The following is a 480,664-nucleotide window of genomic DNA, read 5'->3' as shown; positions in this document are numbered from 1 at the left end:
TAGAAATAAAAATATTAGCAAACACAGCAACAATATATTCTATACACTAGTACATACATTGGTTGTTCTGGACACAAATGCTCCAACAGATATCCAGCTTATGCACAACACTTACATTATTATTCCAGATATACCTTTACAGAAGGTAATTAAAGCATAAGTTATTTTTAGAACCAAAACTTACTGAACCATCATTCTTTCAACAGTGTTAAATTATGCCATATCAACAACAATCAGAAGGTGGCCATGAAGGTTTTGACAGAGGGAATCATCAGAAAAATGAAATAGAACTATTTAAAAACTTTATTTTCATTTGAGGATAATCTGTTAATAATCAATGTCTAATAATCAAAAGAAATCAAAGTGGGAGATGATTAAAATTATGCATGCTGGCAGACAGAGACAAAACTGAAAAAACCCAAAATGAAACAATAACCAAAAATCTAGTTAATTTTAAATCTAGAGATCTAGAGTTAGTTTCCTTATTTACTATCTATTCGATTTATACTGGTATTAAGACTACTTGCTACTTGACTAGTATTAAAAAAAAAAGAAATTGTCCTAATCTGTTGGTCTGTTGAATATACAAAAGCCACATAAAATTCACAGTAAATGTAGCAAACCACCTATAAATACAAATATAAATTATCTAGTATCTTCCTACTAATTAAAGAAATCCCAGATCTACCTATATTGCTCTCTACAGAAATACAAAATACTTCCAAGTGCTGCATAGAGCAGCATGAGAGAAAAACATACTCTGGTCAGTGTATGACTATTTTCCACAGAAGAAACTGACTGTAAGAAAGCTCAGTTCAAAAGCACCTGATCTCTGTGAAAGTCTGAAATTGTTCTATACCAATAGCACTTTGGTATTGAAATATTTCCCTGTTCTAAATCTTGGTGTATTTTAAAATAAACCCAGCCTGTACATGAATACTTTCACTGTTGCTTCACTTTCTGTGGAAATGAAATAAATTATTTTAAGAAGTCATATTATTAAAAGTTTAAAATGTACAGCACATTTGCTTTGCCCTTTGGTGTCACAGTCCTATTTTTCTATTCAAATCTTGTACACTGTAAGTTAATTGCTTTTGGAAACTACTTATTATTCATGTAAAAATTAATGTGCCAATGTGTTTAAATCCTTTTAAATGACCATTCATGCATCTTTCTTCTTTAAGTACCACTGAAATCTGTCAAAGATATCAATGCAAGATGGTCTTAGAAAGTTCTAATAAAGATTTTTTTTTGCTAACATAAGATTTTCATTTTCGTCAACTTTACTTAAATTCCATTAATTTTTTAAGCTGCTTTTAATAAATTCACAAGTAAAAAATTTTAGGCCTCATAGTCTGTCATTTGTGTTCCAGCTGACTTTATGAATATTAATAACAGTGTTATCCTGATTAAATAGGCTTCATATAAAATCCCTGTGAATCCTATAGCTCAGACATCTCATTTTTCCAACTCTTTATGAATTTGGATTCAGACATTAAACTGCAAAAAACCTTAAAAAAACAGATTCAATAGTACATTTGTGTACCCTTAAGCAAAAATTAGATGTTCTAATAATTCAAATAATTAAAATTGATAGGACCACATATTGAGATTTCAGGCTTCCTGTAAACATGCAACATATTTTAACTAATGAAAACCTCAACACTTTACAGAACAAAGGATTAAGAATCTATAAGAAAATAATACTAATAATGTCTGCCCTTATCCTTACCTGAAATAACAGATGGCATGATTTTAAGTCTTCAGATAGGGAGTGCTGATTTAAAGTATTTTCCAAAGAGAAAGAAATTAGTGGGTGCCTAATTATCTAAGCATACACATAAAACAAATTAATATTCCATTATAGCATGGGTGCCCAGTGAAAACCAGCATTAACTTTTAATTGGTTTATACTTCAACAAAACAAACCTTTTTCTAAAGAATATCAAACTGAAGCAAACAGATCTTAACATTATACTACAAGACACATGCAGACAGTTTTAAACTGTCCACTTCTTTCCATGCATATATGTTTCAATTATTTAAACCCATGACAGATAAAAGGCACTGCACTGCCTTCATTTTTTTTTTTTTTTTAGATATAGTAGTAACTATAATGATTGCTTCCTCATTCGTTAGGGGGTATATTCTGTAAAGATGGCCATTAACATATTTTGTCTTCCAGTACCTTGAAATATGAATGGAATATAGCAGAAAAGAAAACCTAAACAAAATAACAGCTAACTTAAAAGGATGGTATTCCAGTCCTGGTTCATCAACACACTTAATAGGAATCGAATAAAACCAGGAAGTATATAAAAATTACACCATCTGCAAGGTAGGAATCGTATGGCACTTTACTTGCACAGTTCTGAATAGCTTTTATTACAGCTGGGGCAACATTTCAACTATCAGAGGGAAAAATCCTCTGGAGTGTCTACAGAATATTTATTATACAAAGGGGGCACCCAACAATAGGACCAAATTTCAGCCATCTGAACAGTGATGTTGGCCCAAGTTGTTTAGATTAGTGACAGCGTGCTGTAGCTGCCAATGCTTTCCCTCCCTGGGCAGCAAGATGGGAAGTCCACCTTCTAAGCTGGAGTTCAGTTCCTGACTCCTGCTCCCCAGGAAGTGGGAGGCTGTTTGGACTCTTCATATGGAGGCCTGATGACTGCACACCCCATTCCTTGGTCTTGCCTTGACAGGTTCTGAAGACAACTACAGAATCAGGGCCTCAGCTGCTCTGACAGGAAGTTAACACTTTTTTGTGCTGCCTCAAGTCATTTCTGCTCCACCAAAAGTCCTCAGGAGACACTGCTATAAGGGGGGCTACCCTACCTGCCCTGCCTCTGGTGGAACAACCAACCCATTCCCACTTCTCCCTGGAATGGCATCAAATCAGTCTTTGTCCCCTGGAATGATGCAGTTGGCATTTGCCATTGGCAGCGTAGGGATGGAGTTACGGCGTTATGGAGGGAACACCACGTACTTTGGGACAGCAAAATAAAGAACAAATTTTAGTGTTATTTTCCTAAGATTAATTAGATTATCAGGATCGCCTAAAATATCCTGAAACGTTTTGCCTCAGGGAAAGCTAAACTAAAAAACTTAATTCAGAAGAATACACTACCTAAAAAACCTTCTAGAAGCATCTCCCTAGGGAACAAACAGACAGTTTTGTTAGCCCAGGTAGATGCCAAGTTTTGATGCAATGATACAGTCCACAAAAGAGTCACATTTCCCTTCTATTTTAAGAAAATTTATGGCAAATCAGAAATCTAAGACAACAAAAAATAAGTAAAAATTAATTTTGGGCAGTTATAAAAATACTAGTCAAAGAATAACTGAAACAGCCACTTCAAATACGTGTCAAATGTAGAGTAACACCCATTTTTTAGATACTTGAAAGCTATGAAATGAAACATACTTCAATAATTTGCTACATGCATAATTTGATAGTTGATTACAGAGGTACATATTTTATTGCATTCTACTACTTTTATATGCTTTTAAATACAAGTAGTTCATGCAAAATATTCTGTTTCTTTTTTAAAAGAATATAAAAGATAGGCAAGCAGATTAACCCCGTAAGTGGAGGAATGCAGCATGAGTAGCAATTCAAATTCAAAACTCCAGGACTGCTGGAGACCCTAAGACTTTGGTTTATTGATGTTACTTCATGATCTGTAAGCTTGATAAAAACATTTTCCCAGAGGCTAGAGTCATGTAATAATTCCTGGCTTTTCTTCCCTACCATTTCTTGGCCCAAAAGGAAACGAGACATTTGCTCTTGGTTCCAACTAACCTGCATACATCAGAAAAAACACAAAGAACCAGGGCTCAGGTGTCTTTACTCTGTTGCTGCAGCAGCATTCTCACTAAAGAATTTGTATCTGACACTTCTAACAATGGCACACACTAAGTAAAAGAGAATTCATTCTCTACATCATTCTTTTGACAAAAGCAAGAGAGAAGGTCATCTGACTTACAATACATTTTACCTATTCCCTAATTAAATTTATTTGGACAAAGGACATGTACTTTTCTCTCTATTTTTTCTACCTAATTTCTGCTATGAGTTCTTCAAGGCTCAGTTTTCTCTTTACAGGTACCAGGAAGTGTTCTGTGTGTGAATCAGAGCACAAGCAGCCCTGTATCTCTACCTCCCTCTGCTATGCTCTCTGCCCCATTAAAAATAAATATCATAATCTTAATTTCTATTTTATTTATTAAACAATAATTAGCTTGCTCTGTTCTCTCTCAATTTTCAGTATAATAGAATTGCTTTGGTTGGAAAAGACCTTTAAGATCAAGTCCAACCATTAACCTCAAGCACTGCAAAATCCAACATTAAACCATGTGTCTAAGCACCAAATCTACACATCTTTTAAATACCTCCATGGATGGTAACTCTACCACTTCCCTAAGCAGCCTGTTTCAGTGCCTGACAACCCTTTAAGTAAAGAAATTTTTCCAAATATCCAGTCTAAATCTCTCCTGGCACAATGTAAGTCCTCTTCCTCTTGTTCTATCACTTGAAGCTTGGGAAAAGAGACTGACACCCACTGCCTGAAAGGCAACTGTTGAGAGCAATAAGGTCTCCCCTCCTTTTCTCCAAACCAACCAACTCCCATTCTTTCAGCCATTCCTCACAGGACTTGTGTTCCAGACCTTTTCACCAGCTTTGTTGCCCTTTTCTGGACTCGCTCCAGTGCCTCAATGTCTTTCTTGTACTGAGGAGCCCAAAACTAACACAGTATTCACAGAATCAAACAAAAAAACCCACACCAAAGTACAACCCCAAGCAAACATAAATACCACACAGACTCCACCAAGTAACACCCACAAAAAACCCACCCTACAATCCTGGCCACTAGAGCATGCCCTGAAGTGCCACATCTACAAGTTTCTTAAATACCTCCAGGGATGGTGACTCAACCACCTCCCTGGGCAGGCTGTTCTAGTGCCTGATCTTTCAGTAAAGAAATTCTTACTAATATCTAATCTAAACTTCTCCAGCCACAACTCCAGACTTTTTCCTCTGGTCCTGTAATTATTGACTTAGGAGGTGAATATTCAAGGTGCAGCGTCACCAGTGCCACATACTGGGGGACAATCACTTTCGTAGTCCTGCTGACCACACTATTTCTGGTGCTGGTCAGGACGCTGTTGGCCTTCTTGGCCACTTGTTCACACTGGTGGCTCATATTCAGCCAGCTGTCAATAAGCACCCCAGGTCCTCTTCCAGCAGGCAGCTTTCCAGCCACTCTTCCCCAACCCTGCACAGGGTTGTTGTGACCCAAGTGTACGACCTGGCACTTGATCTTGTTGAATCTGAGAAAATTTGCCTCAGCCTGCTGATCCAGCCTGTCTCTGCAGAGCTTTCATACGCTCAGGGAGATGAACACTTCCACCCAACTTGGTGTGATCTGCAAACTGATTGTGGGTGCCCTTGGTCTCCTCATCCAGATAATTGATCATTGATAAGATATTAAAGAACTGGCCTCACCACTGAGCCCTGGGGAATTCCATTTGTAACAAGCTGCCAAGTGTATACAGCTCCATTCACTGCAACTATTCAGGCCTGGCCATCCAGATGGTTTTTTACACAGCAAAGTGTACATCAGTCCAAGCAAACTGTCCAAGAATGGGCAGCCAATTTCTCCACGAGAATGCGGAAGGAAACAGTGTCAAAGGTTTTACTAAAAGTCTAGGAAGACAACATCCACAGCCTTTCCCTCATCTGCAAAGCAGGTCACCTTTCCATAGAAGGAGATCAGTTTAGTCAAGTAAGACCTACCTTTCATAAACCAATGGTCACCTTATCCTGCATGTGCTGTGTGATGTCACTCAAGATGATTGTCCCAAAACATTCCCCAGCACTGAGGTCTGACTGAGAGACCTGTAGTTCACTGGGTCCTCCTCCTGGCCCTTCTTGTAGATGGGCCTCACACTTGCAAACCTCCAGTCAATTGGGACCTTTCCAGTTACCCAGTTACAAAATGGAGCTAAGTTGCTGGGTGAGAATTTCTCTAAGTTCCCTCAGTACCCTGTGTGGATTCCATCTGGCCCTGTCAACTTGTAAGTGTCTAAATTGTCAATAACCATCTCCTCTGGGATTATAGGGACTTCAAACTGCTCCCCATCCCTGTCTTCCAGCTCAAGAAGCCAGGCACCCAGAGCACAGCCAGTCTTACTACTAAATACTGTGGCAAAGGGGTTTAAGCATCTCAGCCTTTTCCTCATCTTTTCTCACTATACTTCTTCCCTATCCATTAAAGGATGGTGGTTCTCCCCAGACCTCCTATGGTTGCTAAGATATTCACAGAAACATATTTTATTGTATTTTATGGCAGTAGATAGATTAAGTTCTAATTGGGCTTTAGCCCTTCTAATTTTCTCCCTGTACAGCCTAACAACATCTTTGTAGACCCCCTCAATTGTCTGCCCCTTCTTCCAAAGGCCATACGGTGAGGTTTTTTCCCTGAGTTTCAAGCAAACCTCTCTGTTCAGACAAGCTGGTCTTCTCCACCAGTTTGTGTTTCAGCAGACATGTTCCTGCACCTTTAAGGTTTTCCTCTTGAAGAGCACCCACCCCTCCTAAGGAAGGCTGCCCTCTAGTGCTGACTCTTAAGGGACCTGTGAACCATCTCCTTAGGGGGCAAAAATCTGCCCCTTGGCAGCAGCACAAGGTGGCAGTTCTCCTTACTTCTCCAATAATCAAAACCTCTCATCATTTCATGATCATTATGCCCTTTGTCCTCCATTTCTTTTCTTGTCCCTTAGTTTTATCTTCTCTTTGACAATGCATACCTTCTGGTTCTCTCTCTGTTTGCCACCTCTTTGAAATGTAAAGAAAACTGCAGAGGATCTTGTAAAAGACTGTCTCTTCTTTTTCCAGCTTTTCTCATCTTCATGTGCATTCTGTGAAGCAGTTTTCTTTTGTGACATCTCCATTATTTTCACTCTAATAATGAAACTATGATATACTTTGGTATATCATAGTATATGATATATACTATATATTTGGTATACTTTGCTTATTTATTTATCCATCCTTCAGCTTTCCTGTAAAAACTTACATTTCATGTGAGGAGCTAGATCTCAGTTTCTAAATAGATTGCAACCAGGCTGTGATTTCCATAGACTTTAAGGATAAGAATAAAGATGCACATTTTAAATTAGCTGTTCTCTTATCTGGATCCAAAAGAATATTTAGTAGACTATTTTAGTACATGGCAGTGAGGGCTACCTGTGAATTATGTTCTGTTGACATGATGATAGCCAGCAGACAAAGGGAAGCAACTAATCCCCTCTATCTGGCACTTGTGAGAACATATCTGAAGTGTGATATCCAGTCTGACCCTCTCAAGGATATCCTGAGGCAAGTCCAGCAGATTCATAATGATTAGGGGTCTGCAGCACATGACATAGGAGGAATTTGAAAGAGTTGAGTTAGTTTTAAGGAGAGAAGGCTAAAGGGGAATTTTATTGGGTTTTAGCTGCCTTGTGAGCAAACAGGGGGAAGACAGATTCCTCTCTTGGAATCCTCTCTATGACAGAAAAATCAGAGTTATGGGTAAGAGATTTTTCACAGTGAGGAAGGTCTGGTTGCTCAGAGAGGTTACAGTATCTCATTTGGTGGAGACGTGCAAAACTCATCTGGATAAAGCAACCTAATACAACTTCAGAGATGGCTCCACTCTGAGCAGAGGTGTGAACTGGATGATATCGTTCACTTCCTGCCTACCTATTTCATTATTCTAAGGATTACAACAGACCAAACCACCAGAACTAGCATCCCTACCATGCACCAAATTCTGAGCTGCTTTCACCTTTATAGGGTAGGACAGTAGAGAACGGAGCGAAAACCAAACCAGTTGTGAGGCACAATCAAAGATGACATACGTGGCAGGCAGGCAAAATGCCAACAGAGAGGAAATGGTGCAACAGCAGTGTTAAGCAGAAATTACACTTCTCCTGCCAAAAGCATTCCAATTTAATTGTTCTACTGCCTTTGTAGAAAGAACGAAGATTGATCAGGGACTTAGCAAAGAAAAGGAGACAACAAACCACACTAAAGCAGAGAAACTCAGTTTATCCAGCCAGCTCACATTTCTTAAAGTACCTTCAAAGAGCACCATTTTTCCTGACAGAAATGCACAGAAAATTATATAAAGTATAAAGGCTAAAAACAGTGTGGATAATGGAGCCCAACCAAGAATTATCACAAGCACTGAGCATGCAGAGGCCTGTCAGAAATGTGCCAGACTCTCAAGACCCAGTCTTGTGCATGGGGACTGAGAGGGGCCCATCTAAAAGGTTAAAGTTACAAACAATGGAAAACTCAAAGGAAAAAGGTCTTCCAAAGAGAGGTGCAGAACAACTTTAAGCACAGGCAGGACTGTCAGATTGCCCATAACAAAAGCTCTGTCATTTGTGTTCCTGTGCAAGCAATGAAACAGTCCAGCTTTTCACTGAAATATGCATTTGAATACATAGATCATTCTCATTCCTCCACCTTGTCATCATTTACAATTATATACAATACAGGGAATAAGTAAGCGGGACAAATTTGCTTTTTAAAATAACTTTTCTTTAGTATGTTTTGAAGGAAGGTCATTTTAAACCCTTAGTAAGCATGTTATTCAGCCAAAAACACAGAAGCAATTTACACTGAAGAAGCCTTAAAGAATTCCTCTGAGAACATAAACTACAGAGGTTCATGTGAGTGAACAGTTACATGGCTGTCAGAAGAAGTTCTTATTAGGGGTTCTGATGCACAAAATCAGATTCTTTCCACACACACAGACAGGGAAAAAAATGCTGCAAAAATTCAAGACCTAGGATTATCTATGAGTTTCAGCAATACTATTCTCTTGATTTTTTTTTTTTTTTAAAGGAAACAGATGAATGTTCTTTTCTTTCTTGCAACCTCTTCATATTTTGCATTCTCTTCATATTTTGCATTCATTATTCCTTGTTTCATTAAGCAACCTTAGCGTTCATTGCCAAAGCACTTCACACGACAGGTGAAAAGAAGAAATTATGTGAGGCTGTGGAGAGGTGAGAGAGAAGCTGAACCTTGTCCCACACTAGTTATTCCTGGGTGGAGCAAAGGAGCTCTAAATCCAATTAGTAGATGAAGGAGGAAAAATCCTTCCTTAGCGCTTTTGAAACCCAGGTTTATTTTGATAACTGCTTTCTCTTGCACATGAATGTGCTGAACAGTTTGAGGCTTGTTTGTCAGACATTCTCGGCAGTACAAGTTGCATTCCTTGGCATTACTAAAAAATAAAAAAAAAATTAAAATCAAGACTTCATAGCTATAGAAATATAGATAGAACATGAGATGAAAATAAAGAGGAAATCTGGCCAGCAGTTCAAATACTCAGAACAAATCTGAAGAGATTTTCGGACACTGTGAAGCTGCAGGACTTGCAGACTCCAGAATTTTACTTCCCTTTTAATGATGAAGAAACATCTGACAGTTAGGTATGTGCATGAGAATGGCTTTGGTTTTTCATCAGAGTACTAGAAAAACTCCTAAATAGCTTCATATTTCACAGTTGAACTGGGAGCAAATAAAAGAGAAGGTTTTCTAGAGCATTTCTTAAAAAACATTATGAATGAAGGCAACTTTGTTTTAAGGTTGTGCTTTCATGAATCCTTCCTGTCAAAGGCGGATTTTAACATGTTGAGACTTCAATGTAAAAAGGCCAAATTTTTCTGACAAAGTTATGCCACTTTGGCACTTCTTTCGAAGTGGTCTTCAATATTCTTTTAATTTCCTTAAGACTTTAATGCCACATATAATAAATCATTTCCATTTGTAAAAACCTATGCCAGTAAGTCACACCCCTCTTGTATTTTCTTCTTTTCTGAAGAAGTATTTTACTGCACTCAGTTTTGTAGCTGGATTGTGCATCTAGTGAGCAAATGGTTTGGGACAGAAGATAGGATTGGAAGGTCGCTGGTTTTGCTCTAACTTAGCCTATAACAATTAGTTGTTCCAGCCTGAAAAGAGTTAAGTGAGTTTAATTTACTTGTCACACTAAACTGCACTGAGATATAAGATTATTTTTATCAAAGACACTCACTAAAAAAGTTAAACCTAAGGAAACAGTAGTTTAGAACTTAAGTTTTCCATAGGGCTTTCAGAATAGGTTATAAAAATGCACCTACTCTCAGATATCTATTAATAAACACCTCCCTAAAAACCTGTTTCTCAAGACATTTGAGAAGTCCAGAGACCCTAGAACTAGCAAGCCCATTACAGCAGTAATCACATTTTTTTTTTATCAAGTGAGATACAGTTTTGTGAACTGTTTTATAACTGGGGTCTAACATTAGTCTGAATTAATTTTTATAGCAAAGTTTTGCTTTTATTTACAGTTATTCCTATATTAGTAAACAGTGGCATTTTACACAGAATTGTATTACACAGGATTACAGTTTTAAAACAGGTGCATCATTTGTATCACATGTGGGATGTGTAGATGTACAGACAATTCTTAATTTCTCTGATGTCTCCAATGGACTAAGTGGATGTATTACTGGGAAGAAAAAGAGTAGTACATAATAATAAATAGGCCCTCTGCATCCGGGTTTTGGCTTTTTGGCGCTTTTTTTGTGTTTTTTTTCTTTTGTAACTTTTAAGATAAATTTGGAAGTGTATATTACAGCAAGTAGTAAACAATCTATTGGGTATATACAACATATGAAAGCATATACAACTGGAGGGGAACCTCAGTATGATAGCAGCATATGCTATTTTTAGTATGTTTTCTCTTTAAGTACAAGACAGTGAATGTTTGCTAGAAGAATTTTATATCCAGAAGGGTTTTTGAAATACAAAAGATACCTTTAAACTATGAAGAGAATTATAATTTTTGCCTAATATTTAGTAACCTTCAGATACTGTAATTCCACTTCAGATCCTGGAAAAACATTCTGGAGACAAATATTAGTCTACCACTGGATGGTGAAGAGGAGGAACAAAATTACATTTCAAGGGGAAACTGTTTTAATTAGAGTTACCTTGTACACCTGCACAGCAGTCACCTTCAGTACAGTGTGAGAAATAGTGTTACACCCCACAACTGTGTTTATTCTTGCTACCATCAAATTCTGAGTCTATAAAGCAAGAAGCTGAAGTTTGCTTTAAGGCATAATTACATCACCCTACATTTATGCTCCTGTAGTGCAGAAAACAAACATAAACATCATTAACTTGTTACTGTATATCCCAGAATAATAGTCTCTTGCATTCACATCTATTGCACCCTAATCATTTATGAAAAGGAATCCTTCCCAGGTGATCCACTCTTTTGTACTTTTCTACATACACCATTAATGAACTAGAGGACCGGCTCCATTAGTGCCTTTTCACAGTTGTATCCCATCAGAAATGGCCTCATCCTGAACGAAATTCCCTGGCATCAAAATCACAAGGTGAGTATATCCTACATTTCCATATCTGCAGCATAATTGATCTTTGCCATTTGGAAAGAGCCCATTCACATGAGAGGAGTGTCTGACCAGTCCACCACATGAGAGCTACTGCCTCAAGCACTATGCAAGATCATCATGCCATTGTTAAACCATTTGGTGAGCATAACCCTTTACCATGAAGTGTATCTGACACACCAAAGATCACACCCGGATTCTGTCCCAGCGGCCCTTCCCTTGCTGAGCAGAACACGTTACAAGCTTACAAACAAACAAACTACAGCTTCTGAAGGAAACAAAAGACCATTTGTAATCCCAGCACTTACTCAGGAGAGCCATTCAGTGATACCAAATCAGCACCCCAGGGCTGCTGAGTGACCACTCATCCCTACTACTCTCTGACATAATCTAATTTGGATACCAGAGACAAATGACTGACCTCAGTGACACTGGCACTTTGACAGGAGCTCAGAAAGCCTGGAGTCTGTAACAAGCAACATATGTGGAATTCACTGTTTCTGTATAATAAGGGCAGCTGACCAAGACAGGTTTGGGAAGCTGACATTTCTGAACAATGTTCAGATGGACTAAATACCCGTCAGGTCTAGTAATGTTGGGTGTGAAGTGGATGCCTGCAATATGTCTGCTTCTTATTGCCCTAGGACTCAAAAGCTCCATTATACCACATATGGAAAAACCCGTCACTGAATGTTACAGCTTATTTATTAAATAACTGTGGTAAGGTAAGTGGCAGTCATTTCAGTTAGCTACCTTCATGTTTCAAATCTTTTCTTGCAATTGGTTACTCAGAGGTTGTCTCCTTCAGTTAGAGACACAGTTGGGTAGCTGGGTACCTGAGCACACACTCTCTGTGAAGACCTAGGATCCATTTCATTGTCCTGAAAAATCTGAAAAATAGTTAAATTTCCTTCTCTTCAAGATATACCAGAGATCTGAACCTGGATTAAAAAAGCCTTTTAGATAGTTGCCTTGATAGGAAGCAATTTATTAAAGAAATCTATTCTTAAATCATGGTCTCCATCACCTTCATAGCATTTGGATCTCACTAAATACATCTCCAGCACACACAAGGCCATTTGAACAGGACCAATCTAATTTCTCAGTGCCACTGCAGTGACAGTTCCATTTTCACCCTCAGATCTCAATCAAGTTTTGCATTAATTTGTTCTTATAAAAAAAAAAATTAAAAAAATGTTAATTTGTCTATATAGGAGGATGCTGAGAGCATTAATACCTACACATGCCTTTGAAAATGAAAAGTATCCAACACAGAAGTATAATGCAAATAAAGAAAACATATTTGGAAAATGGTGCTTATCAGTTTCATTTTATTCACGTGGTATTTTCAGCAGTGGTAATGTGTTTTGCAAGTGAAGGGGTTTCCATTTACTGACCTTGGCATTCATCAGGACCATACTGTGATTTATACTGAGAATTCCATGCCTTTATCTGATCTTATAAATAAATGTAAAATACATAAAACAATTATCCTAGTGTAAAATTGAATTTTATCTCTCTGTAACCAGCTTTTGTCTATACTACATATTTCTATGTTTGAATACAATTCAAAATTAATAACAGGTATAATTTATTTTCTGACTTTTCATTATCTTGACATTTTAACAATCTTATTTTTTATATACTCAGGCTTTAATTTTATCTAGGGCTTCAACCCCAGTTCCTTTTTAGATGAGTACAATGTGTCTTTCAGAATATCTGTTCAAGAAATAAGCTGCTAAAAGAATGTATGTGCCATTTAGCAGACCAAAAAACAGTATAAAGAAATTATAGGATTTTATAACAAAGAAAAACAGTAGATTAGGAGAGAAAAGGTAGCACTGCATGTAAATGACAGGGAAAAAAATGTATCAGAAGAAATCAGAAGTTACAGTGAGAAACTAAAAATAGAAAGTGGAGTTAAGAAGTTTGTGGTTCTGGAAAATTATCAACACATCGCTTAGTATTTTTTTTTTAATAGCTGAAAAACATAACCAAAGAAACCTTTTTTCTATGAAAGGACAATCATAACTTTCTATTGAATGCTATAGCATTAGTAGTTTAATAAGGAGATTAGCCTATCCTGGACATGAGCCTTCCAGTGGTTCATAAAAATTTCTTTACTGTACAATTTTGGGGCTTACAGGATACAAATACACCGACCTATTAGTTTACTTTCTTTTCTTAGTGCAATTAATTAACATCACTTCAGCTAACCATCCCTGGTGTTTTATTAGCTCAGACATATCTATGTCAACTTCAAAGAAGTCAGCTGTGTCTCAAGCTGTTCTCACTACTGCATGGGCTCAATTATACTTTTTTTACAAGTCCTATGGTTTATGCAGAAACTTTCCTTTAAGCAAAGCAAAAGGTTCAAAATTACAGAGGAAGGAAAAAGAAACAAACAAACAAAAAAGACAAGAAAAATTTCTTCTAAGGTGGTGGATATGCAACAAAAGCAAGGAGCACAGTCCAGCTATGCTACTTATACACAAAAACACACAGAAAAGTATGAAAAAATCCCAAAGGTATTTTGATGAATAAATAAAAAGAATGGCAAATCTGTATAGTCTGCCACTTTCCATACTTGGTAAGCAGAAGTCCACAACCACTGACACTCTGCACAAAGCCAGAGTGACCACACCAGTGCTGTGTGTGCACCAGCACTCAGATTCCTTCACATCTCCAGCAAATGAAGTTGCTCACTGGATCATTGTGATTGGAACAAAAATGTCATAACCATGGTGGTCTAAACTGCTACAAGTAAAAACCACACATCCCAAAATGAGTGACCTATGGTCTGAAGTGGCTGTAGTCAGGATGAGGCATGTTTAGGAAGTAGGCCCTCAATACCTTGTGATAAATGCATGTTAAGAAAATAACACAAAGGAACTCTGTAGTTAATTGAATAAAAGGTTAAGGAAAATAAACAATATTTTTGCAGCTTAGCATTTATTTGTGAACTCCTGGTGCAACTCCATGCTTGAAAGAAAAGCTATGAAGCTTTTGGTAGCTTGACAAGACAATCTACAGGCTTGAATGAAATGTTCAGCTTCAAGAATTAGAATAAATCTGATGACTGATGTGCTACCAAACGTGACAGACTGTCATCTGTTTTAAACAGGATCTCTGTAGGATGTACTGAAAGCCATTTTTTTCCATTACCTTAAACATACTAAGACTTTTTGCAATGAATTCTGGCTAATCTATTAAGAGAAAAAAATCTAGAACTCTTGCCATTTCAATAAAATAATGAAATAGCCATTTGGCTTACTTGCATAATTAATTCACACTGACACTGTACTTTTGTGATTAATTTACATCCAGTTCACAAAAGCATACAATAAAAACGATTACTCTTACTTCTCAAATTAACTATAAAATTATAAGATATAAGCACTAAGTGATTAAAGCAGCTTATCGATTTCTATACATATAGTTTCATATATAGAAACATCTAATTGATTATGTGTTATCAAAGCAATTAAATGCATTCTAAATTGAGTCAGGAAAACATCTGAGTAGTATCTTTTACATATTTTGAGCAGATTTTATATAAAAATAGATACAGGCATTCTCATATGTTTTTTTTTAAGAAAAACTGGTCAACAAAAGTCCTACAATGAATGGTAATTCAACAGATAGTTGGAAATACATTAAAAAAGAACAAGCTCTAGTTTTAAACTGGCCAAACCCTAGAAAACAGTTTAAAACACTAACATGTTTTTAAATATTCCTCACAGTAAATAATTTCTTCCCAGTAGCTAATCTAAATCTACCCTTTCTCAGTTTGAAACTGTTACCCCTTGTCTCTTAACTGCACTCCTTTGTTAGAAGTCTCTCTCCAGCTTTCCTGTGCACACCCCCCCCCCCTTCAAGAGCTCAAAGGCTGCTGTAAAGCCTCCCCAGAGCCTTCTCTTCTTTAGGCTCCAAAAGCAAGCATCAAAAACTGTCAAGATCTAAGATAAAACGGAAATACCCTTCCTCCATCAGACTGTAAATAGTTGATATAGGCATTACTGAGGTGCTTTACCAGTTCCTTATCCTAGGAAGGGAATTCTTAACATTTCACCTGGAATCTGTGCATTAGGTATTAAGGAATGGACAAAACTGGTGGATAAAAAGCAGTAACATCAGCCTGAACCACACTGCATTTACTAGGCTGAAGAGGGAAGCCAGCACAAATCCCCAGCTTCTATAATCCATTTTCAAAGGGGAATAAAAATCAAACCCCTACTAAAGTCATTCAACTTTCAGAAAATGCTGCATCACAGATGCACATCATGTAAGGTATATTAGCTATTGGGTGAACTTCCCTCCTTGTTGGTTGATTTGTGCTCAACTAAAATTTTATAGCATACACTTCTGAGAACAAAGCAGTCCATATTGTTTAACTCAAAAATGTCAATATTAGACCACTTTGCCTTACTAGTTTCCCTTACTGCTATACAAGAGTACCACAATTAAAAGTAATTAGCCCAGCAGGAAACCTGTTTCTAGGCATGGGCTAGACTGCAAGTATATACCACATGTATTGTACTGCCAGAATGGAGAATTAGCATTTTGAAAAATGCTTTTGCATTAGATCTAGTGAGCTTATGTGTCTTAAACTCAGAATGTAAAAGTTTTGCCCAGTCCTGCTGCTAAGATGCAAATTTAAGCCACAAATAGTTCAAGGACCTCAGTCAAAATAGTTATGCATGTAGAACTGTAGTGATCTAGGTGTCTCACTTCACACTCATTTTCAGTCAGAAACCCCTCAGATCTCACAAGACCCAAGCATCTTTTTCAATCAGTTGTTGTGTTATAGCTGATCAATGCAAAAGATCACAAGTCTCTGCACAACTCAATGATTTTACAGAATCATAGAATCATAGAATTGGCTGCGTTGGAAGGGACCTCAGAGATCATCGAGTCCAATCCTTGAACCACTGTTGCGGTTGCTAGACCATGGCACTGAGTGCCACATCCAGTCTCTTTTTAAATATCTCCAGGGATGGAGAATCCACCACTTCAGTGGGCAGCCCATTCCAATGCCTGATTTGTTGTGTTTTGCAAGAGTTCTTTAAATGGCTCCGTTCCCATAGTCTCCTTCCTTACCCAATGTGACCCACGAATAAAAATATCTATAGCAGTGATGAAATTGCACAGTACAGGCAATTATCAATAGGTCTTCGAGGTATGCTGTACTGTCAGGAGAAAAACCTATTACTTCTGCATATATCAGAATTAGAAATTAATCTCCTCAGTTAGCACCTGAGATGTTTCAGATGCAGAGAAATAGAACCAGAGCCCAGAAGTTCTGATTCTTTTCAAAGCTATTCACAATTTCTAGCACTACGTTTCTGTCTTCCCTGGGACAAAACATCAGACATCACTATAGCCTCTGCTATTCAGCATGTGTTGTACTTCCCTGCTAAATGCTTCAGGCACTACATAAAAACTCTCAATAGAACCAGGTGCTGATACATAAGGAATGCTGAACACACACAGAGGTGGTCTCCACTCACTTCAGGGCAACTGCCAAATTCAGCCGATACATCAGGCACAGAAAAACATTTGTTATCAGTCATCTTTTCATGACGTCCTCCATGCACTGGCAGGTGCAAGCCTGGGAGTTTTTTAAATAAAAAAAAAAAAAAACAACAAACATTTCAAGGCCAAGATTAATGGCCTTGACTAATGGCCATCAGGGAGATGGAGTTAGGCTCTTCTCAGTAGTGACCAGTGATAGGACAAGGGGTAATGGGTGTAAATTGGAGCATAGGAGGTTCAAGTTGAATATTCGAAAAAATTTTTTTACTGTAAGGGTGACAGAGCCCTGGAACAGGCTGCCCAGGGAGGTTGTGGAGTCTCCTTCACTGGAGACATTCAAAACCCGTCTGGACACGTTCCTATGTGATGTACTCTAGGTGGCCCTGCTCTGGCAGGGGGGGTTGGACTAGATGATCTTTCGAGGTCCCTTCCAACCCCTAGGATTCTGTGATTCTGTGATTCTGTGTAATGGCCTAAAAAAAGGTTTTTGATTTTTTTTCTCACCTTTTAATGACCAGTAAACCCATCTTGTTTATTTTACCACACATTTCATGTTTTATACAAGATTATTAAGCTCTTCTTTTGCCTCTAAGGGCAAACATTCAGTGGAATGTCATTTTCTGGATATTGTCTTTTCAGCTCTCCCCTGTACTTCATTCAAAGCTTTACTATCAAACTTCTTCAGAGAAGAGGGGGCTTTTTCAGGAAAAACTCCTTTCACAAGAACATGAGCTAAAACTTTGTAACCAGTTTCTTAAAGCCAGAAAAAGCGTATAAACACCCAAGTCAAATATTTATATTTACCTTCCAGCTAAGCTTCTAACATTGATACATCCTTCTATGAATTTACAAAATACTTTTCATCATACATTGTACAGCAGAGTATTTTCACTACTGAAACTAGTTGGACTGTGCCTGTTTTGGATGGGGTTAAACTTTCTTCATAACAGTGCACATGGTACTGTATTTCGAATTTTTGGCTAAAACAGTGCTGAAAATACGTCACTGGTTTTGCCTGTTGCTAACAGAGCTTGCACAGCATCAAGAATTTTGCTTCCCATGAATTCTGTCACTGCAGAGAGTAGCCTGGGGGTCGGCAAAAAGTTGGGAAAGATCTGAGTTGACAACAGGGATATTCCATTCCATATAGCGTTATGCTTAGCAACAGAAATTGGGGTGAGGCAAGAAGGGGGTGTGCAGTTTGTCTTTCAAAGAAGCCGTTCCTCAGAGACTGGCTGGGTATTATGTTTGTGAGTAAGAGGTGGTAAGTGACTATTTGCATAATTTGGGTTTTTTTGCGGTTTGGGGTTTTTTTTTCTTTTTTTTTCTTTTTTTCTTTCTTCCTTTTTTCTTCTTTTCTTTCCTATTTTCCTTTGTTTAATAAACTTTGACTTGAACCCTCATTTTTCTCAGTTTGGCTCTTCCTGTTCCCTGCCACATCCAGCTGGTGGTGGCGGTGGTGAGCAAGGATTAGTGTGGTTCCTGAGCTGCTGGCTGGGGTCACCCCACAACGTGACTGTTTTTTGTTTCCTCCTCCAAAGCACAAGGATGTTCATAATTGCTGTTTATCTTTGTTTTTTTTTTTTAAACTAAGTGAAACAGGAACAAGTTGGAATACTGCCTAGTGCTCCCTTCCCAACTTGGGTTTGAATGACTGAACTACAGTTTGCTTTGTGCCACAAACAAGAAAATCCGTATTTTAACTTTTGTAATCATAAGAAAAAGAACTACTAATCATTAGAACAAATTAGGCATACCAAATTATACCATTCCAGCAGAACTCAATAACTTATTTTTGACAAAACTTTCAGAATCTCACTTTTAACCCCATTTCCTAAAATCTGAATACTGGTTTAACATGCATAATGAACAGCAGGCAGAAACACAATTCCAAAGATTATTTCAGATTGCAATTTAGCTCAGTATTCATATAATCATCAGCCAAATCTTCAGGCTTTGAGAATGGCTTTGTTATTCTTTGGGATACAAGGTCCTGTACAGGAGTGCTACTGCACAAAAATATTAGAGCAAGAACACTGGGTACTCACACCCTTCCTATTGTTTTGTAATGTAAACATTAAGTCATCTATAATTTCAAATAAGAAATGCAGGGTACATGTTATACAAATTATGTACCTGTTACAATCCCAGAATAATCCTAATCAGTCAGATTTTCCACATATATATTTATTGGCACAAACACAACAAAACCCTCACAAGAGAATAAACTTGCTACTACTTATTATTTCGAAAGCATTATCCTCCTTCCTGCCTTTTTAATTAAGAACTGTATCTCACACTTTGAAATAAAACCAGCACCTTGTTATTTAGGAGCTGTTCACACCCTAGAGTTAGTTGTCTGTATACAAAACTGCATCAGGCAAACTTCTTTCTACAGGAAATGTGCAAATTCTCTACAGTTTTACAGGCAGCCCGCAGAGGTGTCAGCAACCCAAGTCCACCCTAGCAGTGAGCTGAACAACACAGCACTGGGCTGAGTGTGTGGACAGGCTTTGTGCAAAACAGGGAATATGCAAGATTAGCTACTGCTCGTTTTGAATTCATGAACTGCACTATACAAAAAAATGTAGTTTCAAAAGAATTAGCAATTAGCATTAGTGAGAAACAAAAATACAAAACTAAACCCCAAAATAAATTTTAAAAGCAATTCTTTTGCAGTGCGTCTTAAGAGATTCCCACAGGCCCTGTTTTTAAGATCTACTTAATGACAAACAGTTGGCTCAGAAATTAACTAAAAAGGGGGAAAGCATGGCATACAAGACAAACTCTTGTACTTGCAGGGCTCTAGAACAGATCAGGACATTGTACCCAATCACCTGCCCTCCTTGAGCACCGCAAAACTGTCCCTAAGCAGCCCAGCATGGTCATTGCCTTGACTTGCACAGCTAATACTGTGAATTTAATTTTAAATCCATGTTCATTTACTACATATGAATAAAACATGTTACAGATACATGCTCATGAAGACTTTCCTGCCTGGCTCTCTGGGTAGAGAGGCTGCAGGTACTAACCAGCCTGTTCAAGGCTGGCTGCTGGCACAGGGCTCCATCTACCTACCAGTTTGTGATCCTGCACACTCCCAGGAGGAGCTGGTGGAAAAAAAATTAAAATCTAAACAGTTATTTCACGTCTCCATTTGCTAATGAAATCAGGTAGACTACCAGTTCAAAAGAAAGAAGTCAACCAGACACATGCACTCATACTAAATGGAAACAGTTTTACATATATGAAATTTTATTTTTCTTTAGTATCTGTAATCTGTCTAATAACTGTTCCAAAGGACCACTGTTTTTCTACAAGAAGCAACATATGGCTATACATTCCCAATCCAGATGTGAAGTCTTACTGTTCCTTCTTAAAGCAAGCAGATAAGCAAACACAGATAATTCTTAAAAAATACTGAAAATTAATTGCATACAAATCTACACAATTTAAGGCATTAGAGATGCCTTCAGGAGGAGTCTGCCCTAAGTTTTATCAAGGGCGTTTCTCCAGTATAGCAACTGCAGCTCATGCAGCTATAGTATGTCCAGCTTCAGAGATTAATTTGACTACTGCCTTCATATTCAGCATGTCTCAAATTGAGCCTTGCCTTACTAAGCTCAGTCTGCATCCAACTCATGTTTGGCAGAGCAAAAAAGCAGTACCCTTTTCTCCCTAGAACCCTCTGTGCCCATGAGCCAAGCCTCTTGAGCTCAGGCCGCAGAAGACAGAACAGAAAGCAGCTGCAGTGCTACCCCTTGTGTGCAGCAGCCCAGGTAGTTACCTGAGCTCATTGTGAACAAGTTTTCTGTGGTGGCTGCAGAGCAACAGTTGAGAATCAGGTGCTCCTGCCCAAGCAGCAAGCACATCTAAATGGCAAGAGCCAATAAGACCAGTTACCCCAGTTCTGTTCTCCAAGGAATGCCCAGCAAGATCAGGAGATAACTGAAGACTGTGTGCAAGACAGGACACAATGTAAGAAAAAGTGAGCTCCACAATTCCTCCTCCTATCTTTTCTTTAAACACCCTGTCCCACACTCAACACCAAGTTGAAGGCAGCTACGTGGGCTTAATACTTACTGTCAGAGACACAAAAGCAATGGGGGCAAGGTAATGAAATCAGGGAAACACCCATATACCTCACACTATGCCCACATGTAGGAAAAGATGAGAACAGCTTAGCCCAAAAAACCTGGACAGAACCAACAGATGGTCACAGCAAGAAGGCAGTAATAGAGTGAGGAAGAGAACTGATGAACGAGGACATCAGGGAATTCATGCAGTTCCTTCTGGGGATCAGTCTTCCTAATTTACCTTGTTCCCCTAAAATGACAGTTGAAGAGATTAATGGATAAAATATTCTAAAATAACTTGCATAACACCACAGCATAAGAACAGGTTATTTTTTTTTTTTACTTTTAAGTTGAAGGAGAAGCAAAACTTCAACTTTAAAGGTGGCTTTTCACTTGGTAAATTCAAATTGATATCAAAATGCCTTTTAAAATATATCTGAGCAGAACTATGGGGTTGCTGATGTCTCTTTATGTAACAACAACATCAATGCATGCTACACCTGAGAAGGATATAGGTGTGGAACTACATCCTTTTTCATCATAGAGAGGCAGGTGCAAAGAGAAAAGCTTAACTTCAAGATTCTTGTGGTCTAATGAAAATAAATACCATTACAAACAGATCCAAGACTACAGACTTATTAAATATTGTTTGTTTTTCTTCAGATATAGAATGTGGGTACTGAGATATTTAACTACTTCAAGACTAACTTTTATTCTACATTAAACTGTTTATCCTGCCAGGAAGCTCCTAGTATCCTAATAGCCAGCAGAAAAAAAAAAGGAAAAAAGTGGAAAAAAGTGAACTAGCATAGATGAAAACAGATTCAAATTGATATATGAGTATCTGATTGCCTTATTTTGATTACACTAAACAACTGAATGTCTGACACTACCTGTGTCACTCATCTAGTAATATTTGTAATAAATTCAAAGTCAGGACAAATTTTGTAGCTCTACAAAAAGAACTACAAAGCATTCAACAAATCTTAAAGTTGGAGTGGATGTTTCACAGTGCCATTTGCATTATACTGAAGGTACCAACGACCAAAAGGGTCATACAGTGATCATTCTGAACTTCAGGCAAGGAAAGCCACATTCTAATATTCTGCTATAAAAGTAAAAATCCTGCCTGTATCTGTGTACATATGCAATGGGCACTAGAGAAAACCATGATCAAAACCACTACTTTGGTTCTCATGTGTGTATCTCAAAATTTACATAACCAAGTTAATACATTCTTACCTACTGAGCACCTAATGTTGAAAAATCCTACTGAACCTGCAATTTTATTTACTTGAATAGAAACCACGGGAGAACACACTGAGAAACAGAATCTTAAAGCAAGTCCAACTGTAAATCAAATAAATTTGAAATTAAGAACTAGACTTGAGGAAATTAAATTGTTCCTTTCTAAAAACAGTACTTATAACTACATTAACTATTATTCTAATACTAATAACTTTATTTTATCTACAACAATTTTAGTAAAGGGTGGGTACAATTTAGGCAACTACAAGAATCATAAATTGTATCCTGACAAGACACTGTATTAGATATATGTATTCTTCACATTTCAACATCTTATCTCTCTCAAAAAGGACTTAAGAAGTTCTTTTAAAGAAATAAATTACTACATATCATATCATTATTGAGAGAAATGAATGCTTAAAAAAGAACACGCTGATTTCTGCATAACTCCTTTCAACAGCATTGAAGTGGCTACTGGAATTTCTAAGAATAATTTTCTGATAATGGTCAGTTAGTATTCTCAGTTCTCTAATAACACTCAGCTACAAGCTGAGTTACCATTTTTATCGGTAACCAGGCTTATCAGCTAATTAAGCATCTAAAATGGTCTATAATACATAGAAATAAAAAAACAACAAAAACATCGTACAAACTGATATTTTATTTCCCATCAGATCAGACAATATGTAAGCACTAAGAATGGTTCCACTTCTTCACCTGTTTATACATCTGATTTAACAAAGAGAGGGGTTCAAATATACACAGTTGGAAATAATGTAATGAAAGTAAGCTAAAGCAGAACTGATTAATTCCCAAAGAAAACAAACAAGGACATCTAAAAAAAAATTTCACAATACAACGATTTTTACAGATTTTTTAAATGCAAAATATTTTAATACTTTTAATTTCTATACATATCAACTGTTATGCCTCTGAAAGTCTTATCCTCTTCCATCAAGCCAAGCTAAGACCATCTGTTTGTTAAAATGGCAACTAATGACAATTTCTAGTCCTGGTCCCACCAAGTGCAAGACACACAACTCTGAGGAAATTCTTCAGCATTAAATACTCTCTGTACAAGTGGACATTTTTACTCATAAACTCAAGTGCAAGTCAACATAAATTTGTGCATAGTTTGTGCATTTTAAAAACACCATTAAAAACGCAGTCTGTTTCTTCTCCAACTGCATATTGTTCTCTCACAGCAGAGCATCATATGCCACTTTCAGAGCAGTTTCAATTCAGTCACAACCCTGCTCTCGCTCCACGAATCCTGATGGGAACTGCTACCTCTTCCTTCCAAAGAGCTAATCAACAACCAAGCATTTTAATCCTTCTTTGTCCTAATACTACATTACTGAAGCAGATTAGATTTTTCTAATTTATTTCACACTGAACATTTAAATTAGTATATCGCTACCTGGAATATTACTATTAAAATGAACGTATAACTTAAAGATCAAATTCTGTCCTCAACAGATTTACATAAAAGGACAGAAAGGATAACATTTTTCTACCAGCATGCTATGGGGATCTCCTTAGCTTAATTTACTATGGATTTCATGGTGCAAAAATTAATGCCCTCCAGGAACTGAACTCATTACCAGTTATTTCTTCCAAACCCACAGCATAATCCCACATTGCTGTGCCTGATGGAAGTTTTGCTGTTCACTTACAGGCAAGCTGGATCTGTTCATTAAATGGCTACTCTAGCAAGTGATACTGAGCAAAATGATACCATAAATACTGTTTTGACTTCTTTCTAATATGGAAAAGATACTTATGAATCAATCTCATGTATTTTATTCACTGCTAAAACTGTGGGCAAGATACTGATGATAATTTAATCTACACATAAAGTCACCAACAGAGTGATATGCCTTTTTCAACATTAATTTCTAGAATACCTTTCAGCTATAATAATAGCACACAGCCTGTAGAGTTGCTCAAGAACCCTCCTCAGCCCTTCATCCCCTTCCCTACTCCAGAACCCACAGAGGCATACATATTCTGGTGGCAAACACAAAGCTGACCACAGGTCAAAGATGCCACAACTCTAGTTTTCAAAATAAAAACTGCTTTTAAAATTAACTAACTAAACCACTGAACTTTAATTTCTCTTCAAAGCATTAAATAAATCTGATAATGTCTTTTACAAGGATCAGATAAGTGTAATGGTGCACAGTAAATACAAAACGCTGTTTTCACGTGTACTTGATGTTCAGCAATATTCACAAGAAACCCACAAACAGCACATATTGCATTATGATAGCTATCCACTGGCATTCAATTTAAGTGATGATGTTTCTGATGAAGTACTTGGGACATATAAGCAGTTCCTGTTTCACACTTCATACAAGAAGGCTCAAGAAATTCCATTTATTTGAAAGAGCTGTAACTAATATGTATGAACCTTTTAAAAAATAAATAATTTGATTCACTGGTACTATGAAAACACAAAATCAATCCCAGCAATATTTCAAGTAATATATTTTAAAAATCCTATCATATCATATTCTTTACTATGCCAAAGGCCACTTCTCTACAAAAGCTGCCATTTTGCCTTAACAGATGAAAGACTACATCAAGAATCACCATGAAAAACAGAATTGTTCACTAAATGCATGCTGCAATTAACATGCAGCATCTACTCTGCCATATGTTTGACAGCCTAGAAATTTTAAAGGGAAGATGAAAATTATTCATTTAGAAAGCTCTCAGGTTCACGTGACTGATTTCACAAAAAACTGTGATCAACAGTCAAGACAGGACCTCTCTACTTTCACCCTCAGCTCATTTGTACCTTCTTGCTTTCCATTCTAGTGAATAATTTAATGATTCTTTCCACAGAGAGTTACCAAACCCATATTTTCCTTCCTTCCCTAACCTATTCCAGTAAGTCCTTACATTTTTAATCAATCAGGCTACTTCAAAAGTAAAAAAAACTCCACAAACTGCAAAAAACTAGATCTGAGACATGAAGCAACAGTACCATATTCCTATTTCTGCATGTAGTACAATGTACTAGGTTTGCTTCACTGCAAAAGAAATAGTAAGCCTCCCAACTGTTTTGTTACTTACTGGTCAAGAAAATAGGGTAACACCATAATAATGAATTTCTAATTTAGCATCACCTAGAATGACGTCTAACAATCAAGGAGAGAATATAACAGAATGAAAAGAAAAAATACCATCTCCAAAAGGGGCAATCTAATAATTAAAAGGTAAATGAAACAAAAAAGGCAAAAAGTTTAATTAATTATCACGTGAAAACTGGGGAACAGATTTTAAAATTTCATTTGCTATCCACTACTATTGAACAGAGTAGATCCCATTACAAACAATTTCTAAAGGACTTGAAGTAGCATGGAAAGACATGAAAGCCTGATATTACTACAAATAGGGTATGTACAAACACCTACAATAAGGAATCATTTACTAAAACTAAGACCGTATTTAATCTTCTTGAGACAAGATCTATTAGTTTGATTTGAGAGACAAAACATCTGATACTATTGAAGAAATGGCCAGGAGGAAAAATGAATATTCTCCTACTGTATGCCCTCTCCACAGGCAAAGTCACCAGGTCCTAGGGCCCTGATCTCCCTGATAATGCTGTTAACTCCCAGTGATGGGATGCAACAGCGACCATAGCTTCACAGCTCCACCTCCTTCCTTGAAAACGTGCAGCAACAAGAAAATTTGAGACCTACTGTCTTGCAACCTATACATAATTTTATCTCTAAGTCCCTCCCTTCACTTTCCTACTACAATGAAAACTGCAGTAGTTTCTCCTCAGCTGGAGAGGCAAGTTTATAGCTTATAGTTTAGTTTTTTATACTGTTTATGGTTACAGTTTATAGCTTTCAAGAGGCTGAAATCTGTGCTGATCCCTGTATCAGTGACAGGCAGAAGAGCTCATAGCCCATCATGTCAGTATCTCACTGATGTATACAGCTCAGTCTCTCTCATGCAACTGGTACAGCTGAAGGATCTTGTTACGAATGGCTACATTTTGTATACTTGATAGTGAAACAAATAGAAACAGAACTACCAAACAACACAGCATGTTTAACTGCTATGATTTAGTCTTAATTCTTGCTAAGCCTGGCAAGATTTTAAACTTATTACCATATTTTCAAATAAGCAAATAATCCAAAGTAAGTGTTTTCAGGCTGAACCAAAGTAGGATATTCCTGAAGCAAAACTGGCCAAGAATAGATGCTCAAGGACAAGCAGAACAAGGCAATCAGATAACTGTTTCTCTAGAACCCACAGGTTCTACAACCCCCAGAATTTGTAGCAATTAGACTGTTGAGCCTGAAGTACATTTCTGTGTTTATTTTTCTTCCATGACTAAAGAAGAGCAACATAAGACTCTTCTAACAGAAGTCAGAACTCACTGAAGTATTAAACCTACACTATGCCACTTCAGGGCACTTTGAATTCCCAAACTCAGGGTCAGCAAACTCCTACAGTATTCAGCTTCACCCATCTCAAACCCCCAAGCTGTACCTGAAAAGCCACAGTCTTTTTTTTCTCAAATGAAAGAGACCTTCACAACACCACCAAGAAACCAAGCCACTATGAAACTTGCTTAAACGGGAAGCTGAAGTATACAATTCATTGGGATATTTTTTGAAAGTCACAGAATCACAGAATGTTTAAGTTGGAAGAGACCTCCAAGATCATCCAGTCCAACTTTTGATTAACAGCAGTCATAAATGTGCAAAAGAAAAAACACAACACAAACACACAACAACAAAAACAAAACAACAAAAAAGGACCCAATGCAAACTTTATTTTGGTAGCGGTTTTGGTGTGTGTGTGTTGTTGCTTTTTTAAAAATATATCACTATTCCGAGTACCCTTCACAGCATATTCTCACCGGACACCAAAGATCGGGCACTGACCCCCTAAATTGTTTGGGGCAGGTTTCGCCTCTGGTTCTCCCATCTCCCTCCCAGCGCTGCCCCCTCTCCCGGAGGCGGCAGCCTGTCCGTCCCCTCCCTGCTGACACCCTTGGAAACTCGGACCCGCGCATCCCGGCACGGGAAACTTGCTTCCCCGGCTCTCCAGCTGCAAGCGGTCCCAGCCGAGGGGCTGCCATGGCCCGCGCAGCCGGTGAGCGGAGCAAGAGCCCGGCAGCGGCAGAGCAGGCCGGGCACCAGCGGCCCGGCCGCAGAGGCGGAGAGGCGAGGAAGCCGGGTAGGGCCGCTCGCTGGCGGGGAGGCGCCGAGGGCAGAGCGGCCCCAACCAACGCCGCCTCAGGAGGTCGCGGCGCCGCCGTCACCCAGCCCCACCGCGAAAGACAGCGCAAGTTCCACCCCCAGCGCCGCGGGGAAGCCACAGCCTCGCCGGGCCACGGCCGCGGAGAGCAGGGCAGGGCCCCGCCACCCCGTTACCTGCGCGCTCCTCCCCCGCCGCCACCGCCGCCGCCTCCACAACAAAGCCCGCGAGCGGGCGGTCCCTGCGGCCGGGGCGGGGGGCGAGGCGGGTGCGCACGGCCCCTGAGAGCGCGCAGCGGCGGGGACGCGGTCCGGGGGCGGGGCCCGGGCTGGGGGTGGCAGCGCCCCCCTGCGGCGGGAGAGGAGGCGCACGGCCGGCGGGAGGCGGGAGCCCGAGCTGGCGGCCCCTGGCAGGGCTAAAGGTGAGCGGCGGCGGCTCTGCCCGCATCTCCCCCGCGTAGGTACAAGTTGTTTCCTTTTTCGGGGGTCAGCACTGGAGCGCTGCCGAGGGGCGGCATTCCCTGCCGAGGGATACGGTAATCGCAATGAAGAGAGAAACCCTACCAGGGCTGTTAAGGAGGAGAAAGTAGCTGTGCGCACGCACCGGTCTGGGAAGAGTCCAGTTCCACGATTAAGCCTGGACGTGCTTTAGCAAACAAGCACAGTGGGACGGTCACTCTTTGTGAGGGAGTAGTAAGGGCTGGATGTGTAAGGCAGATGCCCCCTGTACAAGAGACTTTCAGCAGGAGAATTTGTGTTGAGGTGAAAGATTTGGGGGTTGGGTACCATGAGACAAATGTAAGTTTCCTGACAACAGCAGAGTTTATTTTTTAAGGAGTGGGTCTCATTCTTTTCTGCGAGCATAACTCTATGCCTATCTCTTTATGCGCTCTGAACAGTATTTTTTTTTTTTCCCATGTAAACGGTTTTGGTTTTCTTTTTTGTTTCTGTGACATCTTCTGAAGAAAAATCCAACAAACTAGTTTCTACTCGCTCTGTTCAAATTCTCTGTACTATTGAACTGCTGCAGCATGTTCCCTTTAATACTCGATTTACTATTTGTATCAGAGGGAACTTTGTGCAGGAGACCTATATCTCTGGAACAAAAACCTAGTGATGTTTCAGCATCTGCTTTTTGATCATACAGAACACTGGGGATTTGACGATTCTTCTGTATTTACTGAGCAGCAAGTCTCAAGGAGCCAAACCAAGGGAACTAATGCAAATGTTAATGAAACATTGAAGTTGAAATTTTAATTACTTAAAGGTCAGCACACTCAAAGTTTATTAATTTAAGGGAGTTATTCTGTATTCTCATACCAATCCCTACTCTGTTCTTACACAGGTCAAAGAATCCAAGTGATTGTTTATTTGCTGATGCATACGAGTTATATAACTGGATTTTATAGCTGAATATCATGTCTTTTTTTGCAACTAGGCTCATTCTTTCAGCAGCTTTTAAGCACTTCATATAATTTACATTCCCATACTTTTCAGTAGCAATAAACACATTGTATCTCTTCAATCTTTATTGTAAACTACCAAAGGCTACAGTTATTTTCCACCTTGAAACGCGCAATTCAGTTAGCAACTATGTTACTAAATTATCCCAAAACTTTCACACATATTTAGAATGTAACATAATCGAACAGTATTGTGATCTTGTGAAAATAGTTTTCCAAAGACATTTCTATGAAATTTCGGCTTCCAAACACTACTGCTACTGCAATCTGTTCTCAAAACAGGAAAAAATATTTAGAAAGGTTTGACAAATTATTCCCAGAAAAGCCTGTTAAGAGAGATAAAAACACTGTAGCTTCAGAACCTGATGCACAAACCCCTCTTGTAGACTGATGAAGGATCCTTACTTGTCAAAATTCACCTCACGTAAAAATCATTGGCTTTTTGCTGATAGAAAAAAAGTTCCTTTCACAGCGAATAAGATAGACAGTTAAGAAATTAATCTTATTTCTAATAGGTTTTCATTATTATGCTTATTTCCAGATTCCCTTCCTCATTCTACGGGAGAGCTTTGTATTTCTATCCAGTCTGGAGAGCTGTGATCTGATCACTCACTCTTTCACAACACTATCTGAAACAAATCATCTTTCACTACACTGCTTTCCACCTCCATGATATAAATTACAGCATTTTAATCCAAATCTAAAATATATTTTGTATTTTGCTTCAATATATTTTTCTCATTCATTAATTAATCTCTTTGATTATGTGAATTCTGTCTATTGGAATGTTATTTTTTTTCTTTTCTATTGACTAGCTATTTCCATCTTCACTTTTATAGGAGTCAAAATATGCCTTTCTTCATAATGGACTTTTTCTTGTTACCATTTGCTTGAGGAAAAGATGGGGTATTATTATAACAAATGCAGATTTCGGTTACAAATGCATGGTTGTGTTGTACCCTGGTACTGAGTACCTTTCCAGGACTGGAGGGTATGGAAAACAAGCATGTATTCTCTTCAGCTCTGCTATGCTAATATATTTGTAAAGTCAAAAAATTCTGATTCTAGCACAATGCCTCTGTTGTGCCTAGGATTCACTGTGCCTTGGATTTTATCCTAAATTCACTAGCTCAAAGGCTTTAAATTAATATCTGGAAGCACCTCTCTTGCTAAACTAAAATGTATATAGACAGCAGACTGTGGTTAAATACCATCTCAGACATGGAAAACAGTGTATAATTATATTGTTCAGACATAAGAATCAAGTATGACTTAGTATGCTTCTTAAAGAACAGAGAAAGAAGTAGGTGCCCACATTTGATTTAAGTAACTGTTCTGCAGGAATATATAAATGCACCTAGTTACAAATTATCTATGTTTTGAGTTTAGCATAACCTGATGCCCTTGTAAGGCAACAGCAGTGTATCTTTTTTCACAGGAAGTTAAAAAATAGAAATGTACAAACTACCTTTCTTTTCCTTCTCTTTTGGAGATGTGCCAGCAAATCTAGCTTTCTAGTTCTATTTCAAGATGCTCAAGATCACACATGGTATTTGGAATCCCTTAGAAGAAAACATGAAGTATTTCTGATGCAAAAGAAATATCCTTGTCTGTGTCAACACTGTAGGGCTGTTGACAAGAAAGCAAAATAAATAAATAAACAAATCTCAAATGATCCATGTGATTGGTTATACAAACAGTCTAGCACCTTATTCAAGAGCCATTTCTTTAAATCCACCTTCTTAATTCTAAGAAATGTGTCCCTGATGTCCACTGCAGCTCTGTTTTCTCCCCTGAATGTAACTGGGCTTGTATGTACCCCTGATTGTTAGAAAAGAAGTAAAGGTGGAGCTCAGAGTGGACAAGCTTTTCCTTGGGGTAAGAAAAATGAGCAGTGCTAGAGGCTGTGGGCTACATGCAAAAGGAGGAAACTGAGGGTATAAGGAACCACAGTGCAATTCAGAGTTAGAGGAAAAAGTAGAGACAAGGAAAAAAATCTTTACAGCTAGATGTTGGTAACCCAGGGGTATGACTAAAGGGTCAGGGATACAGCAGGGAAAGTAAAATATCACATACAATGTGCTTCCAACATCTGCTTCCAACTTTTGCAGCTTCAAAATCCATAGGAACATTAAGGCATTCAGTTGTTGATTAAGTGCTTAAGCTGTAGTTTATTAACCAGAGTGCTATTTCAAATGTGTCTCTAAGTCAGAAAGACTATGTGTGTACTAGTAAAAAGAAAGGATCTATGCCCATCCTCTGGCCCTGAGAAGAGATATCCTTGTGTGTTCTGCATCCATATGGCTGACCTGTCTTTCCCTTCAACAGTGCCATCTCTGGAAATGAACGACCCAACATTGTACCTGGGCATTTTCTGGAAGAGCACAGTTTGGCCTTGGCAAAAACGATGTTGGGGACTGTCAGCAATGAGACTGTCCCAGCACTCAGCTGGCACTGTTTCATCTACTAAGATGGGCCAGTAGGTCTTTGTAACATATGCAATAGACACTCTCTGAGTGACAAAACACCCGTGTCCTCTGAACACTTAAGAGGAGGAACCAAAGGCTACAGGTTTTAGGGAACAATACGAGTCAGAAAGTGGTGAGCCGAACCGCAGCACTAGCCCTTCCTAGAAGTGATCTGTGAGTGTTAGCCGGCTCCCAGCAGCGATGGGGAGCAGAGGATTGGATGCAACTGTGTGCAGCACGACTCTGGCCCCGAAGAGGGAGTGAACGGCAGAAGCCTGAGGAGATGTCAGGCCGCCAAAGCCTTGCCTCCCCGCCCCAGGGAGGGCGATCACAGCTCTGCCTGAGAAAGAGAAGCTACAGGTTTCCCAGATGGAAGAGATCAGAGAGCCCTTACCCCTCCGGGATCGGTAGTAGAACCCTTACCCGCCGGGATCTCTAGTAGGTCCGAGCCAAGCACTCTGCCCTCCACCTACTAAAGGCCACTGCTCGGTCACACGCCTCCCACCAGCGTGGGGGCCCGGCCCGCGTACCCCCGCCCCTCCCGGCCTTGCTGCGGCCCACCCCCCCGAGCCACCCCCCCGCCCGCAGATAACCGCGGCTCCCGCCTCCCCCCCAGCTCTTCCCCACCAGCCCAGCGCAGAGTCTATCCCGGCTGCCTCTCGCTGCCGGCGCGGCGTTCTGAGGATGGCTCAGAAACCCGGGGGATTTCTGCAGGAGGCCGCTCACCAAATCGTCGCTGGGGGCTCTGCGGGTAAGTGAGCGCGTTCCCCCTGGGCGGGGAGGGTCTGCCCGTCCCCGCCGGCGCTCCGCCAAGCCGAGAAGGTGGCTTGCGCCGCCGCCCCCTCGCCGCTCTCCTCAGGCGCAAAAGCGTCGGCGGGGAACGGCCCCGGCTCGGCGGCGGCTCCTCCCCTGCCGGGCGGTGCCGCCGGGCCCCTGAGGCTGCTCAAAACCCGGAGTCCCGGGGCCTGGTACGATGCGGCCGGGCCCCCGCGGTAACTTTTGTAACGGTGCTCGGGCCCCCGGGGGTGTATCTGGGTTAAACACACCCTGCAGCCCCTCGGGCGATAAGGGTGGGAGGCGGGGCCCCTTGAACCGCAACAGCCATCGTTTTCCCCTGTGAGCTGCTGCGGTGCGGGGCAGCTCTGTCTTTCCTCGCTTGAGCTGGTCTCAACAACTTTGAAAACGAGTTTATAGTGATCCTGCATAATCCGCTAGCAGCGCCTGGATGCCGGGCAGAAAACATTGTTCCCCTTCCCAAACGCATTTGTTGTGGTGCTCTCCGATGCAGGGCTGCAGTGGAAATATATTGCTGTGGTTTTCAATACTTTTAGGAATGTCGAGGTTACAAATTCATCACATTATTTGAACTGCAAACTACAAATGTCAAAACCTCTGGTTAGCAATGAAAGAGTTTCTAGTTTGTTTCTTCAGTTTGTTTTCCCTAAATTGGAATCAACTTGAAATACTTATGCCAACCTGCAACGTAAGGAGTATTCACAAGATGTCCTGCTCTTTTGCTGGATACATGTAGATCTTGTTAGCGTTTCTAAAGATGTAGTGCATTTTAAAATGTTGTTTAGTGTTTCTTTGGGGTCAAAATACTGTTTGCCATATTATGTTTTAGTTGAAAGAGGGAATCTATGTGGTAGTAACTTCTGTTTCTTGCGTAATGCTTTGGCACAAATAGAATTCTCCTGAGGGTGAGTTCTGTGTAGCTGTAACGCTGCATGAGAGCCAGTGCATCACTCCCTCTAATTCCTCTGATGCCCCTAAATCCAGTTTTATGCATTCCTGCCACCAGCACACATTTGAGTGCCTCAGTTTCATGCTCGTGACTCTGCATGTCCTTTGTTTTCAGCCTTCTGCTTTGACACAGAGAGATGCCACAGCAGAAATGGAGAGGTTGCTGGCCAGGCCTTGCCAGTGTATTGTATGACAGTGTTTATGTAGCTCTTCTACACCCTTGGAAACCTTAAAGCTTTTTTATATTCTGCTTGGTACCACCCCCTTCTTTCTTTATGAGAAAAATGAAAGTCTTTATCTAGCCTGTTGAAGGCCCTTCATACCTGAAGGCTTACTGAGGTGTTTTGCCACTGGATGTATTGTAAAATTACAGATTATTTTGCACAGAGCAGTGGGCCTGTGCCTTAGTGACTCAGATTGATCTAATACAGTATCTTCCCATCCTCTGCCAGCAGCCTGTTTTCTTTACAGTCTCTGTTAGTTCATAGAAGAACAGACAGTTTCACTAACATACTGCAAATGAAATTGTCACTAATATAAAGACAGAGTTTTACAGGTGGACTGGAACTGAAAAATGAGAATGTTTATGTATGGCGTAAGGAAGAGACAACATGAAAACTACTTGCTGATCTGGTAGGCATAAATGTTAAAATGAGAGAATTCTCAGTTCAAGGAGACAACTCATTTGTACTAGAGACTTTTTTAGGGTGCATCCTTACTTCCTGCTTACATCCTTTTGTTTAGTCTCCTTTCAGGCAGGCAGGTTCCTTAGTTCCATCTGTAGAGAAATTTCTAGTCCTTGGTTTTGAAATAAACCGGTAAGGACTGTTCACTAGGTCTGAGCAATACTAAAATTGTACCAGAGGGATTTGTACAATTTGGCTCAGAGTGGGAGCTCTAATGTATTAGAGGGAAATGCATCAAACTTAAACTTGCTTGACAAATGCTCAAACTCAATGGTGTTTTTCTTGATGACTTTTAGAGAAGATAGAAGATTAAGAGTGTAGCTCTGAACTCTCTTCAGTCTAAATATTAATTGTCTCAGGAAAGTATGGGTCTATCATGGAACAAGTGGAAGCAGGAAGAAAAGGATGGTTGGCATGAGTTGTTGATAGTGTATTTAGCATTTCATACTAGTGAGGCATTTTGTTGCCTGAGGTTTGTTTTCCATTATCACTTTAGACAACCTATATTGCTTTTGGCTGCCTCTGCAGAAGGACATAGGGCTCTTGTAGATGCTTTTTTGTTTTTATTGGACTCATGTGAATGTCACAGGCACCCCAGGTATCCTTGCTGCCTGTACCATAGCCTGTATTTTGAAGGAAACTAAAAAAAAAAACGATTATGGTGAAATGTTGTTCAGATTTTTAAGAAATTCTAATTATCCTAACTCATACAGTTAAGCATAAGGAATGTATGAAGCTGTTTGTAAGAAAGGAGCTGTAGGTTTGTCTTTGTCAAGTGACAGGAAAGTAGCTAGGTAGTCAGGGAATGAACTGCACAGCTGAATAGGTGTAATTGAAGCACCAGAAACATTGTCTGCATGAGTAAAATGAGAGGTTATTTAGCATCTGCATGTCTGATGCAAAAGGATCTGTTAAGAGGTGATTCTGCCAGGTCAAGTGGAAAATTATTAGAGATAAGCCTAAGCTGTCAGAACAGGAAGAAAGGGATTCTTGAAGCTTTATGGAAGATGACAGGACTTGTTTATGGACTTAATAAGGACAGGGGAAGGGGAAAGAGAGAAATCAAGCATGACCCCTAGTCTCCAGGACTGATAAAATGAAAGATACTGGCATGCTGAAAGAAGGACAAATTAAAGTATTCAGTGTTGTAAAGGAAAAAATTTAAACAGACCATTGACTGACTGAGGCATTTCTAAGTTAAAGATAAACCTGAATGTCTCTGCTATACTTGAACTGTAAGAACCCAAGCATGATAGGATCTCATTCCTACTTCATGTCTGTGGCAAGAGGTGCATCTGTTTCTGCATGGCTTGTGTTTTGACTTATTAAATTGTGAGTTCTGCCTCCTGAGGGTGAACTCAATCTTAAATATGAATGAAGTTTTAGTCTTGTCTTATGTTGGTTCTGCTGGCATTCAGTTGTTTCCCATCTTTCAAATTCCTGAACGGAGATTAATGGCATAATTGGAAATATTTGCCTGGGTGTGGGACAATAGTGGAACAGGACTTTGACTGAAATGTAATTAGGACACTTCATTAGTAAATTTGGTCCCTACTAGTACAGTGAATCACAGGCATATTTCATTTCTCTAGTGGTTAATTAGTAAACTAAGGAATGTGTGGAATTTATAAAAGTAATTAAAAAGAAAATTACTCTCTAACCAGTAAGAATCACTGTGAAAAGAACAATCTCTAACTGATTTCCTCAGATTATAGAAATTCTTCAAAAGGCTCTTGGATAAGTCCAGTCAGTACAGAGTTCAAGTCACAGGAAGAATTTTTTATCTAATTCACAAGGATCAAAAAATCCCTATTTTGTCTGCCTGTCTAAAAACCACAAAAAATAAAATAGCGTTGCATAAAAAGCTAAGGGAGATTTCTTTCCTTATAGAGAATAATGAATATTGCAAAGTTTGTTGTGTGGTACCCAGATCGATTTGTCGAGACATCCTTTTAACAGAGTCTTTACTCAGTTTGAATGATGAAGTGCAAAAGCCATCACGAACAATTGCACAGACACCCCTTGGCTGAGGGAAGTGGCTGAACATAGTTACCATTAGGGGTTTTGAGTGCTGCTTCTTAGAAAAGGTGTGGGTTTGTTCTTAAGAGAAAATGGCTGCAGATGGACACAATTAGAACCACTGGTAACATAAGTATAATTTCATTCATATTTAGTTTGTATGTTTACCTCTCTTGCTTCCATAAACTTGAAAATAAATGACATATAAATATTTTTAATTTTGAGGTTAAAATTTCATGTCAGATGTAGTGTAACGAGGCAGCCAGGTGCCACTAATTGCCAGGGAGTGGCATGAGCTTGTGTCAAGCCCACCTGTGCCCAATTAGGGTGGGCCCCCACTGCGCATGAGCAGGACCAGGGGGCCAATAAAAGGTGAGTCCTGAAGCACAGGCTCAGCTCTGTCCTGAGCACGTCTGCAGAGAGGTCAGTCGCTCTTGGAGCACTGTATTACCTTCATTGCACCACTAGCGCTCATCACCTACAGGGTGATGCTTGAGTGGCGCAGCTGGCTAAGCCACAGTTCTGCAATGCCGAGGCCCGAGGTTCGAGACTCCTTAGAGCCTCACCCTGAGGGCAATGAGCCTCATGCTAATGTGCACTGGGGGCCCACCCTAATTGGACACAGGTGGGCTTGCCACAGGTGGGCTTGACACAAGCTCTTGCCCACTCCCTGGCAATTAGTGGCACCTGGTTGCCTCGTTACACTACAGTCAGAGGTGATAAATGCAAAGATGGCATGATTTTCATATCTGTAATACGTATCTGAATTTTATCTTTAAAGACCTTTCTGCAGTAATTCAATGTGTTTCTTTTCCTAATTCCATTTAATAAATTAATAAGAACCACTGGCTTTTTCTTCTGAAAATGAGTATGGGAAAATCAGAATAAAATGAGCTTTTAAAAAATAATTATTACTTTGTAAGAATAACTGGATCTGGTGTTTTCACCCATTCTTCAAATTGTCATGGAACAGCAGGATTTCTGCCTGTAAGTTGGTTTTGGTTTGGTTTTTTTTTTTTTTTTTTGAAAGAGTTGGGTTTCTCACTGCATTGAAATCTAATAGGATTTGTGAGTTTAATTCTCTTAAGCTCCTTTGACAGTCCCAACCTTTTCTTTTGAGGCATTTTGTTTCAGGAGTAGACAAAGTTGATTATTCTGGATAGGAGCAACTCCTTTGGACTAGATATAAGCAGCCAAGCCAATTATCAGAATAAGACTGTTGGATGCAAATATAGTATTAAAACCAGTGCTTGGTCTTCCTCTCACTAGAGGCATTAGGTAGGCAAACAACACAACACAAGGTTAAGCTAGCCAGCAGACTCTGTGATTTGGTTTGTATGAGTGGGAGAGGGACTCTGATGGATTTACAGGAAACACTTTATGCAGAAGGAGAATTGACTAAATCTCCTCTTTCCATTCCTCCCCCTTGCACCCTGTGGTGTTTAACTAATTTGTTTTGATTATTTTTCTGACTTTTTTCCTGGGAATTAAAATAGGATGAGTGTTTTATGCTTTCTTAACTGCTTTCTTGCATTTAAGCCATGCAATTGGCATTCATAGGTTACTAAAATAATCACTTAATGCTCAGAGGTAATTTCATCTAGTACAGTATTTAGCTAAACTTTTTAACTGTCTTGACTTGAAACCATAACATTTGAAAGTGCTTAAACCTTGCTTTTTCTGAAGTCTCTTAAGGCTGAAATATTATCTATGGTATGTGCTTATTCACTGCCTGTGTTTAGTATTTTGGATGTTAATGAAGACTGTTTATAATAAAAAGTTAAAGTGGGAAGCAGTCAAGGAAACATCCTACAAGTACCCTAAGGAAATGTGCTTGCTCATACTGGTGAAGTCGATTTTCTCTGCTAGGCTGAGAAACTTAAAGTGGGGTGGTGTTGGACTTGCACCTTCAGAAAGGAGTTGCTTGGTTGGGAGTATGGTGCCAGGAGAACTGGATGAAGGGAAGTCCAAAAGAAGGTGAAGTGTTTGCAAGCTGAAATGTTGGATATCTGGAATATCCTTCACTAGGCTCCTAGGAACCTGGAGTATGTAGGAACAGGCAGGAAGACTTGGAAAAATTTCTATTTCTGTTCAACCACGCCCTCCATGGGGTGTTTTAAAAAACATGCTGAAAAGATAATGTGGAATACCTTCAAAAAGTCTATGCAACCTACATTGCTTTTCTCATTATAGAGAATGCAGACGGAACAGAGCATTCAGGCCAGTCTGTGGCTTGAGTGTGTCTCTGGGAATAAGCAACAACCACTGGGAAAGGTGATGGAAACAGATGCTAGCTTTGAAGCCAGTATGGTTGAATTGCTGCCTTTGGTCTCTTGGGCATTTGAAAAATAAAATTTTAACTGGATTTTATTCCACAAGAATGTACATCTCCCCACCTCCTACAGCCTTTCAAACTTCATTTCTGTATGTAATGTTTTTCTGTCTCCAGGCCTCCCCTTTCCTGCCAGCTGCTAAAACTCACCCTTGAATATGAAAGGCAGATCAGACTATTTGCTTCATATCATCTTCCTTAATTAAGTGTTGTGGGGTTGCCTCAGAAAAACTTGTTTAGTTTTAGCAGAAACTAATGAAATTCTCATGGGCTTTCATATGCTGTGCTGAATATGCAAAGCTGGCAGCTAGCTAATTCCTGTAATTTTTAAGGTTAGTAATTTGAGGAAACAATATCCTTGCAATATAGTTTTAGTTTAAATTAAACAAATGAAAATCTCTGTGTGTAGTGTTTAGGGTGAAATGATGCTGTTTGAGGAGGTCATTTCAGTGTACAACTATCTGAAACTCTTAAATGTTTTTTAGCTAAGTGCTTTTTTAATGTAACACCTTTTATATGGGGTAAAGATATGAAGAAGTGATTCTTAGTATGTCACTTTTATATAAACATATAACAAACTAAGACTCTTTATAGCTGTCACCAGGTCATGACACCTGTTGTATGCTTAGTACTTTATCTGGAAACTGGGACCCTGAAAAGAAGAATTTTTGCAGAGTCAGAAACTGCTTGTAACAAACTGTTTATCGAACCCAGGGTTTAAATTTCAAATTAAAGCAGTGTTGTCTTGATCTGATACTCACTGTTAATTAAGCATCCCACAGCAAACATATCAGTCTCATTCTGTCTTTGCTCCAAGAGAAACGCTGGAGAGACAGCAAGTAGTTGGCTGAGTTTTATTTAGTCTGGCATAATGGCTAATGGAGAAAAAAATTCTTATGCACAAAATACTGTTTGCAATAAGACACTTTAAGATTTTTTTACCTACGGCGAGCCTGAGGGTTTTAAGAAAGATTTTACATTTTCTATTGTTTTTCGTGTAAGAAGCCAAATAAAACCTTGACAAAGTGACCCAGCCCAAACTCCAAAACCTGGAGTAACGAAGTTAAAGATACTGATTTGCTCTACTACCCACAAGATGGCAGTGTAACACTACACAAAAAGAGACTAATTGAGGTATTGCGTATGGGTGGAAAGCGACTAAAATGTACGCTGAAGCTGCTGCAGGGGAGCATATGTCATTTTGGATTATGACATCTGAAATTAAAGCTTAAATATATAAACGTAAAAATGATAAATAAATGCTGGGTTTGTATATGTACTGCAAAACCAATGGCATCAAATTTGACTTTCCTTGAATCAAGCACAAAAAATGTGAGCAGTGATATCACTGGCAAAAGTCAAAAGATGATGCTAAGGCCAAGATACTATATATAAATCAGGAAACGTGGGAAAAACTTCTGGCCCTTTGGAAGCAATGTGCGAATAGATTTTTATTTCCACAAAGTGAGGAATTTATGTCTTGGTTATTTTAGTTTTACAACAGATTTCATGTGATATTGCAGAAATCTATTCAAACTCTGAATGCCCATCTAGAAATAAACTGAAGACTGCTGTGTTACAGGCTGCTTTAAATCTATGTTAACATCTTTCAATTATTGGTAAAAATGAGGCTTACAGCAAAGCATAAAGGCTTAAAGTTAGCTACTTCTTCAGAACAAACTCTAAATATTTTGTCCAATTTCCAACTTAAGGAATATTGTAGACTAGTATGATTATGCATGTAAAAGCAAATACTGGAAATCACAGTACTCTATAGAGTTTATAGTCAGTTCTGAGAACTTGATACAACTTTTGTGAGCAGTGAATATATTGGGCCAAAGAACAATTCTTCATTACTGTGTTCATTGTTCATCTGTTGTGCTCCATGACCCATGTTCATGTTCAAATCCACATTAAATTTTCATAACACAAATGATAATTATGTAATAAGAATAAAAGTCTAATGAATAGAAATAAAGTATGCCTTTTGATAGCTATGGATGTGTTTCTGTGGCAGTGCTCTCAAAAGGAAAATGAAAACTGATTCTGGCTATTTCTGTGCAGAAAAACTGGGGATTTTATCCTGTTAAGTGATGCTATTATGAATTTTTCCTTAATTGTAACTTAGTGACATTTTTGTAACGTTATCTTAGATGTCTTTCTTAACATTATTTTTTTAAGCTTATTACTTTTCTTTTTCTAGCTAGCAATGAAACCCCTGAGACTAGAAGGACTCATCTGTTACAAGACTGAGTCCATTAAAATTCTTACTGAAAAATTGGTTTATTAACCTATACTCTTCAGATGGGCCCAAGTATTGTGATTATGGTATGAATTAAAAGTGCCAAAAGAACTGAAGATCAATAAGAAAAATCCCTACCTTTTCAGGTAGTGATGTGGAGACTAGAACCTGGAAGCCTTGAAAATCAATGTTGTGATAAATTGAGAGAATTTAGAATAATTCCATTGTAGGAATGCCTCTAAGTATTTTCAAGTATCTGCATCTTGATGATAAAGACCTTTATCTGTTCTACTTCATCTGAAGTTGAAAATATGTATTTAATACTTTTCCCTCCTCTGAGGACATGAATTGGCATTTGCTGCCTGTGGAAACCATCTCTGATCCCGCTGATGGATAAAATAAATCAATACTGTTTTTATAACCAGAAGCTTTCACTCTCTCATGCCAAATTACCATTTGTGTGAGAAGGAGTTAAACAGCAGTCATAATAAAACAGTGGTTTCTGTACTGAAAGTCTGTAGTTCAGGTCAACTGCTTTAGTTGTGTTTAAGGTTGGATAGTTTCAGAGCAAATACCTGCCATTTTTTCCTGCAGCATGACTTGTCCTGGGGACTTACTACAATTAGATATAATTTTACTAGCATCTGAAACTCTGAAGCTTTAACTGTCTATACTGGTTACTTTCTGATGAGAAAATATGGTTATATCTCAAAGTCTGGATCTTGAGAAGTCTGAGCCATACAGCAGGAAAGGAAACACAGGAGTAATTGGCTTTTAGATCTGCTTTGCAGTCATCAAACTGCACCGTTAACAGCTGCTTTTGTTTTTCTTCTGGATCCTTTTCAATCTGCCAATTTTTGGCAGGAAACATAGTTTATGGGTCATCTTTCAGTCTTTCGTCTATGGATAATTTCCCAGTTCAGGGTGTTATCCTAGTTTCCTGAGCTTTTTGCTGTTTTTATTATAGTGAAGTGTGCTGATGTGTGGCTCTTGTCCTCAAACAGCACCAGTCAAAAGTAAAAGGAGACTCTTAGTAGTACTCTCAGTTTGAGAAAATTCTTTACACTATTTATTTCACTTCCTCTTAGAGATAGTTCTCAATTTTGGAAAAGTGTTAAGTTTTATGGTTTTTTCTGCAAACATTTATTTCTTAATATTTAGCTAGAGGCTTGATTTTCAAAATTAGTATGTATTTTAAAAGTATAGTAAATGTTGCTCAACTTTGGTTTTTCCATCTGACCTCAGATAGCACGATGAATTTGGTAAAACATGAAGAGCATGGTAAAAACCAAACAGCAACAACAACAAAAAATCAACCTAAAAAATCCAAAACGAAACAAAACCCAAACAAAATGCAGAATACCCCCATATTATGGTTCTAACTGCCATAAGCATAGAGACAGAGACCAGTTCTAATTCTTTATTTTGGGTTTAGTGATATTTGTCTCTTCCAGCTTGTAGAGCTACATGATTTAGTTTTGAAATGTGAAAGTTTGAATCAAGCTTCAATTAAACAAAAAAATAAACCTTATCCTCAGTGCTGTGGCATTAAAGATGGAAGTGATCTTTAAAGATGGTTCTGATAATTTTTAGATGCATTTGGGTTCTGAGCCATGAGGTTATGGATGCTTAATGTTGGATTACACAATAGCCTTTTCTAGGCTGCTTATAACATCTTCTCTACAGGCAGGTTTCCAGTTCTGCCTTAGCTGTAACCTGGCAGTGCACACACATATGCTTAGTGTAACCTGGCTGCAACTAGTAGAAAAGAAAGCATAGGGCTGCTTATGGACTGTTTGAAGAATTTTTTTTCCAAAACACTGCCTTATGGTCTTGATAGAGTATATACACCCTAGTTTTGTCAGAATCGTACGATAGTGTGAACAAGAATGTTCGCATTATTCAAGCAGCACATTCTAAATATTGTGTTCACCACCCTTCTAAGGTGTTTTTTGTGATTATAATCTTGGTAGTGCCTCTGTTTTCTCCAGACTGATGTAATAGTTCACACTTGGAACATCTGGTCATCAAAAAGCCTGCTTATGTAAGAGAACTGTCAGTATTCTGAGAAGAATCATACAATCATAGAATAATTTGGGTTAGAAGGGACCTCTAAAGGTTGTCTAGTCCATCCCCCATGCACTAAGCAGGGACACCCTCAACTAGATCAGGTTGCTCAGAGCCTCATCAAACCTCACCTTAAATATCTCCAGGGATAGGGCCTCAATTATCTTCCTGGGCAACATGTTCCATTTTTCTGCTACCTTCATGGCAAGGAACTTTTTCCTAACATTGACTCTGAATCTGCATCCACATCCCCTCATCCTATCACTACAGCCTTTGCAAACAGCCCCTCTCCAGCCTTCCTGTAGTCACCCTGCAGATACTGGAAGGTTGCTCCCAGGTCTTCCTGGAGCCTTCTTTTCTCCAGGCTAAACAACCCCAGCTCTCTCAGCCTGTCTCTAGGAGAGGTGTTCCAGCCTACTGATTATTTTCCTGGACCTCCACTGGACCCCCTTCACCAGGGCCATATCCTTCCTGTGTTGAGGGCTCCAGAGCTGAATGCAGGACTCCAGATGAAGTCTTACTAGAGCAAAGTGACAGAATCACCTTTCTCAATCTGCTGGCCATGCTTCTTTTGATGCAACCCTGGATGTGATTGTCCTTACGGGCTACAAGCATGCACTGTTGGCTCATTTCCAGCCTTTCTCCCACCAGTACCTCCAAGTTCTTTTCCTGCAGCCTGTACTGATAATGTGGATTGTTCTGACCCAGGTGCAGGACCCTGTAATTGATCTTGTTGAACCTCATGAGATTCACCTGGGCCCACCTCTCCAGCTTGTCCAGGTCCTTCTGGATGACATCCTGTCCCTCTGGTTTATCAACAACACAACTTTCTTGTTTGCTGATTTGTCAGAAAAATTTTCTCCTTTCTTTGAAACTGTTCTTCTTAATATAAGAATTACAGCTCTATTGTTTAGACATTTCTAAAAGGGAGGAAGAAAGCATATTGGATTTCTACAAATATAAACCAGTAAATATTGTTAGAGGCTAGACTAAATGGAAAGAAATGTCTTACTTAGACCATGGAACTCTTCTAAGCTAATGCCCATAAAGATTAAATTAGTTCAGACTTTTCTTATTAGAATAAATGTTTCCTTTTAAAAAAGCATGATAATCATAATCAAGACTAAATTTGTTCTGTTATTTATTTTCAAAATGGTTGTACATGTTTAGCAGACTTTTGATTTAAATCCCTAGGGATATATTGGAGACAGATGTTTAGATGACCTCATGCTTAAAGTAAAGTTATATTTAGACACTAGATTAAATTTTCCTTAAAATCTTTCCTTATATGTTAGTTTGTGAGAGGGTGTAAAATCTATTGAAATATTTATGCTGAAAAGGTACAGTTTTATTTTTAAAGTACATTATTAGAGATCAGTAGATTTTACCTCATGGGACCCTCAAAAGCACAAAACGTGTGACTATGAAATAGTATGTTTACAAATGAAAATATTGTTTCTCATTGAAGAGCTAAATGGGAAACAGACTTCTTGAAAAGTTCCTTGAATTCAAAAGCAAATTTACCATGTCATTTGTACCTTCCCCCAAAACTTTTTAAAGACTGCAGTAGAATTTAAAATGAAGTATCAGTTGAAGATTGCATTATAGGACATAACAGTAGCAGTAATTCTTACTGCTTTATGGTTTTCAGCAAATAATATTTTCTCTTAAGCTGTAGTTAACATCACAGTGTGGATGGCTGTGATGGTTTCCAATGTGACAATGAACAACATTTTGGAAAAAGTCTTCAATATTTCATCAAGTTAATATGTTGAAAATGTATTGATTAACAGATAAAATAATAAGTCTTTTCAATCTTTTGAAGTTTATATGGACAGCACTGGATTTTAATGTGTTTATTTAGATAAACAAGTGACTGAGTTGCTGGAATTCTGTCATTTGTAATTGTAACTGAAGTATTGTAGTAATTGAGGTATAGCTACTCTTGGCATTCTTGGCATTATCTTTTTTTTTTTTTTTTTTTTTTTTCCCATCAAATACTACTTAATTGGCAGAATACTTGTCTTTGCAGGCCAATGCAAAGGTTGCACCAAAACATTAATCTGATGCTTGGCACTTGGACTGCAAAATACCTTTTGTGCACATCTCATGTGAACATTTCTGTGGGACAGCATTTTTAATTTTTTTCAGCCATTTGTAATTAGGAAGGTTGAGAAAATGTGGAAATGGAAACAGGATTTTTTAGTGCTGAGCAGACCCTGAATTTAGGAAGCAGATGCAGCATTTTTCCCAAATCTCATTGAGGGCTGCCAGGTTAGAACTGGAGTAGCCCACCTTCTGGGAAAAAAAAAATTGCTTTAAGGTATTTTGAGCCTCTTCTTTCATGTAAGTGTGTGTATGGGGTCAACATTGTCATAAAAGTCAGACCTCTACTTCACAAAGGGAGTAAAGGGAAGAGACCTCATGCTATTTCTAGAAAAGGAGCTTTCATTCTGTCTTTTAGAGCTTGTTGCTAAGCAGGTGAATATTGATAGACAGAGGTATATGAGGCATGGGCCATAACTGTTTTGAATAGCATGTACCTAGTGAAAACCTAGTTAATGAATGTGTGGTACACATGTGATGCCATTTTCGGTAACCAGAACTGATTTTAAGCTTTTCTTCCTGAGTCGAGACCTGGAAGAATCTGGAAACTTGTAAGTTTGGAAAATAAATTGAGTTATTAAATTTAGAATGTCTTCAAAAATTACTAACAGTTTTGCATAAAAATAGGATGATATCTGGTAGTTAACACATAAAAATATAATGTATATACCACTTGTTGAAGTGGTATATAAATGGGTCTCCTGTATTTGTAGGCATAGGAATTCGGTTTCTGTATAGATGTGGAAAATGCGAATAATGTATAATGTACCCTGTAATGAACTTCAATATTTGATATTTTTATAACATTGTACTTACCTGAAATTAAAATAGTTTTGGGAGCTTAGGAGCTAAATAATAAATAGAAGGATTGTACAAAGTCTAAGCAAAATGTTTTTGAAAATGAGCGTTAAATCAACTTGCTTTTCCTTATTGATGATTTGACACTCAAGTTTATGTAAACGCAAGTATCTTCTGAAGACTTTTGAGAAGCAAGAAGTTATCACAAAATTGGAACAGATAGCCCTTCAACATGTACTCAAAATACCACTTGTCAAAATTGGTGGTATGGAGACGAGGAGCACTGTAGAATGAATGTCAAGATTTTGCTGATAATGCAGTTCTTAAGGTGTTGTGGTTAGATCCTGTATACACACAAAGTTTTTCTACATTCAGAAATGTTCTTTAAGGGTGTTGAAAGTCTATTGATCACTTGATATGTAACACTTTTAATCGGTTGTTTGCAACCCTTTCGTGAATGCTTGAAATTCAAGGCAACAACTTAGGCAACAACTTTTATGCTTTTGTTGTATGATCTTGCCTTTCACTATAGATACCCTTTTCTTTTTTCTCTCTATCCATGTATACTCCCTTCAGTGAATGGAAAGAATAATGGCTTTCTATTTAAATACTCAGTATCTTCTCACATAATATGTTACCACGTATGCATGCAACATTCAACTATTTTTTTCTTCTTTATGCAGGAATCTCTTTGTTACCTGAGCAGATTACTTCATTTGTTGGGCTGACATTTGCCCAACTGGTCTTTTCTGTTCAGTCTGAATCTTTGTTTCCTATTTTAATTTATCTTTACAATTGCACCTAGAACCTTAATTGCAAAACCTGTGAAGAATTGGAAAACTTTGACAGAGTCAGTGTTCTATAAATCCCCTTTTCAGTGAGACATCAATATGACTGGAACTTTATGTGGTGCAACTGGAATTAGGAGTGGATTTCTTCATTTTTATTTTGACTCTATGGTTTGGAAATTAAATTTAGACAGAGAAATAAACCATTGCTCTACATTTTGTATGAGTGAACTGTTTTCAAAAATTGCTGATATTGTATATATTTCCTGTTACTGATTCTAACTCTATTAAAAATGCTATTTTTAAAAGTTATTTGTAAATCGGAGACTATTATCTTAAGTGTCTGTGAAATCCTGCACAAGATTCAGGTTGATATCCCCACCTGCAGCTGAACATTGTTTTAAAATGTTGAAAAATTTGCTCATTTAACAAAGCACAGTCCTGTAGGAAATGGCTTAAATGGCATCTCTGATAGCAAATTTATTATATTTTTGTTACTGTTTGCATTCTCAGTTTGTCTATATGGAGGGAAAACAAACAAACAAACAGATTTCTGCAACAGACTGTAGAGTTCATAGCTGAAAAATCTAACCAGCTCTGAATTTGTACTTCTAAAATGTGCTACCTTTTGTCAGGTAGTCCTCATGTATTATAAGATGTATTATGATTAGTGGTAATATCTGTAGGGTGTGCAGAAGAGCACCATAAATCTCTTTTGGAAAATTAAGTACTGTAAAAAGTGGTTTTCTATCCACTTCTTTCTGCATGAAAGTAGGAGCTGTTTTGATGTACCACTGGCATCCTCTTCCATTAATCCTTTCTTGGTTGCCCTGTTTGTGATGTATGTTATTTCCTGTTCTATAGTGTTCTCTTAGAACTTCCTAGAAAATGGATTTTATTGAATCCACAAACATTAAAAAACCTCTCCTGAGTTTATTGTACTAAGTGAGCTAAAACCTAAACGTCTTCTGTCTGAGCCTATTTCCATTTGTCTAACAGCATTTTTTTTTCTCTTGACTTCTTAGTTCAGGCTTTGAAACAGTGATGTAAGAGGACTGTCAGTATTTGCCTCAGAATCATTTATGGGCATCTCAGTTATTCTTGCAGTCATAGCTATGATTGCTTCAATTTCTCATATTTCCTTTTGCATCCTATATATAATGATCATCTTTAATTTACTTTAAGTTGGAGGTTGAACTCTGTTTTCTGGGGCTGTATTGACTACAAGTTTCCTTCCATTGGTCCATGCTCAGCACATATTTGTGTTTCTCCCTCTTCTATTGAAGGATGTTGGTTGGCAGTGGTCTGATGCTGCTGACATCTCTTCCAGGTCTGCTTTCATTCAATGGAAGTTCCATTTGTTTTCCTTTGCTTCTGCTCAGTAGCTGTAGCTTTTTCTAAAACTGGGCATACTTTGTACGTAGAACATCAGGTGACCAATATATTTTTCTAAAACGTGTTCTGTGCCAACCAGGACCTAAATGGAAGGCAGAATGCACTGTCTACAACTGTGTGCTTTGTTTTCCCACGTATTATTGCCAGAACCCTGATGTAATCAAACTTGCTGTTCAGCAAAACATTTGTCATCAGCGATCTCCTCCACAGTCTCTTCTTGTATCTAGTGTAAATATTAACACTACTTTTTTTAAAAAAATTTTTAATTTTTTTTTTTTATTTACAGGCTAGGCAAATAATTAAGGACCTGAGCTTTTGGGCCTTTTTGTTTTATCCAGGAAATAGATCTACTGTGGTTCTTATGTTCATTCTGATACCTAATGCAATAAACTTCCAAGCTTTACAGGCTGTTCCTTAAAGAAAATTCCCTATTTACAATACTTTCTGTATGTTGAATTTCCTCATTTCCTGAAGTTTCCTGTTTAAACTGTTCCTTGCTTGGCTTAGCCCCATGTGATATCTTTTTGTCTACCAACAATTTTCAGAACTAAAACTCCAGAAAGCATACTTGTCAGTCTGATATTTTGTATTTTTTTCAATTTTTGTACGTGTTCTTACAATTAGCTTGTGTTATTGGTAGGGAAAAAGTAGCACATGCAGGCCTCATTTCTCTCTTTAGCCAAAGAGTGTCTGTGAGAGTGCTTTTCTTATGTTATTTGCTGCTGTCATCTCAGTGGCTTTTGTGGCACTGTCTGGGTTAAAATGTGCACAAATTCTGGGAGCATTAAAGTTGATGATATATTCTTCTGTTGTGATGTCCACCACTGACCTATGAAGAAAAAGGGAGGTGGTATTTATCTATGCTCGTTCTCACTGTGTTAGTGAACTCAGAGGTGAAGCTCACCTTGAAGGGAACCAATCCAAGGAGCTTAAATGACAGAAAACTAATTGCTTCTGGTGGGGTTACTTTTCTGGCAGTTTATTTTCCTGAACTGTGGGAGCTGGCAGGGGTTCCCAGCCAGTGGAGGAAGAGCAGTTAATAGTTCTGATAGCAGCTGGTTCCTTGGATTGCTTACCTGTTTTATCAGGCTGCACTGAGTGCCAAGAACACTTCCTTTTCTGAGCTTCACCCAAAGCTTAGCAGACATCAGTAATTTAATTTAATTTACTTTCTCTGTTGTAGCTAATGAAGCTGATTGCCACCTTCCATATTTTCCCTTGTAGTACCTGCTTCTCAGGTAACCTGAAGCTTTAACAAATACTGCTAAAGGAAGATACATATTCAAATAATCCACAACAGGAAAAAGGACTTTGATCAGCTTTGTGTGAGGATTAAGAAGGAAGGAAGGTTCCACTCAGCTTTTAAATAAAAGAGCTGAATAAACTCTTCTTTGTAGTATTCGTATGCTGATAAACATACCAATGTACTAAAACAAAATTGAGTTTAGGGTCCGGGGAATGTATTTTGGACTTTCTGTCCAAAACTTTACTCACATTTGAGTAAAGTACAACAGAAAGCCCACAATACATTACTTACCCACATGAGTTATATCTCTGTTTGTCTGCTTCCCAGCACATAAGTCCATCAGTAGAAACAACATTACAGTTTATATTAATCTGACAGATAAACTAAGGCATAGAAAGACTTTCAAGTATGTCTTCTGCCTTTCTGATGCTGGTCACATGAGGGAGGGGGCTAAGTCTGGAAATGTGACATGAATTTGAATTTTCAGCTTTCTTGCTGTATCTCCTCTAGGCTTGGAGGCTGTTGATTTGGCCGTACTTCTGGTACACTGCACTGGTTGCTTAAACCCAATTTTTCCTTCTGTCAGTATTTTTCTTAATTTGCTCATAAAATTTTTAGAAGCTTTTGCCTATGTTCTTGTTTGCTGTATTTTGCAATCTTTTTGTGTGTGATACTTGTACTTCAGCATATAAGATGGAGATGGCAGTGTTGTGCTTCTCTGCTGTGGTTATTGGGAGACAAAGGCAAGTTGCCCACTAGGATACTCGGGCTGCCGTGTTGTTGCTGAGTTATGCACAAACAGAAGACTAACAGTGCAGAGGGGTTTGCTATGTGCAGTCTTTTCTATAAGAAGATAAATATGTCAGGTCAAAGACAGTTAAAGATCAATCTGTAGCTGTTGAAGGGAAGTGTGGTAATAGTTCAAAAGCTCTGTTATGTAACACTTGATTGAAAAATGTTTAATAATAAAAATTCACATAGAAGACTGCTTGTGTTACTCCTAAATTAAAATGGAAGAAATTTGGCTTTTGAGCTGTTAATAATCTGGAAGAAGTTTACATAATCGTTGTGAAAATTTTATAAATGGGCACAAATACACTGGCTTCAATAAAACCCCAGTTCTATGTTTGGAAAACCTATGGTGTAAATGTGTGCTTTGGGGAGGCAGAGCAGTGCTTCCTAACACCTGTGGGTTTGGAAAGCAGCCTGGTGCTGACCTGGGGGATCTTGCACCTCTGATCACAATGCCCACTCAGGTACCCACATTACAGAGCTCTACTTCTGCACTGAAGATTGAAGCTCTAAGTTCCACTGACCACTTGTTTCTTGGCTCTCTTATTTTCATATTGTGATGTTAACTATATAAGGAAATATTTCTTGAATGTTTTACTAATGCAGCCTTGTTGGTGACAGATATCTTTGTTAATCTGAGGTGCTTATACTTTTAACTCTAGTTTTTCTCTAAGTTTTCTTTCTCTCTCCAGTAATGCTTTGACAGTTGACTGGCTGATTCTACACTTTTATTCTATCTCTGAACAAGAATGTGCTAATATTGTGCTAATAAACTATGTTTTAGTCACTCTCACAGCTCTTAGTAGAATTCAGAGGCAACCGTGTAATTTTGAGCATCTAATAGATCATGAGAAGATATAAATATTTTAGGAAATATACAGCATATTATTCTATCATATTATATATGTCTTTATATTAGTGGTTTATGCATTTTAAATTTTCCATTCCTCTTGAAACACACATCCAGAGTGGCATTTTTAAGAGCATACCCTTAATAAATATGTGGTAAAGCTTGTATTACCATTTCAATAGCCCTCACAGAAGTATGAGAAATAGGGTTGGAAGGGGAGCCAAGTATAATACATTTGTGTTCTGTGTATGCAATCTCATTGTTTCTCTAGTGGCTGTGATTGTATTTACCACTGCAGGTCTGGCTGAAGCTTGTTCTTTAGACTGATATATAAAAGGTGACATTCTTATTTTCTAGTCCTGAATCTCAGTTGTCTATTGAAGTCCAGTTTCACCTCTTTACTTCCTCTGAATCCAGAATTTCCTGAAAAATGGCTTCAGACCACATGGAAGAAAGTGTATCTGTATTAAAACATAAACATTATAGAACATAGTTTGATGGCACTGCTTGTGTCTATTTGAAATCTGCCTACTCACTGTATTAAGGGTAGATTATCAAGTAGATTATTATTCTTTGTCTTCAGTGTTTTATTGTTTAGTTTTTTTTAATGAATGATGAAGCTGTTCCATGGGGTAATTGGCACTGTTTCTTCCTAAACTGAAGTCCTCTAGTACAAATATATATATTATACACATACAAAATATATACTCTAGTACAAATATATATAATATATACAAGTATATAGATACAATATGTGCAAATATACGAATTTTTGTATATTAACTGCAAATATTGTACCTGATTTGAAAGTTCTGATATATTAATTTTATTTTCCCCTTGGGTGTCTAAAGTAGAGATTGATACTGCAGTGGGTACACTTTTTTTTTTTTTTAAGTATTGATTAACATGGCCTCTTAAAATATTTATATAGCTTATATAATTAAAGGAATTTCCCACCAAAGGTAATGATTGGAACCATGACCCATAAGAGACATGGAAAATCACCTGGGAAATTGCCATCTCTGTATCATCCTTTTCTGCATCCAAGTTTCTGCTACACGTAATATCCTACAGATTAAAAGCAACCATAACCTCTGTAGTGATGTCTGTTTTCAGGAGATTAGAAACAGTAGCTTGTGGGCATGAACTGTTCCATTGACTGTGTGCTAATATTATGTTAATGATGATGCTTATAAATGCTAACAATTTTGCTGCTCAAGGCATGCAAAAAAGGCAGAGGAAGTATCATGTTATGAAGAGATGTGCCAACATTTTCTGAAGCTGGTATGTGTCAGTAGTGGCCTGGTAAGGCTGCAGCAAGTCAAAAGTGAGCATCTAGAGATATCTGTGTTTTTAACAGCTCATGCTTAAGTTTTGGAATTCCTTGATCCTGTTATTTGAAATAATATTTCAGTATTTATCTCCTTGCTAAGCCTGCTCCTGTATTAAGTCCTTTGCCCTTCTATACAAGATACTACTAATGAAGAGGGAGATGCAAGTAACATGTCAGTGTACTGTGTCCATTTTGATTTATTAGTGAAATGAGTGGACTATTTGTGGTTACACTGCTGATATAGGGTGGCCTGGGCAGAAGGGTCAAAGTTTTTAATGTTAGAGGCAGAGCAATTACTGCAGCTGATGTGTTTTTTCTCATGAGAATATATGGCTGTTCCCATAGGCAAATATATTTTTACGGACAGGTCTTGTGAATTTCTGTAAGCACAGATGCAATGTTCCCTTGTAATATAAGTACTGAATATTAGCAGATCAAGGGAAGGTGAGGATTAGCTAAAAAATGTAGATATGTGCAACCTTGATTGCTTAAAGTTCTTTTCTTTTAAAAGACAGTGTCTGTTTAGATCACTATTGTATTTTAATTGTTTCCATCTTTCAAAATATGTCTAGCAAGTTCAGTTTCTAGATGTTGTTACACAAATAAACTGGTATTAGATGCATTGCTTTCTTTCTTTCAAACATACTTTCAAATTAGTTCTTAATGTGGTTTGAAGATTTTGCCAACATATTCTTCCAGATCATTCTCTTGTATGAGGGTGGCTGATTACATCTATCTTTCTTTTTTCTGGTTTACAAATGCCAGTATATTCCAAAGAATGCAAACTCTGGGACCATTTGTCATCACACTTTGATTGTAGTTCACTTCTTTATTGTATGTAGGAGGAAAAGCAAACAATTAGATGAAGGGGGGAGGGGGAGAAATTGGAGTGTCAGGGCATGCTAAACATTCTTATTGCATTGCATACTTTAATCTCCTATTGTTTTCCCATTGCTTTTAACACTTACCTGTCTGGATATAACAGAGGTAAATACATTTACAAACAAAACAAAAATGCTAGATGGACAGAAATACTAGATGTAAACATTCATGATACATGCAGAGTCTAAGGGCTACAGACCTCTAAGATTCAATTTAAGTCATTTTTTAGAGTAGGTGCCCCCTTTTGTTTTGATTTTGAAAATTTCTTTCATTTCTAATTTGAATGAGAGCTCAGTGTTCAACAATCAGATTTGCCTGGCATCAGCGTTTGGTTTGTAGACTTAATCATGTCCAAGATACATTAGTGTTAGCATTGTAGGTAGGCATCTTCCCATCTTCTCTGCAGGGCTCCATTCAGCTGATGTGTTTACATCATCTTCATAGGATCAGACTTTATAGAAACAATTGTGATGAGAAACTTAGTTTCCCATAGTTTCTGTTTGCTCCAGATCTCCAGTGTTAGATCACTTGACTGGTGAAAGAGCTTCAGCTCCTCCTCTGCCTGTGAAAACCCAAGCTTGCATTATTTGCTGCACTGGGATAGTACAGTGACCACTTCAAGTTCTTGTGAGGAACAGCTCGAGCTCCCAGCCTTCTGTATTGAACACCTTCACATCAAATATTTAAGAGCAAAGAAAGGCAGTATGTTTGTTAGACTAAGCACCACTGTGGAGCGTGGAAGAAGGTTTCAATTTAAGTGTTAATTGTTTCCTCAGAGCTGAGACTGTAATCCCGACTTCCTGACTCACACACAAGAGCCTTCTCCATGGGGCCATAGTATGTAGCTTTTGGTCAAGTGGATCCTGGAAGAGATCAAGGCCAGGTTGGATGGGCCTTTGCAACCTGGTCTAGTAGGAGGTGTCCCCTCCCATGCAGGGGGGGTTGGAAATAGGAAATCTTTAAGGTCCTTTCCAGCCTTAGCCATTCTATGATTCTATGACTATATGATTTACCTTGTCTGTGAATCAAGCATTCAGGAATCCAACCTGATGCAGCCTGAGTTTACAAATGAGGCAGAGGAAGATCCTTGAGGGTTTATGTTCAAAGCAGCAGTTTCAAATCTTGAAAGTGACATAGGAGTGTGGTCTTTGAGCAGATATTGAGACCAGGAGAAATACTCATTCCTCTGATAATGGTGAGGAAAGCTCGAAGAAAAAAGTAGCCTCAAAACATGTCAAGTATAACATCCATTTCAGTGGCACTTTTTCCTGTTCTTCAGTTGAGTGTCCTGAAACAAGCTGCTAACTGTACAATCACTAAAATAGGCAGTAAAGCAATATAAGGTAAAAGGTATCGCATCTTCTCTTCTGATGGTTATTTTCAAAATGACACTGACAAAAGTGTAACCCAGAAGAACTGTGAATTGAATGAATGTCTACTAAATTAGACAAGGTGACAATTCCAGAAGAAAATATTGTAAGTAATGACTGGGATGTACAGACCACACAAAAGAGCAGAACTGAAGACACAACAGTTCTTGGACACTTTAAGTGTTTGTGGGATATTCCTGCAGGGTGATAATTACTTCCATTTCACAGTTAAACCTTCAGGAGTATTGTTTTTAGTCTGCTTAGTCTGCTTGATCTTAATCTCCTTAATCTGCTTCAGTTCTTCATAGTATTAGAACCTTTAATATTGAAGTAGTGAAGGTAGCTTACTGGAGGCCCTGCACTTTTCCCTTCTTTCAATACTATTTTCTTCTCCCAGTGGTTTATAATTTTGCATTCAGTGACTTTGGAAAATATTTTCTTAGTTGGACCATGTGGAAATAGAGAACTCATATCTGTTTAGTGGCTAATTTTGGATCTTAAAGTCCCCTGCTTGTATGGCAGGATTTAAATGAGGAAGAGAGATCTGAGATGAAAGAAGGTACATTGGCCTAGAATCCCTCTACTGCTTCATAGATCAACCAACCTAAACTGAAAACACAAATTTCAGTTTTTCTGTGGCTGATTCTTAGTGTCAAAAGTGCCTAAGGTTCCTAGTTAACTTACCTTTTCAACAATATTATTAAATTAACCACATTTTAATCAACATTCACCACCTGGACTCCTAAATTACCCCTTAAATGAGTATCCACATGCATGCAGACATCTATTAATAGCCAGCTGACAGGCTTAGAAGCAAAAATGAGACACTTACTCTGGACCGAAACCTGACTCTTCATATGGATGCACCATGCTGGGGGAGTTCATTTGTGCTAATATTGCAAGTGAAATTTTAGGAATAGCAGTCACTGAATAATCTGAGAGCTTGGTTTGATACAACACTTAACAGAACGTGGTAGGAGGACTCCTGTTTGCTTCCATGTTCCTTAGATAGCTCTTTAATGCATGAACAGGAATTTTCTTTGCTCAAAAAATATATGTCAGCTGGAGTGGAATTGTAAGCAGGCTTTGGCCTGAGCACATCTTCTTTGCTTTCACTGAGTGACAGGTTTTGGTATTTAAAATGCAAATAATTGATTTTTGAGTCCAGAAGCCTGCTAGAAGTCCTAGAGCCTGCTTACCCACCCATGGCTTATTAAAAAAAAAAAAAGTTTTTTCAAGTTATGTAGGCCCAACTAGGGATCTCAACAGCCCTGGAAATAATGACTCTCTCAGCCTGGAAAGCATTTGCACAAGTTGTCAGTTCTCTGTTCCTGACCCCTGTTTTTGGCAGCTCTCTAGTTTCTGACCAAAGAGCAAGAATGCTTTGGCAGCTTTTTGGATTTTCCTGATGCTTCTGTTAACTACAGTGCTTCCATCTGTTGTCTTAAGAGGCTCACGCGACCTGGAAGGCACAGATTTTCAGCTTGAATCACCTTGTTAAGCTTAAGAGGGACAGAAAAATTACAGTTTTTTTAATTAATTTTTGTTCTGAGTAATGTATGAAGGGCTGTACTAGACTAGACTCAAGACATGATGGGAAAATAACCTGGATTATCTATTTGTCGTTGCCATACTTGGGGAAGATGTGTATAAACGAAGCAAACTTGTGCACAATTGAGTGAAGCAAGCAGTCTCTTACAGACTCACAAGTTGACATTTGTTTGCCTTCCAGCATTTATGTATCTTTGAAGCTTTTCTTTTAACTCTGTAGCAGTTGTCTTCCCTTTCTTCAATAGACTGGTCTAAGGAAGATATTATTTTTTTTTTTCATTTTATTAAAGCTGTTACAATGCAATCACATTTTTTGTACATGTTTTGGAGATGCAGTTCTTGCCTTTAGCTATTTTTTTTCTTATGATTAGAAGTAGATCAGATCAGCACAATTGTAGCTTGTTCACACCAATTCTCTATGAAACTTCCTTGAAGACTTCCACTGTAAGTCTCAGAACTAAGATCAAAATCATACTCAAACCAGTATGGTATAACAGAAGTTGGCTTCAGCTTTTGCTATTTGTGAGTGAAAGGGTTTTATTTTGCTCAAGTATTTAAAGTAGATTGAAACAGATACATTATAATACCTTTTAATATCTCTTGCTGTGATAATCCTCATCCACACCTGTTTTGGCTGTTGTTGGGTACTGAATCATAATTAGTTGTGGAGTGAAAATAACATTTATGTTTAGGAAGAGGAGTAGAAAATGAAACACCACTCTTGAAAGAGTGACTCTTGATATCCCTTTCAAGCAGTGAGATCTACAGGATGTGAAAGAAGGAAGTGGTGAGAGTCTTATCATCTGGGTCCTTTAACAGCTCATTAGAAAACACACTAGAACAGAAAGGAAAGAAGGATCCTGTTTGACCAGGAAAATGTCCTGTTATGTCACTTCCTAGTTTAGTTTCTGACTGAGCAACCCCACAGAGTGAATTCCCACTCTTAACCATGCAGGCATAGACATGCACCAATATGACAGCAGCAGCTAAGCAGGAAGAGTAAATAAAAAAAAAGTATATTTATTTCCAGATACTTGAATACTGAAAAGACAGAATGTATGGGTATGAAAAGATGGCAAGTTTTTGTTAGATTTTAACTGTAGTATGATTTCTCACTTTGGTGCTTTTGTGAGACACAGTGAAATTCTCAGTGAGGAACACACAGCAAGGCAGAAAATGTCCGTGTTATCAGGGAGAACCCATGTTTATATTCTTCTTCCATGTCTTGGGAATTACAGTTTAAAAAAAATTGAAATTGGTATATGGCAGCAATGTCTGAGGCTAATTGAAAAAGTTAGAGACATCCATTCCTTTTCTGAATAGATGTTTGTTTCATATGAAACATAGAAATATTAGATTTTAGGAATAAAAGCTGAGTGTGATTTTACACATCTGGGAAATTATTTAATACATAGACAAAACTTTTGTCCATGTAACGTGAACATAAGATGCCTACAATGGTTCATAGGAATCAGACTTAAGGCTAGCAGACTTTCCAAGCATACAAGATATTTTGGTGAAACACAGCTTGGGGTTCTGGTTTGTGAGAGCATAGTTAACTTCTGCATTTTTGGTTGATGTGGCTTTTCTACATTTGCAATATTGAATCTTTGTAAATGGGCAGTGAAGTCACAAGTGAAATGAAAGTAACCTGAGAAACTAACATATGCTGTGTAGTTTGTTAATTTTTTGATGTCCGTGTTCAAAAATTTTTATTTACTGGTAGACAATTCTTGTACTGCAGTTTATCCTCAGGTCTAAAGCTGTATAGTCAAATTTTATCTTCATGTGGATATAAATAAGCACTTTGATAGGTTAAAATACTTGTGATAAAATTATTTAGATTTTTTTTATTAAAGAGAGACAGAAAATCTTAATATTTTCTGATGTATGTGTATTAAAAAAAAACATATATATGTATATATACTTAATGGCATCTACCAATGCACTGCTGTACCGATTAATGATGGTAATTACCTGGAATATCTGATGGAAAGGAAATGTTGGAGGACTTTTTAAAAAAATTCAACTTATAAACAACTGTGCTCTGGTCATAACTGGGAGGCAAAGGATAGATCCTCTTTCCTTCACAGAAGCAGTCTACTAAACTCATCTAAACTGTTTGCATTAAAGCCATCATCTGGGCTGGCCCCAGAGTATTACAGATGGTGATGTAAGGAAGATAGAATATGCTTGTCTTGAATAAGAAAGATTTAATGACCAAGATTCATATTAAGGCATGTAAACAAGAATAATTTTGCTATGGTGTTTCAAGTATCTAATAATTTACTTAATTCCCAGCACTCTTTTTAATAGTTATTTCATATTCCACACTGTGTATTATAAAGTTAGTTTATTTTTTTCCCATGAAAACTCTTCATTGCTCAGGAAAAATGTCTTTGAAAACATATGTTATTACATAAAAGCCTGTTTGTGGGAACTTTAGGGAACTAGTGCAGACTTGCTTAATCATCCTCTGGAGAGCAACAAGACTTTATTTCCTGTCTGCTTCTATTACTTGATGCCATGCCTTAGAAAGCCACTACAACCAGGAAGAAAACATCTCTGAACCAATGGAAAACACTTGAAAATGTAAGGAAAAAAATAAATAACAGCCACATGAGAGCAACCCAGTGTAAATAATTAAACTAATCCTTGAATGTTATATACTTGGTCTAAATAACAATATGGTAAAAATACAGTGTGCAAAGTTCTCTGAGCTTTTAGCATAGCTCAGTGGAAGTCTGAAAGTTTGGAATTAATTTCCCGATATGTGATTAAAGAGTTATTTTTTTGGCTCTAAGGCAGTCATATACACATGCATATAGCTTCTGGAAAATAAGGACAGTTTTGTAACCATTGGAACAATTTAAAACTGAACGTGAAATATGTGTGATCAAGTATACTACATACTTTTTAGATGGAAAATGGCTTTTTAGAGGCTGAATCAAGAAAAAAACCATGGTGAACTGAAAAATTCAACTTTGTATTTAGATAGCATAACCATATCCTTCGTGTTTTTTTCAGTAATGTATAAAAAACCTAATTTGAGACTGTTCTGTATAAAATAACCTCCACCTTAATCCTTTTTTGTAACACCAGGAAAACTGCTGGCTCTACAGGTGACATTCCGCTTGGTGTGTCTGTGGTGTGCCTCCAGTTTATGCTCTAATACCCAAAAAGTGTTTAGGGCTGCTCTGTCCCTTTGAATCTAATTTCATACCCCTGTTTCTAGACCACAGTCATCCATTTTTTCTTTAAGTGGATAATGGCAACGAAACCAGGAAGACATAGGAGCTGGACACAATCATAAAGTTTCTCTTTTCCACTGTACTCCAGTGCTGTAACTTAGAGGTCAGTTTTCATCACATTTACTCTCTCTTGATCAACAGTTAAGAATTAAGTACTTCTTTTGTTGGGTAGCTGATGAATAGGTTAGGATGACCAGACCAGCCTTAAGCCAGCCTCTGTCTTGTTAACACCCTTCTTATTCCTTTAGCCAAAAGGTTTTTAATATCTAGTTATTAGTGAAGTTGCTGAAGCAATACTCCATCCTTTGCAGCTTGTCAGAGCTGACTTTTGCCTTGGATGCTTATTGGTTGCTGTGGAGTCACCCTTTAGGTTTTTCTCCTAGCTGTTTTTGACTTGGGGTTTTTTGCTTGTTTATTTGTTTTTGGTTTTGCTTGTTTGTTTGTTTTTGCTTGTTTGGGGTTTTTTATCTTCTAAAGGCAGGAGGAGGTTCCTAGAGAGTGTAGAGGACAACTTTCTGACACAGCTGCAGAGGAAGCCTACTAGGAAAGGCACCCTACTGGACCTGCTGTTTGTCAACAGAGATGGGCTTGTGGAGGATGTGATGTTTGGTGGATGCCTTGGACATAGCAACATAAAATTATAGACTTCTCTCTTCTTGGAGGAGGGTCAGCAGAACTTGCAGTTTCGAATTCTGGCAGGCAGACTTTTGGAGACTGGTCCTCTTGGAAGGCAGTCCTGACGGGCAGAGGAGCCCAGGTCATTATTCTAGAGGGGCTCTTAAAGGCACAGAAGCAGGTTGTTCCCCTCTGCAAAAGACAAAACAGGTGAGGAAGAAGAAACACCTGGCTAAATAAAAAGTTCTGGCTACAGTTCAGGGAAAAAAGCATCTTATGGCCTTAGGGAAAAAAGGGAAGGCCACTCAGCATGACTACAAAGATGACATGAGGCTTTGCAGGGAGAGAATCAGAAAGGTCAAAGTCCAGCTTGAAATGCATCCAGCTGCAGCTATCAAAGATAACAAGAAATGCTTCTATAAATAAGTTAACAAAAAGAAGACTAAGGAGAACCTTACTGGGTGCAGATGGAAACAGAGTGATCACGGATGAGGAGAAGGCTGAGGTACTTAATATTCTTTGCATCAGTCTTTAGTTGCAAGACCAGTTGTTCTCTGGGTACCCATCCCCCTGTGCTGGAAGATGGGGATCGGGAGCAGTTTTAAGCCCTCTTAATCCAAGAGCAGATGATTGGCCATATGCTACAACACTTAGACTCACAAGTCTATGGGGCTGGATGGGATTCACCTCAGGGGCTTGAGGGAGCTGGAAGAAGTGCTCAACAAGCCCTTTTCTGTCATTTACCAGCAGTCCTGGGTAACTGGGGAGCTCCCAGTTGACTGGAGGTTAGCAAATGTGAGGCCCATCTACAAGAAAGGTGGGAAGGAGGATCCAGGGAACTACAGGCCTGTCAGTCTGACCTCAGTGCTAGGGAAGGTTATGGAGCAGATCACCTAGAGTGCCACTGTGCAGCACCTGCAGGACATGAAGGTGATATTGTTGAGGCCCAGTTAGCATGAGTTCATGAAAGGCAGGACCTGCTTGATGAACCTTCTAGGACAAGGTGACCTGCTTAGTGGATGAAGGTATAGACTTAACTTATAGATTTGGGGATGTGGCTGGAAAGCTGCCCAAAGGAAGGGCCTGGGGGTGTTGGTCAACATCTGTCTGAATATGAGCCAGAAGTGTGCCCAAGTAGCCAAAAAGGCCAACAGCATCCTGGCTGGTGCCAGAAATACTGTGGCCAGCAGGACTAAGGAAGTGATTATCTCCCAGAATTTGGCACTGGTGAGACTGCATCTCAAATAATGTGTTAGTTTTGGGTCTCTCACTACAAGACAGACATGGAGTTGCTGGAGTGAGTCCAGAGAAGGACAACAAAGCTGGTGAGGGGTCTATAGCACAAGCTTTATGAGGAGCATGTGAGGGAACTGGGGCTGTTTAGCCTGAAAAAATGGAGGCTGAGGCTTCTTGCTCTCTACAACTGCCTGAAAGGAGGCTGCAGCAAGGTGGGTGTTGGCATCTTCTCCCTAGTTAAATGCAACAGGATTAGAGGAAATGATCTCAAATTGCACCAAGTGGTGTTCATATTAGATAGGAAAAACTCCTTCACTGAAAGAGTAATTAAACACTGGAACAGGCTATTCAGAGAGGTGGTTGAAACACCATCCCTGGGGGTATCTAAAGAATGTATAGATGTGGTACTTGGGAACATGGTTTACGCACTAGACTTGGTAGAGTGAGGTTAATGGTTGGTACAGTTAGACTATGGTTGTACTTGATGATCTGAAACATCTTTTCCCACCAGAGATTCTGTGATTTTAATTGCTTCTTTCACTTTAGCCTTCCAAGATTTTCATGAGACTTTGTTTTTATTAATTTTAATCCTGTATCTGCTTATATCTGCACCTAGCTTTTGAGCAGTTTTATCTGCAGAGGTGAATCATAGAATGCCAGGTTGGAAGGGACCTCAAGGATCATCTATCTGGTCTAACCTTTGAGTTGTGTTTAAATATTGTTTCTATGCTGTTACTTGTATCTCTCTACTTCAGACATCCAGTGTTTCCATTTAGCTTAAAATCTCGATTTGCTACTTGAAGTATCAATTTATGTTCATGAAGTTTGAAACAGGTTTTTAGCCCTCTCACTATAAAAGGCCTCTTCATTGTCCCTTGATGAATATGAACTACAATACCAGTTCTCTGGGTAAATCAAGCCCATAGCTGTTAGATTGTTTCAGACAAGATAGGCAAGAGCCCTTGTCTAGGTGCTTTCAAATTTTACTACTTGGTTCAAGTAATACTTCTAGGATCAGGCTTTCTGGTCGGTGCTGACATCTAAGACACTTTCAGATGTGGCTGTCTTTGGGCAAGATCCTTTTCTTTGGAAGCAAGAAATAGTATCTTGCTCTGTTGTTTCAGAAAGTGTATCACCATTGCTGGGAGGAAGTGTATCACTGTGGAGGTGTTTGGGGGCATCATACCTAATTGCTGTGGTTCCCATTCCTACTTTATGCCTCCAGGCCTTGGAAGATCTGTCTGCAAGGGGAAAAAGCAGTGTATGCAGCCAGCATTGAGGGCCAAGTCAGGAAGTTAAAGGAAGATCCTCCATCCTCCTCCTTACCATGAAACTCATATTACACCTTTTTGTGCAAACAGTCCTCAAAGCTACTGCTGCTGGTTTCATTATCTTCCTCAGGAGTGGGGAGGGAGAAGAAAGGCAAGCTAAAACCTGTACTCCAAATGATTCTGGCTAGATAAAATTAGAACCAGGAAGAAACAGCAAAGCACAGAAGTGAAAGAGATGTCTTCCTCTTATAATTCATAAAATTTCAGTTACGTATTTTGCTGTTGAAAGGGATTCAAGGCAATAAAAAAGAATTTTCTTTTACAAATCCAGAAGAAAATCCCAGTTCAGTTTTGAAAGAGCTCCTCAACACTTCCAAAAAATGGTGGCAGATATTCTCTAATTTTGCAATTATTACTGGAAAAGACTTATTCTTATGTATGAACAAAATTTCAAATACCTGTGAAACAGGAAGCTCCAGGGCAGTGTTTATTTCTTCCTTTCACCAGAAAGCAAACTATTTTACTGAAGTGATGAAAAATGTCTTAGTTTTTGCAGAAAAAAATGTGTTAATGAGGTATGGAGTGGGGGACAAATTTACTTTCCTCTTCATTTTGGAGAAAGGGAAGAAGAAAGTACTTCATTATCACTTTGGCTTTCAAAGTAGCACAGGGATTGTAACGTTAAGGAAGAATTCAGCTCTGTGAACCTCTCTGGTTTCCTTTAGTTTACAGCTATCCTTTTATTTGCGGCACCGACAAGAGAAGTTTGAGCTAGAACCCAGGAATGACAGCAGTGCTCTCTTCCAGTGGTTCCCTAATAATTTTAATAGCTCCGCTTCTAGGTGTAGGATGCTAATTGGGTGGCATTGATATTGTATTAAATGAGCATGCATCGTTGCTGTCTATTGTTGCATCGTTTTGTTTAAAGATGTAGCACATTGCCAGCAGCAGCATGCTGACGGAAAACTGTCACAACAGCCATTGCTACAATCTGGGAGTTAAGTTTGACTGAAACATATGTCTTCAATTTTAATAGCTCAGCTTCCCAGATGCCCTAGAGGAGAATATTGCCTGAGAAGGAGCTTTTCATGTAAGAATAATTTGTGTTAAGTAGCTCAGTGATCTGTTTGTTAGGTTAGAGCTGACAGTTTGTTTATATTTCTAAAGGGGTATGATGAATGGGGGAGAAGTTGATGCTAATTAGCCTAAATTGTTCCTAAGAATGCACAGCACTTTGCCAGTTTCATTGTTTCTGTTTCTTTGCACATTTTCAATAATTGAATGGAGCTCAGACCATTCATCATAATTTTAGGTAAGATGGAAATAAATGAATATAGCACAGGCTGGCCTGTGTGATGGAAGATGTCACTTCAGAGGTCGCCTAGGTAAGGCACTAAACTAGGCCATATATATATCAAATATGTTTCTATCTAAGAAATTAATTCACTCTGTCATTATACTACTATTAAGTATTTCTTGCAAAGATGCTTTGTCTTATTAGCATAATGATTTTATCTTAGACCTGAACTGTTACCACAATGAATGGACCACTGACACTCCATATGACAAAATGTGCTACTTTTCAGTGTATCAGATAAAATAAGTCTAAAAAATCTGATGTTAGGAGAACAAAAACATTGGTCAGGTGTGACAAGGAGAAGGTGTTGGCAATAAGGGCTGGAAATGAATCAGATGTATGGCAAATCTAAGTGGTGAAGTTTTAATATCATTGGTTTGACTTCAGCATGCTGTACTACCCTTTTTTTTTAGGTTCAGGAAATGTAGTTCTGCTCAAATTAAAAACATCCTATGCATACATAAAATAATAATTTTGTAAGAACATATATTTTGTATCAAACATTTTCCGTGATAAATTGAAGTTAGAACTGGGGGATGGGGACTTGGAATGTTCTGTTTTCAGCCCTTATACAAGACCATTCTTTTTTAATTTATGCACATATAATACCACAGGAAGAGATGGTATAAATTTGTGGACTGCAGAGAATGAGTGAACATTTTTGAATCAGGATCTTTAAAAGGGGTGAAATTTGAGTATGATTAAGTTAGGAAAAAGGCTCGCTTACGGCGGAAGTCAGAAACTCTGTATACATTATAGGCATGTCATGGCTTTTAAAAAGTTATGTTAGACTTCTATACAAATTCTTTCACAATTTGTATAACCCCAAACAAAATTCTGTGTGGTTCTGAACCCCTACAAAAGTACAAAATAAAATAAAAATAAAAAGGAGTTAAGCGATCATTGTAGTTAGTATTCCAGTCAGGAGTGAGTGTTGCTGTAGGGCAGGCTGGCAGTTTACACTGCATGGGTGTTTTGTTGGTCACTAATTTTCTTGGAAGGAAATGATCCCATGGCTTATGCTATCCGCGTTTGTGCATATTTGCCCTATAATTGGCATTTATTAAGGGGACTTTTGGTTTGATGGATGACTGTCAGGGTATTGCCTGCTAGCTTTGATGCGGATTTCTTTTGCATGAGGTTTTTTTACATTAGCTCATTAGAAACTCTGCTCTGCTTCAACATGCTCTTTATTTACCTTCTAAAAACATGAGACTTTTCAGTGCAAGTTCTAAGGGACTCATCTACTTTTATTTGTGTACTAGTGTTTTGATTTAAACAGATTAAAATTGTACATAGCAGAAAAATACTAAACTTCCAACCTGTGACTCTTAAAATTTATGAGGTTCATCTAATCAGCTTTATTAATTATCTTTGAAATGCCAAGCCAATAGCAAAGTATCTTTAGTTTAGAGCATTAACTTCTGTGTTTCTAATTTATTTTTTTTTAAGGGAGGAAAAAAAAAAAGGCAAACAAACCCCACTTCCATAAAAGCAGCAGGTACAGTAATATTTTCACAGCATGTTGATATTCAATGAACATTCAATAAATCCAGGATTGGTGTCTGAGACATATTAGTCGTTTCTTCAAGACTGGGTTCATTTGGTCTTTTCCTGTAATGTACCTGGGGCATAGGACTGTTAATTAGATTAATTAGCTATAACATGATTTATAAGGCAGTTGTAATAAAACTATGATTACTAGTGTATTTAATCACATGGCCATGTTTTGATGTGACATTTAGAAAAGCATAAGAAAGGAATGGAAGTTCCACATGCTCACTTTGAAGGTTCTTTTAATAAAACATTTTCTCTACAAATCACTGTGTGAAGAACTATACATTGCTGCACTAAGGAAAGCTTCTCTTAGCATAAATAAACAATTGGCATTTTCAGTAGGTTAAATTGCTCCTCTGGGTTAACATCACTAGGAAGAAATTTCATAAAAAACTTCCTTCTTTTTCAGTTTTCCAGTTTACACCCTCGATGTTTAAATGAGGCACTGCATAGCTTGTGCTTGCCACCGTAAAAAAAAAAAACCAAAACAACAGCAAAAAACAAACAAAAACCCCCCACCAACAAAAAACAGACTATTTTTTTTCCAAACTCCTAAAATGCTTTCTTGTTCTCAGTTGATGCATGGCTACATTGCATAACATATTTCTTATAAGGCATAGTTAATGTAAATGCAGAATAAAAATAACATTGAACCTTTTATTTAAATATTTTTTGGATCTAAAGGTTTGCTCTAGACAATTGACAGAGTAACACAACATGGGTCTCTCTTCAGTGCAAAAAGATGGTGAAAGATCTGAAATTTATTTGGGTTGATCCCAAAATGAAATGATTGATTTATTCCCAGCCCTGTAAATTACTTGTGCATGTTTTTAACTTGCTTGAACTGATTCTCTGGACCAACTGACATGCTGTAGTCTAATCATTTGTTCAAGGGTTTGCAAGCTCACAACTTTCTTGCTTGTACATTCGAGCTGCAGTAATTAGCTGCTGCTGTCTGAAGTTTGTTTGAGTGTGACTTTTCTGTTAATTACAACTAATCTTGACTCTTTCTGTCATGAGGAACTAATTTCTATTTCTAGTAGTGAGACTTTTATGAGTATATAAATAACATATTAACCTATTCTTATGAATTTGTAAATTAAAAGGCCTATTAACCTCACTGAACTGGAAAAAAGTTCACTGACAGTATTTGAAATGTTCAGCTCCCTTTTATTTATTTTTCATGGCTTGATATAGTACCCACAAGACATCAATGCCAGAAGAAACTGAAACTAAGTGACCAAATATTTTGTTTGTTTAATTTAAAAAATTGACTCCATCTTTTACCCTTGCCTAGGGGAGGTAGGGAATGGAGAGCAATGGATTTGGCAGAAGAATGTTTACCCATGCTTTAAGCTTTTGAGTTCAATCCTGAGAGACGCTCCAAATACAAACTTGAGTTTGATTTAATAATGTTGTGGTGGTTGTGATGCCAGTATAAGAGAAGCAAGATTTATAGAGTCACCAAATTCAAGCATGTAAAACTAATTATCAGTTGCTAATTCCATGCTTGTTTTAAGTAAAAATCTGAGATTCTATTTTACCAATAAATAAGTTGAGTAAAACAAGATCAAAAGTTCTTGCTACTATCCAGTGAGTTTTATTTGCCCCCAAAAGACTATCAAGTGGCTCATCATTGAACTTGACCACCCAAAAATAGCTGGTGACAGGAGTGATGAGACATGTCCTTCCTTACATGTAGTGAGCAAACAAATGATGATGAGGACACATTTTTATTTGTTCATGTTAATTTACAGAGCTTATTTGACTTAGTAGGAATGTCTATAATAAATGCAGAGGACTGCAAGTTGGCCTTGCTGGCCTCTTTTGCTAGTTCAGCTGCTGTTCTGCTTTGTGGCTATTTTAGCATTTGTAGCCAGTTAGAATGGAACATTGGATACAGATGAGAGAGAAAGGTTCTTTCAGGAGAGCCATACTGTGAAAAAAATGGTCTGTTGCTACCCTGAGGTATTTCTCAAGGTGCATCACAATGGGGCTTCTAAAAGGTATGTCCCACCTGTTGTCTGGTTGAGAAGTTTCTTGTATGATCTCTTCATTCCTTAAGGAATTAGAAGTATTTCAAAGCTGAGAAACTGTGCTCTACATCTTCCTCTCGACCCCCAATTGCTTTCCTCCTTCGTCTGTGTATATACGTGTTCTGCTGGATGCCGGATTTTTTTTTCAACTCCTTGCTTCCATTTCTTCTCTTTATGAACTAATGTATATGGGCAGGTGGATGAAAATGGAGTTGGACTTCTTGCAATGGTCCTCTAAGGTTGGTCCAGCAGTCTTTAGTGGCAGCTACAAGTGCCATGCCCCAGGGCATTGCCTGCCACAAAGAAGTTCAAACACAAGATTTAAGTTGTCCCCATCAGTCTTCCTGAAGCTCAGAACTTGATAATTTATGCTCCTGAAAAGTTACATCCATTCCTTCCTACCAGCATAAGGCCACACCTGTAACTTATTTGAAGAACAAAAAGGCTGATTAACAGTAGCACAGAGGGGGGAGTTTTTAAAGGTCACTGCTGTTGTGGCTTCTTAGTATGCCAGGAGTTGAATGTGAGAACACTGGAGAATCAGGGCTGCTTTTGACAACACCATTGGTACAGAAAATTAAGATGCCTGAAGTGGGCATTTCAGTCAAATAACTCTTCTCTGCTTAAAAAAGGTGCTTCTGAGTTTTTAATACTCTTCAAAAGATATCAAAGGACGTGATTTTACTTGCATGTGGATAAAACCTCTCTGGCATGACAGGGGTTGAACTGAATTTGGGTCTCCAAGTTCAACCTGGCACTTGAGGTAGTGAGAAGACGATTTCTGTCACCTGTTTCCTGGGGGGGAAGACATTGACAAGCTTATCAAGATTGTGACTGCTTACTCAAACCATTTTTTTCTGCCCCCACTGGCTTGAACAGGCATCTTGTGTGCAGCTGAAATCAAGCAGCTGATTCCACAGCTAGTTTTCTACAAATACCTCACACTAATGATTTGCTATGTAACTGACTGACAAAGAAGGGCCCATAACTGCAAATTCAGCCAGTGCCATGCTCTGAGAGCAAAATCTCTTTGAAATACAGGTACTTATGTTCCAGATAAACAGAACAGGGCTTCTATCTCAATGAAAATGTAGATATTTATTTCTCTTGCTGGGGAAATAGGAGCTTCCAAGAACTTCAAACAGATAGACTTCGGTCAAAGAGGATGAATACGGAAGAATATGGCTTTTTACCCTCATAATTGAGACACACAAATGTGCTTCCAAGGATAATGATTTCTCATTCTTGTTTTAATGGGAATTCTGTTATAACATTTATAAATTCTGAAACTTCTGGATCTAAAAATTCCATACCTCCTTGCTTTTGGAGAAGCATCTCAAGCATTAAGATTAGTCTTGAGTATCCACTCTCTCCTCTCTCTTTGGTCTAATAGTATGTGCCTAAAAGATTTCAAGCTAATGAGTTGTGGATGGAGAACTGAAGTCCATAGGTAGGTGGGCAGTAGGGTACCTTAGAGCATCACACACAGAGGATGCGCAGAGAAACAGGCTTCTACCTCTGTAGGCCAGAACATCAGAGTATAGCTTATAGCATGTGTTGTCAGAGGTCTTAAGCAAAAGCAATGAAGCATTTCTGAGAAACTAAATTTTTAGTTCTCTTGCCTGTATTGTCTTTAATTGGGACTGTAAACTTCTCTGACACTCATTGAAGTCAGCAGTATCTGAGGACCCATATGGGAACAGCTCTCTGAAGTACTTATTTCTAAAATTTCTGTGTTAGTTTAGCTCTCCAATAGTTATGCCAGTGATGCCATGTCATGGATTTTCCTTTAAAATTTTGGTGTTCAGATAACTTTGTAAACTGTGCACTGAAAATATAAAACCTACTAATTGGTACATATATATATGAAAATTATGCATAGAACTTTTCATGGCTATTGCTAAATCTACTACTGCATATCAATAATTAATCAAGGAGATGTAAAATGAAACTTTCATGTTTGTTTGCTTGTTTTTTTTCCAGAAGTGAGTTTAACATGGTTGAATTTTTTCATAGATTTGGTTGAGATGAAAGGAAAATACAGTACACAAGTCAAGTTTTGAAAGCTGGTTGAAAGGGAGAATTTGGGATGCTGATTTAACTTTCATATAAAATCAGCCAACATCCGTGAATTCAGCTAAGATGGCCAGATCTAGAAGACTAGTCCCATCTCCACTGAGCTGTAAACCAATGTGTTACAAAGTCTACATCGCTGTGTGTACCATGCTGCCAATGGCAAACCCCATGTTTCGTTGGCTGTTCCAGACATAGGTATAAAAACAATGGCTTTAAGAGGGAAGTTACAATTAAAATTAAGCAATTATCGTTATGGAGTTAGAAAGATAAAAAGAAGCATCAATGCTATGCAGCTGCTTACAGCACAGCAGTAAACATGCTTTTGTTTTTTGAAGGACAATGCAGAAGCATCTTTGTCTTCATTGCCTTTGGTTGTCAGACACGTAGAAACGATGTTTAAGCTGGTAGACCTGGAAGCATTTCCAACCTCTGAGGGCTGGGCATGGTTGACTCTGACCTCATCTCATGTTGCAGCAAAACTTGAGCAGAAACTAAGCCTTCTGCCTCACCCTGCAGTCACTATTTCCAACCAACAGTGGTCTGAGACCCAGCTTTCTACCAGCTCCTTTCTCATTCCTGCTGTCCCCTCAGGTGCTATTGATTGATGGGAGGGAAACCTGAGTATGAGGCCAGATGGGAGCCAGATCATGCAATAGCTGATCAGCCTGATCTGGGTGATCAGGAGATCAAGGTACACAGTAACATAAATATTCTATAGTAGACATCTAGCTTATTAGCCCAGGTGTGGCTGGATAGTAACCCATGAACAGGAGTAGCTTGTCTACCTCTAATCTAAGCAGGTAGAGGAAGTTACTTATGGTGTTGCTGGGTATTTATCAAACAGTATTATGATCACGTAAATGAAGGCTTCGGATAGGACACTATACCACCAACAGCTTTCATTTTACATAAAGGAGGTGAATCACTAAAGCTATATATAATAATGCATCTTCAAAGGTAAACTGTTAAAAGGGTTACATCTTGTAATGTTTTGTTCCATCTTAATGTCTAGAGTTGCAAGGGTAATCCTTTCTTAGGTGGAAAAAATTTAAAAGGAGAAAACCTTTAGTTATAGAAGGCTGTAGCCAGTTCCACAAACCAAGCCAGTGAAAGTACTGCAGTTTTTAAAAATAATGTTTTCTGGAGTTTATACTCGGATTGAAGACAGTAGTATGAATAAGCAGCATGATGTCTGGTTAAAAAGAGCTAGTTACATATGTACAGTGGACAATGATAAAAATGTAGGAATTTTAGTCTTCTGAGAATTAGTAATTTCTAAAAGGCTTCTAATGTGCTTATTTAAAATGTAAAATATTTTAACTAGCATTTACCACTGTTAGAAGGCCACAGATATTTTCATATGGCTATATTCATAAGTGAAAAATTGAAAAATATGTGGACTAGAAAAAATAATGTGAACACCTTCAAATTTGGGATGAGACAAAAGAAAAAGGTTACCCATTTGAAATCCATAGAAATTTACAATGCTGGAAGTAAGTAAAAGCAGATGTTGTAGAGTTTAGAAAATCAAGACATTATTTTCCTGTTTCCACTGAATATTTCTAAACACATTATAAATAAGCTTTGAAGTAGTACAAAATACTGTGTTTGTTTTTTTGATAGCATCTTTTTATATATAAAAAACTTTATCAATGCTTGTTTAAGTTATAGACTAAATGATATCTGTGGTTAAACAACTGGCTGTATCTCCTGCAAGAACAATGCTAAACTACTTGCAGTGTCTGAGCCCTTCAAAAGCCTATCTGATTGATCTTCCGAGTTTAATTTTAAACAGATTAAATATTGTCTGTTTACAGAATGTAAAAATTAAACTCTACTCTTTTGCAAGTTCCAGCATATGATTTTCTTTTATTGTTGTAAAAAGTAGTTTTAAATGAATAAATGCTTTATTTTCAATAAGTGTTCAGAGGCTATGAAAAGCAAATAAATTTTTCTTGAGCTATATTTGTGATTCTAAAGGCATCCATTAAAGATGGTGCACGTTAAAACTTTTATGTGGTTTCATTAAAATGTGACAACTGAACCTTGCTGAAGGTTCACACCTTGGAAGGTGTGTTTGCTAGATGAATCGAAGGGTTTCCAAGTAGAAAATGTGTCTTTGGGATTATATGTATCCAAAAAGCATGGGGATTAAAGGGAGACTGAGACTGCAGGTTTTCAGAATTATATCCAATTAGTTGCTAGCTTTAGTTTGAAAAACAGTTCTAAATGGCAATATAGTCATTCCTCAGTCAGTGAGTCTTGAGGAGGGTAGCTGTTGAGAATGACAAAGGAATTAAACATTCTTGATATTTGTCACACTGTATTAAAATCCATTCCTGCTCCATGAATTCTCTTTTTATAGCACTAAGGTCCTGAGGTTGACAGGAAAGGTTTTTTTAATTTTTCCAGTGCATATTTCCAGATGAGCAGAAGGGTACAAAAACTGCAACAAATACAAGTTTTAGCAGCTGGTCATGGTGAGAAATACATTGACTTCACCTTCCTATCTACTTGCTTGATTAGATGACAGTGTCAGAAATTGTAGTTTTTAATCTCTTACAAGATTTTTGCATCTGAGATTTCAAAGTACTGATCAAAATGAAAGAGTTTTGGTTGGTCTCAGCAAAAATTTCATGCATTTAGATTCATTTGCACTTTTTAATGACAGAAAATCAAGAATCCATTTTTCATGGTAGTGTCTTCCAAGGGCATGTCTATACATTGCAAATACCATATCAACACCAGTAAATTACTCTCAGGTTATTTTAGATGGCTACATCTGTTCTAGTCATTTTGGGCTTTCTGTAGTCCTTGTGAGTCCTTATGTCTAAGTCTGTTTAGGATACCTGTAGTTTGACCTGTTTTATTAAGTCTTTCTTAGGGTTGTGATTGTTTCCCTGACTACAAAGTGAGTCTGGTCAACTACCTGAGAAATAGGCACCTCTGTTGATTCAGAGGAACTTCCTTACATGAATCCACAGTTCAAATAACTACTTTCCTCTACTTCTCTCCTACTCCTCTGAATTCCTCTAATTTTTAAGTAGGGTAATATTGTGTCTTTTTTAAATTTAGTCCAGGTTACTCAAACATAAATTGTCATAGCAGATTTGAGACAGCTTACTTACCAGAACCACGTACAACTATGTGAACTCTTTTTGCTGCCAGAACTGATCATGTTTTGATATATAATTAGCTCTTAATTACCCAGGGTAACTTGGGGTAGGGAAGAGGAAGGATTGGACTAACCCTAGTAAGCAAATCCCCAGGAAACAGGTAAATTAAGCCGTAAGTACGTACACTGAGGACTTAAAAGAGCAATGGAAGAAAATTTTGGTGAGCACAACAGTGGGTATAAAGCATTTGGCCTAGAGATGAGACACAAGTCTACGAGGCTTTTCTGAATTAAGCCTTTATGTGGGCCTAAAAGAGCTCAGACGTACATTAGTTTGGAGATCATACAGCCCTGATTCTATTAAAAAGCTCACAGATGAGTGGCTATTGGCTGTTTGCTGTCAGTATTGCTTCATGCACAATGCTGTGTATATTGTACCAGAAATAAGGCAGTGCACAAAAAAGGGGGAACAACTGTGTTTTCTTTCCATTCATGTAAGTGTCCTATTGATTTTCTTACAACTCACAGTATAACTGAAATCCACATCCCATAACAATTTTGTGTCCGAAGGCTGCATTTTAATTTTTGTTAATTCAATTATGCACTTTTCTGAAACCAGATATTCATCAGCCTGCAAGCAGCTGGACCTTTCAGTCAAAGCATTACCTGCCTTCTGTTACAAACCTAGTCATAGTTCCATAGTTTCTATTTCCATTCCCTCCTTGACCTCTGTGATAGTTTGTCTGACATTCAAGGTAGGTCAAACCATGGCAAGTGGCTTTAATTTACCAGAACTGTAAGCTCTTTTGGGTTTTTGGTTTTTCTTTGTTTGTTTTGTTGTGTTTTGTTTTGTTTTTTCTTCTTATGTCTGTAGACTATTTAGCATGAGAAGCCCTGAGTTTGGGGTTTTTATTACTGTATTCTGTGGATGCTGGCAAAATGGAAATAGTGCAAGATCAAGCACGGTTTGTGTTGCATATGCCAAATTTCAGCCATCAAAAGGTAATTTAATTTGGCCTTCTCAGAAACTAAATTTTGGGTTTACAGCCATAATGACTAAAAAAGGCTGGGAGGAAGAGAAGAGTGTTCGAACTATTTATGAAAACCATGTACTACTAGGAAAAATCCCCATCACTGTATTTAAAATTATTTTTTGAAACTGGAAAAGTTGTACAAGCAATTTTCTAGTAGTTTCTTAATGAATAAATTCTATTAGCATTCTTTGTCTCTTCTTGCATGAATTAATTCATTGCATGATTTATTCTTGTTTTCAGAAAAGCTCAGAATTCACTTAAATGAGAAAAATATGTAGTCTAATGTATAACTGTTCTTTTTCTCACCTTTAATCTTCACAGAGAAATGTGGGTCCAAGTAATCAATGGCTTTACAGATGTAAATATACAGTTATTACACTAAAGTTCAACAAAATTGCTAAAATATTTTGAGGGTAGGAGCATTGTTGCAATATTTATGTGGTAGTCTTATTAAACTGTAGTGGTAATATTAATCAGGCTAATTTCTATAATATGTTCTGCTGCAGAAACAGAGCACAGTAGAATATTTTCCTTTCGCTAGTATGCTATAGCAGGTATCTTTGCCTTCATGTATGTATCACATATATTAATGTTTACACATGAGCTGAAATAAGCAATGATATCACACATTATTCATAACAGTCTTCACAAGCATGGAATTTCTTTTTGGCACAATACATGTTTCTTCACACTGTGCCCCATCCTCTACTGGGCCACTGTATTTCATATTGCAAAGCATTAACTTTTTCTGCAATAGGACTTGCTTCTCACTCCTTCCCCTGAAAGTACTTCTGGCCTGTTCTGGCATTACACTTCATTTACCTTACTACTTTTAACTGTTGCCTTGAAGGAACATATCTGAAAAGCTTCCCACACAGATTTTTGCTATGACTCTTGAAATGCAAAGGACTCTGTTAGAAATTTGAACTGCATTCGAGATGTTATGATGTGTTTTTCCATTACCAAAAGCCTGAGCCTCTGTATGTGATACATCCATTAAGAATATTCAATAACTATGCATTCTCTTTCTTTGACTGTTAACAGTGAAAAGATGAATTACTGCAGTTTAGAACATAACTTCTTAATCCTTTACTGTATATAATTATTTATGTAATGCTTTCCATCCTTACTTGAGGTGTGTTGGGTTTTTTCTCAGCTTTCCCATATTATATCAATGGTTCTTGTCTTGCCATAAGTTTGCAAAAGGATTTTTGCTGTCATAGGAAGGGTTTATGTTTGTTGTAATGACAGTGCAAGTTCTAGCTTGCACTGCTCAGGCTTCTCGAAGAGCATTGTTTTAGGATGATGGAAAGTGGAAAGTCTTAAGGCATACAAGTTTTAATGGACAACAGGACAAGCAAGAGATGTATGTGTGAGGAGGAGGATGTGCCAGAAATAAAAGTAAGAATTTTTTTTTTTTAATCCAGAGGGACCTTGACAGACTGGAGAAGTGGGCTTGTGCAAACTGCATGATGTTCAACAAAGCCAAGTGCAAGGTTCTGCACCTGGGTCAAGGCAATTCCAGTGCATTAATAATACCGGTTGGGAGGAGAGAGGATTGAGGGCAGCCCTGAGAAGGACTTGGGTGTGATGGTGGGCCAGAAGCTTAACAGGAGCCATCAATGTATGTTTGTAACCTAGAAAGCCAACTGGGTTCTGGGATTCATCTAAAGAAACGTAGACAACGAGTCGAGGGAGGGGATTCTCCCTGTCTGCTCTTGTGAGACCCCACCTGGAGCCCTGTGTCCAGTTCTGGAGTCCCCAGCATAGAGCTCCTTGAATGTGTCCAGATGAGAGCCAAAAAATGATCAGGGGGCTGGAGGACCTCTCCTACCAAGTCAGGCTGAGGAATTTGGGGTTGTTCAGCCTGGAGAAGAGGAGGTTCTGAGGTGACCATATGTAGTGGAACAAAGCAATCAGACGCCTCTGATTACGAAGAAGTGGGTGTGAGCCGGTATCAAATCCACCTGTGCCCAATTAGGGCAGGCCCCCTATTGAGCATGTGCAAAACCAGGGGGCCAATAAAAGGTGAAACTCTTTTCTAGCAGACTAGCTCACTCTCAAGCACTGTATTACCTTTATTGCGCCACTAGCGCTCATCACCTCCAAGGTGAGGCTCTCGTGGCGCAGCTGGTTAAGACCCAGTACTGCAATGCCGAAAGCCCCGGGTTCGACACTCCACAGAAAGCCTCACCTTGGAGGTGATGAGCGCTAGTGGCGCAATAAAGGTAATACAGTGCTTGAGAGTGAGCTAGTCTGCTAGAAAAGAGTTTCACCTTTTATTGGCCCCCTGGTTTTGCACATGCTCAATAGGGGGCCTGCCCTAATTGGGCACAGGTGGATTTGATACCGGCTCACACCCACTTCTTCGTAATCAGAGGCGTCTGATTGCTTTGTTCCACTACAACCATATAGCGACTTTCCAATACCTGAAGGGGGCCGACAAGGAAGCTGGAGTAGGACTTTTTACAAGGGCATGTAATGATAGGACATGGAGCAATGGCTTAATACTTGAAGAGGGGAGATTAATTCAAATAGTAGGAGGAATTTATTTACTATGAGAGTGGTAAGACACTAGAACAGGTTAGGTTGTCCAGAGAAGTTGTGGATCCCTCTTCCCTGGAAGTGTTCAAGGCCAGGTTGGATGGGGTCTTGAGCAACCTGATCTAGTGGTAGGTGTCCCTGCCCATGGCAGGAGGGCTGAAACTAGGTGATCTTTAAAGTCCCTTTCAGCCCAAGCCATTTTATGATTCTATTCTATAATTTATTTGTAGTGTGTCCCTGGCTGCTCTGAAGCTCTGTTCTAACTACACTGGCTAGAGGAACGATGTTCATTCTCAGTTACTGAAGCTTTTATATATGCCACATGTGTGATGGTGATACCAATGTGACAAATTGCAGAGTCATCTGATAAATTGTATTTACATCCACCTTTGACCGCCTCACCTGCTTTCTGCCACTAATCTATCTCCACTGGGATTTATTCAACATTCCAAACCTTGGAGCAGCTTCAAACATCTGCTAATTTAAAAAAAAAAAAAAAAAAATCAACCTGCCAAAGAAAAATTTCCTGTCTTTTTCCTAACCAATGAAGTACTCCCTGACTCCAAAAAATACACTGGCCTGTGTGAAAAAACTGAACAAGAATCAGCTGTACATCCATGGCAAAGTTTAGTGCTTTACAAACCTTCAAAATTTGTTGACTTTTCGGCTGCAGTAAGATACACTATTTGAGATGCTCACCTAGACATTTTTTATTTATAAAATTCTATTGACAGGCAGTTAGTTTCAGTTCACATGTGCAAAGTTAGCCTGGGTGCCCTCTGATGTCAGCAGGAAAAATGCTGGGCTGCTGGAAACTTGAAAAAATTCTTCAGTAACAGTGCAGATGCTTTTACTGAAATCTCTGGCTTGTGATTGCATTGTGTTGAAATTATATGGTGTCCATTATTAATATTGCCTAAAGGCATTATGACCGAGCCATTTACTTCAAAAGTATCCCTGAAACAAGATGTTAGTTGGCCTTTGAAAAACTTTCTCTACCAAAGTCACAGGCCATCTAGTCCCTGTTAATGGCACATGGCTCTTCTTAAGGGGAACATGAAAGAAGGGGTTTCACAAAACAATTAGATATTTGGAAATGCATTTTAAAGCAGACTTTATGAACAGCTTGTTTAGTGCTGCTTATGAGAACAAATAAGTACAGGGCTTCTAATATAAAGAAACGAGAGTACCAGTAAAGATGTGGAATGGTTTGGGATATCAGCCCAGCATCTGACGTATGAAGGATTGGCCAGAAAATATGCTGCAACAGGCTGTGCTTTATAGTCTTCTTTGCTCCAGTATCTTATTCAGCAATAAAAACTGATGTGCAATGTAAGGTTTGATAGTCACCCTTACTGTGAAAATACAATCACACTTGGTAGCATTTCACAAGCATTTGTGAATCTCTTTGCTTTCAGAAATGCACTTATGCAACATGTTTAAAATATATTTTATTGTCTAATTGGGAATGTACTTCTGAATAATTCTTTTCTCCAAAATGTTCACCCCACCTCTTCAAACAAACACTTTGAGGAGATCACCATTTTTATGACTCTCTCAAAATGTGTGAAATATCTTGTTTTGCTCTATCAAGCTTCTAAACAGGCCTCTTGCCAGCTGAGTACATTCTTTTGGAAATTGCTGGAGATACTGGGACATAAAGAGAAGTAAACAAAAACGAACCACTTTAATTAATGGGAGAAATACTCACCACGCATTTGCCAAATAGTCACTAGAGGGAAAACACATTTTTTCCACAGTAAGATGTAGTTATTGTGAAAAATACCAGACCGATAAAATTAGAAACTGATGTTTTCTAATTGATTTGTGAAAGTACAGTGAGAAACTGTAGCAATTACTTTAATGCTACAAAATACACAATAGAATTTCAACAGAGATTGTTAATAAATGCTAGCAGTGTTTTTCAGGCAGATATTTAAATTATGCCTTTAGAATTAGTTACTGTCTATGAAAACATAAATATTGTTAGGAATAATAAGTATGAGTTTTGTAAATCTAATATTTTTTTTTCAATATTGTAGTATTGGCCTCTATAAAGTTACTGTTTGTGGCACTTGTACAAACCCTTCTTCCTTATTTAAAACTTATTCCAATATAACAAACCATGCTTAAGATGGATAGGGTCTTGCACAGGTGCATGTGGTTAACACCGAGATTAATCAGTTATTTCATTCTCTTCCCTTAAAAAGAAGGGGAAGTGAGGATGGAGAGAGGAAAGGTAGGAAAGAGAAGAAAATAATATGCAGATGAAAACCAAAATGAGTATATAATTTATTTTTTCATCTCTTTCGGTATGAGGTCTCTTTGGATTTAAATATCTTTAAAATCTGTTTTAGCTGAGGATTGCATTTTCCTAATGATAGCATGGGAGAGTATTTGGCATATGTAAGGAATTAATTCTGTAAGAAAACATGTATTTATCTTTTAGTATTTGTTAATGTGCTCTCTGTTTCTCTGAAACTGTTCTCTAAACATTGCTCTGCTTCTTTCATTAAAAAAAAATCTGGAAAGCCAGCAATGAAAAGGTATTCTGAATTATTTTAAATTGCTGACTACTTTTTATATAATGTTTAACTTTTGGATGCTAGCATATATTACAAAGATATACATGTATGTGTGTACACATATATATATACTAACATCACAAAGTTAAACATTGTAAAAATAATGCACTATATCATATAGACATGTGGTGCTTTACAGTAGTGCCAGAATTGAATTTTTAAGTATTTTTTTCCTATTTAACATACATTTTGGAAGTAGAACAGACACCTCTGAAACATCTTTATAATGTCTTCAGATCAGTTGCTGGGTTGTATTTTTTTCTTTTAGCTGTAACATAGTATTTCTGCTGTTCTTGGAAATCGGGGGAAACACTTCAGCTGTTTACTTCATTGTGCTTTTAACCTGCCATGTGGAAGCAGAAGCAAGGAAATTTCACTTTCTACACTCTGCTGTCAGCTTTAGAAACACATCAACAAGTACAGGGTGTCAAATTCACATCTGTTTTTCCGCAGCAAGTAAGGGTTACACTAAGGAGTGTAGAATTAAAGAAAAACAATGTGATGAAAACTGTTGTGAAAATAATCTACTTTTACTATTAACTTCTCTACAAAGAGCTTTCTTAATCATCACTAAGTCATAATTTCTTGAAGTAATCTCTGGTGTTTGATATAAGAATCCCTAAAATATTTTGAGCTATTTACCAGCTAATTTAATGGAGAAAGTCTCTAGGTTGCTGACAAATTCATCCATCTTGATTCACTGAAACGTAGTTGAGAATCTTACTCGATGCATCACCACCATAAACATTGCATGTCTAGGTTCTGCATATGTTTATGACAGTAACTTTCTTCTTTTAGTGTTGCTTTGGATTATCTTGGATCATTTGCATCTCAGCAGTCTTCCCAATGGGCTTGCCCTTGACCCACTGTTGGCACTGCTATAGCATAACCTGTGGGATGAATGGATGCACTCTTGACAATCTTCCTAGGAAGCTACAGATTGATGTTAAATGATACTCAGAAAAAAATAAATTAGATCTTGGAAAACTCCACATTAGAGATCAGTGTAGATTCCTGGTGAATTTGTTTAGTATTTTCCTTTTCGTCCATGAGAAATGGCACTGAGACCTGCTGGTCCCCATGACTCTGTAGCTCTAACACCCTCCCCACCTCAAAATGTGGAAAAGAAAAAGCAGAAGTGAGAGAGAGGGAGCAAGAAATTTTAAAAGGAAATGAGAATGAAATGAGAAAAAGAAAAAAACCTGGTTTCTTTAAATAATATATTCATTTTCATTACCAACCGATCCACTCTCCATTGAAATGAACACATCTTTTAGGATTACATTTACTGAAAATCGGCTCAATTGTGACTTGATATATTGCACTTGTTTTCAAATTTCTTTAATATGTTTTGAGTGGAAAGTCATGAATAATTTTGTTGAGAAATGTTGCTTTTAAACTGGAAAACGGTTAATTTTAGAACAGTTGCTAACAAATGTTGAATATTTTTTAAAAATTATAATTATGTCAAAATACATATACTTTTAGATGTTCATGTTGACTGAGTTGATATTTCAAGCAGCAAATTCTGAAGGATCTAGCTTGTTAAATTCTGTAGTACTCTGCTTAGAAATACTGTGTAAGAAGCTTTATATGAGTTTCATGTTTCATTAAATGAAAAAAAACACACATTCTGACTGTAGATTGTGGAAAAGCTTGATTTTGCACATGTAAATTTAGGACCATACCTACAGAGTATTCCTTTAGTTCTGTTGATAAATATATATGTATTTTCATTTCAATCCATAGTATTATGATTGTTTTGCATTGAGTTTCGATTGGTGTTTAATTCAAGCACATGAAAATTATTTAATATAACATATCCTGGCTTTGGAAGACAAGAATGGGAATGTTTTGACAATAAACTGTGTGGCATTTCCTGTTGGTTGGAATGTTGCTTAGTAAGTTAATATTTAGTGTTATCATTGGCAAGATAAAATTCTGTAGGAAAATAGCAGTGCAAATTTTACTAGTGAGACGGGAGTACAGGCCATAAAAATTCTCAGTTTTCCTTTTAAAAACTTAATCCAGTTGTCCAACAGGAATAAATACAGGAGGACTAGAGGTTTTGAACTTCCCTTACATCTGGGTATAGCAGTGTATTTTGACTCCAAGCGCAATAAAACAATCGTACTTGCTGGTGGTATATGACATAATGACCCAAATATGTTTTTAAAAAATCATTTATTGCTGTACATAAACAGCTAAGTTAGCACAAGGGATGATAAAACAACATTGGTAATTCTTCCTTTAGTTGGGAACCATTGGTGGCCCATTAGGATTCCAGATGTAGCTATGTGTGCTTTTCCATTTGTTTTCTAATGTCTAGTGCTTGGGCCCTTGGTACCTTGGCTGTGGTTGTCAAGCGTGTTGGCTTTTCAGCTTGAGGTCTTCCTGGAGAAACACATTGGCCCAGCTAATAGCTATAAAGCAGCTTATTGTCTTGGGCCTAGTTTGTTGGGACTAGCCAGAGTGAGGGCAGCTTCCTGCCAAAGGTCAAACACCAGCTTGACCGAGTTTTCTATGGTAAACACTTGCAACTGGACCTCAGAATACAGAAAACTAAAATATAAATAACAAGAAGTTTTGAAACATTATTTAAAAGACAGTAATCTGTGACAATTCATATCTAATAAGGGTACATTGGATTAAATTCAAGTATTCAAGTATTATGTGGAAAACATTTTCTAATTTCTTTTGCAGGCAGTAGCTTAAAGTACTAAAATGGAATAATGAGAGAGGAAAAAAATTTGCTAGAGGAATTAAAAATTATGAGCTCTTTTTGCATGAATTCTGAAAGAAAACCTTAATTTGTTTTCTATGAGTCAGGATTCAGAGCTGTCTTTAGTTTTTTATATTCTTGTGATACTGATTTAAGACAAAAGAACACATCAATCCTGCATTAAGCAAAAGCACAGTAAGAGCAGAGCTGCTGTTAAACTAATGTCACTGTATTGGTACTTGCCAAAATTGTTAACTTCCTTAGTCCATCTGAGTTTCCTACGACTGTTTATGTGAGTAGCTCTTACCTAGTAGTTTGTCATTCTGGCCCTTCCTGATTTCAGTGAGAATATTTTTATAAGTATTGTTTGGTGTCATTGCAGCCTACAGTGAAGGGAATGCTTCTACTGGCACAGAAACTCAGTGGCTATGTAAAAAGTATGCTGTGAAAAATGTTTTTGTTTTGGTTCGGTTGGTTTTTAAATCCTTTTTTATATATTTGTTTGAATATACTGGGACCAAATTAAGGCAGCCTGGATATCCCTAAACTTTTTTTGAATATCACACAGAATCACAGGGTCATCTGGATTGGAAGGAACTTCAGATCAAGTCCAACCCTTAATCCACTACCACTGTGGTTACCAGACCATGGCACTGAGTGTCACATCAGTCTCTTCTTAAAAAACTCCAGGGATGGAGAGTCCACCACCTCCCTGGACAGCCCATTCCAATGCCTGATCACCCTCTCTGTAAAGAATTTTTTTCTAATATCCAACCTAAACCTCCCCTGGCAGTTCATGCCCTCTTGTCTTACTGGTAGCTATTTGGGAGAAGAGAACGAACCCCTCCCCAGCTACACCCTCCTTTCAGGGAGTTGTAGAGAGTGATGAGGTCTCTCCTGAGCCTCCTCTTCTCCAGACTGAACAGCCCCGGTTCCCTCAGCCCTTCCTCACAGGACTTGTGCTGGATCCCTTCACAGCCTCCTTGCTCTTCTCTAGACCTGCTCCAGGACCTCAATCTCCTTCCTGAACTGAGGGGCCCAGAACTGGACACAGGACTCAAGGTGTGGCCTCACCAGCACTGAGTACAGGGGCAGAATCCCTTCCCTGGACCTGCTGGCCACACTGACACAGGCCAGGATGCCATTGGCCTTCTTGGCCACCTGGGCACACTGCTGGCTCATGTTCAGCTTCCTGTCAATCCAAACTCCAAGGTCCCTTTCTGCCTGGCTGCTCTCAGCCACTGTATGCCCAGGCTGGAGCTCCCCATGGGGTTGTTGTGGCCAAAGTGCAGGACGCAGCACTTGGCCGTGTTGAACCTCATCCCATTGGAATCAGCCCAACTCTCCAGTCTGTCCAGGTCCCTCTGCAGAGCCCTCCTGCCTTCCAGCTGATCCACACTCCCCCCCAACTTGGTGTCATCTGCATATTTGCTAATTGTGGACTCAATCCCCTCATCTAAATCATCAGTGAAGAGATTGAACAGAACTGGGTGCAAATAGGTATGTGTGATATGTATGTATGCGTATCCTTTTTTTTCTATATGCATGTATATTACATAGTCACCTATCAATATAACAAATTTATTTGAATTTTCTCCTTTTGAGGTCCAAAACATCATAGAACTCTATGGTGCTTTGCATCAGCTATACTAACTATGCTTACCTAACACACAGAACACTTTGGTGTTCTTAGTATTAATGCCTATGAGAGCATTTCTTAAATATGAACAATTTCAAATATGGGCGAGTCTTAAATTTCCCATTACAATTAAGTTAAACATCCTATATTAAAAAAGAAATGGTGTCTAGCCCCACTAGTAAATATGGAACACACGAACAGGATTCGTGAAAAGCACAAAATTGTTACCAGAGAGCAGCTGTATCTGTGCATTTAAGGAAGTGCTGGTGACAACCTATTTAGCACCTGCTTGTTAAAATCTAGGTTTATATTGTTTTTAAAGCTGGAGAGCTGAAGTATTTTCCCACTGATGAGAAGCTGGTGTGAGTGACCCAGCTGTAATCACGAGGACTAGTTGTGTTCCTATGCCTTCTGGAAGATCAATTTGAGAAGGTTCAGACCCAAAGTAACCCCAGTCTATAGTCTAACAACAAGACTGTGGATTAGATGGAATAAACCCTCTCCTGTTCCCTGGAAGAGCTTCCTGTGCTTCAGAATTCTTGAAGTAACAGCAAGAACTAAGTAAACCTAACTTCTTCCCTCAGCTCTCTATATTTTCATTATTTATCAAGTTGTTTACTTCTGTACCTATTTACCATGCTTATACTCCAACTACTGTATCTAAAGAGGGTTAGATTTCAAGTGGCAAAGCTATCTGTTTATGTAGTCTCTTATGCTAGCAGAGGATGAAAACAAAATATAGTAAGAAATATCTTAACAGTATATTATAATGGTAACAAGTTTTGTGGACATGTTTGGTTTTAATTTTTCGATACAACTGACTTTTATTTGTCTGTACAATTAAATTTGTGTGGTAAAGTATATGGTGTACTTTCACAGAGAGGTTTTACTTTTCTCTTCTTACAGCATGCTAAACATAAAATTGTAGTAAATATAGAAATTTTCTTAAATAAATTCTTCATCTTTATGTAACATTGCTTTGTGGTGCCATCAGGTCTACCTGACCAGCTCATTCTAAAAATTAATCAATGTGATAGTTCTTTTCTCTGATAATTTCTGCTCCTCCACTGTGTTGCTGTACAACTTCAGAACAGAATAAATCCTTTAGTATGTTTAAGTCTGTAAATTGGCTAAATCTCAGCCCTTTAGCTTTGCAAATTAGAAGTCATGTACCTATTAGTAGAATGCTATTTGAGAAGCCATTGAGACTGCTAGGTCATCAAAGGTCTTTGGGGATAATTCAATGTCCTTGTGAAGGCAGACCACTGAAATCTGCCTGCTTCTCTCTCTGCTTCATGCACTGTGGCCTCCAGTGACCAGTCTACAGAAGCGTCATGTTTTGAACTGCTTCTCATAAGAGACAAAGACGTTAAATCATTTAAGAAATCCAAGGTGAAAGGAAGTGTTTGTTTTCCTTTTCAGCATTTGCACTCTTTGGCCATCAAAGATAAACACAACAAGCCAGTAATACTTTGGGTATCCTATCACCCGTGACCTTTCCTGGGCTTAGTTAGGTCCAGCTGCTGTACAGCTGGGCAGTGACTTGCAGTATGTGTAAGGACACTTGCATATTGTCATTGCTGATAGCCACATACTGAGATACTGACAGCAGCATACCAGTTTTAGTAAAGGAACCCAAGGTGTTTTATACCCCCTTTTGAATTATCCTCTGTAGAAATTAAAGAGAAATTCAGAATCAGTCTTTAAAACTCTTTGTCAGAGCTAAAAAGATCCCTACTCTGGATCTGATTACAAAAAGAAACTTTGGAAGCATTTTACTGCTCAGCACTGTTTCTGATGTATCATGGAGAGGTGGGGCTCTGTATTGCTGATGCCAAAATGGCAAAGGAACCATATATTTGGTTCTGTGGATTGTAATAGATGGTTCTCTATCTTTATTATGGCTATTTCTAGTATAGATACAAGAAAGAATTTGGATTGTCATGCATACAAATTACTAAATACAAATATATATATTAAAAAAAATTCGTATGTTCTTACATCTCCTAATGACTGTTGAAGAATTTGTCATTTGAAATTTCAAAGTATTTACTGTAAGATTAGTTGCATTCTGACAGTAGGGGCATTTTAGTGGTGAATGAGCTGATCTCTAAGTTTGTGCGTCAGTATGTGAAAGTATAATATAATTAAGAAGGAAGCATCATTGATCTCAATATGAAAAATACCATGAGAAGAGAACAGCACAAAATTTCAGCTGAATGTTGTCATGAAAAAAAATAGCTGTTACTGCAACTCCATGACCTCTTTTCTTTGTTGAGCATTTGAGTACTGTAGAGACAGGAGACACAGAAGTGTTCTAGGGAAATCATTCATTACTCCTTCTGCATGAAGCAGGGAAATAGTAAATAATTCCTTAAGTAAAAGTATATCATAGAAGTTGAAGGTTTAACTCTGGGCTGGCAATCAAACAACTGACACGAGCTCTCTATTAATCCCTCTCCAGCCCCAGAAAGGGAAAGAGAACAAGGGGGAGAGACGTCAGAAATCATACACAGTTTTGACGAAACAATAATGATGAAAAAGGAAATAATAAAATATATACAAACATATAGAAACACACTATTGCACCAGCCCATCATTGTAATGCTCATGTCATCAACAAGGCTGCAGGGCAGGCCCTGGGAAAGCCCTGGTCTGGGCTCCTGGAGCCAGCAGGAGACGGGAGCTTGATGTGGGACACGCAGAATCAGGAATGCACAGACAGGGATCAAAGGTAGGCAAAAGACAGAATCCTCCCAGGACACTAGCTATAGATGAGATCTTGACCCTCATAATCCCTCAGCTATATACCAAATATAATGCCTGTGGGATGGAATATGGTACATTTGCATCACCTGTCATGTTCGCTCCTCCCCACAGGAGGGCAGCAGGTGTGACCTCTGTTCTTCCCTTTCCAATGCACAAAAAGCTTTGCTGAACCGGGCAGTGCCCTTGGGTCTGCATGCTATTCTCCAGTAGTAACTATAAACATTGAACATTATCAGCCCTAGAAGCAGACACTGGCTGTAAGACGTGATGAAAATCTCAGCAAGTGCAGCTATTTAGAAGTGAGTTAACTGAAAATTAAAATTACTAGAAAGGAAATTGGTTTTCTCCTGGTTCAGACTAGGACAGATATCAATACAAGTTGAAACTTCTACAGTTGTTTCAATTTTAATTGAATATTTAAGAGTACATATTTCCTTTCAGGATGCTGAATTACACAGCAGAACTTTGTATTAAATAATATAGAATTGTCATGATAAAAAACTTCAATATTCCTATGCTGATACAAGATCCAGATGAGGCTAGATAACCTGTCAAGAAGTGAGACATCCTGAACAGATGACCTCCATAGCTGAACACAGCATTGTGTGCTTTTAGATGAAGCTGAAATTTTAAGCATTAAAAGCATGCTTTGTCTATTATTGTCAGTTTCTGATGCTGTGCATTTTGCTCTTTCTCCCCAGTGACAATGTCCAGCAATGCTGCTGAAAGGCAGCCTCAAAGGGAAGGTAGCCTATATGTGTTTCTGTCATGCAGAAGATGTTGAACCACTCTGTATTGAGGAAAGATTGAGGGAGAGGGAAGATTTCTAAGATTTCCTATAAAAACAACAGCAACCGAGAACTACTAAATACTGCCTTTATTAGTCGTGCTTTATAAGTGCCCACAGACATGTTTCCACAATGTCCTACTATGTGTATGCATGTCAAGTATGTTGTGGCTTTGCATATTGGATTGAGCCCCATATGTGGCTGACGTGGTGCTCTGCTCAAGTTTTGGAATCTGAACAGTCTTAAGCAGGAATTGATTTAGCATCTGTCTGCTAGCTGCTGTCTTGATGGGGACAGAAGCATCAGCAGGAGCTTATGGAACATTAAGCTTAGAGACTTCAGTGTTAGGCAGCTCCTGAACAGATCTCTGGAAATGTGTGCATAATGTAGTTTCCAGTATTCTTTTAGAAACATATATCCTCTGCTAATTATTTTATAATTTGCATGTAAATCAGCAGTCAATATGTTAAATTAAGTCAACTTTATTTCATTTAAAAGGCAATAAAGTCTGCCGTCACTTCTATCCAGAGTAAGCCTGACAGAGTCTGCTTAGCAACAAGGAGTCCTATTTTCCATGTATACTCTCTTCTTTAACGAAAATATTTGTTGCACACTTCTATGAACTGACATATCAGAAGAAAATGGTCCACATAGTTAATAATTGTCTTTAGCTATGACAGCATTTGGTGGCATTCATGGATTCAGAGTGTGTTTGTGGATTGGATTAGATAGGTTAAGCAGTGGTTGATATGACAGTTTACATCAGATGCTGTAGCTGAACAATGACTTGTAGCTTCCCAAAGATTTCTATTGGTCTGCCCAGTATTTTGTAGTAAAGCCAAATTTTTGAAGTTAGGTGGTTTTGGACTGCATTCAGACTGAGGAGACACTAGAAAAATGCCTATAAGAGGAGCCTGAAAGTGTGCAGGGAAAATCTCTGAAGCTGCATAAGCCAGTAGAGCTTGGATTTAGATCATCTACTTCCCATTCTTCTGTAAGGGGCAAGGCTGGATTTTGATGTATGCCAGCTGGTGGTTAGTTGGTGAGGTTATGTCTGATGTTGCCCTAAGTACAAGGAATCTTGAGGAGTTAAATGGAAATTATTGTGCTCTTCTATTTCTTTCTCTTTCAACCTAGCTGGTTCTGTTATGAATCTCTTCATTCAAAACAGTGGGGACTTCACTTGCTTCCAGTTGGTTTCTTCAGCAGTTCTGCGGGGGGGGTCTTTGGCAGAGTGTGCATCTTGATGTGTTTTGTAGCCAAAGGGCCTTTATTGGCTTCTATTGTATGAGTATTTAAAGAATGTAAATACGGAAATTGGTCCCTGGCAAATGATATGCAGAAGGGATTTCAGATTGATGTCTGCCTGTTTTGTATTACATATTCAGAAAGACTTGTATAGACCCTACTCCATTTTTTAAAGAGCACACAGTCAGTTTACTGCTATTCCTGCTAGAGTTTGTCCAGTCTTTGTTGACTGCCCCTGTAGTCAGGACTGGTGAGGCCACATCTCAAGTACTGTGTCCAGTTCTGGGCCCCTCAGTTCAGGAAAGATATCGAGGTCCTGGAGCAGGTCCAAAGGAGGGCAACCAGGCTGGTGAAGGGACTTGAGCACAGACCCTATGAGGAGAGGCTGAGGGAGCTGGTTTTGTTCAGCCTGGAGAAGAGGAGGCTCAGAGGAGACCTCATCACCCTCTACAACTACCTGAAAGGAGGGTGTAGCCAGGTGGGGGTTGGTCTCTTTTCCCAGACAACTTTCAACAAGACAAGAGGGCATGGTCTCAAGTTGTGCCAGGGGAAGTTTAGGTTAGATATTAGAAAGAATTTCTTTACGGAGAGGGTGATCAGGCATTGGAATGGGCTGCCCAGGGAAGTAGTGGATTCTCCGTCCCTGGAGATATTTAAAAAGAGACTGGATGTGGCACTCAGTGCCATGGTCTAGCAACCACAACGGTGGTTCAAGGGTTGGACTTGGTGATCTCTGAGGTCCCTTCCAACCCAGCCAATTCTATGATTCTATGATTCTATGATTCTATGACATTGAAAGAATTATTAGCACTGGTATTTTCAAAATGCAATTTCTGTGGCATAGATCCAGTAATCATTAGGGCATATACACGTTTTTGGGGTTTTTTTTTGGCAAAGGTTTAATTTGCATATAGCAACTGAGAAAATGGGAAACAAAAAAAGAGACTGGTGTGCTGGGTAAAGTAGGGATACTCTTAAAATGCCTATTTGTGATTAGTCTATGATAATTTGATCTCCAGGTAAAATTACGCTTCTAATACTATGCTGAACTGAATTCAGTTTTTACTCGGAGCTGATGGTAAATCACCGGAGATTGATCTCAAGATCGCTTGAGACTTCCAGTTATTTTTTCAAATATTCAGAAAGAATAATTACTTTGATTTTAAATTATTTAGTAGGGCTAAATTATTGTTTAAAAAATATTTTTACATTGCACTTGTCCTCTTAGTATGAAAGATTTGGTGTAGCAGTTTGCAATAATTGATACTGATTAAAAAATTTTGGTCCATATGTGAGGGACAGACAAATTTTTTTGTTGAATTTCCAGAAGAGAAATCTTCGTATGCTGGATATAAATGGTGTTTCTTCACTTTTTATATATGAAAAATTATGCTTCAGTCAGCTGAACATGTCCATTGTTTGATGCTCAACAGGCAGATCAATAAAGCCATAGTAATTACATTATTAACATAAATTATTGATTCATGTTTCTTAAGCAGTAAAAGTGCCTAATAATCTAGATACAACTAATAAAACAACAGTATGCTTTGGAATTAATGGGAAATCAAGTATTAGTCAAGTGACTTCAGTTTAAAGTAATCAAATGTCTACAATGCTTTATTTAAGAAATTTTTCAACTTTGAAAAATTAAATTTAGTAGCTTTATATCTTGTGCTACTATTGGTATGGGAAGACCTTAAAGGAACATTTCCTTTGTAGGAATGCTTAATTGTAAGAATCTGAGCAATTTTTCTGCATGCTGAGGTAAAGCGTAATAACTCAGGGAATGGATTCTTAAATTAAGATGCTGTATCACTGACCTCAAGTTAATGAAGTTGTTTTTCAGTGTATTTGTAGGAAAACATAGTTGGAATGACTAGAAGTGACAAATCATTTGTTTGGCATTAGATATTCTAGTCTCTTGTAATTACATTTTATGTAATTACGCATCAGAAAAACAAATGCACATTTAAAAGGCTCATAGGTAAGTTTTTGGGCTACATTTTCAGCATATTTTTGTACAGTGGAATTTTTGATGCTAGAGTAATTTAAGAAGTTGGATGATTTTCATATGATATCCTATTCCACTAGTACAGAATAACCTTGAGCCACAGTAGGGCACTAATTACCAAACTTAAATCAGAGACAAACTCAGCCAAACAGCTGTTTTCAGTTTGTTAGAGAGCCATTTGATTTACTCTCTTGGTCAACATGCATTACTTTATAAGGCAAAACTTCACTGGAAATTTTAACCCTGAATTCCCAATCTTGTTTGCTGCCTGCTGTAAAATTGCATGCTTGAACTATCACTGCCACTCAACATGTGGGGTAGCTACTGTTGTGCTTTATATTGATCCCAGTTTTCATAAGTGATTTCAAATACTAAAGGGTGCAGGTAGAATTCAGCCCTAGATATATTTCTAGATGACCTTTCTCTTCTGTGACATAGGAGGTTAAATTGCCTTGTGTAAGGCAAATTGTAAGTGACAATTGAGCAAAAGACTAAATTTGTAAGTGACAAATTGTCACTGTTTTTGTTGTTGGTATTTTACAAGGTCAGCATATCTCTGCTGTCTCACACAGAAGTGTCATAAACTTCCCAGGTTTTGTTGCTGTTAAGTTTGAAACTTGATGCCAGCCCCTATGTAGTGCTTAACTCAACTGGACTTAACCATGCCTGTACGCAAACACTGTCTTGGTGGTTTACAAGGCTACCAGAACACCAATGTGATGCATTGATAATATGGTGATTGTCAGAAACTGCATTAATGGCATCATGCATTATCAAAAGGAGAATCTGGAAACAAAATTTTGAGTGTTTTGCACAAATTTTCCTGTTCTTATTCTAATATTGCCACTTTCTGGCTTTTCTGTCTATAGATTAAATGAACATTTTAGCAAATTTAGAAAATGACTGAATTTGTTCTTGAAAGTGAAACAGCTGGCAAAATCAAGAAGATTCTGTTAAGCTTATTTACAGCATCAGTTCTGGTATTGAAGTCTGTTTTCTTTCATGGCGGTCTAAAAGGCAGGCATGGGAAAAAGAAACTTAAGTGAATCTTACATCTTTGGAAGTAGTTTAAAACTTGGTTTTATGGGAAATTGTTGATATTTTTATACAACTTCACTAATAGCATTTCCTGCCCTTTGTGGTTGTGCTTTTCCATTTGGAAAAGATAGTGCTGTGCCTCATTACTCATGTTCCTCATTGAGCACACTCAGCAGTTCTGTACTCTGTCCCTTACAGTCCTGCTTTGGAAAAATCAACACCTCTGTAAAATAGGGACTACAAATGCTGCACTTTAGGCAGTGGCTGCTTATCAGTGCAGTTGTGACACAGAAAAATAATACTATAGTTTTTTTGTGTAGCCTTTTTTGCCTTCAGAACACTTTGCAATACTTAATTACATGTCTGCTCTTAGAAAGCAGAATTTTAATCTCAGTTCATATATATACCACATGCAAATATCAGTTTAGTAGCTCAAAGTAGTCAAGGTAGCTGCATGATCACTTTAATCAGTGGAGTTTAGTGGCACAGGAAACAGGAACCTGTTCTTGTAACAATAGCCGATTCACTCCATTTCCAGTGCCTCTGAGTATAGCTGGGTTTTCCTAGGATATGTAAAACACTGTTCTCTTGGGAGGGAGAAATATTTTGGAGGAAAACTAAAGGTAAAGGTAAAGGTAAAGGCAGGCATATAGTGAATAGAGATTTACAGTGCAGCTGTCATGGAACCGGGGTTTCAGCAAGGAAAGTTCCTTTCCATCATTACATCAACTGGGTTGTCAGGCTCTGGGTGGTTCTGAGTTTTTGTCTCTTTTGTTGTTGTTGTTGTTGTTGTTTGGTTTTTTTTCAAAGATGTTGCATTTCAGCCTGCATGGTTAATGAAAGGCTTGTCCTGAAAGTATCATAAAGGTCTGTGCAAGAGATCTCTTTTGCTTTTGAGGAAGATTAGAGTACTCCAAAACCAGGAAATCCTTCTTTCTGGAGGGTTGCTTCTAGGAAAGAATCTTTATAGCATGTTCATCGTTTCAGTAGGGCTTTTGCTGTAAATTTTTATCCTATGTTAATACTATTGTGTGTTATTGATGCTATTACTCATATACTACACATGAATACCCAAAAGAGAAATTAACTGTGCAGTGAAAAATTTTTGGCGTCCAATATCAACCTTGTGATAAATCTCTCTTCAATATCAAGTGACAGAAACAACATATAAAGGCTGAAGTTGTGAAAAATATTAATGTCCTGACAATGCTGCCCAAGACATTTTCCTGTTAGTTTGTTAAAACCAGTTCTTTCAATCATTGCTCAGGCAAATTTTACATGTTGAAGTTTAAGCAAAAGAGAAATAAAACTTCTAAAAATGTATTTTATCCCTCTGAATGCACTCAACCTAGATAAAAATGGCCTTTTCACTAGGATAAAAGGAAACAGGCTGTTGATCTCTCTGCTTTGAAGAGCAATCATCCCTAGGAGTGTAAAATAGTGTTCAACAGGACAAGGCTTGAGCTTTTAGTTCACCCATTGGTGAAGAGAGCAGCTCTCCTCCTCTGACTCTGGGGCTTTTTGTGCATGCCTGCAGACAGGATGATGTGATATAGGGACTCCTACTTCTTTCTTGTGACTGCTTTTTTTGCAATTGTCCTGTATCAATGGAGCTCAAAGGTTTCTTGAGTGCTTTTGTTTTTCCAGTTACATGATGAACTGCAGAGAATAGCCATGTTTTTTATCCAAGCTCTTAACCGTAGTTTCTTACCTCTTTTTAAGCACATTAGTTGGAAGGACAGTATGATCTTCCTGTCATGGTTATTCTTAGGCTCCTCTGAAGCCTAAAACTGTTGTTCATCCCCCAGCTAAGTTCTGCATGGCAAGAGGAAGCCTAAACTCACTTTTTTCTCTTGTGCTGTGAAGTCCTTCTCCATTCTTTCTGCCTGTAGTTCATCACTCTGCAGTTGTCTTAGCCAGGGTTGTAGAGTTTGCTTTGCTTTCTTAGTTTCCCATATGTGATCTTTCATAGTGCAAACAACCCTGAAAGCAAACAAATACGAAAACCTTGTCATGTTTTTACTTAGTGAGATACCTGTGTTTTAGAGTTTCTATCTTTGCCTAGAGCCAGGAAGCAAAAAAAGGCAGCACACCTTGAAACCCAGGGGGGCCTAAAGAGGAAGTTTTCAAGAAAATTACATTACTTGTGGTGGTAATTTTTTTTTGTTTTGTTTGGTTTGTTTTTGTTTTTGGTGGTTTGTTGGTTTTGTTTGTTTGTTTGTTTGTTTTTCAGGAAAGGTCATAAAGCATTTGATCTGATACTAGGAGATTCACAGAAATCACTTTTTCATAGAAGTGGACCTGCTCTCCTAAGATTAGAGAATAAAGAAATGGTCAAAGTTTCATTGACATTGCCTATAGTAAGAAATAGTTACACATTATTTCTGTACATTTCTGTACTTCTACACTTACAGAAAAGTTACGTTCTTGTATCCTTTCATGCTGGGCAAAAACCTTTTAACCTGTAGTCAGTATGCTGCAAGATTTCACTTTTTCAGTGAGGCAGGTACAGACTTCACCACCTGTTCACCTTACTGAATGTGATGAATCAAATTCTGTATAAAGAGTAGAAAAAAAATGAAAAAAATAAATAATTTTTTAAAAAGTGGAGAAGTTGAAGAGTGTGTTTCTTTGTGGGAGCATCTACAATGGTGACTGGGCATTTTCTTGGCTCTCAGACCTAGATTAGAAAAGGAAAAGACAAACATTTCTGTTGTTACAGCTGAGCCTGCTGGTAGCAAGATGTTTGGTTAGTGAAGATGTAATTTGTCTTTGTTTCTTAGTGAAACTCCATGCCAGAATTACTTTATGATCCTCAGGAGCTATGTAATGTTGTGTTCAAGTGATGTTTTTCTAAGTTAAGCATGGTTAAGTTTGCCTCTGTAGCAATGATACTTACATTTTCGTGAGAATTGCACACTAACTTAGCATCATACTCAGAACTAAACTTAGGAGGCATTTGAGGATGGGGATGGAGAGGAAGAAAAAAAAAACATCAGCATATCCTTATTTAAACTGCTTAATGATGCCCATGTAAAAATGAAAAATCCTGGGAACATTTTAAAATAGTTTCTGAATAGACAGGAAAATTGAGAATTGAACCCATGCACTATTTCAAGATTTTGTGAAAAGGAACTAAACTCAGACCAGACCCATTTCAGTGAAGAAACTCTCTTCTTCTGAACAATAAATGTTGAGAAATTCCCACTGAATCTTCTACTTGATGGTTAGCACTTGTCAGTCATTGACATTGCAGAACTTTGGCTTATTTGCTTTAATGAATATGTGCACATTTCTTGTGAGGATGTAGACATATAGAGGGTGATGGCATTTTGGTAAAATCCCTTCTTTTGCTATGATAAGACCTGCAAAACTATATTGAAAATTATTTGATGGTGCACTGAAGTCTTGGAAACAAGAATAAAGGAATCAGTGAAAATTTCCCCATGTCACATATTTGATGGTGAACACATCGATCCCCTGTTCATTTGATAGGAATGCCCAGACTCAATTTATTTTTTGACCACAGAGCATCTTGCATGCAAAAAAACATCAGGGAAGGGAAAAAGCTACAACAGGAGGATAAATACAGATGGCTGACAGGGAGGGAGAATATTTAAACTTCACATGAGTGATATTCTAATGATGATTGCTGATCCCTTTACTTTAGTGTGCCTCATGCCTTATGAAGCAAATAATGGTATTCAGAGACGTCTTGGGCTTAAGAGTCAATTAAGTCAAATCCAAAGTAATAGTACTTGGAATGAACAAAAGATACCCACAAGGCAATATGAGAAATATTTAGATTCCATTGGCTAAAAACCATGATAAAGTTCTTAGGATTTAAGAACTTTAAGAACCATTAATTCCCATCTGGAAAAAGTCTGTAATGAAGAAGCAAAGCCATAGAACAAAATGGGACAAGTTAACAGTATCACAGATAGTTTGAATAGCACAAATTATAAAAAACAAAGAAACAAAAACAACCACCCCCCAATGCACTTCTCTAAACAGTAAATGAGAGTTTCATTAACAAAATATGTAAGTCTATTTCAGAACAATCAGATACCTACTACAGAATTACAGGGAAAAAAACCCCACCAAATCCACAATTCTTTGTAATTTACATGTCAGTAGAACCTCATATAGTTTGGAACTTTCAAGTACTTTATCATATAATCATCAAGGTTAGAAAATACCTTTGATCATCAAGTCCAACTGCCCACTCTACAGCCCCTACCCACTAAATCATCCACTGTAGTTCTTCATCTACCCAGCTTTTGAACACCTCTAGGGATGGTGCCCCCACCACCTCCCTGGGCAGCTGTTCCAATGCTTCACCACTCTTTCTGTGAAGATGTTTTTCCTAATATCTAACCTGAACCTACCCTGGTGGAGCTTGATCCCGTTTCCTCTTGTCCTATCATTGGTCACCAGAGAGAAGCCAGCATCTGTCTCATTACCACCTCCTTTGAGGTGTAGAGAGCTCAGGGAAAGTACAAAAGAAAATTGCCCTTTCTCAGCAGCCATGTCTAGCAAGATATAACTTTTTTGATGAAGCTTTTAAAACTTTCATAATTATGTTAAAATAAAATTAGCAATGTGTTCTCTTCTGCTTTAAATAGTTCATCCACCAAAGAATGCAAAATTCTCAATTTTTTTTTTTTCCCCACGGCAGTGCAGTAAAGGTTTGTTCAGCTTGAATACTGGAAGACTAAACTTGCTACTTGTAGTTGGAGGATAGCTGAGAGTGCAGCTTTTCTTATATTTGAAAATTTGACATTAAAAAAACAGAAGCAAAGCAATAGCTTTTCATAGATTTAGCATACAAGTTTTAGAAGCTTTAACAGAAGCATTGAATAGCCTTTATAGTTGGTAGAAGACTTGCAGTTAATAGAACATGGTCCCTTTAAATAAGGGAAAGTATTAACTTAAATAGACTTCCCTAAATAAGGGAAATATAGACTTCTAGTCAGCAGTTATCTTTGATTTAAAAACCTTGTCACGGAGCTGTCTCCAAGAATGAGAAATTTCTGTGATTTTGTTTTGTGTTTGTCACTACAAAACTTGGAATGTATACATGCATGGAAGTAATTTTATAATTTTAATGGGAACTTTTATGCAAGAAACTTTTCCTAGATGAGTAAATGTCATGGAATACAATGACACTATGATAAAACATCTTAATTTTTCCTCCAGTCTGAGTGAATGCTGGAGAAACTTGAGATCACAGGTTTTTTTCATCTTCATATTAAATACAGTGCAGTTATAGTTGTGTATAAGAGAAAAGAAGATAATTTTCAAGGACTATAATTTCTTTATCATTACTTAGGCCACCATTTAAATAAGATCTACTAGTCAAGTATTGTTATGAGTTGCTGTTGTAAGTTAAAGATCTTTCCCTCTAGGACTCCTACTACTTTAAGAGTCACTTTTTCTCTGTAGTAGATTTTTCTTTTTTTCTAGTAGAAAAAAGTAGAATTTTTGTTTGTAGACCAGGAGATTTCTCTCTTTTTTTTTTTTTTTTATTTCTTCCTTTTTTTTATTTAAAAAAAAATCAATAATTGTTATAGAATATGGATTTTAATGGAATGAAATGGCAATGGCAATTCAAGTTGATAAGTCTGGCCAAACTACATATAAGTCAAAGTACATTATTCATTGGTTGCAAGATGAAATAATATATTCATATACATGTGTAAAAGTCTGCGTACATATGTAGTACACAATGTAGCTAGAATAGCCAAGAAAGAAATGGATGTCCTCAAGAAATGTCTGATTTAACAAATGTATATCTTTGAATTTGAAATCTAATTATTTGCCTTAGATTTGCACTGCTTGAGAGCTTAATGCAAGACTATGTTAAATAAACTTATTATTTCCGTTTTTCATTTAACCTGTGGGTTGTGGTATGACCAATCTGTTTTATATCCTCAATCAACAGATGATTGTATTTGGTAATAATTTATCAAGAATAAAAATCTGTTTTTGAAACTAATCACCTCATGTTAGGTCTGCCCTTTTTCAAAACCACCATCTGATATTCATTTTGTCTGGAAGACAAACATACTGATGAAAATGCATCTACTACAGGATACAGAGAGTAGAATGAAGCAGTTCTACTCTTTGTATATATTTAGAATATTTTGTTTTCTCAACAGATGGACCAAATTTTAGTATTAAAGAAAAAAAAACAGTTTTATGAAGTACATAAGCAATTTTGAACAAGTACATTTAGCATTTCTGATTAGTTTGTAGCAAAACGTCCCATGGAATTTGCAGGTCGGCTTGGGCCATATAAGAGAGAAAAAATTTGATAGGTTACTTCAACTGCTTTTTGTGTTTGATATGAGAAAGCTATGCCTGAAAGTCAGGATTCTGAGCATGCCTTTGACTTTGGCCCACTTTTGGATGTTTTTCATGATCTCAGAAGCAATAGTTCTTTGAAAAGAGATTGAAAGCATAGATGCATCCATGCACTAAATGATTTCTATACCATGAAGCTCCTCTCTTCTTAGATTTCTGGCCACTGCCTAATCTGATGTCTTCTTTTAGGCTGTCAGCTCAGCTACGCAATTATTTCTTGCATCTTTCCTTATCATAGCTTCCCATAGTACTAAAATAGAGGCCTGATCAAGCCAGCATGCAAGCCACAAGCATGGAGTACATGGAATATGGAGCACTTAACACTATTATACCCTATATACAGTAGTTTTGTGACATTAATTTTTGTCACAGGGGGGCTGAACTGAGAGCTCGAAACTCATTTTATTTTGCAACACCAGCTACTTTTAGATGTTTTGACTCTACTGGAATTCTACCCAGGCTTTTATAGTGCAACAAAGTTATTAGAATTTAAAGTAAATCTCAAAAGAGGCAATAAACTGTTACAAAGTCATGAAATTATTTTACTATTTTTAAATTTTAAGAACTGCACATACTGCAGTTGGACTTTCTCCAGTGTTCATTCTTCCCCAACTGCTTTAGTAAAACAAATTAAACAGGATCCCAAGGAAGTTATAAATTGTTATCAAAATTAGGAAGAATTCCGCGGTGTCAAGTTTGTACGATATTTTTTTATACTATCTTTTAGCAATGAGGTATTCAGTGCTGTGATTTGACATTACCACAATAACCAGCACTTAAAATTCCAAGTGATGAATTCCGGAGTTGGTATTTTATAAAGAGATGATATGTTCTTATTTGGCACATTAATTTTATTTGATGTGGGGGGGGTTGTTTCATTTTTTTGCTTAAAAACCTTCAACCAGGGGACTTCCCACTCCCCTCTAATTCTGTCCCTTCCTCCACCCCAATTTCACTTGTGTGTTGGCCACCATGACAACAGGGATTTTATCTAACAAAAAGTTAAAAAGCTCTGGAAAACAAAGAGGCTAAAAAATTAAATACAGCTGCTTTGCACACAAATGTAAACCAGAAGGCCTCAAATCTTTTCTGCTGATTGGCTGGATTACTTGAAATGTGGTTCATTGTTTCATAATAATCAGCAGTTATTTTTCCCTATTAAAATGTACACTGGCAAAGTATTGGAAACAGCTTTCCCAATCAATTTCTATAAGGCACTGAGAATATAAAATATCCCTGTAACTTTTATTGCTTATATGTTAAGGGACCCACCAAAACAAAACTGCAGAGGTTCAAAATCCATTTTATATACACATACATATTAAAAATTGATTTATATACTAGTTTTCAATGCTGAGGAATGAAAAGGTCTTTTACTAAGTAGAAGTTTGGTGTAGTGTACAGGCAGATGTGGTATCCAGCATAAGTCCACTTGTAGCTCTCGGACATCTTTAGATGTATTTAGATTTTACTGAGATAGGAAATGTTGGCCAGGATTCTGGAGTTATAAGCAACCTTTAAAGAAGAATGATGGGAGATCAATTTGCAGTTGGATGTCAACCAATGATAGGCAGAGAATTACAGCTCTTCACTCATAACCTCACAGCAGGCTGAAGGCTGGCATTGAAGTCCTCATGTCCAATTTGCCTTTATGTTTTTCAACAGTAACAGTAGTTCACTTATACTTAATCATAATGAAATAAGATACTTAAGGTGTTGGTTTTTCTCTCATTTTCAAATAGTTATTGTAGTATCAGAGGGTCCAGGGAAATAGAAAAAGGTTAGAATCCAAATTCTGACCCACCCTGCATCTACCTGCTCCCTAGCCAAGAAAGAGGATATGTAGTTTGTAGTAAATATTCAACCTCGCATCCAGCTGATTTACACAATTTTTTTAGAAAAGGCAGCTCATTTTGTATTCTCAGCCAAGGTCCCTCTTCAGCTTGTTGAACTACACCATTGCCTGATAGTCCAACTGTTGAGTTTGCTTCTTGAGGACTTGAAATATGATTGTCACCATAATGTAATTTAATGGTCTGCCTATTTCTGGAAAAATCTGCAATTAAAATACTAATAACATCTCTTAATTATACTTCTGTGCTACCTTGATGTGGTGTGTTTTTATAGTGAGTAACAGATTAGTAGGTTAAAACAAGCATTTTAAAGATGAGTGATCAGATACGCATTTAGTTGTATTTTATCTTCTAAATATTCTCAAAGCATCATAAGAACGTAAATATTTTATTTCCTTATGTGACTTTATATACATATAAGATAGTAGTAAGATAGAGATGTATGTACGTCTGCTGGAGGAAATCTCATCTGGTATGCTGTCATTGGAATTTGCTAGGGGATATTTTAACAGAGATGAAAAGATAGAACCAGGGACAGACCTTTTGAAAACTGCCCTTACCATCATCTTTTCAGTTTCAAGGTAATCTTTTGTGTGGGTCGTCCCTGTTTGCCTCCTTCTCCCTTCCTTGCAAACCAGTAAAGTAAAATGGAACATTGACAGAAGGCAAGGAAAAATCAATTAAAATCCCTCATTACTGTAAAAGTTTTCTGCTGACTCTGAAAGAAAAAAATTCTGATTGAGGAAATATTCTGTGTAAAGGTCATGGTTTTCTTGCTCTTGCATATCAGTTCTTCAGTGCTTCTATTGCCCAGAAGCTTCTCAAATAATGTTTACTTCAAAGTCGTCAGATTAAAAGAGTTCTCATATTTTCTAGATTTTTATTTTGGGAGTAACTTTCATAATTAATCCTTAGCAATGTTTTGTGATAATGGCATTACAATTAATGCAAGTGTATGTTTGCCTGTCTACATTAACAATCTTTAGTACACTTAATTATCATATATATCTATAAACACAAATGTGGATGTCATATTCATCTTACAAAAAATTTTTTGAGAAACATGAACTTATTTTGTATTTGCATTGTAATGATGACTTTCTAATTACATGCAACTTTGTAGTCCCTCAAGTCCCTCTGAGTCTTTAATTGCCTGTCAAGGATACAAAGCTTTATTTTTTTATTTTTTATTTTTTATTTTTTATTTTTTTAGAGATTAGGATAGATGTGTAACTGGATTGCAGATAGTATGTGTCTCATTCTTAAAGAAATAACAGTTCAGTTTTGATTAACAAGAAAAAAATCGGTGAAAAACCAGGCATTGTTACTCCTTGCCTTCCAAGTTTCTTCCAGTGAGAGAAGTCTTTTCAGAAATTCTGTATCTAAAATGATTTTTCCTTAATCATACTCGATGAATATTCCTAGCACGTCTGTATTCATTTCTAGTTATCACCAGAAGTCAGAATATATATTTAAAAAGGAATACGTACATGGTATCTTTATATATGTATGCGTGATTCTTGTTGATGAAGTACTGACTTCACATGCAATCCATTTTAAAAAACAGAAATTAAACCCAAACATCAACAATGAATGCTTTTGGTGGTTACGTTTGCTTTAACTCCATTGATTTTTATCTGGCTCTCCTGATGAGATTAATGTAACCTTACATTCAGTGGCGAATTTCACATTTTGAAGTTTTCACACATGGTTCGAGTTTCTGGAGGTCTCCTTAATTTTTGCTGTGTATAAAGTCAGTGTCTAGTCTAAGCTAGTTATCTAAGCTTCCTGTATTAATAAAGGGCACAGGGAAAGATACCTTGTCCAAAACTGTCCTAAGATTGGTATCTAAAGTGAGGACAAATGTTCTCCTATGGAGATTTTATCTTTCCCCATTGAGTTAGAATAGTTTCCTTGGCCTAGATCCCTAAATTTTTGCCCAAGGTGGTAGATGAGGTAAATTCTACCATGTGATAAATAAAATAGTTTTAAGGCTTCCTCAGTGTGAGGAAAATAGGCTAGTGATTTTTCAAAGCATATGCATTTAAGTAGCCCCACTAGATCTGGTAGGCCTAGTAATTATTTAAAGCTAAATTTATTAATAAGTCTGTGGAAGACTGACCCAAAACAGTAAATTGAAACAGTAAGTAGACTTCTGTTTATTGTCAAGTAGTTTTGGAGGACTTTAGTGTATACTCATTTGGCTTTTATATATCTTATTGAAATGTTGGGAGAAGCAAGTATGAATGCTGTATATTCCTTAGGGCTGCTCCATGTGTGTCTTAAATCCAGAATGTGCAGAATGAGGAGCTAATGATCCTCAATTTTAATTCTAGCTCATACTCTGATAGCTCACAGTAAAGCACGTTTTATTACTGCTTTACAGTTTAGTCTTCTGTCAATAGTTTGACTTATAAATCAAACAAGCACGTATTCCTAGGACTAAGAAGTATAAAGGTATAAAAGTATAAAGGAAGTTACCATGTTTCAGCTGATGCATGTTAACTATTGGAACTGAGATAACCAGGCTGTCTGTGCCCTTTCTATTGCTCTAGGAAAGTCATCTCTGGTTCTGCCTTGCTTACAGCCAAAAGAAATAGAGGTAGAGACTGAGGCAGACTCGAAGTTATAATCTTGGCAGTGCAGAGAAATTCATCTATTTAAGTACAAGCATAATAGGTAACAGTTACTCCCAACATAATTTGAGGCAGATGCCCTCAGTCTGTCCCTCTCAAAACTGAGTTTTCAGTTCCTCTCGTAATTTCCAGCTGTAGAAGAGGCAAGAAACAGTCTGAAGGCTTCAATATTCCCTTTTTCCTCAGAAATATTGGTGTAAATCTCATTTACCTCTGGAAAACAGGCTATTTAGTCTGTATTTGTATGTATTAACTGCAGCTTTTGAAAACAGGCTATTTAGCCTGTTATTTGTATGTATTAACTGCAGCTTTTGAGAAACTATATGTTCTGATACTTTTAATATTAGATTTCTAATTCCTGGTGTTCTGAATCCAACTATGCCTGTCTGTAATCCTGCTGGGAGGGTGGGAAGCTGATTGCATCTCACATAAATTGGCTCAGTAGGAAATATTCCTCCCTTATCCTCCAAAAACATTCAGCTGTGTAGTGCCAGCACATTCTCAAAATTTATATCCCAGTCCACAGTATCATGCAGAGAGAGTGGGGCATCTGAAATGGTGTGAAGCATGAGTGGCAGGGGGAAGCACTCAGTTTTTTAGTGTGAACATATAAGAGCCAGCCAGATTTTTTTTCTTCTTGGTCACTGCAGTAGAAGAAAACAAGAGAGGGAAAATGGGTAGGAAAAAATTAAATCTCTTGAGAGAGAAGGAAGGTGGACATTTTTAAGAGTCAATTGAAAATACAGTCAACCTACCTATTTCAGTTTGGTGCTGTGTATGCCTTTTTGTGTAACTGACCAAGATTCAGTAACTTCAGTTTGACTGCAAGTTCACTCTTGACTAGCAGCTGGACAATCAGAATACCTTCAGTTCATTAATATTAACTGAAATTGAGATTTCTCAACATCTGGTGTCACTGGGCCCATCCTTATCACCTTTGTAAAACACCATTATAAATAAAATTTTTAGTTGATGTATATGAAGTTGTGTGAGAGTGTAAAACATTGAGGAAATGTTGTCTTTAGTGCCAGGGAAGGGAATTAATCATTAGACTTCTCTACATCATCAGTTACTTCATATGTGCGTTTACTTTTTCAGTTACATTTTTTAATATGCTTTGGCAATTATTGTATTAGCAGGAAAATATTCATGCTGAGACTAAATCTAAAGAAAATATGACTTTATATTGAACCCCAGTAATGATTCCCCATGTGAATGGAGAAGGTGTTATAAGACTGAATTGTAAGCAAGTTGGAAAGTGTGACACGTTGGCTGTGTGTCCCTTAATGAAATGAATAAGCTGGCAGTTGAGGAAAGGATGTGCTTTTAGCTGAGGAACAATTGGACAGAAAATATGACTGCTATGCCAAGATGAATGAAAAGACAGTAGAGAAAACATTCTGTGGCAGTTTCTTTTGAAGTAAGTTTCTAGATCTTTAGAAGGAGCACATCAGAGCAAGCCTGAAAGTTCTCTTTAATTATGTGACTGCCAGAAGCTGAACTAAAGCACACATTTACTTCAGGAATAGATTCAGAATAAAGTAGCCGTGTGCTGTTCATGGTTATTTTGGATGGCACTGTTACCACAAAATACTGTTTCTCTCCTGCTTCCTTTGAGGCACAACTAGGAGCAAATCCTGCCCTTAGAATCAAGTGCTCTTATGCCAGGCTTCAGCAGCTCTGCATGGCTGCAACACCTTCTCAGTGCCTTCATTTTAAGAATGACCAGGTTTAAAAATTAGGTGTAGAAGTATCACAATAGCACAGACTTGTGAGAGTTAGGCACCTGATACAAGCAGTGGAGAGAGTTCAGTTTACCTGAAAGGAGGCAATACAAAATAGCACAATACTTTGGGCGTTTCTTTGATCCTCTTTTCAGCTGAGATACATGTTTTAGAGTTGCACAGTGAGCACTTCATCCAGCTGGGATCCAAACTCAAAATGTTTCTCCTGAGAGCAGGATACAGCTGTGCTCTTTGTTGTGTAATTGCTGTTGACAAGCACAAAAAGTAAGAGATGTGGTTTGAATTCTCTCCAGCCTGAAGAGGTTCATCCCCAGCCTTCCCATGTGCTGGATGAGTCCCCTACTGCTGTATCCCAGAGAATAACAGTTGAGGGACCTCCATTATCCTTGCTGTTCAGAGTGGGATATTGTTGTGTGTGATACAAGGCGAACAAACACAAGGAAGCCTGAGCTGATAAATTAATGGAAGATAATTCATTTCTAGTTTGATCTAATGATCTTTAAATGCTAATTTCCAAACTGGGCTAAAGGAAAAAAACAAACAAACAAACAAAAAAAACCCCAAACAAAGCAAAACAAAACAAAACAAAACAAACCCTACAATAATGAGAAAAAAATTTCCAGATTCTGCAGTCTGAAAAGCTCTTACAGTAGCGAGTCAATATATACATTATGAAATGACAAAAGGAAAACTGCACTGGATGGATATTTCTTAGTGAGAACGAAGAAAGTTATTCCATGTGAACAAGGCAGTAAGATTCAACCATTTCCTGCTTCATCTCACTGTTTAAGCAGTGGTGCTTGCTGCAAAATGGATTAGAGCTGTTTTTAAAAACAACAGATTCTTGCTTGTGGAAAATCGGCTACTGGCAGCAGTGTCTGACTCCATGGCAGAGTCCAAAGAAGGTTGTCCCGATGGCTTCAAACTTCCTCTGGGGTCTGTAACGTGATTACATTGCTGTGGGGCTGGCTAGACTACTCTTCCTCTGGGAGCAGTTTAACCTTTAATTTGAAGGAACTTGCACTGTTACATATCTGTGTACAAAGGTAATATATTGTGGTTTGTGCTTTGGATGTGCGTTGTCTATTTCCACATACATTTTAAATTGAATCTCTGTTACATCTTGCCTTCAAAGACCACCTACCAGCAGGATCCTGACATCATGTTTTTCTTGAGAATCAGTGAGGTAAATTGTACAGATTGCGTTTTCTAGCCTTTGCTATTCTTATAGCAAGAAGTTTGCTAATCACACAGGGCAATAATAGTTGAAACACTGTTCTTTTTAGTATAAAAGCGTTCATGTTGTACATATGCTTTATTCATTATTTTATTTTACATGTACAGTTGGGACTTCCATAATGTTCTCAATCCCCACTGGCCTTATTGTCTTTGCAATGATTTAAAGATTTTGAGGATTTTAATTCTCCTAGTCCTTTCCCTATACACTCTTAAATTTTCTACCTTTAAATTTTATTTGTCTCAGGAAAAATTAATAAAGAGTAGCTATTTTTAATAAATCTTGGTTTTATTTCCATTGCATCTATCCTTTGCATACGAAGAACTTTATATGTGAAATATTTGTTTACATATGAAGTACTGTTTATAATTTTCTCTCCTACAGCTAATGGCATTAACTATCAAAATTCTCTAAGTGTTAACGTGGGTTATGAAAAAAAAATCTTAATCAACTATTTTACTGGTTACTTAGCAATTATGTCATCATATTCATAATAGAATACAGAGCTGTTATGCATTTTTAGTTGCCTTTTCTTTCTGATTTTGTATTGATTATATCCACCAAAACTTTTCCTTTTTTTGATTTACTTAATAGAATTTTGAGATCTTTTATATTTTTCAACTTTTACCATCAGAAAAGGAATCAGTGTTATATATCCAAGTAATCTTTACATTTGAATTAATGTTTTAAGTTTCATTAATATTTTATCCTCATTCAAATGTATAATTGAAATTGCTTATGGAGATGTAATAATTTTCCAATTATAGTATTTGTTTCTTGGTTATGGTAGATCCCTTTTCTTAAAATGCAGGAAACCTAAACAGAGAATAAATGAAATTTCAAGATATTTTACTTAGTGTACCTATTTATCAGAAATTGAGATGTTTATTTTGTTTACATATTCATATGAAGGTTTTTGTTTTGTAGACTCAGTTTGTTGTTAGTATTATTTCTAGTAAAATTTTTGCTAGAATAATAAAGGCATGCAAGTACTAAGGGACCTCTGAAGGTCATCTGGGCCAGATTAAAGCAGGTCAGAATTAGAACAGAGTGCTCAGGCCATGTCCAGTCAGTCTGTCACAGCTTTGTGTCTGGAGATTCCACAGCCCATTTGGGCAGCTTATTCCAGTGTTTGACAACCCTAGCTGTGAAAAATGTCCTTAGCATTGTGGCAGTTGTATTGGGCTCAAATCAAGACTCAAAATTATTTGAGGTTAGTACTGTACTTCAAGAATGTAGAACATCTTTTAAATTGTTCAACTAGTTTATTGACAGAAGAATGAACAACCAAGCAAATAATTTTTTGTACCAGAATGTTAGGCTAATGTCTTCTCTGCTGGACCATCTTAACAGTTAAATACTTGAATTCTGCATCGCTCCTCATGTTGCACATATGTTGCATGTATGAGCTGTTTGCAGGACTTAATATTACTGGGTAGATGTGAGATGGCAAACATCACCATAAAAATTTCTTACTGATAACAAATAATGCACATCCCAGATCTGATTAAAGCTAAGGTGTACCGGACTCCACAAATGGACTTCTTTACTTATACAAGTGGCTGCAACAATGTCAGAGTATTCTGTGAGCTGAAGCATTTATATGTGCTATTGTTCAAATAATCTTGGAAATTTTCTGGACACGCTGTTAGAGAGACTGGATCTGATCCTGTTCTGTGCCATCCTGATTATTATTGGTGGCACTGAGAATCTGCTATTCTTTAAAAGCCCTAATAAAGCTGGATGTAAAGAATGTGTTTCTCTTGCAATGAAAAAGACTGTGGATTGTATGTTTGGTACAGTTTGCAGCAGTTTTCCACTGCACTGTGTTATACTGTAATCTTATAGTAGGGTTTGTGTTTGTTTTTTTATTTTTGGAGTTTGAATTTAAATCTTCTCTGTGCAGCTAGGCTACTTCTCTATACTCATTCTTGAGAATGTATCAACCATGGCACTGGGATATTGGGAATTTTGTACTTTTTAATGCTTTTTAAAATGTGAAAGTTTTTATCATAACTGAAGTTTTAAAATACTTCTTCTGGGTCCCTACCACTCTGACATTAAAATTCATCAGGGAAAAGGCTGCTTTTTGGAGTTGTACCATTTCTACAGGTAAAGGTCCAAAATTCAGTTAAAAATTGACTTTTTTTATGTTGTACAAGTGGGGGTGGTTCATGCTCTGTTCTAGAGGAATATTTTTTGAAGAGGTAAGAGAAGAGGAAAAGGAAAAGCATTTCACTGTCATATTTGGAGGTTTGTGGCCTTTTTTCTTTATTTATTTATTTTTCCCAGTGGCAGCTGTTTGAAGCTGCTCAGGACTTTGGAATGTTAGAGTAACTTCCAATGAGCTGGATTAGTGGGCAGGTGATGCAGTCATGGGTATCACATTCCTCTCCAATTTTTCTCATGGATATTACCTCCATGTATATGGAGTGCAAGTGCTATATACATACATCTTCCAGAAACTTACCAGAGAGCTGTATTTTTGTTGATAATGTATGTGAAACAGCATAGTCAGGTGGTGGAAAAATTGTGCATTTCATGAATTTATGAAACATTGTATAAGTATTCATTTACATTCTACTTATGACAACATTACTTTTTTCTCTTTCCTGTAAAATTATCCATTCTGCTAGCAATAAACATTTTCACTTTAAAAAGTAGAAAACAGAATATGTTCATGACATTATGCCAAAAAAGCATTATAGTCTGCAAATTAATAAAGGGCAGCCATGTGATGAGTGTCATTCAGTTCTACTTTTGTCCCAGATGTCCTGGGTCTAGAGTTAAAGATAGGTTTCCTACATACTAGAGCAGGCTGCCACTGCTAAGTGCTTCCAGACTCCCTGCGTGTGTATGCTATAAACCTAGGTACTTGTAGCTTGACTTATGCACAGGGAACAGTGCAATTGTGATTCTGGCATCACGCTCTGTAATATTAATTCTTACTACCTGACAGTTAAGTCTAATAGGCTGATTTTGTCTAATTTTGGTTTCATGAAATGTTCATTTTTGATGATTTTAACTTCTTCCTTTTTCAAATGACTAAATACTCCCGTAACTTTTAATCAGTCTTTACTAGTAAAGTAACCTGAAACCTAAAAGCAGTACTGGGTTCTTGTCTTTGGTGGGCAAAATCTGCATGTGGCCTGGGCAGCAGGAGGGGATGAATGTGCTTAAACTGACTGATATTCCACAGACAAAGGCAAAATCCCTGTGGGAGAGATGAGGATGACCTGCACAGAGATCACTATTGCCTTAAGTTTGAGCACTGCCTCCCCAGGCAGGGACTGGGGGGAGGTGGCTCTCTTGCCCTTCTATGTGCAGTTTAGGGGAAACAGCAACTGTTTAGCTGGCATGTCCAGTCCTTTTATTCTTACTCTGTTAAGTGTTTTTAAGAGACTTCCCATTCAGTTTCTTGACATAAAGTCCAAGAGAATCTTTCAGTTGTCTGTCACGCATTGCAGGAGGCTTTCTGTGAAGAGTCAAAGCTGTGGTACATCTGCAGCTATGGACAGAAGATTTATGTGGCTGTATTTCTGCTATGATTTGTCTCACAGAAAAGAGGCTACTGTGTGAAAACAATGCAGAGGATTTTTAGTTCGAGAAATAGCAAAATTATAACTGGTTATATATAAAGAAATAAGTAGCCAACCAACACTGGGCTGGTGTACATGTATGTAGTATAATTACTGTCATAACTAAACAAAAAAATTATCATTGACCTTCTGTTTTTTTAAGTGAGACATGCAGTTCATTTACTGCTGTAAATAATATAGATCACTTACAACATCTTTCTTGATTTCAGGGATCTTTCTAAAGAATACATCTAGACATAAAAAGCTGTGGGTTTATGACCGTCTTGTAAAGTCACTCATCACTTGACTTCTTTTTTTTTTTAAAAAAAAAAGTTTCATGAAAAATCTGATGCATTTAAAAGGTCTAAAAGTTCCCTTGGATTATTTCAGCCTTGCAAACCTCCTCATGTGAGTCCCATTCATACGAAATGGGTTTGTTTGTAACATCCTTCTTTGCCATATAATATAGGAGTAACTTGATTCTGAAATTACCATCTACATACTGCAGAACTGGTAAGAGGCACAGAAATGATTTTGTGACCCGTGCAATTCTTTTTAGTAGACAATAGTAGCAAGCTGACTAAGAGGCAGTACAGAAGTACTGTAAAAATGTTTGATTGTTGCTTAAACCTTAATGGGGACATATAAAAACAATAATAAATATGCATGCAGCCCTCTAATATGCTTGGCTGTACAATTTTTGACTGGAAAAGCATAAGTGAGTAATTAGATAATTGCTGCCTTGATTGAGCTTAATAGGAAACATTTCAATTAGGCTAAAGCTGCAGAGGGAGGAAGTAGGCTTTTACAAAGGGAAACATTCCTTGTCATGCAACTGTCAGCTTTTGCCCACACTAAAAAATGGGATTAAGTGGATCTATGCAAAGGAAGAAAAAAGAAGGAAACAAGAAGGAGAAGAAAACAAAAAAACAGAGTAATTTGACTGGTACTTAAACAATGCCTTCTGATATGCTTAATGATTCCAGTTTGATACAACAGTTCTTATAAAACCTCTTGGTTCCAACAAGTCATGATGAATCCATGGAAAAGTCTAAGTTTCTGCTTAAAAAAAATTTAAAAAGAACGGGAGAGTAAACTTTCCTCATTCTGCATAATTGAACATTTTTCAGTTTATTCTCACCTGTCAGCATTGTGAAAAGTGAAGTATGAGGTGAATTTTTTTGCCTTTCGGAAAGTGCAAATGGACAGTTTTCTCATGGGTACTTTAAAAAACATGTAGATGAGGCACTCTGTGACATGCTCTAGTGGCTGATACAGATACATATATTTTATTTGAGGGGGATGTTGTCAGCTGGATGCAGTGATCTTAGAGATCTTTTTCAACTGTGGTGATTCTGTGACTCAAGGGACTCCTATCCACTGCCATGTGTGGCAGCATGGGCACTGTGTCCATCTTAAAGTCATCTTTGCATTCACAGCAGCAACAAGGAAAGCTGATTTTTCCATGACTGACTGCTATGTTAAACTAAAACTGAACAGATGCTCTGTTGTCATCTAATATAACCTCCCCGTGAGGCTGCATGGCCACTGCTGCTGAAGTCACATGCAGCAGTTACACAACTTGCAAGTCCATTACTGCTTCTACGGGCCCAGAAATGTAGGTAGGGATCGAGAGGAGTGGAAGAACTGTACACTAGTATGAAGGAGGGTTAAAAGTATATTCATGGTACATGAGCACTGTTTGTCTCTCAAGGAAAATGCTTTGTCATGTTTTGCCTGTCTGTGCAAGTGGCTGCTCAACAGCCATTTACTACCTTGGTAGTGCTAAAGATGCTAAAAAGTACTCCTTTACTAAGAAGAGATGTATGTATGGCAGTTTTCAAAGTAGTGAACTTTTGCATGTCTAAAAATGCTTTCTAGTAAGTATATACCTGCAGTCTTGTATTTAGACACTAGGATGGGACAAGGGGATGCTGAATTCCATTGAGAATGGAGTGTTGACTCAGGGAGAAGGTTTGCTTTCTGTGCAAAACATGAGACTGAAGTTAGCATGAATGAGCTCATTAACGAAGGTTAACTGGTGGTAGTTACAATTTGCACCAAAGCTTCACATTAGAGTTATTTAAACAGATGCTAGTGTTGTTTTTTAATATACTATTTTGCATGCAAAAGTTTAGTAAAAATAAATTTCATTTTCATAGACTAAAAATTGGATAGAATTTGCATATCCTCATATGGTATAGCCAATATTTCTCTTGGGATCTTCATGGAATTGTTACAATTGCTGCTGAAGCCTAGTGTCAAGTTTGTTTAGCCTAGAAATAGTTGGCCTGAGGTAAAGAACTGTTGGAGGTTTTCACATTTGCAGTTATATTTTAGTAATTTGTGTTTGCATGATGTATGACAAATTGACTAATGACTGCCCTAAAGAGAAATGCCAGCCTGGCATTTCGTATGCGGAAATCCTATGGCAATATTGGGTATTGTTCTCCCTACAGGGCAGAAATAACTGTGCTGCTCCATTCTTAAATTTAATATTTTAGTTTGATACTGTTCCTCCTGAAGCCTTTTCCAGGAGATGCTTTTAAATGGAGTTCTGCAGTATGACAGAAGCTTGACATTCTGCCAGTAAAGTTGGAAATGAAGGCAACTTAAAATAAATACTAGTGATATTTCTTTTTCTCTCTCCCTTTCTCCTTCTCTTTTTCTCTCTCTCTTTTTTAAGGAAAGGCATATGTTCTTATCCTAACTTGTCCCAGTAGAGGGTCAATTACAACCAGTTGGCTGCAAATCCAATCCAAGAAAAATATTGAGTACAGAAACTTCAGCAACAGGTACCAAGGGCCTCTAGTATAGTCAGTCATTCTCAGTACTTATGAAATGTGAACATAAAGCCTATGGGTAAGATATTTTTAGGCCCTGAGTTTCTCATGATGGTCCAGAATGAATCAATAAATTAAAGCACACATTTTTGTGTAGTTAGGTATTTTCCTGGATAGCTCTTTAAACGTCCACAATAGTATGAGTTCTTTTATGTGAATCAAGAGAATAGAACAATGTCTTATTTAGAAAAATACGGCTTGCCAAGTGTTCACGTATAGGCATATATTCTGCAACTTCCTCTTGTAGGGTCAGGTAAACTTTAAAGTGTAGAGCTAAATAAAAAATCAAACATGTATGCATAAAAATAAACACATATAGGAAAAAAAACGCACATGTGGGCTGTTTTGCTGATGTCAGTCTTTAATCCTCTCACACGCTTAGAACCCTCTTGCTGTAATGGAATTCACCTCTGGTGAAGGAAGTTTCTCCCAGATCAGCCAAAGGTAAGCATCATCTCAAGGCTTAATGCTAGGCCAGCAATTAAGCAATTGACAGATGCTCTCTATTAACCCCTCTCCCCTCCCAGAAAGTGAAAGGAAAGCGAATAAGGGAGAGAGATTTATGGGTTGGAAATGAAAATACACAGCTTTGATGAAACAGTAACGATGAAAAAAAACAACTGAAGAAATATATACAAATATATAGTATCACACTCCCCCTGCCAATAACACTGGGGTACATCACTACCAGGGCTGCAGGGCAGGCCCTGGGAATGTCCCAGACTGGACTCCTGGAGTCAGCAGCAGACAGAAGCTGGATACAGGACCACATGGATTCAAGAATGTGAAGATCAGGATGAAATGCCAGCCATGGACAATGAGAGCTTGAGCTTCCTGATCCCTCAGCTTTATATGGAGTACAACATATATGAGATGAAGGAATTTGTGCAGTTCTTGGGTCACCTGTCTGGTCTGCTCCTTCTCACAGGAGGGTCGAAGGTAATGACCTCTTTTCCTCCCTTTTGTTTCCAGTGCACAAGAAGTTTAGCAGAACCAGGCAGTGATCTTGGTTTCTATAGGAATAAGTGTAAGCCACAGATGAGTGGTGTTGAGACCAAAGCCAGTATTTAGCAGTATCTTTGGGCAAGTATATTTAAAGACTAAGCAAGTTTTAGACTTGAAGATATATAATTTATTCCACAGACAAGCTGCAGAAGGAGAGGTAAATATTATTCTTTTTTGATGGAAGCATTTCATTAAGCTGGCCTTTCTTCTGTACCTCAGTATTTACAGAATGAAGAGGGAATATGTGGCTGCTTACATTGCTACTTATGCTGCATATTGATTAGATTTAGACAGAGAAAGCAGCAACACAGTTTTGAAGTGTCCCTGTTCCACCTTCCTTTCATGATACTTCTATCTGAGCCCATAACAACAAAAGAAATTATTTAATGTGTGTTTGGCACTTCTTGCATAAATGGCAGAGAAGTGCATTTTGTTAGCTGTTGCTTTTCCTGTAAATCAGAGGTATCCCAGCAAGGCTGACACACAATTAGGGCACAAGGAGGCATAGGATGTTAGACGATTTCAGCCATGAGACAAATACATAACAGGATGTTTATGTTATTAAGGAAATTTATATCAAAGAGGTTTTGGAATGTGCACTGTGTGAAAAATTGATATTTAAAAATATCCTTTTCTCATTTAATGCTTTAAAGAGTTTAAAGGCTGCTTAACATATGTAGTCAGGAGGATGTTTTGCGTGCAGAAGATTTTTTTTTTTTTTTTTTTTTTTTGTCGCTATGTCATCCAAAGAAAAAGAAGCCCAAAGGATGCTTAAGGTGACATGAACTGTAATAATAGTAGAAGTCTTGAGTGGGTGAATGGAAACTGTTCTTCAGTGTGACTCTTAGTAGAAAGGTAGATGCACATACTGAATATGGAGGAGCTGAGGGCAGAGTGCAAGGAACTCAGGACCTGTGCTGAAGAACTGCCTCCCATTACCACTGTTAACTAGGGAAGCTGTCTGAATTATAGGGATCATACCTCATGCTGGGGAGCCTGATAAAATATTTTTCAATGGCATTTTCTCACATAAATGAAAAGACGTTAGAAGAGCATGGGAAAAGATTCTTACATAGAAATGAGGACTCTGGCTAAGAAATTATTTTCTTTCTGTTAGTTCAACATCATGCTCCATCCTAACTGCTTAATGACCCATTTCCATGTGTCTCCATAAAAAAACAAAAAAAAACCCCAAAAAACCCACAAAAAACAGAACCAAGATTTCTTTGAAAAACATGATTTGTCTTTTCCTTTTTCTTTTTTTGTGGGGGTTTTGTGTGTGTATGTGTGTTGGGGGGGTGGAGTTATTTGATTGAAGAAGAAAGTAGCTGGCAATTTTTGCTTTAGTATATTTATTACTGAAATATAAGGTCTCATTTATAGTTTCTTTCTTTCCAAATTAGTTGCTGTACAGAGGACTCATACAGTGCAGGAGAATAGTTCACATTATTAAAATATTAGTCTAAATGTATACTATCCAAGAAGAAAATGAAGTGTAAAAGAATTTATGGGTCATCCAGCATTCCCTTCTGTCAAATCACTAAATCATTGCAGGGTTTGATTTGGATTGATTTGGCTTAACATAACTGCTGAGCATTTAAAAACCAGGATACCAGTGAGTGTAAGCATTCTGGGCCACCACAGGACCTTCCACAGAATCACAAAATTTTATGGGTTGGAAGGGACCTCTGGAGATTATCCAGTCCACCCTCTCTGGCAGAGCAGTTCACCTGGAGTAGGTTACACACAATGGCATCCAGGCAGGTTTTGAAGGTCTATAGAGACAGAGACTCCATAGACCACCTCCCTGGGCATCCTGTTCCAGTTCTTGGCTACTCTCACAGAACTTCCTCCTCATGTTTAGATGGAACTTCCTAGCTTGTTCAAGTTTGTGTCCATTACCTCTAGTTCTGTCACTGGGCACCACTCAAGAAAAAATTGGCCCCATCCTCCTGACACCCACCCTTGAAGTATTAATTGGACCCTTCAGTCTTTTATACACACTAAAAAGACCCCAGTTGCAGTGAAATGAGGCAATCAGGTGTTGCTAATTACAAAGTGGGAGGTGTGAGCTTGTGTTAAGCCCACCTGTGCCCAATTAGGGCTGACCCCTGTGCATGAGCAGGATTGGGCGACCAATAAAAGGTAAGCTTCCAAATGCATCCTCAGCTCACCCTCGAGCAGCCAGAGGAGGAGGTGGTTAGCTGTGTGCAGAGCAGAAGCACTGTACAAGGCCAGCCAAGCCTAAAGGAAGCAAGATGGGAGCACTGTTTGTGCACCCTGACAGGAACACCTGCTTGACTTCAAAGCGCTGTGGCCCAAGAAAGGTTCGTGTGCTACAACCAGTAGCTCAGCTTCTTCTTGTAAGAGAGAAGTCCTAGTTCTTTAATCATCTTTGTAGCTCTTTAAAAAGGAATGTTTCATCTGAGAGAAAAGTATTTGACAAGTGCTGGCAATCAGGGTTTAAAGGACAGCATATGACCAATGAGATTGCATATAGGAGGAAAGTATTGAGTGCTATGTAATTACCATTAGTAGAAATGCAGTTTGAGGAATTTGGAATTTATTATGTGTGCTATAGATGAAGGAGTCCTCTGAAATCTAGTTAGCTTGTCTCTGTGCAATGCACAGCTCCGCATATTGAACCATAGTCTGCCCTGTTGCTAAACAAGTGGGTCTGTATTAAACTGGTCCTCCTATATTGCTAATGGAAGTAAGGTAGGAGAGCTTAGATGCTTACATTTGTGTTAGTAAGCCTGTGAGTGAAAAAAACCTGTTGGGTTTCTTGATGAAATTTAGCTAGAATAGCTGCTTAATTAATAATTAAGACCATTTATAATCTGAGACATGTTCAAAACTTGATTTTAACATGTAAAAATTGTCACTTTTCTTGGTATTGTCATACAGATATGTATTGTTTACTTGTAAAAAAGTATTATATGCATTAGATAGTGAAGCTTATAGTCAGTCATGCTGATACTTCATAGTCATTATGCAAGCAATAAGATTTGTGGTAAAGACCTAAGACAATGATTCAGGAAATCTGTCTTTGGTTCCTATTACTTTCAAAGCCCTCTTATTTCACCTTAGGCAAAACTCCATTTACTATAAGCAAAAGAAATAATTTTTCATTGTCTCAAGTTCTTTCCTAATAATCCATTTTCTTATTGTTTGAGACATTCTGATGAAACTTACACTTACTGAAAGGCTGTAAGTATGTGAGGATAATCTTTTTCTTTGTTGATTAAATGGCTTCTTAAGAAGGTTAATGCTCACAATATATATATATTTTTATATATATCTAGGAAAACAAAGTTTTGAGATGTTTTTTTTTAATAAAATGCATGCTAACCTAGAAACTCAAAGGATCTTATAACTTCAGGAAGTTACTAGAAGACAAAAAAATGAATAATGAAAATTATGGTCATATTAGTTGTAAAATAAAATCAAACAAAACCCCATAAACTTCATTCACAGAGCATATTGGTTTTAATCTTTGTTTTAGATTTTATTAAGCAAGGAGGCAGCCTATCCCCATCTGTATGTTCTTAGCTATCCCTGTAGCACAGCATGCACTGCATCTTGGCAGTCCTGGAGCTTCTGTCTTTCTCTGTCTTACCTCTGCCTCCAGCAATCCCGTACCTGTGGGGAAGCTGGGACTGGATGGTTATAGTATGCCTGGGTGTGCTGCAGGAGATTCAGGAATTGATGTGAGACAGGAGGTTCAGAATTGACCCCCTTGCTTTTTTAATTCCTACTCAGAGAGGAGTTTAGGTGGTGCTGGATCCACCCCTAGTCCCAGGCTTGGTCAATGGTTTATGGCTAAGGGTAGGGATTGCAGTGTAGTGCTTCAACGTGATTGAGTCTTGTGTAGCTTTGAAATAGTGTTAATTTGAGGTTTATTAACAATATAATAGCAAGCAAAAAATTAGATTATTTTATTTTTAGCAGCACCTATTTAGTCAATAAACAACAATTTGTTATAATAGAGCTCAGCAATTTAGTTAAAGATTCAACAAAGTTTATAAATTAAATCACATATGCACACACAGCTATGATTAAGACGTTGGAAATTTCAATAGTATTTGGACATCATGTAACAAATAGTCTTTGGACATCATGAGATCAAACTGAAGTGAAATATTAATTTTTCCAATAGAACGCTGCAAAAATTGAATGATAGCAAATTACTGTCTCTTTTGATCTTTTGTCACAAAATATGAAAGGCAAGGAATTAATCAATTTTTTTCTTTGCCAGAACTGATCTTTAATCACAAAATATAAGGTACTAGCCTGTTGCAATCCCAGAGAGCTTCAAAGAGCCTCACTGTAGTATTGGTATTTATAGTGTCACAAGATGATGGACTTTGGTCAGTACATCATGTGGCAATGATTCTTGACAGATGAGGTTGGTCACTTTTATTTGTGATGTAAGCAGAAGGGGTGTCAGGTATGTTTCCCAAACAACAGGCATGCCAGGTAAGGTAAGGGGGGGCAGTTGCACCAGGACGATGATGTGCCAGATTTTCTCAACTCACTGCCCCAGTAGACAAGGTCATAAAAGTTCCAGATTGTCCCAGCCCACTGCTCTTGCAATTAAAAGAACAATATTGGGACCACTGAACTTTTATTTAAATGAGTAGGCTTTAAATATTAAAACGGTGTTGGCTGGTGCTGACACGAAAGTGGGGCTCAGAAATAGAAGGTCTGCACCAGCACAGGGACAAAGAGTTGGGGGATTCTCAGTAGCTTTTGATTAGACTGCACTGATCTGGTGTATCTCAAAAATCACCTAGAAGGTGTAGGCATATGTAGAGGTTTCCTCCTCACCAACTATTTCATTATAAATTTGTTGATTTAACTATTCTAATTATCAAAGATTAATTGTAACTCGTAAACTTCGTTTCAGCGTTCATCCTCAATACTGACTTTTAAGCATTGCTGATGAACTGTATAATGCCATTGGAGAAAATCTTCTTACCATAGACTCAGAAAGGAAAACAAAATCATTCTGTAGACTAGACTTATTCACTGACATCTTGAGTTTGATGGTTCTGGCTAGAGACTCATACTCTGAATGTGTGTTTACAGGCACACTATTGCTTATGTGGGAAGATACGCCAAACAGATTCCTTACATAAAATCTACTTTGAAAGAAATCTTTTCTTCTTTTTTGTCCATCTCCTTTAACTTAAAATTTAAGGTAAGAAAAAGCCCAAGGCTGCACTACCTTATAAAACAGCTATGAGGAGAATAAAGGGAAGAATACAGAAGAGAATTCAGCCATCATTTAAAGGCAAGATTACCTTTCCTGTCATGATGTTATTAAAAGATAATCTTTTCCTGTCTTTTAAAAACAAGGAGACCAGTGTCTTCTGATACTACTCTACATATCTACATATGTAGATACATATCATGGTATAATAAAAGTATATCTGTGGGTTAGTCGCTTAGTTAGGAAAAAGCAAAATCTCTTTTGGAAACAATGTAGTCCCTCTTATATCTTAATTCTCTCAGTTCTTAAAACAAAACGAATCATTACATCATTTTCTTGTGAAATTAGAAAATAATGCCATCACAACTTTATAGGAGATAGACTTTCAGACAATCATTTGGAGATAATTTGCTTTGCTGTATCAATAGATTATTTTACAAACTGTTCTCTTTTTTGATTCTTAATTTCCACATCACTATTTCTCAGTGCTATCTGATTCTTCCTTTCACATCTTCATTCCTACCTTGTTTATCTTTTTATTAGTACCAGGACAAAATGCAAAACATTTCCAGAAGCAGAATGGTAAGAGACAAAAAAATGGAAGAGCTGATAACATTTTAGTTATTTCCAGGACAGTTTTTGTTTCAGGAAAGGGTCAGGAGAACACAATATCTTACTTACCAAACAGCAGTGTACTTATCTTATTAAATCTCTGACTCAGCTCCTAAACCAGTAATTTTTGTGTGAAGCATAGTTTCAAAGGATTTGTATGTCATACCATTACTTTTTTGCAATCAGAATGTATAACTGAATATATGCTATTCTGTTACCGAACTTGGAAAGATGAGGAGTTACAATACCAGATGTGACTCTTTTTACAAAGCTAGACACATATATCATCTGCTCACAGTGCTTTGGCTTCTTATGCTGCTTCAATGTCTGTCACTTGCATGTAGGCCTGAGGAACATGCTGTTTCACAAACATAAATTTTCATGAATTGAATGTTCTGGGTATGGTCCAGTATTCTCTACCTCCTTTGGTAGCTTCCAAGAAAAAGCAACATATATAGTAAGTGGCCAATTTAATTTGACCTGAATTTATGATACTGCATTTCAGTGCCCAATGTATGATGAATTTCCTGGTAAAATGCTGAATAGAAACATGCAGCTTGGATCTGAGATCATAAGAACAGTCAATGACCTCTCATATCTTCTTCTTGTAGATGCAATTTGGGCTTTTATAAAGATATAAATTAGTGCTTTGAAACTACTGCTTTTCTTTTGCCTGAATTATATAACTGAAGAGAAAAACAATGCAGAAAAATTGGTATTTGAAAGTAACTTTTCATTTATAATTGAATTTTTTCCTCATTTTCAAAAAAGTTTAAAAATTGGTTTTCTGTTTGTGATGGTGGAATACTAATGGAAAGGAAAATTTCAGCATTAATATTTTCTTTATTTCTGCAGTTTGGGAGATTTTAATTTGAAAAGTGTTTAAACTAAAAATATGGAATATTTACAAGTAGCGAAGTTGTGGCTAAATCTAGCCATTTAAATAATTTTACGGAGCTCTAACTGTTCATTTCTGATGTTATAGAGCTGGCAAATGTTGTTAAGCAATGGCAGGAACAAGCAAGCAACAACACCAGTGTTCATTCTGGCTGCTTGTGTTTCATTCTGAATCACTGACAGCTGCCTCAAAGTTTGAGATTCCCAGCTGAGGCCTTTAAGATTAATGACTGTGGCAAACGACTGGACTTACATAACAGTATTTCTCATGGACAGTAGGGATGAGCAGACAGAATGTTTTACAAATGTTGCACATATCAACAAAATTGACCTGAATCTGAATCAACTTCTGATCTGTTTTCACTGCTGCTTCCAGCATCTAAAATATGTTATTGCTATGCCCCAGATTTCCAGATGACTGGAAGGAAAAGAAAGTCCACTAGTATGTATATAGCAAGACTTACTGGAAGAGGATTCTGAAATGTAGATCTGTAAACTGATTACAGATTGCATATTTAGACTGATATTTACTTGGATAACTATTGGATGGGAGGCCTGAATTGAAAGTGAGGCCAGCAACATTAAATTTCGCAGAACTCCTCACCATCAGTAACATCTTAGTAGATATTTTTCTGTCACTATTGAGTATATTTCATCGTGAATAGAAATGCTATTTTTTTAACATGAACTGAAATAGCTACGTTAGAACCCACAGAAAATTGTCATTCCTTGACTGACTTGAAGTTTTGAACCAAAAGTGGAGAGTTTAAATCCAAAGTGATTAAAGCATTAGATTGCCAAAATATTTTTTATATCAATTTCTCACTTTAGAAATCAATACTATTGTAATTTTCTCCTTAACTTCAATTTATTACTTTCTCTGCATTTTGAGTCGGCAACAGTTTTGGTTGTAAAGACTGTCAGACAGAGAGCAAATGTTTGGAACTCAGTTATTCTGCTCCTAGAAGTCTGCTCCTATCATGTCTAGCAGAGAAGTGTTTTTCATCCCTAAAGAATGAAGGCATTCTGATAGGATAAGGGCAATAATTGTCTGTAATACAGTGAAACAAAGTTTTGTCCTTTTGACACATTCTGTCTATAAAAATATCTTCTGGAAAAAAAGCACCATTTTTTTCTCTTTTACCTACCTGAAGCAAGCCTAATACATACTATGGGGACAACTTCAGTCTTGCAAATGGAAGTAGTATATAAATCTAGAAGAGTCATGATAAGTTTAACTACAGTAGAAGATAGTTATATGAGTGTGTCAGAACAATGTGTTATTGTAGTCATAATACAGTTTTATTAATAGATCATATAATGTACAGCTATGTGTAAGCAATAAGGGACACAAAGCAAGATGCTGTTCATCTGTTGTCATTCACATAAATAATGCTGCTCTTTTTTATTACCTGGAAATCTAGATAAAAATACAGAAAAAAAAGTTGATTCATACTTTTGTTCTTTCTTTCCCATAGCTTCCTAATAAAGCACTATATTTAAGAATTGTAATGGCAGTGGATTTTAAAATCTAGTTTTGCCCATGAATGACATCTAATTTCAGAAAAAATAGATGAGTGAAATTGAACAGATTAGTTTTCTGTTGCTGAAAAGCATTTGTTTAGATGACAGATACAGTATTTTTTAGTGTGTTGGTATCCCAGTGGATATCACCAGTTGTTGCTGAGGTTTTTTTTTTACCTAGTTTAATACACTTACTACTAAATATGTTGTGGAATTTGAAAATTTGCCCTAAAGTATTTCAAAGCAAAATATTGTTTCTTGTTTCTTGGTGCCTGTAAATAGTCCATTAATTTCTGATACATGTGATGATTCCAAGTTGAACTAAGATTTAGGAAGAAGCTTGTGAGTTGTCAGGGGCAAAAGCTCTGCATATATAAATAAGAAAGTCTCACTTCCTCACAAACGTTTATTGTACTCTACTGTAATTCTGATTCATTTTTCTTTGTGTCACCTGAATGAGGCAGAAATAGAGAATAGAAAGAAATGAGAGAAGGAGCAAATGGGGAGAAAATAAAAAAGAGGGAGAAAAAATATCAAAAGGAATTGATAGAAAAAAAGTTTGTGTGATAAGTAAGTATATATCTTTTAATCAGTATACTTTATGTAAAATGTTGGCTAGTTACATGTGTGCACAAGTTGTTCTGCCTCCTTCAAATCATAATTTGAAGGACTCGCTCACATATCTGAGTATGGTCTTTGAGAAACACAGATGGTAGTCATCTGATACATAGCTGGGCCAAATTAATTTCCAGACTTTTCAAAATCACTTTTTTGTTTTCTGTACCTTAAAATGAGTGTATTTTTCCTCTTCAAAGTTCAAATCCAGATTCAGGCATCTGTAAGACCTGAACTATTTTTTTTTCATACTGAATTACATAGCTGACAATGCCAATGTTGTTATAATAGCACTTAGTTATTTATAAGGCAAATAGAAGCATTAGGGTACAAACTGCACATTGCTAAACTGGAAGAAATATATTTTAAAAACTTCAGAAATGCTTGTTCTTTTCTTTAGAACTCAATGGGATTGTGAGATTCTAAAGATAATTCACTTCTGTAGAAATATTGTGGGACATCACAAAGGGGAGAATTCTTGGATAATAATTTTGCCAGCCACATTTGGTTTTCTATTAAGGAGAAGAGTTCAAAGAAGGGATAATCTTCATATAGTCACATTTACTATTCAATCTTACTTTAGGTCAGTCATTACTCAATCACTTCAAGAGATAAAAAGAATATGGAAGGATTACAGCCCACTTGAATGACCCTATAAAAGTTCTGAATAGATGGGTTTAAATGCACAAGAAATTATGAATATCTATAAAAGATGTAACGTGTTAAGTCCATCAGAGACTGATTAAGCTAGACTGCTGGAGAAACACAATCAGAACAAATCTAAGGCATATTCTAATAGTATTATTTGCATGAGAATGCTAATGATATCCTGGGCTGGATTAGGAGCAATGTTCTAGCAGGTCCAGGGAGGGGATTCTTGCTCTGTACTCAGCACCAATGAGGACAGCACTGCAAGACAGACAGAAACATAATGCAGAATCCATCAAGGGGCTGCCAAGATCATGAAGGGACCAAAGCATCTTTCATGTGAGGAAAGCTGAGAAACCTGGAACAGTTTAGCCAGAAGAAGAGAAGGCTCAGGGGGCAGAAACATCTGAAGAGAGGAAGAGTGCAAAGAGAACAGTGCCAGTCTCTCTTCACGGTGCTCAGAGGCAATTGGCACAAACAGAAACATGTGAAGTTCCCTCTGAACACTGGGAAACCCTTTTATACTGTGAGGGTTATTGAGGAGCTGCACAGGTTGCCAAGGCTGTAAACTTTCCTTCTTTGCAGATATTTAAAATCTGTCTGGATGTAGGGTCCTAGGCAATTGGCTCTAGGTGGCCCTCCTTTAGCAGAGGGCTAGACCAGATTATCTCGAGTTCCCTTTCACCCTCAACTATTCTGTGATTCTGCCATTATAAACTATTGAAAGATTGTGTAGCAGCATTTCATTCCTTCTATATTTTCTTTTTATAAAAGGCTTCACTTGCTTTCACCCTGGTCTTGATACTAGAGTGCTTTGAAGATCACCCTAAAAAAATCTCTGTCCTGTATTTACTGACAGTGTTGAAATAAATTTAGTTTCCCAAATATAGCCCCTTACTGGTGCTAATTCACCTGGGTTTCATCTCAGAAACATCGGCCCACTACATCCCTCCTTCCATTTGCTTCGTTTAGCTCAGTTAGGCTCATTCTTCACAAATTTCTTCAAGTTTTCTGTGCTCTTCTTTTGTAGATGGTACTTAACTACAGCTAGTCTAAAATTAAACTATCTCCCATATGGATTTGTTTTTTTTTTATTTTCCAGCTTTGTTTGGAATGGAAACATTCAGCGTATAAATCCTTCAGTCCTTTTAGGACTATTCTCTTTCTTGGGTTAAAGTGTGTTACTTTCTGTACTTGGCATTTTCTCCACTGTGATTGGGAAAGGAAGAAGCCTTGGAACCAGGAGCTGGTGGGTCACCAGTCTGAGGTGATCAGAGCTGCCCAGCCCTGTTCGAGCTGCAGAAGTAGCTAAATGATTAACTATCTTGATGGTGAAATCAAGCAGTCCTGGTAGCTGCAATTTCAAACTAAAAAAAATGAAGGACATATCCCCACTGTCATCGTAATAACCTATCTGTCAGACATCAAGAAGTCGACCAACAGAAGGAGAGTTGTAACCTCTGAAAATCTTCAGTAAACTTCTTTTGAACCTCTCTGGAAATGTCTGTGTTAGGTACATTTCCATCCAAACCCTCACATTTAATTACTCCAAAAATTGAAATCTACCTGTTCATCAGATACTCCTAGAAATATGTTGAATTGGTTCTTTAATTACCCTAGATTAGTTAGGAGCAAAATATTATAGTGTATGGGATATGACTCAGCAGACTGCTATGAAAAAAAATCTTAAAGTTCCTATTCCCTCCCTGAAATAATAGCAAAGAAGTGACAGGTCAAAAATTGTCAGTGTCCACTCTGGTCCTCCATAGTTCTAGGAAAGAAAAAGGATACTTGCATATACATTGACAAGCATTTTATGAAATGAGACCAATGAAGTCTGAAGGACCCAACAATTCTAAAAAAAATCTTCTTCCCTGTCCAGGCCACTGTCTGCGATGCACTTAAATGACACAATTTCAGGGAGAGCTTGAAATGCTGAATATCTATATGGCATAGTGCTCTCTGGGTTAACTTTTTTTATAAGCTTCTAATAAGAAAGATCATAAGGTCAAGAGAAATGGAATATTCACTGTGGTGTCTCCACTGAAATAAAAAAGTCGCCTCTTCATGAAGTTAGTTTCTTCAACCTTTTTGTAGTGATACGTATTATCCACTCACCTGCTCCTTCATAGCTTTGTCATAGTGCGTAATTTCTTCACTAAAATTACATGCTCTGCAAATCCATCAGTACTTTTAAAGTATTCTGCCATTAACCTTTTTAAAATTCAGGCAAACTAATTCTCTCATCTCACAAGTGTCTAGAGTGTCTTCTGTTATATGTTTTTTAGTTTCTCTGTTGGTAACATGTTTTGCAATCATCTCTAAATGTGCTGTCAGCCTGGTGAATGTGCCCCTTTTAAGACTCCCAGGTTACACATAATACACCTTGTGTCTTCTTTCTGTCTGGCTCCTATAGTATTTAGATGGTGCCATAACATCTTGGTGCCTGTGGTTGTACTGGTATTGTTGAAAGATTTATCAGACTGCATAGAAGGTTCCATTTAAATTATTGAAGATTTCACAGCTTTGAGATAAAAGCAGTTCTAGAAATGTGGAAGGCACAAAAATTCCCTGTCCATAATGATAAATATACTACCACATTTTTATTGTGCTGGCTTAGATAGAAGCCTGAGGAAAGGGAGAGGGAAGTATGTCAGTCTTGTGGGTTCTCAAGCACATTCATTGTGGTGTTTGGCTTAACACAGAATCTCTTGCCTGACACAGGTCTGATGGGTGAGAAATCTGGCTTCCTCCTGCTGAGTAATGAAAGGAAAAGACAACCAGTGAGTGGTTATACATATGTATACATATGGAGGTAATGCCACGCAACGGGGTGCCTGTCTCTGACCTAGTCTTAGACGTGCTTGAATTGCTCCAGCCCTTTCTCTCCTCTCTTGGCTTTCCTGTACTTCACTACTGGTGGTCTGCTGTATACCATACAGATGTTTTCCCCATGTTATTTCATGGTTATTTTTCAAGTGGTTTCTTAGTAGAAGGGATGGAAGGTCCACACATGGGAACATCTGCTCTAACAATTTTTCAAAGCAAACAGCAGATGGCATTGCTGCTTCCTTTTGATCTTGCAAGAAAAACCCCATACCAATGGTGTTGGTTTAAGTTTCAGGCTGCTTGGTAATGGTGTACACGAACATTTGCTTCTCCCTTTTCTATCAACAGTAGCACTACTTGCAGATGTTTTCTCTGCAACTTTCTATTTTAGCTTTTGTTTCTTTTTGTGACCTTAACTCCTACTAGGTGTCATAATCTTTGGGGTTTTTTCCCTCTCCCAACCTTATGGGACTTACAATTAGTACCGTAACATCATTACCAATTGTCTTTCTTTATTCATGTGCAAATTTTAGGGAAATAGAAGTCTCGTGCTTTTATTCATCTTTGATTATTTCTGTTTTTTCAGCCTCTGTATGTAGTGAGTTGAAAACTTCATGTGACTCTTTTTTTTTTAAGAAATCTTTGTTTCTTGGGGCAATTTCTTTGTTTTTAATTAAGGTTTTTCTATTTTACAGAAATTTTTACACTCAATTAATGCACTTAACCGTGTATGAAATTTAAAATGTTAAAGTAAATTTCTATGCTCTTTTTATAATTTTATTTAGGATTAATTGATTTCTTAAATGAAATACGACCCCACCTTCACAACATACACATTTGTGCTCCATAGCCCTTATTCTGTTACTTCCTTAGGTGCTTTCTGATCAAATCATACTGTACAGAGTGTCCATGTTGCTCTTGTGAATAGGTAACATTGCAAGAAATGAGATTTGCATTTAGGAGGTGAAAATATGACCTGAAAATAGGCTCCGTTGTAGAGAAGGGAGGCTGCAGTAAATTTGTGTGATGTGGGTAAGACAGAAACAGGAGTAGGAGCACAGTACCAGAAACAGAAGCAGTCTCTGGGGGCAATTCAGTTGAGCTTATTGTCAGCCTGGTGTGTCAGAGTTAGGAATGTCACTCCCCTTAAGAACCCTGGAAGCTTAAGGTGGAACCTTTGGGCACTCTGTCCCTTCAGAAGTGTAAGGCTGTTAATGGAAAGTGGAGTGTTGGTGGCTTTATCTTGTTTCTAAGTTATGCTAAGTTGCATGTTGTCATTTTAGGTAGTGGTAAGCAGGATCCTATTTTCAGCTCTTTTAAACTCAATTAGTTTAATTGTACCTCATCCTTCATCCTACACAGATTTATGCTATATTGCTGTCATTTTTATTGTTTTGTTTCAGTTTAAACCTGAATTTTCCTGAGCAGTATATACAAATAATTTACTTGTAAAGATTTTGTCTCTAATTTTGTATCGCCTGCATCCTTAATTTTATGTAGCATCTCAGTAATAATGATTTCTTTTCCAAATATTCAGTTGGCTACTGATTACTGGGTATTCTATAGGGTTTCAAATTTATGAGGATTTTTTTTATGACAATCTTTGAGTTTGTGGGGCCTTTTTGTTGTTGTTGTTTGGCTTGTGTTTGGTTTGTTTTCTTGGGTTTTTTTAATTAATTTTAAACCTGCTCTAAAAGGAGCAATCTATTCACATAAATGATAAAATGCACAAAATACTGGCCTTGAATGCTCTGTTTTTCACTGGAACTTGATGCTCTGCACTAAACATCTCATATAATTTGACATTATAACTGAAATAAAGAAATAAGAAAAGGAAAGCATGTTTTCTGCACATACCTAAAAATGGATTTGGTATCTTTCTATTCTCCAGAAACTGGCAATTTATTTTTTTATAATAGGCTGAGTTCCCTATTGCCATAAAATTATGGATGGACATGAAATACAGTTAATTAGTGCCTCATTTAACTGAATAATAAACACAAAAAATAAATATGGGATCCAAAACTATGTACTTTTATTCATATCGAAGATTTTTGGAAAATCAGCAGGTATCAAGAAAGGAAAGTTACATTAGCCATGTAAAAATTACTCAAGAACTCTTCAAAAAGAAGCTAATTTAGCCAAATTGTTAGCTATTGTTATTTAGTACCATGAAAAAAAGTCCATACTAGCAAAATCAATTGGCTCGGTCAGTTCCTATCTAATTTCAAATTGTTTGCAGGCTTGGATATATAACCTTTTATATCTCACAACCTTTCATTTTTGTTGGACAGAGGTCTTGCAACCTGTTCTGGATTGCTTGGGTATTTTCTGGTAGTAGTGAAATGGCCTTTGCAGGGAGTTATTTTATGGCTTTTTTCTGTTGCTATAACAGGAAGGAAGATTTAGTAATAGAGTAAATTTGGGCATGTCTTCCATGATCTTTCCAGTGATAACTTCTTTCACTTTTTTTTCAGTCTCAATGCTGACAATGAATTTTCTTTTAGCAACCCAGTGCAAACCTAATATGTTCTGTATGTAAAGATTTCGTCCAATTATGATTTACACAGAATCTTTAAAATTAACCAAAATTAGGCTTTTTTTACCTTTTAGGTACCTTGTGAAACCTTATTTTCAAAGTATAACTATAGGATATTGTTGTCTACATTTCAGGATACTTGACAGCACATGCTATAATTGCTTGCTGAAATCTCATGGAACATAAACCTATCGTTAAAAAGCATTCTACCAGGTTTCTTCTTCTTTATTCTTCGTCTCCCACTCATTCACAATTATTTGAAAAGAGAAACAATATGGTGACTTTTTTTTTAATGAAGCAATTCTTTATTTGTTTATTCAAGAATCTTTACATAGAGTGGTGCATAAGGCACAACATTGACTTTCATGGTCTTACAAATAGATGAAGGAATTTTGATTCCATATCAGTTTTTTGTCTTTTTTGGTAAAGTTGTTTCTATTCTATACTGGTAGCAACATAGTAGTCTCATTAGAAAACTTCTAACCACCCAGGCAAATTCCAAAGAAAGGCAAATATTCTTCTGTCATCCCACGCTTTGTTATTTGGGGACAGATGGTCTTGGAATGAATATTTTATGCCATTATGTTACTCTCTGACATGTTTTATTCATATGAGAAACTGAAAGGACATTTACAATCCATTTATTATGTGCAAGCGTAAAGGACAAGTGGTAATTTTGTCATAGTATTTTAGTGTGATAATGTTCTATTTTTGGTGACTAATACTATTAAATGTAGCAGTGTTCAGTACAAAAGACCTAACCTTGAACATTAACAGAGTAGCTGGAGCTCCAACACTAACATAAGCATGCCCAGCACCTATATCACCACTGCTGAAGTTAAATTAGCCCGTTTGAAAACCGAATAGGAAACCAGAGGTACAGGAAAATGGGAAAAGTTACTGATATCCTGGTTTAAAATTACAGAAAACTACAGAAAAGAGGTGGAGATTCTTAAAAATCCTCAAAATTTTTTTTTTAATTTTTTTTTGTGTGATTTATTAATGCCAGAAAGGAAGGACTGTGGCACTGTGAAAGGTATATGATTAACTAGCAGTATTAATGGCATGCATGGAACCCATAGCATGCTGCTTTTGTGAGGCAAAGACAATAGAGGAAGGGAATATAGAAGAAACATTGGGAAAAGTAAGAGAGGAGGGCAATCTGAAGGAAACAGATTAAGGAGCAGGAAGAAGAATAGGTGACACCCTAGTGCCAGTGAAGACAGGAGAAAATGATGACAGGATTGTTTGGAGAGTGATATTAAGGAAGAAGGCAGAACAAGTAATTTGCTTGCCACCAACTGATGTGGAACAAAAAAATACAGGAGTGCATTCCATTAACAGGTCATGAGTAAATAAGTATTGTAAGGCTTAATTAATTGATGTCTGTAGGACACCGTTAGGGTGTTGTACTCTCCATTCTCCAGAGTTTTATGTTAATATTTAATTTCACCACTTTGGTGCAAACAGAAGAGTTAAACTATTACATGTTTAAGGTAAGATATATTAGATGAATAAGTTATAACACTTGGTATCATGACAGAGTGCCAGGAATCTAACATTTTGTTTGTATTCCATCCAGTCCATATGTGCATAGTGTTATGCCATCCTCTAAATAGTGCCTGTCTCAGAGGGAGAAAAGTTTCTCTACTGGTGAATGTAATGGCATCAGGTCTCTCTGCTGGTGCTGCATGGAAAAGACAACATGCCTGAAATCTTTACATTCTCACATTGTTGGATCTTCCAAGTTTTGTCAGGTGCTGGTGACTGGACCCAACACTGAGCTGTAACTCAGGAGACAAACAGTTGGAAAAACTCGGAGAAAGGCTCTAAGGGTCAGTGAAAATTTACTGTGGCAGCTGCTGCTTCAAAGCAACTCGCTATGCAGAAGCCTATTAAGAAGTATAGGTTACTTTCCTGCCGTTCCCCAGCATGATGGATGACGTTCTGAAAAGTGAAAGGACTTCCTGTGCCACAGAGCTTTTCCCTGTGACTCCTTACCCAGACCCAGTTGCTTTCAGCACACTGATTACAATGCTATCGAAATAGTTATGGATTCTTTCTAAATAAGGTGTTTTCTGTACATGATGCTAAGAGGAATTGTTTTCATCTATGATAGGTGCTTGAATGCCATTATTTAGAGATAGTCTTATTTATATCTTAATCCTCCATTTACAATTCAAACCAGCAATAAATCTTACTAGAATAGGTTCAAGCTGCAGAGCTCACAACTGGATATTCTGTTTTTTCCAAAATTTTGGTGTGCTTAGATTTTGAAACTTAATTTCTTACCATAATGAGTCAATAGCAGAGCTGTCATATGTAAAAGTATGTGTTTGCTTATATCCTAATATCTAAAATAAACCTATTAAATCCAAGTACACTTGATTTAGAGCAGGGTAAATTCTTTGATTTTAAATAACAATATTCTGTAGCAAGATAAATGCTTTTCAAAAATATGTGAAACAGTAGCAAAAATCTACATGAGATCAGATAAGATAGTATATCTTAGGAGGCAATAACTTGATGAACCTAATTAAAATACTTACTTTCTTTCCACCCATAAAATAGGGAAATGTAAATATTGATGTGTCAGTGAAGATGCAGTTTCTGTGGATTTGGGATCTTTAATTTTATATGTATCAAAGAAAAACAGAACACATTGCTAAAAGAGAAAAATGCCTCCCATAGGGGATTTATCATTAAATTCAAATATTCTTGAATGAAAAATGACCTTTTAAATTCTAAAATGTTTCAAGATTAAAAACCATGGCCAAAGTTGTCCATAGAAGCTTTTACTGGAATTACTTAGAATGTGAAGAAAGGAGGCTCATGTAATTCTGCTGTGCGTGTCTCTTGCTGTTTTTCGCTCCCTCCCCATCTTAACTTTTCACTTTTTGCCAGTGTTAACCAATCTAGCACAGGGGTGGGAGCCTCTGAATTTTCAACTTTAATTAATTCTTGAGACAGGATGAAGGTAGGATACATAACTGGATCAGAGCAAATATTCAGTGAGCTTCTCTCTGACAATGGCTGTGAGTAAATGGTTAGGGAAAATTATACAAGAATAGACCAAGACTGAATATATCTTCCAGTATATTTCACAGCTCCTCGCTTGAGAAATTATCACTATTATTCCACCAGCTTCTTTGTTGCATTTTTCCATTATGAAATCAGAAGAAGGAAAATTGCCTTTTGTGTCCCCATTTTCTCCTCAATTCTTTTTAAAACAGCTCATTGCAGAGTTGCTTCAGTCAGAGAAGAAACTGTTAAGAATGAAACCCTAGGATCGCAAAACACTATTGTGTTCAGCATTATTTTGTTGTTTTCTTCATTATTTTTTCCTGGGTTTTTTGCTGCTTCTTTTACTGATGGGCCAAATGCACATAACCAAACATCTCTACCATGTTATGTGCTTGTGCCTGGGGTAAAGACTGTTTTCATCTCACCTGTCTAGTTACTAGAAAGAAATTGATTCCCTTTACATTTATGGTGAATAAATAGTGACTTACAGTAGCATCTATGCCAACCCATAAAGGTAGTTTTGCAAGTAAAAGGGATGTTTGCACACAGAAATTGTGGCTGGCCACTCCCTAAAAATATTAAAGACCAGGCTGGATAGGGCTTTGAGAAACATGGTCTAGTGGAAGGTGTCCCTGCCTATGGCAGGTGTGTTGGAACTAGATGATCTATGAGGACTCTTCCAACCCAAACCATTCTATGATTTTATGAATCAATGCCCCTTTGAGATATTTTGGTGCTTGCTTGAGGTTCTCCATTGGACAGACACTTAATGGCAACTCACATGTAGTACATTCCCCTGTTCTCTTTCCTAAAAATCAGCTAAATTACTTAATTTATACAGTATTGTGCCTCAGCTAGGTATTGTGGGAAAGGATAGTCTTGTTCTTTCTTTCTTCTTTGGGTATATTGTGTTCTTTAGATCTAGAGCTCACCTGACTGACAGTACAAGGACCCAAAGAGTTCCATGGTAAGCCAGTTCAGGGAGCAAAATCAGAACAACATGGTTCTTTCTGTTGGTTTATAAGTTGAATTTTTCTTGACGCTTTTTAAAAAATATTTCAGGAAACATCCAGGGAACTACAGAGGGATACAGCTCTGGTAACTGAGCTGTGCAGAGTAGCAAGAATTAGAATAAAGCCTAGAATTAGTAACTCTAAAATCAGAGTCCAAATGACCAAAGCAAATGGAAAGCAAATTATAGGAGTTCAAAGACAGTCAAAAGAAATATGTACGAAGACTGTAGTCTAATTTAATATTTCAAGAGACTTTTGATGAGGGTCCTCACCAAAGATTGTTCAATAAACTGCCAGAGAGTAAGGAAAAATTAACTGGTATTGGATAAATAAGTGAACAAAGGGAAAGAAACTAAGTGTGAACACTCAGTTTTCATAGCAAATGGAGATATCCCCAGTGAATCTTCTCAAAAAAATGAGTGAAATAGTGAGGTGAATCTATGACTGATACTGTTACAGAAGGAAATTTAACAAGGGTCAGCTATAGAAGACTGCAAAGTTTGTTGAATATCAGGTAAAATCAGAGTAGGTTAGCAGAAAAAAAAAAAACAAAAAAGGCAGTGCAGGGAGAGAAATCCTAGCTTTTGACATGAAAGGTAGAGCTTGAGATGTCTCTTATCACTGAGTAGTTAGATCATGAGCTTATGATAGACATTTTACTAAATAGAAGTAAAAATATTATATTCCTTTAGTGAATGAGACAAATAGAAATAATAGTCCTGCAAAAGCATTAGTATCAATCAAAGAAAAAAAAACCCACCAATGTTAGTAATTGTTTGGAAGGAAACAAAGACCAAAATTTATATTTCTTTGTACAGCTGTTATGTTACCATATTCTGAAGACCATATACAGTTAGAGTCCTTCTCTCTCTCTATAAAGATACTTCAGGCCTTGGCCAGGTACTGGGAATGGTAGCAAGGCTCAGTTTGAAGCAATCTTCATACAGGGAACATTTAAACAAGTCAGGAGTCTTTAGGTTTGTAAAGAAGTCCTGAGGAATATGAAATACAGAAAAACCACCTCTGGTTTGGGTAGTCACTCAGCTGTGAGTTACGGAGGTCTGTTACAGGGGGAAGGGAATCACACTGCTCACTCCGTTCTTAAACCCTTCAAACATCTGCTGTTGGGTACTGGGCTAGATATGATATGGCCCAGTAAAGCTATTCTTATGATTGTATAGTTTGTCAACCTGGATTAGCCCACAATGTGGTCAGATTATGCAAAGGGAGAAGGAAGAGCAATGGACACTGCTCTTTACCTTATTTAATGCACTGACCCTTAGCAAGTTTTCTGCCTTTATTCTCGTGACAGCCATTGCAGACTAAGTCTGTATATAACAGAAGTTAAAAACCAGAGTGTCTTAATTTCTTGAAATGTGCATTAAAACTTAAGAAGTTCAAATGATACTTAAATTGGAAGGAATCCAAAGAGTTTACAAAGTGGACAATTCAGGGGGCCCAAACAATGCTTCTTTTTCTGGTGGCATGATAATATAACCATTCACATCACTACTTCAAAATCATACATGCCAAAGTCAAAATTTTGTTTAAGAGGCATATTCTCTTTTTTTCACCCACCACTTCTCATACTAGAGATTTTTATGTTCATCTCTAGTGCTCAGGAGGCAAAAGAAGCAAAATTCTGGCCAGATTTATAGATTTGTAACACCAGTATATGTAACTGATAAAATGTGATCTTTAAAGGATACTGATTGTAGTGGCCACGTGCTGAATCATTTTTAGATCCAACATCTCACCTCCATCCTAATTCTGACTTCATATATTATGTATGGAAGCACACACAGAACTTCTGAATTTCCAGATGTGCTTTGTGTGCTTTCCTATCCATAGTGGCTTGCTGCCTTCCAAATTAGTAGAGAATCTGCAACACATATGCTTCCAGAAACTGTGACAAAATATGGTGATTTAATACAACATTCCTTTCTGATTAGGAAAACTACTTCCAATGAACTATCTGCTTAGAGATTTTTGTCAGACATCCAAACTACTGACTCTGCTTTTAAACGCCGCTTTTCTTGGCTGTATGATACCTCATTCAGACATCTCATACAAGGAGATTACTTTTCAGTTTGTAGAACAAGTATTTAAAAGCATTCCCCCCCTTTTATATTAAGCAGAGAGAACAGCTCATAAATTAACACTTGCTTTGTATTATTAACACTGCTCTCAGTGCCTCGAAGGCTCTCAGCTGCCTTGCTGTAGAACTAACTCTATTAAACATCAGCCAGGCAAAGAGACAGAAAGGGGATGTGATGATCAGTATTTTATACAGTGGATGTACATAAAAGCTATTACAGTTCCAACACATTAAACAAAATTGTGAAATAACTAAGAATAGGAACACAAGACAAAAGCCTTAAATCAAAGAGCTTTACTTTGATAGTGCAGTTTGTGATTCTGTTCAGTGGTGAAGGCTTTTGGGCCTTCAATACTAAAATTTTGCTCCTCAAAAAAACTAAAATTTTTCTCTTTCCATCTGAAAATATCCATCCTTTCCTTTCCAGGGAAGTTGGTCTCCAGAATTATAAGACTGCAATTCCTAGACCTTGCTCTCCCCTGACATATAGCAAATGCTAGGTTTAGTGTTAGTTTCATAGGCAAAAGTCTTGCTCTGCTTTTATTTTGATTTTTGGATTTGTTTTTATTTTATCATTTTGTTCTAAAAAAAATTCCACTGTACAAGTAGTTGCTTTGCTTTGGCAAAGCAGGCTCCCATAGACTGTGTTATAATAACTTGGTTTGCAGGTAAACTGGTTGAATGAGCTACTGAAGTTGAAAACTTTTACAACAGAAAAGAAAAAATTAAAAAAATTTAATTCAGTCCCATTCCTCAGATAATCTTTTGTGGAGTTAAAAAATCTTCAGCTTGGGAATCTCTTTTTTATCCTTCCATAGTGAAGAATATGGAGGAGGTTTCCACAGACATTTCAGGTTTTTTATGCTTATGTCTGTCTTATTTTTCCTGTTCACTGCTGTTCAGAACTTGCTTCCCTAGCCTCAAGATTTTCACATGCATTTTCTCAAAATCTTCACATATGTTCTGGTTCTGGAGTATCGTGCATAATCACCAACAAAGGTGTGGGCATTTCAGTCACATAACAGAGGACATCAGATGATTCACCCTTGGACTAACACCAGCCTTCAATGCAAGATGATGACCTTCAATCACTAACTTTATTTTCTCAGCCATCTTTGTAGAAATGCTAGAAGCCAGCACAGCATGTGAGTAATATAATATAGAACTCTGCTAGGATAAATTATAGCTTAGCTGAAGAGTTGATGAACAAACAATTTGGTAGTGTAACCTAATGCCTCCAGCTTGATGCTGTGAGAGGCTAGAGGCTGAAAGACAGCACAAATGCAAGATGTAAACTTCTGTTTAATGTAGTGTTTGGTACTCACAGGTGGCTACACCTGTAGACAAAGCTAGGTAAAAAGACATAATTTTATAAACTGGAGGCATTTTCCAAGGTTTTAACTGCCTAAAGAAAGGAAAATCAGGAGCAGGCTAGAGCAAAGAGGTGAAGTGGGAAGAAATTCTTTGTATCAAATATGAAAGTTATCTTAATTCAGATCGGAGGCTTTAAGGAAGCTTAGTCTGTGCTTATGAAGTTTGTGACCATTTGCACTGCGAGTATCCTGCAATCTTCTTTTTATAGCCACCATTTGCATTCACCCTGAAATGCTGCAAGAATTTTTTTAAAGGAACAGGTAACTCAGTGAGTCTTCTCTGCTCTCAACTTCCTGTGAATCTGCAGAACTTCTGTTTAGTTTCCTAGCTTCTTCAGAACATAAACCAGAGTCACACTCGACATGTGGAGTTACTCAAGTTGCCAGTTGGTGATTTCCTTGTTACTGGCCATTTTGGATGGCTGATTTCGGATTTGTTTAGCGTTTGCCACCTTGTTCTCTAGATCTTTAAGCTCTTTGGGTTTTTTACTTTCCTGAAGTAAAATGAGAGCAGAATAACTCTTCTATTTCTCTTGCTTGTAGCCAGGGACCTCAAAGACTGTGGAGCTCTGTGAATTACATTCTTGCATGCATACAAGAGGAGCCCTTGGGCCGCCATGTATTCATTTAGTAGTGATTACAGGGATTAATCTTTTAAGGTAAAGGTGCTAAGAATTCAAGAGATTACCAAATGCTTGAATCTCTGTGTGAACAAAGAAATATTGGTTCCTTTCCAAACCTTCTGAATCAAACTGCAGGGGTTCAGTTTGTGAACTGAACTCTGCAGGATTCACACAGCTGTAGAGAGTAACCTAACACCTAGTCCACGTGAAAAAATTCCAGGATCTGACAAAGAATTCCTAAGCCACACAAGCCATAAAACTTACTTTGTGAAAGTCTTGTTATCTGTTTTTAATATTTATGTAATGTATCCATTTATTGTCTGTGTCCTTACTACCAGTAAGTGACTATTCTTTACTTCATAAAACCTACAATAAGGTTTTCTTCAGGCAAACTATCCTTTAAATCTATAGAAGCTGGAATGTCGCTCAAGTGAAATCTGAATGAGGGTCTTATATTATGACCTTTAATTATTTCTATTGACTTTTTAATAAAAAATTTACAAACATTTAAATAAAATTAGTAGAGCTGCGACCTGTGTCACTGCTCATTTGTTCAGGATTCTGCTTTCTTCATAATGAGGGCCTTTTAGGTTACAAAGTGAGCACTGAAGAAATTGTAGCTGATTAAAGTGTGCCAGAGTAAATTATTGAATTAGCGACATAAGAGAAAACATAAAGAGAAAATCTAGCTAAATTACAGGAAATTAGACACACTTCATTGATGCATTTGGAGAATGTAATTTTGACACTGAGTATGTGAAGGTGAAGTTGAGAAGCATGTTTTTTCTTTCAGGATGTCAGATGAATAAAACAAAATTTATAGTTTCATAAGAATATGGTAAAATCTTCAGAGTCCTGTCCCTCTCTTTCTTTCTTTATGACTGAAGTAAAGAGCATAGTTCTCAAAATTATTCATATGCTTATATACAGTGTTTGAAGTTTAAATAGAAAAGGAAAGTAGCCTCTTTTCTTTGAAAAGGTCCCACTCTGGAACTTGTGTCCTTGCCACATGATAACAAAGTAAGCCATGGCATGTTTCTGTTGGTAGTGTGTTTTAACTCTGTCTTAAACATTAAGTTCATAGGCAGTAATCTGAACAGAAATTAAGTTATTGCAGAGAAAGCACTATATTTTGACAAGTTCTTTGTCACAGATCTAACGTCTTCCCATATTTAGCTCAAGATTTTTTTAGAAACATATATCCTAGTGATGGGAAATAGACAAATGCTTAGGACAATGCTTCAAAAACTAACTATTATTGCTGTTAAAAATTGTTTTTAGATTTAATTTGTCTAGCTTTTGTTTCCAGATTTCTGATTTTGTTTTACCTTTATCCAATATAATGAAGAGTTTTTATTTTCAAGTACATCATCCCATATGTGCATGTGAAACTCAGCAAAGTTCTAACATCACATTAGAACAATGTGTAGTGCAATGTACTTCACTTTGTCACACTCTTAGTAAAAAATTTTTGTTTGCTTTGTTTTAAGCTGAAGCATCTTATGTGTGGACGTAGTTGCTAACAGTTTTTCAACAACCTTTGTCCAAATAAATTTTTATATTTGTCACCATGTTAAAATAAATGACATATACTGTGCAGTTCCACCAGACCTGTAGCAGACATGGAAAAGATATAAATGTGTCAGTATTACGTGAGGGAAAATACATAAATGCACATGGTGACTCTCTCAAGTCTTGGGCTCAGTGTGATACTAATTCATTTCGGTGACATTTGGAAAACTTCTCCCAACATTAATAATAAGTTTATAGTGGGGGGTAGTTCTGACAGACACAGTGTTGAAATAAAAACTTGAAAGAATGTCCATCAGATTTTACAGGTGCATAGAACATGTATTTGCAGTTGATTGATGATCTTTTTGTTAAAGGTTGACATAATGTTGAATGGAATGTTTTGTTTATATATGGTGGTCTAGTTTATTGACCAGTACCAAAATGTATGACCAATCTGGGATTTCTTACAGTGTTTCTTTTTTTCTTTGTTGCCTGGAAAATTTTTCTGTATTTATCTTTTTTTCTGATCGTCAGCAGCACATGGATGTTCTTTCATTTTTTTATAAATACAAGATTCTTGAGCTAATTTTTTCTTATAAAATATTTATTGGAACTGAAATTTTTGTGTGAACATACCAGAATTTTAAGCAATATTTAGAAGTAGGATTCTGGCATCAACCTTCTGGGCAAATACTATAGAACTTATCTTTCCTGCAGTTTTTTACTGCAAATGAAACTAACCATTTGCACGTAATTTTGATAGCTCTGTCTGCTATTTGGATTTCCATTTCTGTTGACTTTCTCTAAAGAAAAAAAACCTGAAAAAAAAATATCTGAAGGTATCTACCCCTAATGACTGGAAGTGGAAGAACTGGGAATTTGGTGCTGCTACTTAATAAAGAAATTGATTTGTCTCTTATTAGATCAGATCAATGGAGGAAGAGACATCTTTAACTTCACTTCCAGCTCACAATATTACACTTTCAACTGCAGCAACTCATTATCTAAATACTGATTTGGTTTTTAAATTATGAAGGTGTGTGCATGCCAACCTATTCTTGAAATCCATATAAAATTTAATCTTCTATCTTAAAAAGTTGCTGTTTGTCATAATAAGTGGGAAATTAGTACCTTTTCAGTTTGTCCGTCAATTTTATTAACTGAAGTTGGAGTCTCTAGGTATGTTTTAGTCAAAACTGACATTGATTCTAAAAGTTGGAACAAAACTGCCAAAAGATCCTGGATCGTTGAAGTATATGGATTGAGTTATAGTCAAATTATCTGGTTGTAATCCAGCCAATTCTGGAGATAATCTAATGAATAATGTGTAAAAATTAAATAACTAAAAGACTTTCATGTACCTACCTTTCAGATAGTACAGTGTCTCAGTGAAGACAAAAACTAGTCTCAAGTTCTCTTCTTATTCCTCATGTACACGGAATATTTTATACGTTATTTGTTTTTCCACAGATCTCAAGACAAACATTTAGGGAAGTTAATAGCTCCTAAAGGGATCTGGCTCTCAAATCTTTCCAGAGATACAAAGGAAGTGTGAGCTTCCTCTGTCTTTTCACACCAGTACTGAGTTTGACAGTGAAAAGTCTTTAAAAATATCAAAACTCTCCAAAAGTCTCATTTCATTATGTCTTATCTCCACAGGAAGAGAATTTCCTTTGTCTGTTAGTTTGAGTAACAATTTCCTTCTGATGTTCATTGTATGGAATCCAATTGCTAAAATGTCAAATATTATAATTCTTGGGTTTTACACAAATACATTATGAAAATGACAGTTCTGTACACCACCAAGATTTAACCTGTCCAAGAGATGTTCATGCTAGTTGGGAACTAAGTGAAAAGAGTTAGCTGAATTAGAAACCTCTATACACTTGATTTTAATTATGAAGGAAATTGATTCAGACTCTTTTCCCATCATGTCCTGATAATTTTCATTCCTACAATGAATGTGAAGCCTTTTTAGTGAGGTTATAGTCCCATCTTCTGTCTTCTGAATCCAAATCTGTAAAAGTATGATCCTGATGCTCTGCCTTGTCTCTCATTTAGAGAGTAATTCTGTTTCCTTTCTTACTGCTGTAGAAATTGAAGGTCCAAGTCACATAGCAATATTGACAGAGTGACAACACATTTTTCTATTAAGATCAAAGACATGATTTTCTTTGTAAAAATAAGCTAGAGAACTCATAGATATGTGAACTAAGAGTGTAAAATGAGAGTAAAGAAACTAAGTTCTATAAAGCAGAGTGGAGGGTGTTTTCTGTACCCAACAAAATTTCGAAATGACAGGTTTGTGACAGATAAATTTCAGTACAATTGTAAGAATGTTTGAGTACAGATCTTTGTTGAAAGACTAGACTGAGGCTCAGATTATTATTTATTTAACTTATTTTAGAAAACTTTTCTCAGAATTTATGAATGCTCAGTGTATTCTTCCTTTGAATATTGGATGTTATAACAATGCTCACAATGTTTCTAGGCTCTCTTAGGAAGTAATACATATTTTGCTTAACTCTGAATAGAATTTACGAGCATTGATTTAATGGAAAGTTAAGAAAATGGCATTTTGATACTCTTTATTTTGTTTTTTCAAGAGATTCAGATTTTTTTGTTTGCAGAACTGGGAGAAATCATCAACTAATCAAATAAAATACGTTATTTAAAATAATTCTTCACATTTAAAATTAATTTTGGGGGGTGCATAGTTGGGGAAGAAGCACTTAAAATTATTTTGTCTCTTGTATTATTGTGGTTGCATGTAGTGTAACATAGTTGTGTAGTGTTTGGATCTTGTCCCTTACAGATCAAATACTGGTTATCAGTCTTGGTTTGGCTTCCTAGTTCTAAATATTTAATAATTATAGTATTTTAATATTTGGTTTATTACCTTTTTGACTATGTGCTAGCTCCTAAAACTACTCAAACTGCAAGGTCCTTGAAATTAAATGGAGGTGTGAGTGTCCAGTGCACTGGTAAACATAGTTTTATTTTGCAAAACAATAAACTGCAAAGAAAAGCATAGTTATCCAGTTGATGACACTTACGTGTTGTGATTTTTCTCAGTTTTTCAATGTTTTTCCATTGAATATTTGATTTTAATTAGGACTTCATGAATTTTGAAAATCTTAGTTTGGCATATAATTCCCAAGTTCAGTAAGAATTTTCTGCAGCTTCTGCTGTTTATCACAAGGCTGTGTTCTACAGTAGTTGCACTGATTTGAATATTAAAACCATCATTGCTATCTTTTACTTTTGTGTTGTTCCACAAATGTAAATCCAGTCTTGCATAAGCTCTGTATACCATGGAACTTGAAAATATAGAAAGTGATGATTTAGGACCAAAACAAACTCCCGTGCTACACTGAAGTCTGAATGCTGGCAGGGAAGCCTTTATCTGACTTAAAATTACTGACAAAAAATATTTCAGTATTGTAATGTAGTTTTAAATAATATGCCACCTAAGAATATATTTTGTATCTAATAACTTGAAGAAAAAGTGCATGCAGGTAAATATTCAGGTCTTTCTGTGCTAGGAAATTTATACATACATCAGGTGTATATGTGTCAGAGCCTGGTGGAAAACTCTATGTCATGTAGCTCAGAGCAGAACTGGTAAATCTATACATCATGAGCTGCAGACCACCACTGTGTTTGCAGTGCAGAAAGCTTGCCTTTCTTTTCTGGATAATAAATGATCACAGAACTGGAAATGAGTCAGACCTTTCAGACCAGCCAAAGACAAACTATCTTTGATTCCAGTCCTCTTGATTCACCTGTACATATTCCATGTATTACTCAGGTGCTAAGCAGAAGTGCTTTTTGTCTTGGAGACTGAATGGCCCTTTAGTTTAAATTAGGGACGTTCACTGGTCTTCCCTGAGAAAGTAAAATAAATTTGCTAGTGGTTACTAGTTGTAAAAAGCTGTTAAAATACACAAGTTCTGCCTCATTTCCAGTGAAATGCTGTGACTTAAGAACACTCGTTTATTGTTACACAGTATGCTGCCAGACAGTCCAGGTAGATGAAACCTGATTCTCTCTCTTATTGCTTTAAGCATTTCATTATCACTTGTGGGTTGTTTCAAAAGACAAGGAAAATATAAAACTCCTTGCAGTGAAGTAGTAACTTGCAGCTGAGATTTTTTTTTTTTGGTGGGTTGCTGGGGTTTTTTTACAATAAATTGACTGCATTTGACCTTTGACTTTGGAGGACCTCATGGTTTTCTATTACTGAAGAAATATGTTTCTGTAATGACAGTGCTATCAGAGGAGAGGCACGTAAAAAGAAAAGCTGTTATGTAATGAAACATGAAGAGACACACATGAAATATTAAAAGCTTGACTGGGCAAGTCAGCTCGTGTCAGTGGTAATGCTAAGAACATCTATCATAGCAGAAGCTGTGCCCAGTCTCTGATACCCTGACTGCTAGCTAGGTATGTCCTCAGATTGCTGTAGTGGAGCCCTTTTTCACTGACCTGTTACGATGATATGAAGTGTTAAATGTATTTGTAGATAAGCTATCTGCTTGCTATAACTAGATAGCAAAATGCTACTGATTGATTCCCAACTTTGTTTTCCAAAAGAATTTTTAGTTATTTCTTGTGAATGCTTGTAGTACTAGTGTACCTCCGAATTTTAGCTCTTCTGGTTTTTTGTTCTTCTAATGATGAGAGTAAAATTTAGGCACTAATAATGGTAGGGAATTGCAGAAATCCCAACTGATCCTTCATATTCGAATGCAGTTAAATGACTTTTTCATGGTCTTTTAATTCATAGGTAGCTAAGTCCATATTGAAACAGATCATAGAAGAGTTCACTTCATCCTGAATTGTATTTGCTTGGTTTTCATTCTTGTCATCTGCTGAAGTGATGACGCTACCGTTTCCCAGATTTCAACTGCTCTTAGGAAGTAGAAAGCCTTGCAGACCTCTGCCATTTGCTAGGTTCCTGATTCCAATTCAAAGCCCTTAACATTAGTCTTTTATCACATTTTATGTTAGAAAAAGAAATCGCAAAAGGTGAGAACATTTGAATAAGTGTCACAGTTCACTGTTAAAATTAGTATAGGCTAATTATGGAGCTAATCTAGCTGAAAAAAGTAATTTTGCATTTACAACTTCCTTGGTCTCTGTGTTAGTGGCTTATATAATTATCAGCTTGTTAACAAGTTCTTGGGGTTTTCTTTCCTTTGTTTTTCTTTAAAGATGAGATAGGAGAATTTTCAACTCACTTATATTATAAATTCTTCTATTTTTAAATATATAAAGCTGCAGCACTTATTCCCATAATTCCTGTTTGGGTTTTGGCCTAAATTTTTTCACCATACTAACAAAAAAGCAAATAATAATTGCTTCTATATTCATAGAATCCCTCTGATACAGATAAATACCAGCTTAATTATGCAGCCAAGGAACTATAATATCAGATAGACTGAGTGGCATGCATAGGTGACTCAGGAGTCCTGTCATTGAGGTGAGGATTGAAATAAGGTCTCTTGAGCCACATTCCAGTCTCACCTTTTATTTAGGACCATGCATGACTCTGGATTTTTTTAAATTTTCACATTCAGTGTTTAAGAAATTCTGGTATTCTTTCAATCCCAGGAAAATCTTTAATAGTAATGCCTTATCTTCATTCAAAATGAAACCCAGACCAAAGCAGCATTTTCTGTTAGAATTATTTTTTAACTTATTTTGAGTCTTTTTTTTTTTTTTTTTAATTTTGTAAAAACAAAAACCAAAAAACAAACAAACAAAAAAAAGCCTTTAGGTCTCTAAAGTTTCTGCTTTACCTGAGACAGGAGGTATAGGAAGAAACCGTAACATCTTTAGTTTCTCACAGGAAATTAGTGCCTCAGAGTATTTTCAGCAATGAGATTATTAGTCAGGTATGAGAGGAAAGAGATGCACAAAAGGTGCAATTATTACCTCATGAAGTTTGAGGAAGGGGATTGCCCAAACAAACTTAGTAGGGTTTGGATGTCAGTCATGTTTCCCCCTAATGAGAAAGTGAGGGAAGCAAATGACAGGCAGTGCAAAAGCACAGGAACAAAATTTCTACCCTCCACAGACAATTTTGAAGTAACCTCCATTGCTAAAGCCACTTCATATTTGCTAAAGTATTTCACAAAATACAGTAGGGGTAAAGAATAAGTCTGGGCTTGTGCTAAACTCTTCATTCCCCAACTTTAGGAAACAATTAGTTAAAGTTCTGTTCTTTTTAATAACAAGTGTCTTGAAAAGAAGTAGGAAAGGCAAATGGATCCCCCATACCCATAGCTGTGAAGTAACTGTCTTTCCCTAAGTGGAGTAAATTATTAGATGCAAAGTGACTTTTGAATACTTATCAATGGAGACACACCTTCATGCTATAATTTAAAATTTAATAAAGTCCATTTGAAGTGTCAGTCAATGTTGTAAATATAATATAGTTTAAAGTGCATTTGCATAAAACCTAAGCTAAAAGATGTTGTATTCTAGGAAGGAATTTTAAATGTTTTTCTAAACATCTTTTTATTATTATTATTTGATGGATCATGCCCTCTGATATTTACTTTCCAGCTCTGAATACTCTAGCAAACATGTTTGCTTGTTAGAACACTGACTGAAAGCACAAGCTGTGAGCCCATATTGCTGATTGCTTGCAGAATGTGAATTCTGAATATGTGTTGCAAGCAGTTCTACTGAACACTGAGTTTACTATAAGAGATTGAGGAAAGATTCTCACACACCAAGGACAAAGTAGTATGTCATATTATTTGCCACTCAGGTTTATAAATTGCAGATAGTCACAGTAAACACACTGTTCGCCTCTACCTGTGCTCAGTAATTAAGCTCAGTAAGACTATTCAGTCCAGAAGGCATACTCACTTCTGATTTAAGCTGCATATTTGCTATGTGTAACTAGGAGAACAACTATTTCAGGGATGTGCAAGAAAAAAAATATGCTCGTGATAGAAAAAAAATACAAAATCTAGCTCATCTGACTTATATACCTACAAATGCTTAATAATTTCCTCTCTAGATCAGTTTAACGTGGTTTTAATAAACGTTACAATGCATATGGAAATAAACCTTTTGTTTTAAATGCTCAATGTCAGATTCGACTGAATTGCTCAGAATATGCATGAATTGAAATTCTGAACAATATTTTGCAGTCTTAGAATAATTTCTGATCTCCATAGCATTTGGATTTGCAGAGTTTTGTTGGCTGGCATTTTATTTAATACCTTTCAGTTGTATGTGTATTAGCTAGAAAGAGAGAGAATGTAGTTACTGGTACTTTTCAGTTCTGGTACGAAAAGACTGCAGACTTTTATCTTTTAAGTCATCTGAAAAGTGCAATATAAGGTAGGATATTACTGCCTTTTTTTCTTTCCCCCTAATGTGAACCTCAGGTGAATGAATCAGTCTTCAGACTGGAGCATTAAGAACAAGTAAATCTGTTTGCTTCACTGAAGGCAAACAAGGGTGAAATCATTTAATGTCAGGTAATACAACACCATGGAGGCGTCTTGCAGGAGTTCCTGTGCATATTCCTTCTTTCTTATGATAATAGTGGTTTGTGGTAACGTGCTCTAATGCATGTTCCCACAGAATTTTATAATTGTTGCAAATAGGTTACTCTGCTGAAAAAAACCCAAACAACACTTCATGAAAATAGCCATCCAAAGGAAATCTATACTTGCTACGTTTCTCTGTAATTCCTCCGTCCATGGACAAACACAAGGTGGTTATAAAGAGTTTTAGCCAATGTTTCAAACCATGGCATGGAACAGAAAACTTTCTTGAGAGTATGGCTATTGTAAGAATGCAAGTAGAAGATAGTACCTTTAATTGTTTCAATTATTTTTCCTTCCTGAAGGAGCTGTTCTTGTAGTCAGTAAACAAGTTACTAATCCCAAAATCTTTTTCCCCCTCTGTCTATGTGAAGGGAAGTCCCATCATATATCTACAATGGGGATGATTATTCACCATGTTTCTATTGCAAAAAAAGAGTTGGGTAGAGTGGTACCATTGGCTTGCTTTGAGTTTTGACACTAGCATCCTGAAGCAAAGCTTTTCCCTTGGTCCTAAATGACAGACTCTAATATAGGGAAAATTTTTGGCAAAATTTCAGTTAAATACTTGACTGTTCCTATGTTAATTAGTTCTCTGACAAAGTATATTTCTATTTGGAAACTGTACAAGTGAGGGGTCTAATATATGCATGTGTTTAGAGTGAATTATTAAAGGAAATCAGCAGCTTAAACTTTGTAATGTAGATTCTTACTAGTGTTTCAGAAACATCACACATCTGGTCTTGTCAGGCATTTCATAAAGATATCCTGGAATACAAAACCAAGATGGTGCATTTAGAGCAGAAAGCAAAAGAAATGTCAGTCATACAGCATTTTTTGGCTTATTATTTGTGTTGTCTCCACTACCAGTCAGATTCTCAATCTGAGACTTTTCCCCTGTATCCCAAGCCCTTAAAAATGCAGGTTTCCATTCAGATTTACAATGTGATACTCAACACTACAATGAATCAATTAAAAGATATATTCAGAACCAAAGGTTCCGTAGGTCTTTCTTTAGAATAATCAGAGGACTTATGATAGCAATAGATCCAGTTTTTGATGTTTAGTCCTCTCTTGTGGGAAATAAGTGCAAAAACCTGAGGTATATTTCTACGTTGTTAAAACCATAAGTAGCTTAAAAAGTAATCCTAGGTGTACTCTTCTACTACCTTTATCCACTAGGTGACAGTACAGCTCTTTTACCTTTTTTATTATTATCCATAGGTAGTTTTTAAAAAAGTAGTTCTGGACAAAATTCTGAGAATGTGTTCTTTCAAACTGACAAGTATGTGCTGTGCATGATTTTTTTTAATGAGAAAAGATTTGTGTGCTGTGGAATTTTTCCTCCATAGTTACTTTACTCAACGCAAGTAAAATTCCTTATCATTGAGCAAAGTTGTTTGGTTTTAACTGTGAAAAATAATACAGGGTGGCTTAATTCTGAAGTGATAAACTGCTATGGAGCAGCAAATCCTGGAAATAACTGAAAAAAACGCATTTTCATCCCCAAGGTAGGATATGCAGAACAATTATACTTTCAATTTTATCACTGATCTATTGGGAGAGATTAAATCAATAAAGCTTTATTTTAGATGAATAATAGATTGTGCCATGCAGTTAACCTTCATTTATGACTTGTTACAGTGATTCAACTAAAGAACTCACTTTCAGTACTGTATTTTATAATGTAAAATCGCATGCATTGAAAACTGATCATCCTGACGTTCATTTCACTGCTACTTTATACCTGAGTAAAGTGCATCTCCAAGTGTCTGTTGACAAATTCCCTCAGCCACTGCCCCTGTATGAGATTAAACTCAGTGTAAAGGATTACTTTTTAAGCTACTTCATTGCATAAATAAATATAAAATAATATTATAGTTAATTAAATTTATCTTTTTTCAGTTATAGAGACTTTAAATATTTCTGAAAGCCAAGTGAAAGTATTAAAAAGCCCAGAAGTGCCACATTTAGAGTTTATAATAAGCATTTTTAAATACATTTGATAATAGTAGATGATTTTGGTGAGATTTTATGTACGCTGTCACTTTGCACATTATTTGCAGCTTGTGTAATTGCGTGTTCCTTATTCACAATAAAGAACATTGTTGCAGAGTAGAAATCTTTGCTTTTATCATTCTACTGGTGCATTCTGAGAGCCAAATGTATACAGAAGGCTAATTAAATACTAGAGTGAATACTGAACATTAGTAATAAAATATTCTCGTCAACAAGTAAATTTAAGTACCAACACAAATTAGGTGGATTGTCTCAGGAAGAATCTTCAACTTAAACTTTATAGAAATGTTGATTTTGAATGTTTAGGAAAAAATGGATTTGTTATAACTTATAAAATGTTATGCCTGTAAAAAAAAACCAAAAAACAGAAAACCAACAACCAAACATTATGATTTACAGTACTGATTGCTAGGTGAAATTTTGACAAGATTTATAATCTGGTCCTTAACCTTCTTCCCCAAAAATGGTGCAATTCTGAATAGAATTTGGCCCATTTATATTTAATGGCTGAGGACCATGTAAGGTTACACATTTAAAATTTATGATAGGGCATTACAAAGGATTGCTTTGTACATTGACTTAGGATTTCTAGCAACATTGAAGGCTGGTTTATTTCAGCATTTCTAGTAAGATGCTGTGGTTCACCTCTGAGACATCATTTTATATACAGGTTGTATATAACTTTGTTTCCTTATTCCAACCATAAACTAGTATTTCATTTAAAATAAAAATTTCCTCCCTAGGTTCCATCATTTTCCAGGTTTTTTTTCAGATAGTAAGAGTCAAAAAACATTTCACTACACAGCTAACCTTTACAATTATTTTTCCTATTTCTTTTGGGCATACATCAGAACAAAACATTATCTTGCTGTACTGCAGAAGAAAAACTTTGGTACCTTTCAGTTTAATTGTACAGCAATTAAGTAAGAGAGATTGCATATGTGGTTTTAAGCAATTATATAGATAATAGACACTAATGTAAGCAAAAAAAGTTGCTGAGTTTTTAACTGAGAGACGATAAGATAATGTAAACAAGATGTACTTAGAAAAACAATTTCTACAATTTTTCTACAATTGTTTTAGGAATCAGTGGTAACTCAATCATAACTTTATTGTTAAGAATGTGTAACTTCCACAATAAACTTTCATTTTGGAGTGTTCACAACTGAACTCAGCCATTTAAAAAATAAACTAGAGAAGATGTGAGGTTTTTTTCAGTGATGTTTTAACTCTGCTTTCTTGAGGTATACATAAATAGAGGTTATTTGTTTTCAAACCCATTTTTGTAAATTTTTAAACTAAATAACTTTTTATTTTCAAGATGCAATTTTACAAACCTGTATTAAAGTTGTTGCTTTTTGTTTTAAATTAGTTAGCTGCCCTCTGTGAATGATTTTCTCAAAACAAACTTTCTCGAACTGTATCAAAGTTCAGAGGTAACTAGAAATTCAACTAAAAAATTCTTTTTAAAGGAGTTTTGTGCAATATGTCTTCATGTGCCAACACCTGTGGCTTGTTTCTTAGCTTTCTCGTATTACGACAATGACTTCAGTTAAGTTGTTTGTGATTCACAGCAGTGCAAGAGAAACATGAAACATCAGATCACTCATGCTTTTAGTATCTCCTTCTACAAGCTAGAATGTGTAACAATACCTTTGCTAAAGTCTTGTCATCTCTATTCCATTTTTCATAGGAAAAAACTGATGTCTTGATTCTGAACTTACTGAAATCTATAAAAGCAAGGGGTTTTTGTCAACTTCAGCAAGTGTAGAGTCAAGCCCTTTGTTCTGATCCTGCAAGGATTTATGTCCATACTCCCTTAAGCCATTAGCTTCACATAAGCAAAGACATTGCTGGTTTGAGGCTCCCTATCTTTAGCATTATTTTTATTTCTATTTACTGTTATGGTTCCATTATAAGTTACATTTGCATCATTCATAGTGAAGATTTAAAAGCTAATTTTCGCTATTCACAGTTTTTAGTTTTGGGGATTTTTTTTTTTAAAATATGATGAATGTGCAAATGTACAGAAGAATACCTTCTTAGCACAAGGAAAGATATAGATACATGGAGGTTGAGGGTTAAAAAGTATAATCATTCATGGGGTATAAAAAATGAAATAGATTAAAACAAATTGTAGTCATCTGCAATTCTTCCACCTTCTACATTTTTTCAGCTGCAACACTTATCTCTCCTATTGTTAGATTGCATTTATTCTCCTGACATCATTGGGTGAAAAAAAATTCTTGTTGGCACCATTTTGCAGCAGAATGCTGTGTTACAGAATCTACATGCAGATATCTGCATTGCTTCAGATACCTCCACGTTGCACGAGTCTCTGCTCTGTAAGTAAACCATTGGACTGTCATTCCTTAGCTGAGTATTTTCTTGCTACTACCAGGTAGTTTTATGATACGCTGTCATATTTATCATTTATCACCCAGCCAGCACGGTTTTAGGAAGGGCAGGTCATGCCTGACCAACCTGATCTCCTTTTACGATCAGGTGACCCGACTGGTGGATGAGGGGAAGGCTGTGGATTTGGTCTACCTGGACTTCAGCAAAGCGTTTGACACCATCTCCAACAGCATCCTCCTGAAAAAGCTGTCAGCCCACAGCTTGGACAGGGACACTCTGTGCTGGGTTAGGAACTGGCTGGAGGGCTGGGCCCAGAGAGTGGTGCTGAATGGGGCTGCATCCAGTTGGCGGCCGGTCACTAGTGGTGTCCCCCAGGGATCAGTGTTGGGCCCGGTTCTGTTTAATATCTTTATTGGTGATTTAGATGAGGGGATTGAGTCCGCCATCAGCAAATTCTCAGATGACACTAAGCTGGGGGAGAGTGTGGAAGGCAGGAGGGCTCTGCAGAGGGAACTGGACAGACTGGAGAGTTGGGCTGATTCCAATGGGATGAGGTTCACACGGCCAAGGGTCGGGTCCTGCACTTTGGTCACAACAACCCCATGCAGTGCTACAGGCTGGGGACAGAGTGGCTGAGAGCAGCCAGGCAGAAAGGGATCTGGGAGTCTGGAGTGACAGGAAGCTGAACATGAGCCAGCAGTGTGCCCAGGTGGCCAAGAAGGCCAATGGCATCCTGGCCTGTATCCGTAACAGCGTCGCCAGCAGGTCCAAGGAAGTGATTCTGCCCCTGTGCTCAGCGCTGGTGAGGCCACACCTTGAGTTCTGTGTCCAGTTCTGGGCCCCTCAGTTTAGGAAGGATATCGAGGTCCTGGAGCAGGTCCAAAGGAGGGCAACCAGGCTGGTGAAGGGACTCGAGCACAGACCCTATGAGGAGAGGCTGAGGGAGCTGGTTTTGTTCAGCCTGGAGAAGAGGAGGCTCAGAGGAGACCTCATCACTCTCTACAACTACCTGAAAGGAGGTTGGAGCCGGGTGGGGGTTGGTCTCTTTTCCCAGACGACTTTCAACAAGACAAGAGGGCATGGTCTCAAGTTGTGCCAGGGGAAGTTTAGGTTAGACATTAGAAAGAATTTCTTTACGGAGAGGGTGATCAGACATTGGAATGGGCTGCCCAGGGAAGTAGTGGATTCTCCGTCCTTGGAGATATTTAAATAGAGAGTGGATGTGGCACTCAGTGCCATGGTCTAGCAACCGCAACGGTGGTTCAAGGGTTGGACTTGATGATCTCTGAGGTCCCTTCCAACCCAGCCAATTCTATGATTCTATGATTTTAAGTATCTAAATTAACATAAAAGAGACACTTATTTTTCTTAGTTTCTTTTAAAACAATTTATAGAAGTACACTATTAGTTGAACAACAGATTCTTCAATCCTTTTTTATTCATGCCTTTAGATATGCTGTTTGTGATTGCTGATTTCTTTCCTAATAATATCCTGTTATCTTTCTAGCTTTTACCTCTACGTTCATACAGTTGGCCAAAGGTAGCATGAGCTGTGGCTTTTTTAGTGCAATGCCTATAGAAATAGACTTGTAAATAACATCTTCTAATAAAAGCTGATAAGATTATTAAACTGGTGTATAGCTTGACTTCCCAGCAGTTGATTAAAAAAAAAAAAAATCCTTAGCATATCCATACCTCTGCTGAATTCAATTAAAATTGGTCAATAAGTTCAGAGTGTTCAGATTAGTTGAGACTGGAAGGCATTTCTGGAGATTGTCCAGTACATCCTCTTTAAAGCAGGGTCATCTAGAACAGGTTGCTCAGGGCTGTGCCCAATTAGGCTTTAGGTATCCCCAAGGACAGTGACTCCACAACCTCTCTGGACATCTTACTTAGACAAACCCTTACAGAATATTTGCATCGAAACAGAAGTTCCTGTATTTCATTTTTTTTCCTTCTTGTCATGTCAGCTGGACACCACTGAAAAAGAGCACATCTGCCCCATGAGGCATTTATACACATTGATAAGATTCCCCCTGAGCCTTCTCTTCTCCAAGATAAACAGTGCCAGCTGTCGTAGCCTCTCCTTGTCTATACATCAGAAGCTCCAGTCCGTTACTAAGCTTTGGGATCCTTCATTGTACTTACTCCATGTTTGTCCATCTCTCTCCTCTAATGTTCATGTACAAGATGGTACATGTTTGCTGTAATTGTTCTGGTAGCTGAGTTCTGTTGAATTTAAGCTTTGTTCAGTAAGCAGTAGGGGTAATTACTGGTCTTGCACATCAATCCAGAAACAATAAGGCAAGATGACTTAAAAATATATTTGATTTGATCTTTCACCTGTTCATAAAATGTATAAATGTGCAGAACCTAGAGAAAGGAACACTGGCCAACACTGAAGGCAGACTATTTCACTGGTTATGCAGAGCAATAGCACCTTTTCTGCTGCTAACAGCACTCTGTTGTTTAGGACATATGGATTTGGATAAAGGAATTGACAGCGTTGAAGAAAAATAATGTTGCAATCCAGTCTTCTGATTGTACCTTAACTTTTAATGAGGCATATGCAGTCTACTGACTTATTTTTCACACAGAGGTGCCACAGGTGACATTTTGAACTTTCTAAATGTGTAACTTAACTGTGTTTGTGAGTAGAAAAATTGAACGAGTTATAATTTTGACTCTATATTATATATAAAACTGTACATAATATACTTTTCCATAAATATATAAATGATCTGTAAAATGTTTAAAACCTTCAGTTTTGATTCCATTGGGCTCTTGAACATAATTTCTTTTCAAAGATGCCTCTGAACTGAGTAGTCCAGATTTGAAAGAACAAATGTAATGCTTGAGAATTTTGCCCATTTTTAAGACTTTTATGTTCCAGAATATGTTCCAGGAAGTATGCACTTGCACCCTATAAAATTTGTTTTTTTATATCCCTACTTCATGTTACCTATCATTTGGTTAAAAAAACCACAGTGTATTCTGACACAGAAGTTGCAAGTCGGACAAAAGACAGCAAAGCCAGACAGATATATAGGAAAGTGAACAATTCCAACCTACCAAGAAAAATGCCTGTGAGGATTTCTCAGGTTGTCTCTAAGGCCGTTCATGTTTTAATTTTCACATTTTACTGTGGTCACCAACCAATGTTGCAAAACAACCTCTGAATCTACAAAGTGGCTGTCATTTATTCCAATAAATAGTGCAATTTGTTTATGGAATGGCATTTTTGCCAACTACAGTAATCATAATGGGCTGTGCCCTAAGTGGCATTTTATTATAAATTCTTCTCAGAAATAGCAATTATTTAAAAAAAAAAAAAAAAAAAAAAAGAGAGATGTTATGTCCCACAAAATTCTTGCTGATAGTAATATATTTTCGTATGCAGTGATGGATGAATTTTCTTCAGTTGGAAAATTTTTTAATGAACCTGCATTTAGTGAGCTTAAGTTAAAAGTGTTATCCTCAGCTTTAATATTTAGCTAATTCAATTGAACAAGACATACAATTCTAGTTAATTACTGGTTCTCTAATTTATAAGTGGAAACAGGAAAGAAATTATTTTTAAGTGTTCTAAATATGTGTGTATGTAAATATTTGTATATCTTTTAAAAATTATTTATATAGTATCAAATTACTTCCTCGCTACAGCATTTTCTTGAACTTTTTTCTTCTTTTGCTTTCTTGCTATGCAAATAAACATAAAGGTTTAGCTGTTTAGGAGAACTGAACATCTGAAGTTGGGTCAGCTTTTCAGAAGATCAGTGCCTGAGAGTATTCACAGATGTAGATGACTAAATGTGGATTTCTTTCTTCTGATCTCCTTTGTCCAGAACATACTGAGTAATATAAGCAATTGTCACACTGCAAGTGGATTTTAAAACTTTATTTGAGTGATAATACTGAATACCAGTAAAACTAAAGCAGTAAAACTAGGCAGCAGAGAGGAGCTGCCCTTAAAGAACTCAGAAATAGTAGGAAAGGAAACATCAGGGCAAGATAAACTCAGGGCAGTAGTTAGTAGAGAACAAACAGAAAAGTTTTCCTTGCAAAAGGATTTTATACCATTTAGTTACTTTACAAATCCCAGTGAGATAATTATTCATTAAATCAAAAACTTCAAATCCTACCCCTCTCTTTTTAGGGGGTACATGAGCAGTAGCAAAAAAGAAATTACTTAATGAAATAACATGGGAGATGGAGAGTGTCTGTGGTTCAGTTTGGTAAAGCAATTTTCGATTAACTGGTGGCATATGGGACTTACTGGAGTGGATTCCTGTTGGTTTGGCTGATTTTTCAGTTATGATTCATGGGCTGTAAATTGAGAAGATGCAGAACACTAACTGTTGAAGCTTGTGCAGGTAAAAGTACAATGCAAAATGCTAATGGGATTTTTTTTCAGGCTAAAATTGCAGGTGATCACGATTCCTTAACTTTCCCATAGTAATGTTGAAGTGGTGTAGCTAATTATTTGAATCAAAGTAATTCTTATTCTCAGCTGCCACAGTCTATTTACTTGGGCAATATATATTGAAGTGAATAGTTCTTACACGAATGTGTTAAAATTAGACATAAATATGTGAAAACTAAGTAAACAATGTATGTTTTCCTAGTTTCACAGATACAAAATGCTGTTTCCTTCTCAGAATTCCCCTAGTTTGAGACAGAGTCAGTTTTGATCCATTCATATGTTGGAGGAAAACTGTTGCTACTCAGTTTCTTCTCAAGAGAGATGAGTGCTACCTAGCATTTCTCAGAGCTACAGGTTGTGTCCAGTGATATATGCAATGCTTGATTCAAAAAGCTTGTTCTTCATGCATTAATTTTTTATTTTTTTATTTTTTTTACATTTCTAGATAAGTTTAATGGATCTGTTCCATTAAAAATATGGCTACAGAACAGCTACACACCAGGGAGATTTCATGTGGCTCTTATTGCACCTGAAAAAATAGTCATTTTCAGCACTAAACAGACAGAGAACAGCATCGATGTTCATGGGTTTGCATTTTAACATACCAGGTGAGAGAGCCACTCTTCAGAATGGTTGTCATGCTAGTCTCAAAAAATACAAAAACATGTGGGCTTCCTAGAGCTGAACAGTCCATGCTGGCTGAGAGCCAGAGTAAGTAAAACACGGAGAAATGTAACGGCCCAGAGCAAGCTAATAAATGACAGTGTCGCGTGAGTTTAGAAACAAGATCTTCAGGGAACAACAAGAATATGTGTGTCTTAAATATTTATATGTGCTTTTGGAGAACATGAAATTTATTTTCTAATGGACTTGAGAAGAAAAAAGTGCCAAATATGATTTAAGTTAAAAGAAAACAGTAAGGCATACGATGTAAAATTGGAAAATATTGTTTATTCAGAAGTAACAGCATTAATAAATCAAGGCTTCTGTGAGTGATTATAGTTCCTACTGCTAGGCTTTATACATACATAGTCTGATTTATTGTTCAGAAAAGTGGCAAGATACAACAGATGGATAGCAGTAGTAAATTTAGTAAGAAAATTAAGTAAATGAAGATATAAAGAAAGGGAAAACAATAAGCAGTTATAATGTAACTATAAGTGTGCAAAGGAGTATAGCTGTATCCCTCTAGATTCTGCAGTCATCATGAGTTAAACTATCATTACTTAAGTTTTATTCTTTTTGTTGCCACTATATAATCCAGGCTGCTTGGATAACTGCTGGTGTGATGGTAACTCCATCTGATGTTCACTTAGGAGTACTGTCCTGATAATGCTTCAGTTCTCTGCCCACTTCTGTTCTATAACACAGAATTAACTCTGATCTACAGAGATGCAAACCTTATCACAGGGACTTTTTATTCTGAGCCATGATGACGTTTGCAGCAAATCAGTATTCAAAAATTATTTAATGAGAAAATATCTTAATGGTCAGTTTGCAAGACAAGGGAAAAAATCTAAATAATTCTGATAGCACTTGAGAATGTTGAACACTGAAAAACACACTGTAGTTAAGTTAGAAGAAACGTAGCTGTTCCTAATATTTTGTACTTTACTCCTTTAAAATTCGTATTATATTTAAAGTGACAGCAATCTTGCTTGTTTTTCTAAAAAGGAATAATCAATACCAAATTAAGTGGATGAATGCTATTGTTTAAAGTAAACTGTAATAGTTAAAAAGCCATGTCACTTTCCTCAGAATGATCTTATATTTCACGAAAATCCCATTTTTTCCCCTACATATTTAGTCAGAAATAGGGTGCTTCTTAGAGCAGGCTTGTACAAGGACTGTAAACAGTCAGGTGCAGAGGCACCAGCCATTGTTTTAGAGGAAAACAGTGATGTTTTCTTTATTGGGTGTCATGGTAGGAAACCAAATAAAAGTTGCAATCTAACCATTTCTAAGTTAATGACTCTGCAACATATACAGTGTTTATTATTCATTTACCTATGCATATACCATAAAAATGGTGGTAATTAGCTACACAGATGGTATCCTCTCCAGTCTAAGTATCAAGTTTCAATGCTTTCCTGCATGCAACTCAGTAGTGCAGGGCAGCTTCCTCACAGACTTTCCTACTGGAATGATTCCAGAGTGCTGGGCTCCTGGAGGTGGTCTTGTTCTAAAGGGTTTTTATATTTTCTGTAAGAATGAACTCTCAGAATTAACTCTGAATGAACAGACTAATTTTATACTCATAGGCTATCCAAGATCCAAATGTGTAACCTACCAATTAAATATGGTGTTACTTGTAGTGTCTGCAGCATAAAGTTCCTTGTATGGAATATAAGGAATAGCAAAACTGTGAGATGCTTTAAACTAAGTGTTCCCTTTGGCTGCTGGTGCCAAGGTTTCCAACTAGCATTTACAGGTTTTTCAAGTCTCACAGGATTTTCATGTATTTTGCAGCTTGATTTTTCTTTGTACCTGGATCTGTTATGCCAGACAAAAGGGAAAGCTGAGGAATGCTGAAAATCGATTGAATACACTGAAAAGAGAAATCTGGGAATTGAAATTAAAAGGAAGTTACAGCTTTAAACTATGTGTTTACCCTAATTAAAATCTAAGATTTTCTCTGTTATATTGAGCTAATAAAAGCATGTTTTTAAAGTGAGTTATGACACTAGACTGATAAAAATAAAATAGTGCCTAGCGTATCCCAGGATTTTATTAATTATATTTCACTAAATGACAGGTTGATTTTAAAGAATACTTTAAATAATACCTATTTTTGAAGCAAAATCACATATGCAACACTACTAACAAACACATATTAAAGGCCTGATTTTTATTTAAGCAAGTAAGACTAGATTAACTTTTCCTTTCTCTATTCCATATAGAAAGTGGCCAAACTTTGGACTTTCAAATCTGTGTACTGACAATGTTTTACTTGCTTTGAGGTACAGAAGGTGTTGAAAAGCATGAAAGCAAGGATCTTTGAGAAAATCTCAGAAATAGATCTTAAGTAGGGGCTTTCTGACACAGTAAAACTCCCCTGCATTATGGAATTCTTCTAGGCTCCAATCAGACCCCAATATCACACAGCAGCCCATCCTCAGTCCCAGCTGCTCATTACTTCTAATGGTGCGATGAAACACTGGGAGATTCACATCAGCTCAAAAGCCAGGATAACTCTTCTTTGCTTTCATATCACAACAAAACTGATGAGAGAATTAGCTCTAGAGTAGAACTGGAATGTTCATTGGCATTTTTGGTAAGTAAATAAATGCATTTTTCTTTGTTTTGAAAAAAAAACAATCCTTTTCCCTACATTTTCAGTGAACCAAAACAATAGGCAAAACTTTCATGTCATTTATTATGTACATAGTGAAGGGATTTCTAAAATCCCATTTTTTAAGTAGTAAAATGTAGTGTTTCTTATTCTTCATATTTTTTTCCTTTTTCAGATATGAAAAATTAAGTGGCACTACAAATTTTCAAGAAAAAATTTAATACTGAAAATTTTATTCAGAATTATTGCTTTTAGTCTAGTTTCATGTTTCTTTTACAGCAAGTGAGCTTCTATATGTCTACTGCAAGCTACTCTAGAAAATAGTTTCAGCCATCATACCGACGCTAAATGCACACAAATGTTCTCTTTGCCTCTGTCTTATCCTTGAGCTTTAGAAAGAAACTGGTGTTTAGATTCTAGCAAGCAAAGAACACCCAAAATGCACTTAAATATTCTTGAAGGTCTTTGAGTTCCCTTTACAGATCTCACATTCTCATATTTATGCCCTGAAAGTAAGTTTTCTTTAACCAACTTTGTAGATGAATTATAATCTTTGAAGTTACACAAACTTTGTCTTCACAAGCTTATGTCTTGTGACATTTTATTCACTAAGTATTTTTAATTTCTTTTTATATTCTAGTTTTTTTGTCTGTTTCTCATATCCTTGAGTTATGTGGAACGAAGCTTGAAAACCTGTACAGATAATTAACCAAGTAGTCTGTTTAACTCTAGTGGACAATAGGCTGATGTCAACATGAAGGCTGCACCAGGCTGTGTCTGCATTTTTTTACTGAGCAGTCTGGCTCAGTCCACACCACAGTATTGTGAAAATCATGCTGGGATCAATCTGGTAGGCTTCTGTAATGGTATGAATGTCTGGGTAGATGAGGAAGAGCAGTGAATGTTATCTACCTTGCTTTCAGCAAGGCTTTTGACACTGTCTCTCATAATATCCTCTTAGGGAAGCTTAGGAAATGTGGTTTAGACAGTGAGGACTGTGAACTGGTTGAATGGCAGAGTGGAGTGATCAGCAGTGCAGAGTGTAGTTGAAGGCCTGTAGTTGGTGGTGTTCCCCAAGCGTAGCTACTGGGTCTACTCTTGTTCAACATGTTCATCGATATCTTGAACAAACAGACTGTGTACCCTCAGCAAGTTTGCTGATGATACAAAACTGGGAGGAGTGGCTGATACACCAGAAGGCTGTGCTGCCATTCTGTGAGACCTGGACAGCCTGGAGTGCTGGGCAGAGAGGGACCTCATGAAGTTCAACAAAGGCAAGTGTAGGGTCCTGCACCGGGGAAGGAATAACCCCATGGACCAGTACAGGTTAGGAATTGACCTGGTAGAAAGCAGCTCTGTGGAGAAGGGGCTGGGAGTCCTGGTGAACAAGAAGTTAACTATGAACCAGCAATATGACCTTGTGGCCAAGAAGGCCAATGGCATCCTGGGGTGCTTTAAGAAGAATGTGACCAGCAGGTCAAGGGCACTTATCCTCACCCTCTGCCTAGTGAGGCTACATCTGGAGAATTGTGTCCAGTTCTGGGCTTCCCAGTTCAAGAAATACAAAGAAATGCTGGAAAGAGTACAGCAAACGGCTATGAAGATGTTGAGGAGTGCCTGTCATATGAGAAAAGGCTGAAAGACCTGGGTCTTTTCAGCTGAGAGAAGAGAAGCCTGAAAGACTGAAATACTTATAAATGTCTAATGGGCAGGTCTCTAGAGGATGTGGCCAGACTCTACTCAGTAGTGCCCAGTGACAGGACTAAGAGCAACAGGCACAAATTGGATCACAGAAAGTTCCATCTGAGCATAAGGTAAAATTTCTGTGGGGGTGACAGAACATTGAAACAGGCTGCCCAGAGAGCTTGTGGAAATGTTCAAAACCCACCTGAACACAGTCCTGTGCAATCTGCTCTAGGTAAACCTACCTTAGCAATGGAGTTGGACTAGATGTTCTCCAGAGGTCCCTTCCAACCCCTACCATTCTGTGATTATGTGATTCTGTGAAGATGAATTAAAGCCCTTTGAAGGGAATTACACTGGCTGCTTCTGCTGTCAGTTTACCAAGCACTCTCCAAACTCTAAAAAGGAAAATATTTCAAACCAAACCAGAGGATAAAATAAAATCTGGTTTTAAGTAAGATTGTATGTAATGTTTTAGGGCATCAGGACTAATTGCTTTAATCTTGTCACCCAGTTCTGTTGTGTAAATACAGACATAACAAGATAGAACTAAGGAATGAAAACCAGACTAGTTAAATTCTTTAGCCAGAGTCTTTTAATAATGTAAAATGCAATTGCTGTATCTTTAGGAAATTTGCAGAAAACTTTTGATTCTTTGATCCTATAGATATATAGAGATATATACAAGAACCATATCTCATTTGCCTCCCACAAACACTCAAGCTAGTTCTGATCCTCACAGAGTAGATTTCACAGGTCTACCTAGTTTTCACAGCTTCAGAAAAGGACAGTACTGGAACTTGCCAATATTCAGGAGCATTGATTTTCCTGTTGTGTTTGGTTTTGGGGGTTTTTTTCTTAAATGATTATGTGAAGAGGATGGATTATACTGTCTAGCTCAAGATGATGTGGAGAGAAGAGACATTTGGGTAATGAAGGATATCCACAGTATAGATGCCAAAAAGTTGGATCTGTAAAATACTTTTCAGACGCTGATTGCGTAACGTGACCTATAGCTGTGATAGACACTTTTGCAGGAAAAGGATGGAAATGGCTAAGGGATATAAAGCTTTCCTATTAGCTTCAACAGAACTGTGGCCCTCTTAGCTGTGAAAGAGGCATTCTCTACAGGTGATGAAGTCCCTCTAAAAAGATCATGGCTACAGAAGCTTAGCCTTTTTTGACCTGAGATGTAACTGATCATTTAGCAGTAATTAGGGCTTGTATTAAAGAAATAAACAAGGAAACTATAGAATCTTGTTTTTTTGATTAATTTTGTTCTGAAAAAAAGTATAATTTTATAAAACTTAGCGAAAACTTAAATGTATCTTCTGTGGGACAGGATACTTAGAAAGTTGTAATTACTTTCAGCATACCAGAACAAGGGCATTTGTTACCTGATTAATAAAAATCAGATATTTTCTAAAGGAAGAAGTTGAAAATATCTGTCATTATAGTTGTTGGTAGTAAGTCCACATATTTTCAGTGGAAAATTGTTCCTTCTTACCTAGTGGTATTTAGTTGTATTTATGTTTTTTAAGACATTTGTCTCTTGGCAAGTTAAGAATTACCAAGCTCTGTGCCTCTGTTAAAGGATTATAGATCTTCCTTTGTATTAAATACAGCTACACCTTTCCCCCTCCTTTTTCTTCTTTGATGTTTTTTGTTTTGTTTGGTTTGGTTTGGATTGGTTTTGTTTTTAATGTTGGCAAGCTGCTGATGTAATTAAGCTTTGGAAAGAAGAGAGGGTGTGGGTGTCTGAAAGTGTTAAAGACAGGTTAATTCTAGATGTGGCTTTGCATGTTGACATTTCCCAGTTAACACACAGCTTCATAGTAGATTTCTCTTGAAACTCTGCCATGATATACTGCCAGCAAATGGGAGTGGTGAAAAACACTGGGAAGGCCAGTGACTGCTAAAATAACACAAAATAGTGGTGCTGTCATCACCTGTTGCCACAACATAGAATCCAACAAAAAAATGCATGCAGTAGAAGACCCTAGAATGTTTGACAGTGTTGTGTGTACAGCTCACATCCAAGAAAATATTTTATCCATAAATTCTTGATGACCAGTCATTGTGGTCCAAAAGCCTTGTGCAAAAAGTACAAGGTTCTGTATGTTGCTGGTACACAGTAGCACACTTCTCTGAAATGTTAGGAAGCTGCTTCCATATTAAGAAGCAAAGAATTGGGTCTCGAATCTCTTTTTAAGCAAAGCACTTATTTTAAGCCTCTCCTTGTAACTGGGGTTAATGGTGGTATTTTAATCCTATAGTAAGTCTTGTCGGTATTGGTGAGGACACTGGAGAAGAAAAAGAAAGCTGCATATAGTTTTAGATCTCTTTGCAGAACTGTCACTGATCTCAAACATATAGTCATAAGTAGTGGTTTACAGGATATAAATTTTATTCCTGGATGTATTTTGTGTAGTTTATTCCTCATAGATTTTGAACAAGATATGCAAACAGCAATTACTCTTCTTTGATATATCTCAAATATTTCTGCTCATATGAGCATGAAATTGAAGCTGTCGAAATGTAGTGAGGCAAATGAGGAAGAGGCTCAGCCTAGGACAGCTGATCATTTTATGACTGGATGGTTTACCTCAAAGTAAGAGACTTCACAATACAAGAGTTGCACTTCTATCACTTCTGGTTTTTCACAGTATTGTTGAGTTCAGTGGCTGTTCCCAAGCAGGCTGCTTTAAGGGTCTCAAACAGTAGTTGTTCCCTGTCTTGCATATATATATTTGACAGTATTTTTATGTGGTTTTGTTTAGCTATTTGGTATATTTTTACGTAGAAGAATGATTTATGTTCATTGAGTCAGAAGAAAAATAAGGTCTCACTACATTCTATAAATGCTTTGTAATAGTAATCTGTTTACTATTTACACTGTTAAGCTTGTCTTTGGATAAGCTTTTCTTAGACCTTTTTAATACTTTCTGTAAAGAGTTCTAGGCTGACATATTTTCACCCCAGGAGTGTCCTCCTTGAAAATTACATATTTTCAGTGTAACATGGAATAATGAATAGAAAATTACCTTTATTTATATTACACATTCATCACTGCTATGCCCATTTCTATTTGCTTTCCTCACCCAACCTGGAACTGCTACTGTAATTTCACTATTCATCCATCTAGATACTTCAACGTGTGTTTATACTGATGGTACAAAAGATGGCAAAAATCGATGTCTTGCTAATAGCTATTTAATTATTCTTAGCTTTGGGAAGTATGTGACAAATGTAAGCATGTTGAATTGGTTTTTAAATTCCCTTAGTTTCATTTTGTTTATGCATATTTCTCTTCTAGTTATATGTGGAAGTAAGTTTGACTGCTGTTTTAAATCAAACCTCTTAAATGAAAGATGAAAGATGCATGGCTCTTGAAATAAGTGATGAATAATTGTAGTTTTCAAGTCTACAGCTTGCATCAGATACTTTGTACAATGCCAGAAAAGATCTTTGTGAAGAGTAAAGTGGAGGTGTAACAATAATCCCTCAAGGTTCATGGCTGGAGCAAGTTACTTCTGCATATTGCTTGTAGTGTTAACTTTTCTTGAAGAATAACGTTTGGTTTTTAACAACACACCAGCTACTCTATTTAATATTTAAAATTTGCATTTTTTTGAGACTCCTGTAATGGTACAGTCCTTAAGGACAGGTCAGGAGGCTTATAGACTGTTGCATGTGTGACAAAGAGGCCATAAAGCACTTGGTCAGATGTAGCTAATTAAAGGTAAATGAAGGACAGCTGCTTTTTATGTTTCCAGCACATCTTTGATCTGCTCTACCCCTCAGACCTCTGTGGACAAGGTAGTTAAATACAAACTAGGAGGCCTATTTTAAAGACATTAAAGCCCTCCAGGGCAATCCAGTGACAGTCCAAGCAGCCATAAGCTGTTTGCTTTATTCATTAGAGAACTTTAAATGTGTCAAGAAATAGAATAATGTCCATGCTCTTAGATCAGCATTAGCAATGAGATTACAACAGCTCTGGGACATATGAATGGGCAAACTTCTTATGAAAACAAGTTTATTGAGAAGCATTTTACAATAACAGCAAAGAAAATATAGGTTGCACGTTTTTATTGCAGAAATATTGATTCAATATGCACTGAAATAGCTGAAGCTGCAGTGACACCAATATTGAGTAACCCAGTCCTGACCTCAGTGGTCCCTTCAGTCATGTTTTAAAAAACTTCTTTTGCACACATGATAGAAATAACATGTCATATGTGAGTGACATAATAGCACATAATACTTGCTGTAGAATTTATGGAGACCTTACAAAATATATATAGCTTTTCCCATGTGTCTAGAGACTGGGATACTTAAGTTTGTAAATTGCAAGTGTTTATTTTATAAGTCAAAGCTTTAATGTCAATACAACATCAGTAAAGGATGTAGAAAGAGTAAATTAAAAAAAAAAAACACAAAACAAAAATACCAAGAAAACATCATGAAGCTAGATAAATGACTCTTGGTTGCTAGTCATTTTGGAAAAAGCGTCATTGCCCAAAAATATCTGCAAAGCCAACACAGTTGATTTTTTGAGAATTGTTCAAGATGTTAAATTTTTTATTATTGTTTTGTAAATAGGAATTGAAATGGAAATTAAGGTCAAGCAAATTTACGTAACATTCAAAGTTATAAATTTTGGAGATATATGCTATATTGCTTCAATAATATTTAAGAACATAGTTGCATTTCTTATGTTGTGTGCTGTGTTTTGCTCCACTGTCTTTTGTGTCATTACCTAAATGTTTCATACTCTCCATGGTGTTCAGCACCCCTGTGACAGCTTTGGTATTTTTAAATCAAGTAAGAGTGTGAAAGGACTGTAACTTTAAAATGGTCATGTAGACAGCCTTTTTGACTATGCCATAAATGCAAATGTCATATGTCTTACATACAAAGGACATTTCTGCATGCCCTTTAACTTCAAAAATTCTCTATGTGAGTAGTACAATTGGAATTTCTTGCCCATGAAAGTGCTGTGTGCTACTGGAATCTGGAAGATTAATACCTCAGAGACGTATATGTAGTAGAAGATCCTCTGTGACTCACCATCAATTTTTACTGAGTTATTTCAAATTACCTCCTAGCCTTACTATAAATGTATATAACTGTATGTAATTTAAAACTAACTTGGTCCTCAAAATTGTCACAGATTTTTCTAGACCGATATATCAAGTAATAATGCACTCAAGTTATAAACATGAGGTTAATCAAGTTGGTAGGTATGTGAAACAAGAATGGTTTTTTTTAAATTTTAAAATATTTAATTTTGCAGAGAGTAAGAACTTCAAGTTAAACCCATAGATGACTTTTGCTTTTACTCAGCAAACAATATTCAGAGAACCTAAATGAATAGTGAGCAGTTTAACTGAAGCTCTTTAAAGACTCTCTGAGCTGGAGTCTAGGCAGAAGTAAGAATAAAGATGTGGTTATTACAGGCAACATGAGCATAATATGCTGATTTGGCTTATTGTGCCAAAAACATTGTGAAAACATGCAATAAATAAATTTATTCTAAATGTAGAGCATTTTGCATACATACTTGAATATTAAAGCTAGATATTTTTTACTGAGAGACAAAAAATACTCTGGTAAATTATTACAGAATTCTGCTAAATATAAGATAGGTACATATTGTAGAATGAGGAATTATGGTTTTGCCTAGCAGACTTATGCTTTTTCCACTCATATTGAATCTATGTGTATCAGCTTAGTTGTGTGTTAGACTGAAAAGAAAAAGCCCAGGCTATTGTAGAACCACTGTGAAATACAAAGAAAATATCTTGGTAGGACCATTTATCATCAATTTAAAGATCCAATAAAATTAATTTTAAAAGGGAACTAAAGCATAAGAATAATTTTAGGCTTTTTAACAACCTTTAGATTTTCATTTTTTCCACAAGTTCTTGGGACATCAAGACAAACATTAAGACCTCCAAAATACACTCCTTACTGACAAATGGTGCATTGCAAATGTTGGTTAATTACTACAATAACCTCTCAGTACTTGTGTATGCATGTATATAGATGAAATTTGCTGCCAAGGTGAAGGGGATTTACAGCTGAACAACTGCTCATTTCCAGTTCCTGTCTTCCGCACATCTAAGATGTGATCTCCAGCACCTGAGTAACCTTTACTTGAAACTTTGAAGATAAAAAAATGCTATTTTACTATACAATCAAGAAGCCATTATAAATATAACACAGGCTGAATTGCTTTTATGGAGAGCTCCACAAACACTGATGACCTTTGAGCACAAATGCTACAGGCCAAACATCAGAAAATTCCATCTGCTTCTGAAGTCCTGGGATTTTTGAAAGCCAGATAATCACTGTTCTGAAGCCTGCTATTCCTCAGTTCTCAGATAAGTGTTACACTGGCCTGTTGTACCTATTAAGTAACACTGTCATCTAACAAGATGTTGAGCACAATCCAGCTCCTCCTGTAGGCATACAAAAGCCTTCTTCTAAAATGCATTAAAAGTGATGGCAAAGCAAGAGCTCCTCTTGGGATTGTGATCAACTAGGACATTCTAAATCACAGACATCCTTGTCCACACCAGGGGAAAAATTACATTCATCATCTTGTTTACTTAATATGTTTTATAGTCTATTTTCTCAGTGTATACAAGGTCTCTAAGGAAAAATGACTCATGAATGCACCATTGCCATTATGGAGTACTTTTTGGAGTAACTTTTCATCTTTCCACATTTTCGAAGGAAAGAATTGATTTGTCTCATTACCTGAAACATTAATTAACATTTGTGAGGAGCTCTAGGGTACCATTAGTTAATGCCATACTACACATGGGAAAGAGTTAAAGTGTCCCTTTCTTAAGTGAAGGCTAATATGTAGATCTTTTCCAGCATAGTCCATGCTTGTCCCTGTGTAGTTTTCCTTAGAGGCTACTTCACGTATATTACAATTGAGATGGACAAAATATGTGACTGCATTCCTAGGAATGGAGTGGGCCTTGGCTGCCTCACATATCACAGTGAACCTAGCATTTTGTCTCCTTACAGAAGAGGTAAGAGCTTGATGTGCCTGTGAGGATGGCATGGGACAGCATAGTAATAGAAATTAGCCAGTGCAGAACTGACCATGGGGATTCTTTTTTCCAAGGACTGATTACTTTTCAAATAAGGAAGAAGCAACCAGTGTTCAGCTGGTTACTTCATATTGTCAAATAAAGTGTTTTAGCCAACAGACAAGGAGATTTAGGAGGAATTTGTCATTGTTTTTACTAGGATACAAAGATCAACACAAGATTCTTTTTCTCCAACATATATTCTCAGAAGGAAATGCATAGTATGCAGAAAATATTTATGATCATTTCTTACATTGTAACTAAATCTATGCAAAAGCCAAAATAAATACCAACTGTTCCAGCTATACAGTATATGGTACCTGATGTGTTTACTGCCAGGTCTCCTATGACCAGACTCCTTTCTGTTGTGTTTCTCCAGTGACTGAGTTATTTCAGGGAAAAGGGAGGAGAGTGCATAATGACTACTACACTGCAGGGGGTTGTCTGAACTGGCCCATGGATCATGCTCTAACTCTCATGAATTTCTCGTAGAATCTATGTTAAGTGTGTATTATGCATAAAACATATATGGGGTGAGCTCCTAAGGTTTCCTTAAATGACAAGTCAGTGTGTATCACAGACACTCGGCACTTTTCAGTTCAGAGCTTCAAGGGTCAAAGAAGAGCTGAATTTGTCTCCTAAGGAGGACCAAAGCCATAATGACTCTATTTTTATCTGTGCCTTTTAGCAAGTACTGCTAGCTAGATGTCATTCTTTTCCTCCCTTTTCAGTGAGTAGATGAAGTATGAAAACTCTTAGGGAGGTAAGAAGAGCTATGATCTCGTGCTGCTGAAATCTCATACTTTTTGCCAGATTGATAAGTGGAGCATATTTTAAACAGAGTCATGATATTCTCAGCATATCTGGTATGATTATTGAGACAAGATTTGTGTTTCATGGAACAGAGGAACAAAGAGCAAAGGAACTCAAAATACCCACTAGTCACCAAAATGTTTGCATTAAAGAAATGTATACTGAGGTTGTGAATTTCAAATTTTATGTGTGAATCTTGTTGAGGACATAGGCAGATATTTGTGGAGGGTGTGTGATGTAACCCATGATGGGAAAGAATTTAAAACCAGAAGATAGGAGGCTCAGCTTGGGGGTCAATGTTTTCTGTTATTTTATTCCCTCCATGGGCTCATTTGGTGAGCAGAATGTTTTACATAATAGAATTGTGGATTCCGTTCTTGGTTGTTGATATTCCACTTGTGTACTATCAGATGATGTCAATGATGACAGCTGCTTATTTCTTCGATGCACAGATTTTTATTATGTCTTGCTTTATGGTTAGTATCCACTTTTCAGAAAGAATGTTTTCCCACCCAGAAGACAATAAATATTGGACTGACCCAGTAATTGTTCTTTTCTATATTTCCTTTAGGCTCGTGTTCAGCTGGTTGGATTTGAGTTGTTTTAAACATAATCAGGCCATCATAAATCACTTTGGGTTAATTCACATGTGACATCACCAAGGAGACCCAATGGGACAATTAAAATATGTTTTTGGACAGTCTATGTGTAGCTCTTTTAACTACTTTAGCATGAAAATAAAAGTTTGTAAACAGTAGTCTTTACACTGTGACAACTTAAAATATATTGCACACTGATACAGATATTTGGAAAATTAAATTTTCATAGCGCTAATTGAATTTAAAAAGCTGATGAACATTGGCTAAAGAAAGAGCAATATATTTTATTTTATTGACCATATCTGAGAGGGCTTGTAATTTAGTAGGGCCACCACACTTTCTGGGCAGGTGATCAAGTAGGATGTTGTAATGATCTACATGACTACTACAGTAGATGGAAAAATGTAGCTTGTGTTTGTAGCTGGTCCATTAGTGTCTTGCACAGTGTGTGCTCCTTTGGTGATCTTCAGAGATCTGTGTCATAATCTTAGCATCTTTTGAAGAGTTCTGTCTGGTGAAATCAAGTAACTAAACACCATTAAATGATGAGACAAAGGAAAGACTAAAAAGGACAGATAACCAATAGAATCCTGAAGTTATCAAAACAGAACTCTTGCCAAAGACCTTGGAATTCATCTGATTCAGTTTTTGGATAAATGCCTGAATTAAAAATTATCCCCAAGAAAACACAGACAAATTCTGGCACTGTACAGTTTTCTCCCAAAATGGACATTAATGCTGCAAAAACAGAATAGGGTGAACAACCCCTGGCCCCATGCTTGGCCCCCTACTGTAGGCTCTATATGCCAAAAAATATGGAATGGAAGATCAAAAACAAGGTGGGGGGAGTGGAGAGTATAAGTTGGAAAAGGAGGCTGGTTGGAAAGGGAAAAACTCATAGGCAATGCTCCCTGCCAGCACTGAAACACTCAGCTGCAGCTCCTCTTGCAAAGCACCTGTTGGCAACCATTGGAGTAGTTTATAGGTTTTGGGACAGAATCAGGACAGAAAACTAATAGTCAGTGTTCCCTAATGTGACACGTGATTTCGCCTTATTTTAGTAAAATAGAAGTCATTCCTGGGCAGTAATTATAGCAAGAAATGCACCCATTCAGAAATAGGAACAGTTTTTCTTTCTAGAAAAAAAAATATATCAATAAATTGCATTATTTTGAATTACTCTTTATTAGCAATATTAATATTCTTTGGCTGATGTCACCTGTCTTGTCTTCATTTTATCCAGACTTAAAAAGAAAAAAAAATGTTGCATGGGGTGAAAAGAAAATACAGCAAACAATGCTAGATCTAAGGGATTATCTGGTCAGTTTTATGTTTTGTAAGATCAAGATACTGGAGTAGAATGATAAAATTTGGGAAATTGCATGTGTTAAATTAAAGGTCTCAGCAATTATTTTATGTCAAGAATTCAGTTTAAACGTTTTAACCTGTTTGCAATATTCTATATATCGGAACAGCAGTTTACATTTAGTAGAGAATGTTGGCACTACAGTTTATACCCTCCTTCTGTTAATAACTGCAAAACTTGTGTTTGTGCAGAAAATCTTTGCAATCTTTGTTGTTATATAAATAGATTATACTTCCCTAAGAGAAATATATAAAAATTTTAAGTAATACATGTATTCAATATGTGAAAAGGATCAAGAAAAAATATTAATTTTTAATACAGGTATATTTATTATAGGCTGAGCTAAAATCTAGTGCTTTTATTGGCTAACTCTCCTTCAACTATAATGAAAATTTTCCCTCTGCTAATACTTTGGTTCATTGTAAAAGGCTTACTTAGGTAAGTACCTGTATTACTCAGAAGGTCTGGATAAGGTTGAAATAGAAAGTAGGTAATGTTTTGGAATTTAATCCTTTTTTATATAAACTTTAAAACCCCACTATTTTCCTCTTCTGCTTGTATTAGTTTTAAAATAATTGAATTTTGAAACATTGAGCCTTCCTTATATTTATATTTTATAATGAGAAAAAGAAAAAAAAAAAAACTTCTGACACTGCAATGCGCACTACCCAGGCAGAGTCTGGTTCCTGCATGATGCCCACCAGGGTCTTTCCCCATCAAGTCTGTCAAAGAATAGAGAAAGGCAAATTCCATGAGTTCAATAGGTTGTGTGGGGAGAGTTCAAAATAGATTTTCACTGTATGCTACAGTAATTTCTTTGTCTTGCTGTGAAAGAGAAAGCTAATAGCCTGGCATGTGCTAAACTGTCTTAGATATTAGAGACTGTTAACTTTTGTAACACTCAACCTTGACCAAATTTTGTGCCATTAAAAGAGGACAGGATCTGTACTTTAAAACAGTGATACCTGAACAAGGAGAGCATCTAGTGGAACATAAGCATGTGCCTAATCTCAGTATGTATGGTATGCATAAAAGAAGGAAATTGCAGATAGTTTAATATCTTTCCTGAATCAAAATTTTAAGAAGTTTAGCCATGAATCACCAAAAGATGCATTCTACATTAGAAAAGGTTTGCAAATATTTTGCTAAAATAATAAATCTATTAAAGTAATATATTAGAAGAAGTGTAGTCTTCACTAACTGTTTTTGCATGATATTGTGTTAAATTGATTACTCTGGATAATAAGAGATTGCGGATGCTTAAGAGTCTAAATAAACCAGGACACAGAAAGTTAAAAAAATATGACAATACAGTCATTTGACATACAGCTACTTATTTTCCCAGTAATTCAAACTCCTTTAAGATTTGTGTAGTTGTTTTTATTATCTCTGCACATTGGCAGATCTTAAAAATACGCTTTTACTGTGATCCTGAAAAATACATCTTTTATTGTATGCTTGCATTTTGGAGTGAGGGCAATATATGAAATGGAGAGGGGAGTAGGCAAACCTAGGAAATTTTAGCAAATATAGAGAATCTCTGAAAGTTCTCCCCAGGTGATGTATGCTGGGAAACTGGCAAAATGTGGGTGCTAAACTTCTGGACTTTTTATGGAAAGTCAAGAGGGTGGAAAAAGTAACAGAACTCTGAATCCCATGATGGCAAATGTGCTTGGTATCTTCCAGGTCTTTTCTTTCTCCACAATCCTTGCTACTCACACTCTCCATTCTTGGACATGCAAAGTCCCCCGCATCTAAATTTAAGTGGTCATGATGAGCAGTAGAGCAGGAAGGGGAAAAGCCAGCCCTGAGCAGGATGAAGAACCAGTAAGGCTGCAGCTCAGATGTCCAGCTCAGGAATAAGCTGTCATTTTGCCATCTGATTTGCCTGAGCCCCCAGTACAGTCTAGCACTATAGCATTGTCTTTAGGGATTAGTTTTATATGACAAAGGAGCCAGTGCCAACCTAAGCTCCCTTCACTACTTTCAGCAAGCCTTAATGTATTTATTTATTATGCCAGTCAAATGTTCCTGCTGTTCTTAAGTCAGAAAACCAAGTAAAATCTGTGATTATATTGATCAGGTAAGTCCTCACTATAATTAACACTCAGCACCATCTAAAATCTGTGATTGTTCCAACATACTGCAGAAAAATCTGTTTAATATATGAAGTGTATAGGTACTGCAGCACCAATTTTGCATTTAGGCTTTTACTTTACTTTTCAAACTACAAAAAATATTGGAGTCAATGAAAATGAAACTACTATTTCTACAAATGTTTATTAGGCCTTTTTAATTATTATTTTATAGGTCTTGTAGAAATTTGCCTGATGCATCCCCTTGATGTAGTGAAAACAAGGTAAGATTCTGTTTGAACAAGTTTCGTTGATACTGGAAGATATCCAAATAAGGAGCTGTCAAAAAGTAAAATGCTAGAACTTCTCCAAGTAAGATAACCTGTGCTTTTAATGGCATTTGTATTTACTTACCTGTATCACAGCATTTGACAGATGGAATTTGAATAGCATGACATATTTCTGATTAGAGGTCATCTAAAGGTGTTAATCTGTTTCATTACATGTATTTTTAATGTTGTAACAAAATCCTATAAAATGAAGAGGGCTATACTTAAATTCATATACTGTATGTGTCATCTGTAGTAATTCTTCTATATTTACTGAGGAAAAAATTGCCTCTGAAATAATTTTCACAGATTTTTGAGACCTGATAAAAATAATAAAACAAGATGTTTTTCTCTGTCAGCTAAGTAACTTCATGCTTTGAATTTTTGTCTTTTTATCTGTCCCTATTTGCATTGCTGACTATTTTTGCTTATGTGAGTATAAATATTAAGCAACCTAAAAAATTTGGTGATATAAGGTGTTTTTAATGTTTGTTATTCAGGTGGAAAAAGAATCGTTGTGTTTCTAGATTCTTGAATTTTTTATTTTTTATTTTTTTTCTTTTCTATACTTCTCAGTTTTCATATCAATTTACAAGTGAATGTTGCCAAACATGAAAAGCAAACCAGAATGCAGAACTGTATAATAAGAACAAAACTTTTCATGCCATGTGGGTTACCTGCAATGCCAATACTTGCCATGTGTAGCTCCTGGAGCTCTGTCGAAGTCTCAGTCACGTAGGCAGAAAATCTTCACTGGGAGATGAATGAGCTCCAAACAAATGATGAGGACAGCTGTGGTCTCTGGAATATGCTTGAAGCAGTCATGACTTGAGATTCTAGCTCCAGTTAGCCAATGTGTGATCTCATTAAGAATGTATTTTTGGCTTCTGTTTAAATCACATTCTATGACCTTGAGATACACTTCTCTGCAGCCTGCATTTTGCAGCAGGCCATCTCTCTGTGGAGATTGCCCTACACCAGAGGACAGAAATGCAGTTTCTAGCTGCATTAACTCCTCCTGAGGTGTTGTAGGTACTTGGAGCTTGCTCAGGCAGTTCTTCCATATGCCTTCAGAGTATGAAATATGTTGATTCATATAGAGACAATATACCTGGTAGTTTCAGGGGTCCTTTCTGCCCCTCTAAGTACTACTGAGACCTCAATATTAAAACAAGTTTTACATCAAAAGATTGAAATAAAAGATTCAGAAATAAGAGTATAAACAAAATTAATAGAACACCAAGTTTAAAATAATAATAATAAAAAAAATCTATCCTATTCTGTTCTCATGTGGCTCTCTTGGGATGCTCTTTATTGTCTTCATTTAGGCAGGTTGTGCTATAACTCACCTGCAACTATATAAGCTTTTGGTTTTACCACTTCCTGTTTTCTTCTTTGTACTAAACCAGGAATCATGTTATGTAGCATAAATGCAGCACCAGTGATTTACCCCGATGTCTCTGGTGCCTTTGAGGCAGTCATCCTATATACATCCTTGTGTCTCCAGTGTTCGTTAAAATAACTTAATGCATATCCTTAGAATCATCTATGAATTAGGACATACCATATATCATGTATCATAAAAAACATTAATTGCACATCTGTTCTGATAAACTGGCAATCAGCAGATGTGCTTTCAGTTTTCTAATAGAAACTGCACATACAGCAGATTCTCCGAATACAAGGATGGATTTTCCCACTTCAATTCCAAATTGTACTGGTTTTGTCATACTTGCAGTATTGACAATGCAAATCAGATCTGCAATCCAGGAAAGAAAAGGACTAAAGAATGTACAGGAATGTTTGTGAAGCTATATCAATATTTTAAAATTCCTAATAAAAATTAGGAAACCTTTGTGAAAGCTGAGTACACAAATAGCAGAATTAAAGAAGAAAGCAGGAAAAAATGAAAGAACAGTGGGAGGAATCAGGTTATGAATTACGGTGAGACCAGGGGGCTCAATCAAGAAAAGTCTGAATTAAGCGAATTATCTCATCTGAAGGAACTTGAAGCGAAGTTGACTCTTCCATTGGGTTAGCTGCAAGTCTGCAGAATTGAGCAGCACCCGTCACAGTTTTTCTGTGTGTGTTGATGCTGGTGTATTCAGAGATATTACACAGCTTTTGCAGTAGCATTTCTGCTGATCTTAGCAGATGTTAGTACTTGAAAATACATTTTGAAAGCCAAAAACAAAATCAAAACTGAATTGTTCTTTAATGCCATCTGTCATTCCATTCTATGTTCCTAACATCGTGCCACTTTTGAATGGCCCAAATTTACAAGAGTAGAATAATTTTCTGATAGTCTTAGAGAAGTTCACATGAAACTTTTTTTAATATTGAACTTTCTATTCAGAATGCTTTCTAATACACTTTCATTTACTTTGTTTCTTTGTTGCAGTGGTTAAAAGTACTGCAGTATACTTACTCTTTTTCAACATGGTATTGATAATCTGTCATTTCCAAGTCACTTCTAGCTATTAAAGTTTTGGTAGGCTGTTTGGATGTTTTTTATGTTAGAGTAAAGGATATATAAAATATATAAAAATATATAAAAGCACTATTTGTTGCTTCATTTTTATGGTGTCTTGAGCTTCCTGCCTTTTTCTATAAAGTGTGTTTTGGTGAGAAGTCCCATGGCCTCTTCAGATTAGTGGAACCTTGTTTGATCTAAGTTAGCGTTTTGAAGGAGTTTAGAGATGCCAAAGGATCACATCTAGTGGGCTGATGGTGTAGCATCTTCTCTTCGTTGATTTTGTGTGTGTATGCTTTTAATAAAAAATTGGAGAGGAGAAAGTTCCTGTCAAAGATTATTTTGAAACACTGGAAAATGGTCTGGCTCTCTTGTAACAACATTTTGCAATGTCCTTTCTCTGTTTGGTAATTTTCTATTATTCTACAGTAACAATGCTAGGTTTTTTTTTTATCTCCTCACTTCAAGGGAGGAACACATATATACATAAATACATGTTTATAATCTATGGACAAGCCAAATGCTTAATGGAGTGGTTCTTGCTAAATGTACATTCAAAAATAGTTTTCTTTTGTAATCTATTAGAAAACTAAAGGTCATTAGCTTAGGAAATCATATGAGCTAGCTAGATGGAGATAAATATGCTAATTGTTTTAGCTTTATGAATCACACCTAATCTTTGAAATGAAGCTTTTTCTCAATTAAAAGATTTATTGGTATAGTTTCTGATGAGACACTATTAAGAAAAATGTGCCAAACTTTTAATATGCCAGCGTAATAGAACTCTGTTAGCTGTTAAATTTACCAGTTATTCTGCTGATTAATGTAGCCATTTGTTGAATAAATAATACACTGAATCTTTGTTCTTGTCTTCACAAATACAAGTTCTGCAGAATTCAGTGAGGATTTATGGGTGAGCCTGTCTAAAAGCAGTAGTACGAATTTTCTGGTAAGTTTATAGTCAAAACATAGAAGGTCTGCTTTTTGATTGATACCTAGATGAGTGATCTTTGCTGGAAAATCAGAAGAAAAGTGTCTTAGTCTGGATAAAGAATTGGTTTTGTTTATTTCAGATGTTTCTGGTTTTTTTCCTTAAGTGTAATGCAAGCTGTGATGATTTTTTTCATCCATCAGATTTACTAAAGGATGACACAAGGGTATGCTAGGCCATGATATGCAGGACAAGGCATTGTCATATATATTACTTTAAGAACAGTGCTTTTCCAGCTTGAGTGAGTCCTATTTGTCCTAGTGGCAGATGTTTTGGCTTAAGAAAATGTACAAAATTCAAAATCTAATGACACTATATCATTAGATAATTAATACTTGTGCAACAGCTCACAGGTGCAGTTGATGAGTAAATTACAGGGAGTTGTCAGAAGTCATCGGGTAGCTGATGTTATTTCAGGGATCATTCAAGAAAACCTGATAACTGTAGGATGTTGCTATGATCTGTCTGATGATGCCAGGTTATGTTCTGATGTCCTATAATATTGAACATCTTGAATTTTCAGGAAAAAAATGTTATTTTTTTATTTATTTCCCTACTACTCTGTTGGCTTATAAATGAACATTTTTCAGGAGCTTGATAACTTCCCAGCTGCATGCACTAACATACAATTTTGTTTGCTATTGATTTTAACACCCCAAGAAACTCATGCAATTAAAACTGGTGTTTCAAAATTAGAACTATGACTAGAAATAAAATTTTGGCTAATATTTCCTCAGGTTTACAGGTTCATTACCTTTACCTTTTACCTTTACCTGTTCTTTCTCTTTTTCACTGATTATCACCAGTGTACAGATGAATTTAGTGACTCTACCCTTCCTGAAAACAAATTTCAAAGTTTAATGTGCAAATAATCATACAAAATGTGAAACATACATTGAAGTACTAATAGTCATTTTGTATCTTACTTGATATTGTGTAGTTACAAAATGGAAACCATACTTGTAACTTTTTTAAAATAAACTTTTTTTTCTGCATTACAGACTTTAGTAGAAAATACATATGAAGAAATTAATGATTAAGTGCCTTCAAGTAACTGAGAAAAAAGAGCAAAACATCACCAAAAACTTCCAAATACATAATACATCTGAAAAGACTTGTATCTGAAAGTCCCCTGAACAGGAATAGTGTTACGGAGATTAGTTGAATCATATGCTTATATTTTTCATTTTGGCAGTAATTTGACATCACTATACATTTTGAGACAAACATTTGAAAGTACAATGGTTTCTGGCACGTCAGAATAATAGTAAATTATGCTTCAGATCTGTGCTGACATCAGTGAAGATAGATTAGTTCATACCACTTGAGGATTAAGGTTTTTTTACTTCCATGCAATGTATTTGAACAGTGGTAAATGTTATCACAAGCCAACAACTATCTAAAGGACTTATAGAAAGTGTAATTTATTATTTTATCAGGAGAATCATCAGGGTAACTTGTGTCCTAACATATTAAACATACATTCAACAGGCAGTGCTTTAATACTTCTCTGGTTAATTCAGATAATGACAGTTCCAGATGATTCCATTTTTTTTTTCTTTATTTAAACAATCTTCCGTCTTCAGACGTAATTGTGGCTTCGTAAAACAGCCTCACATTGGGATGGGTGTGCAATTTGGAAAGCACCGCCTAAGAGAGACCCATGAAGCATTCTTTCAAAAGCATTTACTTTAATTTATCAGAAGAATAAGTTAATAAGGATAGCTTGTTTCCTGATCAAACTATTCAATTCTTCCTGAAATTTTTTGTTCTTTCTTTTAACTGTTTCTCACCTTTTGGCAGAATCTGGGTAAGATGCAGTCCATGTAACTTCTACTTTAACACCTTTTCATATATTATAGCACTAGATCAGAATCTTCAAGTTTAACTGACTAACCATCCTATGTGTGATCCAGAATATCATCATTTTAAGAAATTAATCCAATAGTTCACCCTAGAAATTTTGAAGAAAGTTTTCATCTAGTCCTGATAGAGACTTTATGGTTTGTCACCCTTTCTGCAAAACTCTAGACCAACACTGGGGATCTAAAACCCCAAATTTAGAAAACAAATTGTGATTGAAGTCCAGATTTGGACCCTACATTACAGACCTATTTCTAGTTAGCAACTGGTCAGCTGATTTCTGTGCATGTTTATTAATTTTATTCCTTTGTTCCAATTCTGTCATTTTGGTCTTATTAAAAAAGTTCAGCTTACTCCATGTGTTTCCGATCTCATTCCATCTGTTGTTTTGCAAGAGCTACTTCCTTTATATCATTAATTCCTCTTTGATTTCTGGTCTTTTTTGTTGTTGTTGTTTTGTTTTTTTGTTTGAGTGAGCAGTAGTGAAGCCTGTTTCTGGAAAATGCTGGTTTAAGGAAGAGGTTGTTGTCCTTATGCAAGATTACCATTTCAAAAATGACCATAGCTCACTTGGTTTGCATCCGGACATGTTAAACTGACGTTACTTGATGCAGACTGGTCTAGTTAGGTTCTTGATGATTTTAAGCAGAAAATAGTCTTCCTGTCCTGGGAAAATTATCAGGACACCAAACAATTCAGTACTGGAATAAACAGTTGAACTCTCAGAAGACTTAAAAAAACCCCAACATTTTGGCCAATGAAACTCTTCATTTCATTAATTTCAAATTTTGGAAGATGTCACTCCCATTTCTTTTCTGTTTTTCAACTTCTTTTAATACTTCTGAACTAGAAAAAGAGAAGTTTTGGTTTGAACTTGTAGACAATAACATCCATTGTCATCTAAAAGAAGAGTATAAAAATGTATTCAAGCTGACCATTTCCTGAGGAATGTTTTTTTTCATTTTGAGGAAGAAAAAAATCCTAGTAAAAATAATCCCTGACCAACTCAACTTAACATCCTTCTTTCAACCAAACATCAAAATTTTTCTTTGGGATTAGTTTTGCTTGATTTATCAGTATCCTTTGTTACAATTGTTTGTAATATTTTTGTGCATATTGCAGCTTATACTCTGTTTTTTGCATTTGAGTTTCAGCATTGAAATACTTTGAATGTTTCCTTACTGATCCAAGTTTTGTATAATAAGAACTTATCTGAAGTTTACAATAATTTGGATGTGGATGAGATCCAGGGTTCTGCAATTTGCCTTTTGTTTTCCTTCTATGTACAATCTGTTAAGAATTAATAAGGGCAAATGGGCTAATAATTCCTTCTACATACTCTATCCCAATTTAAATCCTTCCCTGAATTAAAGATTATTGATGTACACTGCTAAACAGATGCTGTGATTTGCAGTGATGGTCAAAATGATTTCTGTTCCTCTGTGCTTTTATTTGTATATATAGTCATGCCAGATGTATGGTTTATAAAAAGTGTCAAGATCCTTTGAGATAAAAAGAACTGTGTAAATGTGGCTTCATCATCTCCTCCTATGATACTGTCTTACTTGTGATCAAATGGCAGAACTGCTTAAAATAGCCCTATTTCAAATCAGTGAAGATTTTTGTAAAAGCTATAATATATATATTGCTTTTTTATTTCAGAGTAATTGTATCCCGTCTTTGATAGAAACTGAATTTGAACATCAAATACAGCTGCCAGAGATCTCTTTTCTCAATCTGTTCTTTAATTTCAATTAAGAATTTTGCTATTTACTCTGTTTTGTTATTAATTAACAGTGAGCAGTTTCTTAAAAACTGAAATATCATTTTTAATTTCAATTTGGCAGTGTGGTATGGTTTGGGTTGGATATCTGTGCCATTTCACTAACCACATTCAGTTTCTTAAGTCACTCGTGAGCTGTAACAACCTGGAATTTCTAGCATCCACAGCAAAAGCCATGTACATCTTCTGTATGCTCAAGATACCTCATCCAGATATATCCTTAGCTCCTACAGACTATGGGGATGCAGTTGTGACTAGAGGGAAGATAAGTGGCTCTATGTGCAGGGAGCAAGTGTTGAGACCACCACAGAAGAACTGAGGAGAGGTAGCAGTAGGTGAAGGTCCAAGTTTTTCGAGAGAGGAAACAAGTAGACAGACTTCCACAAAGAGTAAGAGAGAAAATGCCTGAGGGCTGAAAAGAGGGAATGTGTGATGAATTTCTTGCATTTTTATTTCTCAGTCCAGTAAATTTGGAAGGTGGGTTTTGGGTTTCTGTAAGGAAGCTGGATCAAAGCTGATTTGGAGTGGCTTTATTCCTCTTCAAAATGCTACATGTAATTTTATTTTAGATTTTTGTTTTCATGTCTTTCCATATGTCCTTTACATACCCCTAAGCCCAGCTGTGTCTAGCAGAACCCTTACAGATCATTCCTTGTCTACTTGATCTGAGGACTGAAAGAAAATCATGCTAAACTGCATACTGAATATTATCTGTCCTACTAGTGACAACCCTTTTGACTGTGGAGATATGCAAAATATAAATATGCATTTAACACTTTTAACACTTTAATGTTTCTTATTTTTCTTTTCCTCCAATTCGAACAATGAGCTAAACCGTTCATTTTAGGTCCCTTTAATTTACATTTTGGTTTCATTCTAATGCCATAGCACAATGTGCTTCCTATGTTTGAATTTCCAGTACTGACAAAGTTCATGTAAACATTTCCTGGAAACTACATGGGCAGAATTTGTAAAACGACAAGAGCCTGAAGGCTTCCCTTTCATAATCTGTGTCTATATATTTACATGTTTTAAAAATAAACATACACAAACATATTTGATTGTGCTTGTACAGCATCTTCTTTGGTAGAGAAAATGAAGTTTCTCCATGTCAAAGTTCTCTAGCACTAGAAAAACCTGCAGCTGATTATCTGTGTCCTCATGATGCAGTTGCAAGAGGGTGGTGTAGGCCGCGTTTTATGATTTCTTGGGCTGCACATTGTGCACTCACAGTTTAAATCCAAGAAAGCTCTGAATTTTCTTCCTTCCTTTTGTTTTTATCTTGATTTTATGATAATATTTCCTGTCCCAGAATGCATCCACAAATAAATGCATTCTTGATAGAAGAGGCAAATTGACAAAAGGACTCCGAAACTGTAATTATGGCGAAGAAACACGGGTTACAGATGTAATAAAATAATGAATTTTCATTGCATTCTCTAATGGGTAAAGGAAGAAAAGGGAGAGAACCTAGGACTAAATGCTCTTTCAAATATGCTCATTGTACCACTGTCTTCTTCTCTAATTAGAACTTACCAAAGAAATAAGACATGGTGTAATAACGTTTGGATTCTCTTTGTAGTATCTCAAGATTTCTACAGATAATCATGACATTTATGTGAGTCAGAAACCATGACCAAGTCTCCATGACAAATACAAAACTTAGTTTGAAACATTTTCGATATGTGGGTCAGCTGACAGATCTGGAAAAAATAAGGCATATTTGTACAGAAAATATCCTGTAGTATTAAAGTGTGTATTATGGTTTGCATTAAACACAATAGATGTGTTAAATTATTTTATTTGTTTAGATTTCTTCAGCCTCAGGGTATTAAAAAAAAGTTCCTACAATTATGGTAGTGTACCTTTTTCAAGCTATGCAAATTGCCTCAGTATCCCCTATACTCTAAGAGAGGAAAAGAAATAACACTAAGAATCTGAACACTCAGTGTGATGTGGACTGTTCTGTACCACATTTATGAATCAGATTTCTTTATTTTGGACACAGGAGATCTATTTGCCTGTTAATCTGCTAGTTCATGGCAATGAGGAATGATACCAGAAGTGCCAGTGTTTTATCCATGGAGACAGTTTCCCTTTGTTTATTACGTTTAGACAGTGTAGATGCATGGCATGCCCCCTTTTTCTTTTTTCCAGGCCTAAATTAGTGTGAGATAATTAAAGAATCTCTTTAAATAAACTCTGTATCAATCCTTTCTTTAAAATATAATGAGTGAAGTGAAACCATGAGGGAGAGAGTGGAATGAGAGCAAGAGCGGAAAGCAGAAAGTGGAGGGCTTAGAGGTGAGAAAGTACATGGGATTCTATTTACAAGAAAAATACATGATGAAAATAAGTATTTAAGATTGGAATTGGGCAGTGGAAACGAACAGATGTTACCACAGTTAGAAAAGTAGTCTGGAGACAAAGAAATAGGATAGTTTTAAAAATGAATGCATTTTAAAGTAATATTTTAAATAAGGATTAAGCAGCTGGGAAAGGTTACATAGACCATGAGTTGAAGACATCTATGGTATACATAATATTTTTTAAAACAATCTGAACAAAGCAGATGGATGAGTTATTAGCAGATGTTAATGATTTGTCAGTGGTATAAAACATTAGGATCACATTCTGGGGTAGACCATGGTCATGCCTTATTTCTCCGTGGATAAAAATTATTCATTAGACCACTCTTATGGTTGATGTCTAACCATGCCTAGAAAAACATGCCTAAACATGCATGTCTCAACACAACGTGCCCAAAGAATAAAAACCCAAAAAACCAAGGAACTATGTTAGTTTGTGGGGGTGGGGGGCTTCTGATTATTAAAGAAAAAAAAAAAAAAGAAAAAAGAAACTATGCTTACTTTTATGCTTATTTGATCCTGTGGTAAAAATACATAGTTTAAGTAAGGGAAATCACAACATAGTTAAGTATGGAAAATAGAAAAGAACTTGTCTGTATCTTTACATTTTTTTTCCTACTTGTATTTGGGTTAACTTTTAGAAGCTATGGATACAAGAGAATAAAACTGTATATTTTGGAAGCCCAATGTAACTGTAGCAATGCCAATAATTTTCTCAGAGAAGTTGGCCATTAATATAGGATTTAAGTACATCCCTAAAATAACTGCATTAGGCCAGCAAGTGCCAAGTAAATCTATAAATAAATGAAAAGAGAGATAATATCTTTATGCACTATGCTTTTTGTATATTTTTGTGAGCAGATGCATCAGTGTGTATTCTAGGTCTAGAGGGGGTTTTGAGAAACAAGACTCTTCATGTTGAGTAGGATGCAAGTAAAATACCATCTCGAAAATAATCTTGGCACAACAGAGCTGTCTTTTGAATTTATTTCTCAAGAGAGTTAAAAAAAAAAAAAAAAAAAGTTAAGGAAATATTTGCAAGTTTTTAGCTGCTGCAATGTTGTAGTAAGCTGATGACTCCCATGGGAGAAGGCAATGGGTTAGGTTGTACTTTTACAACCTGAGCTAAGCCAGGGGCAGAGCTCAGCAGCACCAGCTAAAGAGCAGCACACAGAAGGGATTGGGTCTGAGAGGTGCAGTGACCTTCCTGATTCTCCCTTATTCCAGCATTGGGTTGTTGACAAATACCAGTACTAACTTGTAACTACAAAAGTATTGCCATTCCTTACACCTTTTTATCCATTTTCCGAAACCTGGAATAGGGGCAAACTGGTACCTGAGTAACCGCTGTGTGTTGGCTGCCACTGGTTAGAAAGTAATGCAAGTGCCCGTGGGTATGTGATATAGAACAGGGTCTGTAACAGAGAGAGGGAGACATATTTTTGAGTGGTAAATATGATACTCTACATCTAGTATCTGCCAAGATGTGGCAACTTAGATCAAGATGGTTTCTCGTAGAAGGTACATTGGACACTTCTTTCTTCATCAACTCAGCACAAGAATCAGGTAAGTGAGGAGGACATGACAAATTGGAATTGGGTTGGGAAAAGTGTCAGCAACAGGTCTTTAGATTTTTCTGCTGTCTCATGATACTTTTTCCTGACTGAGCCAGCTACAAACTGGAAGCATCAAATCAAATATTTCTGAGATTGCTAATATGGAATGCAAATTAGGAAAACTAATGCAAAAATGAAAACTTCTTAAACTTTTTTTGTACCTTAAAAAGAAAAGAGTGAAGGCATATTTCATTTGAGAATGTGGTTCCACAACATTTTAAGTTCAATTCTTTTGGAATCACATTTGTTCCCTCAACCCTTATGCTGCCATACAGTGACAGTGCAGGGAACTGACACAGTGGAAAACTGATTAGATAATAATTTTCTGGTTGGGTTCCTTTTTGACCAGCTTGGTTTCCAGAATTAGTTCCTTACACAATTTTGTAATAGGCAAAACCAGGACAAAGAAAGGGGCAACCCAGACGGGTCAGCAGTGCCAATCACCAAACTGGACTCTAAAGGTAGGCATGAGAGAAAGTGTGCATGCACTTTCACTAGACTGGAGTGTGATGTTACATTTAGCCTACTGAGAGGGTAGACTGGCACTAAAAGAGTTAGTCCTGCTCCTGATTCCTCACCACCCATCTCTAGTGTATGTATTATGGTCCCTTTGTTTCCCTTATGTCAGATCTAGCAATTGCATAGTTTCGGGGAGTATTGATTCAGCTTGATGATGTACCATAAAATTAAGCTATTAAAAGTATTTTTTAGTTTTCTAGTGGCTTAATGTTGTTAGATCAGCTCTGCTGTAAAACTGCATGTAAAACTGCATCCTAATCAAAGACGTATACATATTCATTTACTATGTCTCTAAATTAAACATTAATTTTTATTTGCATGACTGCATATTTTTTATCTTGTCTGATAGAACATACTTCTTAGTGTTGTATCTTCTTAGAAAATAAAGTCCATATGTACGGACAAAAATATTCCTCTGGAGGTGCAAGTTGAGTTCCACTGCAGGGGGAATAAAAATAATGCAAGAATGTAAGGTAAGTAAAATACTTCCCTAATTTTGCCATTGAGAGGTGAATTTTTAAATAAGCAGCAATGCATACTTTTTCATATCTGTCTCTTTTCTGGCCAAGCTGTTGTATTGTAACAACTTGTAATATAACTCTACCTATATAAGAAATGAAACAGCTGACAATTCCATTGCTGTACAGATAATGCATTATAAGCATGGATGGCATATGTCTCAGGAAATCTAGGAATATATTGAGATTTAGTTTTCAGTTTCATGAGACAGGAAATTCCAATCTTGCACGTCAGTGTTGTTGAAAGGGCAAGATGCTTATCTTCTTCATGTCAGCAAGTCTGCTTTATACAACAAGTTGTAGACTTTGTTGTTTTTTCTCATGGCCCTATACAACACATCATCCTAGAAGACTAATTGATACAGTTTCTGATGAATTTATGAATTGAATTAGCTTAGCAGAACAATTCAGTGAGAATCAGATCTATTTCAAAGGAGCAAAACCACAGTAAAAAAGGCATAGGAAGAAGGGAGAAGGAATATTGGGTGAAACCTCCTTCTTTTATTGGAGGTGAATTCTTACATCAGTTCAACTGATCATGGAACAGTTTTAATCAGAGGCATCAAACCATTTAAATTATGGGTAAATTAATTCCTGCTCTTCAGAGTACTCATTTATTAGCTCTGCAATACTTAATTCATGTGGCTAAATACTTTGCCAGATTTAAATGAAAAAAGGATCCCTAAAGTTGTTTGTTAGTGAAATTACACAATATTGCAAAAGTTACTTGCTGTTATTACTATGAAAAATGACTGTACATTACAAAAACCTGTTAACTTTTCTGCAAAACATGTAATTAGAGTTGAAATTTCATATTACAGCTCTAGCATGTATAATAATTCATCACTACTAAAAGGAGCCTCACACTCTCTCATGCCAGACCTGCATTCATCAGCATATTCAATTCTCTTGGCCAAAAACTAATTCTACAACAAGAAGAAAAATTTAAAATATTTTTTTAAATAATAATAATAAAAAAGAACACATTGTAGCTGGAGAGGGAGGAATGTGGAAGGAAGTAAAAAGACCTCTCTCCAGGCAGTGACGGGAGTTTTTCAGTCATTTTTACTGAGCAGCATGAGAAAAAAGCAACATTAAGTGCTCTGCCCCAGATAGGAAATCTGGATATATCCATAAGTGTGGACCCATATATAAAACTTATTCCCACAGTTAGACATTCTGATATAGGACAAAGGACATAGCAAGAAGCTTGAGCTCCAGAATCACAGAACCTGGAAATACAGAGGTCATATGCTTGTCATCTTGCCATACACTGACCTAATCATCCTGTATTGACTATTGACAAGGATTAGGTATTAGTATGGATGGCCTTAGGATCTTTTGTCTCTTTATACATGATATTAGAACAACAATATCTGAGTGTAAATTCTTCTGAAGATATTTAAGACCAGGAATTAGGTTTTAGGTATCTCAAAAAGGTTGTAGAGCACCCTTCTAGGAGGTGCTGTGGAGGCAAACAGCCTCCTAATTACTTTTACAGTAGAGTTCAGTCACTTTCTTGGGTCAAGTGACTTCTAAAGGCATGTATGACATAATTGCCTATAATAACAGAGGGTGAATTCAGTCCCTTTCAGTCTACCATTTGACTTGTTTGATAAATCATCAGAAAAGTAATAAAAGAATTATGAGTGTATCATGCTTATATGCATTCTGAGTCACATGAGATCAATCAGGTGCATTAACGGAGCCATTTCTAGTCACTTTGCTGCCTTTGTAGAAAAGTAGACAGCAGATTTAGAGCTGTTGAAGAGGAAGGGTAAAGTCTTATTCGTGTCTTTTTATGCTATTCTGACAGCTCAAGGGATTTGAGGGAGATTTTGGCACCAGAAAATTTTCTTAATGGAACAGAAATGCTTAGGTAGGTAGGTAGTACAGAGGTGGTTTAATGACTCTGCTTCACCTGTTCCTCACAAACTCTTATTGGGAATAGGTAATTCTGGAAAGAAGTCAATGGTCAGAATGTCTTTTATACTCCAGCTTTCTGTGGCTGCCAGGACAGACCCTTGTGACTAATAGGAATTCAGCATCAATTAGAACAACTCCCAGAGTTGTGTTATGTGTGCTGGGGCTACAACAGTTCCACTATTCTTGGCCAGCCTGAGTGCAGTGGAGCTGCACAAAACAACTCTGAAAAGCTTGGCCCACAATCCTTCCTCCCACTTAGTCACATTGCTTAAGGATAATGTAAACTTCAGTCTTGGGTGACAAATCATAAAACTGGTACAGCACAAGGCCAATTCACAGGTGCTCTTGGAAGACATAATTTGTGAAGTTGCACCACATTTCAACTGATGTGAGTAAATAGCCAGCAGCCTTTGGAGAAAGGATAATTTGCCATCTGCAGACAAGTCAGTTACTAAACAGATGGCTCTCTTGAAATATCAGTGTTTGAAAGCTTCTGTTTCTGAAAAATAGACCAGGATTTTTATCCAGAGCATAATAAAATTCAGAATAAACAGAGATTTGGTCAGCTAAAGTTTCATGAGTTATATTTCAGAAAGCAGAGAGAAATATGTTTGAAGAAAATGACTTCTGGAGATGCATCAGTCATTAGAATTTTCCGATTTCAAAATGATGAAGCTACTGCTTTGGAAGCTAGTGTAAAACTACAGAAGTAATGCAGATGCTGCATGCTCCCTGTACTTTCATATATTTTGAGTAACGTGCAAGTAATCTTTGTAATTTAGAGCACCATAAAGGCTTTAATCCCTGTTGCACAATAAAAATAAATAATTTTTTTAAAAAGGAAGAAAACTGGAACAACTTCCCTCGGTCAGTAGCAGAGCAAGGATTGACAGTTTATCAGAGAAGGTGTCCTGAAGCATAACAGGATCACCAAGAGTGTCCTGAAGAACAGCCCTATCTGTGGCCTCTGTACTTCTGCCAAGGGTCACTGCCCCAGTAGCAAAAGTGCAGTAGAAGAGACCAATCTTGTAGAACAACAAATTTATTTGACATTATTTCCATTAAAGCTAAGGCTGTGAGCAAATATAACTGAGGGACAGTTCATTTTGTTCCTTCTGCTACAATGTGATAACCTGATGCAACGTGTCAGGACAGGTGGATGAGTGTAATATGCTCTTGATTACAATATTCTTAAATCTGTTTCACAAAGTCCTGTGGCTTGGAATAATCATTTATAGACACCCAATATTTGTGAATAATTTGGCATAATGACATGAGGGTTTTTTTGGAAATTTAGGTTTGATATTTGTTCCTGGCTTTAAAATAGATGAGAAAAAATAAAGCATCTTTAAAGGATAGTCTAATTTCACCTTTCACAAGGACACTGCCACAAGACTGCATCACCCCTCATACTCCAATGAGCACTGAAAACAGAACTGGGTTACTTTATGCTTTCCACTGACTGTCTGCTTGAATTCATGACATGGAATATTTAAGGTAGATGTTGTTCAAAATTCAGTTTTCCAACTGAGCAAATGGAAGCTTTTGTATTTGTTGTTATTTTTGTCTACATAGACAAATGATTTTCAAAGTGAAATTTTCCCATAGCAATCTACTTTGCCAAGCTGGATTTTTTGTTTAACTTTGTTGTAAATGCACCATCACTGTATTAATCTTCATTATAGAAAGGATCTGTAGAAACTGTTTGAAGGTGAATTATCGTGTTCTATTTCTCAAGTACTCTCCTTAATATGGACCACTGAGTTCCCACTCAGAAATTTCTGACATGAGTTAGGCAAATATGTCTGTGCTGGAGGGGTTGAAGTCCAAGAACATGATGGTGAGGTGCAAGTTGTGTAGTATCTGGGCAGATAATCAGTTTTGAATAAGTAAGTTCTTAGGTTTGAATTTATTTTATCTGCAGTACTCGCCTTACAGTATACGGTTACACATCTAAAATATAAAATTAATCTAGATATGGATTTTTTCTGTCATTTGTAATTCTGTGTTTTATAGGAAAATAATTTCAATAGTCTTCTCTTCTACAGCAGTGTATTTTATTTTCTTGTATGCTAAGCAAGTTGAGTACAAGTACTTAGGAGAATTTAATTGCACTTTCTGTTGTTATAAATACTTCTGTAATGTGAAAGAATTGCATTGACATTTTAATATGCTGTCACTTTAAGATACCACATGAAGTGTGAACAGAGCACAGGCACTTCTAACAGGTGTCTCTAATTGTTAGTTTGTTTCTTAGAAATAACCATGATGTAAAATTTGGTGAAACATGTAGATCTAAGGTGTTTGGATCCTGCAACATGCTAATCAGGTTTTCCTTTGGCTGCTGGTAAAAACAAATTGGGCTGTGTAATTGATTTTTTGTAAGTAAAGCTTTTATGTTTGCTATGAGTTCAAACTCCATATTTTTCTAGTTATTTTGGGGGGTTTTTTTGTCCCTTAGGAGGGATTGCAACATAGGATTTTAGAAAAAAAGAGTTCAATGTGTTCATTTATTTCAGCAAATAGGATGTTTCTATTACTTTCAGATTTTTGCCAGTCTGTAACTGCAGAAATAATCGTGAAAAGGCTGAAAGCCAAATCAATTACATTTTTAAAACTGCATTTTCATTAAATTTTCCAAATGCCCACTATGTTCAAAGGGAATTCAAGATTGTCTTGTTCATAGAATATTTGAAATGCCCCTTAAAAGAAACAGATACATCTAGAAAAATGTTTGGATTGTTAGATGAAGTGTGCTTACTTTAAAAATATAGTAAAAGAAGAGCATGAACACGCATACAGTCTTTTCAGACTTTCAGTGGGATTACAACTAGTTCCAGAAGTTGATACAAAAATATCTTTAAACCTGGTCACAAAAGTCAATGCTTCATTTTGAAAAGTGAAAAAAGCAACCAGGTTTTTTTCAACAGCAAATGAATTATGAACATGCACCTTCTACAGAGTTTACTTAGTTAACAAGATTTTCTTATAAACAGTTATTCTTGTCCAATTTGGCAGAAAGATAAACTATGTAAGTTCTTGAAAGTTATATACTTAAGATTTAGTGAAGATTTCAGGATCAAATGTTTCACTAATTTTGCAAATGCATTTAGATTGATTGCAGAAAATTATGGAAGTCTATTTATTAGTTAAGCTGCAGCTAAAGTAAAGGAATTCTGATCAATTTGCTAAGAATTGCCTCCAGCTGTGCTGGTTTCCGTCATGTACTTAAACAGAAGCTCACCATAGTTTGATCTATTTGTCCTCATTTTCATGGTGACTGAAGTAAAGTATGATGGGCTCAGCAGCAGTCAAGTTCCTGGAGTATTCAGGTGCTAATCCAGAGAGTCAATGAAAAACATCAAAGCTGTTGGGGAAATAGGTATTTTTATATATACATTTCTGAAATTATTATAAATTATGTGTATGAATTATATATTTAAATAGTAATGGAAAAGCCATGTAATAATTTTTTAATTTTGAGATAGATCTGATACAGTAAACTCTTATCTGAAATGCACAATATCCTCACCATCATACCACATAGCTAAAAAATGAAAGAATCATTTCAAATCTCTTTTTTCCTGAATCAGAAGTCAGACTTAGACTTGACCTTCCCAAAACCCACAGAGATTCTTTGACCTGAGAGTCTCTACAGTGTAATTCTTTATTCAAACCTCCATATCTAAAAAGAGACTAAAAATATGAACTCTGATTAAGACATTCCTCCAGCATGTTCTCTTGTGCAAGTGGTGCAACTATAGACTGTTGTAACAAAGTGAAAACTTCAATGTGTCTCTGCCAGATCCCATTGTGAGTACCATAGATACTAATATATGTGTATCATTTCTCCTACAACTATTCTCCCATAATCAGAATAACAAGATGGAAGATCACATTTCTGTTCCTTACAGGAATTAAAATCCTTAACATTTCTGTGTCAAGTGGATCCATTCTTAAAATGATTGCCATATTTACATCTATGCTGCAGGTGCAGAATCATGCAGACTCAAGTTACAGTCTTAGTACTGCACATGATGCATCCCTGGACCTCCTCTCTGTGACAAGTGTAATATGCCCAAGTGGCAGAAGCTGAGCTAACACTTCAGCTGTTTCCTTCAAGTGCTTCATTCCAAAATAGAGTTATTCTTGAGGTTTTTTGTTGGATGTCATGTTAGTTGGACTGTTAGAAATTATATTCTGAAACAACTTTTCTCTTTAAAAGATTTCATTATTTCTTGAGGTGCTGGATCTAACCTGATGTCTACAGGCATTGAGTATAGTATATGTGTGTTTCTGCATCACCTCAACTCCCTTAAAGCAGGAAGAATCCCACTCTTCATACCATGTCATGTTCCTTCATGTTAATTTCTTGGCAAATTTCAAGGGAAGAATCTTCATCTGTACTTATTCTGTTCAATCTTTACTGTCCCATCTGAGGATCAAGAACTTTTTCAATGAATCTGTGAAATATAGAGCTACTGCACTGGAGGTCCTTTTGCCTCTTGTGGTGTATTCTCAAAGCTGACTCTGCCATGATTCCATAGTGCTCAGGGCACCAGCTCTATGTGGGTTTTACCTCTTGGTCATCCGTGGTGATCAGTATTTATCCTGAGAGCATTTTTCCTTTTCTTAGATCATGATAAAAACATGAGCAGCAAGGAGTCCATCTGCCTTACCTGACTACATGTTAGACTTGCATAGACTCTTGCACTAATAGCAATTCTTCCCTGGCAGTTTGGGATTATTTCTAGTTTATTTCTAGAACCATAAGAACAGACAAGTATCTATCAACAGTAAATTTTTTTTTAAATGCTCTATCTTCTTATCATCCATGTGTCAAGTTGGGTATTCTGTATTTTCCTTCCCACTACAAAGCATGTGCTTCTGGTAGAGGTGCAGAAAATATGGTGCTCAGTGTGTGCAATGTTTTAGATAAGGAATACAAAACCAAAGTAATGACAAGAACAAAACGGATGCAACATAGATATGTCTGAAATATAACCATAAAGTTTTTGGAAAATTTGAATATGGGTAGCTAATTTTATTCCTCTCTCCAGCAGTCTTTCTGTTTAGTGCAGCCTAATGTGCTATTGGACACTTTTCACAGTAACTTTAGACAGGATAATGTTTTAATGAACTATTAATGGTCATAAATTCCAATTGCTCAATACATTTCATGTGATATGTTTTAAATTAAGGTCTGCTATTTCTGATCTTTATCCCTGACATTGTCGCAAGATGTATCCTTAATATGCATAAATTGTTCTTAATAAGGTCTTATTCTGTGATATATTAGTAGATATATGTACTACAAGAGGATCATTCTTTTCTTCCTTCCCTAATTTTTGTGAAACATTGCTGGTTACCTTTATGGAGGAAACAGTGAGTTTAAACTTCAAAGTATTAGTGAGTACTTAAAGAGTTAGGATCAGCTGTGATGAAAAGGCATGTGCATGGCAGTTTTGGGTATGCCCTTTCTGGGGTGAGTTTTTATATTTGTGATTAAGATAAAAATACTTATTTTGTGATTCACTATTCTTTGTACAGCTAGCTAAACTTCACTGAAACCAAAAGAATAAGCATTTTTAAAAAATGAATTTATGGGCAATACTCCCACAGGGTTCTTAGCTTTTCCTTGAAATGAATCTATCCTTACTATTTTATCAAAGTCATCTAATGTAGACAAGAATACTGCCAATGAAGAAATAGTTCCACCCATATTATAGGGATATAACTGAAAAATAAATTGTAGAGCCATGCAATGAATATGAAACATTATATGACACTACATTTATCACTGTTGCAGGAGCTGATGCATAGTGCATCCTCTCCTGCCTAGTTGGGAAAGATTCTTCAGAAACCTACTGACTTGTGCTATTTTCTTTATTTGAATGCAAACTCAGCCTTTGTAAGATCCCTGAGAGCAGTGTATCTTTTAAAACTAGAAGTCTGAACAAAACTATTTTTATAAATATGCACTTACATAATTCAAGCTTGGGAGGAGACAAGATTTAGAAGGATGCTTCCAACAGCCAACCTATTATGGCCTTCTGCTCAAATATAGTGGCACTGACTCTGTGATTCATAGATAAAGTAGTCATTAAACTTGGAAACAGAGATAAAACATAATCTAGGTAAAACCTAAAGTCCAGTAATGTAAACTCATCCTTAAGTATTCATTTTATTTCCTATATTAAATCTGAGAACTTCCTGAAATAAAAATTGCTTGAAGATATGATTGATATATATCTTTAGAAAACCTAGCAATTTAAATCCCATTTCACAGTCTTTTTCTTTTACAATCTTCTGGGCTGATCTGCCAGCAAATAAAATCTTTCCATTTGTGTAAAATCTAATACTATGTTTGTCTTTCTCTGCTGCAAGTGGCCGTCATTTTTCATATGATGAATCCTGTCCTAATCTAAGATTAAACAAAGAGCTACTAGAGAAAAAAATGTGATTTTTTTTTCTTTTTAAATTGTCTTTCACATATAGAACTAATTTTTCTGACCTTCAAGCCAGAATTATTAAATATATTAAATTACAGTCTCTTTGGACCACACACAAAGCAATTATTGCATGCTAACTAGTAGCTTACACTTGTTCATTCAGTTACTTGGAAAAAATTATTTTTTAAATTTAAACAAGCCTTTGGGTGTTGCATATGTAAGACACAGCAGAGTGCTACAGCACATGAGGATCTTAACCTGGATTTTAGATGTAGCATTATTGATGCATATTGTAATCTCTTGCGCTTTGTAAGTCTTTAAAGAAATAGCAGAGAATAGACAAGTGGAATTCCATTGCAGAAATGGGCAAGTGATAGGCCAACCCATTTCAATCTTTATTGGTGAAGGAGTAAGTACCACCTCTTGCTATGAAATGTTTTGGATGTGGGCTTCAACAGGCTCTGCAGGTCATAGGTAAGATCCTTTCTCCTCCTCTTTCTCTCCACTTCTCACACATCTCCCTCTCCTTCCAATAGGCTCCTGAATTTGCACAGGCAAACATGTAGCCCAGGACTGTTCCAGTACATGGTGGAGGTCACGGTGCAGTGCTGAGTTCCTGTTTTTCACCTGGACAAAGATCTTTTTCCACAGCACAACCCTTTCTGCCTTACCATCTGGGATTCCTTCCTCTTCTTTTGCTACTTGGATTCTTCTTTTATTTTAACACATTCTCATTGAAGATTCTTTTTGCAGGAACTGTAGGCCTTCTAGAACCTATACAAGGCAGGACTGCTCTACCCTGACATTTTTTTCAGGAGAGGCACCAGGAGTGTCGAGCACTGAGACTATGCATTTAAGGCCAGCTCAGCTCTAAGCAGGAGAACAGTGATGAAAACAAGAGGCAGGTTGGTCAGAAGCAAACCACTAAAGGGCCAAGCCACTTTGTAAAGTGGAGCCACAAAACAGAAAAAAAATATTTTCTCCTGCTGGGTGCTTGTAACATTAGTTTTTAATCAGATGAGCATTCTCATTTTCAGTTTTTAGTGAAGAAAACTTCACTCATATTATGTTCCACAGGTGCTCTTCTGCGATTAAGCAAAAAGCACATTGATGTCTAATTCTGTTGCATTTTCAGCAAGCATTTTTTCTCTCCACATTTTAGATTGTGAACAAGCCTAGTGATTATATAGCAAACATATTTTTTGTTGTTGTTGTGACTCTGTTCATGTATGTTTTTCTGGGTGCTCAAGCCATTGAGATACTGAGCCTGCCATCTTTTAACTTTCTTCTGTGCCTTGCCCCTATCTTAGACGTCTGCCCCTTTTCTTGTCATCCTGCAGAGTCTGAATTACATCACATATCCAAAGTGCACAATCTACCACTAGCATTGCAGTCTTGCGGAAAAAGAGAGCAGATCAAAGTGGAGTACCTGTCCAGATTGCCTCTTCACTTCTCTTTTGCTGACCTCCATTCACTTCTGGACACCTGCAGCAATGATGTGCCCTGAGGAAATGAGTGGGAATCTGGGAGCATTTGTTACTAGTTTGCAGGGAAGTTTAAGTGACCAGCTCTCTACTATGAAAATTTGGTTCTGTTTTCATGTGAAATATGTCTCTTATCGATCAAAACCTAAACAGCCACCTAAGAAAACAGACAGCTGAAAAATGTGTGTCCTTTCTCTAGGGGCACTTGCTAGAGCTTTGGCATTGTATCAAAGGTACACAGCTCCATCTATAGTCAAGGGAAAGAGAAGAACAATTATGCAGGACAAGTAGCTCCATCTGTCCTCAATATTCATCTTCAAATAGCATGAACTGGACTTTGGAGATGCATGTGTCTGCAGTGATTCTTCAGGGAGCCTAAACAATTGAGTTAAACTTGACACTTAAAGAAAAGATGACTGGAGGCAAATCTGATGATTAATATTAAAGTATTGTCGCATAAATATTATATCTTGTCACACAAGAACTGTATGCTACATGACATACTATTATTGGGGTCTACAACCCTCCTATATTCTTGATAAAACCATATCTGCATCTCTACTATAAACTAGTTAGTTGATACTTTCTATAAGCTTACCCTTAGCCAGCAGTTAGAAATTGTGCCAATACCAAAGCAGTAAAAAACTTATCTAGTTGTTTAGCTGTGGTGAGCACCATGAAAAACTTGATTTGATTTGTAGTATGTGTGTGACTGAATTACTTTGTTATTCTCCTATTGCCAATGGGAAGGATGGGAAAGAGCTGGTAAAGTACCTGTCTAGCAGATGTAGTGACAAGCCTTTTTGAGCTGGAGGATCAGAAATATGCTTGTCTCTCCTTTGAGCAGGTAACTGAGAACATGAACTTCTGGGGAGATGCTATTTCTTTTGTGATTGCCACTCTTCACCCTTTCCAAACCAAAGACAACCCAGGACTTTAATTTCTTCCCCGCAAGGTAGGTTGAACATCCATGGGTTTTTCACCTAAGGGATGCATAATACATGATTTGCAGAACTGCTGACTGCTGTAGTTTCAATTAAAACAAAACTGCCTTCATAGCTTGAACACTGAGTGCAAACAGACTGCTAGTTTAATCAATCCATTTGAAAATGTATTAACTAAACCATCAGTTTACTGTTCTTGTCAAACTCTAAACAACAGTAAATCTTGTTTTCAAAAATCAACCAGAAAAAATGTAACACATTAAAAATGAATTAGACATGGCGCACCACCCATAAGTTGTATAATAAACAGATCACAGCTCTGTAGTAATAGTTGTGATTTCTGGCACGTCACCGGAGAAGAACTCCTGGGTTTTCAGAATGACCTGTGTCATAAATCATTGCATTCCCATTTACACTGAGCACATGTATCTAATTTTTCAAGAGTGGCTTCTGAAATCCTGATGAATGGCTTTGCGATTGATTACTGGAATGTATGAAAAGTGGTGTCACAAATGCCTAAATGAGGAAAGGAAAAAGGGACTGAAATAAAGTCCAGTGAACTCTGGAGACAAGACTGTAATATATACTAAATACAAATGAGTAGCCACCCAGGAGATAAGCCTGAAACTTGACAAATATGAAACCTGTCACACTTTTCTTTAAGACAGATAAATTAAATTGATACAAATTTTCCTTAGACTTAAAAAGAATGTAAATGCACAAACCAAACCTAAATCGTACGTGTGTTTTTTTCCTATGCAGACATCAATATCTTGCTGCTCCTTTTAATGTGTTCTCTGTCTATTAGTATGTATATTTTCATGATATGGCATTCTTCATGTTAGGAAAAATTCAGACATCACAAAGCAGGAAATGTATTCAAACCTACTTATGAAACTCCAGAGGTGGACTAAGGTATTCTTATGGATATCTTTTCTATTTCATTCATCTACATAATCTTTTGTGAGCACGGTTGAGCACCTCCCCACTTCACATGCAAAGCTGAACAAAAAGCTACATGCTAGACCCAAATTAATATACCCTGTCTCTCCATACCTCTTTGTAGACTCTATAGATGTACTATCCACCCCAGCCTTGTCTTTCAAGTGACAGATAGAAGTATAGTTGGTGAATCCAATTTTTATTTCCTTTGTGTAAAAGATGGCAGACATTACACTACAAGCTGAAAGATAATGTAGACAATTTTTATGTTTTTCCCCGTTTAAAAGATTTATCTATGTCAGAAGCTGGAGCACACAGACTGAAACCGAATGTGTTATATGATTGTAGCATGTAGATTCTGATTTGGTGTTGAAAGAAACTCCTTGGCAGATAAGTAATGAAATGAAACAGCAAACATGCCGTCACCTAATAAAAATCATCAGTTTATAAGAACCATTAACTACCTTTTCCCAACACATCCTTTTTTAATTGATATATTTGAATTTGTCATAAAAAAACAAAGTCATGTTATTTTAATAATACATGCTGAGCAGTGCATATAGAATAAGGATTTTTTTAAGGTAACTATTACCCTTTGTCCAGTCTCTATTTGCAAGGTTCAAAATGACCAACATTCATTAAACTTTATGACTAAGGTTCGTGAAAGTTTCTTTGGATTAGGAAAGCATAACCTTCTGTCCTGATTCAGAAGGGTGTTGCAGCTTTTCATTAACCTGGAAACCTCCTATTTACATGGTTCACAGCCTGGTCTCAGCTCACTTGGAGGTAACAAAAGGTGTCGGGACAAGAGTGCAGCAGGGGGCTCATCCTTTAGGGCTGCCATCTGAATTTGATCAGGTCAACTGTTTTAACTCCTGCCTCATTAGGCAAAATAAAATGGAGATTATGGTGTGTGGAAGGATCGCATTACAGACAGCAAGCTCTGCCTCCTGACACTCTCTGTTGACTTTGCATTTTGACAAGACTTTGCTCTCTGTGTTTCCATTCTGTATTACAGCAGGCTTTAAATTATTTTGAAGACAAGATCATTTGTATCTCTTGGCATTTCAGATCTTAGCCAAGAAGAACATAAGTGAAGACACATTAGTCTCAGAGGCAGTTTACCTACTGAAGAGATGTCACTGTGTAGCATGGGCTTAATGCTGATAGACACATTAATTCAGCTTGTCAAGCAATGCCAAGCTCTTCTCTTTTCAAAGTTTAGGTTAGCTATAAATTTGAAAAAAATTCTGACACAAAAAGTTCAGTGGGTAAATTATTACTGCCATCTGGCACAGAAGATTAAATAATTCATTTTGACTACTTATAATTAACATGTTAAGTCTGTTTATTTTCTCACTAGTTACTGGTGTGCTTATAAAATTGTAAAATTTCTTTAAAGTTAAATGTGTTTAGTGCATTATAGTGACTTTTGGAGTGGAGAGGTGTATCACTGAATTCCAGTCTCATAGGGAGAATCTTTGCCACCTGTTTGTCCACTAAAACCTTTCCACCCTGACTCCATCTGTATGTGCCATATAGTAACAGAAAGTTCTCAGCCTATAAAAGGCAAAAAATGGTTCAGGTTTTCCACTTGGCCATCAGACAGCTACTTGGCAGATCTCTTATGAGAAAGATAGTTATTATCCATTATGATTTTCTTTAGGAAAAACAGGCATGATAAAAGCAGGTGGTATATAGCAATTAGGCATATACCTTCTTTCCATTTGTTGGTAGGATTTTCATGAAATTCTTCCAGTATAAAGTAAAAATAATGGGTCAAAGACAATGAGGAAGAAGTAGGAATATCAAAATTAAAAACAAATTTACATCATTTTTGTAAATATTCCTTTATAAATCAGGACTTAGTCAGAAATACAGACAGTAAAGTGCTGTCAGAACAAGAAGCTACCCTCAGGGAAAGGAGAAAAGAGGCAAGAAGTAATACGTGACAGATGTGAACGTAAATTGTTTAATGCGAAGTAGAATGTGCACTACCCTATGGTTAGAAGCGTAGCATAAAATTGTTTTAAGCTGACTTAAGATTTTTTGTTCGAGTAATGACCAACTGAGAAATATATGCTATTGTTACTTCCTAAATGAACTTAATATGTCTGAATTTAAAGCCATTAACTTTCAGGAAACCTTAAGTTGCACAAACCATAATAAAGTGTCTCTTCAGTAGCATGGGCCCCATGACCACATTTAACTTCTTCTGCACATTATGCACCAACTTCAACATCCTTATTCCTGGTGCAGCCTCATTCATTTGCAGGCCGTCATGTATCCTGTGGACTTAAGGAGGAAGGGATCTCAAAAAATAAACTTCTTGCACATTTTTATTTCTATATATCTGCCTTGAGAATTGTATCTCATAGGTATGTTTAAAGTTGAAGGGTTTCGCTAGGAAGTTTCATAGGACAAACCTGCAAATTCCAAAACCAAAACCACAGAGAGGCAGAGAAAATTGTTTTCATCAAACAATTACACTCACTGAACATGTTGAAAAGGTTTTTGTTAAAGAATGTATCATAAAGCATGTGCACAAACCATTGCAGATCCTTGTGGCCAAGGTAATTTCATTTACATATGTTTCCAGACTCCCATTTCTCCTTACTCTTCACTTTGTAGCTCCAAAAATCTTTCTTTTTGTCTGTCCACCTTGCACTAGTGTCTGCACTTTTCCACCAAATCTATGCCCTCTGTGTCTCTTCATTGTCCTTTCCTAACAACTTGTCCCAGATTCTTCCTCTCTGATTCATTTCCACTTCACAGCAGCTCACCACTTGTTTTGACCCCTTTAGATAACAGCATCACTTTCTGCTGCCAGCTTAATACTTACCGAGGCAGGGAGACATTTACCATGTGATATGACTCTTAGATACTATGCTGAACACAGTATCTGTGAAATTCTATCATATAAAGGGAATGGGATATATCAGAAAAATAAAAGTAATTGTAAAAGCAGAGCTATGTTAATTTTGATGTGAACTCCATGCATACAAGAAGAGCATGCTTTGAATTTGTCATGAAAAATAAATGAATCTGGGTTAATAGCAGGAATTCAGGTGAGGGGGTTTCCTTCGCTGCATACCCTCATAAGTGTTTGAATCAACAAAACAGAGAGACTGGCAGCAAGCAGTTGGCATTGTCATCAGAGGAACCATTCACCAAAGGACAAGCCAAGTGGAAAATGTATGTTAGCAACACTTTGTCTTCCCACTGCTAAGGCTACCTGAATCCTAGTAGTCTAGTTTGCAGCACCTCCAGTCCTGGGAAAGTATGGAGAGCTCTGTCCATAAGTTTAATGAAGTGTCCTTCATTAAAAATAGTCCTGGCCAAAGGTCTGGTCCCACTGTTGGATGTGGAGGGTGTCCAGCTGTGCAAGTAGGTTAGGAGAGCTGCTGTCTATCCTTGTGTGATGCCAAGGAGTCAGAATGGCAAATTCTCAAAAGTGAGACATATATTACTCTACATTACCTCCCTCCTAAACCAATTCTATTATTTCCTTTCCAGTTAGAAAATTAAGACAGGAGAAAATAAGCGTTAAGAGTGCAGCAAATACTACACATTTGCCTATTGTAGACAGTAAAGAAAATAATACTGATGTATTGTGAGAGCATAATGGCAAAATTCCTTTTTCTCTGTTCTGGTCATATGAGAACAATACCAGCCACGCAGAAGGTCCAAGTCATCTGGCATAGCTCAGTGGGACTCGTGGTGGCTGGAAGGGCAGCAGTCTGTAACTACAGCAAGGGAGATCAGGGCTCACTGGCTTGCAGAAATAGAAGTAAAAGAGACAAATCTGGCCACTTTTCCAACATCATAAGCTCATAATTTTGGGGTCCAGGACTACCAGTCAGATCAGGTTCCCTCAGGGTCTTTAAGAGGAACATTAGCAGTGGATCTTGCGCAGGCTGTTTGACAAGAGTAAAAGAAAAAATATCCATGCCTTTTACAATGTAGTGCAAAGAATAAATCTCTCAGCATTTTAACATGGATAATTACTTTGTGGTGATTAGAAGTTATGTGGTGCCACACCCTGGAGATGGTTTGTCTCAAAGAAAGGTTTGGCTTCAAATGAGGTGGGAAAGCAATAGGGTACAAAAAATTGTTTTCCGTGGTTGTGATCTGTTGCTCTGAAAGATTCAGAAGGGTGAGTCATGTTACTAGAACCATAAAATTTTTAGGCGAGTCTCTTTCTACAGGAGACATTAGCAGTAATCCTACCATCTCTGAAATTCAGGGAATACCATTCTAAGCTGATTTCAATCAGCAAAAGAAAGTTCATAGCCTTGACTTCTTGCTTGGCTTTCTGTTCTATAGTAATGTGCAAATGAAGTACCCAGTTCATGATGTTGGATTTCTACTTTAAAATTCCAAAATTATGTAATTTCACTACCATTCCAGCACAGTTCCACATGGATTGTCTAGAAACTGATCTGTTTTGTACAGCTAACAAAAATGTAAAACTTTTCAGGAAAAGGAAGGAAGAATGGATGAATGGATCAAGTACAGAAAACAAACATATTTGCATCATAAATATTCTAGCTGGTTTTAGGCATAAAATAATTATTGGAACTTCTAATATACATATGACAAATTCTGTGTTTGAGCTCTTTAGTAAATCCATTGTTTACAGTGAAGAAAACTGATTAACATCTTTGCTTGGGTTGATTTATACTTTTAATTGAAGATTAACGCTCCCTACAGTTTCCTGTGTTTCTGTGTTACTTTTAATTCCTTTGTGCAAATTTCTCTATAAGCTATTTTAGAATGAATCAGCTGATATTCTTAAGACAAATTTTACATACAAATGTTCCTCTGGGTCTTGGAGAGATCTGACACTAAATGTCTTGTGTTCTCACCTCAGGAGGTCTGGATCTTTCAACCAAATTTAATAGATGTTTATGCCTTGTGAAGATCTTATCTAATGTGCTATTGGTTCAGGGTCATTCACAGCCTTGCATAATACTGAAACATGGACAGAGAGTGTAATTTGTTAATGTCATCAAGGATGAAGTTGGTTAGAAAGGGAAGTGTACACGATTTATAATAACACAAGTGTTTCCTTGCTAATTCCTTGGCAGGTTCATTATCTGTAGAGCCCCAGGCAATAGCTGGCCTATCGTGAGAGTGAAATTTAACCCACAGCATGAAATTAATCCTCAAAGACTTTTGTCTACTCTTTCTAGAAATAATAAATTCAAAATGATTTTATAATTCCTCTCTCTAACTTTATGTGGAGGTGTTAAATTGGTTTCTAAATTCTATGGCATGTGTCAATCTATTGATTAATGTTTAGTTAACCAACATGCAAGTGTATATCAAACATGATAAGGAATCTGAAGATATGAATTAGCAGTGTGTTCTTTGTTTCTTCCCAAAAACCTTTTTTTTCTTTGATAAAGAAAGTTCTATTCCTTGTAATTACAGGGAAGACAAGGGATGTGTATATGTATGTGTATGTGTATGCAGGAATGTATAAAATTAGTCAGATTATCATATCTGGATTTCCAATAACTTCTGACTTTATGTATGAAAATGCTTGGTGGAGCTTTTGACACCCTGAATTGTTGTATAAAAAAATCTCAGAAGTCTAATGAGGGCTTGAGGCTGGTAAACAAATGGATTTTTGTTAGAGTTCTGGAAAGTACATCTTGATTCAGTTGCGCATATCCTAGGTAGATGAGCTAGGTTTTTTTTTCAGAAAAAGGCTTCTTTTACTTGTGTACGCAAAGAAACTCCTACTGAGAAGAGTAATATTCTTCTACTGAGGAAATAACAGGTTGAAATTATTTGCTACTGGTTGATTCTGATTCTTTTCTGCATTTTTAGAATGAGATATATCACCCATAGCATCACATAATCTATAGAGTGGATGATAAAAATCTAGATACTATCTAGATACAGAGCAAGGATTTCTCTCACTTTTACTCAGTATTTATGAAGTATAGAACCATTGGCATTTTGTATGTTTTGGTGCTCATCTTCCAGATAATTTTTCCACCACTGAAGACAGTAAGTACTATTTAAAAGATGCCTGCAATTCGCCATATCATCTATACTGAAGAGCTTTATCAAAATATTAACAGAAAATCCATGCAGTCATAATCCTGGGGAAAGAAACTGAATTAGAAGAAACCAAGCTGATCAACTGCTTCTTCGTACACTGCCTGACTGGGCAGGCTACTTAGAGGCAATTATATGAGCAGGTCCAGGTTTACATTACTCTTCTAATCATTCTTTTTATCCTTCAGACATCATTTATAACAGCAGTGTAGACATTAAACCATTTTCACTTCACATATTCCTTAAAAGAATATTAATTACTCGAGTCATACTGCATTACATCTGTGTATTTTAGGGAGGCTGGTTTTGTGCACTCATATACTCTATTGGTGAGCAGGAAAACAGCAGCTGATGAAGGATGCTAAACAGAACAGCGAGCAGAAGAGTGTCTTTTTTCCTAAAAAAAAAAGACTATAGGATACATTAAATGTGCCACTTGATATTAAGTATAGATGAGATGTGGTGTAAGTCTAGGAAACCTCTGAGAATGACATACCTTTTTGTAATATTTATTGCTGAGGATAGCAAGTGCTACAGAACCATCTTGAATAAAGCTTAAACAGAGGTATGTAATGTATTTTGAAACTGATTTTTATTGTTAATAGAAGCTTATGGATTTAAGCATTACAATTTGATACAGTGCAGTACAGTCAATCAATGCCATGTAGTAATTCAGATACTGCGTTATCACTATCTCTTCTACGCAGAAACAGAGAGAGGGGAAATTCCAGACTTTCAGTGCTTGGTTATAGGTATTAGAGAGCACCAGGAAGGAGCAGAGGCAATGATGCATTGCTTGCATGTTGACCAATGACTGCCTCAAGATTTTCCATCTGCTCAATATATAGTGTTTCTTCAGGGCCACACTGTTCTCTCTCCCACCTATTTTCCTAATTTTGTTCTCTCCCTGTACATCCATCAGTCATTCCCCTGTGACTGATTTTCCTTATTTGCCCTTTTCCAGGACCACAGGCTCACAGGGAAAAACTTCTTGCAACAAAAGCAGCAGTGTTTGTTGATTGTGAGACTGTGGTTTCTGCTGCCAGTTCCAATGACAAGTTGGCATCTTGTGACCTCTAATAAATGACCTCTGATAAATTGGCAGGTTATAAGTTTCTTAGCTGGCAGCAGGATGGCTGTTTGAGTTTTCTTTGTACAGAAAGAGGCTAAAAACTCTCCTCTGCATGTAATGAAGCTGAAGTTCCCTTTTCGCAAACCTTTAAGGTCAGCTTTATTCCTGGGAGGGTTTCAGGCCTAAGTCAGACAAGATGTGGAATTTTACCAAAGATAACACCAATAACCCTGCAACAATTAGGTACAGTAAGGCCTTCTCATAGCTTAGCCTAGGTATGTCTCAGTCTTCATGGAGGCGAAAGTTGGACCTTAGGGATCCTTGGATTCCTACGTATGAGCACATCCTGTATTGCACAAAGATTAGACCCACAATGGAGCAACTGGACCTGGGCCAATTACGTCTGATAGCAAGCCAGTAGCTTACACTATATGGCTAGCTCTTTGGAAGAATAGCATGACTTAGGAGGAAGGTAGGTTATGCTGGTCTTCTAAAGAGTTAGGCATACAGCTGCTTCTCCCATTTGCTAACATATGTGTTACAGAAAAATGGGGGGGAGGTGACATGCCTGCATGCGGTACACTTGGGGTATTATTTATTGGCATTAAGAAACAAACAGCAAGTTATGGACCATCAAAAGCATACTCTCACTTAATAGCTATAATAATATATATAGGAATTACTATTAATTCCTAAGCAAAGAGAAGCACGTTTTCAAAAAATCATTTTCTTAACAAGCCCAATAAGCATTCAATATTTCAATAATTCAGCTATTTTTATCTCTGAGTCCATATAGCACCCTCTTGAAGGGGTCCTGAATGTGGTAGGGAAATAATGCAGTAGTCCCTGAGAAATAATGCATCAGAACTGCCTTTTCTTGGGCCTGCATTTCAGTCTTCAGGCTCAATAGCTGAGCCAGATCAGCCATGGTAGCATAGCCTGCCAGCCTGCCTGGAGAACATGAGCAAAATGCCTTTAAAAGATTTGTATGAATGTACAAAATGAACAGAATTTTTCTGACTTCCAGCTGGTGGTTAGTGGAATATTTTGTTTTCTGAGATAGACATCTCTGGAACAGAATCTAAAGATCTTTTCTTGATTCAAAGATTTTTATGAAATCAAAAGGAATCATTTAGTATTTATTTTTGGAAAAACAATCTTTAAAAGGCACAAGGCTACAAACAAGCAGTAAAATCTGCTGAGAAGTATACCCTTCAGACTACTGTACTGCCTTCTAGCCACAAATGCTTTGATGAGGTCCTCTCTCTTTTTCAAAGGTTGCCTTGCTTTCTACCTTTAAAATTAGCAGCACTTGGAAAAGTCTTGTTAAATCTGAAAGAAGTTCTTTTTTTCTTTAGACTTAACGATGTTTCAGATACTGATTAAAAAGGGCACTCTCCCTTTATTCCTGAAGTTGGTAAGAAATATTATGGAAAATTGCGTTAACTCTTGCAAATCCCTCTACAACTATAAAAGTACAAATGAGATCGTCCCTGCTGTTTCAGTCAGGCCTATGAACCTCAGAGCAATAGGATATTTATAAGAAAATTCCAGACATAGCAGTGGTGCTGTGATCCATATGACCCAAAGTTTCCAGTCTTTGTCTATCCTCCTGTCTTTAAGGAAAAACAGAGGGGCATAAAATGAAAACTTGGAAGATCACAAATCATTGTTATGACTCATTATAATGAATGATTTGTGCATTACTTTATAGAGTAGTTAGGTTCAGTTTGAGAAAAGAAGGAAACCTTCGTTTTTAATTTTCACCTCTTTATGCCAACTTTCAAGCAACTGTCTTTCCTAAAATAACAACATTCTTTTTTCCACACTATTCTGGATAACTAGTGAGTTTTTTCAGCTGGGAGAGTGTGTTGTGGCATAAAGGTGCAGCCTTGCACGGTTGCTGTCAAGAGGCTGTTAGTGTTTCCATTACAATGTTATGTCCTATTTTCTGGTCTTTAAAACGGGGCCATAAAGTATTTGAAGGTGAACTTTGATAGCTTTCAAAATGGATTTACAAATAGAAAAATAATCTCATTGCACGTGGCTTTTTAGTTCTGTGAAAAAATAATATCTTGACAACTTTGTAACCACTGTGATTCACAGTTTTGGACAAAGAAAATTTGTCTTCTGACCTGAATTCTAAAGTCTCCCTGGTTTTGTTTAGCATTATTTCTTGTTGTTAAGCATTAATAGTGTAAAATTTATTAGAAAAATAAAACTAAATCTACTAGAGTCTAATAATAGCTATTTTTTGTCCACTAGATTGAATTTATGGGAACTCATCCTCTTTTTATCTGTAATATCTTTGTAAAGTGAATTGATGGGGTATACTCCCAGATGTCAAAGGTTTCTCTTCACTCCTAGGATAAATTTTAATGTTACACAAAAATTTGCTGAAAGTGTGGTTATGTATCTGTGGACTCTGAAAGACACTGGCAAGCTACCATTTCAACACACAGCAAACTTTGCTTAAAGTTATAGGGTTACAATTTTGCTTTGCTTTTTCCAAAGGGAAGTGCAACTATGTCAGATAAATTGTAACACAGAAAGCAAAAATGTTCCAAATTTTATTAGTGTAACTTGAAAACATCATGGCAGAGAAGGTCATAGTGCTTTCTTCAGAGGAAATTTCATCTTTAACTTGCCTTGTTACACCCTACTGTATGTTAAGAATTGCTGAGGTTGCTCAGCACTGGCTGATAATAAATTCCATGTTAGCTGTAATCCTGGGGCACAGCTGGGTAAGAGTTGAATTTCAGATTTGAACTCAGAATTTCTTCATTTTACTAGTTTAATTTCAAAAGATAGTGCTGATTTAAGGGTGATTGCTTTCTGTCACTTAGCCATAAAATTTATTAGAAAAAAAAAAAAGGTCATTTTTAGACAGAATCAGCATATGCATATTAATGTCCATGTTATATATATGTATTAGCTGTTAGTAAATTTAGATGTTTTGTCTGTTAATAACAAAGGGCATGTGAGAAAAGGTTTCCAAATACAGGGGGTTTACATGTACTTTTCAGCAGAGTAAGCCTGGCTGTATCCCTTCCAGTATTTTAAAAATCTCAGCCACAATATCTCAATGAAATAGTTACCCTTTTAAATATTTTCCAGCACAAGCATAAGAGGTTGGGTGAACACTCAAAGCTAACACTTCTTTCAGCAACTCACAATTTTATTTTGGCTATTTTCCACTGGAAATGAGTTTAGATTTCTGCATTTGACCATTTCTTTCCTTTGGGAGAAAAGATATTTTTTGTTATCTTTCCTACTTTGACTGTAGGGAGGAAGCATAATGTGTATTTCATTACAGCTTGCAAACTTTTGATGCTAAATCTTTTTAATACTAAAAAGAAAATTTGGATACACTAAGCAGTGATGTGATTGATCTCCTCAAAGAACTTAAAATGCTAATGAATACTGAAAAGCATTGAACCACCCTCCAAAAAACCTCCCCCAAAGTCTTCTTGCCATAAAGCCGCAACAGTTTTCCTGCCTTCTCAGAAGGAAAAGTGCTGTGTGATCACCACAGAGGACAATGAAATCGAAGCTTTGTTGACTAAACTATGTAAAAGTACTTGGCTCTTTTCAGAGGAATTGTTGAAGAAAAAAATGGTTTTTTCCTGTGGGATATGGTTCTTAATTACGTTTTCCTAAGCTGGAAAAGATTTAGAACAATGCTTGCTGTTTGTATTTCAGGTATTGTCCAGTAATGACCAGTAATAATTATTCATTTGAAGCCTTGCTGTTTTATCAGATGCATGCTTTATTTTAAAAACTGCATTTAAATTTGCCTTTGTATATTTTTAAAGTACTAGGGAAATCCTTTATTTTTTAGAGACAGCAAAATTATTCCTCTAATTTGGTATCACTGGTAGCATAAAAATATGAACTGATAGATGAAATTTTCATACTAATATTTAATTTTTTCAAAGACTCCAAGTTGCAGAGAGTTAGTAATGGATTAATACACCACAGTAATGTCACAGGACACAAGAATGTCTCTGTGGGGTTAGACCAAAAGTCCACCTAGTCCAGCAGAGAGGTCAAGAGAGGATATACATTTTTGTAAAAGAAGTTAAACTGAGATAAGAAACTGGAGGATTTTTTAAGCAGGCAAATGTTGCACATTGAGTGCCAAACCACATTCTCATTTTTCCCTGAATTGAGACTGGATACTGGGGCTTTTTGTAATATAATCTAATATCTGATTTCTTGCGAAATCTCCTCTAGTCACTAGTTCATACTCCTCATCACTTTGTCTAGTTGTCTCTATAAACTCTCTTGAAGGAAAACATACAGAGCTTTATCCAAAACTAATGAAAACCAGACTTCCGTTGATGTATTAGGCCACGAGTGACTACCTATATTTAAAATCATAAAAATAACTCCATCATCTCTGACAATACAAAATTATTCCTTATGGTGCCATTTTAAATGATTTGTCCAGTTTATATAAGGGAAAAAAATCCATTGATTTTGAGGAGTTATTTTTACTTAGGAAATAGAGATTACAAGAGGTTTCAGAAATAAGCTATTCCTGCAAAGGAACAAAATGATGGTTTTAACATTACTGGTTTCTCCAGATTCTTTCACCAGTGTAACTTAGTGACTTACTGTAACTTTATACACAAGAAGATGCAGACAAATAACACAAACTGTTTAAATTTGCCTATTACTTCCACAGTGGTCACTTCCATTTTACCTTCAAAAGTGTATTTAGATCACATATACTATACAATCTTTTACACAAAGCATTGTGTGATATTTCAAAAAGGCATTAAATCTTTTGTACGTAGCTGCTATGACTAGTGATTTTTGTTACTCATTAGCAAAGCTAACAGAGTACACTGGCAGGAAACTGTTATATGGGTTATTTTCACCTGCTTTTGGTCAAGTGTATTTTTGCTAAATATTCTCTTCTAAAACTACATGTAAAGGAAATTTTTTTCTGTCATTGTAACTACTGTATGTTGTGTCACGTGTATGTTAGAAATGTTGCTGCAGTATTAGAAGAAAAAAGTAGAATAGCTCTTCATTAGTAGCTGAAAAATACAGCTTCTGTATCTGAAAAAATTACTACAGTCTTGGTATGTAGTAAGACTACAAGACTACAAAGACTACACTGCTTTCTTTTTATCACTGATATTTTTCATGAAATTATGTGCTGCTTAGTTTCAGTATAAAAACAAAAGGTGGAGGAAAGTCATGTGTAAAAGGATAGGAAGTACAGGAAAGGTAAAGTTCTGTTTCGGATTAGCTTACTTTTGTCTGGTCTAATAAGACATATAAACAGAGAACTGATGAGAGTACCAGTGAAACACCTAAGCCATTTTGTCTTGTTTGGAGTTTTCCTTATTCCTCCATTCAATGATGCATTTGATTCAAGGAAAATATTTTAAAAAAATGTATTTTCACTTGTGTCACACATGGGAGTTTCTCATCATCAAGGCTGAAAGCAAAAGAGTGATGGAAATGATTCTTAACTATCAGCAGTTGAATAGTGTAAGGAATAGAAACTACAATACAGTACTTTCCCCTGACAAGGTGCTCTCTAACCACCCCTTTTCCTGGTGCCTTGTCAAAAAGGATGGGGGGAAAGAGTAATTTTGATTCATGGATGGTACCTCCAAGCTATATATATAGGCTACTAAGGATGTAGTGTAGAGGAACTCCAACCTTAGAAACCAGCGTTTAGACCAGTTGTTTTATGAGAGCGAAGACAGGTAACCAGAAGGAAGGTAGCAACTGATGATGACCTAACTGGATTCGAATTGGGTGAGAATAGGCAATCTGTACCATCTAAATTCTGCTGTAAATTGCTATATCTGTTGTTGATCTAGTTCTAACTTTTCCAGTGCATCTAGTCATTCAGATGTGCTTCTTTCTCATCCTCTGGTGATGTTTCTTCCTTTTGCCTTACTTACATTTCATAACCGTTTCTGAATATTTTTTTTTTTTGTCAGACAAATTGTCAGATAACCAATCAGACAGGAAGGGGACAGAAAAACTTATCAGAATTGCAAAAAGGCAGAGGTCAGATGTGGAATGGACAAACTTATGAGTTACAGTGTTTGATAAATATTTTGGTAAATGTTAGAATTCATCAATTTTTGTTTCATAATTTTTTTATTTGACCATTTTATCTGGTAGTTGATGTTCTAATTCACATAAAAGTAACATCTGTAGAGAATTTTGAGTTTTCAGGGTCTCTTCACAATTTTCATTATCACTATTCCTTTTTTTCTTCTTCTTGAAAAAACATGTTCCTCCAAAACTCATACGGGTGAATGAACTAACGAGCACTGTGAATTCCAGCAAAGTGGAATACATGTAGTTTAATTTTAACATAGATTTTGGTAATACTTCCATGTACTACTGTATATGTAGTAATACCTATGATTGTTTCTTGTGAAGTAAATATAAACTGGATAAAAAAATCTGTGGTTAAATGGAGACAAATCGCATTTACTGTGTCTGCTCTGAGAGATGATTTGAATAAGTTCTTTCCTTGCTTGTTCTCTATTATACTGCTTTATTGTATTATTATATGTTCTCTGCAGGTAAATAATCATCATAGCAGCATTATATATGAAGAAGCATAATACTTAAGATATGATCCCTGCACTAACAAAATTTATATCTTTGGCTTAAAATAACTAGAGTTTTTGTTTTGAAATCTAATATTCAGTTCTTCAGCTGCTCACATGATTTACTGTTAAAATAAGTGACATAATTATATTCTCAATTTAGTTATTATCCTGAAAGCAACTCAAAGAACTTAGGCCAAAAAGTGAAATAAATTATATTATCACCATCCATTTTACATTGCAAATTTTTGCCTGAAATCTAAGCATCAGTAGATAACACTAACCAGTAGTAACACCTGAATAAATGTTTAAGTTAGCAAATGAAAATCTTTTAAATTATAATGCAGTTATTTTTTTATTATAAGCATGTGAACTCTTAAATAATGTATATTTATATAAAGCTGCAGACTATACATTTTTATCAACTTATGCTGGTATGGGTGAGCACAGCTAGGAGCTTCTGGAATCATGGGAATTTGTGAAAGTGCAAAAAGCTACAAATGTTGTTTTCAGTTTTCCAAAGGCTATACATTTATTTAAAAAAAATATTTTAATTTTAACATTGCCCAGACAATTTTTTGTTGTTATGCCATGTAAATCTCACCTTTCCTTAATGGCATTTAAAACACCTCAGTACCCAATATTATTCACTTTGATACTGCTTAAGTTCCAATTATGGAGGGAAATATTAGGAACTTTATTCAAGACTTAGTAGAAAATATGATAAAATTCTAGTAAGAGAAGTGAAGAGCAGGAAAATACAGCTAAGACTGCCACTCATTGGAAAGCACTGTAAAATGGTGTAAAGCTTGGTTCTCTGAGAATATTTTTATTTTCCTCTGAACTTTGTAGTTGAGGAACTAGTCAGCAGCACTGTATAAAAACAGCAAGAAATTCTGGAATTTATGCTTGAGATCTTCACAAACCAAATGGCAAGAATTTGGTGAGTGTAGCCTGTTCCACATCACGTTTATTGTGCATAGATGGGATTTAACTGCTTACTATCTACTCGAATCTAGATATAAAAATATTGGTTTCTTCCTTTTAGACTCTAAGGTAACTAAAACAATTTCAGCATGAGCTGGCAATCTTTCTTCAGCCCAGATCAGTAAATAAAATGGGAGGATTGCTAAGTAATATCAAAGTGAACAGACTTGAAACACTAAATACCTGGCTACTGTAGTGGCAGACACCCACAACACAACTTTGATGAGATATTGAGCAAGCATGAACGAAAAATTTAACAACTGGCTGAGGGAGAAAGAATTTTCTTCTTTTTTTTTTTTTTTCCAGCAAGCACACACTGCTTATTCTCCTCTAGCTATTGACTGTTAGAAAAGACTACTTAGAGGGCTTGCAAAAGGAGGGAAAGAAGCATGTGAAGTGAGGACTTTACAAAACTCAGTATAAAATACTGGCTATTCGAAAATCACCAGGAACTGCAAGTTAAGTGTAGGAAAGAGATTTGTGTGTTTATGTAGACTCATTGCTCCACAATGTGGCATATCACTTGGTCAATGATAAGTGGTGCGGAGGACTGATTAAATGACTCAAGCATCTTCTACATTGTGGGATTGCAGGCAAAAACTATTGAGTTATTGATCAAGGACTATGATAATCCTAAAAAATGCACTCTCTCATGCCATCTGAATAAGAATTATTTAGATTTCCTCATTTCACAAGTAATAGCTGGAATGCTGGTTGATGTGGGTAAGTTAAAATATTTCCATGGTTTTAGACAGATTTCTACATTTTGAATTCTGAACCACGTGTTTTCCGGAGTGAACAGGGAAGGACACTGATCTCTTCTTAAACAGTATCAGGACACTTTTGTACCAAACAAAGTAGCTTGTTAAGGTAAAGTCAAAGACCTGTGGGCTGCTGCAATGAGCTGTAATGGGAGATTGTGAGACCCCCTGGAGCGTGGGAGCTGGAGGTGGAAACTTCAAGGAGCTGAGAGAACAGACAGAATATGCCTGGGGAACATGGGAGGTCCCAGGAAGGAAGAGGTAACCTGATTGTTCCCAAAGCTCTGTGAGAGATCCCAGGGTGGAGTACTTTGTACCACAGCATTTTGGCCAGAAAGCCAAGAAGTAGGAAAATGATAGGTGAGGCAAATTAGCCTGACAATCATTTTTAGAGTGATAAAGCTCCATGAAACATGTTGGAGTGCCCAGTGACTGACTTCTGGTGCTTGTTGCATGCCATTAGTGAGTCGCACATCGTTCATCCCTAGTGATGGAAAAGCCTCTCTGCCTACATGTCTGCTCAGCACCTCTCTGAAGACTGCCTGCACATTCCCCTTTGCAGACTTCAAAATAATTAGATGAGGAACTAATGCGCTGACTATATTTATAGGAGAATTTATCTTCTTTTGTTCTAGCAAAGCTAATAGCATGCAAGGCAGGCATCCAGCTTTCAAAAATGCATGAAATTCAGTGGGTTTATAATGCTTTTAGAAAGGAGTGGATTTGAAGCAGAGAAAGTCATTACGTCTCCCCCAGTTGTGTTCATTCCTCTAAACAATCATTAAAACCAGGCCGAGATGTTTTCTGAAGTGAATGCTTTCACTCTTCTGTATTATTAAGATTACTAATGGAGGCTGTTGCTGCTGCTGCTGCCTCCAGAAAAACAAACATTTTTTTTCAGCTCTTCTCTGTGCTTCTTGTAACAAGTGCTGGTGATCAATTAGCTAGTTCATTAAAAAGTTACACATGATTTTATTGAGGCAAGCAATTCTGAATCAAAGAACCCAATTCGCAAATCCAGGTTGAAACACATAATTGGCATGTATTTTAGGATTGCTGTTAAAGCTATAAAAAAGATTTACTAGGGAAGGAATGGATCCAAAAACCCTAAAGGAAGGAATATGTTACTTGTGTGACTCAGTGTTACAAATGAACTCATTTAATACTAAGGTCTTATCTACATTCAGACAGAAAACTGAGATAGATGTAAACCTCCTTTGGTTTAAGCTCTTTAGCAAGAAGTTATCCTTCACCTGATGCACATAAATTACATCTGGTATCATTGCATTTATTCTGCCATGATTCTCATTATTGATCTCAGAGATGGACTTTTATTAAATCATTTATAATTTTGCTGAGAAGTTGACACTGTGTAACCGTAAAATAAAATTATATAAAGTGTGTTCACCATGTTGTTGAGATGCACAGTGAGCCTGGGATTAAAGCCCCAGTTTTACAGATGGCAGTGCATGTGTGACTTAGTGGGGAACCTTACATATGTGCTGGTAGAATGTAGAGAGGGAAGGTGCATTATTCAGAGGACATTTTAGAAAGAGTGATGTTTTGTTCTGGGTTTACAGACAGGCCAAATCTTGAAACTTGTGGAAAACAGTTTACATTAAGAAAGCTTTATTTTTAAAAATACTTGAGAGAAGTTAGTTACTGATGAGTTTTTGCATGATTTCTTTAAATAAAAAACAAGCAAATTTCGATTTCAAACTGAGGAGCATAAAGTCAGGTCCTGTATTTATCAAGATGTGCACAGAATCTCTTTTCTGTTATGATTTTGATGGCTTGATTGCCACAATGTAAAAGGTTATGTAGCTGATATCAGTGTTGGACTTTGTGTGATGCCATTGAGGCATTTTCAGTTATTAGCCTTCCCATGGGTTCTTTTCAGACAAAAAATGTTATGCATCAGCTCTTATTTGAGTATAAGCCTATTGAATAGCATTCTCCTCTTTGCCAAGTTGGCAGCAAGTTCTCGTGCTAATAAAAGAGGCTACCCCAGATAGAGATCCCAGATGTGCCTGAACTACTTTTATTAGGACTATGGAAGGGTTCAGTGTTTCCGTCTAACTGTTCTGAAAAAAGGTGTAGGCTTGCCTTCATAATTGCTTGAAGAATTGTATTACATCACTGGAAATTTTTTCCTCAGAGTGAATAAAATGTTAGATGTGTTAGCACAGAACACAACTTAGGAAATACTGATGTTCAAAACAAGGAATGTCTTTTACCATAATACAAACCTCATTGTGACCCTACTGAATTATGCTGAGGACAAGAACACTGCTATTTTAACATTAAGTTAAAAATACATTTGTTTGTTACACATTCATGAGTTTTGGTATAATAATTAGAATAAGTAATAGCTGATGTTTCTCAGAACAGCAGCATACCTATGACATACTTGACTATAATGTTCGTTATTTCTTGAAATTGCTGGATTTCTTATTGTACTTAGTGATAAGGCCAACTTCATAATTGCCTGACACAGAGCTATTGCAGACTGGAATTGCTAATAACAATAATCCAAATTTTTGAGTGCTGCATGGGAATTAGTTCAAAAAGAAATTTTATTGCTAAGGTGTATTCAAATTTTCTCCATATTATTTACCTGATTGGCTTGGCTGCAGTTCTTAATCTGCAAGAAATAACCTGTAAAATAATATAGTTTATTAAGCTTACTGTTGCTATCCATAAATCATATATAGTAATATTTTTACAATCTTAAGTCATAATCTTGATTTTCCTTTTAAAGCCACAAGCTTCCTGTTTAAGTCTTTGTTGCCAAAATGTGAACAGAGAAAATAAGGTTTTAATTAAAATAATTAATTGCTTGCTTTTATTGTTCATCTTGTTATTAAATTTTGACAAATGAATGGTACTCTAATTTCTGGTCATGTCTCTGGTTGATTTTTATTGTAATTGCATCAGATATAAAAAGAAAGCAACTGCACAGTGGATGCATTTCAGATTTTCAAGAGCAGAGTTTGACTCAAAGATTCCTATTAGTTTCAATGGGCTTTGGATCAGGCAGAGGGTTAAGAGCTTATTTTTCAAACAACTAGAAAGAGGTGTAAATGTCAAAGGTGATAGCTATACTGTGAGTTCTATAAACTACAAGAAAAGTTACTACTAGAGCTCTATTTTTCCTTAGTTTAACAGTTTCTATGAAAACTGTTAATAAGTATATCAGGAACAGTATATAATAATGAATCAGATACTTTAAAAAGCCCCTTTAAAACTCCATTTATATAATAATTGGAAAGTTTAAAGTGACTTAAAATCCCTAACTTCTCATGCTGTGATGTAAATTGTATTTTTTTTAGGTTCCAAATTCAAAGAGGGAAAGCTGATCCAACCAGTTACAAGAGCCTGGGGGACTGTTTTAAGACTATTTTCCAGCGAGAAGGGTAAGAGTATATGTTTTTAAAATTGTCAATTTTATGTGACCTTTTTTAATCACCCGTTTTCCAGACATTAGATCCTCTTTGTATTACACCCTTCTTTGCAATTGCCAGAATTTGGCACACATGTGGCCTTACATAACGAGCACAATTTGAAAAATCTTGGCATTACTTACACTCACAATACCAACTTTTGCTATCAGGATATGTTTAAAGACCAGAACACCCAAAGCAATCTCTGATTTGGTATTGGGAGCGGAATGGCCACACCAGCAGAGTGCAGTTCCTTGGCTCTTCTGTCTTCTTCTTGGGTTTTCTGAACCAGCTCAGCCTGAGCCATTACCAGTCCAGTGAAGCACTTGCTTGCAAGCTCTAATGAAGTGGCATTCCCAGTTAGCTGTGGTGACAATATGTCCATGACCTGTGTGAGTAAAACTCTTCAGCTTTTCAGTCTGACAGAATATGAAAAGTTTTATGGCCCTTAGTCACCTCAATCATGCTGGCTTTAGAAAGTACTACTGCTCTGAGCCTGAGTTCAAGGGACTTGGTCTGTGATCCAGAAAGGCATCTAAAGACACACGTAAGTTTATGAGCAGTCCAGTTAAAACCAGTGAATGTGATGGGACTGATAAGATACTTAAAGTTAAGCTTGTTATCCACAGGCATTCTTCAGGAACTAGCCTTTAATCCTGGTAATTCTAATTAGTAAATCCCAGTTCTAAGTAGCTGGCAGGCTTTCCATAAGAATTCTATAGGTACAGAAGCAGCCCATTTTTTAATCCATATATTAACCAAAAAGAACTGTTCTTATATATAGTGTCATAGATACAACACATGGAGGCAGCATAAGTGCAGTGGGGCACGGATTTCTTGTGTCCACAAACTGTACTGGAAAACAGAGGTGAGATAAGCAGTGAAAATGAAAAATGAGAACGATTTCCTTTCTTGCAGTGAGGTTTATCTAAGCTACAGTAGGTAAATACTTAGATATAGGATTAGATTATTTCAGTTGTCAAATTAGGGAGATGTAGCGATGTTCTATTAAGGTGATGAGAGAGGAAGTTGTCGCATTTCACCTTATCAGTGGTAAAAAAAAATGTTTTATGAAAGACTAATATTGTGCATTATCTTCATATGGTTTTAATTTTTCAAAGCTAGAAAGATGTTACAAAAATAGTAATTTGTGGCTTCTGGGGATTTATAAGATTAATATACATTAATCTTAATTGTTTCTCAAAAGAAAACTATTTTCTACATAGGTGTTAATATTTACATCCATGCCGTTCTATATTTAAATACAGAACTGTTTCCAATATTTAAGTCAGTGAGCATGAAAACGCAAGTTATTTCATCCAAATGCACTGGTATTTTATTTTGTTGAACCAGTCAAAGAATTAAAATGAGTAAACCTACCTGAAGAACGATCTTAAACCAAGAGACCTCTTCCAGGTTAATTGATTTTAGCTTCTTATTTTATTACCTACATGATTACCTTGTGTAACTGGATATTTGTACAACCCACACGTGTAAAATAGTACAAGGGCACTGTAAACTTCAGTTTACCATACAAAATACAGTTCTCTTACTACTTAGGGGAGGAGGGAAAAGGAAACAGCGCTCTATGTTTCAGCTGGTTTACATCTTGTGCTTTTCAAATGCTTCTCAGAGATGTAGCTATCACTTCTTCTGTGGATGTGATTCCACTTTTATTTTCCCAGTACTAAGACAGTTTCACTGGATAAACAATGAAGGCCCTGAGTGCTGTAAAAATCTGTGAATGAACTTCAGAAAGAGACATGAAGACTGTTTAGTCAGGTTGTTTTCTGTAGAATGCTTGTGCTCAAATACTGAAACCAAACCAGATTTTTTGATATTTATCTCAAGGCATGACACTGTAAGCAGGAAAAGAAGATGATTACAATAATTATATTATAGATTTAAATCAAAATTTAGCAGTGGATTGCAATAAATTTATATCCAGGTAGTGCTAATGCAGAGTTTTACTTGCCCGTTGCTGAAGCAGTCAATACAGATCTAAACAAAAAGCACTTCCTATGAATACCCGTTTTTTTCCAGGATGTTTGAGAAAGAAAGTTGCATTTAAACCCTCATCAGTAGTAAGCACTAGTAACAAAGGAGATGAAGAATCTCAGATACAATAGAATCTTAAATTTTGTCTAGAAATAAAAAGTTATCAACTAATCCTCAGAAGCCTGTGTCTATAAATCTTGTATTCCCATCTGCACAAGCTGTCCAATTTCTGGAGCATGGTGGTTCTGACACTCATCAGGGAAGCGAGAGAGGTGACTGTGAAGTGTTTTATTCAGTGGAAATCTTGAGTCCAGATACTACCTCGAGTGACCTCAAAAAATTTGCAGAAAAGAGCACCAAGAAAAGGATTCACACGTAGATACCATACAAACAAAAACATTTTATGAGATGTTCAAATTCAGGTGCATAAATCTAGGAGAAGGGCATAAGAAATCAATTTGTGCCCCATATTTATTTCATATTGGCAATATCCAATACCCCCCATCAGCGTGTGCCATTTTAAGACTGATTTTCTGATATATTTAATTCAGTGTACACCAACTGTAAAGAGTCTAGGCATCCTTCTCCAGCACTCTGAATTCCCAGTTGGCATACTTGATTTTATATTAAGTTGACAACAAAATAAACTAACTAAATAAAGGAACACAGTGGGAAAAGAAACATTACAAATAAATTACTCTTGAAAATGTTTACATTTGGGAATAGTGCTTATGCTCATTTGTACTTCTATTTCTAATAGCAGCAACTACGGTGAACCAGAATGTGAGAGCTCAGTTCAGACAAGACACTTCCTAATATCTTTATTTTTTTACCTTTTTACGCTGTAGGTTAAGTATGAAGAATCAGCCTAGGAAGTACTTATCATTTTTATGAATGCATATGCAAATGTCTTATTTGCTGCAGTGCCTCTCACTGAAAATTAGCCAGTATTATGCTACTGCAGTATCACAGTAGCATCTTATGATTTTATGGTAAGTTACTTCATCACAAATAATGGCCAGGGTTTCTTTAACCAGCCTTCTGTTTTTCTTCTCATTGTAATGAACAGGACAGGGGAAATATTTCCATTAATGGAACACTGCCTTTTTTACAGAATATGAAGTCTCCTTTATATTCACAAGCTGCTAGAAATTTCTTTTTTAAAAAGTTTTAAAAATTAAAAAAAAGCCAACAGAAAAAAAAACTGCAAAAGCTTCCTTCCCCTAAACTTTGAGTGGTTCTTTAGATGGAAATAAATTTTCTCCATGGGGAATTAAATCTTCAAAGAAGGATCCATCCCTTGAACTCTTTTCTTGTCTTACAAGAAAATGAGAGCCACATAACATAAAATTTAATTGAGACTCACTAAAGGAAAGCTCAGTCTAGCAGAGCATTAAAGGTCACATAGCTCTCTATTAAAGGGAAGCAGAAGTATTAAGTTCAGGGCTTTTGTGAACTTATGTTGAGAGCATGCAGATGCTGCCAGTTACACAGAGGAGAATCCTCAGGTGGTGAGCAACCTCTGCTCATCTGGATTCACTGGGATCCATGCGTCCAGGCCCCTCTGGTTTTGCTCATGAGATGGTGCATAAATTGACAAATCTTTCACAGCAAAGATCCCACCAGCAACATACCTGTTTATTGAGGAGTGACAGCTTTATAACCAACATAAAAATTATCTGATGCTTATCAGGGAAAATATTTGGATACAGGATTACCTGAGAAAATTTCAGTCTTTTTAGATGAAAGTTTAGATTGATTTAAATTACCGATTTTAAATTGCCATCATCATCTTTACTGCAACTTTATTCACTCACTTTTCCTTTGACAATGACTTAGGTCTTACATATGAAATGTAAGAATTTAAAAAAATGCTCTAGCTGAATGTGTGTATATGTTGCATTTTTATTAAAGACACATGGTGTTGTGTCTCACATTAAGAATGGAAAATTATGCCCATCTGCACTGTCTTAATTTGGAGTTACAGCATTAAAATGATGAATGCTGTTATTTCAAGTCTGCAAACAACTATGTTCTTATAAACTTGGATTTTCATGGGCTCATAATTTTAACAGTAAGTGTTCTGAGTTGCAGTTGGCTTTTTTGGTAGGCACTAAGTCAAGAAACCTGTTGCTTTCCCATTCATGGTAAACTTGCCCAAAATAGAAATGGTAGTAGTGTCCTGGTTTCCAGTTTTATAACACTGAATAAGTTACAGTTTAAAGTGCTGTCAGCCTTTCTTAAAATTAGATGGATGTGGGAAAATGCAAAACACGGTTGTCATTGATCATTTCAGACTTTATTACTTCTAGTGAGTTATTTGATTATTTATGTTAAATTTGGTTTGGGAAGAAGCAAATACCTCCATGTTTACACAGCCCAATAGCTTTTCAACTATTCCTGCCTTTTTCTGAGCACCACCTTACCACTCTCTCTGGAATCATCTGTACGACCACACACTTTCTTTTTAATAACTGACACCCTGACTAATACATTAGTGGGATTAGGTTATAAAGCTGCACAGAATTTGTCAGCTATGGGTGGAGTCAGTGGGAGAACAGCCAAGAGTGAGCTGGATGAGTGTGGAGTTGTCAGCAAATATGCAGAAGCTGGAAGGTTCCTGCTTTACATGGTACCAGCCATCGTTCATCAATTAAGGCATTTGCTGGCGCTCTCCTTTTTCCTGCCTCCATCCATCAGCTCTCTGTTGTGGTAGCAAGTGCTCAGGAGACTGTAGCAGTGCTCTTGAGGCCTGGCTCTCACAGCTGGCTGCAGATAATACTCTGCAGCTTCTAATTGCCAGGTCAGGGAAGGAGACTCGCAGGGCTGGCAGCCCTGCAGGCAAGCACTGGACTCTGGCACTCATCAGCAATCATCACTGTCCATTTCGGGGGCCCAGCTGGATGTGTGCTCTTCCGGCTGGGCTGAGGAGACCTACCAAAAGTCTGCCAAATAACTGTTATACAAGATACAAAATCTTGGCTACCCCGTGCATGAATCCTTCAATGAAATTGCCGACTAGGGAAGTGTGACATGGTCAGTCATGCCAAAAATCTCTTTTCCCAGTGAGCAGTTATGAAGCAGAGATTCATTTCCACTTATTAGAGGCATAAATTCCTGTGGTATTGAAAGACCAGACTTTAGGCTCTCTTTGAGTGCTCTGAGGCAAGCAGAAGTGGTATATTAAGACGTAATTTCCCCCCACAGCTATCTACCCCACACATTGGTTTCTTGTTAGCACATCATATCAGGAGCAGCAGAAGTGAACCTGGACCCATCTCATTTCTAGTACTGCTGGTCTGCATCACACTTACAAATTCATAGTATTTGTATAAACATTGCTAAAACGAGAGTGAAGATGTAAAAAAAGGTGTTATGATACAAAAATGCCCATCTGTATTTGTCCTGATGCACCCCCATGGTCCATAGTGTATTGTTAATTTTTTCTTTATTCCACATATTATAGTGTTATTCTGCTGGTAGCATTATGCTACATTGGCATCTTACTGGCATATTGTTGTGTCTGTTGAAGCCTTCACCAAAAACCTGTGTTCAGAGTATTGGAAATAATTATCCCCTTCCTGTGTGAAATAATATTATGTGAAATGTAAAGTGCCAAGTAAGCTTCAAAACACTTTGCTGAATTGAGAATCGTAACTGAAATTCTGTGAAAAGGACAGTGTGAAATTCTGTGGAAAGGCTTGAACTGTGAACCCATGTGAAATCTGTTGACTTTTGTGGATAAAAGTTGAAGTCTTAGAGCTGAATTTTTGCATCCTTGTGCTCACTTCATGTCTTTCAAGAAGAGATGCTCATGGTTAGAAAAGTTAGTATTTGTATATTTTCAGGGAGTGTGAGCTTGCAAAATTTAGGTAGAAATGTGGCGAGTTCTTTTATTATGTAATTAAAATTACCAACTGTTTATTTTACCAACTGTCTGCTTACTCTTGGAAGTGATTCCTTTTGCATTGCCATTTTTCTTGTTAGCTGAAACTTGGCTATTCCAGTCCCTCTGCAGGCAAAGCGGGATGCTCCTCAAGCAGTCACCTTCATGCCTGTGATGTTTCAGAGAGAGGATTCCCCTGGCCATGTGGGGAATGGAGGTCACAGATCTGCAGCAAAAGGAAAAAGATGCTTCAGCATAGGGGTTAGCCTGTAGGTACCCTGTGATAAAAGAATTTCAGAATTTCTTCCAGGTAATAAGCAGAGTAATAAATCTGCTTTCCCTGTAACTATTCTTGGTGTCACTAATTGTCACCTTATACCACATAGACCTCTTTTTTTTTTTACTCTACATAGACCTATGTGCAATATCCGGTTTTTCTTTTTTTGGTTTCCTTTGGTTGTATATAGTTTGTTTGGGCTTTTTTCTTAAAAACATCATTTGTGTTCTTGCTCTGAATGGGTGTTGAGCTATAACATTTAAATGATGGTACAGCCTTGAGTAAAATTCTTATTAAGACTGCTTTAAAGATTAGAGAAAAGGAAGGAAGAAAATTTGACTGACAGAATTTTCCTGATAACTCACTTTAAGATTTATATTAGGCTCAAATGTCTTAAATCAAATATAGCCCCAAAGGAGACAGCTTTTGGGTAACTATATGAAGGTGTATTCTGCTTTCTTTTGTAAAATAACTCATATATGGTAATTCAATGTTGTCCAATCTCCCATTAAAGACAGGAAAAATCTCAGGAAATTCTGATGCTTCATTATGTTTTAGAATCTGTGTACATATGTTTGTGCATGTCTAATTATAAAATATTCATACAATTTCAGTCCCTAAGTAGATAAAAATTAATCAGTTCATAATCCACTGAAGCCAAAGCCAATAATCCCAAGTGACTGGATGCTTTTGCTACACTAGTTAGTCATGACCTGTAAGTCTCAAAACATGTCACAGAAGAAAAATATATAATCTCAACTATACAGATAGGGGTATTGAGATCAAAGGTGTAAGGGAGACAAATTGATCTGGACTGGTGTATGAACAGAGGTGCTTCTCGTGGAGCAACCTAATATCAGATTGCTTGCTTGCCCATGATAACATGTTAATATCAGAGCTCTGAGGAATGTGTGTGTTGGACATAAAATTACATTCTTTGATGTAGGCTCCTAATTCAGAAGTCTGAAGACTTATTTGGCAATCCATCTTATGAAGTAGTTTGTTCAAGGGCATACAGGTAGTGGCAGCATTAAGCTGGGTATCCTGACTGCAAGGTCTGCCCTGTTCAGTGGACTGTGCTGATGATAGCAGTGTTTACAGTGATGTTACTGTCGTGAGGTTTTCATCATCCCCTTCAAGCAGGAATTCTCTGTTCCTGACTGGACATTCCCTACCCCCATCTTCATATGTTAACACTTGAAAACATAAGAAATGGCTCTGGAATGTGAAAAGCTTCTCTTTCCAGTTTTATGTGTGCAGCTCTCTTAAATACAATGGAGTTGCACCAGTGCAACTAGGGGCAGTGTTTGGCTAACCGCATTTCATTACTAATGGACTGACATTTTACTTGCAAAAATTTGATCTGTTATATATGGGAACACAGTAAACAAGCACACTTTTTTAGAGAATCACTTCTGATAATCTGATGCTTTAAAAACAAAACACAGGCTCATTTATTTCCCACAGAAACAGAATGCCAAAAAATAATGTCAACCTTATCACCCTAGGTGTGAACAGAGAAGACCTTAATTGGCATCAGTTGTTATCATTTGCTAAGGCCATTGGAAAGGCAAACATCACGTTTCTCTTCTGTGTTTTTAAAGGTCCAAGTTCTTAAAGTTTCAGATATTTTCATAATCAGATTCTTTTAATCTTAAAGTTGTGACTTCTGAGTAGTTCTATTTTCTACTAGTATCATATGAGTCGAGTTTTTTATAGTATTAATATTTATAGCAACAGATCCTATAGGCCTTAGCTTGGAGTCAGGTGACTGCTTATATTTACAGGAGTAAGTAGATTCCTACAAGATTTGTTTATGATTGATCTTTATCTATCTAGTTTAGTTAGCAAAAATCAGCAGAACTTTAATTTTTAGTCCTTGTGGTTTTATCACTGAAGAATATAGATCAGTGTCATGATCGTTTCTAAAAAACCTTCTTTCTGTTTAGTGGATGGAAAATATCATACAATGTTCTATCATCAGATTCTCTGAATCTGCTTATGTTCCTTGAATGAGAAGAACATATCTACCAAATTTGGTAGCCTGGGAAAACGGCCGCAAATTCTTCTCACTTCAGTAACTGGTTCAACATGAGGGACTGCAGTGTCTCACAGTGGTGACAGTGACATTCTTCGGCTCTCTAAGCAGAAGTTTGCACCTGGGGCCCTGTTGGGAACATTCCTGACTGGCACCATTCACCCTGATTCAGGCTGCAACACGGTGCTACAGCTGAGCCCCAAAACCTTTGGTGCCTTCCCGTGCAGTTCCTACCCCATGAGATGCCAAGCTGCTGAGGTGAGAACCACCTTGACATGGTGCCCTGCTCCAGGGCTTATTCTGCTCATTTTCGTGATGCACGAAAATTTTCAGCTAATGAGAAGTTTTCAGGGCAGGAACCAAGACCCCTCCGAGATTAGTCACAGTCAGGGCTGAGTATCCTTTGAGCAAGGATTTCATTAATTACTGTTTTACGGTTAAGTGGGTAAAATAAGTTTAAGTCATACTTTTGGATCATGCTGCTTTTTGGGGTTCTTGCTTGTTCTGAAATGGTGTATATACAGTGCCCTAGAGCCCATGGAATTTAAACCTGTCTTTAAAAAGGGGAAAAAATTATTCTAGCCCTGATGGAGAGGCAGGGAAACTCAAATCTGAGCTGGTGCAAGGCTGTCATGCCTGGCTGTATGCAGATAAAAGAACCTGAAATCTTTCTGAAGCCGCTTTCTTACCCAAGGTAATAGCTCTGAAATGTGACGATGATGTTGTCAGTAGTCAGCTGTCAGAATTAACTCTCTGTTATGTAAATCTAGCCATTAATGTTTACTATTTCATAAACAGCAGTGCAAAAGTTAACTGCAGTTACATGTTGTGGTTCTTTAAACAACAAATTGCTATTTACTTCTCTGTAATTTGGTCTTCTAGTAGTGGTTAATTGTTAACCTATTCTTTAAAAGAAAAATTCTGCTGTATCAAGGGAAAAACAGTGAACAGAGAACAGATAAATCACTTTTATGTCCTCAGAACAGCTGACTTTACACTTTTATTACATTGTTTGAAAAGGCATCTTTTCATCTGGAAGGAATCAGTTTAAAATTTGATTGTCAACACAAAGAAACCAGCTTTCTGTTTAAAATGGCTGCTTGTGAAGCTTAGAATTGCAGTTTTTGCCAGGATTTTCTTTACAGACATCAGTAACTAGAACCCAGAGATTTTAGATGGGATGTTCACAGGAAATACCTGGCAGACAGTGTAAAATGCAAAATACGGCATTTTTATTTAAGTTGTAGGAAGTATGCATGTTAAAATGAGCAACAGCATTTTAGGTCAAAAGTTTTATTTTTAAAGTAGAAGTTGTAGTTTGATGTTGACAAGAGAAAAAAAATCTTTTTTTTCATATCTTCACTTAATTAATAAGACAGCATACATTTAGCATATTTCTTAGGCTATTTCATACTTATTTACAACGGCACTATCATAGCTCTGTCTAATCTGCCTATACTTACCTTATCTAATTTAATTTTATTCACTGGTTACAGCTGAAAGCCTAGCTTTGTGTCTTTTTATACCAGTTATACATATTTTTCTCAGTTTGAACTCCTAAGAATTGCAGATGAAGATCCTGTGCAAAACAAAGTATTGCATTCAGTGATGAAACATTTTCACTTCAAAAATGATCAAGCTTTATGCTATATAAATTTGCTTATTACTTGAAGTATAAATTATAAAGATGCAGTAAGACTGTGTCTACCTGTTGGAACAGGCACAAATTTTTAAATTCTGATAATTTTTTTTCGAGCTATTTTAATTATATATTACTTGTATGATTTTTTATTAACCTTACATCATGCTGTATTCTGAAAATAAAAAATTGTTGAGTTGTAGAGCTGCCATTGCAACATTAACTGCCAGGTATTTTAATCATTCACTTCTAATGCCCTTAACAACCCCTTTTCTCCTTGTCATATTCTTTACCCAAGCTGAAGTCTTCCTTTATAACGTGCTTCATATTCTGAAGGAAATTTATTAAGTTAGATATTAAGTATGAATGACCATGGAGGAGAAGCTATTCATCCAAAGCAATGCACTAACTTTAAATAAAAAGGCCATGTTTGTAGCCATAAATATTGGACAGTTATGTAAATTTTCCACAGAATACACCTTAATTAAAACAAGGCAAAATGAGGAATTAGCATCATATATGGAAATATTTTTGAAGAGTGTATTTCTGTATAATGCTAACTCATATTTTGGACCTGCTGCATTCTGTATGACCCTGAGAATCACACTGTGAAAAATAGCTTATTCTGCCTGTTATGCTGGTTCTTAAAAGGACATAAAATTCTAAATTAATATAAAGGTGGTTTTTTTTTAGTGTTGATGTTCTTTGCTTATGCAACTTTACTTACTATCTTCTATGGTTCTTTACCCTCTAAAGAACGATGCTAGCGTTAATATAATTAAAAAAATTATATTTCATTGTAAAAATCCTGCAGCAAGTGTAGCACATGTATAGGACACAGCATCTCCTTACAGCAATGCATGCACATAAGCACAGATAAACTCTGCCCTCACATTCTGTCTGTCCAGTGTAGAAAGCTGCTTTCCCAGTGACCTGGCAGGCACTTCCCAGTACATTTCTGACACTTTCAGGTGACACATGGGGCAGTAACTCTAGCTGAAGCATTTGCTCCAGATATGAATACAAGATCAATTGCTATGCTTTTTGTTATTCTTTCTTTTCAGCTCTCCTTCAGTGTTTGTGTGTTTTTGCTCTTTTTTTTTTTTTTTGGCTTTTGCCTGAACTTGCATATGCACTGCTTAGGAGCTGGCTATGATGGACTGGATGTCTGAAAGACAGAATTATTTTTTAGGGGTTATTTTATCTGATAAATGCAATTTTCCATAATAACTAAACACCTCTGCATCATAGGAATTTTGCGGTCAAACCAAATACATGTATTCGTTGTTCTTTGTACCGTTGAACTCTATGGCAGGGACAAATACTTTTACACCCCTGATGCCTTCCAATCTAGGTAGGGGCTCAGATTACTTAATGTTAAAACATTTCTTAATGCAACTCATTTTTTCATTTTTCAAATTCTACATGCAATAGTTTTGTATCCTGACTTAATGAAAGTCAAGTTTTTATCAACGTACCTTCTTTTATTTGCAAAGCCCCATTTCATAACAAAGTAAATGTTTCACTTACGTCTTCCAGTAAAAATACAAATTAAAGTAGTTTCCTGTATAAAATATTTTATAATATTAAAAATGTCCTAGCTATTTTAAGAGCTCATTTTACACCACTTTTCTTTGGAAATATTGTCCCCAGTATGAATTGCAATTTAGTATGAAAGTAACATTTATTATTTTGATTGCCACTCTGATTTAGAATGATCCCTTTTGTGGATAAAACCCAAAAGTACTAATTAATGGGCATTTAAGCCTTTGTTTTAATATATTCTCACATTTCTCTACCATTGAAAACATATAATAGTATGCTTGGACAATATTCAGATTTTCATGCTTATTGAGTCACAACACAAGTATTTAACCTCAATTTTTTCATCTTTCCTTAAAAAGTGGGTAATTAATTTAAAAGATCAAAGTTTATTTACGTTTTCTTTAGGAAGTATGTAAAAGGCAACTCAAAACTTCCAGTTATACTTTGTAAAATCTTTTTTCAAATGAAATATATTTTCATTTGATTTTCACACATTTGAGAAAAATAAAATATCTCTGTCAGTAGTTCAACAGCTCATACTAATAATTTCAAATAATGATTTTTCAAAGCTGCTATATTATAAAACAGAAAATACTGAATATACAGAAAAATAACTATGATTTGATGCAAACAGGAATTTTCATAGGCTTTCTCCAAAATTTTCTGCTAGAAATTCTACCTAGCATTATATAAAGGCTACAAGGCAAAGGTATTTAATATATTCCTGAAAAGAATTATAGTGGTACAAAAGGTGCAAAAATTGACTAAGCAGTTTAATATAGGGTGAGTTAGCTTTCATTGCAAAATGTTAGGAATCATTGGCAAGAAAGTTTTCCTCAGCATCCTGTCTGGGAAAATAAAGTTTTAGAAGTAAGTCTTTCTAAGTTACCATGAGGGAATGCTTGGAATTTTGTCTTTCTACCAAAAAGGATTGGTTTTCCTTTGATTGTCATCAGTTTGCTAGGTTGTCCTGCTATTTAAGCTACTAAAGACTGGTGTGCTGCTTGGTCTCAGGTGATCCATAAAAAGGAATGAAACCTTGGGAAGGTAAACCATCACCAGGCTGGCTCGGTGTATCAGCCTTCCATGACGGAAGCTCTTTGTTGAGAATTGTTGGCAATTGCAGCAGTTTCCAACTGAAGATAAGAGGCCAGGGTTCTCGGATAATGCCCTCGATCACACACCTGATGACAGACTCCTGCATGCAAGTTTTTTCAGGTGCTATGTTTGCTCAGTAATCCTTCAGTGCCAATCTTTTCTAAATGGTGAGCAGGTCCCGTCAGTAATGGACATCAGCCATTAAGCTTGTAATATTTGTCATAGATCAGGTTACAGCTTTGTTACTGCAGTGTGATGAATGGATGCTGTTATGCTCAGAGAAAATAAAGTGCTATAAATTTAGCAGTCAGCATTGAGTGGGTTGCTACTTTAAGGGCCTGATTCACATCATTCTGAAGTCACTGCAAAGTATTCTGTTGGCTAAAGCCATTCTATCGGCCCTAAAGCCATTCTATCGGCCCTTGGATTTTCTTTCTCTAAGAAACAGAATCCGTGTCTGTCATTAAATTCTAGTTGCTCGTTTCTCACTATATATAAGATTTTTTCACCAAAATTTTAAGATAAGTCTTACTTCGTGTCTTACTTTTTATGTTTTGAACAAATGAGTTGATTGGATATGGAGGCACACAAGGAGCTGACCGCAGAACCCAACAGATCGCTCATGAAATAAGCAGAACTGGGTCTGGGTGTTCAAAAATTCATACAGTATTTCTTACAGATGTTATTTTCATGATCATGGCAATTTCTACACCAGATTTTGAAGAATGTGCTCTGATTTTATGCTTTCTTTATTTTACATACTTGGCATAATTCTGGAAGTTACTCTGAATTAAGATAGTTTAAAAATTACTGAAAATATAAAGATAATGAATATCCTGTTTGTGTTCTAGGATATAAGTAAATCTAGTATAAATGAAAAATAAGGCACTATTTTAAGATATAAGCTATAAAAATGTTACCCTTTGTTACTAGCCTTGTATGAACAACAATTTAAGTCAACAAGGGGCTACTAAAATATTAATTCTAGCCATATCCATAAAAATTCTGCTCAGCTCTTTATCAACTAGTTCATACTATAGCAAATTCAATTTCAAATGACACAATATATATTCTGCTTCTGGGAGACAGACTATCGTTTTACCATAATATAGATGGTAGTTATGTGGTGCTTAAATGTATTGCTTACTTTGAAATTATAATTAATCTCCTCGTTGTCATCCTGTAATTACTATACAAACCTCAATTTCATAATCAAGCTAATGGTAGCATTATGTAAAGATTTACTCCCTCCTATTGTTTTTTAAATGTTAGTGCTCTCCATAGTGCTACTAGTGACCTAAATCAGATATAAAAAGGAAAATGTGTATACATGTTACAAGCAAAATAAAAAGAGAAGAAAAGATTCAGGCAGGAGAAATACACTGAAACTTGTATAGTTTATGTTAATACTGAGAGACCTATTGTATGACATGCATTCTTGGCAGATGCTTGACACAGAAAGTGTCTGAGGTGCTGTGGTAATTAGAGAGCAAATAGACTAGGAAATAGCTCTATATCAGAAGACAAAGATAGGAGAGAAAAATTAAAATTCCAAAAGTAGGTGCGAAAGGTTACAAAATTAAAAAAAAAAAAAAAAAAGGAAAAAACAGGAACACTTTCTTTTTGTAAGCAATAGCATTTATTCTTCAGTAGAGGAAAAGGGCAAATTTGCATGCAAACTGCTCAAAGTGTGCCAATCCGGATTCTTATTGCTTGTATTTTACAAATGCTTTAAGACTATTTAAAAAAAAAAACAAACAATACCTTTGAGTAACATAAGCTTCTACTGCTTATCTACTCCTTAGGACCTTCCTTGATTCATTCTGTGCCAGGTAAGTAATTTCATTCAAAATGAAGTTCATATTGCCTTCCAGAGCATAGCATGTAGATTTACTTCTGTCCTGCTGCGTGATCATTATAATCTACAGTGCCCTAGGCTCTATATAAACAGTGAACTCTTTCCACATTCATTAGTGGCCTGCAAAATTATAGATTATTTACCAGGTTCTTCTGCACTACCTTCCTAAGTCCTTTCTGGCATATTAACTAAACCTGTATTTAAGATAAGAAATTACACACTTCCTAATTTTACAGTTTCCTTAGGCTTTAGGATATGCAGCATGGAAAGCAACATAGGACACCTATAATTCTATCATCTAACATACATGTATTGTGCCAACAGGTCCCTATCAGACAGTGCTGCAAAGTCTATATGGAAATTGTATCAAATCTGAATTCAGATAAGATTGTGTAGACGCTGACTGAGATATATGAGCTAGTCATCTTCTGGTTTTACTAATAATTTCGATTTTAAAAATTGCAATTATTTTCATTTGTGTAGGGTCATGTTTGCACTCTTAGAAACATTTCATTGTCATAGAAGATGTAGGTAGCAAGGATGAAATGTGGGGATGCCTGATAGCATTCTAGCAAGCCTTGGCTCTCCAGTTTTCCTACCTTAGCTGCTGCATGACCAAAATTCTGCATCTGCTAATCATCTGAGACCACTTTACAGAGTGACCAGAAATTCCCAGGAAGAAGTTACTTATCAAGCACTTATATATGTGTAGCTACAACAGAAATATCTAAAGGACACTGCTTGCCCACCACTAAAAAACAACTGAACTAAAAATTTTGTTTACCACTGACATTAGCTTGTCAGTAAAAAACAAAAACAAAAAACCTCCAAAACCTAAATTAAGCATCTATTTGTGTTAAGAAGAACTTAAAAATAATCCTTAGACATGTGGGACAAAATCTGCTTTGGCCTCAGGGCTAAAGCTAAAGCTTCTTTAGCAGCCTACCAAAGACCATCATACACTAAGGAGAATGAAATGGTAACTTGGCCAAACCAGTGCAGGTGTCCAGAGACCACTATGCATGCCACAGATCTAAAAGTCCTTCTGGGATAGACCCTGGGACAAGCACAACCCCAAATGCAGAGACAGACCTAAGATTTGGAAACTGCAAAAAAACTGATACTGTAAAAATGTGGTATGAATGGCTTATGAATAAAGCTACTTGTTAAACAAGCCCTGCACAGATACCTTTTACGTAAACCAAAAAATCTGTGCCAGTAGTTGTAGTGTCATAAAAACTGGTGTACAGTTCCACAAACAAACTATAAGCTATTATTTTTCCAAAGTGTTATTATTTTTTTTTAACTTATGAAATCAGAATTAACCCAAATTAAACTACTCTTTCTGGACCACACCAAAAAGTTTAGATTTGGTAGTGATGAGATCACAAAAAAGCCACCCAGAAAAAGATATCACCGTTATCTAAAACTCTTGTGAGAAAGTTCACACAGTTGCCAGATGGAGACACCTAGAAGGCTCTATCTATGTAGTTATAAATTCTCCTATTAAAAGTTTCAGCTTTAGACTCAGGATCTCTGAGTCTATGAAGTCTGTAGCTCAATGCAGCACATAAGGTCTGTAAGTGTTGAGATTTGGGATGCTTACGAGGGGTGCCCCAAAGTAGCAGAACATGAGAAAGGGGAGTCCTGGAACCTACACTGTGAGACTGCAGGAGATGGCAGTGGGGACTGGAGCTCTGGGGAGGAGTGTTTACAGCCCCTGAAGAGGAATTTCTGGTTTGCTGGGAAAGAAAATATGCTGTAAAAGCAGATCTGTGCTGCAGGGATAGAACTGGCTGCCAAATTAAAGAGTGGTGCCTTTTGCAAAGTTTTTATGAATGTTACTGAGGCAGGGCATCAACATCTTTGCTTATTTCGTTCGCACATGCATGCAGGCTGGAATGTTTTTTAGGGTACTTATGGGGCTTTAGTTCTCCCACAAGCATCCCTTGGGAACATGCTGGCTCTTGTGCAGCATAACAGCATGTCCTACTGCCATCCAATCTGACCTGATTTCAACAAGGCTGCATCTGCCACTGCACCTTTGCTGAAACAGATAATATGTGTCTACAAAGCTATTAATCTAATACTTTATTGTTCTGAAATAGTGAAACAGTCAGTGCCTCAGACTTCACTGAAGTCAGGCTCAGAGTCATCTGTTTTGGAGTCTTGTAAGCACCAAGTGGTAAATTGGAATAGAAGAAAGTTATTCTAGTTAATTTCTGTTTCCTGTTTTTCGTGTTTCACCTGACTTATGGAGAACAATTAAATTTAAAACAGACATTTATGATTAATTTGATCTAGTTGTAACTACTTTTTGGAACAGTTTGGTCTTTCTTTTTCTGTAACTTGCTTATATTTGTGTTTCAGTATTGGAAAAAGGACTTCAGGCATGTCTGATAAGAGCATGATCATTAGTGTCCTGAGTATTCACTGGAAAACCATTCAATTAATGGGAAAAAAGTGTACAAGAAACGTTGAACATTTCTCTAATTGATTATTTATGCATTTTTCACTGGAAGCTAACCACAATCTTTTTCAAAAATACTTTGTTCTGAGTTTTATTTATTTAGCTGTTGGATTTCCTTAGGCATCTAGATTTTGAACCAGATATTTAACTTAGACCATGTATTGCCAGGGATGACTACATCAGTTACTGAGGGAGAACCAAAAGTTTAAGACTACTGAAAAGAAAAAAAAAAAAAAAAGGTACTGAGAGAGCTGGTTCATGTGGAAAGAGGTGTTATACACAAAAGACAAAAACTCAGACCTTATAAAAAATGAGGGCTGAGTTTTCACCAGCTTTCTTTCTTACAGTAGAATATTTCATTTAGAAACCAATAAAATATTTATTAAAATTTCATTCCATTGCTAATTATACTAAAACACTATTGATATTTTAATATTTAGCTTCCATTTTAAATATAACTAATGTTGTACTGTAATGTCATTACATTCCCACAGGGGCATTTCTCCCACTGGAGGAATGTATATTTTACTGAAGAGATCAACTATTATTGCTTACAGAATTACAAACTGCAGATTCTTTTGATTAGTCATTCTTAAAACAGGATGCTCTGAACAGCAACCAGAAGGATATCCACTAGATACATCTTATTTAGAGTCCAAACATTCCTTATGAAATTCCTGAATATATTTCTTTAATTATTTCCAGTAGTCTAGGAGTAAATCTCTGTAAATCTCACAATCTTCAGCAAGTGGAATAGAAAGAGTCTTGAAGTCACACCTGAAACAGTTTTGGTGAGTAATATATTATATTACTAAATGATCCACTGGGCCAGCTGTGTTTATATATATTGTTCAATTAAAAGTTGGTAATCTTTCTCCTGATAACAATGGGTTATGCTGTATTCTGAATGCATGAGTCACGTGGAGAAAAATCTACTCTTTGGCTGTTATCCAAAGATGACAATGACAAGTACATGAGCAAGTGGTGATTTGTCTTGCTCAATCTCTGGAAGACCTCTTTTTTTCTTTTTTTTTCTTTTTTTTTTTTTTCTTTTTTTTTTTCTTTTTTTTTTTTGAGTTCTGTTATTTACAAAGTAATAGAACTGTTGGGCAATAATCAAGCGTAGAGAGCTGAAGGTATTAATATAGCATTGATGGACTGGAAACCAGATGGTCTGTCAGATAATGAAGTATTATCTGGCAAGAGATTGTTCCTGAAAGCCAACATCCTCACCTATTTTAGCACTCTGGAATGTTGACATATCAGTTACCACATTCACGAGGTGGTATGTGTTGTTCTTAAGGAGCCATCACTAGAAGAGGCTTTTTAATTCAAAATTACTGCCCGATGAGAGGGTAAAAATGCTATTATCATAGCACAGCTGGATGAGTATAATATACGGCAAGATGTGAACCATACATCAAGTTAAAGAGGAAAGCATAATAAGCTACATCCTGATTTCTGTCTGACCAAAGCCACGGTTTCATGGATGTTTTAAACCAGCACTGCCATCAGAAGCAGCAATGCTGTGAGCTCAGAGTATTATGTTCCTGCTTTTGTGCCGCTCTCCTTTGTGCTGGCACATACACTTCTGCACCTGGTCAGGGGTCATGGATGTTGAAAAATTGATTAATTTAATATTGACCTGGCCATTTAAAGTGAAATCTGACGGTGATCCAGAAAGGTTGACCCCAATCTGACTCATCATATAGGCACACAAACCTTCTGCCAGCAGAAAGGAAGAGATAGTGTGGAGGCAGGACAGAATGATTGGGAAAGAAAGATGAGGGAAATGGGATTGTTTCCTTTTTGATAACAGTGCTAGTTTATGCCAAATGTGGATGAAAATAGAATTCAAGAATGGTTGGAGCTATTGGAGGCAAATATGGTAACTCTTAGTTTCTTTAGCTGCCCCCTGGGAAGGTGGAGAAAAGAAAAGAGCAGCCTGAAGGCTGGTGGGGACAGTGCCCCGGGTTTGGAAATGCACCCTGGACACCAGAAGGTGTGGCTTTGCTGTGGCTGTGATTATAGCATAAAGTGGAACTCAAAATGAAAAAAAATGCCATGAAGTAGGTGGGATGGTTTATTAAAAAGGTGACAAAGACTTGGTAAGACTGTTGTCAGTAAGACTGTAGTTTAAAAATTTAGCCTTAATTCAACAAGCCATTTTCAGTGCCTTAGTAATTACTTGATTGAAAACTAGATGACAACATATTATCTCTAGCTCCTGGCTATTCCAGGTACTTAGTATTTTCATGAAGTATTTTCTGTAATCATGAGTAGGAAGTCCTGTGCTCATACAAAGGAGGAAAAGGGGTACATGTTACTATTGGATGGTAATAAAATAGTTATGATGTAATCTGTCAAAATATGTAACAAATAACTGATAACTACTGTTTAGGGTTAGAAACATTGTCCAGTTATTTTTGTCATTAATCATTTAAAGCATCTGGAAAACGATTTACTTAGATAACATAAATTGGATATAAGAGCTTCGCTTTCAGTCTTCATTGCTATAACATCCAATACTGATTGTATAAATATTTTTTTTTCAAAAGTCCTTCTTAGCAAACCAGTATAGAGAGTAGAGCTTCAAATGGGCCAAAGTGGATTTGTGGTGACACAGGGCCCAGTTATCTTGGCAGGATGAATTTTCTGTCTGCCAAGCAGATGACAGAATTCAGAATTTCCCTGATGTGAAACTAATACTCTCACACACTTTAAATATGTATGCTGAAACACTATCACTTGAAGTCTCCTTTTTTCTCAATCCTGGTTTGGGAATGCTTCAAAGCCATCGTTATCTCTAGCATCAAATATATAATTCAACCCAGCCTTAATATTTTTGAACTGAGTAGGGAGCAAAAATTAGGAGTGGAGTTTCAGTTAAATAAAAGCCAAAGAAGCCACATACAGGAAACAGAAATTAAAATAAGCAGTTAAAATTAGTGTTGTGAAAGTTTCATGAAGTTGGTAAAAGTTTCAATTGACACTAGTGGGGTAATAAATGAGAACAGATTATTATTCTAGAATTACACCCAACTCCATGGTATTACACCCAACTGCATGGTCACCATGTAACTAAAGACATTTTCATATGGCCAAATACAGATTAATTCAAGGGGTAATAAAAATTCACATTATACTTGTTATATCAAGAATACACAGGATATAGTATTGGAAAGAGGTAAAACCAAAAGAATCAGATTCTGAAGATAATTGCATCAACATGAATGACGTCATAGAACTATACCATAGCAAAAATGATCATGCAGTCCTAAAGCATACAAAAGCAAAAGTGCTATTTGTGACTAAGAATAATAAGGAAGTATAGAATTTTGCTTCTGCATATAACTTTTGTTACACAATTGATAAAATACTGAATTAAATCAACACTTCAAAGAAAATATGGAGATACTAAACAAATTTGAGAGTGCCACCTACACTGGGAATCTTGTGTCATACAATTCAAGGGCTTAATGTTTTCTGGATGTGAAAGAGAATATTGAAAAGTTACTTGTTTTCTATGTATAGATGTTATTTTCACCTATGGAAAAAATTTCTGGCACTTCATGAGCTTTCAGCCTTGCTCACCACAACCAGTACCTGGAAGTTAAGAAAATACAACCTTCAAAGATAGCTTTCTTTGAATGTAGAAAAACACTGGAATAATCATCTGGAGGGCTTTTCTTGGAGGGCGATTACTTAAGTCTTTTCAAACATTATTTAATGTAGTTTTTAGATGAAAACTTGTATCAGTAATTCTAAAGGGTCCCTTCTAAGTTTGCAGTCTAGTCCCATAACTCACCCCCTGTCTTGTATTAAGCTTTGGGAATTGGAAATCTTGCACTGGCTTGAACCTACCATAACACTTGGAAGTTTGCATTATAGTAATGACTGAACTTACATCATGCTTCAGAGCTTCAGCAAGTCACTGTCAGGATCAAGAGGGGTTATTTTTTCTTAATGTACAATCGACTAGATGCATGATAGAGAAGGGGGGTTTCCTTCCTTTTAAGCATGATTGGATACAGATGATGTGATAGCATGGATTAGTCCTTTGAGGTAAAAAGGAAATCCTCTGGGGGGGATGGTTTATTTTTGGAGGCTCAGAGTCTTACCTATTTACCATTTGGGGATAAGGAAGGAATTTCTGCCTTAGTCTGGCAAGGAATATCATAAATTTCCTGTTCCAAGAATTGTCTCTGGCTCTTTCTCGCCACTCTCTGCATTCTGACTAGCCTGCTGCTCAGATTCCTTTCCTTCTTTAACCTGTATGAGGACAAATATAGCAATGTGAAAGGTCTGTTTATCCCTATTGAGCATCCCTTTGCTCAGTCTGCACAGATTTTCAAATCATAAATGCTCTGGTTAACATTTTAGCTTCTGTAGCTCTTGTTCTGCAGCTCACGATATTTCTTGCTTCCTTTCAAAAGATTTCCATTTCAAAACAACTTCCACCTATTCCAGCATTTCCATTTCTGTAATTCCTTTCTCCAGTCTTCAGTGACTGGGTGTACAGTGCAGTTTTACTGATAACGGTATTAGCACAAATAAGTGTAGAAGACAGTGGCATGGAGAGGGTATGAGCATCTGGGAAAATTTTATTAGGAAGGTGTAGACATTTCTTAACAAGGTACATCACTGAAGAATGTTTCCATATAGCAAGTGGCTACTAAACACAGCTATTTTCATACTTATTAAATTTGTTTTGAATCTCTCCTACAATAGATCCTCCATCTTTTAGGCATCCTTATGCTCTCCTCTTCAACCTGTGTTGTCCATATATTGTATATTTGTTCACCTTGTTTTCTTCTTATTGCCTATAGCTCATCAATGCTATACCTCATTGTAACCCCAGTGTAAATCTCCTTCAGTATCTTTACTATAATTCTTAAGAATTTGGGTTTTCATTTGGGTTGGGATCTAGGCTGATATATAGATGAGGCTTTACCTGTCCAACATTCACTTTGCCAATTCAAGCACATACAAGAACTGTGTAGTGACTCAGCTAGTAACAGGACAAAGTTAGCTTACTCCTCTGGTGACTTGGTCAGTGATGTGTTACACTACAGGAAAGAAACATGGTGCTAGGATTTTCTTTGTTGTTGTTGTTGCTGTTTTGGGGGTTTTTTCAAAGGAAAATTTTGGATCAAGTCCAGGATATTGTAATAAATTAATTTAATCCTAACCAGTTAGCACAAATACTTCAGGATTTGAGGATTAAGAGACTCTTTTTTCTACACTATTCACTCTCACAGGTCTTTTTTTTTTTAACAAGTAGTATTTTTATTTTATCATTTTAAAACAAATAACTGAAACTAAAATTATACTATAATTTTATGAAAAGAACTTTAGCACAAAACTTGATTACCCACCAATAGCAGATGTATGATAACGCTCTACTTTTTTAATTTTTAATTTTACCTTAGAAGATAAGAATTAATAATCACTGTGTTTGATCCTTTGTTGAGAGACTGTTGGTAAATTTTTCTTCTTCTCTTCAACTCTTGTAGCCTAGGCTTTGTTTGCTGTTCTCAAAATTTTCAGTGACAGCCAGTTTCACGTTGCATCAGTCCACCCACTTCCAAGAAAATCTTTCTGAAGTCTGCGTGTACTTCTGAAAACATGAAGACTGAGGGACCAGTGTTTTCTTTAATAACCGATGAAAATAAAATGTTAGTGATTAGAATCTGTGTGGTTTTACTTGATTTGGGCAAATCCCAAAGAAGATTAAAAAAGAAATGATCATCCATTACCAGTGGGTAATTTCCTGGACACTGAAATGCAAAAGATCCAAGAACAGTCTGCAGCTCCTCACAATTCTGTATGTGTGTAACTGTGCACAGCTACAGATGTTTCCACTGACACAGAATTCACTAAAAACTGCCAGGGAATTCGGCCCAGATGTGCTATAGAATTACAATGACCTTGGTAATAGTGAAACTTTAAGCAGCAAACACCAGATGTCCAGTAAAATAGTTAAAACTGAGATCCAAAGCATTTTTTACCACATCATCACAAACAAGTATGGAGTGAATAAGATGAAAATCTCAAATAATAGTTCCTTATTCATCATCTCTAAGCTGATTCTCTGTGTTTGACTTGTGATGTAGTTCTGTCTGAATATAACATCTTGTAGGAAGACTGAACTCCCAGAGGCCCAAATGATTGTCAAAAATGAATTAATTAGACAGGTATATACATTGAACTTAATACAAGGTTGTCTTTTTCGCCTTACCTCCTTTCTCTACCCATTTGGCTAGAGAAGTGATTCTGCCTGGGTGTGCTGTGCTGCTGCCTTGTGCTCGCTTACCCACAGACAGGATAAATGAGCAGCTCTTAGTGCCAGCTGATGTAGTTCTGCTTTAGCTCAAATGGTAGCAGACTCGAGCTGCGGTACCAGGGCTCGCTGCACTGCTTCATACAATGGCTGTGTGCGTGGTAAATGTGCTTTTCCTACAAACTACAGGTATTCATTACATTATGAGGCACTGCTTTATACTTTGTGGTTTCCAAGGGGTCCATGTGTCAGGCAGACCCAGGAGACGATGGAAAGCATTACATTTCTTTTTCCACTCTCTGTTGATTATTTATGACTTTTTTATGTCCTCAAGTGTAAGTTTTGTACATTCATTATCAGAATGTACATTTAGCCATTTTTTTAAGTGCTTCTAAACCAAAAACTCATTTTTGTTATAAATCCTTACTCAAAATATACAATATTATTCATGGAAGCCCAGTTGTATTTGTTAGTGGTATAGATCTCTACAGGGCTATAGACGTATATCAGTACTCATAGCTAGGATTCACTGGTTTTGCTTAAAGTTTTTGTTTAAAGTGTGAGTGTAGCAGTAGTTTGTACTGTTTTGTCTCTGAATAACCTAGTAGTGCCAAGGTTATTTACTTGGAATTGGGATTATAGGCTTCTTAGATAAAAACTGGAGAAAAATAAGAGGAAAGAACCACAGGTACAAAAATATGCTGGAATTTTGAATTCTTAAAGAAAAAAGTAAGAAATGTTAGTCTTTGAAAGAAAAAGGGTATTTATGTTTTCTAAAGATCTTAAAACTTCTATATCACAAAAGATGTGGTATAAACTCCATTAAAATAAACAAGACTACTTTGACTTCACTAGGAGTTGAGTGAGTGAAGAAAAGTCCATAGCTCTATTACTGTTACTCACTTTTACACCAGAAAGTATAAAAAATTATTTACTAAAAAGTAGGTACTTCCCTGGAAGAAAAACTCATTGTAGACTGACCAGTGCATCATCAGCTTTTGCCAGGCATAAGTTTGCAACAAAAGTGCAGTTCTGACTACTTGTTACCCTGCTAGAGAAAATAACCATCTTCTTACATCCTGGCTTGTTTTACTGTCCATAGATACGGTTTTCAAATATCTCTAAATCAGAATTGTAGGTCAGGAGGTAAATACTTAGTATTGCCTAGAGAAATTTATTTACATTGACTTTGTAATGCTCTCTGATAATGGTGACCAAGGACATAGCATTGCTGCAAATTGCAGCTACACTTTTGGAGTGTGAGATGATGGCAAATCCTCCTGCTGCAGAGGTGCTATGGCAATCTCCAGCTAGGCTGGCTGAGTTCTAGGTGCTCAGAGCCAGTCACTGAGTAAGACTCATGGCATCTTTGTGAACCATTCAAGAAAAAAAAGGTTTCTCTCTCGAGCTCAGAGAAAATTACAGATATAGAAGCAAAGCAAGTTAGACCCAAATTTGCTATTGTTTTGACATATTGATAGTTATAAAGGTGTTATTATTTTAAGTCATAAAATCTGGGGAGGTTTTGTCACAAAAAATCATGCTGTCTGCTGTAAAATAGCTTTTGTTGCATTGATGTGAATTGCTACATGAAAAGCTTTGTTCATCTGCAAAGTAAATTACTTTGTATGCTTTTAAAAGTAATCTGGGAGAGAGTTCATTTGTTTTGTTTATTCAGTACCAAAGTGGCAAAATTTCTTTTCTGCAGAAGAATTCAAGTTGAGAAGGGTGCTGGAAAAGAAGAGTATATTGAGAAAAAGAAAACATTTCAAAAGAGATGTTCAAGTTAAACCTGCTGAGGCAGGTTTGCTGCTCAAAGAACACATTGCAAGTTTGTTTGTTTTTTTTTTTAAATAAATAATCCAGTAGAAACTGCCATATCACTGAGACACAGACTCCATTACTTTTTGAAATAAAAAATCTGTCAGGTTTTTTAAAGATGTCTGTGCACATGAGAAGACTATTGACAGGTGGGGCATGGCTACATGAAACAAGAACAGATCACTGAATTATTAGTAGCAATAATAATAACTGGAGTGCCTACTGCTATATAATTCTTCCCTTCACACATTTGTCTTGATTGCTTGATCTGGTATGAAAAAGTATTTACAAATCTGCACAGTAACTATGTAACAGTTTGCTACAGTAACTATGCTATAGTATACCACTGGGATAAATCCTTGCAAAATTCATTTCTTAACAGTCCACAAAATCCAGTTGCTTAACAGTCAACTTTACTTGGAATCTTTTGGTAAATCTGTGCTAAGTCTTCTTCATTTCTCGGTCCTTGAAACATATTTTGCCTGGTTTTTTTTCTCTTTGAGAAACTGAAAGTGAAGGTTACCTTCCCAAGGTAATGACATGACATAGTGGTGGTTTAAATTATAAATTCTGTCAGAAGTATGGGAGGAATGTCATCATAGAGTAGGAGTTTCATTGTGTTGAAGGTGGAACCAGTTTATTGTGATTAAAAAAAAAAAAAAAAACTTTGATGTATTAGCTGTCAGCTCTATTTGTTCTTAGATTGGAATAACACTGAGGAAAGTGTATTAATCCATAGGGTATTTTTAGGGTGTTCGTGTGTGGTTCATGAGGAATAGGAGTTATACTTTTGGGCATTGCTCCAGCATCCATGACAGTCAGTGTACAATGCAGATCTCCATCTGTAAGAGTTTTCTTAAGCAGTGTAACCTGGGCTGGGGTCAGCTGGCTGGAACAAAAGGCTGGAATTTGGTTTCAGACCTGTGCCCTCACTGCCTCACACTGGCACTGTAGGATTGCATTCTGCAGGTGGAGAAGAGAGTCTGTCCTGTACCTAGGCACAATACCTGCAACTGTAAGGAATTTCTGCTTTTTGAAGAATAATTTTCTAGCTCCCAAATACACAAAACTTTTTATAATAACTTCTCTAGTGGAAAATTCTCTTAATCATTTCCTTTACAAAGATTAGTGCTGAGTGAACAGAGGTTTGAGGCAGAATCCAGTTTCAGCGACACACAGAGGAATTTTTTCTGTCTTTAGACAAAAACAGGTAGTTACTGTTTGCATGAGTTTCCTCACACATCTAGGTATCTAGGTACCACAAATGTCTACTAGAGGGAAATGCAAGTGCCAGTATGTGCACATATTCATGGTGCCATTCACTACCTAAGTAGTGCCATGAATTTTGCACACTTTGATCTGTATGTGTGTAAGACTGTTGCAACTATCAACAGTATTATTGTTATAAAATCATGAATCTTTTATAATTTCCTGCTAGAGATACCGTAAAGGGAGTAAGAAAAATATCCCAAAAGGTTAAATACCCCAAGGTACTAAAAGATGGAATCAAATTAATTGTTATGCTCTTGCTTGTATATTTTGAATTATAACATTTCCGCTTAAATGCTAAGAGGTGCTGTCTTTATATTAATTTTTTTCTCTTTTTTTGAGAAATGGGAAAAAAATGTATGTTTGCTAAAAACACTATAGCAACTGTTCTGGCCTAGTTTTAGATTAAACTTCACAAAGCTGATGTGTTTATGAACCCAAATCATTACAGACAAAATTTTGCACCTGCAGTTATGGTTGCCTGCAGTTCAGTTCAGTTTAAGGGTCTGCATCACTGATTGCATTTGTAAATTAAAAACACCTAAGTAACCTAAATTATAAGCCCAAATAATTGCAGGTGCAAAACTCATGAAAACACAAAATTATCTCTGAATGTTGGTCTTCTAAATCTCTGTGTAAGTTATTCACTGTATCATGAACCTCGAGTCCTCCTGGGAGAGCCACTAATCTGTATAATGACACTGAAGCCTCTTCAATCTCATATTTAGCTAGCAGATGGGAAAGAATACATGTCGTCATGTAAGTCCCTAAGGATTATAAATATGGATATTGAAGAGTATAACTTATCTCAGTGAAGGCTAACATTAATTTGCAATCAAAAATTTCCTTCCTGCTCTACATTTTTCCTGACAAAATTATAACAGCTTAATGCTGTAGTCTTACAAAGTCACAACCCATCTGAGTAAGACACCCGGGGCAAACGCAGAAATTTTAGTCTTCTCATTATTTTTCTTTTAAGGAATCACAGCATCAGTTTAACACAGAGAAATGCTGTCAGCCTTTTCCAGAAAACACATTTAGAGATCGTCTCTATGATTTCATTTTTCTTAGTGTCCAAAACAGATTTCTAAGCATACAGCTAAAGAAGACTATTTTTTCTCTAGAATCAAAACTAAAAAAGATTCATTTTCTTGCATTCTTTAGCTTCAATAGATGTAGGTGTGGAGCTACTTTAAAACAGTGACTGCTTCCTGTAGTACCAGTTGTGGCAGTACTGTTAGCAAAAGGGGGGAAAAAAAGCCCTTAAATTCTCTTCTGCTGTTTGAACAACTAAAACTCGTACTGAACAAATGAAGTATTCTGCCAGTTCTGACAATCCAAAATGCAATGACGAGTTTTTCTGTTTCAGAAGCTCTAGGCAAAGCTGTTTTGGCATGCCTGTAGCTTGTTCCTATTGCAAACAAAGGGGCAGCTAGAGGGAAAATCTTTGGGGGAAGAAAATGCTGTCAGTTGTAAGAAATGAGACATGTAGACCCATTCTACAGCCCAGCTAGTGACTACATGCAGACAATTTTGTAAGAGCCTAGACTAGCTGCCAGTGATAATAATGCTGCCATTTGCACTGATTTGAACAGGAATTCCATCAGGGCCACCAGCCTAAGGCTTCTCAGAAGCATGGGCAGAGCTGTGTTTTGTTCCTCGGCCATGGGGTTCCGACTAGAAGAGCAGTGTTTGGAAGGGGCAGGCAGAGGTGGCAGGCAGCCCTGGCGCTGCAGAGCTGCGAGCAGTGGAGCCAGCAGGGGCCCTGCAGCCACCGTTCTCCACCCAGGGAGCCCGAGTCCTCCGGCTTCACAGGCCCCCGACACTGGCAGGGTCAGTGGTGGAGGTGTGAGCACAGCTACATTTTTGAAAATCCGTTTTGATTTAATACACATGGATCTATTACTCAAGCAGTTCATGGTAACAATGCACCACTTAACTAATTAATTTGTAATCATCCTTTGGGAAAAAAGCCAGAACAAGATGTTCTTTTTTCACACACGAGAACAGTTGGGTTTATGCTGCCTGTTACAGTGCAAGGCTCCAGCTTCACCTTCCTGGAACTTTTTTTGAAGGTTCCTGAGTACAGCAAAATACAGAAAGCATATCAAAAATATGTAGTATAAGAGAGGGCTAGACCCTCATTTGAACAGAGAACAATTTTAACAATGATTCCTTTTTTTTACTTTCACTTTTTGCTGCACAAAAGACACAAGATCCCTTCTCTTGAGGGATTTATATTTAGATGTGTCCTGTAACTTATATAAATTCACAGTGCAGACTAGAAAGCCAAAAATTAGTGAGGATTTTGACCAAGAAATTGAGAGGTGATTAAAAGTCATGGAAGAAAGACTCATTTCTCAATAAGAATAACAAATTCACATGGATGATGGATCATAATAACTTCATAATCTGACCCACATGCAGTAAATACAGTGATGACTGTCATTTTGAATAAGTGAGGTAGATTGATGTTGATTATTAATCCATTTTTTGGCCAGTCTTATTGTTTCTGAGCCAGATCCTCCACTGTGTAGTATTTCTCTGAAGTATCTGAAGAGTACCCTTCACTGACAGTCCTTTCCTTTTAAAACAGTCACTTTTCATATTCTGTGTTGCCTTAACTTGTTTGAGAGATTTCTTTTATGAGCTTCTCTGCTTCTAGTATTCTCATAGCTGAATACGTGGTCTTCTTTTAGAAAATAGACTCACATCACTGTTACTACAGACATATGTTAGCATATAATCTGTATTACATTTACCTGCTATGAAGAAGAATTCTGGTTTTTCCTTATTCCTGTGTCATGTAAATTAGCAACTGATGCTGATTTACATGAATTCATACTTGGTGGAAAAAAATGAAATATAATGTGAAAATAAGTACCTAGCATTTACTACCATTGTCTCAAATGACAGGTATATGTATCATAGACAAAGAATACATAAATTTATTTGTATAGCAGAAATTCAGAAGCTAGCTTGGATAAGTGTCTCACTGATAGCTTTACATGATGTTCCTGTAGTGACATGTGTTTAACATTTGCAGTAGGATAATAAGCATAACATACTTTGTAAGAAAAAAACCTTTTTGGAGAGTAATGGAGTGTCCAAGCCTGGTTTTCTATGAATGTGTCCAACCTTCAATGTCTATTCAGCTCTGTGCCCGAATGACACCGAGCCTTCCATGCAGCACACCTCTTCAGCTGGGCAAATTATTATATTGAGAGTGAATTACAAGGGTGAATTGCCCAGTGTCTCGCTGCTCTCAAAATAAAAAGATAAATTGTAAGCCTCTTAGTGGTAGCTACTAATTTGTGCCTGCCTTCACTAAACATTCCCTAATTTTCCTGAATCTTCTGGGAAGTGAAAATCTTTTAAATATCCAGCTAGGTCAACATTTAGATTACTTCACACTAATAGCTATATTAAAGTATTATTGCCCTGTCTTCAGTGGATTTATTTTCTGTTAGTAATAAATTCACAACATGCTACATTCTATGAAACAAAAGGATACCCTTTTCCTGATATAAATTAAACTCTAAGCAATTTTCTGTATATATTTAGACATACTTTCTTCCTCTTTTTGAATACCTACCCTTCTACCAAGCATGTTTTCAAAATTTCTTCCCTTTGATGAAATGAAATATTTTGTAAAATCAGAAATTCACACGTTGGTTTAATGTAACTGACATGGCCATGAAACCCAGGTCTTTTACTTATACTTGGGATAATTCAGGGGTAATGAAAGCAGAATTGAACCTAAGAGGCTTTTTGTTTTAATTATAAAACGATGTGGTTAAGAGACTTGGATTTGACAGCAATAGAAGAAAGGGAATATTGTGTTCATGCCTTCAATCAGCTTTATTAGATCCTTAAAGGGAAAATTATGTGAAAGACAGAGGAAGAAAACAAAAAACTAAGCAAGATCCCAATTTCAGTGTAATTTGGAGAAAATAACTGATTTACGTTGGTCGTCTTGCCAGGGTGAATGACTCAAGGCTTCCAAACAAGAAATGGAAACCAGAAGGATAGCGAAAGCCTGAAAGAACAAATTGAGAAGATATGATTGACTGTAGTATTTCAAAATCAACTGCGGCGAAGATGAGTTTGGGCTGTTGCCCAGAATACAATTGAATGGTGATGTTCATTTAGACCTTTAATGCTGAAACAAAATAAGATGTAGCTGTGTTTCTGTTAGAGATTTACTTGCTCTTTCCAGTGCCTCCAGTGTCGAACTAGGGGTGGGATGTCATGTTGTCTCTCTTGTATCATATGCTTCAGTGATTGCTGCTGCTGTTCCATAAATGTTCTGAACATCGTTTTTCTGAAGAAAGGCCTGAATCCAGGTGATAATATCTTTCAAATGTGAAATGTCATCCCCATTCATTAGCTGACTGAAAAATTTACTGCACTGTGTGAAAGTAGGCTAACTCAGTGTTTGGGACCAAGGAAAAGGGAAATATAGAATCATTGTGTCTGTAGGTTCTTTCTGACTGACAAATACATTCAAACTTTTGCTATTATCAAACTAGTTGTTTTGAATTAAGTAAAGAGCTAATTTCACAAAGATTTCAAATAATTGTTTCTTTAATGGGCATGATTTATAAAGCATTATCCAGCAAAGTTTGAGGGTAACTGCTTGTCCTCCACCTCAGGCAGAGATGGTTCTAAAAGACTGCTTTATACATAAAATTAATCAGTTGACAATAGGCAGTGATGAGATGGGATTGTCTTTTACTTCCTCCTGTCCTTTACTCCTTTCATCCTACTGTCTGTGCTTTCTAACCTTTCTTCTGTTTCTATTTCAAATGAGGATGGAGAAAAAAAACCTAAACCACAGTTCATAATTAAATACTGAGCTAGTTCTTACCATGTTTAGTGAATTACATATTGCATATATGGATGTATATCCTCAAAGTCTTCATGTGTTTTTTGATTTCTGAACTTAATGGGTTCCATAGGAATAGACCTTAACTCCTTCCTGTCTGTTTTTCATGGTGCGATTTGCCTACACAGAGGAAAGGAGGAGTAAAGCACTGTAACCCAGTTACAGACACCTCAATGATTTGTAGATTAATGAATATAGCTGCTGAGCTTGATGGATTCTTCGTTTTTTTCAGTATTACACGTGCAATAACCAGATCAGCTTGACATGACCTGCACAGTGATGATGTCTTTGCAGCGATACCTTTGCCACAGGGTGGCTGACGTGGTAAAGAGGAACCACAGGGGAGGGAGAGAGCTACTGCAGCTCTGAGGGAGCAATGGACAGGCTGACAAGCAAACCACACGGGGTGATGTGAGCAACAAGGAGCACAAAATGAACAAAACAGGGCTCAAATGGGTTCACATCAAGCATTGGCATGTAAGCAAGGAAGTCTCTCTGAAGTGACTGCAACCAAAGACAAGCAGCATGAGACAAACACAAGAAATGAGTAATCTGTATGCAGCTGCAAGGCTGGGATCTTGTTGGATCCCAGAAATGTAGTGGATGGGTCACATGATTGGAGTGCTGCAATGGAGGGTTCTTTAGAAAGAACTGGGTGGGAATACAAGGAGGGCCTGCCCTTTTATGGGAGAGTGCATGGAGCTCTTCCTGAGGGTGAATGATAAGAGGTTATGGGTAAGAATTAAAGAACAGACTAATATCAGTAACTTTGTAATGAGTGTCTACTGTGGGCTGCCTCACCAGGAGGACTAACTGGATAAAGCCCTCTGCAGACATCTGGAAACAGCTTTTTGTTTTCAGACCCTGGTCGTCATGAAGAGTTTAACCACCTTGATACTTTCTGGAGGGAAAACATAGCAGGGAATAAGCAATTCAGGAGGTTACTGGAGAGCATGAATGATACCTTCTTGACACAAGTCAAAGAGGAGCCATTGAAGAGAGGTGCTCTGCTGGATCCCATACTCACAAGTGAACATGTGAAAGTCAAAGGGAGCCTTGGTTTTTTTGACTGTGAGATGGTGGATTTCAAGATCTTGAGAGGAGGGAGCAGAACAAAAACCAAGATCACAACCTTAGACTTCAGAACAGACTGTATCTTCTTCTGAGATCTGCTTGGAAAAGTCCCATGGTACAAGACTCTTGAGGGAAGAGGGTCCAGGAAAGCTGGATACTATTCAAAGTTCACCTCCACTCAAGAGAAGTCCATTCAAACATGGAGGAAGCCAGGCAAAAATGACAACTGTGTACTTGAGCAAGGGGCTCCTGGCAAAACTCAAATATAAAAAGAGATGGTGGAAATAGGGACAGGTAACATGGGAGGAGAATAGGAACAGTCTGAGCATGCAGAGACATGGCTAGGTAAACCAAAGTCTACCTGGAGTTGAACGTGGTAAGGGATGTCAGGGGTAACCAGAAGGGCTACTAGTCTCCTGGCCTGCATTAGGAGGAGTGTTGCCAGCAGATTGAGGAAGGAATTCTTTCCCTCTACTCAGCACTGGTAAGTCCACACTTAGAGTTCTGGGTCCAGATCTGGGCTTTCTAGTACAAGAGAGACATGGACATATTGCCAAGAGTCCAGCAAAAGACCACAAAAATTATTAAGGATCTGGAACATCTTTCAAATGAGAAAAGGCTGAAAAAGCTGGGACTGTTCTTCCTAGAGGAGAAAAGGCTCAGGGGGGAATCTCATCTCAACAGATGACTAAAGGAAGGGTGCAAGGAGGATGAATTCAGGCTCTTTTCAGTGGTGCCCGGTGACAGGAATGGAAGCAATGGACACTAACTCAGACAGAAGAGAGTCCATCTGAACACCAGGAAACACTTTTTAACTGTGAGGGTGGCTGAACTCTGGCACAGTTTGGATAGAGAGGTTGTAGAGTCTCCCTCCTTGGAGAATTCAGAAGTTATCTGGGTAAGTTCCTGGGCAACCAGCTATAGGGGGCCCTGCTTGTGAAAGGGTATGGACCAGATGATCTCCAGAGCTTCTTCCCATCCTCAGCACAGATTCAGGAGAAATGGATAATGGCTTCTCATATTTTCAATTTCCAATTCTCTAGAATTTGCAATGAATCCACTGTCTGGTCTGGTGATCATCTGAATTGCTGGTATTTCAACACCTAGATATGACAGAACAATGGATTACTCTTTAGAAGTGATTACTTGCCTTGCAAAATTGCTGAGATGGCAGATCTACTGCTCAAATTTCTGGTATATTCTTCCACTTCACATTCTCTCTGAAAAGTTTTCCCTGAGATGCTCAGAGACTACAGGAATGTTAACAAGGTTTACATATTCAATAACTTCTTGAGTATAGAAGACGACAACCTAGACATCAATCTGTACTGTTGAGGAAGGCTAAGTAATGCTGCTGTGTGTTTTTAGAATTGAATTTTTGCTTTACAATGTAATTTCTTTGCTTAGCCCTCTCTTGCTAATGAGAAAATCTGAATCAAGTTTGAGTCTCACTTTTTTGCAATCAGAGCTACACTTGTGAGTGTAGAAGATGGTGGAGCACATTTCATTTTCCAACTCTAATCATGCCAGAGTACTGAAAATTCCAAATGGGATGCCTGTTGTTGATATGCTTATAGTGGTTTAGACTGAGATGGAAGGAAGTGTTTATAGGGGTGTGTGTTCTTGAAGCTGCTCCTACTTGGACCTCAATTTCAGTTTGAACTCACATTAAACTATGAATCCTATGCTTAAATTATTCAACATCTCAGTATTTGCTGAATCAGCCAGAATATAGTCTGGAAATGTGTGAACTGTTAAAGGCTGATGTATACAGTATCTGCATGGTATTATGTCCATACTTATCTGTAGTTATATCCATATCTGTGTGGATTCACAATAGGTACATGTATGTGTGTGTAATTATTTATTTCAGTTTGAAAACTGAGGCTACAGGGAAATTCAAACATCTGACAACTCAACTGAGTTTCTGAAATCTCCTACCCATGGACTTCCAGTATTTTGTCATGAAACCATTGTCTAAATGAATTTATAATGCAATTGTATAAAATGACAAAAAGTTCCTTTGATCATGGACTGGAATTTTTAGCTTGCTTACTTTGGAGGAAATATAAGTGATATTCCCACTCCGGAACATCTTACAAAGCCTATAATTACTTTATTCAAATTGGAGCAGCTTAAGAAGAGCACTCCAGAGAAGCGTTACAAGGGTGGAAAAAATAGTATAGTTTTTGGTGCATTTTACATTCATGTGGGGAATATGAATTTAATTGTTTCCCTTTGATGTGCACAGGATAACTGTAGGAGAATCTGCTGATGTGGTGACTCTTCCACACCCTGCAAAAATATTTCAAGTAGTAGGCTGATTTAGAAAGGTGAATCACCACCTTTCAACATCACCACTTCTCAGCATTGCAAGAAGACATTGCTTTAAGAAGTGATTTCTTCTGTAGACAGAATCTTCTGTCAGTGAAAGAAGTATATAAGCCCTGAAGATGGATAAGTTGTAAGATATACTCTAGATACCTGGCAAGATATCTTCTTGCTGATCGCCCTAGATGCCTTTGTGGACTCTCCCCATGGACTGTCTAGGTTAATGTGGAGACCTAGCAAACAAGTACTATATTTACTTCTACCCCACCTGGGAATTCTGAGAGCTACCCATCAGTTAGATATCTTATATTGATATAGGTATAGATAAAATGTAGATTATAAAAAGCATTGAAACAAATGGACCTCTGGCTTCAGCCCAGCTCCAAAAGTTAGCTGCTATTGTAAACACCTCTGGTGTTTATGGAGGCAGGCAAGAGAAAGGCAAAGACCTGCATGAGTATAATAGCCAAATGTTGCCCAAATGGTTTTTCTAAGATGAAATTCATATGTTCTGTTATGGATCTGTGAATAGATAACTTATGTTAAAATTAAGCTGTCAAAAACCAAACTTCATTATTTTGAGACATATTTAAAACGAGGCTTTAAAAGATGCCTTAACCTGCCATCTGAAGATGATCATGCAGGTTTTTTGTATGCAACTTGCTGAAGTCAGTTTTTCCCAAATCTGAATTTTGTGACTTCACTTTTTAATATCATCATTGCTGTGTCAAGAAAATTATCCCAAATGAAATAATTTTGTTAAAACTGTTCCTCTTCCTTTAAATACAATTTCTTCTATATTCAGAAAAAAATTATTGACCTTTTTACTTTTTCATTGTTGATTTTTTTATATCTCACCAGCACATAAAAGAATCAGTGTAACTATTGTTACTTAGGAAGTAAGCAGTGACATTAGTTGTCTGTGTGCTTGAAAAGGCTGAAGCATTGATTGTTTTACTTAAAAGTGAAAATAGAATTGGTAGTATAGTAATGATAAATTGTTCATGCACACAAATGTAATTTCTTGTTTTTTCCTCAATAGATTGCTTGGCTTCTACAAAGGAATATTTCCCCCCATCTTGGCTGAGACACCCAAAAGGGCAGTAAAGGTAAAAATCCCATAATTCCTTCTTTAAAAATATGAGTAGGGATAGTGGCAGCTATCATGTCTCCCCCACCGACTAACATTGGAATCTTTTACTTATTTGGCATATTAATGTTCTGATTTTTACTAGAACACTTTCGTGTTGATAGGAATTTAGCTTGATTAAGAAGTCTAGGATAAGGCTCTTAAATTAAAGGCTATTTTTTACCTGTACATTGTAGTTCCTGAAAAACAAATTACAATTAGTTTATATAATCAAAATTATTAAAATATAATAAGTAATATTTTAGCCTCATAATTATCTCTGGTTTAGACATTTTGTTTCACCAAAAATGCCTGCAACTTCCAAAACAACTAGGAACAGCTTAATAAATTAAGACAAGAAACCATTAAAGAAGCCACTCCTAATAAGTACCTATTCAGTAACTTTAAGTAGTATAGCTGCAGGTTTGAAGTGCTGCCCAGAGTTTTCTTGTCATTCAAGGAGCACTCTACTTCATACTCTCACTTTTTTACAGATTAGACATAACAATGTGTACCACCCGGCACCGTGCAACAAACATTTAACTCCAGCTCTCTTACATCTGAAATAGATGCAAGCCTATCAAAGTGTATTTGCTGTCAAATGTTGATCTAATGTTCTTTTCTTCTTTCATGTTCTTTTTTTGTAGAGTATTATTTTAGTAACATTCGTAAGCAAAATACATCAATTTTAATTTTTTTTCACTTAAGTCATGCACCTTTTTAATTAGAAACCCAGTGATTAAACAACTCATCTTAAAGTTCCAAATATAGGAAAGCATCCAGTGTGTGAGCAAATTTTTCTTTGTCTTTTATTTAAGAGCTTTGTATTTTCCCATAGTTTCACCAAATGTATCAAAAATATTTACTGTACAGAATGTCTTGATTTTCCTTTCTTTCTCTTTTTGTTTCTTTCTAAATAGATTGTGTATGATTCTAGTCCTTAGTCTGCAATTAATCATTCACATTCCAATTCCTCTACAGAAGAATAATATTTATATAAAGTGACAGGATGTGACCTTGTAACAGAATCCTAAAGGAGTTCTGGTAATGTCATCTTCTTGTTTGCATTGGCATTTTAGATGCAAACGACATATGTCACCTATCTCAAAATTATTTACTACAACTAAGAACACTAAAATTCTATTTTATACCAAAGTGGCAGTGAAGAATAGCTGGATGATATTTAGAAAATCCCTAATAACTCATTTTCTTTGAACCATGCAGTTTCCTCTCTCTCTCCATTTCATATCATTTGAAACAAGTCAAAGACAATCTTATCATGCTTTTTAGATTCCAGCATATAATTAGTTAAAATACAAGCCCAAGTTTGATTTCTTTCCCACCAGCCTGAGTGATTCAAAAATCATGAGTCACTTTCTCTTACTCAAAAAACCTTATTGGTATTCAATATAATTATAAAATCATAGAAATACTTAAGTTGGGAGGGATCTCTGGAGATCATCTGGTAAGCCTGCTCAAAGACATCTGACTTCATGGTTAGATCAAGTTGCTTGGGTGCCTTTTCTAGTCAAGTTCTGAAAATCTTCAAGGATCGAATCCACAGCCTCTCAATGCTCCTGCTCCACTGCCTAACTGCTTTCACTGTGAAGCATTTTTTGTTATACCCAGTTGGAACTCCTCTGTTGCAACTTTTGCCTATTGCCTCTTGCGCTCCTGATGTGAACCTCAGAGAAAGTCTGACTTTGTCTTCTGTACAACCTTAGATGGCAAAAGGCACTTTCTCCCAGATGATGTTCCAGTATCTGAAGGGAGACCTACAAGAAAGCTGGGCTAGGGCATTTTGCACCAATATGTAGTGAGAGGACAAGGGGCAAATGTAGTGAAATGAGGCAACCAGGTGCCACTAATTGCCAGACAGTGGGCATGAGCTTGTGTTAAGCCCACCTGTGCCTGATTAGGGCGGGCCCCCACTGCACATGAGCAGGATTAGGGGGCCAATAAAAGGTGAGGCTAAAACTCCCAGGCTCAGCTCACTCCTGAGCAAGCCAGCAGAGAGGTCAGTTGCTCTTGGAGCAAGAGCACTGATCCAGGCTAGTCAACCCTGAGGGCTATAAGCTTAGAGCACTATTTGTGAGTCTCTGCTGGAACACCTGGTTTGGACCTTGAAGCACCGTACCCTAAAAGAGGTTCGTCTTGCTACAGGCAATGGTTTAAAACTTGAAGAGGGGAGATTTAGGTGAGACATTAGGAAAGAATTCTTTCCTGTGAGGGTGGTGATATGCTAGAACAGGTTACCCAGGGAAGTTGTGAATGCTCCCTCTCTGGAAGTGTTCAAGGCCAGGTTGAATGGGGTCTTGGGCAACCTCGTCCAGGGGGAGGTGTCCCTGCCCAGGCAGGGGGGGTTAGAATTAGGTGATCTTTAAGGTCCCTTCCATCCCAAACTATGATTCTATTATTCTAAGACAGAATGTCTTCATCCTTCTCATCTCCCAGGGAAACAGACTCTGTTCTCTCCAGTCTCTTGTTGTGTACATCATAAACCCACAACTCTTCTAGGGCTCCCTCAGTAGGATGTTTTTTTACCTAATTTATGTCAGGGCTCAATAGGTTTTCTGCAACAATGAGAATCAGGTTTAAGGGATAAGCATGTTTTTTAAATAAATCTTTTACTTTTTTAATTCTTTTACACTATTATTTTAAATTTTACATTGTCCTAGGGACACCAGGATGACTTTAAGTTATCTTGAGACAACAGCCATATTCTATATTCAGTGACAGAATAGGGCAGGACAGAATGTTGTTGTAAGAACCTGTATACCAAAGCAACTCAATGCAAGATGTTATATGCCAGTATATGCCTGTCGGTCTGGGCTCAGTGCCAGGGAGGATTATGGAGCAGAATATCTTGAGTGCTACCAAATGGCATTTGCAGGACAACAAGGCAATAAGGCCCAGTGAGCATGGGCTCATGAAAGGTAGGTCCTGCTTGACTAACCTGATCTCTTTGTGTGACAAGGTGACACATACAGTCACCTGTATGATGAAATATGAGGGAAAAGCTGCTGGTGTTGTCCACCTCAACAGGTGTCAGTCTTCTCTCCCAAGTAACAAGAGATAGAACAAGAGGAAATGGCCTCATGTTTCACTAGGGGAGGTCTAGACTGGATATTAGGAAAGACTTTTTACTGAAAGGCTTGTCAGGTACTGGAATGGACCACCCTGGGAAGGGGTGGAATCACCATCCCTGAAGTTATTTACAAGTCATGTAGATGTGGTGCTTGAGGGTATGGTTTTATGGTAGACTTGGCAGTGCTAGGTTAGCAGATAGACCTGGTGAACTTAAAGGTCTTTTCAAACCCAAGCAATCCTGTGGTTCTATTATTCTATGATTCTACTTCCTAACATCCAAAGTGAAGTTTTTACCCATTCTTTGACCTGTGAAGACTCAAGTTTGGTTCAAATTTCCATTAACCTTATTTGGATACAACCCAAACAAGAAATTGCTTCCTTTGGCTCAGTCTCCACCTTTTTCTCTTCTAGTAGGTTTCCTCATTTTGACAGACCTAGAGATATCTTGTCTGCTGTCAAGCTGAATGAGATTTATACAAAGACTGTATACATGCCTGTGGTTTTGAGACTTGAGAAAATATAAAAGGTCAAGATGTGACTTCTAGGATCCAGCAACCTTGGTTTTAACTAATTTCATTAGTTATAATGAATTTTTTTGAAAAACTGTAGTCACGGTGCCTTTTATATCTCATAAAAGCGTATAGAAAATGGACAAGGGAGATTTCTTACTAAGAAAAAATGTACTTGGGCTACTGGAATGTTGTATGTATGGTATAGATATTTGCAAATCAAAATAAAACTACAAAAATCAAGTTTTTCAACCCCAGTTACTCAGCTAAGTGTTGAAGATACAGCTTCACTTTTAGTAAACTATGTTCTCATGTCTGTCTTGCTCTTTCTTTTTGTTTCTCCTTATTTCCCTTCTAAAAAGAAATCTGGTATTTCTGGAAGATGAAAAGTCAAAGTTTATAACTTTATGTTAGACTGAACTTGGAGAAAAGAAGTGATGATGCCAATGCAATGGTTAACAGATGAACTTTTGGGGCAAATTTATATTGTTCATGTGTTCCCAGACATCTTGTTTCAAGCATATATTTTTATCTTAGAGTTATTGAACCATCTGGTAAGTACTTTGGCTATTTTCTGTCTAACTTGAATTAAAGTCTATCTTTGCCAGATGGGCAATATTAGTGATTTTATACACGAAAGCATGTTTTAAATACATTTATTCTGAATTTTTGAGTTGTTTTTTTGTTGTTGGTTGGTTGGGGTTTTTTGTACATGGATATTAACTTAATACAACTGTAGAGAAAAAGACAAATTATGCTGTGCTTTAAGAAAACATTTTGGATAGACATACACTATATAAATCCATATGATATAGCTAGATAATTTTTGGCAAAATACTGGCTACTCTAGTACACTCAGAAGCATTTATACTGGTTATAGTTACTGTTAAGTAGTTATTTTATTTATGACTCTAGGAAGCTATTGATTTTTAAGATAACATTTTTAAGGCCAAAAAAATTGTTAGGTAATGTATTTCTGTCTTTATTACAACCATTTTACAGATCTGTAACGCTATGGAAAGCATTAAGGAATACCAGAAATTCCATTAAAGGTTAACAGGACAATAATGAGTAGAAAGGTGCTGGAGAGAGAATAAAGCAAACTTTATCACAATAAGAAACTAATTTAGTTCAGTGAAGTAACTCACCCACCCACAACTGACATTTTCTTAGAGATTTCCTTTTACCTACATAATACTTTCAGTTATCCAAAAGATGAACCTACAGGCTAAGTAACAATTCTATCTTGTCTCATTATTGGCAAGGCCAGAAAAACTATTTTAAACATGTTTGCAGGGTGTTTGTAAGATCAGTGTTCAATCTGTACGGTATTTAGAGCATAGTTAAAATTTGAGCCCTGATTCTCAGACCTTTTCTACAAAATGAGATAATAATCCCTGCTGAGGATTTAAAAAAGTATCCGCTGGCCAAGTATTAGTCCTTCAGTTTACCACAATTTAACATCCTAGTTTTGCATTAAGTATACAAGTTCCCTCCGGCTTTAAATGTAGCGGCATTATTAACACATTAACAAGCTCTCTGTTGGTTTTGTTGTGATTCTAGTGACTTTTCATTTGAAGTAGATTTTCATTGAAAAATGTTATTGACTTTGCCATAGGGCAGGGTTCTAAACAATGAAAAATAACAAGCAAGTGCTTACTACTCGTGTTCCTTTACACATAGTTTAGGGAAAAGCTGTTTTATTCTGATAGGTCTATGGCAACTAAGCCCTGAGGGACTGAACTTGCCTTCTTTGGCTTAGATCCAGCACAGGTCACCCAGAATCTCTTTTTGTCTTAAAATTCTATTCCCTTATGTGTGTTGCAATTCTCAAATCTCCATTGACCTCATTTCCCATTGCCTTCCTCTCATGGTGAAACAGTCTGATGGTCACATGTGAGGGATCATGGCCCGACATGCGGGAGCAGAACGTGCAGACTTTCAGAGGATCCCACCTTCATTTGAATCAGCTTGCTCTAAACTAATCAAGTGTTACAGGTCAGCTTTGGAAAATGGACAGAAAACCCAGAGGTTCTACTTACTTACTGAGAGCTCTTGCTCCAGTAGATATCCATGAACCATGCGCTGGAAGCAAACTCTTACATAAAGCATTAAATGCACTTAGGCTGCTATAATACATGATATACTTAAAAAAATAAGCTCTGAAGTCCGATTTTCTACTTCTGCACAGTTACACTGCTACAGAGAGTATGAAACAAAAGTGGCATATATTTATTTTGCAGAACTGCACACACAGCTACTCAGGATATGAGGTAGTGAAGCTCCACTCATTTGGTTTCACTCATTTGCATAACTCAATTTTTTTCAATGCAATTTAAGTCTAATTTTTACTTACAGTTTTTCACCTTTGAACAATACAAGAAGCTACTAGGATATTCATCCTTACCCCCAGGACTGGTATGTATGGATACAGAACTTAATATTCTCATGTAATATGTGTATACTGAACAGTCCCACCCATTTGCTCCCATAACAGGAGGCCAGACTTAAAGGGGTCAGTTGAACCAACAGTTTCTGAGAACATGATTGTCCTCGGAAACACCAATAGCAGAATTTATCAAAACTATAGTTATCTTAATTCTTATATCAAATGTCTTTAGAATAATGTCCTACAATATCATAACATTTGTTACCTTGGATAGTGACAGTCACTATGGAAGAGTTGGTATGCAGCTTCATTTTTACAAAATAACCAAAAATTCTTGAACATTATAATTATTGGTTTTTTAAATACATGTGATAGTGACTAGAAACTTCAGCCAGGTACCAGAGTGCTATTCTTTGAGGCACAGTACAATTATAAAAAAATATAGACTCCAGTCTTACTCTAAGCACTTTGTAACAGAAACATATGCTATTGATATAAAACTGGTACCTCCAAAGGCCGCAAGGTTGGAGCTTGCTACTACCCTCATAATGTACTATTCTTCTCTTTCTTGAACTCTTGAGAGTCCCTGCTCAAATCCTTTTGTATTAAAGAAGTTTTTTCACTTGTTTTTCCTTTACCATTAGGTAAGGAAATATACCAAATATAGCAAATATTTCAATATTTTTCTGTTACTCATTAGCATATTTTAAAATGCAGTGTCATGATGGAAAGCAAGGCAGTGAATGTCTCCATTTTAATGTCTGTAATATACCACCAGCTTTTAAGCAAACAGAGTTAATTCATTCCTGCAGAGAATGCTGACGTGTCTGTTGTGTCACTCACTCCCCTAGAAACCTTTATACAATTGATATTTTCTTAGGAGGACTATTCTTCTGCTTGTTCAGTTTGCTTAAGTACTGCTCTATTTGAATTTCTTACATTTCTTTTTTTTTTTTTTTTGAGTGAATATGCCAGTGCCATATGCTTTATGTTCAGTGCAGAGTTGTTTTGGTTTTTTTTTCCAGTGCTTTATAACTGTTTAAATTTGTGTTTTTATTCAGACTCCACCCAAAGATAACATGAAGGCATTGTTTTTCCATGTTTTTGTAATAAAATTGGTACAACAGTTTTTCTTCCAACTGAAAAGAGAACTGATTGACAGTAGTCTGACATTTTATTTTGTGTTTTTTGGACTGTGGTTTATGGCTATTGTCATATTGCCTTCATGAACTGTCAGTATGTAATCAAGGGCTAAAATGTAGCAATAGAACACTGCTGCTTTACTGTAATCTTGCATTTTGCATCGCATTACTCTGTTTCATAATCTGATATATGGGAACTTTTACTGCTTAATTTATACCTTTAATTTAACTTTCCTAGGCATTTGCAGTTGCTGGCTTGGGATCTGGGTTGACAGAGGCAGTTGTGGTTAACCCTTTTGAAGTTGTAAAGGTCACCTTGCAGGCAAACCGGAATGCCTTCACAGAGGTATGAGACTTGCTCCATTCTTCTTTTTCTGCTTAATTAGGCATAATGCACTTCAGAGTTCACATTTAGAGCTGAATGCCCATGATATATTTGGCTTGTGCAAATGCTTTTGCCACAGACTTAACTGAAATGGAAAAAGTGAGGAGAGACTCGCTAGGTGATGTCTTCAGACATGCAGAAATGGATAGAGTATTGTCCACCATGCCAGCATCTCCATTGCAAATATTCTGTGCCTGAAGTGCACCTCCATCCCCCCAGAGCAGACAGCATCCTAGCACCATGAGGAACTGTAACCCAGAAGCAGGAACCTCAGCCCCTTGTACACAGTGCATTTGCTCCAGGACATCCAGGCTTCAAGTGAGCACAAAAGGTCAGTGTAAAACACACTGGCCCCATGCCCCAGCCAGGCTCCTCGTACATGGTGTATTTTCAGAGTGTTGAATAAAATTGTTTACATTGCTCTTTACATTTATAAGCACAAAGTGGAAAATAGTCTTATACTAAAACATGGTGATAGTTTAAATTCCTGTTTCAATTCAGAGTTTTATTATCCAAATACTTTTTTTGTTCAAAGGAGATAGTGAGCAAAACTGACTTTGTCCATGATTCTGGATACTGCTGAGAGGGGAACAAGACTAAACTGGAAAACAGTGATTTATCAAAATCAAGTGTTCCCAAGAATGCACCAGCTTTTATTAATTTCAGTGTAGAAAATGTTCCAGGATCAAGTGGAGGCAAACAGTAACACAGTTCCTTCTTTCTTTTCTTAGTGAATAAGGCAATAATTGTCAAATCAGCTCTTTCAAAATCTTTTGAGAAATCAGCTATACCATGGTAGAAGTGTCAAGCCACATAAGCATGGCTTGAAAAGTTTGGCTTGACCCCTGGTGTGGCATGATTTTGCATATTTTACTTTCAATGCAGTTTTGATTGAGTTAATACTTTCATGCCTTGTAGCATTCATCTGTGCAAACTGAATCCTTCTGCGGGATGCCCAGTAAAGAGATTTATCACCTCGCCAGTTATGTAAGCTGTTTGGGCCAAGCTCCTTGGGTAAATGTGAAAAAACACTACCACTGACTTGTACATGTCATAGAGTAGGCAGTACCTACTCCTTAACTTATTCAGAGAAGCATTCATAGAATCATAGAATGGTTTGGGTTGGAGGGAACCTTAAAGATCATCAAACACCGTGTCAAGGGACACCTTCCACTTGACCACTTTTCTCTTTCAGAATAAATTTCAAAAAATTTGGTAACTTTCTCTTAAATTCTCAATGCTTGTGAAAGAGATGCTTGGTTGCTCCAAGTCTCCAGCCTAGATGTTTTTCAACCATGGGCAGCAAAGCCAATGAAGCAGAGAATTAATACAGTACAGGAGTAAAAAGGTTAGGATCCTGAAAGTAGTGTATGAGAGGATGTGTCTCTCTCAGAAAGGTGATACGAAAAAATTATGGACTATTATTGGTCCAGCAGTAGTAGACTAAGCAGATATTCCAGATCTATCTGCCTCATAGTTGTGAAAATACAACTAATATATTAATAAAACTTCTGGTTTTGAGTGTAAATCCAGCAGTATTATATTTTCAGCACACTAGTTCTCGTGAAGTTGCAAGAGACCAATATATCGTTTCACTTTATAGATTTTAATTTTTTAATCTATTGCAAACTTTATAACCAAATTTGGAGCATTATAGTACATTTCATGCAATTATTTACCTTAATTACATCAGTCCCTTCCTTGCTGACCTTCAGAATATACAGCTGTTCAAAAGCATTCTGAGTCGTCTTGCTTTATGTGACTATTGGGAATTTAATTTCAATGCAAATTTCACCAAATTCACATAATTGTATATTATCATACAAATAAAATTGCAAAAGAATGCTATTGGGTCTCCACTAGGAACCTTATTTACACCTAAAATATAAATGAAAGTGTCTATCTGCCCCAATGAAAAAAATTCAAGGGAATGAAGTTTTTAAATCACAAAAATAGTCAAATCACAAACATACCAATTTTTAGTATGTCTTTAAAAGAAGGTATTAGAATTTCACATTTTGCTGTAAATCAGGTAAACTCCAGTAACTTCATTACCATGGCCTCAAGTTCTCCTTAATATGTTAAAGAAGAATCCACACTAAAGCTCATAAGCTCAAGTCTACGTGCATGGTATATCATACAACATAAGGCAATGATACACTCATTTCAGTTCCATGCACTGTTTTTCTGAAAGGTTTAAGTATGTGCTTATCCTATTGCATAGCTTCCTTACTATGTGATGAAACCTAATGCACTTCACATATTTCTCTGACTATTGTGATGAAATAATAAATATGTTTTGTTTAAAAGGAACAAGGAAGAGCATGAACATGCACACCCACACCCAGACTTATGCACACCCCCAAAGCAAATATTCACACACTACAGTGACAGCTGAACTATTTTGTGGTACCAGATCATCTGTCTAGGTCTGATAGGTTTAAAGAGAAAGGCCGCTATAAATCACTTATAGGCACTTTTGCTACAGGTAAAAATAATTGTGATTCTTTTTAACGTAAACTGCTAGAAGGCTTAACACCTTGAGGTTGGGGTTGGTTTTGTTTGTTTGTTTGTTTTCTTTTACCTTTAGCCATGAATAGCTCACTGGCTATGGAAACTGGTATGGTAATAAAAATCTCACCTGGTTTAAGAGTTGTAATTCATTTAGCAGATACAAGCTTCTGCTTTATGATGAGAATAATCTGACTCCAGATTCTACTGACTTGGTCTCTACTAAGTACAAATCAACAGTTGTGTAAAGTGAATTAAATTCCAGATGTTTATACTATAAATTTCTCCATCTGAATTAGTCACCCTAAGATTCTTCCATCATCAGGGATGAAACATATGCTATGGCTTAGTCAGACATTCACGATGCCTACTGCAGATGAAGGGAAGTGCTGTGTAGGAAAGCCTGCCTTATTGGTAAAGGAATGAAAAAGGAAGTCTTTTTTGAGTGTCTCAGATGTAGACGTAGATATTGCAGGTGTCTACAATTGGACTGATGGATCCCATCTCAGGTGTTCAGCAAGTGACAGGCTTGCTCTCTGAGTCATTACTAAATCCGTATTCAAGATGAGACCAAGGAACCTTACTACTGAAAGTTTCTGTACTCAGCTGGAATCACATTATTCAGGACAACCATTATTTTTTAAGATCTAATCCTCATGTTTTGTGCATGAGAAAGGATGTTATTGCTAGTGTCTGGAACATAGCCCATCTTGGGTATCTACATTTTAGAACACATTCTGATTTGGATCACTGGCGGTAGATAGGAAAGTAAACTATAGTAAAATGTTTGCACAGCATTAGCTGGATAATATTAATTATCAGATATGAAAAACCAGAATGAAACTTAGTATTAAAGACTAAACTTGTTGGTCACCTAAATAAGCTGTCACATGCTGCATCAGATAAAATAGGCATCATTTGCCAGTGGCGTTGATCTATCACAGTGATATTTTGAAATGGAAAGCTATTAAACAAATAAGTTTATTGAAATTAGCGGTGTTCACAGAGCTGTAGTCAAAATTCCACTATATTTTCATGTTTGAGCCTCTTAGTGGAAGTGATGTTTTGCTTTTCTAATTAAATATTTGTTTACCCAGAGCTGGTTTTATGCTTTAAGGAAAGCCAAATTTGAGGCAATGACTTTTTGAGAAAAATTTTTCTATAATCCTGCTCAAAACAAATCTAGGATGTTCCAAAGGAGAACACCTGTGTTTTGCAGTATAATGGAGAATAGATCGAATGTATGTGTAATCAGACAGATCCTGTCTGAGGAACTGGCCATTATGGAAGTGGATTCTGATGAAATCTCTTCCTTTCTGCTTTTTGTTAAATGGAAGTTGGCCAACTAAATTATTTCTGTGCCCATTGGGCATTATTTTCAAAACAGGATTTTTAAAGCAAATTTCCTACATCTGTACCTTGGGATTTAAATGGGTGTTCTCATTTTCAAAATCTAGCTACATTTTTTAAGTCAAATAACTCATCTGGAGAACAAAATAGGATTCCCAGTTGGAAGATTAAGAAACCTTTTCAAGATTTTCAACACTAGAAGAAGAACGTTTCACATGTGATCTGATTTTAAAAAGTACTGTGTACCAAATAACTCCTTCAAAAGACACCATCTTAAAGTAGTGGTTTGTATCCTTAGCAGCATGAAGAGCCTCAGAGGAACTAGTCAGGTACCCAGAAAATATGTATGATTTTTGTCACCTTTCAATGACATTCCTAACATTGATTCTGGAAACTGCAATGTGTCTTCAACAAATATTCAAACAAATATTTATAGCCTCTGTTATTGCACTAATTTGTGGCTCCCAAGGATTTAGCCATATGACTCTTAGCCATAATGGCTTAAGAAAATCCTGTTGCAATTCTGTCCCTTTTATCACCTCCTCAAAATGCAGGTTCCTGTGCCATTGGTTTTACTAGAGAAGAATAACTCTTATATAATCTAGTTGTGTAAGGGTTTCATCTGTCATAATATTAACAGCATAGCATCAATTATAAGAAACCTATTGACAAATTCATATATTCAAAGCCATATGTTGCTCTATAAAATCTTTTCTCTTTTTAATTATCATTATTTTAAGACCTTTTCATTTACTTTAGGGATCCTTAGTCTTCTACAGTATTCAAGTTGCATTTTCATCTTTTTTTCTGCAAGCAAAAAACTGAGGAAACTTTTGTTTAATGAAAACTGTGATTTTTACATAAAGGGAAAAATTAAAAATATCATGAGACCTAAGATAAAATTACAAGAACTGGCATCTCTGTGTTTGTCAACAGGATTGCAATGGTGCTAAGGTTATTGTTTTCTTTTTGTAATGATGATCTCTTCCTTCTTTTGCTTAACTTGTGTAGCAACCATCTAGCTTTGTTCAAGCTCAGCAGATCATTAAAACTGATGGTCTGGGCTTCCAAGGACTCAACAAAGGTCTTACTGCAACACTGGGCCGTCACGGAGTTTTTAACATGATTTACTTTGGATTCTACTTCAATGTGAAAAACATTCTTCCAGTCAATAAAGTAAGTTCTTCATACAGTGCAACAGATAAACAGATGAGAAGTTTGCCAATTTAATTAACACTGTATTTTTCTGTGGCATTTAGTAATAAATAGTGACTAACCTTGCTCTGTGTTTTGCAGAAATTTATAGCATTTTAATGGAAGCAAACCAAGAATTCATACTTCTCTCTTTTTAAGAAAAACTTGGTAGAAATAAAATAGTTAAGTTTCGAATCTCATTTATGTGAGTTTCACTTTATACCATGGTAATGATGTAAAAAGGCAGGAATCAGGATACAGGTACGTTATCCGTGTTAGTTAGGTATGCACTTTTTTGTGGTAAACTGGCTTAGAAGAGAAAAATCAGTTTCTAGAACTTCTGTCAGTATTCACAAAGCAAGGGTTGAAACTTGAGGAAGTGCAGTTGCAGTACATGGGGTCCTCTGGCCATGTATCAGGCTAATCAGTCAAAACAGAGTTCAAACTAGTGTTGGAGGATGACAGGGCAGATTTATCCATATGGGAGGGAACCAGGCCAAAAGAGGTCCTACAGGGTCATGCAAATCCAGTTTGTAAGTTAAAAAAAAAAAAAAAAAGTATCCTAAAAGCTGTATTTTTTTACTTGAAGCAATTTTATTTTATAGTCCTATATTCCTTTATGTTAACAAAGGAAATGTTTCCCTATACAACAAAGGGAAATTGTACTAATGAAAATGTGGCAATACTGGGAACTTTCTAAATGACTGCGTGAGCAACAGCTAATGGTTTATTAATGACTCCAGTGAGTTACTTACTGAACTGTGTTTTCACTAATGTGATTTTTAGATGATGACAGTTAAACAGTCACAGGTGTAATATGTAGTGATATTTGTATAAAAATCTGCAATTTACATCAGAAGGGATCAGTTTCTATTCCCAAATGAAGTAACACCTCTTTTTTTTCTGCACTTCTGAGAAGCCTGGTATTTTTTTTGGCAACATTGTGCAAATGGAGAAAAGCTCCACTTCTTAGTTGCAGATCATTACAGTAAATTGAATTGTCCAAGAGTAGCAACCCCACAAGTTTCTACAAGTTTCTTCGAGTCCATTTAAGCATGCTTTACCATGTACTTTAATCACACATTCTAAAAACTCCAGGCTCAAGCATAACTTGATACTAAGATAGGAGTAATCACATTTACATTGATCAAAAGGTGAAAAAAAAGTGTAATAACTATGCAGAACATTCAGAATCATATGCAGGTAAGGACAGAAGCTTTTGTAAAACTTCTATGGAAATCCTGAAGTGTTCTTGCATAGCAATTGAAGAATAGTGATAGTGTTTCCCAGCCTTTCAGATTAAAAAAAAAAAAAAAAAAAAAAAAAAAGGAGGGTAAATACCACATTATTAAAAAGATCCAGAGCTTTATTAACTTTGTACAGATTGTGTGTGATACAGAGAATTGTTTAACATCTACAACACATATCTAAATAAATCCAGAAAATGAGAGAGAAATTTTTTAAGTGGTGTCAGCCAGTGGCCCAGCTGTCCTGCACAAACTGTCAAAAGCAAAGGGCAATTTATCAATGTGGCATTCGATTGCATGAACTGCATATAAGTGGGAAAGTTTGCCTGGTGCTTGACCAGTGCAAAGTAGATTACACGGTGGCTCACACAGTGGCTGCATCCGTGCCAGTAAATTGAGCAGCAACACTGAAACTCAGTCATCTGTGCTGTTATATGTTCCCTGGCACAGCTTTGGCCCAGGGCAGCCAACACTGTTCCTGGGTACAGCTGAGAAGCTGACACAGACAAGGAATAATTTCTAATAAGTAAGTTTTCTGTAGACAGTTTTGAATAGTCAATAGTATTTAATAGCACTATCAAAATTAATAGGACACTAAGCCAGCTGGCATCAGTGTCATGCATAGTTCTGCACATACAGACATTGCCAATAATTCTAATCAAAATGCCACAAAAAATCAATGCAAATCTTAACCTGAGTTTAACAGGGTAAAACCTTATCTGGCTTGTATGAGCCAACACTATGTCTCAGGATTTTATGTGCATTGAACTTCAGTGAATGGAAAACAGAAGTATTCAGCAATTCTTAGTGATATTTAACATGATTTTTCTGTCGTACTAGAGGCAGAATGATCAAACCTGTACAAGGAATTTGATGGAAGCTGGTTTGCAGTCGGTCTGAAACATTTTGGACAGTTGTAACTTTTCAAGATTTCTCACATACTTGATTTCATTGCAAAATCTAATTTGTTCACTTTGTATATTTTGCCAGAAAAGAAAATCTTAAGGTCAGTCTTGTGATACTGACAAACATAAAAATTTTGAAATAAGAACACTACACTTTTGAAATAATTTTGGCTCTTGACTATGTATCTGCCGTTCACCATCTGTAACGTAAGTGGAAAAATGTATGGAAATGTCCATATGAGCCTTTTAGCTGTCAGCAGTGCTAAACTGTGCAATAAATTTGCATCCCAATTAAGGATGTTTGCAGCTTATTTTGCCAAAAACAATAAACCTTTTACGCTGAGTGGTCAAATGATATAAATGATATAAATGACATGTGTGAGTTTTAAATGTTTGTGATGAATAATTTTTCATATGTTCAGTCTGTTCTGCTAAACAGACCATTTATATCCAACCTCATGCTCTGTTTACTGAAAATTGAATAAGCCAGACATGTTTCAATTGCCACTAATGTATCAACCACAGAGCATTAACATCTATGTATCTTCACCAGCAATCAAATTAGTCTGCAAATTTATATCCTCTCTGGTTTATGACACCTGTTTTTATAGCACATTTCATAGGCTTCCAGCAGCTCTTGCTTTTCTATTTTCTATCGTAGATAGGTTTGCTGGTAAATGTTTGTTTCATTAAAACCTTTGCTCACTACCACCTCCAAGTGGCTGCCAGATTTCTTAAGGAAAGGCAATTTCCTCACTGTCTGCTTAAAAACCCCTTTGAAACATGTGATCAACTGGAAAACTCATTTCGAGTCAGGCACAGCCTGCCCCAGAAGCCATGGACCTGCCAGCTGTTACAAGGGATGCTCCAGCAGACAGCAGGAGGTGGGTGCTGTGTTGCTTCATCAGAGACAGGTCCATAAATATCTAGACAAAGAAGAAGTAATGGGAAAACAAAATGGCTGTTCAGCTTGGTAAATAAGTAAGACAGTAGACAACCATTTTCTTTTCAGTCATTTTCAGGTCTATGCCAACAAAGAAGTGTTATGTAGGAACAGACAGTGAAAAGAGCATGTGGTGCTACACAGCTGAAAAAATAGTAAACCAAGATGATTTAGGAGAAGGCTGGACCAGAGTGGAAAATAGAATAACCTCAGAGCTACCATCCAAGCTCAGGTTTCAAGATGACTTGTTAATTGGGGAAAAAAAAAGTCAGTGCTATATCCAGCATGATGTTACAAGCCACTGTTTCATCAGTACTCTCCAATCTGAGGTGTCCTGTGGATATGAATACTACATGTATTATTACAATAATACTATTGTATTATTATTCTTGTACGTGTATTGTTACATACTACATGTCCTGTGCTGCCTACAGCATCATCATCTAAATATTTTTCAAAGAAGGGGAGTTTGTTGCAACATGAGCTGCTCCTGTACTGCAGTATTTCTGTAGGCAAGACAAATGTACTGGATGCAGGGGTAATCAGTAAGACATCCATTTCTGGGTGCCCTTTTCTGCGTGGTTAGTGTCTAAAGCATGCCATGAAAAGGTGACTTGCTTGTAACCCCAACACGTTATGAACGGTCTGATCATCTGTGTAAAACAACACTGTGCAGGAGGACTGAGTCTTCAACATACTGCACATTTTGTATTCAGTGACCACATTTTTTTGTTGTCTTCTGTTTGTTTTTTATTTGCATCAAGAGTTCTTTGGGGTAGCTTTGGGGTAGATTTTAATTTTAGGACTAAATGAAGTCCTAAACTTGTCCTATGGGTCCAAAATGCTATAGCAAAAGAGTAAATAGTAGATCATAATTTTACTTATAAATCTGGAGTAAGATGGATAATTTTATTAGGGAATTATATTGTGAGGAAAACAAATCACTGAGAGGATTGTAAACTGTTACACCTTGAACAGCATACATCCATGTCACTCCAGGAACTAGCCAGGATATTTATCCTAGTGTCTGTCATTAATCTTCTTACTCTGTCAGACATCTGGTAGGTGGGAATTTAAAATTTAAATAAATTTCTGTTGTAATACAGCCACTCAAGGAGAAATCTAAGATAATACCATTGAAAAAGTACATTCAATTCAAACAAAGTGCAGCTGTTACTTTGCATTTTGGAACACATTTTCTGGTCATCAGTATGTTAATTGTAGTTATTATTTCAGCATTTCCTATTAATCCAGACAAAGATCAGACCAGCATTGTACTAATCAGACAGTAAGCAATAGTTTACAATAACGTATTTACCATGTAGATGCATGAGATAGTTCAGGACTGATAAAACTGTGAAGCAGTTCATTAAGCTGTGGTCAAATCTTGATTAAGTCTCAAACAAAAATTATGAATATTCTTTAAAATAATCAAGTTTTGGTGTTATCACAACAGTGATGAAACTCATTTTTGTCCTGTCATTTTCACCCTTTCTGGATCCTCACAGCACCCTTTTTTTCCTCCTTACTGATGATTTCCCACAGGAGTTTACATGCCTCCCATCCATTTCATCACTTCTGTACAAGCCTCTCCCTCTCTAAGAGTAGAATTTGAGTTCCTGTACTTGAAAATTCACCTTAGTCAAAACAGCCAAGAAGCAGCTCTGTCCCTTATTCCTGGGCTGTCTTCCTCTTCAGTCCCATAACTCCTGGGTATACCAGGGACAACCAACAATGGCTAAACCAAAGCCCTGTCTTTTAAAGTCTCCTTTGTCACACAGAGGGAGGTGAAATGTGCAGCATACGATGCAAAGCCTCTCAACTCTATTCCTGGCTTCTCTGCCTATATGTTATGTAACCTTAAGCAGACATATTTAAATTTAGTGGTAATTTCAAATCACTTTTGGCTTTTTCATGCCACGCGTAATTCATCTGTAACACTAATATTATGGCTAATTTTCAAAACAGCTTAAAAAATTTAATTAAAATATTCCATTCTCCGTACCAGTTTCAGTCTAACTTCAGTAGACTGCTCTGCAATTATCAGCTTCAGACATTGTTCTATTATTATTATTTATTCTTCATGCAAACTGTCAGGAACTGGCATTCTCTTTATCCAATAAGATGCTCAGAAGTACTAAAACATATGTATAAAAGTATTCTTTCTCATAAGATACTTATCTCCAGAAACTGAAAAAACAAAAAAAAAAAAGTGAAAAGATCTCAAGACAAAAATCCAAATTTGAAGGAAACAGACTTCTAAAATATCTTCATCTAGACAAATTAATGTTTATTCATCTTTTGATTTTATTGATTTTTAAATTTTTTAAATTTTTTTTCTTAAGAATATGGTTATAGTCTATGTTTCTTTGCAACACATTCTGCAGACTGAACAGGGCCTCACAAGGGAAAAACAAGTACTATTCCTTAGGATCTCTATGGTCAGGTTTCCAAACATTACTGCATGTTGGTGGGCTGTCCACATTATCTGTTTTTGCTTACTTCAAGCAATCTACCTTGGGGAATTTGAGCTGTTCCTTTGAAGATACCTCCTGCTTTCCACTGCATATGCAAGTGTGGTGTCCTACCCTTGAATCACTGTATTGTACCTAAGATGAGTGTGTAAATCAGAACAAATATGTCTACTATGGTGAGTTTTTATCCATTCTGAAATGCTTTTTCAGTTATTCTGACATATATTCCAAGCATACATGCCTTACTAAAGGTTATTTGATTTTCTGGATTAATAACTATGCTGCTTGTTGAATTAAATGACCTTCCATCAGTACACTTGAAGATAGCCTGAAAGCTTTTGACTGAGATCAAAGATTTAAACAGATTCAGACAAAGTGCCCAGCAAATAAACAAGTGAATTCAGTGGCAGGAAAGGGAAAGCCTGGGGCTTGGGAGGCTGAAGTGGATAAATTAAAACTGTCTCCAGTCTGTGACCCTCTTGTGCATGGGTGTGTATGTCTGAGATTTAGGGCTAGAATTTTCTGTTGCTAGAATTATGAAACAAAAAGGGAGGGATTAAGCAGAATAGGATTCAGGAAGAACTCATGGAGTCTCTGCTTCTTTTAAAATGTTATGATAGGAGTAATGAAGTGTAAAAACTGAAAGATGACATCTCAAAATTTTATCTCCCAAAGAAGGCAGGGAAATGCAGCAGGACACACATAGATGTGATGCCTGATTCTCTATTTTTAATGGCTGGTGGTGCTCACAGAGCAGGGACTCGGGTATACAAGAAATGTGATTGTGAAGGTGAGATGATGACAGTTTACATTATCCAACCACAACAAAGTTATTCCATTGTGGTTAAGCAAACTGGTATTTCACTTCCTTGTGGTATCCTGTACTGTGGTGTGGCACCATCTAAAATCAAGTTTCTGTTCTCTATGTTCTGCTTACTACATAAAAATCACCTTGGCTTGAAAACAGAATACATATATGTTTTTTGTCTGGTTCTACCATTTATGAAACCAAGAGGAACTTGACAGAATTTTTTTTATAATGTGCAACATATAAAACATAAGAACTGATCGTGAACTGCATGGTGCAGAAGTGATAACTGCCTCTGCTAGCCAGTTGCAGTATTGGCACTAGACAGATACCCTTATGTCTCCTTTCACAGGATTCTGGACAGTTTAGGAATATTTTGGCATTGTTCATGGGGTTGAAAAAGGACAGGTCTCAGCCTAAAAAGTAACACACTGCTTCCTGCTAGCACCAACTTGTACCTACCTGGTAGACAGACAGATTTCTTTGTCCATGTAAGCTTTGTAGACAGAGACACAAATTATGTTTGGAAATCCCTTTTTTTTTTCAGTAAAATGCCTTTAAACTATGCTTTTATAAAAAATAACGTTTTTATTATTTTAACAGCTAAATTTATTTTTAATATGTTACCTGAATGAAATTACTCAGGTATTACAGTGGTGAATGCCGTAGAAAAACCTTTCCCTTGAGGTATGCAATAAAAAACAATTACGAAGCAGAGCTAGTGTATACCATAACACATTTGGTTAGAATCCGCCTTTGTGAATGGGCAAAATGCTGCCTTTCAGTTTCTTTTCACAAATACTGTAATAGGAAAGAAAAAAAAAAGTTTTAATTTGCCTTTGGTTGTTTCAATGCCATGTCATGTTTTAATAGATGCTCCCTGGGTCAAGCACCTATTGTCTCCTATACTATGTGGTGCACTCAATCATATAACCGGCAGTGCTGGCACTGGGGGTTCACCAAAATATGAAAATGTTCTAGCATTCAAATATAAAGGATTTTTTCAGCAGCAATAATAGTTGAAATTTAATGTTCAATAAGTAAATATTTTTGCCCAGCATGTTGCCAGGCCCAGAGGAAAACTCACTGTGCTTGGCACTAGGGAGGTTACAATCCTTGCACCAATCTGTGGGACAAAAATACTTCAGAACATTCTGGACTGGGAAAAATCAAGAGCAGTGGTAGCTACCTTGCTGCATGACCTTTTGAGGAGGTTAGTACAAGATCTGGAATAGTACTTAGCTCTCAGATGTGGGTATAATCATACACCTGGTGCCTGGAGTTGGGTAGGAACCATGCTGGAACAGGGTTGCTACACTGTTGGCCTCTCAAACTTCAAAAGGGGGTCCTTTTTAATTCTCTGGATACCAGAAATATTGGCTTCATTTTATTTCCATGTAAACGTATGTACAGAATAAACAGAAATTTGGTACTAAGGATTTTGCTAATAGAGTCTTGTAATTCGTTAGGTACCACAAGCCATTCTAATTTTAAAAGGTATTACCAATATGTTTTATGTTTTGTGAAATCAAGGTGTCAAGCTTTCCTGCCAGTAATAAAAAGCATTTCTCTCTAAACACCTGTATGGACTTTGTCCAATGCATATTATGGAAGCTTTAATTTATGTTCCTTGTTGCTAATCTGGAAAGAAAACTTCTTCACTGTTCCTTTTCTCATTCACAAATGTACAGGTTTAGAAAACAAAGAACTCACTCTTTCATTTCAATATATTGTTATTTATTCATCTATTCATATGTCATATTTCATACCTGTATGTAATATATATATATAATATTGATGCTATAACATGGCAAGGTCATCTGTTATTTTACAAATTATTTTACTGATTAAGTACCTTCATGAAAAAAAATGGAACTGTGTATGTAAAGTCTGCTATAGTAAAAAGTGTCCCTGATGGTGAAGACCAATAGCAAAAAAAATTATGCCACTGCAAAATTCCCTGGAGCACACTTGCCTGTGACTTCCACTATTTAGAAAAATAGGACTAGACTTGCTTCAAGAGACTGACTGCCAGACAAACTCTGTGTTGTTTAACATCACAGAATATTCCAAGACAGGAGGTCTTTCTAAAAGATCAAATAAATTCCGTTTGGGCTGTGAACTGCGTCTGAGCAAGGAAGGTTTTAGATGCACTTCTAACCTGCTTCTAACTTTTACCGTGAATACATAGCAGGGTTCAGAAACAATCTGTTGTAAATTCTTCAGCCAATTAGCTGAGTGAGTTACCACCGTTTATAATGCACAGAACGTGGAGGCTCTTTAGCAGTTGCAGCGAGCTGGATTGTTAATAGCAGGAAGCTAGCACTTCTCAGTACAGTGGATCAGCTACATGTGAAAATAAATGTAAAAAACCTGGAGGGGAATGGCAGCAGACTGAGATTAGCCTTTATTTAATTTAGCATTTGGGGGTCCAACACACAAATGAGCATTTTAGTAGGCTTCATGGTGGAAGTTGCTGTCATTTGTAAAATATTCTGGCCAATTAGCTAATAGTGTGCTTGGATTTCTCCTGTTTTGATACAGTAATACTAAGTACATTGTGAAGCCCAATTATACAAATCATCCCCATATGCCATACCAGTCTTTCTTTATGAACTGTGTTTATAAATCCTGTGTGAGGAAATGTGTACTTCAGCAATTTAGACCATGTGTAAAAACATAGCCAATAGAATTGTCAAGAAAACAAGTTCCAGCATAGGAAATCCTAATGTGTTCCGCTAAAATAACACGAGTGTGTTGTGTTGTGTTGTGTTGTGTTCTGCGAGTTTTCTGATTAAATGCATATTACTTTATAGTGCTTAACCTGCATAGGTCCTTCCGTTTCCCTTTTTATTCTTTCTTTTTCTTTTTTTGCAGGATCCAAATTTGGAGTTTTTGAGGAAATTTGGAATTGGGCTAGTCTCAGGAACAATAGCCTCAATTATTAACATTCCTTTTGATGTTGCAAAAAGTAGGATTCAAGGACCACAGCCAGTTCCTGGAGAGATCAAGTACAGAACCTGTTTTAAAACTATGGCAACAGTCTATAAAGAGGAAGGGTAAAACAATCTTATTTTAATAAATGTCCAGACCTCTCTTTTAGTTCATACATCCATAAAATCATGCTGTTATTTTTCAGGTTTGACAACAACCATTAAGCCACCCTGAATTCACATATCAAGATACTGCAATATAATATTTTGAAAATCATTTAAGAATTATAAGGAGATATCCTCCTACTCCATGTGAACTTTTACAAGACTTATAAGATGCTTATTGAGTCAGCAAAAAAAAACGCTTCATATAGTTAATGTAATTTTTTCAACTCTTCATTTTATAAAATGAAAATATCCACAGAAAAAAACCCCACAAAATATTTCCCAATTTAATTGTAATTATGCAGACCTCTGTACCTTTAAAATGACAGATTCTCATGGAAATAAAAAAAGTTTTCCAACTTTTTAAAATATTTCTCAAGTGAGACTGAGTTGTAGCTTTGATATTCAATTATAGCAGTCATTTTGTCCATGTATGCAGCTGTTGTTAACAGACTTGTCTTGAAAGTAAAACCATCTCACTGATTAAAGTCATATTTCTGATTGGGTAGGCTCACAACGTAGCTTTTGTGACTGAACATTGATTAACTTTTTTCTCTTCATCTGATCTGCCTCTGTAAAATGTTAAAATCCAGATACGGCCTGCTATTGAACATGTGTAATTTCAAATAATTACTTCTAAGTGCTCTGCCAGCATTCTAGCAAACACATGCTAAAATTCCATTCTTCTTTTAGACCAAGAATATTGTTTGAAATGTTTTGTTTGTTTTTCTTCTGCTACAGATTTCTGGCTCTGTACAAAGGTTTGATTCCCAAGATCATGAGACTCGGTCCAGGTAATTTTCCCTCTGTCATTTCTATATTGCTTTTGTTCTTGGTTTCTCTTCCTGGATTTCAGTTTCTTGACAAAATGTAGTAAGCATCAGTCAAATAAATGAAACTGTGTACCAGAAACCATCAAATTCTCATTCACCTTTGAATGATTTCTTTTGATAACAGCATTATCTGATAGTATCATAGATAGATCTGGCTAAATATGTGTCTTTAAAAATCATTTACATAAACACATCATGTGGTTGCAGATCCAAGTAACTGCTGGTTTGTTCAATTACTTCGTTTGTGAGCGTGCCAGATGCATCCACATAAGTGCCAGAACTCTAAAACCTTTGGAAGTGTTCCTTAAAGCTTGTCCTATTCCTTCTAATGTGATTTTTTTTTTTTCACCATGAATATTCTGGACCAGTTTAAAGTGACCTTAAAATGCAGGTTAGAGTTTCTCCAGTACAAATGCTCTCAACTAGTCAAGGCATAGCCCAAGTATATCAAATTCCAGTTACTTTTCTTCTCCTGTGCTCTGCAGTGTCTGTGAAGAACAGACCCTAAAAGCAATAGCATGAGCTGGAAAGAGACTTGCATGACCCTAGAAAACTAAAAAGATAAGAATAATTTAAAACTGAGTTGGCTGATTGACTCCTTCTCACTAGTTAATACTCCAAATGCAGGAGCAGAGTGGTTGAGAACTAGGTCGTCTTTGACTTTTAGACTATTTTTCCCTGACTGGTTTTGATTAATCACGAAAGCAGAGCACTGGGCCCTTAGACTTTGCCAGCCCACAGAGGCAGTCTGTGTTAAAAAGAGCAGAAGCCCCAGTTTGAACAGTATCCCATTCCCATGAAATTGTATTTCCAATTGTGCAAGGTGGTTTAATAGGCAAGAACACACATGGTTAAAAGAAAGTAGGTAGAGAGTCTGTTTTGCAGTATAAAGGAGGCATTAGGTTTGTCTGTAAATGTTTGCATATCCAATCTGTCTGGCTAAGTGCTAGACCATGCCTGGTTATTGTGCAGGGAAAAGAGAGAAGGTAGGGAGGGGAAACAGGGAAGCAAGGCATAACTCTGGTGCTAAAAGCCTTTTCCCTCATACTCCAAGAACACTACATTACATACAGAACAAAGACAAAGCAGGGTTTCACTTCCCCAGTACTCATTAGCACTGAGCAGATTTGAGAATATAATTTTCCATCTAACAAATTACTATGAGTCCTGGCCCAGCAGGTCAGTTAAGTGTGGACTTCTTCTTAAATGCTTTTGTAGTTCTATTGACTAGTATATAGATTTGGGTTTCCAATAAAGTAATAATGCAATCTTTATTGGAACTGGAAACGTAACTCCTCCTTTCAAAACATGAATGCTTTTAGAACAAGAGATACACAAACAGATCACAGAGTATGAGAATTGGAATCATCCTTGATTTAAGTTCACATCACATCTTAGACAATGTGTGTATATTTTGTTTGTTGGTCAAAGCCTTCCGCAAACTTTTATATCCAGCTCTCTGTGAGTTGCTGTTCATGGAGGATTTCAAGTCTGATGTTGAAAACTCATGGGGTAGTTCTGTGTGCCTGGTTGGCTGAGCTGATCCCATCTACCTAGAAAGGTCAGCACAGTTCAGCCAAAAACTTCTCTGTTGGAGGTGCCACTCAACCAAGCTACCTGACACAACAGACAAGAGCAAAAAAAAATATTTGGGCCCCAGCTCTGGCACCCGCAGGTAGCACACTGTACCGCACTTTTACTCCTACAGCCTGGAACCTGATTCTCTTTCCCCATCTTCTCCAACCAGAAGCTTCTTTATATGCTTAGTTATATATATGTGTATATATATATATACACACCCCTTCCAAAATGTTCTCCTCTTTAGCTCATGCAGTAATTACAACCTGGTTACAGAAGGGTTTTATTTTGGCATCACAAACAGTAAAGATACTCTATGGCATTCAAGCTGGGATTTTATACTGCTATCAGTTCTAGCAGACTGATCTGCTACATTTCATCGGATCAAAACTTTACCTGTGGATTCACAGGCAGGTACAGGAACAGAAAGATTGTTCTATTTCAGTACTGTAATCTTCTGCTTTTGACATGGTGAACAACCAGCTGAAAACCATTCTTGAATCTTACCTGGAAGCATTTGCATCACCATGGTGATGGATTTTTGTCATTCCAGCACTCAAGCTTCTCTTTCATGGCCAAATTTAAGTCTAAACAATCATATAAATATACACATATTCAGGTCAAAAGTTTCACTTGTAAAAGAACAAAGAAAAATATTCATTTTAAAAAAATGTTAGGAAAAATCACACTGAGGGTGGTTTTGATTTAATATACAAGCTATTCACATGAACTTTATGGTCCAATACTAAGTAAAATTGGTATGGTTTAAGAACTGTTGAATTTATAAGGAATTAAGAAATTAGTAGAATTATCCATTTTGCAAGTAAGGCTTTTTTATGTCCTTATTTAGATAGCACACTACAAATGCTCTACAAAATATTGAAAATACTGAATTTTGTATGTAAACTAAAATGTTATGTACATGAACATCTTTTCTTCCAGGTGGTGCAGTGATGCTTTTGGTTTACGAATACGTTTATGCATGGCTTCAGGACAGAGTTGATCACAAGTAGTACTTCTGAAAAATGTACTCTCTAAAATTATATGCATTCTAGAATACATTTTAATAAAGTAAAAGTTATTCTCACCCTTTATGGTGCTGAATACCCTCAGATTACACTGATGTTAACACAGTTCAAAATAAATTTGGTCTTCAGGTCCTGATCCAAGATAACATTTTAGCATGTGCTTTTCTGTAAGTGCCTAAATACTCTGCAAGTGCAATAAATAAAAAATGTACAGTTGATATTTGTAATTGTTTTACTGGATCGAGAGAAAATATGAGAGACATAGGAACAAGTCGGTTTTTCAAAGACAAACAGAATTCTGGACATTGAGTTGTCCTATGTAGTCAATACACTTTTTTAAGAATTTCAGATTAAATAACAAGATAATAAATTACAGGGAATTTTGGAAAAAAAAATTGAATTCTGGGGCCAGATCTTAAGCTAGTGTCAAGCAACAGCTCCATTGGCTCCAGGTTAAGCACATGATCCCTGCTCTGGCAACTCTTGAGTCAGTCTTGGATTCACTATTATTTCAACACCAAGAGAAAACTTTGTAAATTGTTGGGAGTTAGGAGAGGAAAGGACAGCGTGACAAACCACAACCTGAAAAAAACACATAGAGTTAAACATTCTACTTGTTCTTAGCCATATAAGTAGTATAGATCTCACTCAGATCACAGAAGATACTGGAAATAACTAGCCTGCATCACATTACATAAAAATACAAAACTGAGGGAAACATAGAAGACATGAGTAAATAAATGAAAAAAAATTACTCTTTGACATATAAGACTTTACTGTAGATTTTTAATTTAGCTTCATATAGTACTGCTTACTGCTGTTCCATGTTAAAAATGCTCAATACACCATGACTGACCTTTGAGTCTTCCATTACGGCCATGGGATGGAGACACAGTGTTCTAGACTTGAGAGCACATAGGTAGTTGTAATTAGCCAGCCATTCGCCTCACAGAAATGCACCTTTTCTGTAGATAAAAAATGTTGCTCTAAAGCAAAAATTGTTCATTTTCCCAGCCACTTTAAATATAAATATTTTAGTCCTATACTCCTGTCTTTACAAACCATTCTAACTGGCTTTGTGAAATATGATAATTTCTGCTACGTTAATCGAAGACGTAGTTTTAATTCATGCAGTTGTGCCACTCTAATGCTGTGTTTTTTTCAAAAACTCTTTAAATAACTTAAAATTACACATTGTTCTGTTGCAAAAATGTTATTAAGTAAATTTGATTTTTTGTCAAATGAATGGATATCTTGCACTTGCTGAAAGTTTCTGTATCACCCCATACTACATTCACACTCTTATCTTTAAATGCTCTTCCTCTTTAGGAGACACAAAGCTTTTTCCCAGGAATCCTACAGAAATATCTTTCCAGATTATTACTTGAAAATGACAGTTCACATGTGAAGTCTCATCTTGTGAGTGGTTTTAATGCATTAGAAAAACAATAAAAAGCTAAAAATAGAAACACCTTTCCTGCACTTTCAAGGTTGCTTGTAATGACATGCTCAATAAAATTCTCTTTTGTCCAAATTTGATAACAGCAGCTTCTCATGCCTCTACTACTTCATAGCTAAAATCAATAAAATTAGCTCTGTTACAGTTTGTAATTTTAAAACAAATGTTCCTTGTTGTTGCATTTCATTATCGGTACTTGGCCAAAGAGAAGACACTACTAAGATAATTTTGAAGATTAAAAGCAAAATGCTTTATAATTAGTCTTTTATTAATTTAGAGCATTCAAAATATAAAAATAAAAGGCTTTAAACATACTGTATATACATATATAGCCTTTGGTTTTACATCCTTTCCAACGTGATTTTTTTCAGTTAATAGGTCAGCCTGATCTTTGATAAAAAGAGAACCATTAGAAAGCAGAAAACACAGCATTGTTTTAGAAAACAAACCCACAAACATGCCACTCCAATCCCCCATCAGTTGTGGTGTAATGTGGGATCTGGATATGTTTTATGCTGGAGGTTGTCTGTACTGGGACCATGCGCAGTGGAGCTGCCATGGGAGAGAATATTAAGCTTCACTGATTTCTTTGAAAGCATTTGACACTATGGGGATGAAGTTTAGGCTTTTTGGATTAAAACCTGAAAATTTGCAATCACATACACTGCATATTTCCCAAATTAATTCATTCGGCTTAGTGGATTTATACCCTTGTACCCGACACCAACAGCTGATAATAAAATAATTTTTTTTTCTTATTTACTTATTTTTAATTCCCTTTTTCTCTTTTCTTTGTTGTAAAGTGGCTTAAAATTGTGTGTCTAATAAACTAACATATTGTGCTTTTCGGTTTACCTATGAGTACAAACATGGAAAAAATGTTTTGACAAAAGGGTATTCTTCATCATAGGCTTACACTTAAAAAATTAAATAATATTTATGAAAGTTCACACCAAAAAAAAATCCATCACTGCCACTTTACCAAGGGACAATGTCAGGTACTTTGCTCACTCTGAGTTACACTTTCCACAGACAACCCCACTGACTGCACTTAGAGCAAGGTTACAGCAGACAGATGAGCAGAGATATGCCTAAATAAAACTAAAACAAAAATTGTTCAGGATGGTGTGTTCAACGTGAGAAATAGTTAGCATCATGTCTTGTCCTTGTTTTGTAAATTATCCCAGTTAAGCTGAAGATAAAATAATGCAAACTGATAAAATTGAGGATCTGTCTCTCTAAGTATCCCCCAAAGCACATTAATGCCTCATGGAAATATTGGAAAATATGATTTTTTATTACAGAAATTACCTTCATTTGCTCAGAAAAGTTTTGAAAACTATAAATAGCAGCATACTTTGTTAAAGGTTTGTGAATTCTTGGAGCTCAAAAAGCTGTTCTACAGAAGGCTTCTCTTCCTTTTTTTCTGGTGTTCTGTTTTTGTTTGTTTTGTTTTCTTTTGTTTTGTTCTTCCTTTGGTGTATCTTGTTTGTGCTGTATGGGTAACAACAGGTAGACAATAATTCTCTAATCCAGTAAAACAGCTGGGATGAAAGCTAAAATTCTGTTGCCAACCTAATAATTTATTGACTCATAATCTTTTTCTTGTATTTTTCCCCTTCTATTTTATTATTAGTGCAGAGCTTGTCTAAACTTAAACCAACTTATTTTTTTATGGTGTTAAGGCTAGTCTCAGCTACAATTGCATAAATGTAGAATAACATCTGCCATGTCACTACCAGCATGGAAATGCACTTGTGAGCATGCTACTTTTAGTGGTTTCAAAGAAGCATTCTTTAAAAAATGTTCTAATGAATAACAAGGCCTTCAGCATCTCATTAAAGCTAAGCAGCTGTTGAATGTCTTTGAGGCTTAAGGATTCGGGATCACATCTGAGATCAGATCTTTCTTTCCTTAGGGCCACAATACAATACCTGTGTTATTCATAGAAATACAGTTCTGGTAACTATTTTTAAATGCAAATAGCAAAGGTGGCAGAACCAAGATGAGTCAATCTATGTTTCAGTGGATCTGCTGAACATAAAATGTACTGGTTACTTAGATTATTATGAAAAGTTACACACATCTGTCTTGGTGATGAAAACTGGAAATCCACAAAGAGAAAACTTTATTTTAAAAGGCAACTATACTTGATTTTCTCACCTAATCAATGTTTAATATGGTATGCAGTGTAATTTATTGCACAACATTTCTAAAAATATACAATATATTAATATTCTATGAAGGATATCAAAATGTCACACCAGGCTTTTTTTTTTTTTTTTTTTTTCCACGTTCATGTTCTTAACATAGCTACAGCATGTGGAAAGCATTCTGGAATAACAGTCAGAACTTTATTATTGCCCAAGGAAGACAGGTAAATTTTCAAAGATCAGAACATTGTTTCTCTTGGGATTAAAGTTTAAAGCAAAATAACTGGCACAGAATATTTGCCACTGGATACAGAAATGCAGAAAGGGAATTTGTAAATATTAAATAATATCTGTGTTTGTAGCACCACCACCAGTATACTTAAAAGGGAAAAAAAATGCTTCAGAACAGCAATGTAAACTTTACCAAGAGCCATATTTTACATTCACTGAAGTAGAAATTAAAGACAACTTCCTCTTAAAAACATTACAACATAATCTTTGGGCTGAAAATGCTGGAGACAACTGAGCTGACAGCAATGGTACAATTTTGCTTCTCAGTGAATTTGTTGACTGACACTACTTTGGAAGTATCTCTCCACAGGTTGCACATTCGTGGCATTTTCCTCTACAGTTTTCAGCTTTGTTCAAATATTTTCCTATTTTCCTCCCATTTCTGTTTGTACACTTGATATAAATGTTGTGTTTCATAAATCTGGGAGACTGGGTATAGCTGGGAAGAGTTACTTGGCTAGATTTCTGCTTTTGAATCTTCTGCTAGATAACTATTTTGTGTGATGTTGAAGCCTCTACTGTAGGCATAAAAATAGATTGAAAAAAAACCTTACCTAAGCCTCATCAGATGAGGCTATCACCCCACCACACAAAGACATAGAAAATAGCTAGAAAGTCACCTTTTAACTTAAAAAAAAAAAAAAATAGAAATAAATGTACTGGAAGGTGAAAACAAATGCCGTCAAAAGCTTATATTTACAAACGGATCAAAACACAAAGGTGTTGCTACTGCCTGACGATGGCAATATGCCCAGAAGAATTTGAGAGCCTCATATTGCCTTGGTTCTATATTTGATTACCAAAACCCAACAAAACAATCAAAAGTGGCCTCTCAATAGCAGTGTATTGTATAACTTTGTTGATGAAAGTGTTGTTCTCTAGCCAGTTGGCATACACCTCCCATTTAGCCGCCTTTGCTGATTTGAGGCATAGCAGAATTTTCTGTGGTGATTTTTTTATTGATTTTTACACAAATTTTAATAACAATTGCACATTTAGAAAGTCTGTGATGATTAAGAATAAATACGTATGGTCTAACCAGGAGAAAGTAGGACAAGGCTCCACGAGCCCTTTGAGGGATGGAAGATCCTTAAAAGTGCAACACAGCACTTCTCAGTTTCTGATGGTGTCTTCAGCTCTTTCAATCCCAAAAGCCTTGCAGGAGACAAGTCAGAGGAGAAATGCCAGGTATCGCCGGCAGGAAGGGAGCAGTCTGTGAGCCAGGCTGAGAGGACAAACAGGCAGCGGGCTCATGCTGGTCCTGGACCAGCTCCTGCATCAGAGAGCAGAGGCTGTGACTGAGTGGCTACCCTCCCTGGCTGTCTGCATGCCCTTGAACGCCAGCGTGGCAGGGATGTCACAGCTGTGAGGGGACAGCGGGGTGCCCCCAGCATGCTGCCAGCCATGGCCGGCCATGTAGCTGGAGGGGGCAGCGCTGTACGTCATGTAGGGTGAGACTTGGGCTGGTGTGGCATAGGGAGGCATGGCTGGTGCTGACACGAAACTGCTGACAGCTGGGAGGCCATTTGGTGCCTGAAAGAGAAGGGAAAATTGTTTCTGAGAGAGTAAGACACAGCAGATCTGGGATAAAAGAAGCTGCCCTCAGGTGCTGCTTGGGCTTTGTATAGGACAAGTGAAGACACCCTGAAAGCCACCCATAACCATGCCCCTCAGATTTCAGAGGTGCAGTGGCCCCCTTTGCTTTTAAGACCAGCTACCTTGTATCAGCTCTGGACACTTCTGGGAGTCTATCCTAGGCAGGAACCAACAGAAGATGTTTAGGGAGCACACATGGAGAGCAGGGCAGAAGCCATCTGACCCCCCTGTGCACTCACTTGGCTTTCCACAAGCTGTTGTTCAGGGACTCCTTAAGCCCATGGTTACATCTGGAGATGTGTGATGAGTTTGGCCCATTTCTTTCACTAAGAGCATTCAGCTCCTGGCAATGAATCACATGGCTTGGAGCAGGTGAGCTGCAACCCATCTTTCCCGAATTTCCAGTGGAGTTTTGGCCACTCTTGGCCAGTCCCTGGCAGGTGGTGCTGTGGCAGTTTAAGCTGAGTATGCAGTGGCCACAGCCTCCCTCATCCCCAAAGGAGGGAGGGTGGGCTCAGCCCCGAGCTGCAGCAGGCAGGTGCAGGCACGGCTCCTGACACAACACTCCCTGGAGTGAAGAGGTAACAAGCAGCATGGGGGGGGTGGGAACAACTTAAAGTCTTTGGTAATTGTTTGCTCAGAGCATGAGTCAGAACTATAGTAATAGTATTATTATTGATGATGTCTTTTAAAAATCTATTTTCTAGGTACTTGGAATATAACCTTGAAAATGTTCTTTGCTCACAGCTTCTCCTAGTTTCAATAGGGTTTCTGTGCACAAAACAATTGCAGGGCTGGGTCCTTTCCTGCAAGCTATTTTCCTAGGTCCTTCCATAGGCTGGAGAGAAGTGTTGCTATTTAAATAGGGAAGGGAGAGTCCTTCAGTATGCCACGATAGGATTTCACAATGAATGACTCCTTATTTAAATAAAAAGTGTTTGGTGGTTTATTTCACACCCTGTAAAAGCTTTCTCAGCAGAACAGGTACAAACCAAGATAATTTCTCTTCCCTAAGTTTCAGTTTGTGTAGTGTTTATGTTTTAGGATTTGGGGTAGTATTTTTTCCCCAGATGCTTCCTGTCTGAGTATGAAAGAACAGGTATCAATTCAGCAGTCCAGGTAACATCTGACATTTTTAATCACCTGGTAGAACTGGACCTAACCTGGATAGTGCAGAGTTAAGAAATTAAACAGACATTTTGTTTCAGCTAAAACTTCACATGATGGTAACATTTCATTTCTTCTGTCCTGTCTGGATTACACCTGCCTAAATTTCCAGTACTTGCATGAAGGGCCCCATAAAAGGCACTGGCCTGATTTCAGGCTCATGAGTTTCCTACCAATGTAATTCATAGTTCTACTGGCTGGACTCTACTGGCTCTCATTGCCACTTGGGAAACCAAGCAGTAATCCTGCTGGAGTCAATATAAACATGTACAGCAACCTAAAACAGCAGGAGGCAGTGATGGGATCCTAGCTACAAGCCTGCAATAGGTATATTAATTAGTACAAAACATACAGCTGCAGCAGCAACATAATTGTCATTCCAAATCCATAAACACTTTGTTGAAGCTGAACTTGCCTTATTCTTTTGAAAATCCAAATATGTGGCCTGACCTTCAATTCCAATTACACGTCTCCTACTGTGTGTTAGAATTACACTTCAGCCTCAGCTTTGCAACAATGCTAATTAATACAAACTTTCAAATAATTGCACAGTAAATTAGTACACTTCTTAAATCACGTGGAAAATTATTTCACTGAATTTATTGGAAACTAAAAGTCTGACAGGCCCTAAAAAGTACTGTTCTCCAAGCTCCCTGCCTCTTACAGTGTGTAAAGTACTTTTCAGAAGAATGTGAAACAAGAAAAGAACACTTCTGGTTTTTGCTCTAACAGACAGCAATAAAAAGCTTTTCACGGAGGCAGTAGAGCCATTAGAGTAATTTTGCAACACTGGGACATTAAGAGCCACAACCCAAAGGGATCCTGCAGAGAGAAGAGCTACATAAACCCCAAAGGCATGCTGGAAGGAGAAAAGATCTGAGGCAAGTCCTCGAAGATTTTCATGGTGATTGAGACAGCAGAAACCTCCAGCCTCTTGAAGAATTTTTTTTTTTTTTCAACTCTGCAAGGCCAACCTGGTCCTTCAGACTCGCCCACTCCCAAGCATTCTGATACAAAACAGTGATCTCAAGGCTGTGCCTGGAAGCCCCGTTTCAAATAGGATTCCTCATTGTGAGTGGTCACGACCCATGAAACCTTGGCTGTGATTCCTCCTAGGGTGCAGAGGAGGCACATGTCCCTCCAGCCTTCTGTGTTATCATTGCACCCCTCTACAATGTGTGGCTCTGGGAAAAGCCAGAGTCATTGTTTGCCACAAAGAAGAGAAAATACTTCCTGTATGCTGTACAGACTGCCATGGTGCAGGATGTTCTCCATCCACTGGCACCTAGAGCTGTTTAAGAAAGGCAGATGCTGTAACAACATCTCATCTGAGGAAGAATAATACTGCAGACATATCCTTCAAAGCTGTGTATAGTGCTGCATTATGCCAAGGCAAAATACTGCTTGATGCAATCACTTTGTGCCTGTCCCAAACCTACCATAACAGTCCAGCAGAACATGGGTCATGTTATTTGTGAGGCAAACAATTTTTGGTCCTCAAAAAATTATTTCCTTCTATGTCCAAATGCTGTGTGAGAGCAAAAAAAATTCCCTGGAGCTGATAGCTGTGTCTGTACATGTAATTAAAACAAACCGGGACCAATGCTTTGGTCCTGAGGGTGAGCAATGCCATGCAATTCCCAGTCCCTCTGCTCACCCCTCCTGCCAGAAACAGGGTGTCCTTGTCCACACAGAACAGGGGATACAGGTTAGATCTGTGCCAGGCAGTATGCCAACAAACCACCTCTTTGCTGGAACCATGATTCTGCAACCCATGCCCTGGGCTCTTGAAGCTCCTGTAGACAAGACTGCCGGGGGGTTCTCAGCAACTAAAAACTGATCATTTTGAATGATTTGAGGCAAATCTGAGTACCTGAACAGTTTGCATTAACTGAAGCGTTGATGATGAATGTTTAATTGTACATGCTCCTCTGCTTATATATGTATATACATATATACATATATATGTTCCTCCTTTACCATTGTGTGACCTTTCTTAGTATGTTCTTATGACACAAATTTAAGTGTAAGTCTCTGAACTATAATTATTGGTGAAGCCATAGTTTGTTACTGAATTACACTGAAGGTGCTGCTTGGGTTGTTATGGATAAAACAGATGGGATTTCACTGAAGATTCACTAGTTTTTGTAAAAACTTAATTTAAAAATATTTACCGTGATTTATAACAGACAAAACAACCCTTTTACTCACTCCCCTTTACTTACATTACTGAGGTAACTGTTGTTTTTACGGTCTCTTTTGAATGTGAGAAAGATCTTGACCTGACTACTGAGGGCAGGACATGGAGGCAGTTGTGACATGTCATTCTTATTTTAGTTACAATGCTACGAAGTTTTACCACTCAAAACCATGATGATATGGATGTCAGTATGTGCCTTCAGCCAAGCAGGCACCACTGGGATGGGTATGGACTGGCCTAGCACAGCTCTGCTTCAGGGGAAGTTCAACCCATTCCTGCAAAGCAGCCAGGGCCTCTTCTGGTCCAAATTTAAAACTACACAGATAGAGAAAACCTCATATTATGTGATTTAAAACTATGCTACTCAAAAAAGCCCCTGATTCTCATCTCTGACTTTCATCATGAAGGACCTGACATAATAATTTTAACCATGAGAGTTTTTACATTTAAACAGCTTTAGATACAAAGTGTAGGTTATCAGAGAGGTTGAATCTTGTCTGTCAATCTGGCACTTTTTACAAACATGGCATTCACTTAAAATAAATGGAGGGGATTAAGTTCCGTGACCCTATATATACTGGATGAATAATTCATCCTGTAGTATTTCAATCAGAGGAAATGAACACTAAATCCAAACATTCATAATTAGGAGAGCAAGAACCCCATGGTGTTTATGGACTTTTAAAACACTTAGAACTTGTTTTATGTTCAGAGCCTCTTGAACCTAGTTTTTAAATTTTATAAATATTTTTTTTCTTAATTTAAACCATTGCTTTTCCAAGGAAATCTAATTTTTTAAGCAAACAAACAAACACGTAGTACTAACTGAACAAGAACCTCTGCTTTTTAAGTGATAAGGGTTCCTGTTTAAAGCACTTACTATCCAGCTTCTATAAATCTGGAGAGAAACATTTGCTCTCAGTTGCTGCTTCTGTGTTTTGAGATAACTCATGGAATGAGCATTTCCAGATCTTAGAGCTATGTTCTAAACCTAGAACACATGACCTCCCACCAATTAACAAACTCAGGTAAACCCATTCTCACAAAGATACCTGCAAAACAATCACAAGTTGAATCTGGTGATTTTCTGCTGAATGTACTGCTGATTTGCACCTCTGCCAGTGAAAAGATCCAGGCAAATTTTGAAGCCAAGGTGGACTCAAAGTCTTGTTTTAGGTCACATAAAATCATGCTGTTGAAACAAATGTGTTTCCACCGATCAAGGAGCTGGCTCAGCAGTTCTAATGGAGGGAATTTCTAGTCCTAGACACTTTGGGTACAACACTAACTAGAGACAACTTTGTTGTCATTGTTGTTTTTAGTCTGTTTGTGATTTGGGATGCAGAGGGGGTGGTTGGATAAAAAGCAAGTCTAGAACCAAGCTTCTATGGATTTTTCTTTGGAACAAGTGATTTCCATTAACTGTTCAGACTCCTAAAATTCAGAACAGTTTCCCTCCAAACCAGAGGCAACCCTCATACACATCTTGATATCTGTTATGAAGGTTATGCTGGTATAATGTATCATACACCTTCAGCTTTCTCTCTTCTGCAAGGTGAGGAGAGACAAGGCACAAGATTTCTGGACAAACTTCCCAATCAATCCATGTCTTACAAACTACCTGACTTCTCTTCCTTTTCTGCTTTCATCATGTTAATATCAATGAAACACTCAAACTAGATTCCACTTTCGGACATTGTAGAAGAAAGCCATAGTCTATATTTTAGTTAATTTATATTATTTTGCTTCTTTTCTTCTGCAGTTTCCTTCTCTGTCTTTTGCTTGATAGATACGTGTTCTGTCAGTATCAAAGTTAGATTTTTCCCCTGTGATCCCTTCCCACGGGACTTCTAACTGTTTTGGAAAATGACCCAGAGTTGCAGCGTGCGAAACCACAGACCTGAATTTATTTTACTTATTGCTAATAGCAATAATGCGAACTATCTCATTTTGGGTTTACACAAATACAAATGAAAGCACATTTTATGCCAGAGGTGGATGCCACCATAGTTTTATAGTTTAAAATGTTCATAAATTATTCTTCTTATTTTAAAGTTATTATTTCCAATTATTTTAATCTCTCACACATTGTAATGTAATTGTTACTATAATTAAATGTATAATATACTGCATAGACTAGGAACTGATGTTTTGTAGAAGTATTATAAATGTCAACTAAAAAAATATGTGTCTGGAGGAACACAATAGGCTTCCAAGTTACCTAATTCATGAGCCCTAATGAGCTTGGACAGTGACTCAGCCCAATCTCCCCTGCTGGAATCAGCAGAAGTTCAGCTTGTGTCAAGAATTGGGAAACACACCTATGGTGAACAAAGTTGTTGTTTCACTTACATTTCTCAATTCTAAAACTGATTTGGATGGAACAAATCCTTCCTGTCCTCAGATCAGCAAGCTCAGCACTTTGCCTTGATCCTCGAGCACTGAGCCTTTTCCCAAGAGCTCACGAAACAAATGTGCACAAGTATCACAATCATCTCACCAGAAGCAGCAGCTCTGCAGCAAAGCAGAGGGCTGGCAGTAGCTTTGGCTTCTGGGATGCTACCATAGCTCCACAGACAGACACCCTCTTGCTGCTCATTTTTCAAAATTAAAAACTTAAAACAGTTGCTGAAAAAGCTGAATCTTTTGTGAAAATCCTGAAAACACAGCTACTGGAGAAGCAATTTTTTTCACAGCAAGGAAAAAGCTTAGCAGGAAGCAGAGCTAGTCTAGAATATCTAGTCCTTCAATCAGAAGAGCAAATTACTTTAAAAAAACAGAAAACATCTCATGTTCTTAATGATGTGCACATTATCTGTCAAAAAGTTTATGGAAACAAGACTAAGAGCAATCAAACACAAACTAAAAACGTAAAGGAAGCAAACATGCTACATCTCCCTTTTTAATTGGAAGTGAAATATGATTTATATATCAAACCAATATACGGGATCCCAAGGGAAGTGTAAACAAATTTTCCAAGTAAAACATCAACAGCAGGCCTGTAATGGAAATCTCATTTAGGAAAATGTCATTATCTAGAGGTGTAAGTAACACACCTATGTTTCTTTTAAGGTTTTAAAATTAATAACTTTAAATAACATTTTGGCAGAACTTGTACTTTAGTAAATTAGGGTTATATTGTGAAGCTGGTATTGAGTGCTACAGCATCAATGGGGAAAATTACATGATCCTACAAACAGCTATTCAGATCAGTGTCCCACTAAAATAAACATGCCTGTGCAAATAAGTCAGTTACCTAAAGAAGGATTACAAAAGTGAACACTGAGTAAACTTCTCCAGTTTACGATAATACTTTTTATTAAAAACCTTTTTGAGGAAAATGTAATAAAATGTCAAAGCTGTATGTGAATAAACTAGTCATAGCTGACTCGACAAATCAGGGGTTGCTGTCTTTTTCTAATGTTGGAAAAATTTCTTGCAACATATTTTCATGTTAAACTATATATCCATATTCTTAGGTGAATTGAACTTATTTTACTGAACATATTTCCCCTTTGATTCGCTATTAATTTAACTGCAAGCAGATGACTCTGAAAAATTAGGACATTGTAGTTAAATAAATTTGACATCCAGGAAATCTTGAGCAAAAGGGGGAACATTCTGTAGGTAGAACGTTACTTTGAAACATACGCCTTTATTTTCAAGAAAGACTGAACAGCAGCAATACATTGGAATTGAGGAGCTTTTAAAATAACACATGGTCAAGGGGTTTACAGTCAGTCTGTTGCTCAGCAGAGCTGGGCTGATTCCCAAAAGACTGGGCTTTGAAAAATTGAAAGAGACCTTTCAAGAATAGGGAATTACAGTATTTCTCTTGCACTGTAAGTCGTTCGAAGCAATGCTTGTATTCTAGTTAAGTCACAATTAAAACTGAGTTATTTGCATGCTTGAGTTCTTCAAAATTCCAAACAAAATTAGTAACAGGAGAAGTACCTGTATAGAAAATGAAATCTTTGTAAGAGACACTGCATAGGATTGAGTAACTAAGTTCAATTCGTTACAATGTACTGCATGAGAAAATCACACTACTTCCTTCTAAAATAAGGTTCATTCCCTTAATAATGAGCAGATCCCATTCCATGTGTTTAATGTGCTTTTTTATTAACTTGTTTCCTTTACTTATAGGCATCCCAGCTGCACTGAATAACACAGAAATCAGATATCAGCTGTGTGTTTTAAGTATAGCTGTGACATGCATCAAGATCACTCTTAATTATATTCTCTTATCAAATTTTAAATCTCAGTCTCTTCAGGGAAATAAAAAAACAGCTTTGTAAACAGTAACTGGCATTTACACACTATTACTGCTCCTTTCCTAAAGGAGCCAGGGGCATTTCATGTCTTTCCCAAAACAAACTACAGCAGAAACAAGAGAGGGGGGAAAAAAAAAAAAAAAAAAAAAAAAGACCACAACCCTTTCTCAGAGACTGAGGAATCCACTACAAAAACAACAGAGGAAAAGCGAGGTAGGAGAAAAAGGCATGATGGAGACAAGGCCAGCGGAGGTTGTTGTAAAACCCAAATGCACGCCAAGATAAAAGGGGGGAGCAAGGGGTTCCAATGCTTCTTCAGAAGAGTGATGGGTTTAGATGGTTTTCACAGTGAAGTGAGATCTACGACATACAACACAACAATCACACACTAATATCTCTACTAAAATGTCTGTCAAACGTAGATTATTGCACAAGGTCTCTATATGCACTGAACAGTTGCTTTCCACCCATACTCCCAGGGTGGATGATATAAATGGAAGGTACTTCCTGTCCACTGAAGGTGCTGGATATTGGGATATATTCAGTTACTTAAAAAACCTCACAAACAGACTCCCTCACACTGGAACAAAAGTAAATTCTCTTTTCTGTGAGCACAAAGCTTGATTTTGATGACAAAGACAAAGGTTGAGTCTCCCTTAGATAAGTTCTGCTTACAAGGACAAAAGAAAAGCTCAGAATAAAAAGTCATGCCATCTGAGCAAAATGCCCTGGCTAGGAACTAACAACAGACTCCCATAGTTTTGGAATGGATTTGCACAACTCCCCCTCAATATTTCGGCAAAATCTGGAGTCGGGCAGGGCACACATGAGTGTTAAATAAGCAAACACATTGGAAGGAATAAACATTTGTTCCTTCAATGTTGGTAGTTAAAACTATAATTATTAACAAAAAATTCTATGAAAAATGCCTTCTTAGTATAATACATGTAACAGCATGGTGCTACTTGAATGAAACTGAGGCTGAGAGAAGGACACATGAACAAAAAAGATATTTTTGGTGGCTGGGAGCTAGGCAAATATGAGATCAACCTGGTAATGTTCCCACTTTGTCCTCTCCAGGGAGAGCCAAAACAGCCATCCCTTTTGCCTAACAAATCTCTGGTGCTGCAGAGAAAATTACTGGGAAGCTGGTAAGAAAATGAGGGTGGAATCACAGCCTGTCAGTTACTGGATGACCATGGCCACTGTGACTAGGTATGTAAGCAATTCCTAAGAGTTGATATTTGGCCATAGCAATCACCACACACCATAAAGTCATCATTTTCTTCCCACTGTACTGCAAGCACCAGAAGATTGAATAGATCAAGTCCTGTCTAATCCCCCTGGCACTCTGCTCCTTGGCTGTGATAGGTATCTCCCACCACTTGCTTGTCAGTCCCTGGTTCTGTTTGTCATGGCAGAGCTCCAGGTGGGTTGGGGCCCTTTGTGCAGAGGGTGCTCAGAGTGCAGTTTGAGTGTCATTATACCATTCACTCACCTCTCTGACTTTCTTTATTAGTTTCATCCGGGTGGAGTGCCCTGAAGCCATGTGGGTTGGTGGGCAGGGCACTGTGTTTTGGCCGTGGAAGCAGGTGGCCAGTAAGAGGCAGGTCTCACAAATGGGGTTCGAATGGGGTGCCATCCAGATCACCTGAGAAGGAATCAGGTGCATGTAGTGGGATCAGCTCATGCCCCTCACCCACAACATGCAATGACATGGATGCCAAGACCTCGAGCAAGCCGTCTTAGTGACAGTTTTTTAGTAACAGGCACTGGTCTGGAGATCCTAATGAGAGTGACACAGAATGACAGTGTCCGAGACAAGGTCTGAACCCCTGTACGAGGTAGGAACTCTGCTAGTAGTTCTTCTACATACTTCAGCAAGAAAGTAAACAAGCACCTCAACACCTTCTCCCACTCCTGCGTATGAGTGAGGCAAGGGAGGTACGGATCTTCATCGCCTGGATTTTGTGTTGACCCATAGCAGGAATCCACTTCCTGACTCCTGAATTAGAATATAAGATGCCGAATAAGTAATCTGCTAATTAATTTTTTCGATCAATAATCTGTGTAGGAGGGTGATGTAATTGGCCATAACATTTAAGGTCACATTTTTATCTCACTCCCAAAAGAAGTTGCCATATGCTGTAGGTTCTAAGCACTGCAAGTAAAAACAATTACAGATGCTTTCACCAATGGATATTAGTTCATTGTTCATTTACAAAGATCAGGAACTAAATATTTACATTGCCTACTTTTTCTGTGCAAATAATTGTCCAGAATTGCACCCACAATTATTTGCAGTCACTTGCCCTAAAATTGAGACTTCGCTTCATGTGCTTACAGCACATGGAGCTCACGACCCCTAATCAGAATGCAACCAGAGGACAGGGAGTACAAGCCCAGCAAAGCCAAAAGCTCAAGCCACTAACAGCTGCTGAAGTTCTTCTGAGACACAAGTTTCTACTTTGGGGTCAGCCCAGTAAGTCAGAGAAAGACTTCACTCAAAGCATGTTTGCAAGCCTGTCTGAATTAGGAGAAGTGGTTTCAGCAACTCCAGGAGGTTTGGGATCAGGCCTCCAGAAAGCATACCCTTTCCAGGAACAAGCTTGCAGTAACCACTTGGTTTTAGTCACCCCGGTTACAAGCTTTCTCCCTGTTAATGAGCATCAGCTCCCTTTGGCAATCTGCACATCTGCTTCCTGCAATGCTCACAACAAATAATTTTGAAAAAAAATATTTCCAAAGCTTTTTGCCTCTCAACAAATTTTACAGACATAAAACAGACCTGCATTTTTATACATGTGTAAAAACAGACCACAGTTTTTTAGTTTGCACATCCATGACATTAGTCCAGAAAATCACACGCATCAGATGTCTGAAAAGTATGCTTTAAATATTATACATATTTATTAAATGCTTTGATTGCAAATGCAAGGTGCAAATGGGTTTGTATTTCAGTGATATCAGGTCTTTTTTCCCCTAACTTATCTGCCAATATAATACATAAAATGTTCGGAAAACTCACCCTTTGTCTTAATAATGTCATTATCTGTAGAAGTCTTTCCCCCAACACTACACTGAATGTGCCTCTCCATATAAATGCTGCAATATAACTAAGCTCTTTATGAAATGTGTATGACTCAAAACTGTCATGCTCTGAGAAAGATTTTTTTCCTTTTCAGTTTCTCTGATTCACAAGTCACTCTGTTTGCAAAGCTGTATGACAAATTTGTGAATATGATGCACCAGGTAAATATAATGCAATTGCTTACGTATAAATGGCAACTTGGGACATTAAGTAATTAAAATATGAACAGAAACTTGGCAAAGCATCTCTGTGATATCCTGGGGAACGTTTGGTACAGGATTACAGTCTGCCAGGCAGAGCTTTCAACTCCCTGAACCCAAATGCCAAACAACATCAGAAAAAAAGGCCCCAGAGACACCAGGAAATTCATAATACTTAAAGTGAAAAATGCTCTGCATCCAGAGGTGCAGTTTCATGTTAAATAAGTGTGACTGCATATTGCTGAGGCAAAAATTTCAAGCCTTCCTGCCTATTTTGGGGACTTTTTTTCCAGGCTAAATTCCCACTGATGTGTAGGGCAAGGGGTGAAATGCAGCCATTTGAACCCATCAAAGAGACCAGCCTTGGCTGCCAGCTGACAAGTCTGGGAGGTCAATAAACAGCTTCACCTGAAAAAAGCCTACAGGATCCCATGTGCTAAAACAAATGTGTGTCATTTAAAAAGAGGGGTCAAATAAATTTAAGTTAAAAGAACAGAACGCCTTGCTCTTAGGCTAGAAAAATTAAGCCCTTTCTCATGCAGACAGTGTTTCCAGAGGATTTCTTGGGAACTAAAATACTATAATCCATGCCTAAGGCTGGGGGAAGAAGTCCTGCACTGACCTAGTACCAATATAGCTATTTGCCGACTGCGTAGAGCTGAACCTGTTGGTGATGCTCAAAATATATAGTAAATATTTGTTAGAAACAGCAGAATTCCCTATTGCTCAGACAAAATCCTTTGCTAATTTACATCAGAGCACACTCTCTCCACTCCTGTTGTCTAATTGGAAAGCCTAAGTGGAACACACACATTTGATTCCCTGCTTCTCTACTCCTTTCAGGTGCCGCTGACTCTGGTAATACAGATATAAAACTGGAATATTACAGAGCAGTCACTTCTCTTCTGTGGGGGAAATCTGCTGTCTGTCTTCTTGAGACCCAGCTTTTATAATGAGCTTTGCCCAAAAGAGACAAGGAAAATAGCATTTACCCTGAAGTCCAAAGATAGAGCCTATTTCACTGCGGTGCTTCTGACACATAAGTTATGACCGTGGCTTCTCTGTTTTCCACCATTCCACATATGCCTGTGCTGGATCCATACAAATGTTCTCTTCTGTCTCCTGCTCATCTATTTACACCCAAAGCAAGTTGCAAGAAACTATGTATAGATCTAAAACACCAGAGCCTTTTGGTGAGACTTCACTCTCACAGACCATTACCTCAGACTGACTGAGCTTCAGCGAGTGGACAGAGAATAAGTTAGTGCTACATGCAGCAAGAATTCAGGTCATAAATTTCACTTTGCACCTGGCTGGAACAAGTCTTTTGGCAAATAGAATGCTGATGAAACTGAAAAAATTCCTATTTTCATATTCTTATTTTACATTAATTTTCTCTGAATACATTAGCAAGTAGTTAACTTGTGACAGACAAAGCAATTAACATACAGGTGAGTCAAGCAAGCCTGAATACTACATTAACAGATTGGTATATATGTTAGAACTTTATAAAGCCAAATTCTACTACCCACATTATTTATGGGGAAGGACCCAGGGAGGGAATCTCCTCTGTGTCTTCTTTTAATTAGCAGGGTTCTGAAAATGACCCTTTGTATAAATGCTTTTTAGGCTTTCTGATCTTTTAAACTCCGGACAATGTATTTTGATATATGAATTCCATTTTATTAGTAGCAATTTGCTCCACTGTTAAAATAGCAAATATCTTTAAATTACATTTGTCAGGTGATCTTTCAGGTTGAACAAAACTTTGAAGCAAGACTGGAACTGACAGCAGAACAGTAATATATTATGAAGATGAAAGCATAAATACTGAAAGGGTGAAATAAAGATTGAAGATCATTTCCAACACCAGCATTGAAAATAACCTCATGTACATAACATTGTTCCTCGGACACATCTGTTGAGGTAAACGAAATTCCAACAAAGGCAATGGTTTATAACCTACAAGCCAGATCCTCTGAATATTTCAGCAGAATCACATGCAGAGGGCCAGGCCTGGAACCTAAGACAATACAGCCACGGTACCAGCTGTTCTTAACAGAATTATGACAAGCTATTTCCATCATTGTTAGTAAGACTGCTAATATTTTTTTTGTTTCATTTTAAAAGAAAATTGTGGAACAATGAATACTAAATCTAAGTCTAATTCTATCTTTAACCATACAGTCATGGCTATACAATACTGCACGTCATTTGTAATACGTAATGAAGAGAATACTAATGGGATAATAGAAAAAAAGTAAAACAAAACAAATAGAATAGCGTTAAAGGCAGTATATTGTTTGCAAGGTACTATATGGAGTGAAATGGTTGTTCACTTTCTGGGCCCTGTGGTATTTCCCACTCTGCCTCATTCCCCTCTTTCCAAGCATTTCTGCAGTTTGCACTCCACCTCTTGAGTTTGAAAGGCTCTGATTCGGCTACTCTCAGCACCAAATACGAGCTACAAGTCTCCTTGACATGGAATCCAAAACCAGACACGGAACTAAAAAAAAATGTCCCAAAGCTCTGTTTTGAATGGGAATATGGTTAACAGAGATCGCGGGTTTCCCTCTGCTTCGTTGTAAGTGTAACAAACGAAGGGCCAGGAAGCCAGTGTATCTCAGCAACCTCTGATACATTTCGAAAGTGCTTCCATCGCACGACAAAAAGTTTTCAAACCCGGTACTTTCCCAGTTGAGCCTCTTATATCTTTTCTCCCGGCATTGGATTTGATTAGCAAGTACAAAGATTTAGACAGAGATTTATTAAGTAACAGTTATATTGTGCTGTAATTAAAACGTAGGAAATTCGCCGTCTACTTAAGCATTTAGAAATGCTTAATATAGGAAGCAATTACACCTCATTTTCAAATTATTCCCCTGCCTACAGAGCACGCTGCGGACAGAGTACAACGCGGCGCTAAGGGCGGCGGCGGAACGTGCCCCCTGACACGGCCCTGCCTGGGGCGGACCGGGCCGGGGGCTCGGGGCCGGGCCGGGTCAGAGCCCCGGTGGGCGGCGCGGCGGGGTCCGGTTGGCAGGCGAGTAGCCGGCGGGGCCGGAGCGCGGCGATTCTCGGATGTCAGCTTGGCGGGCTGTGCCGCAGCGGCGGGGGCAGAGCCGGGAGACCGAGGCGGACGAAATGAGGGCGCTGAGTGGGGGTCTCGGCAGCCCTCCGCCCGCCAGGAGCCTCTCGAGCGGGACGGGCTGGGCTAGGCCGGGGGGCTGCGGCGGCAGTGCCGGGGGAGGGAGCGGAGAGAGGAGAGGAGGAGAGAGCCGGGCTCTTTCCCGACGTTGCCCGTCTTGGCGGACTCGTTTGCAAACCAAAACCGAGAGAAGGCCAGCACCGGCTCCAAACTGGAAGCGGCAGCCCCGGGCAAGGGCCAAAAGCCCGAGGCCGACCTCAGGGCTCTACGCATCACCGCCCTCCCGCCCCTTCTCTCTTTACCTGGCTGTACTTGGCCTCCTGCTCCAGGGAGCTCTTCTCCAGCCCGTTCATGGCGTGCTGGGCCGGGGTGGGAAAGGTATTTCGTCCCAGGCTGCTCCATTCCTCCACCTTGGGGCTGGGGTAAGGCGAAGTGTCGCTCACTGCTGGGAAACACGGAGAGAAAGGGGTGGTTTAGAAGCAGGGGCCGGGATGCTAAACATTTTGCTCCGTGTTGGAGACGGCTCTCACTCCCCAAAGGATGCAGTTTGGGGGGCAGAGCCTGTCCCTCACCCGATCACCTCGATGAGTCTCCCCCGGCAGCCCTCGGAGGGGGTGATCTGGCGTAAGAAGGGAGTCGGGTCCCTACGAGCAACTGATAGCAACGATTGCCGGCCGAGCCCGCAGCTGGCTGAGTCGCGTTCCTCCCCGCGTCCATGCACTGGCGGGACAGAGCTTCCCCGCGACGCTTGTCCCCCAGGGTATCCTAAGGGGAATTTATGGGAATTGCCTCGTGTGTGTGTGTGTGCGTGCATGCGAGGCCAAGGACAAATGATACCCCTTGGTAGAAATAACCCTGACATAGCTGCAGATGAACCAAGTTTCAAAGTTGGGACGAAAAATAAACAAACAAACAACAAGAAGAAAACCCCACAACAAATGAAACACAAAAATAAATAAATAAATAACAAAAAAAAACTAACAAAAAATTTAAAAGGAAGAAGGTAAGAAAAAGGGGATTGTGAAATACATAAATCATATAAATCTTTTTATTTAGACGCGCATCAGCCGCGCACGGAAATACAGCACCGTTTTGCAGGCTGTCCTGCCAGGGAACCCGAGGGGCTGAGGGGTTGACACAGCTCCCCGGAGCCCCACTCTCGCGTCGGAGCCTACGGGGTTACAGGCTCGTCGGAGCCGCCGCGGGAGCGGGCTTTCCCGCCACACCACTTTGGTCGGCCCCTCGCCGAGGCTGGGGAAAGGCACAAATCTGAAGTTGTCTTAAGAAATTGAGCTCTCTCGGTGAGCGCCCTTTTCTGCTGATCTCACACTTTCCCATGAATATGGGCTTCCTTTCCGTGTCAGCAAGGTCAGTTTATCCTATAAATCAAGGGCGAGCAGCCCCCATCTGAGGCATCGGCCGCTCAGCAGTCCCGGCTCTCTGCTGGGAAGGGGAAGGGGGGAGATTTTACACTGCAGAAAGATGTGTGCTGCTTCGAGGTCTGAGGGGGACGGGGCAGATACCGAGGCACCCGCCAGTACCCTCAGAGGCCGGCCTGCCTGCCAATGTGGTGTTAATAAAAGAGGAACTCACTTAAAAAAAAAAAAAAAAAAAGAACTCCATTTCTCATGCCATTGTAATGTACTCATTCTTCTTAATATTCCTTGCCAACACTACCTCTCCCCAGCACAGAGCAGAAATTGTCAGACGTGTATTTGTTAAGTCGACTCAGAAACATATTTATTTGTTTGTTAGTGCCAGTGTGGTCTGAGGGCAAAGAAGAAGAAAACGGTTTTTGTGTTTGTATGAATGCCAATAAAACGTGTGTGCATATTGCTTGGAAAAAAATACTACCTTTTTAAGAAAATAAAAATTATTCTGCTATGCCTAAAGCACTATTTGAAGTGCTGCTGGAACCGGATTGTTGCCCGTAAAAGCGCAATGAAAACAAAAATCACAGCCCTCCCCCCCGCACACACACACACACCCTCCGCTAATTGGGAGAGAAGAGTGGGACACAGAGCTCGCTGTAGGCGAAGGTTATTTTAGACTGTTGTTTTAACCACATTCACTACTAGTTCACTGGCAGAGACAGAAATGGAAAAAATGTCCCTTTCTTTGCGGCAAACCGTACTAAGCGGCTGGGAGACGCGACGCAGTTTCCAGGCGGAGAAACAGAAAGAAGGTGGAGGGGATAAAAAGAAGCAAATCTTGGGGGGTTGGTTTTCCTGGACCACCGCTTCGGAGGAAAATACAGCATCAGAATGAAAGCAATTAGGTGACATTTGAACTTCCTGCCGGAGCAAATTTGGCCTGATTGCGAAAACTAGAGAAAAAAGATTTCTCAGTAACGCCAAGGAGGCGCCTGTGACGGGAGGGCGCAGCGAGCACCGATCGGGACCGGGCCCAAGACGATGACCGGGCCCGGGCTCTGGGCATCCGCAGCCTGGACCATTCCCGACGGCCAAGGTCGCCCTTTTTTGGGTCACAACGGCAGCGGTGACGGCCGTGTAAGGTTTGGTGTGCCGCCTGCAGCCCGCCCCGGGACCTCCGATCTGCCCGGTTCCCGAGGCACATCCTCCGGTAAACACATTTCCCCGCTCAGGCTAGGGAGACGCGAGGGGTTTCCCGAAGGAAACAACGAAACCTCCTCTCGAGCCTCTAAGAATGAGCCCAGGAGCAGGGAACCGAAAAGCTCTGGCCCTGCCTGGCTGCAGCTGCGTCCCCGGGTCTCCCCCCTCCTCACCTTGGTCTGTGATGGACCGGATCCCCAGGATGTCCGTCACCGAGTGGGAGGACGGCCACGTCCTGGGCATGGCCATGGTGCTGGGGATCGCTGGCACACCGGGAGGGGTGGGCACCTTGGCTCCTGCAGCAGCGATGGGACTGGGGTACGAGTAGATGTGGTTGTAGGGCAGAGCAGGCTGTGGGGGCGGCTGGTGCTGCTTATAGGATTCGTAGTGGCTCTGCTGAGACAGGTTCCCGATTTTGTTCCGGAGGATACGGCTGATGGAGCTGACTGACGGCACGTTGTACTTGTCACACACGCCATCGGCCAGCAGGCGATCCCGGATCTCCCAGGCGAAGATGCCCGGATCTCTTTGTTTGTAGGTCCGGATATGTTTTACCACTGTGGGGGTGGTGACCCGAGGCTTGCTGCCTCCGATAGCCCCCGGTAGGATGGAGCCGGTTTCGTTGTAGCGAGCCAGAATTTTACTGACACAGCCGTGAGAAACGCGGAGCTGCCGGCTAATGTCACACGGCCTGATACCCAGTTGCGCCAGTTCCACAATCCTCAGCCTGATGGCATTGGGCAGGGGTCTCCCGTTGACAAACACCCCCCCGAGCTGGTTCACTTCTCCGAAGGCAGGTTCTACAAGCAAACACACAAAAACACCAGTCGGTCAAAGGAAATGGCTCAGAAGGGGTGTCTGAATTGCTCCTTATCACAAGGCATATGTCACGGCTCAGGGATCACCTGGTCATTTCGTTCCTCGCACACTTATATTAGAGATGGATGTCTCTAAAAGTGGAAGAAAAGGGATGGGGGGGAAGCAAGGGGAAAAAAAACGAGAAGGAGAAAATATAGAGGAAATAAAAGAAAGAAAGAGAGAGGAACAGAAAGAGAACGAAAGAAAACCCCTGGCAACAAATGTCGGAACTCTCCGGGTTATGCATCGACCATATTACAAAAATGTGCATTCCACAGATGAAAAACGAGATCGCCTCAACAGACAAGTCAGCTTTATTGCCACAGGAAAAAGGAACGCGAATGAAATAAAAAGAGAAGAAAAACATTTTTTTCTAAAACGCTGGGGGAGGGGGAGGAAGGAAAGTAGTTGAAATTCTTTTAGATGTTGGGAGAGGCAATGGCAACGCGGTGCTTCTGAGTCGCGACTAACTTTTTAAAGACCGTTTCTGGTGTTGTTAGCGCCTCTCGCTTAACAGCACAATTACACCAGGCTGTAAAACAAACGTGCTAAAATGTTAACTGCTAAGACCGGTGTCAGGAATAATATACAACGTGCCACAGGCTCCAGCCATCCACTCGGCTGGAATCCTGCCTCGCACTCGCCTAATAACATTAATAATAAACTAAGCAGTCACCAGGTTTCTCTCTTCCCTGCTCCTGACCCTTAACGTGTTCTTACAACTTGTAGGAACACGAGCAAAGTCAATAAGGGAGCCGCGGCGGCGCATGACGACGCACGGGTGCTCCCCCTCTCTTGACAGCACTTGAACCCTGCTGCACTTACCCATTCTTCTGAGCAGGACACCTCTGGGGCTGCCCTAAATCCCAAACGGAGACCTACGCCCTGAGACAGGCTCCCAGCCTCCTGCGCTCCCGGCTGCGCTAGTCCCCGAGGCTCTCTGATGTCCACCGAGGAGGCAGCAGGGGCGTGAGGGGAAAAGGGCTACAAGGAAATCTGCTTCCAGACGAGAGAGCCTTGACTTCTGCATTTCAACCTCAGGGCAACGTGGGCAGGGCTGGGCTGGGCCGGGCGCCGCAGCCCACTGCTCCCCTGAGCCCGCCCCCGGGGGCGGCCCCGCCGCCGGGCCGCCCTCCTAATGGCCGGGGGAGATGACGGACAGCCCGGTGCTGGCGGCCCTTCCGCTGTGACTCTAAGGCGTGCTCGGCACCTGGGTCCCCGCCACAGCAGAAATGGCCATTTCATACCTGCCCGGCGGTGAGTTGCGCGGAAAGTGCAGTCGGGGCCGGGGCGGTGCTGAGCGGAGCCGGCTCTGCGGTAGGGCCGGGGAGAGCCGAAGTGACGGGGGGTGGGAGCACAGTCGGAGGCCGTGGTGGGCAAGGCAAGGTGTACCTCAGGCACCCTCAGGAGCCCCCCAAGCTGCTGCGCCTCCCACGCAGTAAAACGGACGCGGAGGGGGCGTCGGGGTTTGCAGAGAGGTGTGTGTCCCCTTTCCCTGGCAGAAGATGGGCGACGTCTTGTCACACGCGCCGTTTCTTAGCGTTGAATTTGCAGATGCGGGACAAAAGTTCTTCCTTGTTTACGGTTTCCTTGGTCTAATAAAGCACTTTTTTCACTAAAGAATACTTTACCGGTGGTGTACGAGAAGGCTGTGAACGATGAGCCTTCAGTAATGTTTTTTTGTAGAAATCACAAGGCGGTCAGGAAATCAGCAGCAGCTTTGCTTGCGGCGCCCGGGTATCGGGATGCTGTTACTTCCCGGCCATCAAAGACCAGCTCCGGTTTTGTTTTAATCCCGACACTAAATATTGCACCGCACTTTACTGTAAAATGTCAACGCCTCGCAGCTGATTTCAACTTTATCAGAGACACTGCTATATATTAACAGTTAAAAGAAAAACAGACAAAGCTGGTAGGAATTAAAGTATGTATGGGTCACGGCGTGTTTGTGTATGTGGAAGGAGTGTTTGGTTTGGCATTAGGTGTACGGATCCTGATCTGTGAGTTTATGTGTGTGCCTCTTGCCTACATCGCACGTACACCAAGTTACACATAGAGATCATGGTCTTCCCAGCTCCAACCAAAAATTTATCATGGTTTTCATTGGGTTTTTTTCTCTGATATCATTTTTTGCTTAATTTGTTTGTATATTTTTCTCTTAAATATAATGTTGAAGGTATAAGCTCTGAAAATAAAGCATGAAAAGATATAATGTGGTGACCCTAATGCACAAAATATCAGCAAGTAAAATATGAAACTATAAAATATGAAACTCGATGGTGTGTATGAACACTATATAAATATTTTAATTTAAATGTTTGTAGGATACTTTTAGGAGAAAAAGTAAATTCATTGAAATAGGTTTCAGAGCCTGCACATATCGTAATGAACTTGCACAGTGAAGAGTAAGTAAGATGTTGCAGATTAGTAGAAGATTCTAAGAGGCAATCAGTAGAAGATTGCCCAGAAATTATGGCATGTTGCAGACGTTTTGTGGTGGAAAGAAAGTAACTGTGGTTATTTCCCAGGTATCTCTTTATTTGATCGGAATATCTGCCGATACTTCTATTATCTCTAGGATTTCAAACAAAACAAACAAACAAAAATTTTCTGTGGCAGTTTCGTGGTTATTTCAGAAACATGATTCGCCCATACAGAATATCACGCTTGTAAATTGTGGTGCTTCCTCAACCTAGATAAAATCACCTCTGGTAAAGGGGATCCATCTTCTCCCACATCCCCTCGCCTGCCCTCCCATAAAAGCCACCGTCCGAAAGCGATGCCATGTTAAGCAGACAATATTCTCAGGTAGTCGCTGAAGCCAGAATCCTTTTCGGTGTCGTGAGCTGACCTGCTCTTCATATTTCTAAGGGGGGAGACATTGAACTAGTAGGACCCGGATCCAGCCATTCACTAAGTTAATTATATAACTAAATAATGGACGGGGGTGCGGGTCCGTTAAACTTCCGATCCGCATTAACAGCCAGCTTCTCCCCGAAGCAAAGTCGCCAGAGTGATCTCTGCCAAGCAACCCTCTCCTCAGGCTGCTGGCCCATCCGCACAGACCGGGCTGCCCGCCGTTCTGGCTCTGCCCTCCGCCCACCACCGCCGCGCCCGGCTGCCTCGCACAGGCCTCCCCTCCCATTGCCTCAGCCCGGTCCGGCGGCGTGTGGCCGAAGACCATCTGCGGTAGCACGGCTGGCGTAAGCCTGGCCTCGCTACTTCTGTACTGTCTCGGCGCCCCTGGAGCTCCCCCAGGGTTGCCGAGATGCTCAGGCGTGACCCTGCGCTGCTCTCCCACGCTGCCCGAGCGGTTTCTCTCCCCATCTGTGCCTTTTGTGCTCAAAATTGTGTCTTTTTCTTCCTCCCCCGCCGTGTTCTCCAACCTGTCTGTTCCCCCTCCTTCCTTCTCCCACCCCTCCACCCTCGAACCCGCCTCTGATCTCCTGGATATTTGGTTTCTTTCCCTTTCTCAATGTGTGTTCCTGATGTGGTCCTGTCGGAAGAGCTCGTTTACTCTGCTCGGGTCTCCAGTGGTTTAAGGATAATGTTTATCAGAAGTGAACGTGCTCAACTTGTTTCCATTCAACTGCTGAGTGTGGGCTGAAATACCAAAGGTCACATCTACAGTGAGTCGGTAGAGGGCAGGGGGAGCCGAGAGGAATATGAAAACATCATAATGTACAACAGCCTGTTGATCGCTTCAGACCTGCCTGGCAAAAAGATTAATTTTTTTTTTCAGGTAGGAAATAATTGAAGAATCGGAGGGGAAAGGCATCAGGGAGAGGAGGGAGAGGGGCCCCGCGGGGTCGGAGTGTCTCCACCGGGGAAAGGGCACGTGTGGCCGGGCAGGGGTTTCGCCCCGAGGCCGCTCTGCAGGCGGCCTTCCCGGCAGCCACCCGCGCCCCCACCGCAGGGTCCCCCCGGCTGGGCAAGGCAAAATGGGTGAGTGGGAGGGCTAAAAGTGACTCGTGCCAGATCTGTGACAGATTACAGCCAACATTTTCGTCCCTGCTGACGAGAGTGACTGAGCTGTGCCGTCCCTCACGATGCTGCCGGAGCCCAGGGTGCGGTCAGTCGTTGTGTCTCCCGGGGTCACCACCTCTGCCTGCCTCCCCTCGACACCGGGACATCGCAGAGAGGAGCTGCAGGCTTTCCCCCCTCCTTTCCAAAACCTCAGACACGGGTCTCTGGCCCTCTCATGGAACGGACTTGGCCTGAGTTGCCTGTAGCAAATTGCCTGTACGGCAACAGCTCCGTTGCGCGGCTGGTACCGGTGAGGTGATGGCTGGCAGCCGGCTGTTTTCCCTCTCCAATGAGGGCTTTCTCCGAGGTCGGGAGCCTCAAGAGATTGCTCAGCGATCCCCCGGAATCTCTTGAGCCCCTCCCGTAGATGGGAGCTGGGGTCCCGACTCGGTAGCATCCTAAACCCTCCGTCCCGGTTCCGGTTTGAGAGGCGGCCGGGGCCCTCGGTGCCGCTGTGCACACGTCTGGGCGTGCCCGTCTCCTGCTTCTCTCAGCAGTCTTTAGAGAGAACTCGTCCTCCATGAGGGGCTTCCAGTTGGGGCTCCACGGGGTGAAGTGCAGCTCTGATCCTCATCTTCTTCCACTGTAGAAATAAAGCAGACCACCCCGCGTTTGAAGCTGCAGATTTTTTAAAATTATTATTATTTTTGGAAGGAAGCAAACTCTTGATACTAGGGAGGTGACTCCGGAGGAGCGATTAGTGCATAAAGTTGCTCATATGGCACCATATATTGTAAGTAGAAACCCTCCCCGACCCTTCCCAAAGGACAAAGGTCATCCCCTGTGTGTGTGTGTAGTCAGATGGCCGAGTTTTTCGAGTTTGTGTGGGGAAGGTGTGGATCTGGGTTGCGGGAGGTTAGAGACACACAGAGGTGCTGCGGCTGTTGCGGGGACTGTCACACCTCTCCTTTCTTCCCTCCCTTTCTTCCCTCCAGCTCCTGACCTGCAGCGCAGAATGACGAAATCGCCCCTACCCGGGGTAAGCCAGGAGACAGTTTGGAGGCTAAAAAGCACCTCGAAGCTGAAAGAAGGGTTGGGGTCAGCTAACGCGGTTAGGAGGTCAGAGAAGATTTTAGACACCTCTGAAAGGCAGGAAAAAGCGTGGCAGAGGCAGGTGGAAGAGCAGTGGCAGCCTTAGGCTGTGGCTGGCGGTGACCCATCCCAGAGCAACGGTGCTGTGTGATGCAGAGAGAGGCGAGACCCAGGGGGCTTTCGTTTTGATCAGATCTATTCCTACATGCGGGCATACAAAATCCCACGGGATCTCTCGGGGTAGCTCCCGTTTTCTGCAAGACGTGTAAGGAAGCGAATGCAGTATGAAGGGGACTTCACGTATCAGTGGCTGCCATGTGCATCTTCTTACACGGTACAATAGCTGAGCCCAGCAGGTTAGCGAGGGCACGGTGCCTTGGCAGGGGGAGGGAGGAGGTGCCGGGATGGTACTGTTGACCCCGCGCTCCACCGGGGAGGGAAGGAAGGTCGATCCGCTACTCCCACTCCCCCTCTGAGCCTGCTGGCTCTAAAATGCTCGTCCTGACACCAGGTCTCAGGTGTGCTGACCCTCCTGCGTAGCCTCGGACAAGCACGCTTCAAACATGCCCCGTCAGAGTCTTGCTTGAAAGCGGCTGCGAAGGAAAGGGAGTGTTTTTACGGGGAGAGGCCCCTTTCAGTCAGAGTGGGGCTGCAGGCAGGGACCGCTACCTCCCCACAGCCCCCTAGTCCCTTGGAGACCCCTTCCCATCCCGTTCTGAAGGGACCGGCCTCGTTATTCATTTGTTCTCCACTTTTTTTGTGTGTGTGTGTGGGAAAGGCTTTGTGAGAATGATCCTGGGACGTGTTGTCTGCTGCCTTATTTTAGCTCGAAAAAAACCCCATGCCCTTACGCCCTTATACCCTTGTGTTCTCCTGAACTACCAGCTTTCATGTACGAAAGTGTATGCGAATCCACAAAGGGGATATTTTTAGATTAATTACTGTAACATTCAAATGTATATGAAAATACTAGCAACAACTAAAAAACTCGCACGAAAGATTTTTTTATTTCGTCCCGTCCCCAGAAGAGGTGGTGGGGGAGCAAAGGGGAGGGGAGGAGGACATAGTGCTGTGAGTGAGTATGTGATTTCAGTTTTAAGAAACTGATTTGACGGCAGGGAAAAGACGGAGAATGGAAACGTAATAGAATGAAGTTTTGTTTAACAAAGTTTTGTCGGATACAAACAAGCTATGCCTGGACATTTTCTGCATAGTTATGAAACAATGGCGAGCAAAATACAGTCATGTTTCGGAGTCACTTTGGCAACAACAGACCTCAAAATCTAAAGGGAAAGAATTGCAAGAAATCAAGGCACAAGGCTTTTGAGTATCATGCCTTTCAGATAAGGACCCAACCTCCTTCAAATCTCCTTCCTGGCGTGGCGGAGCAGGGAAGCTCCGTTTCGACTCTAAGAAAATGTCCCTGAAGTGTCGGGCTGGCTTGTCCGGAGCGCAAACATCTGCTTGTGCTCGGCAGCGGCTCAGCCCCGCTGGTTCCCAGATCTCGACCCGTCCGGGAGTCTCAGCTCCGGTGGGAGAACGAGCTGGAAAAGTCTGTAAAATCTCAGGCAACCCGGGGCGAGTGACCTCTGGCATTTGGCTCCTTCCCAGGAGAGAGGAGGGGACGGATAGACCCGGCTGCCTTGTCCGGCCTGATGCCCCATCTCAGGTCAGAAGCAGATCGTCTCCAGTGAAGGCAAGAGCAGGCGCCTGTGCTTTACTGGAATGCACTGTAGACAGATGAACAGGTGAAATACAGGTAGAGCGGTGCGAAAACGGGTGAAGAGCAGAGGAGCTTCCCCCCCAAATCCCACCGCACCTCCCCCCTCTGCCGAGCCCCGGGGGCTGCCTCAGCCCAGCCCTTCCCCTCCCCCCCGGGGCGGGGGGCACCCCGGCTGGTCAGTAGCGGCAGTGTCACTGTCCCCGTCTGTCCACCTCGCTTAAATAGTCAGATCGAGGTAGGGAGGGCTGGGGTGTGGGGGCGGGGGTGTCTTAACGATGTGTTAGTTGCTCGGACAGATTTAATAACTTTGCAACCACTTGTTCTTGGCAAGCCCTCTGGAGACCAGTGTCTCATTAGGGCTTTCCTGGTGCAAACAGTTCACTTGAATGAGCGGTGCTGAGCTGATTTCTCTTTCCATTACGATTTTTTTAATGACATATTTAGAATCAGACAATCCTCATGGACCAGGCCATAAAGCTACAGAGGACCGGATTTTAAAAGCATATTTTGTTCTAATAAAGCAATCAGGTTTTAATTTGTCACATGTTACATGAATTTAGAGAGAAAAAATCCAACAAAATAAACAAACAAAAAAACCTATTGTTCTGCATTAAATTATAGGAACAAACTGGTAATTCTAGTCAATTTTGTCCATTTCTGCCTTCCCTTCTGCAACACCTAGTACCAGTGCCACCTACAGGAATAACTGTATTTTCGAGCTGCTTTTAATCACCAGAAGCGTTGGAGAGAGTCTTGTTAGCTCTGCCGTCTTCCTAGACACGCAGCAGATTGTCTGACTCCAAAAGTCAGTTCTTTTTTAGTGGCTTTCGTTCAAGAAAACACACGCACCCCGGTGTGCAGATGTGTGCAAATGCAGGCAGGTTCCTCGGTGCCACGGCAGCTGGAGGGATGGAGCCCTTCCCCCGGAGCAGATGCAAGCAAAGGCGAGGAGCAGCAGGGTTTGTTTAGAATCATAGAATCATAGAATAGGCTGGGTTGGAAGGGACCTCAGAGATCATCGAGTCCAACCCTTGATCAGCTACCGGCACAGTCACTAGACTATGGCACTGAGTGCCATATCGAGTCGCTTTACACCAAGCAGTGTTTCGGGATGTCACCAGTGGTGCTCCACTCCATGCTGGGGGAGGGGGTGGCCACCCGCCAGCTCCCATTTTGCCCCCGTGAAACTCAGTATACCTATGGGCACCGGCAAGTTTGAAGCTGAACCCACGGCAATCCAAATCAATGCCAGTTTATCTCCTGGCTGTAATTTTACGCGGGGCAGCTACAAGCCAAGTGCGGCTCTGCCTTGCTCTCCTGCACACCTCGGAGCTTCGCCTGGTGCGATTTATTCGCCTGGGTGATTTATAACGAATGTCTCTTGAATTCCAGGGAAAGAATAATTGTCCGCCTCCCTGTCTTCTTTGAGGGGGGAGGCCTCGGCTGCCAGCGAGGCTTCTCTTTGCTTGCAGCCATACAGTCTCGCAATGTGAGGCCGAAGGTATTCGCCGGCGCTGGGGAGGGGGTCGCCGGGGGTTGTGGGCAGCGGCCCGGGCTGTGCTCCTGCAGGTGGTTCCTCCGGGGAGGAAGTTTCCTCACTAGACTTTGTGTCCGCTAATCCTTTCCTACGATTAAATTGAACCCAGTATTAGGCTCCAGGACGTAAGATGGTGGCAAACCTTCCTGGTCAGATTAGAAAGTGCGCCTATTTTTTCTCGATCCTTTCTCTGGAAGAGTTTCCAGCTCTTATGGCTTTACGTGTGTATAAACTCGTTACCCAAAAATGTGTATTTCGGATAGCTTTGTTGACGCCCTGATATTCTGCAAAGGAGATACCTCTGAGATGACCTGAGGTTTGTCTGCAGGTGGGAACATGGGTGCCCGCTGCTCACGGACTGCGGCAGTCATGCCAGGTGGAAACGGGGGAAAGTTGGACACGCAGAGCCCGGGCGCCCCAGCATGGGGGCTGAACTAGAAGCGATTTTAAAGGGAAGGGGCTTATAGAGTTTTCCTCCCAAACCTCGTATCCCCTTTCATTTTCTAGTCACAAAACTTGGAGGTGTGGGGTTTGTTTATTTTTTATTATTATTATTTTCTTTGGTTTTTTGTTTTTGTTGTGGTGGGTTTTTTATTTTGTGATGGGTTTTTTTTTGTTGTTGTTGTTGTTAATATTTTGTTGTTTGGTTGTTGATGATTTTTTTTGTTTTGTTTTGTTTTTTGTTCTTCCCTGTTAGGGAAAGAAAGCTTGTTTAGGAAAGAAAGCTTTTTGTCCCGCACTGAAAATTTTGTAAGCATTTTAATATTTCAGTGTCTGAAGAAAACTCGATCGTTCCCGCTCTGAGCGTTTTCTTTCGTTGTGAGAATAAAACGGGGAGAGTGGAATGAGACACCGACAGATAGCCGAGCTGCCCTTCATGCGCGATCCCCTCCTGTCTTGCGCGGATCCGCAGCTGCGCTCGTCAGTCGGTCCCCTGGGAGACCCCATCGTCGGTCCTGTCACTCCACTTCCCACAGGGCTGGTGATATGAGTGATGCACGTGAAAATAAATTATTTGCGACGTGAAGTAGCAAAGACATATTCGGGCGCGGAGTTCGTGCTCTGTTGCTTTTTTCTTTATAAAGCAAACGAAAATTTCGTCGTCGTCCCCCGGCTTCAAGTTTCAGGTGTTTTAGATACAGCAGATGCATGGTCCAGCCCTGCCTTCCATCACGCATGGAAATGAAGGGATCAATTCTCCCACGGTACTCACGAGCTAAGTGCCAGAATGGCATTATCCCCAGCATCCTGCTCTACAGCTACTCCGGCTGAAGCCCCGAGGAGCGGGTGGGATACAGCCTCCCTCGGGCGGTGCAGCCGGCAGGGCAGCCCACTCCCGCCGAGGTGCTCGGGCGTGCAGGGCTCGGGAGCCGCTACTCGCACTGAGCCGTTTACATGGGGTTGCAAATTATTTCTCTCCTGCAATTGTGGAATAATAACTGAGAGTATAAAACCCACCCAGCTCTTTTACAACGCTGAGACGCCGAAATATTTAATGCAGAATAGTTTTGGTTTGGTTTGCTTTTTCCTTTGGAGAACGTCTATTTCTAGGAAAGAAGACTCCTCGCCGCTGCCCACCTAACGTGATTCCGCTTCCAGGAGAGGTATATGCCGCTCATCTCGGAGGACATTTTTTTCGCGGGCTTCTGGCGGCGTCAGAAAACGTCATTTAAGAGTTTATTTTCCATGGGTTTTCTTCTAAATGCAACCATAATGAGTAATGTAGGGACTATGCCGAACCGGCCGAGGCGCTGAAAGGGCATATTGGCTTTCCCCTTCGTGTTGTAATTTTGCAGCCCGACCTTTCCAGGGGCTGCCAGAGCCCATGTACGAGCGGCAGATCCTGCCTCTGCCCGCCAAGGGGACACCGGCTCACCGGCTCTGCCGGCACCCCATCCAGCCCCGAGGGACGTGTGCAGCCCGGGGTTTGCTGTAGAGGGGAGGCCTGTAGCCATCAGCCCGGCACGTCGAGGCTGTCCTTGACGCTTTCCGCACCTGCTCATCTCCAGCCCCATATCCCGGGCCAGAGCCAGGGCGCACCAGCAGAAACGCCCCAGTCCTGGAAAGGGAGCCTCGGAGTATCCACGGCGGGGCGAGATGCAGGGCTAGAGGGTCGGTTCTGGCCTTTACAGTCCATGTGCTGCGCTTCCTGGACAGTTGCGGAGCTAGGGGGAGGAAGGTGAGGTAATTTGGCTGTGTGCGTCCCTGTGCTGAGCACCGAGGCATTCCAGCAAGAGCTAATGGGATGCTTCACGGCACACGCTGAGGGGGGCTGCTCGCTGTCTGGCCACGGCTCAGACTCCCTCGGGACATCTCAGTGCCATCGACTTGGCCTGAACGGCAGGGACCCGTGTCACAGCAAGCTGCCGCTCACAGCCTGCCTTCTTCACTGCCCCGGGACTGATGTGTGCGGCGTCTGTGAGGTCATACTAGTGTTCCCCTTGACAGATTTTCTTGTCCCCAAGGCTGAGATTTGAGATATCCCCGTTTGTGGCATTTTTCTAGGAGCGTTTTAGGTTTTCCCAGACCACCGAATAGGCAAAATGTGCTCAGAAATGGGCAGAGGAAGGACCTCGGAAGGTGTGGACTTTTCGTGCTTCTCGTGGGAGACTAGGAACCATATGACAGGAAGAACAATGAAGTCAAGGCTTCCAGAGAAAGTTTGATGGCAAGACCTCCAAGCCTGGTCAGCACGCAGTCTTGCTGGAGATGTTGCTATTTACGACTTCCATTTCGCTGCATTCCTGTAACAGGGCTTCTCTGCATGACAAAAAGGTCGATGCTTATCCCGTACCAGTAAACTCGGTGCGATTCCGAGCCAGAAGCTCCGTGCTGTGCAATGCAAGATTTAGTGCGTGTCTATGACTTCTAGGATCGAGACCTGAAACCGAGACCTAACCCAGACGAGTGCCCCTTGAGCTGCAAAGACCTGCTGCCGGTCTCTGGAGAGATGCAGGGTGAAGTGGCCGAGGTGGGGCCTGGGCACAATTTACTAGAGTAGTGTCCAGATCTCCGAACACAGCAGCTGCTCACCAACCCAGGAAACTGTTTCCTGACAGAACCCAGGTTCTGTTTGTTGTTAAAACCTTCAGATATTTGTCTGACGTTTCTCTTGTAGTATCTTGGGAGTCTGGATCGACAGGAAGCTGAACATGAGCCAGCAGTGTGCCCAGGTGGCCAAGAAGGCCAATGGCATCCTGGCCTGTATCAGGAACAGCGTCGCCAGCAGGTCCAAGGAAGTGATTCTGACCCTGTACTTAGCTCTGGTGAGGCCACACCTCGAGTACTGTGTCCAGTTCTGGGCCCCTCAGTTCAGGAAGGATATCGAGATCCTGGAGCAGGTCCAAAGGAGGGCAACCAGGCTGGTGAAGGGACTTGAGCACAGACCCTATGAGGAGAGGCTGAGGGAGCTGGGGCTGTTCAGCCTAAAGAAGAGGTGGCTCAGGGGAGACCTCATCGCTCTATACAACTACCTGAAAGGAGGGTGTAGCCAGGCGGGGGTTGGGCTCTTTTGCCAAACGACTTTCAACAAGACAAGAGGGCATTGTCTTAAGTTGTGCCAGGGGAAGTTTAGGTTAGATATTAAAAAGAATTTCTTTACGGAGAGAGTGATCAAGCATTGGAATGGGCTGCCCACTGAAGTGGTGGATTCTCCGTCCCTGGAGATATTTAAAAAGAGACTGGATGTGGCACTCAGTGCCATAGTCTAGCAACCGCAACGGTGGTTCAGGGGTTGGACTCGATGATCTCTGAGGTCCCTTCCAACCCAGCCAATTCTATGATTCTATGATTCTATGATTCTATGATTCTATGATTCTATGATCCAGAGTACCGTGAACAGTCTTTCAGTCCCTGGATTTTAGGGTATAATCCACATATTATCTCTTTTCGCTTGTGTAAAAACACTCTCCACTTACAGTAAGGATAATAGATGAAATGTCACGTAGGGGGAAAAAAACCAAACAATATCCCATTACTCTTCACATTTGAAGGGTTTGTTTATTCTTTGGATGTGCACAATTTAGGATAGAGGGGGGTTCCATGGGATTTGAATAAGGTCTTCTTTCCACCTTGTAGTTTTTGCTTATATCCTTCACGGATAAATCTAGTAGCTCTTAAAAGAAAAAAAAATAGTTTATCTCTTAAAAATCCGTCTCCTGTTAAATATAATTGCAAGAGCAAATAACTGCAAGATTCTGAATGGGAAGTCAATTTAGAAGAACCAAACGACCACAGATGAATTATTCATGTGTTGTTATTGTAAATTAACAACGAGTTTAAGTTTGGACAATTGCAGCACCGTAGAAGATACAAAACACTATCAGGACCAACTTCGTATATTAAATATGCACACAACTTTCTTATAAAATTCTGCATGGTTTATTCAGGAACAAAAGTGGTTTAAAACTCCTTAGACTTCTAAATCTTCAGTAGTTCTATGCTTATGTATAAAATATAGTTTCTCGTTTAGAAACAAATCTGACAGTACTGTTCCGAGAAACAGTGGAACAGAGGTAGGTCTACACTGGAAATGCGGTGAGGATTTAGACAGTAAAGATGAACTTCAGCTTGGCTTATATAGCTAAAAATTTTGTGTTCCTATTTCCAAGCATTTTCTTTAAATGTACAAGCATGCATTAAAGTCGGTCTCTTTTATATGTATGTATATGCATACGAGTGCTCGCTCATTGGACTAAGGTTTTTGTTATTGGGATGCCCGAATTGAGTGTCAGGGGGTTGAAGGACTTCACAGGTAAGGTATCTTTACTGGTGAATAGTCATGGGAAGGCCGACCACCGGTGATGCCTCAAGCGGCCGAGTGTGGAGGGATCTCGATTCCTACCGTGACAAGAACCCCACCTGAGAGAATCGCTTTCTGAACCCTCGGGCGACACCCGCATGATGTCAGCACAAGGTGACAGCATAAAAACTACAGAAAGCAACAGCATGACCAGGTCCACTGACGCAGCATCTGCCTGCAGCCCCTCGCAGCCCTGTCTGCTCCACTTTCGACAGCTGCTTATTCCTGTCTCCCAGTTTAGAGGGGATACCCACACCCCTCATGTCCCTTGGGGTAGCAGTTTGTGGTGCCTTTCGACCCTTTCGATGGTGCCTTTGTGCCCCTCACCCGGAGGCAGGGCCACCGTGAGGCGACGTCGGCATTGAACCGGGTAAAATTCACGGTAGCTCAGGGTTTTGACACTTCAGAGTCGTCAGCTTTGTTACGCCGGGTAGTTTCAGGCTGCCCACTTCACTCCTCCCTTCAGCTGGTGCACCCCTCGGAAAGACAGGAGCAGGGGGTATTAGGCAGCAAGACCCCCCTGGCAGCACACGCCTGAGCGCAGGGAGCGCGGACAGTCGCGGACTGTGCATAGTGCCTCACCCAGCTCCGCGAAGAGTGGCGGCCGTGGCTCTGGCTGCTGGGGGAGCAGGGGGACTCCCGGGGCAGAGAAATGCCCTTTCTTTTCCGTCGGGAAAGACCGAGGTAGGATATATATATATATATACATATATTCAGCGTTGTTGTATCTTACACGACCCGGGACGGATTCTGGGAGCAGGAAGCCTTTCCTTCCCCGGCAGCTTTGCCGGAGTAACCAGAACAAATTCGACCCCGGCTCTTGCACTGGTGGTCCCCGACTGCGTGCTTAAACCGAACGTGTTTGTTCCTGTTCGTTTATTTTTTTACTTGGTACTCTTTGGGACTCTCTAAATAAGCTGCCAGTAATATAGCTAAATCCCTTCTGGCGTCAGAAGCAAACACAGCAAATGTTGGCGCTTCTGCCTCTCTTTTTTCCAGCTCCTTGAGTCTTTGAGCTGGATGGAAAAGGTGTGGAGGAAGACATCACAACGATGTGAACAGAGAGAGCGAAAGAAACATTTTCTGGAGAGTGACATTTCTCTCAGCAGGAGCCCGAAATCGGCGCGGGAGGGGAGCGGTGGCTGACGGGCCCGGCTTGCGGGGAGCCCTCCCACCCCGCAGGGGAGGGCGGAGGGGCTGCTCCGCTCCGCCGCTTTGCCAAGGTGTTGTTTGTAGGGATAGGCTCATGTGCTATTTCTACAATATTTCTACACTTCGCACGGTAGGAAAAAAGGGATCCGCCTTGCATGACCACCGTGAAATATCAGGGAATAGAAAGAGCTCTGCAAGCCACCCACGGTGTTCGCGGCTGCCTGAATTTGCCGGGAGCGGTGGCAGGAGCTATGGGTACATCGCGTCTTTGTTTCTTAGGGAAAACTAGTTTTATTCTCTTGCTTGGTTGATACGAAGAGTGATTAGGATTTGCAGCAATCTCTTCTCGTCTTGCTTACCAGAGACCACTCTGGGAGCAGCTACCCGCCCTCCGAAACACCTTGTGAGCCTGGAGGGGCCTCAGGGTCGGATCTTGGTACCGGGGGGAATCACGTCTGTCCCGGAGGGTAGATGTACCCAGCAGCTGCGGTACTTTTTTTCCCGGGTCTTGGGATAATACTTGCAGGGGGAAAGAAAACAATCGGGTAATGAAAGGTCCCTCTCCCGGCGCTGAATTACATACAAACAGTATGCCCAAACAAAACCATTATGCTGCAGCCTTTGGTCCACCAGCCAGGCTGGGGACAGGCTCAGATGGAGGCTGACCACACCATCCGGCAGTGACTGCAGTGAGGCTTGATCCCTACTGCTCCTGCATCTACGGCCACTTCTGTCTGCTAGCAGCCCTCTTTAAGTTTGCCTCTTCTCATCTAAAATGGAGAAACAGATCGGCAGTCTCCCTTAAGTCGATGTGATGTGTGGTTAGAATAACTCTTGATTGCTGAGTGGTCAGGGTGGAGGAAAGTCTCTGAATTTAACTGTGCTGTGAATTTCCCCCTTTCATTTCAGTCACAGAAACGGATTGTTTCCAACGTGGAAATTGCTTAAGGCATCTGCTTGATTAAATTCATCTGTAGCGTTTTGGATGGGACATTACAATGACAGAGACTGGGACTTTCTATTGGGTCATGACGAGGCTGCAGGCATTGTAATTCAAAGAGTATTCATGTACCAAAGTGTTGTCTCTCCTTTTGCTCCTTCCCTATCTCCCCTCTGAACATGAAGGCAATCCTGGGCTCGGTGTAATGTTTACATCTAATGCTCCTCTGCATGTCTGAGTCAGTTTCACAGTCTTCAGACTACCAATAAGCTATGAAAGACAGAGTCAAGCATTATAATTTATCCAGTTTATGGAGGCATATACTTGAAAGATAGTGAGTCCTGTGCTGATAGTGGAGAAGATGACTGCCTTATTTGCTGTTAAGCAATATCACAGGGATCACAATCAATACACTTTAAATTAACAGGGTTACTGACAGACGATTATCTTTTTTTTTTTTCATACTTCTCTCTTCCAGTACAAGGATTACAGTTTTAGCTTTGTGCTTTCCCTCCTTCTCTGGTATCAATGTCACACTTGAATTATACTACTCACAACCAAACAAGGGCTTCTTTTCTAGTAAGCTCTGTCCTTGAAGCCCTTTTTTTACCTTACCTTCAATATTATAGAAGTCCTGTAATTCCTCCTGCAATCCAGTCAGCCATCTGATCCCTCTTAAAGCTTTTAAGGTATCTTCTTCAATTCTTCTTCCTCTTCCTTCAGGTCATTATATTTGCCTGCCTGCAAGAATGCAAACCTGAAAACCTTTCCACTTATCTGTGGAGCAACAGTTGCTTCCAGCTGATCATAGTGTATGGAAAGACCAAGCCCTCTCTGACAAAAGTGTGTTCAAGCCACCCAGGTGGTCTGCTGTGCCCAGCTGTGAGTGAAGCTCAGCCTTCCCTGGGCTGCCAGTGGGTGTGGAAGCTGCCTTGTGCTGGCACGCCTGAAATTTCACGTGTAGTGCCCAACACTTGCACAGTCAAGCCCAGGTTCCCAGGTATTTTCTTTCTGGGCTCAATTCCATAATCACGCACCAGAGCAAGTAATATCTTATTCAGCAATGATTTTCACTCAGTCTTAGTCATGAAGATGGAATTGACCCTACAACAACAACAATAATAGCTCTTTACCTGCATTCTTTCCAACACTCCCTACGCAGCCTTCCCATCACAAAAGCAAACAGAAGCTCCCAGAAAGCAGCAGCAAGTTCAGAGAGATCTGGCTTCTCACCAATTGGAATTTTGACAGGTGGTGCTTCCTCCAAGAGCTTGATTTATGTCTTGAGCTATAGCATACCCTTTTGAGTACTGAAATCCTGGGAAGACAAACTCTTCTATGAAATGGAGAACTGAACAGGTTTTACTTGAAGTTATCTAGTAGCTAACAGTACTTTGATATATGCTGCTTCTAATGCAAATTTAGCAAGCATCAGTTTTAAGTGACTAAAATTTAAAATTACTTCATCATCTTCTAGATAAAAAGTCTCTGTATTTGATAACAGAGTGGATTATGGCTTGTGGCTTAATATCCCAGTCTCCCTTCCTCCTACCCTTCCTTCTGTTCCTGTACTGAAGTCTGTGAGAGCTCTATGTGGACTAAGTCTACTAGAGGCTACAATTACATGAGTACTTCAGCCTGCTACAAGGTGACCCAAATCAGGACACACATAACAGCTGAATAATTGGGTGTAGCACCTCAGTAGCATCTTGCTTTCTGTAGGGTTATTCATCCCAGGTATTTCTGGAATATTTTTCTGATTTTTTTTGTTGTCTGCCATTGTGGTCGTATCTAGTTCTATATTACCAGGTGCTGAGTAACAGCTTATGAACCCTACCAAGTAATGGCTCCAGGGTTTGTTTACCAACATCCACTAGAGACTCCAGCTTTTCTGTAGAAACAGAAACTGAGCCCTGGCTTATCCAGGTATCAAGCTGTCACATTCCTTGGGGCCTGCAGAGCAAACTGGCCTTTGTGAAGAATGTTTACATGACTGTAAGGCAGCTGTGTTTAGAGAGTCATTTCAAGAAAGTCTAGAAATAGCCAGCTCTATTTCCATAACAGATTTATACCCAGTTGTAAGGGAAGAACCCTTATTCAGTCCAAGCTTTGCATCCATCACTAGGAATACAATGAAATGACAATGACAAGACTCAGACTCAAACAAGAATGCAGGGAAGTCTTTGGGGCCTAAATGTGATTCAGCTCCAGTTCAGGTTTTAATTTATTGTTTTTTCAGAATCTGTTTCTGAAATAGTAATATAGGAGCCAATTGATATAATCCTAATTTCTGTGCCATTGGTAAGTATTCCCACTCAGTAGGACTGTCATTAACTTTATAGTCTTTCTGTGTGAGTGCTGTACTTACAGCCCATTTTTTGTGGCTTCCAATTTAGTAGTTGTGGGAAGATATGCTGTCAGATTTAGGATACAGGAAAGAGCCAGTCACAGAGGGTTATCCCGGCTTCAGGACAAGAGTAAGTTTTTATTAGAAACAATATCCCCTGTGTCTGTTCTGTCAGTTTTTTCTAAAGTGCAGCACCTCTCCATCCCAAACACCTCCTTTTCCATGCTGCCCCTGGTACCAGAGGCAGCCAAGCATAGTGCGTGGAAGAGGACCGAGCAAATCATGAGGGAGCTTATTAAGGACATACAATATACTTCGGAGCATTTTTTAATTTTTTTTTTTCCCTACAGATTCCATTTGTCGGTGCCTCCTACAGACTTTATTTTTTTATTTTATTTTAGAGCTTATTTAGAGCTTATTTTCATCGCCTCTTTTAAACAGTGAAAGTCTTCCCATCTCCTTTAATGAACTAAAACTTTCAAAATTTTCCAGACCAGAAAGTTGCAGAAATTTTTAAATATGGACTCTTCATAATTCTATCATATAATGTGCTTGTTCGCTTTAATTTTTAACCTCACTGGCAATGAAGTTTCTTGTGTCCCTGTGAGCTTATTTTTTACTTTTGTTGCTGGCATTTATTTGTGACTAAAACATTCAGTTACCATTACAGCAAAATTGGTTAAACCAACTGCAACAAGGTTTTCTACTAAGTAAATGAAATGTCTAGCTATGGTGATAAACAAATTAAGTAACTCAAATTAAAGGTTTCTTTTTCTATGTATGACTGCAAAGTGCAATATTTTGGAAGCCATAGGGCCAAATTCTGTCTTATTATTCACCTGCTCTATTTCCAATGAGGTTAGGAGGTACCAGAAAGCATGAAAGAGGCATTATAATCTATAGCAGACGACAGTTCTCTTGTTTGCTCAAACTCTTGCAGCTTATGCTTTCACTCTGGAGTTACTTGAGACAGTTCCTTGATTTATGAGGGCCCAAACTGGCAAACACATACATGCAAAGGATCCACAGAACCACAAGCAGCCAAAAAGAGCCTCCTGAAGACAGAAGTTTGGTTATGCAGTAAAACTGCAAAAAATCTATTTTCTCCCCCTTCCCTTAAGTAACTGCAGTAAAAAAGAGGTGGTGGAAATAAATACTGGGAGGAAAATAAGTCCTCAGATGTTTGAGCCATGTTTCACTAGGAGGAGCTGTACCATACATAATGCATGTGCAGAGCTGTTTGCAATTAGTGTACGTAAGAACTGCTCCCAGGGCAGCATTTTTGCTGTTGCCATTTATCTTTTTAATGGATCAGAAGGTAAAATTGACTCAAGTTACTGTGATCCTTTGATTTCTCAGTGTATTTTCTTAGATTTCATTCTGCCACCAAGAGGATGGTAACTATAACTACCACCTCAAGGACACACTTTGTGTAGAGCTGTAGTATTTTGTAAAATGTTTCTATATCTTTTTGTATATTTTGTACAACAATGAGCACATGGACATGATCCTGCCAGGTGCTTCATCTGCAGTAAAAAAAGGAAGAAATAATAATTCTATGGGGAGTCAGGAGTGGGAACAGGATTTACTGCTTGGGTTCTGCGGTTGTTCTTTAGAGAATGAACAGTTGTACATTTTAGGTCCTGAAAATGGCACAGAGCCTCCCTACTCCATCCTGGAAAACATAAGAAAAGGTGAGTAATGAGACAGACCTTTTTTGGGAGGGAAATCTCTGGTGTTATTGTCAGTGCCATGTTATTTCAGGACACCCAAAAGTCCCTATTGACTTTTTCTTGGAGAAGACAGCTACAGCTCAGCCTCCTGTTTTAGCTTTTGGACTGCTGTGTGCTCCTGTGGTGAGTATTGCTGCATGCCCCCTTCTAGGTGCAGGAATAAAAGTCCATTACTCTCTCTCACACTTCTTTTTAGAAATTTTTCATCAGGAAGGAGTAGTAACTATTTTCCATCCAATAAAACCCTGAGGGCTTATGGCAGGTGGGTGACAATACCGTGTGCTTGGAAACACAGGTAACCTTGGAAGCCACACAACATCTTCCATTGATTGAGAACCTCAGGGCATAAGCAATTCTCTTCAGAGAGTAGAGGGAAAAGTCAACTGCTGAAGTGATTCACAGTGATGGTAAAGGGTTTTTTACCTGTGTCCATTAGGAGTTGAAATTGTGTGGGTAGTTGACCCTTCAGAAGACCCTTCAGGAGGTCAGGAGCCCTTGTTGGGTCACCTCCACCCTCCATAAGGGACTTGGAGAGTTCAGTGGATTCTGCACCAGCATGATTACACATTTCTCTGTCACAGGAACCACAGCTGGACTTGTCGCAGTCACTGAAGTGTTTACTTTTCAATTTTACTACATTAGAGGTCCAAGCTAAGTTAATAAAGATGTAGAAGAACAAAAAGATAATATCTCATTTGCACATTTCAGATGTGTGAAAAGACATAAATCATCTTGCACAAGTAGAAAGAGCCACCCATATATTCACTTCTTTGAGCCTGTTTTTAAGGAAAAAGACTTTCAACTTTTTTCCAAAACAACATTTTAAAATTCTCCTTAAAGTGTCCCCCTTGCAAATGCAAGTTAGGGTCTTAGGTGTTACCCTGCTTAAACCTACTATATTAATTTTGTTTGCAGACTGACACCATTTAAAGTGCTGTGAAATGAGGGTGACCCAACTTACCAGCATCTTGTTTCTGGTGAGGATATTAGCAAGGCACTGGGATACGGAAGGAACTGGAAACATTCTTGTGAAGGTTTAAGCCAATTATGGAAAATACTGTTGTGTTATTATTTTAGCACAAGTGTCTTCTATAATGCTAAGGTTTGCTATCAAATGAAACATAAATTGCATATCTGGTTGAGGGAAATAAATACAATAATGCTTCAAAGACTATCTGTCAGGCTTAAAAAGGAAAGAGATGAGGATTTATTAGTGTTTTTATTATTAACAGAAAAGCCTTGGGTTCTCAAGATAGATCAGAGCTACAGGTAAAAGTGCCTTTTCTTTTCCTTTTTATTCACCTTAACAGGCAATTAACACCAGGCTAAAATAGGACCATCTGAATGCCAATATATTGACTGTGTGCATCTGGCTTAATTAATATGTAGGTGAAAAAGACTGTAGAGGAAGATCTGCATTACAGCCGTATTCCTCATCTTAAACATTTCAGACAGTCTGCCATTCTGGAGGCACTATTTGCTTAATAAACCTGTCTTATCCTTTTCCAGTCTTGCAAGATCTTTGGGAAGAAACAGTGGGCTACTTCTGTGCAAAGGCTTAGAACAAATGTCACTTTGCAACAGAGTGAATGGTGAAGGAAAGAGGAAGTTCTAAAATAAATGTCTTATAAAATTGTAATTCGAGGGAGTTGGACTAAAAATAACATTTTCAAATTGGCGAATTGAAGATATCTGGAAGACCTACATGCAAGGTTTCCTGTCTGAGTTGCTGGTGACTTCAGCCTCCTTTCCAGAAGAATATGGTCCCATGCAATAGTGCTAAAAGCCCTGCAAGAGTCACTGTGAAGTGTTGGAAGGAGATGTACATATCCTGGCTCCCTCATTGTCCTTAAAATTGCCTGCAAGGTCTCGTCTGCTCTGTCAGGGCTGGGTTGAATCCTTCATAGAGTTAAAAATAAATTCTTACAACAACCTCCTTAGTGATGTTATAACAAAATCTGCCCCATGCTGTGTTAAAGTGAGGACGTCCTTTGTTTTGTTGAATTATTGCTTAATTACTAAACAAAGAAATATTAAGTACAAATTTCATGAGTCATGCAATATTTCAAAATGACATGTAGCCATAATTACATTTACCACATTGGTGTTTAACTCGCTTTCCATTATTCCTGAGGCTATTAAAGTCAGTAATTACAGGAGGTAACATGTCTAATATCGACTGTATGGTGGAATAAAGCAACGTTGAGTTGCTAGAGTATGTTTTATATTAAGTACAAAAAGCTTCTGATACAGTTAATGTAACTATAAATCTCAACCCAAATGCTTATATGTCTCTTTTATGACCTGCATAAACTCTGAGGTAGAAGCAGGGCAGCTGAATAGGTGCTCACTGCCAAACCGCATATTCAGCTGAATATGCACTTACAATATCCTTTTCATATTGAATAATAACAGAAAGACAGAAAAGGGGCTGAATATTTTCTCTAAATGAAGTATTTTTTTTCCAGAATGCTGAGTTTAATGGTTAAAAAAATTCCCTGAATAAACATGAACTTTAGAACATAAATACATTAATAAAACATAAAACAATAAAAATAGTGTGAGTTGGTTTTTTTCCCATGGAAATCTAGTCTGTGCTTATGACTCTATAGGTTTTAGTGTGTTAAATATTGAGCACCTGGGCACCCTGCATCTTGGGAAATGAGCATCTCTCTGCCCCTTAGGGTATGCTGCTGGGCTGGCTCAGATGTGGAAGCAGCCAGAAGCCAGGGTTACCTCTGGAAAGGTTGGTGTTCACTGTCTGGGCGAGCTGCTGGAGGAAGGCAAAGAAAATTTTTGGGAGGTTGTACCATGCACAGCTAACAACAGGGTTTGACCTGTTTTTATGCTTGTTTGCACTCACTGATGCAAACCCCCAGGCACAAAATCCAGGCAGGAAACCTGTGCTCTGAGGACAAGGTAATGACCAGATAAGGCCCTGCCTAGACTCAGCTTTCCAACCTCACCCTCTGGGTGCTGTTGAACCCATGTATCCCTAAGATATCAGAATACACTTGATGAGATTTCAGACCAAGCACCTGCAGTGTGAGGGTGGCTGAAGGATGGTAGCCTGCAGGGTGAAACAGGGAGTGAACTACTTTAACCAACAAAAAGTAAAATTTAGATGCTAGTTGCACTGCAAATCACAGAATTAAGCCCATATCAACTACCAGAAGCTCTGCTTCAATCAATTCCCATTGAAATCAACTCCTTTGAATGGGAAGTTTTCTTGAAAGACCTTTGGTACAATATGACCCTTTAATATTAAGCATGTCAACATTTAAATTAATGGTGCTAATTTTTTTAAAGCTATTTACAAGGGGAGTATTTCCCTCTGAATTTGTAATAAATCATGTAAGACATCTTTTCATTCCATTCCCCTTTAAAAAGAAATATTTGGTAGTTTAAAACGTTTAATGTAGTGGAAAATCTAAAGGGAAAAATAAAGCATCAATAGGCTATTTCAGCAGCAGAAACCATTTGAGACTTGGTTAACCTCCTAAGCTCTTCTCCAAATTTATTTGGAAAGGGGCATATAAAGAGCTCATCACTTTCTATCTCCATTTTCACGTGTGGAGCATATGAAATAGTTTAGCTCTATACTCACACTCCAAGCTGATATTGATGGTGGGCTGAAGTAACTCGAGATCACTATTTCTTCCTCCATATGACAGTTCTGGAACATTTGGTTGACTAATTACCTTGTTACTAGTCAGCATTTTTTTTATATTTGACTTTATTTATGAATGTACATGCCTATAAGGGTGGGAGCCACACACATAGGTTACTATTTTAAAATAGAGGATTGTTACACTGCCATGTCCACTGTCTTTCCTTGTGATTTTGATAGAAAACTACACAGAATAGAGAGTGCAGTACTTCACCCTGTCCATTTTTCAGCACAGATCTAACTGATGTCTGACATGAAGATGTGATCAAGACCTCCCTCAGCTGAGTGCAAATCTTCCCCTGATTTCAAGCATTGAGGGTCTAATGTTGAAAGCACAGAGCTTCTGGAGCATCAGGCAGTGTAGGCTATCCCCTCTTCTTCTCCTCAGGTTAAATCACATTTGTAATTAAATCTGTAAGAAAAGGCTCTTCAAAACCTTTCCAAACAGCCATATTCTGCTTATGTTGAGAGACTTGGCATGTGTTCCCATGACTGTCAATAACAATCAACCAAGAAAAAATGCGAATTAAAAAATTAATTATATGATCACCTGTCAGTAGCTGGCAGTATCTGTATCTATATCAGTGTCTCTGTATATATATTTATTTACTTACTTCTTGTGTTGAAGATCATAACCAAACTTTAAAGCATTACCTTTAAAATTTGAACTCCATAAAAATCATCATGTGTCCCCTACCCCCTTCTTTCAGTCCCATTTTTTATTTATTTTTTTTTTTTCCCCAGTAATTTCTGGCTTAGCAAACTCTTACAGGAGTATTTGTTCTGTATACTTCAGAAGTAGCTCAAAAAGAAATCCAGATGGTGACCCCTCCTCAGCTGTCTCCTGACACCCTTTCTGAAAGCCCAGTAAAAAACTACACAACACCAAAACACAGCATCAGCATAAACTCTACATTCATAAGCATTTCTCCATCCAGAGAAAATTATTTTCCCTAAAAAAATGGTTGCTACCTTCCACAGGGTTGAGTCACATTAATCTGTCAGACTCCTTCCAGAAAGAGCAGTGAAGCTATAACGGTGAAAAATGTCTCATTTATTTAGGGTGAAAATGTAAGTGGACCCTCCTGAAGGGATGTAGTGAAAAAAAAAAAAAAAAAAAAAAGTAGCTGGAGTAAGGAGGGGTTGGGACATTCTGGCTGATGACAGGTGGTTTTATCCCAGTGGAATTTTTTTTTTTACTTCAGCACTACTTGGGAGGTTCTGTGGCTGCAGGAGGACAAAACCAGAAGAGGATGATGAGAGAGAAATACAGACCAGATATCAAAAGTGAATAGAGAGCAGCTGGGGAGGAAACAGGGTAAGGCTTTGAGACCAAACACTTGAGCAAAAACCTAGAGCTAAGAGTCTGTGTTCAGGAGGTGGAGAACTGGGTCTAGTGACCCAGGGGAACAGGGACTTGAAACTCAGATGGGAGAGACCAGCGCCTTCAGGTAAGAGGCTGGCAGAGAGAAAGGATGTGCAATTGGGACTGGCTGGGAAATAGGGACAGTAAATGTCTGCAAGAGAAAGAGTGGCTGGAAACAAGAAACCAAAGCCAAGGAAGGAACAGGACTGGAACAGAGATGGTTAGAGAGGAGTAAAACAGAGCTAGAGGAGGAAGACTTCCCTGTCAGGCCCAGGGCAGGGAATGGAGCATGGGGACCCTGCATCATAGCACTACTCTGGTCTCAGCCCCCAGCAAAAGTGCCTTCCAATCCACAGAGAAGTTGGCAACTTGGTGTGGCTACAAATCACCCTGTTAACTCAGAGGGCAGAAGTCCAGGTGGAGAAGCCAATATCTAACCCCAATAGCGTGAGGCATAGAGGTGTTAATATGATGCCACATAATAGAATTTTTGTTTTTCCACTTTGCTTCATTAAGAACCTAGGAAATTACCTACAAACACTCTCTTAAAAGGGCTCTGTGAGCTGCCAAAGCAAACACACAGGAGTTGGAAAGCTCCAGAGCTGAAGTTATCTGTGTAGTCTTTTCCCCTTTTACATGTGTGTATTTGGGATAGAGGAAGCTGTACTCTTTTGCCACAGAAGGTGTGTCCTAGTCCTCCTCAAGGTGAATCAGGACTTTGTAATGAGATGCTCATCTCCCTAATAATTTGTTTCAGGTTGAGTGGTGTGTTTTGAATACAGCTGAGGAGTTCAGGAAAGCAATGACTATCTTGACTAAAGCGATGAATAATAATCTGAAGAACTGGATGCATCCCTCCTTGCTTGTGTCACATATCTCATATTACATCAGCAACTCCTTACACCATATTTTGCACACATGGTCCTAGTTGCATGGTACCCAAAATCACTGCACCTCTCTGTTCTTCTGTTTTCCAGTGGTAAAATGGGGGTTATAATCATATGGGGGATCTGAAAATAAATGCACATTTTTGAGTATCTAGGATACTACAGTCATTAAAACCATGGGAAACTTCCCAAATAAAATTAAAAACTCTTTCTTCAGATCGAGATCCACTAGTCTGTGGTAAATAAGGGTTTAGACCACATGTCCAGCAGATGGCTAAAACAAAATATCAAATGGCTTTTCAATAAATTAATGTCACCCATCCTGAGCAGGGAATGAGGCAGGAATCCTGTGGGAGAGGTATGTAGTGCTCATGTGTTTCAAGATGGCATCACAAGCATGCACATAGAGTGAACATATTCAGACTGTGTGCTCCTCAGGCTTGCTATTAGAATTACTGCACATTTAACATCACAACAAAAATTGCTAACATGACTTCTGTGTGTGGAAGGTTAGGGATAACAAATGGTTCAGAATTGTCTTTTAGGGGAGAGAGTTTCTGATTGAAATCAAGCTAAATATTGTATGTATGTGCTATTAGCCAACTCTAATCCATCTAAAAAAAAAAAAAAAGAGTCAGTGTGTATATCATTACAAAAACCTAATAGGAGCTGGACTACTGCCATATATTACCTTGCACGCTGAAACTGTAAAGTCTGCTTTCACCATCAGAGTGTGACTTATCATCTGGAAGTGATTTAGTTGTGTGGTTACCTTTGGACTGCTGTTCTTTTTGGTTCTTTACTAGCAACCAAATAACAGGCAAATAAGAGTTTAGCACTACCAAGTAAACAAATAATTGGGCTGGAGATTTCAAAAGCAGAGGTGAGAAGTGATTTTGAAGCTAGTCAAGGCTCTGCAGGCTTTATCCTCTGTAGCTCTTACTAAAAGTAGCTATAAAATCTAGATCCCTGCCCTCCTTCACTCCACGGCCCCCTCTTGCCTTTACTATGTGGTATGCAGGGAACATTGCTTGAAATATACTGCTGCTCAGCTCTGCACAGACCATGTCCATAAACTGAGTTGTTTTCTGAAGTAATTTGCACCGTGTAGATCTATATTCTCTTCCAAGTGCACACACCTGTAATTTCCATCAGCATCACTAGGAGCTGCTTGTATGTAATGAAGGGGAAATATATGCTACACTGGGCACTTCACAAGGCAGTCTCCAAATGGCTTCATGTTACCTCCCTCTGTCTAAAAAGGCCATGAAAAGCACCTCTGATGAATAACCTATGACTGGCTAACCTGTCAGGTGGCCTTCCAGTAGAAATAGAATAGTCATACCTGACATCCCCAGTGCTCCTCAACTGAGGACAGAAGTTTCAAGACCCTATCAACCTGAAGGTGTAATTCTGTATAGGATCACAGCTTTCAAACCTACCACATCCCAAAATGCTTTTGCAGAGTAAAAAGGCACAGTTCGTATAGCAAGAAATAAATGCAGAAGAAAAGAGAAATTGAAAGGTGATGACAACTGAGACTCATAGCCAAGGTTGTATTAGCTTGAAGTGGAGGAAAACGGGGAGGCAGTTCCAGGTGAAGTAGCTCCAGGGGGCTTTACACAGTACCTACTGAAGTGAGAGAGTAAGAAGGACCAAAGGGGGAGACTCATCTGTGGTAACAATAAGAAGGAAGTGAAAAGGGAGAGTGTGATAAAGACAGATGAGACAAGAGAGTTCTAGTGATTATTTTAAATGTGATATAATGCATATTATTCCTCCGTGCCTCCATAAACCCTCATTCTCTTGTATCCACTAGAAATTGTGTGAGAAGAACACCTTACACTACCTCAGGGGGAAAAAACAGTAAAATTTGAAAAGTTTTATAGACAGTGCTGAGATCACATTTTGTGAAGGTACTTTCAATTACTCAGTAGAAGAAAAAAGAAATCTATTGTTTAGGACATATTTTAAGGGAAATTTATCTCCTAGTAGTGTAGTATAGTGCTGGAAGTCATTACTCAGAGGCACTGCAGTTTCTCGGTCTGAAGACATTTACAAGGCTAAGCTAGAGGCAGTCACACTGACCTGGTCTGCTGCTGGGGATGGTGGGGAGTGCTGACAAGGAGAGGCCTTGTGGTCCCCTATTTCCCATAACCAGCAGTGGGAAGGGGAGCAGGGACCCTGTGTTTTACTCTGTGGAGGCCCATCTCTGTCTCTGACACCAGCAATCAACAGAAAAAATTACTGTGAAATACACACTGTGAGAAAGAATCAAAGGTCACAGGAGATGCATTTGATAAATTTTAGCTAATATGTTTCTCATTTGCTATCAGAGCTATGGCTACTGAGTGACGTGGAGAGTAGCTTCAAATCCATCAAACTGGTTCAGGTTGGAAAAGTATTTAAAACAGGCCCAGCAGTAATGAAGGGTCCTTGAGACTGTCAGCACTAGGAATGTTAATGCTTCTTCAGGTTCCTGAGATCCAGAGCCTAAATCTGTGACTGTTAGGACAAATAGGCTTTTGCTTCCCCTCTTTTTTTTCCCCCCCAAAGCAGATTTAATATATATAGGAGAGACGGTAAGTTAGTTTTATGACCAGGTTTGGATTGGTAGTTGCATAGTCTAAAGTATGGAGTAACAAGTGACATCTCATCAGCTGAGCTGTCATAGCTGGGTGTACAAGTGCTCTTAGCACACTCCAGCTGCCAAAGACGATGTATTAGGTGCTAAGACATCCTCACAGATACGTGCAGGGATTCAGCAGTGAACAAAGACCTGGAAATTCTTGCATCACTCTTCCCAGCATTAGAGGAGACTGGCAGATACAAGAACACAGCTCATTTATGACTAATTGAATTGTGTTGAGATTTACTTTATCTTCCAGATTCAGAGAAGAGTAAGGTGCTTTAACATATCCCTTCTGCACTTGACCCACAGTTAAAATTATTTTAATATTTTTTTATTTACAGAGCAAGAAATGGGCCTTTAATTAAGTGGCTTAACAGAAACACAGATATGGCAATTTTGGTTTAGTTATTTCTTACAAAAAAATACCCAAGCTTGACACCACTCATACTACCTGTTATGTTTTAGTGCTTCCAACACCTATGCAAGATACCACAGCCAACATGCCAAGAGATACTTTTTGATGAAAACAGAAAGTGATGAATGAGGGCAGATGTCACAGGTTCCCTTACTCTCATTAATATTTTAGGGCAAACCTTCATGCTTCTGTATGCTCTCCTGTGCCTAGAGCACCATAACTACATGTAGCAGTGTGTAAAGTTATGTCTAAAACAATTCCCCTTTCCTGCTGTAAGCTCATAATGGCTGATACTGTAGGAACACCTGTATGTTTCCAGGTTCTGCATTTTTAGTGACTAGTGAAGCCTCCAGACATGTCCTTTCTGCACTTTTTTACTGGCTAAGTTCACAGAAACCCCACTTAATTATTGCATAATGCCTTCATGAATCAAGCTTTTACAGTGCAATTCAAGTTGCAGTAAAATAAGTGTGCTTCATATGTTAACAATTACAGACTAGATTTATAAAAGCATCACACACTGTTTGCATTGGCATTTCTAACTACTTTATTCATAAAACAGTGTTAACGCACCTAAAATAAATTCACCTTCCTTCTGAAACTCATTAAACTCTTGTGTCTCTGCACAGATAACTCTGTAGTCACTGTGTACCCCAGGAATGTGTCAAGCAAAATAAAGATGGTATGCTCCTGCTCACAGTCTTTTTGTGTTCAATCAGAAAGGTGGGGGAGTTAGACATGGATGGAGCCAGGTCTGTGCTGAATCTCACAGGTTTTGAAGATACAGACATGAGGGATCATCCATGATGAACTCAGTCTTAAAGAGTAAAAGGGTGAATGACAGGGAGGAGCTATCCCACTGTAAAAGGACACCAAGAAGAATTTTATTATATTTAAAAATATAATCTGTGCTGCAAGTTCAAGTTTGTTCTGCTTCCACTGGCTTCAATGAGTGTCAGATGCACTCATGCAAAATGTTTTTTATAGCTGTAAGTCTAGTGTGTCGGAGCAGCACAGACCTGATGTAAGAGACGAAGCCAGTGCATTGCCTTGCTGTAAGTGAAGGCAGGATTGCCTGCAAACCAGGCAGGCCTGTATTAACACAATTTCGCTTTTAGAATTCATGTTTCGTATGGATGGAAACTAAAATCAGATTTTTTTTATAATAAACATTTCTTACTTAATGCAATCTGACCTTTTAAAGGTTTTTTTTTTTGTTTTACACTAATAATGCAAAATAATTTGCATTCTGTTTTCCTGTCCCATTTTAAAACATTTGGCTGCTTTTTTAATATGGACACATAAATAAATTTGCTTAACTTTTTGGATACTTTGATTTGTAAAAGAAAAAGTGGAGAGGAATCTGTGATGGAGAGGACTCTGCATAAGCAGGACATCACTGCTTTGCCAGCCTTTGCAGATCCATAGAAACTGTAGCGTTTCTTACCAAATACCAAGTGAGTTTCTTGACTGGAACATGTGATCAGCTTGGAAAAAGTGTGGGGTTTTGCACTCTGTTTCCTGCCCAAGTACAACTTTGCCTTTGGCTAAACTAGCACCGCAAGCCATAATCAGTTAAAGTTCTTGGTTTTCCTTTTGGAATGGAGCACTAAGGCTTTGTGTGAAAGTCTTAATGGTGGCTATATGTGTGTGAATGTTTTCCTCTGTCATTCATATTAGTGAAGGCCTGCAGGTATATTTGGAACTCATTTTCTAAAGCAGCTCTCAGAAAATATTTCTTCTTTTCTTTTTCTTCTTGGAAAGCTTCTGTGTCCTCCAACATCTGCCTATAGAATCAATTTTTGTGGCCAATCTGGAATACCATACCCCAAATCAGGCCATGAACTTGTACCTAGCTTAATCTGTTATCTGGAAAAATGCTCTAGGAAAAGACTCAAGCAATTTATTCTATATTACAGAAGAAATACACTACTAAATGGGGCACGGAAATGCCCGGTCAGATTGACCTACTCAAAATGAATTGGTTTCATCTTTCTATGCTTGAGTAATAAATGTTGACAACACCACTAAATCATTTGTCTCCAACTCTAGCTGAAATTTCTTCAACAGTGAATATGAAATTAATGTAAATGTAGCTCAGCCTTGAGCAACAAACTGATTATTCCTTATTAATAGATGATAAACCTGTAACCCAAGTTTTGAGGTTTTCTGGAATAAAAGTGCAGAAATCTGTTAGAAAGCCACACAGTATTTGATGGAATGACTAATCACAGAGAACTGACCAAGCCCACTGAAGCCAATTGAGACTTTTCATCTTTTCTCTAAGATTTGTGTTAGAATTCCCATTTTTCCACAGTCAGAGTGGTCCAAAGCCTAGGAGCATCTCTTATTGGACTGTCAGGAAATATTTCACCAGAAATTTTGAAGGAGTAACCCAAGGTGCTCACCTAGTGATAAAACAAGACCCACTGTGTTTAAAACCCAGAGATTAACAAGGAATTACATTCCAATAATAAACAAAACAACCAAATTAACCTGCCTCAAAAAAGCTGAGATTTAACAGTGATTTAACAAGGCTGACAGACTATAACCATGACCTCAGTGAACTAAGCATTCTGCAAACAGGGTTTTCCTAAAGGCACTGCAGAAACACTCTTACTTTAGACTGTCCAGGCTGCAGAGCCATGGCTGCAAGGGTTCTTATCTTCCCTCAGATTTGGCTTTGTTGGAACATGATGGGCTCCTGTTTCTCGTCTTGGTCCCAGCTGTGTCAGACAGCTTCATTGTGTCTTGGCTTCACAGTACATAGAGTCAGTGGTGCTACATCTACAGGAGCTTATAAAAGCATGAGGAAGACCTATTCTGCTTCCAGCCAAAGGTCACAGAATCAGAGAATCACAGATTCACAGAATCCTGCCCTGGGCAGGATTCACCTAGAGTATGTTGCACAGGATGGCATTCAGGTGGGTTTTGAATGTCTTCAGATTCAGAGAATCCACCACATCTCTGGGCAGCCTATTCCAGTGCTCTGTTACCCTTACCAACCATCTCAAAATAACATGTCTTCAGCAGTGGCACAAAATAGTTGAGGAGCCCAGGAAAAGAGAGCACGTGTGATGAGAGTACCCAGAACACTCTCCAGATCTTAAGCAATCTGGGTTAGGAGCTCTCTTGCTAAAGGTGAAGTCTTGTATTCAATAAGTTACCATGTAAGATGGATTTGTGGAGTTACATGTGAGCATTTACAGACAAATGTGGAAAAATAGCACCTTACTGAATATGTATACAGTGTTACCACAGGAGAGTTAGAAGTGTGGTAATCAGCTGTGTGTCAAATCCCACCTCCTTCTTCTGGGTATACTTTTTTCTTTATAGTCTTTTGCCTCACAAATACCTTAGTGAGGTAAAAACAACATCATCATCACTTATTTTGCAACAGTTGAAATGCAGGAAGTTCCATCTAAAAAATAAGACATATGTCAAAAAAGGGAACAGGTTGCCTGTAGAGATTATGGGTACTCCACCATGGGGGTATCCAAAACCCAAATTAGCACAGCCCTGTGCAATTTGCTGACACTGCTTCCAGTGGTGGATTTGGTCTAGGTTTGGCCTACACAATCTCCAGAGGTGTCTTCAGACCTCAGCTAATCCGTGATTCTGAGCCCTGCAAAAAAAAAGAATTTAAAAAGTTGAGGCATATACCAGAACTTCAGTACCTTCTCCCCACTCAGTTCAAACTTTCTGACCTGCATTAAAACAGAGAGTAAGGGCCTGTCACCCAGGCTCACAGACATACACATTTCAACTACATGTCCTTAACAAATTCCTGTATCATCAGAGTAACACAGAACTCAAAACTCACACCAGAAGCTGTTCAAATACGTGTGTCCATTTGTGATTGCATACTTGCAGTTTGAGAATCAAATTTACAGGTGAAACACCTTCTTTCAAGGCCTTTCTGTCCTCTCAATCATTACATCCTTGTCCATGTCCTCTGTATTAAGGCCATACCGTAAGATTTTTACTGTTCTTATTTACTTTCCCCATCCTCATCTGGATAGAAATCAACATCAAAATCCACCTTGACTTCAGGGGACTTCATGGCTGAAGCAGCAGAACCCTGAAAATACAAAAAACTGTGAAGCTGCTCACTCATCACCATATTGTCTTTTTGACAAACCAATTTTAACACAATAATGTGATTTTTGTATTGTTATTCAATATGTGTTGTAGGGAAGGTACATTATGGCATAACATTTCTTCCAGTTTCTTGTACCTCTGATATTTTCCAGCCCACCAGTTTAGGTGGACTTGACACAATTATGCAAAGTATTTCCAGATCTTTACTGGTAACCTGACATGTCATAGAATCATAGAATCTTAGAATTGGCTGGGTTGGAAGGGACCTCAGAGATCATCAAGTCCAACCCCACTTGGAGTACTATGTCTGGTTTTAGAGACCCCAGTGCAATACAGACATGGAGCTGCTGGAGTGAGTTCAGAGGAGGGACATCAAGATGTCCATGTGTTGGGGAAACAGTTCAGAAATATACAGGTTGTGAGCAATCCTGACTTACTTCAATTTAGGCCACATTGGGTTAATGGTTATTGAGGCCTAGTTAGAGGCCTGAGAATAAGCTAATGGGAAAGAGATAACTAATTGGCAACAGAAGAGGAAAATAATTATGTGAGAAGAATCTTTCCGTGAGAATGGTATGTGTAATTGGAATACAAAGCCACCTGCATGATAAGATGATGTAAACAAGGCTTCTCTATATAAAGTGAGTGCAAGTTGCTAATAAACGATTTTCCTGCAATCATATTGATGCGCACATGGAATCCTTAAGCCTCCGCAGATTGCTTTCCCACATCCATGCATAATAATTGTGAAAACCACAGGTTTTCTTGTCACTGCAGGGTCCCCACAAGATGCTGATTCTGTTTGGGAGAGCTCAGAGCAGCCCAGCTATAGGGGGAGCAACACATATATCTATGTACGCCCTGTATTTCTCAAGAGCTTGTCAAAACTTTGCATTCTTGTGATTAATGTGCAAAAATCCCAAATACAGCTCTTCTCTTCAGACACAGGCAGTGTCTGTCTTATTTAGACAAACAAAGAAGGCAAAATATTATGAAATATTTTTTTAACACTATTTATGCTGGAATTTTTTTCTTACATGCAAGCAGAGGTTTCACAACCAATCCCCCTGATCCGGCGGTGGTACACCCCTCACAGAGCTCTCCCGGCTCTCCTGCCTGCAGCACTGATGTGACTGTGCCTCAGGTCGGAATTCCTGCTGCAGGGAATGGGTGCTCTCACCTTTCCCACCGACCAGACGAGCGCTTTTGCTGAAGGAGCAGATGCTTCAGACTTGTTCCTCTAGAGGGGGGTAGATACCTGCGTACTGCTGCAGGGATGGCTCAGCCACAGCTTCCCAGTGACAGCGCCTTCTGTCAAATTCCATTTAGGTGTTCCTGGATCACCTGGCAAATACACAATAGTTTGGCCTGAGGTGGAGATGCTGGCCTGTGAGGAGGCTTTGAAGCAATCTCGGCTCTGATACACGCTGGAAATTCTTGGGCATTGTTTGGTTTTCTGGTTAGAACACAACTGCAGGCTTTGAAACAGAGCTGAACAGGGGGCAATCAGTTATCCCCATATCTGTTCACCTATAATTGCTCCTGTGCTGTCCTCAGAACCCCCCTTCACTGTGACACTATGAAGGCTGGAAAGTATCACACGTTTGCCTGCAACAAAAGCAAGGCAAAAAAAAAAGATGTCCAAACACCACATTTACTGCATGTCCTCTTGCCTGCACTGATGCTCAGAGAGTGAGGTGTTGAGGTAAAGTTGGGGTCTTCGCTAGGAGATGAAGCAGAGCAGAGGAGGTGTGGGAAGGTTTATCCCTCAGCTTTGCAGAAATCCTGAGTGTCACTAATGTAAAAGATTCTGTTTATGCAAAATATACACCAAAGAATATAAATAATTCTTCTTGCCTTCCTTGTTCCTGCCTTTGATTCAAGAAGTGAGAGAATGGCATGACAGCTACCATGGATGTTGTGTATAAATGGTCTCCAGGTGTAAAAAGAATTTTCAGATGTTTGAAGTCCTGGACAATGCACATGTGTACATTAACAGGACAGACCATCTATAGGATGCCTGGAGATGAAGTGCACCTCTGCCATGACATTGGCTTCTACACATGAACTAAGTCTCATATATTCACAACATGCGCAGACTGCTCATCTCTCCACCAGCTGCTCAGTGGAACTGCTCAGCTTTGGAAGCAGTGGACCCAAGAGCACCTGCTGCACAACACCTGTGCCTATGGTTTAGACCCAGTTTCCCCTCATCCCTCAAGTCAGGAGGAAAGAGTCTTCGTTTGGAGGCAGTGGAAGTAATAGACCTTTTGTGTGCCTGTCTTGGCCATTTACAGCTTGCATCTGAGTTATTAGGTAACCACAGATGATACCAGATAGCATCCAAAACTAGATTTTTTTAAAATGTTGAAGGTACTAAAAAACCTCCATGTTTTTCACTTTTTTTCTGTCCCAGAGAAATACTAGCAACAATTAAAAAGTTGTAGTTTTTTTACATTAAAATTGGAGATATTTTTTCTCGTTAAGTAGAGAAAGTGGATTATATTTAATTTAATTATAATTTAGAAACTCCTGGTAGGATTAGTTTTTATATACATAACTATTATATATATACATAAATATTATATACTGTAAAACATCTTGGAACCATGGAAAGAGTTATACTGCATGTGTACATCAATAAATTCTTTTTCTAATGACACATCTCTATGTGTCTCCAAGCCTCATGAGTATAGGAAACAAAATATCTATAATAAAATAAATCCTGAATACTATTTTAAAGGATTGAAATGCAGAAAAAGTCACATCAATTTAACTCTTCCTTCCAGCAACCTCTGTATCCTTTGCACGTTCAGAGCAAGGTCCTCCCATGTGCAACTGAGGCTTCCTGCCCACATAAGGACACCAAGCTACTTTAATACACGTCAGCAAGAACTGATATTTCAACAGTCCTTCTTCAAGATATATTTTTACCTTTGTTCACACTCTTAACCTTCCTGGTTTTTCACCCCGCTGGATCTTCTGGCATCAGTGAAGGAACTTTATGGTTTAAACTCATTTCATTAAGACATGGACAGAACCAAGTAAGTCTCTGTTAATTTTCTAATGAGGCTTCCATTCTTAGTTCTCTCACCTGTGCCATTTGGCTGATTTTGAACATATTAAGATTTTGAAGCAACAATCCATATCCACAACCTGAAGATTTAACTCCTTATCTCTATACCTGATACTTCCACTGATTTCTCTTTCAAAGGTCATGAATCACCTTACAGAAATGGGGCCAGACATTTGGCCTTGATCCTGATTTGCTAGATTGAAAATCTCAGCTACAGAGAATAGGATTTCTGCCGAGCTGAAGAAATTTGCACTGTCCCTCGTTTTCCTTCATGACCTTGAAAGGCCAAGATACACTGCAGTCAACAGCAAGAATTCCTAGGCTTGCAAGAATTCTTCCTAGGAAGAAAAATAATTATGTCATTTCTAAGTATTCCCATGTTTACCTCAGAATTACTTTTATTTTGATCAAATATACACCTTTCTTATGGGGAAAAGTGACTTGAGGTAAACAGAAATCAAGCTAAGACAAATGCAGTCCAACTTATTTTAAAGGAATGCTGGTTCCATAGAAGATACAACTGCAGTAAGATTTTAAAGCAATAGATTTTTATAGTTTGTCAGATTGAGTCATGATGAAATCTGAAGTGGATGAACCAGCTAAGGAAAAAGATACACTTTTTTTTACTTACCTGCAAAAGGCTTTTCAACCCTCTGATGCCTAACGAGCTGATGTCAGCTTCAAACAGTAGCTTCTTTTCAATTACTAGTTACTTATGGAAGCACTTTCCTTTTTTTTCCCAGGGAGAAGAGTCTAGAAAAGTTTGGAGGTGTAAGTCCCACTTTTTCCAGGCTATGGGATAAGGCTGGTGGCCTGCATCTATGTGGCTTTGCTCACCTGAGAACAAAAAAATTAAAATCAGTCTCTGTTCTGGTGTGCTGGTTCTGAAGTAGTTTGTGGAACACTAGAATGACATGAGTCACCCTGTCATTTAGCTAGAAGATATTTCATGGGATGCTATTGCAACCTTTAGACACTTCTGGGATAAAAGCTATATTACTGAACGAGGCTCCTTTTGACTCCTGTGCATGTTCTTGAGCTCTGTATTTATCTTGTTAATTACAGATACCTTTCAGGTGCTAGGCACAGGCTTCACAGCTCACCCAGGGTTACCCAACCTACCTCTGCATGGCCCTACACAGGGCTTGGGAAAGGTGGTTCCATGCCTAACAGCATGGTAGGCACAAGGCTAAAACAAAAGAGAAAGATTATATTCTTTGCCCTGAGTGGTTTCCTATGGTTTGAGGATCCTCTGGCCAGTTGAAATGGGAGAGGAGCACGTGGCACTCTAATGTGTGTGGAGGTCAGACCACAGGGCTGTGTGTTTGCATCTCATGCTGGCACTGGGAAACTGGGCAAGCCTGTCCTGAAAGGTCAAGCTACCATAGAGTTCATTTTATTGTGTGACTTCTGTTTTAAGCAGTTTTGAACCCAAGAGGAGTGCCGTCAAGCAAAAACAAATGGAAATTTCCACAATGTGCAAATCAAAGGTAAATTGAGAATAGTTTTATTTCAGGAAACTGAAAATCTATGTATCATGGTATGGCCAATGGTGATCAAAAGACTAAATTCTGGGGGAAGAAACCACATTTGTGGTATGAGTAATCCGTGGTTGGACAATAGCCATTTTTATAGGAATAGAGCAAAATTTGAAATTTCTGTTTCAGACTTTTGGAGAAATTTATTTACCCTAAAAAGAAATTATTTTCTTCTTGTTTACAATCAGAATGAAAAAGTCTAAATTGCTCCTGACATGAAATACCTCAAAAAGACACTCACAGCAGGGCTCAGCCTGGTTGCATTGACTCCAGTGCCTACAGTTTAGGTTATTTTGTTATTTTGCTAAGGTAAAAATATTGCAGATGAATTGAAGTACTTCAACAATAGAGAAGAAAAACACTTCAAATTGATGAAGTGAAATATACTGATATTTTTTTACTGAGCAATTTAGGCAAAATGTTAGAATCCTAGTGAATGTCCAGACACCAGAAAGCCATCAGTGGCCTGCAGAAGGATGCAAGGAAGGAGAGCACACTGTGGAGCCAGGGGAATAAATGGAATGGAAGGTTGACAAGAGCTTTTTACTTGACAGTATTAAAGGTTTTTGTGTGGGAAGGAAAGACACTTTAAAAACAAGAATTGATAGGATTCCCTTTCTCTGCTCTTGTCTTTATGCTGCCATGAGATACTTAACTTGTAACAAAGAAATGCAGGAAGGATGACCACAGACTGTTGTTTTCACATGTTCAGGTCCCAGCAGCTTCCTTGTCCCATCTTTTGGCCTTTTACACCTACATCATTTTTTTACTGCTTATGCCAGCTGGAAGGCGGCATAATATCTATGCAAATAAGATGTACAATAAAAACCTAGATGTGTTTCATGGCATCTCATCCTCTGAGCTCCTTGATCACTTCTGATCAAGGGGACCAGTCAATGGCATACATGCTACTGACTCCCGCGTTCACTGGGGCATTAAACTCCCACTCACTGGGAAAAGAACTGTTTCCATCAACTCGTTTTACTGAAGATCTTAGAAACACACTGTTTAGTACTGAATCACTGACAAACTGGGTTGCTCTCCTGCATCATACCTGCCATGGGACTTGAGTATCCGAGGGTTGCCTTCGTTCCCTGAAGAGTTTAATGTTACTGCTGTAGATTCAAGCCAGAAACTTAGCAAGATTTGGTATTTTTCTCAACACATCAGCCTTACAACCACCTGTCAGTTCAGTTTGCCTTCTGTCTTCCTGTGCAGGACTGAACAGCCAAGTAGCAGGAAACCCTCAGCCAACTTTCTCCTTCCTAAAACTGTAGATTCCCATTAAAAATCAGCCTCTTAATGACACTTAGAGATCAGCCAATATCTTTGATTCACCATTATCTTTTAATTTGAGCCCCCCAGTGTTTATTCTTCAAGCCTGGAATGTGATACTGCCTTACTGCCTTCCTGTAAAAGATAGAAGTGCAGATTGTTATTTAAACTAGGGGCCTCACTCTGCCAATAAACATCAAAGTATGTTAAAGTGAATACAAACACGATGCAGATGCCTTGGAAGTGCATTTTATATTGTTAGAGCAAAGGCATGAGGCCTTTGTAGGGTTGGTGAGACTCATAGATTTATAGCAATTTGATTTTCTCCTTTAAAGCCCCAAGTCCTGACATTTGTGTTCAAATGATAAGCTTGTGTTTAGGGGTAATATAATAGCACAAGTTTTTGGTGTTATACTGGAAAAAAACCCCACAATGTTGAGAATACTTGGAAATGTTTAGTTTTGCAGAGACCTTAAACAAAGATTATAGCAAGGGAAAAACATCGTTTCTGATCTGCATATATAATTTTGAAGCAAATAACTCCTCTAAAATATTGATGCTGAATGCTAATTACTGTGAATCTTTTTTTTATAGGCTAAAATGTATCTCAGATTATAACTCTGGCAAAAGGCTGGAGAGGAAGTTCAAACCTATGGACACAGAAACCTAACTGCTTACTTACTGTTTATGGCTTTCTAGGAGAAAAGGAATGGCATATAATTTAGAAAGGCAAAAAAAAGATGCTAAGGAAAAACCAAGAGCCCTGGCTCTGTACTTTCCAGTGGCTGAAGGAACATAACCTGCCACCAGCACATTCTGGAGATAAGCTTGTACAGGTTGTGGCCAGACTGCAGCCTTAAGTATGTGGTTATTTCCCATTTGATGCCCAAAAGGCCAATGCAAACTCTGCCTTTGCCAGATGAAGTGTATTTATGTCTTTCTAATGACAAGTGCACCTTAAAACAGCTCTGCAGGAATAGACAAATGAGGCAGATATTTCAATAAAAGTTTATGGACCTGTATTATTGCAGACTACAGGAGCTATAACTTGGCACTGTGTGCCAGTTGTCATGCCATGGGAGAGTTATATGTGACACTGAAAGGAAGAAGAAAAAAAATTAAACAGGGAACAAGGGAATTCTCTGAACTGAGGATGTAAACTATTTAGTACAATCCTTCCTCTAAGACATCGTGGAGTCCAGATGCTGTGGTGCCCAAATCTCTTATCTGTTATCCCCATTTGTATGATGCAATTTTCTGTCCAGACAAGCCTGACTTGGGCATCCAGCTGGGCTGGGGGTGGACACAGAAGAGCAAGCATCAGTTATTACCTTCCCTGCTGGTTTTTGGCATGCAGCCTGTTCCCATGACATTATCTGAAGCTGGTCATGGAGATTTATGGTTTATTTTTATAACAATATTTTCAAGCAATTATCTTCCAGCTTGTAGCTATAGACCTTTATACTCTCAATCTAGCAAAGCCTTGTTTCTGACAGTCAGCTTGCTTAAGATTTCCCTCATGTGCACACACTAAACACATTGTTAACCTTGACGAGCAGTTAAACACTTAACCAGCACTGCAAAATTTCAGCTATTTTCAAGTGCTGTAAGTCTTCATTTCTCCCAACTGCTCTGTAAGCCTGGCATGGTAAGACAATAAAGGAAGGAATAAAATAGCTAGAGCCAGCAACTTAACTGGTTTAAATCTGTGTAGTTCCACAAAATCGATGGGGCTACAAAGTTATACACACACACTGAATCTGCCTTTGTATTAAAAAACCTCCCAATATTCACTGGCTTTCATAGGTCTAGCTATATATCTCTCTCATTGTTTCTGATGGGGGCTAGGAGTGGTGATGTGTGTTTTGGTTTGAAGAGAAGATACTAATGTTTTAAAAAGAGTATTGAGAGTTTGTTAGTCAGTATTGGGTTTTGTATGTTTGAGTTGGCATAGTTGCCTTGCCTAAATGCAATTGTCTTATACTAATAAAATCTAACAGATATCATGCTGTTCAGTGAGAGTTACATCTTCACAATGGACTAAAAATCCAGTCTCCTATTTTGGTTTGCATTGCTAGGTTTTATAGTTAGTGTAACTCCAATTGTTGAGTTGGAAATGTAGAAGAATAATCTGAAGATACACTGAGTTATCCCCCCCCCCCTTCAGTGGGTGTTGCACCCAAAATATAGCATGCATTTCAGTCATAGACAGATTCTGAAGCCTGAGTTTCTGGAAGAGGATCTGGAGGAGGAAAATGAAAAATGTTGCTGTAGTGGTTACAGCAAAAGTAAGACACCAAACAGAGCATATAAGGATCAAAAACGAAGCAGGAAGAACACAAACTTAAACACTCTGCATATGAAGATTAATTACATAACATAAAAGCTGGAAGAAATAAAAGACCCAAACAAGGCAGTACAGGAAATTTCTGAAAATGTTACTGTTGACACTAAAGAAAGACAGACAGTATTCTGCCTGCAGCTGCAATACAGCTGTCACATACAAACAAATTAAAACCCTCTGAGGACTAAGACCCACAATAAACTGTAACATTATTTAATTGAAGCAGTATCTTTTCTCTGCATCCCAACCTAAATGCCTGTTTAGAATGTGAAAAGGTAGCCTGGAAGCACCCAGTGGCAAACCAATACCTTTCTATGTCCAGGGAAGCTTAAGTTCTGATTTTGTGGGTGTTAAAATGTGTCTTCTTACTGTCTTGCAGCCACTGTATGAATGAGACTTGTACTTTGTTTTTCCATCTATACTACCATCTTGATGGCAGATTCGGAGACTCTTGATTTTGGTGACTCAAGTAATCAGAAGGTGCATATACACACTGGTAAACTGAATGTCGCAATACTTCCTAGCTTCTTTACTGTGTGGCATTTCAGACAGTACAGTACAAAAAGAGCAGCTGGGAGTCTGTCTGCTGCTAGAGGTTTGCTCCTAGGAACCCCCCAGCCTCCCAAACCCATCTCGGTTGCACTTGGTTACCGAGAAAGTTTTGCATTTGTTATAAGGTGCTTATGCTGATTTACAAAGCCATTGAAAAGCAGAGCCCAAGTTACCTTTCTGAGTTGGTGACTCTTTACTCTGCTGGTCACAGGCTGAGGTCAACTGATACAGGTCTCTGTGCATCTTCAATACTGAAAAACATCACTTTGGGTGGTCGCTCTTTCAGCCATTGTGCACGTGGCCCCGCCACCTCCTGACAGAACCAGCACTGGTACCGTCCCTGCCATTAAAGTCCAAACACGAGACACAGTTGTGCTCATCAGCCATTAGCTGGATGTAAATCTTTGCAATTTCTGAGCAGTCACACTAACACCATTTTTTTCAGTCGTTTCTCTTCAGTGTTTTGAGATGTGTCTGACAGACAAGGCACTAAAAAGACCGTTTTCTTTTTTCCCTCTGTCATTCTGTTTTTATTTTTTGTTTGCAAATGTAATTCCAGCCTTGGTACAGCAGGGTAGCATGCATAATGTAACTATGTGAGCACAGCTGAACTTTTCCCTACTCTAAAGAAAACATTTATTAAGGACCAGAGCACAGAATAGCTTTACAAAGCACTTCTTTGATTAAATACATAAAATAAACCAGCTGCTGCTGTAAAGAAACATAAAATATTTATCAAATAAACTATGGATCATGCAATCTTATGCTGACTGTTTAACCTTAAATGCATACTAAATCAATGCAACAGATCAGAATTCACAGTAGTCAGCCTTCTAAAATGATTATTATTAATCATTGCTTTCGGTTCTGTAAATCTGTTTGATGTCACACTTAATACAAATTATTATGTGAGCTGGAATTTTAGCTGTATTGTTAATCAATGGATGTTTTTGCTGACTGGATGAGGACCAAGGAAATAAAGCATATTATTAAAAAAAAAAAAAAAAAAAGACGACACACACACACAAAAAAAAGACTGGAATGTTTCTGCCCCAGAAATAGTAAAGTAGTCTTGTTTCACTGATGCAACAAATTCCATCATATGAAAACTATTATACAAAGGTTGCTCATTATTAAAGGTATACCACAAAATGTCATGGAAATAGAGTGTTGTCATGGGATAAATATATCTCACTTTGAAATATTCTCCATAAATGCCTCAGTCACCACAACTTCCATTTAGCTGCAGAGGGCTGGCAGGAATGTTTTGTTTTAAAATTAATCATCCACTGTTCTTCCTTCCTGTCAGAAGGCTTAAGCATTGCAATATGAGGGCAAAAATCTTGGAACTGTTTTTTATATTCATCCAAGACTAGAAGCAGGAAGGGATATTCCCAGACCTGATCTGGGGAATATCATAAATTTGAGCACCTCAGTGAGAGCTCTCATTTATCTGCAGTACCCAAACAGTAAACTGCTCAGACTCTGGCAGAACTGACCACTAAGTATTTAAAAGTGTTAGTATTTGTCTTGCAGAAAGCTGAGGTATAATCACAGATAAGATGGCCAGAGTTATTATTTCCAAGTACTTTAATTTAGGAAGGATGTCAGCACACTATCAATCAGCAGAGGAGTTATAAGATGATTCAGCTGAGGTTAAAACTGTATGTGTACAGCTGACTGGAGACTCCTAAAGAAAACAGCTGATGTACAATCTTACTCTGGGATCAGCTTGAAAAGGAGGGCAGAGATGGGGAGGGTCAGCAGTCATTTATTCACTATTAGTTATTGTGTGTTCTTCCAACCCCTTGGCTCTCTGTCCTCCCTTTCTCACTGAGGTTGTGTGTTCAGGATTTGCCTGACACCTCAGCCATCTCCTTCTCTGACAAGTGTGCTAAGGAATTTGCTAGATGATTTTGTAGGACTAGAGGCAGAAACAGACTCTGCCCTCCTGCTGCATCCACAGGGATTCAAACTTCTCTCCAGCACACACTGTCCAAGCCCATAGCAGCCTCAAGGGGTGTTACATGACTCTGAACCATCACACAAGCCAAATAAATCAAAGTTTTAAAAAAAATAAAATAAAAAAAAGCAAAACCAGACCCAAGGAAACTCAAAAGTTTTTAACTTCTCTCAGGGCATGTTGTGTGCTCAGCAGCTGAGTGCTGGCATGGAGCTGTGCTGGGAGAGGAGTGGGGCTGAAGTGGAGTGAAAGCAAATTGAATCTTCCTATGTTGTTAATTCCTGCCTGTCAGTAAAAATTGCTCTTTCCTTTTTTAACAGTCTTACTGCTTGGCTGAAAATTTTATGAGAAATTGCTCCTGGACTTTTTATGGGACCTTCAACATTTACATTTTGGAAGCTGTTATTTAATATGATGTCACTGGGTTTGCAGGTGAGTAAATCTCCCAAATAACTTGCCATCCTTTTGGCAACAGTTTCCACACATTATTTATAACATCTCTGCCATAAGAACTGTGGCTATTTAAATAAATCTGTGAACAAAAGCACAGTGCACAGACACAAGTTGAGAATGAAGCACAAATGCTTTTTAACAAATACATGTGCCCACAATCTCATGAGTGCTTATTTAGAATCTTTGAAAGCATTTTATATGGCTAATGCACAGTATAAATGCTCATTAGTCACACTGTGTATGACCACAACTGTTGCATAAGATAACACATTTAATTGAATCTGACCCTAAAGAACCTTTGATAAAATAACTTGGGAAAACATTTTTATTCTCACCATCTGTAAAAGCACCTGCACAAACCAATTTTGATCTATTTCAAGTAAATGACTGAATTTCTACATCTGAACCAGACTGTATTTGTCTCACTGGAGTCCGCACTGAGGCTCTAAAAGTATGACAGCCCAGTGACTCTACCAGAGTCTGTGATCACAAGCTTGAAATAAGTCATACCTGAAAACACATTATTGTCTCATAATCAAATATATCCAGTCTGGGCTTGTTTGGGGATCTTTTGAAACTTTGCTGTTTGGTTTTGAATATTAATGGCAGTTGAATATTAATGGACGTTGAATATTAATGGGAGTTTGAATATTAATGGCAGTATTAATTAAAGTTAGTTACTTCTTAGTTTGGAAGTTTGTTCTATGTCAAAATAAACTGTAGCTTCTTGCTGCACAAACCTGGAACAGCCCTCTATAAAACATACATTAGCATGACCAAAAAAGCAGTTCAGTGTCAAGTCAGAGCAAAACTGAAAAATTCAGTTACAGATTTTTAATTACATGTGGAAATGGGGACATTTCAGTCTGGTCTTTGGCACATGCACAGTCAAACACAAAAGCTAATTTTAGTGCTGTGGACTGGAAATGACTCCACTGTAAACTTCCTTGTGGTAACTTCTAGTAGAGTTAGGAGAGTAGAGTCAAAGCCTCTCACTTACTTTGTGGCATGCCTGAGCCAGCATCATTTCACCCAGCTGAAGGCTCTTGAAGTCAGCAGCATTACTGTACTCAACGTTTTAAAGGCAGCTGTAGTCAACAGTGTGTAAATGAAAGGAGAATTCAACCCAGGAGTGGCAAGAAGCTTTGGACTGCAATTTAAAAAAATTACTTTCTGTGATGGTATCTCTTTACCTGCAGTTACAGAGGCAAATCTTCCAATTCTGAAAACAGTCATGAGACACTTTTTCCTTGATATTTTCAACTGGAGGCTCAAGTGACTTTCTAGCCTGAATTCTCAAAGTGCAAGGCTCACACAGTTGTATTTTCTGTCTGCCATCTGAAAAAAAAAAAAAAAAAAAGGCTTAAAGCAAATTTGATAGATGATCGAATATCTCAAAACCAATTATGATCACAGGAGTTTTGTGAAAGCCTGAAAGCTTGAGAAAAACCCAACTAATTGTCTCACTAACAAGAACCAAATACTAGGCTTGGCAGCAGCCTGCTCACCAGTCACTGCATGTGGTGGCCAATTGGTATGTAACACACCAAATCACTTCTGCCTCTTGGTGACTTGGCATGTCACAGAGGAAGAAAAGAATGTTTCATGAGAATAATAAAAGGACCTTTTTTAAATCTACAATTTTGGCTGCAAATTTTACTCTAATATATGTTATGCATCAGAATCCAATAGATTGTAACCAACAGAGAATATTTATTAGACTTTAATGACTAAAAAATGTAAATTATATATTACAGTGCAGGACAAAGAATTATGCATGGAAATCCATTGCATACCCTTGTAAGCTGTCTGAAGTACAAAATGCCTTGTGAGGGTCTGCTGAAGGTGATGGTGTTGGCAAAGAGGAGAGCTTCTTTCAGCTTATTTCCTCTATTGCAGTTTCTAAGCTACTGCTCAATGACTTTACTTTTGCCTTACCATTAACCTTGTTTTCCTATAACCACCCTCTTCAGTTTGGAGTCCAGCCTCTCAGAGGGTATTAGGCACCAAATTCCCACTAAAATGTGGGTATACGCCTAAATACCAGGTGTATCTAGGAGAAGGTCACTGAGTCTCCATGAGAGTAGCCACTTTCAAGGTCATGGGTGCTACTGGCTGCCCCCACTGCAGACAGGTGACCTACACCCTGGAGCATGTGCATCTTGCACAGATGTGCTATAACAGGGAGGAGAACACTCTGGTTGCAGCAGCTGAGCCTGGGCCTGAGAGCATGTCCTGTCCTGGGCATGCTTTGCCACTCAGCTGAAACCTGCTCCTGCTCCCCTGTACCTGCCATGCAGGCTGAGCACGTGGGATGGGGGAAAAAAAAAAAAAAAAAAAAAAAAAAAAGAGAGAGAAGCAAGGAGGGGAATGGCATTGCAGTGGTGGTAGGTATAGAGCTGTACTCCAGCCAGCTGTTAACTGCTGCAGTGACCTTTTCTCACTTGCCCAAGGGGAGTGTGCTGACAGGGAGAAAAAGCCCCATCCTCTCAGCCTTCCCTGAGAGCTGAGGTCCAAGGAGCCCAAGGGAAGGAAAGCCCAGGCAGCTGGGCAGCCCTGCTCATCTCCACGCCAGTTTGGCTCTGAACAAGCTCATCCCAAACCAACTTAAAGAGCAGGGAGGGCTTGTCCCTTGCCGCTTTGCTTGCAGTCAATTTGCAAAATAATTCCTACAGGATGATCACACAGAGCAAATGAAAAGCTCAATCCTGAATCCTCCAGTGCGGTGGGTAATCCCTGTTTCAAGGAGTAAAGTCTTTTGTTTAAATGTAGAATAGAAAATTGAGGGTTTCAGAGAAAGTGTAAGCCTTGGAGACCATGCTTTGCACGTATCAGATTAAATAATTATTATTTATTTTTAATGAATGAATTCTGTAAAAGAAAAAGATGACTGATAGCAGAGGGAATTATGATTTGGGTGGGATTTTTATTGGCTGTGCAATAAAGAAGATTATTTTCAATTTGTTGAGTTTTTTAATAGGTTAGGTTTTATGTATGTATGTGCTTAGATTAGGGAATAGTCATGAAAAGAAGAAAGAAAGGAGATGCAGAAAAGATGTAGAATGTTAGGAAATGTTAGGAAGTGGGGAAAAGCAAATTACATTATTTTATAGGAGAAGAAAACCAAATACAACATAGAGAAATACATGGAAACCAATTCTTCCTGTGGGCAATATTCCATGCCTTCCACAATTTTACCCTAATTAGAAAATGTACCACAATGAATGTCAGTTGCAAAGCAAAAAGACAAAGAAGAGCTTACAGTAAAATTTAAAATCCGAAGCTGGTTAGTTGTTGAGAAGGAAAGATACTATTTTCAGATGATAAAGGAAAAGGGTGTAAAGCTATGGAAAAGTTCATTACTGGAAAAATTCAGTAGCAGATTAATAGTTTTTATAGAAAGGTGGAATCTTGGCTGTTTTAAAATCAGTTCTAAATTTCACATTGAATTCTGTGAGGTCAGGTTTTCTTTTCAGTAAAATCAATATGCTGAGTTTAACACCCTCGCAGATATGTTGTTACACAAATTAATTGTTAAAATCCAGTATTCTTGATAAAGGAAGCTCTAGGTCAGGGGTTTATTTGCCAGCTCTGGCACAGGCTTTTTTGTGATGTTTGCCGGTCACCTATTTTCCGTGCCTCAGTTCCCACTCATCAATCGACCGTGCGTGTGAGTCTGGCGAGGTGCGTTGTGTCGGTAGCTCTTACCCCGGAGGTTTAACCCAACACCGCAAACGTACATAGGTCGTAGCACAGTCTGGAAGCCTCCCAGCAGAAATGCTTCTCCTGGCTGTTAGCGCTGCCCCATGCTCGTCTGGCTCCGTTCTATGGAGGGTTTCTCCTTAAAGCTGGGACTATATCAGCCAGAGCAAGACGGACACTTCTGCTGATGTAAACATTTATTGGGTTTTTTCCTCCTCTCCCGAGGTGTAGACACAAACCACTCTTACAGGAAAATGCTCGATTTCTGCATGCCACGTACATGATTTAGTCAATCTTCTTTGCAATCCTCCACTGAGCACAATAAACAAACCCATTAAAAAAAAAAAAAAAAAATGAAACGACTGGAGAGGAAAACCCACTGTTTTCTCAGGTGGTTGACGTGTTTTTGACATCCCGATTTCCCCAGCTGGGGCCGGTGGGGAGAGAAGCATGGCAAGACCGGGGCGACAGCTCCGACGGGACGGTCAGACCCAGCAGAGGAATATCACAAAAGGGATGAGCCACACATCTCGGGGTGGAAGCCCCTCGGTCTCCCTCAGAGCCCTCGGTTTCCCGGGGAGCCAGAAGCCCGGGTCGCTCCGCAGGGCTACCTTCACCGGTGGCTGTGGGTGGCGTGTGGCTGCGCATCACCACGGAGCACCACGGCCACCGCGTCCCCACCTCGCCCGGCTCCGGCAGCTGAGCAGACACGGCCGGGTTCCCCTGCTCCTCATTTTCCTTCCCTATTTCACCCGAACGGCAACCACTCACGGCCGCGAAGAAAGTGAAAACAAACGGTTTAATTTATTTTTTTTTTTCGCCCCGTTGGAAGACTGAAAATTAAGTTAAATGCACGAGGGAGGCGAAGCTTTTCTGTGGATTTAGCTAGGGGGATGGGACAGCCGAGCACAAGCAGTCGGCCCCTTCGATCCCGTAAAGTTGGACACAGTCTCACCCCCTTTGCGGAGGAAACATACGCGTGGGAGCCGCCGAGTTAGTGTAGCATCCCCGGGGAGAAATGCCTTCCCTGTTTCATCCTCGTGGGTACCATCGGGGAAGAGGTGGCTCTCTGTGGCGCCCCGGGGGTACCAGCCGTCCGGGGGCACCGCGGTGCAGCCTCTGCAGAGGGGGTCGGGGGTGGCAAACCCACCCCAGGGGCAAAGAGTGCCGTTCCCAGGGGGACCGAGGGTCCAGTGACACTCCTCTCCCGGTCCCAACACGTAGGTATGGCGGAAGAGGTTGAAATCTGAACTGGCAAACCCCTAAATGAGGCCGGGCAGTCAGAACTCAAAAGTATCCAAGTCGGTCTCAAGCTAAACAAGAGATGAAACATTTCAGGTTATTACGCTCTCCCTTTGAAGCGAACTATTTCCCGCAGATAACAATGCGTAGGTATATTTAGACAGCTCGGCTTGTCCAAGGAGAATGTGTCTTGCGCTATTTGAGAAAAACTCTAAGAGTAAGTGCAAATATTTGATGCTGAAGAGCTCTTAAGCCTTGAAGAGTACCATTTACTTATTGCTACACATCAGTGTGGGCTTAGGATGTTAAATAGATTAAAAGGCTAAGAGAGGTCACTGAAGTAGACTCTCTTTCTCTCATCCTGACTTTTTTTTCCTTGCAAAGTTTTTGCACTTTCTTTAGAGCGTCCTTGGCAAACTCCTCTCAAGAGCCACCTCGGATGCTGTATGAGTTTGTGGTTCTCTGAACCCCGGCTCCCGCCTCTTCCTTGCCTTTCCCCCGTTCCCCTCTCCCCCTTCCCCCAGAAACTCCGCTCCATCCCAGGCATTCAGCAAATGTTTGCCTGCGGGGTCAAAATATTAATAAGCACTTCTCGACCTCCTTTTACAGTCGGGGCGTCTGAGAGCGCGGGGAAGCGTCTCTGCCGCCCGGTCCGGGGCCCTCCGGGTGGGCAGGTGAGAGCGGCCGTACCTGGAGAGGGAGCGTGGGGGGGAGGGAGGCCGGAGCCCCTCTTCAGCAGTCGAGAGCTGCCCCGGCGGTGACACGGGCAGCCGGGGGTGGGGGGGGACCAGGGCGGCTGCGGGAGGAGTCGCTCCGCCGAGGACAACCGCGTCGTTTCAATTTAATCTCATTTAAAAAGACATAACTAATAAATTTGTATGGACAGGGCTGCCGGAGACGTAAAGCAGAGTCGATAGTGGTTCAATCCCATTGAACTCTATTGAAAACCATGACAACAAGGAACAAGCTCCGATTTATCCCGGGGAGTTAAAGCACATTGTGGGAAGGCGTCAATCACCTATTATTCCGGATCTGAACAAATGCAAAATCTTGACTGGAACAAATGCTTCCAACAGGTCCGGGACATAGGGCTACATTTCCCTTTTGTTCACGGCCTAGCAGTTGGCATGTATTTGTGCTCCCCTCGCTCCGACCACCCAGGACGGCTGGGAGGCTGTGCTTGGAGCGGGGAAGATAACTACTGTCACCAGGCATGCTTGATAGGTGGCTGCAGTAATCACGGCCTGGGAATCGTTTATATGGTGCCTGTCCAGTCCCAAAGAAATACGCGGGAAGTTGGCCAAATGGAGCCTTGTGCCCCGTTCATCTCGCACACAAATCTCGCCAATATAAATCTCGCTTTTCCCTGGTCTTTCTAGATCTGCTGACATCTTCCCCCTGAAGTGTAACTGCTTCCAGAAGAGTTACCCGGGGCCGGTCGGGGAGGGGCCGCGGCGGCCGGGGGCAGGCGGGGAGTAGGGCTGGAGGGTGAAAGTAGGGCTGGATAAATATCGTCTATACACAATAGCTCACAGATTCCAGCTTTCTCCCGAAATATTTGAACCAACAAAGCGGACAAATATCTGTGTATCTGGATTTCTGTTTCCAGGCACTCAGCACACCACGACAGGGTTTCACGCCTTTTGCCCGACGGGGCTCTGCTGTGGGCTTTTTGAAGAAAACGCCTCTGCTGGGGCCAGGTTACGTGTCTCCTTCCCTCCAGCCAGCCGGACTCGCCTCCCGACGGTTTTCTAGACGACTGCCGGGTCCATGCAGCAGAACTGGGGGGAAGGGAACAGGGACGGGCCTGCGGGGGAGGTGAGGCGCGAGCATGTCCTACTCTCTGTGGCCCCCGCGTCCTCACCCCCATTGCGACACCCACGTGAAACTTCGCTCCCACCCGTCACCTCTGTCTGCCCCTAGGCTGAGGACAACGTCCTGACATTGCGGTTATGCCTCTGAATGGCTCACCAGGCTTCCTGTTTCTGTTAAAAAGATTTAAAAGATTTTAAAAATCTAAGTCCTCGGCGATACCGAGGTTGAGCAAGGCTCGACCGCAGCTTCGCAAGGGTACGGGGGTGGCATATGAAAAGGCTACGCTGGGTCCACGGAGATGCCGTCGGGCCTGCCCGGGCTGTGCCCAGATGGTGTCCATGTCCGTACTCCTCCTCCCGGGGTGGGCCGGGGCTCCGGGCTTGTTCAGTGCTCCTCTGGGCAGACGAACCGGCGCTCGGCGGGGACGGGAGACGCGCGGGTAAATAAAAGCGCTGTGCTTGATCTCTCCCAGCTGGAGTCGTTTCAGTCACTCACATATATACCCACATATATACATATATATATATATATATATATATACACACATATGTACAATGGAAAATGGGGAGTACATTGAAAAATGGTGCTAAAAATTATAAAATTTCCTCTACACCTCCTCCCGACTCTTGCTTATGGATCGAGTGTGTCGGGCTTCCCGTGTTTCCCCAGCCAAGTTCACGCCATCAGTCTCCCCGAGAGAAAGCTGCACCTTTCATCCACCGTGCCCAGTAGAGGCAACCCCCCACACCCCGGAGGTGCCATCCCCTCAGTGCACACACCCGCCAGCCTTCCCCGCCGAGAACTCAGCCGAGGTGTGAAAAATCCCCCGTTGTGAGTAGGAACCCTGCCAACGACAAGGGGGAGAGTTGTAGATAGCAGGGTAAACAGTCCGGAGAAATAAAACAAATAACGACTTAAATTCCTTCCAGGTTTAAAGAGGGGGTGTGTGGGGCAATAAAGAGGGAGAAGCAGGGAGGGAGCTCTTGGCAGGCTCTGCGGATGTCCTGGGAGGATTCACTTTGTCTGCGGATAGAAGGGACGCTGGTGGCTTTGGTGGCGGATGGAGGGGGGTGGTTGTTGGTCATCCACATGCCACCCAAGATGTTATTCAGTACTAACAATTACCATTATCTGTCCCCACTTTTGGCTAATCAGACAGAATATGTAATGATGAAGCCTGTTTCCTGCTGTCTTTGGGAGGTAACGGGTTATTCTCTCATGGGGGTGACAGGAGGGGGGGTTACACCTACTCCTATTAGGGCTTTAGCACTTGACTAATTCAGGTACTTAGCATCCTATAGACAGGGACGGTTTGAAAGCAGGCAGTGTTTGCAGTGGGGAGGACTGTTTATATAAACAGGACACCTCTGTAAACGACACTAATATTTGGGGTTAGGTGGCGATGGAAGGGAAGGTCCTCTTGAGCCGGGAGATTCCCCAGTAACTTGGCATAGTCCTTTCCTCTCAGCTTTCAAGGGAGGGGGTTCGGGGCTTTAAGAAATTTTTTTTTTTTTTTTTTTTTTTTTTTTTTTGAGGGTGCGTGTGTGTGCACAAAATACCATGGCCACATCTGGCAGGATCAGTTTTACAGTGAGGAGCATTTTGGATTTGCCAGAGCAGGATGCTAATAGCATAAAGCAAGCTTCTGACCACCACCACTCAGCGGAGAACTACACCGGCTCACCGTACCAAGGGTGGATAGAAACAGACAGAAATCTCTATCCCTGTGAGTATGAAACGGACAGGAATTCACCATCTCCACACAGCCATCTTTTATTTGTTTCCCCCCTTCCTTTGGGGAAGATGCGAAGAAGCGAATTGCCAGCGCGTGTAGCCTACAGGATCGGGGTGATCCAGGCTGAGAATTTTGTAGAATATTGGTGAATTGCAACAATGCAACAACAGGAACATCCCGGCCACGGGCTTAAGAGGGAAAAGATTAATGTTTGGGGGGGGGGTGTTGCTGTTTGTGTTCTTTTATGTTCGTTTGTTTGTATGGTTTTTTAGATCTATGCGTGTTCCCAGCTATGGCAGAAAGCTAAAAACCTCAGGCTATATCCGCTCTGCTTTCCGCGCTTATCGTTTAAGCTCCTTTACCGGATTCTTTTTTTTTTTTTTTTTTTTTTCTTCGTTTCACTGTTGCAAGAACTCATGCCTTTTTGTGCTGGAAGGGTGTCAGGTCACCCCGCACACCGCAGGGGGAAGCTGAGAGCTCACCAGCCCCTCGTCTCTCCTCACCTCTCTGCCGCCGAGCGTGCCCTGGTCCAGCCACTCACATCCAGGCACTCGCCCTCGCAGAGAGCGGTCTCCGACTCACAAACCCATCTGCCTAGTATACTGATCGTACCTCAGACACCTAAATAGTGCCGCAGATATACGGCGTTTAATGTACACCTGTCTGTGCATGGCGGGAGACCGTCCTTGGGATGGATGCGGAAAGCCCATCGGGATGGGTTAAATACTGAGGTATTAGAGAGGCTGGAGAAAAGCAGTAATGAAAGGAGTGGGCAGCCTGATATTACGTCTTAACATGAAGCGAACTCAAGTGCTTTCAGCTCACAAACCCCGGGCTGTGCGCGGCCCAGCGCCCGTTCCCGTACGGGATTTGGCGGCGGGGAACAGCCGCTCCCCAGCTCGGGAAAATCCCGCTCCCTCCCGTGAGCTAGGTTTAATGTATTCGGGGGGTTAGCTTGCATCTCTTGTCAACTGTTGTAATTAATCTAGCCTGATAAACAGCCGGTGCTCTCTCTGTGGAAGGCGTTTCGGCCCGCCGCGTCCTCAGTGCCTTTGCCGTCCCCGGCTGCCCCTTCTCTCTAACCCCCTCGCTGTCCTCAGCTTCCGACGAGAGCGGCCCGGAGCTCAGCTTGCCCGACTCCACGCAAAGGTCTCTCCCAGCCGGTGGCTCGGAGGCCGAGGAGAAGAAGAAGAAGCGGCGAGTGCTCTTCTCCAAAGCGCAGACGCTGGAGCTGGAGCGGCGGTTCCGGCAGCAGCGGTACCTCTCGGCGCCGGAGCGGGAGCAGCTGGCCCGACTGCTCAGCCTTACCCCCACCCAGGTGAAGATCTGGTTCCAAAACCACCGCTACAAGATGAAGCGGGCGAGGAGTGAGGGCCCCGGCAGTCCCCCGCCGCGCCCTCCCGCCCTATTGCGCCGGGTGGTGGTGCCGGTGCTGGTGCGGGACGGGGAGCTCTGCCGCAGCTGTCCCCCAAGCCCCCCGCCTCCCGTCGCCCGCCCCAAGTTGGGCTGCTCCCTGGCAGGATGCAGCGCCCAGGCTACCCTGGCCCTACAGGGCTACCGCGCCTGCCCGCCCGCATCCGCCCTCGGAGTCTTCCCCGCTTACCAGCACTTGGCGCACCCCGCTGTCGTCTCCTGGGGATGGTGACAGCTGCGCCTCGCCCTCCGGGGCCGGACTCATCACACGGGCGAGAGGATTCCCGCCCCAGCCCCGAGATGTCAACGCCGGGAAGGTGCCGGGGCGCGCCGGGTACCGGCAGCATTGCTTCCGGCGGGCCGGACTGCGGAGCCCGGCTCCGGGCACCGCGGAGGCCAGACAGGCCGGAGTGAAGCCCGGTCCCGGCCGCCCTCCTCCCGTCTCACCCGAGGGCGTGGATGCGGGCCACGGGTCAAATACTGTAAAACCTCCCCTCCTCCTGCTCCTTTTCCAGACATTTCTTGTTTTGTTTTTTTTAAAAATAATCCTAGCGACCTAGTTTATTTTAAAATAGCTGATTCTTCCAGTGACTAATAAAATGCTTTCTGATAAATAATTTCTTCTGGGCAGAGAAGTGTATTTTTTACGACTGGGTCTTTTCCGTAGGATTACCTCCTGTGTCATAAAAGATTAAAGAATTGCCTCGATCGCGCCAGCGGAATTTCACTTTCAAGCTCGTCTATTTTTACCCACATGCGCTTGCTGCAACCATCTCACTATAAAGGAGAAACGTAAGCCCCGAGCCTGAGTCTGATGGGTCCCTGACTTTTGGTTTTGGGTAACGGTGTGCGGATCCTGTTGAGGTCCCGGAGGCTCCGATGAGTCCATTACTGTCTTTTTTAGAGCCTCTAAAGCAAGACCCAGAATTAAGACAATCTTCCCATGTTAGCCTGTATCTACTCCAAAGATCCACTGGAGAAGGGTAGTAAAAAGAAAATAACGATGCCTTAAAATGCATAGAGAATAATGCTTTGAAAGGTTTTGATGAACTACTGATTTTATTAATTTGAGGAAAAAAATAAGTGGGGAAAGTTAGTGGGGACAGTCAGTGAACAGTCAGTGGGGGGGAAAAAAAAAAACCAAAAAACTCTAAAACCCATCCCAAGCTCAGGTCTCTGAAATATAGACTAGACCACTTGCCTCCATCCCTTCTTCGGGAGCCGTAGAGCAGGAAAGAGGAGGGAATATCTGTGAAAAAAAAGACCTGCACGGGGACCGAAGCACGCAAGCTACCTACTGATGGAAGGCTACTAAAGGAAAGAAGAGGTCTGCAGAAGTTATTTGGGTTTGGTTTTTGTCGTGATGAGTTTTGTGTTTCTTTTTTTAGTTTTTTTTGTTTTGTTTTTGTTGTTGATTGGTTGGCTTGGGGTTAGTTTTTTTGGGGGTCGGGAACAGGGTTGTGATGGTGGTTTTTGGGTTGGGTTTGGTTGGTTTGTTTGTTTGTAATTTATTATTCTTTGAAAGAGGGTTACTTCGGACCAAATGTGTCTCTGGGATGTGTAGTGCTTCCTACTCATTCCGGCGAGTCTACGGGTGGGGCTGGGAGGCGAGGCTCACTGCCGTCGGGGCTGGGGAGGCGGCAGCATTGCTCAGTTCTGCCTTCCCCAGGACCGCGTCCCCTCCGATGGGGCGTTTCGGTGTCGCCTCTGGCTTCCCTGAGAGAGGATTCAACCCAGTTGTTAAGTCAAGGCAGGTCCGGGAGGATGGAGCGACGCCTGTCCTCCCACCTGCGTCCCCTCCCCTGCTTGGGCAGGCAGCCATGTGTTCACATCAGTGTGCGAAGTGGAAGATGCAAAGCGGACCATCCTTCTGTGATGTGAGGGAGGGACCCAGGGTAATACAGTCTCTGTGTCACCTGTTTTGTTGTCTTTTCCCTCATCCCTTTATTTTTCCTCCTGCCATCCGAAATCTTTTCACTTTTCTTCCTTTTTTTTTGGGTTGTTTTTTTTTTTTTTTTTTTGGTCTCAGCTGCTGGCCACCTTGTCTCCCATATGGATGGGGTTATCTTAGAAGAATCTCCCAGAGAATCCTTCCTTAAACCTCCTTTTGTCTTGAAGGTTGAAAAGAGCATTGTTGTGCATGAAAAGGACCTAGACAAAATCCGCACTGTTTCAATTCAGGACTGTTTAATCAGTCCCTAGTGACAATTTTATGGGTTTTAGGCGTTACAATGGTATCTTTTAAAACCTTGTGGCCTTCAGGGAAACAAAGAGCTTGAATTTTATGGGCTTACAACTCCAATTAGAACAGTACCAATGTGTATGGGAGATTATCAAATTTGTATCATAAAACCCCTTCATAATAAATGATTGCTGGAAGCTGGGGAGGGGCGGGGAGAGAAGGGACACGGACTTCAAGCAATGGACTTTGTTGCATGTAGTTTTAAAAGTGCACATGCTGGTCTCTATTTTAACTCTTTGCGACCCAGATGTATCATCCACGGAAATCATGACATAGTCATTAGAAATGGAAACAAAGACAACTGGAGAAGATCCCTCCTCCTCAGCCCAAATCCACTCTCAGTCAGCTCGCTAAGGGCTTGGCAGCATCCCACCCAGAAGGCTCTCTCCATGGCTCCTCGGTTATCTGGGCTGCTCTCCTGTCTTGGAGCCCACACACGGCCATAAGAAGGATCTGTAAAATAGGTGGTCTTCTTTGTATTACTACTTTTATCAGTTACTGTTCATACAGCTGATGACAGAGGGTGCTGGGGTCTCTCATCCATTCTAAACCCTGGGATTGCAGTGATTTTCTCTGCTCACTGGCTGTGGGTTTCTTGATGCAAAATGTGTGGTTTGTGAGCATTGCCTTTTACCAAGCCCAGGGAATGGGAAAGGTGCAATTCCTGGACACCACCAAAGGCTGAAGTTGTGGCTTTGCAGGCTGAGGGAAATCACTGCCAGAGGGGCTCAGGGAGAGCAGTTGAGTCATGTTCAAATTCTGAATAAAGAATTCTCCTTAATTCAATAAGTCCAAAATAAGAAGAATGTATTAAATAATGAGTCAATTCAATAGACGATGGAGATTTATGGTAAAAAGAAAAAGTCTTGTGAAGAAGATAAAGTGAGACTAAAAATACTAATTTTTCTGATAAAAACACTTTAATCCATCTCAAATTTAAGTGCATTTAGCAAGGAAAATTGATTTGTTAACCTTACCAGCAGTTAAGCCATATCTAAGAGATAACTCTGAACAAATGTCATTGATAACAGCTCTGAGGCAAAAGGAACTTACTGCCTTTCAGTGTATTTTCTGATACTTTGGCTTAGTTTTTAATAAGGCAAGAAATAAACTCAGTTGTTGGTTTGGTTGTGGGTTTTTTCTCCTCCTCAAAGGGGTGAATGCACATACAATCTCTGCCTTTTCTTCCCTTGCTTTTGCCTCACCAGATCTCACTGTTACTTTCACCCTGCAAACAGACCTGTGATTTCACTGAAACTAATGAATAAACATGACATGATCAAGACCTAAATGGCATCTTCAGCTAATGAAAAGCATTGCTAATATCTTCAAACACCTTCCTGGATGCTTTATTCTTAGTCAGTAAATAAACTATTGACTTTGCAAGGGCCCAGCCTTGTTTCAATTGGAGCCCCTAGGCGCACGTTTGTTAACTCAGACCTAAAGCATTAAAACAAATCACTAGACTGCCTCAAAAAAAAAAAAAAAAAAAAAAAGACAATAGTTCTGAAAGGGCATATGACTGAAATTCTTGGCAATAATTTTTTAATAAGTTGAGTGTGATCCTGCCAATGCTTGTCCATCATTAATCTTTGGATGTACACACTATGCATTGAAAAAATTGCAACAGATGAAAAACATCTCCTCCCAAGCAGAACTCTGCCATACACCAAAAGAAATTCTTTTATCACTGTCTTAGGAAAGGCTCCTGGCAGCCTTGCAGTACATACATTAATAATCCACCTAGAGTGTGCTTTAACTAAGAGCAAGTCAGGTCCACGGAAACTCTTTGGACTTTTCAGCCTCTCCTGCCTCACAGTACTTGATTTGAGTAAGCCTTCCACTCCTGGTTAAAGTTTAGCTGATGCTGGAGAGAACAGTGACTTCACTTTGCTTTTGGAAACCAGTGGTGCCCACCACTGTCTGTGGAGGAGCACGGGCTTGGCTGTGCTCCATGTCCCTCATAAGCCAGAGTTCACTGATGAAGTTACTGTCTTACTGGACTCCCATGCCTGATATTTGCTGCTTCTTGAGAAGGTGGGAACAACCAGGGTTCAAGGAATAGATGTTTCTGAGTCTTACAAATGGCACTCAGACCTTTTATCAAAAGCTGAGGTAGCACATTTTCCTTTTCCTCAGCTTTTTTTTCTCATTGCTTGAGAACTGATCCAGTCTCATTCAAATTGCTCATCAGATAGTGCACTCTTTCCATAACTCCTGCCATAATCAAAGACTTGCAACACAAAGGCTTCACTTGACTTAAAAAATTCAGCCAAGTGTTTCCAGCATCAGCAATGTCAGAAGGACACCTCATGTAACTTCCAAGAAGTTACTCAGTTAAAAGGGAACTTCCTGTGGGAAAGGAGGCAGTGGATGATGAGTTGCTCAGAGAAGCTGCTTTATGCTTCTCAAGCAGAAACCTCTGTCCAAGTATCATGCAGGAGTAAAGTAGCTCAGATCAGCAGTAACTAACATTAATAATATGATAAAAAAATCACTTAGACATCTACACACTGATGACTCCATATGCTGTTCTCCCTAGGGTGTTGAGAGAGCTGGATGATATAGTTGCAAAGCAGATCTTCATAGTCTTTGGGAAGTTGTGGAGATCAGAAGGCATCCCTGAAGACTGGAGGAAGGCTAATGTCTATTAACCTCACTTCAGTCCCTAGGAAAGTGATGGAGCAAACCCTCCTAGGTTCTATCACAAGTCAGTTGAAACTCGTAATTGGGAAAAGTAAACATGGATTTATCAGAGACAAATCATTCTTGACAAACCTAATTGCCTTCTACAACAAAGTAACCCACTTGGTTGATGCAAGGTGAGTGGTGGACATCATCAACCTGGATTTTTTTTAAGGTTTTTGATACAGTACCCCACAGCCTCCTTCTGGAGAAATGGATTCGTTATGGCCTTAACAAGTTCTCTGTGCAGTGGATGGGGAACTGGCTGACAGATGGTACCCAGAGAGTGATTGTAAATAGTTCCTCCTCTGACTGTCAATCAGTTACAAGTGGAGTACCCCAGCGATCAATATTGGGCCCGATGCTGTTTAACATCTTCGTAAGTGACCTTGATGTTGGGATCAAGAGCACCCTTGAAGTTCACTGACAACACCAAGGTGAGTGAAGAGGTTGACACCCCAGAGAGACACTCTGAGACACTCTTCAGGATGACCTAGATAGACTGCAGGAGTAGGCTATCAGGAACTTCATAATTTCAATGTGGAGAAGTGTAAAGTCTTGCACCTGGGAACACATAACCCAGCAGAGCAGTTCAGACGGGGATCCACTTTGCTAGAGAGCAGCCTTGTGGAAAGGGACCTGGGGGTCTTGGTGGACAACAGGCTCAACATGAGTGAAGTGTGCTGCAGCTGAAAAGAAAACCAACAGGATGTGGGCTGCATCAACAGGGGCATTACCAGCAGAGACAAAGAAGTCATCATCCTGCTCTACTCAGCACTTCTCAGACTACACCTGGAGTATTGCATCCAGTTTTGGTACTTGCTGTACAAAGAGGATGTAGACAGGCTGGAGAGGATCCAGAGAAGAGCCGCAAGGATGCACCTTCCATGTGAGGAGAGGCTGAGAAAACTGGCAAAGCTTAGGGGAGACCTTATTACAGTGTTCCAATATTTTAAAGGTGGCTAAAAAGAAAGATGGACACTCCCTATTTACAAGGAGTCACATGGATCAGACAAGGGGGTAGTAGGCACAAGTTGGTCCTGGGAAGATTCCAGTTGTACAGAAGAGGTAAATTTTTCACTACGAGGACAGTCAGACATGGGAACGGTCTCCCAGGGGAAGTGGTGGATTCCCCCACTTTGGAATTTTTTTTAAGTCTGAGCTCAACAGGGTGATGAGATATCTCATAAACTATAGTATTAGAAGGTTTTGACCAGATGATCTGTGAGGTCCCTTCTGACCTGGTATTCTATGATGTTATGATTCTAAGATTTATCAGGGATAAGAGATCTCTGCCTGTCACCAAGCACAGATTACTGAACTATGAGATTTTTTCATCATATTTAGGCTAAAATTGCATTCTAAACAGTGAAGGCAATCAGCTTTCTTGACTGAGAATGTTGCCAGTTCTGCCAGTCCTAATTTTGTTTTCTCCAGTCCTCTTCTATTCAAAATAGGTCATGAAGTGTGTTGGAAACATAGTCTCCAAAGAGAGGTCTCCCAAGCATAAAATGCGACATCTGTCTCCATAGCAGAGCTATAGTTTTATTTACAAGTCAATTTCAGATATTCACACATATCAGACTGCCTTCCTGAATAAAAAGAGACCAACTCATACTCAGAGAGTGTGATGTTATTTACTTCTTCATAAGCCTTTTCTCTATGTAGTGCCTGAACTTGGGATTTAGATATCCTCTTCAGAATCTGACAGAATTTGGCTCTGGATGAGGAATACTGTAAAAGACAGAAGTAACAAAGAGAATCAGGAAAAAGATGTACTGTACTTCTTACAGCAGCAACAGTAAAAAGAGTAAATCTCCCCAACTGTTCTGGAGCACAAGGGTTCATTTCTATGGGATGGTCCATGCTGCTTACAAGCAGTCAGCCAAATTCCGCAGGGGCATCTGACATGCAGGACAGTCATGCTGACTAGTTCACAGCATCCCTGGGGACAAAAATTATCTCTTGGCATTCTCTGCAGCCACAGTATTTTGCTTTGCATTGGCAGAAACCATCAGACTTTGTATGCCAGGAATGCACTTTTCCTCTTATAACTTTATTTTCCTGTTGTGGGTGGATGGGAAATTTGATGCTAAGTTCAAGACTTTGTGATATTCAACATTAATAATGGTTCTACTAAATCACAAATTACCTACTTAAAATATATAGAAAATATTCTGCAGAGAAAAAAAATCCTTATTTTTATAAGATAGAATAGTTTATGTAATTATATATAAATTATATAGTGGAATTTCAGTATATTGGTGCTATGTTAGGTTGTCTGCATGCCTTATCCCATATGTGTTACATGTATTTGAGCAAAGAATGTACTTATGTCTTTCTTTATCTGGGATAAAAGCACAACTGAGAAGAAAACATTACTGATAGTTCTCCATATCTCCAAATCTTCCATAATGTGGAAAATGACTGAAGATCTCTACCATTTGCTGTGTGTTTGCTTAGATATGTCAGTTTGTGTTAACTGTTGTTTTCATAAAACCCATATAAAGCCTTTTAATTTTTTTTTCTACTGCTTTTCTCTTTCTACAGCCATTCTTCAAGGTTTGTATCCTGTCTTGGATATCTTCTCACCTATCCCGTATGCTCATGACTTTCTAACATTGCCAGACACAGCAAAGCTCCCTGGCAAGGCTGCAGCACATTATGGAAAGGTGCCCACTAGCTAGTGCACTGCTTCTCTGGAAGCTGTTGATTTGCCTTTCTGTTTGTATGAGTTCATGTAGAGCTCCTAATTTAATACATCTGCTCTCTGCAAAATACAGTATCATCCATGAAGATTGCTTTGCCATTACACTTCATAAAATGCATCTGCTTCTACTAGGTGGGAGCTCCACCTGAATTCTTCAATTTCCCAGTTGTCTTCAGGGAGCACCATGTTGTCGAGTGTCCTTCTGTGTTATTTGCTCATAACATTAGAGGATGGATGTTGTGCTTTTGCTCAGCTCTTCCCTTTCCTTCCCCTACATTTGCTTTTGGATGTTGCACTAGTGCTGTGATTGTATTTTCAGCATTGAGGTTCTGCCTTTATCACCATAAGTGATCTTCTACTGAAAATTGAAGTTGTTAATATTCTTCCTTTCCTTATCTTTTCTTTTTAATCCAGTAATTTGCACTCCATTTTCTTTACTCACATCTAATATAACAATCTCAAGGAAGTAATTTTACCTCTGAGTAATCTTCAGACACAGCTATCCAGCCAGTTCTCATGCTAACATAGAGTTCATTATTGTTTTCTGCTTTGAGTACTTTAATTTGAAATGTTTCTTTGGTAACATAAAGTTGAAATTTGTGTGTGTCAGAATTTCTAGCCACTACAGGCATGCTGTTCTAGTGTCTGTATTTTACAAAAGATATTGAAGTACTTAAGAGCCATCCTACAAGAGCCATCATACAAGGTGAAGACTTGGCAACCATTCTGTGGAGTGAAGATTGGTGTGGGTGTCCTGTCTATTCTATCTTACCAAGAAGGCTGTTGTAGCAACCTCAGTTACTCTCACACAGCAAACATAAATTTGGTTGTAAAAGGCTCTTCAGTTTAGCTGGCAAAGTTTAATAAGGTCCAACAGTTAGATAAGTCCTAGTTTGTCATCTGGCCTAAATAATAGTGAGATTAAGTAGACATTTTTGCCACAACTTGGTGGCATGTTCCCCAGATCTTAAAATTTTTAGTGGTATATTTAAATAAAAATCCTCTAGTTAAATTATAGATGTTGGTGTTGTGTTGAGAATTAATTCCAGGAATCTCCATGGCTCATACTATATTAGATATGACAGTGTTTGGTTAGAACAAGCTCTTTTGGCCTTGAAATCTGCACATCTAAATTGGCAGCCCTGGGGGATTTCAGATGTTGGAATTGTTTCTGTCATCAACTCCTGTAAGTTATCACCACCCTTGGGCTACTTTAATTTCAGATGATCATGAAATAGCCCAATCTACCAGTAGCACAAAGGTGGTTTTAAACTACACCAGATACAGATGGAAAGCTCTTCAAGGCTATAATTCTATGCACCAACTTCACAGGAACTTATTAGTCTAAAAGAGTCACCGAGGTTGGGGTAGATTCAGCTGTGAGGGTAGCAGTGGGGCTGAACAGCAGCACAGGCACTGCTTTGTTGCACAGCATAGTGCCAAAGCCCACACTGATAAAGGCAAGTACCAGCTCTCCTGAAGTCCTCAATAAATCTATGCCCAGCCACAGATGTCTCTATTTCTATCAGCACCCACCTATCAACTTGCAGACATCCCAGGGCAGTGATGCTACCAAAAGCCCAGATCTCTACCCCCATCTCCAGCACCTTTTCTCTTCTGCTTCGGCAGCATGAAGCCCACTCAGGCTGCCTTTGGTCTCCTTTTGGTCACTGTAGTTTCTCCTTGTGGCACTGTGTTTACAGAAAATGGGGTCTGCTAAGGATATCTTCAGATTAGGTTCCCAAGGGCACCTTCTAACAGCTGGGAAAAAGAGCTGAAAAATCAGGAGGCTGATGAAATATACGTGTGACTCTCTCTGTTGCTTTTTCTGCCCCCTTCTTTTGCTCTCTCTCTCCACCATCAGGCTATGCCTACTATAGAATCAGTCCAGTAGCTGCTCCTAACAGCTTTGCATTTTTCGCTATTGTCACTGTACCAGCCAATCATGTAAAAAATGATATATTGACTTGGCAGGTGCTTCTGTTTTGAACATGATTAAATAACTTTTTATTGTCATCTTCAAAGCATTTTCATGGTCATTTACTGAGTGAAAGGGGCTCTGATTTTGTGAGCATCTGCCAGAATATGTTTGATCCTGTCATCATTTCTTCAGAAAATCACGCGCCTGTAGCTAGAGTGCAAGATACGGTAAGTGCTTGAATTGTCCATTGCACTCTGCACTTACAACACTGCCTTCATTGTCAATGATAACAACAGCAGGGGAGAGATCTTGGGAGTTAAGCTACCTGCTGTTTTCTCCTTGATGTTTGAGCTCTTGGATGCTGTATAATCTCAGAGATGCGAAGAGCAGCTTCTTTGTTGATGCCCTATTTTATGGGTTATTTAAACATGGTATGCTGTTTGTAATTAGAGCTGACTAGAAAGAGGGATTTCCATTTCACAGAAAAATGCATGTGTTTTGCTGTGCACAAGCCCAGGAGTGTTACAGCACCGATGAAGACCTGGGCCATGCTCAGCTGCAGCTCACGGAGATGCTCTAAGACCTCCTCTAGCTACCCAAATTTAAGTTACCATCCTATGCCGACATGTTGAGCAGAATTCACATGTACCCCTCAAACATCCCAATTCCACTGAATCAGCACTTTCGTGAGGAAAACCAGTTAAAGTACTCCCAGTCAGCATTATCTATCTATGCAACAGCCTTCATTGACCTTCATCTGAGCTTACAGTCCCTGTGCACATCAAAATAGAAGTACTTTTGCTAGCTGAGTTAAGCTAGTAATATTGCGTGGATGAAGCAGAGTTACAAGTAGCACATCTTTGTTTAAATTTAGCAGTAACCAGCTGGCCACATTCTGTAGGAAGCAGGAAGGGAGGATTCATAGAGAGGGAGGGATCTGACAGAAAATCAAGCAGAGGCTATAAAAACATTTCTCTAAAATGGCAGCATAATGAAAAAGGGATGCCAAGCAAAGAGCTTACTGATCATCTGTGTATCACTTTATAACATACTCCAGCTAGCTCAGCCCTCGGTTTGGAGGGGGCATGCAGGTGTTAGGAAGGATTTCTTCCCACACATTGTATTTGCTGCCAGATTCTTTTCCACAAAAAAAACCTTATTTGTACTTTATTACTGCTCTCTGAGTCAGGCTGCTAACATGCAAGGTGAAAAAGGCACAAAGCTGAAGAAAATGAGAATGTTAGTATTCCTGAGGAAAAAAAAAAAAAATGAGACTGAGAGTGGAGGCCTGACTCTCCGAGGAAACATTTCCCTGCATTTTTCCCTCATTTTCATACCCCTGTGTCCCTCAGGACTGTGGTTCCTTAGCCAGTGCTCTGCCATCTGCATTTCTCTTGGTGCTGCCTTCCCCTTCTTTCATAGTCATTGTCTTTTTTCTCATAAAAATTATCAATAAAGAAATAAAGTTCATATAAAATCAGTTCTCATAGAACAATTTGAAAGATGAAAGAGTCAACTACCAATAACTGCTTTTGCTATTGCAACTAGACAGCTCTTCTCATCAGAAAGGCAAAACTTTTTGGTTTCAGGACTTAGTTCTTTTGGTTGGAAATGTCAAAGGAAGGATACTGTAGGAGATATCTAACATGCCTAGGAATGTCCTTAATGAAGGAATATTTCTGGCTATATTAATATATTTATGCTCGTAAGTCTTTGCCACATTTTCAAGATCATGCCACACAAGTATTAAAAATCTGAATGTCAGATCTCAGAAACCATGTGTACAGCGTAAAGAATCCTGGGATTTAAAAAAAAGGGATATCTTTTTTTGCCTCTACATTTTATATGGTTTTGGATCTATTTGCTCTTTTGAAAAGAGTTTTAAAGCTCAATGATAGCAAAAATGGCATGTGTTTGTACACGTTATTACTTCATTTGACTGCAAGAACTGGGCCACTGAAACAGTTACAGTGTCAGCCCTGTGAAAAATCATGAAAATGGATGAATTCTGCATTTTCAAAGTCAGGCCCACCCTGTTGTACAGTACTTTGTCCCTCATGCTGTTAGCTGTGCTGGAAAGGTCCCTTCAGTCACCTTTAAAAACATCACAAGCCAGATCTTCAGATGGTGTTTGTTACCACAGCTCTAGGAACACTGCTATGTCCAGCTGAGGGTCTGACCTGATTAACTGCATCACTTGGCATTGCTACATGCATGCCATATGTTCTCTCACCTTTTACACAGCTCTAGTCCACAGGGTCTGACTCAGACACTCTGGTTCTCAGAACAACTTCTTGACTGTGTGCATGCCAGATTAGGAGCAGAGCTTTTATAACAGTGACTCTCTATCCACATATATCCCTTCAATACTCAATTTCAGGATATTGATCATCTGGGTAATTTGGAATACCCTGTATGAATCTGCAGGCAACCATGCCATAAACGTGGAAAGATCCACAGGACTTCCACTATGCACCTCTCTTAGGCCAAAAGCCACACAGTGTCCCTTAGGCTCCATAGTGCCCTACAGCATTTGTCCCTCATGACAAGTATGAGACTCTTGCATTAACAGCTAATGCCCTACTGAAATGGTGGAGGAGATCAAGGGGAGAGAAAGCAAATGGAAGAGAGAAGAGAGTATGCACGAGAGAACACAAACTACCCCTTGTCATGGGGTAGCTGAATACAGCTCTTGGGAGATCTGGAGTCTTAGATGTGACCACTGCAGGAACAGGTGAACTGGATGAGGTAGCACAAGAAATGCAGCCATTGACTGCATGATTCTGTGTGCTCTGTAACGATGGGGTGACAGTGGCATGTTACCAGCATCTTCCAAACATGTCTCCTTAAGCTGACCCTCTGCCCTGCTGCAGAGAAGGGCAGCCTGGACAGCACATCCACAGCCCACCCACCAGAACTGGCTGTAAAGCCACTCTTCTCATGAAAACTGAAGGTGACAGAGAATTTCACTCTGGCCTCCCAGAGTACAGTGGCTCCCATGCTTGCTAGCTCACAGGAATACCCCAAAAATGGTTTCCTCTCACTTTTATGGTCATCTTTCTGGGTGCCTTTGGCTATTTGATTTGATTTTGTGAAGCCAAAGCGATGTATAATGAGCGAGTTGTGTTGTGGAAGAGTCTGACTGAAAATATTTGCTGGAACTTCTTTCTTAAGTGTTAAACATTGTACAGAGTAAGCACATTGGGGTTTTTCCACCTTGCTAATCAGGAAGGAGGTAGATCTTAGCAATGAGACAATTATGAAAATCAGGAAGCAATTTAATTGTCTGAAAACAGCTTAATTAGAAAGAATATAATTTTCTTAAACGATAGTAATCATTTTCCTGGGGATTAAAGAATAACAAATCTTAACTTCAAGGAAAACATTTCTCAGTATCAGAAACCAAATGACTGCAAAAATGAGAGAAATAAGTAAGTCCATTTTTCTCTAGGTTCTTTTAAGTATTATATATATTGGAACCTTTTCTCTTTTTTTGTTTACTATGTAGATACCATCAGTATTTTTCTATAGCACAATAACATCTAAGCCCCTCAGCAGAAGGAGGGCTCCACATTACAGTAGAAGATATCTAAATATATGGCAATATACTGTCAAAACCTCCCCCACACGCTAAAAAAACAGGGTGAAATAGTCCGGTAGCAAGTTAAATGCATTGAGCCATCCTTGACTGCTTAAAAATACCTAAACCTATTTGTTTTATCTGAACAATAAACATTATTTTTCAGAGACAGAGTAGTGGAAGAGGGTAGAAGACACCTGCATAGGGGTCAACCATGTCTTGCAGGTAGATTAGACAAAGACAAATAGTTGCTGGACACTTCACACTTCTGAAAACTATCCCTTGACACCATTAGGGATGTGGTTGGACCCCTAAATATACAGTCTTAAACCCCTACATTGACCTGAAGTTTTACAGTGATAGTTAAGACCTCTCTCATTCAGAGAAATGCTTAAGCACCTGCTTAACTTTAAATTAAACTTCATTATATGCCTCATGCTTATCCAGAGGCTGTTTCCTAGGGGACACAGTAAGTGTTCCATATGCAAATATATTTAAATGCCTTGATATTTGCAAAGTCAAACCTTTATAAGGCAGAACATTCCAAAAATTAGGTAGTCCCTTGGGCTCATGTACTCTGACATAGTCTTTAATCAGTTAATGATACTGAATTTCTCCTACAGAATCTCTGCTTCATTCAGTGCACAACAGGGCTGGAATTCCTTTGAAAGGCAACTGCTCAATGTTTTGTACCTTCCCTGCTCTTCACATTATTTTTCCCAAGCTAAACACAAGCAGATGGTAGAAGATCTTTTGTATATCCTGTAAACAACATGATGGCAAGATGGCTGGGCTAATCTACGCCCTTGTTGCTGCTGGAAGGGCCATCCTATTTCCTTCTCCCCATCCCTGGCACCCCAAGTGCAGGGCAGAATGTGAGTGGAAAAAGGTAACCAGTAAAAGCAGTTAATCTTTCTTTGAAAGGTGGACCTTTAAAAAATGCATTTGAATATTTCCACAGGAAAACAGTACACGAAGGACTGAAAAACACTCGTTTTACAGCAAGACTAGGGAAAAGATAGCTGGGAAGCACGGAGCCTTAAAGAGACCTAGTAACCAGGAGTTCGGTGGAAGCTGCTCTGGTTTACCTAGAGGCAAAAACCTCTTCAGCCTAGGGCAGGAAGGCATAACCAAAATGAAAGCCAGACAAATTCAAACTTGGAGCAGGGAACACTACTGGAAGTGGAAGGGCAATTAGCCAAGGTATGGACACTTAATGAAGACAAGAGGCCACTCTACAAAGCATGTTTAAATTGCATTAAAATCATTCAAGGCTCAAGTCAGGCTTAACAGTGACATGAAATATAGGACATATATATAGGAAGGCTGGACAAGATGATTCATTGCTTCTTGATTTTATCCTTGTCTGTGTAAAGCAGAGCAGAAGTAATGCTAGTGATAAGTCTGCAGGGCAGAGTGTGGCCCTAAGCTGTTTTGCAGACTGGATCCATGGAGTAGAAGAGGAGATGTATTTCTCTATATGAGAAATATAAAAATAAGTCTGGCTTTAAGGAGAACTGAAGAAAAGAGGATATAAACTCACTTTCCAAGGCAAATTCTAAGTCAAGCATTGCATCTTGTATCTTAGTCTTCCCACTCAACCTTTGTGATGGAAGAAGCTGTTGTTTTGGTTTGTATTTCTTGTTGTAAATCAGGTTCTTTTTCAGACTGAGTAGCACCTTTCACCAGCAGTGTTCAGGCTGAGACTAAACATCCTACTTGTAGCCTAAGTCACTACTTAATGCAAGTACAGCTGTGGCAGAATCTGGCCACATCACTTCTCTTGTGTTGAGGAGCACTTTAGTCACCATTAGACCTTGTTTGTTTTCATCAGAGAATCACTTACGGAGTCAAGAAGTTCTTCATGCAGGCATACAAGATCTAGGAAAACAGATTATGTAAAATGTGTCTTAAATTATGTTGAAAGGAGTCTTTTTAGCCATGCAGGTTCTTAACTGGTTCTGTGAATGCTACAGTTTAGTGGTTTTCCTCTGTGCTTTCTTCCTGCCTGGAGGTAACACACCAAGCTCAGCAGCAGTGAGTGTGAATAGCTCTTTTGACACCTGCTCAGTCTAACTGAATTAGTTTTAAGAAACCAGTGCACAGGCAGCATATTTCTGGTTGTTTAACTCATTTTCTGAAGTTAAGCAGGCTTTTGCAGGTATTTTGGATTTTCTCACAGAACATGGATTCCCAGGCACTCCTTGCAGAGAAGCTGCCTGTGTTAAAACGAGGGAGAAGTGCAGTTAGGAGGTTAGGAGGGAGGATAAGTGTAGTCCAAGCCTGGTTATCCATCCCTCGAATGCTAGCTGAGAATGTAAGAACTCCAAAAGCAAGTATGTTTGTAAGGAGCCAATGCAGTGGCATTCTTACCTTGCACGTGGTGAGAACAGCTCTGCCAGTGGATGAAAACACATCATGAATTGGCAGGCAAAGCAGACAAGCTGAGGGCATCTCTGGGGGTGTTAGACTTGTTCCACAAACAAATTTGCAGAAGTGAGCCTTGGCCCTTTACACTCTGGTGTGACTGGAACAATGACAGCCAAAGAGAGACCCAAAGACTTCCTGTGAGAGCACTTCTGCTGATACCTCCCCGTCTGGAAGGTCCCAGTCCGCAGCCTGGGGGAAAAGAGCTGCCAGCCTGTTTTGCCAGGGTTGAAATGTGCAAACAGAGAATGTAATGCCCACTGAGTCACAGAGCTCGGCAGTCTGTAATCCCAGGAAGAACAACAAGCTGCTGTTAATCTGTGGAGTGAGAACACAGGATTTTCAGACAGTTCATGGTTCATGAGTACGGAAACCATACTGAGACAAACATGGGTGGCAAAAGTAATGGCTATAGCAACAGAACAGTACTAGAAATCTTTTCCTGTGGTCATGAGTAACCTGTGAGGACACTTCTGTTGGCCTTGGTTGAAGCAGGTTATCACAGAAAGAGCCATCCTACCCTACCCCTGCTACCCTATCCATGGTAATATGGTAAGAGCATCTATACAAATCCAGAACAAAACAGAGACATTAAGGGACATTGAAGTATATTTGCAACCTAGTATAGGAGGTATTGTTTCAAACCACTCAGATGAAATGTTTCCCCAATTTCTGATCCTAACACAAGGTTCTGGCACATCAGCAGGTAGACAAGCCATTGAGTCACTGCAGCACCTGAGGATGAGTACCACTCAATATCAGGGGTTACTAGCATTTGTAAGAGAAGGACATATAAACCAAGTGCAAGCTAAGGTGTAAACATATCATTACTCCTAGACATAAAATTGAATATGAGGCTACACACACTTCTGAGATTTTGGTACGATGAAGTGAGAAGCATCAGAGAATCAGGAAAGTCAGTTATTGTGGAACCACTAAACATAGCATGACACAGCCAGGTGACATTAGGAGTGGAGGTAGAATCCATCAGCACACCATGGACATACATGCCTGCATAAAGCAAATTGCATAGGGCTGTCCTGATCAAATAAAAAAATGCTTCAGAGATTGAACACCCTGCTGCTATAGCCAGGCAAGGAAACATGTAAGAGAGATTTTGCTTAAGAAGCCTCAGGTGTTTATCCTTCTGAGTTTAAAAACAAACTTTATAAAATGGATGCAAACTTTAATGGCTGAGGGAAGCTAAAGAGAGGATGGATAGATTAATATTTCATGAACCATTAACATGGAACAGTATTAAGTATGCTAAGACTGAAACGAGAAGTCTGGGCATGTAAAGATGACAGCTTTAAAAATCTCATAAAAGCCCAGTGTGATTCTGGGAAGAAGCCAGAACAGAATGATTTGTTTGTCATGGCAGGTGGTCACAGGGGGTGGCTACTCCACCACTTGGAGGATATCAGACAAGAACCTGGAAGCATGTTGCAGTGCTCAAACCTCTCACTTCACAGTAAAATTATAATTAATCAGAGATGAATGAGAACTTCCAACAACATCTACCTTGAAATACTGACAAGTAGGATGAGGGTAGCATTGGCGGAGATTTTCACAGCCAAGTGGTAACCTAGAAAAAGGACTCATCCCTAAAGAATCCTAAATCAGAGACTTGTGAGTTTCAAAAAAAAAAAACCAAACTCTTCTACTTGAAGAATAGCCAAGCAGAAGAGCAGACTGGGTGAGGCTTCCCCAGTTCCCAGCCTTGTTTCTTATTTCATTCTGTCCATCTAAGATTATGCTGCTATTGCCTACTCATTGCATTTTGGAATTAAGGTATAAGAAGTCAGTAGCAGTAGTGTCACATTGTTTACGGACACTGAAGGAGCCAAGATTACAATTTTTGAACATCTGAACTTTTAGCCCTTTACAGAAGACTACCTTCCTTCCTTAGCAAGTGTTGACATCTCTGAAAAAGTCTGCTGGTTTCTCAGCTCATCTATAGGCCAATCTTCCTAATCATTTTCTTTCTCTTCTCCAAACTTTAATTTTCCTTATTATTTTCCTTCTTTTTACTTTTATATTCAATCAAAAAGCATTCCCAGCTGTTGATAACAGTAAGTTTGCTGCTGTTTGCTTCATTTTAAGCAGCTCTTTTTAAATAGACATTGAATGTAACATAATGTTTGAGGTACTCATATATATTCTCCCAACAGAGTATTTAAGTACGTAAGTTTTCTCGTCATTGTCATGCAGTACCACCTGAAGTCATTGGGAAAGTTGCCCTGATTAACTGTATCCACTGGGCCCTGTACAGACTGCTTCGTGTAAAAAGATGAAAATCCTCTGCACATGAAGTCACAGACCCACATCCAGAAAGCAGAAACCCAATGCTAAGATGAAGATATTTCCCAAGAAGATTAATGCAAATTACAGTTTAAATGCTAAATTACGAGCTCTGTGCAAGGATTGTTATGGTTTACTGCAGTACAAAGGAAGCAAAACATTCTTCTGAGAATTAAAAAAAAAAAAAAGTTTCTATTATGCAAAACTCCCTCTCTCGCTGCCTGATCCCCTAGAGGGCAGTATGACCTAAAAATAAATTACACTGAGCCGGGCAATTAGGATTTTTCAAAGGCTGGTTATGTTAAGTAAGATTATGTTTCCTCCTTCGTCTCACAGACCAGCACAAAGGTGTAAGAAACAGGGAGATGCTTGGAATTTCCAAATTATATAAGCAGATTAATATAATAGAATAAGCAGCATCACCCTATACTAATTTCTTTAGCTCACATAACACATATATTTTAATTCTCAAACTGTCAAAGCCAAGTAGGTTGCGTTTAAGTATCCTTTCAGGTGATTTCCTAAGAGGCATTTTACGGCTTCTGCTTGAGATCCCTGAGTCTCAGTTCCCTGGGATAGCTTTTAGATTTTTCCTATCTCCATCACTGCTTGGGCTTGATCAGGAGGAATCAAATTAAGACAGGTACCCATATGTAAAAGAGGTAGGGAGTACTGGCTCATCAATCTGCCACCGTCAGGGCTTGGTACTCTAAAGCAGTCCAAATGCTCAGCGAATAGCTGCAATGGCCCAGTCCTCTGGGCACTCTGGAGTCTGAGTGAGGCAGGGATGTGTGCCTCCCACAAAAAGAGAAAGCCTCTGTCTGATACTGCATAACTTCACATTATGTAGTGTATGAGGCTCACAAAATATCTGCTTTGAAAGTGTGGACCTTCTGTTTGATGTTAGTGGAAGCAATGAGAGGCAGGTTTAAACCATGTAGCAGCTGCTTGTCTAATGTAAACACAGCTCCCGTTTGCTTGCGTCCTCGTTCCCTTCCCACCCAGAAGTCCACTTTCTGGTTTGGGGGAACTAAGGTCTTAATTCCTTGATTACCTGAGCAGGGACAATGCACACACTCACACAGAGCACGTTTGGCACATGCAGCTCAACTACTGTTTCATTTAACAACAGAACAAAACACTCCAAATAGACATGAGTGTGTGAACCCACACTGACATCCTTCTAGGAGCTACAACCTCTCTGTCTCATGCTCTGATGGCTTTTTTTCAACATTTTGGCTGAAACTTGGTTGTGAAGGGCTGAAGGCTGTCTTCTGGAGACATTATCTGTTTGGCTGCTCTAAAACTTGGAAAAACTGAAGCCAGAGGACTTACGAACTTCTTGAGCAGATCCCATTCAGTTACAGTCTCCATAGGAGCAACAGTCGGTCATCAGGAACCTTTCAGGTGAAGGCTGGAGAAAGAAGAAAAATGGTTCAGTATGGTTTGATTTCAAATAGAATTGATAGAAAAGGCAAAGAAGCCTGCTGTGTAGGTGTGCACATTTTTATGCTGGTGTCCTCACAGAAAGTATTTTTTATTCATACTGGTCTCAGACCTGCTTAGAGGGACTATACAGATTCTTTGGGCATGAAAGAACAAAATATCTGTATCTGTGGAAAACTGAAATAAAAAAAACCACAGTCTGGTTGTAATCACCAAGGACATGATGAATTAACTCTGTATATTCTCAGCTACTTCACTCATTCCTCTAAATTCAACAGCAATATATATATTCTGAAACCAGCTATGCTATTTACAGAAACACTCTGATATAATAGCTCTTAGGCTCCTGGAATACTCTTACTGAGAAAAAAAATCATTTCCATAGAAGTAGCTGGTAGTTACATTAAAAATTACTTAGATTGCTAAGTGTGACTGTTGGATCTGAGGACACATTTTAGGTTAACTAGTTTACATTTCTTTTGAAGCGAATTTCCTAGCGACAATGTTTGCACTATTCACCTGCCTCATCAAGGCCTGTTTAGAATACAGTGCTTAATACAGTTTTTAACCCATTATAAAGCCATGCACAGATAATTTAAAATGATCATAACAACTAACAAACACGTAATCAAGGAGCTCTTAAAATGTATTAAAATTCAGGTCGCTCGCTATTAGCAAAACCGCTTCATTAACATATTAAGACAATGTTCATTTGATAATTAGCTTCTGTTTTCTTTGCATCCTGGCAGTTAAATCATCCCTGTGAAGCCAGAGGGGAAAAGTTTATGTTTCTACAATGTCTTTGGTGAAGTCTAAGTTGCTTCCTTGCAGTTTTTAATCAGCTTCCATATTCTCTTCTTTTTGTAATCTGTTTCTGATATGTTGCAGATTAAAGCCCACTGCCACAGTGAATGAGGGAGGTTATGGTTCTTAGGGCTCATAACAAGGAAAATAATGGGCTCATTTTCTCCCTTGGACTTATGCTACTCTGGTAATACAGGGGCTCAAGGGAAAGAACTTGGGCATTCCACCCATATGCCACACACCTGGGCCCCATATAGAGCTAAGAGCCTCGAAGAGAAGAAAAACTAATAGATCAAAGTCACAGATTAAGTAGGATCATTGTTCTACTTCCATTCCCTAATCAACATTTATTAATTCCAAACAGTATTTTTCAAGAAAAAAAATAAAAATAAAAATGGCTGTTATTTAAAATAGATATTAAAATATTTCAGTCTCAAAAACAAGGCATTTGGTAATATCTATTTTGTCTGACTTCAGATGTTGTCTGCATCTGCTGAGACAACTCTGAGCCCACGCATGCAATGTCCCATATGTGAGTCTTCTCACACTGCAGCAATAGCCAATGGAAGTGGCTTGTTTGTGGGGAAGCAAGAAAGCATGGATTATTTATGTGAGGCTGCTCTGCTCACTGTCACATCACCAGCCATTTCCAGCGAAAGTTCCTCGTCCTCTGTCACATATTTGCAACAAATGGGAAGCCTGATATATTAATGAATATACAAAGTAGATCAAATGGTTATAGCTTTCCCGAATATGTATTTAATTTGAATATGTTCTTAAAGCTAAATAGTAATTAACTGCATGTTCTACTCTTTGAAACAGTAAATGCTTCAAGTATAAGGTGTAGCATGGCAGAAGTATACAAAAGAAAGAATCTTACAAGAAGGAGTGTCGGTATTAAATAGCAGATTAAATGTAATGTTGGTGAACATAAAGTTTTGCATATTAAAAACCTGACAACATTCTACTATAGCTTCACATATAATGCTATGGGCTCAACTATGAGTACTCAGGAATGAAAGATTACGACAGACAGTCCTATGAAAATGCCATCTCAATGCCTAGTAATGGAAAATGAGGAAAGAGAAAGAGAACAAAAGACAAGACATAAAACCATTGTATAAAAACACTGTAATTCTGTATCCTGAACTCTACGTCCAGTTCTGGTTACCCTTCCTATATAAGGTCCTGAGTGCCAAGGAGAGGACAAATAGGAAGTGATCACTGTCCCTCTCCTAGCAGGAGAGCAAGGTTGATGTTGGCAGATGGCAGGTTATAAACAGTCAAAAAGCACACATTTCTCCACACAATCGCGTGAAGCAACAGCAAAAGAATTCTTTATCAAAAGACACTGTGGGTACTAAAACTGTGTATGAGTGCAGTGAAAGACCAAAAAAGTTCAACTATCAAAGTTAAAATACCTTGTCTGGCTCAGGAGATCCCTGAGCCACAAGCTGCTGGAGATAGGAAGGTTATTTTAGAGAAGCATCATGTTTTTCTCTACGCTCTTTAATCTCTTCCAGACATCAACTTCCAGGTATTATGGATATCTGCTAAGTGGACCACTGCTACGACTTAGTATTGAAGTTCTTATATTCTCACAATCTTGTATCAGATGAGATTCTGCACTGGCAAAGCCCTTAGAGCAGAAATTTTGTCAGAGATGCCCTCAGAGAAATGATTAGAACTGTCTAACTTAACAGAGATTAAATGAAGCCACCAAAGGGAAGAACATGCACCATGTAACAAAGCACTATTCACTGACTTTCATTTTACTGGCCTTTAGTAAAGCCTTTGACACCATCTCCCATTCTCCCACCATCTAACATTCTCCTTGAGAAGCTGGCAGCTCATGGCATAGACACACATACTCTTTGTTGGCTTAAAAACTGGCTATATGGCCAGGCCCAGAGAGTCGTAGTCAACAGAGTTAAATCCAGTTGTTGACCAGTCACCAGTGGTGTTCCCCAGGGTTCAGTTTTGGGACCATTCCTGTTCAATATCTAGATCAGTAATGGTTAGGGTAAGTTTGGTAATCAGTTAGGATAAGTTTGCAGATGACACCAAGTTGGGTGGAAGTGTTAATCTCCTGAGGATAAGAAAGATCTGCAAACGGACCTGGACAGGCTGGACCAGTGTGCCAAGGTCAATAAAATGAAGTTTAATAAGTCCAGGTTCTGGGTCCTGCACTTTGGTCACAACAACCCCATGCGATGCTACAGGACTGGGGAGGAGTGGCTGGAAAGCTGCCAGACAGAAAAGGAGCTGGGGTTGTTGGTCAACATCCAGCTGAGTGTGAGCCAGCAGTGTGCCCAGGTGGCCAAGAAGGCCAAGAGCATCCTGGCTTGTAACAGGAATAGTGTGGCCAGCAGGAGAAGGGAAGTGACTGTGTCCCTGTAGTTGGCACTGGTGGGGCCACAGCTCAAGTGCTGTGTTCAGTTCTGGACCCCTCGGTACAAGAAAGACACTGAGCTGCTGGAGGCAGTTCAGAAAAGGGCAACCAAGCTGGTGAAGGGTCTGGAGAACAAGTCCTGTGAGGAGATGCTGAGGGAATTAAGAATGTTTAGTTTGGAGAAAAAGGAGGCTGAGAGGAGACTTTATTGCTCTCTATAACTACCTGAAAGAAGGTTGTAGGAAGGTGGGTGTTGGCCTCTTCTCTCAAGTGAATAATGACAGGATTAGAAGAAACAGGGGGTGGTAGAGTCACCCTGGAGATATTTAAAAGCCGTGTAGATGAGGCACTTCAGGACATACTCTAGCAGATGATAAATATTTTTTATTTGGGGAGAATGTTGACAGATGGATGTGGTGATCTTAGAGGTCTTTTCCAACTGCAACAGTTCTGTGATTCTGTGATCCTTTGTTCAGCCCACTTTGTATTACTGTTTCAAATGTCCACTGTAATAACAAAGAGAAAATAGAGTGTCACTGGTATCTTCTCACATTATTTTTTAAATTATATTTTTGTTTCACTGTTTTGTTGTCAAATTGCATGCACTGAATTGCACAAATGCACAAACTAACTTTCATCCTACCACATTCACTACCATAGACGCTGACTGAAATGAATAGGGAAGAGGTTTTATCTTTTCATATGTATGGAAGCAGAAGCTAGATGTCAAGCAGAGGTGTTAAATAATCAGTCTTTGTATCTTTTACCTTCAAAAATACTCTTCTCTGCTTTGATAACATGGGCAGCTGGAGAATATCCTTTTCACCCGTCCATTTGTTTCTGGAACGTGTGGGAACAGCACTCACAGAAGACAACAACCAAGAGAACAACACCGAAGTACATGAAAAAAAGGAAAAACAAAATCTTGAAGTTGATGATATGTTTCTTCTATCATATGATGAACAGTTGTCTCTGCTCCCAAGGATCCTGTACCTTGTATGGGAAGATTAGAATCAGGTGACTTCTGGGCAGTGCAAAGGTGAGTGCCTAGAGAGAGGAAAGTACTTTAGGGAAGCAGCACAAATTCCATCAGTAGCCTTTGCCACACACCATGGTGTGTGGTCTGGACATTGCATTTTTGAAACCTACTGGTTCCTATCTACTTATAAAACTCACTGGGTCCTGGCTGCCTTCATGACCTCAGCCTTTGACCTTCAGCCATTGCCTCTGGAGATCAATTCAAATTCATCAGGAAGCACCTATTAGCACTGAGGTATTCATAGTGCATTTCGAGTAACTTTTGGAAATTTAATCTGGCATTCAGAATACACTAAGAGAACAAGGACTTTCCCCCATCTAAATATGCAAATTACTTGACCAGGGCTCTAACAGAGCCTTGCCAGATGATGTGATATATTTAACCTTCACTTTCAGAGTTTCAAAAAATAAGTGTTGAGGTGTTGAAAGCCCTAGATGTTTTTAAAAGGAAAGTAAGTGAAAATGGCAAATCAGCCACAGAGAAGGCACTGCCGAAATCTGCAGCTGCATCAGTGTGACTGGTTAAAAAAAAAAATGTTTTTAAAACAGAAACTGCTGATACGGCTTTTGGTGAAGCTTCTGCAGCAGCTGTGATGGCTTTTAACTTTGAGTTTTCAGTGGGGAAAAGATTATATTTCATGCATTCTCATTATGAATAGCACAGGCTGGCTTCAAAATGTTAGGCCAGGTTGAGGAGCAGATGTCAGGTTAGCTGTGCCTTGGACTGATCCAAAAAATCAGAGGCTGAGCAGTTTGCTGGGGGTGATAAATACAGGGGCCACAGGGGCTGTCAGTCCTTCAGATCAAGTTAGCTTCAACAGAAGCTGGTGTTAGTGTTGGGTGGCAGTGGTGACCCTCAGGAAGATGTCTCTGAACAGTTGTTTGCCAGGGATGCTGTGCTACCACAGGGTTATCTCTGCTCCCTAAGTGAGACCCACAAGTCCATTTTTGTTTCTATCCAGTGTGACAACCAAATAGGCCACCCAACACCTGATCAGGACCTTTACTAACGAGGTAATGAGCCTTGGTCCAAATCTGAAATGTATCCAGTTTGCCAGGCTCAAAAGTTTGCAACTTTTACTTTCCTTCTCTAATAATTTAATTCCCTGGAGAACTGGCATCAAAAGATTTTCAATAGTACAGGACTTTCCGTGAGCTTTTGGAGAAAGAGGCAGGAAGAGGGAGTGATTTTTCCTGTAGAGAGCAGAGAAGAAAAAGACTCAGTATCCTGAGGACTGATACCCTCTGCTTTGCCCCAGGGGATCTTGAAGCCACCTGCCATAAGCCTTGATGTGATGGAATCAAGGAAAAGAGCAAAATGGGGCTAACTGGAAAAAAGGATTTATGAAACTTGCTCTGCTGCTGATGCAAAGCTCAGAGGAGAAAAAAAATTCCCTGGAATTTCTTGCCCTCTGTGAAGCTGTTACAACAATAACATACTTCAATAGGAAATCAGGCAGCCTGTGGGTAACATTTCACTGGACTATATGCAAGGGTTTCAGTGGAATTTATTTAGTGGGTTTCTATGCTCAGTAGATCGTCCTGGATTTCGTTAGAATTTTTCAGACCATATAACTTGACCAGAACAAAGAGATGAATTTGATTTGTCTTATTGCTTTAAAATTATTTCTTTCCATAAAGTCAGTTTTGACTGGACACTGATTTCATTCTCCTTCTTATTTATTTTTCTCTGATTTTCTTCTTCTGTCTGCTGATTTGTACTATGACAAACCTTCTGGAAAAAGAAATGTTTGGGTTGTAATCATGTGAGGGACAAGCAAAATAATGTAAAATTTGTTTAACAAGTTAACTTAATCAGTTTTTTCAAACGTGAACTTGTGTCTTCAAAATAGGGACTTGTTAAAAATAGGAAATCACTACCTCTTTTTCTTCTTAGTCCTTGAGCCTTGTGTGCTCTGTCAAGCTATATGTCCTTGGAAGGCATGAGAGCAAGAACCTTTCCTTAAGAAGATAAAAGACTAAGATGAGACAATCATAGGTTTAAAGAAACCTTGAGGTATATGCAAAACTCTGAGTATCAGATGGCTCATGTTATGGTGATGCTGAGAGAGTCTGAATTCTTTATTCCAAGTAATGGAAAAAATAAAACATGGGGAAAGAAACCTGATGGGGTTTTCCTCTTCTATGGTAGATTATACTGAACCTGACACAAGTGTGCAACTGCCTGCAGCAGGTTGAAATAAAATATAAATGGTCAAATGTGAGAGACAAATTCAAACCAGTTTTGTTGGATTGATTGAATGAGTGTGCTGCATCTCCAGATGTTTGTATTTGGAAAAAAAAAATGTTGCAGGGGCACCAAATAGAAGAAGAGCATTTGGCATTTAACTTCCAATATATTAAGGTCTGTAGTCAGACCTTTACTTCTTGCAAGAACCTGATCTGTAACCTCAGTGCACTTCTTGCAAGACTGATGATTATTTCTCCTAGTGACAGCAGTTCTCACAGGTTGGTTGAGATTTGTTGAACTCTGGAGAATCAGATCAGAAGCACAGAAGCAGAATCCATCTCTGTGGTGCTTGGTCCTGTCCCTGAACAGAGATTTGAACATCAGAAATCTTTGATTTCACTGGGAAGAAAATGCAGCAGCCAGAGCCCTCCGGGGCAGTAGCAACCAGCATTGTGCTTTTGGGTGGTGGAGAGCACGTTGGTATCAGGACATATGCTGCTTTTTCCCTCCTTTCTGATTTCCTGTCTTTCTTCTTTCCTCCTTACTTGATATTCACCTTCTGTCCCTTGACCTGGTGCACTCCCTCTGCTGTCCAGGCTGAGTCTGATCCATGAGCATCTTCCTGCAGGACTCACCTCATCTTTTCCCCCCTGCATAGTCCAACCACTGTACAGACTGGTTGGCCTAATGCTTGAATTTCCAACAGATGCATTTCTTGGGAGTACAGGTGAAGGAAAAGGAGAAGAAGAGGGAGAAAAATCCTTCTTTATCTCTCTTCACTGAACGGGGCAGCAATTGCACTGTAAGGTCTTGGGAGCCTTTGTTTCCTGAGCACTGTGCTGGGTTTTGAACACAAACCTGAACGACATTCCACTGATGCCTATTTTTCCCAGCAGGCTTGGGAACAATACAATGCCAGTTCAATGGCATCCACCATAGCTTCGTGAGCACTGCAGCCCCATTAATGTGTTCTAATCCCCTCTCCTAAAAAGAGCTTTTCTTCAGGGCATAATGTAGCCCTAAATGAGGGAAATTATGTAAAAATCCTTTAAAACTCTTATTTAATGGTTTCACTTAGAGCTGGTGATTATGTGATAAAATTAAAAAAATATATAGGATAATGTCTTTCTAGTGTGCATTATCTTACCTTGCCTATGAAATGCTAAATTTAGCAGAAGACAAAGAAATTAAAACACTATGTGCACTCTGGTGTTCATCAGCAGGTACCAGACCTGGAGTTTTAGAGTCCAAATTAAAGATGACAGTGCATATTTGCACAGAATTAATAAAATGGTGGTGGAAACCACCAGACAGCTGCTATTACAAAATGAGCCCTAAATCAGCATCTAAGTAAGGTCAGAATTTGTTTACTGAAATATAAGGATTTTAAAATTAAATACAAAAAAACAGTGCTTCAGGTTTCTCTCTGACAAGAAAGCAATGACCTCTGGATATTGATTTATATCAATAAATAGTATTTAATAGCAACATTAATGTAGCAACATTAATGTATTGTCTTTTATTGCAAAAGCTTCTTGAATCATTTTGTAAAGCTGATATAATGAACTAAACATAAAGAGAAATAAATTTTTTCACAGGGAAGATGAAATTTCTGTTTCTTCATATTATTACAAAAGATTCAAAAACCTGACATGTTCTGCCCTTAAGTATCAGACTTACATTTTGCCTTTTGTTATCACTTACAATAGAACTGCGGCTTGAATACCCAGCCATATGAAATCTAAGTTATTTGTATATCTCTATCCTCTCAGGAAATCTTGACCTTGAAATAGAATAAATATGTAACATGTTCATAGCTAACACTACCAGTGCTAAAAACCGTAGACATTGAACAAAAACATGCAGAAGATGAGCTTGTGCAGTGCTATTCGATTCATTGTTGCAAAATGAGAAATTACAGTTTAAATGTTTTGCTGTCTTTGAATGACCCTCCATTTGTAATTGATTCAGCTCAACAGACTGAAAGTCTAAAGCCATTGAGATGTGGAACTTATTTGTCCCGTGTTTAAAGTATCCTTCAGTCACTCTCCCAAAATCAAACTGCGCAAGATGGGACCTTCTCTATTTGAGTGCTCTGTTAATATGCCACATTAACTTAGAGTGTGAGATGACTGGTTCTTCAGGTTGAGATTTTTTTAGAAGTGCATCAGGAATAAACAGGTCATATTTAGAATTTTTTGACCAGATCCATAAAAGGAAGTAAATTACACATAGAGCATAAGCTATAAATAAGATCACAATGTGCAAAATAAATTAAAATTCCTTGAATTACTACTTGAGCCAACTTTGAAAATTCCCTGTAAGTGGCCATCAATCAAATATCAATCCTTAAATTACCTGCACTCAGAACCAGGGATACGACCAACTGCAGTCAAACTGGTAACCCTGAGGAATGATTTGTACATGAAGGCTTAAGGGCCTGTGCCCCAGTAAGGTCACAGGACAGACTCTGATGGTTGGAGAGTGGGGTAAAAGAATCATAGTACACAACATGGGTCATTCCTTTTACTACTCCATCAGTATGAAGGTGGGCTGTAGCCTTAAAAATACCTGAGGACAACAGACATCATCTTTAGATTTATGAAAGATGAAGTAAGCAAGGTCTGAATTGAAGGGGTCATATCGTATTAAGTTTGACTTCTGCAAGGTACACAAAGCCTATCCAAAACCCTGCCTATTCTCACCAACAAAGAGGAATCCAAGAGATGTAGTGAAGACTCAACAGTTAGTCTTCTTTATCTTCCTAATCACGCCCTCTTCCTATCTTCCTCAAGTCCTGGGGACACACACCCTGTTGCTCTGTTGAGTACGTGGGTGTGAAAATGTGAGCAAGTGAAATCTGTAAGATAAGGAGCACAAAGGACTGCATTAAGCTTTCTTTAAGACAAACACCACCCTTGCTTCCAAAAGGTCTAGAACTGTGTTTTGTTAGATTAATTTTCTTTAAGAGCACTGACACAAGTTATAAATTAACTGTTGGACTGAAATTAGAAGCACTGATATAACAAAATGGGAAAGATGCCCAGAGGGTTCTTACTGAAGATAGCTCTGATTCTATTTAATATCTTCAGTGTGATTAGGGAAAAAAAAAATTTAAAAAAATTTTAAAAGAAGATTAGAGACACACTGATGGCATTTGCAGATAATTCGTCCCTGGGAAACACTCCCATCCTTTGCTGGGGACATTGTGTTATACAGATGTATATACGAAAGGACTAGAGGGGCCTGAGGAGATAGAAATAAGAACGTAAGACTGATCCAAGAAAAACAGAACTTCTTGCAGTAAGGAAGAAAAGCCCAGAACAAGACTATTCAATGGGGATAATGAACCAAATTGTCCTCCTTGATGATGCATATATTAACAGTGGACATAAAGTACTCACTGAAACTTGCTGTCCAACCAATACTTTTTATGCTACGTGACTAATGAAATACTGTAACTGTGTCACTGATGTTGTGAACAGCAGGAGGGCCATTTAAGCTAGGAAAAAATGTGCTGATTAAATAGTACAAACTCAAGAAAGTGATCTTATTTGTTAGTTTTGCATTTTTATTGCAAAGAAAATAAAAGAAGTAAAAGAAGGGTCGGGAAGACAGACATGAATTTTCACAGCAATATACTATGTCAAGGAATGTAATTCCAAAGCTCTAAAGCTACATTGCACTAGGTGAATAAAAAAATATTAAAAAAAAAAAAAAAAAAAAAAAAAAAAAAAAAAAAAAAGTAAGAAAGCTTTCAATAAGGGCATATGAGAAAAGGGACTGAGTTTCAATCTGAAGCAAGAGGCAGTGATGAGCAGAGAAAAGGAACAGAGGGACTAGCACTTGGCTGTCTGGGCAGTTCCATTCTGAGAATTGCAAAACACTGCTGTGCAACCCAGCAGTCGTTGTGCAAGAATGCTGGTAATGACCAGAAGAATTAGATTCAACACACCTGACTGGAGATACCAATATGCAGCTTTCTACTCAGAAGCAGATATATAAACTGCTTTTTTTAGGCAGTACAGAGAGGCAAGCATTCATGGACTCAATCTACTCTCACAACATGGATGTGTAAAACAGGAAAAATAGGGACATCTGTAGTAGAAAAATATGACAAAGACAGAGTATCTATGGTTAAAAAGATGGTTTAACAAAATGTATGAAGAAGAGCAGCCTTTAGCATAGGATAGGAAAAGGTAGTTTTAATTTTGGAAAAATTGGAGAATGGGGCCAGACCTTTAGGGAAAGCAATGAAAAAAACATCCAAGAGTAGATAAAGTATTAGAGAAGGAAGAATCAATCCTCCGCTGTTGCAGATATCAGACTGGGTGTAAACCACACAACCAAGTCAGACACTTGGGTGACTGTGAGTACACAGCCTGGTGAAGGATCTGCTACACTGCAATCTTGTTATATCACCTTCAGCTCATTCAGATCCCCTCAGGAATATTGGTCCTCTAATTAAAAAAGAGTCAGCCAAGTTGTCTGTTATTTTGTGCAATTCACACTTGGTTAATATCATGAAAACTGGTACTGCATTTTCCAGCAAATTTACTGTTCATTAAAATTATATATTTGAGCAAGTTGAAATGGCAGAGTTCAAGTTTGTTTTCTCTTATTCATGATTCATCTATAAATACAGAAATAAATTAAGCAGTCACAGTAGACCATGAGAGCTACCAGATGCAGTGATTCAGAAGAGTTTCTTAGTCTGGGCTAGTTAAGAAAAGAATAGTGAAATTGGGGGATGAGAAAGAGAAATCTGACTAAATATCATTTTTTTTCACCTAGCAGGAGGTTTCAAACAATAAAAGAGTACTTTCTAAAAATTAACACTTTCTGACACATGCTATATTATACCACAAAGATTTAAACAAGTGTGAAAATCGGTTTTGATTTGTTAAAAATAACTTGTCCTCAACTTTAGTCTCAAGTAACTTCTTCTTTCTTCACAAATCACTACTGAAGTCAGCACAGTTATATTCCAATCACATACCCTCAGACTCCAGCCTTCTGGCTCTGCAATGCACATGGATGGGCAGTACAGAAACCTGAATTTTTCTGAAGAGAAAAAGGAAGCATATGATGTGGAAATAATTAATTTCAAAGAAATCATTACCAGGAAGAAACTAATCTTAAAAGAAACATATGAACATAGATAATCTTAAAGTATAAAAATTCCATGTTCCTGTCTCATACAACCACTTTGAGAGGGACGTTATATAGATGGACAGTAGAGATGATTTTTTTTTTCTGATGTTGGAGAGCTTCAGTCATTGAGTCAAGTCCCAGACCAATGGAAAAAAGCACATTTTCTCCCTGTGCCTCACAAAAATCTTGGCTCCACAAACAACAAGAAAAAGCAGGATTCTCCTCTACATCCCCATGGCAGCCTGTTTGTTACAAGTTGTATTTCACCAGGCCATACCACCTCCTCATCTTGTCACATGCCTCTCAAGATGTGTGAGAGAGAGAATAAGCTGTTTGTTACCCATTTTTGCAGGGGTGGGTTGAAGTTCTTCTGTGAAGGATAACAAAAAGTCCTTCTACAGATACATAAGTGGCAAAAGGAGGGGCAAGGAAAACATCCATTCTTTACTGGACATGGGCGGGAATATAGTTATCAAAGATGAAGAAAAGGCTGAGGTATTTAACACCTTCTTCGCCTCAGTTTTCAACAGTAAGACAGGTTGTCCTGAGGACAGCTGGCTTCTGGAGCTTATAGAAGGTGACAAGAATCTAAACAGCCCCCCTGTAATCCTGAGGGAAACAGTGACCTATTGAACTGCTTGGATCCCCACAAGTCTATGGGACCAGATGGGATCCACCCAAGGGTGATGAGGGAGCTGGCAGAAGAGCTCGCCAAGCCTCTCTCTATCATCTACCAACAGTCCTGGCTCACTGGGGACATCCCAGATGATTGGAAGTTGGCGAATGTCATGCCAATCCACAAAAAGGGCCGGAAAGAGGACCCAGGAAACTACAGGCCCTTCAGCCTGACCTCAGTGCCTGGCAGGGTCATGGAACAGATCATCCTCAGTGCAATCACACAGTACCTGCAGGATGGGCAAGGGATTAGACCCAGCCAGCATGGAATTAGGAAGGGCAGGTCCTGCCTGACCAACCTGATCTCCTTTTATGATCAGGTGACCCGACTGGGGGATGAGGGGAAGGCTGTGGATTTGGTCTACCTGGACTTCACCAAGGCCTTTGAAACCGTCTCCCACAGCATCCTCCTGAAAAAGCTGTCAACCCACAGCTTGGACAGGGACACTCTGTGTTGGGTTAGGAACTGGATGGAGGGCTGGGCCCAGAGAGTGGTGCTGAACAGTGCTGCATCCAGTTGGCGGCCGGTCACTAGTGGTGTCCCCCAGGGATCAGTGTTGGGCCCAGTTCTGTTTAATATCTTTATTGATGGTTTAGATGAGGAGATTGAGTCCATCATCAGCAAATTCGCAGATGACACTAAGCTTGGGGTGAGTGTGGATCAGCTGGAAGGCAGGAGGGCTCTGCAGAGGGACCTGGACAGACTGGAGAGTTGGGCTGATTCTAATGGGATGAGGTTCAACACGGCCAAGTGCTGGGGAGTCCTGCACTTTGGCCACAACAACCCCATGCAGCGCTACAGGCTGGGGACAGAGTGGCTGGAGAGCAGCCAGGCAGAGAGGGACCTGGGAGTCTGGCTTGACAGGAAGCTGAACATGAGCCAGCAGTGTGCCCAGGTGGCCAAGAAGGCCAATGGCCTCCTGGCCTGTATCAGGAACAGCGTGGCCAGCAGGTCCAAGGAAGTGATTCTGACTCTGTACTCAGCGCTGGTGAGGCCACACCTCGAGTACTGTGTCCAGTTCTGGGCCCCCCAGTTCAGGAAGGATATCGAGGTCCTGGAGCAGGTCCAAAGGAGGGCAACCAGGCTGGTGAAGGGACTTGAGCACAGGCCCTGTGAGGAGAGGCTGAGGGAGCTGGGGGTGTTGAGGCTGGAGAAGAGGAGGCTCAGGGGAGACCTCATTGCTGTCTACAACTACCTGAAAGGCGGTTGTAACCGGGTGGACGTTGGTCTCTTTTGCCAGACGACTTTCAACAAGACAAGAGGGCATTGTCTTAAGCTGTGCCAGGGGAAATTTAGGTTAGATATTAGAAAGAATTTCTTTACGGAAAGAGTGATCAAGCATTGGAATGGGCTGCCCAGGGAAGTAGTGGATTCTCCGTCCCTGGAGATATTTAAAAAGAGACTGGATGTGGCACTCAGTGCCATGGTCTAGTAACTGCAGCAGTAGTGGATCAAGGGTTGGACTTGATGATCTCTGAGGTCCCTTCCAACCCAGCCAATTCTATGATTCTATGATTCTGTGATTCTATGAATGGACACAAATAGCAGCTACCTCACCTGGAGCCAATCCAAAAGCCATGGGTGAGATATAATCATACATAGAAGAGGAGAGGATGACAGAGAGACACCACTTGCAATGCTCCTCCTCTCTCCAGCCTATCTTGGCACACTGTTTCATCAGTTCTGTAGGTTTCTTACAACAAATGGATATGCAGCTGGATTTGGAATAGAAACTGTGTGTTCTTTGCGGTCACAAAACTATTTTCTCCTGAACTATGACTTGATTTCTTCAGCTCTCTGGCATGAAACCAAGCGACATGACACCCATGCATGCAGATGGCAAGGAAAGGAGCAGGTTTAGCAGCAGAAAGCAACAGATAAAGGAAGAGGAAGTCATGAGAGAAAAATTTTTAATACTGATTTAATGAGTTTCATTTAATGTTAAATAAAGAAGTGAAAACAATATTCATGTTGGTGGTGTCAATGGTGGCCACTACCAGGTCTCTACTCTCTCTCTGCGTTCACAGAACTCTGAGATCAGTAGAAGTTATGTATGCACAAAGGGATGGGAAGATCTGAAAATGAAGAGCTTTACTTCACATTCAATTAGTTAACTAATCTAAAGAGAGACATTATAGCATACAAAGAATAATGTTTCTTGTAAAACTTGGTGGAAAACTTTTCCTAAATGAAAAAGAGAGGAGCAGATGTTTACCTATGCATCTCTAGAGCCATTGCAAACAATAAGCAAGGGAGCTTTATACTGGAATAGTAAATTTAAGCTGGCAGATATTTTATGAGAGTTTCTAGTGTGGCTGTGGGTTGTCTTATCGATGGTATTCCACAGCACTCTGTTTAAATGGTTCAGAATGCTCTAGTTCACCAAATAAAAGGATTATATGCTTGTCTCACACAGAGACACTGGATTTTGTTTTTCAATTAAAGACCAAAATGCTAGAGTCATTAAGATTACCTATTGAAGACTAAGCAATTTGGAGGATCAGCTTTTAAAGTAAAATTCAGTCATAAGACTGAAGGAAACAAATATGTGTGGAGAAAACAATAGCTAAAAAGAAAACACTAACGCTTTTTTTTAATTATTTTTTTTTAAATAGAGATAATAATTTATATTTTAAAAATACCAAGACCTACATCCTTGGGTCTGCTAGAGAAAAGGCACAAGCACTTTCTAACACAGGTGACATCACAAGACTCAGAGACATCCCTCTGGAAAACAAGGGCTATTGCTCACCTAGGAGAAACAGGGTTCCCACCTTTGGCAGTGTCTCAGCCTTGCCACAGCAGTGATGAATAATGTAGTCAGCCCAATGTAATGATTATCTCAAATTTTCCTGATGGAATGAAACAATGTGTCTTGACCAGACTCTGCACTGCTCTAAAGAGTTAGGCAGTCTAGATCATAAGGGTGTCTATAAACACAGGTGGGTAATAACTATCTTACACAGTGTGTAATATCTATAGCTATTGCCTAAAAACCCTCTAATAGCTAAGAATGAAGCCCTTCTCTGGCAGGTAACAAATGTAGACATTGACTAGCAAAGGAAGGTCAGACACCTTTCAGTGTCTGGAATACGGTCATTACATTTCTGATGCTAAATAAGACCCAGTTAATCCTGCTGTGGTGCTAATATGACTGATTTTTCCATTCTCACTTAGATGAACTACTTAAATGAACATCAGGAGGATGTTTGGTCATGTTAACTACTTAGCTTGTGAGATGGAGAAGGCTTCTGCCAAACATTTGATGTTCAGATGTACAGTTTGAACATTGTTTTCCACAGCTTTCTGCTTGCCAGAAAGAAGCAGACTACTAAATTTTCTCCTGGGCTTTCAGTTACTCACAACTTTTTAAGGAATTAAGATCATTCATATTTTTATTTAAATTTGAGATTATTGTAAACTGAAATTTCTCTCTCACAGAAGAATTGGATATTCTCCTAAATCCAGACCATTTATCAAAACATTGGGAGTATTGTTGAAATTTCAATATCTGAAAAAAAGACTTGACATTTGATACCTGCTTTGCTTCTGTATTGAAACAGAGGAAATAAAGTTTGTGGGAGAGAAAATTTAACATCTGATAACATCAGACTGTAATCAAGAAGACAACTGGGAGATGGAATCCACATAAGGAGCTGGGGGACAGAGAAAAATGTGGGCAATCAACACTCCTAAGGAGTTTCAGTTAGATTTGCTCAGTATAAAAAAGAAAACACTAATTTAAAAAAATTATATTTTCTGCTGAAAACTGTATGATTTGATCCAACTTTAAACATGCCAGCTTTAATTACATTACAGTATGGTATCTATTGATGACTCTACCTAGTTAAATGTAGGTAACTGTAGGAAATGCACACTAAAAACACGGAAAGATCAACAAAAATAGATGAAAGAAATAGGACTGGTGATTTAAATTCTCCCAACTCTGATGCTTATTTATAAGTTTCTCTACATGAGCAATAATTCTAATTTTTCATACTTCACGTCTGAACCTCCTCCTCCAAACTTCTAGGTCATAGATTCCCCTGAGGTGCCAGCCCTAACTTGTCTCCAAACCCACTTCCTCAACAGTTTATTCAAGGTCCATGACAGTGAAGTACAGGGCCATTTGTCTCCAGCTTCTCTCACAAAGCCCTACCATGGGCCTCAAGTGGTGTGAAGAGCCAATATAAGGCTACCGAGTAATATTAACTTTAAGGGAATAACCACTCTTATAAGCTAAAGTGCAGTGAGGCACTGAAGTGCCCCCACATCTCAGAATTTCATTATCAGAAAAAAAAAAAAAAAAAAAACATTTCATTGCTCGAAAGGATATAAACTTTCAAATGACACTTCACTGAAGGAAGAATGGGAACCTGTTGTATTTGGTTTGTCATCCCCCCCTCCTCCCCCAAAGGCAGTGTGCAATATACCATAGCTGAGAGCACACTGGATGTTGAATCAACATGTTGATTCAACAAAGGCTACATCTACTGCAACATTTTAGTCTGGAGTTTGTACATTTATCCATCTACAGAAAATGCTTAGTGCTCTACAGAAGGAAGTATGTTTTCTTTCTCACTGCTTTTCATTTGAGAGCATTTTCGGTGGTCTTTCTAATAAGGATGTATGGATCTGCATGGTATTTTGTGCTGGCTGACTTCTTCCTCCTTTTGTATATAATTTTTATATAAATAGTATTGAATGCTGATTGAAAAAATAATCCACCAAAATATGCTTCCTTGTTTTAAAACCAGAGGTAAGAGTCATTGTCTTATTATAAAATTAAGAAATACCTGAAAACAGAGTATCTCTCTCATCTGTGCAGAAGAGGTATCAGAACTGAACCTTATTCTCTAAGTATCCAAGAAAACAAATCATATAAGAATTCAGACCCCTGATCACCTCTGAAGGGGAAAGCTAATGGAAACAGCACCTCACTGGGGACATTATTGAATATCATCACCTAACAGTGACCCTGAGGGAAATGAAACTGAAGAGAAATAGAGCTGCATGTGAGGAAGCTGGAACTATTCTCATTTCTGAATCTGCAGCAAAATAGCCTAATTGGATATACAGCACAGCAATATTAATAAATACCAGAGGAAAAATATTTTCAAGGTTTGTAGATGCAGACTGAGAGCAAGGCAAAGTCCTGTATTTCTAGCCATTTTGATAAATGCAGAGTACAGAAAGTGAGAAAAAGAAAATGTAGAGAATCCCATAAAGTCAAGGGTCTGCACATTTAACACAGCATTATGCCTTCCAAGTAACAGGCCATGGAGAGCTGAGCACCTGAAATTCAGTGAAAAGTTTCTAAAGCAAAGTCAGAGGTACAAACATTTCAGACACCTTTTTTTCTTTTTTTCCAAAGCAGCTGGTTGCCATAATCTGCAATTTTCAGAGGTTTGAGGAGCCTGCATCCTGTGTAGTAGTGCTGGCACCCAAACTGCTGAGTGTTATATAGAAAGGTGCTCAGCTGTGAGGCTGGTACCTGTACACAACCTGTACCCCACAGACTCTGCCACCAAAGCCAGCTCTTGCCAGTACACTGCCGGTGCTGCTTAGCTGCTGAAAGCAGGACAGGAAGAAGAGAGGATGGGAAAAAAGGCTGTGTAGCCTAGGAAAGATTATGAAGCTTATGGTTGGCATCCGAATGTCCCTAGGTCAGTGAGAGGTTGGGGAGCTGGAGCTGGGATAGGCAGAAGCAGAGGGCTGATACAAAGTCAGTGCTGGCAGCTGCCACCACCTCTGTCAGGACCACAGCTGACACTGCCACCTCTGCCAGCAGTGAGGTTTGCTAGAGCAGGTTGTAGCCAAAGCAAGAGCTGTTTGGAAACCCCTGCTTCATGTAATATGTATTTCCATTTGATGATTCCAGGCTGCATTGAGGGCAAAGCTTTTTTTTAACTGAAAAAGCAACCAAAATGCAATAATGAAAAGCAAGTACTCTTTGGTACATTTCGCAATGCAAGCTTAAAGGCTGTAAGTACCAGCGAGTCTTCCAGCTGAATTTAAATGCAATCCTTATTTCTGGCTCTGGGAGAGTCCTGGGCCACAGGTGGCAAAGTGGCAGGATGGACCCCTGCCTGCAGGTGATGGCTGAGTGTAGGTGTTCCTGAGGCATAACCTGCAGCCCTGTTTGCAGCCCCACAGGGAAGGACCACGGAGCTTGGGGGTCACATGGTGTTTTTCCTTTTGACCTTTTTTTAGCTGCTTTGTAACCTGTGCAGGCATAGGGACCTCAGGGGGGTTCATTTGTCTGCAGCACTGAGCTGCTCTGACTGTGCATTTTCACCAGCAATCCCACCTTGGCTTCAACAGCAAACTGTGTAAGCTGTGCTACCCAAGAGATCAGTCTGGCCAGCTCAGTAGTACGTGGGATTTGCCTCCATTCATTAGCCAAAAGAGGTTTCTAGATGGAAACTCTGATGACATTGGACCCTTCTGTTTTCCATATGACCATAAACCAGATCTTTGCCTCTTATACCCTTCAAAATAGACATAAAATACTCCCTTCTCTCACCCTCAGACCATTAATATTCACAGAGTGTTTTGAGATCTTATAGAAAAGATGGGATGAAAGAATCAGGTTTATTCACCTATAAAGCTTGCATCTGGACAAATCTGTGGTGCTCTCCTTGCTCTCTGGAGCAGGGCATTTAGAACCTGAAACTGGGACCCCTGTGGGGTGACAGAGCTGGCACTGCAAGTTTTATATATAGTTGGCAAAATATCTTTCCTGTGTTAAGTCCTTATTGAATGAGTTTGACTCCAAAGAGTCAAGAACAGCCAGTTCAGGTTGCTTCCTCTGATATGAATACGTAAACAAGTTACGCACTTGTTTGTTTCAGCTAATGGTATTCAGAAACAGTAAAATGCTGTAGAGTAGTCATTCTGGTTCCAGTTGTGGAAACAGAGCATGTATAATTACCATTGTGGGTAGAAGTCCATCTCATAGCCTTACTTATGCCAGTGAAGGATATTATCTCATTATATCAGCTTAGCAGTCTTCTTTCCCTGGAATTTGAAATAAGCAAGGCTCATAAAGGAATGATGAAACAACTAATTACAAGGGACATTATTTTAAAAACTGCACTGTAGTCAAAATCCATTAATGGACTATTTTACATCATTAAATTACTTCCAAGAAAGTATCTAGGCTATTTCAGCATAAACATTTCTACATCGAAAATGTAACTTGAACCTAACTCTATGGTTCGCTGTTTTTTGAATAAGTATAATATGTGCTTTCATTTACAACGGCAAAGATGAGTGAAATTTTTAACTTCATTATGTCTGTCATCCAAAGTAATTTAGAAGATAATCCTGCTACATGGACTCTTCTGCACTATAATGCTAATAACGACTAATGTCTGGGGAAACAGAAAATAGAACTTCTAGCGAGGACTTTTTTTAGCACAGATTTTAGGATTTTTATTTGAATAGAAACTTCTGTTTTAACTCAAAGGTAAAATACTTCTGGACTTCCGTAAATTTCTTGGGTGTGTTTTTTAGGTCACAATACAAACAGGGTTTGGTTTTAATTCCAGCTCTCAGTCCTTCAACCCAACTGAAGCACAAGCTGAACTTTATTCCTTCCTTTTTGCTGATTAGCTCCAGGAGGAAAAATTCTGCTAGGCTGAGACTATCTTTAATCATATCTGTGAAACATTTTGGTCAGCACTCAGTTGCCAGTGGAGCTGTGCTACCCATTCCCTAGAAATAAGGAAGCCAAAGAATCCTGCTCAATGGATCAATACAATATCTGAAGAGAAGAAAGGTCGCTACTGGGGGCAACAGAGGAAGGTGTAGACTACAATAAGAGCAGCTCATTTAGGACCAGTTCTGCTTTTCACTGGGTCCTTTCTTTGCCAGGTTCCTTGTTCTTAATGGGAGAAGGAAAAGGTGAAACAGTCTGATGAACCCTTTGCTTCACCCTCCTTGACAAGAAAGTATGGTAGATTCCATATTTTGCACTGTGCAGCTCATATAAACAAATATATTTGGCGGAGTGAGTCTCAGAGGGTGAAAAGATAGTGTTTAAGCCAGGATATGGAGTACATGTAGTAACACAGACACACAGACACCTGTTACTCCCCATAGTGAGTATTGCAAACAGCTGTAATTCATTATCCTCCACCTCCATTTCTTGCACATAATCAATGGAATCTGCTTTTGTAGATCCATATGGCAGTATCAATGGCCATTGGTGCTGGAGTAGGCGAGCTGCATCTGCAGCCCACTTTGGGAGATACAATATCACAGCTGGCTCTAGCTGATGGAGAGTATGTCAGACTTTAAAGGCAATGAGAGCTGTTGTCAGAGCAATCAAACTTCTGTGGCACACAGGTCTCAAGGTCCAAGCAGACCTTCCCTGCCAGGTATGCCATGCATACATCCCACTGTACAGTGAACTCTTTAGACCCTATTTATAGTAGGAAACTCCCAAAAGAGTAGTACCTAGAAACTGAACAAGCTGAAACTGGTAACTGAACCGAACCCTTTGCTGGCAAGAGGAATGCACCTGTTACATCAGCACCCTGGGCCATATATATGTCAGTAGCTGGTTAACAAAACCCAGGCCTGGAAACAATGCTGTAGAGTGTATAGCTTTTTTAATGGGTTTGGTAGCCAGACCAATAAAGTTCATTGTTGAGTTTCCCTACAAATGGCTTCCTTTGTGCTGCAGCTTTTTATATCAGCTTTTAACTAGACCTACCAGTTGTACTAGCCAGACTGAGGGCATGATCTTCCCAGAGACTCTGGTTCCCATGAAGTGAAAAGGAGACTTCTGAAACATCCCTAGAATTGCCCTTGGGTACTGAAATGGTCCTCTGCCTAGGAAACATCTGTGTTCTCTCTCCCAGGAAAAGAACAGAAGAAAATTAAGGCAGAGTGAATTGTGATTTTTAAGGCGCAGGGGAACTGGCTTGGGATTTTTAAGGTTTACAGAAGAAATAAATAAACCCACCTGCCACTCACACGGGGCAGTTGTGTCAGTCTGCCCCGACTAAGCCCCTGCTCACTGAAATCTCAGCTCTGTCTCAGAGGACTTCAGCACCTGAGGGCAGATTCATTACTCACACTGGGAGATGATCATAGGAACCCTCACAAGACATACTCAGGCTGCAGGCTCAAGGGGTAGCAAGCAGATGGAGAAAAGGCAGTGACTCCAAACAGTCAGATACAAATTTTTTGTGTATGCGACCATGAACTGTCAAGAGCACAATATGAAACGGTTAGTGCTGCTCAAAAGCCAACACTTACAGTGGGCACAAATTATTAAACAGCTCTTCTTGATCCAGGAACAGGTATATTTCAGGCACTTTCCCAGACAGGAGGAAAAATCCTGATCAGAGGCTGAGCTTCCTCCATGAGAGGGTGTTGAGGAGCTGCTGCAGCAACATCAAAAGAAGGTAATCCCTACCCATAGGTCTGGAGCAACCGGAGGCCCTGGCCCGGTACTGCACTTCCCCCGCTGTCCAGCGGAGGCTGCTGTGGGTCGCTGATGCCCCAGGGGCTGGCGGGGCTCTGGCCCCAGCGCGTCCCGCCCCGAGTACGGCCGGCGGCCTGAGCGGATGGAGCTCAGACGCAGCAGAGTTGCGCCTTGCAGTGATTGCCTTTGGCAAGAAAAAAAAAAAGCACCAAGGGCACAAGGGGGCACCTGACATCTTCCTTCCTAAATAAAGCCCTGGGGGAATTCAGACCAAGCCACAGACTGGGGGAAGCGGGGAAGGATTTGGGGGCCATGATCGGAACTCCAAAGTCCTGCAAGCAGGGCAGCTGCGGACGGATGAGCCTGGCGTCTCGCAGTTTGCGCGGGTTCCTAGGTTGCCGTGGGCGCAGCGGCGGATGCACCAGCCTTTGGATGGGTGGACCTGCCGGGTACCTTGGGGCAATGAAGGGCCGCGGCCCCTGGCAGCACTCCTGTAATTTGCCCTCGAGTTTTGCTATGAAAACAAAAGCAAAGCAAACAATTCCCTTCCCCCTAGCCCGAAAATAAAGCTCGGGCACCACCCGGGCTTGTCGAAAGGGCTCCATTGTGGTTTTTAAAAGAGGTATCTTTGCAACCGCTCTCCCCTCCCCGAGCCAGCGGGGAGCCGCCCGTATCCCTGGAAGCGAGAGGTGGCGGGGAACAAAAGGCAAACTCCGAAGTGACACTGAAAATAAAAGGGAGCTTTGGTTACCCCCAGGGAAAGGTCGAGGGGGAAAGGTCGCCTTCCCGACAGCGCACGTACTCCCGGCGGGCGCAGGGGAGCGCACCCGGGCCCGGGCCCGGGCCCGGGCCCGCCGCTGTGCATCGTCCGCTCAGCGCAGCCAGGACAGCCTGCAGATCCTCGACGGGGCAGCCCGGGGATGTGGAGGGCTTCGAGATCAGACCCGGGGGGCAGCGGGCAACGCTCCCTCTCCCTGCCCGCCGCTGCCGGCCGCGCAGGAACCTACAGCCGACAAGGGCTGCGGGCGATAAACACGCTGGTGCCCCGCCGCTGCGCACCCGCAACCACATGCGTGTGCGCCGGCTCCGAGAGCAGCTCCACCCGAGAGCCGAGAGCCTCTTCCCACGGCGCCAGCGGGCCTGGTGGTACCGCTGCCAGCACAGGAGCCGTCCTGGGCCCTGGAGGAGCCCACGGGGAGGGCAGGGCAGGGCACTCAAAAGCAGAGTTCCTTTCTAGAAAAGCACTTAAAGACGACAGGGTTGAGGACTATGAACATATGCGTAAATATATGCTCATGCATACCCACTGCCAGAGGTATGCACCCCACGCACCTGTATGTATATGTGTGTGTGTAGGCATATCTGGGTGTACATAAAAAAGCACATACATCTAAGCTATCTAACATAATATACTGTCAGCTATATCTATAAATAGGTTGATTCCGGCAGGATTCTCTTTGTAGGTATGTACTGATCCGAAGTATTTACGTATTTATTAATAACTATATAATCCGTGCCTCTAATTTTAAATACAGAACAACTTTTTGTAAATTCTCTCAGCAATGACTTCCCAGAAATACTCTGCAGACATCAGCTCTGGCTTGGGTGTTTCTCAGATGCTTCGGGGCAACGATAAGCGCTGTGTGTGTGCTGTCAGTGTTGCGGTGGTGACAATCTACTGACATTAAGGTAGATGTGAAGGACATTATATTAATTGATAATAATAACGGTGCCTGGATGAGGCGGTCAGCCAACTGTTAAGACACTGGTGTGAGTGCTGCTGCTCTCCACTCCAAGCTCCTCATGTCTACACACAGCCCTTTCCCGCCGTCCCTACGCGAAGGGGCTCGGAGTAACCGCCGGGCCGAGACGTGCCCCGGGCCCCGCCGCCGGCCTCGCTCTGGCACGGGTCTCTGGGAGCCCTGCCCTGGCACCCTGTACCTGGCCCCACCCTGGCCCTCTTGGCCGGGAGCGGCCCGGCAGCGGAAAAGACGGGGGGGTGGGGGTGGAGGGGTAGATCGGAGGATTAGGGCAGGAGGGCTCAGCCGTCCGCCAGGAACTGGGTAAAGAGGGAAAAGAGCTGCTAGGAGGCAGCGCTGCCCTCGTAAAAGCCACGCGAGTGGGGCCGCCAAGGACTGGTGGCGAAGAACCCCCGTGAAACCCCAGATGCGAGATGCTCCACGCCCTGAGCAGCTGGAGGAGCAACTGTGCGTGTGCTGCGGAGGGGTGAGAATTTTTGCTTTAGCCTTTGACGGTTTCTCTTATTTTCTTAGATTTCTACGCCAGGGGAAGAGGTTTCGAGGGGTGCACTGCGGGGGTTCTCACAGCCTAACGAGATAACCTGGGCAGGGCAGCTAACCCACAGCGGGGAATTGTCCCCATGAGCCACAAAGAGAGTTTTAAACCCCCAGCGCTCTGTGCCCTGGGGAGCGCTAGAAGGGAGTGTTTCTGGTGGGACTCCTTCCTGCCTTACACGCCCAAGCATGTGCTTTCCAGGCAAGGAGAGGCTCCCAGCGCCCTGCCCGCGGCTGCCAGTGACAGCGACTCAAGTCCGCCCTGTTCGGTCACTACGGAAAACTCCGCTCCCGGCGGCCTCTGGGCTCTGTGTGCTCGGCACATCTTCCATTTTAGGGGAACTAAGGGGACAGGGGTGCGTTACACAGGCATGCACAAGAAATCAGTGATGAAGTTTTCGCTGAGGGTGGGTGGAGAAGGGGGAGTTGGAGCAAGCTGCCTCGATGGTGACCTTTTTCAGGTGCAAGGCTTCGGGGACGGCAATTTAAATCTCTCTGTGGATGCGTAAGGTTATGCTGATGACAAGGAAGGGAGAAAGAGTCCTGTTCCAGGTCTGCTCTTTCCCCTTTTAACTCAGACTTCTCCAGGAGCGGCTGGCTCCGCCGCAGAGCCCTTGGAGCCCCTCTCCCGCGACAGGGCAAGCTGCAAGGCAGGGCAGCCCGCCCAGTGGTGGGAGCGGAGCCGACAGGGCTGGGCAGGAGGTGATTCATATGCCAGTGGTTTGGTTCATCCAGACAGGCACCCCTGAACTGGCCGACGGGAAGCATGGAGCACCTCATGCTTTTGTATCAAAAAGTTAGGTTTAGAGAGTATCTCTCTCGTTGAGAAATAATTTATCTGCGGGTTGCACAGGACGCTTCCCTCTTCCCTCCGTGCCCAGGTGCCCGGAGGGATTCAGCCAGCCCAGCCGGCCACACCTAAGCACATGCTTAAGGTCTGCACTGAATCGGAGAAACGCTCCTGCGTGGGCTTCGCTTGCGGAGCAAAGGCGCGGAGCCACCACGGAAGCTTAAGTGCCTAAAGGAGTGAAAAAGAAATTCGGGGCAAGGGGCTGAGTTAGACGCCGGACCAGGCAGAAATGCCTGCCTCCGCCTCTCCTGCCCAGCGAAATGGGTGGCAAGGCAGAGATGAAACCCTTCGACGGCTCGGACTGGCCGAGCATATTTGATTCCCCTTGGTGAGGCACAGCAGTTCGTATATTAAAAAAAAAAAAAAAAAAAAAAAAAAAAGACATTGTTGTCTTTGGAGAGCCCCGTGCGCACTTTTCAAAAGCTGATCCTTGAGTTCCCAGCCCCCGCGATCCATTTGATGAGGAAACGCTCTGCGGTCTTGGTGGCACCGTTTTTATTGGGATTGGCACCATTTGATTGACAAAGTCTCCTATTCTTCCACCTCTCGAGTGTTATCAAACGGATTGTGTGGGGTCAGAAGCTATTGAAGGGGCGTCCGTGTAGCCGCGTTCTGCAAACACGGGGTGAAGACCGTGCCTTTCTCATGAAAATGCTTCCACCAGGCAAAACGCATCTCATCTTTCCTGCTCTCCTCCTTAGCATTTAACTCGAGCGTTTTACTAAACAGCATCACCAGGTAAACGAACACATCACTAGAGGCACCCTAGACAGGACCCCGTCGGGGCTGCCACCCATTCCGGGGGCTGCGGGGATCCGGCGCTGGCAGGCGAAACTTGGGTGGAGGGTTTGGAAGAAAAGGGTGAGCGGACGGGACAGGGCAGCAGCGAAGAAGCTTTCTCGCTACTTGTCCGCGGTTTCACTCGCCCCGTTAAAGCTCATCGCGGGTGGCAAAGGAGAAGCAGAGGCTGACCTGCTTCCTTTTCACTAGGTCGATCTAGCGGGGCTAAAAAGTGCTGTCGGGACCTTGCGGGGTATAGTTGTGCTTTCACTCGCGTCGATGTATTTCTAAATAAGCAAACAGACCCATAAAGAGAGTTTCATCCCGCTCCCCGGCGAAGGGGTATAGGAAGAGCCCTCGCATTAGCTTCCCTTTACAAGACCCCGAGCAGAGGCAAGGATAAACTCCATCGAGTTAATCTAGTCGAGCAATGTGTAGGAAGTGTTTTAACCTGCGTTCATTCGAGCGGGAAGATAAACTTGTCCTGCTGCAGCCGGCGAGGAAAGGGCTCGGTCATTCCGGCGGCGATGCAAGGTGGGCGACGGGAGCCTCGGCCGCCCCCGCTCCCTGCTCCCCGCTTTGAGCTGCCCGAGCCGGCGCTGGGGCCTCCCCAGTTGCCCCACCTCGCACACCCTGGAGACAAACGGAGTCGGGGCTCCTGCCGCACAAATTGCGCGGTCAATCGCTGTCGTTCGTCTCTGATTTGAGCCGACAGCAGCGTCATTTTGGTGGATCCTGTGGTATTTTTTTTCCCTGCTGTCCACCCCCTCCTTTTTAAAGCTAATAAAGCAGACACAGATCTGATGTGCCTTAGAAATCCGGGGAGGGAAGGGACGGACGGACGGACGAACGAACGAAGATACACCAAAAAACCCAAACCACCAAGGCAGGGTCGAGTGTTTCACTCTGTAGGAACAAAACCAAAGACCATACTGAAAAACACTCGCAGAAAGGAGGGCGGGGGGGGGGGGGGGGGAGGGCTGAGGGAAGAGGGTAGGGGGAGGGGGGGAAAGTAAAGGGGGGGGAGAAATGTAGGAATCTGGAAAGAAAAGAGCTACCGTTCTGGAAAGAAAAGAGGTAAAAGCAGACACATTTCTAGCCCGAAGTAGCCCTTCCCTGCATTTGGTGACCCAGAAGACAGACTCACAACAAGCCCACTTCGGGGTATTCAGCCTTGAGGAAGCTGGTGCCGAAAGAGGCAGCTGAGATGATGTAGAAGAGCTGAAGGCCTGATTGAAGGAAAGTAAAGTTCCCTCCGTTATATCTGTGTAGAAAAGCTCACCTCTTGCAGAGCTCTAAAGTGTAATCAAGGCTGAGGCTTACACTTGAAAGATGTTAACTCTCATACGGGAACCTACTTTCTCTTAAACGGTTTCTTGCCTGGTGAATGAGAGCCTCCCAATTGAAGCAAAATGATCCTTATGTACTAATATCAAGCACAATCACAAAGCGACCGGCTATTTATGCTGCCACTTTAGACAAAGATATTTAGTTATTCCCGGGTAGCAAGTGCACTTTTGCATTTTTAAGCACGAACCAACCAAGCACAAACATATTTACGAGTGCAATTACTAAATAGTTACTTGACACTTCAAAGTCACTGGGTTAACTGTACCTTCGCTGTAATTTCCTTAATATTCAAGTAATCGCTGTGCTAAATTGGGCTTGCCACGGCCGTAGGCCGAAGTGTGAAACACTCAGGGGCGCTTGCTCTCCTTTATCCGAGAACATCCCGAAAAATAAGCTTTGGAGACTCTGGACAACGTGGGAGATTTCTTGAAAGACCTGAATGACATTAGTTGCTGGCTGTGGATACGTGTGCGTGGCTGTGAACGGTCTTTTGTTTTCACACCGGATCCGAGAACAGATCCGAAAGTGCCAAAAATTTCATTTTATTGGAAACCGCAGGGAATTCATTGGCAAGGTGGTGTAGCAGATGACCTGAGAGGTCTTCTCTATACAGCTCCCGTGCTGTATAAATAACTTTAGAAAGCAGCTTCAGGTTCAGAGGGACCAGCAGAGCCTGTGACAGGCTCTGCCTTTGAGAATAATGAGCGACATTTTGCGCTAATCTATTTTTCAGCAGCCTCTCGCCTCAGACAATTAAATTACCTCTTGTTTTTGCGAACTTGGATCTTTCACCTCTCCCTGAGGTTTAAAAAAAAAAAAAAAAAAAGAAAGAAAAAAAAAAAGCCGAGGTGAACGGAACTTATGGGTTTGGGGAAAGAAACGATCCTCTCACTTCTCACTGTGGATCTCGCACTAAGGTTTTAGCAGACATAGAGGTCCCCGAGATGTTAAATCCCAAGTGCTGTTCCGTCACCAGCCGGCCGAGGTACCTGAGAAGCCGGTGCCGGCAGTGCGGAGCGCTGGGAGCAGTGGCCCACAGAGAACCGTCTGCCCCCCGGAGAGCTGCCCTCCCGGCGGTAGGGCTCCTTCCAGACCAAACTTAGTGGAGAGGCAGAGGGGGGGCTCGGTCCCTTTGCTCACCGACATTAAGCCCCGTCTCCCAAGCTCTCACTAAGGCTGGGCTGACAGCCTTGCCACCCGGGAGGTGTTTAATATCCTTTCACCAAGTCAAATGGGGGTCTTTTTCGCCTTGCCTTCCATTTCATGTCCACGATATTGCCACCCCCGAGAAAAAATAAAATGAGTTGTGCTCACGGGGTCTCTCTCTCTCTTTCCCTCTCTCACCCGCTCTCTCTCTCTTTTTTAAGACATTAAAAAAAAAAAAATCTGACAAGTAAAACTTAAAGGTGTTTACCTTGTCATCAGCATGTAAGCTAATTATCTTGGGCAAGATGTAGGCTTCTATTGTCTTGTTGCTTTAGTGCCTATGCCCCGCCTCTGGTGGCAGCCTAAAACCTGGCGTCTGGCTAAAACAAACGAAAGGCAGCCCTGAGCCTCCACTCAATCCAATTAAGGCGGACTTCGTCCACTCGGTTACGTGTACATCCAACAAGATCGGCGTTAAGGCAACACCAGAATATTTGGCAAAAAAAAAAAAAAAAAAAAAAAAAAAATTTGCCTCCCCTTCCTTTTTTTTTTTTTTTTTTTTTTTTTTTTCCCCAGCCGCCGAATCATGTCGATGAGCCCAAAGCATACGACTCCTTTCTCAGTGTCTGACATCTTGAGTCCTTTGGAGGAAAGCTACAAGAAAGTGGGCATGGAGGGCAGTAACTTGGGGGCTCCCTTGTCAGCCTACAGACAGTCTCAGGTTTCTCAGCCGGCCATGCAGCAGCACCCCATGGGCCACAACGGAACAGTGACTGCCGCCTACCATATGACAGCTGCAGGGGTCCCCCAGCTCTCCCATGCTACGATGGGGGGCTACTGCAATGGGAACCTGGGCAACATGAGCGAGCTCCCGCCTTATCAGGACACCATGCGGAACAGCGCTTCGGCGACAGGATGGTACGGCACCAACCCGGACCCCCGCTTCTCCTCAAGTAAGTCAGACCGGGGATGGGTGGCCGGCGGGGGGTAGTCGAGCACTTGCTCCGCTGCACCGCGGCAACGGGGGCCGGGGGCTTCGCTCCAGGGCAAAAGTCGGTCCAAATCCCAGCCGCCCTCCCCCCCTCCTCCCCCCTAATTCCTCCTCCTGCCCGAGGATCGTGCCCGGTCCCTCCTCCCCCAGATGGTTTCATGTCAGACTCCTGGGGCTGCCTATGCGAGGGGGAGCAATTGGGAAGCTCCGCGGTGGAGGAGAGCATGAGCCCGGGGCTCGCCGTCCAGCGGGGCGGGAGCAGCACGACCCGGGGGCCCGGGAGGGAGCCGGCGGAGCCCGTCCGCCTGCGCGCCGCTCAGCACCGGGAGGGCGAGGGGGTAAGCCGGAGCCTCGGGAGCCGCGTCCCGGGCAGCGCAGGGGAGAGGGCGAGGTCCCAAAGACCTCTTCCCCGGCCACTTCCTCAGCGCTGTCACATCAGGTACTTGCTCGGGTGTCACCCCCCTGGCTGGGCGAGGGGCGAGTGGTCTTTTTTTCACGGGGTTGAGGCGGGCGAGAAGGGGGTCCTGTTTCCCGCCGCTAGCCCCGGGGACGCGCGGCGTTGTTTTGGGAGCGGTATAACCCCCAGGCCCTGCCGAGGCCGGGGGCTGCAGGGTCCCGCTGCCGGGGGGCGAGGGGTCGCGGGAGCGCGGGGCTCCAATGGGGCTGAGCCGAACAGCCTAAACCGTGACGCCTTCTCCCTTGCAGTCTCCCGCTTCATGGCGCCGTCCTCGGGCATGAACATGGGCGGCATGGGCAGCCTCGGCTCCCTGGGAGACGTGAGCAAGAGCATGGCCCCGCTCCAGAGCACGCCGCGAAGGAAACGGAGGGTCCTTTTTTCCCAGGCCCAGGTTTACGAGCTGGAAAGACGTTTCAAGCAGCAAAAATACCTCTCCGCCCCGGAGAGGGAACATTTAGCCAGCATGATACATCTCACCCCGACTCAGGTCAAAATCTGGTTCCAGAACCACCGCTACAAGATGAAACGCCAGGCCAAAGACAAGGCTGCGCAGCAGCAGATGCAACAGGAGAACGGCTCTTGCCAGCAGCAGCAGTCTCCCAGAAGGGTGGCGGTGCCAGTGCTTGTAAAGGATGGGAAACCCTGCCAAGCAGGCTCCAACACACCCACAGCAGCCATCCAGAGCCATCAGCAGCAGGCAGCTACAACGATCACAGTGGCTACCAATGGCAACAGCCTCGGACAGCATCAGAGCCACCAGACAAACAGTGCGGGGCAGTCTCCAGACATGGGACAGCACTCGGCCAGCCCTTCTCTGCAGAGCCAAGTCTCCAGCTTGTCTCACCTAAACTCTTCTACTTCTGACTATGGCACTGCCATGTCTTGCTCCACCTTGCTATACGGTAGGACCTGGTGAAGGATTAAACAAAGAAAAAGGAAAAAAAAAAAAAAAAAAAAGAAAAAAAAAAGCAGATTTTCCCAGTCACACAAATCTCTGTCCTTTCCAAACTACTGGGAGTTTTTATTTTCTTTTTTTTCTTTCTTTTTTAAAGATTTTTTTTCCTCCCCCCTCTTCCCTCCCCCCCGTCCCCCCTCCCCCCCCCCACGTTTTACTAAGTGGTTCTCCGAGGACCTCTGAGAGAGAGAGAGAGAGACTTTTTTTGTTCTGTTTGGTTATTATTCTTGATGGTTTTGGGTCTTTATTTTTTCATTTTTTTCCCAAGGTTGTTGTATGGGGTGTTAAAAAAAAAAATTCGGACTAATAACCACGGAACAGTCTGCAGAACAGGGACCATCGTTAGGTATGGTCCAAAGGCTTGGATTTCAAATGTACACTTTGCCAGAGTCTAGGACTTGCATGTAAATATAGAGATTTTGGGGGATGGGGTGGTTTTTCCCCAAAAGAACCGCATTCGCGTCACCCAGACACAAGAAGCAGCTTCCCCCTCCCCCCGGTCTCCTCTCCCAGCCCCGCCGCCTGGGCCAGCGGATGGAGACGTGGAGTCATCAAAGGCTTGGCTTTTATTTTCCTCCTTTACGTTTGATGTGAACCTGTAGCTGTATAATGCTGTCAAAAGTTGGACTAAACCCATAGTTTTTAGTAGTCTGTATATTTTGTTGTAAAAAGAAAAAAAAATACAATCAACCAAACCAATCCCCACCTTTTTTATGGACACTGATCGCCCCGTCGTAAATCCTCTGGCAGTTTGTTATTTGCGCTCGCCGCCTATTCCTGTTGTAACTTATGTAGATATTTGGCTTAAATATAGTTCCTAAGAAGCTTCTAATAAATTATACACATTACAAATATATTTTTTTTAATTTCCTTTTGGTTCCACCTCCTAACCTTCCCTCCTTCCCTTTCCCACATATTTATTTTTTTCTTTTTCTTGACTGAAAAACAGCCCGCGACACTGCCAAATCCTGTGAGGTCCCAGTACCTCCCAGGACCCGGACTGTGTTCCTAGAGGGGAGCTGAGCCAGGGAGTTAACGGGATATGGGTTCAGTCCTCCGCGTGCAGGAGTGACAAACTCGAGCGTGAAGGGACTAAGTCCAAATTCATTAGCATCATTGTTGGAGGGGTGGGGGTGAGGGATAAAGGTGGGGTCGGCGGGGGGCACCTCAAAGACTTCTTGCTAGAGAAAGTGAAGTATTGCGGGAGTAGAAATTCAAATGCCAAAGGCACGGAAGGTAAAGAAGGTAAAAGTCTAACGTCACTAGAAAGAAAATAAGGGAAGTACCTGCTGACAGTGTAGAACATGTGGCCGGTTTAAAGACCGTCCAGTTTTAATACCTTGTAAAAAAAAAAAAAAAAAAAAAAAAAAGAGAGAGAGAGAGAGAGAGAAAGATAATAATTTCTACCAGGTTTTCCTAAGTACTTGTATTTTAAGGGAAGTACACTCACCTTATTTATAATAAAAATTAAAAAGATAGTTTATTGTGTACCACACGTAGTTTGAATTAACTTTCTTTATCAGAATGAATTTAATTTTCTCCACCCCTGCCACAGCACACACACGCAATTCCTTCCGCACTCTTCTTTCTGCCCCATTGCAGGCTGCTGCCCAGTTTGATGCAGATTTGGTTTGGTTGTGAGTTCTGGTGTTTTGGTGGGTTTTGGTTGGTTGGATTTGTTGTTTGGTTTGGTTTTGGTTTGGTGTTTTTTGGTTTTGATTTTTTTTCCTTTAGCCATTTGGGAAGCTTGTAAAGGAGATGGAGAGAAAGTCCGTGTGCGTGCACGTGTGTGTGCGCATGGGTGCGCGGGGGGCGCGCTTGGCTGAGCCACCGCGGGGCGGTTGGTGGGAAGGTAAATATTATGGGTAATGCAAGGCAGTCAGATATTAACTTTGCTGTAAATATATAAAGTATACCAAGTTACCAAGTTACGAAGCTCGTTTCGGACAAGCCCAAAATACGTGTAATTCGCTATCTTTCGGCTCTCAAATATCCCTTTTGTGAGGGTAACAAAATAAGAAGGCCCCGTTAGCATCTGGTGCTCTGTTGTTTTGTTTTTGTTTGTTTGAGGTTTGTTTTGTTTTGTTGTTGTTTTTTTTTCCAGATGCCCTCAGATAAAACACGGAAGGGAATTGCAGTAATTGAAAGATCTCTGAATTACAGAGGTATTATGAAATGCTCATATATTTGAGGAGAAAGAAAGCAGCTTGCCCGGGATGGAAACAACCCAAGCTCCAGTTTAAGTGGCAGCTTTCGAAAGCTCCAGTCTTTTATTTGTACAAGATAGCCGGTGTTACTCAGGCACCGAGTGCTAGTTTGGATAGGGAAAAAAAAAGGGAAATACAGAGAAGAAGGGGAAAAAAAGATTATCGTGTTCTTTCTGCCTTCCCCCCCTTTATTTCCAGCTAGAGAACATCACGTGTGTCAACAGGAATTTCGAGACCTTTCATTCTCTATATTATGTCCTGTTTTATACAGCAACATTCTCAACTTTCTTTCTTTCTTTCTTTCTTTCTTTCTTTCTTTCTTTCTTTCTTTCTTTCTTTCTTTCTTTCTTTCTTTCTTTCTTTCTTTCTTTCTTTCTTTCTTTCTTTCTTTCTTTCTTTCTTTCTTTCTTCTTTTCTTTCTTTCTTTCTTTCTTTCTTCTTTCTTTCTTTCTTTCATTTCTTTTCTTTCTTTTCTTTCTTTCTTCTTTCCTTCTTCTTTTCCTTTCTTTCCTTCCTTTCCTTCCTTCCTTCCTTCCTTCCTTCCTTCCTTCCTTCCTTCCTTCCTTCCTTCCTCCTCCTCCTTCCTTCCTTCCTTCCTTCCTTCCTTCCTTCCTTCCTTCCTTCCTTCCTTCTTTCCTTCCTTCTTTCCTTCTTTCCCTTCTTCTTTCTTTCCTTCTTTCTCTTCTTCTCTTTCTTCTTTTTTTCTTTCTTTCTTTCTGTCTTTCTTTTCTTTCTTTCTTCTTTCTTTCTTCTTTCTTCTTTTCTCTCTCTCCTCCTCCTCTATGTAGAATGTTCGTTTCAGATCTATAACTTATGCTAAGCATGGCAGAGGGTGTACTGATGTTGTCTGGAGCTTAGTGCTGTTATTTCTGGTAAAAGAAGCAAGCGTTGGGAATTCCTGGTCAGTGGCACAGCCCTGCCAGCTCCCGTGGAGGGAGCGAGTGCAGGGTTAACTCTATGGATTTTTAAAATTAGGGTTAGTTTATCCCAGCGTTAATATACTACACCGTAGTTAAGTCGACATTTCTCCTACAGATATAGTTAATGCCTGCATCCTTTCAAACACAGGAACGTTCAACAGTGAGGACCACTGAAAGGCACTAATACAGACGAAAAATATATTCCCCACACCCAATATTGGAGTTAGCATGTTCGATAGATATCCAGCCAGTGACTTTCCATTATAGACATTCGGGGAAAATAAATGAATTTTATTGTGTCTCGACAACCTCATAAACACATATTTGGTGGTGGGTGTAATTACTGTAATGGATTATTATGTACACTGACTTATCTTTCTTAAACTAGATTTAGTTTCGATTAAATAAACTCGTTTCCACTTTGTCTGATGTCGGCTTAGTTTAAAGTCTGTTTACTTGTTCCACAGAAAGGTGAATTCATCTCTTTATTAAGCACTAGACACCGAGCAAACACAGTTCAAACTGTATTTACATATCAATCAGGAGAAATGCAAACAAACTGCTCTTTAACAATTTTATAGAGTTTTTTATGACATTGTGTTATTGTCTTTTATCATAAAATTCTTTGTATAAACCAGTTATGCCTTGATTGGGATGAAGATATTTCTTTGGCTGAGGGTGTAAATGCATTTTAATCTCCAGCGTCCCTCGAGAACATTCACGAGAACTTAGGCACTGTTTAGTTTTTCTAAATTAAAATGTGTGCCTCCGTCTCAACGCCTGCTTCTTCCAATAAGCTGATTTTCAGTCCCCCGGTAATCAGTGCAGAACTTGGATAATGGGATGGCGAAGGGGAGGGAGGGGGAGCCCAGCATGATTCAAATCTGAAATGATGGAAGAAATGCACGCTTCACAATAAAACGTCTCCGCTATGGACGTGAGACCCTGGGCACCCTGTATTTTGAGAGATAAAGGGATATAGTGAAGAAAGGCTATTTCTGTCCACTCCCCACTCCCTAGCACTGCCTGTAAATGTAGGAGAACCACATAGGGCATTTTTTCCTGTTGTAAACAGGAGTTCATGCCTGAGTGCCATGAAGTGTGCGTCTAGTGGCACAGCAGGCTGTGGAAAAAAAAAGAAACAACAAAAAACAACCAAACAAAAAAACCCCAACCAAACCAACACATCCAAAAAAATAAAAAAAAAAACAACCGCCACTACCACCGCCACCAAAACAATAGGAAAAGGCTTTTTATATTTGATGTTTCATATCGAGACAGGTTGTGGGGTAGATTTTTTGTTTTGTTTCACAGCAGCCTGTTAGCAAGAGGGATGCTCGGCAGGAATGGCTTGGAGGAGCCCGCGGTGCCGGGGCCTGCCCCTGGTGCTGCTGCTCCCCGGCAGCGGCTGACGGAGCAGCGCGGAGTTGTTACCATACCTACGGAAGGGTCGGGGGGTGGAGGATGGAGGGAGGAGGGGTAGAGGCAATGGAGAGCTGATCTAAAAGTATATTGCCTGCACCCCTGTTCAAAATGCAGTGTAAGGCCCTAAGACAGTGTTCAAAGTGCAGATTCCAAACAATGTAATCTGAGATAGCTCTGAGATGACACCGAGAGAAGTTGCCACCGCGAGTTGGGGGGGCGGGGGAGTTGCGGACAAAAAAAAAAAAAAAAAAAAAAAAGTATTTTAGGAGTTTTGTGGAGAAGCGCAGGTAGAGGGGCCTCGCCGGGAAGGCAGCCCCGGTCCAACTTGTCGTGACGGCTGCTTTTACAAAGAGGACCTAGAGGTAAAGACGGAGTGACTTCTGAAGAATTTCAGTTCTTTCACGACCATGTCGGGAACAAAGCTGATAAATTTAATTTTTTTTTTTTTTGCTGTCCGACCCGCTGTTCCTCTTATGATCCTGTCCGGGGTGGTGGTGGGGTAAGCACCTCCAAAGTCTAAGTTAATGGTAATATTACTCTACGTATCAAATATGTACATAGATCTAGAGATCTGATCCAGTACGGCTGTTCCTATGAGACAGAAAGATTATCGTCTCTGACAAAGTTGTGAATAAGACGAAATGACTTTTTTTTTTTTTTTTTTTTTTTTTTTTTTTTTTTTTTTTTTTTTCCTGGCTGCAAGTTCATTAGGGAACAGGTAAGGTCAAAGTTTTCTATATCCTATGTCTTTCTCTCGAAGGCTTCTGGTCAGCTATATAAATAATATATTGAATAAGATACATCGATGTAAAAATGAACTAAAATTCTTCATGGTGCTTGAAAAAAACCTTGCTATTCAGAAAATCACATGAAAAACCTAGAGATTAAAACATTAACTATGACATTTAATCTTCAATGTAAAGGTTTTTGTAAGGGCTAGGGGAAGGGAAGAAGAAAATTGGTATTTTATTTCTTTTTTAACAATGACAGACATTGAGAAGCAGACATTTACAAATGGCCGAATGAGTTACCTATGAAAGGCAGTAGTAATCCACTGTCCTGAAATGACGTATAGAAATGGGAAAAAAGTTAAAACTATGTATTCTAAAATATTTACCTAGTGGATAAGTCACTCGTGTCTTTTTTTACTGGCTAGTTTCATATCTCACGCTAATAACTAAAGCTGAATATGATGACTGCTGTTTTATGAGTTGTATTTCTATTCGTTAAACACAGTAGGACTTTCCAAGTAATTTTAAATAAGTCTGCAGGTTGTGATTCTTTAACAAGTGAATGTAACATAGATTATTTTAGCGAACATGTACTACTTACTTCATTAATTCAATGAGAACTGCCCATATCAGAGTAGCGCTCCTTAAAGAGTACAGGATAAGAATAAGGCACATGTACACATGAAGTTGGGATATTTGGGGGGGGCTTTGTTTGTTTTGGTTTTTTGTTGTTTTGGTTGGTTGTGTTTCGTTTATCTGTTTCTTTGGTAAGAAAGAAGCTGTTTGTCTGTTCGGTTGTTTTAGTTTTGTTTTATTGGTTTGTTTTGTGTATGGGGGGGTGTTGGTTTTTTATTTGTTGGTTTTGGTGGGTTTTTTGTTTGTGGGGTTGGGTTTTTTTGTTGTTTTTTCTTTCTTTCTTTTTAAGGATAATTCCAATGCTTATAAAACTAAGCAAGGTATAAGATAATAATTTCCATCTGTTCTGGTGGATCTCACCAGTGTCCCTCTTCTCGATCAAATAAGTTTGAGCAAGTTGTAACGTGCTAGAAGGTGACAAAATGACATACACCTGGAATCTTGGAGGGACCAGACTTTTTATTTTTTTTACTTGATATCAAAGGTGTTTCTGAAGTGGATGAGTTCATTTCAGTGTGTTATTGACCTAATAATGCGACTCTAGGACATGTTTCTTTTGGAGTTTTCTCGGTGCTTTCGTTCCTTAAACTTTTTCTTGTCGGTTCTGCTGTTTCTCAGAGAATCTCTTAAAAATATTATCTTTTTCTTGAGCACCTTCTTGGTCTGGACTTTAGCTCTTAACCTTCGTGTTACTTCAGAAACGCAGTTGCTCCTGTCAAATGGAGTGCACGAAGATCCCCATTCCCTGTACCTCTCTCTGCACTAGCTCACCGAAGAGGAAAAAACCACAAGCGGATGATCGACGTGGAGAGTTTAGTCTGTGTATGTTCGGCTATCTACGAATTATACCCACAGATGTGTGGAGTTGCTAGTGTAGGAATGGGAAAACTCTTACTTTGAAAGGAGCATTGTCAGCCGGCCTGTGCAACCGCTCTTCTCTTTATTTTACACCTAGGAAACCCTCCCGTAACACGCCGTCTTTGCCCACCCGAGGCTATCCCGGCGGGTCGGGACAGCGTTAGGGGCCGGTCCCGTAGCGCTGCCTGCCCGAGCTCCCCGCCAGCCGCGCCGCAGACCCCAGCGGGGCGCCCGTTGAGCTGCCCATCAGACACCGACGCCTGCCCAAAAGCTTAGACACGGCCCGAAGTTGCCGTCGGTGCTGAGGTGGCACTTCTCCATCCAGGAGATGGGGCCTGATCCCGCGGGAATAGGGAGCAGCCCCGCAAAGCTCCCCTTATCTTGCTCGGGTTTTGTTTGCTTGTTTGTTTGTTTAATTCCAGTTAACAGGCTCTGCCTGCAGTGCCACGATGCCAGGCTGCATGTCTTGCCAGGTAGATCCCGCTGTGCGCACCGACCGCCTCTCTCGTCCTTGGCACACGGGGAGATGCCCAAACGGGAGGGCTGCAAACGCCGGGCCAGGAACCCCTTTGACTTTCGTCCAAATTGCGCTCCCAAACGCTCTGACAAGGTGTTCACCGCCTATGGCGTCTTGCCATAGGTAGGGAGAGTTGCATGGGGCTCGGGGACCCAGTACTGCCCCTTCACTGCAATACACACCACACTTGCCTAGAGGGGTAGTGACAGGGAAGTGCGTGGTACCTCCGCGGTAATTCAAAAAAGATCGAGGACGGGATGCGGCTGGATGAATTGGCGGATGAGTTAGCTAAGGTACTGTGCAAGTGCGAGGAAAGACGGAGGACAGATCCCATCACTGGCATTTTCTGCGCTGTCGGATGTTTCCCGTGCAGCCACTGTCGCGGAAGCCAGCTGGGCGGTACCGGGCCGCCTTCCCCTCGCCGTGCCCCGCAGAGCAGTGGCCCCAGCCCCTGCCTGCCCGGCCGCGGGACTCCCAGCGCTTCTCCAGGCACCCAGCACTGGGCACCCCCACTCCCTCCCAGCTCGGGTTTCGTTTGGTTGGTTTATCTGGGGCGACAGCAACCCCCGAGGAAGCACTCGAGAAAGTTTGGGCATGCTCGTCCACAGTGGCGGCGGGATGGCGGGAGGTGGCAGCGGGACAGCCCGGGCTGTGTGTGCAGGGCCGGGGCTGCCCCCTCTCTTCGGCGGGCTCGGCGGGGGAACCTCGCTCGCTACCGATGATTTCTCTCTTCCCCGGGCGCGGAGAGCTGCCAGGTTTCTGCCCGGTGCAGATCTCCCTTTTCCCTCCGGGATTTTAAATTACTCTTCTGAATTTGAATGGAATATTCTTTGGAAGATATGACTGAGTTTAAAGCTCTCATTACATGTCAATAGACGGAACCTTTGCAGGGAGGTTGTCATCATTCATCGGTGTGTGAGCAATAGCTGTTGCTCCCTGGTTTCGTGGACACGTACACATCACAGACTGCCTGTCTATCAATAGGGACTCACGAAGCGGAACCCAGACGTGGGAACCGTGCTGTCCGTGGGGCTCGGGAGGGTGCTGGTGGATCGTGTATTTTGTGCCCGTTGCCAGAGGGAGGCTGTGTGAGACAGTGGCGGGACCATGGGACACGCCATGCTGGGGTGACAGTGGCAGGGGCGAGGAGCGGTCGTACCGTGGGACCTCGGGCAGGACGTGGGCTGTGCACGGAGTGGGCTCCGCCGTGGTGGCTGAAGGTGTATGCGCAGGGATGGAGGTGCGGAGGAGTGTGTGTGTGTGTGTATCTGTGTGTGTGTGAGTGTGTAGCGGGGGATGGGGTGTTTGTATGTCATCGCCCTTCCACAATGGCAGTGTAATTATCTAGCTGAAACATTCTCAAATGGCAAAAAGTTGCAAAATAGATCGACCTCCCTGAGATGAGAAGGAGCGAGCTTCAGAGCTATGCAACCATCATGCTTTTTTTCAATACATTTTAAACAAGAGGATCTAGCGAGTGATTCCGATTCAATACACATAATCAGTTTGGAAGTCCTATTTCCATTTGAAAACATGCCTATTTGCAATCATGAGGGCCGGACATGCTGGAAGATACAGGACGCATTCAGAGTAGGTGGTAGGTGAGAGAATCTACAGACGAGCACCAAATATTTTCTTCTCACTGCAGACCTTTTACACGATGTTTTGATCATGATTTATTTTTAATCCAATATTGTCTTTGAAAATATGACTTAATTGCTTTAGAAAAGGAGAGTTTTGGCCTACAGCGAGACTCCCCGTTGGGGGGAAAAAAAACAACCACCAAGAAAATAATAGTGACTGGAAAAGCATGTTGATTGTCCTATCAGTCTCTCAGGGCTAACAGTCATTAATCAAGAATACATCGGCTAAATTATTCTATAGAAAATGGTAACTTGTTTTTTGAAGCAAGGTTTGGAAGAAGGACAGTTGCACGGGGTTACAAAGAGAAGCTAGCGCCCGCCTAGCCCGGAGCCTGGCAGCAAAGCCAGCCCTGCTCCGAAGCAGCTCCATGCGCCTGGGCCATCCCGCGTTCCCCGCCTGCAGGTGCCGCAGCAATCCGGACTCCCCGCGTTCCTGTTCTCCGAGAGCCGTATCATGTCCTGCTGAAAGTCTGGGGGACAGGATGAACAAAAGCCAGAACTCAGAGCCTTGGGGGAGACGGGGTGAATTGATCTCAGAGAGGGCAGACTCCCCCTCTTGACTCGCCCCCCGCAGCAATCCCTGCTCCGAATAGGCACCGCAGTTCTCCGCCTCTGCTTTCTCTGAAGCATTTTTCTTATTCCTTAAGTGCCCAAAGCCAAGAGAAAGCCAGGAGGCCCTGCGCGTCCTCCATCGTAATCATCCCATAGGAAAGGAGCGGTCAGGGAAGTTGAGGCTCTCCTGCGCGCGTAACCAATAGCGAAATAAAGGTTCTCCCAACATCACACATCGCACATTAATTGGCATTTCCGATTTCCCTCATTTACTTGTTTATGTGACTGTGCGCGCCGCTGACAGCGCGCTGTGGCTCGCAGGCAGCGTCCCAGCCCCGATCCCAGCCCTCCACCCTGTTTTCTCCTCGCATTTTGAAAGCAGACACTTGCTTCTTGAAGCTCAATATCGTGGCCCGTCCCAGCACAGCAGCCCCGATTTTCCCGGCTCCCACACTCCGCCACACTGTTTTATTCTCTTCCACTTAAGAGGGCCATATCAGCTCTCAGGGAGGGGGTTGAGGGATGTGTGTGTAAATAAATAATTATTTTAGTAAATAAGACATTATCGTAGAAAGCCGAATTAGTTCTGTCAGAAGTACGAACTGTTGTGACTGACGAGCAAACTGCACGCACAACGAAGAGCATGGCAGGTGGGTTTGTGCCCCGTCCTCTCCGGCAGTGTTTGGGAGTTTCTGCCCACCAGCCTCGGAGAGCATCTCCCGCCGCTCTCCCCCTTCCTGACTCCACGGGAAAGGTAGCTCCGGGCAGAGCTCAGAGTCCCCGCTGCTCCCCTATCCCCTTGCCCCTGTTCCGCTCCCCACAGTTGGCACTTCCGTGTCCCGCCGTGTGCCCCCCAGCTCCCCTCCTCCAACTCCCCCTTTCCCTCCAAGAAAGAGAAAGGAAACTTCTAGTTGGGATTTGTACCTTGCTCCCCCCAGGCCGCCAAGGAAGGTCTTCACACTCCTCCCTCGAGCAAGCTAATTATGTTTGACCCCTAATTAGGGCTCGGCCCAGACGAGGCCAGGTGCAAGAGGCCCCAGAAGCCTGCGTTTCATACTTTGAAGCGCTTCCTCCCCACAGGGGTACCAACATGTGCACCTCAACCCCCATTAAAAAAAAAAAAAAAAAAAAAAAAAAAAGGTGAGCTCTGATCTCTCGTGGGACCTTTCTCATGTTCAGCAGGACGCCGAGGATCTCTCACACTCAGGAAGCAAATTTCCGGGGGTGACTGGACACTTTCTAGATGGAAGGAGGGAAAGGGCCCTTCAAGCCGGCGGGCGAGGGGTGCCGGCAGGGTGGCAGGTCCTGACCCACCTGTGCCCCGCAGCAGCCTGAACCGCTTGGCGGGATTTGATGCACTCAATGTGCAGAACGAGAGTTTCGCGGTGGCAGCTGCTTCCGCAGGAGAGCAGCTTTCCTCCAGCCCAGCTGCTGGAGCCGATTCTCCCACGAAGATGATGGGGTGGGGAGGTGGGCACGGGAGCGAAAAAGGAGGAAGAAAGGGAACCTGTTCCTCTTTCCCAGAGACATCCATCCCAATGGATTTATTCACATTAGTTGTCCTACCGAAACCTACGTAAACTCGTGGTAAAAGGAGTAGTTTTTGGCCTCCTGTGCTTTTCCTCCCTCCTCAGCCCACGCTGGTTCGTGGTTTGTTCACTCCACTGGTTCGTGCCTAATTTCTCAACGGTTGAGAAAAAACACCCAAGTGCTCCCAGCAGACTAAGGAAAGGACTCCGATCCGAATTTCTATTTGCATAACTCTAAAGGACAGCTTATTTATTTGGTGTGTGTGTCACCGAGATACGAAGATACATTACGTGCTTGTTGTCGAGGATAAAATCTTTACTCACAGCGGTACCACAGCCCCGAACCAGAAATATTCATATCACCCTCAGGAACATTATCTGTTCTCCCATACAGACCTAAGTTCCCCTCGTTATTTAAGAACACGACTGACCACCACCACCCGCCGCCACGCAGCACTTCGGCACCCCCGATGCATATTGCACTCGCAGAAAACTTGCAGTTCACCAACAAGTGACAGTTATCAGTTATTTTCAAGTGAGAAAGAAAGGGTCTGATTCCTACTTAACCTAATCGGCGCCTTCCAAGTGGGAGACCGCAGGACCGCGACCTCATTTGCTTATATCATTGGGCCACAGGCTGTGTGCCCAGAGCCTGCCCCGCGCAAAAGGAACAGGCGAATATTTTACGAACAAGAGTGACCTAACAGTTAGTGTTGAGACAAATAAGTGTGTATCCGCTGAGTTAATACAGATTTACTGCAAAAGCGTGATGTATGCATACACGTTAAGGTGTGCGTGGATGTGTGTTTGAATGAGTGTGTTCGTGTAGAAAAGTGACGACTTTTGTGTGAATTATTCAAATGCATACTAGAGAGCCTTACTAAATCAGGGTGAGATTTGCTGAGAAATTAAGGTAATTCAGTATATAGCCATTGAGAGGAAAAAAAACACCTCTAGTCTCATTAAAAACAAGATTTACCAGAGTACCCTGGAAAAAGCTGGCTATTTTTGTGAATCGTTAGACGATGCACAGACAGACTTTTAATTCCTCTTAATTTATATATTCGTTTCAATTAAATGTTCACACTTGGACACTGTTCCAACCACTAATGGTATGGAGATATTTCAGGCTATACTGACAGGATACTGACTGCTGTTCTGAGGTTCATGCACGTGTTTTTAAATGAGGGATCCCGGGAAAAAAATGAAGCGAAGCTGCCCCAGTAAAAATTACTATCATTAAAAAAAATAATTCTGTTGCTAAAGAAAAAAGGGTTGGAAAATTCTTTTGCTCAATGAATACAAACTAAATACAAAACCATCTTTAGTAATAAAGAAAAGCAGATAATGGATTTTATGGAATATTTCACATACAAAAATTATTATACCTTTTATACGTACTTGTCCTTAACCTTTAAAAGCAACTGCTGCAAATACAAGATCCGTACTTTCTCTAATAAATTTTACCAGGAGCTGGTGACAGAGAACTGATTTCTTTTCTATTAGGCTTTAGTACATCTTTGTTGAAGGCCTGCAGAATGACCAGGGATTAGATTTGCATCTCTTAGACTCCCTGTGTGGTCTTTGTAAGAAGCTTGTAACTGTTAAAAATGACTTGTTAGGAAGCGTGTGGGCTCTCATCTCTTTGCTTTTGACAGAATGATTGTGAAATTCAGATTGTTCTTATAGGCTTTAGCCTGCAGATTCCACCTGAACCTTAAGCAATTAGAGCCTAATCTCAGTGCAATCATATTTGAGTTAGGATTTGTTGCACTTTGTTTACTTCAATTAAAAAGCTACGGAATATTTCGGAGAAGTTTTTAAGCGATATTCTCGAAGCATTAGCGATTTTTTTCAAACCCTGAATGTTATCCTCACCGCCCCATCGCTCGGCGGTCTGGAGTGCAAAGCACTCATCGAGTTCCGCGGGCGGAACTGAAGAGGAAACAGCAGGAAAGAAAAAACAAGCTGAAATTCCTTGCGATGTGGAGGGGAGAAGATGATCCCTGAATCCCTTTCCCCTCGGAGCCGGCGGGAGCAGGGCATGCCCCGGAGCCGCACCCCCTCTGCTTACGAGAGGGCAAATCTCGGGGCGGGTTGGGATATGAAACTATCGTCGGGATCGGGCCTGTCGATCCTCAGGCCATTGCGGTGGTGGTCGTCGGGGCTTGCGGGAGCCTGGAGTCGGTTTTCTGACAAGGAGAGGCTCTAATTGCCCACCTCCAAGCCCCGCGGGTGGGGCACGCTTGCACTTGCACCACCGGGCAGCTTCAAGATATCGCCCGCGTAAACAGCTTCCCAAAAAACATGCCAAAACGTCCACCTAACCATGCCACCTGCCTATAGGTGTCCGATAGTTTTAAATTTAGGGCGCAATGTGGCGAAATGGGAAAAAGATACACTCAGAGGGGTTCCTTTCTCGCTCGGATGACAAGTTTCTATTTGTGCTCAGGTTTCACACGGTCAGCTTAAGGATGCTTTTTACTACTGACATTCACATAATAAAGGTATTCAAGTGTCATCCTCTCACATCAGAACTATTTTCTTCAAACGCTTCCTCTTTTTTTATTTTCCCCTGTTAATTTTCTCTTATTTTCGTTGTGTTTGGAGTTTTTTGTTTAGTTTTGTTTTTTCCCCTTTCCCCAGTCATTAGGACTTTTCAGAAAGTCTTTACCAAGTGTCTGTGAATCAAACCCAAAATGCTTTTAATTTGGGGGAATTTCGCTGAAAATCTGGGGACTTTTTCTCCCTCTTTGAGACATTTGCCGTTGGTATTCTTTGGTCGGGACCCGATCCTGTTCCCAGTGAAGTTATGAGGCGAGACCTCCTCCGGCTCTCAGCAGAATAGGATCAAGCCCTTCCATGCTAATAGAGGTTTAATAGCATCACCACATGCCCATCAACCACCATTATAACCTTGACCCGGTCAGGTGCAACGATATTACTCCTCCTGAAGTTATCTTGCATTTCCTTGGTGACAGCAAACAGCTCTTTATCACCTCTCAACCCACAATAACCCACGGGCAGTGATACCAATAACCCACTGCTCTTTTGTCATTATTTCCCTCGGAAATCTACTCTAGTAAGTTGTAAGACTAAAACCAAACCAAACCAACAAAGATATTAATCCTATTTGCATTTTTTAGCCTGATCAGCCTGAACTGCTCAGAACGTTTCAGCCCGATGGTGACTACTGAACTAAAAAATCACGTTTTTAGAAGTGTGTTGGTTTTTCCCTGAGCAGTCTCTGTCCTGGCGCTCAGTGTGGAACTGGGCACTGGACTGCAACATCAAGAGCTCCTGAGTGCGTCCTGCTCCACAGCTTTGCTGCTAGGCTTCCTCTGACCTGACAACTTCTTTCTAGGAGTGTTGTAGTAGTCCAACATTATCCCTTTAAAAACTTGCTTTAACAGCTATAAAAGGGATAGGAGGCTTTTTTTTTTTTTTTTTTTTTTTAATCCTTTTTCTTCTTAGATTTATGGAAATGACAGCTTTGCAGGTGTTTTGAAATGTCAGATTTTTCTCAGTCCTGCCATGATTTACTATTTCTTTTCCTTTCACTTATAATCACAGGCATAATATGCCCTTACAAAAATTAACTTTTACCATGGTATGTCTCAATTTCTGCAAAACAAGTTGCTCTTCAGACCTTCCCTATATTGTGGAAGTACATTCACCAAATAATCGTTGCTCTAAGAAAATAAATAGTAAAATTCAAGAGTATTATCTTCAGAAGATAGGATGCACAAAATCAACTGATTTTAATGTTAAAAAAAATTCTTATTAAAATGGTGCCATGCAGGCAAGCATGATCTCTTCCTGCATTCTGAAAGAATGGGCAATTCTTCATGACTCAGAAGGCTTTTTTAAAGATGAAAGCAGCTCATTCCACAGCTTAATCTGTTTTAAATCAAGCTTGAACAGCAATAAATGACTGATGGAATTACAGTATTTTGGGGCATGCTAGTCCAAGAGTTACCTTGCATCTCTACTGTTCCTGCTTTTCCCCTGGATTGTAGCTCCTGTCATTGTGTGTATGTGGGATATCCACAGAAAACAGAAGGCAGAAACAGCTGAACTACAGGCAAAGTTAATACAGCAAAGATTCTACTTTGATAAAAGAAACTGAAACAGTACTATTCTTGCTTGAGACAGAACCAAGGACCATCAAAGTATTAAAGGACTGACTAAAGCTAGGAAGCAGAGCTGATACTTTCCTCAACATACAGGTAAATCCATGCATCTCCTGAAAAATGCTTATAGGCAAGTAAAAAGAAATCAAACCAACCAAACAAGTATTTCCTTCTAGAATTATCTCACACCAGATTAGGATAATGAGAGGAGCTTCCCTAAGAATGGAGAGCAAGAATGAAGAAACAAGACAGAGCAACGCTAACATGTACAAAACTCTGCAAAAACAGTGTGGAAGATAAGAACGATAATCCTGTTCTCCAAAGACTCCTTATCCAGTCCTTATTAGAAACAGAAGGTAGCTGATCAGACTGGATGCAAGTGAGCTTAGTTCACAGTCTATTTGGATGATCTGGGCAGCCCACTGTCACTTAGAAAGGACAGGTTTTCCTGCACAGTAATGCAAGTTACATGTTGATATCAAGGAGAGAGCAAAGGGCTCATGGGTGATAAGGCTCTGAATTATGCTAAAAGGGACACCAGAAGGTTCTTTTGATATGAAAAGTGAAAGATAACCTGCAACAAATACCTTCCTAGGTTGCAGAGAAGGTCTTGTCCAGCTAGAGAATGGATGGACTCAGCATTACCAAATTAAGGTCTGTGTGACTGAGATAGGGCTTCAAAACATCAAAAATGGCCTTGTCTGTCTTATGATGAAATTAATGGAAAAGCTTTCTTGTCTTGTGAAGAATTACACCACTCCTCGAGTATTTTAGGGAAGCTCCAGTCACAGAAACCTGCAACAAAGCTGCACACCAAACAGCACAGGGCTGAGGTATTTTTGGTTTGTTTTGGGTTTTTTGTATTTTGTAGGTCTCTACAATTCTCTGTGTTACAAGTATCTTTCACTGAAGAAGTCAAATGATGAATTTTGCTGCTTTTTTTTGCTAGGGCTCCTGCCACTTGGACAGATCTGATGATCTAGAGTAAAACCTGGTCTGTCTAGCACTAACTTACAGATTCAGTGTGCTGGGATTTCTTATGCCTCAGTGAGGGATTTGTCTGTAGAAAGGAAGAACTCAGTGATGAAAGCATTTCAGTATTTTTTCCTTTTTCTCTTATGTAGCAATTTAATTAAGTCAAACCTAGATCTCAAGATTGCTTCACAAGATATAAACGGCAGAGCAATCATGTCCTCTAGCAGTACAAATAATTGTTCGTGATCCTTGACTTTTCAATATGCAACATTTATTGTTGATTGTTTTAATTTAATGTGCCTAAACATTGAACTGAGTCTGGTTTTCTGCATTTTTAGTAGAAAAAAAGCTTTGGTCACAACCTGAACTTTTGCAAATACTGTGAAAGGTAGGTGCTGCTAAAGAGGACAACAAATTTCAAACATGTCTTCGCAGTCAAATTCCTTTTGGGTGTGTTGTCTCACCCAGGCAAGCCTAGTTCAAGATAGTCCAGAAAATGAGTGAGTGATCTATTGTCTGCTTTAAAAAAAAGAACTTGCACTGTAATACATGCTAGTCTGAATTGAGAAGAGGAATTATGAAAGGAAGATGGCATATTCTGGAACTTCTCTGCCGAGACTCCTTCACAAGCTGACATGAGGAAAACTTCTGCCACTCATTTCCAGTAATGAGCTGCAGTATTAAATAACAGGTTCTGTTGGGTAAAGCCCATGAGAATGTGTGAAGAAATCATAGATTAGACAAAAATTGCGATACAACTGCAGGTACAGGAAAGAAATGGAAATGATTCAGAAGTTCACAGATACTAAAACATTACTCATTGTACTCATTGTCCTTCCGTTCCTGAGCTCTTAAACAGGCAGGCTCCATAGGGCAACTTTCTTTGTGGTGTTACATTAAAGTTAGGATTGACCTTTCTCACAGTAATGTGCTTCCAATGCAGTTTCTAATGCAACATTTTTTCCAGAAGCTGCAAGGAGGGGGAGGATCTGCAGAAGTCAGTTGGCAAAGTTTCCTGTTGACTCAGTAAGCAATGCTGCAAGACACAATGATCTGCTTTTATTTCTAATATCCTCATTGCTGCTATTATCTCAGTTTAAAGCATGAACTATACATCACTATTTTGACCAGTACAAATGTTATCCTAAATAGTTAGTATGTCCCCTGAAGAAAAAGATGCACAATTTTTTATTAATTTTTTGTAGTGTTAAGAAATAACATCTGCTTGTTTAATTCACATTAAAACTGGAAACAAAAACCTGTGCCACAATCCAAACTCTTTGCTCTCCTTACATAATGTTCTTAGGAATGTATCAGTTTTTAATTTATTGCAAATACAAACAGTACCTTCTATTTTGTACTCTCTTATGCACTCTACCCCAATCCAAAAGTGACATTTTAGGTATATTTACTTAAGGACTATGAGAGAATTTTCCAGCATATGAAATCAATGAAATGTGTTATTCTAAGGCAGTAGCAGGTTGGGATGACACAGTCACAGTCTACATGTAACTAAGGAAAGATTTTCTATACTAGATGTCTCTTTTAATTTAGTAGGGAAAAAAAAAAGATGAAAGATGAGGCTAGGCAAAGTCCAGCTGAAATAAGGTACAAACCTTCAATACTGAAGGTGTTAAGAGTGGTATGAAAGATCCTCTATCACTTTAACTCAAAGGTGTATGTCTTTCTGGAGCACTGACAGAACCCTGATATAGAAATTTCTGGGTGACATATGGTGGCCTGCTGTGTGCAGGCAGCAAGACACCAGATACACACTGGTTCCTTCTCATCTCTAATTTCTGTTACTCTTAAGAATCCTAGGCCAAAGCTTTGTCCTTGCAGGAATTCAATACTCTCCTGTTCAGAAAAGGTATTACCTTGGTCTTGGAGATCAAGAATATTGACCTCTGAATTACAAAGTTAATATTGGTAACCTGAGAACTGCATTTATGTTATACCCAACTTGAATTCCATATATAGAGAAATCAGAAAAGCTTTTACCCTCAGAAAACTCTGAAACAGTGAATAGGAACAAATACTTCTGTCCCTATGTTAATGCTCTATATACATGAAGGCACTGCTTCTCTTTACTTATCGTGTCACCCATCACATGCATAGTGTCAACAAGCCAGGGAATCGATTCCTAGCCACCTCCCTTCCCAGGGAGAAGCATTACTTTCTCACCTCAGCGTGTTCTATTGACAAGCTCATCATTACCAGCCACCTGTATTTCACAGCATATGAAATCCTGAGGCCTTTCCAGTCACAGGAACAAAAAAGCCCAAATCTGCCATCACACAGGCACATGAAGACACTGAATCCCTAATTGCAACAGAAAGGTCCACACTAAAAAAGACCATAAATCCATAGTGCCTGCTATAATCAGCTGTTACAGGGCTCCAGTACTCAGCCTGCAGACAAATTTCCTGATGGTCTTGGTCTATCTAGAGAAAGCTGTAACATGACGGAAACACAGGGCAACTCATCTTTCACAGGCTCTATGCAATATAGTTAGCCTGGGCTTTTTCAGTATGTGACCCAAGAAGAAGAGGCCTCCAGAGAGCTTTCTTGTCTTATTGGTAGACTTAATACTTCTCTTGCTCACTGCCATAGCTGCCCCACTGTTCTGCTTATTATGTGTCTTATTGGTTTTCAATCTAGGTGTCTGTGCATGGAAGGAGGGAGGGAGAGAGCACAGGAGTCAGCTCTGCTGGCAATGCCTGGTAGTCTACCAGGAGCCAACTGGGGCTGAAAATGAGCCTGTCAAGGTTTAATGCTGGGCCAGCAATTAAATGAATGACAGATGCTCTCTATTAACCCCTCTCCCTTTCCAGAAAAAGGAAAGAGAATAAGGGAGAGAGAGATGTACAGATTGGAAGCTAAGCTACACAGCTTTAGTGAAACAGTAATGATGAAAAAGAAAAAATGAAATATGTACAAATATATACAAAACCACTATTGCACTCCCCTCCAATAACTCTCACTGCCACCACCAAGACTGCAGGGCAGACCCTGGGAAAGTCTGGGACTAGACTCCTGGAGTCAGCAGCAAATGGGAGCTGGATGCAGGAACACAAAAATCAGGATAAGAGACAGACAAATGGATGGAGTACTCCCAGCATGCCCACCGTGGGAGAACTTCACCCTTGTGACCCCTCATATTTACACTGAGAATGACACATGGGATGGAATACTTCATTTGATCAATTTTGGTCACCTGTCTGGTCTGCTCCTCACCACAGGAGGGTCGCAGGGGTAACCTCTTTACTCCTTTTTTGTTACTGAAGCTCAAGAAATTTAGTAGAATCAAGCAGTGGCCTTGGTTCTGGATACCATTCTCCTGCAGTAACTATAAACATCAAGAGTTATCAGTACTAGAAGCAGACACTGACTGGAAGATACACTGATAATTTCAGCAAGTGTAGTTACTTAGATGAGACTTAACTGAGACGTAAAATTACTAAAAAGACATTTGGTTTTATCCTGGCTCAGCCGAGGACAGAACTTTTAACAACACCAGTAAAAAGAGTTCTTCAGATCCAGTGCAGTTAGGTTAAGGAAAAATCCCAATTAATCTGAAACATGATTTTCACTTTAGCTTTTTATACCAAGAATCAAAACTTTTTACCAAGAATGATAAACTTTTCTCATTCAATTCTAAATTCAAATGCAGAACTATATTATTGAGATAAGATTTGATGGCTGATTTGGGATCTCTTTGCTACAAAACAATACTTCCAATAAGGTGACTTCTAGAAAAGAGATGCATGGCCCTTGCTAATGGAAAAGGCATGACCTGACTTCAAGATAGCATTGCTAGATCCATGTAAATTAGAAAACCCCCATGGTTTGGAGAATTGATATGTTAGAGATATGGCCTATAAAATATGACTTAATGACCCGGTAAATATATCCAGAATGTACAGGAGTTGCAGTTTTATTTTTCAAATGCCTCACACTCCGAGAGTCATTTTTATATATGTATAAATATAACAAGGAAGCCTTAGCCAAAGCCATCAGAAAACATGAAACTGAGCACACTTTCCATTGCAGAGACCATTTAAATTTTAGCTACTTTGTTGTTAAAACCTTAGTAGGCAATGAGAAGAAGGAGACAGGATGAAAAAAAATGCAGTTGGTAACAGAAAATCAGACGGCTGCAGAGAAAGACAAAGTTGTAAAGACAAGAGAGCATAAAGCCAGAGAAAATAGCAAGAAGGCAGGAGGATGTGGAAGAACTGGAGTACAGTGGTTTTCTTGCAGGGGAGAATTCTTCTTTCTGAGTATTTAACATCATAGAAAGGGTCTTAATATAAATGGATGATTGAATACTTATTTATTACAAACAGTATCTCTTATCTTCTTAAACCCCATGGAAACCCTACACAAGGTGCAATTTCTCTGTGTATTCTTCTAAAAAAGAAGACAAACTGTCTGTGATCAGAACTACCACGGTTTCTGCTTTCTCTACTGTGGTGGATAACCAGTGTCACACACAGGGCCTGTGATTTTTCTTACCTTCTGGTGCTCAGATGATGAGGAGGATGATGTGCCCTTAAAGCAGAGCTTAATCACCTGCAGTGATTGCAGTGCCTAAACCCCAGAAACAGCCCCAGCTTCAACCAGAAAAAAAGAGTTTTACCCTAATGAGAAAACTGAGTTAGAGAGAGTTGAAGAAACAGACTCAAGGTTCATCTAGAAATCTGCAGTACCATGGGGAATGAGAAAGCAGCCTGCCAAACTGTTCAGCTGACATCTCAGTCACAAGCCTCTCCTTCCTCTCTTTGCTCTCAAATCCCTAGAAGCAGCAGGAGCAGTGTAACAGAAACAAAAGATGCAGTGTGCTCTCAGTGACCCCCAGCCTGAAGAGGCCTCTCAGCTCCAATTCCACTTTATAGAAGTGTGATTTCATAGGGGTCTGAGAATATGTCATGGTTGCCTGAGGGGCATAACAGGGGATGGAGAGAGAGGATGAGGGAGCAGCTAGGTCCCACCCATAGTTAGCATGAAATACACACAGTATTTCAGCTAGGACAGATTTCTTCCACAGTTCAACAGCTGACAGCCTTCACTCTAGTGCTTTCACTCTGGAATTTGTTTTTGTGTGTTTTAGCCACCTGTCTGTCCCCACAGTGCCTGCAGTCCTCCGAAGTGCCAGGAGAATCTGATGCCCAAGTGGGTCAGTGAGGGCAGCAAGCACGGACTGATCCTAAGATATGGCCTCAAAAGATATGGATTCTGAGTGGGATAGAACTCCCACTGCAGACAGGGGACAGGCTCCTATATGATGCAAAACTGATCTGTTCTACAATTTTAAATCTTCAGATGAGTTGTTTTAGACCCTCTGGTTCTGACTTCACTGAATCATTTTGGGGAAGGATTGAAGAAACTTTGTGGTAAAAATAAGACAGCACTTTTGAAACAAGAATAAAGAATATGGAAATTTGGATGATAAAGTGATGGCTAAATTCACAGCTAGCCAGATGAAAACTACAGAGATTTTTGTGTGTGTGTGTAGCAAATAGGAAATATCAGATGTTTTAAAATAAAATTATTTACAAGTGGTGATTTGTTTTAATATTAAATAAAATTCACTGCACTGAGTTTTCTCTAGATATTAACATTTCAGTGGCACCAACTAAAGACAAACTAGGTATTTCACACATCTCCAATATTAAAACAATCTGATATGCACAATCAAAAAATGCTAGCTTCTACACTGCTGAAACGGCCTTTTAAGTATTCCAGCTTCTAACACTTTGACTGGATGTATCTCCAAAGATATACAGAGGTAAATGTAGGATGTACAGGATAACAGCAATTACTTCTGATTCAAGGCTAGCTTGTAAATGAGATAAGAACAGGAAATAAATCCCTGATTTTCTTGATTTTTTATTTTAATTTTGATTTTGGCTTGTTTTTTTGGATACAAATCTTAAAAAATATAGCTATGATTTAGAAATGCAATCAAAAAGTATGTTTCACATGTACACTATACATATAGAAGGGTACAACAGTAGAGAAATTTTATAAATTCAAATTGTACTTTATTTTAAAACATAAAAAGCGACATGTAACGGGAAAAATTTCTAGTGTATCTATTGAGAACATTTTAAGGAAAAAAAAGGGTTAAAATTTTAAGGATATTGAATTCATCTGTTTTTAAGCAAAAATCTATTGAACAGCAAAATAAAAGGTATTGTGCTATGTGTTCCTGCTTAAAACTGAGAACAACAGTGGAGCATGGCAGTTAATTAACTCCAGTCAACACGAGATGCTTTACAATGTTTCTCACATTAACGCTTCATCTGGGCTTCAGAATAAACATTTCCCACACTTGGCATGAAGAAAACAACTAGAAAATATATAGCTTCTTTGATCAAAATATGGAAGTATTTCAGATAGTCTTTACCACAGCAGAGAAGAGAGTTTAAATAATTTCTATAAAATCAGAGATTAAGCCACTGAACAGTGTGGTTTGTAATCCTATTTGTTTAGCATTTGGGGAGGGTTAATATCAATTCTTAATCATATTACGCATAGTGCTTTAAAAAAGATCTTTTAACCTTCCTGTATTTATTATAATTTTTGTGTACTTTACTTATCTGTTACGAAAGAAAACTGCTCTGTAAATGCATCATATAAACATCTCCATTTAATGCATTATAATTAATGAAGTGCTACATTATAATAGCCATTTCCATATTAACTGACTGCACAGCTGAGTTACTTGTATTAAACATCTACACTTTGTTTAATGCCTTTAAATAGCATCTGATTCTCTCTTCTTATTGCAACTATTCAACTAATGTTCTGGTCTAGAGGAGGCTGCAGTTTACTTGTATAAGGCCAATGACTTGTCAAGGAGAAGCGCTCTAATTAAGGCATTTGATTTATTTCATACAATTTTGATAGCACAATGTATGCATTTAAAAGTTTAAGACTATTTGCATCATGCATTTCAAACAGGCATGTAAAATTTATTATTTTTACAGTCTTAGCAAGGCACTAAACAACTTCCTATTCTACTTAACAGCTGAACTGTCTAAAATGCTTTCTTTCCAAAAAAGTGACTGAAACTTCACTTTCGTGAAGAACACTAAAGCTTGTCCATGGATTATTATTAGTAAATACATCAATATAATATTTGCTTTAAAATGTATTATTTTAAAGTGCGGGATTAATTATTCACTGTGCACATATTTATAAATACATATTATTTTTTCTTTCAGAGGCAGTGATTCCAAGCTCATATGCTTGTTTTTAAACCAGGATATATATATATAAATACCAGTGAACACAGAAGACAAAAAATCTTTTGTCTAAAAAGCCACACTGAGCTGAAGAGCTTTCTTGTGAACTTTTTGAACCCTGACAAATGCTTTCCTCAGACATTATTTATTATTTGTTCACTGTTTGTTGCTCTTTATGTTGCAACAGCAAATAAGTAGTACTAAGACATTTTTCTGTCCCTCAGCTGTAAGTGTACCAGACCCAACTGAACAGGGGCCACTTCTATTGCAAAGTGAATAGGGTTTGGGGATGGGATTAATTAGGAGGAGGGAATGTAAGGACTCCTACTTTAAGAGGAAACTACCTTGTATCATTAGTTTGCTTGGTTTTGAAAAAAAAAAAATAAAAGAAGAGAAAACAAAAAATAAATCAACCCCAGAGCCCCTGCAACAAAAATTGAAAGCAGGAGTAAATGCATTTTCAAAGACTGCTCTTTAGCTTCGCTGAAGTTTCATTTGTATTTAATAAACTACTACTAAAATAGAGCATATGTCTTCAAATTATTTAATGCTCCTATTATAGGAGATATTCAAAACTGACCAGGACAATTGTGCCATTCATTCATATTTCAATTAAACATTTGTGAATGTGACACTACTTGCTTGTAAAGACCCCAATGTTCTTAACACTGAAAGCAACTTTATGAAAAGTAGTTAATGAAAAAGTACATTGCTGACACCATTTTTTAGTAAATACAATGTCAGTGCTATAATGCCAGTTTTGAGTATTAAAGTTGTCACAGAATTGTCTCTGAACTCATGGTTTCTTACAGCAAATATATCTCAGCAAAAGGTCAGATGGTTTAGGCAAAAAGATTTTAATCCTTTGGAAAGTCAAGTTGTAGAAGGAATTACGTAGAGTTCTGGAAAGTGGCAATTAGATTTTTGCTCAAGGGGTTAAACTATATACGCAATTATCTTTATAATGGAGCTTCATGCACATCATTTGTAATAATTTTCAACAAGCAAAACTGTCTTCTGCTAATGAGGAGAGAATCTGGTGCAGTGTATACAAATGAAAAGAAAAACATTCTAAGAAAAAAATCACAAGCACAGAGCAGTCTGTCAAACACTTCTATCTAGAAAATACTGCTACTTAATTCTGGTCTTCTTCATGCTCCTTGGCTGAGGATCAAAATTCTTATTTGGACAAAACTCTCACAGCTGTCTTTCTCTAGATTTTTGCCTAAGCAGAAGTGACAAGAATTTACCATTTTGTACATGTGCCTGGTTTTCTGCTCTCTCGTACAAATTTTAAGTCCCTGGGTTCAGCTGAGTTATTTTTGGTACATATTATTGAATGTGAAAGAGCTGATCCTTTGGATTATACATTTTATTTACATAATGCAAATGTAACTCCAAGTCTTTTTGAGAAATTACACACAATGAAGCCCAGGAAATTTACTGATGGACTGGAGAAATCTTTCTAATCTTCTCTTTTGTGTGTTACTTATTGTAATAGAATCAATAAAAACAACAGAACTGTGAAAGAAAATAGAAGAAAGAAAACTCAGAACTGCAGGAAAGTCTATTTTTTCCACTAATGGCTAAGTATGCAGGCACAAAGGCATAGAAGACAGCAGCGCAGGGATGAAATATTCTATCTGAAGCACTATTAATCAGAATGAAATGAATGATGCATATAAAATCCTGCTTCAACTTTTATAAATGAAACTGCTTTTTCAACTGTTCTGCATACAATTATCAGAAGAAATGGAAACAATATAAATTTTAGAGATGCAAGTGAACAAAGAATTAATTAATGAATGAAAATTCCATAATAATCAACCTATAAAAATCTATCTGACCAGGCCTGATCATGAAGTCTGGTTTAGGCAAGATTTCCATAAATATGATCTTTGGCTTTAAGAACTGCAGGACTTGGGTCCAACTACTGTGTCTGCAATTTTTGAATTAAAAAGAAATGAATATATTTGTGGTTTCAACACTTCCTTAAAAAAAAAATAAAAGCAAAGCCCAAAAAAACAGCTCTTTCGCCATAAGAAACTATTTCTTTTTCTGGAAGAAACATCTGTTTTAAGACTTTTAAGGCCTTAAAAAGATTTTTTTCTACAACTTAACAAACATATGTCTAAATAAGATGGGGAACCAAAGAGAGAGTGCTGATGAAATACAGAGCTCATCTGTCTTTTTTGTATTTATTAACAAGAAATATATGGAAATATGCTTCAACCCTGCTTTATTTGGCCAACTTGTTCAATGGAACTACACGCATCAGCTAAAGGAGCAGAATTTTTATCAAATATGGCCTCAGCTGGACCTATAAAAAGAGCACAGAAGGGGAGAACACTCTAGAGGAGCATTTCCCCTGGGGAGAGAGTGGTTTATTGCCAAAGCAGTAACATAAGAATTGAATCTGAAATACACAGATCTTATGGAATCAGCTGGAGTCAAAGAAGCTCAAGCACACTGTGAAGATACACTTATATGCTGCTCTTGGTTGAGGAGAGGATGATACATAGCTTCCTCCCAGACTTGACTGTGGACAAAAAACCCCTCTAAAGGACCCTTTGTTTGATCTCTGGTGGCTGAGTATCCACCTTGGGCCTCTCCTTATGTATGGATCTACAGAGATGTGCTGCTGCTCAATTCAACGAAATTGAGCCCTAACTATGATTGGGATATGAGGACACATAATTAGCTGTGTTAGAAAACTGACCCTCAGTCTTTCATTAACATGGAATTTTACCCTATAAAATATGAATGAATAAAGACATTTTAATCAGGAAAATAAAATAACCAAATGATTCTCCTCTGTTGTTATTTTTATGCTGCAGTGAGACAATGGTAGGGAAACTCACTTTAGGTGATATCACTTAATTAGGAAAAGCATCCTAATCAGATCCCCCTTCAATTGCAATACCTGTAGGGAGTCGAGTACATTTCTCTATCAAAGCAGGAAGCTGCAGTGAAGTATAGATACTGATTTTTTTTCCCAATTGTGATACAAAAGCAATAGCAGAGAAGGAACAAACACTAAGAAAGCACACCTCTAATCTCTACATCCCAAATTTCAGTGTTTCCTCTAAAAGATATAGTCTACAGCTCTTACAACGTGTCTGCACCTTCACTTACTAAAATAATGTCAGGATCAGTACTTCCATAGCCAGGACTCAATGGCTAATGAGGGCCATGGCACACAGACTGCTCCCATCAGTGACTCGGTGTAACTGAGACCATCTCAGTCCCTGTGTTTTCCTGATATTTCTGACAATTTCACTTGGCATTAAACATTATATGTGTGAAACCTGGAGCAGAATATGGACCTCTTGCTGGAAAACCCACGTCCTTGTGTGCTTACCACCTATATGGCCTGCTAGTTTTGGAAGAATAGTATCTCCACATCCTCTGATTCAACGCAGTCCTTTTTTGCTGACTGTGGATTAATGGTAGAGTTGAGCCTTCTGTATTTATAAGTATGCTTACAGTTTCCTTCTCTACATTTATCTCCAATACTATGAGTGCCTATTAATGATAGCATTCCACAGCATTCAATTCTTTGCATAGGGAAAGTAGCTTTGCCTTACAGTGCCTGATACTCTGCCGTCTGCACAAGACTAATGCAAAGCCCAGGAACTTTGGAAATGCCTTTCAATTTCAGAGTAAATCTTAGGGTTTATTTCAGTGAAATGGGTTTTCAGTGAGGCGCCTCCTCTCTAACTACAAGTAGCCTTGCATAGTAAAAGCCATACAGAATAGGAAGGGAAATAAGTACAAAAGTACTACCAATTACATGCAATTAGTTGCATTGCCAACACCAAGCATTGAAAAGTTACAAAACAGGCTTTAAAATACAAATTTTTAACATATGTGTCGCATCCTGTTTATGCATTTACTAAATTTGAGTGTTTGGTTTCTCCCCACTAGTTTTTCTGAGCAAACAGCTGTTAATAACTCCATGATTACTTTGGAAAAAAAAAAATCAGTGCTCATGCATTAGCTACACAGGGTATGGCAGATTTTTATTTTTTTTTTAAATAAAAAGTAGAAACAAAGAGCTGTAAAAAATGAAATGGAGAAGGTGAATAAGGAAGAACTACAGGGCACCCAGTGAAAGGATGAAGTAGCATGTTTAAAAGTAACAAGAAGAGATGCCGCATAATCTTACTGTACAATTCATTGACGCAGAATTTTGTGGGTCCAGGAATAGAAAGGTGTTTAAAAAAACAATAGAGAAATATATGGAAGAAAACTCTTCATGTGGTTACTAGTCCCAACATGACCTCAGTGCAGCTTTCTGCTCAGAAAATCATTAAACCATTGATTGCTTAGGTGTGGAAGTGACACCACAGTATTACCATGCTGTACTTCCTCATCTCTTAGTGAAAGTTTGCTACTGAACATTGTCAGATACTACACCCCGGATTAGGTAGATGTGATCCAACACAGACATTCTCTGGCTGTGTTCACATGTGACTTTTACAAAAAAGTGAAAGCTGTTATTTTCAGGTAGCCACATGCTTTCAAAACCAGAATTTTTTTGTAAACATAAATATTAAGTTTCCTGATAAAGTCATAAGATGTGGGTTTGAGAAAATGCATGTCTTGAAAATCTGTTCATAATGTATAAATTCTTACTGATTTTGTTAAGCTGCCATGACATTATGTTACCTTAAAGCCTGCAAAATTGGCTATTTTTCATTATGGCTCTGCCACGTATCTGTCTGATGAGAAACAATCAGAAGTAATTTTGAAACAAAGGAATGGCAATACCCTGGATGAAACCGTTTTGTTTCCAGCCTTACTGAAAGATTTGTCAAGAGATCAGGAGCTAACAGGACTGCTTTTGAACTACACAGTTTAAAAGACTGCAGGGTCACTCAAAGGTAACTTGCAGACAGACAAAGGATGCTGGGGTGTGCTTCCAAAGCAGAAGGGTTCTGTTTAAATGCAAGATCAGCTGAAGGAAAAAGAAAACAGATATAGAGAAAGAAATTCTACAATTCAGGGAAAATCTTATCGGGGCAGGACAGGGAAGGCACAGATTTATGCAGAGGTACTCTTAGATGTGGAGGACACACAGGACTGATGAGGTGAAGAAACACCTGTAAAGGTTTGTTATTTTTGTTTACAGCTCTGTTAGTCCAGGTACAGAGATTCTGAAATCTTCACAAACTCTATGTTGTCTTACTTTATCTGTTACAAATGCTTGGGCAGCAATAAACTGGAGCCTGGAAAGTTGGAGCTCAGGATACTCACTTTAATGAGAAGCCTGGTAAGCCAAAGCTGCTCTTGCAGTCTTATGGCAGGTGGCCAGCAAGAACCCATTTTTGTAAAGGGATTAAAGATGGAAAGCAGATGCCTTGGATACATGTCAGAGATGGCAAGGAAAAAAGCAGTGCTATAGCTTATTCAGACTAAGGGAAGCTTAAGAGCAAACTGATCCAAAAGGCTGGAACCCAATCATGGAGTGTCTAGGGGGATGAGCTTTAGCAGGACTGAATGGCAGTCTGTGAAATAAAGATTTGAACAGGGGAGAGCAGAAAGCTTTGAGGACTGGAATTTGACTGCCTGTTTGTACACAGCCTGACAGGCTGCAGTGCTAATCTCCTCCAGCCTGCAGATTGAAGGAGAAAATGGAAGCCACTACTGACTATTCCTGGAGTCAGTGGTCACCTTGGGTGTAGGTGGAGAGAGAGCACTGGGAGAGAGCACTCTCCACCCTGGCTTCCACTGGGCATGGAGAGACTGCTGCAGAGTGGCTGCTTTGCTCAGACTCCCTGTACATTCAGACTGTCAGGTTAATGGAGAAAAAAACTGCCTTTGCAGAGCCCTCTACTCCACAACGAATTTCACCTTGGAGTCAACAGTATTTTAAAATTCCTTTGAAACTTCATTTCTAAACAGACCATCATTTCTACATGTTCATTTGCAAGGGTGTCTTAGTTTGATTCTCTGTATATTCTAGGTCAACACAAACATGCAGTGTTCATGTTGTATAAGTGGAGGTGTAAGGGTGTTAAGTGAGACCTGGTGAAGCTGAGAAAAAAGCAGAAAGCTTCCAAGTACAAAGCCTTGAACTGTCTATATTTTTGTTTTCTAAATAGCAGGTCTAAACAAAGATACTGTCTCTACAAAACTTACTTCACCTGTCACAGACCTTTATACTGTCACACAGGGAAAGTAACATTTCCTAGCTAAAATGTTTAAGTATTTTCATGCTCTCTTTTGCTATCAGAAAAAGATTAAACCACAAGTAATATTTTAGATTTACACTAATCTCAGTAAATACATTTACTGTATTTATGAAGTTACTAGAAAGTCTTTATTTGATTTTATCTAATTATCACATAAATGCAGGCACATTAAGTGGGCTGATGTCAGCAATCAGGACTGCTTGTTACACAACATAAGTAACAGGGGCTCAGGTATGAACAACTGTAATTATAGGTATTTAACCAAAATGTATGTCAGTTCTAACTGATTAGCTGTCTAAGTCTTTATGAGTAATTGAAATACTTTATAAATAAAAATTGCAAACTTAGCAACCAACAATATAGACATCATATAGAAGTTTGATTGATTGTATGATGATACTTGACTCTCAGTTATTTTCTTCACTTTTGCTGATTGTAGCAAGCTTGTTTCTCCTCAGGATTTCCTTCCTGGATATTTCTGTTCTCTATTTGTGTCTTTAGTTTGTTTGCTTTGGGATTAACATAATGGCTGACAGAAGACAATGTTCAGCATGCATCTATCTTGCATGCCAATTAAAACTTGATTCTAACATGGCAAGTATAAAAATAGTGCCTCAAAAATATTCCATCACAGTTTTCTCAGCCACTATGGTACAACTAGCCTGTAATTTTCTACAGACTCACCAGCGTGTGTATCTGCCAAGTGTTGCGTTACTAAGGAGTTATCCATTCAACACAGTGTTGCAGCTCTTGCCAACTGATGTAGCTAGCTTGTCATGTTGCAAACCATCCTTTATCAACATTTATGTAATTCTTTTCTTTCTCAGGAAAAAATGTTAACTGTTGCTTTTAAACCAAGGATCCAATTGCCCAGACAAGGTGCAAAGAGCTATGCAGTACCAGAGCAATACATGCATACTGATGTAGGGCCAAATACTTTTTTCCATCAAGACCAGACACATCTCATCAGCTATGTGATCAAATTAATTGATCTGTAGAAAGATGGTTTCCTGTGGAAGGCATATGAAAAATATATTTTGGTTAATGCCAGTTGCATCACATCTTACAGACACTGAATGTCACAGAGACAAGAGTCTTTCACAGAGACAACAAGGGTCTTGCACCAGGTCCCTGCAAGTACATATTTTGTACCATAAATGATAATCCCAAACTTAAATCCCAGATTGGTGCACAGTTGGTTACTCCTGCGTGTGCAGCAAAGCAGATTTCCACGTTTTTCCTGCTGAAACACGTAGGTGCTGTACACTTGAAAAAGACTAAAACTGCCCCGAGAAGAATGAGCTGCAGTCTGTGGCCATGATGAATATTCCTAATTCCTAATTAATTTCTAATTAAGCAGAGTACATCAGCCATCATCGCATGCTGCTCCTTGCATCATCCCTTAATACCATTTCCCACAGAGAAAGGACACACAGCCAGGTTTTGTTGAGCCAAAAAATTGTTCCTTGTTTTTTTTTATAACTTGTTCAAAACATTCAATTTAAGGTGAAGACAGGCCTGGGATATGCACAGGTTTGCTGTCAGACACCACTAGCACTGCTTAAGTTGAACCACCAACCATTCACGTGAAAGTATTACGTTGCCTGAGCTGAAGTGAGCTGTCACAAATTTAAGTATGACAGAAAAGCATGACTCACTGCTATGTGCAGTTCCGAAAAGCCTTTAGCAGAGGAAAACATGTGACTTTGCACTTGCTGAAGCAGGGCTGCTCTACAGTTTACAGCTGCTGTCAGCCCTCAGAGCTCTTCCTCTTCACAAACAACAGTGCTTTATGCATGAAGACTGTCTCAAGAGCAAGCCAGTGAAACTCCGATAGAACCATATTCCATTGAAATGTGGTATTTTATCAGAGGAAAAAAATCTGCTTTATCATTTACAGGATGTTTTTTAAGCACATGAAGCACGTGGAAAAGGAGCTGAGCTTGCAGGGGAATAGTGCTCCCCAGGCTGTACACTCATCCAACAGCTCCCTGCCCCCTGCAGTTGCCTCCCTCCACATCATTTAGCTTTAGTTTCCTGCTGTTGCTCATCCTCCTCCCTCATAACATGATCCTAGCACCACTTGTGTTGACAGGATAGTCCTAAATACCCAGTGCCAGCCCTTTGAGGAAGAAGAGAAAGGAAGAGAATATGTGGATTGTGAAAAGCTGACAGAAGAGGCATCAGATGCGGAGTAACTCTGTGCTGTCCCTCTTTACATACAGACTTTTGTTTTCTCTTGAGGGCATGTGTTTTAACAGGGACACAGCCTAAGGTACTCATTCACCATATTTTCAGGAAGCCACAGTGCAAATCTTCTCTCCACCAGTGGTGTTTACATTGGACTTCACCTTTTCAATGCTGTCTGTGAAGAAGCCAGGCAGGAATAGGTTACTCTGACTATGGGCTGAAGAGCAGGTACTGCATGTCCCAGTCAAAACCATGCTCACTGTTGCTTAAAGACAGGAGAATTTAATCCTAAAGCATCTGAGTTTTCTCTATCCCCTACTGTTAAATCTCATCAAGTATCAAGTCACTTGCACATTAGGAACAGCCTGGTAAACCTTAGAAATGGTCTGGTTAGGAAATCATGTAGCCGCAGTAAGGTGCCCTTCTCACAGGCCAAAAGCAGGCCACTGGCTGATCTTGAGGATACCTTCCTGACATCTCCAAGTGCAGAGGACTGGTACAGGGATAAGCAGAGAGAAGCTCTTATGACAGCCCACGTTCCTGCAGCTCAGATGAAAAGCGAGTCTGTCCTGGAGCGTTACCTAAACCTTGCCTTTAGTCTCCTCTAGCACTCTCTCCTGGCCCTGGACTGATACGAGGCCTCACAAAGGGCTCACCCCATCAGGTAAGTCATAAGGAAATGTTGGTAGGTGGCTTGTGTTCTGTGCAGGACACAGAAAGATTGGACTCCCGTTGCCTCATTAGCTCAAAGATGTACCCTCTGGTGGTCATCCCTACACATGCCCCTCATCCTGCCCAAGGCTGAGGAATGGTGCCCCAAAGGCAACCATTGCCCTTGCCCGAGGCAGTAAAATGGCAGCTGTCAGCTGCTGCCCACTCTGACGCTGGGCAATAGCACCTGGGAAACACTGGCCTTGCTTGAGGTACTAAAATGGCTGCTGCGAGCTGCAGACCTGCCCACGGCTGGGCTGTGGCGACCGGGACACAACCGCCCTTGCCTGAGACAGTAAAATGGCCGCTCTGAGCTGCTGCCCTGCCCGGGGCGGGGCAATAGCACCCGGGAGGCTCTTGGTGTCCCTGCGGCACGAAACGGCACCTGTGCGGGTCACTAAAATGGTGACTATGGAGCGTTGCCCTGCCTCAAGCCAGCAGAGTGCCGCCTTTCGGGACCCCAGCTGTGGCAGAGGCGGTAACGCAGCGCCCCGGAGCAGCACGGGAGGCCCGGATGCGGCGGCGACCGGCGGGTCGGCCACAGCACCGCATAGGGCTTCGGGGCTTCCCGCACTCTCGTGTGCCCTGCGTTTCCTTCTAGTTTAATAAATAAATAAATTTAAAAATCGGTGAGTGTGGCCAGTGAATTTCAGTCTACCCCGCCGGACCGACGTTCTAAGAGGGGCGATGGGGCCGGGCGAGCGCCGCCACCAAGTGCTCCCTGAGCGACGTCGCGTTGCGCTGCCTCGGGCAACCCGGGGTGACCGCCGGGGGCTGAGCTGGGCTGGCGGGGAGCGGGCCTGCCACCAGGCACTCGAAAGATACTTTCAAGGCAGGGAGGAGATGCTTCGCGGGGCTGATCGGTTTATTAGCAGCTTGACACGAGAAATAAATTTTCGGGGCGATAAGTTTATGTTTATTTCCTCTCACAAGGAACCCAAAGAAATTGCCGCTCTCAGGATTGCCAGGAAGGGGGGTGGGAGCGGTAGGCGCGGGAACGCGCAGAGCCGTCGGCGCTAATGGAGGGTTCTGTTTGTTTCCATGATTACAGCTGTAAATAATAATAGTTTTTTTCAAAAAAATATAATCCCTCCAACTAGGGGTGTTTTCATGCTCCGTGTCCTGGGGGTTTCCCCGGCGGCGCCCTGCTCTCGGCAGCACTCTCCATGCGCGCCGCCGCCGCCAGCCGGCTCCGCCGTATCGGTGTTCATCCCAGGAGAATCTGGCGCCCAAAGCCTGGCGCTGCCCCCTCTGCCTCCCGCCCCGCACCCGGGGCCGGGGCCGGGGCGAGGCTCCGCGCCCCTGCAGCGGCCGCACCTGGCGCTGCTCCCGCGGGGGGCGGCTGCCGACGGCCTCCTCCTCCTTCCCAAACATCCCGCTCTTCGGAGTTGGAGCTCCGTTCCTTTTCAAGCCGTGCCCTACTTTGTATTGGCTGGTGAACAAGCCTGAAAATGGATATTACAGCTTTTTATGATATAATATCCCTCTAATTGGTGCTTCATAGGGCCGTGCCTGAATTCTTTTCAATTAAGCCCTAAACTACAGTAACTGTTTCTCTCGGTGCATGCTGGAAAAGCCATTCAGGAGAGAGACGACTGGTACTGCACAATTCCAAAGTACCTTTAATGTGTCAAAAATGTTTTGTGAAGAAAGCAACACTGTAAATGCAATCACCTACATTGGTGTCCCCATTGTTAAGCGGGAGCCAAAGTATTGCTAATTGTCCTGCGTTTTAGCTGGGTTTTTAGAGCATTATGTAGTAAGTACACCGAAGGGTCAATTTGTGAAGTGAAATACTTAGCATGCAAAGCGTAATACAAGATGCTGTGTAATACTTGACCTCTCAGCATAATAAATGTAGCAGTGAAACGCTGTGCATTCAGGATTTGCTGAATAGAGCCTCCGCAGAGGAACAAAACCAGAAAATGTTCTCTTCATTCCTTTTTTTTTTTTCTTCGTCTTTTTTTTTTCTTTTTTTTTCTTTTTTTTTTTTTTCACTAAACGAAAATTATTCTTTATAATGGCCATTGCAGCAATTAGCCAGCATTTGGGGAGAATAAATGTGCAGAAATAGCAATTTCTTATTTTAAATGAGATTTTTGTATGGAGCCTGCAAATTACTTGGAGGTATATGAATAATTGTTGCCTTAGTTTTATGCTACAGAATAGGGTGTGGGTGGGTATAAAGATTTCCTATTTGGAGTTAAATGTTTAGACATTTTATTATTTTAATTTCAGTCTCAGTCTGTCTTGGTTGACCCTGCTTTCCCTACTGATCATTTCATGTATGCCAGGAAGCAAGTACTCAAATGATGGAAGCTTTCCAATTAGAGCTTTATGGTTTATGTGTGTGTTGGGGGTGGGGTGGTGTCTTTCCTTTTTTTTTCTTTTCTAATTTTTTTTTTTTTTTTTTTTTTTTTTTTATGAATGTGACATGTAAGTGCAATCAGGTTTTACTCTGGAAGCTACTATGGTGTTTTGAATTTAGCCTGCTAAATCAAAACATCTTAAGAATGTAGCATATTTGATGGGCACTTCTCATTATCCTCTAGAATGGTAAACCTAATTGGTGCTTTATTTACACATTTTAAAGGTTTTGTGCTCAGAAAAAAGAGATGCAAAATTCTTTCTCTTGGGCCTTCCAGATTCTTGCATTGAGTTTTAAGTGGATTGAATTTTTTTTGCTTCACTTGCTAAAGTAGGAGAAGTTTTGTGAATATGAAATTAAAACACTTGCAGAGAAAGCATGGGAAGTTCCGACAGCTAGAATGCATTAGGAACAGTGTGTTTTGGAAAAATTAATAAGCTTCATTGTGTATTTCACTAGAGCAGCACTGGAAATTTGTACCCTGAATGGGTCTTCCAGTATATTTCTCTAAATGCTTGACCAAAAAAAAAAAAAAAAAGCTTGGATAATTAGTTTAGAGTATAAAACTTCCTCCTACTTGATCTAAAACTTTCCTCTGCTGTGTGTGTTCTCTCCCTCTTATTCCCCCCTAATCATCTATTCTCCCTTCTCTAAATTGCATGCAGTTTCTTGGGTTTTGAAATGGCAATCTGAGGACAAGCACTGTTCTCTTGGCCCATAAAACTGAACGACCTCAGAAAATAAGGATATGGATTCTTTCACAGAGCTTGTTCCTGTTCTTATATTAAAGGCAAATATTTTCCACGGTTTTTATGCTTTAATAGTGTAAATAGTGTATATAGTGTATGGGGTGTTTTTGGTTTTGTTTTTCTTTTTGGTTGGGGGTTGTGGAATAAGTAGAATTTTTTATTATCAGAGATAATAGGTTAAAATTACTGATGCAATCCTGGCATCTTGTTTAGAACTGATCCTGCAGTTACAATGTGTTTCAGAACTCCTTGAACCTAATTAAGGTGTCTTGTCTGAGGGGATTTTGGGCTGCAATTCTGAGCTAAAAGGGGTCTGTTTGTATTACATATACATTTAGAAGGAGTTACTGTAAATTGAAATTTGCTATTGAGCATAAGAATTAGTTACATCATATTTTGAATTAAGTTACACTTCTTCAGTAACCTTTCTTTCTTCTTCTTGTCTAATATCTATTTTAATGAATCTTTCTGATAGAAGATGAACACCTAGCCCACAAAATTAATAGAACAAATCTAGAAATTTCCAGTGAACAAACTTGTAGTTTTAGATCTTCAGCAGCTTCTAGAATGAATATTTTGTAAATCAGAAATATTGCTATTAATGCTCAATGCTATTAGAAACAGATTCCATGAGTTTATATGCTGGTAGAAGAGTAAGGTCAGCATCTGTAATGGTAATAATGTATTACATTGAAGTGTTGTGTTTTTCATGTATTTTGGCCAGCTCTCTGCCTACTATGATATTTTCTGTGAAAGTTCAGGTCATCTTTGTACTTTTGAAAGAAATGGACCTACTGTAGAAGCATTCCTTCTAATTCAACATTTGCATTTGAGTACCACTGTCGTGCTCATTGAGTTGGAGAACAGTCACTATTTAGTCTCCCCTAACTCTACTGTTCTCACATTGTGTGAACAGAGAGAAAAAAAATCTTTTGGCAAAGTTCTCTGCTGAGCTATGTTCTCTGAAGACAGTACCAGTTTGTCTCCCAGAGGTTTATATTACTGGAAAATAAAATTCTAGATGTCCCAGTGGAATCAATGGGACTATCTTCTATCTTTCAACCATGCCAAGATGAGAGATGATGTCAAGTGAGTTAATTGCTGTATGAGCTATATGCTGTTCATTTATTTGAGGTATCCATGTTCATATCCATATGCATATCATTCTCCATACCTATTCACAGTATAAAGAAAGCTTATTGTAGCAGAAGAAGACAGACTCAATAAGATACTCAAACCACTCAGGATACTTAAAACTCCTACAAGTTCAAAGGATCAGACAATTACTATGACACACATTGCATAAACTCATGTAGCATATCTTCTGTATTTTATTTCTGCCTTTGGCAGCTGCTGGGACGTGTGATGATAACCAGTAATACTAGAGCACTTATGGGTAGTCTGTTACATTTAAATAAAAAGTCCATCTTATAATTTTATTATCCAGTCATGATCAGTGCCTTCATAATAATAGATGTTAGAAAAAAAAATCTGTCTTTTGTGTCAGGTTCATTTAAAATGTTTCTACATAATGTGTTTTCAACATATATTCCAAAAGCTCCAGTATGAAAATAAAGTTCATAATGGATTTTTGTTTCTGTCAGTTTTGGGAAAGCTCAGTCAGTGGAGCAACAGAGAACATGCCACTTCTTCAACATTTTTGCTCTGTTATGCCCGTGTTAGTCTTTAATGTGGTCTATAAGTAGTCAAGGATTGTTAAAATCACAGCTTTTAAAATCAATGTGTGTATCTGGGAAAACTAAAGACTAAAGTAAGGCAAGACCTCAAAGCCACCAGTGGTATTGTTTAGTCAAAAACCAGAATGGAAGGAACTGCCTCAATTTTTTCCACCTTAGCTAGCTTTATGACAATGTTATTTATGTATTTCTGTGCTTCAATGGTTAATTCTCTCAATAGCCCAAAATAATGTAACCATAGTCAGCCAAAGTCCTTAAACTTGGTAGATGGTTCCAGATACAGTGTCACTGGTAATTTCTTGATCCAAAAGCAATCAAAAATAAAATGATGTATCTTTGCTGCTTTGTAGGTACCACTGGTAAACTTCAGAGACAGGAACCTTAGAAGTGGTGCAAGGGCAGCCAATAGGCTGGTATGATATTTACAACATGTATGCAATCAAAAGACAGGCAAAAGACAGTCTAATTCACTGTATAGACCTGATTTTTGAAGTAAACCTACACATTTATCACCACCTCTGAAAATTTTAATTTATTTCCATGTGTATATTCAGGGGTCTGATCTTAAGTAAATAGGTATTTGTATATGCTCACCCATCTCTAGAAAGAGGGAAATAATAGTGCTTTATTGAGGTCAATTTATTTGCTGGGAAAAAAACCCTTCATTTGTAATAAGACACATCTACCTATCTTGTAAATTAAATTATTTTTTTCCCAATGATGTCCAAGAATGAATGTAGTTAAGCATTTCCTGATAATATGATATGTATTTTTACAAACTGAGTCACTGAACACAAATAGTTTTTCTTGTCTTCTATCTACTAATTTTTTTACATGTAGAAGAAATTATCTATTTATTAATTGCTCCTACTATTTGCAAAACAGCAAGTTATGGCTGGTAGGCAAGGTGGTGTTTTATGGTTCAGTAACTTACTTCTGGATGTTATTGAGTAGTATTTAATTTAGGGAGGGGAAAAGGTAGTTTTGCAATTGCTGTCTGTAATTGCTTTTCTTCAGTGTTTTTGCAGATTCACCCTCACATGTAACTTTTCCTCACAAGTAGACTTCATGCACATGGTCAATTAAGAGCCTGAATAAAGTATTCCATTCACAAAAACAACCCATACGCTATGACCTCCTAACTCCTTCACTTAAGCAGATCCATAGTGTAAAGAAGTGGAATTGATGGTGTACTTAACAGATTCGATTCAAACTTGTTAGGAAATTAAAAAAAAAAAAAAGGTCTAACTAGATGTTGGAATATAGCATAACAGAGCATTACCTGGCCTTGAGAGGTAACCAAAGTATGTGTATTTTACAAGAGAGAATGGAGGGTTGGGAATATGTCAGGATGAAACAAATTAAGGAAGATCCACCTGGCTTGTCTAGTGTCTTCTACTGACTGTTTTCCTTCCTGCAGTTTCTTCTTAAATATTTCTTAAACCAATGAATTATTGAATTAATTACTTTTGCACACATTATAGAATACTCAATCAATGCAAGTTATTCCGCCTCTTAGTCTTACTTTCTGATATGTTAATACTGTATGTGATATTTTTTTTCAAAAATTCTGTTATCTTCAAACTTAGTCCAGATACATCTATGAGAAATATAATTGCTTATATCAGTAGAAAATTTTTACTGCCAGTTTCAGTGTGTCATCTCTGTATGAAGCCAGCAAGAAATATACCTCTATGACTGAGAACTGAATTAACTCCAAGGCTGGATGTCTGGACAGAGGACAAAAATCTTCCAGATGACAATGTATATGAGAAAAAAGGAGACAGTGTAGATGTAGATATATATATGTATATATATATACACACACACACATAAAGAAGCAATCTCATTAAACTAAGATTTTTATTAAAATGAAAAACTTAGCAACAACTACAGAGCAGTATAGGGGACAGCTGCAATAAATCAAATGGCAAAAAAATAAAAGCCAGTCAAAGGTGATGGTATAATATGGCACAAGATAAACAGAACACAACTTGAAATTGGAGTAGCTTTGTTTGCCATGTTACAATAAGCATATCAAGGTGTATGAAATTTGTTAGTTTTAATCTTTTCTTTCTGTGGAGCATCATAAAGATGTTTATCCAAGCTTTATCTGTGAATTTGCTGATGAAACCTAAAATTACAAATGAATAAAATCTGGCTTTTGAAAGAGATGCGACTTTAGGCTGAGATAAAATAAAAAACATAGATTTAATATTAATTCAGTGTATTTACATAAATAATGACAGGTTCATCTACTAGAAGCTGTATACTTATGAATCTTGGCAAACTATCCAGGACTATTGAGTTTTTCATGAGATCAAATCTGATCAAGCTTCTCTTGGCTGCAGCATTAATTGAGTATTTTATATAACTTCAAAATATGTTTCCTCATATATGTATATGTATATGTATAAATACGTATAAATAGATAGATGTATGTCTGCATATGTGCATTTATGAAAGGTTCTCAAATATATTTCTTTATGTACTGACAACCTTGAATTTCTGGAGGGTTATACGTTACATAGTATTAATTACATGTACATTTTAAAATAAAAAATATAATAGTTATATATTTAACTTTTGATATATTAATTCACATAATGGAATTGATAAGTAGATTTGAAGAAAAACTGAAGTTTGGTATTTTGGTTCTGTAAATTTTCAGGATTTAAAATTAACAAATATAATCTGTCAGGCTGTCGTGGAACTTTGACCTATTGCAATAGAATTCAAAGTTGTGTTTTACTTTACCAGCTAATGAAAACCTTGAACTTTGAGGTAAGTGTTTTTACTATGAAACAGTAAACATTGCATGGGTTAATTAGCTGTAGACTTAATTTTCCTCACATATTTCATTTGGAAAGCAAAAATTAAGGATCAAGAACTAATTATTAATGTACAAACTATGAAAAATTGTTGAAACAAGTGCTGTCTTGGTAATTCATTACTATATTTAGACATTGTAATGATTAGATTTTTAAAGAAACGAGCTAATTACAACATTTTCCCAAAGTCACATAGAGGTCAGGGTTGACAGTGACCTTATGTAAAATGGAGCCTAAATATCCGCTATTCTGCATATTGTATGGAACTGGTACAGTAAGGCTAAAGCCTTTTCCTGTTCAATGAGTTGGAATTAAACATGCTAATTTGAGTTCTCCTTCAAGTATTTTATTTAACTACTTTGGCCTTTAATTCCTTTATATTGCATCATTTAATGCAATGTTATTTATATATATGAAGCACATTATACTTATTAACCAATGTGCAAAAATCTAAAGTACAGATTTTAGGTAATGGGCTAATTACAGGACTTTAAAGCCACCTACTGAGTTTTGCTAAGCTTAACAACAGGTTCACTGAACTGGATAAATTTATTCAAACTTGTGGAAATGAACCCCATTCTATGTGCAACCGTACTGGGAAAACACACAAATTATACCTCAATACCAGTTTAATGGGTCAAACAGTGAACCTGAATACCAAACTTATCTACATCTTGCAACAGCAGAGAAGCTATAGGCCCTGGGTGAGAAGAGGAAGTGCCCATTCACAGTTTCTTCCTCAAGTTTGTAAATAACTCAGACTTGCTATATGGGATGAGCCAGATTTTCAGGGTATGTAGAGCTGGCTTTATTTTTCTTGTGGTGGCCTTTGAAGCCACAGCATTAAAATGTGATACATGTATCATATGCAATTGTAGAAGAATCCTTTACTATGCCTTCCTATTACACCTATTCTGTGTGGTTTATTTATTTAGTTATTTGAATATGCTTTTAAAACTGAGTTTACTTCAATCAGTCATTTCATACGCGTCCATTAGATCTGATTTTAATCTATCTTGTGTGTTTGTAAATTGGGTCAAATTTAATCAAAATTCAGCAACTGGATCTTTGTCAAAATGGGATGAAATCAGAGCCATGCCAGAAAATCTCTTATTACTGTGCTTCTAAGGCACCATTAAATTTTTGGCGTCATTAGCTGGAGTCTAGAAGAGGAAGCAGAGGTTTCCTACTTATTGTCAAAAGTTTCATAGAGGTTCACAAGGCTTCTACTTTCCTTGGATAGCCAAAGTCCCTCATTGTTTTCCATCAACTTAGTCTAGATCTGTCAATAAAATTCAAAAAAATGTTACCTAATAACCTCTTTTTTCCAACTTTGAACACTATTCAAATAAAAGCAAAATGCAAAGGCCAGCTTTCTCATTCTAGGTATAACTTGTCCTAGCAGTTTGTTATTTTAAACACACTGAAGTTCATATGTGAGTTTTTTACTTACATTGTTCTTCAGACATAGGATGTGGATTATCTAATAAAAATATTTTCTCAGAAATTGAGTATTCTTATTGCTGAGATTTTATGTATCTGTATTCTGTTTTGGATAACTATGCATAATCTATTCAGTAGCTGACATTTGGGTCTTGATAGATACATTCAAGCACGTACTTTCAGGAATAATAATGCCAGTGTGCTGCGTTCTACAATGTGTGCAATGAAAATGTGCCTCATAAAGCCCATAATTGTTGCTTAAGTTACAAAGATGATTTTTTTTTTCCCCAGTAAATGAGGAACAAGCCACATAATCTTGCTAACACTATATGCCCAGGAAAGAAGAGTTTAAATAAGAAATGCATAAATTTAGCAGACTGCTGTAACAAATGAAATGGTGTAGCATTGAAAACATTTGAGGCAATTAATCAATGCTGTGTTTGCACATATCATTAAATATATTATACTAAGTTTAGATTTGATTTCTATGCTTCTTTTATAAAGAGTTAAAAGAAAATACATTTGAATTCATGCTGATACTGAAAACATGCTCCTAGCTCCTAGTTTCTTGGATTTCAAATCATTTCCATTAACAAACAGCTATTTGCCCTCTAATAAAATATGTCATTATGCTTTATTCACATCACACAAAAGAATCACTGAAAAATCGCCCCAATGATGGCCAATAATTACACATTTTGCTCCTGCACGAGCAATGAAGAAATCTGTTCATTGGAGAAAGCAGGTGCTGGGGCATCATGCTAATAGTCAATGTGTGCCACAGTAATTAGCCATTGCAATTGCTAAAATTAACAATTAGCTAACATGCAATTCTCTTTTTGCAGGCTGCAGTTTACTTTGTATAATCCTTGTATGTTCTTAGTAATTATTCTGACAGCTTATTATTTTTATTTTTTCTGGTTTGAACACAGCTTTAACATTTGAATCAGTCTACCCAAATGTTCAACAGGCAGTATGAAACAACTGCTTCACTAGGCAATTTCTAAGAAACAAATTTGTTTTTATTCTCAACTTCGTATTGTTCAAGAAATATGTGATTCTTTTGTAGAGTAAGAACTTCTCATCTTATTTGAGAGCTTGGGACCACAGCAAAGATTCCAAGGCTTTTTTGCACTGGTAGAACATAGAACCATCCCAACTTTTTTAAAAAATCATGGTGAATGATTCTTTGTAGTTGGGTTCCCAATCCTTGGTTCATGGCCACTGGGTGTCTGTAGCACTCTTGGGGGTAGTCTGTGGAAACCTGGCGAGTCACAAAGTTTTAATTCTATTTGTTACTCCTGTCAGCTAATGTAAAAAGAACTGTGGGACATACTGACCTCTCACTGCTTTTCATGTGAATATGTGGCGGTGTTCTCCCTGCAGTTCTTTGATTTACAAAGACCTTCATAATCCTACCTGGAATTGTTCAAAATCTGTAGATTTTGGTCCGTACTGTAAAAAAAGAAAATAAATAAAAAAAAATCCACAACAACCAAACCAAAACCCAGAAAAGTGTAAGGACTATCATGCACAAACTAAAGGTGTGCCCTCTTCTTCTTGAATACTGTATGTTGGTCTTGCATGACACCTCAAAAGAGATAAACAGTAGACACAGAAAACTGATTCATCAAGGATGAGCAGTGTTGTGGAATGGCATTTGAATTGTGACAAACTTAACAGACTGATCAGCATGGAAAAGATGACTGGCTGGGATACAGTAGAGGCTTTTACATCTATGGGTGGTGTGGAGATAGTGAGTGAAGAAAACTAATTGCACCTTCTTAAAAAATAGTTGGGGGTCACCCAATAAAATTACCCCATTTTAAAGGTTTAAAAGTACGGGCTTTTTCTTATTGTGCAAAATGAAGCTGAGGAACTCATTGCCTCAGCATGGCATCAGGCAAATGATGAAAGAAGAAGGAAGGCTGAAAGAAGAAATGGCTGGATCCATAGTAGATAGGTCCCCAGAGGTACCCATGTGGCCTAGGCTCATAAAGTCTCTGAAATTGGCAAGATATTCAACAGGAAATCTGTTGTTGCAATGTAATATGCAGGGAAAGCCCCACCCACAGGTACCCAGCTGTTCCTTGAACATTCCACACCTTGTTCTAAGCTTCTGTTATAGGAAGGCTTCTGGAAATAGTTGAAACTTTGGTTTCACGTGCTCCATCATCTTTGGTTTGGCTAGCAAGACACACTCTAGACAAATCTCAGTAATGTCTCAGCTGACACATAAATCTGTGCAACTTACTTGAAACCAATGAAGACTGAAGTATTTACCTAGATCATATCCTGGACATTTTGCTTTCTATTAGTAGATAGATGGAGATAACTGGAACTACTGAAAACACTGGTAGCTTGCTAACCAGAAGTACCATATTCTTCCCCAGCACTGGCTTACACCTCTGTAACTCCAGTGGAAGTGGAATTCTTCCCAGTCTTATAGGTAAAGGTGAGACAATTTTATATAATCTTCTGTAATAAGCATGGCATCTGTATCTGGCACCAAACCAAGGGTGGACTTTTTTAACAGTTATTTAAAGCTCCTCCATATTTTTAAAACATTTAAAAATATTATTTGCTCCTATGCATACTAAGCAGCCAAGCCATGTTAGGCAGAGTACACTGTCTCAGCAACTGTAGGTTTTTTTACCTTATTTTTAAGCTCATTACAGATAGAGTCAGAAAAGAGGAAAAAAAATCTCTGGGATCAGTGCGATTTTCCGAAAGAAAACAGAGTGAGGTATGAGAGTAAAACTAAATTTCGGAGTCCAAGCCTTTAGTTAAAACAATAATTCTAGATGGACCAGTTACAAAAATAAGGATCACTGTCAGGCATGTTTTGACTGTACCCAGCACACTAGGTTCAGTAGTTCTGTGGCTTCCATGCAATACTAAAACTGATAACGGGGAACAATTAATGAAAATTCATTCTACTTCTGAGGAGATATCTGATATTTAAGGCAATATTCTTGATGAACATAACCTCTGTAGATAAAAAAAAAAAAAATTCACATACAACAGCTGAGGAACTAAAGTCTGTAGCCATGTAAAGAATTAGCCATTCATGGGTGGTTTAAGTATTTACATCAAAGAAGGCAATAAAGATTTCTTTCTTAAAGCCAGAGGCACCCAATGCCTGCAGAGATATATTTTAGCTTAAAAAATGCTAATGCATGTCTGTGCTATTTATATCATGCTAAGAACCATCTTTCTCTTGTCCATGATTAACTGCAGCAGAGGTCTCAGCTTGCAGGGGTTTGGGGGCATCTCTGCTGGGATTCACATGGTGGGAAGGGGTAGGGTAGGGAGGGATTTATTAGAAAACTTGTGAAAGTAAGCTGAACTTTGCACTGGCCCACAGGAGAGACACATCTTGCCTGCATCCTCTGTGAAGCAGAGTCTAGTACACTGGAGAGTGTGATTTTAAAACTTCTGGTCAGGGCTAATGCAAAGTTTACAACCTCTTAGCCTACCCCACAAAAGAAGATGAACTTACATTAACATTCTGGATGATATGTTAGGTGGCTGAGGCATTGATACACGCTTATTTTTGTTTCTTACCTATAGAAAGTATATGCCACAAGTACTATTTTTATACCTGATACAATTTTTCCCAGTCTGGTTGATCAAGAGATACGTTGTCAGAGACAAAATCTTTGAATAAGTTCTGGATTTTGAATTTGGTTTCCAGAGGTAGATGTCAACTCTTGATGCCACTGGTACTACCTGGATCTCTAGGGCACTTAGAGTTCTGCATGGTGGCTCACCTGGAAATGAAACTTATGTAACTTGTTGATCTTATGTATGGGTTCTCAAGAGATGAATCAAGAAATGTGATGGGTTCACTGGCAAAAGCTTCTGAAAATCAATGAGAGTTTTAGTATTGACTTCAATGGGCTTTGGATTGGGCTTATGTATAGAACTTCAGATACATGAATGTTACACAACTGATCCGTCTGAGAGGAAGACACATCGCACATCATAAGGACACAAACTCATGATTTCTTTAGACCATGTAAGTTATCTAAATGCCTCTAAATGCCTCCCAGCACAGAGGCACAAAATACAAAGCTAAGTAATCTCCAGAGCCACAATCAACTTTAAAACAATGAAACCCGTTTTATTTTACCATCATACCTGTTAAAGGTGTGTGAAGAATTAATTTTTTAGCTAAGAATATTAAGAGATCAGAAGTTAATTACACTTTAATACATATTAGTTATGCTACTAAAAGTTTTCCTATGAAAGGAACTAAGCAGTTTTGAACTCACTTTTGCAAACCAGGATAGATTTAAAATGTGCTATGGCATGCTCTCCAGAATATGTATGCTGTGGAGGAAATCTCTTGCATCAATAGGATAAACTATTCTAAGCTTCCTTATTTAAGATGTTGCTGTATATAAAGCAAGGCATATAGTACTCTAGTGTATTTCCTTTTATAGACACATATAATCAAGCAAGAACAAATCTACCACCAACTGCTTCATGCAGTGTTGTGCTTTGATAGCGAGGGAAAGCCAAGTTTTGAGCCTGGGTCTAGCCTGACTCAGGCCATAACTTGTGAGTCCTGCTATTCTAACCCTTTCTCTTGATCTGCTTTTCAGCATGCCTTAGAGTACACAGCTCAAAGCAGCAGGGGAGTTTCTTAGCAAAGGGCCACCCACTTGCATATTATTCCTTCCTTGCCTGTGACATGACACAAGAACAAAGTAGACATTAACTGCTACATTAAACCCAGAAGGAAAGTAATCAGTAACCTGTTATTCCCTTAATAAAGGGAAACACATGCAGTGTGAAATCCAGAAGACTAATCAATAGCCCCAGACAATGCAATGTGCCAAACAAATTGCAAATCAATTAGAATCCTTGTTTTCTTTGAAATGGTTCACTATACCTAAAGCAATTACTCGTTCATTAGACCTAATTTAACAGCATGACTGCCCTAGCAACAACTGGCAGCGTCTGGCTATCAAATGGAAGAATGGCAGCTTATTTCTGTCTGTCTGTGAGTCTAACACCAATCAAAAAAAAAAATTCCTTTATATAAGACAACTTTTCATTAATGGGTAAAAATATTTTCTGTGAAGGAAAAATCAAGTATCCTTTTTGCTTTGGTTAAGATTGGTTTTATTAACTAAGAGAATCTATGTAGATTTTATATGAAGAAATTCTGAAGTTTTAAAATGTTTCATTTAGTTGCAATACTAAGATATGCAAGAAGGAGGGGAAGTTTTAGATCTCCTTCAATACATCCTTTGAGATTTGAAAAAAAGTAAGTCCTATATATGTTTGCATCAGCTGCATGTTTACCACAATTGAAACAGCACAATAAGATTAGCATGGTCGGGCACAGGATGACAGATTCGTCAAATGGTCCATAATCCCTTTGATGGGCTCAGAGGGCATTCAGCATTTGATACAAACCCGCCCTATTGTCCTCCCTTGGCTTTGGATCAGGCCCCTAATACCCTAACTACAGGTTTAAAGTGATGTTTTTATATTTTTTCCTACTCTATTCAGTTATATGATAATAGCACAGCAATATGGGCCTTACAAGAGTAAAAAAAAAATAGCCACCAACATTTAAGTTTTTATAACATGTTTCTTTCCCTCCCTCTAAATCTCATACTCATGAAGTCAATTTTTTCCTTTTCCTCTGTTGTGGTGCGTGGCAATCTTGCAATGAAAAGGATGTACTTGGAATGGGGTCAGCTGGCGGGAAGCCACCTCTGGGAGAGGGAAGTAGCTGCCTTACCATGCTTGCAGCATAAGGGCAAATAAGACTGTTACAGACCTTTCATGTTGGTATCAAGGTGTTTCCAGGACCCAAAGTGAGTTCCAGAGCTAGCTGGGCCTTTCTCCTTTTTAATTTTACTGGGGCAAGGCACCACACTGTCAAGTACTCCAGGCTTAAACTACTACATTGGCAATCTGTCCAAGATTAAATCCACCATAATTTTGGCCTGTAAACTTTAACCACAGGGGAAAAAAATGCTTGCCTAAAGGGTTATTTTTAATGGCCATGATTTGAAACCCTTAGGTTGTTTATTGACCTTTAAAGATGTGACATTCTTCTGTAAATATCCTTGTAAACTCTTCAGTGTATGTGCATGTGCATATATAAAAATATACATAGCCTAAATTTAAATATAGCCTATGTATATATAGCCTATACACATAGAGTCTAAATATATATGTATATATTTATAGACTCAGTTGGAGTATATTTTTATATTAATTGAAGTAATTTCTAATTTCCATCAGATAAAAAAACCCTTCAAAATTATTTTAGAAAGCCTTTAAACATTTTAGGGGACTATATTTAGTGTCAAGTTGATTTAATTACTTTCAGAACAGCTGCTGTTACAGGGAGTTGGAGCTACTAAAAGTGACCATAAGTATTTATCTAAGGATATTCAACTTCAACGTTCAGTCTTGCCAGGCCTGCTAGACTTTTATCCTCCTAGGTCTTGCCATACTTTCTGGTATTGTAATACTCTCTCCCACTGCAGAGAAGATTAGTGAGATCATATTCTAATTTTGAGAGGAAAATATTTCACTGGAAGTTTGTCTTTTTTTTTGTGGCAATCAAGGGATGCTCAGGAGATGGAAATGTAAGAGGTAAGAGCAATAATGATAGAAGCATAATAAATGATCACAGTTCCATATTTTACCACATATACCTTGTCTGCATTTGCATGTATATGCATATTTGGTATTTTGCTGTAAATTCAGAGATGAGTCACCATTCCTCACATTTTACACAAATCCAGAGTAGCTGAGCTTTGTCTACTGGAATTTAATCTGGCATTACAGCCCCAGGCAATGCTCAGGATTGCACCTTGGCTAAGAGACACAAATACTGAGTTCCCATCTGAAAGATTTTGGACCACTGAATCCATGTAATCCTGGCCCTTCTTCAGGCTACCCTTTTCCTTAAAATACAATCTAAGGACCCACAAAAGGCACCATAAAATCAATATAATTTTTTTTCCTGATTTCTTAATATACACCTTACTTTCCCATATGCTATCCAGTACTAAGCAAATGTTTAACTTTTTAAGAGGATAAGAAATCTGAAATCACTTTATGACTCAAATGGTCTCAAATTGAAGTTCACAACAGTCACCAGCAGTGGTTCTGCCAACTTTTAAAGTTCAGTAAGAATTAATTTTAACATTCGACCATACACACATCAACAGTGTGACTGAAAAACTGGTTAAAATTAGTTGGAAGCACTTAGCTAGAAATGCTACCATTTGACTGCTAGAGCAAGTGCCATGAAAAAGCTTGATCTTGAACTTGAAATTAACCACAAATTACCCACTAACTTCTACCCTTAGCATATTTGGTAAAGTAGGACAGCAGCTCATGCCCTCACTTTGATGGAAAACTTGAGCATATGTCCATTCTTTTTTGGCAAAACATAAGTAGCCACTAAGCAATAGACATTGTTCAGTTGTGAGACATCTACAAGTAGATATAGATTCTTCTTGCCAAAACTGAGTATAGTTTCTTCTTGTTTTGCCAGCATCTGAAACTAGCCAAAGGAAATTTTAATATCTGTAACTGAGATATAATAATTATGTGGGCGTTGCAAAATTACTAATCTTGAATAAATGAAATTGAAATAAATAATGAAAAAATTGAATAAATGTCACCTTGTGGTGACCTTGTTGTGTGATGTTGTGGGATCCCTTGCAGGTGAGCTCCTTATGTTGTTACATTTATCAGACTTTACACATTTATTAGATTTTAGCCCTAATCTGAAATGGAACTGAAGTCACCTTTGGGTAGCTCCATGACTTTCTTGATTTTGCAGATAATGTTCAAGCATTGATTTATTGCAAAGCAGAGTCCACACTAGAAGTCATCTTGAGGTAAAACATGAGAGTATCTGCCGAGTGTCTCCCACACTATGGCATCTGGGTGAGGGTCCACTACTTCTGAGTTCCCTTACCAGCTAGGCCAGGACCTGGGTGGTGGGAAACTCCACATGAACCAAGGGGGTTCAACCCACCGAGTATCTGCTCTTGTGAAGATGCTTCTGTGTGCTGTGCCCTGACACCTAGTGGATCAGTCCCATCCAGACCTTCCAAAAACCGCTGAGCAGATGATGCTTCGGTGTCTCTGTACTTTGCAGGTCAGGGCAGAGGCGCATATTGGTATAGATGATGAGCATCCCTCATGTGGAAAGCACCCACAGACAAGCATTGAGGATCATTATTGCTATTTCTTATTCTTTTAATGAAGTATGATTCCCATTTTACAGACAAGTAGAAACCCATACTTACTGCTCTGCAATTACACTGGTATAGTTAAGGCTCTGAAAGACAAATTGAAATAATTGCATTTTTTTTTAGAGTTGTTGTTTCAACCTCTCTGGGCTGTACCTAAAGCAGGTTTTACTACTCCAGTTCCTTTATTAGGTGTATGGGAACAGGATATGTATTTGTGCCTCAGTTTGTCTTGACTTACTGCTCAGCATCTCAGAATATCAATGAAGTACACATTATTCTAAAGACAGGATTCATTTTGCCACGTTAGTGGCCTAGAAGTCAGACATCTGAGCTGCCAGTCATTTAGGGTCCTTTTGCAGCTACTGAAGAGAGACAAGGAATTCCAGAGTCTGTAGGATAATTGAATCCCACATTGTACAAACTGCATTTAATATTTAGCTTAGTAACACTCATGGTAGTCACAGATTATACATACGTTTCCAATATAGAGAGTCAAATATTTAATACTAGACTACAGCTTCCCTTGGTAAGCAATTAATCTGCACTTATGCTTAGAACAATATTTATTAGGTTGTTGTCTGTGGGTTTCTTGTTGGTTTTTTTGTTTGTTTTGTTTTGTTTTGTTTTTTGGAGGACTGTGGATGGGAGGAATACCATGAGAATATCTTTTTGTCTTTTAAAATAAACAATTTCTCAAGGGACTTAAGAGTAGTTGAGTACTACTGAACTGTCCACACTATGTTCAAATAGCGATGCATTTGTCACCTTCGCCTGACTCTTACTTGAATAGTTAAAGACAATCCAGTAGCAACAACAAAGTGTCACTTTTCTCACTTATTTTTGGCAATGCAGGAAATCCAAGCACACATAGCTAGCAATTGGATTCCATTGTTGCCTGTTTATTACAAGGGTAATAAGACTGGAGGGAATCTCAAGATATCATCACATTGATCTTCCAGCCCCAAGTCAGAATCGACTGTATCTTGAAGTTTATTAAGGGAGGAAATGTAATCTGTGGGTGGTTTGTGTTCTGGTAATTAAGCATTTTACAAAGATGTGGCTAATCTGAAGAATGGCTATGCATATACATATGTATGCTGTGATGAGGCATCACACTATGCAAGAATGAACTGGTCCTAATGGAATTCCACATATTTCAGTCAATGCATATCTAACAGCTATATTGATACTGCATGAGTCAAAGGGGGTGGGATTCATTCTCTCACAGTGGCACTGGTTCAATAGTTAAAAAACTTACTTCAGTATCTCAGCGAACATATGTAAAGAAGAATCCGGAGGGAGAGAATAAAGAACATTCAGAAAGGGACTCTCTTTAACACTTTCCATATAATTCCACTCTTTATAAAAGGCTGTTTCCAGGCTATTGAAAGGGCATCTTCCAGGCTATTGACAGGGTGATGACAATCACCCAGATTGTCCTGTTGAACTAATTCCCTACACTGAAACTATTTATTTCCTAGTATGCAATTGGAGTTTGAATAGCAAAAACTTCACATTTGTCAAAGCTTTTAGGGCATGGTTTCTCTTATCACTGTTGGAATACATATTATAGCCAGTATCATAGTTAGGCCCCTCTCTGCCATCTTTGAAAGGTCATGGGGATCAGGAGGTTCATAATGATCAGAGAAGGGCAAATGCTGCACCCATCTCCACGAAAGGCCAAAGGGGCAATCTGGGAAAGCATTATTTTGGTATCCAGGACAATCATAGAATGAGTCCTCTTTGAATGCATTTAAAGGTATATAAAGAAGGTGGTGATTGGAAAGTCAGCAGACAAAATTATGCTTTTTCTGATTAAATGGTTAGATCTGTGGATAAGGGATGTGCAGTGGATGTTAATTACCTTACCTTTAGCAAGGCTTTGGACAGTCTCAAAAATATTATTTAATCTAAGGTGGGATGTTATGATCTTGATTGTTGGACAAACAGATGAATAACTGATTGGATGATCAGGCTCAGAAGGCAGTGGAAGATGGTGACAACAGGATCAGTACAGGGATCTACCATGGGACCTATCCTGTTAACCATCTTTACCAATGACCTGCAGCAGATGGCAGAGTGTGAAGTCACTCCAGATGCTGGGACCGGTTGCTGCACTTAAGGCAGAGCTTTCACCCAAAGGGTATCCAAGGTGGGCTGGAGTAACAGGCCAACAAAACATCTGAATTCAATGAGAACAAATACAAAGTCCTGCCCTCGAAGGGAAGAGTTCCTTGCATCAGTACAGGCTGGAGAACAGCTCTGCTTCCCAGGGAAGTTGAGGCAGTGAATTGAACATGAGCCTGCAGTGTGCCCCTGTGTAACACTATCATGTGCAATAGCCACAGGAGCAGAGCCAGAATACCCAGGAAAATGAGTATTGCTGATAGACTGCTTTTGCTATCTGAATACTTTGTGCATTTTTGGGCACACAGGTACAAGAAAGGTAATGATCAGCTGGTGGGGGTTCAGCAAAGTACCACCAAAATGGCCAGGGGTTTGAGCACGTACCCTGTATGGAGAGACTATGGGGCTGGGGCTTGTTCAGCCAGGAAAAGGGGTAGCTTTGGTGGGATCTAACAGCAGCCCCCCAATACCCACAGGTTGGGCACTGCTTCTCTGGACTTACCAGCCTTGCCTCAACAGCCTCTGCGGTGAGTCATGATGGGAAGGTCATCTGCATCAAGGTGATGGAATTTGGGCAGTGCTGCCACACCACCAAAACAATTCTGTAGCCAAAGCAGGCAATGAAACAGATCTGATTTTTTAAAAAAGTCTGAAAAAAAGAAAGATGGTGCTTCTCAAAACATCAGGGTAAATGAACTCATAACAAATCCAGAGTAGTTACCATTTTTGGACATTGCAAACCCTCATTTGGTAAAGCTTCAAATGCATTTTGAAGTCTCCAGTTTTATTTATTTTTATTTTCTCCTGCTTATTGCAATCAATAGAAATTATGGGTACTTAGTAATTCACAGAACCTTCCCAACAATCTGAAAGATTGGCACAACTGCAAACTCTAAGAGATATTGAGTATCTGGGCAAAGGTTCTTATTTGAACATATCTGAAAAGTGTGGTCTCTTGCCCATGGCAGGAAAGAAGTTTGAAAACTCTGGAGGTTTATAATCCATACTCTGAGCATAAACAATAAGACCATATGCTGTAAATATTACTATACTATAAAAAGAAGGTAAATATTCCCAACAATAAAGCAAGATTACATTTTGTTCTGTCTTTATGATGTTTCCAGAATATTTGGGCCCTAAATTCCTATTTGGTATCTACATTGTTCTGGAAATAAAAATTATAACAATATAAGGAAATTAACTACAGAAACTTGAATAAGAGGTAACAATATTTTCAATCTAATTAAAACAATTCAAACTATAGAAACTAATACAGATTATATCTGAGAACCACAGATAATAGTACTTGGCAAGGGTCTACTCACATAAATAAAAATCAGTTTAGAATAGGCACTGCATTTTATATGCTTATTAGTAAATAATTTTATTGTTTTCAAAAAAATGTTTCTTCACACAGGTGTATGAATAAATGATCTGTGTTAATATGAGACCCCAATGCAGCTGAAAGGATTACAATAACTTTCTATTTCTAAGTTTATGCATCTTAGAAATTATATATATATATACACACACATGTTCATAAAATATACATACATATATATATATGTTCAAGTTTTTGAATGTACCTAACATTTTTGCAAAATGGTGAATGGACAAATCCAAACAAGCAACTTCTTTGTCACTATTTTTAAAAATACTGCTCTGCCATTGGCTATTAATGAGCAGGTTTATTACAAACATTTCAATTTGGTTTTGTGAATTTTCCTATAGCAGTAACATTACATGAGAAACCTAAAGTCACTGAGAAGAAATCAGGCTGATTTAAGATAGCTGGCTTTGTAATAAATCCTGACTTTTCAGGATGACTCTATGCATCAAAAAGAAGGAAAGATTCAGCTTGACCCTTATAGTGACAATTCAGAATTAAGGAGGCTGTAACTTTTTGATGAGGATGGAAGTAATGAGGTTATATGTATGTGAATCATTCTTTGTTTCCCTTTTAAGGGAATTTTAGAAATTTTCCACTAGCTTTCCAGTAACTAAAATATAAAATTAGCTATAACACTATCAGAATAGCAAACCTAAAGAGATCGTCTCTCATTATAATTCTTCATATATTGCCAAGACCAGTCAGTCAATACTGTGGACTGATAGCATTTATGGCACCCATCAAAATGCTTTAAATGCTTTTTTCTAGTGAGAGACTCACCAAAATTTTTTAAGGAGGTTTTCTCTGTGTGATGTATTTCCTTTTACTAGAGCACATGCTTCAGAGACTTGATTACTGGTAAAGTAGAGATAAAAGCTATAACAGAATGGTGGCCAAACAAGTGGAGCCTATAAAGTATGCACTCCTCTTTTGTTTGGTGCTATACAAAAAGTGAATAGACAAGCCCTTTTGCAAACTTGCAGAGGACCCACTTTTTCCCTACCCCCAACTCCTGGGAATAAGCCATTTTAATCATTGAAGTTTTTTTGTTTAATCTTCCACCAACAAGTAATATGAATATTTTATACAACACTGATGAATGCTTAACTAATACAGTTCTTCATACAAATGCAAACTTCTTTTTTACTGGCCTCTGGTGACTATGCATCTAGTGCCAGAGTGGCATCATTCAGCTCCAGTTGCTATAGCATTTTCAAGAACCTCTCTGTTCTTGTCATAAATTATCTTTAAGTGAAAAAAGCTCCAAGGAGGTCTGCAGCAAACTGTATCAAATAATGAATTTCTAAGCTGTAGTAGAAAACACTCATCTTACTTATATTCTTCTCCCATCGATTGTTTAGTGACCCTTCTTTGGGATACAGATGAGCATAACCCTGAAAAATGTTTGTGTTGTCTTTCTCTTGCTGGCAGCCTGCAGCCTGCATGATCTAATAAATATTGGCAGGACCAAATGAAATAATATAGAAGAGCTTCTCTTCTTTAAAGTCCATAGACCAAGAGACTCTTGTCACTTGTTAATATCTCCATCAAACAGTGAAGTGTTAACATATGTGATACGACCACGCAATCAAGTAAGGACCGATTTGTTGACTAATTAAACCAACACAACAAGCTCTTTAGCACCTACAAGTGACAAGTTTAGAGCAGGCAAGTGGAAACTCTCAATTGAGTCCCCTTTTATGAGACTATCATGCCAAATTCAATTCTGACTGAGTAGTATTTGAATGTACTTGACTTCCACTATGTGCTGACATGCTTACAATAATTCATCATGTGTGACAATAGCCCAATATTAGAGATTTATGATATATACAAAACAGTTACAAATGAAATGTAGCCCTAACATGTGTCTGCTTTACTTATCCACAGCCTATTGATATTATAATTAATGGTCAATTACTTAGGGATAGAGAATAGAAAATAGTCATTACCAGTTTCAGTCATCATCTGTTTTTGGCAAATTCTGGAAGTAAATGAAACCATTTTCATAGTGTTTGGCGGTGGCTGGAAAGTACACTTGCTCACTGCAAGAAGAATGGGTTTGCTATCTGTTCTGCATTTTAAGAGTTATTTTAGGGACATGATATTTATTTTATCATGATCATAATATAGGTAAGTTTTTAAAAGTTTATTTCAGAAGAAGAAAATATAGTGAACACTCTATATGAATGTTTTACAGTGTCTTAACTAAGTGCAGTGGTGTTTTGGAAGTTGGAGGGGCACAGGGCTGGGTCCTGTGAGAAGCTGCTGGAAGCTTTCCCAGTTCCAGTCCCTGCCCCACCTCTGCCCCAGGCCGAGCAGATATGGGAAGCTGGATGAGCCTCTGCAACATCTTCAAGAAAGGGAAAACAAAACAAAAAATAAATAAATAAAAAAAGGACCTGAAGAGCAGAGGATGAAGCGAGAGAGCAATGCTGGAGAAGAGACACCAAGGTCAGTGAAGAAGGAGGGGGAAAGCAGGGATTTCCCCTCGGCCCATGGTGAGGTGGCAGCTGTCCCCCCTGCAGCCATGGAGGAGCACGGTGGAGCAGTCCCTGAAGAAGCACAATGGAGCAGTCCTTGAAGGACCACGGTGGAGTAAATATGGATTTGTAGCCCCTGGAGTGTCACGGGTGGGCAGAAGCAAAGCAGCAGCCTGTGCAGGATCACAGAGAGGGGCAGATGTGGATCTGCAGTCGTGGATGACCCCATGGCAGAGGAGGTGACTGCTCCTGAAGCAGCCGTGACTCTGTGTGCAGCCCGGGCTGGAGCAGTTCCTGAGGGACTGCTCATGGTGGAGGGGTTCATGAAGGACTCTCTCCCATGAAAGGGACCCCGTGCTGGAGCAGGGGAAGGCTGTGAAGCGTCTGAACCCTGAACCCCCTCTGCCCATCCCCTGTACCCTGAAGGGGAGGTGTCAGTGAAGTGATCGGCGAGGTTTAGGTTGGACATTAGAAAGAATTTCTTTACCAAGAGGGTGATCAAACATTGGAATGGGTTGCCCTGGGAAGTAGTGGATTCTCCATCCCTGGAGATATTTAAAAAGAGACTGGATGTGGCACTCAGTGCCATGGTCTAGTAACTGCAGCAGTAGTGGATCAAGGGTTGGACTTGATGATCTCTGAGGTCCCTTCCAACCCAGCCAATTCTATGATTCTATGATTTCATGATCTGGGCCCAGGAAGAAGGGAGGGGTAGGGGGAAAGCATTAAGATCTGGGCATTTTTTTTTCTCTTTCTCCTTGTAAATTAAATTAGTGGTTTTTCTTCCCAAGTTGAACCTGTCTGGTTTTTGCCCATTGCTGTAAGTGGGGAAAGCAAACCTCTCTGTCCTTGTCTGGATTAAGGAGCCTTTGGGTGGATTTTCTCCTTCCTGTCCCACAGTGGGGGTGAGGGGTGAGCGAGCGGAGGCCTGGCTGGTACCGGCTGGGCCCAAACTGTGACACAAAATTTGCTAGAACTGGTCAATTTTACACGGAAACACACATTCAAAGCCAACCACCTCAAGCAATTTAGAACATATATACTCAAATTCGTTTCATAGGGAAAAAACCACCATGAAAGTAAGCCCTTTCTGTTAATTTTTCAACTTTAAGTCCTGCCATAATACCGACAAGATGACTTGTGAGTATAGTTGTCCAATCTAAGGGGGAGTTTTGGCTACTGGGAAAAAGGGATGGGAATCACTTTTAGGTCTCAGATTACGTAAACAATTATGAATTCTTTCAAAATTGAGCAGTTTGACTGAAATCAATGAGACTATTCATACATTGAAAATTATGAATATATATGTGTGTTGCAGTATGTGGACCGTTGCCTTTAACAAACAGCAACCAAATGCCTGGATCCTTCTCCAGGTTCTTGGAGATCTTGTTCCAAGGTTTAGCCTATTCGTTGCTAAACTTAGCCCTGAGTGAACACAGAAGCTTTCCATGTGCAGGAGAGTCAGATATTGAGGAAGGTATTTTGAGGAATCAACCAGCCTGTGGGCATTTTCCTAAAATGCCAGTGAACAGAATGTGAAGAAGAGGCATTTTCCTGGCTCACCTCTTGGATCCAGTCTGTGGGTCAGAGAGAACACCTCCCTTAGCTCAGGATCCTCAACTATAAACTTCCTCTGGAGATAGGTCACAAAAATAGAGTACCCTTAGGGACCAGGTCCAGAGCAAACCACATCTCCAAAAAACCTGTTTAATAATCACTCAAGCATGGAAATGAGGTCAAAAGGAAGGAAGGAAAAAAAAAAAAGGAACTCAGAACAAGCATAAGTAACCTGACTAGTGTCCCCATTTTAAAGACTTATTTAACCACGGACCTGGTGTGGGAGGGACCTTTTAAACAGAAAAATTATATAGGCAGTCTGTTGGTATGCGTGTTGCCATGCCTTTACTTGAAAGAAAAGGGGAAGAATGAGAAATAACCTAGAATTTATATCAAGCAAATTGCTCTAATTGTTAATTTTCACAGCACTTTGACACCATCAGTTGGAAGAACTGCACAATACTTTTTTCTGCCTCAGAAGCTGACACTGACAAAAGGAATACTTTGGAACAGTAGAGGAGAACAATTATAGTGATCACTTTTACATGTTATTGCCATTACCAACCAAACTTTTAATACAAATTTTTAAATGTTTTTTTAAGAGCATAACATTTTGTCCCTAGATGGATGTGTTTTTTTTTAGGTTTTTCTTAAATATTACTAATTTATTTTGAAATTATATCCAAATGAGTAAATAATTCATCAAACATATAAAATAAACGACAAGAATTGTATACAATAATTATCTGGAATAGAGGTAAGTACATTTTATTTCAGAAGTACAGTCATTCAGAGTTAGAAAAGAAAAGCTTTGATTCAGTTCTCAGTGATATTGGTGCAAGCAGAGAGCAATAATATAACAGTGAACTCATGCAATTTAACTCCAGGTTAAACACAAATTAATTTAGATATTTTATTATCTGAAAGTATTAAATAAAAATGTAATTATTTTAGTAATCTTAAAAGAGAGGAGATCTTACAGACTTTTGTTGATACCAGAGGAATCAAGGGATCTTCAATTGTTCCACATTGAGTTGTTTCATATCACACCATTGAAATGAAAGAGGTCCACAAAGGGTTGATCAAATTTAAGTGGAAGACACACAACAAGCAAAATTCTTTGCTGGTGTAATTCTCTTGTCTCTTGCAGTTCCACCATGAATGAATAGGGCCCACAATACTCTGAGCTTTTTCTGCACTTTGGCAACTGAATTAGCCAAATTAAAACCCTTTAAATTGTAAAAAAATGCCCAAAACAAAAAATTCAGTCCTTGCCCCCATATCATACAAACCAAAGTGAATTAAAGAAAAACGCAGTGATGGAATGTTAATAATGAGAGAAAGCTCCAACATTAATGTGGGCTGTGGTCACTGATCTTGTAGGTCACATCAAAAGTGTTTCGAATCAGTCCAAAGATGCCATGTACACAATAAAGCGACTGATATTATTAAGACAAATCTACCTTCTCTTTTTCTTTTTCTTTCTTTTTCTTCTATTCAGGGAAAAAGAGAGCTGGGTTCCGTGATAGATTTCTACTCAAGTGTTTAAAACTGTCCTAAAGGAATATTTCTAGAAGATACTGAAGTCAATAGGAAATACAGATAGTCATTTCACAGGCATACTTGCCTAGTCACGGATTAGGTGTTTAATTTCTTTTCACAATTTATGAACATGTAATCTTGTGTAAGACACATTATTTGCAGTAGCAATTGGACAGATGGATCAGTAAAGACTATTATTACACTCTATAGGATTTATGTTTACACACGTGTTTAGTAAGTGAAGTTATGCAGGTAACACTAGAACTTATTGCACCCAGCCTGTATTTACTATGAAGAAAAATATACCTTTTCCTCTCCCAGATACCTCTGAATTTTTCAAAGTCGTATTTCTTAAGGTAACACTGAAATTAACCTAACCTACATCTTTCTATCTCATACAAATGGAGTAACCCACTTTTATTGGAATGGATTTTGCATACTAGCTCAGTGTGGTTTCAGTAATCATACAAATAGCTGCATTCAGATACTTATTCTTTTAGTCACTATAATTGGGAGGCCAGAAAAGCTTTCAAAAGAACAAGATACTAGGAAAAAGCCCATTGGATTTTTTTTTAAAACAAAATCAGCAGATTTCTTAGTTTGTAGCTATATTATTGGATTTGAATGTAAAAGCCTCAGAGGTAGAAATAGTTTTGTGAATATCAGAATTAGGAAGCCTGGTTCTGTGGTTTTTCTTCTGTGTTAGCCTTGGAGTCTTGTATCTTGATGGCTGATGTCATATCACAGTATTACTGGCAATGAGAACACTTTAATTTTACACCCCTGCCCAGCTGTCTACTGTCATGAATCTCCTACTCAGCTTGAATATGAAATATCTCTTTTAAGAATTCCAACCTTTCTGTATAATTTAATTGAAATAAGATTACATATTGAAGAATTACTAGAGGGACTGGGGAGCAAAAGGAGCAATTACACAAACCTTTTTTACCTTTAGAAAAAAATCAACCCCCTCCATATCATTAGGGCTTCCATGACCCCCAAAATTACATTTCTTTCCCTGTTAAGCAATACAGCTGGATCTATATTGGTATATTTTAGGGTTATTTTCATTTCAATGTTTAAAAAGGACTAAATAATAGAGAAATAATTTAAGCCATTTCTCTTACATGTAACACACCAGTCTGAGTATGTGAACTTGTCACAGGTTGATTTATGAACATATTGGACAGCTCTGCCTAGAAGACTGGCAAGATCCACTAAAGGGGTGTTGGCTGCCTGTTCTTAAGGTCTTACCAACAACTCTGTCAGACCCCTAAATACTTTAGATATCTGCCTGCATTCCCACCTTGCCCTCTATTTCTTCACTTCCCCAGATTCTTATTTTTCTTTTTCCTGTGTAGCAGCACTGAACTTCCTTCAGTGTGGAGCAGTTTTGAAACAGAGGCCTGCATTCAGGACAAGGAAAGGAAGCAAAAAATAATAGTAAATCAGAATGACATGGTACAATGGCTTCAGAAAATGAACTTTCTCTTAATAAAATTTGAAGATTGTTGATACAGACTGACTGAAGTAGGTCTATGCATAGATAGACAGGTCCAGCAGCACAGTGTACTGTATTCAGAGAAATATTTGCTGGACTTTGGGTAGTGTTATACTCCATGGTGTATATCCATTAATGCCATGTAATGTCAACATGAAAATGCTGCAGCATGAAATCCTGCCTGCCTTGAAGTAAAAAGCAGAAACATGATTGACTTAAATGGTGGCTACAGTCTCTCTCATTGGCTTGATTCCAGTCATGGAGATCATAATCCACTGCTAGTCATGGATGCCCTGTTTATTTGAATGGAGTTTGTGTAAATTGTGGATCTGGTCTCGTCACGTCAGTATTCCACCTGCAATGCATTAAGCTAAAATGCACATAATCTTTGAAGAAGTAGCACTTGGGAGGAAGTGTTCTGCAAAAATTAGAATTGGCCCTCATCTGCTTTAGTCCTTATTTAAACAACCATGGTTTCATTTACATAAATAAAATGATTACAGTAACTGTGGGTTCCAAACACCATGTCATGACAATCTGACCTCCTGAGGTGTCATCTCCATTGCTCTGTTTGGGTTTATCACCTCCACAGGAAAGGAGGACAAAGACAGCATTTCAGACAGTGAACTTAAGATGTAGGGACATGATCCCTTCTGCTTTGTTCTTAGAGCAGCACTAACCTTTGTCATGAAGGCATGGGAACATCTGTGTGTGGTTACACCTTAAAACAGATCTGTAAGATTTGCCAGTGACATCCTCCATAATCTGCAGGGTTGCTTCCTTCACTAATCTTCAATACGCTCCTGCATCTGCAAAATAAATAAATAATAAAAATAAATAATGTTATGTAATCCACATAACAACAATAATGATAATTTACAGGCTGTTTTTTTGGTTGTTTTGATTAACAGGATATTAAAATTGAATAGCAGAATCATAGAATCATAGAATTGGCTGGGTTGGAAGGGACCTCAGAGATCATCGAGTCCAACCCTTTTACCACCGTTACGGTTGCTAGACTATGGCACTGAGTGCCACATCCAGTCTCTTTTTAAATATCTCCAGGGATGGAGAATCCACTACTTCCCTGGGCAGCCCATTCCAATGCTTGATCACTCTTTCCGTAAAGAAATTCTTTCTAATATCTAACCTAAATTTCCCCTGGCACAGCTTAAGACAATGCCCTCTTGTCTTGTTGAAAGTCGTCTGGCAAAAGAGACCAACGTCCACCCGGTTACACCCTCCTTTCAGGTAGTTGTAGACAGCAATGAGGTCTCCCCTGAGCCTCCTCTTCTCCAGCCTCAACACCCCCAGCTCCCTCAGCCTCTCCTCATAGGGCCTGTGCTCAAGTCCCTTCACCAGCCTGGTTGCCCTCCTTTGGACCTGCTCCAGGACCTCGATATCCTTCCTGAACTGGGGGGCCCAGAACTGGACACAGTACTTGAGGTGTGGCCTCACCAGGGCTGAGTACAGGGGCAGAATCACTTCCTTGGACCTGCTGGCCACACTGTTCCTGATCCAGGCCAGGATGCCATTGGCCTTCTTGGCCACCTGGGCACACTGCTGGCTCATGTTCAGCTTCCCGTCAATCCAGACTCCCAGATCCCTTTCTGCCTGGCTGCTCTCCAGCCACTCTGTCCCCAGCCTGTAGCGCTGCATGGGGTTGTTGTGGTCAAAGTGCAGGACCCAGCACTTGGCCGTGTTGAACCTCATCCCACTGGAATCAGCCCAACTCTCCAGTCTGTCCAGGTCCCTCTGCAGAGCCCTCCTGCCTTCCAGCTGATCCACACTCACCCCAAGCTTAGTGTCATCTGCGAATTTGCTGATGATGGACTCAATCTCCTCATCTAAACCATCAGTAAAGATATTGAACAGAACCGGGCCCAACACTGATCCCTGGGGGACACCACTAGTGACCGGCCGCCAACTGGATGCAGCCCCATTCAGCACCACTCTCTGGGCCCGGCCCTCCAGCCAGTTCTTAACCCAGCACAGGGTGCTCCTGTCCAAGCCACGGGCTGATAGTTTTTTCAGGAGGATGCTGTGGGAGACGGTTTCAAAGGCCTTACTGAAGTCCAGGTAGACCAAATCAACAGCCTTACCCTCATCCCCCAGGCGGGTCACCTGATCATAAAAGGAGATCAGGTTGGTCAGGTATGACCTGCCCTTCCTAAACCCGTGCTGGCTGGGTCTAATCCCTTGCCCATCCTGCAGGTGCTGTGTGATTGCACTGAGGATGATCTGTTCCATAACCCTGCCAGGCACTGAGGTCAGGCTGAAGGGCCTGTAGTTTCCTGGGTCTTCTTTCCGGCCCTTTTTGTGGATTGGCGTGACATTCGCCAACTTCCAATCATCTGGGATGTCCCCAGTGAGCCAGGACTGTTGGTAGATGATAGAGAGAGGCTTGGCAAGCTCTTCTGCCAGCTCCTTCATTACCCTTGGGTGGATCCCATCTGGTCCCATAGACTTGTGGGGATTCAAGCATCTCAGTAGGTCACTGACTGTGTCCTTCAGGATTACAGGGGGGCTGTTTAGATTCATGTCACTTTCCATGAGCTCCAGAAGACATCCATCTTCAGGGTAACCTGTCTTTCTGCTGAAAACTGAGGTAAAGAAGGTGTTAAATACCTCAGCTTTTTCTTCATCTTTGACAATTATATTCCCATCCGTGTCCAGTAAAGGATGGATGTTGTCCATCTCACCAGCCAAGTATTTATTTATTTATTTATTTTAGTAGAGGGAATCCTGAGTTTAAAACCCTTTACCTCTGGAATCTCTAGCTGAAATTTTATTTATGTCACTAGCAAAAATGAGTAGTGACATGAACCTACTAGTTTGAAAATTGAGATTACAAACCCTTCCCTCCCTTCAGTAGGATTGCTGGTTTCAGTTTAGGCCAAAGGCCAGGGACTTCAATACAGTGATGTTTGAGCCCAGGACTCAGGTGCATTAGAATAACAGGAGGAGACCCATCTCCAAAAAAATGTTAATGAGACAAAGAACCAATGTAGGACTATAATACACAAAACAATTATCATTCAGGCTTCAGTACCACAAAACACTTAAATATGTGCTGCTACTGCGAGAAGAAATCTAAGATATTAATATGGACTTAATTGCTTTTCAATGTATTGTGTACACAGTTTTACAGCACTAGCTCCCTATTTTGCAAATGGAAACTGAGACAGAGGCTGAGGAATCCACTTCTGTACACAGCAGGAAGCAACTAAGGTAGTTTAAGACATTGTTTGTCCCATCTGTTCTATCTTCTCCCTTCTCCTTTGCTAGAGGATGCTGCCACCATTGCAGGAAGAGGGAGGTTTGAATGAAAAGTGTGCTTATTCCCCAGATGCTGGACTTCATGTGCGATTCTCAGTCCAAACTTCAGCAGCCCCGAAGTGAATACACAAACCCATGAACTATACCGGCTGAGGTACAGCTGTGTATTCTTTTTGCCATTTCTGCTACAAGGCCAGTAGGGAGTGAGTGGTGAGTCAGGGAGCTCATGGCAATGGTGTGTGAAACTGCCCCCATGATGATCACAGTTACTCTTGGAGCTTGATGATCTAACTCTACCAAGGGGCAACTATAACTCCACCAAAGCACAAGATTAAAATTCTCAAAACCCTTGTTTGTCCACAAAGATGCTTCAAAATCCACCTAATTTTCAATTTTTTGGGGGGTTTATAAGCTCTGGGATACCCAGCATGTCCATCTTGATGGAATCAAACTATTCTGTTACAGCCAAGACTTATCAAGATCTACAAAATGCTCCCCTGTCTGTCATTCCTGAATCTTCTTCATATTGATTTCATAGAACATTCCTGTTAGAGTAAGGAATGCTCAAAACATGGGCAGGAAAAATAGTGCCTTTCATAAATTAGAGGAGTAGGTAGAGGATTTTGATACACAATTGGAGATTTTCATTCCAGTTCTTTCCCAGCAGAAGAATTAAAAGGTCCATCTCAAAATACCAGATTACCAAAGCTGTAGTGAAATGAGGCAGCCAGGTGCCACTAATTGCCAGGGAGTGAGCATGAGCTTGTGTCAAGCCCACCTGTGCCTAATTAGGGCAGGCCCCCACTGCGCATGAGCAGGACCAGGGGCCAATAAAAGGCAGGTGAGGCTCTGGTGGCACAGCTGGCTAAGACCCAGTACTGCAATGTTGGGGCCCCGGGTTCCAGACTCCTCAGAGCCTCACCCTGAGGGTGATGAGTGCTAGTGGCGCAATGAAGGTGCTCCAAGAGCAACTAGCCTCTCTGCAAAGCATGCTCAGGACTGAGCTGAGCCTGTGCTTCAGGACTCACCTTTTATTGGCCCCCTGGTCCTGCTCATGCGCAGTGGGGGCCTGCCCTAATTAGGCACAGGTGGGCTTGACACAAGCTCATGCTCACTCCCTGGCAATTAGTGGCACCTGGTTGCCTCATTTCACTACACAAAGCTTGTGCTGAGCTTGGACATCTGTCTTCATTTTTCAGAGTTGTGGTAGATGGCCACCAGAAGAAAGAAGCACATGAAAAGGCAGGATGCAAATCTCCAGCTCAGATCACAAGGCAACACTGACTAGGGAGGGAGGAGAGTAGTATGGTTATAATACCTTCTCTGTTTGTTTATGTATTTTATACTAGGAATTTACTGAAAAAAGGAATTAAAAGTGTTTTTTTGAATAGAGTTCTAGTAAATTTCCCCAAAGTCATGAGGGAAATCTATGTTGGACCTTAAATGATGACACCCTCAATAGAAGTTTCCCAGCTCAGCTAATGCCCCAATGACTGGGCTGTGTTTTCCTTCTGTGCAAGTTTTTTTACATGAAGACTATTCAGTAACTTGAATATTTCCCAGAGCATGGCCAGCATCTTCCAAGATAAAGCTCTTAGTTCCTAGAGTGTAACTAGAAAAGAAGAAAAACCCCAGCATGTTGTCTGTCTATCAAATCAGTATCAGGGCTGGCAGAAGACACCAACTGCAATCTCAGTCCTGAAAAGTTATTTGTTCATCAGCAGGATTAGTGATTAAGTACCCAGTTGTTGAGAATCACTCTGTCCTAAGATAAGGTAAAGTAGGACTTCATAGTTTTAAGCAGAAAATTACAGAACAAGCTGAAATGAAGCGGTGAATTTTTGAGCAAGGCAAGAGGAAAAATCCAACACAGTTTGTTTCATTCTAGAAAGAAACACCAAGACTATTTTTGGTATTTTGAGACCCTGCCTAAACTCATGTGGGAAGGCTGCTGTATGCCTATGCATATGCATATTCCATTTGGCAATACACTCACTACGGCACTCAGCCACCTACTAAATAATAGAACTTAAAAATGGAAAGCCAAATGACAGAAAAATCTATTTCCAGGTATTTAATCAAAGGGAGGATCAGAGTACAAAGCTCAAGATAAGCCCAGAACACAACTCTGGCTAAACTGTCACTCTGCAGCGGGTTTCAAACATCTGCATTACTTTGAAAAACCATGAATAATTTATAATAGAATAAAGAATTTAAGAAAAATAGATTTAAAAAAAAAATTAATCCCCCACAGTAATCACCTGGCTTCCCTTTTATTAGTGAGGTGCTTTGGAGTAGAAAACATAATTCATTTTATGAACCTTTGGGGAGATTTCTTTTTAAAAATTAACATTTCAGCTTGATATTATTTTAGTATTTACCACGCGGTATTGTCTTATATGTCATCTTGGCAAAGGGCTCCTAAACAACTGCCACTTTTAGCACTGCTGCCAAAAGGCCCCCTTTCACAATAAAGCATGCTGTGCTTTGGCAGGAAATCAATAAAGTGAAAATCTGTTCTCATCATCCATACATTTACCATCACAATCAACAATCAAAGGCAAGACCTGGGTTCTTTATCCACAGGCTCCAGCCTCCCAATTTTCTGCTATGAAAGGCAGCATAAATTAGAACCCTTGGTTCCTGTTAGCTGGGCTTAATGGGTATGATTTATGAACCATTAAATGAGGTTATGTAAATTGATCCTTAGCAGAATGCTAGCACACAGGTGACAGGTGCAGTACATTTGAATGATGAGTCCACAAGGGTTCTGTACAAATCAGATTTCAGTGACATTCAGTTTTAGGAAGGAGAAATATGTTGTCAACAAGGAAGTGATTTAAATAGTGCCCTGGGTTTGTCAGCAATTATGCTTTTCTTCTTAATTGCTGCAAACTATATAAATTCTAATAGGAAATAAATTACTGATTTACCAGTTAATGACAAGGGGTTATAGACAAGAATGGTTTAAACATTTTTTTTAAAATTGCCTTGTGAGGCCATATTCAGTGATGATTTCATTTATGCTTTTAAAGTTAACAGATGCTTTAAAGTCACACGATAAACTTTGACATGAGCTATGTAAAATTGTTTTTATTGCTAATCTAAAGTGGTTTTGTGCTACAGCAATGGATCTTCTTAAAAGGGTGAAATAATGTATTTACATAGAAATAAGGATTAATTTTGTGTGTAATTTTTGCTTGTTTGTTGTCTTAATAACCTTTTCAAAAATAAGATCAAATTACATTAGCTAGATTTAAAGCGTTCTGTCAAAGGATTTTATACTAATACTGAAAATGATCACACCTAGTGATCTGATATTGGACTCATTTTCTTCTCACTGCTACCTGAAGTGACCATAAGGATTGACTGACTGCCCCGTAATAATGTTTTGATAGGAAAAAATGAGCTTGCTCTTCTGCACTAAAATCAGTGCTATCAGTGTTCGGGCTGCTTTGGTGCAGGTAGGAGGGCTCCTGTAGAACTATATTTATTTGTGATATTTAAGTTCTGTTTCTCCTTAGTCTGGTTAATAGCACATTCCAACTAGTGACCTGGCACACTTCTGTTTAATGAATGTTTGCATCTTTCTTTGGAATTCAATGAAATAGTAATAAGAATGAAATAACATGGGTAAGTCTAAATGTAACTGAAGGCTTCAGGGGCAGCAGTTCTGGAGGAAAGATTGTACAGAACGGTACTCAAAATACATAGGATAGTAGGACAGTGTGAAAATGCTTTCAGAGGCTTAGCCATGTTAGATCATTGTCATCTATGGGAAAAAATATAGGAGATGAGAGGGAACCAGAAAAAAACCACCAGTAAGCTGGGAAGCCTACTGAGATCTAAGGCAAACTGAACAAACTCAAGGTATTAAAACGTGTCTATTTTTGCCGACATGTTCATTGGCTGTATATTTATTTTTAAAAATTCAGTGAAGTTTGTTCAAGCAGCATGCATCAGTTGCTAATTGAATTAGCCTCTCCTATTGTGCTTTGCCTCAATGTAGATTCCCTTCAAGGTTCAGCTGCTTACTCATTGCATTGTTCTGCTCAATGCTCAGATGTTGCTCGCTGCAATACTTCCCCTTTCACAGAAGCTGTCACTTTTATTTCTGCGAAGATCAACAGGAGTGAGTCCAGAGTGAGTAGTGCTTTTGGATGTGTGGAGTGAAAAATAAAAGGATTGTAAGGTTGCTAGGATTGCAAGGTTGCAAAAAAAGGATTATGCTGTTTCATTGGTGGGAAGACGAAGTACTGGATTTTACTCTAGGTATTAAGGAAGAATTCCATAGCCTTCCTATCAATTTTATGTGACAAAGCTGTGTTGAAAGAGTGCAATGGACAAGCCCTCAAAACCTAAGGAAAACCTCACCATGCCTGTCTATGCAAGCCTCATTGAGTATCTTCTGTGGCTGCATTATAAAAAAAGCAAACAACCTTCATCATACGGGATTCATTGGTGCCTGAGAAGGTCCCACTTCTGTCTTACCCCTACAGAAGGGACAAGCCACGTATTTTTAAAATAACTAATCAAAGTTTTTCTCTCTCACCACACAGCTTGCCTTAGTCTGCTATCTTTAAATCACCATTTCAACAACAACAACCCTGTAGCTCCAGTCACAAACGAAGCTCTCTTTCATGTGACCTTGTCACATTCACTATACAATATGGTTGGTCTTCATACAGTGGGATACTGCTGAAAGTTTCTCTGTGTCCACTCCATCTGCTGTATATCCTGTGCCTTAGACCCTTGCCCTGTTACAGTGGCAAAAAACAGACGCTGCAGAAAGAGTACAAGAGAGGGGAAAAGATGTGCATTTTTATCAAGCACTGGAAGAAGCTGCCCGGGGAAGTGGTTGAGTCATGACCCCTGAAGGTATTTAAAAGACATAGATGTGGTGCTTAGGAACTTGGTTTAGGGGTGGACTTGGCAGTGTTAATAGTTGGATTAGGTGATCTTAAGGTCTTTTCTCATCTAAATGATTCTATGATTCTATAGTACTTCTGATTCTTCTTCATGACTCTTATCATTGTCCATGTAGGGAATTCCTGAGCCAGAATTGTCAGAAATCTCAATGGGTCTCTATGGATTTTTCTTCCATTGGATGGGATAGGGAAGGGAAGTAAAGGAAAAAAGAATATTACAGTTGGAAAGAACCTATGATGACTATCTAGTGCAACTGCCTGACCACTTCATAGCTGACCAAAAATTAAAGGATGCTATTAAAATAATTTTCCAAATGCTTAAACTTTTGTGACAGGCTTGGGACATCAACCACCTCTCTAGGAAGTCTGTTCTGGTGTTTTACCAGCCCCTTTGTAAGAAAGTGCTTCTGAAGCAGTCCCATGCATCCTGTCACTGAGTACCAGGGAGAAGGGATCAGCAGCTCCCTCTCCACTTCCTCTCTTCACATAGCTGTAGAGAGCAATGATGTTGTCCTTTGCCCTCCTTTTCTCCAAACTAGATGAAAATAAAGTGCTTAGCCACTCTTCGTAGAACATTCTGTCCAGCCCTTTCACTAGATCTGATGCCCTTGTCTGGACATACTGGAGTACCTTCACATCCTTCTTGAACTGTGGGGCCCAGAACTGCTCACAGTACTGAAGGTGACACCTTCACACCAATGCTAAATATAGCAGGATAATCACAATTGTCCCATCTTCTCCTGAACCCACATAAACTTTAGCAAGAAGATCCAGATGTGAGCTGCTCTCCTTTTGTTTGTTTTGAACCTGAACCTCTGGGTGCGTAAAAGCAAGGAAGGAAGCATGGAAGACAAGGAAGGAAGGAGCATGATTAATGGTTAAGCACTGCAGTAGAATGAGGATTTTAGTTTCTGGTACCTTATACTTTACGTTTTAATACTAAACAGCTTTTGTGTAAGGCACAGAGACAGCCCCAGCTATATGCTGAATATATCTATCAAGACATGAGGAACTGACTTGAATCCTGAACACCTCCCTCTAGAAAATGCCTTAATGGGATTCCATCTGTATTTGCTCTGGCTGTCACTAAGTGAAGGAGCATAGCTTCAGTGTCTTGACTTTTGTAACAAGGAAGGCAAAATCTCCTCTTCTTGCTGCTGAAAACAGAAAGCAAATGGCACCCACAACTGCATGTTGTATAGATCTCTAGTCAGACTGTGCTCTAGGAATGTCTAGTAGTATCCCATGGAAACTAGGGCTGGGACTTGGCGGAGAATCTGCTGAGATCTATCAGAACTGGACAGTTTGGGGCATGTAGAAGATGTTTGCACCTGGGAATGCTACAGTTAGAGAGGAAGGTGCTTATAGTGATTAGTCACCTCCATAATTTTGTCATCTCCAGGAGTAATCACAGTTTTAACTTTGGGCAGAATGAAGCCTGTGAAAATCCCTGGAGGTGCCCAAAGTCATGCCAATGCTGCACAAGATCTCAGTGCAAAACTCCCTAAGCCAGCCAATATTGCCCTGACCAAGTAGAGCCACACAGTGCACAACAGCTTAATGGAGACTTAGCAGCTCAAGTTTGAAAGTAGTCTGATTGTCCTGGTGCAATGCAGCAATGCAGGGAAGACAAATTCCATCAATTAAAACTAGTGTAGCCACAGGAACTAAATCCTGCAGACTCAGCCCAGAGGTCTTGGTATCACGGTAGTGGGAGAAACATTTAAATCAAATTCCTTTTAGATCTAGTCCTGAGTACTTCAGAAAGACTAGGACCTGAGCTGCTCCTTCCCCAGGGGGTGATACTGTCCTTCATGTGTTCAAGATGAGCAATCAAAAGGCAGGGAAAGTGCATCTCATGGATACAGCCTGGTTGTCCAGCTAAGGGAAGGTGGCACTGATTCTGCTTACTGATGTTCTCTCTTGGACTAGGTTTATGGGTTTATTTTGAATAATGTATGTCTAGGAAAAGGGATTGCTGCAAACCCTTGCCTCCTCCTCCTCAAGGAGTTCTCAAGTATAAAATTCTTTTAAATTCTGTAACATAGACGTAGCCACTGACATTAAAGCCCAAATTGACAGTGGCAAGTAAATGTTGGTGGCTTTGCAAAGTGACAAAATAAAAATAACAGCCTTTTGTGAAAACGGTGGCTTGTGATGTCTCAGTATCACAACGGAACTCCATGGCAGAATTTGGTTTAAGAACAAGTTCATTAAGGCAGCATTTCATTGCCTCAATCATCAGCCCGCTCTGTGTCCCTTCCTGCAATTCTTTTTCACACTGATGCCATGCTTTCTGAAGTTTCAGCACTTAGTGGGAGAGGGTTACTGAAGTGGGTAATATCCTGAAATATGTAACCCAGATTCATCCTCAGACTAGCCCTTATGTACAGTGAAATAAGGTTAAGGTTTCTCATACTGAAAAAGCTTACAAAATTACAGAATTAGGGTGTATTATTATGCTCTTAATAATAAGCAGTCTTAATTCTGGTAATTCTGATTCTGAGTGTTTGACTCTATGACCTTTATACAAGTCTTTCTACATGGAATTTTTAAAATTTGGGGTTTTCTTAATAATCTCCAAGACTTTAAAATCTTATAATTTGGAAAAAATCAAAATTGTTACCGTGTGTTCCCACAGGGACTCCACAGGGACTACCTTCTTTAGTAGGACTGAAATATTTAGAACCACAGAACCTGGAGCTGACTAAAAGGTGGATGAGAAGGTAGTCTGAACTTCTGGTTCCCTGGGGTCCCATCTCACACAGAAAACTTCTGTATGTATTGCTCTTTCTCACATCTCCAAATTCTTCCTCTTTTGCTGTCCTCTCTGTCTCTTCTTCATTGCTTTACAACCACCATTACTTTCATCCTCCCATCCCCAGTTTCTGCCCTGCTCTTCATCAGTTTCTCCAGTTCTTCTCCCTTTAGCCATTCTAATTAATTTTCCATATTGCTACATCATTACTGCTCTGCAACACCCTGGAGTTTCCTGGCCTCAGCTGAAGTGCCAGTCATTGCAACAGACACCTCCATCAGTCTCCTCCAGCTCTGCCCCAGGTTTATTGCAGAGAATATCCCCTTAGGTCACAGAATGCAAAGAGCAGAGAAATCATAAAGCCTCATCTTCAACTTTCAAAGTATAGAGGACTTTTGTCATAGAACTGGTATCCTAGGTCCTGGGCATTTCTGCTGGAGCCAGGAATCCTAGGTCTCCTCACCAGACAGAACCCATTTCTTTGGTCAGAGGCACAGCAGAAGCGTGTCTTCTCCAGCAGAGAGCCAGGAAGGCAAGCACATTTTGTCAAAATTGCTATACAAAGACAACAAAGAAAAAAAATCTTACCTTAATAAATGTAATTGCCTTAAATACCTTCAGCTTTCTCTTCTGAATTATTTCCTTTTACTCTGCCCTGAACACAGCACATCTCCCATAGTGAGGCCTGCAGATATGTTCCCTCAAAGGATGAAGAATGGGCTGAGGCAGAAACAAGGCTGCTGTGAAACCATTGCAGTGGAAGCATTTCAGTGTGGCTATGGGAGAACAGGAGATCAGACCCATTGTCTCAAGTATCATTAACTGGCTTTTCTCAAGGACCCATTGTAGTCAGGAGTGAGCATTCATTTAGCTTGTCTCTTTTGTTTCCCCATATCTGTTTCTGTTGTTATTCCAAAGGATTCATGGAAGAATCTATTTGGAGAGAAGAGGTTCAGGTAAGAAGGGAAAAAAAAAAGACTTCAAAAGTCACTTGCTTGCCCCCATCTTGGCTTTTTCAATAGATTTTTCACTCTTCTGCTCAATGAAGTAGTACGGGAACAGGACTTATAAGCATATGAGTTATGAGCATGTATTTAACCACTAATTTATCAGAATGCCTGTGCTGTAAGATTTATTTGATAAAATCAAAGAGAGATCTCAGAATGTATCCTTTAGCTGAAAGAATTTTTTATGAAAGAGCTTTCCTCCCCTGTAATTCCTACAGTTTTAACTAGACTTTTTAATATTTCTGTTGAGATTTAACACTATACTATACTTAATTTATTTCTCCATCTATCATTATTTTTAGTTATTTTTCACTTTTATTTGGCCCGATCCTTTCTGCTTTGGCAAATGTTTTAGTCAACTTAATTGCACTGATATCGGTAGAATAACTGTTGCCTAGTGCTTGTCCCAATAAAAACAGGTTCTCCATTTATATTCCACGATTTTTGTAAATGACAAATTTTTATGTTGTTTTTGTTTGAAACTCTAAAATGGAAAATATAGAAGCAAAATGCCTTTTTTAGAGCCTTATATTAGAAAGCAATGGCCTCTGTGAGCAAACTAAAGTTGCTCAGTAGGAAAATATCTTCCACCTAGTGGCTTTCCAGAAAACTGCCATAATAGTGAATTTCTTGTGAAACTGATTTCTATTTTCTCATATTTTGGGGCTAATCCTGCTACCCTAACCCATATTCAGTTTTCAGTGAACAAATATGCCCTACCTGCACATGTACTGTACTTTAGCCTTACCATGCTTGTGGATTTATCCACCACCACCATCATTCTGAAAAACTTTAGTCTAAAACTTCCAACTATTTCTAATGGCGAACTGCTTTTATTCCAGCTTTTCTATTTCACATTGAAAACATATTTAAACACCAGCTATACTAATATCTCTGTACCCACTTCAGAAAAATCTCTCTGTATTATCTCTGTACTTATACTACCAGCTCATCAAAATTGTATACATAACCATTTGGGTAGTGTGGCTTAGTGGAATATAAATGACTCATAAATCTGGTAAGATATGAATCCACTGTTTAATTTAAAAGGAATTATTCAAGAGTTTAGTATTATACATCTGGCAGATCTGAATAAAGAAAAACTAGAAATGAAAACTCAATATGTTATTTCTCATGCCATGGAAACAATAACTATTTTGGATCAGTGATTTTAATACTAATTTTCACAAGCTGAGAATCTGGCCACTTGGCTACTCTGAACATTTTCTTTTTTTCTGGAACACAAGTACGAGGAAATTATTTTTAAATTCAGGCAGACAGATATGAGTTTCTCTTTATTCAATGTGTTACATAGCATTCATGTCAAGTATCAAGCATATACCTATTCATTGAAAAAAGACTCTGATGAATGGCATTGCCTGAGAAATAATTTTGATTTGACTCATTAAATTGCTAGCTATGGGCTGAATTCCAAAATGTAATCCAAACTTCTGCTTTTGTGATAGCAATTTTTTTCTTTTATATAGCCACAAATGTTTTTGCAAAACTATTAGAAAGTGAAGGTGGCAAATTCTTTGCATATATGTGGAAAATGTGCAAGATGGAGAACAACAAGATTATGCTTTTTAAGTTAACAACAATTCTCTAAACTATTAACACACACATTTGATTAATTTACTATAGTTCTCCTGTCAAGTAAATTAAGAAATGCTTATCTCTTCATATTAGCAATATATCTGCAATTGTACTTGTAACATTATCATAAGATAGATGGTCACCCTGTGCATATCTACTCTAAACTCTGATTGCATACATTATACCTGGGGTTTTGCCAAAAGGAAACAGAAGGAGCAGAGTCAGAGCAGCTGAAATCAGTTAAAACATTTCAACTGCCATTTTAGAAGATCTCACTGTATTTTGTACTCATAATGCTTTCCTTGATAGAAAAGTTAAGTTTATATTTAGCTACATGTGAAATCAATAAAAATTTAGTTCAGAATCAACTGGCTATGTGTAAACCTTGATCAACTAATTCAGTCTGGTGCTTGTGAGTCTGGGGAACAAAAGTATTTTTTGCATGTATGTGACTGGTTAAACAACTAAATTAAGGTAAATTAAAATTCTGATGAATTATGTGATTACTATAGGGCAATTTTCATTAGTATGCATCTTATCAATGGAGTTTTAGATTTTTTTTCTTTATATCATCCTTTGTGATATATAATATTTAAGCCAATATCTGTCAAGCTGTGCACTATAGGGACTAGGTCAATTCCATTAGGTGAAGTATAAGAGTATGATGTGCGGAGAATGAGGCTTTAAGTGTATGATGGGAGATCCACAAAGCCAGGCAGCCTTCCTGAACCCTGACTGTGGCCTCTTTGAAGCTCTATGACCTCTAAATGTGGTTGGAATTCTCTTTAGAGTACTTTAAAGTGTGGTGGATCCTATTCCTCTCTTTAAACCAGCAAGAAACAGGAGGTTGCCCCAGTGGATGCAGGGGTGATGAGAGAGGAGATGCAGGTCTCTAAATCAGTGCCTGCCTGTCATCTTCTTGCCCTCTGAGGCTCTAAATCTATGAAATAATTAGTACAGATTATGGACTGCAGTGCAACAATTCCTATCTGTCTTAAGTTTTCATTATAGCTCAGAACCAGAAAGTCAGTACAGTACTTGCTTATTTACTATAACGGGTATTTATTTATTCAGGTTAGTGAATTGCATTTAATTTTGTTTATACAAGGTAAAGTAAGCGATTGGGCAATCAAACAAATTGTACAAATTTGTCCAAAAAACATTACGAGAAAAGAAAAAAAAAAAAGTGTTTGTCTCCTTGACTTTGTTCCCAAGGTTTTAAATTCTAATTTGGAATAAGGGAAATCTAAACAACTTGAACGCCTAAAAGTTTTAAAACATTTAATTTTATAATCATGGTAGATTTTTTGCTTCATAACATGGAATTAAACCTCTTTTATTATTAGCAATTATCAGTACAGCAAACGGATATATTTCATATCACAATCCTGGAGGACTTCAGAGAAAATAAAACATGCAACTTCCCACATCATCCAAATGAGGCAAATAAAACATTCCATAATCCATGAATGCTCTATTAAAGCTGTCAGAAAATGCATCTGGAAACATCTGGTATAAAGCTTGACAATGAAGGAAGTTGAATGTAAACAGTATCAGCAGTGAGAGAAATACAAGACCGTGATAAAAGTCTGACAGTCAGATAAACCCTGCACCTCATCCAGGAAGAAAGGCAATATTTAAAGACCTAGGGACAAATATTTTAAAATATTTCTGTAACAGTTATCTGCACAATAAATCTGGAAGGAAGATGATTTTTGTTCCAGTAGGAAAAGTGCTGGAACTTAAAAGGTATTTGCTGCTGTAAAAATTCATTCGTTTTCGTAAACTTTTGCATTACATCAAAATACAGACATACCCATCACCTTTCTTTCCTCTCTTTTTTTCAAAAATAGAACATTAATATTTGTTGAGCAAGAAACAATTCAAAAGAATAGTTTCTACCGATGTTTTCCAAAAAAGCTACATATTGACAACAGACTGCAAAAGCATTTCAGTTGAAGAAAAGATTATAAAGTCTAAATATGCTTATATAGTACTTTTCATATCATGTTATTAATTATCAAAATCTCTGTCCACCTAAAGCCTGGACGTTGTGATCTAGTTTCTAAATGTTTACTGGTGGAAGGGATGTAGAAATAAGGTAACCACCTCATTGGGGAGGGTGTGTGCATATGCACTTGTTTTGGGGGATGCTGATCCATGCATCCAGGGGTGAATAGAAATATATGGTACATTTAACAAAGGGGAGATACAGATGTTTTATAATTTATTACCAAAAAATATTTAGGAACAGCTACAGCACTCCACTATATTGCACCAGGAACTAGACTGGAGGGTGGATTTATAAACCCCCAGCAGAAAGCACACAGGCTGTGACAGATGGCCTTCAAGAACCATATAACAGGAAAGCCAGAAATAATGCTGGCTCTTTTCTTTATACTGAGTTTCTTGTGTTGTCACCAGTCAGGTTGAGGTACTTTGTATTTACAGTTTAGAACTCTAAAATGGATTAGTTTATCACAGCATAATATCATGGCACTAGGATATGAAGGTTAGAAGATTTATTCACTATGATGCAAGTAAGGAAAGCTTTTATTTTTAAATTTCTACTGCTCAGTGCACTGTGTCAAACAATCAGTTGTAATATCTTTAGGGTTAAGTGCACTCTTGTAATTTAGAATTAAATGATTTTTATTAAGCACTTTTACTGAATATCTGCAAGCTTTACAACTCCACTGATTAAGGATCTGATAGTGACTGGTAAAGCAGCCACCTCCGTGAATTAGGGAAGCATTAGTGAATGCATTCTGTCTGTGGTCCTTACTGCTTATGGAGTATTTCAAAATAAATGCAATTTCTATAAAACGTAGCCATGTAACTGCGTGGGAATCAATGTATGTGAAACCTGGTGCCTGCCAGTGCACAGTGACATCTTTTAACAGGTTAAAGGCTTTTTTCTAGGATGAGGAGAGATCAGATAAAGTCACCTCGGGGTGAAACTTCAAGTACAGAGTTTCTGAAGTATTCCCCCGTGACACAAACATTTAAATGAAAAGCTAGTTGGGAATATCCAAGGTGTAATGGCCAGCTTGCCACTGACCACCCAGATCTGAGGGAGGCCTGGCCAAACTGGCTGAGCATGAGTCCAGGGCCAAGGAATGCCCGCTGCATACTGATAGTAACCTCCTCTACAAGCTTGCACAAGCTCCTTTATTTTCAAAGATGTCGCTCCCTCTGAACTCTCATTAACTTAAATGGGAGCCAAGAATGCACAGCACCTTTGAAAATCAAGCAGCTAAACTCACAGCTTCAGTTTCCCCATCTATAAAATGAGGCTAAACCTTTCCTATCAGCCTCATAGAGCCGTTGTGAAGATTAATTAGATAATGACTGCAGAGCCCTTTGAAAACGAAAAGTGCTAAGAATTGTTGTTACCAAATGACAGCAAAGATTGGGCTATTCTTCATTGCTGTCAAATAATAATAAAGAGATGTACTAGTCTAAGGAAAGGAGAGGTGGGAAATAAAGGGCAATAATGGCTGCTGTTGTTTGCGCATATGGCACTGAATAATCTTTGCGAGAAGAAGCCAATCTTGTGAAAAGCTATCTACTGTAATGGTGCTAGGGTTATTGACAGGTCTGCCTATAAGTGCAGGTTCCATTAGATACATCAGCCACAATGTATTCTCGGCAAATCTCACTGATGATTGCCCTCCTGCAGAGGGAGAGATAAGACAAACTATGATTGAAGTAAAAATGTAAACAGTTAAAAAAAAGAAATAGAAGTCAACCACTGCTCTCCCACAGGGGCAAGGACCAAGGATTGTTGCACCTGTGAAGCAGTAATAACATCAAATGTTAATGTGATATGTGATTGTGGCACAGATACCGCTTCAAGCCTTCGCTGAAGAATTTATGTTTAGTATTTTTATATGTATATTAAGTGAAGTGCACTTTCCTCATCTGGGGCAGTGCAGGGCACAATACTGGCAAACTGAAGGGTTTTCACATGAGCCAAGTTAACAAGAGCATTCTTCAGCAATACAAGGTATAGATTGTGCTTTTTATAGGTCTCCAGAAAAAGCCTCTGAACTATTCCTGACCTTCTTAATGTCAGGGTTGTGCTGTGCCAGTACATGTGCTACACTCTTTTCTCTTCTGTATTTGAAGCTTGTATTAGACCCATTATTGTATAAACATATTATTAATTCATAGCAATGCATTATATTAATTCTTTTCTTTAGAGACGAAAGAAACTGATATCTCAGTGATAAAAAAGTACCTCCTATTTTCCCATTGAGAGGGAACGCTTGCAGCAACCACTGACACTAAATTATTTTCAGATCTGAAGAACAGCACAATATAAAACTCCAGAGTTTTAAAGCAATTGGCCAAAGAAGCTTTCTAAGGGTGATATAGGTGTGGCTTCACAAAAAAAAAAAAAAAAAAAAAAAAAAAAAAAAAAAAAAATGCAGTTTGTGTGCCTGCCCCTTCAGCTGGCCATTAGTTCTCCTTTACTTCCTCACCCTTTTTTCCTGCTCCAAAATTTTTTTTCACCATTTGGGTTAGTTGCAGTCACATTTGGAAGAGGCATAGAAGTACCAAAAAGAATTCATTTTCTCCACCATTTAATTGAGAAAAAAATACATTCTGGGTAGAAGAGAGACAAGAGACTACTCATGCCACAGGAGAATTCATTGTCCTTTGCACTTAGCAGCAGCCAGTTTATTCGGTGATACACACAGACTGCCCAGTTATCCAGCATGTCTGTGCCAGATGTGCTGGCTCTTCCCCAGCTGGTAGGGCAAAATACAGAGGTAGAGAAGATGGAAAGAAGAATACAGAGTGTATGGAGAACACAGTGCTTTTGTTGTACTGGACATACAGGAGATGGAAGGAAGCTGAGGACAGGGACAAGGGTATCAGATCAAAGACACTGGAAGGAGGGCACAGCAGTGCTGTGGTGAGCTAAGTGATGTGGGGGAGGAGAGGTAGAGGCATGAAGGGGATAACATGGCAGAACTGTGTTGGGAAGGATTTAGAAGACATGGAGAGAGCTGAGATGATAGCAGAAAAATCCTTTAAAAATACTGTAACACTGTCAAAGTTTCAGTGAGCTGGAAAACATGTAATATGTTGGTATTTTTTTATAAATGCCTGAGCAACATTACTAAAGGAAGTAAAACTCTCATGTGTAGTGAAATGAGGCAACCAAGTGCCACTAATTGCCAGGTAGTGGGCATGAGCTTGTGTTAAGCCCACCTGTGCCGGATTAGGGCGGGCCCCCACTGCGCATGAGCAGGATTAGGGGGCCAATAAAAGGTGAGGCCTGAACTCACAAGCTCAGCTCACACTGGAACTCACAACCTCGGCATGCTTGGCTTTAACTGCTTCTCTCAGCACTGCACTAGCCTGACTGTGCCCCTGGAGCTTTGTCTCAGCACTGCACTAACTTGGTTGTGCCATCAGAGCTCTAGGGTGAGGCTCAAACCCACGGCCTCAGCATTGCTCGGGACTGCTGTATAAGTACCGCGCGCTAACCGGCTGCGCCACTCAAGCCTCACCCAAGTGGTGAAGAGCTCTGATGGCGCAACCAAGTTAGTGCAGTGCTGAGACAAAGCTCCAGGGGCACAGTCAGGCTAGTGCAGTGCTGAGAGAAGCAGTTAAAGCCAAGCATGCCGAGGTTGTGAGTTCCAGTGTGAGCTGAGCTTGTGAGTTCAGGCCTCACCTTTTATTGGCCCCCTAATCCTGCTCATGCGCAGTGGGGGCCTGCCCTAATCCGGCACAGGTGGGCTTAACACAAGCTCATGCCCACTACCTGGCAATTAGTGGCACTTGGTTGCCTCATTTCACTACACACGTGACCTTGTAATTCCAGACAAAATACTGGGATGTAGAATAGAACAGGATCTAATCTGTGAGTTTTTTAAGGCAGTAACATAATCCATTTTGGTGAATGAGTTTTTATGGAAAATTAGAGATAGAAGTAATTACATCTCTTGATTAAATGTAAAGTTTCTGTTGCTGAAGGAAGTTTCTTAATATAACTGAACTGAGATGTATTACCTTGTACTCTGACCTTCTGGTTGAAAGTGACAATGTAAAAATCTGTGTAGCGTATTTTTACTGGTGTGAAAAGGCTGATAAAGATGAAAAGTAATTGTACAGAGGCCATCATTATATAATGGGGTTCCACATAGATCTATTCTTAGCTCAGTGCTATTCAATATCTTTATCAATGAGATGGAAGAAAATAGAAACTTGTTGTTGGTAAAGGCTGCAGATGCCATATTCATATATAAGAAGTTAGTACGTGACCTGATTTTAGAGGCACTAAGCATATTTAGGCAATGAAAAAGGAGGATTTTGGCTTAGAAGCTGAAACCACAGATATGTAGCTAATGCAGTGCCAAGCTATTAAGCACCTTTTGGGCTGAACTCATCTCAAAACGGGCTTCATAACAGATGGTAAGAGAGAGATGCCCAAACTAGCCAGTACTGAATGACCCTGT

General features: G+C 39.2%; 4 protein-coding genes across 11 annotated transcripts; 3 read left to right on the top strand and 1 right to left on the bottom strand.

Annotated features, from left to right (window-relative positions):
- Positions 1 to 32,079: 32,079 nt before the first annotated feature.
- SLC25A21 (solute carrier family 25 member 21) lies at positions 32,080 to 274,088 on the top strand. Of its 8 annotated transcripts, none has more exons than XM_030452165.1 (13): positions 32,178 to 32,241; positions 192,849 to 192,956; positions 212,705 to 212,788; positions 227,102 to 227,128; positions 230,333 to 230,415; positions 248,333 to 248,399; positions 252,381 to 252,572; positions 254,377 to 254,436; positions 255,788 to 255,895; positions 260,807 to 260,971; positions 270,244 to 270,425; positions 271,206 to 271,258; positions 273,818 to 274,088. In XM_030452165.1, exons 7-13 carry the CDS (start codon positions 252,456 to 252,458, stop codon positions 273,886 to 273,888), a joined length of 756 nt encoding a protein of 251 aa, XP_030308025.1. In that variant the 5' UTR covers positions 32,178 to 32,241; positions 192,849 to 192,956; positions 212,705 to 212,788; positions 227,102 to 227,128; positions 230,333 to 230,415; positions 248,333 to 248,399; positions 252,381 to 252,455; the 3' UTR covers positions 273,889 to 274,088. The 8 variants fall into 8 exon arrangements, with proteins under 8 accessions (XP_030308019.1, XP_030308021.1, XP_030308026.1 ...); XM_030452162.1 differs by having other exon boundaries at positions 230,330 to 230,415; XM_030452164.1 differs by lacking the exon at positions 32,178 to 32,241 and adding an exon at positions 169,914 to 169,962 and having other exon boundaries at positions 230,330 to 230,415.
- A 4,996-nt stretch (positions 274,089 to 279,084) lies between these two features.
- On the bottom strand, positions 279,085 to 300,097 carry PAX9 (paired box 9). The gene is made up of 6 exons (XM_030451907.1): positions 299,980 to 300,097; positions 298,161 to 298,448; positions 296,229 to 296,855; positions 293,785 to 293,927; positions 288,542 to 288,694; positions 279,085 to 279,339 (listed from the first exon to the last, which is right to left on the bottom strand). The coding sequence occupies exons 1-6, from the start codon at positions 300,095 to 300,097 to the stop codon at positions 279,085 to 279,087; spliced, it is 1,584 nt and encodes a 527-aa protein (XP_030307767.1).
- Positions 300,098 to 348,795: 48,698 nt separating this feature from the next.
- NKX2-8 (NK2 homeobox 8) lies at positions 348,796 to 350,615 on the top strand. The gene is made up of 2 exons (XM_030452469.1): positions 348,796 to 348,961; positions 350,071 to 350,615. The coding sequence occupies exons 1-2, from the start codon at positions 348,796 to 348,798 to the stop codon at positions 350,613 to 350,615; spliced, it is 711 nt and encodes a 236-aa protein (XP_030308329.1).
- Positions 350,616 to 393,533: 42,918 nt separating this feature from the next.
- Positions 393,534 to 400,305, top strand: NKX2-1 (NK2 homeobox 1). The gene is made up of 3 exons (XM_030452410.1): positions 393,534 to 393,615; positions 398,386 to 398,762; positions 399,506 to 400,305. Exons 1-3 carry the CDS (start codon positions 393,563 to 393,565, stop codon positions 400,171 to 400,173), a joined length of 1,098 nt encoding a protein of 365 aa, XP_030308270.1. The 5' UTR covers positions 393,534 to 393,562; the 3' UTR covers positions 400,174 to 400,305.
- Positions 400,306 to 480,664: the final 80,359 nt, after the last annotated feature.

The sequence above is a fragment of the Calypte anna genome, chromosome 5A (assembly GCF_003957555.1).
Source record: "Calypte anna isolate BGI_N300 chromosome 5A, bCalAnn1_v1.p, whole genome shotgun sequence".
Classification (NCBI taxonomy): domain Eukaryota; kingdom Metazoa; phylum Chordata; class Aves; order Apodiformes; family Trochilidae; genus Calypte; species Calypte anna.
The sequence above is the reverse complement of the archived record's forward strand: the minus strand, read 5'-3'. Positions and strand labels throughout refer to the sequence as shown.

What these genes read in the sequence shown, in the direction of transcription:
- SLC25A21 (XM_030452159.1), top strand. Translation starts at nt 32,175, where the DNA reads ATGGCTCAGAAACCCGGGGGATTTCTGCAGGAGGCCGCTCACCAAATC. An exon ending in ACTATTTTCCAGCGAGAAGG is followed by an intron (nt 212,789 to 248,332) that starts GTAAGAGTATAT and finishes TTTCCTCAATAG; the next exon opens with ATTGCTTGGCTTCTACAAAG. An exon ending in GATCATGAGACTCGGTCCAG is followed by an intron (nt 271,259 to 273,817) that starts GTAATTTTCCCT and finishes CTTTTCTTCCAG; the next exon opens with GTGGTGCAGTGATGCTTTTG.
- PAX9 (XM_030451907.1), bottom strand. Translation starts at nt 300,097, where the DNA reads ATGGTCTTCGGCCACACGCCGCCGGACCGGGCTGAGGCAATGGGAGGG. An exon ending in CCAGAACGGCGGGCAGCCCG is followed by an intron (nt 298,449 to 299,979) that starts GTCTGTGCGGAT and finishes TTCAACGCTAAG; the next exon opens with AAACGGCGCGTGTGACAAGA. An exon ending in CCGGTCCATCACAGACCAAG is followed by an intron (nt 293,928 to 296,228) that starts GTGAGGAGGGGG and finishes CGTGTTTCCCAG; the next exon opens with CAGTGAGCGACACTTCGCCT.
- NKX2-8 (XM_030452469.1), top strand. Translation starts at nt 348,796, where the DNA reads ATGGCCACATCTGGCAGGATCAGTTTTACAGTGAGGAGCATTTTGGAT. An exon ending in AGACAGAAATCTCTATCCCT is followed by an intron (nt 348,962 to 350,070) that starts GTGAGTATGAAA and finishes CGCTGTCCTCAG; the next exon opens with CTTCCGACGAGAGCGGCCCG.
- NKX2-1 (XM_030452410.1), top strand. Translation starts at nt 393,563, where the DNA reads ATGCTCCACGCCCTGAGCAGCTGGAGGAGCAACTGTGCGTGTGCTGCG. An exon ending in TGTGCGTGTGCTGCGGAGGG is followed by an intron (nt 393,616 to 398,385) that starts GTGAGAATTTTT and finishes TTTTTTCCCCAG; the next exon opens with CCGCCGAATCATGTCGATGA. An exon ending in GGACCCCCGCTTCTCCTCAA is followed by an intron (nt 398,763 to 399,505) that starts GTAAGTCAGACC and finishes TCTCCCTTGCAG; the next exon opens with TCTCCCGCTTCATGGCGCCG.